The following is a 459,523-nucleotide window of genomic DNA, read 5'->3' as shown; positions in this document are numbered from 1 at the left end:
TTGGTGTTTTCAAATATATTAAAACTTTGGATTAGTATTATATACTTAGTCTATTTATTGTATAAGTATTGAGCACCAGAAGTAGGACTGTTTTGCACTCTCACCAACAGTGTGTGAGAGGCTCACTTTTAAAATAACTCATCTGCATTTTTCATGGAGAAAGATTTAAATGACCGGTTTTCAAAGCCGTGTAATAAAGTCTTTTATTTTATCTTTAAGTAAATTTCCTCTTGGTTTTCCAACTATTTATGTATGGATATTGAAAGGAAAAGGTCGAGAAAACAAAATCCAAAGTTAGAAAACGTTGCAGTTAAGTTAAAGCAAAGTTGCAACCGCGAACATGGCAACAGAAACTGCCGCTCAAGCGCCTAGTTCCTGGAGCGCAGGCGCAGACAGCTGTTTCCCCCACAGAAACCATTATCGCGAGTCTTAGGGATAAACTTGTAAAGAATGCCAGAACTAAGTTCTCGCGAGAGGTAGTTAGTTACTATAGTTGCGGGTAACGCAATTGTGGCTGCCTCAGGTAAGACGGCTATAATTCCTCCGAAACCCTCTGCCCTCCGATCTCTCCTTCGTGGACCTGCGATCACACCCCGTTACAGCTTCTCTTCAGCTACAGCCAGAGTGAAACGCTGGGACCGCATCCCAACGCAGTGTACTCGGGTACAGACTTAAATGCCACCGACCCTGCTAGGCGCAGGAGCTACCGCTAACCCCGGACCTCCCACCTGAATCCAGACTTAGACCCCTTTCTGGCTCTGCGCCGAGGTCTCCGGCAGTAAGCGGGCGCTAAGCCTGTGTCCCCAGACCACACCCCTTCACATGGTTTCCTTCATCAAACCTTTTCTGATTTGACTGTTACCTTACATTTTCTTAGGAGCGATATGACAAGAAGTGCAGGTCTGCTGGGGGCAACAGGAGCGCCCCTGCCCGACCCCCCACTGACTGCCCTGACCATCACTTGTAACTAGCCAGATTTCTTGCATTCATTATTCAGTAAATACGCCGCTAAGACAAGGCATAGTGCCGGGCACTCAGAGACTGAATACGAGACAGATTCCTTGTATGTAAGAGAGTATTTGAGCATTCAGGAAAAGCAGTGCGTATTAATAATACCACTTGTGCGGTGCTTCATAGGTTAAGCAGTTTTAGTGGATATTCACAACAAATGTGAAACATCAGAAGTTAAATTATATATTTTACAGAAGGTGAAACTGAGGCTCAGAGAAATTAGGCTTTTGTCCAAGATCAGGCTAGTGAAGGTCTAATTCCCGTGATACTATTGAAAAGGAAAGAAGAAAACTGATGTAAAATGTCATTTTCAAATGTGAACTTGATAAGAAAATTGTCAGGGTCACTTAGGCTGTGATTGAGCCTGAAGACATGGTGTTAAACAAGTGATCTGTTTTAGATGACTAAAGGTTGAGGGAGTAGCTGAGAAGAGGCAGAATAATTATATAGCCTGGGGACACTAGATAGCTCCTTTTTTGTACCACCACTCCTAGACACAGCATAGTATGCCCTCAGTAAACATTTGAATTGCCTTAAGTTCCACTTTGAATTGAGTCAGAAAATCTTTCTTAAACATATCCAATTAATTTTTGAAATTGTGTCCTTAATGTTGTAAAATAATTTAAAAATATCATTGACTAAATAAGACGTATGTCAGGACTTTTGCTAATGGACTAGCCATTATTCCATATGGCTGTTTCCTTCCTGTGCTCAAAGTATAGTTTTGTAAAAGTGAGAGATTAAGGAACCATTGAGGGGAACTTTGCACATCAAAAAAAAAAAAAAAAAAAAAGTCTACCAAAGAACACTATGGAAGATGTGGGGGGCAGCGGGGAGTAAGGGAGATGGCACTCCTACCCTCTATGTCTTGTGATGATTTGTGCTTATGGGTTAGTTACACATATAAGGATCATTTTAGTGCTAACTGATGTAATCCTCCTTGTGAACAACTCTGTAAAATACTGCCTGTCTAGCTGCAAAGGTTGAAAAGGGCACAAAACATTGATGGTTCTATGGCATTTTCCTAGGTTATCCCCTAGTATTGGTTATGATATAATATGGGTACTTCTACAGCTATGGTACTGGAGGGGAAAGGTGGATTCATTATATTTACAGAGACCAGAGAAGACCAGAGGGACTTTGCCCAGGTGCTGATATGGAGCAGGTGTCATCAACAGGCAGACCTGTGCAGATCACTGTGACAGATGGATATGACTTGGTAATGTTATCTTTGGAAATCTGAGAAGGCCTTAGTTTATTCATTCTTCTTGAAAGTACATTTGTCTTTGAGTTCAGGTTTCCCTGTCAAACATCTACCTGCAGGTTGGGGGAAGATGTATTGGAAACAGCAGCAGGAGAAATGCTTTTGCACCCTCCTATAACACCTGACCTGCTGGTCTTACTTAACATTGCACTGGTACTACTTTCTCAGTTTTCCTTTTTGTTCGACTATATAATCAGCAGGTCAAATCACTATGTGTGTGAAATACCTGGCAACTTGAATACTAAATTTGACCGGTGACACAAGAAGTGATTTTTGTTTTCATAGACCACAGGTCTTTTCTCCTGAAAAATATCTGAATTCTTCCAGAGTTTCTCTTGTGATTAATTTCATTTGATGAATTTAAATAAAAACTACAATATGAGTTAACTATAAAAATTACAAAATAATGAAATGGCAGATATTCATTCACTATTATGAAGTCAAAAGCTCATTGCAAAACAGGATGTAATGAATGATATTTTGCTTTGTTTTAAAAGATGTATAAAAGATGTGTGTATAAATGTGTGTACATATTTGTATATATATTTACATACATACATGCATATATATTCACTGGAAAGCACTAAAAAATATATTCTAAAATGTTAATAGTGTTTACATATTAGAGTGAAATTACAGGTGATTTGTTTTCCATGTGCTTTTCTCACTTTTTCAAATGTTTCACAATATACTTTTATAATCATGTAAACACAAGAAAAGTTATTTTTAAAACTCCAACATAATGGCATTTAAATAGAATGTTGCAGTTAGTTACAACTAGACTTTTTAAATGACTTTCTACCTACCTAACCTTTTTGTATATGTGGTATAGTTTGTTAGGAAAACACGGAAAATGCTATTTAGGTCAAGTCAAAATGAGTTTCCAGATGTATAGGAAAATTCTCTATTTGAGTAAAATTGTAAAGTGTATCCTTCTGTTAACAGAAAGGTTTTAAAGGAGATACTCCAGTTACTTTTATTCGTGCAGAATTCAGTCAAGTGGTTCTGGGAGACTCTGCAAAAGTTACGGTTTCTCCAGAAGGAACTGCAAAATACAACTTCACTAGCAGCTTTGAGTTCAATCCTGAAGGAGGAATTACTTTGGATGACCTCGCCCACAAACCTGTGTTCTGTAAGTCCTGTGGTACTAAAAATGTTAATTATGTGAGTATGTTATAAGGAGATTCCGAGGTATGTAGTAGTTGTTTTGGGGGAAAATGAACACACCTTATCTTCTTAACCTAGGAATAATGTGGTGTACTTTGAAACCTAGCTGCTTTTGGCAGCAATCTCCATGGCCTGCTAATTCTAATCAATTTGTATCAAAGACCTTTTGACATTTGGCTGAACTTTGCAGCCCTTGCCTCCGGAGTTGGGTTGAGAGCTTTTCCTAAATATTCCTATATTTAGGGTTGACAGATTTAGGAAAAAAAAAAAAAAAAACCCTGAAAAACAAAATTTGGGACATACTTACATTAAAAAATTATCCATTGGTTATCTGAAATTCAAATTTAATTGGGCGGCTTGTGGGGCACCTGGACAGCTCAATGGGTTAAGCGTCCAACTCTTGATTTCAGCACAGGCCATGATCTCATGGTTCGTGATATTGAGCCCCATGTTGGGCTTCATGCTGACAGCAAGAAGCCTAATTGGGATTCTCTCTCCCTCTCTCTCTGTCACTCCCCCACTGTGCATGAGCTCTCTCTCAAATAAATAAACTTAAAAAAAAATAATTGGGGATCTTGTATTTTACCTGGCAATCTTGTCTGTACTTCTGTATACAGTACTTCTGTACACTTTTTTTGAAATTCAGGTTTGTATCTTATTTATTTCAGAATTTCTAGCTCCTAGACATAAAAGGACATAACTGGGCTCAAAAAGTGTTTGTTGAATGAATTAATGAATATATGATTTCTGTATCCACATTTTTACAGGTTCTGAGTACACAATATTATCTCTGACTGCTTTGTACTTATGTCTGTATACTAGTCTTATGGCTTTTAAAAAAAAATTTTTTTTTTAACATTTATTTATTTTTTGAGAGACAGAGAGAAACAGAGCACGAGCAGGGGAGGGGCAGAGAGAGACGCAGACACAGGATCCAAAGCAGGCTCCAGGCTCTGAGCTGTCAGCACAGAGCCTGATGTGGGACTCGAACCCATGAACTGTGAGATCATGACCTGAGCCGAAGTTGGTCACTTAACCGACTGAGCCACCCAGGTGCCCCTTGGCTTTTTTTTTTTTTTTTTTTTTTTTACCTGTACTCTTAATTTTTGTTTAGTTATTTTTTTAATGGCAACATCTCCTATGGTTCCTGCCAAAACCACAGATTCCAAGATCTCAGACCTAGGGAAGGAAGACCTGGGAATCATACAGTACTCTAGAACGTTGCTTTCTAAATCTTTTTTTTTTTTTTTTTTTTTTTTTTTTTTTCCCATAAGAGTCACCTGAGGCTCTGGAAGAAAATAGTTTTCAGAGTCCCACCCTAGAACACTAAATTCATGATTGCCAGGAGAGGAGCCTAGGAAGCTGCATGTAGGAACAAAAGCCTCAGGTGACTCCTGGGAAGCATTGCTCCAGAAAAGTGATTCCTAGCTCTTGCCTAACCCATGGAGGCATCCATCTGATCCACACTCTCTGACCACTTTCTTCTACTTCTTTCTTCTTTGCTCGGTGCTTCTCTGTTAATCCCAACCTCAAATAAGAGGAGTGTCAAGTCTCCTAACTGCCTCCCTCCTTGTCATGTTAAATGGGAAAAGCAAAACTGGAACATTGTTTTAAATGTGTCACTGAACTCATGAGAAAGAAAGGGCAAGCCCTTTGTTCTAGAAGCAAAGCAGGAACTGAACCTGGAACTCTTGAACAGCTGCTATTGGTGTGTGGTGGTGGTGGGGGAGAGGGCAGTACTGCAAAATCTAGGGGCTTGGGTTTTAATGCTCTTAGAGAAACAAAGACCTTGGGTTGCGGTAGTTGGGAGTTGAGACTGAGACGATCCCCTTTACCACAGCCTAGACTCTCAAAAAGAAAAAAGTCCATTCCCCATCATATGTTGGAGATTCTGTGTCACCCTCTCTCTCTCTGCCCCTCCCCGACTTGTGCTCTGTCTCTATCTCTCAAAAATAAATAAACATTAAAAAAAAAAAAAGATATGAACAGAGCCTCAGAGGCTTGTGGGACTATGACAAAGATCTAACAGTGTCATCAGAGTCTCAGAAGGAGAGGAGAAAGAGGATGGGGCTGAAAAAGTATTCAAAGAAGTAAAACTTGAAAATTCCCGAAATTTGTGAGAGACATAAACCTACACATTCAAGAAGCTAATCAAACTCCCAGTAGGATAAAACCAAAGAAATCCATATTAAGAAACATAATTAAACCGGTCTGAAAACTAAAGACACAGAACAAAATCTGAAACCAGGGGAAAACAATTAGAATGACATCAATTTATCATCAGAAACCATGGAGGCCCCAAAGGAATGGCATAATATTTTTAAAGTGATAAAAGAATTGTCACCCAGAATCCAATACCCAGAGAAAAGATATGAAGGGGAAATCAAGACCTCAGATGAAAGATGACTGAAGGAAGTTCTCTAAAGAGAACTGAAAGTGATAAAAGAAAGAACCTAGGAACACCAGGAAGGAAGAAATAATATGGTAAGCAAATATTTGGATAAATAAAGTAAGCTTTCCTTCTCTTTGAGTTTTTTAAATTGTGTTTGACACTTGAAACAAAGTATAACACTGATGCAGTTCTAAAGGTATATTGAGAAAATATTTTAGGCAGTTTTAAACAGGGAAGGCAAAGGGACAGAAAGGGAGATAAGATTTCTATACTTCACTCAAACGAATATAATGATGATATCAGTAAGAAGTAATGTATGTATAATGTATTGCCTAGAGCAATCACTAAAAAAATCTATACAAATAGATACACTTAAATGTATTATACATAAAATGGAATTCTAAAGAATGTTCATGCAATCTATAGGAAAGCAGAAAAAAGAAAACAAATGAAAAAGAGAGGACAGGCAACCCCTAGGAGACTTAAGCCCTAATATATTAATAATACATTAAACATATCAAGAGACAGATTGCAGAGTGGATTTAAAAAAAACATGACCTAACTATATACTGTCTACAAGAAACTCAAAATATAACTATATAGTCAGATAAGATGTAAAAGGATAGAGAAAGATGTATTATGCACATATTCATCAAAAAGTGGAAGTGATTATATTAGCATCATATAAAGTGGACTTAACAAAGTAAATAACCAGAGACAGACAAGTTCATTATATGATGATAAGAGTCAACCCACCAAGAAGACCTAGCAATCCTAAATGTGTATGCACCAAACAGCAGAGCTGCAAAATATGTGACGCAAAAACTGATAAAACTGAAAGGGGGGGGCGCCTGGGTGGCTCAGTCGGTTAAGCGTCCGACTTCAGCTCAGGTCACGATCTCGCGGTCCGTGAGTTCGAGCCCCGCGTCGGGCTCTGGGCTGATGGCTCAGAGCCTGGAGCCTGCTTCCGATTCTGTGTCTCCCTCTCTCTCTGCCCCTCCCCCGTTCATGCTCTGTCTCTCTCTGTCTCATAAATAAACGTTTAAAAAAAAAAAAAACTGAAAGGGGGAGTAGACATGTTCACTCAATTATAGTTGGGGACATAAATTCCTGTCTCTCAATTTATAGAATAACAGGTAAGATAGAAAATCAACAGGTATGGGGCACCTGGGTGGCCCAGGTGGTTAAGCATCTGACTTTGGCTCAGGTCATGATCTCACAGTTCATGGGTTTGAGACCCGTGTTGGGCTCTGTGCTGACAGCTCAGAGCCTGGAGCCTGTTCAGATTCTGTGTCTCTCTCTCTTTCTCTTTGCCCCTCCCCCACTTGCAGTCTGTCTCTTTCTCCTTCAAAAATAAATAAATATTAAAAAAAAAAAGAATATCAACAGGTATATAGGAAAACTCAACAGCACCATCTGCCTACAAGATCTAATCAATATTTATTGAACACCCAACAATAGCAGAATATACATTATTTTCAAAAACCCACAGACCACATACTAAAATCATATTCTGGGTCATAAACTTAACCTCAACAAATTTAAATGAACTAAAATAATGTGTTCTGTGACAATAATAGTATCAAGCTAGAAATCAATAATACAGAACAGGAAACACTCCAAACACTTGAAAACAAAAAGACACACATTTTTTTCTTTAATGTTTTATTTATTTTTGAGAGGGAGAGAGAGAGTGTGAGCAGGGGTGGGGCAGAGAGAGAGGGAGACACAGAATCTAAAGCCGGCTCCAGGCTCTGAGCTGTCCAGAGCCCAATGTGGGGCTCGAACCCATGAACTGTGAGATCATGACCTGAGCCAAAGTCAGACGCTTAACCGACTGAGCCACCCAGGCACCCCAAGACACACTTCAAAATAATCCATGGGTCAAAGAGGAAGTCTCAAGGGACATACAAAAAAATACATTGAACTGAACGGAAATAAAAACACAAGGTAACAAAGTTTGTGGGACATAGCTAAAGCACTGCCAAGAAAATTTATCACACTAAATGCATACGTTAAAAAAGAGGAAAAGTCTCAAATCAGTAATCCTAAATGCCACCTTAAGGATTTAGGAAAAGAAGAGCAAAAATAACCCAAATCAAACAGAAGGAAGAAAATAATAAAGATAAAAGTATAAAGTAATGAAATGAAAAACAGAAACAAAAGGGAAAACAATCAGTGAAACAAGTAACATAGCTGGTTATTTGGAAACAGCAAAACTGACAAACCTCTAGTAAGACTGACCAGAGGCTGGTGGTGGGGGAAGAGAAGAGGCACCGCATATTATCAATATTAGAAATGAAATGGGATAACATCACAGATGGTACAGATATTAAAAGAATAATGGATATTATGAGCAACTCTACATACATAAAATTGACAACAAAATGGACCAGTTTTTTGAAAGACACAAACCACAATTCATCCTATAAATAAAGTTGCCCTGTAACTATCAAGGAAATTGAATTCATAATTTGAAATCTCCAGGATTTCAAAGATAGTTGAAACTCTCTCCAGATAGTTTCATTGAAGAATTCTACCAAAAGTTAAAATAATAACTAACGGTAATTCTACACAATCTTCCAGAAAATGAAAGAGGAGGAAATACTTCAATTCATCTTACGGCGCTAGTGTTACACTGATACCTAAACCAGTCAAAGACAGTACAAAAATAGAAAACTTAAGGCCAATGTTTGTCATGAATATAGACACAAAAGTCCTAACAAAATACTAGCAAATAGAATTCAGTAATACATAAAAAGAATTATACAACATCATGAAATGGGATTGATTCCAGTATTTGAAAATTAATCAATGTATTCTACTATGTTCATAGTCAAAAGAAGAAAAATCATGACAACAAAACAACAAAAGTATTTGACAAAATTTAACACCAATTCATGATAGAAACTCAGAAAAATACAAATAGAGGGAACTGCACCCTGATAAAGGCTAACATACTTAATGGTGAAAGATGGAATGCTGTACCCCTAAGGTTGAGAACAAATGAATGAGGTCTTCTCTCGCCACTCTTATAAACATAGAGCTGGAAGTTCTAGAAAGTGCAATAAAGTAAGAAAAGGAAATAAAAGGCATATAGATCTGAACAGAAGAAATAAATCTGCCCCTATTTGCAGATGACACGATTGTAGAAAATATCAAGGACTATGCAAAACTTATAGAAAGAAAAAGTGAGATCATAGGATGAAAGGTAAATGTACAAAATCAATTATACTTCTATATACTAGTGACAGATACACGGACATTGATATTAAAAATACATCATTTACAAGTGATTTTTTTAAAGAAATAGTGTATATTTAAAAAAACTTTTTTTATCACTTATGTGCTGAAAACTATCCACTGTTGAATGAAAGTTTTAAGTCTTTGTACATGGAGAGACATTCTGTATTCATGGACTGGGAGATTCAACATAGTTAAGATATCATTTCTCCCCAGATTGATACAAAGATTGAATGTAATTCTTATCAAAATCCCAGAAAGATTTTTTTGTAGATATGGACAAGACTATTCTATTTTTTTAAGATTATTTATTTATTTATCTTGGGGCAATAAAAGAGAGAGAGAGAGAGAGAGAGAGAGAGAGAGAGAAGCCCAAGCAGCCTCTTCACTGACAGTGCAGGGCTCAAACTCACAAACTGTGAGATCATGACCTGAGCCAAAGCCAAGAATTAGACACTTAACCAACTGAGCCACCCAGGTGCCCCAAGACTATTCTAAAATGTATATAGAAATGCAAATGAACTAGAAAAGCTAAAATAATTTTGGAAAGGAATAAAATGGGAAGAATCAATATGGTTAATTTCAAGATTTATTATATAGCTACATTAGTTAAAATTGTGTGGTGTTGGTGGAAGGATAGTCACATAGATCAATGGAATGGAATAGAGAAGCCAGAAATAGACCCATCCAAATGTGCCTAATGATTTTTTATAAGATTTTGTTTTTAAGTAATCTTTACATCCAATAAGAACTTTACATTCTTAATATCCAATGTGGGTCTCATACAACCCTGAGATCAAGAGTTTCACGCTCCACAGACAAAACCAGTCAGGCACCACTGCCTAATGATTTTTTATAAAAGTAAAAAATAAATTTATTGTGGGAGAGGTAGCATTTTCAACAAATGATGTTAGAGCAATTGAATATCTGCAGGCAAAAAAGAGAACTTTATACATATCTTATACAAAAATTTAGTCATATGTTATACATAATAATCTCATAACTTATACAAAAATTAACTCAAAATGGATCACAGATTTAAATGTAAAATGTGAAACTACAAAACATTAAGGAAAAAATGAGAAAATCTTCAGGAATCTAAAGTTGGGTAAAGAGCTTTCAACACAAAAAGCATAAGCCATAAAAGAAAATAAACTGACGAATTGGACTTAATCCAAATTAAAAACTCTTGCTCTATGAAAAACCCTGTTAGGAGGATGAAAAGACCAGCTACATAGTGAGAGAAAATATTTGCAAATCACAATCTGACAAAGCAATAGTATCTAAAATATATAAAAAAACTTTCAAAACTTAACTGTAAAAAATACTTCAAACAATACAGTTAGAAAATAGGCAAAAGACATGAAGAGACATTTTACCAAAGAAAATACACAGATGGCATATAAAGATATGGAAAAGTGTTCAACATCATTGGCCTTTAGAGAAGTGCAAATCAAAACCACAATGAGATAACACCACACACCTATCATTACCCACATATCAGAATGGCTAAATTAAAAATAGTGAAAACACCAAATTCCAACAAGGTTGCAAAAAACCTGGATCATTGATACATTCCTTCTGGAAATGTCAAATGTTAGAACTTCTGGTGGGAATGTCAGATGTCAGTCTAGAAAGCAGTGTGGCAATCTCTTTAAAAATAAAACACGCAAAGCACCATGTGATCCAGAAATTGCACTCCTGGGCCTTTATCCCAGAAAAATGAAGACTATATTCACTCAAAAACCACTATATAGTTTATACAGCTTTATAGACAAAAACTGGAAACAACCCAGATGTCCTTCCATGGGTTAAATAAATGTACAGCCAAACCATGAAATACTACGAACAAACTACTGGTACACGAAACAATCTCAGTGGTTCTCCAGAGAACTGTGCTGAATGATGAGGCCAATCTTAAAAGGTATATACTGCATAATTACATTTATAGAAGACTTTTGAAATGACAAAGCATAGAAATGGAGAACAGATTAGTGGTTGTCTGGTGTTAAGAAGGAGGATGGTGGAGGTGACTCTAAAAGGGTAACATGGGTTAAAAGAATAACCATGATCCTTCTGGTGATGAAATGATCTGTATCTTGACGGTAACCATGATCCTTCTGGTGATGAAATGATCTGTATCTTGATGGTATCAATGTCAATTTCCTGGTTGTGATATTTTACTGTAATTATGCAAGATGTTACCACTGGGAAAAATGAGTACAAGATAGCTTTCTTTATTATTTAGCACAATTACATGTGAATCTGAAATTATCTCAGAATAAAAAGTTTAATTTGATATATTCTATTCTTAAAAGGGAATAAGCATCTTTGGTAGTAAGAAGAGTCATGAAACTCAACACCACTGGATAAAGCATTACTGTCTGCTCAAGAGTGAAAGAAAGGACACCAATTAATGAGTCCTCTGCACAGAGCCCACAAATTAGGCTGAAACTGTGAAGGTAGCTGTGAAAACAGAAAAAAAAATTCTTTCTGGAGACCATGAGTACCCTTTGCAGTATAGTGTCTGTCATCTTCCCCTCAGATTCTTCTTGAGATTACTTCATGCAGAGAACCTCTTCTATCCAATTCATCTAGAGTTAAGCTGTATAAAAGAAAGTTTCCTCTTGCTAGTGGGAGTTTGTTAACAGTGTATAAGTCTCCTAGAAGATGAAAGAGGGCTTTGACCATTTCATTTTTGAAGCTTTGAGTGTATTAAAAAATGCACACATGCCCAAAAGGTTAAAAAATTGTTTAATTATGGTATGTGCTAAGGTCTATCTTTAATAAAATGGTTCTCTTAATGAACATAAAAAAGATTAAAGTAAATGAATTAAATACTTAAGAAGCTACTTAAATAACAGAGAACCCCAAAGAATATAAAAAGACAGAATTAAGAACAAAAATTAATAAATTGAAAAATAAGCATTAGAAAAGAGCTACAAAAAAAAAATCTGCCTGCTTATTTAAAAGACTAACAAACTAGACAAACTTCTGGCATGAGTGAGCCAAAACAAAACAAACCCAAGAATACAGTGTTAGGAAGAAAATGGGGCTTTACTACAGATAGAGTATATTTTTGAAAATTATACAAAGAATACTTTTGAAGATTCTGGGAAGACAGGAGAGTAAGAAGCACCAGGAATCTGTCTCCTCCTCAGGTCAACACTTGCACTGCCACATTTTATCTGATATAACTGCTTTGAAACTCTGGAGTCTATGGAAGGCTTGCAACTTCCAGGAGAAGATTTGGATTGCAAATTAAGATTAAGTTTGGTTAATTTCAGATCTTAACACAGTAGCAGCTACTCATCCCCCATCCCTCTAGGCTTGTGTCAGGGAGTCATGTATGTGTTCCTCTAGTAGCTTGCTGGAGCCAGGGTGAGCTAAAAGGACCATGTCCTTCAAATATAGTGGATCTGTGCTCTGTTTGCTGATTGTTGCTTCTGATCACAGAGGTGCAGATAAAGAGCCTCCTCTCTCCATTACACTGTTGTAAGGCCCTTCCTCTCTGGTTGAAGAAACTACCGGAGATTTAAAGGGCAGTATCCTTTTCCCCTCTTTCCCAGGGCACTTAAAAACAACTGTAAATAAGGGGAAAAGTTGAATGTGACCATGCATGTCCAGGGAAAGGCTCAGAAAAGACCTGAAAAGACCTTAATTTTACACCTCAGCCTGACCTTCAGCACAGAGACAGCCTACAACAATGACAAAAATAAACAAAAACAATAACAAAAAAAACCAGTATACCCTGGGAAGGGGGAGAATCTAATTTCCAGAGTTATCCCATTATTAGATTCAGATATCAATGTTCAACAACAACAACAACAACAACAAAATAAGGTGTATAAAGAAACATGAAAGTATAGCTCATTTAAATGAAAAAAAAATCACAAGAAACAACAGGGTTGGTGAGGATGTGTAGAAGAAACTCGCATGCACTGTTAGTGGGAATACATATTGGTGCAGCTACTGTGGAAAACAGTATGGAGATTCCTCAAAAAATTAAAAATAGAATTAGTATACGATCCAGTAATTCCACTATTGGGCATTTACCCAAAGAATATGAAAACACTAATTCGAAAAGGTATATGCACCCCTATGTTTATTGCAGCATTATTTATAATAGCCAAAATATGGAAGTAACCCAAGTGTCCATTGATAGATGAATGGAAAAATAAGATGTGATAAATATATACAATGGAATATTACTCAGCCATAAAAAAGAATGAAATTTTGCTATTTTCAACAACATAGATGGATCTAGAGGATATAATGCGAAGTGAAATAAGTCAGAGAAATGCAAGTACTATATGATCTCACTCATGTGGAATTTAAGAAACAAAACAAAGAAACAAAAAAAGAGACAAACCAAAAAACAGACTTTTAACCCAAACAAACTAGTGGTTACCAGAGGGAGGTGGGTGGGGTGATGGGTGAAATAGGTGAAGGGGATTAAGAGTACACTTATCATGATGAGCACTGAGTAATATATAGAATTCTTGTACCACTATATTGGTGTTTTGTTTTGTTTTGTTAAATATTTGTTCATTTGGGGTGGGGAGAGTGAGACAGAGGGAGAGGGAGAGAGAGAATCCCAAGCAGGCTCTGTGTTCACAGCAGGGCTCAATCTCATGACCCTGAAATCATGACCAGAGCCGAAATCAGGAGGCAGATGCTTAATTGACTGAGCCACCTAGGTGCCCCTGTACCACTATATTGTACATCTGACACTAATATAACACTGTACATTAATTGTACTGGAATTAAAAGTAAGTAAATAAATTTAAAAAACAAGGAACATCTCAAATCAACAATATAACTATACAACTTAAGGAACTAGAAAAAAGAACAAAATTCCAAAACTCACAGAAGAAAGGAAATAATAAAAACAAAAGGAGAGGTAAGCAAAATACAGAATAAGAAAACAATGAAAATCAGTGAAACCAAAAGTCGTTTTTAAAAAAAATCAATGAAATTCACAAACTTTTAGTTAGATGGACTAAGAAAAAAGAGAGAAGATGCATATAACTAAAGTTAGAAATTAAAATGGGGCTCTTACTACCACTGATAACAAATTAGAAATATAAGAGGGTACTATGAAAAATTTTTCACCAACAAATTAGACAATCTAGATGAAATGAAAAAATTCACAGGGATGCAAAACTACCAGACTAAATCACAAAGAAAGAAAATCTCAATAGAACTATAACTAATGAGGAGAGAGTAAATCAGTGATAAAAAAAAAAAAATCTCCCAACAAAGGAAGGTTCTGGGCCTGATGGCTTCACTGGTGAATTCCATCAAATACTTTAAGAACTAATACCAATACTACTGGAACTTCCCAAAAAAATTGAAGAGGAGGGAACATGTCCTAACTCATTCAGTGAGGCCAGCATAATCCTGACACTAAAGCCAGACAAGGTTGCTATAAGAAAACTACAAACCAATGTCTCTTATGAATATTGATGCACAAATGCTCAACAAAATACTAGCAAACCAAATTGTGCAGCATATTAAAAGGATTATACACTATGACCAAGTGGTACTTTTTCTTGGAATGCAAGATGGCTCAACATACAACTATGTCAATATAATAAATCAAATCAACAGAATGAAGAAAAAACCCACATAATCATCTCACTTGATACAGAAAAAGCATTTGACAAAATTCAAGAACTTTCATGAAATAAACACTTAGCAAAGTAGAAATAGAGCGAAACTACCTCAAAATGATAAAAGCCATATATAAAAATTTCTCAGTGAACATTATACTTAATGGTGAAAGACTGAAAGCATTTCCTCTAAGATCAAGTACAAAGCAAAGATTCCTGCTTTCACCACTTCTTTTCAAAATAATAATAAAAGTTCTAGTCAGAGCAATTAGGCAAGAAAAAAGAAATAAAAGGCATCCTAATTGGAAAGGAACAAGTAAAATGATCTCTGTTGCAGATTATATGATCATATATGTAGAAAACAAAGATCACACACACACACACATACACACACAATTGTTGGAAAAAAAGACTTTGGTAAAGCACCAGGATACAAATTCAGCATACAAACAGCAGTTGCATTTCTATATACTAACAATGAGCAACATGAAAAGTGAGTTATAAATGAATTCCATCAAAAGGAATAAAATATCTAAGAATTAACTTAACCAAGAAGTGAGGTGTCTGGGTGGCTCAGTCGGTTGAGCGACTGACTTCAGCTCAGGTCATGATCTCATGGCTTGTGAGTTCGAGCCCTGCGTCAGGCTCTGTGCTGACAGCTCGGAGCCTGGAGCCTGCTTCTGATTCTGTGTCTCCCTCTCTCTCTGCCCCTTCCCCGCTCATGCTCTGTCTCTCTCTGTCTCAGAAATACATAAACATTAAAAAAATTTTTTTGAAAAGAAAAAAGAAAAAAAAAAACTTAACCAAGAAGATGAAAGGCTTGTATAATGAAAACTACAAAACTTTGCTGAAAGAAATTAAAGATGACACAAATGAATTGAAACACATCCCATATTCAGGAAAAGTTAATATTGTTAAAATGCCAATACTACCCAAAGTGATCTACAGATTCAATTCTATCACTATCAAAATACCAATTTTTGTTTTTGCAGAAATAGAAAAACCCAACCTAGAATTCATATGTATTCCAAGACACCCCAAATAGCCAAACAATCTTGAAAAAGAGCAAAGTTTGAGGTCTCTTATTCACTGTTTTCAAAACTTACTACGAAACTAGAGTAATCAAAAAAGTATGTTGGCAGAAAGAGAGACATATAGAACAATGGAATAGAATAGAGAGCCCAGAAATAAACCCTCACACATATGGTCAAATGATTTTTAACAAGGGTGCCAAGACCATTTAATAAGGAAAAGGCAGTCTTTTCAACAACAGGTGCTAGGAAAACTAGATATCCACATACAGAAGAAAGAAGTTGGACCTAACACTATATGTAAAATTAATTCAGGATGGATAAAGAACCTAAATGCAAGACTTGAAACAATAAAACGCTTAGAAGAATATAAAGGACAAAGCTTCATGATGTTAGATTTGGTAATGATTTATTGGATAGGATACTAAAGGCACAGGTAACAAAAGAAAAAAAGAGAAAGACAGAAAGACAGACAGATGGAAGAAAGAAAGAAAGAACAAAAGAAAGAAAGAAAGAAAGAGAAAGAAAGAAAGAAAGAACAAAAGAAAAGAAGGAAGGAAGGAAGGAAGGAAGAAATTGGACTTTATGAAAATTTAAATATCTTGTGCCTTAAAAGACACTACCTACAGAGTAAAAAGGCAGCCCACAGAATGGGAGAAAAATATTTACAAATCATGTATCTGATAAGAAATTAATATTCAGAATATAACAACAAAAACCAACCTGATTCAAAAATGGACAAAGGACTTGAATAGAACTTTCTCCAAAGATCTACAAATGGGTAATGACCACATGAAAAATGTGCAACATCACTAATCATTATAGAAATGCAAACCAAAACTACAATGAGATATCACCTCTTACATATTAGGATGGTTTCTATAAAAAAACAAACAAACAGAAAACAAGTGTTGACAAGGATGTGGACAAATTGGAATCTGTATTTGGTGGGAATGTAAAATAGAACAGTCACTGTGGAAACCGCTAGTTCCTCAAAAAATTAAAAATATAATTATCATATGATCCAGCAATTTTACCTCCGAGAATATATCCAAAAGATTTGAAAGCAGGGTCTCAAAGAAATATTTGTACACTGATGTTCATAACAGCATTATTCACAAAAGGTAAAATGTGTAAGGAATCTACATGTCTATTGGCAGAATGGATAAGCAAAATGTGGCATGTATACAATTGAATATTATTCAGCCTTAAAAAGGAAAGAAAGTCTGACATATGCTACAAAATGGATGAAATTTGAGGACATTTTGCTAACTGAAAGAAGCCAGTCACAAAAAGACCAATGCTGTATGAGGTACCTAGAGTAATCAAATACATAGGGATAGGAAGGATCCTCTGTCCAGTAGGAGGGGGAGAATGGGAATAATTAATAGATATAGAGTTCCAATTTTAGAAGATGAGAAGAGTTATGGAGATGGAGAGTGGTGATGGTTGCACAAAAGTGTAAATGTGTTTGGGGCGCTTGGGGGGTTCAGTCAGTTGAGCGTCCAGTTCTTGATTTCAGCTCAGGTTATGATCTTGTGGTTTGTGGGATCGATCCCCAAGTGGGACTCTGTGCTGACAGCATGGAGCCTGCTTAGGATTCTCTCTCTCTCTCTCTCTCTCTCTCTCTCTCTCTCTCTCTCTCTCCCTGCCACTTCTCTGTGCACGTGCACACACCCTCTCTCTCTCTCAAGATATATAAACACTGAAAACAAATAGTAATAGAGGTACCTGGGTGGCTCAGTCAGTTGAGCACTCGACTTCAGCTCAGGTCATGATCTCACATTTTGTGAGTTCGAGCTCCACATCGGTCTGTCTGCTGTCAGAGTGGAGTTCGCTTGGGATGCTCTGTCCCCCAAGCTCTCTTCCCCTCCCCTGCTAATGTTCTCTCTCTCAAAAATAAACATTAAAAAACACATTAAGATTATAAATAACAATAATCAAGTGTGAGTGTGTATAATGCCATTGACTGTACACCTATGGGGTAGATGGTAAATTTTATGTAATGTGTTGTTACCACAATAAAATACAGACATTAAAAAAAGAATATTTTGCCATTTGAAATATTTTCATCTTTTGAAAACAAAGATCACAGAGTTTGATAACATACTACATAGGCATGTATGTTATCAAATTGTATTATCTTTGCCAAAAATTGCCAAAAATACTGAAGATGAACCTAAGTCTACAGGAAACAAGAACTGAGAAACAAATTAAACACCATGGAAAAGGGGAGACAAATCCAGAAAATGAGACATTCTATAAAACAATTGGCCTGATGTCTTCAACAAATCAGTGTCATAGAAAAAAAGTATGTGGGAGGAAAACTGTTCTAAATGAAAAGAAATATAAGAAACATGAGAACCAAATGCAACGTGTGGTCTTTGATTGGATCCTAGTTTGAACAAAACAGCTACAAAATAAATTTTGGAATAATTGAGAAATATTAAATGTAGACTGGACATTAGATGAATTAAGGAATTACATTTAATTTATTATACACTTGCTAGATTGATAAAGTTATTGTGATTATGTAGGAAAATGCCATGTTTTGAATTTGTATACTTTAGGGGTAAAATATCATGATGTTTGTAATTTACTTGAAAGTATTTCAGCAAACAAGAATAGATGAAACAAATATGACAATATTTAACTATTGTTAAATCTAGGTGATGACTATATAGTATTCATTCAGTATACTAATCTCCCTTTTTATGTATTTCAAATTTTTCATAGCAAATATTAAGCACATACACAGAGTAATGCTGCAGTGAAAAACCTGGTACATACCTTGGGGCTCTATCAAATCACTCTAAGGTCTGCTAAGCCATATGCTAGGCAAAAGATCTAGAACAGTATTGTTCAAATTGCAGATTGCAACTGTGTAGTCATTCCTAAAATCAATTGAAGGGGATTGTGACCAATATTTTTTTTAAGTTTATTTATTTTGAGAGAGAGAGAGACAGAGCACGTGAGCAGGGGAGGGCCAGAGAGAGAGGGAGAATCCCAAGCAGGCTCCACACTGTCAGCATGGAGCCCGATGCGGGCCTTGCACACACAAACTGTGAGATCATGGCCTGAGCTGAAACCAAGAGTTGGACCCTTAAATGACATAGCCACTCAGGCGCCCCATGACCAGTAATTTCTTACACATGAAATAGAATAGAAAATATCTAAGGGTTTTCAGTTATTAAGGATGAATATTACATGGAACTTTGTTTTAATCATATGTATCAGTTACTTTTATATGTGTGTACCGATTATGATGTAAAGTTCATTTTTTACTATAACTTGTATGCAAAAAGTTTAATAGGTCGCTCGGGTGGTTCAGTATTTTCCACCAGAAGTCACTAATAATGGTGCCTTCTCAAGTTTCAAGTTAATTTCTCTTAAATTTCTTTGACAATGCTTTGTTAGCTGCACCAGGGTTATCTGATGGATGACCCAGACGTGTTCTCATTTTCTTTGTTTTGATTTTTCTAGTAACTATGACTGAAGTTTTACCAAAGGAAAAGAAACAGAAAGATGAGAAGACCTTAATTCTTGGTCAAGCTGTGGTGGACCTTCTTCCTTTACTGGAAGGTCAGATGTGTGATTTGCTCAATAGCAAATATAGCAAAGCTCATAAAATTTAGCTCCAGTGAAGTCCCTCAGTGAATTTGAGGGACTTAATAAAAAGATGAGCACATTTATCTCTGCCTAACCTTTCCTTCTATGACTTGACTTTGCCTTCTTCTTGCAGGAGAAAGTTCATTTGAAACAATAATCCCCTTGCACCCTGTGCCAGGCTCGCCTTTAGAATCTCTTCGATCAGGTGCTAAGGTAATCAGAGTTTTAAATCTCAACTTTCAGCTAGCCATTTAGTCTACCAAGTCTATTTGCTATAAAGGTTCAATTTATTTGAGTCCAGTTCATCAGGTGTCTTCTTTTCACAGGCACACATAGCGTTAAGTTCTGGGAAACAAAGATAAATAAGGCAGAGTCCTACTTTAGGAGTCCATAATCTACACACCATGGATTATAATCAGTGTGATTAGATGGTGGAATGGGGCATGTGAGCACAGAATAGTTATTGGTTATTTTGCCCAGGGGTACATGTAAGGAAGGCTTAACCATGGAAATGCCTCTTGAGCTATGTCCTGATGGATTAAATTGAATAATATATGAATGCACCTAAAACTCTTTCTGGCATAGTGAGCCTGAATTGGTAGTCTGTGCCACTGGTGTCTTCTGGGCTTTGTTTTCCATTCTTCCTGGGGATTGGTAGCTTCTTGGGGCATTACTTTTGCCACTCTGGTGCAAGTGCACTCACTTTCAGCAGATACCCAGGTGCCTTCTGTTTTGCACAAGTAAAAGAGAGAGGAAGGCTCAAATGACCCAACTATTTCAAATGCAGTTCCCTAATTAACCATTATTGTAGGTCCTCCCTGCTTCTTGTTGATTCTGACCTTGGAGCTGCCATAATCCACTCCTGCATCTCCTGTGGTTCTTTCCCTCTTATTTAGGCTGTGGTTGGTTTCTTCTCAGTTTTTGTTTGTTTGGTTTTGGTTTTGTTTAATATCTGATTTAATTTGCTCTCTGTCTTTCTAAGATTACTAAAATATGTAGTCTAGTGATGGCATTTCTTATTTTCCAAGGATATTATAGCATTATCCTTTTATTGGCTCTAAAGGTATAATTTAGTATTTTTCTGTCATTTCATGTGATTTGTGCTAGAAAGAGGTATATATTTGAGCTCAGTCTGCCTTTCTTGGTTCCATGTCCCTGCCTATGTACTGTTGATTTTCCTTACATATCTTTAGAAGAAAAGTCAAATGGGTTATTAGTCCTTAGGATATTTGCTCATAGTATTCCTGTGTTCACTTGTTTTACACACTCAGTGAAAAAATATGACAATTTCTATTTGTTTGAGAATTCTCATTTCATTTTATTTATTAAGTTTTGTTTATTTAAGTAATCTGTATACTGAACTTGGGGTTCAAACTCATGACCCTGAGATCAAGAGTTGCATACTCTTCTGACTGAGCCAGCCAGGCGCCCCCAGAATTCGCACTAATTTTATATTTAAGCATTACACTGATTATTCTCAAGACTCAAAGAGTAAAATGATATAAACCTGTTCTTGGAAAAGAAGTTCCAATTCATCTTCAAGTATTCCTTGTCTTGATTGATTGAGTGATACAAATTAGAAACCTTAGGGACATTTTACTTATCCTTCCAGAGACATATTGATTGATCAGAGATATGACATTCTTCAATGCCTCTCTTTCTTAAAATCTGCTTTCCTTTGGGGTGCCTATGTGGCTCAGCTGGTTAAGTGGCTGACTCTTGCTTTAGGTCATGAAATCTTGCCGTTCATGAAATCAAGCCCCTTGTTGGGCTCTACACTGACAGTATGGAGCCTGCTTGGGATTCTCCCTCTCCCTCTCCCTCTCCCTCTCCCTCTCCCTCTCCCTCTCCCTCCTTGTCTCTCTCTCTCTCTTTCTCTCTCTCTCATGGACATATGCTCTCTTTCTCTCAAAAGGTAAATAAATAAACTTAAAAAAAATTCCCTTGGACCCTAAATACAACCAATCCCCAAATCTGCCTTTTAGCAAATCTAGCCTTTTATATCTTCTAAGTCCTCTGGACTCTCCTTAGCTTAATCCCCACTCTTTATTGCCTTATAATCTCTCATTGGAACATTACAAGTAGCCTTGTAACTACCCTTGCCTCCCCCAGTTTCGCCTTCCCATGGGTGGAAGGGTGTTTGCAGGGTGGCTTACAAGGGAATATGGTCACATCTCATCCCCTGCTCAGTACTATGTAGTTCATGGATTCCCCCACTGCTTACATGTTAAGGTCTAGATTCCCTAGCAGTCATACAACAGCTTTTATAATAGGAGTCTGACACTTGTTCAGTCACATCTCTCAGACTCGCCTCATTATGTTTTATATTATAAAATCCTGAACTACTTACATCTGAACTGAATATACCATGCTATTTCAATCCTCTTTTATATAAACTCTTCTTTTTGTTCAGAATTATTTTCTTTCCTTTTCCTGCTTATCTATAAATTTTTTTTTCAACGTTTATTTATTTTTGGGACAGAGAGAGACAGAACATGAACGGGGGAGGGGCAGAGAGAGAGGGAGACACAGAATCGGAAGCAGGCTCCAGGCTCTGAGCCATCCGCCCAGAGCCCGACGCGGGGCTCGAACTCACAGACCGCGAGATCGTGACCTGGCTGAAGTCGGACGATTAACCCACTGCACCACCCAGGCGCCCCTCCTTTTCCTGCTTATCTAAATTGCAAACTTTTACTCATTTTGTAAGTCATTCAGACATCACCATTTCTCACTTCTCCCCACCCCAATAATTAATTATTCACTTCCTCCTTGGTGCTCCTTGACTAGGGACTAGGGCATTTTATACAGGTCTCTTTTATAGCATTTACCATAAATCATGGAATTATAATATGAATCCCATAATAAAAAGAGCCACATCTCCTTTATCTTTATATTGCTTTTTTTTTTTTAAGTTTATTTGCTTATTTGAGAGAGAGAGAGAGCATGCACGTGTGTGTGTGAGGAGGGGCAGAGAGAGAGGGAAAGGAAGAATCCCAACCAGGCTCCATGTTGTCAGCACAGAACCCACGTGGGGTTTGATGATTCCCACCAACCCTGAGATCATGACTTGAGCCGAAATCTAGACTTGGACGCTGAATGACTAGCCGCACAGGTGCCCCTATCTTTATATTCCTAATGCTGTGGTAAAGTGCCTGGCATATAATTAGCAACCAATACACATTTTATTTTATTTTACTTTATTTTATTTTTATATGGAATGCTTCATGAATTTGCATGTCATCCTTGTGGAGGGGACATGCTAATCTCTGTATTGTTCCAGCCAATACACATTTTAAAGCTACTTTTTATGGTATCCTGTGTGAAAATGTCAGATATATACATATGTATCTATATCTGTATCTATATCTATCTATCTATATGGGTATATACATATATATTTGAAAAAACAGTTTTCTTGTTAAAAAGCACGTTGCCAAATCAGAATTTATATTGGAGATATAACTTGGAAATTTCTCATTAGTGGAATACAAAATTCTTTAACAATAATATCAATTATTCTTATTAATGTTGATTCCTAAGAAATAAAATTAAAAAATGAACAAATTATCTTTCTCCTCTCTAGTTGAAAAAGTCATGACAGCCCTATTTGGATATATCACTAACATCAAATCCTTGGCAGCTCTTCTGAAAAATTCATTTTTGAGCTCGTTCATGGGACCAAGAAATACTTTCTCATCTGTGAAAAATAGAAATATAGTAAAGAATATGATTTTCAAATACTTAATAAAAAACCTAAAATTAAAAAAAAAGTACTACATTTAAGTTACAAAAATAGTCACAGAATATAAACTAGCAAAAAAAAGCAGCTCAATCTCACTCATGTGAAACTACTATTAACATTTCATTATAGAACCTTCTGATTCCTCTTCTATGTGTATTTGTATACATGTGTGACCTGAGTATGGTAGAAGGGAAAGGCCTCTAGCTTAGGAATAAGAGTCTCATCTAGGCTATAGTTCTAACTTATGAGACCTAGAGAAAGTTATTTGAAGCCTCTATATGGAAATAATTAAACTTGACCTTCTTACCTTGAATAGTGATATGAGATTCAAATGAGATAATGAAAAAAAGGGTGGGGAGGCCTCTTGCATTTGCAAAATGCTGCATAATTTTATTCTTTTCCAGCAGTGCAGTCTTGAAGTTAAAGTATTTGTGGCAGAGCCCTTATTGACCGCAGCACAGATTTTAGGAGGCAATCTACTGAAGGTCACATTGGAGGCTGCCTACTCTGTGCCTGAATCTTTCATTCCAGTAGGGCCTCTGCAGAACTACATGGTTGGTCTGCAAATTCCATCAGTTGGAGAGGTAAAGCCCTACAGCCAGATATTTAGATAGATTTAAACACTCATATGGTCATCTCTTCCTTACCTGCTAAGATTTCATTCAAAGCAAGCTCTATTAATTGAGGAAATTTATTTTAGGCTTAAAAAAATAAAGTTTTCTAATGTTTTATATATAGATATCTATAGTTTACATGTTATATGTAATATACATTGCATATAATTTGTATCAATAAATACATATTTATGGTGGAAAATATGTAAAACATTTTAAAATTGATAATTTTAATATATTGCTACACGTTACTTTTATGCATATATTTTGTGGATTTTATACAATGTACTTAATTATATAAAACTTTGTCTTAATTTCAGGTTATTTTCTTAGTCCAAATTTCTATAGAGTAATCATATATGGATTTTTTGAGGCTCTTGATAGATATTTCAAAGTTGCTTGCTAAAAGGTATAATTAGTTAATACTCTCAGATGTTCTATTGCAATTTACATTTCAGCATAGAACCCTCCAATTCCTCTTCACTATTCACATTCCCACCAGCAGTGTAAAGGGTTCCAATTTCTCCATATCCTCATCAATATCTAGTATTTTCTGGGGTTTTTTTGTTGTTGTTGTTTGTTTTTTTGATAATACTTATCCTTACAGATATGAAGTGGCATTTCCTTGTGTTTTAGATTTGCATTTCCCTAAGGACTGATGATGTTGAGCATCTTTTCCCCTCCTTACATTGCCATTTGTATATCTTTTTGGGGGGAAGTGTTTATTCAAGTGTTTTGCCCATTTTTGAATCTGGTTGTTTTTTGTTGTTGAGTTTTAAAAGTACTTTATATATCCTACCTATTAATCTGTTATCAGGTATGTGACTTGTAAATATTTTCTCCCATTCTTTACTTTGTTGTTAGTATATTTTGCTGCACAAAATTCCTAATTTTGATGAAGTCCAATTTATGTATATTTTTTCTTTTATTGTTTCTGCCTTTGGTGCCATAACCAAGAAATCATTGCTTAATCCAATGTCAAGAGGTTTTCCCCCCTGTGTTTTCTTCTAAACGTTTTATAGTTTTAGCTCTTAGATTTAGGCCTTTGAACCATTTTGAGTTAATTTTTGTATGTGGTTTAAGGTAAGGATATAACTTGATATTTTTGCATGTGGATAATTAGTTTTCTCAGCACCATTTATTGAAAAGACTGTCCTTTCTCCATTGAATGGTCATGGTATGCTTAATTTTGAAGTTTTTGCCAGCACTCTCATTTCTGTGGAGGAGCAAATTTTCAGAGGTCCTTACTCTGCCATTCCAGAAATGCCTTTCTGTCACAAAAGTTCTTCCCAAAGAACTAGAATTGTTGAGTTATAGGGTATGACAATTTTAAATTTACTGGAGACTGCAATATTGCTTTTCACAGTTATACCAATTTATACTTCCATCAACTATGTATAAGAATACCATACCCTTTACAATATTGCCAGTGCTTGATATTTTCAGACTGATTTTGCCAATCTGTGTTTTAAAATGATATCTCATAGTTTTAATGTGCATCTCAATTATTATTAAGGTTATCTAGCATGTTTTTATATAAACATTGGATTTTCTAATTTCCCTTTCTACAAATTGCCTATTTACATCTTTGTTAATTTTCTTTTACAAGTATATATTAGATAAATTATAGATAGGAAGTGCCTATATTGTTAACCCTTGTCAGATTTGTTTGTTTTTAAAAAGGTAGTTTTTAAAAAGGTATATCAGGGGCGCCTGGGTGGCGCAGTCGGTTGGGCGTCTGACTTCAGCCAGGTCACGATCTCGCGGTCCGTGAGTTCGAGCCCTGCGTCGGGCTCTGGCCTGGTGGCTCAGAGCCTGGAGCCTGTTTCCGATTCTGTGTCTCCTTCTCTCTCTGCCCCTCCCCTGTTCATGCTCTGTCTCTCTCTGTCCCAAAAATAAATAAACGTTGAAAAAAAAAAAAAGTTTAAAAAAAAAAAAAGGTATATCATAACTCTCATATAAATATAAAATGACAAAAGGGTTTTAAACCAGTTCAAAGGAGAATTGGGGGAAAAAACACCCATATATAAGCAATCAGGAATGTTGAGATGAATTTCCTAATAATTCTAAACTCATCATCAGCTACAGGTCAATAATTGATTATTTCTCCACTGAACAAAATATGTTTGCATATCTATGGACAAGAATAACTTGCATTGTTACTATTTTTTTTTATAAATTAAAGAATTATAAAACAGCACAAATACAGAATCAGATAATCACAAAAGGAAGGTCTGTTAGATAATACCCAACATTACACTGAACATATACTTCAATAAACTTTTTTGTTCATTTTTAACTCTTTTACAAAACTTCCTGATGTGTGATAATTTATTCTGTAGAAAGACTATCCCATTTTGTTCAAGAATGGAACTCTGAAGATTGGAGGGGAAAGAGAACCTGTTCCCCGGCCTAAAAAATGGCCAATTGCCAACATTCTGGCTCCAGGAGCTAATGACATTCCTAATGCTTTCATTATTGGTGGGCCCTATGAGGAAGAAGAAGGAGAACTCAATCACCCTGAGGTGAGAGAATTATGTACTTCTTTTGAGACAAACTAAGTGCATAGACAGATGGTAAGACATTTTTTGAATCACTCTAATTTATGTAAATCTGTTACTTGTTAAAATAAAACAATTGTCTAATTCTGATGAAAATGTCTCCTAACTTCTTAAGTTCAACAAACAAAATAGTTTATTAAATTCAAATTTACTCTTTATTTTATTTTGAATTTATGAACTTTTGAGTAGGCAATAATATCATAGTCATGCATATAAAAGCAAATATATATACTCAAAGGAAGAAAGAAAGTCTCACAAACAAAAATATTTAGAAGAGCAAAGTTTCCTTGCAAAGAATGCAAAAAGGAATAGATTTCAGAAAGACTGACTCAGACATCAGCATAGTAAAATTCAGGGATAAAATTGTTTTTCTTTAGGAAGTCCAGATTTATAGAAAATATTCAAAATATTGTTATTTTCAGAACTAGAACCTGTCAGGAAGATACTGCTATTTTTATTTTCTCTGAGGGTGTAAATTAATTAATTAATTAATTAATTAATTAATATTTTTCTTAAGGGTTTATTTTTAACTGAGTATATAGAGTGCTTAATCATATTAAAAGCAGGGAAAATGTCAGTTTTGATTTATATACACACATATGTACATACAGTACATACATGTATTCTTTCCTTATTGGTGGCATACTCATACTGTTTTGCAACTTGCTTTTTAGTAGATCTTGGTGATTTCCACATCACTACTTAAAGAGCATTCTCATTCTTTTTCTTTTTTCCTTTTTTTTTTTTTTTTTTTTTTTTTTTTTTTTGAGAGAGAGCTAGAGTGCAAGTGGGTAAAGGGCAGAGGAAGAGAGGGAGAATCTCATGCAAGCTCCATGCCCAGCTCAGAGCCCGATGTGGGGTTCCATCTCACCACCATGAGATCATGACCTGAGCTGAAATTAAGAGTTGGCCGCTTAACTGACTGAATGACCCAGGCGGCCCATCATTCTTTTTCTTTCTTTATTTGTACTTGCTGTATGACATGACATTATATAGGCACACTTAAATTCACTTAACCAGTCTGCTATTGGTGATCATTTAGGTTGTTGAAATTATTCTTTTCTTTTTATTCCTCCCTCCTTTCCTCCTTCCATCCTTCTCTCTCCCTCCTTCTTTCTTTCTCTTTTTATTTTCTTTCTTTGTTTACCTGTTTCTTTCTATTTTACTGCAACTTATACTTGTCAAGAGCATAGAAAATGCTGCAAACATACTGGCAAATGTTTCTTGAATGAGCTAATAATCATTAGTGGAAAAATTCAATAAAATTATTTGTAAAATGAGGATGGTTGAATTATTTTAAGTATCTGACTAAATATTTTAAATAGTTGAAATAAATCTGGCAATATTTGAAAAACATTGTGCAGTATCTTCTCTCATCATTGTGATTAGTGAATATTCATACTGTTTCTTGATTTATACTTTCATTTAGATCAGATACTTTATTTTACATATTTAGATCTTATATTTTAGTTTATTTTTAAATTTTGTTTGTTTCAAGTTTTTATTTAAATTCCAGTTAACATATAGTGTAATATTGGTTTCAGGAGTAGAATTTAGTGATTCGTCATTTACATATAACACCTAGTGCTCATCACCAGTGCCCTCCTTGCTACCCATCACCCATTTAACCCTTCCCTCACCTACCTCCCCTCCAGCAACCGTTAGCTTGTTTCTATAGTTAATAGTTTCTTATGGTTTTCCTCCCTCTTTCTTTTTTCCTTCCTTCCCCTATGTTTTTCTGTTTTGTTTCTTAAATTCCACATATAAGTGAAATCATATGGTATTTTGTCTTTCTCTGACTGACTTATTTCACTTAGCAAAATACAGTTTATCTGCATCAAATGGCAAATTTCATTTGTTTTGCTGGTTGAGTAATAACCCATTATATATATAATATATATATATATATTTACTTTAGATCATTAGCTCTCAAGCCTGGTTGCTCGCTTGAATCATCTGGAAAGCTTTTAAGACAGTAGCAATGGGGCACCTGGATGTCTCAGTCTGTTTTACATCCAACTTGGTCTCAGGTCATGATACTGTGGTTTGTGAGTCCAAGCTCCACGTCGGGCTCTGTGCTGACAGCTCAGAGCCTGGAGCCTGCTTCAGATTCCATGCCTCCCTCCCTCTCTGCCCCTTCCGCACTCGCACTCTGTCTCTCAAAAAGAAATAAACATTAAAAAAAACAAATTAAAAAAAAACAATAGCAATGGCCAAGCCCTAACTGAGATCAATTACATAAGAATTTACTTTCAAAATATTACACTGGGGCTCCTGGGTGGCTCAGTTGGTTAAGCGACCGATATTGGCTCAGGTCATGACCTCATGTCTGGTGGGTTTGAGCCCCTTGTGGGCTCTGTGCTGACAGCTTAGAGCCTGGAACCTGCTTCAGATTCTGTGCCTCGGTCTTTCTCTGCCCCTCCCCCACTTGCACTCTGTCTCTGTCTCTGTCTCTCTCTCTCTCAAAAATAAATAAATATTAAAAAAATATATTACCACTGCCCAGGTGTTGATTTTTTTTAAAAGCTCCCAGATAATTCTAATATGCATTCAAGGTTGAGAATCAGTGATTGAGATTATATGAGTGAATTTTTGGTACTTAGTACTAAATTAATGTGAAGGTATTATAAATTATCTTACGTACTTTAGTAATAGTAAAGTACCCTAAAATTTAAGATGTGGTAGTAGTTACAGTAGTAGTTGTAGTTATACTAGTAATAGTAATAGTAATAGTAATAGTAATAGTAATAGTAATAGTGTTGTGATCAAATCCCTTAAAAGAATGACTTACAGATTTAGCAGGATGAAACCATGGCACACGGAGAGAACAAAAGTCTCTTATTATTTTACAGGACAGGGAATTTAGGAACCAAGCAGAGTGCATAAAGAAAAGGATTACTTGGGACCTGGAAAGTCGCTGCTACCTTGATCCTCCTGCAGTAGTCAGGTAGGAAGAGGAAGGGGATTATGTCTAAGCAACAACTAGAGGTGGGAAGAAATGTTACTTTTGTTAATTTTATCTATATTTGAGTTAGGGTGATCTGAGAATCCCTTCCACCAAATCTGCTAATAACAGAGGCTTTTAGTGATCGTGGTTCATTCATGGTGGGTTCTGATTCCTTTTTCATATAAAACAAGTCCAGAGCTGATATGTGTGGTGGCTCCACAGTGTAGCTCCATCAGGTATACAGGCTCCATCTTTGTTTTTGCTCTACCTTCTTTAACATGTGCTTTCCATCCACAAGGTTGTTTCATGGTCCAAAATGGCCATTGGAGCTCTATCCTGCATATTCACATTCCTCACAGAAAGCTGGAAAGGGCGAGTGTTTAGGGATAAAAAAGGATACATGCTGGGTATCTTAGACCCTCTTATAGAGCCTTCCTAGAAACTTACAATTTCAGTTTTATATCTCAATGGCCATCTTTAGATGCAAAAGAGGCTAGGAATTATGTTTTTGTTATACACATTGTCATTCAGACTAAATCAGGGGTTAGAGGGGTGCCTGCGTAGCTCAGTTGGTTGAGCATCTGTCTTGGGATCAGGTCATGATCTTGTGGTTCATGGGATCAAGCCCCATGTCGAGCTCTGTGCTGACAGCTCAGAGACTGGAGCCTGCTTTGGATTCTGTGTCTCCCTCTCTCTCTGCCCCTCCCCTACTCATGCTCTGTCTCTGTTTCTGTCTCTCAAAAGTAAATAAACATTAAAAAAAATCTAAATCAGGAGTTAGATACTAAAGAAGAACAGGACACTTGACATTGTGTGGGTAACTACCAGTCTCTGTCACAGTTACCTGGCGGTTAGGGAGAGATGATAAATAAGGGACTATCAAAATACATATAATTAGAATGAGCAACTCTGGTTTTCTTTTTCAATTCATAGGCTGTTTTTAAGAAGAGTGTTAGAATTACAGAAAAATTGAGCAGACATTTCCCAGAATTTCTATATACCTCTGGTTCTCCACTTGACTGTGGTGTATAGTATAAATATACATTGTTGGGGTGCCTGGGTGGCTCAGTCAGTTAAGTGTCTGACTTCAGCTCAGGTCATGATATTATGGTTCATGCTTTGAGCCCCGCATTGGGCTCTCTGCTGTCAGTGCAGAGCCTGCTTTGGATCCTCTGTCTCCTTCTCTCTGCCCCTACCTTGTTCTCTCTTGCTCTCTCTCTCAAAAATAAATAAACATTAAAAATATAAATGTACATTGTTGGGTTTGACTTGCTTATATTCTGTTAAGGATACATTGTTGCTCTTATTACTTTGAGTAGTTATCTATTTGATCAATTAAAAATAAGAAAAATTTGAAAATTTATTTTACCTTAATTTTGTCCTCTGATTCTCTTCTTTTCTTAATGTAGATCCAAGTTTCTGACCCATATCATTTTCTTTTTCTCTGAATACTTTTAGCATTTCTTGCAAGGCAGGCCTACTGGCCACAAATTCTCTCCATTTTTGTTGAGAAAGTCTTTATTTCTCCTTCCTTTTTTTTATGATTTTTTTTTTTAGTTTATTTATTTTGAGAGTGTGAGAGAGAGGGCAGAAGCTGGGGAGGGGCATAGAAAGAGGGAGAGAGAATCCCAAGAAGGCTCTGCACCATCAGCACAGAGCCCAACACAGGACTTGATCTCACAAACCGTGAAATCATGACCTTAGCAGAGATCAAAAGCAGACGCTTAACCAGTTGAGCCACTCAGGCACCTTCTCCTTTGATTCTGAAGGATAATTCTCTGGATACAGAAATCCAAGTTGGTGGTGTGTTTTTTTCCAGAAACTTTGAATATTTCACTCCATCTCTTATTGCTTGCATGGTTTCTGAAGAGAAATCCAGTGTAACTCTTATTCTTGTTCCTCTATAGGTAAGGTGTTTGTGGTTTCTCTCCCCTCTGTCTTCTTTAAATATTTTCTCTTTTTCTGTGGTTTTCTGCAGTTTGAATATGATATACCTGGACATAGGGGTTTTTTTGTTTGTTTTCTGTTTTGTTTTGGTATTTATGATGCTTACTCTTCTCTGAGCTTTCAGTATCTGTGGTTTGGTATCTGTCATTAATTTAGTAAAATTCTCAGTCATTATGATTTCACATATTTCTTTGGTTCTTTTTTCTGTTTTTTCCTCTGGTATTCCTGTTATATCTTCTATAATTGTTCCACAGTTCTTGGATCTAATTTCTTTTTCATTTTTTTCTCCTTTCCATTTTAGTTTGGGCATTTTTTATTGACATATCTTCAAATTCACTGATGATTTCCTCAGCATTGTTCAATCTACTAAGTCCATCAAATGAATTCTTCATTTTTGTTTCAGTGTTTCTTGTTTCTAGCACTTCTTTTTTATTCTTTCTTGGGTTTCTGTCTCTCTGCTTACATTTCCATCTCTCTATTACATTATTTGCAGTTTGTCTACTTTTTCCATTAGTGCTCTTAACATATTACTTATAGTTATTTTAAATTCCCTACATGATTGGGGCATCTGGGTGGCTCAGGCAGTTGAACGTTGGACTTCAGCTCAGGTCATGATCTCGAGGTTCGTGAGTTTGAGTCCTGCCTCTGGCTCACTGCTGTCAGTGCAGATCCGCTTCGGATCCTCTGTCCCCCTCTCTTTCTGTCCCTCCCCCACTCGTGCTCACTCGCTCTCTCGCTCTCTCTTTCAAAAATAAATTTAAAAAACATTAAAATATTCCCTATATAATCATTCGAAATTTTGTGTCATATCTGAGTCTAGTTCTTATGTTGTGTCTCTTCAGTATTTTTTCTTGCCTTTTAGTATTCTTTGTAATTTTTTATTGGAACCTGGACATTATATATTGGGTGATAAGAAATGAGGTAATTAGGGTTTTTAGTGTGAAGTTTTCTGTTAATGTGGCTTGGAGCTGGGCTGTGTTTAATGTTTGCTGTAACTGTACGTGCTAGAGGCTTCAGTTTCCTTTTTTGTTCCTCCCCTGTTGTCTTTGAGTTTGCCTAAAAGAGGGTCTGTGTTTTGCAGCCTCTCAGATCCACTGTTTGTATACCAAAACCCTGTTGGTGTGGTGATAAGGTGTTTGGAAGGGGAAGTATTTTAAAATACTGTAATTAAACTTAGTATTTTAATGGGTTTGACTTCCTGGCCTGTGGCAATCAGAAGTGTTTAATAGTATTTTTTACTTCTTATGTGAAACAGGAAGGCTAGACAGAACTAGAATTGTCTAATTGCCCTTCTCCTGCATCAGATAAGACTCTGGTAAAATAGTTTCCCTTAAAGGGTAAGCATTTGTTATGGGTAACACTCCAGGCATATTTCAAAATGCTTACTGTTCCCTTCTTCCTACTTAAGAGGATTTTTCTCATATCTTCACCATGAATATCTGAAGTGACTCCTTGTTTTAAAGCCAAAAAAGTGTGGAGTCTATAACTCTGGCTAATCCAGCCTCCAGCAATTTGTCAAAATTACCATTAAAGTGTTTCCACAACTTATTGACTCCATTGCTTTCTCCGACCTGTACACTGACGTCAGCTGTGATTCTCTGTACTTGCCTCTCCTCCAAATTTTATGGTGGTGATTTGCCCCATGAACTTAATTCTTAGATGGATCTAAGAAAGGTCATTGATTTTTCAGTTTGACCTGCTTCTTATTGTTGTTGTGAGGACAGGAGCAACAACTTCTAAGCTCCTTACATGTCAGAGCTGACACTAAGTGCTACTCTATTTTCACAGTATAAACATATTTTATATGATTTGCATACTTGTCTGATTATTTCTTTAGAACAAATTACTAGAAGTGAAATTTCTGGGTCAAAGATTATGACCATTTTAAGGCTTTTGATTCACATTTACAGATTGCTCTCAACAATGTATAGTTTGCTTCTGCTAGCAGTACAGTAGAATTATTTTTGGAATTTTATAAATTTAGGAAGCTTAAAACAACCCACCTACCTAATAAAAATGTTTATATATGTTTGCATATTCCATTACTTTTAAAAAGAGTCTTCCCTTTAAACTATACTAACTTGATTTTTTCATACAATTCTAATGGGCTGATTTTTAATTTGCAGTTTTCAGAAGAGAATTGTTGATTGCCGCTTTTGGCCTGTAGAGATCACAAGAGTTCCTCTGACTACTGTACCCAAAGGGAAAGCTGCAAAATTTGATAAGGTAAATTTGTTCCCTTAATGATAGCTGTAGAAGAAATGCCTGGCCAGACCCAACCTATTATTCTGCTTCTTTATTTTTTAATTTTAAATGGTTATTTATTTTTGAGAGAGAGAAACTGAGCACAGGCAGGGAAGGAGCAGGGAGACGCAGAATCTAAAGCAGGCTCCAGGCTCTGAGCTGTCAGCATAGAGCCCAACATGGGGCTTGAATCCACGAACTGCAGGATGATGACCTGAGCCCAAGTCAGATGTTTAACCAAACTGAGCCACCCAGGTGCTTGTTATTCTGCTTCTAGTTCTGATACAGAAGGAATGTGTGAACTGATGTGCGTGCTCTCTAGGGTGACTAACTTAACCTGATTTGTCAAGTAGTTTCCTGGTTTTAGTGCTGAAAATCGCATGTCCCAGGAAGATCTCCTGTCCCTGGCAAATCAGGATGACTGGTCACCCTAGCTCCCTATTGTCCACTAAAAACTGTTTAGGCTTTATTCCTAGACATCCTATTTCCCTTTAGCTCTTTAAAATGGTTTTACTATAGGTAAAACCACACAAAATAGCCATTTTTATAGGTCAAAGTGGTTAAATATTGGGAATATGGCTCAACCTAATACATCTTCCTGAATTTCTTTTCAACATACCTACTTAAAATGTTTTAGCCTACTAATTAGAGTAATAGGGCTCATTGATGTACATTATTCTGAAAAGATCTAGCTTTGTGAGCCTAGAACATGTTCTCTGTTGTTTTATTTGTGCATGTCTGGTCTTTTCTGTTTGTACATAAACTCCCTTAGGGTAGGAATACTGTCATAGACTACTTTGTATCCTCTATAGTACCTAGCATGATTCATGGTATACAGCAGACAATTAACAAGTACCTAAATTCTTTTGATTTTTATTTATCTTAAACAATTTTTTTTTAATGTTTATTTATTATTGAGAGACAGAGAGAGGCAGAGCATGAGCATGGAAGTGGCTGAGAGATGGGGAGACACAGAATCTGAAGCAGGCTCCAGGCTCTGAGCTGTCAGCACAGAGTCCAACGCGGGGCTCGGACTCATAAACCTAGAGATCATGACCTGAGCCGAAGTCGGAAGCTTAACCGACAGCCACCCAGGCGCCCCCTTTTGATTTTTAAAATAGACATTTTTACATAATAAAAATACTACTGCCAGTAACCACTTCTCCCTTTGTAATATAAAATATACATTGCTAACTTTCCTTAGCAACACAATGTTATTATATATATGTAAGACTTTTAAATCTACTTTTTAAAAAAATTTTTCTTTTTTAATGTTTATTTATTTTTGAGAGAGAGACAGAGCGTGAGCCGGGGTGGGGCAGAGAGAGAGGGAGACACAAAATCTGAAGCAGGCTCTTGGCTCTGAGCTGTCAGCACAGAGTCCCACATGGGGCTCAAACTCATGAACTGCAAACCGCAAAATCATGACTTGAGCCGAAGTCGGATGCTAAACGGACTGAGCCACCCAGACGCCCCAAATCTAAATTCTACTTATTGTAATATGTGAAATCAAAGAGATTACTTTTAATTTTGTGGGAATTAAATGTGTTTTCTTTCAGTAAATTTTTTCCCTATGAAAGTTTTCTATGGCAAAACGTTAAAAATTATGTTAAGTTATATTTATTAACATGTTATTCATCTTTGTGATGGGGGTTTAGACAAAATTAGCGGGGCACCTGGGTGGCTCAGTCAGTTGAGCGTCTGACTTCGGCTCAGGTCATGATCTCGTAGTTGACAAGTTTGAGCCCCGCATGGGGCTCTGTGCTGACAGCTCATAGCCTGGAGCCTGCTTCAGATTCTGTCTCCCTCTCTCTCTGCCCCTGCCCTGCTCATGCTCTGTCTCTCTCTGTCTCAAAAATAAATAAACATTTAAAAAAAATTAGGTAAAATTAGCGATGGCAAATACAGAGTGGCAAACTATCATTCATCCTCCTTCATCCATGGCAGATATTACTGATTAATCAAAACGTTGTTTCTTTCTGAACCCAGATAAGGGTATAGAACCTTCGGGGCGCCTGGGTGGCTCAGTGGGTTAAGCGTCTGACTTTGGCTCAGGTCACGATCTCGCGGTCTGTGAGTTCAAGCCCCGCGTCCGGCTCTGTGCTGACTGCTCAGAGCCTGGAGCCTGTTTCAGATTCTGTGTCTCCCTCTCTCTCTGACCCTCCCTCGTTCATGCTCTGTCTCTCTCTGTCTCAAAAATAAATAAACGTTAAAAAAAAAAATAGAATCTTTCTCAATACAGTACTCTGAAACAACTCCACCAATTGTTTAGAATTTAGGCATATTAAAGTCTATTTAATATGATGATTTGTAAGATCCCTTTCATTCATAAAAATCTGTGAACTAAAGCTAAAAGCCACATCTTCTGATTTCTTTTCGTTGTTGTAATTATTTTACAAAGCTTCATTTTTTCCTAAGAAGCAATATTGTTAAATTGACTTTTTTAGTTGAATATATATATAATCAATTAATTTGAGCATGTGTAATCTGACTACTGCCTTTACTATTCATTAACACCGTTGATATGCATTATTTCAGTGATTGTGGTATTATTAAACCCATTTTGAAGATAAAGAAATGTAGATCCAAAATATCTATGTAACTGGCCAAGTCAAATAGTTAAGGAGCATAGCTAGTTCCTAAAGCCAGGTCTTTGAAAAACTAAGAGCTCCATACCTTCTGCTACATTGCTCTACAGCACTTACAGCTCTCTGGTTTTATTCCTTTAGACTGATGATGAAAGTCAGCTTTCATTTCATGGTGTGGCTTATGTGAATATGGTCCCATTGCTGTATCCAGGTGTGAAGAGGATTCGGGGAGCTTTTCATGTTTACCCTTACCTAGACAGTACAGTCTATGAAAAGGTAAGAAAAAATTGTATAGAAGGTATTATCCTAATTTATCCTTTATGTATGTGTTTACTTACATCTTTAGCATACAAATCTTTGCACTTGAAGTTTGGAACCATTGGTATACTGGGATGGTAAATATAGCACCTTGCAGTCATTCTGTCATTGAACCTTAAAAACTTTAGGATAGTGAGGAGCACCCCAGTGGCTCAGTTGGTTGGGCATCCAATTTCAGCTTAGGTCATGGTCTCAAAATTTGTGGGTTTGAGCCCCACATCATTTTCTCTCTCAAAAATAAATAAAACATTAAAAAAATTTAGGATAATGAAAAGCCAAAAACTGGAAACAACCTAAACCTCCATGAACAGGTGAACAGAAAAACAAATTTTGTGGTATATCTATATAATGAAATCCTACTCAGTGATAAAAAGGAATGAACTATTGATACGTGCAGCGTGGATGAATCTCAAATGCATTATGTTAAATGAGAGAAGGCTGATAAAAGAAAGTACATAATGTATGATTTCATCTAAATAGAATTCTAAGAAAATAATCTGTGGTGACCTAAAGCTGACCAGTGGTTGCTTAGGAACAGGAATAGAGAGAGGGATGGATTACAAAAGAATGTGAAGAAAGTGTTAGGGATGATGGAAATGCTGGTTATCTTGATTGTGGTGATAGTTTCACATGTGTATACATATGTCATGTCAAAATTCATCAAATTGTATACTTTAAATATGTAGTTTGTCATATTTCAATTTTACTCAATACAGTCAGATACATAATCTTTAAGACAATGAAAGAAGTCTATTGTGTTAAGTATAGAAAACTTAAATCCATGAGCTGATTAGTGATTTTTAGGTGTTAAAATGTTAAAATCATCTATCTTTTTATCTATCTATATGTCTACATATAAATATAGAATATATATATGTGTATTTTTCCCCAAACAAAAAATCAGTTTTACCATATTTTTCTTAGGAGAAATTGAGTCTTCGTAAAACACAACAAAAATAATAACAAAAACATATTACTATTTCATTATTATTAGGACAGCTATTTTTCAATAATGGAGTCATGAAAGACCTATCATCTATTTGCAAACCAACTGAGTAGTAAACTCTTTCTATATATTATTTATTTTTGAGAGAGAGAGAGAGAGAGAGTCAGAGCATGAGGGGGGAGGGGCAGAAAGACAGGGAGACACAGAATCCAAAGCAGTCTCCAGGCTCTGAGCTGTCAGCACAGAGCCCGACGCAGGGCTTGAACCCACAAACCGTGAGATTATGACCTGAGCTGAAGTCGGATGCTTAACCGACTGAGCCACCAGGTGCCTCAGAAATCCTTTGACTCAGAAATCACACTTATAAGGATGTATCTGAAGGAAATAATTTAATAGAATCAAAACTCCATGTTCACCCTTCAGTTTTAGTCTCTAGAACTTTCTCATGTTCTGTAATACAATTTTTAGCATTAGAATAGATTTGGCAATATTGAATGGTTTGCCTTCCTTTCTGAAAGTGTGTGAAGCATTACAAAGAAAAAGATGTGCATGGACTATGAGTACAAATAAAAATCTATATGTAGTGTTTCCAATTATTGCAATTACTGTAAAGAGTGTTAAAAATGTTTTGTAGAATACAAAGAGGGGAAACATCATAAGATTTCAGTTTGTCATCTGTCTACAAATACTATAAATCTTAACTGTTAGTGACAGAAATGTCCATCTGTTTTACTTACACTATTTGTTTTTCTTTGAAAACATGGCGTATGCAAAAGTATCTGGGTTAGGTTTGGCAGAGTGGAAAAGCAAATGAAATTTGAAAAAGACCTAGCAGTGATGAATGTCGCAGTGTGTAATTAAAATTCCTAATGACATAAAAAACCCAACTCCGTATTCAGAAAAACTTTTTGGGATCTATGATAGCAAAAATTAAAAATAAGTTTTTTTTTTTAATTTTTTAACATTTATTTATTTTTGAGAGACAGAGAGAGATGGAGTGCAAGTGGCGGAGAGGCAGAGAGACAGAGAGACACAGAATCCGAAGCAGACTCAGGGCTCTGAGCTGCCAGCACAGAGACCCACGTGGGGTTCTAACCCACCAACCCTGAGATTTTGACCCGAGCTGAAGTCGGACACTCAACCAATTGAGCCACCCAGGCACCCCTAAAAATAAGTTTAAGGGGCGCCTGGGTTGATCAGTCGGTTGAGGCTCTGACTTCAGCTCAGGTCATGATCTCGCGGTCCATGGGTTTGAGTCCCCCATCGGGCTCTGTGCTGACAGTTCAGAACCTGGAGCCTGCTTCGGATTCTGTGTCTCCCTCTCTCTCTGCTCCTCCCCTGCTCATGCTCTCTCTCTGTCTCTCAAAAATGAATAAACATTAAAAAAAATTTAAAAAATAAGTTTAAAATGTCTATAATAGAGAAAAGCTTAGAAAATGATTGTAAATAAAAATGATTCAATATGCATCTATTAAAAAAGATAATTGTTAATGCTGTGTAAATAGTTAAATGGAAAAAAAGAATGCCAAAATGTTACATATAGCACAGATAAAAATAAGTTGCAAATGAGTTTATTAACATTGTTAAATGTGAAAAATATAAAAGTAGAAGTGGCTATTAATTAAAAAATATGAACTCAGGAAAGACTTTCCTAGGCTTGAGAGCAATGAAAAATATAAAAGATTTAGATTAACAAAAAATGAATAGCTTCTATGTATAGGAGAAACCATCATAAACAAAATTACAATGTAACTGAAAAACGGGAGAATATTTGAATATATGTAGGAAAGATGGTTACTATTCCTAAAATATAAAGCACTTTATCAAATTGATAAGAAAAACACACTAATTTTGTTTTAAAGGGCAAAGTACATGAAACGGTACTAGACAAAAAAAGAAATGCCAATGGTCAATAAATAAAAGAAGAAGAAACATTTGGCCTTATTTAGAATCAAACAACTGCAAATTAAAATAATAATAAAATACCATTTTACCTGTAGAATTAGTCAATTCTTTAAAACATGGTAATGCCCATTGTTGGGAAAGGTATGATAAAGCAACTCTCATTCACTGCTAGAAGTGTAAATTGGTACAAACCATGAAAAAAATTTTGTCAGTATGTATTAAGAAGCTTAGAATACTTATATTTTTTCCTGTAGCATTCCTACTTCCAGGAATCTATTTTAAAGGAATAAGTAGAATTGTATCCAAATTTTACTAAATGAAGATATATCTGAGGGAAGTAGTATATTATAATTGAAAGGTTATAGGCCTTGATGTCAGTCAGCCTCTAGTTTCAATTCCGGAATTAACCAGCTGGGTAACTTCAGGCAAGTGACTAAGTTTCTCTCAACTTTAATTAATTAATTGATTTATTATAAATAAATTTATTATAAATGAAGACAGTGCTTTTTTCCTAGAATTGTTTTACATATTAAATGAGATAAAATATGTAAGGTACTAGGAGTGTAGTACTAGGGGTGTAGTAGGGGTGATTGGAGACTATTGTATATACATTAAAAATTACCTTATGAAAAAATTTAAAACATGAAAGGATACATGTGATAATCTGTTAAATGAAAAATCAGGGTATAAAACTACATTCAATATGACCACAACTTTTAAAAAATATATAATCATAATTAAATATATATGTATATATGTATATATATATATATACATATAATATTGGAGAGGAAATCTTTCTGGCTATGTCTGAGTGAGAAGATTGTCAAATATTCTCCCCCCCACCACCAAAAGCAGCTGTAAAATTGGACAAATTGACAAAAAAACCATTCAGCACTCTGGAAATTGACCAAAGGCATCAACAAACTGAGAAGTATTAATGCATGAAAAACTATGGAGTTTGAGACTTTCTTGGTTAGGGCTGCTTCTAAAACTTCCCTAAGTTGTTCCCTACTCTACTTCTTTAGCTTAACCAGTGCAGTGATTATTCTAGGGCAGGATAGGCTGTGAGGACCAGCAACTTTGCTGCCATAGAAGAAGACTCACACAATTTGGAGCAGTGGATGAAGGACCTATGCCCAGCAATGCTGTTGGTTGAAATTTGTGGAGAGCAACCAACATAACTGAAATGAGAGTCCCAGGAAAGAGAGTAAGGGGCAGAAAAGATACATGGCAAAATAATGTCTAGAAATGTCTCATGTTTGATGAAAACATTAATCTAGATATCCAAGAAGTTCAGAGGATCCCAGGTTGGATAAGCATACAGGCATCTACAACATAGACATTAGAGTTTACTGCTGAAAGACAAAGAGAAAATCACGAATTCAACAGGAGAAAAACAACTCATTGCTTATAGTTGCAATGTATTTAACAGCTGATTTTTCTTCTGAAACAATGGATCCAGAAGGCAGTAGAATAACATATTCAAAGTGCTCAATGAAAAAGCTAGCAATCAAAAAGGAAGGTAAAATAAAGACATCCAAAGATAAACAAATATTGAAAGAATTTGTTGCTAACAAATTTGTCTTGTAAGAAACACTAAAGGAAGTTCTTCTGCTTGAAAGGATATGGCATTGATTGCTGACTTGAATCCACAGGAAGAAACAAAGAGCACTAGAAATGTCTAAATTTAAGTTAATATAAAAGATTTCAGAAATACAGTATGTATTTTTTTTATTTTTACTCTTAATTTCTTTGAAAGGCATTATATAAAGCATTAATTATATTGTTGGGTTATAACATGTATAGATTTAATTTGCATGATAATAGTAACATAAAGGAGGGAGGATAGAATGGAACTACAGTGTGCTAAAATTTCTACATTATACCAGAATTAAATTAATATCAGTGTGATATACATTGTGATTAGTTAGGATGGCCAAGAAAATTGTGTGTGTGTGTGTGTGTGTGTGTGTGTACATATACATATTTAACATAATAGAAGGCATTTAAAGGAGGAACAGAGGAACAAAAAAGACAGAAGATATATAGAAAACAAATAGTAAAATGGCAAACATAAATGTAAATATTTCAATGATAACTTTATATGTAAGTAGTGTTAAATACCCCAATGAAAGGACAGAGATTATAAGACCACATTTAAAAAAAAATCAAGATTCAGGGGGCCTGGGTGGCTCAGTTGGTTGAGCATCCAACTTTGGCTCATGTCATGATCTTGTGGTTCATGGGTTTGAGCCCCACATGGGGCTGTGTGCTGACAGTTTGGAGGCTGGAGCCTGCTTCGGATTTTGTGTCTCCCTCTCTCTCTGCCCCTCCCCCACTCACACTCTGTCTCTCTCTCTCTCAAAAATGACTGATGAATGAATTAAAAAAAAAAATTTTTTTAATCAAGATTCAATAATATGCTATTTAAAAACAGACACACTTAGATTCAGATACATGGAGATTGTAGCAAATGGTTGGAAAAAATATGCTATGCAAATAGAAAACATAACAGAGCAGAGTGGCTATATTTATATCAGACAAAATAGACTTCAAGACAGGAAGTATTACTAACAACATAGAGTGGCATGTCATAATGATTAAAGGGTCAATTAATCAGAAAGAATTTACAAAGTATTGTGTAAAATAAATATATAAATTATAAATGTATACACACCTAACAATAGAAACTCATAATACTTAAAGCAAAAACTAACAGAATTGAAAGAGAGATAATCTGACATTTAGAAATTTCAATATTTCAACCTTAATACTTGGTAGAAAAACTACATAGAAAATCTATATTAAACATTAACTTAGCGTACAACCCACAAAATCATTGTTTAAAATGTTTACTTATTTTTGAGAGAGAGAGAGAGGCTCTCACAAGCGAGGGAGGGACAGAGAGAGAGGGGAACAGGGGATCTGAAGTGGGCTCTGTGCTGACAGCAGCAAGCCCACTGCGGGGCTTGAACTAATGAACCATGAGATCAGCACCTAAGCCGAAGTTGTACACTCAACAGACTGAGCCACCCAAGTGCTCCCCTCAACAAAATCATTTTTAAGAACCTACCCAAGAGAACTGAAAACCTGCATTTACACAAAGACATGTATATGAATATTTATAGCACATCAGTGAAACTATCACCACAATCAAGATAAGGCAAATATCCATTTCCTGCCCCCCCAAACTTTCTTGTGTCTGTTCTTATCCTCTCATACCTCTGACCAGTCTTCCCCTCTTTGTTTTTTAGTCTGGCTTCTTTCACTCAGCATAAATTCTATTTAGACTTCAACCATGTTGTTTAGTTTAAAAAATGTTATGATTCTGGGGGACCTGGGTGGCTCAGTTGGTTAAGCATCTGACTTCAGCTCAGGTCATGATCTCATGGTATGTGAGTTTGAGCTCCGCGTGGGGCTCTGTGCTGACAACTCAGAGCCTAGAGCCTGCTTCAAAATCTGTGTCCCACTCTCTCTCTCTCTGCCCCTGCCCCGCTCACACTCTGTCTCCCTCTCTCTCTCTCTCAAAAATAAATAAATGTAAAAAAATTATTTAAAAATGTTACGATTCTTCTTCATTTATCTATAGTTTGATTTTCCCATACAAAATTTTTAGGTTGAATTTTAAACTTGCCCTATTTTTCCAATTATAGTTGATAGGCAAGTAGTAATTAGATATTTCTTATGCAGAAATAAATTCTACCTGTTACAGATCAGGAATCCTAAATTCTCTCTTGTCCTGCAAGAGAGCAGACACTGACACAGAAATGAAAATGAGAGAGGCTAATGTCTGGGAGGAGACAAGAGCCCTGAACAGGGATTTCGTCTCCATATTTATTGAGTTCTCAAGATTTTACATATGTGGTGAGTGTGCAGAAGGAAACAGGAATCATTAACTCATATGTGTAAGAAGCAAAGGGTCTGGGAGGAAAGTAGCATTTAAAGTTGTGGTCAAAGCACAGTAATATATTGGTGCCAGATGATAAGTAGTTTCCTGTAGGTGATACAACGGATTAGCTGTCTTCTTTAAAGTTTCAGATTGATGGAGCATGCAATTTTAAAGATAACAAGTTACTAGTTAGCTAGTCTAGCTAGCTAACCTTGGGGGCTTTAGCCCTGCAGCAGCTCTGGGCCCTAACCCTTTTTAACCCATTTGTGTAAATGTGAGGAATTCTTGAACCTATTTCCCATATCTACCACTTAAAGTTAATCTGAAATTATGTATCAAAAATTAAAAGTTTTCTAGGAACAAGAGTTACGAAACACCAAAACCAAGCGATGTTGAACAATCTCATTGTAATAATTTAAATGATAGGATAGAGAGCTAATTTTCTATGAGGGTTTTACCTGTTCAACAAGTATGGCAATTCAGTGAAGTTTTTCTTTTCCCTATTTCCCTCTGATTCTACAATGTTGAAATTATCTAGAAAACTAAATGTTGTTTGTTTTTTTTTTTATAAGGATGACTTTTTAACGTTTATTTATTTTTGGGACAGAGAGAGACAGAGCATGAACGGGGGAGGGGCAGAGAGAGAGGGAGACACAGAATCGGAAACAGGCTCCAGGCTCTGAGCCATCAGCCCAGAGCCCGACGCGGGGCTCGAACTCACGGACCGCGAGATCGTGACCTGGCTGAAGTCGGACGCTTAACCGACTGCGCCACCCAGGCACCCCAAAAACTAAATGTTTTTAAAGAATAATGTGAGTTACTTTCAAATTTGTCTCATTCACCTGTGATTCACTGCATTTTTTTTTGTTGTTGTTTCTTTTCAGACTAAATGTTTATTTAGCTTGTTCCGGGATACTGGCCATCATTTGATTCAGAATAATAAAATAGGAGGAATTAATTCTCCATTGTCTAAACTAGTTGTTTCAAAAAACCTGAAAGAAGATAAAGCAGTCAAAGAAAAGGATATAGAAGGAAGGCCTAGGCCTGGGGATATGGTAGGTTGTTGAGAAGGTGATGATTTTGCTAGTTTTGTTACATTTCACAGGCTTGTACTGATTATTGGGTGAATTGCATCAATTTAGTTTGCCTTTTGTTGCAACTTAATGATCATTGTTCCTGCCATTGGGAAGACCATGTAAGAATTCAGTTTTTGAGGCATGTTCATTTTCTTTCAGCAAGCACCTAGTATAAAATCTCAGAGCTCAGATACTCCTTTGGAATTTGAACCCTCTCTAAGCCACAATCCAGAAGGACAGGTAACTATGCATAAAGAGTTGGAAAATTAAGTTTAAATTCATCAGTTTTTTACTGAGCAAGATAGTATGGTATTGTGAAAAATTCATTATCTCAATTACCATCCCATATTTGCCATGACTAGTTTATAACTTTGGGTAAATTTCTTTGTCTTGTTGAGACTCTCTAAAATGAGCAGGTAGTACCAAATTAACCTTAGGTCCTTTCTAACATTAAAAAAATTATGTGTTTTAGTAATTCTACTGTATTACATATTAGAAATCATGCAGAGATGCATCATCTGTAGCATTTACTCATCTGCCCTCAAGACACTCAACAGTCTGGTGGGTGAAACAGATTGGTACATAACTAACCATAACACAGAATTTTGATGAATATTATAATAGAGGTACAAATAAAAGTGCTGTTTGGGCTCACATAATACAGATGAATCGCTCCTAGGATAAAGCAGTCTCAGAAGGCTTCATGGAAGAGCTGGCATTTGAGCTAAGTAGTGAAATATGAAGAGAATAGTTTGCCGGATGAAGATGAGAGGGTAGGCATTTCAGGGCAAGGGAACAGCCCGAGTCAGGACACAAAGAAGGTAGCAGAATTTAGAGTGTATCAGTTAATTTAGTGTATGGAATAGAGATGAAAATAAATGAGAATTTCTAGACGGAGGTGAGAAAGGAGAGAGAGGCTGTGTTGAGTTGTAGAAAGACTGGAAGATTTGCTAACAAGTTTGGACTTCATTATGTAGCTGATAAGGAACTCTTGAGCTTCATCTTGGAGACTCCTATTAATGGTTTTTAAGTCATGTAGAAATAAGACCTCCTATGTATTTCAGGGTAGAACTCTTGCAAGGAAGTGAAACAGAGAAAATGAAGTTGGGGTAGGGGCTTCAAATATTGGTTTATAGGTTTTTCTAATTGTACAGGTGAGTGTGTGATGATAGTTTGATTTAGGGAAGAGATTGTAGTAAGGAAAATCAGAAACTTGAAGAGGCAAGATTTGGAATTGGGGAGCTTTAAGGGTGCTGAGGAAGAAAAGCTAAAGATAACGCAGGTTTCAAGCCTCACTTTCGAGAAGGATTACAAAATCATAAGTCAAAGATCAATATAAGGGAAATGATAAATTTTGGACATGCTGTATTTAGGGTGCTGGAAAAAAATTTGGATAGAAATGTCCATCAAACTGCAGTTGGTAGATGGTGATGTGGATTCTGTGAATGGGAATGTCAGAATATTTCTGATTGGAAATGCTTGGACTTGGAAGATTTGGTGGCAGAAAGAATAGCATTCACTTAAAACAGTTACAAGAAAAGTATTGAACAAGTTAAACAGTGCTTCAGCTGAGGTAGAAGTTTCCAATAATAAAATTGAAAATCCTTTTATGCAAGAGATAACCACTGTAACTATTTTTCTTTCCAGTTATTTTTCTATATAAAGAATATTTTGACAGTCAAGATCACACTATATACGTATAGTTGTATATGCAATTTTCTTATATTGTATATGTTATCCTATGTTACTAAAATTTGTTCATAAATATCTGTTCTTAATGGAAAGAATAAATGAGAGAAAAATATGTTTACAGCAATATGTAGAAGCAGGCACATACATTGTGTTGGAGATTCAGCTGGACAAAGCCTTGGTTCCAAAGCGAATGCCAGAGGAGCTAGCCAGAAGGTGTGTAGCAATGGTTCTTATATTTATATATATATTTTTTGCAAAAACATTTTAGATATAAATAAAAGGAATTCAGATTGTCTCCGTAAATATAATTTCCCTAGACTAAGCAGCAGATAGTTTTCTGGTTTTTTAGCCCAGATTAAGTTTCTTTTGTTATAGCTGTCTTCTTATTACAAAAGCAGTATATGCTCAGCATAAAAAAAAAAAAGAAAAATCAAGGGATACCTGGGTGGTTCAGTTGGTTAAGCGCCCAATTCTTAATTTTGGCTTAGGTCATGATCTCATGGTTCGTGAGTTCAAGCCCCAAATCAGGCTCTGTGCTGACAGTGTGGAGCCTGCTTGGGATTCTCTCTTCCCCTCTTTCTCTGCCCCTCCCCAACTCTCTCTCAAAATTAAATACATCAACTTAAAAAAAAGTCAAGATTTTGAGAAAATTGAGATCAGCAAGCATATAAAAATACTCAGATTTCTACTCACCCAGTGATAACCACTTAAAAATCTTTTTAAAATGTTTATTTATTTATTTTTAGAGAGAGAGAGAGAGAGAGAGAGAGAGAGAGAGAGAGAGAGAGAATCCCAAGCAGGCTCTGCATTGTCAGCTCAAAGCCTGATGCAGGGCTCGATCCCATAAGCCATGAGATCATGACCTGAGCCCAAATCGAGAGTCAGATGCTTAACCAATTGAGCCATCCAGGTGCCCCAGTGATAACCACTTTTAAAAAATTGGTATTTATCCTTCTGGAGTTAAAGTTCCTAAAATACACACATACACACCCATGTCACATATAAATAAGTGCAATTTTTAAAAAACTTTTTTTATATTGTACCATAGTGCTTTTATTGTGTTTCTAGGAAGTTGTCCATTTCATCTAGGTTATCCAGTTTGTTGATGTACAACTGTTCATGGTATTCTCTTATAATTATTTTTACCTCTATAAAAATGGGGAGTACTGTCCCCATATTTATTTCTGATTTTAGTAATTTGAATCTTCATTCTTTTTTCTTAGTGGTTACCTTGGAAATAATGATGACCATCTTTTTTTTTTTAAGTTTGTTTATTTATTTGAGAGAAAGAGCAGTGTAGGGGCAGTGAGAGAGGGAGAGAGAGAATCCCAAGCACTAACAGTGAGGAGACCTATGCAGGGCTTGAACTCATGACATCATGACTTGAGGAGAAACCCAGAGTTAGATGCTTAGTTGACTAAGCCACCTAGGTGCCCCTATAATGACCATCTTAAACCTTTAACAATCTAATTGGAATAATACCAACTAAGTTTCAATACTATTCACCCTGCCTCTCTATATCTCCATCTTTCCCTTTTTATATTATTATTGTCACAGATTACATTTTTATACATTGTGTGCCTATTAGCAAATATTTCTAATTACAATTTGTGCATTTGCCTTCTACAAACAAGTAAAGAGGGGGTTATTTTTATTAAAAATTTTTTTTTTACTGTTTGTTTATTTTTGAGAGAGAGAAACAGAGGGTGAGCAGGAGAGGGATACAGAAAGAAGGAGACACAGAATCTGAAGCAGGTTCCAGGCCCCAAGCTGTCAGTACAGAGCCCGATGTGGGGCTCGAACCCACGAACCGTGTGATCATGACCTGAACCACCCAGGCTCCCCAAACAAGTAAAGAGGAGTTTAAAACCAGAAGTACAATAATACAGGCTTTCATGTTTACCTTTACCAGTGTTCCTTATTCTTCAGTTACCTTACAGTTACTGACTAGTTGTTCTTTCATTTCAGCCTGAAGGGCTCCCTGTAGCATTCTTTTTTTTTTTTAAGTGTATTTATTTTTGAGAAAGAGAGAGAGGGGGACAGAGGAACTGAAGTGGGCCCCATGCTGATAACACTGAGCCCGATGCAGGGCTTGAACTCATGCTTTGAGATCATGACCTGAGCCGAAGTCGAATGCTCAACTGACTGAGCCACTGAGGCACCCCTCCCTTTAGCATTTCTTATAAATTAGGTCTTACTAATAGACTCTTAGTTTTTTTAAATATAATTTATTGTCAAATTGGCTTACATACAACACCCAGGGCTCATCCCAACAGGTGCCCTCCTCAATGCCCATCACCCATTTTCCCCTCTCCCCACCCCTCCATCCACCCTCAGTTTGTTCTCTGTATTTAAGATAGACTCTTAGTTTTTGTTTATTTTGTTAATTTCTTCTTCATTCTTGAAGGATAATTTGCTGTATATAGAATTTTTGGCAGGCATTCTTTTTTCTTTCAAAACTTTAAATATGTTACTCTAGTACCTCTGGCCTCCATGGCTTGTGTTATTCTTTTTGACATTATTGAAATTATCTGTTTATCTTTTGTGACAAGTCACTCCTTTCATTGCTTTTTGAGTTTTTCTCTTTTCTCTGGCTTCTGACAATTTGAGTACAATTTATCTTAATGTAGATCTCTTCAAGATTATTCTGCTTGGAAGTTGTTATGCTTCTTGGATATATAGATTCATGTCTTTCTCCATATTTTGGGAGTTTGGGGCCATTATTTCTTCATAATTCTTTCTGCCCCTTTCTCTCTCTCTTCTCCTTCTGGGATTCTCATAGGGTATATATTGGTCACACACATTGTGTATGTTGATGGTGTACCACAGATTTTAGGCTCTCTTTACTTTTTTTTATTTGTTTTTCTTTCTGTTCCTCAGATTGTGTAATTCCAATTATCCTCTCTTCAAATTTGCTCATTCTTTCTTCTGCCTGACCAACTCTGTTGAACCTTCTAGTAAATTTATCCTTTCTGTTATTGTACTTTTCAACTACAGACTTTCTGTTTGGTTCTTTTAAAAATTTCTGTCTCTTTACTGATATTCTATTTTCTTTCTGTTTATACATCATTTTCCTGATTTCTCTTTCCTTGTTTGTGGTTTCCTTTAGCTCTTAAGCCTGAGTAAATTGCTTTATTTCACATCTTTTTGTAGCAAGTCTGAGTGTGGACTTCTTCAGGAACAGTTTCTATAGATTTATTTTTTTCCTTTGAAAGAGGCACACTTTTATGTTTTTTGTACATTTTGTGATTTTTTGTTGTTGAAAACTGGACATTTGGATATTATACAAACTTTGGAAATCTGATTTTCCCCTTCCCCAGGGTTTGCTGTTCTTAATTGTTGAAGTTGTAGATTGTGTTTAGCCAGTGTGGGTTGGTTTATTTTGTTTGTTTGTTTTTTTTCAGCCAATGTTTTGATTGAGATTTCCTTAAATGCCAAGATCTTAAGATAATCAAACAAATAAAAATAAAACAAAAAATATTTCTTTTGTCTGCAAATGATTCCATACTGGAGCATTCTTTTAACACTTAACAAGGCTGTTTACATTTCTGCCTCAACCTTCACTTCCTGCTTGCACTGGGACTATAGGTCAGTCAGTGGTGGAAGCTTGGGGTCTTCTCTGGTCTTTTCTGAGCATGTATCCTATCCTAGGATGTGTGCAACTTTCATGTTTAATGTAATGCTGTCAAGGTTCATCCATACTGTAACATGTATCAGTACTTCATTTCTTTGTTATTAAATTAGATTTCACTGTATGGATGTACCACATTTTTTCCCATTCTTTAGTCGATGGACATTTGGACAATTCTTAATACAACATTCGATAATGATTGTGTTAAAATGGAGGTCAACTGATGTAACTCCTCTGCTCAGAAACCACCAGTGACTCCCTGACACACTCTGAGTAAAAGTCAAAGTCCTCACAATGGCCTACAACTCCTTACATATTCTGTATGTACTTTGCTCTCACTTTTTCAGTCCAGCCATACTTGCTTCCTGCTATTCCTCACACATGCCAAACACATTGTTGCAGCAAAGCCTTTACACTTTCTGTTCTCTTTGCCTATATTTTCTTATCCCAGATATCTACACAACTTGCTTCCTCACTTCCCTGAGGTTTTTCCTCAAATGTTAGCATCTCAGTAAAGTGTCTTGATGAAATGTGCTTCCCTACTTCACCACCCTAGCTCCCAACATAGTCTATTTGCCTTCCTGCATTATTTTTCTTCACAGCACATATCACTAACATATTTATCTTAATTATTGTCTTTCTTTCCCTGCTAGAATTCAAGCTCCATGAGGGCAAGAATTTTTATCTACTTTGTTTAATGCTCTATCCCCAGCATCTAGAAAAGTGACTGATGGATAATAGGCAGTCAGTATATATTTTGAATGAGTGAATAGATAATGTTGTTCTGGAGAGGAAATTGGGTGGCTGGAAGACAAGGTTGTCAACAAGGCTAATAACAAGGAGACAATTTAGTATATGTTGTTTCATGCCTCTTAAGTTCTGAATCATGAATGTATTACCTATTAAAATAAATAAAATTAAAATTAGAAATCAAGAGCAGAGATATACAATTACATATGACCTATTAAAGAAAAATTGAATTTGTGAATTTGATTATAAACTTTAAGGCAGTACTATATACTTCAGCAGGAATCTGAAGCTACAAGGAGGAAGAACTAGAACTTAATTTCCTCTAGTTTTTGTAAGGTCTCCTGAAAATGGAAGGTAGAAAGTTTAGCATAAGTAGGTTGACAGTGACAAAATATACTTTCTTACTCACCACAAACACTGGTATCATTATTGTAATTGAATGCAGTCATAAATTATGACCAAGAGTACACTTTTTATCCTCGATGGACAGGAAAGAAAAGCTTTCACTTGCCTTGTACCATTTGGATTTCCAAAACTTCATGCTATCAGAGACTCTTCTGAGTGCACCTAAAATCATAACACCCATATCTTTCCAACTCCTGAGTCAAACAGTCTCTTGAGTGCAATAGCAGTTTTAAAAAATGTGTGAGAGTAAAGCCAGGGCTCAAATTAGCCAAAAAAAGTACAACTTAGTTAGTTTCTGAGTAGCTGCTTCCTGGCTTCTTCCCTATCTAGTTCACAGCCATATACTGTTCTATGGTTCGCATCTAAGCTTTTATATGAGAGAAATGCACAGTGCTCAAGTATGATGTGGGAACAGACCTTAGATCTCCCTCATATAGGCTCTTTGGAGGTATGAATAAGAGAACATAAATCTGCGGATCATTGTTTATTTTTTGTTGTTTTTTTTTTTCCTGGTACAGGGTCAAGGATATGATTCCACCAAGGCCACCTCTTACCCGTAGGACAGGAGGAGCTCAAAAGGCAAGTGCCAAAGCTAAGGTGAAACTATAATAACATGTTGAGTATACCCATTTGAAAATAAGGCATGGACTCTTCAGTATGTTTTCCAGAAGGGGTGAGAAATTGTAGCTGCATATATTTCCCTTCCTGGTTTTGTTTGTGACCAGTGGCAGACAGTGAATAGTGTATAGTGTTTAGTCTTTGGCTGGTCTCTGAGCTGAAAAGGGCAATTTGTACCTAAAGCAGTATTGAATGTAAAACCCAATCCACTTTCAGACTTCCATTACACATCTTGATCTCTCTGAAGCCTCTTTCCAGACATTTTGTATTTTCCTAGGCGGTGAGTGACTACCACATGCAGATCAAAAATATTTCTAGAGCCATTCTGGATGAGTATCACAGGATGTTTGGAAAACAGGTGGCCAAACTAGGGAGTGATATGGATAGTGAAACCCTAGAGGAACAGAAGTGCCAGCTCAACTATGAACTTAACTGCTCTGGAAAATACTTTGCTTTCAAAGAACAACTCAAGGTAAACATTCATTTAATTATTCCATGGATTTTTATGAAGCATCTTCTCTACATTCTTAATTATAGTTGTCCAGCTATGCTTCCACATTCTTGCTAGCAATGTGCCTTATGATAGAATGCCACAAACTCTACTTGTGCAAAGCCTTGGAATGGTTCAGTATCCATTCCAAGTGTGAGCTTTTAAGAAACTAAGTCTTTACTTGAGGGGGCCAAGTTTTGAGACAGGTTTCATGTTGCAGGGATGAAACTTTGTACATGTTACTGATTCCATGACTACTCTGTCTCCCATTGCCAACCTTTCCATCGTCCACACAATCACTAAGATTTGAGAAATATTTACTTAATAATAATTTCCCAAATAATAATGGCTAACATTTATTGAGTGTTTGCTTACACCAGACAAATTTTTAAATGCTTCAAATTTTACTAATTTAATCCTCACAACAACCCTATGAGGTAGATATTCCTCATTTTACAGATGGAGAAATGCAATATTAATTGGTTAAGTAATTTCCTTAAGATCACAGAGATAGTAAAGGTTAAAGATGGGGCTTAAATTTAGGCAATCTTGCTCCAGAACTCATACTCTTAACTGCTATACTGGATTGCCTCTCTGAACACATTTACTGTGTGTCCTGTCCTGTACTAAACAGATAAAAAGAAAGCACATGGAAATAATAAAGTGAAAAACACTGATGCTGATGGAGGCAAAACACTCTTCTCAGTAGATGGCATGATTACAACTTAGTTTAATTCCTGGTTCTGCCATTACTAGCTGGATGGTGACTTTATCTCTTTGAGCTTCAATTTCTTTGCCTAACAATAAGGGATAATACTAATATTATCACATGGGTTCATTATGAGAATTAAATAATATAATGCATGGAAACTGCTTAGTACAAAACCTGACAATAACATTAACTTAAGGGGAATAAAAGCTGTCATGGCTATAGCAATATGTTATTTGTACAGCATTTTAAGCTTCACCACCTACCTGTTATCTTTCTTTGGCTTCTCAATCATCTTCTGAAGTAAGATAATAATACCAGAAACACACATCCATATAACAAATGAGGAAAATGAGGTACTAACTGTAATTTTTGAGGTTGTACAGTGGCAGGATTAGAACCAGAATTCCATTCTCTAGACTGTCAAATCAGGCCTTTTTCTCTTGTATCATGTGGCCATGATGAGAGATGTAATACATAAACCTAATGCTGAGGTCTTCTTTAGCCTTATAACTCTCTTCACATGATATGAGTTCTACATTGACTATATTAGTGATGACGTTAAGAAAAGAAGTTATGCAGAGTATGTCGAAAATCAGAGGAAAATCAGAGCTGACACTCTTATCAGTCACCAAGGGAGAAACCAATCATCTTCTGAAGTTCTGATGAGCCTTAGACCAGATGCTCAAGGGAGGCCTGTGTTGTCAGCATGGTACTGGACTCTGTTATCAAATGGGTGATCTGTACCTCTTACAGCATGCTGTAGTAAAGATTGTGAGAGAGAAGTATTTGAAGACAACATCATTTGAAAGTCAGGAGGAACTGCAGACATTTATTAGTGAGCTCTATGTGTTCTTGGTGGATCAGATGCATGTGGCCTTAAACCAGGTAGGTGATCAATAACTGAGAGCCCTTCCTTTTCTCTTTAAGGCATCAAAGTCTCTGAATGATTCCCTCCTTCCTTGATTCCTTTCTTCCTTAATTCAGCAAACAGAAATGTGATCGATTAAAACAATAAATAAAATCGGCTAATGCAAATTGTAAAACAAAAATCATCATTTTATTTATTCTGTGAATGTGTGTAATTCTCAGTTTGTTCTCTGATATTGGCAATCAAAACCAAGAAACATTATGAGATTTCAGATATTGGACCTATATGACAATGATGCTTCAAACATGCCTTTTCATTGGACAGGTAGCCTGTTCTTCTCCCATTTGTCTGTTTTTTTTTTTTAAGTTTATCTGTTTATTTTGTGGGGAGGATGGGCAGAGAGAGGGAGAGAGAGAATTCCAAGCAGGCTCCACGCTCAGCGGGGAGTCCAACACAGGACTTGATCCCACAACCGTGCAATCATGACCTGAACCAAAATCAAGAGTTGACCATTTAACTGACTGAGCCACCCAGGTGCCCCCCTCCTCCCATTTATCTGTTTATATCTGTATTTGCACAGCTTGCATATTGCCTTTATTTGCTCATTTTTAAATGTATACAGTTGTGGTTTATTTGAAAACTATGACAAAAACCAAAGTCTTTTTGTCCTGTTGGTAGTCGCTAAGCAGCTATGCTTCCTCAAACCCTCTATTCTGTTTGTTCTTTCCTTCACTTGATTTTCTTCTCTGTCACCATCATTTTTTCTTTCAACTTGTCTAGCCTTTCTGGAAGAGGAAGGTGAGGAATGTCCAGTATCCTAGCTAGCATTAAGAGAACAATCCTGCCTTGGGCACAGATGACTTGGATGAATTGCTTTGAAAATTGAACATTAGGTGGTAATTACTGTTGCCTTATGCCTCCAAGGAATCCCTGTCTAGTAGACGAGAGAGACATAAAATACAAATAAGTGTAGCAGGGTGAGGTCAATACTTGAAGGGATGTGTCCATGGTAAAGCAGATTAGGAGATGCCTAAATAAAAAGTAATCAACTCTGCCCTGAGACCTGTCAGGAAAGGATTCACAGAAGAGCTGTGGCTTGAGCTTGAAGGCTAAAAAATTCTCAAGGTGGAGGATTCAGAGTATTTGAGTCATAGGTAACATCACAAAAGCTTGGAAGCTTGGAAGCATATGGGATACACAGAAACTGCATATAGTTCGGGAACGGATGCTAAACTGGTTAAGGAACAGAGAAGCAGGAGGTGAAGCCAGGGATCAGTAAGTTCCTAGTAGGGGAGTTGGGAATATGGATGGAGACCTTGTATGCCACAGAAAGAAGTTTTGCCTTTTCTATTATTAGCATTTTGGAAGCAATAAATGTAATTATTTTACACTGGGGAGTAGTATGATCAAATCTACATTTTATGAAAAACACTGATAACAGTGTGTCAGTTGGGTTAGATGCAGTGAAACTGGTGATGTTAACTGGTTATTACATAGTAAGTAGGAAAAGGGGGCAAAGATTAAGTTTAAGGCTCAATGACTGGGTAGCAGGGTAGTACCAGTAAGTGGGACAAGAAATACAACACAAGCAGATTTAGTGGGAGGTAGGTGATATTGAAATTACTTTTGAATATTAGCTCTTGTGGGATTTTTCTCAAGAGTGAGATCTGAGCTGGAGATGAGATTTGGGGAGCCATAAGTGCATATAGGCATACCTTGGAGGTACTGAAGATTTGATTCTAGACCACCGTAATAAAGCAAATATCAAAATAAAGTGAGTCAAATTAATTTTGTGGTTTCTTAGTGCATATACAAGTTATATTTACACTATACTATACTCTATTACATGTGCAATAATGGCATTATGTCTAGAAAAACAATGTACATACCTTAATTAAAAAATAGTTTAGGGGTGCCTGGGTGGCTCAGTCGGTTGGGCGTCCAACTTCAGCCCAGGTCATGATCTCACAGTCCATGAGTTCGAGCCCCACGTCGGGCTCTGTGCTGACAGCTCAGAGCCTGGAGCCTGCTTCCGATTTTGTGTCTCCCTCTCTCTGGCCCTCCCCTGCTCACACTCTGTCTCACTCTCTCTCAAAAATAAATAAACATTAAAAAAAACTTAAAAAAATAGTTTATTGCTGGGTATTTGGGTGGCTCAGTCAGTTGAGTGTCCAACTCTTGATTTCTGCTCAGGTCATGATCCCAGGGTCATGGGATTGAGCCCTGTGTCAGACTCCACACCGAGTGTGGAGCCTGCTTAAGATTCTCTCTCTCCTTCTGGCCCTCTCCCCAGCTCACACACACTCTCTCTCTAAAACAGAAACAAAAACAAAAACAAAACCTAAAAACTTTATTGCTAAAAAATGCTAACCATCATCTGAGCTTTCACTGAGTCCTAGTCACTGATTACAGATCACCGTAACAAATATAATTAACAATAAAAAAGCTTAAAATATTGTGAGAAGTACCAAAATGTGACACAGAGACAAGTAAGCAAACGCTATTGGAAAATGGTACCAACAGACCTGCTTGACACAGAGTTGCCATGAACCTTCAATTTGTAAAAAAAATAAAAATAAAAAAAGCAATATCTTTGAAGCTCAATAAAACAAGATATACTTGTAGATGCTAGTTAAACTATGGTTATAGATGGAGCTGCTGAGGAAAACATAAGTAGAGAGAGAAGCAAGCTGGTGGTAGAACACTATAGAAATACCAACATTTAAGGGATGGATGAATAAAAGAATTAATTAAGGAGATAAGTGAATTGTTAAAAGAGCAAAAGAACCAGAAGACAGTGGTGTCACAAAAGCTAAGGGAAGAGAATTTTAAGAAGAAAAAGTAGTCAACATTGTCAAATATTCCTAGGAGTTATGAAAAGCAAAAGCTGGGGAATGGGAAGGGGAAATTGGAACGAGGCGGTCAAAAGATACAAACTTCAAGTTACAAGATAAACAAGCACCAGGGATATGATGTACAGCATGATGACTATAGCTAACACTGTTGTTTAATATATTTGTAACTTGTTAGGAGAGTAAATCCTAAGAGTTCTTACCACAAGAAATTTTTTTTCTTTTTATTGTGTCCATGTGAGATGATAGATGCTAACTAAACTTACTATGGTAATTATTTTACAATATATGTCAGTCAAACCATTAAGCTATGTGCCTTAAACTTACACAGTGATGCACGACAGTTATATCTGAATAAAACTGGAGAAAAAGAAAAACAAAATTTGAAAAGTTTTCATTGGATCTGAAAATAAGGAGGTTATTAACTTTTACATAGCAGTATCATTGGACTAATGGAGAGGATTCAAATTATAATGAATTGTGGAGTAAATGAGTGCTTAGGAAACAGATAAATATAAATTCAGGAAGCTGGGGGACACCTGGGTGGCTCACTTGGTTGAGTGTCCGACTCCTGATTTCAGCTCAGGTCATGATCTCAAGGTTCCTGAGATCAAGCCCCATGTCAGATCTCTCTCTGCTTAAGATTCTCTCTCTCTCTCCTTCTATTTTCTTCCCCTCTCCTGATTGTGCACTCTCTCTCTCTCTCTCTCTCTCTCTCTCTGAAAATAAATAAATAAACTGGAAAAAGAAGTTGGAAGATAAAAGGAAGAAGTAGGAAAATAGTAGCCAGAAATTATCAAGGTTTTCATTTTAAGCTAGAAATGCCTTTAGCATGTCCATCGGTTTGGGAGAAGGAGTCAGCAGACTGGGAGAAATTAAAAATAGAAGGAAAGAGAGAATAATTGATGGCAAACCCAGGGTATATACAAATGGGAAAGAATCAAGAAGTTAGATGGAAAGATTAGTCTTGCAACAGAGAAGGATGTGATGCTTCTTCAGACTGAAAGTAAAGAGATACAGTGGATACAGAAATCAACTATATCAGTATGGTGTTCAAAAGCTGAGGTATCCCTGGCCCGATGATTTCCATTTCCTCTGCGAAGTAATGTGTTTACTGGACAATGAAGGGAGTAAGGGTTGAATGAAAAGCTTGAAGAAAGAAAATTTAGACACTGCATCATAGTATTATGGAATGTGTTGCTAAACAAGGACAAATACATAGATTACTGAGTATGAAAGGCCTTTAGCTAAGACTGAATGCCAAAGAATCTGTGGCAGCTCAGAGATTTCGGTGTGTATGCAGTCTTCCTCTGGACCAATCAGCAGCTCCTGTAGGACTGTTTTAATTTGGGAATTTTCAGGCCAAGTGCAGGCAAAGGACAAGGTGCCTGGGACCTGAGTTTGCTGGTAAGAGTAGTATGAGTGGATGGCCATGAGGCCCGGTATTACACAGTTGGGAAAAGACAGGTATATTAGAAATGAGGGAAATAAAGTCAGAGAGTAGTTTTAAGGGGATTAAGTGACAAAAAGATTGAAGGCTTATAACATAGGTTCTTGGAACAGGATATTAGAGGTAGAGTATTTCTGGTTTAGGCACTGTAGTATGTTGCTGGAGGAATTTGGAGGTCAAGATCATCAAAATCAAAAAGAACAAAGAACAGAGACATAATCTGTAACCAGGAGCTCTCTTTGGCCCATCTCAAATTAAGCTTTACTCTCTATATCCCTTAGCAACTCTACTTGTTAATGTCACTGATAATTTTTTTACTTCTAAATTCTAAAGAATTGGAGGTCTTCCTTGGCAGTAGCTTCTGATCCTGGAGATTACTTATTATACTATAACTGCTTTCCTGGATGGTATATAGGACATAATATTTTTCTGGGTTTTTCCCTACCTTTCTGGCTATTTCTAAAATGTTTCCTTTTGGGGATATATTTATATATCCCACGGAATGTGCAAAGGTAACTTCCAAAGCTTTATCCTTAGTCTCCTATTTTTTTGATGTTTGAAGATTCTAGCTAGTGCTTACCAACCTTTTTCATGTCATGGCACCTAAAAATGATAATATTCATCCCATACACAAGAGAAAATTAAGGAAGCTGTTTGAGGTCAAAGGAGGCTTACTTAAGGATTTTGACTGCCCTAAGTGCTGAGGAGGAGATCTCTGTTCTAATTAATTTTTACTCACTTCCATGAGCTTAGATTGTTGGTATTCATATACCTGACCTTCTCTTTCATCCCTGATATGTCTCTCTTGGTTCACTCTTACTCTCTTACTATATTGAACTATAAGAAACTCCAATGTCATTTTCAACCTCGTGACTGAGGTCTCCCATCTAGTTTATTCTTATAAGACTCTCTACTTGTAATTGCTTTGTTTTGTCTAACTAACATCTTGATGTTGACAGACCATGCCAGATGATGTCCAACACGCGCTTTCAACCATTTATACAAGCAATGAACAGCTTCGACTCTTCGCATTTGAAGCAGAAGTGAATGAGAACTTTGAAATGGCAGCAGTGTATTATGAAGAGGTAATTAAAGGTCTTTCCAGTAGTTGTTATTACTATTATTTGTGTAATATGGGTATAACAAATAGCAGTTTTTAATTATTTAAAACCCATCAGGACTGATGAGAGGACAGACACATAAATCAATAAAATAGAGTCTATAAATATGTCCACACAAATAAGGCCACTACATTTTTGACATAGATGTAAAAGAAATTCAATGGAGAAAGGACAGTCTTTTCAAAGAAATGGCTTTAGAATCACTGGTCATCCATATGCAAAAAATGAACTTTGACTTAAACCTCAAACATTGTAAAAAATCAACTTAAAATGGACCACACATCTGAATCTAAACCATAAAACGATAAATATTTTAGAAGAAAACAAAGGAGAAGGTCTTCATGATCTGGAGTTAGGTAAAGAGTTCTTGGACATGACACCAAAGCATGATACATAAAAGAAAAATATGATAAATGGAACTTCATCAAAATTAAAAATGTGTGGTCTGTAAAAGACACTATTAAGAGAAAGAAAAGGAGAAAATATCTGCAAGACATATATCTGACAAAGGATTTATTTGTATCCAGAATATTAAGAACTCTTAAAATTCAACAATAGAAAACAACTAAATAAAAATGGGCAAGAGATTTGAACAGATATTTCACTAAATATGATAAATAAGAACATGAAAAGATATTCAACATAAGTAGCTATTGTGGAATGCAAATTAAAACCACAATAAGATGCCACTACAACTTATTAGAGTAACTACAGTGAAAATGCTGACAATACAAGGTGCTAATGAGGATACAAAGCAACTGGAACCATCATACTTTGTCAGAGGAAATGCACAATGATAACGTCATTCTGGAAAATAGTTTGGCAGTGTCTTATACATTCACCATATGACCTACTCCTGGATATTTACCTTAAAGAAGTAAAATCTTATGTACATGAATGCTTACAGAAACTTTATTCATAATTGCTCAAACAGAAGCAACCCAAATGTTCTTTAAAGGGTGACTAAATAAACTATGGCTTATCCATATAATCTATTCAGCAATAAAAGAAATGTATTACTAATACAACAACTTGCATGAATTTCAAAGGCATTATACTGAGTGAAAGAAGACACTGTCAAAAGGTTACATACTGTATGGTGTCATTTATATGATATTCTTTTTTTAAATTGAACTATAGTTGAATACAATTTTGTATTCAACACTTTCAGGTGTACAATATAGCGATTTGACAATTATATATATTACAAAATGCTTACCACAATAAGCATAGCTACCATTGGTCACCATACGAGTTATTATGACATTATTGCCTACATTCCCTGTGCTGTACTTCTCATTCCCATGACTTATTTATTTTATGACTGGCAGTCTGTATGTCTTAATCCCCTTCACCTATTTCACCCATCCTCCCACTCCTCCTCTGACAACTACCAATTTTCTATATTTATGAATCTGTTTCTGGGTTTTTTTGCTGTTTGTTTTGCTTTGTTTTTAGATTCTACATATAAATGAAATATAGAATTTGTCTTTTTCTGTCTGATTTATTTGTCTTAGCGTAGTGCCTTCTAGGCCCATCCATGTTGTTGCAAATGACAAGATTTCATTCTTTTTTATGGCTGAATAATATTCCATTACACACACACACACACACACACACACACACACACACACCACGTTTTCTTTATCCATTCAGCTATTGATAGACACTTAGGTTGCTTCCATATCTTGGCTATTGTAAATAATGTTGCAATAAACATAGGGGTGCATATGTTTTCAAATTAGTGTTTTGGTTTTCTTTGGGTGAATACCCAGAAGTGTAATTACTGGGTTCTATGATATTTTTATTTTTAATCTTCTGAGGAACCTCCCTGCTGTTTTCCATAGTGGCTATGCCAATCTACATTCCCATCAACAGTGCACAAGGGTTCCTTTTTCTCTACATCCTTGCCAATACTTGTTATTTTTTGTCTTTTTGACACTAGCTATTCTATTTTCATTTCCCCGAAGATGAGTGATGTTGAGCATCTTTTCAAGCATCTGCTGGACATCTGTACATCTTCTTTCAAAAAATATATATTCAGGTCCTCTGTCCATTTTTAATCATATTATTTGTTTTTTTGGTGTTCAGTTGTGTGGGGGTGGGGGAATGGGCAAAACAGGTGAAGGGGATCAATAGGTACAAACTGCCAGTTATAAAATAGCATGTCTTTAAAGGTCATTCATGTCATAGTATGTATTAGTATTTTATTCCTTTTTATGGCTCAGTAACATTCCATTGTATAGATAGAGCACATTTTGTTTATTTGTCCATTAGGTGATGGGTATTTGACTAATATCCACTTTTTGACTATTATGGATAATGCTGCTATAAACATTCATTTATTGTTTAAGTTTAATATGGACATATGTTTTTAGTTCTCTTGGGTGTATACCTAGGAGTGGAATTACTAGATCATATGGTAACTCTATGCTTAACTTTTTGAGGAAATGCAAAACTGTTTTCCAAAAGGTTGTACTCTTTTATATTCCCACTAGCAATAGATGAGGGTTCCATTTTTTTCATATTCTCACTAATTCTTATTATTATACATCTTTTAAACAATTATAGCCATTCTAATGGGTGTGAAGTGGTATTTCATTGTGGTTTTATTTTGCATTTCTCAAATATCAAGTTATTTTGAACATCTTTTCACATTTATAATTTTTTAGTAGGAAAATATGTTCCAGATTTTTTGGAATTAATGTTCTAAATTAATTGACAGAGGAATATTCAGACTATAACAACTTCAAAACATCAATCTATATAAATCATATGTTATGTCTTTATGTCCTTATTTCACTTTGCATATGTTCTCAAAGTTCATCCATGTTGTAACATCTGTCAGCATTTTCTTCCTTTTTAAAGCTAGCTAATATTCCATTGTATGTATATACCATATTTTGCTTATCCATTCATCTGTCAGTGGGCACTTGGGTTGCTTATACTTTTTAGCTATTATGAATATTGTTGCTTTGAACATGGATGTACAAATATCTCTGAAACTCTGCTTTCAATTCTTGTGGGTATATATACAGAAGTGGGATTGCTGTATCACATGGTAATTCTATTTTTAATTTTTTGAGGAACAACCATCTGTTTTACAAAGTGGCTGCACCATTTTTACATTCCCGCTGTTTACAAGAGTTCTAATTTCTCTGCATCCTCAACAATTGTTATTTTCTGTTTTCTTGACCCTGGCTCTCTTAATGGGTATGAGGTGGTATTTCATTGTGGTTTGATTCCCTAATGATTAGTAATGTTGAGCATCTTCTATGTATTTTGGCCATGTGTAGATCTTCAGAGAAATGTCTATTCAAGTCCTTTGCCTATTATTGAGTCAGGTTGTTTAACTTTTTGGTGTTGAGTTTTAGTAGTTCTTTATATATCCTGAATATTAACCCCTTACCAGATATATGATTTGCAAATATTTTCTCCCATTCTATGAGTTACCTCTTTACTCTGTTGATAGTTTCTTTTGATGTACAAAATGTTTTTTTTAATTAAAAAAAATTTAATGTTTATTTTTGAGAGAGAAGACAGAGCATGAGCAGGGAGGGGCAGAGAGAGAGAGAGAGAGAGACAGACAGACAGACAGACAGAAGCTGAAATAGGATCCAGGCTCTGAGCTTTTAGCACAGAGCCCAATGGGGAGCTTGAACCCACAAACCATGAGATCATGATCTGAGCCCAATTCAGATGCTTAACTGACTGAGCCACCCAGGTGCCCCTGATGTACAAAAGTTTTTTAAAAGTTTTTGATGAAGTTCAATTTGTCTGTTTTTTCTTTTGTTTCCTGTGCCTTTGGTGTCATATCTAAGAAATCATTGCCAAGTCCAGAATCATGAAGCTATTGTGACATATTTTCTTCTCAAAGTGTTATAGTTGTTATAGTTTTAGACATTAATATTTAGGTCTTTGATCCATTTTGAATTAATTTTTATATATGGTGTTAAGTAAGGGTCCAAGTTCATTCTTTTGCATGGGGATGCAGATATCCAGTTTTCCTAGCACTGTTTGTTGAAAAGTGTGTCCCTTGCAGCCGCTCTGGAAAACAGTGTGGAGGTTCCTCAAAAATTAAAAAAAGAACTACCCTATGACCCAGCAATAGCACTGCTAGGAATTTATCCAAGGGATACAGGAGTGCTGATGCATAGGGGCACATGTACCCCAATGTTTATAGTAGCACTTTCAACAATAGCCAAATTATGGAAAGAGCCTAAATGTCCATCAACTGATGAATGGATAAATAAGATGTGGTTTATATATACAACGGAATACTACATGGCAATGAGAAAGAATGAAATCTGGCCATTTGCAGCCACGTGGATGGAACTGCAAGGTATTATGCTAAGTGAAATAAGTCAGTCAGAGAAAGTCAGATTCCATATGTTTTCACTCATAGGTGATCCTGAGAAACTTAATAGAAGTCAATGGGGGAGGGAGATGGGGGGAAAAAGTTACAGAGAGGGAGGGAGGCAAACCATAGGAGACTCTTGGATACTAAGAACAAACTGAGGGTTGTTGGAGGTGGGGGAGAGGGGAAAGTGGGTGATGGGCATTGAGGAGGGCACTTGTTGAGATGAGCACTGGGTGTTGTATGGAAACCAATTTGTCAATAAATTATATTTTTTTAAAAAACCTGTCCTTACCTATTGGATGGTCTCGGCCCCTTTGTCAAAAATCTTTAACCATAAATGTGAGGATTTATTTCTGAGCTCTCTATTCTATCCCATTGTTCTATATATTTGTCTTGATACCAGTACCACACAGATTATATAGTTTTGTAAGTTTTGAAATCAGGAAGTATGAGTCCTCCAGTTTTGTTCTTTTTCAAGTTTGTTTTAACTATTCAGGGTTCCTGGAGATTCCATGTAAATTTTAGGATGGGTTTTTCCATTACTGCAAAAATATCATTGGGATTTTGATAGAGATTATATTGAATCTGTAAATTTCTTTGGACAGTATTGACATCTTAATAATATTAAGTCTTTCAGTCTATGGACATTGGATGTGTTTCTATTTATTTATGTCACCTTTAATTGTTTCAACAGTATTTTGTAGTTTTCACTTATTATGAGATGCTTCTTTTTCATATTTGTACTTAAATTTATATTTGCCATCTCAAGACTATGACAAAAATGATGATAGATGAATCTTTAAAATGAACTGTAAAATGAATCTAGGTTTCCAAGTAATTGGATAAGCTTATGGTAACCAGAACATTGACACTAGGAAGGAATGAGTTGAAAATTTAATTTTTAAATCATTCCAATATTTATTCACCACATATTATAAGCCAGAACAGTGACTGTGCTAGACATTCAGAAATCAGTGGTAAACAAAAAATGACAGTTTATGCTTTCATAAAACTTATGGTATTTGTGGTTTTATGTGCATAAAAATATGACATACTGTGCAATAATCTTGGTCCTCCTAATGCTTCATGTGATAGAGGTTGGCCCGTGAGCCCCAGAACTTGGAACACTGGCTGGACTACGGTGCCTTCTGCCTCCTAACTGAGGACAACATCAAAGCACAGGAGTGTTTTCGGAGAGCCCTTTCCCTCAACCAGAATCATATCCACAGGTACGGGTGGAAGATAAGTGAAGAATGAGTAGGAGCAGATAAGCTTCTGTATGAAATTTTCTTGGTTCCATGACTGTGACACGGGACCATGTTGTTAATCACGTTGCTGGTCTCTTCTCAGCCTGTTGCTGTGTGGTGTCCTGGCTGTCTTGATGGAGAACTATGAGCAGGCAGAAATTTTCTTTGAGGATGCTACTTGCTTGGAACCAACAAATGTTGTAGCCTGGACTTTACTTGGTATGGTATTTTCCTGTGATATCAATGTGTTTTTTTCCATTATAAGATTCTCCCTTTCTCTTTTCATTCTCTAATAACTCATCATGTAGTTCTTAACCTTTGGTAAAAAAATTGGAAAGACAAGTGAAATGTTGCAATTCTTTAGTATATGGTGGTAGAAAACCAGTCACATTTATTTTAGCATTTTTCTTTCTTCAGGTTTGTACTATGAAATTCAAAACAATGATATTCGAATGGAAATGGCATTTCATGAAGCCTTCAAACAACTTCAGGCACGAATGCTTCAGGCACAAGTAGCGAAGCAGAGGGGCACTGGTACTGTAGAGTACATTGAAGAAGGAGGGAAAGTAGAATCCAGTTTAGGCCCTTGGGGAATCACTAATGGTTCTGCAACAGCAATGACGGTGGAAGCGGCAGCAGGTAGGACCAGGAAACGGAGATGATGAGTGGCTATTAGGAAAATTAGTGGCCTTATGAATAGGAGCTGGCAAATATTTGTTAAATGAGTTAGTAGATGGAGTTTTGAGTTGTCCCAGGTACACCAAGAAAGACTCTTTCTAAATATTTCCTCATTCATATGTTTGCAAGTGTGAAGTTTTCACTGTTGCTATTCAGGTTTTTGAATCTTAGAGAATTTACTTTCTCTGTGTATGCATAAAAAAGGTATCATCGTAGCAGAGTAAATTTCTTTCATTATCCCATCACTTTCTTTTCCAACACTCTCAATCCCTCTCTTGTGGTTCTTAAGTTTATTTATTTATTTACACACACACACACACACACACACACACACACACACACCCTTTTTTCCCTGTCCTTCATTGCCATTCTCCTTTCCTCCATTTTAGAGAATCAATCATTCTAATGTGTTTAATTTAATATGCGGGTTTTTGTTTATGTGTTTCTTGCATATGGTATTTTGTTTATATGTTGTTGCGCATTATTATTTTGTGTGCATGTATTTTTAACAGTTTGTCTGAGATGTAATGGACATTCATAAACTGCACATATTTAACACATACAATTTGATATGTTTGACATATGAACACACCCATGAAAACATCACCACAATCAAGGTAATGAACATATCCCAAATCTCCAAAACTCTCCTTGTGCCCATTTGAATCTCTTTCTCTTGTACCCATTTCCAAACAACCACCAAGCATCTCTCTGTCACCATCAGTGACTTTGCATGTCTAAAATTTTAGAATTCTAGGAAATTTCTAGAATTTTCTGATTTATTCTTTACCAACATATATATTATTTATCAACTTATACATGATTGGAATTGATTTTGACTTGAAAGTTTGACAGAACTCAACCATAAAACAACAAGAGCCTGGGTGGGTTTTTTTGTTTGTTTTTTGCAGGAGAAGGTGTCTACCCTTTCATTTTCTTAATATTTAATGTATTTGTGTTCTGTATTTCTTATTGTGTTATTCATGGTATTTTATACTTTCTAGGAATTCATCTATTTCATCTAGGTTTTTAAATTTTATTTAATTTTTTTATATTAATCAATTATTTTTTAATAGACTTATTTTTTAGAGGAGTTTTAGGTTCATAACAAAGTTGAAAGGAAGGGTTAGAGATTTTTCATATACTCCTTTCCCCTACCCATGTGTAGTCTCTCTTTTTATTAACATTCTTAATGACATTTGATGAGGAGTATCTTATCATATGCTTATGTGCCATTTGTATATCTTCTTTGGTGAGGTGCATATTAAGGTCTTTGGCCATTTTTTTTGTTTTTACTTTTTGATTTTAGAGAGAGAGAATGAGATCAGGGGAGAGGGGCAGAGGGAGAGCACAAGAGAGAGAATCTTAAGCAGGCTCCACATTCAGCATGGAGCCTGATGTGGGACTTGATCCCACGATCCTGGAATCATGACCTGAGCTGAAATCAAGAGTCGGGCACTCAACCTACTGAGCCACCTAGGCACCCCTTTGGCCAGTTTTAAATCAGGCTTTGTTTTCTTATTGTTGAGTTTTAAGAGTTCTTTGTATATTTTTAATTTAAAGTATAATTGATATATAACATTATTTAGTTTCAGGTATACAACATAACGATTCAATATTTGTATGTATTGCAAAATGATCACTACAGTAAGTTTACTCAGCATCCATCATCACACACAGTTACAATATTTTTTTCTTGTGATAAGAACTTTTAAGATCTACTCTCTCTCAACAACTTTCAAATATACAATAGAGTATTATTAACTATAGTCACCATGCTGTACATTACCTGACTTGTTTATTTTCTGACTGGAAGTTTGTACCCTTTGACTACCTTCACCCAATTCACCTACCTCTTATACCCTGTATCTAGTAACCACTAATCTATTTATGATTTCAAGGCTCTTTTTTGTGTTCTTATTTTTTTTATTTAATATTCTACATGTGAGATCATATTGGGTTTGTCTTTCTCTATATCATATCATACCTATATATAATATAGGATATTATAGCATAACAACATTATGCTAATATTATATAATAATATCCTCATGATGCATCCATGTTGTTACAAATGGCAATATTTCATTCTTTTTGATGGCTGAATAATATTCCATTGTATACCACATTTTCTTTGTCCATTCATCCATTGATGGATACCTAGGTGGCTTTCATGTCTTGACTACTATAAATAATTCTGCAATGAACATGAGAAGGTATATATATCTCTTCAAGTTCTTATTTTCATTCCTATGGATAAGCCAGAAGTGGAATTGTTGGATCATATGGGTATTTCTAGTTTTAATTTTTTGAGGAAACTCCATACTGTTTTCCATAGTGGATGCATCAATTTACATTCCAAACCACAGTGCACAAGGGTTCCCTTATCTTCATATCCTCACCAACACTCATTATTTCTTGTCTTTTTGATAATAGTCATTCTAGCACATGTGAGGTGATATCTCATTGTGGTTATGATTGGCATTTCCCTGATGATAAGTGATGTTGAGCATCTTATCATGTGTCTGTTGACCAGCTAATACGTCTTCTTTGGAGAAATGTCTTTTCAGATCCTCTGCTCATTTTTAAAATAAAATTGTTGTTTTCTTTGCTATTGAGTTGTAGGAATTCTTTATATTTTTTAAACATTAACGCCTTATCAGATGTATGATTTGCAAATATTTTCTCCCATTCAGTAGGTTGCCTTTTCATTTTTTTACAAGTTTTTATTTGTTGTACAGAAGCTTTTTAGTTTCATAGAGCCCCAGTTGTTGATTTTTACTTTTGTTGCCTAACAGTGTGTATCTTGATTATGGTAGTGGTTAAAAGAATCTATAAAATGGGATAAAAATGCTTAGAACTACATACACATACACACACATATACACACACACATACACACACAAATGTATATGAAAACTGGCAAAAATAGATGAGGTCTTTAGTGCACTAAAGAGTTTTGTACTAGTATCAATTTCCTGGTTTTGATATTATACCATACTATAGTTGTGTAACATGTCACCATTGAAGAGAGGCTGGTAAAGGTACATTGGAACTACATGCTCTGTATTTGCAACTTCCTTTGCATCTATAATTATTTCAAAATAAAGAGTTAAAAAATCCTTACAAGTAGCAATTGTGAGCACTTACGTGAAGTCTTAAAATATAAAGCTCCATGTAAAATGAAGACAACAACAAAAACTACCCAAAAAAGCTAATATTCAAAACTTATTACTTCTTTATTATTTTACTATCATCTACACTGTTGAAATTATTTATATCTAATTGTATTCATATGTAGAAATATTACATAATGGTATGCTATTGTGCATTTCTTCCTAACTCTTCATTCAATGATGTAACATTGGTTTCTTGAAATCAGCCATGATTAGGGAATTTATATCATAGAAATCAGCAAACACTACAAATCAGCCTTCTCACATAGCCAAAAGACTATTGTTGAACATTTACCAGCTCATGACTCGATATATAGGAAAATTTCAAGTATTTGTAATTTAAACAATACACTTCTAAATTTTTTTTATTTTTACATTTATTCATTTTCGAGAGACAGAGAACAAGTGGAGGAGGGACAGAGAGAGAGGGAGACACAGAATCTGAAGCAGACTCCAGGCTCCGAGCTATCAGCACAGAGTCCCATGAGGGGCTCCAACTCACAAACTGTGAAATCATGACCTAAACTGAAGTTGGACGCTCAACCGACTGGGCCACCCAGGTGCCCCTAAACAATACATTTCTAAATAACCCATATGTCAAAGAAGAAATCACAAAATAGTTCAAACTGAATGTAATGAATCACACAACAAACAAAAATTGGTAAGATGAACTAAATTAGTTCCCAGAGGGAAATGTATAGCTTTAAATACTTCTATTAAAAAAATAAGAGGTGTGCCTTGGTGGCTCAGTCGGTTAAGCAGACTTCAGCACAGGTTGTGATCTCCTGGTTCATGGGTTTGAGCCCTGCATCGGGCTCTGTGCTGACAGGTCAGAGCCTGGAACCTGCTTCAGATTCTGTGTCTCCCCCTGTCTCTGCCCCTCCCTGCTCGCTCTCTCTCTCTCTCTCTCTCTCTCTCTCAAAAGTAAATAAACATTAAAAAAATTTTGAAAAAGAAAAAGAAAAGACAGGGGAACCTGAGTGGCTTGGTTGGTTGAGTGTCTGACTCTTGATTTTGTCTCAGGTCATGATCTCACAGTTTATGAGTTTGAGCCCCACATCGGGCTCTACACTTGGGATTTTCTCTCTCTCCTCCCTCTCTCTTTCTCTTTCTCAAAATAAATAAATAAACTTAAAAAAAAAGAAGAGAAAAGACAAAACTTCAGGCTACCCCATTCCTTCCATAGATTCAGAAAATAGAAGAGGGAATACTTCCCACAGTTTAACCATAGTTATTACTGTGATATTCAAAGTTAGACAAACCCATCCCAAGAAATGTACACACCAGTAGCCTTCATGAACCTAGACACAAAAATTCTTAACAAATATTAGTCCATGAATTTCAGCAATATATATAAAAGGTAATATATCCAATTGAAGTAAGTTTGGTCTTACATTTGAAAATTGATGCAATTTACCACTAGAATAGTTAAAATTTTTAAAAATGATAATACTAAGCTATGGCAAGGATGTAGAATAGCTGGAACTCTCAAGCTTTTGGTGGGAATGCCAAATGCTAATAGCCACTTGGAAAAACTGGCAGTTTAAAAATAGTTACACATGTGCCAGCAATTTCACTCCTAGGTATTTACCCAAGAGAAATGGAAACATTGCAATTTGTACACAAATGTTCATAACAGATATATTTATAACAGGGAAAAACTGGAAACAATCCAACTGCTTATCAGTAGATGAATGGATAATAAATTTTTTCTTATGTGCACAATCAAAAACCACTCAACAATAAAAAGAAACAAATTACTGATACACACACATGGATGAATCTCAGAAACATTATGCTAAGTGAATAAGCCATATGCAAAAGAATAGATACTATATATTCCATTTAAATGAAATTCTAGAAAAGGGGAAACTAATCTGTATTGACAAAAAGCAGATTAATGGTTGCCTTTGGATGGGAGTTGAGGATTACCTTCAAAGAACACAAGGGAGCTTTCTGGGATAGAAATCTTTTTATCCTGATTGTGACAGTGAGTACATAAGTGTATACATTTGTTAAAATGCACTGAAGTATATACTCAAAAGGGAGCACTTTATTATATGTAAATTATACCTCAGAAAAGTTGTATATTAATATTTTTCACTAAGATCATAGCTTACTCCTCAATCATTAATCTGAGGTATTTAACCACTCTCTCCTTCCTGAAATACATGTTGGATTGCCTCCTACATCTCCCAACAGTTTGGGTTTCCTTTGTAAGCTTCTCTTTATTATTACACTCATTAGATGTACTCATTTCCCAATAATATAGTCATACTTTCTAAGAGCTCACCTGCACTCACAGTTTTCCTTTTACTACTGATGACTCTCAAATTTCTGTATTTAGCCCTGACATCCCTCCAGAACCTAGGAGCTGGGTTTCTCTGCTAGTAAACTTAACTCTTCATCTCTCAAATTGACTCTACATCACTCACTATATTAGGCACTCAAGTTCATGATCTGAGTCATCCCTGCATCCTCTTACTTTCTGTATTGAACTTCCGGCATCCTTCTATCAGATTAATTCTCAAGACCAGCTGGTTCTCTTTCAAAATGCTCCTTGCATCTTCCCTTTAAATTTACACGACTCTTTATTACCAAATACCAAGATTGTTGTAACAGCCTTATTACAAACCTCTTTGTCTCTGTCTGCATTTTTTTCTTCTTGCTATGTAGCACTGCTAGAGTAATCTTCATAAAATAATGCTTTCATCTAATAATTTTTCTGTTCAAAACTTTTCACTGTGTTCTCCTTTTGTCTACAGAAGAAAAATCCTAGCATTAAAATATCAGTACAGTCTAGCTCCAACCTGTCTTTCCCTTCATTTTATTTATGTAATCCTCAATACTCTTTAAAATAATTAGCTCACTAATGCATCTGACTCTTGATTTCAGCTCAGGTCATCTCATGGTTTGTGAGTTCGAGCCCTTCATTGGACTCCTTGCTGAGTGGAGCCTGCTTGGGACTCTCTCTCTGCCCCTCCTCCTCCCCTCTCAAAATAAACAAAATAAATAAATAAACTTTAAAAAAATTAGTTTTTGGGGCTCCTTGGTGGCTCAGTCAGCTGAGCGAGCGAGTTCAGCTCAGGTCATGATCTCGAGATTTGTGGGTTGAGCCCTGTGTTGGGCTCTGTGCTGACAGCTCAGAGCCTGGAGCCTACTTTGGATTCTGTGTCTCCTTCCTTCTCTGCCCCTCTCCCACTCATGCTCTGTTTCTCTCTCCTCCTCTCTCAAAAATAAACATTAAAAACTAGTTCACTACTTCCATGCTTTTGCCAATGGCATGCTCTCAGCCTTAAATGCCCCTCCCCCTCTACCTATCCAACTTCTACCTATTTTTCAAAGCCATATCTTTTAGAAGAAGGGTGACTTCTTCTAATTGGGAGTCAGTTGGTACTGATCATTTCCTGCCTGGCACTGCTTTTTTAAAAATTTGTCAAACATTTATTTATTTGAGAGGCAGCAAGACATGTTCTGGAGCTTCAACCAATTATTTAACTTCTCTGTGATTCACTTTCTTCAAAGGACCATAATGAATGTTGTGAAAAAAAATTAGATTATACAATAACGTTTTTAGTACAATTTTTAGTACAATTCCTGGCATACAGTCATGCTCAAATATAGCTACTTATGATGATGATGATGATGGTGATTTTTGAACACTGAGATAAAATGAGTAGAATTCCTGTCCTTCAAGAGTTTTAATTTAATCTAAAAATATATTAACTTTCTTGACATGCTAGGTTTAGCAAATAACTTTTATGATAGGTATTTGTTTGACATTTTCATGACTTAGGCTAGCAGGAGGGTTGGACTAGGGGTCCTAGTTATAGAAAGCTGTGCTATCAGTTTAGCTTGTACTCTTCAAATTATTCAGAAATATAAAAAGTTTGGGGCACCTGGCTGGCTTAGTCAGTGGAACATGGGACGCTAGATCTCAAGGTTGTAAGCTCGAGCCTTGTTGTATCTAGAGATTACTTAAAAATAAAATCTTTTTTTAAAAAAGAAATATTAAAGGCTGCAAAAGAAGTCTGTCCTTACAATATTTAGGTAATATGTTTTTTATGCTTTGAAAATAATTATATTTTATCTCCTGTAATAACCTTTTAATATCCAATGTAGGAAGGTGGGGTTTTTTTCTCATTCAAGTTTAATCTATTTAGGACCAAGAGATCCATCATACATTCTAGATGACTTTCTTGAAGAATCCTCCAAACTGCAGTCTGATTCACGAGAAAACATTTTGTCCCTACAATATCAAGATCCAACTATCAGCCAAAAACCATCCAATATACTTCTCAAAGACACACCAGCAAAGAAAGGTACTTAGGAATAAAGATTTCCACTTGAAAGAAGGGCGTAAACAAACTAGACAATGATGAAAACACTTATGATTACCAAAATGGTGATCTTAACTTGTGTGAAGTTGATTAGTCATATCACCTAAGTTCCTTCATATGAGGCTAAACTCTGATAATCCAAATTCAGTAATGTAGCTCTTTCCATAAGCAAGGTTTTATATTATCTCAGAGAAGTAGCTAACTACAGGCTTATGATTCTCTTTTTTCTTCAAGTTTATTTATTTTGAGAGAGAGAGAAAAAGAGAGAGAGAAGCAGAGAGAGAGGTAGAGAAGGAATTCCAAATAGGCTCCGCACTGAAAGTGTGGACATGGCACTCTGTGGAGCTCAAACCCACAAACCATGAAATCATGACATAAACTGAAATCAAGAGTCAGATACTTAACCAACTGAGCCACCCAGGTGCCCCCAAACTTAAGATTTTCAAACAACGATCATTTTTAGAATATCTACATCACATTCAGGATGATCTGCATACATTAAAAAACCATTTCATTGGTTGTGACTTGCATTTGGAACCACCAGTAGACTAACCTTGAGAACTTTTGAGATCTTTAGGGACCATTGCTATAGAGGAATCTATTGCTTTTCAGGTTATAACCTCTCTCATAGATTAGAATAATCTCCTTGCTACATTTGTATGTCTGAGCTTCCGACATTCTTTTCCTTTACGTCTAACCATCTATTCTTTTAATATAATAATTTCAGAAACATCAAAATGTCAAGATTCATCAACCTTTTTGCATCCCAGCCCTTATGGTGTTTCCCAAACTCCTGCCACCATCTTCATGGAGACCATACGCTTCTTGATGAAGGTCAATGCTGTGCAGGTCAGAATATTTGGAAAAGGGCAAGTAGATAGAAAGATTTTAGCGAAATGATTATTCAGTGGTACCTTTCCAAGCTTTAATATTATGATACAAAAATCAAATATGCTTTTGAGGGCACACTGTAGGCCCAATGGTGTGAATATCCAAATGTGAACCACTCTCATCATTCATGATGAAAATGCAAATTGAGATAGTATCAAATTGGCAAATAATATTACCCACTTTCAGTGAAGTAGCAGTGAAATATACCTCACTATACATCTGCTCCCTGAAGAATACCAGCAGAGCAAAATCAGGCTCTAAAGGCATATGTAGCCTAATATCACTTTATTATCGGAATTCATATTATGTGAGTGTTGGGGGTTAACAGGAAGCTAATTATACCCTCATTTCTCTCTAGGTTGTAAACAATTGGAAGCAGATACACAGTGCTATGTGAGGAATAAAAATATTAAAGTTATTACTTGTAAAACTGGGCTGCAGGGGCGCCTTGACTCTTGATTTCGGCTCAGGTCATGATCTCACAGTCATGGGATGGATCTCCACGTTGGGCTCCGTGCTGAGCATGGAGCCTGCTTAAGATGCTCTCTCTCCCTCTCCCTCTACCCCTGCCCCACGTGTGTGAATACAGTTTCTCTCTCTCAAAATAAATAAATAAAATCTTTTTAAAAAATGGGCTGGAGAAGCCACAAGAGATCCTAAGGGGGATCCTGTGAGACAAAGTACCAAAGACATCGCTACAAGCATAAAACATACAGACATCACAATGACTCTAAACCCATATCTTTCTATAATAACACTGAATGTAAATGGACTAAATGCGCCAACCAAAAGACATAGGGTATCAGAATGGATAAAAAAACAAGACCCATCTATTTGCTGTCTACAAGAGACTCATTTTAGACCTGAGGACACCTTTAGATTGAGAGTGAGGGGGTGGAGAACTATTTATCATGCTACTGGAAGCCAAAAGAAAGCTGGAGTAGCCATACTTATATCAGACAAACTAGACTTTAAATTAGAGGCTGTAACAAGAGATGAAGAAGGGCATTATATAATAATTACAGGGTCTATCCATCAGGAAGAGCTAACAGTTATAAATGTCTATGTGCCGAATACGGGAGCCCCCAAATATATATAACAATTACTCACAAACATAAGCAACCTTATTGATAAGAATGTGGTAATTGCAGGGGACTTTAACACCCCACTTACAGAAATGGATAGATCATCTAGACACACGGTCAATAAAGAAACAAGGGCCCTGAATGATACATTGGATCAGATGGACTTGACAGATATATTTAGAACTCTGCATCCCAAAGCAACAGAATATACTTTCTTCTCGAGTGCACATGGAACATTCTCCAAGATAGATCATATACTGGGTCACAAAACAGCCCTTCATAAGTATACAAGAATTGAAATCATACCATGCATACTTTCAGACCACAATGCTATGAAGCTTGAAATCAACCACAGGAAAAAGTCTGGAAAACCTCCAAAAGCATGGAGGTTAAAGAACACCCTACTAAAGAATGAGTGGGTCGACCAGGCAATTAGAGAAGAAATTAAAAAATATATGGAAACAAACGAAAATGAAAATACAACAATCCAAATGCTTTGGGATGCAGCGAAGGCAGTCCTGAGAGGAAAATACCTTACAATCCAGGCCTATCTCAAGAAACAAGAAAAATCCCAAATACAAAATCTAACAGCACACCTAAAGGAAATAGAAGCAGAACAGCAAAGGCAGCCTAAACCCAGCAGAAGAAGATAAATAATAAAGATCAGAGCAGAAATAAACAATATAGAATCTAAAAAAACTGTAGAGCAGATCAACGAAACCAAGAGTTGGTTTTTTGAAAAAATAAACAAAACTGACAAACCTCTAGCCAGGCTTCTCAAAAAGAAAAGGGAGATGACCCAAATAGATAAAATCATGAATGAAAATGGAATTATTACAACCAATCCCTCAGAAATACAAACAATTATCAGGGAATACTATGAAAAATTATGTGCCAACAAATTGGACAACCTGGAAGAAATGGATAAATTCCTAAACACCCACACTCTTCCAAAACTCAATCAGGAGGAAATAGAAAGCTTGAATAGACCCATAACCAGCGAAGAAATTGAATCGGTTATCAAAAATCTCCCAACAAATACAGAGTCGAGTACCAGATGGCTTCCCAGGGAAGTTCTACCAGACGTTTAAAGCAGAGATAATACCTATCCTTCTCAAGCTATTCCAAGGAATAAAAAGGGAAGGAAAACTTCCAGACTCATTCTATGAAGCCAGTATTACTTTGATTCCCAAACCACACAGAGACCCAGTAACAAAAGAGAACTACAGGCCAATATCCCTGATGAATATGAATGCAAAAATTCTCAATAAGATACTAGCAAATCGAATTCAACAGCATATAAACAGAATTATTCACCATGATCAAGTGGGATTCATTCCTGGGATGCAGGGCTGGTTCAACATTCGCAAATCAATCAATGTGATACATCACATTAATAAAAGAAAAGAGAAGAACCATATGATCCTGTCAATCGATGCAGAAAAGGCCTTTGACAAAATTCAGCATCCTTTCTTAATAAAAACCCTTGAGAAAGTCGGGATAGAAGGAACATACTTAAAGATCATAAATGCCATTTATGAAAAGCCCACAGCTAACATCATCCTCAATGGGGAAAAACTGAGAGCTTTTTCCCTGAGATCAGGAACACGACAGGGATGCTCACTCTCACCGCTGTTGTTTAACATAGTGTTGGAAGTTCTAGCATCAGCAATCAGACAACAAAGGGAAATCAAAGGCATCAAAATTGGCAAAGATGAAGTCAAGCTTTCACTTTTTGCAGATGACATGATACTATACATGGAAAATCCGATAGACTCCACCAAAAGTCTGCTAGAACTGATACATGAATTTAGCAAAGTTGCAGGATACAAAATCAATGTACAGAAATCAGTTGCATTCTTATACACTAACAATGAAGCAACAGAAAGATAAATAAACTGATCCCATTCACAATTGCACCAAGAAGCATAAAATACCTAGGAATAAATCTAACCAAAGATGTACAAGATCTGTATGCTGAAAACTATAGAAAGCTTATGAAGGTAATTGAAGAAGATATAAAGAAATGGAAAGACATTCCCTGCTCATGGATTGGAAGAATAAATATTGTCAAAATGTCAATACTACCCAAAGCTATCTATACATTCAATGCAATCCCAATCAAAATTGCACCAGCATTCTTCTCGAAACTAGAACAAGCAATCCTAAAATTCATATGGAACCACAAAAGGCCCCAGATAGCCAAAGTAATTTTGAAGAAGAAGACCAAAGCAGGAGGCATCACAATCCCAGACTTTAGCCTCTACTACAAAGGTGTCATCATCAAGACAGCATGGTATTGGCACAAAAACAGACACATAGACCAATGGAATAGAATAGAAACCCCAGAACTAGACCCACAAAAGTATGGCCAACTAATTTTTGACAAAGCAGGAAAGAACATCCAATGGAAAAAAGACAGTCTCTTTAACAAATGGTGCTGGGAGAACTGGACCGCAACATGCAGAAGGTTGAAACTAGACCACTTTCTCACACCATTCACAAAAATAAACTCAACATGGATAAAGGACCTGAATGTGAGACAGGAAACCATCAAAACCCTAGAGGAGAAAGCAGGAAAAGACCTCTCTGACCTCAGCCGTAGCAATCTCTTACTCAACACATCCCCAAAGGCAACGGAATTAAAAGCAACAATGAATTACTGGGACCTTATGAAGATAAAAAGATTCTGCACAGCAAAGGAAACAACCAACAAAACTAAAAGGCAACCAACGGAATGGGAAAAGATATTTGCAATGACATATCAGACAAAGGGCTAGTATCCAAAATCTATAAAGAGCTCACCAAACTCCACACCCAAAAAACAAATAACCCAGTGAAGAAATGGGCAGAAAACATGAATAGACACTTCTCTAAAGAAGACATCCAGATGGCCAACAGGCACATGAAAAGATGCTCAACATCGCTCCTTATCAGGGAAATACAAATCAAAACCACACTCAGATATCACCTCACGCCAGTCAGAGTGGCCAAAATGAACAAATCAGGAGACTATAGATGCTGGAGACGATGTGGAGAAACGGGAACCCTCTTGCACTGTTGGTGGGAATGCAAACTGGTGCAGCCACTCTGGAAAACAGTGTGGAGGTTCCTCAGAAAATTAAAAATAGACCTACCCTATGACCCAGCAATAGCACTGCTAGGAATTTACCCAAGGGATACAGGAGTACTGATGCATAGGGGCACTTGTACCCCAATGTTCATAGCAGCACTCTCAACAATAGCCAAATTATGGAAAGAGCCTAAATGTCCATCAACTGATGAATGGATAAAGAAATTGTGGTTGCTAAGTGAAATAAGCCATACAGAGAAAGACAGATACCATATGTTTTCACTCTTATGTGGATCCTGAGAAACTTGACAGAAACCCATGGGGGAGGGGAAGGAAAAAAAAAAGAGGTTAGAGTGGGAGAGAGCCAAAGCATGAGAGACTCTTAAAAACTGAGAACAAACTGAGGGTTGATGGGGGGTGGGGGAGGGTGGGTGATGGGTATTGAGGAGGGCACCTTTTGGGATGAGCACTGGGTGTTGTATGGAAACCATTTTGACAATAAATTTCATATATTGAAAAAAAAATGGGCTAGAGATGTGACTGGTCTCAGATTTGACTTACCTGACAGGTAGAATTACTGGAGAATTACCCCCTTCTCCCAGAGAAGAACATTCTGTGAGGTCTTCCTACCACATGGGAAACAAGAAATATATCCATGAAGCAAGGAGTCAGAAAGATCCGGGAGCCAGGAGAGTGGCTCTGATCCTGCAGAGTGCATGTTCCACTTGAGGATGAGCAAGCTCAAGAAAGGGAAAGAATTATGACCTGGCTTGGAGTGGGCCACGTCAAACAAGAAGTTTTAACACATTAACCTTCCCTAGTAGAGAAACAGACTTTCTGTCTCTCGAATTAAATAAGTCACTATCACCCCATGGCAAAGAGCCAGAAATGCAGGTAGAGGGAACAGCTACAGAGCCTCCTCCCACTATTTTCCTAAGAAGGTATAAGTGTTAGTGGAAGTTTCTATATTATAGGCTAAGATGAGAACAGAGGGAGAAGAAAAGAAGGGTTTCCCCTCTGCTGAGCAGGTACATCTGACTTTGTCAAATTTGCAAGCTTCGTATAGTATTAAAAACAAAGGAAAGCCCAAAGTATAAAACTGGCAAACATAAATGAGAGTTTGTCAGAAACAGACATTTACTTTTCCAAGATCCCAAGTCTAGAACTTTCGAAGAGGGGTTTTGCTTTACCATAAGTTTCCTTAGTAATTACAGCTGCCTGAAAATGTTACCTCATGTATAAATGAAGTGATTGATGAAGTGCTTTTGTCTGCAACATAACAAATACAGGCTAAAACTTATACAGTACAATGACCAGCAAGACCAGAATGTCAATATTTTGTGACTATGTGAGTAGCTGGTAATGGAACCATGATGTGCTGAATCTTTATAATTCACCTCTAATTTTTGAAGTTGATAATCATTTCATTCTATAATATGTTTCTTATTAGTTGTTTTCAGGGACATAATATTCAGCTGCAAGAGCTATGGAACTGAACAATGCAGCCATTTACATATTCCTTATAATCTGATTTTTCCTTGTAGTATGTGCACAGAGTGCTTGCACATGAGCTGTTATGCCCTCAAGGAGGCCCCAGCTGTGAGTATTACTTGGTGCTGGCCCAGACACACCTTCTCAAGAAGGACTTTGCCAAGGCAGAGGAATACCTTCAACAAGCATCCCAGATTGACTACCTGGTAATAGCTTTTGCTAGAATCTCTTGAGTTTAGTTTAGAAGAGGGGCAAGCAGACTTTCTTAGAGGTGGTGATGCTAAGTCATTGGTAGATTTCTAGTTACCAGAGTTAGAGGTCATCAACTATCAGTAAACTCATGTATTTCCTTCCATTGTTTTTCTCAAGCAGTTATGAGTTTTGCAAAAGGCAGAGAAAAGGGTAAGGATAGCTCTTTAGCAGATAGTTGATCTATTTCAAGTCTTCTGGACTTCTTCTGTTTTCTCATTGTGAACATTGTCTTGGTTATATTTGAATGTTTTTCTTAATATTTACCCCAAAGACAAAATGGTTTTGAAGAATGCAAGAAAGAAATGAGAGGGCAGACCTAGAAAAATATCTCCCAGTGCAACTGAATGGCCCTCTTTCTAATTGAATGCTATTAGGAAAAGGAAAAAAGGACTTAATCTAATTTTAAATGTTAAACAAAGATCATTAATGTATTTATAAATACCACCTCATCCCAGGTACCACTTGTTCTTTACTTTCTCAGAACCCTAATGTCTGGGGCATGAAGGGCCATCTCTATTTTCTAAGTGGAAATCATGCTGAGGCCAAGGCATGTTATGAGCGAACCATTAGTTTTGTAGTGGATGCTTCTGAGATGCACTTCATCTTCCTGCGACTGGGACACATCTATCTGGAAGAGAAAGAGGTGAGGGATACAGGATGGGGAGTAACCGTGTAAATAAATCAGGTTATGGTCTGAGACCTGACTACAGTTCAAGCATTAGCATTCATCTGTGTGGACTACACATACTCATATAATAATGATACTTTTACATCCAAAAGTAAAGTGACTTGACCAACATTAGATAAACTAGTATTAATAGAATCAGGATTCAAACCCAGGCAGTCTAATACTACAGTCTGTGGTTTTAACCACTATGATACTAAAAAGCTGTATCATAAATGTATACATTTATACAATAAACGTTATTGTAGTTACTATTTAAGCAAACTTCCTTTTATTAGCAGTAGTAAAAACATTCTTAGCTTGACTTTATTAATGGAAAATATCAAAAGACCTTCTCCAAACTTCTTCCTCAGCACAGAGGTTTATAGTTTATTTGACTGAGGGTAGCTAGCCCCATTCCACAGGACACTCTGACCTGACTCTTTAGTAATTACTGTCCATATTTTAAGAACCACCCCAAGACCTTCTAAAAGAAACTTTCTGTTATGGAAAATTTCAAATACATATAAAATAGAATAGTAGAATGAACCAACATGGGCTAACCATCCCATGTTAACAATTATCAGTATTTTGCCAAAGTCCTTTTGATTCTGTTTTTGTTTTGACTTCATTCCATTTCTCCCTCCAGAACACCCAATTTTCTTTCTATATAAAATAAAACAAGAGCAACAAGAAATTACAATGCATTATAATGTAAGTATGATGGCTCACATAGGCTTGAGAGAGAAAAATCACTATCCCATTGCAGTGTACTTCCCTGAAAGAAACTTTGCTTTCTGACATCATTGCAAGCTGCATCTGAATAGAGCTTCTGACTTATGTAGTCAAGGCAAGCAATTTCCCTAGGCAAGCAATTCTTAGGCTATTTGCTGAGGCTTACCTATAGTTGCATCTCTCACATTGGAGATACAAGACAAGAAGTAATCTACTTCTTTTGAAAAAATTTTTTTAGTTTTTCTTAATGTTTCCTGTATCACTCAGTGCTAAAAAGAGATAAGCTAGCAAACCATGAAGAAACATAAAGGAAGCTTAAATAGATATTACTAAGTGAAAGAAGCCAATCTGAGAAGGGTACATATTGTATGATTCCAACTGTATGACATTCTGGAAAAGACAAAACTATGGAGATAGTAAAGAAATCAGTGATTGGGTTGGGGAAGGGAAGTGATGAATAGATGGAGCACAGAGGATTTTTAGGACAGTGAAAATACTCTAATAATGGATACATGTCATTATACATTTGTCCAAACCTATGGAATGTATAACATCAAATGCAAACCTTAAGGTAAACCATGGGCTTTAGGTGATGAAGATGTATTAGCATAGTTTCATCAGTTGTAACAAAGGTACCACTCTGATGGGGCATGTTGATAATGGGAGAGGCTATGCATATGGAGCAGCAGGATGTATATGAGAAATCTCTGTACCTTCCTCTCAATTTTGCTGTGAACCTAAAACTGCTCTAAACAAACAAACAAAAAAAACAATTTAAGGGTTCCTTTAACTTAGATTGGTCTTTGGTACAACTACAGATGCCCCATGACTAACTTAGCAATACAACATTTGAAACTTCCAGAAGAACAGTAGCTTAGGGGCGCTTTCTTTCTACAGTATGAAAAGGCAAAGAAAACCTACCTGCAAGCCTGTAAGAGATCACCTTCGTGCCTTACCTGGCTAGGACTGGGAATCGCCTGTTATCGGGTAAGAGGGTGAAGGCTCAAGACTGTGAATACAGCTGACCTTGATTCCTTGGTCTTCTAAGCACCCTGGACGTTTGTAATGATGGTGGGAAGATTTACTTTTCAAAGGTGTTCAGTAAACTAAACAATCTGTACTATAAGAAAAAAATTCTTTAAAAACTCGCACAAAAACCGGAACCAGGAAGTTATATAATAAAAAATTTCATGTTATTTTGTACAGAAACTCTTAATTTTATGATGTTATCTGTAAGGGGAAAGTGATATGATAAATGAAGAATCTACTCAATTAAATTAAAGAAATTGATTGATTCTTATTAAGCTCTATGGCCCTTCTGTATTCAGGAGGAGATGCTACAGCTTCTGGTAGATTTTTTACTCCACGACCCCTAAAAACTCTCCAGTCACCCTTTCCTTTTTTTTCTTACAATCTTTGAAAGAGGCATGCATCCTGCTATTCATGTCTAATTTCTTCAATGTATTCTTGAGTCTAACCCTCTCATTTTCTCCTAATAACTTACTCTCTTATTTTTTTTCTATTTTATCCTTCCCTTCTCAACTCTTTCCCCATACTTTCCCCCTTCTTATTTAACCACAGTGATAACAACCAAATGAATTGTCTGTGTTTCCTGTCTCCTCTTCCTTATTGCTGTTTTTTTAAGCATAAAGGTAACATATATTCATTATGGAACATTTAGAAGATACAAAATGTGAAGAAAACAAAAGCATCCGTAATCCAACCATTCAGTGATAAGCACTGTCAACATTTGAATGCATTTTACTGCAGTCTTTTTTATACATATATGAAAGTAATTTTAATGTATAAAATTGTAAATAATATATTTACTGCTTTGTAATATTTTTTTTCTACTTAAACAGTATAGCATTGATATCTTCTCACATCACCAAAGAGTCTATAACACGATTTCTGATGACTTCTTGGTGTCCCCTTGTTTGGATGCATAAATGAAGTGACCATGTAATTTGTCTTACTGACCAGAAACTAAAGAAAACACCTTGGATTAAGCCATGCCACTAAGATGTTTAAGTAATCCCTACTCCCTACTAGCGTTTTAGTCATACTATACCTATGTGTGGACATACCGTAGTTTATCTGATCACTCGTTATTGGACATGTTAGTTTCTACAATTATACTATTATAAATGAAGCTGAGATAAACGTTCTTGGACATAAATCTCTATGCTTAATTCTGATTATTTCCTTAAGATCCATCCTTAAAGAATGTAGAAGATTTTAAAAGTCTTTAAATTACAGTATCAATGTGCCCCTAGAAAGATTTATACTCTGCCAGAAGGTATGAGAGTACATTTCACTGTTACCTCATTGAAAGTGGGTAATATCATTTGCCAGTTTGATAGGTATCTTAATTTGCATTTTCATCATGAATGAGGTTGAAATCATGTGATGTGTGTATTTCTTTACTTGTGAATTATCTGTTCATATCCCAGGTCCCATTTACGTTTCACTTCATTGCAATTAGGCTTACCACTTTACCACTTTACCTTTGCCAACTTACTGACCCTTCTGACAGAAGTTCCTGATAACATCCTAATTGCCAGATGCCACAGACACTTAGGTTAAGTCTCTCTGAAGCTTAACTCCATTGAGTGCCTTCTTCCTGAAGCCCTCTCCTCCCTAGGTTTCCATAATACTTCATTTACATCCTTCCAGTTCCATGCCTTCCTCTCTGGTATCTCTTTCTCAGCCTTTTTTTTTTTTTTTTTTTTTTTTTTTTTTTTGCCAGCTCCTAGTTTTTTTAGCCACCATAATTGTTGGGTCCCCCCACCCCCACTCGGAGTTCTATAGTCAGCCCTCTTTTCCTGTCACCATATTTATTCACCCTAAGAAATAACATCTATCCCAGTGGCCTTAACCACCACTTGTGCCCCAATGAATTATAAACCTTTAATGCATAACACTTTTCAAGTTCTGACCTTTAAACAGTGTAAAATACACCTCAAAATGTGCATAACTGAAATATAACCTATCTCTGAAGGATTCTCATATTCTGAAAGCCTACCCCTTCTCCTGTATTCCATGTCTTCATGAATGGGACTGTAATGAACCCAATCAACCAAGCCAGAAACTTAAAAGCTCTCCTAGGGGCGCCTGGGTGGCTCAGTCGGTTAAGCGGCCGACTTCGGCTCAGGTCATGATCTCACGGTCTGTGGGTTCGAGCCCCTTGTCAGGCTCTGTGCTGAAAGCTCAGAGCCTGGAGCCTGTTTTGGATTCTGTGTCTCCCTCTCTCTGACCCTCCCCCGTTCATGCTCTGTCTCTCTCTGTCTCAAAAATAAATAAATGTTAAAAAAGCTGTCCTAGTCTACTTCTCCTATTACTTTTAACTAGGCACCAAATATCCTATTGATTTTATCTCCTAAATGTCTCTTAAGTCTGTTGTCTCCTCTCATCCCTATTTTTACAGCTCTAATTCAAGCCTCATCCCTCATCTTCTAGGGTAATCTGTCTTCCTTCAATTCATCTCCCACATTGTTCTCAAAGTGGTCTTTAAAATCTGGAAATACTATGTTACTCCCCTACTTAAACCATTCAATGGCTATCCTTATTTCAGAATAAAATTTACATTCCTTTGAATGAATACATATGATCTGGTCTCACCTAACATTTTAGTTTCATCTGCTTACTGTCTTTTCCCTAATCTCTCTCTTCTCTCCAGACACACAAGAATACTTAAGAGTTTCCTGACCACACCACACTCTCTTGTGCCTCCATGCCTTTGCATATGATATTGCTTTCACCTGGAATGCCTTTCTTCACCTTGTACAGCTAACAAACTCCTTTTTATTCTTCAAGATTCACTTTAGAGCTGCCCTTTAATTTCAGTGCAGAAATATTCCCATTTTCCTATTTCCCTCCACTAGATCATATATATGCTTTTATTACAGAAATGTTTATTCTGTATTGGAACTATTTATGTGTTTGGGTTTTCATTTTGTTTTATTTATTTCTTTACATATCTGTCAGTGAACCCTTTGAGGGTAAAGCTTGTATGTTATCTTTTTATTCACAGTACCTGGTATACTGAATAAATCATTAGCAAGTATAATTGATTGAATAATGTTGGTTGAATAATGAATCAATACATTGATTGAATATTGATTCAATATTTTAGAGACATTTAAGGTGTGGACCAAAGTCTGGGCATTGCTTAAAAGTCATTCTTCATATTGTCTTGGGCCTGGAAACCCATACTTTTCTTTTCTAAAACAGAAAAAAAGAAGAGCTATTTTACTGGGGAGAAGAGTGACTTATTTCTTCCTTAGGTGACCTTTTGGAAGATTTTACAAAGCAAACTTACTTTTAGGAAGCAGCAATGATACCCATGTGTCCAGAGCTCAGGGAGAATTTTAGAGTCTGAATATTGTATTGATTCCTCAAGACTGTGCTGTCAATAACTAATATTAGGGGAAAGGAAGCTGTCTGAGCAATAGTATTTTGTCAGGCTAATGGGACTTTAACCTTAAGAAAGGGGTGCATGATGTAAAGGAAGAAACCACAAATGTATCTGACAGCCTACTGTGTATTGGAAAATCACTGAATGATGCACACACAATAGTGAATACTTCTGGTTTTCCAATCTTGGCACCTGAAGCTCCATGGTTCAGGGAGGCCCTGATGGGACTGCTGTAGAGGAAAGGAGGAAGAGAGGGGTGTAAGTTGAGAGCCTAGCAGGCAGGACTCCAGTTTGCTCTACCTGGATTTTTAATCAGAGCAGTTCTGCTTTTAACAGGTTGGGCTACCACATAAGATTTTGTTTGAAGAAAGAGTTCTGCTAAAAATTAAAAAATTGAAAACTGTTTGTATAGGTCACACACACCAATGTTATTTGAACATAATGTTTTCAACTATACTAACTCCAGCTGGCTTAAGGGAAAACTTCTTTGACTTAACTCATACTTTTCTTTTTTCTGTCAAGCTGGAGGAGCTCACGGAAGCTGAAGATGCTCTCTCTGAAGCCAATGCATTGAACAACCACAATGCTGAAGTATGGGCATATTTGGCTCTGGTCAGCCTAAAAGTGAGTGTTTATTAGCCTTACACAGTGCCCTTTTAGGGCAATGAGGTGAGGAACTAAGTAAAGCAAGAGATAGGTAGGTGGCCACTAATGCATGATAGTTGAGATTTAGTGAGTTTCTGATTTGGTTATTATACTTATGAGAAAGGAGAGGCCAAGTCTGAGAAGCTGCTACTTGGAATGTGCTTAAAAATCATATACTCAGGGGCGCCTGGATGGCGCAGTTGGTTAAGCGTCCGACTTCAGCCAGGTCAGGATCTCGCAGTCCGTGAGTTCGAGCCCCGCGTCAGGCTCAGGGCTGATGGCTCAGAGCCTGGAGCCTGTTTCGGATTCTGTGTCTCCCTCTCTCTCTGCCCCTCCCCTGTTCATGCTCTGTCTCTCTCTGTCCCAAAAATAAATAAACGTTGAAAAAAAATTAAAAAAAAAATCATATACTCAGGTGTGTTTGTATGGAAACTGAGAGCAAGTCACTTGGGCTTGTTGGTCATAGGTGAGCAGGAGTGGGGTGGGCCAGGACTGATTGTCATCCAGTGTTATGGGTTGGGTGGTCTCTCTGTGTTACTTTTAAGCTGCTCTGCAGTCCCTGGGCAGGGTGTACTAACCAGCCCAGCTCTGTGCATCCCTTTCCTCAAGATGAAGGATATAGTGATCAGAGTCTGGCCTAGGGTTGGGATTAGGAATGCTGAATGGGGAGCTGTGTGAGGGCAGTGACTGATGGTACAGTGGGATGGCAGATGATACTAGGGGGTGGTGGCCATTCTCCTGCTGCCATCCTTGATGCCTCTTGGCCTGCCTGAGCTCTCAAGCCTGGGACATTGGTATGGATTCCTTGTATAGTCATGCAAACCATGAATCTATAAAAAAATTCCTACATATCCTCTCTCATCTCCCCCTTTGTTAGTTGTGTATGACCCAGAAAGGCTATATAAGAATCTACTGATAAAAATAAAGGCTGATGAGGATGCCTGGGTGGCTTAGTTGGTTAAGTGTCCACCTCTTGATTTCTGCTCAGGTCATGATCTCATGGTTTGTGAGACGGAGCCCCATGTTGGGCTCTGCACTGACAGCAAAGAGCCTGCTTAGGATTCTCTCTCTCTCTCTCTCTCTCTCTCTCTGCCCCTACCCTGCTCACTCTCTCTCTCCAAATAAATAAATAAATAAATAAGTAAATAAATAAACAAACAAACAAACATTTTAAAAAATAAAGGCTAATGATAAAGGTGCAAACACAAATGCATTACCAAAAAACATAAATAGGTTATTCAACAGAAATCTCTGACACACTAGAGCAATTTTTCCCAGAGAGTCCATTGTCTGGTAACTACAAAGCATCTTCTTTGCAGTTGTCTCTGATTTTTTTTCTCTGAGATAAGAATTTGGGATAGTCTAGGGGCGCCTGGGTGGCGCAGTCGGTTAAGCGTCCGACTTCAGCCAGGTCACGATCTCACGGTCCGAGAGTTCGAGCCCCGCATCAGGCTCTGGGCTGATGGCCTGGAGCCTGTTTCCGATTCTGTGTCTCCCTCTCTCTCTGCCCCTCCCCCGTTCATGCTCTGTCTCTCTCTGTCCCAAAAATAAATAAACGTTGGAAAAAAAAAATTAAAAAAAAAAAAAAAAAGAATTTGGGATAGTCTAGACATTTACCTGATACTAATCAGTAAATATATGTTATTTATATTTAAAAGGTGTTTAGTTATATTTAACGACTTCACTCCTGAGTTTGCTTTTCATCAAAGTAGTTTGCTTTTCAAAAGAATAAATACATTTGGGGCGCCTGGGTGGCTCAATCAGTTAAGTGGCCGATTTTGGCTCAGGTCATCATCTTTTTTTTTTTTTCAACGTTTATTTATTTTTGGGACAGAGAGAGACAGAGCATGAACGGGGGAGGGGCAGAGAGAGAGGGAGACACAGAATCGGAAACAGGCTCCAGGCTCCGAGCCATCAGCCCAGAGCCTGACGCGGGGCTCGAACTCCCGGACCGCGAGATCGTGAGCTGGCTGAAGTCGGACGTTTAACCGACTGCGCCACCCAGGCGCCCCGTCTCAGGTCATCATCTTGTGGTTCGTGACTTCAAGCCCCACATTGGGCTCTGTGCTGACAGCTCAGAGCCTGGAGCCTGCTTCAGATTCTGTGTCTCCCTGTCTCTCTTCTCCTTCCCTGCTTGCACTCTGTCTCTCTCTCTCTAAAAAATAAACATTAAAAATTTTTTTAAATAAATAAATACATTTTTAAAATGGGAGTGCTCGTGTATCAGAATGTAAACAAGGCCAAAGGTCAGTGAAGGAGATGCTCTACTAGACTTTCTGAAACATGCCTTCCTGTTAAACTTCTGGCTGAAGGTGCTTATCCTTGACATATATGGGAGATTAGGAAGGGCGTATTATGGGAGTTGTGATAGCTACTTTACCTATAGAAAATAACTCTCCTATAATTAAGTAATTTGCTCAGCAGTCTAAGATCAAATGGGGAATAATAAGAATGGCGCTTTGTTTTCCAATGGCCAATATGACCTCAAACTGACAGGCAGTATTGTGATTATAAGAGAAATAAACAAAATTAAAATTACTGGTTTTTCTTCTTGGAATAAATGTCTTGAATGTCAATATGGGAGATACCTGAGTTCTTCCCCAACTCTGCCACAACTAACCATGGGAACCTGGGCAAGTCACTTAAAGTTGCTGGACTTCGGGGCACCTGGGTGGCTCAGTCAGTTAAGTGACCAACTTCGGCTCAGGTCATGATCTTGCAGCTCATGAGTTCAAGCCCCATGTCAGGCTCTGTGCTGACAGCTCAGAGCTTGGAGCCTGCTTGGGATTCTGTGTCTCCTTCTCTCTCTTCCCCTACCCTGCTTGTGCTCTTTCTCTCTCTCTCTCTCTCTCTCTCTCTCTCTCTCTCTCTCTCTCAAAAAATAAACATTAAACAAATTTAAATTAAAAAAAAAGTTGCTGGACCTCAATTTCTTCATCTTTAAATTAAAAGGGCCAAAATGGAAAATTTTAATACACATCTTGTAGAAACTGCTAGGTCAAATAGGAAAAAAATTGAGGATATGTAAGATTTGAATTAAAAAAAAAAAGGTTGACCTCAAACACCAATATAGAACTCTGTGCTAAATAATTAGAGAATACATATTCTTTGCAAGTACAGATGAGTTGTTCTTAAAAGTTGACCATATGCTAGACCACAAAGAGAGATTCAACAAATGCATATAGATCACACTACTAGTGAAATTATATGTAAACAATTAAAACTTATGCCAGAAGACATAGATACATTTAAACTTAAATTCATACATGTAATTAATTCATAGGTCTAAGAGAAAATCACATGACAATTTCTTGTGGTGGGTAGAGTTCTAAAGATGACCCTCCCCACAAGATTATTCCATCAAATACTAATATAGGTACTGCTGTCAAGGGATTTTGCAGATATGCTTTCTTTGCTGCTGCCTTTCTAGCTCCTTTAGGTGGAAGGTTAGGTTGTATATTTGGGACCTTTCTTGCTTCTTGAAATAGTCCTGAATTGCGACGTATTTTCCTCTTAAGACTGCTTTTGCTGCATCCCAAAGGGTTTGGACTTCTGTGTTCTCATTTTCATTTGTTTACATATATTTTTTAATTTATTTTTTAATTTCCTGGTTGATGCATTTGTTCTTTAGTATGATGTTCTTTAACCTCCGTGTATTTGGGGGCTTTCCAGATTTTTTCTTGTGGTTGATTACAAGTTTCATAGTGTTGTGATCTGAAAATATTCATGGTATGATCTCAATCTTTTATACTTGTTGAGGGCTGTTTTGTGATCCAGTATGTGATCTATTTTGGAGAATGTTCCATGTGCACTCGAGAAGAATGTGTATGCTGCTGCTTTTGAATAAAATGTTCTGAATACATCTGTTAAGTCCACCTGGTCCAGTGTGTCAGTCAGAGCCTTTCTTTCCTTATTGATTTTCTGCTTAAATTATCTGTCCATTGCTCTGAGCATTAAAGTCCCCTACAATTATGGTATTATTATCTATACATTTGTTTATGCTTGTGATTAATTGATTTACATATTTGGATACTTCCACATTGGGGACATGAACATTTACAATTGTTAGCTCTTCTTGATGGGTAGAGCCTTAATTATTATATAATTCCCTTCTGCATCTCTTGTTACAGTCTTTATTTTAAAATCTAGTTTGTCGGATATAAGTATGGCTACTCTGCCTTTCTTTTGACATCCATTAGCATGATAGATGGTTCTCCATCCCCTCACTTTCAATGTGCAGGTGTCCTCAGGTCTAAAATGAGTCTCTTGTAGACATCATATAGATGGATCTAGCTTTTTTTATCCATTCTGATATCCTATTGTTGCAGACTTTGAGTCTGGTGTTCTCTCTTGTCCAGCAAGAGGATGGATGTAGAATTTTATACAAGAGAGGCTAATGTCCAGGAGGAAATGAGAGCCCTGAATAAGGGTCCTTTCTCCATATTTATTAGGATCAGAAGGCTTACATACGTGATGGACATGCAGAAAGAGACAATAAAACAGTAATCATTAACTCGTGTGTGAGAGAAAGGGGGTTAGAAGGTATGTGGTGTTAGGGGTTAGGATCAAGACAAATCAAAATCCTGGTGCCGAGCAGATGGCTGTTTACTGCAGGCAACAAGCACCGTGTCTATGTATCTTAACTTTTCTAGGGGCTAAGACAGATAGAGCATGCTATCTCAGGGTTAACAAGGCATTTTTCTTGCTAATTAGCTCTGGGTGCTTTCACCCTGCTTCAGGGGCTTTCAGCCTCTACCTGTTCTCACTTTCATCCTGTGGAAGCAACTTTCTGCTTGATGCTTTGTTCTACACTGAGCATTTTCACCCTGAGGCGGCTTTTCATCCTAAGCCTTGTTAACTCCTTGGTGAAAGCTCAGAGAATTCTTAAATTTATTCCCCACACCCTATGTCTTTTGATTGGGCACTTACTCCATGTACATTCAGAGGGATTAATGAAAGATATGGATTTAGTGCCAGTGTGTTATCTGTTGGTTTCATGTTTGTAGTGATGTCTCTGGTCCTTTGTAGTCTTTGCTACTTTCCACTCAGAGTACCCCTTAGAATCTCTTGCAGGGCTGGTTTATGGTCATGAGCTCATTTAGGTTTTTTTTGTTTTTTTTTTTTTTGTTTTTTTGTTTTTTTGTTTTTTTGTCTGGGAAAGTCTTTATCTCTTCTATTCTGAAGACAGCCTTGCTGGAAAAGGATTCTTGGCTGCATAGTATACCTATTCAGCACATTGAATATTTCCTGCCACTCGCTTCTGGCCTGCCAAGTTTCAGTGGACAGGCCTGCTACTACCCTTATGTGTCTACCCGTGTAGGTTAAGGCCCATTTGTCCCTAGCTGCTTTCAGAATTCTCTCCGTATCTTTGTATTTTGCCAGTTTCACTATGATATGTCATGGTGTTGACCTATTTTTGTTGATTTTGAAGGGAGTTCTCTGTGCCTTTTGGAGTTGGATGCCTGTTTCTTGTGCACATAAACCTTCTTCCCTTTCCTCTTGCTCCTCTTCTTCCGGAACTCCTATGATACGGATATTATTTCATTTCATGGAATCACTTAGCTCTCTAATTCTCCCCTCATGATCTAGTAATTTCCTTTCCCTCTTATTTTCAGCTTCATCATTTTCCATAATTTTATCTTCTATTTCACCTATTTTCTCCTCTGCTTCTTCCATCCTCGCCATCACTGTGTCTAGCTTATATTGCATCTGATTTATAGCATTTCTTAATTCAGTGTGACTATTTCTTAGGTCTCTGATCTCTACAGCACTAGATTGCTGTCTTCTATACTTTTTTCAAGCCCAGATATTAGTCTTATGACTGTTATTCTAAATTCTTGTTCAGATATATTGTTTATATCTGTTTTGAGCAATTCTCTGGCTGTCATTTCTTTCTGCATTTTCTTTTGAGGAGAATTCTTCTGTTTCATCATTTTGGTAGGCTTTTGTCTTTTACATGTTTTAGTAGCTTCTTATGTGTTCTGCATGTGCAAGTACTACTGTATTAAAAAGGGCTCAAACACTGTCCAGGGACTGGAATTTTAGGAAGTGTTTTTGGAGTGTGTTGTGTGCACTCTGTTGTTGCATTTTGGTTGCTCTATCCCACTTGTCAGTCCTCTGCAAAGCTCCTCCTTGATTTTAGTGGTGGAGTGTTTGGACCTTCTACCAGGTGTGCTTTGATTTGTTCATTGAAACAATGGTTTGTCAGGTTTAAAGGTCTCCTTAGTGAAGTTCTAGTTGAAGAGACTCAAGATGAGGCCTGACTGGAGATTTGGGGCAAAGGAAAGTGCTAGAAGAGAAATTCAGGACAAAACCATAAGGAAACCTTCTGGTTTCCAACCCCCAAGGGATTTTGCAGATATGTACAGAGATTATCCAGTTGGACCTGTACCATTCAGGTGAATCTTTTAAAAGCAGGGAGTTATTTTCTGGCTGGGGACAAATAGGGAAGTCAGAGGAATTCAAAGCACAATAAATATTCAATGCACAATTGCTGGCTTGAAAATAGAGAGGGACCACATATCAAGGAATGTGGATGGTCTCTAGAAGCTAAAATGCCAACTGCTCACAGCCAGCAAGGAAATGGGGACCTCCATCCTACAAGTACAAAGAACTGAATTCTGCCAATAACCTGTATGTGCTTGGAAATAGACTCCAGATAAGAATCAGATCCTCTGATGGATCTGGGCAAAGTAAATTGAAAACCATCTGGAATCCAGGATTCATCATTCTAGATTTCATTAAGAACATTAGTGATTCATGTGAAGAAGTCAAAATATCAACATTTACAGGAATTTGGAAGTTGACCACGGGCCTCATGGATGATTTTGAGGGGTTCAAGTCTACTTTGGAGGAAGTAAATGCAGATATGGTAGAAATAGCAAGAGAACTAGAATTAGAAGTGGCACCTGAAGATGCGATTGCATTGTTGTAATCTCGTGAAAAAAACTTTCACAAATGAGGAGTTGCTCCTTATAAATGAGCAAAGGAAATGATTTCTTAAGATGGAAACTTCCTGGTGTAGATGTTGTGAAAGTGGTTGACAGAAGGTTTAGAATATTACATAAAGTTAGCTGATAAAGCAGTGGCAGGGTTTGAGAGGATTGATTCCAGTGTTGGAAGAAGTTGTACTGTGGGTAAAATGCTGTCAAACAGAATTGCATACTACAGAGAAATCATTCATGGAAAGAAGAGTCAATTGATGTGGCAAACTTCATCATTGTCTTAAAGAAATTGCCACAGCTACCCCTACCTTCATTAACCTTCACTTGATCCATTAGAACCCTTCAACATCAAGGCACGACACCTACCAGCAAAAAGATTACAACTCCCTGAAAGCTCAGATGATGGTTAACATTTTTTAGCAATAAAGTATTTTTTATATGTTTCTTAATTTTTTGTTTTTGAGACAAAAAGAGTGCACAGGGGAGGGACAGAGAGAGAAGAAGAGAGAAAGAATCCCAACCAGGCTCAGCACTGTCAGCATACAGCCTGATGCAGGGCTCAAGCTCATGAACTGTGAGATTTGGCCTGAGCCAAAATTAAGGGTCAGACGGCTTAACTGACTGAGCCACCCAGGCACCCCAGCAATAAAATATTTTTTAATTAAGATATGTACATTGTTTTTAAAAACATGATGCTATTATTTCTCACTTAATAAACTACAGTATAGTGTAAGCATAACTTGTATATGTACTAGGGGACATCGCTTTATTGTGATATTCACTTTATTTCACTTGTCTGGAACAAAACCTGCAATATCTTTGAGATATCCTTGTGTACTGGAAGTTCCACCATGCCAATAACACACATACTCATAAAAGAAATTGGGGGAAAAGGATTAAAAGGGAATCTACAAACTGAAAGATGAATAAAAAGTTTCACTACTGAAAGAGTAGACAAAAAACAAAGAATGGTGGTTATTGTTGGGGGAAGGAGTTGGGAACAGAGTGGATAGGGTCAGGGTGGAAGCAAGACCTTTTACTATATATCTTATTATATCCTTTTGATTTTTACTTATGTATATGTATTATCTGTTCAATAAAGATTAACACAAAGAAGTAGATTTGCAAAGTTGCTGGAAAAAATATTAATATAAAAATCAATATCATCAAAATCAAAGATCATTAGCAACAATCAATTTGAAAGTCTAACTTTAAAAATCTCACTCAAGATCTTATGGATGAAAGTGTAAAACTTTACTGAAGGACATAAAAGAAGATCTAATAAGGATACTATCTATGTTCATGGACAGGAGGTTTTAAGAACACAAAGTTGAAAATATTCCCACATGTCTAATTTTAATGCAGTTCCAATAAAAATAACAACAGGTGGGTTTTTTTTAGGAACTTGATTAAGTAACCCTAAAATTCACTTGCCCAATAAAGGCCAAAAAATCATAGTGACAATATCGACAGGATAATAAGAGGTGAAGACTTTTGTACCAAATATTAAGACTTATTGTGAAGCTCTGATAATTAAAACTGAGTGATATTAGGGTAGGAATAGGTAAGTGGAACATAACTGCTAGACAGAAGTAGACCCACATATATGTGGAAACTTAGGTTTTAATTAGATGGTTTAAAAATTTTTTTTTAACGTTTATTTATTTTTGAGACAGAGAGAGACAGAGTATGAACGGGGGAGGGGCAGAGAGAGAGGGAGACACAGAATCGGAAGCAGGCTCCAGGCTCTGAGCCATCAGCCCAGAGCCCCACGCGGGGCTCAAACTCACGGACCGCGAGATCGTGACCTGAGCTGAAGTCGGACGCTTAACCGACTGAGCCACCGAGACGCCCCAATTAGATGGTTTTTAAAAATAATGGGGTTTCCTAGGAATTTTCCCTGAAACTCTTCCTCCAACAACTAAAAACTACACAAGCACAAGATGTTTATTACAGTATTATTGCAATTGCAAAATATTGGAAACAACATACATAGGAGAATATTTGAATAAACTATGGTATATCCACATAATGGAGTACTAAGCTACTGAAAAAAATAATGGAGAAGATCTCTATGAACTCATGTGGAGTGATTTCCATGATATGTTGTTTAGTGAAAAAACTAAAGTGCAAGATTTTATACCATCTTTTGTATAAAAAGGAGGGAAAAAGAAGAATTCATTCACAGGTTGGCTCATTTGTGCAAAAAAAGCACAGGAAGGAAAAACCAGATTAATGAGAGTGGGTCCTTTAGGACATGGGCAGACATAGAGTAGAAGGGAGGCAATGAGTGGGTGACACTCTGATTATACTTTTTGTACATATCTGACTTTTGGAACCATGTTAATGTTTCATTTTTTTTTAAGAAATTCAACAAGAAACAGGGAGATTGTATAATTCATATCATAACAATAAAAACAAAACTACTTCCCATGAATAACAGCACTGAAGGTGGGAAAAAGAAAACTAACTCAAGATACTTTGGGGGACACCTGGGTGGCCCAGTCAGTTAAGCGTCTGACGTTGGCTCGGGTCATGATCTCACAGTTCATGGGTTCGAGCCCCACGTCGGGCTCTGTGCTGACAGCTCAGAGCCTGGAACCTGCTTCGGATTTGGTGTCTCCCTCTCTCTCTACCCCTCCCCTGCTCATGCTCTGTCTCTCTATCTCACAAAAATAAATTAAAATATTTTTGAAAAATTTTAAAAGATACTTTTGAAAAAGTATTTGAAATATATACTCTCAGACTAAAAAGGAAAAAAAAATCCTCTATACAAATATTGGACTCAGGTTAGTAAGCTTTTTGGGAGTGATAGAAATCATCTAAAACTGGATTGTGGTGGTGATGGTTGCACAATTGAACCTTAAAATTAGTGAATTTTATGGTATGTAAATTATACTTCAATAAAGCCAATTTTAAAGATTGTATAGCCCCCCAAAATGAGGAACAAATGGACTATTCAATAAATACAGATGAAGCAACTGGCTATCCATGTGAAGAAAATTAGTTCCTTACCTCACACCAAACATGCATGTGGATGCATACATACTTCCAGCTGGTTTAAAGGCCTAAATCTTAAAACTTTGGATTGCTTAGGAGAAAATATAGAGAATACCTCTATAGCCTCGGGGTGTGCAAATTTTCTTATGACTGTAAATGCACTAGCCAAAAATAAAATACCAAAAATAAAATTAGCAACCTTTTTTTTAAAGTTTATTTATTTTGAAAGAGACAAAGACAGCACAGGTAGGGGAGGGGCAGGGAGAGAGGGAGAGAAAGAATTCCAAGCAGGCTCTGCACACTAGCGCAGAGCCTGACGCAGGGCACGAACTCATGAAACGGGGAGATCACGTCCTGAGCTGAAACCAAGAGTCAGTCCTTAACCGACTGAGCTCCCCCGGCACCCCTAAATTAACAATTTTAAAATAGAAACTCATGCATAACAAAAGACACAAAAATAAAGCTTAAGGACTTTATTTTTTCCAACTTTTTTTTATTTTTATTTTTGGGACAGAGAGAGACAGAGCATGAATGGGGGAGGGGCAGAGAGAGAGGGAGACACAGAATCGGAAACAGGCTCCAGGCTCCCAGCCATCAGCCCAGAGCCCGAGGCGGGGCTCGAACTCATGGACCACGAGATCGTGACCTGGCTGAAGTCGGACGCTTAACCGACTGGGCCACCCAGGCGCCCCAAAGCTTAAGGACTTTAATACTTGCAGAATTTATAACTCATTACAGTTTATGTAATTATATAATATAGCTATTATATAAATATGTAATATGCCCTACAATAAGAAAAAAACATACAAACAATCTGATTGAAAAATGGTCACAGGATAGGAATATACAATTTGCTGAAGTGGAAATTGTAAAAGTCAATAAATTTATGATAAGAAGTTTGCCTCACTTGTAATCATGAAAATGCAATTTAAAATGACATTGTGACAGAAATTCACACCCATTAAACAGGGGAAAATTAGTCTGATATCAACATTGATAAGGATTTTCAGAATTGTTGATATAAATTGATAACTACTTTGAAGTGCAATATGGCATTATTTACCCAAATTCTTACCTATAACTTAGCAATTTTATATCTAGATATTCCTAAGAAAAATACCAGAAGACATGTACAAGGATGTTTATTACAGCATTTTCCATAATAGCAAACAAACAAAAAATGTCACTCTTTTCAAAATTGTTTTGGCTGTTCTGGATCCTCACATCATTTGGATCCCAGCAGAAATGAAACAAAGGTAATAGTGACAGGAAAGAACAATGTGTTAGAAAATGCCCCTGGAATTCAGTGAACTTCAGGTGGGGATGTCTTTGAAGTGTATATCTTATAGGAAAGTCCTTTATTTTTATTTTTTTATTTTTTTAACGTTTATTTATTTTTGAGACAGAGAGAGACAGAGCATGAACGGGGGAGGGGCAGAGAGAGAGGGAGACACAGAATCGGAAGCAGGCTCCAGGCTCTGAGCCATCAGCCCAGAGCCCCACGCGGGGCTCGAACTCACGGACTGCGAGATCGTGACCTGAACTGAAGTTGGACGCTCAACCGACTGAGCCACCCAGGCGCCCCTATTTTTATTTTTTTAATAATTAAAAAAATTTTTAACGTTTATGTATATTTGAGAGACAGAGAGAGACAGAGCATGAGCAGGGGAGGGGCAGAGAAAGAGTGAGACACCAAATCCGAAGCAGGCTCCAGGCTCTGAGCTGTCAGCACAGAGCCTGATGTGGGGCTTGAACCCACGAACCATGAGATCATGACCTGAGCTGAAGTCAGGTGTTCAACCGACCAAGCCACCCAGACACCCTAGGAAAGTCTCTTAAATAGTGAAAGTTTTGTGAACTAGTAAAAATTTATCATGAACTGGCACTGATCAGGAATTTGGACTAGATATTTTCTAAGTTTCCTTCTAGCCTGAACATTCTGTAGTTTTCATATTTATTTAATACTAGGTATTATGCATGTATTTCATATTTATGTATTTCCCAAGTGACATTGTATACTCTAATTTGTTATGCACAAACTTGTTAAGTATAATAGTGAATTCATATTATTATCATTTAATACCTAGATGTGCTTCATGCAAAAAATAACTGGGAGGAATAGTTAGGTGTCCTCATCTCATATCCAGATATACATGGAAGCAATTCCAGTATTTGCTTTTTTCTAATGCATAGAGACAGGATAAAGTGCAATAGTTAAAACCTTAGGACTCTGGAGCCAAACTGCATTGTTTTAAAACCTGGATCCTCCACTTACTAGCTTCGTAACCCTGGGCACTTATTTATCCTCTCTATGCCTAGGTATTTCTATCTGTGAACATGGAATTATAAATAATAGCAGTTTTTTTCCTAGAATTACTTTGAGGACTAGGAATGAAAGTGTGTAAAGCACTTAAAACAATATAGACAATTAGAACAGTATAAATCACAAAGTAAGCATTATGTAAGTTTTAGCTATTGTTAACAGAATGGCTTCAATCCTGAGAGAAACAAATGACTCATGGTGTTTTCAGGGGGAAAAAAATGAGAGGCCAAGTTATTTTTAAGATTTTTAGGGGCGCCTGGGTGGCGCAGTCGGTTAAGCGTCCGACCTCAGCCAGGTCACGATCTCGCGGTCCGTGAGTTCGAGCCCCGTGTCAGGCTCTGGGCTGATGGCTCAGAGACTGGAGCCTGTTTCTGATTCTGTGTCTCCCTCTCTCTCTGTCCCTCCCCCGTTCATGCTTTGTCTCTCTCTGTCCCAAAAATAAAATAAACGTTGAAAAAAAATTAAAAAAAAAAGATTTTTAAAATGAAGAAGGAATATTCACATATCTCGTGTGTGTGTGTGTGCGTGCGCGCATACATGTGTGTATACATTTGCAACACATATACAAGGATATCTGCTTTTTGATATCACCTTTCATTTTTGTTCCCCCTTTGAATCCAGAGGGTAATCCTATGTTTTGGTAGAAATGTTTATGGCACTGTACTTTCTTACCGTAATGTTTATGATATGTCATCATCACCAGCTGCTGCTCTCTTTTTCAGGCTGGACGGGAACTGGAAGCTGAGCAGGCCTACAAGTACACAATGAAGGTATGATGCAGGTGCCTCTGCTGCTTGTACTGAGGTTGGAAAACTGGGAGGAAGATGCTGCCTTAATTCAAGACTTTACAACATTTCATGATGTGAATATTTTTCTAGAGGCTCTTCTTACTATCTTTGCCATTTGCTGCTGGGTTTGGAATAACCCATATATTGGAATAACCCATATATTACTATGGGGGACCTTTTTTCTACCTCTTTATAGAATTTGGTTTAATGGAAAGACAGATGGCCTGGGAGTCAGGAGACCTGAGTTATGGTCCTAGTTTTGCCACTAACTTTACTGTGTTAACCTCTCTGGGCTTCATCTTCCTCGTGTGTAGACTGAAGGTGTTGGTCTAGTCCACAGATCAGCACACTTTCTGTAAAGGGCAAGATTATTTATATTTTAGGCTTTGTGGGCCAAACTGTCTCTATTGCATCTACTACTCTTCCCTTGTAGTGCAAAAGGAGCCATAGGCAATACATTAACAAATGAGCATGGTTGTGTTTCAGATAAAAGTTTTACTTACAAAAACAGGCAGCCAGCCAGATTTGGCTCATGAGCAGTAGTTGGCCAACCTCCATTGTATTCTATTAATTATGAATTACAGACAATTTGACTTGAAAGATAGTGGCTTAAAAAAATTGGGAGTTTTATTTTTCTTATCTAATGAAAAGCCCAGGGCTGGGATCCCAGCTCCACAATGTCATCAAAGACCTAAACTCCATCTCTTTGCTTCAGTCACAGCATGCAGTTCCCATCCTTCATTGTTGCAAGGCAGCCACTGTAGCTCAGGCCACCACATACATGTTTCAGGCACAATAAAGAACAAAAGGGAGGAAAGAACAAAGAAAACATGCTAGCTATTTCACCTCCATTATGAAGCAATGACTTTATGGGGATAAAAGATATAGCATAGGGAATATGGTCAATGGTATTGTAATAGTGTGTGGGACAGATGGTAGCTATACTTATTAGCTATACTTACTAGTGTAATGTATAGACTTGTAGAATCACTGTGTTCTACACCTGAAACTAATGTAACATTGTACGTCAACTACACTCAGATTAAAAAAATAAAGATGTTTCACAAGTACATAGAATTTGATGGTAAAGAAAATCATTTCCAGAGAAAAGTATCTACTTTTGGGGGGGGGGGGGGCGGAAAAGCAGCAGTGACTTTAGCTGACATTTCATTAGCCACAATTCGTCGTAAGACTACCCCTAGATCTAAGGGAAGAAGGGAATGGAGATTTTTAGCTAGCTGCATTCCTGCCCTGAAAAGAAGTGAAGATTTTGTTAGTAAGAAAGAATAGTGGGTATTTAGTGGCCACTAGACATCTCTACTACACATCTAGAGTCTAAAATTAAATCTAGTATCTTTGATTCCTGTCACTTGCCAAATTGGAATATTATAGTCAAGATAGATTGGGTGATGATGTGAACTCTTTTAAAAGTAAACTTTATTAAAGTTATTTTACAAAAAAATACACAAATTGCAAATGTTTATACTACTTGAATTTTCATAAAGTGAATGTGTCCATGTAAGCACAATGTTCTGAGGTCTTTTAATGGAGCTACCATGAAATAGGGAATATGGGAAGAGCCAATTTCATGCCAAGGAACTATATTCTTTAACTGTGGCCCTGTAAATGATGGGTTTCCACAAAGATATATCAGGTATGACATGTCTCCTCCCCTTCCATCTTCTTATGCAGCTGAAATTGAAAGATGAGACTCTACTTGCAGAGATCCACATGGTACAGGAGGCAGTTGGCTTTGGAAATCCATCTTTCTGACATCCAGCTGAAGACTATTCTGTATGGGACTCTGAGCTTCTTTCCTTCCCAGAGAAATTAAACCCTGGATATTTCATCACATGAGGCCTGGGAATGGACAACACCATGAACAGAAACTTGTTCATTTATTTCCATGGGCTATCTTACTGGATAGCCCTTCCTGGGAATGTTTTACAAATGACTACTGTAAACTAGATGACAATAAAAAATGGAAGAGATTAAAAATTCATCAGTGTGGTTCTGGAGTTAATTAAGGTATACTGAGGTATATGTAAGAACATAATTATTTCTATAATTAAGGTATAGTGGGTTCATTATTAAGGTTTCTGGTAAAGCTTATCAGATCACTCCTTTAGGACGTCAACTGCTAAAGTCTCTGGCCTGGTTTACTTCCTGGAACTTGAGAATTAAGGTATCAATTTCTAAAGTGGGCCTAAAGTAAGAATGCTATGCTGGGTCACTGTATTAGGACAAACACATTAGTTGTGACCAGACCCTTTGGATTCAATGGTGAACAGAGCTGAACAGAGAGGTCTTTGCTCATTACCTCTAATCCCGGGTATCTTTATGGATCTAAATCACAAGGGCTCCAAGAAGAATCCATTACTCTATAATAGATGGAAAACTCACAACTGAGGCCATTATTCTAGGGCTAGAGATGACAAAGGAACCATCCTTCACTCCTTTTCTTCTAGATCACTGCATAGCAAAACCAGAAATAAAGACTCCTTTCTCTTATTTTTTTTAAAGAAGGTGCAGAGGAGGGAGGTGGAGGAATCGGAGGGAAAGTGAAAGGCATATTAATTAACATAGAAAGATAAAATAAACTCCACATTCATTTATTGTTCTTCTATAGCCTCGACTCTAACGCTACTTCCTTTATGAAATCTTCCTGAGGCACCAAGGAAGTATCGGGTTCGCCTTCTCCTCCGCTGCCCCAGGACTGTATAATGACCACCTTTAGCAACTCTGGTGTGGGCTCAGCGTCTCCTCCACGTGACTATGAGCTTCCTAGGGGCAGGGACAGCGCCCTTTCAGCTAGGCCTTCTCAGCAGTGGCTTTGGCTCTAAACAGGTGCCCAAAACACGTTCCCTGGAAGGATGTATTTAAGAGCACTTTAGCAATTCTCCTGGCCGCTCCCCTGGATTCTCCCAATATTCCTCACTCTAGCAGGAACCCACTGTCCAATGAAGACCGAGAGCGCCCACTCAGCTCGGCTCGCACTACCACCCCGGCTACACGCAATTGCAGCGCGCCTTTTTTGCAGCAGTTTAAGGTACATCAGGGTTCGCGACGTTGCCTTATGGGAAGGGTAGGAGCGAAAAGCGGAAGAGGCGGGGCGAGTGGACTCTGCTTCCGCCACCAGGGCGCTAGGGCTTGGGTCACGGACAGGTCACGCCCCAGGTTCGGCAGTGTGGACTTGGGTGTTCGTCCTTCGCCCTTCCCAAAGCCATAGCGCTGATCAGTGCGGACAGCTGGGCGCTGCGAGGCGCGGCACCTGGCGCCCTAAGTCGCGGCGCACGCCGGCTGCACCATGGTCCAGCTCAGTGAGTGAGCTTCCGGGCGGAGCTCGTCGGCGTATGGGGGGGGGGGGGGGGTGGTGGCATATGGGACCAGATGAATGAAACAGCTCTCTCCAGGGCGAGTTGGAGGCCACCGCAACCTGAAACAGCCACACAGCCTTACGTTTAGCTCTCTCCTCAGTTTTTTCTTCCTTAATCTTTGCTGAAACCCTATGAGACAAATGGCATTTTGTTTATAGATGAGGTAGCTGAGGCTCCGTCGTGGTTGCAGAGCTATTAAATGGCAGGCTAGTGTTGAGTGGATTGAGGGATGAGGAGGTAGTCACTTCTCGTTGAAGAGCATGAGAGGAGTTTCACAAAGAATATAATATTTAAACCAGATTGACAATAATTGGTTGGATGTAAAGATACCACAGTTGAGGAAGGGGCTTGTTTATCTAACTCATTTTGTCCATTTTGTGTACTCAGTTCTTGTGTCTTAACCATTTATTTCTCTATAGCTACTGTCCTCTGCAAGGCCTACCATGGAGGCCACTTAACCATCCGCCTTGCCTTGAGTGGCTGTACCAACCGGCCTTTCTACCGCATTGTGGCTGCTCACAACAAGTGCCCTAGGGATGGCCGTTTCGTGGAGCAGCTGGGCTCCTATGATCCATTGCCCAACAGTCATGGAGAGAAAATCGTTGCTCTCAACCTGGACCGGATCCGGCATTGGATCGGCTGTGGGGCTCACCTCTCTAAGCCTGTGGAGAAGCTTCTGGGTAACGTAGCTCTAGCCTTACTTCATTGAGGGGATTTTAAATTGAAGTCAGTTTCAGGATGATAGTAGTTAAGAATGACTTTCATTACCTCAGGCTGATCAGGACTGGAGTGAGAGCTGAAGTTGTGTTCTAATTGTCATTTTGAATGTGGAGACTCCTTTTTCCACGTTATAATGAGTGAAAATCCTGTTGCTTGTAGGTCTCTCTGGCTTCTTCCCTCTGCATCCCATGATGATCACAAATGCTGAGAGGCTGCGAAGGAAACGGGCACGTGAAGTCCTCTTAGCATCTCAGAAAACAGACACAGAAGCTACAGAAACAAAAACGAGCTGACTTCAGCTGAGCTTGAGCAGAGCATTGGGAATAAGGTCAAAGTTCTCTTAAAACACCTGTGCAGAGCACTTAGTTTTATTAGCTTTGGAGGTCAATAAATGGAGTTTTCTAAGTCACCCATGTTCTCGCCTGGCCTGAGCAGGGCTCAGGGAGAGATTTGTTCTTTCTGACATAAAGCTGGGTCTAGGTACTAATTCGATTTTTCAGCCTTCATCTGGGAGAAAGACCGTGACTATGGGGTGTGTTGGACTTTGGGTTGGGCCCTGGATCTCTTGGGCAACTTTACAATCTGTTGCCTTCCAAGACCCCTGTTTGACAGCCCCCAGCCAGCCTGTCCATGGTCCATCAGAGTAATTCCTTCCTTAATCACGTATGGTCATCCCACTAGCTCAAAGACACAGTTACTTTGCTTATTATTATTTTTTTGTAATTATAAATTTATATTGTCTTGTTTGACACATAATCTCAAATTTACAAAGGCAGATTTTTAAAAATTTTTTTAGTGTTTATTTATTGTTGAGAGAGATAGAGCATGAGTTGGGAAGGGGCAGAGAGAGAGGAAGACACAGAATCCGAAGCAGGCTCCAGGCTCCGAGCTCTCAGCACACAGCCTGACGCGGGGCTCGAACTCAAGAACTATGAGATCATGACCTGAGCCGAAGTCGGACGCTTAACCGACTGAGCCACCCAGCCACCCTACAAAGGTAGAGTTTTTAATGAGCTTTTAGGCTATAAGAGCCTATTTTAAGAATATGAAAATGGAAGAAAGGTAATATTGAAAAGTACCTATGTACATTCTCAGCTCTTTACAAGTAGGGTTATTTGTGAGGATTATTAGGTATCATGAAAGTGAGTAGGATTGTCTCTGTTTTATTGATGGGAGGCTGAGGTTGAGAGGTGGAAACTTGACCAAAGCCACCTATTTTCACTTGGGCAGAGCTAGGATTCAGAGCCCACTATGCATACCTGGAGAGCCCTTTACAGCATATTAGAGTGTCTGGGGCAGGGTGGGTGTGAGATGAGCAAAGATGAGGAGCTTTTCAAAAGTCCACTGAAAAAGCCAGTGATAGGATGAGGTTTAGGTATGATGAATTTGGCAATATAAATGATGGGCTGTGCCCAAAACCCAAGGTGTCAAATTATCTGGTCCACCATTTTGCAGGACAACCACGGGCACGGATTGGAGAATTTTAGTGCACACCCTGGATAGTACAGATTTCAAATTCTGGCATGAGACCAGGGTGGGGAGATTTATAGAGGAGATACTAAAGGGCTATCAATGTACCAATTTATTTTATTCTCTGGGTTTTGTATTCTGAGAACAGTTACCAGCGATCTCGCTATGGCATCATCAAGTCTGTCCCAGGGGTGTCACTGGTTGGCCTCCCTTGCTTTGAGGGAACTTTGAAGGCAGAGCAGGCCAAGAAGAACTGACTACCTGGATTTCATCTGGAATCTGGGAATGAGAAATGCTATGAAAACCATGGGAACTCTGGAAGTTAAAGATAATAATCCACTTTGGAGAGTTCAAGATCTTTGGGTAAACTGTAATTGTAGATCAGAGGAGAATGATTCTGAAAAGTATTGAACAGCAAGGGGAACTGCTGGGAAATGAGTTAAGCTAAGGTATTATTTTGAGCTACTGAGTTTCTGCCAACTCAAGTATTCACTTTGTGCTTTGGTTTATCCTTTGCCTATGATCTGTATACACACACTTCCTGTGTGAGCTCATCCTGTCCCTGATTTCCAAGGTTATCTCAAGCTCTAGCCTTGTTTTGGATCTCCTGACACAGTTTCTCACCATCTTCTAGTTGATTGCATCAAATTCAACATGCTCAAACCCAGCTTTGTACTTTAGAAAGCATTAAAAAAAAAAAAAAAAAGCTTTTTCTTCAGCATCTTTATTTTTACTAAGATGATGGTTTGGGTCACGTTACCTTCACCAAAGTGAAAGGTAAATGGGAATGATTCTGTAATAAACGTTAGAGTTAAAAGACCGGTATTTTGTGCTTTTGGTTTAGGGTTTTTTTTCTTGCAGGAATCGAGGGAAAGCCCTTACCCAGCAGTCCCAGCCTGTAGGTTGCAAAATTATTGGGTCTGCGCGTTCTGTGTACTCCTGTCTGGATCGTTGAACCATATCAAATTGCCAAACGTCAATGCTAATGCAGTTTTTTACATTAAAAAGGCAAACAAAACAGCAATATATAGATTCGAGTAGTATGGACCTGCCATATATTAAATAAGCTTATGTGTTGGGACACTGGGGAGAAGATAGGCGCCAGATTTCCTGAGTAAGGGGAGGAAGGCATCCTGGCACTGGGCCGTAAAGGCTAACCACGCGGAAGGAGGTTCCCACAGCAGCTCCCTCTAGACTGGCCACGCCCTCGTGTTGCAGCCGCCGTAAAGTGCGGCGTCCTGGCCACGCCCCTCCGGCGCTTCTTGTGACGCAGTCGCCCTGGGTATTTTTGCGCGGGAAAAGGAGGCAGTTCGGAGCGCTAGGCAGTGTGGCCGGAACCGGCAGTTTTTGCGGAGTTTGCAGCTCGCTCCCTGCCCTTACTGGCCATGGGGCTGCTGGAGCTGTGCGAGGAAGTGTTCGGTACTGCCGACCTTTATCGAGTGCTGGGCGTGCGGCGCGAGGCCTCGGACAGCGAGGTCCGGCGCGGCTACCACAAGGTGTCTCTGCAGGTGCACCCGGACCGGGTCGGCGAGGACGACAAAGAAGACGCCACCCGCCGTTTCCAGGTATGTGAGTCCCCGCTCCACTGGCCTCCTGGGTTTCTCTTGGTCTTTTGGCCGACTGGCCCCGCCCCAGCGGAGTGCGCCCAGCCGGGTCTGGCTTTTTCTAATCTTTAGTTCTCAAGCGCGGTTTCAGTGAGGAATGCAAAGGGTGACTTTTGGATGCTCTTTCCCCACAGATCCTCGGGAAAGTCTATTCTGTTCTGAGCGACAAAGAGCAGAGAGCATTGTACAATGAGCAGGGAACAGTGGACGAAGATTCTGATGCGCTCAACCAAGATCGGGACTGGGAGACGTATTGGAGATTACTTTTTAAAAAGGTAGAGGACTCTGGAGATTTCTCTGTGACTGTTCATTCATTCGACAAACGTTTATTGAATGCCTTTAAGGCATTGCATTTTGTGTTGTGTAGGAATGAGGAATTTGTTTCATCTCAAAATACAGATATATACACACATACAAGCAAGCATTCCTCAGGAGATACGAAGAATAAATCTATTTAAATGAGCCTTTACTTTACTGTTGATGTAGAGTGATTGTAGTGAAAAAGGTAGTTTAATATTTTACGAGATAGTGCTTCATTGTACATATCCACATGTAAGTCTCGAGTTTTCCCGGGAGACTTCATTTAAAATTTCCTGGTCTGTAATTTAGTAGTTGTGAAGGTTGGAGCAGGGAGAACTCTGGAAAAGCTTTGGCATAGAAAATGTGGTTCCTTGCAACAATTTCAACTCAAGCAACTGTTGTACTTGGGGGGAAATATTTAAACACCTAAATCTAGTTTTACTAGTATGCTTTTTATTTATTTAAAATAAAATTGTCAGTTAAAGCTAAAACATATGTCTCTGTTCAGATATCTCTAGAAGACATTCAAGCTTTTGAAAAGACATACAAAGGTTCTGAAGAAGAGCTGGCAGATATTAAACAGGCCTATTTGGATTTCAAGGGTGACATGGATCAGATCATGGAGTCTGTGCTGTGTGTGCAGTACACAGAGGAACCCAGGATAAGGAACATTATTCAGCAAGCCATTGATGCTGGAGAGATCCCATCCTATAATGCCTTTGTCAAAGAATCCAAGCAAAAGATGAATGCAAGAAAAAGGAGGGTAAGATTTTGAATGCAATTTATTATTTATATCCTGATTGCTTCCGAAGAGAATATGAGAGTATTTACAATAACAAATATATAGAAGATTACTGAAATGCGAATCAGGGTTAACTTATTAAATAGTGGTTGTCTAATGAAATGAGCATGCCAGCTCATCAAGAGAAACTTTTTTCCCTAGTATGTTGTGGTCAACAGGATTTTACTATGTGTATGGTTTAACTAATATCTTTTTTTTTTAAACTGATATCATCTTAACACAAATATTCTTTATCCCTCAAGAGATAAATTAATGGAGTCCAGATACATAGGTTAGACGGTGGTTCTCACTCGGTTAAGGGATGGGGAGAGGATGACAGAAACTTTTGGGGAGAGGGGGGGCACTGTGTCTTGTTAATACAGATTTTCTTTTGCCCTTGCCCAGACTGGTTCTTGAGTTAGGCCTAGAATATATATTTCTATACAAACGATTCAGTTTATTTTGATGCAACTGTATTCCCAAACACACTTTGAGAGAAACACTCTTGTGGTGAACCCAGGATTGTGGCCTCTGTACCTTACTATACTGTGGCATTGGTAGAGGGAGGGTTGATGGCAGGGGAAAGTAATTTAGGAACAGCTGAGATTCTGGGAGGGCGTGGATTCAAGGTAGCAAACATCTGTGTGTCTGGTCTTCTGGGATAGTAACCATTGCCTCAACCTGGATTTCCTAATGGGAGCTCTGTGGAAAGTAGACAGTGTAAGATTTGGAGGTGGAAGTAGGTCTGCAACTTTGATACAAGATACATACCAGGGGTGAGCCTGTGTGTGTGTGTGTGTGTGTGTGTGTGTGTGTGTGTGTGTGTGTGTACGTGTACATATTTGTTGAGCAAGGTGGAATGTGTATCAAGGTTATCATCTTGGGGGTGCCTGGCTTGCTCAGTCAGTAGAGCATGCTACTCTTAATCTCAGGGTCATGAGTTTAAGCCTCATGTTTGGCATGGAGCCTACTTTAAAAAGTAATAGTATTAATCATTTGGGCTCATAGGCCAAATCTGTTTAGGCTCAAGTTGACCGTTTAAGTTGGTAATAATTTTCTCTGGTGAAACTGAGCACAGCTGTATCCAGTAATAGGATATTAGCTTGAGAAATTTCCCTAGAATTGGGGGATGGGGGATGGTATAGTTTTGAGAGAGACTCCACCAAACCTGGGGAGTGGGTACACAGTATTAAAAGACAGAAATAGAATACAAGGACTGAAAGTAGAGCATGGAAACTCTTTTTATTGGAATAACAAAATCCTAATGTATCATCGTTCCCAGTATTAATGGTGTTCATTGTTATTTAGAAAATTTACTGGGGTTTGGGACCTATTATAGTGTTAGTTGTTGCCCTGAAATAAAGAACAAACTCATTAACCTTTCTCAAGATATTCTTGTTGTATTTTGGAATCAGTGCCCTAGGAAAATTTGGCAGAAGAAGGTGGCTTTGAAATCAGGTAAAGAAAGGTTAAAACTGAGTTTGTTAGTATTTGTTCTGACTACTTGGGAATTTTAAGCCAGGGTTACTCTCAAGGCTGCCACAAGTCACATGTAAAAAGTGGGTTTCCAGAGGAGAGGAATCTGAGATGCCTGTATCTTGACAACAATTTTGAGGGCATCATTGGTTAAATGACCTTTCCTACTTCTAGTGTTTTGTTTTCATTCTTACCACCATGTGGCTTATGAATACCAAACTACTTGGTAGAAATGAGGGAAACTCAGAAATGTTTATTGGAATCAGGGGATCTACTGCATGCTGTCGGCTGTGTTGTCTTTTAATGAATGACATATTTATGTAATTATATTCTTTTTAACCTGTATAATCCTCAAAGTGAAAGGTTATTAATAGATCTGGTGTTGGGAAAGAGGGTATGTTTTTAGTATATGCTAAGTTTCCATGGAGTCTCATGTGAGTTTCTGTTTTAGGCTCAGGAAGAGGCTAAAGAAGCAGAAATGAGCAGGAAGGAGTTGGGCCTTGATGAAGGAGTAGATAATTTGAAAGCAGTCATTCAGGTAAACTTGACAGGTTGTCTTTAAAGGTTGTCACCACTTTCGTGTTCTGATTCCTTCTGCTAATATTTTCATTATAGTGTATATATGATGTTGTGGGTATTTTGTTTTCTTTTAAGACATAATTTGCATACCATGCATACCATGTTTTCATTTTTTTAAAGTGCACAATGCAGTGGCTTTTAGTATATTCATCAAGTTGTATAACTGTCAGCACTAATTCCAGAACATTCTCATCACCTAAAAGAAATCCCTTGCTCATTAGCAGTCATTCACCCATTCTCCCTTCCACCAGCCCTTGGCAACCACTGAGTACTTTTGTCTCTGGATAGCCTTGTGTTTTGAAAGCTTGTGTTTTAACTTCTTAAACAGAGCAGACAAAAGGATCGGCAAAAGGAAATGGACAATTTTCTGGCTCAGATGGAAGCAAAGTACTGCAAACCTTCTAAACGAGGAGGGAAAAAAAACGCCTCTCAAGAAAGAAAAGAAATAATGGAATTTTCTCTTCAAAAGTCTTTAAGTGTTAATTGGTGCCCTTACAGGCAAGGTACAGTCAAGATTTGAAGACAAAAGTCAACCCCGCCCTTGAGAAAAATTGTCCTTCCAGCCTAGATTATTCAGATCAATTCTGTAAACCACGCAGAATCTCTCAACCTGATTTTAGGAACCCTAGAAATCCCCTGACATTCTTTGAGGTCCTGTATGAAGGAGTTTAGTGGTGATTTTTGAGGGAATGGGGGTGAGTGGTGTATCCCTGGCAGCACTTGCTTCTATGGGTCTTCTGTGCAAGAAACTCTTATCTGGAATGTGGGTCTGTCCCATATAGCCTTTAGCAGTTGTCATTTTGGCACACAAGAGTGTGCACACAGCTGCAGAGTATTCGAAGCGATGTGTGTGTTTATTAGAACAGTAACTCTACCTGGCTAGAAAGCCTTCAAAACACTTGCTGGACATCTGTCTTTCACATATTTGCGAGTTTACTTTCGGGCTTAATATTCTTAAATAGATCCCCTTTCCTTTTTGTTTTACTCAGCCAGCTTTTGTACTCTGCTTGAAGTGTAGGAGAAACATGTTCAGATTACCTCAGGCATCTTTGTAAGACTTAATACCTGATGAAATAAACAGGTTAAAAAGGACTATTAAGTTGTGGGGCCTTTTAAATGATCTATGTGATCATTTAAAAATCTGTGATCTAGAGAAACTATGGAAGGTGCTTAGAGAAGAGAGAAGAAAAATAATCCTAGTCAGCTTATTTATAGTAGGTAGTCTGGTTTAAGTATCATAAACAGAAGTTGTCCTACCTGTAACTGTTAGAGTGTTCTTAGGTCGTTTGTTTCCTCATCTATAAAAGGGTGAGGGAATTGGGCTAAGTGACTTCTTCAGAGGTGTCTTCTGACTCTCTACATTTGAAAGGCAGACCATCTTGATCCCGTGGTTTGTTACCATGCACTCATGGTATTGATTTGTGAGAAAAGTACAGGTTTTTACTTAATTTAGTCAGATTGGTATATAGTCATTGGAATATATGGAAATTTTTTTAGCAATTGTTAAACTTAATATCTCTGATTTGTAGACTTACGTATCCAATACCATATGCATAACACAGCCCTTCTGTTATTGAGCTTTATGTATGATAACTGAGGTAAGGACATGAAACGCTTTCAGTTTGTGATTACACACAGGTTAAAAAATACTCTTTAATTTGTGTTGAAAATATAATTTAAGGCAGGTTGTTCAAAGCATCCGTCTTCTTTATATGATAGCATTAGTACACCTTGATATAATAAAAAAGATACCCCTATTTATGGTCACTTGAATTTATCCACTCTGAAGATTAACAAGATTTAAAACTTATAGGGTCATCAAAATTAAAGTTCAATGAAATTAAATAAAATAAATTTAAGCCATAGTTAAAACCTGCATTATGCTGCATTTATGAATGTCCTCCAAAAAAAAGTCCATGGTGAAATCAGAAGAATGTTGAAGTTCTCTACTTCTGCTCTTAGGGTATGTTTATACTAGACCAATTACCAGAGTTTCTGAAATTTTAAGGCATTGCTGGCTTACCAGCAGATTCTATAAATTTTCAAGTTGACTTAGAACTTAAGAAAATCTGATAAGGTGAATTTAATAGTTAAAAAAATATATATATAACCACTAAAGTCCTTTAAGAAAAGCATAATCTGATATCAAGCAGGCATTGTGAGGTTGAGCTGTCCTGTCTGAAACTGTATATACATTATGACTTATTACATAAGTTACTTTAAACCAGTGTTCAACATTTATGTCTTTATTACTCACCCCTTCCATACCTCTTTGCCTAGAAGATTGGACATCTAAAGAGAAAGCTTTAGGAATGACATCTGTTTGATGAGTAGCTCAGAGTTTTGACAGAACTGTCTCCTAAAAATGCCTTAAAAATGAGTACAACTCTCCAGAAATTCATACAACTGGAAGTGTTCTGAAGCCAGTGATATAGCTTCATGTTATCAAACAATCATTTGCTGCTTTTTGTGTATGTATAGTCTTCATAGACTCTTATAGAATCCTATAATTGAACTGATCATCATTAACAGACAACATGAGCAGTGATTTGGGGATAATTATTCATTTGTTACATTTTTGGATACAAATTCTGTCCAGTGGAGTAGGTTAACTTAATGCTGAAAGAAGATGGTAACTGGAAAAACAGTACCCATGTAATCTTTGGCGGATATTCTTTTTTTTTTCCTCAATCAGTTACACCAGATTAACACTTCATGAAGATGGTTTTAAGTTCTTTTGTATACAAGCTTCGCATCACAAGATGACTGGACACTGATTCATGAAATTCTCTCAGGTGTTCCCTGCAGCCTGAAGCAGGTTCTTCTATTTGCCCTATGGTCCCTGCTTGGTTCTAGAGACTGGTCCACCTCTGTTTTGAGATTTTGTAGACCCATGTAACTGAGGACCTGTCAGACAAAGATGACATCATAAAGTAACATTAGTAGACATTTTAGATTTGGTAATCTCAAATTTATATCTAAGGGCTTTTTTGCTCCAATTATCAGTTGGACTGAAATTTGGAGGCTGGTACTAAGTAATAAAGTATATATTTACCAAGGCAGTAAGAACCACATTTGCATTATTTTATCATGTAAAACCTACAAGTCTGTATTAAGATATGAAACCTAGTTCTAGAGAAGAACCCACCAAGTAAAACAGACTAATATGTCTGTTTCACTTATCTAAATGTTATAACTGGCCATCAACATGGCTAAATGAGTAACCATAGCTCAGAGGCAGCACTGTGTCTCTTTGAGGACTACTAATCCAAGAAAAGAATCCACTGAAAGCATTCAGAGACTGCCAAAAAATGCAAATAGGAACTGAACAAGAGAATTTACTTGGATGACAGATAATTTGAGGCAGATTATTTTTTAATCTTATTAACAGGAAACATTTCAACTGCTTAATACTTCCATATTTCACCTACAACATAATGAGAATGACCCTGATGGTGGTGAGAAGACCATTATAGGAAGATAACTTTTAAGTTAAGATATCCTTAAAATTTCTTCTTTCCTATGAAAATACAGTCTATAGAATATGACTTAGAAATAAAAGTTAATGGGATAGGCTAAGACTCTGCATGTCTTGTCATTTTTAAACTTCTTTTCTTACCTTGGCCTAGCAGGTTAACTGACCATAGCAAGTTTATTCTACAGAAATATGGATCTACATAATAAAACCCATGCAGTGTTTGAATGTTATAAAAATGACTTATTTCACTTAAGTTTTTTAGATTGAAGAAAAGAAAGTACTGTCTATTTTGCCAGAGTGGTGAGAAGTTAATTTACATATGAGAAAACGAATCTGGAACTTGGCTCTGGGCAACAGAGGTCTCCTCGATCTTTATTATATGCCATTTCCAAAGGAATTTGAGATGGATTTACAAATGTAGGAAAACAAAATATAATAAAATCTGGAGGAAGGGAAAATAAACATAGAAAACAGACAAAGGCAGGGTCTTAACATAGCCACATAGTAAAATAAGAGCAATGGTCCCACCTGTCACTGCAGATCCCCTACCAGGTCGGGCCTGATGAGGATACTCAGCAACACACGAATGATATTGTGTATCTGGCTGCAAAACAGAAAAGATGAGACACTTCTTACAATGGGACTTCCCCCGAAGGATGTATGTTAGTAGGTTTACAAAGGAATACCTTGAAATCAGACAGCAATGTAAATGGCATTGTCTGCCAGCTGAGGGACAAGTTGGTTAAATGCACTCTTGTATTTCAAGTAAAGAATCCCAAGCCGGGGACCTACAAAGCCATTTGTTAACTTGTAAGAATTTTCAAGTTGTTCTTTTAAAAATTTCTTAAGTTCTAAAATTTTATTAATATGCCTTTAAGATAATTTTAGCACTTATAAGTAATCCATATGGTTTAATATTTCTCAGTATTTATAATGGCTGTTAAGGGAATTTTATCTAATTTAGACTGCCTGCTGACTAAAGTTTAAAACAACAGAGCCTTTTCAGCAACATTAAAACACCCATGACTTTACCTCCATACTTGAAATGTGACTCTCAGTATGAAGTTCAAACATTTCAAAATCACCTCTGATAATTTAAAAATTTTAAGATATGATTAAAACACTGAATGTAAATATCAAAAAAAAAAAAAAAACACACCTATCAATGCCATCCTGCTGGTGCTTCTGGAATAAAAAACATCCCTCTCAGTTCCCTGTCAGAGCACTGGAATTAAGATATTTCAGGAACCTTTTTTTGGTGAAGCCCCATTTTTTTTTTTTTTTTTACTGGGGTCACCAAACTTCCTTTCTGGCGGGCCAGAAAGTAGATATTTTATGCTTTGTGGTATGTACTGCTAGAAACTGCTCAACTCTGCCGTTAGAGTGGGAAAGCAGTCATAGACAGTACACAAGTGAATGAGTACGGTAGCTCTCCTGTAATAACTTTATTTACAAAAGCAGACTAACTTTTGTGGTGAGCTAAATGGTCCATAAAAATAGTTTGTTCACCTGTAGGAGCAGAGTGCTAGTCTGGAAGTGCCAAGCCAGGGACTCAGTTATAATGCTCTCAGTTACATCGAGCAACTAGCTGATCTCCCTTTGCATGACAGCAAACTGGGAAAGACACAGCTAAGGTAAGAAATTCTTACTTTTATTGTTATAAACATCAGAAAAAGAAGAAACTGAAAATTATATATAAATGTTTTATAGAGAATCTAGCTGTAGAATATAATCATGGAACACTGCTTTAACAAGTGCCCTGAATCAAATTATGAGAGGACAGATTTAATAGAGGTTCTCAAACTTTTCTAGAGTTCACATTGAGTAAGAATCAGAAATGCTCACATTTCCCTTTAGGTCATGTTTTGGTGAATCTCCCCCTAAATAAAGTCTCCTAAGGTCTGTTGAGTTGAAGTGTCCCCTCCTGCAGCTGCTGCCAAAATTTATGTCCACCTGGAACCTGTGGATATGACTATTTGGAGACAGAATTTCTGCAGATGTCACCAAGATAAGGTGAGGTCATATTGGACTAGGGTCAGCCATAAATTCAATGATTGGTATCTTCATAAGACGGAAATCTGGACACAGACACAGGGAGGAAGGCTGTGTGAAGGCATAGGCAGAAACTGGAGTGATGCAGCTGCAAGGCAAGGACGGCCAGGGACTGCTGCAGTCCACCAGAAGCCAAGAAGAGGTGAGAAGATCCTCATCCATAGATCCTGTAGTGGGAGCATTGTTCTGCTGACACCTTGATTTTGGACTTCTAGGCTCTGGAACTGATAGAATAAATTTCTGTTGTTTTAAGCCACCCAGTCTATGGTAATTTGTTACGGTAGCCCTAGGAAACTAATACAACATCCCAGGAATTTATTGTTCTCACCACTCTTTCAGTGGAGGATTGTATATTGCTTTAGGCTGATACAGTTCAAAGCTTATGAGTTGGAATAAGTGGGCTTCAAATAGCACCGTCCTGAAAACTGGTATAAGATGTGAGGCCCCTGGCTCCTGGGCACTGAGTGTGGCCCCATTCACTTCCCGAGGCTCTTCAAGCCCTCTTGCCACAAAGATCAGGTGGGGCTGAGCTCCTGGCCTACAGTTGGGCAAGGTCAGTGCATGGCCTCCACTCCCAACTCAGTTTTTCTATTATTTGCTTAAAAGGCTAGTAAATGCACATTAAATGGTAAGGTAAGCATCTCAAACATCAAAGAGTTGACTTCTATTTTTTTTAGGTGAGTTACCTATCCATCAGTCCACATCATAATCTGATACCAGTTTTGGTGTAACTCTGTAAGGGCAGTGTTAGAGAATGAGTTATGCTGATCTGATATGCACTGGAGTTTAACTTTTTTTTGTTTGTTTATTCTCAGAAATGTTTAATATTTAACAATTTAAATTGTTTAGAATTTGTGACTCATGTATAAGGCATTTTAACTTAATTCTTTTTATGAGTTGAATAAGTGGCAGAGACCAGTTAGAATTTCAAAAAAATGTACTACTAATGCTATTTTTATTATTAAGAACCTCAGCTTTTATTCTTGGAGTTGATTAAGCTACTACATGAAATCTTAAGTCTGCCAGACTAGTTTTTTAAATTTTCTTTCCCCAACTGTCAAGACCATAGAAGTATGTCGCTTTACCAAAAATGACTGAGTAGTGTTGGGCCTGGAGAAAAAGTCAGGTAAAAGGAGCCTCTCCTGGGGCTGCTGATGGTTAGGCTCATCCACCACTGCACTTCGAGCTCGATTGGAGTCACCATGGGTTTTCTGCAGAGGAGACAAAAATTACAAGAAACAGTTAATTTGTAGTGAGAGCTGTACATGGCCTACATCACCCCAGGTAGGTATGATAACTGCAGGCCAAGCAGCTCCAATTCCATTGTCATAAATTAGGATTCAGTTTGTACTTTTGACAAAATGCAGTATAAATCAAGACCAGAACATGGATCTTGCACAATTGCTGGCCGTGAGGTCTCATAAGCACATGGAAAAGGCAATAGGAGAAAGACCTACCGTTTGCCTTTGTGACCCCACAGTGCTTAAGTGTTCCACTTCAGCTGTGCCAATAGGTGGCAGGAGATTGTTTCGACTCAGGGGCATTGGTGAGGGAGAGGAGAGTGAGTCCGCCGCTCCTGGACTGCAGATCCCACCAGCAAACACCAAGATAGGAAACCATAAAGTTACAACAATACAAGAGAACTAATTAGAACGAAAGAAATGAAGGAGATGAGTTAATGTCATGCACAGATGCTTTAAGCTGTTTATGTTTTTATGTAAAGAAATCTCAGTGCAAGGATTTTGGAAAATCAGAGTTTGTTTTTTTTCATAGTATTTTCATAGTATTTTTCATAGTATTTTCTGATTTTTGTTGAACCTTTATCCTGGGCACACAGCATAAGTTGAGCTCTTTGTGAAATTTTCCCTGTCTGGTGTTAACACTGCATGGTGTTAACCTGTTATGGATTTGTAATTTCATATCTGATGGAATTCTCCACAGTTCTGGGCCTTTTGATTGTCCTTTTCACTAATAACAGTAGTCCTCCCTTATCCACACTCATCCTCAATAAATTTAATCTATAGCTGTATCAGTATCAACATCAACATAATAAAATAGTTCTCACCAGGTGAGAAGAACCCTGGTGTCATGAAAGATTTGTGGTCGGTATAGACATCTCTTACTGAATCTATGGGGACAAATTAAAACAAGAAATTGAAAAATCAAAGTCCACGAATGACATGTTGGGAGAGAAGCATAGTGACATATGCTTAATTTAGAAGCTGAATTCAAAACACAGTTATAGCCATATTACCTCATACCCTTGATCATAGTCTTAGAATCAAACATCCTAATATGTTTTATGAATCAACAACTAATGAGAGAATTTTATTTAAAAAATTGGCTTCTAAATATTTTTTGCATTATGAGACTCAAAGTGAAGTAAGGGTAGGAAAAGGGAAGAGAATATGTTTAGTGTTATTTCCTAAGAAGTGCTAAGGTTTATTTTTCCTGGTATGTAGGCAAGTACTTATCTGAGGTTAAAGTGTTATCATTGTCAGTAGAATAAGCAGATCCCAATGGTACAGAAAAATATTCAGAGGATCTATTATTTTGGGATGAATTTCACTGAACATATACCCACTAAGGAAGATGTTTAATAAGATACATATGTTTTATTCCTTAGATAAGTGTCACTGAAGTATTCTAGCCATTTCATTTGTAGAAATATAAATCTTAAGCTAGACTAACAGAAAGATCCAATAGCTGTATTATATTCAAATGTAACCATACCTTTTCTATATTGAATTTAAACAATCATGAGAATATGTAATGATTAATTTCTAAGCATTCATTCTGTTCATAAAATTCTTCATTAGTTTTATCACAGTTTCCAAAAATTCTGCTTTGAAACCTACACTCGGGATCCTCTGAGGATTTCTTCCACAGGCCTTGGCGTTCCAGCGCATGAATGGCTTGTGCTGATGGGATGAAGCGTACGTGGTGGGGGATTGCGTCTCCTGGCGGACTGCACTGTGTATGACAGAGCTGATGTACTAAGCTCCAGGGCTCGATTTGGCCAATTTCGGGTTGAAAGGATGGTACTGGATCCAGGTCTCATAAGTAGCTTGTCATCAAGATCTCTAGTGGCCAAATCAGAAACCCACAATGAAATCAGAATTGCTATGTGTAGAGAAACAGGACTCAAAAGCTTAGAGTGTAAAATGCATTCAAGGGAGAAAAAGGCAAAGTAATCTAGTTTATACAAACTACATAATCTAGTTCAGGCATGAGAATGTGTTCTTTTTTTTTTTTTTTTTAAAGTTTATTTATTTTGAGAGCGAGCAAGCAGGGGAGGAGTAGACAGAGGGGAGGAGAGGGAGAATCCCAAGCTGGCTCCACATTGTCAGTGCGGAGCCTGATGTGGGGCTCGAACTCACGAACCGTGAGATCATGACCTGAGCCAAAACCAAGAGTCGGATGCTTAACCGACTGAGCCACCCAGGCACTCTGAGAATGTGTTCTTAAAAGGACATCATTTTGGTCATACAAGTAATTTAATAGAATGGAGATTTGGGAAAGCAAATCCATTATTCACCTGCCAAGACCATGACTTCTTCAGTTACAGTGAAGGCCAACCTGAGGAGTACCTACACTAGTGTGCTTCCCGAAAGTTTACCTCAGGGAATGAGATCCCCACCATATTTGAGGCATTCTTTGTGCCAAAGGAAAGACTTAGTTGAAAGGCAAATATTGCTGCTTGGAAGCAACGTGGCACCGGTGTGGCTCCCACTCAAATATTAAAATGCTGAGCTCATGGGGCGCCTAGGTGGCTCAGGCCGTTAAATGTCCAACTTTGGCTCAGGTCATAATCTCTCAGTTCGTGGTTCGAGCCCCGCATTGGGCTCTGTGCTGACAGCTCAGAGCCTGGAGCTTGCTTTGGATTCTGTGTCTCCCTCTCTCTTCCTCTCCCGCTTCTGCTCTCTCAAAATAAATTTAAAAATTAAAAAAAAAAAAATGCCACGCTCGTTGGAGCCTGCGGGGGTAGGGGTTTGGGTTCCTTGGAAAGCTGGAAGCAGGCAAAAGGTCCAGAGCCGCCTGCTGCCCAGGGCACTAGGACTACAGAAGATCTCTATTTGCATAAGCAACTGAAATAACACTTTTCTGTAAGTACTCTGATAAGTAAAATATCATGCCGAAACAGTTCAGTAGCTTAAACTTTGCCCTACAGATTTGGGGGATTTTATTTTGTTTTTTTTAAACATAGAAGAGACATTTGTGCTATAAGACACCTAGGAGAGCATTTGGACAAGGAAATGGAGGGAAAGTGAAAGAATTAAGCTCTGCCACATGCTCTTTTGGCTTTCAACAAGTTTCTCAAACTTTCAGGCCCTTTGATGTCTTGTTGTGCAAACTCTACCTCAGTGTTTGGAGGACTGTGAAGGGGAAATACTCATCAAGGAATGGACTAAACCTTGAGCATTACTCACAAGAGATCTTGCTGGTCTTCCTGCCTCTGTAACCATTCACTTATTAGCCTTTCCACACCCAAACTCCTTTCCATTACAGAAGCTTTAGGCCTTAAGTGCTCTATGCTTATCTTTATTTTGTCTTCTGGACTACTCATTTATAATTTTGGATTCAGTATCACCTCTAGCCAAGTGACTTCTAGATCACCTTCCAAAGGTGACCTCTTCGATGTTGCCAGTGAGATGCCCGGCATTATAAACTCAACACGCCCCAAACCAAATTCATCTTTATCCCACAACAAGTTTCCCTTGAAACAAGTTTCCCTTCTCAGAGTTGACTTTGGTTCTTCTATTTTTATAGAATCTGATTTCTTTTACAGTAGCTCCTAAAATATTCCATTCCTTTCTTATCTTTTGCTACAACTTGAGTACAGACTTTTAGCAGCTCATGCTTGAACACACACACACACACACACACACACACACACATATACATGCACACATATATATATAGAGAGAGAGACACACACATATATAATTATCTTATTTTTTTTTAGCTTTTTTTTTAACGTTTATTTATTTTTGAGACAGAGACAGAGCATGAACGGGGGAGGGGCATAGAGAGAGGGAGACACAGAACCCGAAGCAGGCTCCAGGCTCTGAGCCATCAGCCCAGAGCCCGACGTGGGGCTTGAACTCACAGACAGATTGTGACCTGAGCTGAAGTCGGACGCTTAACCGACTGAGCCACCCAGGCGCCCCTTTTTTTTTAGTTTTTTAATGTTTTTTATTATTTTTGAGAGCGATAGAGTGCAAGTAGGAGAGGGGCAGAGAGAGAAGGAGACACAGAATCTGAAGCAGGCTCCAGGCTCTGAGCCGTCAGCACAGAGCCCAATGTGGGACTCGAATCCACAAGACGTGAGATCATGACCTGAGCCAAAGTTGGACGCTTAACCGACTGAACCACCCAGACGCCCCCCCCCCCTTTTTAAGTGATCTCTCCACCCCAGCATGGGGCTGGAACTCACAATCCCAAGATAAAGAGTTGCATGCTCTTCTCACTGAGCTACTCAGGTGCCCCTTGAATCCCTATGTTAATTAGACTCTTTACCTTCAGTTCCTCCTGCTTCAATCTGTGTTCTGCTGTGAAATCTTTCAGATTCCTGATTTAAATATATGTGCTCCCAACTGAATCATACATTGCTGGCAGAAGTGTCAAATGGCGTAATTAGCTTTGGCAAACTGTATGGCAGTTTCTTATAAAATTAAACATATACTTGTCCTATGACACTGTCTACATACCCAAGAAAAATGAGGCCATAGGTCTACAAAAAAAAAGACCTGTGCAAGAATGTTTATAGTGCCTTTAAGCATAACAGCGCCGATCTGGAAACACCCCAGGTATTCACTAACAGGAGAATGGAAAATGAATTGTGATGTATTCTTACAGTAGAATATTACTTGGCAATAAAAGAGAAGATCATGTGCAACAACATAAACGGATCTCAAAAACATGGCATTCAAAACCCCCAGTCTGGTCCCAGCCTTCATTAATTTCATAGCCTTTTTCCCACTAATTACACCATGATATATCTGTTTTAACTCTGAAAGATTGTCAGTGGTCTTAGGTCAGAAGCACTAAAATTGTGACCTACCCCTTCCTTTTCTCATTATAGCAAAACTGGTCTGCTTTCTCTTCTAAACAGTTCTTATTTGCTTGTTTCCAAACCTTTTCCCACACCATTCCTCCTACCTACAATAGCATTGTTGCTCTTCTCTGCTTATCCAAACTCCCCTCTTTGAAGGAAAAGTTCAAACCTACAGTTACCCACCAAAATGCCTTCCTTCTTTGGGATCACCATGCATTCACTCTGGGTACCACACACTTGACATTCAGTCACAAAGATGCCCTATATGGGTCTCTTTTTACCCATGTGTGTCTTCTCTTTCCAGTTACATTATCTGCTCCTTTAGGATGGAAACCATTTCCTTAGATGTTTTTACTTCACAAATTTCTCTGGTTGCTTGGTAGGTACTCAATATGCATATTGATCAACTGATTTAGCTTTCCTTTTATTTCTCAGTGATCTATGTAAATTCTAGAGTCTATTAAAGTTTTATACTTCTTACAGTAGCTTGTCCATTAGGGAGAGATTTCTTGGTTGTAGAGGCATCCCATGGACCAAGAGACCATTCACATTTGGCTGATGACCACTTGCTGCTTGACAGAGATTCATCTACATGTCAAAAGAAAATGTTACTTGTTATTGGTTGGTGAAGATACTTGCTTGGTTTCCCAACTTTGCCGAAAGATAATATTTTCAAATTAGGAGATCTGTACATTTTTCTCCTATGCCTTAATTTTTGTACTATCTTTCTCCAGTAGCCTAGCTGGGTCCCCAAGTCCACTGTTCAAATCACAAGTCAGAGTCCTTTTCTCTTCATTTTTAAATGACAGCAGGCAAGGGAAGCCTGATAACTGAGATGAAAGCTGTTGACAGCCACTCTGATAAGGGATAGAGAACTTCATTACTATCATTATTTACATTAGAAAAGAAAACAAAAAAGAAAACAAAATATGAAACAAAAATAGAAAAAAAAAGTAAACTCTGATGTAATCTCTTTCACCATCAAACAATCTTCTACTCTGCACAAACATACTTTCTCTTTCACTACCCCTGGAGCAGTCAGCTATTGTCATTACCTAAAATCTGAAGACTTTTATTAGAAAGAGTTAATCTTATTTGTTCTAGTGTTATCAGGGTTTAATCTTCCTTGGACTGACATTGCCACCTTGAAGTGCTGTTGATTTTCTCTGTCAGATCATCAGTTCAGTGCCCTTTCTGGCTATCTCCTTTTCTGCTGTAGCTGCATTTTCCTCCTACTTTCTCTCAGGAATCTTTGAACTAACACTTCTCTTTCCTTTGGTCACTAGCAGCCAGAAACATTTAAGTTAACTATTCATAACTTAGGGTACCTAACCCATAGTCAGACCACTTAAGCATGTTAGAAGTATTACCACCAAGGACATTAGTTTACCTGGTTAAGCCACCAATGTGTTAAGATATGGATGGGCCTTGCTGATTTTATTTTTATGTAACACATTTGTAAATCCAGCAGGACAATATCAGCCAGTAATACCAACAAAGCAAATACTAGATCTGGTAGTAAAACTCAGGGTTGATGAGCATGGCTCAAGGATTAGAATCCCCCCACCCCTTTTTTTGGCCACAAGTAACACTGAAACTACCATGTAGGAATTGGGACTAGATGAGGCGATGTGAGACCAGGTTCATCAGCCTTCTGCAAGAAATGGCTGTCCTTATGTCTGTCCACAGATTTAATTGGGACTACTTTTTCCTTACTTTGGTTTGCTTTTTATGACCTCAGTTATTAATGAGTACTAAACACCCAAAAGGCAAAAAAGTCAACAGATTCAAATGTCAAAAATAAAAATCAGGTAGGCTGAGAGAAGAGAAAAAGGAGTCAAAATGGAGAAATTCAAAGCATAGGATGTTACCCTTTTCGTCATATCCTTTATTCTTCTCCCAAACAGACTTAGGCTAACCATATAGCTGATTCTACATTGCGTAACTTACGGGTGACTTTTTTAAAAAGCTGACTATTAACCCTAATTTGCGATTAATTTTTTAAACTGAAATTAAACTTATAAGTGCAGAGTCACTGGATTATTGTGTAAACACATTACTGAAAAAAAGTTAAGTCATAAATAATAAAATTAAGGCAAATAACTCTGAGCAAACTTCTGGCAAGAACAGTCGTAGGTTCTCCAGTACATTCCCGTGTGGGGCTTACTGTATTTGAGGTGATGGACAGCACCTTCGACTGTGGCACTCGAGGTAAAACCAAGGGTTGTGGTTCACTCAGCACACAGGGGCTTTCTGAAACTGGTCTGGTGTTTGCAACATTACTCTCATCATCTGAACAAAGGAATAGAATCTGTTACCCATGGATATCTTCAGACCCACAACAAAACTGAAAAATAATCTTCCCTGAGAATTCATAATCTCAAGATAAGCTTCATGCATTTTTGCAGCCCAACTTAATACCACCTGCATGGTTCAAAAAACAAAAACAAAAAACAACCCTCAAATTAAGTTAAGTGGTTTCCAAGGCTGGTGATACCTACTTGTACCTGGCAGAAGGAAAAACAACTCTAGAGCAAAGCTGTCCAATAGAACATTTGGAGTTGATGGAAATACTCTACATAGGCACTGTCCAATATAATGGCCTCCAGCCACATGTGGCTCTAAAGCCCTTAAATCTTGCTAGTGTTATAACCAAGCAGATTTGGAAAAGAAAAAAACTACAGAAGAGAACTAGAATTGCTAAAATTAAAAACAGAATTAATAGATTAGATACTGCTGAAGACAGAATTAGTGAACTAGAAGAAAAATGTGAAGAAATAATTCTGAATTCAGCACAGAGGAAAAATGAAAAATATGAACTACACACTAAAAAGATAATTTTACTGTATGTAAATTATAACTTAATTTTAAAAATGGATAAAGAAAACCACAATGAAACTTCCTTTTACGTGTTGTCAAAAAATTAAACATTGATTAGTAAGTACTGATGAGACTATACACAGGAACTTGTGTACTTGTTAATGGGCATACAGAACTGGTACAATCACTTTGGATAATTTGATGTTATCTAGTAAGTTGATGATGCATATTCTCTATGACCCAGAAAACTGTATTCCTTGGTATATACCCTAGAGGAAATCTTACACATGTGTACTAGGAGAAATGTTAAAGATTGTTTATAGCATCATTGATCATAATTTCAAAACACTGGATTTGGGGATTTTAGCACTTCTCATCATCAGTTATAGCTCCAAAGCTCAACTCAAGATGAGGAATCATGTTTCTGAGTAGAATTGACATGCACTCTGGGTCTTCATTGTTTCTAAATCACTTCCGTTATCATCATTTGGTTTCCTGCTCTGGTTTAATTCAGAGAAAGTATATCTTTTCTTGACAAAAATGTCCAGCGAAGCTTGTTTCTGCATTAGCAAAGTAGGGTTAATAGTAACAATAATTATTCATTTTAATTATTAGGTTTGGTTTTAAAATATTCTTTCAAAAAAAGGGGGGTGCCTGGGTGGCTCAGTTGGTTAAGCATCTGACTCTTGATTTCAGCTCAGATCATGATCTTGTGTTTCACAGAGCCAAGCAGGCTCTGTGCTGACCATGTGGAGCCTGCTTGGGATTCATTCTCATTCTCTCTCTCCCTTCCCCTAACCCCCTCTCAAAATAAATAAATAAATATTAAAAAATAAAATATTCTTTCATAATTTGGATTTTTAAAATGGCCTGATTAAAAGTTAAATGACTAGAGTGAGTAGGGGCACCTTAACTCAGTCCGTTAAGCATCTGACTCTTGATTTCGACTCATGTTACGATCTCCTGGTTTGTGAGTTCAAGTCTTGTGTTGGGCTCTGCGCAGACGGTGTGGAGTCTGCTTGGGATTCTCTCTCTCTCTCTCTCTCTCTCTCTCTCTCTCTCTCTCTCCCTGCCCCTCCCTCCTCTCAAAATAAGCAAACTTAAAAAGAAGTTTAAATGACTGTGAAAACAACAAGTTATAAAAATAAATGTTTACATTTCCTCAAGGTTTTACATACTTTTGTGTTACAGTTGACAAACCTTAAAATACCACAAGTTGTCAAATGGTCCTATGCAGTTTGGCTTTGTTCCTCATGGAGGGGTAGAAAAAGTTGCTTTAGCAGTAGGGATAGGTTTGTACCAGCACCTGTAGGTTGGCTCTGATATCAACTAACCAACTGGTCCACACCAAAGCCAAAAATGCAATAGTTATTTCCATACTTCAAGATGTTATTTTTAAAAAGTAATGATAATATCTAACATTTATTATACTCTTACATATTCCAGTAACTATTTTATATCCTCTAATATAACTCATTTTTTCCTTACAGAACCCTATGAGAATTAGTATCATACTAATATAGATAAAGAAATTTAATCACATATATACAGAGTCTGTAGAAGTATACATAGCCACATCCACACATTTACATATGGTTTATGGCTGTATTCAAGGGCAGAGCTGAGTAATTGCAACAGCCCAACCTTGGTAAATTGTGAAAGGTAAAATGAAAGTTTTCTCTGATATCTCAATGCTTGATACTGAAAAATTGAAAGCGTTTCTTTTTTTTTTTGTGATGAAAATCTTTATATATATATATTTTTTAATATATGAAATTTATTGTCAAATTGGTTTCCATACAACACCCAGTGCTCATCCCAAAAGGTGCCCTCCTCAATACCTATCACCCACCCTTCCCTCCTTCCCACCCCCCATCAACCCTCAGTTTGTTCTCAGTTTTTAAGAGTCTCTTATGGAAAGCGTTTCTTTATTTATCACCAGTGTTTATTATTGAGTTGCCTGGCTGGTTCAGTCAGTACAGCATGCCACTCTTAATCTCAGATCGTGAGGTCAAGCCCCACATTGGTCATGAAGCCTACTTAAAATTTAAGAAAAAAAGTATTTATTATTATTGCAGTTTGGATATGACTGTGGACTTTATAATTTATGTCATATTATCAAAACCTTAAACTCATAAACCAGTTAGTTTTTTTATTTTGTTTTGTTTTGTTTTTAGAGACAGTGGGGGAAGTGCAGAGAGAGGGAGAGAGAGTCTCAAGCAGCTCCATACCCAGCACGGAGCCCAACATGGGGCTCAATCTCACCACCCTGAGATTATGACCTGAGCCAAATATCAAGAGTCGGATGCTTAACCAACTGAGCCACGAGGTGCCCCTTAACTAGTTATTTTTTAAAGGGTGTTGGTTCTAAACTCTAACACTAGCTTTAAAAGAGAACTTGACAAGCATACAACAGAGTGGCTTAAAAAAGAACCCACATAGACAGTATAAAATATAGCAAACATAGAGCAACTGAAACTCTCATGCAGTACTGAAGAGCATAAATAGATGCAACCACTTTGGAAAGTTTTTTGACAGTAGCCACTGAAGTTGGAATAGCATGTTTTATGACCCATTTGTGCTACTTTTAGTCATGTATTACATGCATAAAAGACACATACAAAAACATTCCTGCCAACACTATATGCTGGTAAACTGCAAACTACTCAAATGCCCATCAACAGTAAAATGTGATACAGTCATACAGTAGAATATAACAATGAAAATATTGGGGCACCTGAGTGGCTCAGTTGATTGAGCATCTGACTTTGGCTCAGGTCATGATCTCATGGTTCGTGGGTTCAAGCCCCATGTCAGGCTCTGTGTTAACAGGTCAGAGCCTGGAGCCTGCTTCGGATTCTGTGTGTCCCTCTCTCTCTGTTCCTCCCCTGCTCCTGCTCTGTCTCTCTCTCTCTGGCAGGGAGGAGGGAGGAGAGAGTGGATGATGGGTATTGAGGAGGGCACCTGTTGGGATGAGCACTGGGTGTTGTATGGAAGCCAATTTGACAATAAATTTTATATTTAAAAAAAAGAAAAAAAGGAAAAACAAAAAAATAAATAAAATTATTTCTCCATCAAAAAAATAGAAAAATAAAAAATAAAAATTACCCCCAAATTAAAAAAAACAGATTAAAAAATGTTTAAAAAAAAACAATGAAAATATTACTACAAGCAAAACAGTTGAATTTAGCAATGTTGAGTTTAAAAAGACAGATGCAGAATAGTATATACTATAGCAATCCATTCTTATAAAGTTATAAAACAGACAAAATTAATCCTAATAGGATAGGGTTACTCTTCGGGATGTAGAAGTTTAGTAAGTGACTGAGAGAAAGCACGAGAGGGGCTTGTGAAGTGTTGGTAACATTTTATTCTTGGTCTGGGCACTGGTCATATATGTGGATTCATTTTTTTTTTTACTTGAAGTATAGTTGACACATGAGTTTCAGGTGTACAACACAATGATTTGACAATTATGTACATTTCAGAATTCTTGCTACTGATGCATAGTTACCATCTCTTACCAAAATTGTTACTATATTTTGAATATATTCCCTATACTGTACTTTCATCCCAGTGACTTATTGTATAACTGGCAGTTTGTATCTCTTAATCTTCCTCACCTATTTCATTTATCCCCCCACCACCCTTCCCTCTGGCAACCACTAGTTTGTTCTCTGTTAGTCTGTTTTTATTTCCCTTACTTTTCCCCTTTTATTTCCCTTTCCCATTTATTTTTTTTTTTTATATTTATTTTGAGAGAGAAAGAGCAAGAGTGGGGTAAGAGCAGAGAAAGAGGCAGAGAGAGATAATCCCAAGCAGGCTCTGCGCTATCAGTGCAGAGCCTGACACAGGGCTTGAACTCACAAACCGTGACATTATGACCTAAGCTGAAATCAAGTGTCAGACACTTAACTGACTGAGCCACGCAGGCACCCCTATTTTGTTTTTTAGATTACACTTAGAAGTGAAACCATGGTATTTGTGTTTTTCTATCTTATTTAACTTAGCATAATACTTTTTAGGACCATCCATGTTGTTGGGAATGGCAAGATTTCTTTCTTTTTTTTCAATGGTTATTTATTTTTGAGAGACAGTGAGACAGCACATGAGCCAGGGAGGGACAGAGAGAGAGGGAGACACAGAATCTGAAACAGGCTCCAGGCTCTGAGCTGTCAGAACAGAGTCCAACACGGGATTCAAATTCACAAACTGTGAGATCATGACCTGAGCCGAAGTTGGACGCTTAACTGACGGAGCCACACAGGTGTCCCCAAGGTTTCATTTTTATGGCTGAATAATACTCCATTGTGTACATATACTACATTTTCTTTACCCATTCATCTATCAGTGTATACTTAGGCCGCTTCCATATCTAGGCTGTTGTAAATAATGTTGCAGTAAACATAACAGTTCATATATCTTTTCAAATTAGATACTCATTTTCTTTTGCTAAATACCCAGAAGTAGAATTACTGGATTACATGGTACTCTCTTTTTATTTTTTTTTTTTTTAGGAATCTCCATACTGTTTTCCATAGTGGCTACACCAATTTATATTTTCACCAACAATGCACATGTGTTTCCTTTTCTTTACATCCTTGCCAATACTTGTTATTTCGTGTTTTTTTTTTTAATTTTGAAAAATAATTTATGTGCCTGATGTGGAGCTCCAACTCAACCCTGAGGTCAAGAGTCTCATGCTGTACTGAATGATCTAGCCAGATAACCCAGCTCTTGTCTTTAGATACTAGCCATTCTGACTGGTGTGAGGTGATATCTCATTGTGGTTTTGATTTGCATTTCCCTAATGACTAGTGATATTGAGCATCTTTTCATGTGTCTGTTGGCCATCTGTAGGTCTTCTTTGGAAAAATGTGTATTCAGGTCCTCTACCCATTTTTAAATCATAGTTTTTTTGTTTGGTGTTGTATGAGTTCTTTGTATATTTTGGATATTAATCTGTTACTGGATATCATTTGTAAATATCTTCTCCTATTCAGTAGGTTGCCTTTTCAGGTTTTTTTGTCTTGTTTTGTTTTTGATGGTTTCTTTGCTGTGCAAAAGCTTCTTAGTTTGATATAGTCTCATTTTGTTTAGTTTTGGTTTTGTTTCCCTTGCCTGTGGAGACATATCCAAAAATATTGCTAAGGTTGATGTCCATGAGTTTACTGCCTGTGTTTTCTTTTAGTAGTTTTATGTTTTCAATTCTTATGCTTACATCTTTAATCCATGGAGTTCATTTTTGTGTATGCTGTAAGTGGTCTCATTTCAATCTTTCACATATCGCTGTCCAGCTTTTCCAACACCATTTATTGAAGAGACTCTCTTTCCTACGTTGTATATTCTTGTCTCCTTTGTCATAGATTAACTGACCATATAAACATGGGTTTATTTCTGGGCTCTTAATTCTGTCCCATTGACCTATGTGTCTGTTTTTGTGATAGTACCATACTGTTTTGATTACTGTGGCTTTATAGTATAAATAGAATTCTGATATTGTGATACCTCCCACTTTGTTCTTTTTCAAGATTGTTTGGGCTATTCAGGGCTTTCTGTGGTTCCATCCAAATTTAGGATTTTTCATTCTACTTCTGGGAATAATGCTATTGGTATTTTGACAGGGATTGCATTGAATCTGAAGATTAATTTGTGTAGTATGGATATTTTAACAAAATTAATTCTTGCAGTCCAGGATCATATTATATCTTTCCATTTAAATGTATAGTCTTCAATTTCTTTCATTATTGTCTTATAGTTTTCAAAATACAAGTCCTTCACCTCCCTCATTAAATTTATTCCTATGTATTTTTTTTATTTAAATGGAATTTTTTTCTTAACTTCTCATTCTGCTATTTTGTTTTTGTTTGTTTTGTTTTTCATTCTGCTGTTATTAGTGTATAAAAATGTAACAGGTTTCTGTGTGTTGATTTTGTATCTTGTAAATTTACTGAATTCATTTATTCTAACAGTTTTTTGCTGGAGTCTTTAGGGTTGTTACTTTTTTATTATTTGTAATACGTCATCTGCAAATAGTGACAGTTTTCCCATTCCAATTTGGATGCCTTTCCCCCCCTTGTCTGATGCTGTGGGTAGGACTTCCAGTACTATGTTGAATAAAAGTGGTGAAAATGGACATCTTTGTCTTGTTTCTGATCTTAGAGGGAAAGCTTTCATATTTTTATCATTGAATATGATGTTAGCTATGGTTTTGACATATATGGTGTTTATTTTTTTGAGGTATGTTTCTTCTGTACCCACTTTGTTGAGAGTTTTTATCATGAATGGATGTTCTATTTTGTCAAATGCTTTTTCTACATCTATTGAGATGATCATATGATTTTTATCCTCTATCTTGTCAATGTGTTGTACCACGTCGATTTGTGGATGTTGAACCATCCTTGCATCATTGGAATAAATCCCACTTGATTTTGGTGAATGGTTCTTTTACTGTATTTTCAAATGTTTATTTATTTTAAGAGAGCACATGAGCTGGGGAGTGGCAGAGAAAGAGGGTAAGAGAATCCCAAGGATCTGTGTTGTCAGCGCACAGCCCCACGTGGGACTTGGTCTCACAAACAGTGAGATCATGACCTGAGCTGAAATTAAAAGTTGGACACTCAGCCAACTGAGCCACCCAGGTGCCCCTCTTTTCATGTATTTTTTAATATGAAATGTATTGTCAAATTGGTTTCCATACAACACCCAGTGCTCATCCCAACAGGTGCCCTCCTCAATACCTGTTACCCACCCTTCTATCCCTCCCACCCCCATCCACCCTCAGATTGTTCTCAGTTTTTAAGAGTCTCTTATGTTTTGGATCCCTCCCTCTCTAACTTTTTTTTTCCTTCCCCTCTTCCATGGTCTTCTGTTAAGTTTCTCAGGATCCATATGAGAGTGAAAACATATGGTATCTGTCTTTCTCCGTATGACTTATTTCACTTAGCATAACACTCTCCAGTTCCATCCACATTGCTACCAAAGGCCATATTTCATTCTTTCTCATTGCCATGTAGTATTCCATTGTGTATATAAACCACAATTTCTTTATCCATTCATCAGTTGATGGACATTTAGGCTCTTTCCATAATTTGGCTATTGTTGAGAGTGCTGCTATAAACATTGGGGTGCAAGTGCCCCTATGCATCAGCACTCCTGTATCCCTTGGGTAAATTCCTAGCAGTGCTATTGCTGGGTCATAGGATCGATCTATTTTTAATTTTTTGAGGAACCTCCACACTGTTTTCCAGAGCAGTTACACCAGTTTACATTCCGACCAACAGTGCAAGAGGGTTCCCGTTTCTCCACATCCTCTCCAGCATCTATAGTCTCCTGATTTGTTCATTTTAGCCACTCTGACTGGCGTGAGGTGATACCTGAGTGTGGTTTTGATTTGTATTTCCCTATCTGGATGTCTTCTTTAGAGAAGTGTCTATTCATGTTTTCTGCCCATTTCTTCACTGGATTATTTGTTTTTTGGGTGTGGAGTTTGGTGAGTTCTTTATATATTTTGGATACTAACCCTTTGTCCGATATGTCATTTGCAAATATCTTTTCCCATTCCGTTGGTTGCCTTTTAGTTTTGTTGGTTGTTTCCTTTGCTGTGCAGAAGGTTTTATCTTCATGAGGTCCCAATAGTTCATTTTTGCTTTTAATTCCCTTGCCTTTGGAAATGTGTCAAGTAAGAAATTGCTGTGGCTGAGGTCAGAGAGGTCTTTTCCTGCTTTCTCCTCTAGGGTTTTGATGGTTTCCTGTCTCACATTCAGGTCCTTTATCCATTTTGAGTTTATTTTTGTGAATGGTGTAAGAAAGTGGTCCAGTTTCATTCTTCTGCGTGTTGCTGTCCAGTTCTCCAGAGACTTTTTTCCATTGGATATTCTTTTCTGCTTTGTCAAAGATTAGTTGGCCATACTTTTATGGAGTCTCTATTCTATTCCATTGGTCTATGTGTCTGTTTTTGTGCCAATACCATGCTGTCTTCAAGATTAGAGCTTTGTACTAGAGGCTAAAGTCTGGGATTGTGATGCCTCCCGCTTTGGTCTTCTTCTCCAATATTACGTTGGTTATTCGGGGTATTCTACGGTTCCATACAAGTTTTAGGATTGCTTGTTCTAGCTTCAAGAAGAATGCTGGTGCAATTTTGATTGGGATTGCATTGAATGTGTAGATAGCTTTGGGTAGTATTGACATTTTAACAATATTTATTCTTCCAATCCATGAGCACGGAATGTTTTCCATTTCTTTATATCTTCTTCAATTTCCTTCATAAGCGTTCTATAGTTTTCAGCATACAGGTCTTTTATATCTTTGGTTAGGTTTATTCTTAGGTATTTTATGATTCTTGGTGCAATTGTGAATGGTATCAGTTTCTTTATTTGTCTTTCTGTTGCTTCATTAGTAGTGTATAAGAATGCAACTGATTTCTGTACATTGATTTTGTATCCTGCAACTTTGCTGAATCATGTATCCGTTCTAGCAGACTTTTGGTGGAGTCTATCGGATTTTCCATGTATAATATCATGTCATCTGCAAAAAGTGAAAACTTGACTTCATCTTTGCCAATCTATGCCTTTGATTTCCTTTTGTTGTCTGATTGCTGATGCTAGAACTTCCAACACTATGGTAGACAACAGCGGTGAGAGTGGACATCCCTGTCATGTTCCTGATCTCAGGGGGAAAGCTCTGTTTTTCCCCATTGAGGATGATATTAGCTGTGGGCTTTTCATAGATGGCTTTTATGATGTTTAAGTATGTTCCTTCCATCCAGCCTTTCTTGAGGGTTTTTATTAAGAAAGGATGCTGAATTTTGTCAAATGCTCTTTCTGCATCGATTGACAGGATCATATGGTTCTTTTCTTTTCTTTTATTAATGTGATGTATCACATTGTTTGATTTGCAAATGTTGAACCAGCACTGCAGCCCAGGAATGAATCCCACTTGATCATGGTGAATAATTCTTTTTATATGCTGTTGAATTCTATTTGCTAGTATCTTATTGAGAATTTTTGCATTCATATTCATCAGGGATATTGGCCTGTAGGTCTCTTTTTTTACTGGGTCTCTGTCTCGTTTAGGAATCAAAGTAATACTGGCTTCATAGAATAAGTCTGGAAGTTTTCCTTCCCTTTCTATTTTTTGGAACAGCTTGAGAAGAATAGGTGTTACCTCTGCTTTAAATGTCTGGTAGAATTCCCCAGGGAAGCCATCTGGTCCTGGACTCTTATTTGTTGGGAGATTTTTGATAACTGATTCAATTTCTTTGCTGATTATGGGTCTGTTCAAGTTTTCTATTTCTTCCTGTTTGAGTTTTAAAAATGTGTGGGTGCTTAGGAATTTATCCATTTCTTCCAAGTTGTCCAGTTTGTTGGCATATAATTTTTTATAGTATTCCCTGATAATTGCTTGTATTTCTGAGGGATTGGTTGTAATAAATCCATTTTTACTCATGATTTTATCTATTTGTGTCATCTCCCTTTTCTTTTTGAGAAGCCTGGCTAGAGGTTTATCAATTTTGTTTATTTTTTCAAAAAACCAACTCTTGGTTTCATTGATCTGCTCTACAGTTTTTTTAGATTCTATATTGTTTATTTCTGCTCTGATCTTTATTATAGCTCTTCTTCTGGGTTTGGGGTGTCTTTACTCTTCTGCTTCTATTTCCTTTCAGTGTGCTGTTAGATTTTGTATTTGGGATTTTTCTTGTTTCTTGAGATAGGCCTGGATTGCAATGTATTTTCCTCTCAGGACTGCCTTCGCTGCATCCCAAAGCATTTGGATTGTTGTATTTTCATTTTCATTTGTTTCCATATATTTTTAAATTTCTTCTTTCGTTGCCTGGTTGACCCATTCATTCTTTAGTAGGGTGTTCTTTAACCCTCATGCTTTTGGATGTTTTCCAGACTTTTTCCTGTGGTTGATTTCAGGTTTCATAGCATTGTGGTCTGAAAGTGTGCATGGTATGATCTCAGTTCTTTTATAGTTATGAAACCCTGTTTTGTGACTCAGTATGTGATCTATCTTGGAGAATGTTCCATGTGTACTCGAGAAGAAAGTATATTCTGTTGCTTTGGGATGCAGAGTTCTAAATATATCTCTCAAGTCCATCTGACCCAGTGTATCAGTCAGGGCCTTTGTTTCTTTATTGATCCTGTGTCTAGATGATCTATCCATTGTTGTAAGTGGAGTATTAAAGTCCCCTGAAATTACCACATTCTTATCAATAAGGTTGCTTATGTTTGTGATTAATTGTTTTATATATTTGGGGGCTCCTGTATTTGGCGCATAGACATTTATAATTGTTAGCTCTTCCTGATGGATAGTCCCTGTAATTTTTATATAATGCCCTTCTTTATCTCTTGTTACAGCCTCTAATTTAAAGTCTAGTTTGTCTGATATAAGTATGGCTACTCCAGCTTTCTTTTGACTTCCAGTAGCATGATAGATAGTTCTCCACCCCCTCACTTTCAATCTGAAGGTGTCCTCAGGTCTAAAATGAGTCTCTTATAGACAGCAAATAGATGGGTCTTGTTTTTTTAATCCATTCTGATACTGTATGTCTTTTGGTTGGGGCATTTAGTCCACTTACATTCAGTGTTATTATAGAAAGATATGGGTTTAGAGTCATTGTGATGTCTGTAGATTTCATGCTTGTAGTGATGTCTCTGGTATTTTGTGGTCCTTGTAACATTTCACTCACAGAATCCCCCTTAGGATCTCTTGTAGGGCTGGTTTAGTGGTGATGAATTCCTTCAGTTTTTGTTTGTTTGGGAAGACCTTTATCTCTCCTTCTATTCTAAATGACAGATTTGCTGGATAGAGGATTCTCGGCTGCACATTTTTTTCTGTTCATCGCATTGAAGATTTCCTGCCATTCCTTTCTGGCCTGCCAAGTTTCAGTAGTTAGGTCTGCCACTAGTCTTATGGGTCTCCCTTTGTAGGTTAGAGCCTGTTTTTTTTTTTTTTTAACGTTTATTTTATTTTTGAGACAGAGAGAGACAGAGCATAAACGGGGGAGGGTCAGAGAGAGAGGGAGACACAGAATCCGAAACGGCTCCAGGCTCTGAGCTGTCAGCACAGAGTCCGACCCAGGGCTCAAACTCATGGACCGTGAGATCGTGACCTGAGCCGAAGTCGGACGCTTAACCGACTGAGCCACCCAGGCGCCCCTAGAGCCTGTTTATCCCTAGCTGCTTTCAGAATTTTTTCTTTTCCTTGTGCTTTGCCAATTTCACTATGATATGTCATGCAGAAGATCGATTCAAGTTATGTCTGAAGGGAGTTCTCTGTGCCTTTTGGATTTCAATGCCCTTTTCCTTCCCCACATCAGGGAAGTCTCAGCTATGATTTGTTCAGGTACACCTTCAGCCCCTTTCTCTCTCTCTTCCTCTTCTGGAACTCCTGTTATACGGATATTGTTCCGTTTGATTGCATCACTTAGTTCTCTAATTCTCCCCTCATACTCCTGGATTTTTTTTTATCTTTCTTTTTCTCAGCTTCCTCTTTTTCCATAATTGTATCTTCTAAGTCACCTATTCTCTCCTCTGCCTCCTCAATCCAAGCTGTGGTCGCCTCCATTTTATTTTGCACATCATTTATACTATTTTTTAGCTCCTCATGACTATTTTTTAGTCCTTGATCTCTGTAGCAATAGATTCTCTGCTGTCCTCTATACTTTTTTCAAGCCCAGCGATTAATTTTATGACTATTATTCTAAATTCTTGTTCCGTTATATTGCTTAAATCGTTTTTGATGAATTCGTTAGCTGTCGCTACTTCCTGGAGTTTCTTTTGAGGAGAATTCTTCCATTTCGTCATCTTGGGTAGTCCCTGGGGTAGCTCCAAACTGCAGGGCACTTCCCCTGTACTGTCCAGGGTACAGTGGGCGGGGCTGCAGTCAGACCCAATGTCTGCTCCCAGCCCACTGCTGGGGCCACAATCAGACTGGTGCCTACCTTATCTTCTCCTCTCCCAGAGGAAGGACTCACTGTGGAGTAGTGTGGCTCCCGTCTGGGCTACTTGCACACTGCCAGGCTTGTGGTGCTGCTTCGATGGGATTAAAGGTTTATCAATTTTAATTTTCAAAGAAACAGCCGTTAGTTTCAGTGATCTTTTCTAATGATTTGTAGTCTCTAATTCATTTGTTTCTACTTTGAGCATGATTATTTTCTTCCTTCTGCTAACTCTGGGCTTTGTTCTACTTTTTCTAGTTCCTTTATTTGTAAAATTTGAAAGTTTGAGACTTTTCTTGGCTTTTGAGATAGCCCTGTATTGCTATAACCTTCCCTCTTGGAAGCACTTTTGCTGTGTCCCAAAGATTTTGAACCATCGTGTTTCCATTTTCATTCGTATCCAGGTATTTTTTGATTTCCTCTTCAATTTTTTTCATTGACCCATTTGGGCTGTTTAGTAATATGTTGTTTAGCCTCCACGTGTTTGTATTTCTTCCTGTTTTTTTCTTGTAATTGATTTCTCATTTCATACCATTGTGATTGGAAAAGATACTTGATATTATTTAAATGTTAAATTTATTGAGACTGATTTTGTGGACTAACATGATCTATCTTTGAGAATGTTCCATGTACACTTGTTTTATGTGTATTCTGTTTTTGGATGGAATCTTCTGTATATATTTGTTAACTCTATCATGTGTGATATATCATCCAAAGCCACTGTTTCCTTATTGATCTGCTATCTAAATGATATATACATAAATAGATATGGGATGTTAAATTCCCCTCATATTATCGTATTATGCTGTACATTTCTACTGTTATGTTTGTTAATATTTGCTTCATATATTTAGGTGCTCCTATATTGGATGTGTAGATATTTACAATTGTTATATTCTCTTGTTGGATTGATCCCTTCATTATTATGTAATGCTCCTCTTTGTTTTAAAATTTTTTAACGTTTTTATTCACTTTTTGAGAAACAGAGACTGTGAGCGGGAGAGGGACAGAGAGAGAGGGAGACACAGATCCGAAGCAGTCTCCAGGCTCTGAGCTGTCAGCACAGACCCTGATGCAGGGCTCGAAACCAGAAACTGTGTGATCGTGACCTGAGCCAAAGTCTGTCGCCCAACAGACTGAGCCACCCAGGCGCCCCTATACTCTTTGTTTTAAAGTCTCTTTTGTCTGATGTAAGTATAGCTACTCCAAGTTTCTTGTGGTTTCCATTTGCATGAAATATCTTTTTCTATCCCTTCACTTTTAATCTCTGTGTGTCCTTAAATCTAAAGTGAGTTTCTTTTAGGCAGCATACATATGCGGCTTGTTTTTTTTATCCAGTCACCAAATTTTATTTTTGAGAGAGAGCCTGAGTGGGGGAGGGGCAGAGAGAGAGGGGGATGGAGGATCCAAAGTGGGTGCTGTGCTGACAGAAGTGAGCCTGATGCCAGGCTCAAACTCATGAACTGTGAGATCATGACCTGAGCTGAAGTTGGATGCTCAACCAACTGAGCCACTAGGCACCCCTAGTCACCAAATTTCTTTTGATTGGAGCATTTAGTCCATTTACTTAAAGTAATTATTGGTAGATATATACTTATGGCCATTTTGTTAATTGTATTCTTGTTATTTTTGCATTCTTCCCTGTTCTTTTCTTCTTTTTTTGCTCTCTTCCCTTGTGGTTTGATGACTTCCATTATTGTTATTTTTGGATTCCTTTCTGTTTTGCGTGTGTGTATCTGTCATAGGTTGTCAATGTGACATCTATAACATCCTATGTATATGTAGTAGTCTATATTAAGTTGATGGTTGCTTAACTTTGAATACATTCTAAAAGCACTAGATTTTTATTCCTTCATGTTTTATGTATATGATATCATATTTTATTTATTTATTTATTTATTTAAAAAAAAATTTTTTTTCAACGTTTATTTATTTTTGGGACAGAGAGAGACAGAGCATGAACGGGGGAGGGGCAGAGAGAGAGGGAGACACAGAATCGGAAACAGGCTCCAGGCTCTGAGCCATCAGTCCAGAGCCTGACGCGGGGCTCGAACTCCCGGACCGCGAGATCGTGACCTGGCTGAAGTCGGACGCTTAACCGACTGCGCCACCCAGGCGCCCCTATGATATCATATTTTAGATCTTTTTATTTGGTGTATCTTGACCAACTTTTATAGGTATAATACAAGTTACTACTTATACTAGCTTTATAAGTGATTGATTACTACCATTACTATATGTTTGCTTTTAACAGTAAAATATTTTTCCTTTCGAAATCTTCTTCTACTTATGGCCTTTTCATTTCCACTTAAAGTGCCTTTAACATTCTTTGTAAAGCTGGTTTAGTAGTGATGAACTCTAACTTTTGTTTGTCTGGGAAACTCTTTCTGAATGATAACCCTGCCAGGTAGTATATTCTTGATTGTAGGTTATTCATTTCAGCACTTTGAATATATTATGCCACACCCTTCTGGTTTGCAGAGTTCCTACTCAAAAATCAGCTGATAGCCTTATGAGGTTTCTCTTGTATGTAACTGTTACCTTTTCTCTTGCTGCTTTTAAGATTCTTTGTCTTTAATTTTTGCCATTTTAATTATGTGTCTTGGTGTGAACTTCCTTAAGTTCATCATATTTGAGTTTTTCTGCAATTCCTGGGCCTGGATCTCTGTTTCCTTCCCAAGATTAGGGACGTTTTGGCTATTATTTCTTCAAATAAGTTTTCTACTGTCTTCTCTCTCTCACTCTCTCTCTATCTCTCTCTCTCCTTCTGTGACCCCTGCAATGTGAATGTCATTACACTTAGTATTATCACGGAGCTTTCTTAACCTAGTCTCTTTTTAAAATTCTTTTTTCTTTTTGCTGTTCAGTTTGGTTACTTTCCATTACCCTATCTTCCAGATCACTGAACCATTCTCCTGCATCCTCTAATCTGCTGTTGATTCCCTCTGGTGTATTTTTCACTTCAGTTACTGCATTTTCCCATCTGTTTCTTTTATATTTTCTATACCTTTCTATCTCGTACTGTTCTCTCAAGTCCAGTGAGTATCTTTGAACTCTTCAGTAGGTAGATTGCTTATCTCTATTGCATTTAGATGTTTTTCTATTGTTCTGTCTTGTTCTTTCATTTCAACCTATTCCTTGGTCTCCTGATTTTTTCTGATTCTTTGCTTCTGTGTATTAGGCCTGATTCTGAAAGTGGTTGCCTTATGTAGAAGGTATCCTGTGGTGTGCTATAGTGCATTCCACCCTGGTCACCAGAACCAGGGCTATCCCCTGTGTGGGCTACCTGCACCCTCCTGTTGTTCTTGACCCAAGACTACTGTGGGAGCTCTTGTGGGAGTGTTTGCCTCTTGAGCACCTCACTGAGAAGCCTGGCTGAAGCTGCTGTAGGCTCAGTGGTGAGCAGGACTAGTCCTCAGCCTAGCCATTGCAGTGACCCACTGTGACTGCTGCAGGTGCAGTATTTGGCAGGTCTTGCCCCTGGTGTGGCTAGCTGAGAGACTCAGCAGCACTTACTGTTGACATGCTGGTGTGTTAGGTTAGCTTCCCCACTTCCCAGGGCAGGCATCACTTTTTGATGAGCTGCTCTTGGCCAAGGCTGACTGCCAGGTGTGGCAGGGTGGGAGCCACTTTTGGAGGCAACTGCCAAGTTGGTTGGGTTGGGTGGGGGTGAGATCACAGGGAAATGCTGGAGCAGAGCAAGTAATGCCAACAAGATAGATGGAGGTGTCAGAACTGGCTCCCACAGGTGTCTTTTCTGAGTTAGGGGAAGGATAATGGTGTCTGCAAGTACTTCTCTTCCTAGAGAAAGTTGCCACACATCCCTTTTTCTCTGGCATATGTCCTAAAATTAGTCAAGAAATTGCCAGGAAGATGATGGAAGATACCTAGGCTCTCTTTGTCCCATGAATACAACTAGATAAGTATCAAATATCCGAGAAATCAACCTGAAGACTGACAGAACAACTCCACAACTAAAGAGAGAAGAGGCCATATCAAAGAAGGTAGGAAGTGCAGAGATGTGGTTTAGGGTGGAAATGGATCTTGGCTGATGTGGAGGGGTGGGAGCAATGAATGCAGAGAAGGGTGAGAGTGAGAGGAGCATATAGGGGAATACACAAGGAGAACGTTTCCCCATAGTCGCTGGCTTAGAAAATGAGAAGGGCAGAATTTCATGAGTTCTTGCAACCAGCGGGGCTTAAAGCCTGGAGTTGTAAAAGTCAGCAGGCTTGGCTAGGATAGAGCCAAGTGTTCCTGAGAGCATTCACAAGAGACACCACTCCAAGAACAAAAGAGCTGGCTAGTGCCATTTTCCTTCCCCACCCCTCAGCGTAAACACAGCCACCTGTGGGAATCAGTACAGTGCACACGCCAGCTGCCTACACTAAGCCCCACACCCTGCGCTCCAATGGAATTGCCCTCCTCAGTCATGCTAACTTTGTCCCAGTGTGGCAGGACCTCCCGAGAAGACCAGCACAAACCCTGCCTATACCACATCTCTCAACCAGAGAGTTTTACAGGGCTTCAGTTCCAGTGGAGGTGGTGACAGGTCTCATTTCACAAGCACACAAGAGCATACCTAGTTTTAACTCACCACATTGAGGTTTGGGACCACACACTTGCCCACTGCAGGCAAGGCAAGCCTCTGCAGATGACTGACCTGAAGGACAGAGCATCCAGAACACAACAGCAGAGCATATGCAGCACACACATGGCATGAAGTGCCAGGCCCTGGCCACTATATGACCTCTTCCTCATAAGGCCATTACTCTCAGGAATAAGGGATACAACTGGCTTTTCTAGAACAGAGAAGCAGTCAGAGGCTTAGACAAAATGAGAAGACAGAGAAATTTATCCTAAATGAAAAAACAAAATAAAGTCATGGCCAGAGATGTAAGTGAAACAGATATAAACAATCATGAGGGTACTCACTACACTTGAGAAAAGAATGGAAGACACCAGTGAGACCCTTACCACAGAGATAAAAGAGTTAGAAAAGAACCAAAAAATGAAAAGTACAATAAACAGGATTAGAAACATGCATGATGCAAAAAGAATAGCAGGTTGAAAGAATCAGAAGAACAAATTCATGACCTAGAAGACAAAATAATAGAAAGCAATGAGGTTGAACAAAAGGGAAAGAATACCGCAAATCGAACATAGACTTAAAGATCTCATTGACTGTATCAAACATTATGTTTGTATTATAGGAGTCCCAGAAGAAGAGAGAGAAAAGGGGGCATAAAATTTATTTGAAGAAATAATAGCTGAAAACTTCCCTAATCTGAGGAAGGAAACATATCCAGATCCAAGAGGCACGGAGAATTCCAATCAAAGTCAACAAAAGCAGACCATACCAAGACATATTGTAATTAAATTTGCAAAATACAGTGATAAAGAAAAAATCTTAAAAGCAGCAAGACAAAAGAAGTCACTAACTTACAAAGAAAAACCCATAAGGCTAGCAGGAGATTTGTCAACAGAAACTTGGTAAGCCAGTAGGGAGTGGCATGAAATATTCAGAGTGCTGAATGGGAAAAATCTGCAGCCAGGAATACTCTTTCAGCAAGGCTATCATTCAAATAGAAGGAGAGTGGGAAGCCTGCATGGCTCAGTTGGTTGAGCGTCCAAATTCAGTTTAGGCCATGATCTCATGGTTCATGAGTTCACGCCCCGCATTGGGCTTGCTGCTCTCAGTGCAGAGCCCACTTTGGATCCTCTGTCTCCCTCTCTCTCTGTCCCTCCCCTGCTCATGCTCTCTCTCAAAAATAAATAAACATTAAAAAAAATAATAGAAGGAGATAAATAGTTTCTCAGACAAACAAAAACTAACGGAGTTTGTGACCACTAAAACAGCCCTGCAAGAAATACTAAAGGGGATTCTCTGAGTGGAAAGAATTGACTAAAAGTGGACAGTATAAAGGCAGGAAAAACAAAATCAGTAAAAATGAGCATTTCTGTAAAAAAAATTAGTCAAGAAACTCACAAACAAGAATATAAAATATAATATATACCTAAACTGTGGGGAGGCAAGGAAAAAAAGAATAGGTTCAAACTTAAACAACCATCAACTTAATATAGACTGCTATATGCAGAAGAGGTTATATACAAACCTGATGGTAACCATATATAAAAAACTACTAACATGCAAATAGTAAAAGAAGGAAATCCAAATATATCACTAAAGAAAATATCAAAACACAAAAAAGAGAAGTCAAGAAAGGATCAGAAAATTCCAGAAATAATCACAAATAATTAAATGGCAATAAATACATAAAAATTAATAATTACTTTGAATGTAAACAGACTAAATACTCCAATCAAAAGACATAATGTGTCAGAATAGATTAAAAAACAGCACCCATCTATATATCCTGCCTACAAGAGACTCATTTTAGACCATAAAGATACCTACATATTGAAAGTGAGAGGATGGAGAAACATTTATCACACAACTGGATGTCAAAATAAAGGCAGAATAGCAATACTTGTATCAAACTAGACTTTAAAACAAAAACTTGGTAACAAGAAAAAAAGTGGTGCTATATTAATAATAAAGGGAACAATCCAAGAAGATCTAACAACTGTAAATATTTATGCATCTAACATGGAAGCACCCAAATACATAAAACAGTAACAAACATAAAGGAACTGATAATAATACAATAACAGGAGACTTTAACATCCCACTTACATTAGTGAACATATCATCTAAGCAGAAAATTAACAAGGAAATAATGGCTTTGAATGACACACTGGACTGGATGGACCTAATAGATATATTCAGAACATTCCATCCTAAAACAGCAGAATACACATTCTTTTCAAATGCACACCCACATTCTCTAGAGTAGATCACATATTTGGGCCACAAATAAGTCTCAACAAATACAAGATTGAAATCATACAATGTACCTTTTCTGATAACATTATGAAACAGAAGTCAACCACACACACACACACAAATCTGGAAAGACCACAAATACATGGAAGTTAAATACCATGCTGCTAAACAATGAGTGAGTCAAATAGGAAATAAAATAAGAAATTTTAAAAAATACATGGAAACAAATGAAAATATAATAGTCTAAAACCTTTGGGATGCAGCAAAAGCTGTCCTAAGGGGGAAGTATATAGCAATACAGGCCTACCTTAAGAAGCAAGAAAAAATCTCAAATAAACAATCTAATCTTACACCTAAAGGAGATAGAAAAAGAACAATAAACAAAGTGTAAAGCCAACAGAAGGAAGGAAATAATGAAGATGAGAGCAGAGATAAGTCACATAAAAACTAAAAAACAAAACAGAACAATAGAGAGAAGGAGTTAGATGGCAGAGAAGTAGGGGGACCTTGGGCTTTCCTAGTCCCTGAAACAGCTGTATTGAGGTCAGATCACTTGGAACACCCAGGAAATCGACCTGTGGACTGGCAGAAGGATCTCTGCAGTTAGAGGGAGACAGTGTGGCAGGTGTGAGGTGCATGGAAGTGAATTTGGGGAGAGAAAAATGGCAGTGCCATGGAAGGGAAGGGACCTTTCTGTGGAGAGACAAAAGGGAGAGAGAGAAAAAGGGGTTCAGAGAGTGCAGCATTGGTTTTGCACAAGAGGAAAACCTCTCTGGACCATGGACTGGGGACCGGGAAGTACTGAGTGTTGCAGGTTTTGTTTGTTTGCTTGCTTGCTTGTTTGTTTTTTCCAAGCAGCGTTTGGAGCTCAAACTCAAATTTTGGAAGTGTGCAACTTTCTCTGGAGCAGAGCTGTGGAGTACACCCCTGGTGAACAGGGAGCTGACTTTGGAGTGCATAGCATGGTGTAGAGATCTCCAGGGCACATTGAAAGAGATTATTCCCCTAACTGGAGTACTTTTGAAAGAGGGTATATTGCCTCCCCAAGAGCAAAAGATTCTGCAAGTGCCAGCAAAACACTTTCATCAGCAGGGGACAGAGGTGCATTCAGAGGGAACATAACCTTTGCTGCTTTTAGTGGTGCTATACCATATATTCCACACACAGCTCAGATGTGGGACTGTTTTTCAGGGTGAAATGATTTCAGACACAGTGTAGAAAGCCCTAATCTGGAGGATGGGGTGGGTTCACACAGTGCTAGGTCCTTTAAGACTTTGAGTTTTGAATCACAGCCGCGTGCCAAAGAAAAAATGCAGTAAAGTTGTGGCACACTGTAAACTGACTGCCCTCGCTATTCTGTGAGGGCTGCCTGAGCAGCAGGGGTTGTTAGATCCCCTGTTCAGGGAGGAGAGATTGAGGAGGCGCCATTTCCCGCCCCCCCCCCCCCCGACATACACCAAAACAGTGGGACTTGAGAGAGCAACATAGTAGCCCCCAGTGGAGGCAAGAGCCACTTACACCAAACCCCTCTCCCCTATGCCTGGCAACTGCTTATTTACTGGGGCAAGACTGACTGAGCCAATGCAGCAGGACTCTCCTCCAGAAGACCAGCACAGCCAGTACCTTGTGTGTGCCAAGTGTACTGAAAAACAAGTGCTTCAAAACGACAACAGCAATCCTGGTAGAAATAGGACCAGGCTTACTTTTCTTTTGGAATCAGACTCAGTTCTCATTTCCTCCCTGCACCCCTCAGCCTTCTTTTATGCTTTTCTTTCTTTTTCCTTAATTTTTCCTTGGAATTAGCTTTATGTTTTTTTGATTCACTGTTGAGGTTTTTTTTTGGTTCCCTTTCCTTTTCTCTTTTTTTGGGATCAGTTTTTGTTTTTTCCTCCTCCTTAGGCTTATTTTAACAAACAAATCAAAGCACACCTAGTTAAAGGTCTAGACACTCCCCACCACAAGCAAGGAGGAGCTCTGCAGAGGACTGACCAGTGGGAAAGAGCAGCCAAAACACAACAGCAGAGTGCACACAGTGCACACCAGAAATGCTTCTGGAAATGCCAGGCCCTGGACAGTGTATGACCCCTTTTTAATGTAGCATTACTCTCAGGTGCAGGAAATGTACCAAGCTTTTAAAACACACAAAAGACAGAATCTTAGCCAAAATGACAAGATGGAAAATTTCTCCCCAAAACAAAATTCAGGAAGAAATCACAGCTAAGGAATTGCTTAAAACATATTTAAGCAATATATCTGAACAATAATTTAAAATACCACGCATAAGGCTAATAGCTCAGCTTGAAAAAAGCATAGGGGACACCAGAGAAATACATGCTGCAGAGATCAAAGACCTAAAAACTAGTCAGGCTGAAATAAAAAACGCTATAACTGAGATACAAAACCAATTGGATACAGTCATAGTGAGGAGTGAAGGGAAGAGAGGAGAGAATAGGTGATATGGAAGATAAAATTATGGAAACTAATAAAGCTGAAAAGAAGAGGAAAAGGAAAATCTTAGATCTTGAGAGGAGACTTAGAGAACTTAGTGATTCCGTAAAATGAAACAATATCCGTATCATAGGAGTCCCAGAAGAAGAGCAGGGAAAAGGGGCAGAAGGTTTATTTGAACAAATTATAGATGAGAACTTCCCTAATTTGGGGAAGGAAACAGGCATTCATGTCCAAGAGGCACAGAGAACTCCCCTCAAAGTCAACAAAAACTGGTCAACACCACAACATATCACAGTGAAACTTGCAAAATATAGAGAGAATTCTGGAAGCAGCTAGGAACAAAAGGTCATTAATCTATAAGAGTAGACACATAAGGTTAGTAGCAGACCTATCCACTGAAATTTGGCAGGCCCAAAGGGAGTGGCAGGAACTATTCAATGTGCTGAATTCGAAAAATATGTAGCCAAAGATTTTGTATCCAGCAAGGTTGTCACTCACAGTAGTGGGAGAAATAAAGAGTTTCCCAGACAAACGAAAACTAAAGGAGTTTCCCAGACAAACAAAAACTAAAGGCCACTAAACTGACCTTGCAAGAAATTTTAAGGTGGACTGTGTAAGTGGAGACAAAAAAAAGACCAAAGCAACAAAGACTACGGTGGATCAGAGAACATCACTAATAATACCAACTCTACAAGTAAAACAATGGCACTAAATTCATATCTTTCAGTAATCACTCTGAATGTAAATGGACTAAATGCTCAAATAAAAAGACACAGTGTGTCAGAATGGATTAAAAAAACAAGATCCATCTAATATGTTGCCTACAAGAGACTCATTTTAGATGTAAAGACACTTGCAGATTGAAAGTGAGGGGATGGAGAACGATCTATTATGCTATTAGGCTATGAGGTCAGAGAAAGCCAAAGTAGCCATATTTATATCAGACAAACTAGACTTTAAAGCAAAGATTATAACAAGAGATGAAGAAGGGCATTACATAATAATTAAAGGATCTATCCATCAAGAATACCTAACAATTGTAAATATGCCCACAACATGGAAGCACCCAAGTATATAAATCAATTAATCACAAACATGAAAAAACTCATTGATAATAATACAGTAATGTAGGGGCCTTTAATACCTCACTTACAATTGACAGATTAAGAAGAAAATCAACAAGGAAACAATGGCTTTGACGACACATTGAACTGGATGGACCTAACATATATTCAGAACATCTCACCTTAAAACAGCAGAATACACATTCTTCTCAAGTGCACATGGAACATTCTCCAGAATAGATCACATACTGGGTCACAAATCAGTCCTCAACAGGTACAAAAAGATTATGATCATATCATGCATATTTTCAGATCATAATGCTATGAAACTTGGTCAGCCACAAGAAAAAAATTGGAAAGCCTTAAAATACATTGAGGTTAAAGAACATCCTACTAAAGAATGAATGGTTTAACTAGAAAATGAAAGAAGAAATGTAAAAAAATATGGAAGCAAATGAAAATAAAACATGACAGTCCAAACTCTTTGGGATGCAGCAAAGGCAGTCCTAAGAGGAAAGGCCTATCTCAAGAAGCAAGAAAGGTCCCAAATACTCAATCTAACCTTACACCTAAGGGATCTTGAATAGGAATAGCAAATAAAGCCTAAAGTCAGCAAAAGAATGGAAATAATAAATATTAGAGCAGAAATAACTGATATAGAAATGACAACAACAAAACAGTACAACGTATCAACAAAAATAAGAGCTGGTTCTTTGAAAGAACAAAATTGATAAGTCCCTAGCCAGACTCACCACCACCACCACCACCATCACCAACAACAACAAAAGGACCTAAGTTGATAAAATCATGAATAACAGAGGAGAGATCACAACCAACACCACAGAAACACAAACAATTATAATACTGTAACAAATTATATGCCAACAAACTAGGCAATCTGGAAGAAATGGACAAATTCCTAGAAACATACACACTACCAAAATTGAAAAGAAAGAGAAAATTTGAACAGACCCATAAGGAGCAAAGAAATTTAATCAGTAATCAAAAATCTTTCAATAAACAAGAGTCTTGGGACAGATGGCTTCCCGAGGGAATTCTACTAGATATTTAAAGAAGAGTTGATACCTATTCTTCTCAAACTGTTCCAAAAAAAAGAAATAAAAAGAAAGCTTCCAAACTCATTCCATGAAGCCAGCATTACCTTGATTCCAAAACCAGACAAAAATCCTACCAAAAAGGAGAATTACAGGCCAATATCCCAGATGAGTCTGGATGCAAAAATTCTCAACAAGATACTAGCAAATCAAATTCAACAGTACATTAAAAGAATTATTCACTATGATCAAGTGAGATTTATCCCTGGGCTGCACAGCTGGTTCCATATTTGTGAATCAATCAACATGATACACCACATTAATAAAAGAAAAGGATAAGAACTGTATGGTCCTCGGGGCACCTGGGTGGCTCAGTTGGTTAAGTGCCTGACTTCAGGTCAGGTCATGATCTCGCGCTTCGTCAGCTGTGCTGACAGCTCGGAGCCTGGAGCCTTCTTCAGATACTGTGTCTCCCTTTCTTTCTGTCCCTCCCCCACTCATGCTGTGTCCCTCCCTCTCTCAAAAATAAATAAACAGTAAAAACAAAAAAAGACCCATATGATCCTCTCAATATATGCAGAAAAAGAATTTTACAAAACGCAGAATCTTTTCTTGATAAAAACCCTTAAGAAAGTAGGGATAGAAGGAACATACCTTGGTATCATAAAGGGCATATATGAAAGACCCACAGCCAATATCATCCCCAGTGGAGAAAAACAGAGCTTTCCCCCTAAGGTCAGGAACACAACAGGATGTCCACTCTCAACACTGTTGTTTAACATAATACTGGAAGTCCTAGCCTCAGTAATCAGACAACAAAAAGAAATAAAAGGCATACAAATTGGCAAGGAAGAAGTCAAACTTTAACTCTTCAAAGATGACATGATACTCTAAATGGACAACCTGAAAGACTCCACCAAAAGACTGCTAGAACTGATACATGAATTTGGCAAAGTCACAGGATATAAAATCAAGGTACAGAAATTGGCTGCATATCTATAACCAATAATGAAGCAGCAGAAAGAGAAATCAGGGAATTGATCTCATTTACACTTTTTGGCGCAACAAAAACCATAAGATACCTCAGAATAAACCTAACCAAAGAGGTAAAAGATCTGTACACTGAAAACTATAGAAAGCTTATGAGAGAAATTAAAGAAGACACAGAGAAATGGAAAAACATTTCATGTTCATGGATTGGAAGAACAAGTATTATTAAAATGTTGATACTACCGAAAGCAATCTACACATTCAATGCAATCCCTATCAAAATAATACAGCATTCTTCATGAACTAGAACAAACAATTTTAAAATTTGTATGGAACCACAAAAGACCCTGAATAGCCAAAGTAATGTTGAAAAATAATACCAAAGTTGGAGGCATCACAATTTCAGACTTTAAGCTATATTACAAAGCTGTAATCACAACAGTATGGTACTGGTAAAAAACAAACAGATCAGTGGAACAGAACAGAGAATTCAGAAACAGACCCACTAATGTATGGCCAACTAATCTTCAACAAAGCAGGAAAGAGTATCCAATGCAGGGGGAAAAGACTGTCTCTTCAGTAAATAGTGCTGGGAGAACTGGACAGCGACATGCAGAAGAATGAAACTGTATCACTTTCTTAACTCATACACAAAAATAAATTCAAAATGGATGAGAGTCCAAAATGCAAGACAGGAAGCCATCAAAATCCTACAGGAGAAAATAGGCAACAACCTCTTTGACCTTGGCCACAGCAACTTCTTACTGGACATGTCTCCTGAGCCAAGGGAAACAAAAACAAAAAGGAACTATTGGGACCTCATCAAGATAACTTCACCCACAATCCCACAGCAAGAGAGAGAGAGAGAGAGAGGGAGGGGGAAGAAACATTGGCTCAGTTGTGATCATGTGGCATTTGGTGTGACATACTACTTACGTTGCAAAACATTGCTCGTTTATCAAGTTAAAATTTATTAGAAATGTTTGTCTTGTGGAATATTTGCAGAACAAGTTACTCACAATCCAAGGCTTTACATACAATGGAATATTACTTGGTAGTCAAAAAGAATGAAACCGGGGCACCTTGGTGGCTCAGTCAGTTAGGCATCCGACCTCAGCTCAGGTCACAGTTTGTGAGTTTGAGCCCCACATTGGGCTCTTTGCTGTCAGCACAGAGCCTGCTCCAGATCCTCTTTCTCCTCTCTGCCCCTCCCCTGCTCGCACACAAACACACACACACTCTCTCTCTCTCTGTCTCTTTCTCTCAAAAATAAACATTAAAAAAAAACTTAATAAAAGAGCAAAACCTTGCCATTTGCAACAATGTGGATGGAACTAGAGCGTATTATGCTAAGTGAAATAAGTCAGAGAAAGACAAATATTATGATTTCACTCATATGTGGAATTAAGAAAAAAACAGATGGACACTGGGAAAGGGGAAGAAAAATAAGAAAAGAGAGAGAGAAGCAAACCATAAGAGACTTTAAATACAGTGAACAAACTGAGGGTTGCTGGAGAGGGGGTGGTCTAAATGGGTGATAGGCATTAAGGAGGGCACTTGTTGGGATAAGTACTGGGTGTTATATGAAGTGATGAATCATTAAATTCTACTACTGAAACCAATACTATATCTATTTTAAATAACCTGAATTAAAAAAAAAAACAATAGAACAGAACAATGAAACCAGGAGCTGGTTCTTTGCAAAAATTAATAAATTTGATAAACTATAGCCAGACTTATCCAAAAGAAAAGAGAAAGGACCCAAATAAAATCACAAATGAGAAAAGAGAAATAACAACCGACACCATAGAAATACAAACAATTAGAATATTATAAGTATGCCAACAAATTGGACAACCTGAAGGAAATGGATAATTCCTAAAAACATAGATTACCAAAAACTGAAACAGAAAGAAATAGAAAACTTAAACTGTTAAGCAGCAAACAAATGGCATCAGTAAAAAAACAACAACAACAAAAAAAAAACAACTCCCAGACGAGCAAAAGTCTAGGACCAGATGGCTTCACAGACAAATTCTACCAAACATTTAAAGAATAGTTAATATTTATTCTCGAACTATTTCAAAAAAATGGAAATGGAAGGAAAACTTCCAAATTCATTTTATGAGGCCAGTATTACTCACCAAAACCAGATAAAGACACCATAAAAAAAGAGAAGTATAGGCCAATATCTCTGATGAACACAGATGCAAAAATCCTCAACAAAATAACAAATATTGTTAAAATATCCATACAATCCATAAAAAAGAGGATTCAAGTGAAATCAGAAATGAAAAAGGAAATGTAATAACTGATTCCAAAGAAATAAAGGATCATAAGGGACTATGAACATTTCTATACCAACAAATTGGACAACCTAAAATAAATGGATAATTTTCTAAGAACATACAACCTACCAAGACTGAATCATGATGAAATGGAAAATGTGAACACACCAGTTACTAGTAAGGAGATTGAATGAGCAAGAAAAGACTTGGCAACAAACAAAAATTCGGGACCATATGGCTTCACTGGTGAATTCCAACAAACATTCAAAGAAGAATTAATACCAATCTTTCTCATACTCTTCCAAAGAACAGAAGAGGAAAGAACTCTTCTAAACTTTTTTTTTTTAAACAAGATTGGCATTACTTAGTACCAAAACCAAGGATGCCACAAGAGAGTACAGGCCAATATCCCTGATGAACATAAATGCAGAAATCCTCAAGAAAATATTATCACACCAAATTCCACAATACATTGAAAGAATAATATATCGTGATTAAGTGAGATTAATCCAGGGATGCGAGGATGGTTCAACATCTGCAAATCAGTCAATGTGATACACTACATTAATAAAAATGAATATCATATGATAATCTCAATAGATGCAGAAAAAACATTTGACAAAATTCAAAACTCTCAACAAAGTGAGTACAAAGGTAATGTACTTCAACATAATAAAGGACATATATGACAAACCCACAGCTAACATTATACTCAACAGTGAAAAGCTGAAAGTTTCTTCTAAGATCAGAAATAAGACAAGGATATGCACTCTCACCACTTTTATTCAACATAGTATTGGAAGTCCTAGCCAGAGCAGTTAGGCAAGAAAAAGAAAAAAAAGCCATTCAAATTGGGAAGGAAGAAATAAAGCTCTCACTATTTGCAGATGATATATAGAAAGCCCTAGAAATTCTATCAGAAACTGTTAGAACTAATAAATGAATTCAGTGAAGTTGTAGGATACAAAATCAATACACAAGAACGTACTGCATTTATATACACTAATAATAGACTATGATAAAGACAAAATTAAGAAAACAATCCCACCTGCATCAAAAAGAATAAAATACCTATGAATAAATTTAACCAAGGAGGTAAAGACCTGTATACTGAGAACTACAAAACATTAATGAAAGAAACTGAAGAAGGCACAAATAAATGGAAAGATATTCTGTGCTCACAGATTAGAAAAATTAACATTTTTTAAATGTCCAAAACACCCCCCCCCCACAAAAGGCACAGATTCAATGTGATTCCTATCAAAATTTGAATAGCTTTTTTCACAGAAATAGAACCAAATAATCCTAAAATGTGTATGGAACCATAAAGACCCCAAATAGCCAAAGCAATCTTGAGAAAGAACAAAGCTGGAAGCATCTTGCTCCCTGATTTCAAGCTATACTACATAGCTATAGCAATTAAAACAGTAAGGTGCTGGCATAAAAACAGACACATAGATCAATACAATAGAAAACTCAGAAATAAACCCGCACATATATGGTCAAGTAATTTACAACAAAGGAGATAAGAATATAAAAGGAGTAAAAGACAGTCTCTTCAATAAATGTTTTTTGGAAAGTAGGACCAGTATCTTACACCATGTACAAAAGTCAGTTTAAAATAAAGACTTGAGGGGCGCCTGGGTGGCGCAGTCGGTTAAGCGTCCGACTTCAGCCAGGTCACGGTCTCGCGGCCCGTGAGTTCGAGCCCCGCGTCGGGCTCTGGGCTGATGGCTCAGAGCCTGGAGCCTGTTTCCGATTCTGTGTCTCCCTCTCTCTCTGCCCTTCCCCCGTTCATGCTCTGTCTCTCTCTGTCCCAAAAGTAAATAAATGTTGAAAAAAATAAAATAAAATAAAGACTTGAAGATAAGACCTGAAACCACAAAACTCCTAGGAAAAAACATGAGGTAAGTTTCTTGACATAGGTCTTGGCCATGATTTTTTGAATCTGATGCCAAAAGCAAAACCAAGGAAAGCAAAAAACCCAAAAAACAAAACAAAAAACACCATCAAATTAAAAAGCTTCTGCACAGCAAAAGGAAAAGTCAACAAAATGGAAAAGCAGTCTGTTGAATGGGAGAAAATACTTGCAAATCATCTATCTGATAAGGGGCTAATTTCCAAAATTTATGAAAATATATACATAGCCAAAAAAAATCCAATTTAAAAATGGGCAGAAGATCTGAATAGACATTTTTCCAAAGAAGAAATACAGATGGCCAAAAGGTACATGAAAAGATGCTCTACATTACTCATCATCAGGAAAATGCAGATGAAAATTAAAATGCAGTTTCACTAGTCAGAATGGCTATTATCAAAAAGTCTAGAAATAACAAGGGTTGGCAAGGAGGTGTAAAAAGGTAACCCTCGTGCACTGCTTGTGGGAATGTAAATTGGTATACCCACTATAGGAACCAGTATGGATTTTCCTCAAAAAAATTAAAAGTAGAGCTACCATATGATTCAGCTATTCCACTTCTGGGTATTTATCCAAAGAAAAGGAAAACACCAACTTGAAAAGATAGATGTACCTCCATGTTCATTGCAGCATTATTTACAATAGCCAAGATATGGAAACAACCGAAGTGTCCGTCAGTAGATGAAAGGATTTAAAAAAAGCAACTGTGGTGTATATATACAATGAAATACACTTCAGCCCTAAAAAAGAATGAAATCTTTCTATATGTGACAACATGAACGGACCTCGAGGGCATTATGCTAAATGAAGTAGGTTAGAGAAAGACAAATAACATATGATCTTTCTTATAGATGGAATCTAAAAATAAATAAATAAATAAATAAAACCAAGCTCATAGATATAGAGAAGAGATTGGTAGTTGCCAGAGGCAGGGCATAGGGAGTTGGACAAATGGATGAACACTTTTTGCTTTTGTTTTTAGAATGAATAAATTTAAAAATTTTTTTCATATCTATAAAAGAATCACCAACAGACTCACATTTACATACAGGTTTAAAATATTTTAAAATGTTTAATGAAATAAAATTCATATAACATAAAATTCACCATTTTTAACCATTTTACAGTACACAATTAATTGGTTTTTAGTATATTCACAATGTTGTGCAGTCAGCACCACTATCTAATTTCAGAAAATTTCTATCACTGCAAAGAGACACCACATACCTCCCAATTCCTTTCTCCCTATATCCCTTGGCAACCACTAAACTACTTTGTGTCTCTATGGATATGCCTGTTCTGGACATTTCAACTGAATAAAATCATACAATATGTGGCTTTTTGTGTTTGGCTTCTTACCCTTAGCATAGTATTTTCAAGGTTTATCCATGTTGTAACATGCATGATTACTTAATTTTAGTTTATGAACTAATAATATTACATTGCATAGTACATTAGTTAATTATCCTGCTATAACAATATACCACAGACTGAATGGCTTAAATAACAGAAATTTATTTTCTTAAAGTTCTGGAGGTCAGAAGTTCAAGATCAAGGTGCTATCTGGCTTGTAGGCAGCTGTGTCCTTGCATTACCACTTTTCCGTGCATGCACAGAAAGGGGGCTTTGGTCTCTTCCTCTTCTTATAAGGATACCAACTCTATAAGATTAGGTCCCCATGCTTATGACTTCATTTAACCTTAATTACCTTCCTAAAAGCCCCACCTCCAAACATTCACACTGGGGATTAGGTCTTCAACATATAAATTTTGAGGAGGACACAATTCAGTCCATAACATATGTATATACCAAATTTTGTTTCTCCATTCATAGCTGATGAACATTTGCGTCAATTCTAACTTTTTGACTATTATGAAAATGCTGCTGTGAACAATCATACACAGGCTTTTTTGCAGATAAGGTTTCAGTTCTCTTGGTTATATACTTTGAATGGAATTGCTGGTCATACGGCAATCTTATGTTTAAGTTTTTGAGGAACTACCAAACTGTTTACATGGTAGCCACACCATTCTACCTTACCACAGCAATGTATGAGTGTTTCAGTTTCTCCACATACTCACCAATACTTGTTATTGTCTTCTTTTTTTTAATGTAGCCATCATAGTGGGTAGAAGTAGCATTTCATTGTGATTTTGGTGTTGGTTTGTATTTCCCTAATGAATAAGGATGTTGAACGTCTTTTCATATGCTTACTGGCCATGTGTGTATCTTCTTTGGATAAATACCTATTCAAGTTGTTTGCCCATTTTTAAATTGAGTTGTTTGTCCCTTTGTTGTTGAATTTTACTTTACATATTGTGATGCTAGAATCTTATCAGGTGTATGATTTGCATATATATTCTTCCATTCTGTAGGTTGTCTTTTCACTTTCTTGATAATATCCTTTGATACATAGATTTTTTTTTTTTTAGGATAAAATCCAGTCTATTGATTTTTTTGTTGCTTGTGGTCTTGGTGTCATATCTAAGAATCCAGTGCTAAATCCAACCTCATTAAGATTTACTCTTATGTTTTCTTCTAAGAGTTTTATAGTTTTAGTTCTTAAATGTATGCTTGTGATCCATTTTGAGTTGATACTTTGTATGTAGTGTGAAAGGAGGGTCCAAATTCATTCTTTTTCATGTGGTTATCCAGTTTTAGCACCATTTGTTGAAGATACTATTCTCCCATTGAATGGTCTTGGCACCCTTGTTGAAAATCAATTGGCTGTATATGTGAGGGTTTATTTCTAGACTCTTGATGCTATTCTGTTGATCTATATGTCGATTCTTATGTCAGTACCACACTGTTTTGGTTAATGTACCTTTGTACTAAGTTTTAATATCAGGAAATGTGAAGCCTCATACTTTGTTCTTTTTTAATATTATTTTGGACATTCACTCAAATCTGTTTGGGGAGTATTGCCATTTAACAATATTAAGTCTTCTAATCCATAAAACACCGGAAGACTTTCCAATTCTTTAGGTCTTCCCTATTTTCTTACAATAATGTCTTGTAGTTTTCAGTGTAAAAGTCTTACACTTTCTTGGTTAAGTTTATTTCTAAGTATTTTATTCTCTTTGATGCTATTAGAAATGAACTGTTTCCTTAATTTCATTTTTGATTGTTCATTGATAGAAGAATTTGGAGAAATATGATAGATAAAACATAAATTGCCTTGAACAGACTTAGTAGAAATTTGGATTTGGAGGATGCTCTAGGGGAGGGTTCAGAAGGAAATGAGGAACATGTTATTAAAAACTGGAAGAAGGAGGTGCTTGTTATTTAGTGGAAGAATGTTTAGTGAAATGGTCTCCTGTGATCATGTGGAAGGCAGGAGTTAAAGTGATGATTCTGGTTGTATAGCTAAGAAGAGTTCCAATCAAAGTTATTGAAAGTGAGGCCTGATTTTTTTCCTGCTACTTATACAATAAAACATGAGATGAGAAAGAGAAACTGATGGAAAAAATATTAAATGTAAAGAAACCAGGACTTTATAATTTTGAAAAATTTGTATCTCTAGATGGTGAAAGAGTTTAAATGAAAGAAGGCTGTCAGACCCTCAAAATTCTACTACCAGGAAGCAGTCTAATAAAACCACTTAGCTTTCACACATGTGAAAAAGGAAGGATGATTCAGAGGGCAAAACCAAGAGCCCAGAGGTTGGAACAGAGAGCTATTTCTAGGACTAGAACTCCCAGTATTTTCCCAACTGGACTTCAGAATTACTATAAACCTTTTTTTTTTTAACCTTCTTTTTTTTAATGTTTATTTATTTTAAGAAAGAGAGAGAGACTGTGAGTAGGGTAGGGGTCAGAGGGAGAGAGAGGGAGAATCCCAAGCAGGATCTGCACTGTCAGCACAGAGCCCGACATTGGGCTCGATCTCATGAACCATGAGATCATGACCTGAGCCGAAATAAAGAGTCAGACACTTAAGTGATTGAGCCACCCAGGTGCCACTTAACCTTTCATTTCTGCCCACCCCCCCTCCCTTATCTAGAATGTCTGTTATCCTTTCCCTGGCCCACTATTGTATGATGGGTGTGTTGGGGTAAGGCGACTTTTCTCTATGACAGGAATGGTTGGTTGGATTATATAGTTAGATGTTTATATTCCTATGTATATAGCCTTTAGTTTCACAGATATATAGATGGAAGAGAATTGGGCCCCAGTAACTTTACTTAATGTATTATATCCATTCATGGGGAAGTTTATTCATACCAAGACCTAATTTAGATGATAATATTTTGAACTTCTGAGCTATGCTATAATAAGTCTCTTGGGAATTTAATGTATTTTGCATGTGGGAGCACAGGAATCATTAGGGGCAAGTGGGAGAACTGTAATGGACAAACTCTAAGGTGGCCCCTCTTACCTCTTGGTGTTCACATCTTTTTTTTTTTTTTTTAGTTTTTATATATTTTTGAGACAGAGAGAGACAGAACATGAGAGGGGGAGGGGCAGAGAGAGAGGGAGACACAGAATCCGAAGCAGGCTCCAAGCTCTGAACTGTCAGCATAGAGCCTGATGTGGGGCTCGAACCCACAGACCACAAGATCATGACCTGAGCCGAAGTGAGAAGCTTAACCGACTGAACAACCCAGGCGCCCCGGTGTTCACATATTTGTAGAATCTCCCTTTGAGTGTGACTTACTCCAGACCAACAGAAGATGGTAAAAGTGATGAGATGTCACTTCCATGAATATGTTACATTATATAAGCTTCTGTTTTGCTGACTAGCTCTCAGCCTTTCTTGCTGGCTTTGAAGAAGAAAGCTGCTGTGACTCCTACAGTTACAAGAAACTCTATACTTCTAAGAACACACAAAAGGGGAAGTGTTTCCTTTCCTAAGTGAGCCTCTTCTTGAGAGCCTAGCTGTGGCCAACACCTTGATCACAGCTTTGTGAGATCCTAAGTAGAGAACTAGCTAAGCCATTCCTGGTCTTGTGACCCACAAATCTGTGAGATAAAAAATGTATGTTGTTTGAAACTGATAAGTTTGTGATAGGTTTTTGTGCAATACAGAAAAACAAAATAATTCTTAAAAAGCTAAATATATATTTAACCATATAATCAAACCATTCCACTCCTAGAAATTTACCTAAGAGAAAAGGAAATGTATGTGCAAAAAATTCTTGCATAGTAATGTGCATAATAGCTTTGCATATTATAGTCTCGAATTGAAAAGAACCCAAATGTCCATGAACAGGTAAATGGATAAACAAATTGTGCAACAGTGGAACACTTCTTGGGAATAAATTGCTGACGCACACATTTACATAGATGAATCTCAAAATGATCATGCTGAATGAAGGAAGCTTACAAAAAGGAAATACCCTGATTCCATTTATATGAAACTCTACAAAATAAAAACTAAACTACAGTGACAAAGCACGTGGGGATTGGGGGTCAGGCAGGGGCAGAAAGGGATTACAAAGGTATTATATATATTATATTGACTGTTTTGTGGTTTCTTGTATACATAGGTCAATTGACCAATTTACACTTTAAATATGAATGGTTTATTTTATAATCAATTATTCTTAAGTAGAGCAGTTTAAAAAATGTATTTGCCACTTGCACATCTTTTTTCTCACAAATAATTATATTCAAATAAAACACAGTATAGTCATCATAAAATAGCCTTGTTACTCATCCACTCATTTTCACATATTGTCTAAATATCTGTTAGTGTCTGTGGAAAATACAAATATGAGTCTTTTGCAGTAATGAAACATATAATCTGAAAGACTAGTCAGGGTTTGGAAATCATAAATAATTATTTTTTTATGTTGTTTTCACAAAGATCCTTACCAGAAGCAAATCCCTCCCAATGACTACGTGTCAGCTGCTCCATACAGCTCAGAACTTTGCTCCACACGTCGTCAAACACATAAGCAAGGACGTCCTCTTTCATGCAGTAAAATGGAGCAATGGGAGGGTACCCTAATTTCTGTTTCTCTGGAGATGCGTGTAATTTCTTTCCTTGAAACCCCTCTTCCCTGTAACAGAAGCAAATAAGACTTCCTAGTTATTCTTTACTGAGTGTTCACCACTGTGTTTTGTGCTTCTCCAGGAGCGTGATTTGTGTCCCCTCCCCACATGTATATGTATGTAGCTCAGTATATGTATGTAGCATATGTGTTAAACTGTCTTGTGACCTAAGGGAGTTCTCAAACAGACTGAATTTCCCTTTTTACTCCCACCCCACCCCACTACTCTGCCAAAAAAAAAAAAAGAATAAGAAAAAGAAGACTGAGGTCTCATTGTGTATTTTTTAGCTTTGAACAGTGAACATTGTCAGTTGAGCAATAAGCTATGACAAGCATACAGAAATAATCTTTTTGTTGTGACTGGATAACATTTAGATTACTATTCATGTACCTTTTAATGATGGGCATGTGACTGTGTCACATAGTTATTTGAGGCAGTGATTCATTAGAGAAATAGTGTACTTTTATTAATCCGAACAAACAATTGGCATTTGGCTGGAAAGGGAAAGGAGGGGAGCCCACCAGCACAAGAAGCTACTGTGAGGCCTTTTTGGAGACCATGTAGCTATCTGTAGTCCAGAAACTCAGCCAAGTCTGGTCTCTTCTCTGGAAGGGAGTACCAATAGCCCCAGTATTTGGGGGGCAAAGATCTAGCTGACAGATATGCTTACCTAGGATAGATGTATTATAAATTAACCCAAAGCAAATTCTGGAACACTTGGGCTACGAAGAAATATCTTATGGCCTCTACCGTGAAAATTATCCCTGGGGTAGCAGAGGTGTCAAGAATTAAATAAGAAGCTCTAACTAGGAAAGAAGGATGCTAAGAGGTTTATGCAGGGCAGCTAAAGACTCTACTTCTTTCCCAAGGCTGATTTAGTATTAATTGTATTTGCATTTATATTTCTTTTTATAGGAGATAACACTTTCATATGATGAAAAAAAATTCACATTATACAGAAGGAAATGTATTTATATAGTGAAAAATAAGTTTACATTTCTGTCTCCCAGGCACCATTCCCAGAAGCAAACATTATACATTGGTCCAGGGAAATAGTTACGTTATACACTGCACTGCATTGTGGCCTTTTATTTAAAAATGTATCTGGCCCTCCATCTCTATTAATACATATGAATACGCCTCTGAAAAAATAGCTGAAGAGAATTCTACTGGATATACCATAGTATATCTAACTATCCAGTTATTGATCAACCAGGCTTTTGTTCTTATAGTCAATAGGACATTTAATATTCTTGTATGTAGTTCTTTGGCTACATGGGTATTATATCTGTAGGATAAATTCCTATAAATAGAATTATTGAGTGAAATGGTATATGCATTTAAAATGGAAAGATATTGCCCACTTTCCTCTAAAGAGAGATAATCTTCAGTGTTGAAAAAATGTGCCTTTTTTCCATTCAAGGAATTATCAAACTTCTTTGTTTTCTCTGCCAGTCTGACAGATAAAATAGTATCTTGTTATAGTTTTAATTTGCACTGGTAATTGTGAATGAGATTTAATTTTATTTCCTTTATTTAAAATCCATTTTCTGTTGGGGCGTCTGGGTGGCTCAGTTGGTTAAGCGTCCGACTTGGTCTCAGGTCATGATCTCACGGTTCATGAATTCAAGCCCCACATCAGGCTTTGAGTGGACAGTGTGGAACCTGCTTGGGATTTCTCTCTCTCTCCCTCCTTCTTTGCCTCTCTCCCACTTGTTGCGCTCTGGAACTTTTAAAGGCTTGGAGGAATAGCTTAAGAGGTTAATGTTTCAGAAGGGTAGCATAGGATAGTGAAGAGAGCACTGGATTTAGAGTAAGATGAATAAGGTTTTAGGTCTTAGCTTTACCTCAGACAAATCATTTAACCACTCTGATTCTCACCTATCCTATAGAGATGGTAAATAATATCTGTGTCACAGGACTATTGTCAGAATACAATAAGAATGGATATAAACAAGCATTATTAATTATAAAGTCTGTGCTAAGTATAAGGTTTTATATAAACCGTGTATACCTTTTCAAAAAGGATTTACGTAAACAAAGTTCACACCTCTTCAACTGCTCCTTTGAAAAGCTTCAGACTTCCATGAATTAACTGGTGATGATTTACAAAAGGTAAAATCAAATTATGTGAAGAAAGAAATTAACTCATTTAAAAATGTTTAATCTCAGGAAGAGGCAAATAACACATTCAGGAAGAAAATACACAAGGGAGTCTGGTATGTGGAAGCAATAGGAATTTATATCAACTAAGCACATGAACTCTAGATACCTCAGAAGTAATAGGAAATAAATAACCAAGTGACATCAATCTAGTTATATGTAATATTGGTTGTGTACTTTATATTTTGTTTGGTTGTGTTTTTTTTTCTGTCTTTTGGGGGGGCAGTTCTGAGTAGTAGATTTTATTATTTTTTCAATCCATTTTTAGCGAGAGAGCAAGCATGAGTGGGGGAGAGGAGGAGCAGAGGGAGGGAGAGAGAGAGAGAGAGAGAGAAAGAGAAAGAGAACCTCAAGCAGGCTCCACACTCAACACAGAGCCCAATGCAGGGCTCAATCCCACAACCCTGGGATCACGACCTGAGCCAAAATCAAGAGTCACTCACTCAATGGACTGAGTCACCAGGTGTCCCTGAGTAGTATACTTTAGAAAAAATAGAGGGGTGCCTGGGTGGCTCAGTCGGTTAAGCATCCGACTTTGGTTCAGGTCATGATCTCATAGCTTGTGAGTTTGAGACCTTTGTCAGGCTCTGTGCTGACAGCTCAGAGCCTGGAGCCTGCTTCCGATTTTGTGTCTCCCTCTCTCTCTGACCCTACCCCACTCATGCTCTGTCTCTCAAAAATAAACATTAGAAAAAAATAGATATTAATACACAAAATAGGAGGGGAGTAAAAAACTTAAAATACTTAACACTCACATATCAGTGTGGTCGAATGCTAGGTATTCCTCTATTATTCCTTCAGAGAAGATTATACAGTCTTCCTCCTCTCTTTCCATAGAATACACACTAGGGGATTTGGCAATGGGAGATGCTTTGTGAGCATAAGAAGATGAAAAATGTAACTTCTTTCCCCTAATACCAAATCTGGGAGAGGAAAAAGCAATTATTAATTGTATATAACATAAACAGTTCCTACAGCAATTTAGTCATACGAGTTTCAGCTCAAAATCCCTTGCCCTGCTGACATCTCCCCAGACTATTCATAGTCTTAATACCTATTGTTTCTCAGAAGAGAAAGAATAAACACTAGCCATAGACCTACTCTGCCTAGGTGTACTGTGCAGTATCAAATACTATTTGCTGTCTTTTCAGATGCAACAGCTAAGGCTATGAGATAAGTTTAAAAATATTTAAGAATAACCAGTCAGAATGGCTAGTATCAAAAAGACAAGAAATAACAAGTGTTGGGAAGGATATGGAGAAAAGGGAACCCTCATGCACTATTGGTGGGAATGTAAATTGGTGCAGCCACTATGGTTCCTCAAAAATTAAAAATAGAAATACTATATGACCCAGTAATTCCACCACTGAATTCCACCTGAAGAAAATAAAAACATTAATTTGAAAAGATACATGCACTCCTATGTTTATTGCAGCATTATTTACAGTAGCCAAGATATGAAAGCAACTTAAGTGTCCACAGATAGATTCATGGATAAAGAAGATGTGGTATGTATATGTAATGGAGTATTACTCAGCCATGAAAAAGGTTGGAACTTGACATTTGCTACAACATGGATGGACATAGGGCATATAACGCTAAGTGAAATAAGACAGGAAAAGACAAATACCATATGATTTACCTTAAACATGGAATCTAAAAACCAAGAAAAAGGAATAAACAAAACAAAGAGATTCATAAATACAGAGGACAAACTGGTAATTGCTAAAGGGAATGGGGATTGGAGGGTTGGCAAAATAGGTGAAGGGTATTAAGAGGTACAGATTGCCAGTTATAAAATAAATAAGTCACAGGAATGAGAAGTATGGCATAGGGAATATAATCAATAATATTGTAATAACTTTGGTGGCAGATAGTAACTATACTTATTGTGGTAAGCATTTTGTAATTTATATAATTGCTGAATCACTATGATGTACACCTGATACCAGTATTTTATATTTAAGTCTCTTTCAATAAAAAAATTGATGAAAAATTAAGAATATTAATAATTACAACTTTCAGGTACCTCAGGAGATAATATGCTTATTTCAGTAACTCCATCATAGTTCAAAATGCATATGCCTTAAGGGCAGGGATCTTCTCTTATTTATATTTAAATTTCTCTTCCTACCCAGATATTCAATGAATATATGATGACTCATTCAGTTCAGAATCTTTACTTTGGAGAAAACCAGTCAAATCTGAGCAGTACAGTTTTTTTAAATGGCTCTGTTTAACGAAATATTAAATATAACCAACGTATATTTTGTGATATTCTTTATACTTTTGTACCTGAAGTATTTTTTAATGAAAAAAAAAAGAATAAACCTGTGGCACTTTTCAGCAAGGCTAGTGGGAAAATCTGACTTGAACAAATTTTGGAAATATGTCCAAATATTTAAGAAGAATATTTAAAATATTTGGAAATATTTCCAAATTTCTCCCATTCCATAGGTTGCCTTTTAGTTTTGTTGATTTGTTTCCTTCACTGTGTGGAAACTTTCTATTTTGATGAAATAAAATAGTTTATTTTTGCTTTTGTTTTCCTTGCCTCGGGAGATATATCTAGAAAGAAGTTGCTACAGCCATTGTCAAAGAGGTTACTGCCTGTGTTCTCTAGGATTTTTACGGTTTCAGGTCTCACAGGTCTTTCATCCATTTTGAATGTATTTTTGTGTATGATGTAAGAGAGTGGAACAATCCTATTTTGGTTTGTTTTGCTGTTGTTTAAAGAGTTTGATGGGGCGCCTGGGTGGCGCAGTCGGTTAAGCGTCCGACTTCAGCCAGGTCACAATCTCGCCGTCTGTGAGTTCGAGCCCCGCGTCAGGCTCTGGGCTGATGGCTTGGAGCCTGGAGCCTGTTTCCAATTCTGTGTCTCCCTCTCTCTCTGCCCCTCCCCCGTTCATGCTCTGTCTCTCTCTGTCCCAAAAATAAATAAAAACGTTGAAAAAAAAAATTAAAAAAAAAAAGAGTTTGAAGTGTTCAAAAGAATTTAGCTATTTTAAATATACTAATTACCCATTTTTAGTTAATAAACTAATAGCAGTTTAACTTCCGTAAAGAAATTAAGTTGTAATTAATATTATATGTTTAAGAAAAATTACTTTTTCAGTATTTTTTCAAAAAATCTTTAAAGTGTGTTTCTCAAACTCCTAAATCTCCTGAAACCAGTCTATCTACACTTTATTTCAAGAAGGAAATGCCTGTATCTATAAATTTATAGAGATAGAGACATAGGCAGAGATAGAGATAGAGATAGAGATAGAGATATATCTGAATAACAAAAGTATCCTTAAACCCTAGGGAATGACTTACTTTTTGAACAAAAAAATTATATAATAAAATTCTCTATGCATAAAAACTGTGGACAATCTTAACAGCATTTTCTGTGCTTTATTAAATACCATCAAGTAAAACATAAGTTTTTTAACCCCCTAGTATAACTGGCAGAATATAACACTTTGGATACATAAATACTTACATATTAGGAATACTTACATAGTAGAATCTCTTTCTTGAGATAGTGTTGTGTCATGTGAAACTGAAACAACAGAAGGGGATCTAGGATACAGTCCATATCCTTCGCTTGGAGTGATTATCTGCCTACCCAGGATCCTTCAAAGTGAACAACATAAAGAGACAATCAAGCACGTTCACCTGGCATACATACAAAGTATAGATATTCTTGGAACAAATATGATGGCTCTCTATAAAAGTCCAGTGCATACTTAGTACGCTACTGATTAAGAATGATTCTTAAGAGAAAAATGTGAATCCAGAATCTTATTACAGGTTATAGCTCTCTTCCACAGAATAGATATGGAAAAGATAAAGCTATAGCCTCACACTGCTGAAAAAATCCAAGGAAACTGAGCAAAAATTTGTAATTTTCCCTCCATCCTCTACAATAATCTTCATTAAATCTGCTAAAATGGATGAAAGCCAGGCCAAATTAGTGAAAACTATAAATTATATTCTTAAGAACATGATGCTATATAAATTTTAGGTATAAATTTTAAGTAGTAAGTATAGTAACTTACTATAGTTACTATACTTACTATATAAGTAAGGGAAGTAAGGGAAGTAAGTGAGGGAAGCTTCCTAACAGCTTATGTCTGCTTTTAAATTTGTGTAAGAATTTTCTTGTAGACAACAGTGTAAACAAATACATTTTCTGACCCTCTTGCTCCAAAGAAGAGATCTTTGGACAGCCACAATGCATAGATCTCAGCTACAAGGTAAAGGAACTGTTTTTCTCAATTAGGACAACAAAGTGGTAGTTATGAACACTCTAAGAAACTTCCATCAACTTCAGTTTTCTCTCAGTGCAGTCTTTATACCATATGGCCTTATTTACATTCATTAAAACCAAGTCCATAAAGATTTCAGAATACAAGCTTTTTTTTGGATATCTGCTTTTTAAAAAATATTTTTTAATTTTTTTTTTTAATTTTAGAGAGACAGAGGACAGTGAGGAAGAGGGGCAGAGGGAGAAAATCTTAAGGAGACTCTATGCTCAGTGTGGAGCCTGACGTGGAGCTCAATCCCACAACCTGAGATCATGATCTGAGCCGAAATCAAGAATCGGACACAGCCAACTGAGCAATCCAGGCGCCCCTAGATATCTGCTTTTCAAATTTTAGTATTAGCCACGAATACAAGCCAGATCTAGGGCTTTAATACCTGAGGTGAGGAAAGCTGCATGTCCATTGTTGGCACTCTTCCTGTAGACTCTTAGTATGCACACTCAACTTCTGCTCATACAAGAGCTCGTCAATGGCTGTGAACATTGCCTGGACCTTTTCAGTGGCATTTTGATCAAGCTCCTGGAAGAAAATATCACCCCTAAATATTTAGGTGAGCTTTTAAAGTCCTAAAGTTTGAAAGCAATCAAATTTAAAATTTAGTCCATTTGAAATACTGTTGAATTTCCATTAAAAAATTTAGTGAATTTTCATCTTATAATATTCAGATTTCCTTCCTATTCCTATGTAAAGAAAATTTATAGAAATACCTACTTATTTAAAGTAACATTTTCTTCATTATAAAAATACTATGTTTATTGTAATCATTTTGAAAGATCCAGAAAAACATGAAGAATAAATTAAAATTACCAATAATTCTACCTAATATAATGATTGCTAATTTTAGTATAGTTGCTTGGCTCCAGTATTTTTTTAGAGCTGAAGATAGACAGTTAATCCTATACATGCGGCCTTAGGGATGCTGACCCTCCGCCCCCATGTGTCCCCTTCCCCCCGCCACACACACAGTCAAAAATCCATATATAACATTTGGCTCTCCAAAAACCTAACTACTAATAGCTTACAACTGACTGGAAGCTTTAACAATAACCCATATTTTATATATGTATTGCATACTGTATTCTTACAATAAAGCTAAAGAAAAGGTTATTAAGAAAATCATGGTGGGGGCGCCTGGGTGGCTGTCAGTTGAGCGTCTGACTTCGGCTCAGGTCATGATCTCACAGCTTGTGAGTTCGACCCCCACGTCGGGCTCTGTGCTGACAGTTCAGAGCCTGGAACCTGCTTCGGATTCTGTGTCTCCCTCTCTCTCTACCCCTAACCCACTCGCATTATGTCTCTGTCTCTCCCAAAAAATAAATAAACATTTAAAAAATTTTTCTTTTTTCTAAAAAAAGAAAAGAAAATCATGGTGTGCCTGGGTGGCTCAGTCAGTTAAGCGTCTGACTCCTGGTTTTGGCTCAGGTCATGATCTTGCAGTTTCGTGAGCTCAAGCCCCATATTAGGCTCTTCGCTGGCAGCCTGGAGCCTGCTTGGGATTCTCTCTCTCCCTCTCTGCCCCTTCCCCACTCGCGCTCTGTCTCTCTCAAAATAAATAAATAAACTTAAAAAAAATAGGGGTGCCTGGGTGGCTCAGTCGGCTAAGGGTCTGACTTTGGCTCAGGTCATGATCTCTCAGTTCCTGAGTTCAAACTCCACATCGGCTTCTCTCTTTCTCTCTCTCTCTCAAAAATAAATAAACATCAAAATTAAAAAAAAAAATCCTAAGAGGGGAGCCTGGGTGGCTCAGTCAGTTAAGTGTCTGACTCTTGATTTTGGCTCAGGATCTTTATCTCACTGTTCATGAGTTCAAACCCCACGTCCACCTCTGCACTGATGGTGTGGAGCCTGTTTGGGATTCTCTCTCTGCCTCTCTCTCCACCCCTCCTCTCTCTCTCTCAAATAAATAAAAAAACATTAAAAAAAAACAGAAAATCATAAGAGAAAATACATTTACAGTCCTGTACTGTTTTGAAAAAAAGTCCACATATAAGTGGACCCACACAGTTCAAACTTGTGTTGGTGAAGGGCTAACTGCGTATGTATCATTTTGTAGTCTGTATTTTTATTTTACTTTTAATTTTTTTAATGTGTATTATTTATTTTAGAGAGAGCACAAGCGGGGTTGGTTCAGAGAGAGCGGGAGACATAGAATCCAAAGCAGGCTCCAGGCTGTGAGCTGTCAGCACAGAGCTGACAAGGGGCTTGAACTCATGAACTGTGAGACCATGACCTGAGCTGAAGTCAGACACTCAGCCGATTGAGCCACCCAGGTGCCTCTGTAGTCTGTATTTTTCAACTGAGAGTTTAGGTTATCTCCCTGCCCTCTGTAATCCTTTAGTAGCAGCAATAGAGATGGCTATAAAATATAAATCTGATCATGTTATTTGCTTCCTTGCTTTTCTACTTTATATTTATGCACCCTTTTTTATTCTGGTGGAAGAAAAAGTGTAAGATAATAAATCTGTATTTTCACTCCACGAATGAAAATCAGTCTCTACCCAATTAAAAAAGACTTGCTAGATAGATATGAAGGCTAATTTTAAAGACTGTTGACCTTAAAAAAATACAAAAAAAAAGTGTCAGCTTTTTAAAAGCAAAATAAGCTTCAGGAATAGCAAAGAATTGCAAATGGAGACAAGCAAACTTATGGGAAAGCATAGGCAAGTCCAGAACAGAGGAGAGGCTTGCTTTTATAGGCAAAAGGAGGAAGCTAGAAGGGGCTGTTATGGCTTCTCATTGGATGAGTGTGGTGGTTTCTCACTGGTTGGGCTGTGGATGGGCAGGAAGAAATTCTTCCTCCTGCTGGGGTATATAAAGTAAGTTTCTTCCTGTTGGGGAATGCAAGCTATGGTTTCTTAAGGAGGGATGGTAGTGTGTGACAGATTGCTCTTTAGGGCTTCCCAACTCCAGGTTTAATGATATTTCTTTTATTTATTTTCACAAGAGTCAACATAAGTAATATTTCTAAAAATTCTTTTACTGTTTTCAAGCTTCTGGGGGCTGAGGTGGGACTTTCCTAGTCTTAGTGAAATTTTCTATTTATTTTTTTCAGAAGCATCAAAGTTCTTTATTAGAGATGAGAATGGGATAATGTTGAGAAAGAAGTGACTAGCACAATCTCCTAGCAAGCTGTCTTTTGTTTTGTTTTGTTTTTGCATTGCAAGCATTTTTTAAAATTTAATTCCAGTATAGTTAACATACAGTGCTATATTACTTTTAGGCGTACAATACAGTGATTCAACAATTCCATACATCACCCTGTGCTCATTATGACAAGTGCAGTCCTTGATCTGTATTACCACATTACCGATTTCACCTACCCCCCCACCCACCTCCCCTCTGGTAACCATCAGTTTGTTCTCAATAGTTAAGAGCCTGTTTCTTGGGGCACCTGGGTGGCTCAGTTGGTTAAGCCTCCAACTTCAGCTCAGGTCATGATCTCATAGTTCATGAGTTTGAGCCCCACGTCGAGCTCTGCACTGACAGATTCTCTGTCTCCCTCTCTCTCTGCCCCTCCCCCACTCACATGCTCACATGTGCTCTCTCTCAAAAATAAACATTTTTTTAAAAGAGGCTATTTCTTGGCAAATTTTTTTCTATTAAATATTTATCTGCTTAAATGCTATTATGTCAACTCTTCTTGTTGTTAGTATTTGCCTATTATAACTTTTCCCATCCCTTAATATCTGGGTGTCATTCTGTTTTTGAAATATTTATTTAAATAGCATGTAGCTAGAATTTTAAAATCCAATTTCAGAGTCTCTGTCTTTTCTTAATAGGTAAATTGTATCCACTTATACTTATTATAATGTGCAATATTTGGACTTATAGCTACCATTTGTTTTGTGTTTGTATTTAACCTTTTTCTTGTGTTTTTTATTTTCTTTTCCTTCTGTTACATTTTTTCTTGTTTCCTCTATTAATTTGGAAGTTATTCATTATGTTTATATTCTACTAGTAGTTAAAATTTTAGCATCCATACTTCATTTTTTTATTTTTTAAAATTTTTATTAATTTATTTTCAAGTTATTTAACATACAGTATAGTCTTGGCTTCAGAAGTAGAACCCAGTGATTCATCTCTTACATATGACACCCATTGCTCATCCTGAAAAGTGCCCTCCTTAATGCCCATCACCCATTTAACCCAACCCTCCAACCCCTCTCCAGCAACCCTCAGTTTGTCCTCTGTATTTAAGACTCTCTATGCTTTGCCTTCCTCTCTGTTTTTATCTTATTTTTCTTTCCTTTCCCCTATGTTCATCTGTTGAGTTTCTCAAATTCCATATGAGTGAAATCATATGATATCTTTCTCTGACTGACTTACTTCGTTTAGCATAATATCCTCCAGTTTCACCCACATTGTTGCAAATGGCAAGATTTCATGCTTTTTCATTGTCCAGCATTATTCCATTGTGTATACATACTATATCTTCTTTATCCATGCATCCATCGATGGACATTTGGGCTCTTTCCATACTTTGGCTATTGTTGATAGCACTGCTATAAACATTGGGGTGCATGTGCCCCTTCGATTCAGCATTTTTGTATCCTTTGGTTAAATTCCTAGTAGTGCAATTGCTGGGTCATTAGGTAATTCTATTTTTAATTTTTTGAGGAACCCCCATACTGTTTTCCAGAGTGCCTACACCACTTTGCATTCCCACCAGCAGAGCAAAAGGGTTCCTCTTTCTCCACTACCTTGCCAACATCTGTCGTTGCCTGAGTTGTTAATTTTAGCCATTCTGACAGGTGTGAGGTGGTATCTCATTGTGGTTTTGATTTGTAATTCCCTGACGACGAGTGATGTTGAACATCTTTTCATGTGTCTGTTTGCCATCTGGATATCTTCTTTGGAGAAGTGTCTATTCATGTCTTCTGCCCATTTCTTCACTGGATTATTTGGTTTTGGGGTGTTGAGTTCGATAAGTTCTTTATGTATTTGGGATACTAACCCTTTATCTGATATGTCATTTGCAAATATATTCTCCCATTCTATTGGTTGCCTTTTAGTTTTGTTAATTGTCTCCCTTGCTGTGTAGAAGCTTTTTATCTTGAGGAGGTCCAAATAATTCATTTTTGCTTTTATTTCCCTTGCCTCTGGAGACATGTCAAGTATGAAGTTGTTGTGGCCTAGGTCAGAGAGGTTGCTGCCTGTTTTCTCCTGTAGGATTTTGATGGTTTTCTGTCTCAAATTTAGGTCTTTTACCCATTTTGAGTTTATTTTTGTGTATGGTGTAAGAAAGTGGTCCAGGTTCATTCTTCTGCATGTTGCTATCCAGTTCTCCCAGCACCATTTGCTAAAGAGACTGTCTTTTTCCCATTGGATACTCTTTACTGCTTTGTCAAAGGTTAGTTGGCCATATATTTGTGGGTCCATTTCTGGGTTCTCTATTCTGTTCCATTGATCTATGTGTCTGTTTTTGTGTCAGTACCATACTGTCTTGATGATTACAAGTTTGTAATACAGGTTAAAGTCCAGGATACCTGTGATACCTCCAGCTTTGGTTTTCTTTTTCAACATTACTTTGGCTATTCAGGTTCTTTTGTGGTACCATACAAATTTTAGAATTGTTTGTTCTAGCTCTGTGAAGAATGCTGTGTTATTTTGATAAGGTTTGCATTGAATGTGTAGATTGCTTTCAGTAGTATCAATATTTTAACAATATTTGTTCTTCCAATCCATGAGCATGGAATGTTTTTCCATTTCTTTGTGTCTTTTTCAATTTGTTTCATAAGCTTTCTATAGTTTTCAGTGTACAGATATTTTACCTCTTTGGTTAGGTTTATTCCTAAGTATCTTATGGTTTTTGGTGTAAATGGGATCAATTCCTTGATATCTCTTTCTGTTGCTTCATTATTGGTGTATAGAAATGCAACCAATTTCTGTACATTGATTTTATATCCTGCGGCTTTACTGAATTCATGTATCAGCTCTAGCAGTTTTTTGGTGGAGTCTTTTGGGTCTTCCATGTAGAATATCATGTCATCTGCAAAGAGTGAAAGCTTGATTTCTTCTTTGCCAATTTGGATGCATTTAATTTTGTTTTGTTGTCTGATTGCTGAGGCTAGGGTTTCCAACACTATGTTGAACAACAGTGGTGAGAATGGACATCTCTGTCATGTTCCTGATCTTAGGGGGAAAGCTCTCAGTTTTTCCCCATTGTAGATTATATTACCTATGGGCCTTTCATATATGGCTTTTATGATGTTAAGATATGTTTCTATCATTCCGACTTTCTTGAGGGTTTTTATCAAGAAAGGATGCTGTACTTTGTCCAATGCTTTTTTTGCATCTATTGACAATATCATATGGTTCTTATCCTTTCCTCTATTAATGTGGTGTATCACATTGATTGATTTGTGAATTCTAAAACAGCCCTGCAGCCCAGGAATGAATCCCACTTGATCATGGTGAATAATGCTTTTAATGTATTGTTGACTTCGATTTGCTAGTATCTTATTGAGAATTTTTGCATCTAGGTTCATCAGGTATATTGGCCTGTAATTCTCCTTTTTAGTGGAGTCTTTGGTTTTGGAATTAAGGTAATGCTGGCTTCATAGAATGAGTTTGGAAGCTTTCCTTCCATTTCTATTTTTTGGAACATTTTGAGAAGAACAGGTATTAACTCTGCTTTAAATTTTTGGTAGAATTCCAGGGCTCTTATTTGTTGGGAGACTTTTGATAACTGAGATTTCTTTGCTGGTTATAGGTTTATTCAAATTTTCTATTTCTCCCCATTTGAGTTTTGGTAGTGTGTGAGTGTCTAGGAATTTGTCCATTTCTTCCAGATTGTCTAGTATGTTGGCATATAATTTTTCATAGTATTCTCTTAGAATTGTTTGTATGTCTCTGGTATTGGTTGTGATCTCTCCTCTTTCATTTGTGACTTTATCTATTTGGGTCCTCTCTTTTTTCTTTTTGAGTAGTCTGGCTAGGGGCTTATCAGTTTGTTTATTCTTTCAAAAAATCAGCTCTTAGTTTCATTGATCTGTTCTACTGTTCTATATCATTTATTTCTGCTCTAATCTTTATTTCCCTTCTTCTGTTGGCTTTGGGCTATATTTGCTGCTCCTTTTCTAGCTCCTCTAGGTGTAAGGTTAGGTTGTATATTTGGGGCCTTTCTTACTTCTTGAGATAGGCCCAAATTGCAGTGTATCTTCCCCTTAGGACTGCCTTTGCTGCATCCCAAATGACTGGATGATCATATTTCATTTTCATTTGCTTCCATATATTTTTAAATTTCTTATTTAATTTCCTGGTTGACCCATTGGTTCTTTGGTGGGATATTGTTTAACCTCAATGTATTTGGGGTTTTCCAAATTTTTACTTGTGGTTGATTTCAAGTTTCATAGCATTGTGATCTGAAAATATGCATGGTATGATCTCAATCTTTTTGTACGTGTTGAGGGCTATTTTGTGACCAGTATGTGATCTATTTTGGATAATGTTCCATGTGCACTCAAGAAGAATATGTATTCTGCTGCTGTAGGATGAAACGTTCTGAATATATGTGTTCAGTTTATCTGAAATATCCAAAAGTTTGCTTATATTTGTGATTAATTGATTTATATATTTGAGTTCTTCCACATTGGAGGCATAAATATTTACAGTTGTTAGCTCTTCTTGATGGATAGACCCCTTAATTATGATATAATGCCCTTCTTCATCTCTTGGTACAGTCTTTGTTTTAAAATGTAGTTTGTCTGATGTAAGTATGGCTAGTCCAGCTTTCTTTTGACATCGTTAGCATGATAGATGGTTCTCCATCCCCTCACTTACAATGTGCAGGTGTCTTCTGGTTTAAAATGAGTCTCTTGGGGGCGCCTGGGTGGCTCAGTCGGTTAAGCGGCTGACTTCAGCTCAGGTCATGATCTCGCAGTCCATGAGTTTGAGCCCCGCGTCGGGCTCTGTGCTGACAGCTCGGAGCCTGGAGCCTGCTTCAGATTCTGTGTCTCCCTCTCTCTGACCCTCCCCTGTGCATGCTCTGTCTCTCCCTGTCTCAAAAATAAATAAATGTTAAAAAAAATTTTTTTAAATGAGTCTCTTGTAGGCAGAATATAGATGGATCTTATTTTTGATCCCTTCTGATACTCTAGGTCTTTTGATTGGGGCATTTAGTCCATTTACATTCAGAGTGATTATTGAAAGATATGAATTTAATGCCATGGTGTTATCTGTAGATTCCATGTTTGTTGTGATGTCTTTGGTCCTTTGTAGTCTTTGCTGCTTTCCACTCACAGAGTACCCCTAGAATCTCTTGCAGGGCTGGTTTAATGGTCATGAACTCCTTTGGTTTTTGTTTGTCTGGGAAAGTCTTTATCTCTCCTATTCTGAAGACAGCCTTGCTGGATAAAAGATTCTTGGCTGCATAGTTTTCCTGTTCAGCACATTGAATATTTCCTGCCACTCGCTTCTGGCCTGCCAAGTTTCAGTGGATAGGTCTGCTACTAACTTTATGTGCCTATGCCTGTAACTTAAGGCCCATTTGTCCCTAGCTGCTTTCAGAATTCTCTTTATGTTTGTGTTTTGCCAGTTTCACTATGATATGTCATGGTATTGACCTGTTTTTATTGATTTTGAAGGAGTTCTCTGTGCCTCTCAGACTTGGATGCCTGTTTCCTTCCCCAGATTAGAGAAGTTCTCAGCTATAATTTATTCATATAAAACTTCTTCCCCTTTCTCTCTCTTCTTCTTCTGGAACTCCTATGATACGGATATTGTTTTGTTTCATGGAATCAGTTCTCTAATTCTCCCCTCATGATCTGGTAATTTCCTTTCCTTCTTTTTTTCAGCTTCATTATTTTCCGATTTTATCTTCTATTTCATCTATTCTCTCCTCTGCTTCTTCCATCCTCACTGTCACTGTATCTAGTTTATTTTGCATCTCAGTTGTAGCATTTTTTAATTCATCAGGACGAGTTCCTAGGTCTGTGATCTCTGTACAAAGAGATTCTCTAGTGTCTTCTATGCTTTTTTCAAGCCCAGTTATTAGTCTTATGACTGTTATTCTAAATTCTTGTTCAGATATATTGTTTATAACTGTTTTGAGCAATTCTCTGGCTGTGATTTCTTCCTGAATTTTCTTTTCAGGAGAATTCCTCTGTTTTCTCATTTTGGCTAGTTTCTGCTTTTTGTGGGTTTTAATAGTTTGTTATTACTGCACCTGTGAGTACTTCTATATTAAAAAGGGGTCATACACTGTCCAGGGTTGGCACTTTAGGAATTGTTTTTGGTATACATTATATGCACTCTGTTGTGTTTTGGCTGCTCTATCCCACTGGTCAGTCCTCTGCAAAGCTCCTCCTTACTTTTAGTGGTGGAGTGTTTGGACCTTCAGCCAAGGTGTGCTTTGATTTGTTTGTTGAAGTAACCCTGGAATAAAGGGAAAGGAGTGGGGAGGAAACCTGATCCCATAAAAAGAAAAAAAATGAAAGGGGAGAAATGAAGACCAAACAAGGAATCAAAAAACTATCAGGCTAAATTCAGAGAAAGAGAAAGGAAAATAAAGAAGAAGAGAAATAGAAATGGTGTAAAATGAATAGAATAAAAATGCCTAATTGAACAAATATATGTATATATATAAATGACCAAAAACAAATCAGAAACTATGAGCCTGATTCCAAAAGAAGAGGGGAGGAAGAGGAAGAGGAAGAGGAAGAGGAAGAGGAAGAGGAAGAGGAAAGGAAAGGAAAGGAAAAAAAAGAAAAGGAAAGGAAAGGGTGAGGAGGGGAGGAAAAGAATTAAAAAAACAGTCATCTGTTGGTGCCTGGGACTGGTGGCTGTACTGGACTAGAGGAGAGGCCGCCTGCATTGGCTCAGAGTCAGCCTTGCTCCAGTAGATAAGCAGTTGCCAAGCACAGAGGGGAGCAGTTTGGGTAAATGGGTCCCACCTCCAATGGGGGCAGCTGTGCTGCTCTCTGAAGTCCTGCCATGTTGCTGTTGGGGAAAAAAAATGGCAACACCCAATCTCTCCTCCTTTCCCTCCCTGAACAGGGTTTTCTGTCAGGCAGCCCTCACCCAATAGCACAGGTGGTCAGCTTGCCCTGCTCCACAGTTCTCTCAAGGCTTCTAGCTGCTCAGCTAGGTTCAAAACCCAATGTCTTAAAGGACCCCACATCCTGTGGAACCTGTTCTGGAGTAGTGCCACTCCACCCTGCAGATAAAAGGCCTCTGGCTGGCACCTGCAGCGTCTTTTGTCTTTGGGGAGGCAATAAACCCTCTTCCCAAAGTACTCCAGGAAGGGGACTGTTCTCTCCCAGTGCACCCCTGAGATTGCTACAGTGCTGGGGCCCGACTGCCTTCTCCCCAGTAGCGTGCACCATGGCTTTGCTCTGGAGAAAGTCATGCACATTTGAAACCTTCACATTTCAGCTCCTAAGGCTGTTTGCAAAATACAAACTGGCAATCTCCCCATGTCTCTTTCTCCAGTCCATGGTCTGGAGAGGTTTTTCTCATGTGCTAACTTGATACTTTTTGAAGACCTGTCTCTTTTTGTCTCTGCACTGAAAGGGTTCCCTCCCCTCCATGCCTTTGCCATTTTATCTCCCCCTAATCACATACATGTAACTCAATCCTGCCAAGCTGTCTCCCTCCAACTGTAGGGACCCTTTTGCCACTCCACAGATTGATTTCCTGGGTGTTCCAAGTGATCTGACCTCAATACAGCTGTGTTTGAGGGACAAGGAAAATCCCAGTCCCCCTACACCTCTTCCATCTTTAAAAAACTTTTTTTTTTTTAATGTTTATTTATTTCTGAGACAGAGAGAGAGCATGAGTGGGGGAGGGGCAGAGAGAGAGGGAACACAAAATCCGAATCAGGCTCCAGGCTCTGAGCTGTCAGCACAGAGCCTGACGCAGGGCTCAAACCCATGAACCTCGAGATCACAACCTGAGCCGAAGTTGGTTGCTCAACCAACTGAGCCACCCAGGCACCCCAGCACCTCTTCCATCTTAACTCTGCCCCATACTCCTTTATTTTTCTAACAAAGTTAGAAAGTTAGTTTGTTTGTTTTTAACATTTCTGGCCTCCACTGAAACAAAGCAAGAACTTTGATCATTTTGCCATATATACATATATCAAATCATTATACTATATAGCTAAAACTAATAAGTTATGTGTCCATTTTTAAAAATAGGGGAACAAAGGGACGCCTGGGTGGCTCAGTCAGTTAAGCGCCAGACTTAGGCTCAGGTCATGATCTCACAGTTCGTGGGTTCGAGCCCCGCATCGGGCTCTGTGCTGACAGCTCAGAGCCTGGAACCTGATTTGGTTTCTGTGTTTCCCTCTCTCTCTGCCCCTCCCCCACTTGTGCGTGAGCTCCCTCTCTCTCTCCAAAATAAATAAACATTAAAAAAAATTTTTTTTTAAATAGGGGAACAAAGATATGAGACATGTGGTGTGAGGATAGAATCCACGGAATTTGATGACGGATTTGATGAGAGAGATGGTTAATGAAGATGAATCTAAGCCTCTATTCTGGGTGATAGAAAGGATGATACTAGTAATAATAGTGAACATTCATCAAATAAGATATCCTTAACTGAGAAGATATCAATAGTCTTTATACTAAGTAATGAATCTGTACCATATCTTTTTTTAACTTTTTATTTTGACCTAATTTCAGACTTAGTATCAGATATCTTTAAAGTAGGAAAGGTAAACACTTTGGACTTCTCAGAAAACATTCTTACCAGTGCTTTCTCAAGCTTTAGGACCATGTGGATCATGAAATCAATATAAAATGTTATTAAATAATACCCAAAAAACTAAAATAGAATAAAGTAGATAGAATGTAAAATATCATAGTATCACTCATATACAGGTTATTACTTTATAGAACTTTGTCTTCTGTTTTATGTACACACCATGAGTCATGTCAACTATGTGTCTTAGTGTGAGTTGCAATTTTAAGTTTGATGCCACCTATCTAAACAGGGCCCAGTAAGCCATCTTTCTAGTGTAAACTGTCCCTACTCCAGTTGATAGGATTAGAGTATTAACTGGAACAGAAAGGGACAAAGGGGCTTCAAGCATCTTTCATCACTTTGACAATGAATGACAATCCAATTATGTAAAACACATTTTTCTAAAAAGGACTTTGATATGATTTAACTTCCCTCTAAGTATTTTTCATGTTTTTATTTTGAATTTTAGTATTGCGTTATTTTTAACACATAAAATCTTGTCATTTGTTTCATTTTGCCAGTATGCTTTGCCAATTACTTTGCTTTCTGTTGCTTCATGTATTGCATTCCTTTCTTCTGGCTTTTTCTTCTTGGTATAATCTATCCTCTAATGGTTCCCTCAGTGTGTATCTATGGATGGGAACCTCTTATTCTATAGATGTTTAAAATGTCTTTATTTTGCCTTCACTATTTAAAATTTTTTTTTTAATGTTTATTTATTTTTGAGAGAGAGAGAGAGGCAGAGTGCGAGCAGGAGAGGGGCTGAGAGAGGGGGAGACACAGAATCCGAAGCAGGCTCCACGCTCGAAGCAGTCAGCAAAGAGCCCGATGTGGGGCTAGAACTCATGAACGGTGGGATCATAACCTGAGCCGAAGTTGGACGCTTAACTGACTGAGCCACCCAGACACCCCAATTTTGCCTTCATATATTTATTTCATATATTTGTATATCTTCTTATTTCTCATCTAGAAGAGATATATCGTTCATGTATATATACTTGACATACACTGAATATATCTCTTGTTTTCCATAGTACTTTAAAGATATAATATCATTATCATCTAGCATTTGTTAATTTGTGAGCTATCTGTTGTAAGTCTGATTTTTACTCCATAATGTGTGGAATGTCTTTCCTAATAGTTTTTAATGTTTCTCTTTTTATCTTTGATTATCAGCAGTTTCTCTGAAGAGGTTTTTTGTTTTTGTTTTGTCCCTCAGTTGATATACTTTTCAACATGCAGACTGTTATCTTTCTTCAATTCTTAAAAAAATTTAGTAATTATTACTTTCAATACTACCTCTTTCCATTCTCTTTCTAAAACTTCCATTAGCAATATACTGTAGCATCTTAATCCAGCTTTCATGTTCCTAACTACTCTTCAAATTTTCAATGCCTAAATTTATCTCTCTAATTTGAGGTGATTGTCTTAGCTCTATCATTCTGTTCACTACAGTTCTGTTTCACTCTGTATGCAGTTTACCGTATCTATTGACATATTTCAAGTGCTATTCATTTCCAAGATTTTAAACTGGATCTTCATATCTGTCTGTTCTTAAAATCTGTACCTGCCTTGATTTAAAACCCAATAATTTTAATGGATGCTATCTTATCACTTAATTCTTTGAGTATTTAATAAGCTTAATAAGCTTATTGAGGAGTATGTACAATAACATTTCAAGTATATACAGCACAAGGAGATCTGAGAAATGTATTAATCATACTAACCACCATTCCCTTCCAGATTTATAACATTTCTGTCACTCTGTCACAATATACCCTCATTCCACTTTACAGTTGGGAGTCTCCTGTTCCCCATGCCAGGACACCACTGATCTGATTTCTATCACTACAAACTAGGTTTTTTTAAATTAAAGTTTATTTATTTATTTTGAGAGAGACAGAGACAGTGTGAGTGGGGGAGGGGCAGAGAGAGAGAGGGAGGGAGAGAGAATTCCAAGCAGGCTCTGCACTGGTAGCACAGAGCCCAACACAGGGCTTCAACTCACATACTATGAGATCATGACCTGAGCTGAAACCAAGAGTCAGATGTTTAATCAACTGAGCCACCCTGGTGCCCCTAGAACTTTGTATAAATAGGATCATGCAGGGTGTACTTTTCTGCGTTTAGCTTCCTTCACTCAGCAGAATTTTTTTGAGGTTCATCTATGTTGTTGTATGTGTTAGTGTTCATTACATTATATTGCTGAGAAGAATTTCATTGTAAGAATATGCTGCAATTTATCCATTCTCCTTTTGAGGAACATTTGCATTATTTATTATGAGTAAATCTGATATGAACATTTATGTATGTCTTTTTCTGGACATATATTTTTATTTCTTTCAGATAAATACATTGCAGTAGAATTGCTGGATCTTAAAAGGAGTATAACGTTTAATGTTAAGCTATTTTGCAGAGTGTATGTGTGTATGTATACACACAACATACACACACATACATATATATGCACATACATATACATATATACATACAATTTAGCACTGCCACCAAAAATGTGTGAGCATTAAATTTTGCTCCACGTCCTGGCTAAAACTAGGTATTTAGTTTTAGTTTTAGCAGTTTTAGTGAGTGTGACATGGTGTATCATGACAGTTTAAATTGGAATTTCTCTGATGATTAGTATTAAACATCTTTCTATATGCTACTTGGACATATATCTTCTTTCATGGAGTGTTCAAGTCTTTTGCCCATTTTTAAAAACTGGTTTGTCTTCTTAATGTGGAATTTTAAGTTTTGGATACAAGTCCTTTGTCAGATATATGTAGTGGTGCAAATATTTTCTCCCTGTCTGTGACTTGTCCTTTCATTTTCTTGATGGTATATTTGGAAGTTCAAAAGATTTTTAAGTTTAATGGAATCAAATTTGCCCATTTTTTTAGGTTTATGCTTCTGATATGTCATATCTGCGTATTATCTTGCAGGTTTTCTCACATTTTTTCCTAAAAAATTGACAGTTTTTGCTCTTACATTTAAATTTATAATTAATTTTGAGTAAAATTTCTATATGATGTGAATTGAGTTTAACTTCATCTTTTTTGCATATGGATAGCCAATGTCTCAGCAACATTTATAGGGAAAAATACTCTTTTCCTATTAAATTGCTGTGGCAGCTTTGTCAAAAATCAATGGACTCTACATGTAAGGGTTTATTTCTGGATTATCAGTTCTGTCCCACTGATCATTATGCCTATCCTTATGTCAGTACCACACTACTTGATTATAGCACCATTTTAAGTTTTGAAATATGACAGTGTAAGTCCTCTAACTTTCTTCTTCTGTTTCAAAATTGTTTAGACTAATCTGGCTCCTTTACAATTCCATGTCAATCTTAGTACCAGTTTAATCAGTTTCTACAAAAACTCATAGGGATTTTGATAGGGAACGCATTGTATGTATACATCATATACATCAATTTGGAGAGAATGTGGTCTTAATATTCAGTGTTCCAATCCATGTACCTGAATTTTATGTATGTATGTATGTGTCATTTTCTCAGCAACGTTTTGCAATTTTCAGTGTACAAGTTTTGTGTTTCTTTTGTTAAGTTTATCCTTTTTGCTCTAATGTGAATTGAATTTATTTTTACCTTCATTTTCAGATTGTCCATGTGCAAATGTGTAGAAATACAGATTTTTAAATTTAGATACAATTCATATACAATTAAATTCAGCCTTTCAAAGTGTGCAAGTCAGTAGTTTGGGGTATACTTCCAATGGTCTGTGGTATATCCACAGTTGTGCAACCTTATCTTAGAACATTTCATTACCCCAAAAACAAATCCTGCCTCCATTAGCAATCACTCCCCATTTCTCTCTCCACCCAGTCCATGGCCACAACTAACCTACTTTCTCTGTCTCTGGATTTGATCTTCTGGACCTTTCATATAAGTGGAATCATATAATATGTAGCCTTTTGTGTCTGGCTTCTTTCACTGAGCCTGTTTTTAAGGTTCATCCACAGTGTAGCATGTATTAGTACTTCTTTCCTTTCTATGGCTGGATAAAATTCTATTATGGAAATATACCACATTTATAATTGATTTTTATAAACTGACCTCATATACTGTGACCTTTCTGAACTTATTTCTTTGTTCTAACAGACTTGGGAGGGGGGCAGAAGGAGTGTGAACTCCAGGATTTTCTACATGTCATCTGCGAATGGAGATCGTTTTATTTAGTCCTTTCCGATATGGATGCCTTTCATTTCTTTATATTGTCTCACTGCACTGATAAACCTCCAGACAATGGTGAATAAAAGTGGCAAGTGGAACTGAGTATTACCCAAAGAATATGAAAACACTAATTCAAAAAGACAATATGCACCCTTATGTTTACTGCAGCATTAATTACAATAGCCAAGACATCAAAGCAATCCGTGTGGCCACTGATAGATGAATGGATAAAGATGTTTGTGTGTGTACATATACATATACATATACATGTACATATGTATATATATATATACATATATATATATACACACACACACACACACATATATATCCAACACATACACAATGAAATATTACTCAGCCATAAAAGAGAATGAAATCTTGCCATTTTCAAGAATATGGATGGATCTAGAGAGTATAATGCTAAGTGAAATAAGTCAGAAAAAGACAAATACCATGATTTCACTCATATGTGGAATTTAAACAAATGAACAAGGAAAAAAAGAGACAAACCAAGAAACAGACTCTTAAACAAACTGATGGTTTCCAGAGGGAAGGTAGGTAGGAAGGTAGATGGCAGGAAGGAAGATAGATGAAATAGGTGAAGGAGATTAAGAGTACACTTATGTTGCGGCACCTGGGTGGCTCAGTTGGTTGAGTGTCCGACTTCAGCTCCGGTCATGATCTCGCGGTCTGTGAGTTCAAGCCCCACGCTGGGCTCTGTGCTGACATCTCCGAGCCTGAAATCTGCTTCAGATTCTGTGTCTCCCTCTCTCTCTGCCCTTCCCCCACTTGCACTCACACACTCTCTCTCTCTCAAAAATAAACAAACATCAAAAATAAATAAATAAAAAGAGTGCACTTATGATGAGCACTGAATAATGTACAGAATTGTTGAATCACTATATTTACACCTGAAACTAATATAACACTGCATGTTAACTATACTGAAATTAAAATAAAAATTAAGTTAAAAAGTGGTGTATGAATGTCCTTACCTTGTTCCTAATCTTAAGAGGAAAATATTCAGTCTTTCCCCAAAACATACAGTCAGCTGTTAAGTTTTTTTTAGATGCCCTTTGTCAGGTTGACGAAGTTCCTTTTCATTTCTAGTTTGTTGGGAGTTTTTATCATGAATGGATGTTGGATTTTGTCAAATGCTATTTCTGTGCCTACTGAGATAATGTCATTTCTGTCCTTTATTCCATTACTATGATGTATTAATTTTCTAATGTTTAACAAGCTGTGCATTCCTGGAATAAATTAACTTAGGGCAAATAATCCCTTTATGGTGCTAGAGTTGGTTTGCTAATAATTTAAAGTTCTTGTGTCTAATTTTAAGAAGGATATTAATTTGTAGTTTTCTCTTCTTGTGATGTCTTTGTCTGATTTTAGTATCAGGGTAATAATGGCCTCATAGAATGAATTAGGAACTGTTCTCTCTTTTCTGAAAGATTGGTATTATTTCTTCTTTAAATATTTAAGTGTATATAGAAATACAACTGATTTTTTATATTGATCTTATATCTTGTGGCCTTGTTAAACTCTATTAGTTCTTTTTTTTGTTGTTTATTTTAGAGAAACAGAGAGAGGGCACAGCAGGGGAGAGGGGCAAAGAGACAGACGGGGGGGGGGGGAGAGAGAGAGAGAGAGAGAGAGAGAGAGAGAGAGAATCTTAAGCAGGCTCCATGCTCAATGTGGAGCCTAATGTGGGGCTCGATCCCATGGCCCTAGGATCATGACCTGAGCCAAAATCAAGAGTCAGATGCTCAACTGATTAACCCACCCAGGTGCCCCAAACTCTATTAGTTCTAATAGGGTTTTTGTTTGTTTGTTTTGCAGATTCTATAGAATTTTTTGCATACAAAATTCTTTTATGATAACTTTGGCTTTGGTAGCAAGGTAATAATGACTTCATGGGATGAGTTAGGAAGTGTTCCTCTGTTTTCTAAAGAGTTTATGATAGTTATTTATTCTTCTAAATATTTGGTAGAATTTGCCAATGAAGCCATTTTTGCCTGTTTTTTTTTCTTTGTAGGAAGATATTTTACTAATTTCTTTAATTATTATAGATCTATGTGGATTTTTTAAAAATCCATTTGGCAATTGTGTCTTTTTAGAAATTTGTCAATTATATCTAAATTATCTAACTTCTTGGAATGAAGTTGCTTATTACATTCCCTTAACCTTTTAGTTTCTGAAGGATCAATAATTATGACCCCCTCATTCATTTCTAATCTTGTTAATTGTGTCTTTTTTCTTGGGAAGACTAAAGACTTGTCAATTTTGTTGAATTTTTTTAAAGAACCAACCTTTGACTTTATTTATTTGTCTCTATTGTTTTTGTTTTCTATTTCATTAATTTCTACTCTCATCTGTATTATTTCTTTCCTTCTGCTTGCTTTTGATTTAATTTACTCTTTTTTAGTTTCTAAAGGTAGAAGCTTATGTTATAGATTTGAGACCCTCTTTTTTTTCTGTAGACTTTTTCTATTTTTAAAATTATATTATGCATTATATTAATTTCAGGTGTAATGATTCAATATTTATATTGTGAAATGATATATTGTGAAATGATTGCAGTAAGTCTAGTTAATATATGTCACCATACATAGTTACAGAATTTTTTTTCTTGAACTTTTAAGATCTCCTCTCTTAGCAACTTTCAAATATGCAACACAGTATTATTAACTATAGTCACCATGCTGTACATTACATGTACATAACTGGAAGTTTTAAATTTTTGACTCCCTTTGCCCACTTTACCTACCCCCCAACTCCCACCTCTGGCAACCACCAATCTGTTCTCTGTGTCTGAGTTTGATTTTTTCCCCTACAGTATTTAACGCTATTAATTTTCCTCTAAACACTACTTGAGCTATGTTCTACAAATTTTGATATTTTGCTTTTCCCTTTTCATTCAATTCAAAATATTTCCTAATTTCCCTTGTAGATTTCTTCTTCGACCCATCAGTTAATTAAAAGAAAACTGTTTAATTTCCAAATCTTTGGGGATATCCCAAATTTCTACTTAATTCCAGCGTGGTTGGAGAACAAACCTTGTATAGTTTCAGTCCTTGTATTAGTCCTTGTTTTAGATACAAAAGAATATATATTCTGCTGGCTTTGTGTGGAATGTTAGGTCAAGTTGGTTAATAGTGTTATTCAACTCTTCAATATGTTTGCTGATTTCCTGTCTACTTGTTCTCTTTTAATTTTTTTTCATGTTTATTTTTGAGAGAGAGAGACAGAGCATGAGTGGGGGAGGGGCAGAGAGCGAGGGACACACAGAATCCAGAGCAGGCTCCATGCTCTGAGCTGTCAGCACAGAGCCCAATGTGGGGCTTGAACTTACGAACCATGAGATCATGACCTGAGCCAAAGTTGGACGCTTAACCGACTGAGCCACTCAGGCACCCCTTTGTCTAGTTGTTCTATCAAGTATTGGGAGTGGGGTATTGAAGTCTCTGGGTATAATTATTGTGTTGTCTGTTTCTCCTTCACTTCTGTCAAATTTTACTTCATGTACTTTAAGGTGCTTTAAGGCTTGTACTTAGATGTGTATATATTTGTACAAGCCTTTTTTTTTTAATGTTTGTTTTTATTTTTGAGAGAGACAGAGCATGAGTGGGGAGGGGTAGAGATAGAGGGGTACACAGAATCCGAAATAGGCTCCAGGCTCTGAGCTGTTAGCACAGAGCCCAATGCGGAGCTCGAACTCACAAACAGTGAGATCATGACCTGAGCCGAAGTCAGACACTCAACTAACTGAGCCACCCAGGCGCCCCTGGCTTTTTTTTTTTTTTTTTAATGTTTGAGACAGAGTGAGTATAAGCAGGGGAAGAGCAGGGGGGAGGGCAGATCTCATGAACCATGAGATCATGACCTGAGCTGAAATCAAGAGTCAGATGCTTAACTGACTGAGCCAGGTGCCTGGAATTGGTCTTTTATCATTATGAAATGTCTCTTTTTTTTTTTTTTTTAATTTTTTTTTTCAACGTTTTTTATTTATTTTTGGGGCAGAGAGAGACAGAGCATGAATGGGGGAGGGACAGAGAGAGAGGGAGACACAGAATCGGAAACAGTCTCCAGGCTCCGAGCCATCAGCCCAGAGCCTGACGCGGGGCTCGAACTCACGGACCGCGAGATCGTGACCTGGCTGAAGTCGGACGCTTAACCGACTGCGCCACCCAGGCGCCCCATGAAATGTCTCTTTTTGTTTTTAGTAGTATTGTCTTTATTTTGTCTGCCTTTTTTTTTTTTAGTTTTTTTTTAACATTTATTTATTTTTGAGACAGAGAGAGACAGAGCATGAATGGGGGAAGGGCAGAGAGAGAGGGAGACACAGAATCGGAAGCAGGCTCCAGGCTCTGAGCCATCAGCCCAGAGCCTGACGGGGGCTCAAACTCACAGACCGTGAGATCGTGACCTGAGCTGAAGTCGGACGCTTAACCGACTGAGCCACCCAGGCGGCCCCGTCTGCCTTGACTTTTAATTTCTGTGCCCTTTCATTATTTCCTCTGCATTTGCATGCTGCATGGATATGTGGAGAGTTTATCAGTGCCTATGAGTATCTTATTTCCCAGGTTTCCTTGATAAATTTCTGGGTAGTCATACTTTTTTGCCCTAACCAGTACTAAATCCACAGACTATCTGAGCCACTATTTGCCTTGTTTGTATGCCACTGAGTTTGCTACTGTTACTGATGATGCCTTTGGGGTATCAGTTTGTGTCCAGGTTCCACTCCAAACTACTGACCCCTCTGGTGGTGAAGCTGCTAGTTGTCACAGCTTGCCTCTTTGTAGTAGAACACATTCTCACTGTTCTTAACTCATGGTTCTAATGATTTTCATGAATAACTGCTTCTCTGTTAAGTTCAATTAACAGAGAATTTGGTCAATTTCAGGACTCTGAAATGGTCACTTGTGACTTTTTATTGTTGCTTTTGGGGAAAAAGACTTGTCAAGGTATTCACTCTGCCATACTAGAAGTCCCAACTCATAATTTTCTTTTATGATATGTTTTTCTCAGGTTTGGGCATCAATGTATTATGATGGCTTCATAAAGTGCATTAAAAATGCTCCTGTTTTTTGGAAAAAGCTTATGTGACTTTTATTTCTTCCACAAAAAAATGTATGATAGATTCAGTAGTGAAACTATGTAGGCGTAAAGCTTTCTCTAAGAGAGTTGTTTGATTCAGTTTCTTTAAGAATTTTACAAGTATTCAGTTTTGAGGAATTTGTCCATTTTATATAAGTTGCAGAATTTATTGGCATAAAACTGTTCCTATTCTTTTAACGTCTGTAGGGTTTGAGGTGATGTTTACTCTTTCATTCATGATATTTGTAATCTGTGTTTCCTTGCTTTTTCTTGACTAGTATCACCAGAGGGCTTATTATTAATCTTTTCAAAGGATCAACTCTTGGACTTGTTCATTTTCTCTTTTATTGATCTGTTTTCCTTTTCACTGATTTTTGCTCTTCATTATTTCTTTCATTCTTCTTTCCTACCATTTTAAGCTAGAAACTTCAGTTATTCATTTCAAAGCTGTATTCTTTTCTAAAATAGGTATTTTAAAATTTTTGTTAAATTTTTTAATGTCTTTTATTATTTTATCTTAGAGAGAGCATGAGTGAAGGAAGGGCAGAGAGAGGGAGACACAGAATCTGAAGCAGGCTCCAGGCTCTGAGACCGACACGGGGCTTGAAGTCATCAGCAGTGAGATCATGACTTCAGCCAAAGTTGGATGCTCAACTGACTGAGCCACTCAGGCCCCCCCTAAAAAATATTTTTAATGTTTGTTTTTGAGAGAGAGAGACAGAGTGTGAGCAGGGAAGGGGCAGAGAGAGACAGGGAGACACAAAATCTGAAGCAGGGTCCAGGCTCTGAGCTGTCAGCACAGAGCCCAATTCGGGGCTCGAACTCATGAACTGTAAGATCATGACCTGAGCCAAAGTCAGATGCTCAACTGACTGAGCCACCCAGGTGCCCCAGGACTGATGTTCTTGTAAGAAGACATGCCAGAGGTCTCTCCATCTGTGAGCATGCCCAGAAGAAAGGCCATATGAGGACACAGTATGCTAGAAAGAGAAGCTTCGCCAGAAACCAACTCAAGACGGCACCTTGCTTTTAGACTTCCAGCCTCCAGAACTGTGAGAAAATAAATATCTGTTGCGTAAGCCACATAGTCTGTGGTGTCTTGCTATGGCAGCCTGGGCTAAGACAAACTGCCTCTTTTATTGCTAGGGAATAGTCCTCTTTCATAGGGCAAACTCAGTGTTTTCAAGTTCAGTTTGTCTCATATTATAACCATGTCAGCCTACTGTGTTCATGGTATATCCTTCTCTGTCCTTTAAATTTCAACCTAATGTGCCTTTATATTTACAGTGCATTTCTTCCATATAGTATACAGTTGAGTTTTGCTTTTTATCCATTCTGACAATCTCTGCATTTTAATTGGAGTGTTTAATCCATTTACATTTGTTTTAATTGTTGACAAAACTGGGTTAAATGTACCATCTTGCTACTTCTTTTCCATTTGTCCCTTCTGTTTTTTGGTCCTCTCTTGTTCCTTTCTTTTTTTTTTTTTTTTTCCCCTGACTTATTTGATCAACAAATCAAGTATTTCTTAGTTTTCCATTTTATTTCCCCAATTGGCATAACTTATTCTTATAATTTTTTAATGCCTGCTCTAGAGCTAATAATATGCATTCATAACATATTGAAGTCTAGTTACAGTCAGTATTTTACCACTTCATACCTTCTTCTTCACACTTCCCATTTCTCTCTTGATACCTGACACTTCACAAATATAACAGCCTTATAACAGAATAATTCCATTTACAACCACCCACCCTTTGAACTGTATTTGTCTCATCTTTCACTTCTATAGGTATAAACTCTATCTTGCATAAAGAAGAAATCACCAAAAAATATAGACTTTTGTATTTACACACTTATTTATAATTTCTGGTGCTCTTTATCTCCCCCTGACCTGCATATTCCAGCTACTTCATCTTCCATGAACTCTGATCTCTGTTCCTCAGCACAATAGGCCCACCATGCCTTGTTTGGACTCTGGCTCACAAATCCACAGTCAGAAAGTTATCCCCAGTCAGGAACCAGGGTAAACAGGGGCTCACCTTATGAGTTTCCTTTCTCAGGGACTGTAAATATATACTGCCTGTTATTCAGTGCCTTAGAGACACCCAGCATGGAGTTTCAAAGTCAGAACAGAATAAGGAAAGCATCAACCTGGGAGAGCAGCCTGGTATATGAAATTGGAACCCACGCAGAGTAATGAGGGTGTCTGTGTAGGAAGATGGTCTGTTGTATGGAAGGAGACCAAGAGGGGTGAAGAGAACATCTAAGCAATTTTCCTGACCCTGGGCAGTGCAATAGGGTTTTCTAGTTATTTTGGCAGTATAACAAGTACTCCCAAACTTACTGAGTTAAAACAGCAACAATCATGTATTATCTCTCCAGGTTTATATAGGTCAGGAATTTTTAATCACAGCAGGAATAGCTTATCTCTTCTCCACAACATCTGAAATAAAGCTCTTAAAAACATCTTGAAAAACATGAAGGCTTGGACCTGAATTCATTTGAATGGTCATTCACTCAAATCTCTGACAGTTGATGCTGGCTTTCAGCTGGGGGTTTCAGTTCATTTCCACATGGGTTTTTCCATGTGGTCTGAACTTCATCACAACACGGTGGCTGCAATCCAAGGTCAAGTATCCAGAGAGAGAGAAAAAGAGGCAGGCAGAAGCTGTGTTACTTTCTAACCTAGAAAATCATGCAGCATCACATTCACTGCATGCTAATGACTGAGGCAAATGATCCATTCAGATTCAAGAGGAAAGAACATATACCCTATCTCTCAATGGAGGAGTATCAGTATCTTGTAAGAAGAGCATCATGTGAGATGGGATATATACTGGCATTTCTTTTGAAAATACAGTGCCACAGTGGGTGTTTTCAGGTGGGGGAGCAGGTTGTTTCTGGGTGTTGGAGCACAAGTAAGATGAAGAGGATGTCCATGTGGGGAGTAGCCAGCTTGTAATGTTGGAACCAGAATGGAGAAGAAAGCTACTATGTTGGGAGCAGGCAGCCTCACACAGGGTGACAGTCCAAGCAGGATGAAGAAGGTGTCTGTATAGAAGTCAGGACTACACTGGGTGTCTGACTCTGAGCAGGGTGAAAAGAGCACCAAATGGGTAAAAGGATGCAGGGGATAGTGACCCAGTATAGGTTGTTGAAACATCTGTGAAGTAAGAAGGGTATTTGCAGAGGTTAGGAGGCAGTAGAATTAATAGGAAACTGGTTACATTCAGGGGGATTTATCAAGTAAATTACCTACTCTGACATACATGTGATACCTGCAATGAAATGTTTGTGTAATATAAGGAAAATATCAACATTATTTATATCCTAACTAGAAACCTTGAAAAAGCATGATCATAACAATAAATGTCAATGATAAATGTATTCTTCAAAAAATTAAAATGGTTTTAATTCAACTCCTAGGTATATACCTAAGAATATTCAAAAACATATGTCTACAGAAAAACGTTCACACAAATATTCATAGTAGCATTATTCAAAATAGCCAAAAAACCAAAATAACCTAAATGTCCATCAACTGATGAACAGATGAACAGAATTTTGGAATTTTTTGGAATTATATTCATCAACAAAAAAGAAGTACTGACACATGCTAAAACATGGATAAATCTTGAAAATATATGAAGTGAAATAAGCCAGACACAAAAGGTCACATATCGTATGATTCATTTATATGCAATGTCAGAATAGGCAAATCCATACAGACAGAAAGCAGATTGGTGGTCCACAGCGGGTTGGGGGACTGGAGGCTTGGAAAGGGACAGCTAATGCATATGGGACTTCTTTTGGGGGTGATAAAAATGTCCCGAAATTAGACATAGTGATGGTTGCACAACTTTGTGAATATACTAAAACCACTTAACTGTTCACTTTAAAAAAGTGAATTCTGGGGCGCCTGGGTAGCTCAGTTGGTTGAGCGTCTGACTTCGGCTCAGGTCATGATCTCACAGTTTGTGAGTTCGAGCCCCATGTCGGGCTCTGTGCTCACAGCTCAGAGCCTGGAGCCTGCTTCCAATTCTGTGTCTCCCTCTCTCTCTCTGCACCATCCCCACTCATGCTGTCTCTCTCTGCCTTAAAAATAAATAAAATATTAAAAAAAAAAAAGTGAATTCTATGTTATGTGAATATCACAGTTAAAAATAATAATAATAAATCCAGTGAAAGTTTAACCTAGTATTAAATAAATGAGAAATCTATTAAAACATATAATAACATGTTAGAAGTTTTAAAAACATGACAAAGAATATAAATTTTTGCCAGAAGCCAACATTATCCTACAACTCAGTTCCCTTAAAAAACAGGGACTGTACCTTTACACACCAGCAATAAATAGATTAAAAATGTAATTTTTAGGGGCGCCTGGGTGGCTCAGTCGTTTAAGCATCCAACTTTGGGTGAAGTCATGATCTCCCAGTTTGTGGGTTCGAGCCCCGCATCAGGCCCTGTGCTGACAGCTCAGAGCCTGGAGCCTGCTTCAGATTCTCCCTCTCTCTTCTCCCCTGCTTGTGCTTGTGCTTGTGCTTGTGTCTCCCTCTCTCTTCTCTCCCCTGCTTGTGCTGTCTCTAAGATAAATAAATGTTAAAAAAATTTTTTTAATGTAATTTTTATATTATACCATACAAGGCACCTAGAAATAAGTATTCAACAAGTGGAACTTTATGGATACAATTATAATAATTTATTAAAATATATTTTAAAAATTAATACTAAATGAAAAGATTTATGGGGTGCCTGGCTGGCTCAGTCGTTAGAGTATAAGACTCTTGATTTGGGGGTTGTGAGTTCAAGCCCTGTGTTGGGTGTAGAGATTACTTAAATAAATAAGCTTAAAAAAATGCAAAGATTTATATATCAAACTCATGAATAGAAGAACTCAATATCATTAAGATAGCAATCCTCCCCAAGTTGACCCATGCAATTTAACAAACAGATTCTAACATATATGTAAAGGATTGGCCAAGAGAATTATGAACAATGCCGTAAGAATTCCCTACCAGATATTATGGATTAGAAATAAATAAGTCAATCTCATCTCAACACCCATTAAATAATGACTGAATAACATTTTGGGTAGATATCTTTAGTCCTTTTTTTCTAATATATGTATAAACAAAAACATATGTAAACTCAAATTAGAACCACACTATACATACTATTTTTAATCTGCTTTTTTCATTTAACAATATATCATAATCATCTTCCCAGTCTATAATAGCTTAATAATCAACTTCTAAGAACAATTTAAACAACAAGGTAACATTAGTGGTGGAGAGACACATTAGTGTACTGCACACAGCAAAAGGAGTAGATCCAGGGTCCAGATCCATATTAATATGCAACTGTTTAAGTCAAACACTAAGTACCTAAAAGGATTAACTACTATATCCATAAAAGCAAAGCAAATACTGAAAGAGGGTAAAAACTGATGAGAAATATTAAAATGTAAAGAAACCATGAAGGAGAGTAAAGGAATGAAATATACTGACAAAACTGATAAATCCTAACTCCCAGAATAGTCTGCCAAGAACTCTATCAGACCAATAATCAACAACTCACACCATATCCCCAGGAGAAGTCCGAGCTGCCTTCAGTGGAGATCCCTGTGCCTGTATAACTTGGAAAAGCAGATCTTGAATTCCCAGTGTCAGCTGATGTAAAAGGTGATTCTTGTGTGATGTCAGACTCACTAAATGCCCAATTTGGAAGGAAGAGAGAAAAAAGAGAAATTCTTATATTTCCTCAAGTTTCTGTAGCATTAACTATTCAGCAATTTACTAGATGACAAGCATATACACAAATATATCTATCCACAGGAGAAAAATAAATGAAGAACTTATCAATTAAGCATCATGGAAAAATCCTACCTAATTCCTGCAGAATTGATGACAGTTATTCTAAATAATTCTATTCGTAGTTTACAATAAATATTTTTTAATATAATTTATTGTCAAATTGGCTTATATACAACACCCAGTGCTCGTCCCAACAGGTGCCCTCCTCTTTCCCCTCTTTCCCCACTCTCCCCCACCCCCATCAACCCTCAGTTTATTCTCTATATTTAAGAGTCTCATATAGTTTGCCTCCCTCCCTCTCTGTTCGTAACTATTTTTTTCCCCTTCCCTTCCCCCATGGTCTTCTGTTAAGTTTCTCAAGATCAACATATGAGTGAAAACATGATATCTGTCTTTCTCTCACAGACTTATTTCACTCAGCATAACACCCTCCAGTTCCATCCACGTTGCTGCAAATGGCATGATTTTATTCTTTCTCATTGCCAAGTAGTATTCTATTGCATATATAAACCACATATTCCGTTTTTTATTAAAAGATTTTTTTTAATGTTTTATTTATTTTTGACAGAGAGACAGAGCATGAGTGGGGGAGGGGAAGAAAGAGAGGGAGACACAGAATCCGAAGCAGGCTCCAGGCTCTGAGCTGTCAGCACAGAGCCTGACGGGGGGCTCGAACTCACAGACCGCGATATCATGACCTGAGCCAAAGTCGGACGCTCAACCGACTGAGCCACCCAGGCACCCCAAACCACATATTCTTTATACATTCATCAATTGATGGACATTTAGGCTCTTTCCATAATTTGGCTATTGTTGAAAGCACTGCTATAAACATAGGGGACATGTGCCCCTATGCATCAGCACTCCTGTATCCCTTGAGTAAATTCCTAGCAGTGCTATTGCTGGGTCGTAGGGTAGTTCTATTTTTAATTTTTTGAGGAACCTCCACACTGTTTTCCAGAGTGGCTGCACCAGTTTGCATTCCCACCAACAGTGCAAGAGGGTTCCCATTTCTCCACATCCTTGCCCGCATCTGTAGTTTCCTGATTTGTTCATTTTAGCTACTCTGACCAGCGTGAGGTGGTATCTCAGTGTGGCTTTGATTACAACAAATACTTTAACATTCTACTTATAACATCTACCCTTGAAAACTAAAAACATTTCAGAAATATGAAAGTAATATCTGGACTTGTGTGGCACTTTTACAGTTTACCAAGCACTTTTATAGATATAATCCCATTTATTCCTCCCAACAACTTGGTGATGTAGAAGTCAACCCCATTTTAAAGACAATCTATTGAGTTCTAGGTTTTGAAATTAGTTTTTATGATTATAATTTTTCTATGATACCACATTGCTTCTCAGAACCCTCTTTGAAGTTACAGAATGATAACTGCAGCTAATACTCACCGTATGCCAATTATTGTGCCAAGTTTTACATACTTTATCTCATTTATATTTACAACACGCTTTAAGAGATACTATTATCTGGTAAGTAACTTGCCTAGTGTTACTCAGCTAATAAGTGGCAGAACCAGGATTAAAAATCAGATCTGTTAGACTCCTCCTGAGTCTTGTCTTTTAACTACGTAATAATACTACTTTAAGGGTTATAAGTATGATGTTTTCATTAGCTGTTCCAGAATAAAAGTTGAATGGTACTGAAAATGCGATAAAAGTCCTTGTTTTGTTTCATTAGTTCAAGATTAGATATCAAGCCCAAGCCAAAACACACACACACACACACACACACACACACACACACACACACAAAACACTTTTGCCATTATCCAGTGTAATAAGCAAACAAGTACAATTTGTGTTGTTACCTTTGGGAACTCGTATCTTTTTCATGGCTGTCATTGGTAGAAGAAATTTCATCCAGCTGCTCTGGAAGGGGATGATGATTAATAGCATGTTTTGTTATTCCTTTCCTGTGAAAGATTTTTTAAAAAGTTATATTTCCTGTAAAGAAAAAAACATACTTTCAGCAGCTTAACCTACAAGTTAATCACCTACTTCCTGCTGCTCTGGGACTCCACTGTCCAATACAGAAGCCACTAGCAATTAGCAGCTAAAGTGTGGTTAATTGGTGTGATGAGCATCATTGGATGTTGTATGGAGGTACCGAGTCACTATACTGGACACCTGAAAGTAGTATCAGACTGTACGTTAACTGGAATTCAAACAAAAACTTTAAAATTTGGTTAGTCAAAAATGGGATGTCCTTTAAGTTTATAACACACAGGATTTTGAAGGCTTAGTATGACAAGAACGTGTAATGGATCATTGATAGTTTTATCTTGATTACATATTAAAATGATAATATTTTGGATATACTAGATTAAAAAATATATTCTTAAAATTAATTTCACTTCAAATTTAAAATATAATAAGTTATAATCACATACCTATTAGAATAGCTAAAACAAAATATGGTAATAACACCAAATGCAGGCGAGGATGTGAAACCAGATATCTCATGCTCTCCTGGTGGAAATATAAATTGGTACAGCCACTCTGGAATAGTCTCACAGCTTCTAATAAAACTAAACACATGCATTTACCATAAGACCTAGCCATTCACTCTTGAGAACTGATCTCAGAGAAATGAAAGCTTACATTCACACAAAAATCTGTACACAAATGTTTGCAGCAGTTTTATTTATAATTGAAAAAAAAATGGAAACTGAAATGTCCTTTAATGGGTGAACGGTTAAACTCTGATATATCCACATGATGAATAAGATTGAGCAATAAAAAGGAGTGAACTATTGATACATGGAACAACTTGGATGGATTTTAAGGGCATCATGCCTGGTGAAAAAAGCAATCTCAAAAGGTTACATACTATATGATTCCATTAATATAATGTTTACAAATGACAAAACTATAGAGGTAGAGAAAAGATTAGTGGTTACCAGAGGATGGAGAAGGGAGTGGAAGTGACTATAAAGGGGTACACAAGGACATTCCTTGGTGGTGATAAAAAAGCCATCTTGATTGTACTGGTGGTTACACAGTTCTATAAATGAGACCAAACTGCACAGAAGTCTATATACACATACACAAAACAGTGGATATAAAGACTGATATAAAAACTGATTTAACAGTATTGTACCAATATCAGTTTCTTGGCTTTGACACTATACTAGCTACATAAGTTGTCATCTTTGGGGGAAACTGGGTGAAGGGTTCATGGGATTCTATGTACTATTTTTGTAACTAACAGTGAGTCTATAATTAGTTCAAAATAAAAAGGCAAAAAATTAATTTTATCACTTTCTATTCTTTTAATGTGACTATCTGAAAATTAAAAATTATATATGTGGCTTATATTATATTTCTATTGGACAGTGCTGCTCTAGGGAATTCAACATGTACATTAGAATAAACTAAGGGGTTAATTATTTTATGTTCAAGTCTTAATCATCCATAGTAGACTTTCCTCCCCCACAAAATTCTGTAATAAATTAAGTTTAGGAAACATGATAGTCTAAACAAAGTACACAGGCTTCTTTATAAAAGGTCTTCTCAGGGTCTTTAATATGCCAATGTATATTATAAATCTCTAATATTCTTATTTCACAGAAAGGAAAGTGAAGCACAGAGAGACTAAGTAACCTGCTTAAGGTCATATGTCTAGGAAGTGATGGAGCCAGGATTCAAATCCAAGTACTCTGGCTCTGAGGCTTCTCAGAGCAAATGAATAATTTGAGAGTTTAGTGAATTAGACCATTTTCATATATAAAGATAAAGCTAAGGGCCCCAGCAGCAGAGCTTGTACTTTAAATTATTGCTCAAATGGTAGGGATGGACAGATGATTAAGAGACAGATGAAAAGATGCTCAACATCACTCATCATCAGAGAAATACAAATCAAAACCACAATGAGATACCACCTCACACCTGTCAGAATGGCTAAAATTAAGAACTTAGGCAACAACAGATGTCGGCAAGGATGAGGAGATAGGGGAACAATTTTGCACTGTTGGTTGGAATGCAAACTGGTGCAGCCACTCTGGAAAACAGTATGGAGGTTCCTCAAAAAATTAAAAATAGAGCTACCCTACAACCCCGCAATTGCACTACTAAGTATTTATCCAAAAGATACAAAAATGCAATGTTTATAGCAGCACTATCAACAACAGCCAAATTATGGAATGAGCTTAAATGTTCATCATCTGTTGAATGGATAAAGAAAATGTGATATATATACACAATGGAATACTACTCAGCGATCAAAAAAGAATGAAATCACCATTTGCAACAACGTGGATGGAACTAGAGTGTATTACGCTAAGTGAAATAAGTCAGAGAAAGACAAATACCATATGATTTCACTCGTGGAATTTAAGAAACAAAACAGATGAACATAGAAGGGAAGGAAAAATAAGATAAAAAGAGAGAGGAAAGCAAACCGTAAGACTCATATACAGAGAACAAACTGAGGGTTGCTGGAGGGGTGTTGGGTGGGGAGATGGACTAAATGGGTGATGGGCATTAAGGAGGGCATTTGTTGGGATGAGAGCTGGGTATTACATGTAAGTGATGAATCACTGGGTTCTCCTCCTGAAACCAATACTACACGGTATGTTAACTAACTTGAATTTAAATAAATTTACTTTAAAAAAAGGTAGGGATGGATTTGTGGAGAGCTATTTTTTACTCCTCTTATTCAACAATCCTACAACCAAAAGTTGTCTTTGAGATAGCGGCAGTAAACAGAAATGTGGATTCCAGCTACAAGACAGAAATTTAAGACATTTTTTAGTCTGTCAAAGAAATCTCTATAAAATGACTGTTAGGGGCGCCTGGTGGCTCAGTCGGTTAAGCATCCAACTTCGGCTCAGGTCATGATCTCGAGGTTTGTGAGTTCGAGCCCCGCGTCGGCTTCTGTGCTGACAAATCAGAGCCTGGAGCCTGCTTCAGATTCTGTGTCTCCCTCTCTCTCTGCCCCTCCCCCACTCATGTTCTGTCTCTCTGTCTCTCTCCCTGTCAAAAATAAACAAGCATTAAAAATTTTTTTAAATAACAGATAATACCAAAGAAATATTAAATGTAATAGCATTGTTTTTACATAAGAAAATGCATTTTTAGAGATGCATACTGCAGTATTCAGGGGTGAAATAATAGTGTCTGGGGTTTTGCTTCCTTATTTACAGATGATGGACAGAGAGGCTGAAAAAAGATAAAGAATATAGATGAAGCAAATATATCAATTTTTGATCGTTATTGAATTTGGGGGATAGGTGGTTCAATATATTATTCACTATACATTTATATTTGAAACATCACTTTTTTTAATTTTATTTTTATTTTTTAAAATTTACATACAAATTAGTTAGCATAAAGTGAAACAATGATTTTAGGAGTAGATTCCTTAATGCCCCTGACCCATTTAGCCCATCCCCCCCTCCCATAACCCCTCCAGCAACCCTCAGTTTGTTCTCCATATTTGAGTCTCTTCTGTTTTGTCCCCCTCCCTGTTTTTATATTATTTTTGTTTCCCTTCCCTTATTTTCATCTGTTTTGTTTCTTAAAGTCCTCATATGAGTGAAACTTATCACTTTTTAAGTATTAAAGCTGTATGTTGAAAACTTTTTTTTTCAAGCTCTTTTCAATATCTATAATTTGGAACTATTAGGGAGAAAAGGAAAGTTACTTCTTCAAAGCAAATTATCATAATGCCAAAAGTAAAAATTGCTTTTATTTTACTATCATTTAGATACATATAATCTTCATTATCTTCATTATTCACATCATATTCTCCTAGAGAATCACCTTTGGAGAGAGTGGTCTTTAAGGAGTATCAAGTCAACAATAGAGAACAAGTAACAGAACTATACTGGATCAGTAATTCTGGCCCACTAAGTGCCTACCAGCAACTTTTTTCACAAAAGATTTTTTTTTTTGCTACTTTCAGAATGGTCAGAACTAATTATAAAAGCAGACTTTTAGCTAAGACCTGTTCCCTTTGTTTGGAAAATGACTTTCTTCTTCCTACTTCCTAAAAAGCTTATTATCTGAATTGCTACTGTGTAGATATCTTATTACTTAGTAGATAATAAGCTTCTGTAAGGCAAGAAGAGATCACAGATTTTCTTTGTATGGCTATTGTAGCAAGTAAAGATGGGAAGGGGCAAGAAAATTGCCAATTACTAAGGATCTACCCTGTGCCATTATTTTATTTCATCTATTTTATTTTATTTTAATTTAATTTAATTTTATTTTATTATTTCTTAATGCTTTTATTTTTGAGAGGGAGAAAGAGATAGAGCTCCAGCAGGGGTGGGGCAAAAAGAGAGAGGGAGACACAGAATCCGAAGCTGGCTCCAGGCTCTGAGCTGTCAGCAACCCATGAACCGTGAGATCATGACCTGAGACGAAGTCAGATGCTTAACTGACTGAGCCACCTCGGTGCCCTTGTGCCATCATTTTAGATATGCTTTTAGATAAGGTGTTAGTCCTATATTACAGAAATGAATGCTCAAATATTTAGTAATTTGCTTAAAAGACACATGGCTAGAGAAGAGCTTAGCCAGAAACCCAGAGTGACTGAAAATTCCATGCTTGTTATTCTCATGTATACTTAACATATTTTTTTAATTTTTTAATGTTTATTTTTGAGAAACACACACACACACACACACACACAGAGTGTGAGTGGGGGAGGGGCACAGGGAGGGGGAGACAGAGTCTGAAGCAGGCAGGCTCTGAGCCCTCAGCACAGAGCCTGATGCGACCCTCGAACTTAAAAAGCACAATACTATGACCAGAGCTGAAGTCAGATACCTAACCAACTGAGCCACCCAGGCGCCCCTATACTTAATATTTAATTAATAAATGTATAATTGCTAAAATTACATAGCTCAATGGAGAAAAAATGTTGGGATTTGAGGATTAAAAGGCCAAGCTCAAAACCTATTGGTTTTATAATCTTAGGATGTGTAACCTTTCTGATGTTTCAGCTTCTGAAAAACTGAAAGCTAATCATACCCATCTTACAGAATTGTTGCAAGGGATCAAAATGTCAAAGTCTTTTTGAAAGTGTAAAGCATTAATAAATGCAGGACATTATCATTACTTGCTAAATTACAACACCTCACCAAGGGTGGGAGGGGTGTATTTCAGCTGCAATATATACTCTCTAAAGCAAAACTTATCCTTAAGGATTCTGATGTTTAATTACAAAAATGGGGAAACAGAATGTATAATGATTATGACCAAGGCTTCAGGATCAGATTGACACCAGGTCTGTGTGCTCCACCACTTCCTGGCTGTGTAATCTTTGGCTTGCTACAATCTTTAAAAATCTGGGATCGTTATCTGTAGAATGTGCAAAATAATATTCTCTATTCTGGTATCCTTCCTAATAGGATTAAGTGAGCTAATGCATGTAAGCAGCTTTGCACGGTGCCTGGCACTAGATGTATTCAACTTTTTTGTAGCACTCAGCTATTAGTAACTTCTCGATTCGTCAATGGCCATTGACAGTGAGGCATGAAACACTGAGTAAGCTGCAAATGCCAAAGACCCAGTCCCTGAGTTCAGGAAGTGCAGCCCAAGAGGGCCAAGCCCTAGGACAGCACAGGAGACATGCCCTTAGCTGGAGATGGAGGTGGAAGGGGGGCGTCCAACAAGGCTGGGAGGAAACAGTTCCTTCCCCTACCCTGAGAAAGGAAAGGTGGGAAGCGCTGCTTAGAAGGGGTCCCCAGAGCGCCCGCTGCCCGCCTCAGCCTCCCACGGCCCCGGTTAGGATGGCTGAGCAGTCCACTTACAACTCCAAGCTCTGTGGCACCGCCTTCCGGGTGTATCTGGAGATCATCCTCCTCTTCCTCCTCTGCCGCGGAGGGGGCGGGCACGCCAGGGTCGGGGCCTCGGGACCTGGCCCTCCCGCCGGCTCCGGCCCGGCCCCCTCCCGCCACCTTCCGGCCCCGTCACGCCCCGTCGCCTAGACTCCGGACCGCCACCTCTCCAGGGTCCCCACCCCTCTAGCCCTCCGCCCTGCCTGCTTCCCCGCGGGGCGGAAGTGACGAACGCACCTGAGCACCCACCTAATGTTCCCGCGGACGCGCAGCAGTGACGTTGCTGGGAGTTCCGGGGCGACCGGGTGTTTCAGGGGTGCCGGCTAACCTCAGGCGCCAGAGAAGCGTCTGGCCTGACCTTGGGCCGGACTTGGACTGCTACTGACGCGGTAGGAGGGGCGGTCGAGGAAAGGTGCCGCAGCCGAGACGCGTGGGGCAGGCCCGAGGATCGTAAGCGGAATTGGCTTCAGTTTGTCGGATGGAGGGAGGAAGCGTAGTCTGAGTCAAGAGCGCTAGACTCCAGCTCAGCCCTCTGCAGCTTGGTCTCTTCTCTTTCTGTGCTCTGGTTTTCTCACCTGTACAGCAAGGAATTAGGCTGAGTGGTCTCGAAGCTCCTTCCAGTTCTGACACTAAATTCTTCATAAAAATGTGTGCTTGGCATTATGGGGCGGGTCGACAGAATTATCTGTTGCTCTGGGTTGAGAAGCCAAATGATTTGGACAGGCTGCGGTGACTGGATGCAGGTTCCTCTCGACTTCGTTTTATTAGTCCTTTAGAAAACCGAGTAAGGATAAAAATCGAATTGTGCCTTACAGTGGACCATCCAGTACAGTGCCTGCCTTTACCAAGCCTCGTCTGGCAGCAATAGTGAGCTAGCACTTTTGTTTTAAGGAAAACCCTTAGAAAATAGATATCTATCTAGGGGCGCCTGGGTGGCTCAGTCGGTTAGCGTCCGACTTCGGCTCAGGTCGTGATCTCGCAGTCCGTGAGTTCGAGCCCCGCGTCAGGCTCTGTGCTGACAGCTCAGAGCCTGGAGCCTGTTTCAGATTCTGTGTCTCCCTCTCTCTGAGCCTCCCCCATTCATGCTCTGTCTTTCTCTGTCTCAAAAATAAATAAAGGTTAAAAAAAATTAAAAAAAAATAGATATCTATCTGCTCTTAATATACTGGAGCTGTACCCCCTGAGACCTGAAAAGGGAGCAGTTTTAGGACAGCTGTAGGATCAAGAACCGTGGGCAAATTATTTTGAGGTGAGATGATAGGACATGAATGTTTTGTATTCCCCTGTGCCATACAATATTCATAAAAAGAGGTTGAAATTTTGCAGCTTAAGGGAGATTGCTCTTAAGAGCTTTCAAATAATAACAGTTTAAACTGGGGGAGGATTTTAGAAATGAAAGAGTAACATTCTCATTCTACAGTTAAGGAAAAGGCCCCAGAAAGAGAAAGTGAAGTGCCGAAAGTGACAACTAATTAGTGGCGGAACTGGGACTTTTGATAGTATTGAAACATAAAATGTTATTGTAGTGTTTCTCAAAGTGTGCTACACACACTACTGCTAGTACAAGGGCAAACATTTTTTTAAAATTCTTACACGCCTATTAATTTGGCAATGTGACACTGGATTTCCATTTACTGTATTATATCAAAAGTTCTTTTAATATAATTTCAAGTGTGAAGAACATAATTTTCAGCATAAAAACCTCATTAAAAGAATATTAAATAGGTGTTACTATTAATGCTTGATAAAGTCAAAAAATTACAATGATAGTATGTGGGTAACTGAATTTTGGAAAACAATAGAATCATCTAGAATCGTTTGAGAATTTGGATATTCTGCATTATTCTATGTGGTTTGTGTTATTGAAACTTTAAATGTAGTTTTCAAAGAATGGAAGAAAATATGAAGCTTGCTACAGTGGAAGACACTGTGGAGTATCACCTATTCCTGATACCAGATGAACCAAGAGACCCAGAAAAACACAAAGAGATTCTTCAAAAGTATATCGAGAGGATAATGACCCACTTTGCACCTATGCTGGTCCCCTATATCTGGCAGAATCAGCCTTTCAATCTCAAATACAAACCTGGAAAAGGTATGGCTCTTTTACTTATTTTGATTTGATACATGTGAATTTTAATTCTGACAGCAGTGATGTGTAATATGTAATAGTCCATAGTTCATTCAGTGTTGTCAGGAGATTTATAACCTGAACTTTTTAGATTAGTGATGCTTGCTTATATTTGGTTAAGCCCTTAAACTAACCAAAAAAAAAATTTTTTTAATTCATTTGATAAAAGCTTTCTAATAGTAATTACCTTAGGAACCTAATACATACTCAAAATGATTGAACCGTAGCTATTCTTTGGAACTTTACTTTTCTATGCTAGAATGTATCTGGGTACCTGTACTAAACAGGTTCAGGCATCTGCTTCCTTAACCATAGCCTCCTTTAGTGGTTACTCTGTATTCCTTGCTCTTGATCATGGGTTTCGTAGGCTGCCTTTTTTCACACAGTTGGCTCTACTTGACTTATAAAGAGCAATCATTGGGCTTAATGACCATTATTTGCCTCTCAGAAGTATTTTGAGGTTCTTTCATGCTTCCTTGTGTTGTTGGTGCTTAAGATCTGACCTCTGGCCAAGTATGGCATTTTTTGTTATCATTTCATATAGCTTTAGTAAAATGACTCCTGAATAGGTGACCAAGGCTCTGCTCCAGGGTCTTATTTCAGGAGTCTAGCATCTTTTGATACTGTCAGTCTAGGTCTTGATTTCGTGTTTATCTGTTATCTTTTGGTTAGCAGTTGCCACATGTCTTCCTTTGTGTTCATTTTATTGAACCCCTGTTCACTGAAACACATGTAATATTTATTGGCAAGAACACTCTCACAGTGGCACAGCACATCCAAGACCAACTCCTTATCTGTTTCCTAGAAAATCATTTTTACCCAATGTTTTCTTGTTTTCCTTAATGGCTTTGCTATCCACCTAGTTATTCAAGCTTGTTAGTAATTCAGAATTGTATTCACCTCTTCACTTCACCATAGTCAGTCAGGCACTAAATCCTACTGTGGTTACTCCTAAAATATGACCCTTTCTCTACATTTGCTTGGCTACAATCTAGACCCTCTTAATCTCTTCATCTGGAAGATTACAGTAACCACCTAAGTAACCTCTCTGGTTCCAGTATCTCCAGTCCTTCACATTGTTGCCAGTTACCCTTATGAAACACAAATTTGATCATGTTACTCTTCTGCCTAACATCCTTCACCAGTTCCCCATTGCTTCTGGATAAAGTTAAAATTGAAGTTTAATATATAAGGTAGATAAAAATAGACACTTTAATTGGAGCTTCTCTAGTTGAAGAAATTTGAGAGACCTGGGGTGAGGTGAAGAGTTAGTTGGGATGTTCTTCCCACCTGTTTGGTTTTTTTTTTTGTTTTTTGTTTTTTTTTTTTTGGCCATGGCAGCTCTAAAAACACTCTATAATGTGCTTGTTTGACCCTTAGTCTGTTAATGTGGTAGATTACATTTCTTGATTTTCATACACATTCCATTCCATTCCAGGAATATATTCTACTTGGTCATGGTGTACAATCCTTTTCATGTGTTGAATTTAGTTTGCTAGTATTTTCTTCAGGATTTCTGCATTAGTGTTCCACGGAAATTGGTCATGGTTTTCCTATATTGTCTTTGTTTGGCTTTATTATGAGGGTAATGCTGGCCTCATAAAATGAGTTTGGCAGTGTTCCCTCCTCTTCAGTTGTTTGTAAGAGTTTGAGGAGGATTGATGTTAATTCTTCTTTAAATGTTGGTAAAGTTCTGGGGTGCTTGGGTGGCTGTCAGTTAAGCATCCGACTTCAGCTCGGGTCATGATCTTACAGTCCCTGGGTTCGAGCTCCGTGTCGGCCTCTGTGCTGACAGCTCAGAGCCTGGAGCCTTCTTCAGATTCTGTGTCTCACACTCTCTCTGCCCCTCCCTTGCTCATACTCTGTCTCTCTCTCAAAAATAAATAAACATTAAAAAAAAAAAAGTTTAAAAAAATGTTGCTAAAATTCTCCAGTGAGCTTTTCTATGTTGGGAAGTTTTTTGATTACTGATTCAGTCTCTTTCTAGTAACCAGAAGTAATTCAGTCTCCTTCTGGTGATCCAGTCTTGATATGTTGTGTGTTTCTAAGAATGAACTTATTTCTTCTAGGTTATCCAATTGGTTGGTGTACAATTGTTCATATCATATGTTTCCTTATAGTCCTTTTTATTTCTGTAGTATAGGTTGTTATATTGCCTGTTTCATTTCTGATTTTAGTTACTTGTGTCTCCTTTTTTTTCTTACTAATTTAAGATTTTGTAAATTTTGTGATCTTTCAACAAACCAGCTCACCTTAGTTCATTTTTTTCTGTTGCTTTTCTGTTCTCTATTTCTTTTATCTCTGTTCTAATCTTCATTATGTTCTTCTTTCTGCTAGCTTTAGGTTAGCTTTTTCTTTTTCTAATTCCTTCAGGTGTAAAGTTAGGTTGTTGATCTGAGATCTTTTGTAACTATAAACTTCCTCTTAGCACTGCTTTACATCTTTGTTTTCATTTGTCTCCTTGTATTTTCTAACTTCCTTTGTGATTTCTTCTTTAACCTATTGGCTTGTTTAAAAGTGTATTAAGTTCTACATATTTTTGAATAATGCACTTGTTTAAAAAATTCCTGCTCCATCTAAATCTAGCTTCCTGATATTCCTAGAACACTTTATTGTCTGTCATGCTTATGTGCCTTTGCATATGCTATTCTCTTTTTCTGGAAAGCCTACTTCTGGTCATTCTTCCACATGAACATAGCTCAGATATTCTTTATGGTCACAGAGCCCTCAGTGTATATGTCCATTCATTATCTTGTTGTTGTTGTTGTTTCATTATCTTGTTTTGAGATGGTGTGGTTGTCTTGTCTCCGGTTGTCTATGGGTCCTCAAGGGTGGGCTTTTTATATCCTGCTCAGGGTTGCAACCCCAGCTCCCAGGTGTGGTACCTACAGTATAGTCAGTTCATGAATGTTCGTTTAACTGAATGATTACTTGTATGTTTATGTGCACAGACAAGTTTATTTGGTTATATGATTGCTTTTCTCTTGTTTTTAGGAGATGTTCCTGCTCATATGTTTGGCATGACAAAGTTTGGGGATAACATTGAGGATGAATGGTTTATTGTTTATGTAGTAAAGCAAATTACAAAGGAATTTCCAGAGTTAGTAGCAAGGTATTAGTTATTTTAATAATCTAAAGGAATTCTCTTGTTGAGACTGACCACATTTTTATCCATTTAGTAAAAATTTTTTGGTAGTCTGGTAGAGATTGAACAAATTTGAGACATAGATTTTGAAAGTGACTTGTGTGTTTTCTTCCTTTTTTCTTGTGACTTCCTTTTCTTGAGGAAAAATTAAAGTACATTGGAGAATTTAACTTCTAAATTTTTAAACGAAATCTGCCTATTTTAGCTTTTTAAAAATTATTCTCATTGTGAAAGACCAAATACAGATGGTAAACAAAGTTCAAACAATACCAAAGGGTGTACTGCTCTTTAAAAACAAAATCATAGGGGTGCCTGGGTGGCTCAGTCGGTTAAGCATCCGACTTCAGCTCAGGTCATGATCTCGCAGTTCATGAGTTCAAGCCCTGCGTCAGGCTGGGTGCTGACAGCTCAGAGCCTGGAGCCTGTTTTGGATTCTGTGTCTCCCTCTCTCTCTCTGACCCTCCCCCGTTCATGCTCTGTCTCTCTCTGTCTCAAAAATAAATAAACGTTAAAAAAAATTTTAAAAAAATTAAAAAAAATAAAAACAAAATCATAGAAAAAATTCCATTCATATATACATATACATTACAGATTTCTTTACTATGTCTTCCTTTATTTTACCATACCGCATACCCTCTCTCTCTCTTTCTCTCTCTCTGCATATATGTTGAGAAATCACATACAGAAAATTTTAAAGAAAAATTAGTGAACAGTATTGAAAGCAAAGTAGGTAACACTTTAAAATGGAAACTGATAGTTCTCTGTAATTACCAAGTTGTGTCAGCAGAGGGCGTGTCACCCATTTGCCGCACGTTATTCTAATTTTCCTGTTAGCCCCCAAATTCTAATCCATTCCCCCAACCTCTTCCCCAGCTGAACAAAAAGAAAAACCACTCTGAAAATGTATTATTATATCAAAATTTCAAACATGAAAGTAGAGAGAATGAGCCCACGTGTACTCCTCACTCAGCTCCAATAATTACCAATTCATTGTCTTTCTTTACCCATAGCTTTCCCCTCCTCCTTTCCCCTACTCCTTTTACATAACAAGATTATTTTAAAGCAATCTCCAATACTCTGCCATTTTATCTTTAAATACTTTTAAGATGTAAATAGAATAGATAAGAACTCTCATTTTAGACACTACTGTTATCATACCTAAAAATAATTGTCAGTAATTTCTTCATAAATGATAGAATTTTATATGAACAAACTCCAAGATAGTTGTTTCTATCTTTACAATGGTAATAGGGGAGGGCAATGCCTTTTGTGTATGAATTCTGATCTTTATATAATGATGGTGCATACCTACACACCAGGCCTATAAAGCTCTTTGACTAATAGGCATCTACTGTCTTGTTGGGGATTTGGTTTTTAAATTTTTTTTTTAAGTTTGTTTATTTTTGAGGTAGAGAAAGAGAGCGTGAGCAGGGGAGTCACAGAGAGAGGGGGACACAGAATCTGAAGCAGGCTCCAGGCTCTGAGCTGTCAGCACAGAGCCCGACACAGGGCTCAAACTCACCAACTGTGAGATCATGACCTGAGCTGAAGTCGGACACGCAACCAACTGAACCACTCAGGTGCCCCTTGTTTTTAATTAGAAAAAGAAAGAACTTCCTCTATGTCTCTGCCAGATTAATCTTCCTAAGGTAGAGCTCTAACCATTTTCCTACACTGCTTTAAAACCGTTCATTCCTTTAAAAAAAAAAAAAAAGAATAGAATAGAATAAAACCAAGCTCATTCTCATTGACTCTGCCGACATTTAAAGCTCTTCCCAAAATGATATAACTGTGCTTTTCTAGTCTTGTTCTTTACTAGTGCCATTCTCCAAATATCTACCTTAAATAGACACCTCCATGATTTTGTCATTGCTAATCCCTCTCCCAAGAACATCTCAACTTTTCTCCGTATATCTCCACCCATAAAAAGTGAAAAAATCTAGAACAGTATATAAAATACGCTACCTTTTGTGTGACAAGAGGAGAAAATAAGAGTTTATATTCCTATTAACTAGATTATGCTTAAGTGAACCTAGAAGGATAAACAAAAAATAACAATGGTTGGAGGATAGGAATGGGGCATATAGGGACAAAAGTAGGAAGGAAACTGTTTCATTGCAGAACTTTTTATGTACTTTTTAAAAGTTTAGCCATGTGACTGTCTTACCTATTCAAAAATTTAAATTTAAAAAAAAAATACAAATGAGGCAAAACAAAATTATCTTTCAGGGTCTAAGTAACTCTTCCATAAAGGCTTTCCTTATCTTGGCTCTATGTGGGTTTTTTCTTCTTTTGACACCTAATTGTATGTTTTTCATATTTGTGTCTGTTATTATTTACTTATGTACTTAATTTGTTCTCCTTATCATCTCCCTCCAACTCCTCTTTCAATCTTACGATCTCCCTGAGAGATTCATGGTGTCTCAAACATTTTGCTTTATTATAACAATCTGTACATAGCATGTACTCATACATTAACTAAAATGAAAGAGAACATATTAGAATAAATGTGTTTTGATTCGTAGCATATATGTGCTTTTTGAATGCATAATTGGAATTTCTTTTGCAAAAGGATTGAAGACAATGATGGTGAATTCTTGTTAATAGAAGCTGCTGACTTTCTCCCTAAATGGCTGGATCCTGATAATAGTGCCAATAGAGTAAGTGTATCCAAGTTCGGAAAATTTACCGAGATGAAATCATGTTACTAGTACCTAGAGTTTGTCAGTGCCCAGAATGAAAATTAAAAATGTATCATTTTGCAGGTATTTTTCCACCAGGGAGAGCTGTGCATTATTCCTGCACCAAGGAAACCTGGAGCAGTATCCTGGTTACCCTCCACACCCCCTACAATCCCACAAGCTTTGAATATAATCTCAACACACCCGGAAAAAATTTTGGCTTCAGATTCTATACAAGCTGCTGTGAATAGGCGCATTAGAGGGTAAGAAAAATATTTTCAGTGCTAGTCAAAGAGCCTTTTGATTTAATGCGGTTCAAGTCTTCCACTGAATGTAGAATTTCTTTCACCTAGATTAATGCTCATTTTCATTCTGTCTTCATCCTTCATGAAAGTGACTAACAACAGATTAAATTTACATGTTTTAAAATTAAGGAACAGATGTATCTTTTAATTCCCAATCATAGATGTTATATTGCATAGATGTTATATAAGTATATATCCAATACTTTTGCATTTATTTACTTAGATATTGTGGCTAAGTTCTATCTATATCCATAGGTAAAAATTTTGAGACCTTGGGGCGCCTGGGTGGCCCAGTTGGTTAAGCATCCAACTCTGATTTCAACTCAGGTCTTGATCGCAAGGTCATGAGTTTAAGCCCCTCGTTGGTCTCTACACTGGACGTGGATCCTACTTCAATATTTTTTGAGACCTTTAGGAATGAAAACCTAAGGGAGCATAGTGTGCTTTGTGGGACTCTGTATAGTATTCTTTGGTCTGTGTGGAACACTTTAGGCTCTATGCCGAAAAGACAGTCTTTACCTAATAACAGATTAGTTCAACCTTTCACATTTGAGTACCTAGGCAATGTTTACTACCATTCAAGTTTTAACAATATAAAAATCGCTCTTAACTTTGTTTCAGCATACTTTGTACCATTGTTTTAAAAGAATAAACTCTGATTTTATTCTTGTTCCAAAAAATAGTAGAGTTTTCATTTTGTTTTTATTGATCTACATTAGTCCCTTTTCTTTATTTTCCATTTCTTCCTACCTTTTCTCTTTCTCTCTCTTCTTTTCTGCAGTTTTAGTGTATATGGTAGCTTTATCTTCACTTTCCTTGTCATTCAACATCTCTTGATGAACCAAGACAAGGGGAACTAAATGCTATAAGAACGCTAGATATTTACATATTATAAAATAAAAATAATTATGTTACCTGTCACAGATACCCAGAAAAAATTCAAGCCTCCCTTCATCGAGCACACTGCTTCCTTCCAGCTGGTATTGTAGCGGTGTTAAAGCAGCGCCCCAGATTGGTGGCTGCAGGAGTCCAAGCATTTTACCTACGGGACCCTATTGACCTGCGAGCCTGTCGAATTTTCAAGACTTTCTTGCCTGAAACACGAATAATGGCATCGGTAAGATAGCTCTCCTGGTTATTTGGTTCCTCACTAGCAAGAGAGTTGAACATCATTTTAATTGTGCACTAGAAAAAACTGGAAATATTCTGCTTCCTCATCTCAAGTTAACACACTTTTTTTTTCTTTTCTCCCATTCTAGTGGAGGAAGATTTCAAGAGATTTCACTCCCTAGTTTGTATCTAAATGTTTCCTAGATATTTTCTGGCCACATTTTTCCTATTTTGTTTTCTTCTTAAGAATAAGACATTTCATTTCTTCCAGAGAATTAAGAATTATTCTTTATCTAACAACCCACCCAAACTGCCATATAATGTAACTGATAAGAATTCCATTAGTGATAACTAAAAACAGATCATGCAGTTAATTTTATGGTATGTGAGTTACTGTATCCCAATAAAGCTGTTACTAAAAAATGTAGGCAGTAGGTAGGTTGGATCTTCTTTGCATTTCATATGAATATGAAGCTCATAAGTGGAACTGTGAAATGATATTGAATTTTTACTTTCAGGAAGACTCAATGTATTTTGTGTCCCAATGTCCAGGTCACTTTCACTAAATGTCTGTATGCACAGTTGGTGCAACAAAGGTTTGTGCCAGACCGGCGGAGTGGATACAAGATGCCTCCTCCATCTCATCCCCAATACCGAGCCCATGAATTGGGCATGAAGTTGGTAATGAACCATAAAATTTTATATTCTTCCTTTAGGTAAAAGGCCTCTTAATAAATAATGGCACAGCATAGAAAGTCTAGAAATATACCTTATTTACATGAGAATGTGGCTCTCAAACAAGAAGGAAAATGTGTTATTCAGGAAATGATAATAGAACAACTGAGAAGCTGTCCAAAAAGTTAAAGTTCATTCCCTCACACCTATACCAAAATAAATTCCAGGTGGATGAAATATTTAAATGAGAACATTGAAACCATAATATCTGAAAACACAGAAGAATTTTTGATACTTTGAGTAGAAAAGGCCTTTTTAAACAGGATTTGAAATCAGAAGCTATAAAAAAAAAAAGACTGGTAACTTTATTAAAAATTAAGCATTTCTGTGTTGGAAAGAAAAATCCCATAGCTAATGTCAGAGATAGTAAACCTGAAGAAAGCATTATATTTGCAGTTTAAAAAAGAGCTAATTTCTATAATATATAGAGAGTTCCTACAAGTCGGTATGAAAAGAAATACTAATTAATTAATTAAAAATGTTCAGAAACCATGAACTGACAGTCCACAGAAAAGGAAATACAGATGATTTTTAATTTAAACATAAAAATGTTGGCCCTTGCTCATAATAAAAGAACTGCAACTTAAAGCTACAAAATAGTGTTTTTTACATTTGGCAAGTATCAAAAAGTTTGATAGTATATACTGGATTGGTGGAAATACATATTTGAGATACTCTCAAACATCATTGATGGGAATATAAATTGGTTCAGTCTCTTAGAACAGTTTGTCAATATCCATCAATTTATAAAGTACACAACTCTTCTGCTCGGCATTTTCACTTCTAAACATTTATCCTCCATGTATTTTACATGTGTACATAGATCTGATGATACTCATGACAGTATTATTTCTGGTAGCAAAAGATTGGAAATTACCAAATATCTATTGGTAGGGGAATAGTTAGATAAATTACAACCTGCCTATGAAGTGAATTGGATAAATTTGTGTGATCAGATAAAATGATCTCCAAGGCATATGACTTAGTGAAAAAGCAAGGTTTAGAACAGTGTGTATGCTACCATTTAGTGATGGAATAGGATATACAGACACAGATACACATCTGCTTGAGTGCATACATTACTTCTGAAAAGATACGCAAGAAATTGGTAACTATAGTTTCCTTTAGAGTGATCAGGAAAGCTCCCTATCTAATTTATTTTATGTGCATTCATTATATTTTTTAATCAAAGTACCCTTAAAATGATATGATTCCTTCCCTTTACTATATCTAAGACCATGGTGAATTCATTTATATTTTCTGTTAGATGAGAAGCCTTTTCTAAGCCTTTTTTTAAGCAAACAACAAATAAGTTTAAATTTCTGGTTTTGTGATCAGCAAGAAATCTCTTTGAAGAGAATAAGAATCTTTGTTTTGCATTATTTGCTTTCCCTTTATAATTTTTAGTAATCTCTATATAGAAATTGAAAAATTGGAGGGGCACCTGGGTGGCTCAATCAGTTATGCATCTGACTCTTGATTTTGGCTCAAGTTATGATCTCACAGTTCATGAGTTTGAGCCCCACTGCTTGGGATTCCCTCTCTCTCCCTCTCTGCCCCTCCCTGCTCATTCTCTCTCTCTCTCTCTCTCTCAAAATAAATAAATAAACAAATAAACTTTTTTTTAATGGAAAAATTAGAAATAATCACATTTTTCATAAAATTCAAAGTGTTATAAATGTCCATATGTCAAATGACCTAGTTCTTAAGTGTGACTAAATGGAAAGAAAATAACTTAATGATGAAAATTCTGTCTATTCTATCTAGGCTCATGGATTTGAAATCTTATGCTCCAAATGTAGCCCACATTTTTCTGACTCCAAGATATCCGTCATGACTACCTCACCACTCTGGGCTGGCTTCCTTGAAAGTCTGAAAAAGAATGATTACTTTAAGGTAGGACTTGCAATGCATTTGTAAAACTGTACAGTCCAGGGGAAATCAAGCTAGTGAATTAGAGATCTATGGTCCATATTTAATGTATAACATTATTAGAGAAGCTAGAGTTAAAAGGGACCGTTCTAGTTCAGTGTTAATGAGGGAGTGACTATGAACTGTTTCCAATATTTTAGAAAAGTTAATAATGTTTATATAAAATTATGATAGTTATCATTTGTATCTGAAGAGCAATTTATGCAAATCATAAGGCAAATATGAAGACACCAGATAGAAAATGAGCAAAGACACGGATTAAAAAAATTACAAAAAGACAACTAATAAATTTCTTGTAAAATATTTACTCTCACAAGTAGTAAAGATATATGTATCAACAGAATAATAGTTTTTCACATATGTGAAAAAGGATCTGAATGAGGCTTAATGCTATTGAAAGTACAAATTAATACTCCCTATACATTGCTGGTAACATTGCATATTGATAGAACTTTAACTGGAAAGTAATTTGCTAGTGTGTTCCAGGAGCTATAGAAAGGTTCAAACTCAGAACCTTTACTTTGAATAATCTATTTTAAGGAAACATCCAAGAAGTAGAAAAGTCCATTAAGAATATGATGGTATATGAACAGACATTTCTGCAAAGACATACAGATGGCCAACAGATAAATGAAAATATGCTCACCATCACTAACCCTCAGAGATGGTGAGGCTAAATCAGAATGGCTAAAATCTAAAACACAAGAAACAACAGGTGTTGGTGTGGCTGTGGAGAAAAGGAACCCTCACGCACCATCAATGAGAATGCAAACTGGTACAGCCACTGTGGAAAACTGTATGGAGGTTTCTCAAGAAATTAAAAATAGAATTATTATATGATCCAGTAATTTCACTACTGGTATTTACCCCCCAAAAATGAAAACACAAATTCAAAGGGATACATGTATTGCTATGTTTTTTGCAGCATTATTTATAGCCAAGATTATTTATAGCCAAGGGAACCAACCCAAGTGTCCATCACTAGATAAATAGATAAAGAAGGTATGGTATGTGTATACACACACACACGCACACACACACATATGCAATGGAACATTACTCAGCCGTAAAAAGAATGAAATCTTGCCATTTGCAACAAAATGCATGGTTCTAGAGGGTAGAATGCCAAGTGAAATAAGTCAGTCAGAGAAAGACAAATACCATATGCTTTCACTCATATGTGGAATTCAACAAACAAACTAAACAAACAAAAAACCAAACTCTTAGCTATGGTTATCAGAGGGCAGGTGGGAGGATGGGTGAAGTAGGTGAAGAGGATTAAGAGTACAATTCTTGTGGTGAGCACTGAGTAATGTATAGAATTATTATGTTATATACCTGAAACTAATATAATACTGTGTGTTAATTATACTGGAATTAAAAATTTTTTTAAATATCATATAAAGACTGTAGCAATATAGAAAAGTGCTTATGAGTCATAGTATATTTTTGAAAGAGTGTAAAATATTAAGTACAAATGCCAAAATAAACATGCATGTGAAAAGCAGAAATGGCAGTGAAAATGAGATTATGCTATTTTTTGGTTCTATTTGTACTTTGTTTTATAAATTAATTACAAATCAATTATTTCTTAATAACCAATAAAGTACTAGAAAATGCTAGAAAATCTTCCAAATTGGAAAGAGGTCTTTAATGGTGAAAAGGATTAGGAACCACTACATAGAGCCTAGTCCCCTTGTTTGGAGAAAATGGAGCCCAAACAGGTACATTAATGACAAAACAGGGACTAGGACTCAGGCCTCGTGATTCCTGAACAACATATCATACACTGCCTCCCTGAAAATTGCTGGTGAGTGGGTAATTTCAGTGATACCATGTAAATAATGTTATGATTTTTTTCTTTCAGGGTCTGATAGAAGGTTCTGCTCAGTACCAGGCAAGGCTAGAAATGGCAAAGAACTACTTCCAGCTCTCAGTAAACCAGCCAGAAAGGTGAGTTTATCACTACCTAACCATGGCAGCAAGAGTGGTAACCTGCCAGATGTTAAGGAGTTGCTCACTCTTGAGATAGTTGCAGAAATTGGAATTGCTGTATTTAAAGAGTTAACGGCAAGGATCATGACTGCTGAAGGGGATGAACTGGGAGAGAGGAGGTGTTGCTACAGAAGATCACTGGATCTGGCACCCGTCATCATCATCATCATCACCTAACGGCTAATGTTTCTTGGTACTTACAAAGTGTATTGGTACTTAAAAATTTGTTTGATCTCTCTTATAGTCCTGTGAAATAAGTATGATTATTATCATTCCCTAGTTACAGCTGAGGCCAAGAGAGATTAAGTAGTTTGCCAAAGTTCACACAGCTAATTAGTGACAGATCTAGGATTTGAACTCAGGCAGTCTGATATCGAGCATGTGCTTAATTCCTGTAGGAGCCCTTGTCTGTGTTTAGCTACATTTAGGAGAGGCTGAAACATAGGATAAAGCAGGCAGTCAGCTTTCAAATCACATCTCATTCTAACCTGCCATACATTGCCTAGAAAAAGAAAGAAATGAACACAGGGTTGGCAGGAAATGGCACCCTTTTAAAATTTTATAAAGTCAAGTTCTCATAATGGTGGAGTAACATGTCCAACTAACCCCCTGCCAAGTGTAATTATAAACCCTGGATGGAATTTAAGAAACAGTTATTTGAAGACACAGTAGAACAACAAAATTGGGCCAAAATTGAAGGACCCTTTTTTAAAAAAAATTTTTTTTTTCAACGTTTATTTATTTTTGGGACAGAGAGAGACAGAGCATGAACGGGGCAGGGGCAGAGAGAGAGGGAGACACAGAATCGGAAACAGGCTCCAGGCTCTGAGCCATCAGCCCAGAGCCCAACACGGGGCTCGAACTCACGAACCGCGAGATCGTGACCTGGCTGAAGTCGGACGCTTAACCGACTGCGCCACCCAGGCGCCCCTGAAGGACCCTTTGAAAGAACCCTTTGAAAGAAGAAAATCACAATAGATGAGGTCCTCATTATCTGAGTTGTCACCTGAGGTCACTTCCTAGTCAGTGCAGCACCAAGGAAAATAGAGCTCAAGCAGAAAACTTTGGTCTTATTGAGCTCAGGAATCAAAGGTCAGATTTTGAGTATTGGAAAAAACTCAATTTATGTTTGTAAAATTGAATTTGAGATACTCAAAGCTATTAAATAATATAAAAGCAATGGCTTTTGTATATATCATGGTTAAAATGTCCCAAGTTGTATGTGTTTTTCATTTGTTGGACTTTTTTTTCTTTTTTCCCTGGAGGAAACTTAATTGGTTTTGAACTTCATTCATTTTGCTTACATCTCAAACATCACTTATTTGTGTAATAGAATGTTCTTTGAGGACTGGTGAAGCAAAGTTGATGCTGAGAGAACTCTAACCTCAGTGTCTGTGAGATAATAATGACTTTACAGCAGTCTTTACTCTTTCAGAAGTGCCTGCTCCCATCAGTTTTATGGCAGTAATTGATGGTAAAAAGAGGATGCCTTCTTAGGGAATCATTTCAGAAAACTTGCTCGAGAGTCAGAAGAGGAAAAGAGGTGGCCTCATGTTTAGGAGAATCTGCCCCAGATGATTCCCATCCACCTCCGTGGGCCACTCTGTCTGTGAAGACACGTCACCTTACAGACTTGGGGTAAAGAGATGTTAGAAAATTAGACTCATGGGTAGGAGAATCAGGGCTCCTCACACAAAATAAGATAGATTGGTGGTTAGGTAGTTATTTTTAAATAATGGAAGTTTGTTAGGGCACCTGGGGGCTCAGTCAGTTAAGCATCTGGCTCTTGATTTTGGCTCAGGTCATGATCTCAAGTTTTGTGAGTTTGAGCCTTGCATCGGGCTCTGCACTGACAGTGAAGAGACTGGGATTCTCTGGCCCTCTGTCTCTGCCCCTCCCCTGCTTGCACGTGCTATCTCTTTTTCTTTCAAAATAAATAAATATTAAATAGATAGATAATGAAGTTTGTTGTTGTTGTTACAAAAGTAATGTATTCACTCATTATAGCAAATAAAGATGTAATAAGGAAAAAATATATATCAGAGAGTCAACTACTATTATCATTTTGATCTACTGCATTCCAGGATTTTTTTCCCCCCATATCCATCTAGTTGATTTTTTTTAAATTGTACTATATAAAAATTTTGTATCCTGCCCATAATTTTACTTATTACCATCTTACATTTTCCAATGACATTAAAAAGTATTTATAAGTGTAATTTTATTTTATTTTTTCTTAAAGTTTACATATTTATTTTGAGGGAGAGAACATGAGTGGGGGATAGGCAGAGAGGGAGGGAGAGAGAGAATCCCAAGCAGGCTCCCTGCTGTCAGTGCAGAGTCCGACACAGGGCTCGAACCCACAAATTATGAGATAGTGACCTGAGGTGAAGTTAGACGCTTAACCGATTGAGCCACCCAGGCGCCTCTATAAGTGTAATTTTAAAGAGCTGCACAACATTTCAGCAAATGGATGTACCATGACTTACTCAACACACCTTTACTATTGGAGAAAGAATTATAAGTAGCTTAAATGTCCAACATTGTAAATAGTGCTGCAGAAGAGACTCCTGTTCCCCAAACCAGGATGACTTCTAAACAATTTAAAACCAAACTCACATCTCCCTCCAGACCTGTTCTTGAATTCCCAGTTTTTGGGTTTTTGAATTCCCAGAATTTTGGTTTTTTTTTTTTAATACTTAGATTAATGTCAGAGACTGTTTCCCACTCTCTTTTTTAATAGATTACCATCCTTCTTATCACCTAGACCTCCTGGCTCTCGTTTGATCCAGTCCCTAGATCTTTTTTTTTTTTTTTTTTAATTTATTTTGAGAGAGAAGGAAAGAGAGTGCATGTGCATTAGCAGGGGAGGGGCAGAGAGAAGGGGAGAGAGAGAATCCCAAGCAGGCCCCGTATCAATGCAGAGCCTGACATGGGGCTCCATCGCATGAAACATGAGATAATGACCTGAGCCAAAATCAAGAGTCAGATGCTTAACTCACTGAGCCACCCAGGCTGCCCCCTAAATCCTTTTTATTGTTATCTTGTGTCTTACATTTTTCTCTTTTGCTGCCTGCCTACTCTAATATGTATATATATATTTTAACACTTATTTCTTGAACTATAACGATACCTAAACTTGCTTCCCAACCTCTAGTGACTCTCCACTTCCAATGCAACCATTAGAGCCAGAGAATATGCTTGAAATATATCTTTAATCATATTACCCCCTCTCCTAAAAATTATTAGAGATTGTAATAGTGAAAAATTGAACAGTGTAAGTATCCATCAATAGTAGATAAATGGATTGCGGTGTGTTTGTAGGATAGACTACTATCCATTACGTAACCAGAGATTAGCTAAATATATGTAAACCAATCCAAGGTTTCTAAACCTTGGCATTGTTGACATTTTGTACAAGATATTCCTTGTTGTGGGAGACTGTTGTGTGCATTATAGGATGTTTAGCAGCATCTCTGGCTTCTACCTAGTAAATGCCAGTAGCTGTCCACCCTGCCCCCAATTGTGACAACCAAAAATATCATCAGACATTGCAAATGTCCTCTGGGGGCAAAATTGTCCCCAGTTAAAAACCACTGATCTAAATAAATACGTCTTGTAAACATGATGCTGAATGAAAAAAGGATATTGTAAGTGTGTACAGTATGGATTCTATTACATATAAAAAGTTTTAATACATAAAATACTATATATTACTTATAGACATGTATATATTAATTCATTCAACCAATATTTATTATTTCCAGGCACTAGGGATACAGCAAGCGAATCCAAAGTCTCCCTGCCCTTATGGAGTTTACGTGCTAATGTAGGAGAAAGACAATAAATCACTATATGCTGTTAGATGGTGATCAGTGCTTTAAAGAAAAAAAACAGCATGTGGGGACAGAGAGGTCTAGGCTGCTCTTCTAGATAGTTTGGTCAAGGAGGACTTTCCAAGGAGGTTTAGTTTGAGAAGACACATAAGTGAAGTGAGGGAATGAGGCATACAGGTATTTGGGGGGATAAAATGCCAGGGAAAGAGAACAAACAGCAGTTACAACATAGATACGTACACATGCGTGTGCACACACACACAGACATTCACACATATACACACTCAGTGGACCAGAAGGGTATTTGTGAGAGCAATCATTTCTGGGTAGCAACAAGATGGATTGGAACTGATAGTGTTGGTCATCAAAGGAAAAATATTAGCTTTATGTATAATTTTTAAGGAAATGTATATGTTACTTGTTTAATTTTTTATGTTAAGTGTCAAAGTATAATCATACCTTTAGATTAGAAGTATAACAATATTATAATTCTAGGTGGGTAAAGATATGCTATATCATCTTTTTTTTTTTTTTTTTTTTTTTTTTGGTCATCTTTTAGACTTGTCTGCACTATTTAAATCTCTTAAAACAAAAATTAAAAATAAAAAAGAAGCCGTCAGTGATCACCTACTGCTTATTTCATTGAGTCCAAACTTAGCCATTTCAGGCTCACTGTGCTCTCATTTCAGTCCATCTGTTCAGCCCTGTCTGCCCCACTTAAGCCACACTGAACACCATTTGCTTTGTGAACATGTTCCTCAATTCTCTGCCTCTATACAAATGTTCGTTTCCCCTCTTGCCTGAAGTTTCTCTACCCTATCTTCCTTGTCAAAATCCTACCCATTCTTTAAGTCCTAACTCAACTACGTCCATTACCTCTTTTCCTTTTTAATTTTCTTGTAGTTAGTGTAATCATCTCCTGTGACTCTACATAGCATTGGTATTCCTATATGATTTTATATTTTGTAACTTGTTATGATTATTTGTGTATTTCTTTTCTCTCTCCTAATAATATTTTCATAATATGGAGTAGGGATGATTTCCTGTCACCCACATGATTTAGCAAGGTATGCAGATCTTTACTAAATAAATGTAAGTCCATTCTATAACTTGATTTGCTCCATTCTAAATAGGTCAGGGAAGCATGGGTGACTTAGTTGGTTAAGCCTCCGACTTTGGCTCAGGTCATGATCTAGCAGTTCGTGAGTTCCAGCCCTGTGTTGGGCTCTGTGCTGACAGCTCAGAGCCTGGAGCCTGCTTTGGATTCTGTGTCTCCCTCTTTTTCTGCCCCTCCCTCACTCGTGCTCTTTCTCTCTCAAAAATAAATATTAAAAAAATTTTTTTAAATAGCTCAGACAGGGTTCAGGTTTCCATTAATTTATGTAATAGGTCATATTGGGGTGCCTGGGTGGCTCAGTCTGTTAAGCGTCTGACTTCAGCTCAGGTCATGACCTCGTGATTTGTGAGCTTGAGCTCCACATCGTGTTCTGTGCTGACAGCTTAGAGCCTGGAGCCTGCTTCAGATTCTTTGTCTCCCTTGCTCTCTGCCCCTCCCCCACTCACACTCGGTCTCTCTCTCAAAAATAAGTAAACATTAAAAAAAAACAAAACAGGTTACATTGCCATCATAAAATAGTATGCTCATTATATAGATAATTTCTGGGCATATTTCCTCGTTAGTTTATTGTAGGAAGATCATAAAATAGTATCAGAAGACTTGATTTCAAGCTTTTGCTGTCCAACTCAATGACCTTGTAAAAGTTATAGAATATCACAGAGCTCTGGTTTTCTCCTCTATAAAATAGGATTATCACTTATAATAGTAATTAGAGGACTAAATAAGAAAATGTATTTAAAAAAATTTTTTTTTAATTTGCATCCAAGTTAGTTAGCATATAGTGCAACAATGATTTCAGGAGTAGATTCCTTAATGCCCCTTACCTGTTTAGCCCATCCCCCTCCCACAACCCCTCCAGTAATCCTCTGTTTGTTCTCCATTTTTAAGAGTCTCTTATGTTTTGTCCCCCTCCCTCTTTTTATATGATTTTTGTTTCCCTTCCCTTATGTTCATGTGTTCTGTGTCATTTCACAAATAATAGGATTTCGTTCTTTCTCATATATATTTCTCTGAATAATATTCCATTGCATTAATATAGCACATCTTCTTTATTCATCCATTGATGGGACACTTAGGTTGTTTCTATATCTTAGCTATTGTGAGTATTGCTGCAGTGAACATGGGAATGCAGGGATCTCTTCAATATTCTTTACATATATACCCAGAAGTAGAATTGTTGGATCATATGGTAGTTCTATTTTTAATTTTTTGAGGAACCTCCATACTTTTTTCCATAGTGGTTACACCAATTTACATTCTCACCAATGGTGCACAAGGGTTCCCTTCTCTCCACATTCTTACCAATGCTTATTCTCTCTTGTCTTTTTGGTGGTAGCCATTCTGACTGGTGTGAAGTGATATCTCATTTTCATTTTGATTTGCATTTCCTGATGATTAGTGATGTTGAGTGCCTTTTCATATACCTGTTGGCCATTTGTACACCTTCTTTAGAAAAATGTTTATTCAGGTCCTCAGCCCATTTTTAAATCACATTTGTTTTTTCCTATCAAGTTGCATGAGTCCTTTATATATTTTGGATGTTAACCCTTTATCAGATATATGTGTTTGTAAATATTTTCTCCCATTCAGTAGGTTGCCTTTTCAGTTTGTAGATGGTTTCCTTTGCTGTACAAAGCATTTTTTCTTAGAGCTCTTTTATATTTTAGAGTTACTGGTAAGATTTTATTTGAGAAAAAGGGGTCTATAACTTAAAACAATTGCTTAAAAACAAATTAGACTAGATAATTGCCTCCAGCTTTAAAATATTTTTTTGTGATTATTATTCTGAGCTGTCTTATAAAAAAATCCCCATGTCTTTTATTTTTTATAGCTCTCTTGCTCTGAGCCCAGGTGAAGAAATCTTAACCTTATTACAGACCACACCATTTGATATAGAAGAGCTTAAGAAGGAAGAAGCTAATCTTCCCCCAGAAGATGGTAAGTCATGGGCCAAGAGAGAGCAGAAGGGTGAGGAAAAATTAAAATATTCCGCTAGGTCTCATAGGGCCCTTCTCTGAGAGTACCTGCCATGTGAGTACAGTATGGCAGTATCATGTTTTCTTCTTTTTCAGATGACCAGTGGTTAGATCTCTCACCAGATCAGCTGGACCAGCTACTGCAGGAAGCTGCTGGCAAAAAAGAAGCAGAGCCCATTTCCAAGAAGGAGGAACAGAACTATGACTTGACTCAAGTCTCAGAGAGCATGAAAGCTTTCATATCTAAAGTCTCAACCCACAAAGGAGCAGAGCTGCCTCGGTAATTTGTGTTAAAGTATAAATATATAAGTAGTTAAAACCCAGATGTTAAAGTCATCTAGTCATTGCCATTTCCACTCTTTTTTTTTTTTTTTTTGTACTGCTATGTTTCCCTCTTTTGGTGCCTAGTACCCTGATGACTTTTTTTGAGTCATATTTTTAATAGCCTGATCCTTTGCAATTTTTTTTTTAACTTGTTTTATATATATATATATATTTTAATTTATATCCAAATTAGTTAGCATATAGTGCAACAATGATTATAGGAGTAGATTCCTTAGTGCCCCTTACCCATTTAGCCCAATCCCCCTCCCATAGCCCCTCCCGTAACCCTCAGTTTGTTCTCCATATTTATGAGTCTCTTCTGTTTTGTCCCCCTCCCTGGTTTTATGATTTTTGTTTCCCTTTCCTTATGTTCATCTGTTTTGTCTCTTAAAGTTCTCATATGAGTGAAGTCATATGACTTTTGTCTTTCTCTGATTGACTAATTTCACTTAGCATAATACCCTCCAGTTCCATCCACATAGTTGCAAATGGCAAGATTTCATTCTTTTTGATTGCCGAGTAATACTCCATTGTATGTATATACCACATCTTCTTTATCCATTCATCCATCGATGGACATTTGGACTCTTTCCGTACTTCGGCTGTTGTTGATAGTGCTGCTATAAACATGGGGGTGCATGTGTCCCTTCGAAACAGCACACCTGTATCCCTTGGATAAATACCTAGTAGTGCAATTGCTGGGTCGTAGGGTAGTTCTATTTTTAGTTTTTTTGAGGAACCCCCATACTGTTTTCCAGAGTGGCTGCACCAGCTTGCATTCCCAGCAATTCTTAAAGTAAGTCAGAGAGACTGCTCAACAGATCTAAAAGCTTCCATCCCAGAGCTGTGCAAGGAAACTGCATTTTACTCTTTAAACTTTTACTCAGAACCTTATGGACTCTTAACATCTAGCTCTCAGCAAACCCACACTTCAGATCTGCTACCCAACAAGCAGATTGTAAGCTTCACACTCAAAAGAGGGGAATAAAAGATTTCATCAGAGAAAGAAATAATAACAGGAGAAATGGGAAGTTACATTTGGCAAATAAATGTAAGAAAATAAGATAGATGGAATTGTTACTTGTATAGCAAATATATCTTTATTCATGTTGATGCTCTTAAGCCTCATAAGAAGATTAAAATTTATGTTCAGTATTCTCTAAGAAAGCAGAGATAAAGAAAGGTATATTCTTATTTACTTTTAAAGGTTTAGTTCTTAAAGAAATAGACTTTATGTAAATTAACTCAGATAAGTGATTTCTTCTGCTAATGCTATATATATCTTGTGGGAGGTGGATGGTGGGTAGGTCCCTAAATTGGCATAAGTTTAATGTGCATAAACAAAGTGCAATTTTTACTTTTCTTACATCAGTCTTTCCCATTTCTTTTGCCCTCAAGACCATTTAAACTACAGTTTTTCTTGGTGTACCTCTTGAGATCCTATATCTGGTAGTGTTCCTAAGAATGGCACTGCTTTAAAAAAAGTTCCAAAGAGTTATGTTTAGGATAAATGGTCTTTTTCCTTTAACCTTGCAGAGAACCTTCTGAGGCTCCAATCACTTTTGATGCAGATTCTTTTCTTAATTATTTTGACAAGATTTTAGGTAAGTTACAGTACGATGTTTACTTTCATTTTGAAACTACAAGGCTGTGGCTAGAGCACTGGAGCATTGGAAGTCAAAGTATTTGCTTTTTCTTCATGATTTTAAGTTGCTTTCAACCATGAACTTCTGCCCAGTTGAATGATTTTGCAGAGAATGCTTAGCTCAGTGCCGGACATAGTTGCTGCTCGTTCATTATTTGAATGAGTGAATGCTATGTGGCCAGATATGGTTTCCATGTTAATACTGTTTATTCTCTTTTAGACTTACTGTACTTAACACTAATAATAAAAAGACAAATAGCCCAAATTTAAAAGTCAACAAAGGATTTAAATAGGCAGTGCCTTGAAGAAGAAATATAGACAAATATTTGAAAAGACTTAACTGTTTCTAGTAAGTGAATACACAATACAAAATAAGAACTTATTTTTTTGCCGATCATATTGACAAAAATTTTAAAGATTGGCAATACCCAGTTTTCTCAAGAGCTGAAGAAATGGGCACTGTCAAACCGTGAGCGTGGAAGTGTAAGTTGTCTTTCTCACAGTGGTTTGGTATCCTAGAAAATTTATAACCTTTGACTTAGTAATTTATTGCCAGGAATTTTCACTATGAAAAAGACATAATGTGCTAAGATGGTGATTGCAACATTGTTAATAGCAAAAAATTAGAATATCCCAAATGTCCATGGAGAAGGAAATGGTTAAAAAAATTGTAGTACGTTTGTGTTATGAAACATTGTGCATTTAAAAAAAATTTTTTTTTAACATTTATTTATTTTTGAGACAGAGAGAGACAGAGCATGAATGGGGGAGGGTCAGAGAGAGAGAGAGAGAGACACAGAACCCAAAACAGGCTCCAGGCTCTGAGCTGTCAGCACAGAGCCTGACGTGGGGCTTGAACCTACGAACCACAAGATCATGACCTGAGCCAGTCGGACGCTTAACCGACTGAGCCACCCAGGTGCCCCAAACATTGTGCATTCTTAAGAAAGAATAAGGTCCATCTATGTTTTCACAAAGAAGGACTTCCAAGACATATAAATAAGTGGAACAGCAAACCATAGTTCAATATGTATGTATGTGAAAAAAAAAAAAAGAACCTTGTGTTTATCTACAAATGTGTAGGACTACATAAAGGCCTGGATGCCCACCAAACTGTTAAAAGATGTTTAACTCTGGGAAGAGAGTGAGCTGTGAGACAATAATAACTCTGTATGGCTTGAATATTTGTATCGAAATATATTCATGTAGTTTTTAAATTTTTAAAAAAATTTTAGTAATTGAATTCTCATTTAAAAAAAATTTTTTTTTCAGTTCAGCCTATGTACTTTTCTGAAAATATCTGCCAGCGGTACCATTTTCTGGAAGGGGTTTTTATTAAGTTAATTTGTGTATATTGGTCCTTTTATGAAGATAATATTTAACTCTTTTGAAAGGTATAACTACTCAAGAAGAAATTACCATGTGGCTCTTTCTGTGTTGGGGTCTGTGTAGGGCCAAGACCTCATGAGTCAGATTCTGATGATCTGGATGATGAAGACTTTGAATGTTTAGACAGTGATGATGACTTGGATCTTAAAACACAGGGGACTGGGGAAGAAGCATCTTTAAAAGGAACTCTTAATGATCTCAAGTCATACATGGCCCAGATGGACCAGGAATTGGCAAACACCAGCATTGGCAAAAGTTTCACCACCCAGAAGCAAATGGTACGTGTGTGTTTAACCTTTTCCCGTGTCTGAGTATCTTAATATTATGAAGGAAAGCTAAAACTATATTTTATCTTAGTTTCTCTTTTTCTTTCCTTTTTTTGATTTGTGATCATTTTTTGGTGATAAATTTGATTTTTTTATTTGAAATAAATAAGAATGTAAGATTGCTAATGTTTCCCTAACTATTAGGATGAAAGATTATTAACTTTACTCTCCTAAATATAATTTATTTTTTTATTTTTGATGTATTACATTTATTACTTATAAATGTATTAAATTTATAAATGTATTATTAAAATTAATTTTTAATTTTTATTAAAAAATTTTTTGTCTTTAATGTTTATTTTTGAGAAAGAGAGAGAGAGATAGCACGAGTGGGGGTGGAGCAGAGAGAGAGAGGGAGACATGGAATCCAAAACAGGCTCCAGGCTCTGAGCTATCAACACAGAGCCCAACATGGGGCTCGAACTCACAAACTGTGAGATCATGACCTGAGCCGAAGCTGCTCAACCAACTGAGCCACCCAGGTGCCCCTTTATTTTTTAAGTTTTTAAAAAAATTTTTAATGTTGGGCGCCTGGGTGGCTCAGTCGGTTAAGCAGCCGACTTCAGCTCAGGTCATGATCTCGCGGTCCGGGAGTTCGAGCCCCGTGTCAGGCTCTGTGCTGACAGCTCAGAGCTTGGAGCCTATTTCAGATTCTGTGTCTCCCTCTCTCTGACCCTCCCCCGTTCATGCTCTGTCTCTGTCTCAAAAATAAATAAATGTTAAAAAAAATAAATTAAAAAAAAAATAAAAAATTTTTAATGTTTATTTATTTTTGAGAGAGAGAGAGAGCGTGAACACAAGTTGGGGAGGGGCAAATAGAGGGGGACAGAGGAACCAAAGCGGGCTCCAGGCTGACAGCAGAGATCCTGATGGGGGGCTCAAACTCACAAACTGCGAGATCATGACCTGAGTCAAAGTTGGACACTTAACCAACTGAGCCACTGAGATGCCCCTTAAGTTTAATTATATTAGTTCTTCTGTTATCAGGATTTACGTTTTTTATTTATTTTTGGGACAGAGAGAGACAGAGCATGAGCAGGGGAGGGGCAGAGAGAGAGGGAGACACAGAATCAGAAACAGGCTCCAGGCTCTGAGCCATCAGCCCAGAGCCTGACACGGGGCTCGAACTCACGGGCCGCGAGATCGTGACCTGGCTGAAGTCGGACGCCTAACCGACTGCGCCACCCAGGCGCCCCTGTTATCAGGATTTAAAAAGTCATGCGATGTGGTCAGATTATGCAGTTGCATTCTACTACTTGCAGCTTACACTGACTTTAAAAAAAGAGAAAGGATCTTAAATATCTAAATAATTTTCAAGTCTTAATACTGTTTTTTTTTAAGACTTCATCTTACACTCTTTTTTAGCCTAGTTTTTATACTATCAGTGTCTAACCTATACCTCAAAGACATTATGAAGGAGAGTGGAACTTCTGGATTAGGGTTTGAAATCCAGTTGAGCTACCCACTGTGAATATATATCCATTAACCAATAATACCTATGTTGTAGGATTAACATGAGAACCAAATGAGACAACAGTAAAAGCCACAATAAGGCCCTTAATGAATGTTACTCACCTTGCTTTCATCATCTAAACTACATTTATTTATTTATTTATTTATTTATTTATTTATTTTTTCAACGTTTTTTATTTATTTTTGGGACAGAGAGAGACAGAGCATGAACGGGGAAGGGGCAGAGAGAGAGGGAGACACAGAATCGGAAACAGGCTCCAGGCTCCGAGCCATCAGCCCAGAGCCCGACGCGGGGCTCGAACTCACGGACCGCGAGATCGTGACCCGGCTGAAGTCGGACGCTTAACCGACTGCGCCACCCAGGCGCCCCTAAACTACATTTAAACTAGAATCATTTCCATTATTGCCCAGACCTCATAAAAACCAAGAAACCGTATTGTTAGATTTATCTAAAGTAGTGTATCTTAGATTTTAATATGTATATGAACCATCTAAAGATCTAAGTAAAATAGAGGTAAAATATAGAAAATAAAGAAAATTCTGGTTAAGTAAGGTCTGGGGTGAAGCCTGAGATTTTACATTTCTAACAAGCATCAAAGCAGTGCACGTGCTACTGACGCTTGAACTGCACTTTGAATAGCAAAGATAGTCTATAGATCACACTACAGTCTTTCAAATCCTTTCCCCATCCTGTGAAACCAGAGACTCAGGTAATAACTCAGAATCTTTGTGGTTGAATTCCGCAGAACTTCAGGTTTTTACTTGAAGTTTTTTCATTGAGGAAAAAAAAAAAGAAATCTAGTTTCTTTCATTTAGAAAAAAAATAGGTTCTTTTATATATATATAAAATGTTCATTTTTATTTCTTTTACAACTCTTAGGTAAGTTATAAATATGTCTCCTTAACCCTGGTTATCTCCCTTGGGCTATTTCAGAATGGGGAAGAAGTCCAATTTATAAAAACTTTTCCTAGAAAGAAGTGTGTTTTAATCTTTAGAACCACATTCTATTGTGTGTGTTAAATTGTAAGGTTTATTAGATTTCATTTTTACTTTGTCATTAAGGATAAGAAATTTCCTTTTTAATTTAGAATTCAATTTTACATTGTTTAGTTTTTATTGTAACTACCATCCAACCTAATGGCCTATTATCTCATGATTTTCTTTTCTATCAATAAGGAACCTCTCTCCCAGACTACCAGTAATAATTCAGATGAGGAAGATTCTGGTGCAGGAGGATCTGTTATGACACCAGTGGATGTAGACCTGAACCTGGTTTCCAACATACTGGAATCCTATAGTTCCCAAGCTGGCCTGGCAGGACCTGTGTCCAACCTTTTACAAAGCATGGGAGTACAGCTGCCTGATAACACCGATCACAGACCCACAAGTAAGCCGATGCAAGATTAACCAGCACATCTCACCTCTTTTTTCTTCTTAAATAAATATTGAGTCTGATTGTGCTCATTTGTAGTGTGGATGACTATGAGGTGACATAAAAGGTTTTGAAGTCAGCAGGAGAGAGAATATCAAGTTCCTGGACAGCCCCTGATTTACACACTCCATGTTTAGAACATTAAGTTTATCTTTATTAAGGGTTAAAGGCAAAAATAAGGAATGAATGAGTTGCTTTTTTATTCCAATTACCAGGCTCACTCTGGTAATAGATACATTTGTTTTTATGTTTTACCTGTTTTTCCTACTCTGCTTCATGAACTGAGTGGGCTCTTTTTATTGTTAGCACCTTCACAGCTCATTGCCACATGAATATTGTCTATCCAGGTAGGCCCTATACCAAAGTTCATTTTATTTATCTGCCATTTTTAGTTCCCGAACCCTGCCCTGTTTTGCCTCACTTTTCAGATATCCTTGGAGTTCTAAGAAGCAAAGCCCTCTCCCCACTCACTGCCAGGAAACAAAGTTCAATGTTGCAGCTCCTCTATTAGCCTCTCACATCTTTTCTTTTCTAAAACAACACATTAATCCAAAAGCAAACAGTTACTCCATGGTAAGTTTGAGAAACTCATAACCAGGAATCCTGCACACTCCCCTTTCTGTCAGTATTTTCAGATTGGGGGATGTGTACCCATGTGCTCACAAACACACCCACATAGAGACCGAAAACATTGGGAGATGGTAATACACATGGACCCTGAACTGTTTTCTTCTAACTACAAGATATGAAGAAATCTCAGGACCTCTCTTTCGAGAGTGCTTTTCCCTTCTACATGCTGGGTTCAGTTCAGGTCAGGGCAAGCTGCCAACCTAGCAGGACAATCAAGACCCGTCACATACTATCCCTCAACGTTTCCTGATGAAGGCACTTTGATTTCCCCAAAGCACTGATGATTTGCTGGCAATGGCGAAAGCAGTGACCTTTTGGGATCAGAGGGAAATTCAGTGCTTCATCTTGTCTAATTCTAGAATCTCTTTTGCTTAGTCCTGTAGACTTTGATGTGTGAATAATGTTAGGGTCTCTGGCACTTGTGTCTTTTACCATAAATTAGTACCTAAAATCATCCCAAGATACAACTCTTTCCCGGCCATTCCTCTTTTCAAACAGACCTCTAACTGTATTTCTTCTGTACATCGCTTCATTTCTTCCACATTTGGAACCTGGACTTAAATGTTTATCACACTAACAGATTGCTTTTCTCCCTCCCTATCCCCTGTCCCAAATTCTCACTTTCTATAATTTCCTCACTTCATAAGACAGAAAAATGCATCTGAACAAAGGTGTGGAAATTTACTTTATTTCCTCCAGATAAATTCTTCTCTTCTATGATGAGGTGTAGAATGACACATGAATGATGAGAAATCCTACATTAGTTTATCTGATAAAGCTCAAGAAATGGTTCATCCTCACTAATCCCTTAAGTGAAGTTACAACACTTAACTGGGTATGCAAATGGCAGTGACTGTTGTGCATTTAGGAAGTCAGACATGGCAAAGTGATCATCTTTTCCTTGGGTCACAAGTTGAGCAAGTTAACTGCAAAAGACTTAACTATCATAAACCCCACTGGGGTGCAGTTACCTCAGCAAAACATCACTGCATCTGATTTATTACAGAGTACCCTGAGGAAGACCTTGGCTCCCACTTTCCTCATCCCTTCAGATGACTTAAATATGACTTTTATTTAAATCCCGGGTTGTGCTATTTTTCTTAATTCTGTGAGGATGAAAAGTCAGGAGTGGGTTGAGGTTTGCTGTATACTTTCAATAGTAAGATAAAATTCTATCAGGCACATTTTGGCAGTTAGTATAAATCCAGCATTAACAAGATACCTGCTGAAGAGATGTTTGCTTCCAAGGCCTCAATGAAAATTGCTGAACAAAGGCCTATATCCAAACTAATGCTTCAACTTTCCCTCTGATTTTGACAATCATCATCTTATCAGTTTGGCATTTTTGATTGCCTTTGAAGAAGAACTTCCTTAACACTGCTGTTAGAGGCAGCCCACTGTAGGATTACCTTCTACTCTGCCTTATTATGAAGTTGTCCTGGAGATGGCCTTTTATCACCTCCCCTTTATCAGCTGATCTCTCTTACGCCCCTCCAAGATACTGAGAAAGGATCTAGATGTCTCAACCTGAGTTAAGCAGGCAGGGTAGAACAGTTTGGCTTTTCTACCCACTCCTTAATCAGTTGGTGGGCAATGGCTAACTTGGGGGGCAACCAGAATGTCCCATTCTGTTGCTGAGTGTATGGATTATTTCTCCTCAGGGCTGTGGCCACCTCATCATGACTGAACCAGCCAGCCGCCTCTAGTTCTCTCAAGTTCACCTGGATCTAAAAGACATAAAGAAAAACAGGATATAAGGTTAGGAGCTATAAAATTTAGAATACTCTAGCCAAACGTGAGAAGATGTTTCCAGAACTGAGCAATACCTGGGATCTATAGGCTGGGAGTTTTAGATATTGCACAGAAGCAAGAGAGGCATAATTAAAAGGTGAGAGTTAAATATATTTTTGTAAATAGTGAAAAAGAAAAAAGTTCATCTTAAAAATCCTGGAAGCACAAATACTGAAATACTGAAGAGTGGTTAACAGTGAGGTGTAGTATATAAATAATGTTTGTTTTTCTTTGTGTCCCTATTGATTATATAACTTTCTATTTAAAAACATAAAATTACTCTTCTTTAAAGGATAAGGGATAATTAGTGATAATCAAAAGCGTAGTATCTTCTTTGCAACGCAAATTCCCCCCACAGGAAGCTGAGACAGATGAGATACTACGAATTCTATGCAAACCGAAACACACAGGTAGGAACCTGTGCCCACAATGCCATCTGTCAAGGCATGCTACCGAAAAGCAAGATGAGGCCGGGTAAGGCAACATCTAAATCCCTTTCTACCAGAAGTTCCTAGGATTTTATATAATTAGTCCCCAACATCCTAACAGACTTGAACAGTAAGACCCATCCTGCAATCCATCATTCAATTTGATTGATATATTTATTGTGTGCCTTCTCTGTGCAAGATGCTCTGTAAAGTCCTGATAATGAAAAACAAACTGTCTCATGACTGAGATACAAATAAGGAAAAATGGTGATTATGTTGGTGCTCTGAATTTTCATGGAGATTGTTTCCTTTATAAGATTGCAAATTCTTCAAGGGACCAAATCATATGTTACACATCCTTTGTATAATGTAGACAATGCTGGATAACACACATGCCTACTAACCAACTTGAGTGAAGCAAAGGAAATAAACAGCAGAAGGGAAGCATCAGAACTTACCTCTGTCTGCCCTGATTTCACAGTTGCATGACAAGCAATCATGAGTGAGCTATTAGGAAAGGGCCAGTGCTGGGATGCAGAGTACTGCAGTCTTTCCACCTCCAATCCCACCTCTTCTGCAACTTCTCTTCGGACAGCCTCTTCCAGAGTTTCACCTATAAGCACTCAGATTAATTCAGGACAGCCCTGCAGCGGGAAGGGTGATACAGATGCCCATTTGTGAAAGGAGCAGAAACTGGCTCCAAAGTTTCAATGAAGTATTCTTGGGAGAGCCCTAAATCCCGAGTCTCTGTAACGAGTCTCTGTAACAGCGGGAATCAAGTCTGGGGCTGGAGGCTGAACTGCAATACTTACACTAGTCATTTGGTTAGTTGTAATGCAAAATAAGAGTGGCAGTGGGAGAAGCTACTGCTGACCTCAGCCTTAATAAAATTTTAATGCCACCTTTCACCATTTGCAAATTTTACCCCAACAGACTGAGAAAAAACAACCTGTAAATGCTGAATTCTAGTTAATACAATGCATGCTGAAATATTTAGGGAGAAGTGTACTAATGTCTGCAAACTATGCATCAAAGAATAAAGCGGATTGGTGGATGGATAGAATAGATAGATATGTGATAAAGTAAATGAAGAAAAAAATTATGGGATTTAGGTGGTAAGTATGGATAAGTGTTAACTGTAGAATTCTTTCAGCTATGCTGTATGCTTGAAAATTTGCCTAATATTGAAAAATTATAATGCCAGAAGGCAGTTATTTTTTTTTAATATTTGTTTATTTTTGAGAGAGAGGATGAGAGAGAGCATGAGAAGGGGAGACACAGAGAGAGAGGGAGAGAAATAATCCCAAGCAGGCTCTGCACTGTCAATCCAGAGCCCGACATGGAGCTCAGTCTCACAAACGGTGAAATTGTGACCTGAGCCGAAATTGAGAGTTAGACACTGAACTGACTGAGCACCCAGGCACTCCAGAGAGAAAGAATCTTAAGCAGGCTCCATGCTCAGCACAGAGCCTGACATCTCATTGGCCTTAGGACCATGACCTGAGCTGAAATCAAGAGTCAGATGCTCAGCCAACTGAACCACACAGGTGCCAAAGAGGGCAGTTTTCTTGACATCATAGGGAAGAGGGTGCTTAATACTCCAAGCACTGTGGCAACAAGGCAAAGAAATACCTACTATTATTAAGCTTTTGTGTCCTCCAGTCATCTGTATATGTCCTAAACTCCTTACCTATATCACAAAAACCTGCCAAGGCAGAATACATTCCCTTGGGAAAGGAACTCTGGCGGGCAAGCAGGCATCGAGTCCCATCTGACACCAGAGTGATCACCACAGGAGCCATCTAGGAAAAGGGGATAGAAACTTCGACATTAGGGCTTTGGAGCCTATTAATGGGATGAAGGATTGGATAACTAAGGAGAGCCTTTGAATTGTACAGGCTTTTGTCCCCAGGACAGAGTAGCGCATAGCCTTCTTGGATTACTGTCCTTTTAAAGTAGTGCTTACCTGTGGATAATAGATAATATTATTGGAAGGGCATACACGCTTGCTGCCAGCCGTATTCTTCTTGGTGGGCTGCCCACTTCTGCTACAGAACTGATGACCGTCATGCCAACGGAGAAGAGCCTGAGCCTAGGAATACAAAGATGGGCTTGGTTTCATTTGGAGAGAATATGGAGCTCACCTATAATAGTCCTGGGCCTAGTATTTAGAGCAAGTCAAAGGGAAAAGCCAATCCCTTTCCAGCTCACCTACTTTATTATTTTTGTAATGTTTATTTATTTTGAGAGAGAGAGAGAGAGTACGAGCAGGGGAGGGGCAGAGAGGGAGAGAGAATCCCAAGCAGGCTCTACGCTGTCAGCACAGAGCCCCACTTGGGGCTCAGTCTTACGAATCGCAAATTGTGAGATCGTGACCTAAGCCAAAATCAGGAGTCAGACACTTAACCGACTGAGCCACCCAGGCACCTCCAGCTCACCTACTTTAAATGGTTATTAACTGTTTAAACTTACTTTTTTTGTTTGGTTTCTTTTTTTCTTTTCTTTCTTTTTTTTTTTTTTTTTTGAGAGAGAGAGAGAGATTGGGTGTAGGCAAGCAAAGAACAAGAGAAAGAGAGGGAGAAAGAGAATCCCACGAGGGGCAGAGAGAGAGAGGGAGAGAGAGAAGCAGGGCTCACCCAATATGGGGCTTGAGCTCACCGGAATTGGGGCTCATGCTCACGTAAAGGCAGGACTCGAACTCACAAACCATGAGATCATGAACTGAGCTGAAGTCAGATGCTTAACTGTGCCACCCAGTCACCCAACCATTTAAACTTTAAAAACAAGGAAAAATGTCTGAACATATTCCTCTAGCATCTAATATGAATAAAAGAAAGTATATTTTAAATGTATTATGAATTATTTAAAGTACATATAATATATAAAGTATTGTAATGAATGCCCCATGCACTTATGACCCAACTTAAAATAAGACATTACCTCAACATGTACTCCTCCCAATAAAAGTGGAATTTGTTTGCAAATAAAAATGTTTAGAGGTGTCTTTTTAAATTAAATGAACAACTTCTTGCCCTTCTCTTCCTGTTCCAAAGGCAAGGCTTTAGGGAAGGGACTAGGAAGCCTTGGGGAAGAGTCTAAAGGGCTTGAGCATTTTTAAAAGTAAACACAAGAGCCTTGGGACTGAGTTTTGAGATGGAGTTGAGAGCACAGAAACAACCTGAAGGTTGGTACTCTATGGAGCAGACCAGTAGAGAACTCTCTTGACCGTATTTTTTTTTTTTTTTTTAATCCAGTTGTCTTTTCTCTCTGGCTTCTAGGTTCTCCATGCCAGGTGAGGTACCTGGGTTCCTGTTACAAGCCCTGTAGGGAGCCCTCCCTTTGTACAAGTACCTGAATGCTGCAATGAGCAGACTTCCGTAAAAATTTATATTAATTTCTAATGTCAATAGTGACTTGGTTCCTGGGGGCTGCAGCCAGCCTGGGACATCTGTAAGAATTTTTGGGCGACTCACCTAGATGTTGTTTCTTTCTTGCTCCTCTTCCTCTGTGTAATCTAAGTGCATTAAACATATTTGCAGGGGTGTCTGGGTGGCTCAGTTGGTTGAAAGTTGGACTTTGGCTCAGGTCATGATCTCACAGTTCATGAGTTTAAGCCCCGCAACAGGCTTGCTGCTGTCAGTGCAGGGCCCGCTTTGGATCCTCTGTCCCCTTCTCTCTCTGTCCCTCCCCCTGCTCACTCTCTCTCTCTCTCTCTCTCAAAAACATTAAAAAATACATATTTGCAGAAAAAAAATTAAATGAAAAACCAAAAGTACTTCAGCAAGTGAAATCCAAAGCTGTGAGGATGTCATTAAAGCAATACAAAGGAATTTCTCATAGGAGTAACATGATGATGTATATATTATGCTGTGGGTCATTAAAAATATCATGAGGCTGATAATCAGACTGCTATAGGAGAAAATGGTCCTGCCAAAAATAAGGACAAAAGGAAGAAGAATAAGCACTCTTCCTACAGCACATTGTCCAGCCAAGGTTTATAGGAAGGACCATGATCTCTCTGCACAGGAGGAAATCAAATGTCATTCTAGCCTTGCATATGCATGCATGTATTCACCCATCAACACTGCTTTACTAAATTTTCTACAGAACTGAGAAGTCAGAATCTACCGTGGACAGCAAGGAGGCATCCTTTGTATTCAGCTGAAAGAGAGCCTTCCTCAGCTCCATGAAAGACCCCTTGAGCTCTGTCTCCATTTCTGGTTTCTGTAAGGAAGCTAGAAAAGGAGAAATGAGAATGAAATGAAACAAATGCCAAACTTTGCCTTGGGGCCCCTCTCAAGGATACCTGTTAGAACAGTGTTTCCCAAACTCACCTAATAAGACTTAACTAGGGAAAATAAAAAATGTATAGGTTCTTAAGCCTCTACCTGGAGATTCTGAACAGCAAGGGAGTGAGGGCCAGAAATCTGTATTTTTTAATAAGCATTAGGTGATTCTTATGTTCATGCAAATTTGAGAAAAATTAGAGCATAGTATTTCTCAAGATCCTCTTCAGAGTAAAATACTTGCACTAGCCACATGCTATCCCTGAAAAAGAGGTAAAATGGAATGTCTAGGCTTCTATCTGCACCTCATTCCAGCACCATTACATTTACACCTAGACCCTGAAAGAGAGAAGGAAGGCCTAATAGGAGCCATGAACCTATACCAACCTGGTTCCCAAATGTAGGTCTGAAGACCCTGAGCTACTGCGTGGTAACATATTTCTTCCCACTTGAGATAAGAACAATGTCATTAATTTTAAAACATTGCTTATGAAATAGTTAAGAAATATAAAATGTATCAAGGTACTGAGAATAATACAATAAACATCGGTGTACCTACCACCTGAGAAGGTATTAAAATGTTCTTTACTTTCTTTAAATGATAATGATAGTAGATGGTAGGATTTTTTATATCCTAACTTAAAAAAAAGACAAAGTTAATAACCTTTTGGTGTTCTCAAAATTTTCTTTGAAATTTTGCTATTATGTTGAAACCCCAAAGTCTGAGCACCACTGGGAAGTGCCCATTAGGAAGAATGTTCTATACCATTTATGGAAGAGGAGCTATTTAGACCTAGATCCAGAGCAAACCATGCTTCATGCTGTTCAGAGCATCCAATCAGCACAGAATCTTCTATTCTTTGTGTGTCCTGTCCAAACTTAGCTAGGAGCCTTTCCAACTCTAAGAAACAGAAAGGGAGAAGGGAGAAAAACAAAGGTTTTAATTAAATCACCACAGCCATATTAGACTCATAGGAAATCCTCTACTTCAGTTTGAAGTAGATATACCTGCTTCTAGTCACTGCCCTGCAGCTAATTAGCAATGTCATCTTGGTCTAATCACTTAACCTCTCTAGGCCTCCACCTTCTCATCAGCCACCTAAAGTGTTTAGACTAAAGAACACTGGACTCTCATGAATGTATCATGAAAGGAGCATATCCCCTAGTTAAAAAAATACACAATAGTTAATGTAGTATGACACTGGGGAAATAAATGTGTCATGCTTAAAATGGAAGAGAACAAATCAGTTAAATATGATTTAGTCTCCAGATTATGCTGCTTGTATGGACTAGGATAGACGATTCATCTGAGATCCCAGTCTGTATAAGACAAATGATGCCTAGAGAGAAAACCTGTCCTCCTCTGCATGAAGGACTTATATTTATTTGTTCATAATACAACGTAACATTGCCTTCTGATGGCATCCTTATACTCTTCTGCACTGCTAGAAACTATCCAAATACTCCAATATCTGACCCATGGAGGAAATTCACTGGCTTTGTTTGTATTTAGAAGTCAGTATATAGTGATATCATGTAAAACTGAGAGTACCTTGAATGCAAAATCCCAATGGCTTAGGTATGCCTAGTTACATACCCTTAAAAAGTTCTCAAAACAAATTAATTTTAAATCACTTTTAATTTTGACCCTTCTAAAATTTTTTAGAGGAGATCGGGCACGTTCAGGATGGTATGGCCATAGACCCTTCTAAAATTTTTTAAAATCTATTTATTTTGTGGGGCGCCTGGGTGGCTCAGTCGGTTAAGCGTCCGACTTCAGCTCAGGTCACGATCTCGCAGTCGGTGAGTTCGAGCGCCGCGTCAGGCTCTGGGCTGATGGCTCAGAGCCTGGAGCCTGCTTCCGATTCTGTGTCTCCCTCTCTCTCTCTCTGCCCCACCCCTGTTCATGCTCTGTCTCTCTCTGTCCCAAAAAATAAATAAACGTTAAAAAAAAATTTTTTTTTAAATAAAATATATTTATTTTGAGAGAGAAGAGTTGAGGAGGGGCAGAAACAGAGAGAAACAGACAATCCTAAGCAGGTTCTGCACTGTCAGCACAGAGCCCAATGTGGGGCTTGAACTCACGAACTGTGAGATCATGACCTGAGCCAAAAGCAAGAGTTGAACAGTTAACTGACTGAGCCACTGAGGCACCCCTTATTTTGGCCCTTCTAGAAGAAATGAAGTCCTTACGCAGATCTTAAACAGTAGAACAGTGTGCAACTCCATGGAGGCTGGAAATCACTGGCCTAAGGCAGGGTTTGGCAAAATATTTTAGGCTTTGCGAGCCATGTGGTCCCTGTCACAACTGCTCTGCCATTGTAGTGCCAAAACAGTCACAGACAACATGTAAATGAATGAGCGTGACTGTGTTCCAATAAATATTTACATTACAAAACAAGCGGTGGGTTCCAATTTGGACGGCAGTCTCGCTAACCCGTTTAAGGCAGTGCTGGTTCACACCATCACCATATAATATCTGGACAACTCAGGTTTGTACGCTACTAACTGGCAGAAACAGTTTGAAAAATCTGGACTCTCAGGTCAAAAGATCCTTTCTCAGGGATTTGATATGGATGGAATTCTGCTTAATGGCCACAGGCTGGTCTATTCTACAGGTCCTCTTTGGGCTTACCTAGTAGGCTATGCTTGGGGGCCTGGTATTGATGTTCTGATTTCTGAAGCAAAGGAGCCAGGCTATGAAAGAGGTAAAATGCTCCTGTCTGCTGGGCTTTTTTACATGCATCATCATCTTCCTTCAGTTCAAATAAATACCTGTATTTTGGAAATAATCAAAGCATTACAAAACCACACCTACTTATACAACATTCACCTTTTAGAGCTCTGTCCCTGCATCCCTCTCCTACCATATTTCCTTTTATTTATATTATATCCTAAATTGCTCTGAAAAGGGTTTCAGTTGGCTGCAGGCAATCATTTCATTCCTTCCTTTGTGCTTCTATACACATTTGCCCATACTTCTGTGGTTGCACTCCTATTATACCATTTGTTAATTTGTCTGTCTCCCCTGAAAAACTATGATCTCCTTCAGGACAGGGTCAGCCTTAGTTCTGTATCTCCAGTAATTAGCATATTGAATGGCTCAATTCAATAAATATTTATTGAATTGAACTTCAAGGGTAATAAATATTTACTGAATTGAACCTCAAGGTACTTTGCCAATATTACGCTGTGAGGCAAGAATTTACATGCAGTGGAGTGAAAGAAAAACAAGTACAGTGATAAAACATCAACCACAGAATACCTAGAGATGGGAGCAGGCTTTATTATTGCAGACAAAGAGCAAACAGTATAACTTAAGTAACTCTCATTCAGTCTAGGGATGATAAAGACCAGATTTTATCTTCAATCCATTGTAGCTTCAAACATCTAGTCCCCACCCACCCCACCACCCCCGTGGACACCATTAGCTCCTTATTTCTTTCTTTTTTTTTTTTTTAATTTCTTTTTTCAACATTTATTTATTTTTGGGACAGAGAGAGACAGAGCATGAACGGGGGAGGGGCAGAGAGAGAGGGAGACACAGAATCGGAAACAGGCTCCAGCCTCAGCCATCAGCCCAGAGCCTGACGCGGGGCTCGAACTCGCGGACCGCGAGATCGTGACCTGGCTGAAGTCGGACGCTTAACCGACTGCGCCACCCAGGCGCCCCACATTAGCTCCTTATTTCTATGGAAGAGACCACTAATGGGAAAGTGATGCCCATGCTTGACCTACACTTAACTTAGTAAGTGTAATATTTTCAATAGCCAAAATACAAATACAGAAAAGACAACATCCTATCATTAGTTTCTCTAAAAGAAGTAGTATTTGATCCAGTTCTAGGCTTTCCAAGCACCTTCATTAAAGATGACCTAAGTCAAGAGCCTTGGAGATCAGGTCAGGGTCCACATGACTCAAGGGGTACTGAATGTGGGATTCTCCTTCTAGAGCCTTAGGGATAACCATTCTTGCCTGTTAAAAGCCCCCAAAGAGACTCAGACTTATGGCAGATTTTGTCACTTAAGTGGGCAACACAGTTTATGGTTATTTTCTGTAGGATCTGGGAGCTTTTGTAACATCAATAGTGTTAGCTCAACATGGAACTGCAAAGCAAAATGATAAATGTGCCTCAGTGGTCTCTTTAGGAAACTTTTTTTTTTTAATTTTTAAAAAATGTTTATTTTTGAGAGAGAGAGGGAGTGTGAGCAGGGGAGGGGCAGAGAGAGGACACACAGAATCCAATGCAGGCTCCAGGCTCTGAGCTGTCAGCACAGAGCCCAACGTGGGGCTCGAACTCAGAAACCAAGGGATCATGACCTGGGTGGAAGTCTGATGCTCCAACCCACTGAGCCACCCAGGCGCCCCAGAACCTATTTTTGACTGTATGATAAAGGGAGTTACAATGAGCTCTTTATAAACACAAGACCAAAGAAACCTGAGATCTTAATCCTCATGGTATTTTTAAACCTTTTAAAAGTGACTGCGGCTTCCTGGGGCAAAGACTTAATGCATGTCAAAGGAGAGACATGTGCCACTCAGAAGTTACCAAATATAAACAATAGAACAAACACTGCTGCCTTCCTAAGAGAACAGTAAGAGTGGTACAACCTGTGCTTTGCCCTAATGACCCTATAAAACAAAACACCTACAAAAACACCCAGGTTAAGTTCTTAAACTCGAGGCCTCACTGGAACTGGAACTGAGATCCAAAAAGATCCTTACATTTTTCTTTTTTTTTTTTTTAATTTTTTTTTTCAACATTTATTTATTTTTGGGACAGAGAGAGACAGAGCATGAACGGGGGAGGGTCAGAGAGAGAGGGAGACACAGAATCTGAAACAGGCTCCAGGCTCTGAGCCATCAGCCCAGAGCCCGACGCAGGGCTCGAACTCACGGACCGCGAGATCGTGACCTGGCTGAAGTCGGACGCTTAACCGACTGCGCCACCCAGGCGCCCCCTTACATTTTTCTTCTTGATCAGGAACACTAATTTTAAAAATTCATTTTCCTCCCTTAGTTATAATAGCATGGAAACAACACTAAGATTATCAGACTTAAACTTTTTTTTTTTCCTATTTATAAAAATAAAAAGTCATCAGTAAAAATCAGTAAATATAGTTAACAATTTGTTCAAAAAAGGGAAATCATCAAGAATCTCACCATTCAGAGATGATCGCTCTTTACACCTGAGAATTCTTCGAACTATTTATTGTGTATCTATATGAATGTAGGTGTATTCAGAACCATACCTACTAATTTGTAGCCTTTTTTTCTTTAACATTTTTTCACACCATGTTCCTTATTGAAAGAATTTCATTCAGGATTTTTTACTCATTTTTAAGTCACTTTAACACAGTCATTTTTTAGACTATTCAATAATTGTTCAATAATTCAATTATTGCTCTCAAAGTCTCGGCCTGAGAACTGCAAATAACCTAAATGCCCAACAGTATCTAAAATAAGGGCTGCAATTTTGTTTTCTCCTGCTTATGTCAGAGTGTATGCTTAGGGGTCTTTAAATTTTGGACTGGGCATTCCTGTCTGACAGAGCTTTTTATGTAGGAAGCCTTGGTTAGGACTGTATCTCTTCAGAGGAATTTTATATTTGCTTCTGCAAGGTGCCCAGGGGTATTATAAGTCTAGGACTACTACTTACATTCTTTTTTTAGGTTGGGTTTGGGATCCATACCGCACAGATGGTGCAAATTTAAACCCCAAAACTATGAGAGCAGGATAGTGATTTCAGATTCATGGATTTCAAATTTGCCCAAGCCGTGACAAAAAAAGTCCTTTACCATCTACCTATACTGGTATAGGTTTTTTTTTTTTTTCCTGGTCTATCTTTCACTGGTAGTTTAGTTCTTTCTTAGGGGTTGAGGGGATTAGAGTTATCACTTTATTTTCAGGAAACTTCATGAACTATCACTCAGTATAGTTTTTCATTCTATCATATGGGCATACCATAATTCAATTAATTTGTCCCTTACTGTTCATTCATCCATTCAACAATCCTTCGGTGCCTACTCTGTACCCAGGTATTGTTTTATGCACTAGGGGTACCATAGCAGGAAAGACAAAGTTCTTATCTTAATAGAACTAAATATATTTAAGTATGTCAGATATTTTAGATATTATTGGAAATTTAGTTTATTTAGAATGTTTCCAATTATAAATAATTTGCAATGAACATCCTTATATATAAATCTTTTTATTTGTTCGTTTATTTATTTTGAGAGAGAGAGAGAGAGAGAGAGAACACGTGTGCACGAGAGGGACAGAGAGAATCCCAAGCAGGCTCTGTGCTGTCAACACAGAGCCCAAAGCCTCTCAATCTTACCAACTGTGAGATCATGACCTGAGCCAAAATCAAGACTGGGACGCTTAGCCAACTGAACCACCCAGGAACCCCATATGTAAATCTTAATCATGCATCCTTAATTCTCCTTAATATAGGATTCCTTAATATAGGATTTTGAGATATTTATATTTTATAATGTAATGGGCCAAAGAGAATAATCAGAGCTCAGGTTGGTCACAACTCACCGGCTCTTAGTGACATAAGTTGACAGCAGCCTATAGGACCAAAAAGATTTTCTCCTGCAAGCAATTCCACAATACAGGGACATTGTCAGGTCCTTAGAGAAAAGAGGAGTTAAAAAAAAAAAAAGTCATAGTATGCAATTTAAAGTAATGAATCACCAAGAGGGTTACACTTTAAGCCAGGATAGGATTACTTTTTAATATTAAGGAAAGAGAAACTGAATAGGAGTCAGATGATCTGGCTTTTCTAAATTGCATTTCTACCACTAACTAGCTGTGGGATTTCAACTTTTCAGTACCTCTTCTAATCCAAAATTGAAACCTGTTCTGCCTACCTAATAGGTTATTGTGAGAATCCACTAACTATCCATAAAAAAATATATGCTCCTCCTTCCATATTGCGGATTTGTTGTTAGAACATAGTTGCTAAGCCAAGATCTACGTTTCTCTCCTCTCCTGTATCTAAGCAGGGCCAAAAGTAGGTCTTAACATGGAATGTGAGTGGAAGTGATGTATATCTTTTCTAGGCTGAAGCAGTTAAGACGTGGGTATGCCTTCTCCATCCTCTTTCTTCCTACTTAGAAGACTCCAGAATGGCAGTCATTAGACGGAGAAGCTGTATCCTTGAATCACAACACCGAGAAAAGCCACCTGCCAACCACAAACCCCCCTCCACCACACCACTCTGGACTATTTGTGAGGGAGAAATAAACTTCTACCATATTAAGCTACTGAATTTTTGAAGTTTGTTACAGCAGCTAGCATTACTCTAATACACAGGTAAGCCTGGGAGTGTCTCCAGAGTAATGGAGCTAAAGTTTCTCAGGATATATGAAAACCAGTCCCTCCAAGAATGAAGTAAGAGGAATCCTATAGATAAGAAAAATATAAAATCATGGCCATTAGGAAAATATTTCAAAAGGCAGCTATGCAAATCTACATGAATTCAAGACATTTTCTATTTTTTGAATCTCACTGAGAGAAAAAAAAATTCTGTATCTTATGAATCCATTCTGCAGAAGGTGATTCCTTTTAAATTGTTTATCAATAAGTATTTTATTCCCCGTGAAAAGTACATTTCACATTGGCAATAAAAGTCAAGGAGTTCCACTGAAACGAGAAAATCAGTACAGTTAAATAACCAACCACCCTTTTAACTGTGCCCAAGGGAAGCAAGCTTTAACACTAAACAAATCGCTGAGTTTAGGCTTACTTCTTGGTTGCATAATTGTGAATCACTGATGACTAATCCTTGGACAGTTTTGGCTAAATCTATGTCCTAGCCAAGGGTAAAATATATTTAGCAAACGACATTCAACAAAGAGTGTTTATTGAAAGCTGACTTTAGGCAAGGTCCTTTAAGGAACACAGAAATGTACCAGATGAAAAACCTGCTGTCAAGGGACTCTAGCAGGAGAGAGAAAACAAACACAGCTTTCCCAGAAAACAACATGTGATATATGGGTTACAAAGCATTCTGGGAGAGTATTAAAAGCATAATCCCTATTTTAATAACCCAAAGACGTGTGTGATATGCTAGAAGAAATGTATTTACATTTCTCATATATGTACATGTCATATATATATGTATGTCTCATGTACAAACTCTGAGAATGTAAATATTTTGGGGGGGGCAATTTGGGAATATCTATCAAAATGCTAAATAAACATCCCTTTTACCTAGCAATTTTTACTTCTAGAAATTTATCCTAAGAAGGAAAGGATATGTACTGGAATGTTAACTGAAAAGTGTACTAAAAGGGAATAATATACAGCTCTTAAAAATAAATAGAAAATAACAGTGGAAATGTACATATATAGTAACAGGGAAACATATTCAGAACATATGATTAAGTAAAAAAAGCAGATAATATTTGGTTGGTTTACCATGATCTAATTTATAAAGAAAAGGACATATACATACCAGTAAACATATCTTTTTTTTTTTTTCAACGTTTATTTATTTTTGGGACAGACAGAGACAGAGCATGAACGGGGGAGGGGCAGAGAGAGAGGGAGACACAGAATCGGAAACAGGCTCCAGGCTCCGAGCCATCAGGCCAGAGCCTGACGCGGGGCTCGAACTCACAGACCGCGAGATCGTGACCTGGCTGAAGTCGGACGCTTAACCGACTGCGCCACCCAGGCACCCCACCAGTAAACATATCTTAAGGTGACTAGAAGTGAACATACCAAATCGCTATTGCTAACAGATGACTAATTTGGAAGAATGGGATGGAGAGAAGGACTGAAAAGGGTACTTATAATTTTGACATTTACTTATACATTGCTGTACTTAAAAAAAAAATTCTAACCATTTGTACATACTCCTTTACAATAAAATAAAGGTAATAAGTAGTTCCTGAGACTCACTGCATACTGAGGCTAGTTCCAAGCCAGTGTTCTTAGGAGTACCTCACCACATTCCCTGGGAACCAAAAGGATTTCCTCTGGTGAATTTCTTGAATCCTGAAAGCCAAGAGCTGTTTGGTTGTAGCTATACCAACTAATCTGTGTGGCCCACTGGCTTCCTGATGTTTTGCCTAGTTTTTGTTACTAAATTAACTTTAGCTAGTTGTAGATTATCGTGGTCAGCTGACTCAGGGGATGGTGGTCACAGAGCTTGTAAAAAACGTAGTCAATTTCTTTTTTTTATAAATTTTTTTTTTCAACGTTTATTTATTTTTGGGACAGAGAGAGACAGAGCATGAACGGGCGAGGGGCAGAGAGAGGGAGACACAGAATCGGAAACAGGCTCCAGGCTCTGAGCCATCAGCCCAGAGCCCGACGTGGGGCTCGAACTCACGGGCCTCGAGATCCTGACCTGGCTGAAGTCGGACACTTAACCGACTGCGCCACCCAGGCGCCCCAGTCAATTTCTTAATGTAGGTTTGAAAACATACTAACAATCAAGAGGAAAACCAGACTTATTTTAACTGAGAATTGTACCTTCATTGGTGAAGCCATAAATCTAATAGATAAAGATTAAGTCTAATTCCTTTTCTAAATGGTCCCTTGTATATTTTTTATACATGTCTTATATAAAAGCAGTATAGAGAGCAGTAAGAGATTATTTAAAAGTCAAAGAAGAAAAAATGATTTCCTTAAAAATCAGCTCTATTTCTCTTTTAAATAGCTCATTTAAATTATAAGAATCCCCTGATTTTTTTATTTTAAATTACCAGAAATAAGATACCACTAAATACTTGTGTGCATATTTTCAGGTTACTTCTTTTAAGTTTCCCAAAGTAGAATTACTGGGAGAAAATTTAGTTTAAAATCCTATGGCTTTTTCTACACATTGCCACACTTACAAGATTCAGTAGTATTTACTTTAAAAAAAAAAAAAAAGCTAGGGTGGGGGGACTTTCATGTTATATCTCTTTGATTAACTATAGAGTTTGGGAGTGTTTTGAGATTTAATAGTTCCGGTTTCCCTTTTCAAATTGTTTGATGTCCCATGCTCATTTATTTACTGTGGTTTTACACTAGCATTTCAACCATTCTAGTTTTTAGAATATTTATAGTACATTGATAGCATTTTCCATAATGTGATCACAGGAACACACTATAGGAACCAACTGCTATATGTACTGCTCTTCTCTGTGGGCTCAGTCATTAAGACTGAACCTCTGTAGAAAAAAAGAGGTTCTTTTAACCATAAGGAGGATATATGAATTACTTTTAGGATGAAAATGTAATTTCTCATAGCTCCATACTATTTAGAAATCTAATGCAGGGAAACTTTGTTGCTTTTTTTCTAAATGGTTTGTGATTTGTTTACTCTTTTAGGGATCTTAAGGTATGATGTTTTATTCAATGTGTGTTGGCTCAAGGGCTCACCTTTAGTAAACACGGTGGAAAACAACTGGTAAACCTGCTACGATCCTCACATCCAGCCACTCAAATAACACATTACAAAGAGAATAGCTGTTTTTCTTTGAATTGGCAATTACTATCATATTTTATTCCTGATGGCAAGCTAGGGATAAAAGCTCACTATTCACTAAATGAGTTTTGGAAGAAAATACTAGCACTGTTATTTTGCCTTAGATGATAAACTGAGGCCTGCCTTTCATTTTGTTTACAGTGCCTGTGCCTATCTCCAGACTGAGGAAGGAACAGGGAAGTCAGCATTGAAGAGACTCTGGACTTTTATTCCAGGCACCCAACTAACTGAATTTGTGACCTGGGGCTGTTACCTAGCTTGTCCAAGCTTGGTGTCTGTCTCACTTCTCACAAGGGAAGAAAGGAGAGAAAATGGATCTAAAGTGTATTACAGCCATCAAGTTTTCACATACTAATTCTCAGGTCCGTTAGACTGCAAAATCCTTAAGGGTTGGGATTGTATCTTTCCCTATCTATAGCATCTAGCACTGTCCTACCACAGTGTAAAACACAATACATGTGAATGAATGAATGAATGAATGAATTTATCCTATTTTACAAGTGAGGAAGATAAAGGTTTAACCAATCTGAAATCACAGTTTAGAAAGCGGTAATTTCAAACCCAGGGCTACATGGCTCCAAAACCCACGTTTTGATGCAAAATACATGGGAAAGCACTTTTTAACATTCATTTTTAACATTCATGTTTTTAAAAAGTACAAAGACTAATACAGATGAAAGAATATTATTTTTTACCAAAAACTATTCAATGAGGAGGTAAGACTGTTAAGATTAACAATTTCTCTCAACCTCCTGTAATAAATAATTCCCACATTTCTCATCCTGTTCATCTTAACTGAAGAAAGATTACTTTATAAAGCACTACAACATGAAGAAAAAGCCCATCTCGAATCTCTGTGGTACATCTACAAGGAAGTTTGGTAGTGTTTGAGAGAGCCCTTTTCAGACAGTCTGTCTATTCATTACTGTGGACCTCAATGGAATGAGGAAATATGCAAAACTGAGGATACAGATTTCAAGGTCTCACTAAGTAGCTTTATGGTTTGCTTTTTAAACATTGTTTCCTCCCTTAATTCAAATATAATCCAGGCACGATGCAAAGAAGTTAGCAAATTCCATTTTTAAATGACTCTCCAAGAAAGTATCAGAAAAATATTAGCTTCAGTTACCGGGTAAAACTGTGGTCATTCCCTGGTTTCTTCAAGAAGCAAGGGAGACTAAGCTAAAATTACAAAATGCTGTGACCGAGAGCTTTTTTCAAGTTTTGATTATGTCTCCCCATAAAATCCCTCCTGCACTTGGAATCTCAACAGTTTTCTGTTCTACTGTACTCACTCTGAATTCTGTTGGGGGAGGGCACCTTCCTAGGCCTCAAGAATCAGCAGAAACCAGGAAACTTCTAATGTTCCTGGGAAGTAGGGCTTCCTTTCCCCACAGGGACCATGGCTGCCTCTGCCACACTTCCCAGAATCCCCTAGAGATGCACTCTGGGAAATGTAGTTCTGTTTTCATGCTAGCTGTAATTGTAAACATGCTTTTGCCTCACTCCTCAGAATCCACCTAGAGATGCACTCTGGGAATTGCTTAATCCACAATTGTGCTGCTACCCACTCCAACTGCAAAGTTAACCATGATTGTCAAAAGCATGATCTAAGATCTTCAAAATTCATTATCTAGAAAACTGTGTCTTTGGAGACTACAAACTAGCATTAGATTCAATTTTGAATAACAAAAAGATAGTCAAACCCATCCTAATACACAGAAAGCATATTTGTTGTGGGGGAGGGAAGGAGTGTTGAGGCAGGAAATCAGATAACTTTCAACCTTTCTGTATCTTTATTTCTGTCTCTGTCTACCCACTTTAGAACTAGCTGTAACATTTCATGAAATTCTGCAATTTAAAAGGACCTGACTGTGTCTAGATGTGTGGCAGCTTAGGTTAAAATGCATCCCTTGATCAACCAAGGTAGGATTCCATCTGTCTGAAAGCAGTCCTCCAGCAGAACTACTTTGGTTCTGCTATTTTCTCTGCTTACTACTAAAGTTCCCTGCTTATAGATGACAGTTTTGAAGTCCCTTCATTTACCATGTATTTAATGAATACCAAATGTACCTAGGACTATTATTAGGATCAGATACAGCAGGGGAAAAAGACATGAAAATTTCTGTCCTCCTGGAACTTACATTCTAAAGGAAGAAACAAACAAGTATATATACAATGTGTCAGGTGGTTATAAGTGCTAAGGAGAAAAATAAAGCAAGATAAGAGGAGGGAGGATTTTGCTATTTTTTATAGGATGGCGATGGCGATGGCGAGCCTCATTTGAGGAAAGATAGTGAAGGAGTTGAGGAAGGAAGCCAGGTGGAAATCTGTGAGAAGAGATCTGTGGATAGAAAAAATCAGCAGAGGGGCGCCTGGGTGGCGCAGTCGGTTAAGCGTCTGACTTCAGCCAGGTCACGATCTCGCGGTCCGTGAGTTCAAGCCCCGCGTCGGGCTCTGGGCTGATGGCTCAGAGCCTGGAGCCTGTTTCCGATTCTGTGTCTCCCTCTCTCTCTGCCCCTCCCCCGTTCATGCTCTGTCTCTCTCTGTCCCAAAAATAAATAAAAAACGTTGAAAAAAAATTAAAAAAAAAAAATCAGCAGATGCAAAGATCCTGGGGAGGAAGTGTAACTGGCAGATCCAAGGAAAGCCCAAGACAAAGCATGATGGTCAGAGATGAGGTCAAAGAGTAGCCAAGTACCAAATCACTTAGGGCTTCACAAGTCTTAACAATTTTTGTAGAGCCATTGTAATGCTTTCAGTTTTTACTCTGGGTTGGATGGGATGTTACAGAAAAATTTGAGCAAGATCTCAATTGAGTGAGATGATCTGACTTACATTTCAAAGGAATTACTCTGTGTGTGGAGATTAGACTGTAGGGGATAAGAGTTATTAAATCCTGAATGTCATTGTTAATGTGTAACTCAGTTACGTGGGAAGCAAGAATGGTAACTGGTTGACCAGCCGTTTCTTTTGGACCTTTTCATTAATACATGAACGCAAGCTTTTTATCAGGCTGATTCATTGTCCTTAAGGAAGGCACAGAAAATTTGAAGGATATAAGATTATAAAGTCAATAAGTTCCAAAGAGATGGGGAAGCACGCTTAGGGAAACTTAGGGATCTAATAATTTTTTATTTTTTATTTTGTAAAGTTTATTTATTTTGAGAGTGTGAGTGCACGTGTGTGAGCATGTGAGCATGTGAGATGGGAAGGGGCAGAGAGAGGTGGGGGCAGAGAGAGAATCCCAAGCTGGCTCCATGCTGTCAGCAAGGAGCCCAACAGGGGGCTTGATCTAACAAGTGAGATCATGACCTGAGCTGAAATCAAGAGTCCATTGCTTAACTGAGTGAGCCCCTCTAATAATTTTTTAAAAATCAAAATAACTATATTTTTGAGCAATTAAGTGTTAAGTGCTACATAAGAAAAATAGTGCTATGGTCTGAATGTGTTCCCTCAAAATTCATATGTTGAAATAATAATACCCAATGTAATACTATTACAAGGTGAGATATTTGGGAGATGATTGGGTCATGAGAGTGGAACTTTCATGAATGGGATTAATGCCCTTATAAAAGAGGCCCAAGAGCACTCCCTTGCTCCTTTCACCATGTGAGAAGTCGGCAGTCTGCAACTTAGAGGAGAGCCTTCACCAGAGCCCAACCATGCTGGCACCCTGATCTTGGACTTCCAAGCTCCAGAATTGTGGGAAATAAATTTCTGTTGTTTATAAGCTACACAGTCTGTGGAATTTTGTTGTAGCAGACCAAATGGACTAAGACAAATAGTCAAGATTAACTGGGCATTCACTGTGTTCCAGGTACCATGTAAAGTGTTTCATATATTATCATTAATCCTCACAGTCTATGAGATATGTATTATTATTATTATTTGCACTTTACAGACAATAAAACAAGATTCAAAAAGTTAGAAAAAGAGAATGAAGAGTGACTGCTAGTGGGAACAGAGGTTTGGAGTTGCTTTGGAGTGATAAAAATGTAAAATTGATTGTAGTGATGGTTGCACAATTCTGTGAACCTAAGAACTAAAGATCACTTCATTCATTCATTTATTCATTTATTCATTTGTTTTAATTTTTAAAAGTTTATTTATTTTTGAGACAGACACAGTGCACAAGTGGTGGAGGGGCAGAGAGAGAGGGATACAGAATGTGAAGCAGGCTCCAGGCTCTGAGCTGTCAGCACAGAGCCCGATGCGGGGATCAACCCCATGAACCGTGAGATCATGACCTGAGCTGACATCGGACGCTTAACCAACTGAGCTACCCAGGCACCCCTAAAGATCACTTTAAATGAGTAAGTTACATGTTATTTGAATTATAGCTCAATAAAGCTGTTAAAAATATTCAATCAAATCATTAATTGTGTTAAACAATCACAGTGCATGGTTAGTAAATACAGCAAGTATGCTATAAATAACTATAATCCTTAGAATGTTGTTAGGTCATGATGATAAGGTAAAAATTCTCTTTCCTCAGACATGCTTAAGTTTATTTTATTTTATTTTATTTTAATTTTTTTAACGTATATGCATTTTTGAGAGAGAGAGCACAAGCAAGGGTGGGGCAGAAAGAGAGGGAGACAGAATCCGAAGCAGGCTGCAGGTTCCAGGCTCCCAGCTGTCAGCACAGAGCCAGACGTGGGGCTTGAACCCACGAACCCATGTACCGTAAGATCATGACCTGAGCCGAAGTTGGATGCTTAACCAACTGACCCACCCAGACACCCCTGACATGCTTTAGTTTAAATCAATGGCAATGTTTAACCATGTAATAAATTAATACTGTTTTAAGAGCAAAAACTGAGCCTCAAGTGGTTGAATCCCAGTCTAGCTTTTGGTGATGAAAGTAACAATGTATTTAAAGATAAGTATTTATTAATTCATTGAACAGTTATTTATGGAAAACCTGTCATATGCTAAGCATCATACTAGAATTGAGGTTACAGTGGTGAATAACATACTGTCTCTGCCATCAAAAATTAATTATTCATGTATATGTGTGTGTGAGAGAGAGAGAGAGAGAGAGAGAAAGTGGGTGAGCATGCAAGCATGTGAGACAACAGCCCATTTACTCAGTCTTTGGCCACTTATAGGAATGGACAATGGGATGTAAGGTGTACCTGAGCAAACTTGGGAGATAAATTACAACTTCATTCTGTAAATAGGTTTATGGTTGGATAGTGTATCATTTCACATGGGACAAGAAAAAGATCTCAGCAAATGGGTGGGAAAGGGGTTTACATCAGGGTCCTTTAAATAATAAACCACTTTCAAAAAGTCCTATCTGCATAGCTCATGGTGCCATAAGCAGCGGGAAGTCCTTGTGCTTCTCTTCAAGAGCAAAATGCAATAGGTTTTCTTCTCCTCTATCTCCCAAATATGGAATGATACTTAACACACAGCAGTGAATGGAACCAAGACCATACTCAGCTGGAAGACAAGATAAAACAGAACAATTAGGGCATACCAAGTTAACAATTAATTTGAATACATGATTTTGTTAGCATAATGCAGTCATTTGACTGGGTTTCTATTTCCTGTTAATTGAACTCTTAACTCTCTTTGCTTTTGCTCTCCAACCGCCTTTTCAAATGACTACCTGTGGATCATTTCACTGTAGTCACTAGCAGTTCCATCAGAAAATTGGCAGAACTAGAGGCGCCTGGGTGGCTCAGTCGGTTAAGTGTCCAACTTCGACTCAGGTCAGGATCTTGTGGTTTGTGAGTTCAAGCCCCGCATCAGGCTCTGTGCTGACAGCTCAGAGCCTGCAGCCTGCTTCAGATTCTGTGTCTCCTCCTTTCTCTGCCCCTCCCATGCTCATGCTTTGTCTCTCTCTGTCTCTCAATAATAGGTAAACAACAACAACAACAAAAAAAAGAAAATTGGCAGAACTAAATGACATATCGGATAAAGGGTTAGTATCCAAAATCTATAAAGAACATATCAAACTCCACACCCAAAAAACAAATAATCCAGTGAAGAGATGGGCAGAAGACATGAATAGACACTTTTCTAAGGAAGACATCCAGATGGCCAACAGACACATGAAAAGATGCTCAACATCACTCATCATCAAGGAAATACAAATCAAAACCACATTGAGAAACCACCTCACACCAGTCAGGGTGGCTAAAATTAACAACTCAGGAAATAACAGATGCTGGTGAGGATGTGGAGAAATGGGAACCCTCTTGCACTGTTGGTGGGAATGCAAACTGGTGCAGCCACTCTGGAAAACAGTGTGGAGGTTCCTCAAAATATTAAAAATAGAACTACCCTATGACCCAGCAATAGCACTACTAGGAATTTATCCAAAGGATACAGGAGTGGTGATTCATAGGGGCACATGTACCTCAGTGTTTATAGCAGCACTTTCAACAATAGCCAAATTATGAAAAGAGCCTAAATGTCCATCAGCTGATGAATGGATAAAGAAGATGGGTTTATATATACAATGGAATACTACTTGGCAATGAGAAAGAATGAAATTATGCCATTTGCAGCAACGTGGGTGGAACTGGAGGGTATTATGCTAAGTGATATAAGTCAGGCAGAGAAAGACAGATATCATGTGTTTTCACTCATATGTGGAACTTGAGAAACTTAACAGAAGACCATGAAGGAAGGGAAGGGGAAAAAATATTTACAAACAGAGAGGGAGGAGGCAAACCATAAGAAACTCTTAAATACAGAGAACAAACTGAGGGTTGATGGGGGGTTGTGGGGGAGAGGGGAAAATGGGGGATGGGCATTGAGGAGAGAACTGGTTGGGATGAGCACTGGATGTTATATATAAGCGATGAATCATGAGAATCTACCCCCAAAACCAAGAGCACACTGTATACACTGTCTGTTAGCCAACTTGACAATAAATCATATTTTTAAAAAATTGGCAGAAATTAATAAAAAATTACCAGTTTCATTATCAGGTAAAAGATCTAGCAAAAGGCTTTCAGTAATGAGTTACAACTATCATTGGATAACTTTCACTTCTCTAGCATCTTGTGTAGTTTCATCTTTACCCCAATATCTAGAGAGGTTCTAAGTATTAGACAAAGTGATATTGTGTGTGATTATATTACCAAAGCAAATGTAATTTTTTCTGTTACTTAATTTGGTGATTATTTTACTTTTCAAGGCCTCAGTTGGAGATATCCCTAAATCTCTAACATTTTATAACATAAATATTATCCAGATACATATTATGTTTTCAGTGTTGGATGAAAAGAATTTAGAGATTTCCCCCTGATTTACTCTCTTTATTCCTACATTAAAATGGAAGCTTGGGAGGTAGTTTTATCAGTTATCTGCTATAACAATAATGCTTCATTAAAAAAAAATCATAAAATCACAGAAGCTTACAAGTTTTTACTCACATACCTGGAGTGGTTGGTTAGGTGATTGTGCTGATCTTGGTTAGGCTCATTTACCTATTTCGGGGTGGTACACTAATAATCTAAAATGGTCTTGGCTATTTAGACCATGGCTAATTAGACCATTAAAATGGTCTACCTACTTAGGGGTGGTACACTAATAATCTAAAATGGTCTTGGCTAGGACAATGTGGGTATGGTGGCTCTGCTCCATGTGCCTCTCATTTGCTAACAAGCTAATACAGTATTTCATGCTTTTCCAAGAATTTTCAAACAACTATCTTAACTGATTCTCATAATGTTTTTGTGTGGTTGATGGAGCAAATATTATTATGGTCGTTTGGTGGATGAAGCATAAAAGTTAAAACAATTCACTTAGGACACCCTGCTATACTGTTAATGATGACTAGAACCTGAGCTCATTAATATTACCTGTGCTCCTTCTAGACCAGATTTTTTTCTTCCTACCAAATACTAGAATTCTGTGACTGAATGAATTCCAAACTCACCAAATAAAGTTGAGATTTCTGGCGTTCTTGCCTGGTTTGTTTGAGTTCTTGACAAGTTCATTTGGGTGGAAGAATGCATGGACTGGCCAACCTCTACAAATCTTTCAGACAGCTAAGTCAGATGTTTTGTGTCTAAACAGAAGCATTGTTCTGAAATCTATCTTGTTTTCAATAAAATATTTTTTTAATTTGTAAACATTTCCTGTTTGACAGAATAGCTGTTGGACATTCCCCTGCAAGCTATAGCACTTGAAAATATGTAATATTTAGGACTCAAGTTATTTATATTCAAAGAGTGAAACATTGCTAAGGAAAAAATATCAGAAAATGGGAAAGGAGTAACTGGAGTCTGATACAGCTGTCATGCTATTCATAAATTGTTCACAACCAAAATTAATAAATAAGTGTGCCTTATTCACTAATGTATTTACAATGCTGGGTGTAATACCTGGAATAGTAAGTGTTCAATAAATATGTGTGAATGAATGAATGAATAAGTGAATAACTAAAACAGACTTTCTTACTAGAACAAATTGATCCAAATAGAGTGAAAACAAAAGTTGTTCTGTATTCCCCTGATAACACTGTTTTCCTTTTGGAAAACAAGTATACCTCCTTTGGGAATTAGAAATTTGGTTCAAAACAAGAAAACAGCTGAGAGTTGAATTGGAGCCTTCTCTAAAATGACTCTTAATACTAGTGCTAGGGCACTACATCAGTTAAGATGTGTTTGGTTACTTGTGATTGAGATTTGGGAAATTTTAAATTTAATTTACTTAAACAATAAGGGAATTTATCAATTTGCATAGCTAACATATCCAACTGTAGTTTAGGCCTCAGATACTTTTACTCCATCTCAGCTCTGACCTATTTCATATATTGGCTTTGTTCTCAAGTTGGCTTTCATCATGGTAGGAGAAGGGCTTCCAGAAGACCTTAGGGCTATTTACTTTTTTGTTACTATCCAGAAAATATGTCTACCCTCAGCCATGTAACAAAAGTATTGGTCTTCACTCTATTTGGATCAATTTAGGCTACAATCTCCATTTTCTGAACCTTTAACCAGACAATTCCTGAGATCAAAAGAATGTCATGAACTGTTTGGAACCTGGATTAAGCGCCCATCCCTAATTACTGTGGCAAGACAGATGGTCACTTTACTAATGTGAGTCAGGCTTATCAGGATAAGGGGCCTCCTCTAATTTTGGAGTAGATGAGTTTCTTGGATATGTAGTTTGATTTTATTATTTTTGGAATATACTTTCTCATTATTTTTGCAGATATTTCTAAAGGTTCATTTTTCTTTCTCTTCCCCTTCTGGAACTCCAGCTAAAATACGTAGGATTTTTGAAACTGTCCCACAGCGAATTTTGTTGTTATTCTACTTGTTTTTTACTTTTTTTCTCTTTGTATACTGGCATCCCCTACTTTTTTTTTTTTTAATTTTTTTTTCAACTTTTATTTATTTTTGGGACAGAGAGAGACAGAGCATTAACGGGGGAGGGGCAGAGAGAGAGGGAGACACAGAATCGGAAACACATCCCCTACTTTTCAAAAGTCTGCGTAACACCACTTTGCATTTATGAAAGACCTACATCAGTACCCGTTTTTGCTAACTGAAAGAAATCAGAAGAGGATTTTTGCTTTTACCAAAAAAGACAAAAAGCAAAAACAGTGTTCAGTGTTTGTTTTGCAGTAAACTATTATGAGGCAGTATGCACTTCTAACAGAGAGAGTGGCACTACCAAGCTTCTTTCCCAGGAATTACACTCAGTATCCAGCATCAAGCCACCATACCTTTGCACTGTGTCTGTGAGCATCTGTTCTTTATCTTGATTTATTTTGTGTATCTGTTAGCAAGATGTGTCCTAAAATATCAGAAAAGCCTAAAAGAGGTTATTTTTGGGGTCTGGGAATGCTAAAAAAATTTCCATATAAATTAATAGTGATTGCTTCTTCGCTTTATGGCATTTCAGCTTAGGGAAGGTTTCATAGAAATGCTGTATTTTCTTCAGATGGCAGTGAAACTGGTATTGGTTTGGATGACTTATCTTTTCTCAGCTGTGTTGACTACACTGATAAGTCCAAAAAAAGAATTATTCATCTCTGAATATTAGGGGATTTTCCCTCCTAGAACCTTCCTTTGACTCTTTCTTGTAATTTTCATCTATCTTCTGAAATTCCCCATTTGTTCATGCATGTTGTCCACTTTTTTTCACTAGTTTGAAGTCTTTATCTGATAGTTCCAACCTCTGGTTCATCTCTGAGTCCCTTTCTGTTGACTACTTTATTTCTTGACAATGAGATTTTTGTTCGTGTCTCTCATGCTTTGCTAATGAATGCTGGACATTGTGTGTGGAACAGTATTATTTTCCAGTAGGTAGTGTCCACACCTGAGAAAAAACACACTTCTTCTTCTGTCAGGTTGTTAATGGAGGGGGTTCCGTCAGTCTAGTTAGGAGTTGAGCTGGGCTGGGGCTTCATACAGCACAGACTTCAAATTCATCTAACACAAAGGTGCTGTTTCCTTGGGCTTAGCATGGGGGCTGGTGTGCCAGAGTTTTTCTCAGCATTTCTGCTTCTCCCTGGACTTTCAGTTGACCCTGCATTTTTATGCCACAGAGGGGCTCTCTCTCCACACTCATCATTAGACTGGGTCTGTGATGGAGATTTTCCTGTGTCCTAGTTTAGCCTCAGTCTTAGGGAAGTTCTGTGTGCTTGGGCCTCGTGGGATGGGACTTCTTCAGTTTCCTCTCTGTGGCAGCCAATGCAGCCTTTTATCTATGGTTGGTCTTGGGCAAGAGTTTCCTTCTCCTTCCTTAGCAATAGTGGACCTCAGCTAGTTAACAGTGTAGGATCCAGGGTCTAAGAGAGTTTCCTGCCAACCCCCCCCCCCCCCCCCGCCAAAGATAAAGGGCTTTCCTTCTATACTTCCCTTATCCACAAAGGATCTTTGTGCCCTGGGGGCCAAAGAGTTTGCTACCCCTTATCCAGTGGCTTATGGTTTTTGCTTCCTATTATAGAAGAGTCTGAGGAAAAAGGGTCTGAGAGGCTTTATGTCCAATTCCTAGCAGCTGCCGATTACCTCCTTTATGTCTGCAACATTTGGGGTTCTCTATGATCTCCTGTCCTGACCCTAATTGTTCATCTGAGCACCACTAAGCTTGTGGGAAAAACTTGCAAGTGCAATCTTCCTTTGTGTCTGAAGCTTCCAAGTTACATACTAGCCTACACATGACGTTTAACAATTTGTTAAAATTTTTGTTGAGTTATTTCTTACCCTGACAAAGGCCTAAACTGTGTGGACCATTTATCCCTGGAACTCAAGTTACTTGGTTGCCTTGCAACCTCAGCTGTTCAGCATGCCCAAGAAAATGTATGATTTTGCAGATTATCTGGCTTTTTTTTTTTTTTTGGTCATTGTAAAAGTGGGAGCAAAAGTCTTTGCACTTGTTTACATCCTAGGTAGAAGTCACACCTAAACTGAAATGCTGGGCAATTTGGAAAGTCTTAATAAGGTTGGCAAAGCAGGGGATGAATTCCAGGTAGGCAGCACACAGTATCCATTTCAGGTACAAATATAATCAATAAACATCATTCTGGTAATAAGTTTTGTAAAGGAAAAGTTTGACTTTGTTTAGGCAGTAGATAGGTTAAGATAGACTGAGTAATGCTGAAGTTATAAATAACTAAGTTTTAGTGAGTTAACATAACAGAAGTTTGTTTTTCATTCAAGCTACATATCCAATGGAGATTGTCAAGTGGAGAGTTTGAGGCTTTGTTCATTGTAGGAACTCAGAGACCTGGGCAGATAAAGGCTTCATCTTGATATGGGCTTCCATGGTAACTGCAATACTTCCATGGTAACATGTCACTTTCTTTGGCCAAAGCAAATTGGCCAATAACTTTAAAGAAGGTGAAGAAGGGCAGACCTTTCTGTCTGGTAAAAGTCCTAGAAATATTTGGTGAACGGTACTAATGAATACCATAGGAAGGTAGCCTTGCCTTGCCAACCAACAGTAGAAAGATATGTGCAGTTAATGTGCAGTTGACTCAAGTTTAGCAGAATTAAATCTGAAGAAATCACAGATTAATTTTAAATTAGAACTGCAAGAAGATAGAAGTTTAATTTTTATTTAAGTTTTTATTGTGATATGGAAGTCTGCTTAATATTGACAAAGTATTAATGGGCACAGTAAGTTTGAAACTTACTGTCATGACCCCTGTCATTTCAAATCCAATCAAGATTCAAAATCAAACTCTTCAACTGCTCTGCAAATTCAGCTCACTTTCCCAACTTCCTTATTTTGGTTGTTGATACCATTATTCTGCCAGCTTTCCAAAGTAGAGACCATGGCACATTCTCTGTGTAACTAATATGCCCTGCTGTGCCAGCTTGAGGGTACAATATGAAGTCATATGCCTTTTACCAATATGATTGAAGGTCTTAATGCTTCTGTCTTGCTTACTGAGAAGACTTTCTTTCTCTCTAGCTTCCTCTTCCTCAGATAATTCCCATGATTTCAGGAATGCTTATCCTGTGTAAGGGGTCAGTCCTAATTTACTGCATTCATTTCTAGGCCAGAACATTAGGAAATTTACTCAGACTCTTGAGAAATGTCATTGTCTTCAGCTATTGTTTCAGTCATAGTCATATAAGTGAATGTATTAGTTTCTTAATGCTTCTGTGATAAATTACCACCAACTTAACAGCTTAAATAATACAAATTTATTATCTTACAGTTCTGTAGGTCAGAAGTTTTCCATAGGTCTCACTGGGTTAAAATCAAAAGTATTGGCAGGGCTATGTTCCTTCTGGAGGCTATAGGGAAGAATCTGTTTTCTTGCCTTTGCTGGTGTCTAGAGGCTTCCCACAGTCCTTGATTCATAGCCCCCTCTCTCCATCTTCCAATCAGCAGTGTAACAAATATCTCACTTTGCTTCCATCCTCACAGCTGTTTCTCTGATCACAGCTGGGAAAGATTCTTGGCTTTAATGAATCATTTAATTGAATATGGCCCACATGGATAATACAGACTACTCTCACCACATAAAGGTTCTTAATTTAATTACATCTGCAAAGTCCTTTTGCCACGTAAAGTAACATAGTCACAGGTGTAAGGGAGTAGGATGTGGACATCTTTGAGGGGCCATTATTCTGCCTGCCACAGTGAGCATACCTATCGAGGCCACAGGATACAGTTGGTCTAGCTACCCCGTTGCAGCCACTTTCCTCAATGCCACACTGACAGGATGTTAGTGACTGGAATGGTTTCCAGTTTCAGCTGCATTCATCCCTTGACTTTCATGTTCCTACTCATGATTAAACAGAAAGTCCCTGTTGCTCCTTGTCCCAAGGCCCATCCCCATGTCCAGTGACATGGAAAACTCATATTCTTACATTGCGTTTTTCCTTTGTGAAAGTAACATAATATTACCACACTATTTAAAATACCTCAGGGACGTCTGGGTGGCTTAGTTGGTTAAGCATCTGACTCTGGATTTTGGCTCAGGTTGTGAGATTGAGCTCCACATCATGGTAGGTGCTGAGTGTGAAGCCTGCTTGGGATTCTCTCTCTCCCTCTTTCTCTCTCTGCCCCTTCCCTGCTCATGCCCTCTCTCTCTCTCAAAATAAAAAAATAAATAAAATTAAAAAAATAAAATATTTCAGTGCCTTTCCATTGTACTAGTTTCAGTACTAAACAGGCCCTTCATAATCTAGCCTTTGCATACCAGTCACCCTCGTTTCTCCCTTGCTTATGGAACCACAAGCACACTGAATTTCTTTCAGCTTCTCAAATGCATCAAGTTTTTTCCTGTCACACGCTCCTCACACTTACTATTCTCTCTTTAGAATGCTCTTGTTCACACACTTCATCTGGCCAACTCAGGTCTCAGTTTATGTGTCACTTCTTCAGCGACACTTTCCCTGTGTTAGTTATCTAAATTATGTCCCTACTGTTATTCTTTTTCCATAGCACCTTAGTTTCTTTTATTATAATTAATATGTATCTATATATGTACTTATTTACTGTATTGTCAGTTTTCTTCAAAGGACTCCAAGTTATATGACAGCAGGAATCATATATCACTCTGTCCAATAAATTTATAAACTCTTTAAGAAACTGTCTAATTAAAGTTTGATCTTCCACAGCTCAGTAGGCAATGTCTTAGACACAGTTGGTAGGCGTTCCATAAATATTTATTCAATGAATCTTGGACTACTAATCTAGACTCCATGTTCTTTCTTTTCTAATTCACATAGCATAATATTCTAAAATATTGCTTCCATCATCTTAATCCCCTGCTGGAAAACCTATCCACACTTACCTATTTTATCAAATTCAACTTTATTATTTCTCCTCTCAAGTAAAGTATGTAGTATTTTATAATTCTCACAACTCAATACTTATCTACTCTCAAGTGATTTCTAATTGTTTCTAATATGTGAATGCAGTTTGATTAAAACTGCCTTTGACAAAGCACCTAGGTTCGTTGAGTGATTCTTGATTTTGGCTTGGGTTATGATCTCAGGGTCGTGGAATTGGCCCTGTGTCAGGCTCTCTTCCTCTCTGCCCCTCTCCCCCGCTCATATGCTCTTTCTCTCTAAAACAAAAACAAAAACAAGGGGCACCTGGGTGGCTCAATCGGTTAAGCATCTGACTTCAGCTCAGGTCATGATCTCATGGTTTGTGTGTTTGAGCCCTGTGTTGGGCTCTGTGCTGACAGTTTAGAGCCTGCTCCAGATTCTGTGTCTCCCTCTCTCTCTGCCCCTCTCCCATTCATGCTGTTTCTGTCTCTCAAAAAATGAATAAAAATGTTAAAAAAGAAATATTTTACAAATCCAGGAGCACCCGGCTGGGTTAGTTGGTAGAGCATGTGACTCTTGATCTTGGGGTTGTGACTTTGAGCCCCACATTGGGGGTAGAGGCTACTTTTAAAACATTTTTATGGACCCAAGTAATTAGAAGAATCTCCCGCAGATTATCTTCAGGCTTCCTAAGTTTCAGCTTTGTTTCTGCTCCACTATACGTATTTTTTGATGGTAAAACATAGGATACATTCAAATAGCTATAAAATGTCTGGCCCTGCACCTTTGTTTTACAATGATGGGTGGGTTGGCACAATGGGTGGTAGTATTCTTGGATGCCATTCCTACACTGGGACAGCTGGCAATATTTTAACTATGCATAGAAGTAACTGTGCGTTACAAAAATATATCCCGCTAAACTCAAACCAAATGTATTCTAACTCAACTTCCTGGAGCTAAATTTAAAAAATGCCTGCTAGCCACTCCTACACCACTGGACAAGGGGAAGTGTGACAGAGGAGAAATCAGTGAAGAAAGAGTTTGCAGTCTAAAGATTGCAGTTAAAATTTTTGTGAACTGTGTGCATATACTGCTAGGGCCCCTTCCAGAGCCTTGTAAGAGGCGAATGCCAATGAAGTCCCTGTCCCCCCCCTCCCCCCCAAGTTGAAGTTTTCTTAGCTTCACAGTAAATCTCCCTCAGGGTCTGGGGCCATTTTATTTATAGGGTGGATTGTCAATTTTCAGTCAGCTCAGACAGGGTCAGTGGATATGTTGATTACACCTCCATTTGAGGTAACATTTGCCTCTTGTGTCAAAGGGCTCTGTTTTTTGTTTAGACTAGAAGTTTTCAAACTCTTTGATCTCATGACCATCTCACTCCTAAAAAGTACTGAGGACTCCAAAAAGCTTTTTGAGGATATCTATCAACATTAATGGTATTAGGAGTTAAAATAAACATATAAAATATTTATTAATTCATTTAAAAATAAAAAACAATAAAGCTGTTACATGTTAGCATAAATAACAAATTTTAATGAAATATAACTATTCTTTCAAAGCAAAAAGCATTTAGTGAGAAGAGTCGCATTATTTTACATTTCTGCAAATCTCCATATCTAGCTTAATAGAATTCTCATATCTGCTTCTGCATTGAATCTGTTGCAATATCACCTAACATGTAGACTCTGGAAAAGCCCAGTCTTAGTATGAAATAATTTTGACCTTGTGGACCCCCAACTACACTTTGAGAACCTCTGAGTTAGACATCATCATATGTACTTTCTGGATGCCTAGAGCTTCCAAAGTACCCGCTCTCTGTATCTATTTAATCAACTCTGCCTCCTAGATAAGAGTCAAATGTTAATTTTTGCTATGCTTTTTGGCATACATGGAAAACTTTAGAAACAATTTTTAATGAATCACAAATCTTAGAGAAGTCATTCTTCTCTTTTACTGACAAGGGTCAAAGTATCTCCATTATCTGCTCCCTGATAGCAAGGCTTTCTTCTTTTAGGAATATAATGGCCAAGGCAAATGTTAGAATAAGACCAAACACAAGACTGGATGCCTTATAGGGTATAACGACACCATCTAGTATTTACTCAGTATTTGCTCAGTCCTTTCTGCGTGCTAGGAATGCACGAAGTGCTTTACATACATTATCTCATTTAATTCTCACAGCAATCCTATGGGATACCTACCATCTTTCCCGTTTTACAGACAAGGAAACTGAGATAAAGACAGGTTCATGCCCAGCTCAGCTGGGAACTGAACCCCAACAATCTGTCTCCGGAGCCCACAGTCCATTATCTACTGATAAAGCATAAAGGTGTCAGATAGAGTGAGATTCGTATAAAATGACATAAGAGGTGAAAAGGGGGATAAAGCAAAAAGCCTCAGGGCCAAGACAGCAGACAAACTAACAGGGAATGCATTGTATTATTTTCCACCCGAGGCTTCTTTTTAGCTTCATTTTCTACGCTCCCACGTTCCTCTTCTCATATTTAAGTTATCTCATTGCCGGTGGTTTCGACGCCTAGGCCTAGGCTGATCTTGAAATTAAGGCGTTAAACAACCTGATGAACAGCAGCGAGGCAAATCCGAGGTAACGAAGGTGACGGTGGCGTGGCGAGAAGCCTGCGCAGGCGCATCACAACCCCAGGCCCGCCCGCTGTCCCCCTCCTGCCTAGGACTCTGGGGCTGGTGGGAGTACGGGTGTGGGCCGCGGGCGCGGACCGGAGGGAGGTGCGGGCCGGGCGCCTGCGCAGTCTCCGGGGCGCTGGTGTGATCGAGCTCACGTAGCGAGGGCTGCAGTCGCCTCCTCCCTAGCGCTGCCGTCGCAGCCTAGAGGTTATAAAAGGGCTAACTGGCTCCCTCTGCTGCCCAGTCGCGCCGCCAGCGGGCTGAGGGGAAGGAGCAGGTATCGGGCCCAAGAGCAGGCTACAGGGGACTGAAGAACGCGCCGCCCCTCCCGCCCCACTTCCCAGGTGAGACGCTTCCCCGACCCTGGGGGCTGTAGCTTCGGCCCTAGGACCGCTGTGGCCCTTCTCGGACGGCTGTGGCGGTCCGGTCCCTCCCTTCTCTGGTGGGATGGCTTGGGAGCGGAGGGTTCTCCAGTTTACCACAGTGGCCTTAATACCTTCATTTCTGGAGACTCGGCCTCGCGCCCCGCGCCCCTTGGCTGCCCCAGAGGCCCTACTGCCCTTCTGCGTGCTCCCCTTCCCGTCTCCTGCCTGGTCGGCGCCCCCGACCGTTGGGGCTGCGGCAGTCTCTGTCTCCGCCCTGGGGACCAGGACTTTCTTGAATATTCCTTCCTTCCCGGGGAGGGCTCACCCTGTTGATTTTTCCGAGCTCTCCTCATACCTGGTCCTCCCTACGAAAGCTGGGGGGAACGCGAGGGCGGGGCGTGGGTTTCTGGCCTCCACCGCCGCAGATGGTTAGCATGTGGCCGGGTAAAGAGCGGGTTTTAAAGCTTAGAGCAGGAGCTGAAGCGCTCGAGGCGTTTCTACCCTGTCGAAAAGTCGTCGGGTCTGGGAAGCGGACCCAGCTGGAGAAGTTCAGGCTCGACTCATCTGTTGCGCGCAGCGGTGCTGCTGGAGCAGCTAGATGCAGCCCGGGGCGCCGAGTTTCGGGCTGCTCGGTTGGGGAAGGCGGCTGTCAGATCACCCGGTCGTCGGGAAAGCTGCTCTTCCTTCCCTCTTCCTCCACGATTTTTTTTTAAAGGCACAAGAGCTACGCACCCCCCCCACCCCACCCCCACTTTCTTTCTCTCAGCAGAGAGTTTGCTGCTTCTAAAAGTCCACATCATTAAAACGAGTTCCATGGTTGTGTGAGAATTTTGAGTTGGATTGCACGAATGGCCCTCCAGATACATGTTTTAAAGGGGGAGGATGAATGGTACCATCTCGCCTATTTCTAGGGGACTATTTCTCCTAAATAATCGAATGTATGAAATACAGTTCAGTTTTTAGACACAAACATGCGTTCCGGGGAGTGAAGACTCTTGGAATTTTGCGCTGTTTGCTTTAAGAAAGGGATGATGAAGAAGCGAGCTCTCCTTTTAGGAATTGATCTGAAAGGCCACAGAGGCTTGCCAATTTCAATTTAACTGTTTCTGGTTTCTCCGAGAGCTGTGGCTCCCGGACTTTCCCTTGGAATGCACTCCAAAGGGATGAAACAGCCACTACGTGAGTGGGGGAGGGGAAAAGACGTGGCAGCAGTGTTCTTTCATAGTTTTTGCTCATTAAAAAAAAAAGTTTCTGGGAAGAAACGTGTTTCCACTTTTAGGTTTAGATGTGTGAATAGCCTTATGAATGAGGCCAGTCTTCTGAAATAATCAGATGAAATAGCAGGAACATTGGAATCTAATTTATAAAACCTTCTGAAAGGATTTTCTGGTCGAGTTTCTATGGAGCAAATGGATACATACCTTAAGGATACATACCTTAAGAAAATATTCAATAAGCTGAAAGTGAACAACCGTTAACATGTTTTGCCTCCATTTAAAGTTTACATAGACATTATGTGTTTTTTTCTTTAACTTTGGCTTTTTGGCCTGTGAGTATAATTTCAGAATTTTAAGAACCTTGAATTTTACCTTTTCCTTTTTGTGGGAAGTGTAGGTTTTATCACTTACCTTTAAAAGCCATGTCAGTTTTGGTTTTGAAACGTTATGCCTTAAGTCCTGCCAGTATTTTAGATAGCTGATGGCAAGTGCTTTTTATAGATTTAACATAGACTAACTAGGAAGAGGACTACTTTGTTTCCTTTTAGATGGATTATGCTGTTTCCTTTGAGATCTAAAATGAGTTTTATTTTGAAGTACTAAAAGCCAGGACTTTGGTAAGCAGATAATTACATTTGACATTTTGTGTCTTGGTAACTAAGGTAGTAAAACAGATAAAATAAATATATATAACTTTTAATTACCATAGAACAATTTAGACAGTGCAAAAGACTATTGAAAAAAGAAAGCTTTTCTGTCACCTAGGTGGTCCAGGTTGTTGCAGGTGAATCTTGGCTTTTTGATAAAGAGATGTTAGTTAACCTTTTCTAATACTGCAGGGCGGGTTGTATACTGGCAAGCAGTGTCTTTCATAAGGTGATTAAGTTCAAACTCCTGCTTTTATTCCAGGGATGCAGCAAGAGTTATTCTGGGGACCCAGTGATAAAGCTGCAAGCCTTCTTTTCTGTGGAAGGAATGCCTTAATTTATTTAGCAATTAATTATCAACTGGGATGTAATTACTGCTCTTAGGTTTGAAAAGTGTGCCCTGTGAGATACATAGTAACAGTTCTCAACTTATTTTAAGGTCATGAAATCCATTGAGAATCTGACAGAGGTGTGGATCCTGGGTCAGAAAATGCAAGTGCAAACATCTGCATGGAATATTATATACCATTTATAGATACTCCCCTCCCCCAACCCCACACATCTGTAAATTATCATAAGGATAAAAAAAGTTAATCTTTAAGTACATCTAGGTATCTTGATGCAGTATTTCTTGAATACTTATGAAAATGGAACTGAGCTTCTAAGTCTGATTGGACTTGAGTATATAGATGACAATAATAAACTTTTGCTGAAAGAGTTTTAACAGAAGTTAAAGAATTATTAAGTTGCTAAATTGCCTAGGCAATCGTGTATTACATTGCTCCCCCTTCTGACTTCCCCTTCTGTGTTGTAATATCTCTGTTGTAATATCTCTTTGGTTCTATTCTGAAAGTGGAAAATGCTTGAATGTAAACAAAAATAAATTGCATAGGCCTTTGGCATTAAACCAGTCCTCTTCTTACAGTGAGAACTTAAATCTTATAATTAAATCATAATGGTGTGTGTACAATATATGAATTTGTAAGAGACAAGCCAAATAAAGTGTGCATGTGTATTTGTGAAACTAGTTAAAACTTCATTCATGTTTCTACTCAATGAAATTTATTTGTATAAATTGAAGCTATCTTCTCATTAGTTTTTTTCTGGCCAAATATTGTGCCTTAACAAAAACTAGAAATTCAAAAGTCTTCATTAAAATTACTCTAGCAATGGGGTGCCCCGGTGGCTGAGTTGGTTAACAGTCAAGCCCTTGATTTCAGCTCAGGTTATGATCTCACGGTTCATAAGTTCGAGCCCTGCATTTGGCTCTGTGCTGACAGTGTGGAGCCTGCTTGGGATTTTCTCTCTCTCTTTTTCTCTCTCTCTCCTTCTCTCTCCCTCTCTCTCTCCCTCTCTGTCCCTTCCCAACTCATGCTATCTCTCTCTCAAAATATATAACTAAACTTAAAAAAAAAAGATTACTCCAGTAATTTTTGAACTTGGTATAATGAAAAACGTTCCTTTTCCTGATGTTGATTTGGATGATAAGTTTGACTATTAGTATATTTGGTTGGACATTGGCAAAAATACAGTGCAGGATTCATGCTTCTTACATAGTGTCATCTGTGAATGCATACTATCTTAGACTTCTTCCTCTTTTTGCTTAGTGTTTCATATAAATATGTCCATGTTTTGGTGGTTTACCTATTTTTCATTTAAATAGTAATGTTATAATATGTTAAATTAATGTACTCATCCTTTTTTTCTTGTTGGGCATTTGAACTGTTTCTCCATTATAAGTAGTGCAAAGAGAAGGCTATAAATTAGTGGTTTATTTTATACAGCTGTATAGCTACAATAAACTTTAACCAGTTTTCTATCTGCATTTTTTTTTCCTTAGGAAAAGAAACACTTGACTATAAACCTTGAAGTATCAGTAATTTTTCTTACCCCTGAAAGAATTTTCTAGGGGCATTGGACTAGGCTCTAAAAAGAGATTTTTTAAATCTACTTGATAGTAATGAAAGTACTTTATATTTTTTAAAGTGTTGTTTCATATATAATTTGATCCTTAAAATAATTCTGTGAGGTAGTTTTATATCACCCCCATTTTACAGATGAGGAAACTGAGGCTCAGAGAAGTCAAGTAATTTTCCCAAGACAACAGTAACTGTCAGCACTAGAACTTGGACCCAGGTTGTCTGTTTTCTGATTCACATTATTTAATTCCCGATGATTGATCAGATTGAGTTTGAGGAAATAGAATGGGTAAAAAATCAATTTACTGTATTACCAATGTATTATAAATGTTGAAATAAAGTAGGGTTCCTGGTTAGTAGTGACTAACTTAATCATTCCACTTAACTGAATTTAACTTGTTTAATTTATTTAGTTTTTAAACATGGGAGCATTTTAAAAAAATTTTTTTAAATTTGTTTTTATGTTTATTTATTTTTGAGAGAGAGAGACAGACAGACAGATAGCATGAGCAGGGGAGGAGGGGCAGAGAGAGAGGGAGACAGGGAATCTGAAGCAGGCTCCAGGCTCTGAGCTGTCAGCACAGAGCCTGACTCGGGGCTTGAACTCACGGACCACAAGATCAGGACCTGAGCTGAAGTCAGAAGCTTAACCAACTGAGCCACTCAGGTGCTCCCACTCAATTTAATTTTAAAAGCATTTATAATGTGCCTGGTAGCCTATGGGAAAATCCAAAGATTGATGACAAATGTTTTGTAGGAGAAATAAGACAGGAAAGTTACATGCTATACAAGCACAGTACCAACATTTTACTTGATATTAAATCTGAGTATGTGTTGAATGGAAACCCGTATCTAGATTCACATTTCTGCAACCATGAATTTATCTCTCCCTATTCCAGTGTATGTGATTTTATTTCATATATATTTTTCTGAACTTGACAGCTTTGGATCTGGCATTAGAAAAAAAGGAGGGAATTGAAGGCTAGAATGAGTAGAGGGAAATAAAAATGGAATTTGTCCTAAAATGTATATAAATTCCTGGGCAGGGAGCTACCCATTGTCCATTAGGAAATATGAGGTGCCCAAATAAAAAAGTTTTTTTGCATATGAATATCTAACTACTACTCTAGACTATTTTTGCTTTATTGAGTTGCCTTTATACCTTTGTCAAACAAAGAGATTCATTTTCTTTTTTTTTTTTAATTTTTTAAAAACATTTATGTATTTTTGAGACAGAGAGAGACAGAGCATGAATGGGGGAGGATCAGAGAGAGGGGACACAGAATCTGAAACAGGCTCCAGGCTCTGAGCTGTTAGCACAGAGCCTGACGCGGGGCTTGAACCCACGGACCACAAAATCATGACCTGAGCCGAAGTCAGCTGCTTAACTGACTGAGCCACCCAGGTGCCCCCAAACAGATCCGTTTTCTGTGTCTGGATTCTCTATTTTGTTCTACTGATCTACATATTTCATTGAAAATTCTGCTTTTGGAATATTTTGTCATCACCTCATGTTCCTTATTTAAGCTTAAAAATTCCAAAATGTAAATATCTAAATTTTACTTTTTCACTTATATCCTTAGAGTGGTGAAGACACTAACATTGTCTTGTCAGGACTTCCTAGGTAAATAAAAAATAAATGAAATTTGTTTTGGAGCAAAAGGGATTGATAGTGGTATTGTGTCAACTAGTAGAGCTGGGGAGTTGAATATTTGGATTTTGCTAACTCTGTCCATGATTTGAATTTGTGCTACTTTGACTTTGTTTTTTAGCTCACTTATTTACTTACAGAAATAGAAATGTTCTATCAAATGGTTATTAAAATGCAGAGGTTGAGTGAAGATAATTGTGATTCCACTTCTCAGGTAACATTTTTGTAGTTAATTATTGTGTGAAGTTTTTTTTTTTTTTTTTAATGTTTATTTTTGAGAGAGAGAGATAGCATGACCGGGAGAAGGCGGGGGGTGGGGAGGGGTGGGGGTGGCAGGCCCAGAATCGGAAGTAGGCTCCAGGCTCTGAGCTGTCAGCATGGAGCCTGACGCGGGGCTCGAACCCACAAGCCGTGAGATCATAACCTGAGTGAGCCTCAGTCGGATGCTCAACCGACTGAGCCACCCAGGCGCCCCATTACTGTGTGAAGTTTTAGTGTGTGTGTGTGTGTGTGTGTGTGTATACAAAATCTTTAAGCTTAGAGATTAGACTTTAAAACTTCCCCACATATATATTTCCCCACTCTCCAAAGTAGAAAACAAACCTAGTTTTAAGAGTTTGAATCGCTAACGGATTGTTGCTTTTTATATTACTGCTGGTTTTTTAATTTAACCAATATTTATTGACGTTTATGTTATTAAATACTCAGTTTCATTAATATAAACCAGTTAGTATAGCCAAGAGAAGATGCTGCAAGGTCTTTCTTAAAGTCAGAATATATAGACTATGTTAATATTTGGAAATACCAGCATTTATAAGCCACAAATAAAACATGCATAATTTAATGGTTGCTTCTTTTCCTTTTTCCCTTCCACTGCCTCTGTTCACTTTTCCTACTCAAATTCTTAAATTATGAAAGTCTGCAGCTGTCTGCTGTCTGCAAGTAGACTAGGCTACTTGTTCCTTCTCACTGTCTTAGCCCAGGATTGAGGTTTCCTGGGCTTCCCACCATTCACCAAGTCTTTTCTTTTTCTACATCCCTTGAGACATCTTTGGCAACAAGTCCATCTATTCTTAAATTCTTGCCTCACATCCAAAAGTATCATTTCTTAAGTGTCTTCTATGTGTCAAGTATCCTCTTAGACCCTTCCATCTAAATTACTGGTGTTTTTTTAAATTACTGGCTGATGGTCAAATTTGACCTCATATTTTGATACCTTTTCTGCTTATTCGGCTTCCTGTTAAGGGGACCACCAAATAAAGGTGGACATTATTGATGAATCTTACTAATTCGGGGGCTTTTAATATCACATATGGTAAATTTTTTATATTCTGTATTCTGGACACAAGAATCCTGACATTTTTTCCTACATTGGGAAATGTATGCATTTTTAACTGAAGCGTTTGAAATAGTTGAGGGGTATATTATACAGTTTAAAAGTCATTGAAGAATAGCACCATTTTAATAATAAATAATAAGATTGATTTCTTTCTCAAACTTTCTCCATCAGCCTATATTTATTTGTAAAATGTTTCTGGTTTAGGAGAACTTGACTTTTGTAGTTGCAACAGAAACTTTAAACATTGAGTTTAAGTTCAGTTTTTTTAAACTGATAATATGTTTTATTCACTTTTATTTTAAATTTATTTATTTAAATTTAGGTTAGTTAACATACAGTGTAGTATTGGTTTTAGGAGTAGAACCCAGTGATTCAACACTTACATATAATACCCAGTGCTCATCTAACAAGTGCCCTCCTCAATGCCCATCCCTCCCATTTAGCCCATCCTCCCACCCACCTCCCCTCCAGCAACCCTCAGTTTGTTCTGTTTTTAAGAGTCTCTCACAGTTGCCTCTGTCTCCATTTTTATCTTGTTTTTCCTTCCTTTCCCCTATGTTCATCTGTGTCTTTCTTAAATTCCACATAGGAGTGAGATCATATGGCATTTGTCTTTCTCTGACTGACTTCACTTAGCATAGTACACTCTAGTTCCATCCACGTTATTGGAAATGGCAAGGTTTCATTCTTTTTGATCGCCAAGTAATATTCCATTGTGTGTAAGTGAAATACATATTTCACTTTTGAATTTTTACATGTTTCCTAGTTATTTTGTGTAAGGTGGAAACTAGAACTGTTTAAAAGACCTATGAAAATCTAGTACATTAGTAACTGAGGATTTTCTTTTTTGGTGTACTATTTTCACAACCACAGGTGTGCTTGCTAGGTAATAATATAACCATCACAGAAACAAATGTGAGGCAGAATACTGGTAAAGGAAAACAAAGCAAGTTTAAATTCAATTTTGAATCCAAATTCCAATTTAAATATTTTTAAAAAAATGGATTAAAGTAATATTCTAAACTCTGTATCTCTGATACAGAAGTGGCACTTACTGGATTTCTAACAGGCCCCCAAAAATTACCGTATTATTTATTTTGCCTATAAGAATATTAACTGTAGGGTTAATGAGAGAAACTATTAATTAGGACTCTGGGTTAAACAGAAACCCAACTTATACTAGCACACAGTAGAATTCATGTAAGTATTGTGGGGAAAGGGAGTTGTCTTAACAATTGAGATTAGGAATGTGGTTAGACTTCAAGAGTATCTGGAACATCAGAATGTTTTCTTCTGTCTCTTGTCCATCTTTCTCTCTGTATATCTGCTTCATTTTTTATTCTTTCTAGATAAATTTCATTTACTTTTTGGCCCATATGTCTAAACTTGGTCTGTTTTGAGCTTTATATAATTCAGGCATTCAAAGAGTGTCTGCCCTTTTTTTTCTCAATTTTACTTTCAAAATTTCCAGGAAAGAACTTTGAATGGCCACTTGGTGAGGGAGAAGTATCATGCTGTTTAACATGATTGATAAAACTATGGAGATGAATTAAAGGTAGATTGGGCAGTAAAAAAAAAGGTAGAAGGGACAGTTTCCAGAAGAAAGGAGTCGCGGTAGAAGTACCACACAGACAAAAATAGGTGTGTGTTTTTGAAATGGTATACTCAGGTTCTTTCTGACAGGAAAGACTTTGAATTTTGCAGGAACCTCCAAAAGACAGACTGTGTAGTACTTTCAGTTAAGGGTGATCTTGACTTAGAGCTTCTTTCCAATCAAATTTCAAAATGCTGTTCATTTGGAATTAAGCCAATGGCTGGGTTCACTGCTCAAGTACAGAAAGCTGTGGGAAAGAGGCTAACGTGATTTCTGAGTTTTTGATAGAAAAGTTGGTTATAACCATAAAAGCACTTGTCTGTCAGCTTGTATTTACTAGAGCTGTAGCTCACTCTCTTTGGGAGCAGAAGTATGACTGGAATTCATGGTGTTAAGTTAAAACAAATGGCAATTTGCCAGAGGGATTATAGGGAAGAACAGAAATGTAACTTAGTTCTGTTAGTTAAGTACTCAGTTGTTTTAGAAAATCCATCCTGCTTATATGGAAGAGACATGCCAAGTCTTGACATATACCACATTGTAATAGCCTAAATTAGAAGGCTGAATTTGGGGGCACCTGGGTGGCTCAGTTGGTTGAGGGTCTGACTTCGGCTCCAGTCAAGATCCCACAGTTCATGAGTTCTAGCCCCACATCGGGCTCTGTGCTGACAATTCAGAGCCTGAAGCCTGGTTTGGATTCTGTGTCTCCCAGTCTCTGCATGCCCACCTGTCCTCCCTACCCCTCATGCTCTGTCTCTGTCTTTCTCTCAAAAATAAACATTAAAAAAATTGTAAAAAAAAAGAAGACCTAATTTTTGACTATAAAAACTGTCAAAAAAATTAAAGTCTAACACAGATGTCAGGAAGACCAACAGTTGAATGTGGGATTTGTATGAGGTTAAGTAAACTTAAGTTGGAGCCCTCTAAAAGAAGATTTGGAGTAGTTACGGAAGGTATGGAGAGACTGATGCAAGGAGACCTGTGGAAAATTTTTAGTGTCAGAGAAAGTTTAGATTAGAATATCAAGCATTCCTTAGTCAGCCTTATTAATTTTTGATGATTTGTCTGGGAAAGACCAACTTTTTAAAATGTTGCAATTTTTTTTCTTGGAAGAAAAATGTTAGAATGAAAGGCTAATAGAATTATTTGCCAGGTACCCTGTTCCTAGTAACTCACTGAATAACTTGTACGTACAATTCAGTGAATCCTGATAACTCAAAGTTGTAAATATTTACAATGTAGTAGAACTGCTCTAAAATCTGTTCCCGGGTTTGATTGACCTGTGACTATATGGGATTGGACTTTCCTGGGAGAAGGACTGTAGGAAAGTTTTGGATAAATATTACACTTTGCTATTTGTTTTTATCCTGGCTTACCTGAGAATATGTTTTCCAGAAAGATTTCTTCCATACAGTTTAGAAAACTGTTTAGAAAACAGTATGGGAGAAATCTGTCCTCATAGTTTCTAAAATATAATATTCGTACATATTAAACATTATGTGTAATGTACATGTATGTTATACAAATTAGATAATAAACACTGATGAACCTACCATCTAACCAAGTCCAAAATATTATCTGTAATTTTTCTGTAGTGTTTCAGCACTAAATTTTATGGCCGTATAAACTTATCTTTGTATCTTTGACTCCTCTTTGGCTTTCTCCCCCCCTTCCTTTCTTTTTCTTTCTTTCTTTCTTTCTTTCTCTCTTTCTCTCTTTCTCTCTTTCTCTCTCTTTCTCTCTCTCTCTCAGTTTATTTATTTATTTTGAGAGAGAGAGAGAGAGAGAAAGTGAGCATGAGCAGGGAGGGTCAGAGAGAGGGAGACTGAGAATCCCAAGCAGGTCTATGCTGTCAGCACAGAGCCTTGTGAGATGACCTGAGCCAAAATCAAGAGTTGGAAACCTAACTGAATGAGCCACCCAGGTCCTGCTCTTTTTCTTTTTTTTTTTTTTTTTGAGTCTAGTCTTTTTAGACAGCTGAGATTTACCTTCCTTGCACCCTCTTTAACCCATTTAAATTCTACTTCAAACTTGTTTTAGGACTTAGAACAGGAGACTTTTGTATCTTTCTATTTTTTTTTTAAGATTTTTTTTTTTTTAAGTAATCTCTAGGGGCGCCTGGGTGGCGCAGTCGGTTAAGCGTCCGACTTCAGCCAGGTCACGATCTCGCAGTCCGTGAGTTCGAGCCCCGCGTCGGGCTCTGGGCTGATGGCTCAGAGCCTGGAGCCTGTTTCCGATTCTGTGTCTCCCTCTCTCTCTGCCCCTCCCCCGTTCATGCTCTGTCTCTCTCTGTCCCCAAAATAAATAAACGTTGGAAAAAAAAAAAAAAAGTAATCTCTACATCCATCATAGGGCTCAAACTCACAACCCCAAGATCAAGAGTCACATGTTTTATTTACCCACTGAGCTTGCTATTTTTTATAAAACCCTAAGGTCTTTTAGGATGCTTGACTCTTAGATGCTTGTAATGATTTGCATTGCAAGCTGTTAACTGAATGGAGATGGAAGTAAATGGAAATGAGACATTAGAAGTAAGGAAACCATTGTTTTAAAAACCTGTGATTGATAAAGATATGCTTATTAACATGTCACTTAAGGTTCCTTTTTTTTTTTTTAATTTTATTGTTTATTTATTTTTGAGAGAGAGAGCGAGTGCTGGTGCATGGGCGTGAGCGGGGGAGGGACAGAGAGACATAGACACAGAATCTGAAGCAGGGTCCAGGCTCTGAGCTGTCAACACAGAGCCTGACACGGGGCTTGAACTCCCGAGCTGTGAGATCATGACGAGCTGAAGTCTGATGCTTAACCAACTGAGCCATCCAGGCTTAAGGTTTCTGAAAAAATGGGGATGACACATCGTATTAAAAGAGATTAGAGGACTATTCACTAGAGTAATTAGAAATTCAATTATATTTTTCAAAAAATAAGTTGAAGTAAAATTTTACTCTCTTAAAGGTGGAGAGCACCTTTTGTGTGATTTGTTTGTATCTGGTGGTTTTCAAAGTGTGATCCCCAGACCATCAATATCACCATCACCTGAACTTGTATAAATTATTTAAGTACCTCAGACCTTTAGGTGATTTTGATATAGCTAAAGTTTGAGAACTACTGTTCTATAGGGCTATCTTCCTTTTTATTAACTAGTTTAAGTTGGCATGGTAGTTTGGTAATGCTGTGTGGGTCTGAACTTTCCATTGTAAGTGACAGAAATTCAACTTGAACTAACTTAAAATTCCTTAAAAAGGGAATTTAGAGGCTCCCTTGCTGGATTGGAATGTTATTGGGGTAGCTCACAGATTCAAAGCAATTATTGGAAGAATCAGGGCTATGGAGCTTGGAATTATCTCTGCACGACTTTGTTCTGTTTATAGATTGGGTTCCTAGGTGTCTTTGACAAGTGGGAAAGATCATAATGTGTTGCTCCCAATTTGCATCCTATGAGCTTAGCAACTCCAGAAGGAGCTGCTTTTTACCATCTCACAAGTCCACCTCTGAGACGTTATGTTCGTGGGAATAAGTGTCAATGACTGACTTAGCCTGCATCATATGTCTGTTAGGAGGAAGGATAATAGAAAAGTATACTACTCTGACATTGTAGTTCATGGCTAGATATCTGGGTTGCTTTTATATAAGGTTACTATCTTTGTAGCAGAGAGAGAAATCTGGAGGCATATAGAGTTAGAATATGGAACATGCTGTAATGTGGATAGTATTTGTTAACTACTTTTTTGTATTAGAGAGTAGTTAACCACTTCATTAAAAGCTTAGGGTGACCTACATAGTATGGGCGTTGATGTTTTAGGTTTATTATTTTGTATATATTGTCACTATGAAAGTAAATATACCCTGGGACATCTGGAAAATACAGAGAAATAGAAAAAAAATGACCTAATGTTCTTTCCAGAGACAGCTACATTTTGGTGAATTTCCTCTGCATATTTTCATGCATAGTTATGATCATATTATGATAAGTTTTTTCTTTGTTTTGATCAGTATTTATGATTTTCTGTCAGAGTAGTGGAAACTTAATCTCATTCAATACAGATTCCACCAGGGTTAGAGTTGTATGATGTTAATTTATTTTAAGTCTTTATTTTTTTTAATGTTTATTTATTTTTGAGACAGAGAGAGACAGAGCATGAACGGGGAGGGTCAGAGAGAGGGAGACACAGAATCTGAAACAGGCTTCAGGCTCTGAGCTGTCAGCACAGAGCCCGACGCGGGGCTCGAACTCACGGACCGCAAGATCATGACCTGAGCCGAAGTCGGCCACTTAACCGACTGAGCCACCCAGGCGCCCCAAGTCTTTATTTTTTAAAAGCAATTTAGGTTCATAGCAAAGAACCTGTACAGAAATTTCCCATATACTCCCTACCCCCACACATGTGTAGCCTCAACATCCCCCACCAGAATGGTACATTTGTTATAGTTAATGAATCTACATTGACATATCATAATAGCCTAATGTCCATACATAGTTTATATTACCCATTCACTCTTGGTATTATATATTCTGTGAGTTTGGACAATGTATGTCCAAAAATAAATGATGTATTTATCATTATGATATCATACAGAGTATTTTCACTGCCTATAAATCCTCTGTGCTGTATCTGTTCATCCTCCCATCTCCCAATCAATGGTCTTTTTATGGTTTTCATAGTTTTGCCTTTTCCAGAATGTCATATAATTGGAATAATACAGTACATAACTTTTTCAGATTGGCTTTTTTTTACTTAGTAATACGCATTTAAGATTGCTTCATGTCTCTTCATAGCTTGATAGCTCATTTCCTTTTAACGCTGAATAATATTCCATTGTCTGGGTATACCACGTTTATCTATTTACCTACTAAAGGACATTTTGGTTGCTTCCAAGTTTTGGCCGTTATGAAGAAATCTGTAAATATCCATGTGCAGGTTTTGTGTGGACATAAGTTTTCAACTTTCTGAGGTATATACAAAGGGAAACAATTGCCAAATTGTATGCTAAGAGTATGTCTGATTTTTTAAGAAACTGCTAAACTGTCTTCCAAGATGGCTGTACCATTTTGCATTCTCACCAGCAATGACTGTGAGTTTGTTAATTTTTAAAATTTGTGTTTTTATTTAAATTCAAAAGTTAAAGGACATACTCATTTTAAGTTCCTTGACATATATATAGCACCATCAATATTTTTAATTATGAATTTGTTAAATTTGTTTAATTATTCATTTGAAGGACAAAAAAAAAGTCCTTGATTACTCAGTGAACTTTTTGTTTAACTACTTTTAGTTTTTCTTTTGTGACTTTCTGTGTTCTTAATCCACTTTTCTATTAATACCTTAGTGGTCTTATTGATTTGTATGAGCTCCTTTAATGAGCTCTATTTTCTTTATTTTCCTAGTTTGTAGTTTATATGGTTTTTAAAATGTATTTGAGCCTAGATTATTTTGCATATTTAACTTTCATCTGTCTTTTGATAGGTTGTTTGTATCATTTTTAAAGTTCAGAAATTCTCTTTTTAGAGATCCAGTAACTTTCTTTTTGTTGTTTTTTTTGTTGATTATAGCTCTTTAATCCATCTAGAATTTATTTGCAGCATAATGTAAGGTAAAGGTATATTTATTCTTCATTTGATTAATGATTTGAATTTTTATGTAAGCTCTATCATTCTTAAAATGTAGTTTTCAAACTTTGGTGATATCTGTAGACTAATAGTTCTTGATTCATTGAGAGGTTTAAGTTAAGACAGTGAAAGATGACAAAAAATTTTAGTGACAAAATATATTTTAGCTATGAAAAAATCATAACCTCTTACCCGACAAATCTAAACTTCCCTATCAGGGTTAAACGTTTAGACAACATTTCTGATTAGCCTTCTATTAGTACAGCAAAAGCATTTGTATTTTCTAAATAACATTTATTCATGAAGAAAATTATGGCTGAAATCTGTGTAAACAGTGAGAAGATTCTAGACTCTTCAGACAGCCCAGTAGTTTGGAAAAGCCTTGTGCTTTGGCAGGAGCCCAAGGGAGGAAGTGTCTGCATCTGCTGCATTCTAGAAGCCTTCCCAAAGAGTTACTATAAAGTAGCCAAGAGAGCAGTGTATTTCACTACTGTGTGGTTCTGGAAGTTTGTGGCAAACTTAAGGGAGGAGACTTAGGAGTACTTCCAGAATGTCAGTTTTTGTGGTGATCTATTTTTTATTGAGTTTCAAGAAGGAAAAAGTAGGTTTTTTTTTTGCTGAATAGGGAGCTTTCCAATGTGAACTTCAACCTGTTGGTTTAGGTGAAGTCACTTGGAAAGAGTCAGAGGTGCCTGCTCAGAAGAATAGGGTGACAAGAAGAGTAACAAATGCGAGCCTGTTACTGAGGCAAAAGGTACTGTTATAGTAACTGATTCTTTTCTAAGGTAATAAGGAGGACTTAAAAGTCCATGTATGTGATGGTGGGGGAGCAAGAAAAGAGTGCTATCAGGACATTTGGGAAAGAAGGGTAAATCTTTCTGCTGAATAGTTGGTACTTGCACCTGCCATGAAGAATCCATTCTAGTAGTCAGTGCTACCAGTGGCAAAGGAAAAAGAAAGAAAGGGTTTGCTGCCAAGTTAAAAAAAAAAAAAATCCACAGCTATGTACTAGGCTAAGAATTTTTACATAGAACACAGTAGATAGAAAAACCTCAACACAGGGTCCTTTGAGATAAATTACTAGCTTAAATCTACAGGTCTGTTTATTCTTTTTGGATTCTGTACAACTTTTTAAAAATAACAGCTTTATTGAGATATAATTCATATACCATACAATTCACCCATTTAATGGCCATGATTCAGTGGTTTTTAGTACTTTTACAGTGTTCTTCAACTATCAATCACCAGTTAATTTTAGAACGTTTTCATCACCCTAAAATCTACAACTCTTTTTTGACTTATTTTTTTTTAAGTTTATTTAGAGAGAGAGAGAGAGAGACAGAGCATGCAAATGGGGGAGGGGCCGAGAGAAAAAGAATCCCAAGCAGTCTCTGCACTGCCAGCTCAGAACCCAACGCGGGGCTCGAACCCACAAACCATGAGATCATGACCTGAGCCGAAGTCAAGAGCTAACACCTATTCTACTGAGCCACCCAGGTGCCCCCAAATCTATAACTTTTAATTAAATTTATTTTAAAATTTAAAGGCATGTGGGAAGAAGATGAAACAAGTTAGTAATTTGAAGGATTAACCAGTGGCTCTGAAACCTTTTTTTTCCCTTTAAAACATATCCTAACATTTTAGAAAGTATTTTAGTAATATTTAAATTAAGTTACTTTAATGAAGTTTTATATTTTATGGGAAATTCATGGTTTAGATGTAGATCACAGAGAACACTTATTTTTCAGGCTATCTGAAAGAGGTGCTATTATCTAATCACTCTAATTATAGTAGTAACTAAGGAGAAAACAAACTCGGGTTGAATTTTTAAGCATAAATTGTCATTTATATGTTTCTTTAACATGAAATATAAAGTTAGTACTCTAGTTATATGCAAAATAGGGGCACCTGGGTGGCTCAGTTGGTTAAGCATCAGACTCTTGACTTTGGCTCAGGTCATGATCTCACAGTTTGGGAGTTCAAGCCCGCATATGGCTCTGTGCTGAGAGTGCAGAGCCTCCTTGGGATTCTGTCTCCTGCTTTCTTTGTCCTTCCCCTGCTTGCTATCTCTCTCTCAAAATAAATAAAAATAAATTGAAAAAAAAGAAAAATGATAGTTGCTTTTATTAAATTGTTAAATCAATTTATAAGAGTTAATAACAATCTAGGGCAACCTTAGGGTCTGACTTACAATTTGTTCATAGGGAAAATTGATTGAGAACTTTTCCTACCCTATTTTTTTTTTTTGTAATGGCCATATTTTCTCTTGTAGGTGTGTGAACCTGAAAAATTAAGTCTTCCAAGATGATCTGGTATATTTTAATTGTAGGGATTCTACTTCCCCAATCTTTGGCCCATCCAGGCTTTTTTACTTCAATTGGTAAGTCTTACTATTTTTTGGCTTGTATTATTTTTGCATGTAAATTTTTCCATTTTTTAGTGTTTTTAGATCAGTAAAAACAAATACAGTGTATTCTTAGAGACTGAAGTATGCCTCAGTCCCTTCCCTTTTCCAAGTCTCTCTTTTTTAAAAATTTAACTTTTTCTTTACATTTTTTTCTGATTACAAAAGCAGTACATTTTCAGGTTAGAAACTTATGAAAATTTAGAAAAGAATACCAAGAAAAGTCTTTGTTAGTGAGTCCACTCAACAAATAACTTAGTATACATACTTAGTCTTTTTTTTAACACACAGTATTACAAAAGTATTGCAAAAATAACATACTGGTTAAAGGAGAAACAGACAAAAGTACATAGAATGTATGATGAACTCCACATGTCTTTCCCCCAGAAATATTTTTCATGTTTAATATGTATCCTTTTATGTTTTCCTATATGCATACTTCATCTGCCTTAGTGAGATGTTTTCTTTCATCCTGTTGACCAGTTCTACACTTATGTGATTGTAGTGCTAACTAAAACAAAAGCGTTATATTTATGACACCTAATTTCGGGATATAAAATAATGAGTCTTCTTATCCCATTATAAATAACTAAACACAGATGATTTGAATTTCGTTTGTGAAGTATGCTTATGTACACTTAAAAAAATTTTTTTTAATGTTTATTTATTATTGAGAGACAGACACAGAGTGTGAGCAGGGGAGGGGGCAGAGAGAGGAGGGGACACAGAATCTGAAGCAGGCTCCAGGCTCTGAGCTGTCAGCACAGAGCCTGACGTGGGGCTCAAACTCACAAACTGTGAGATCATGACCTGAGCCGAAGTCAGACGCTTAACCGACTGAGCCACCCAGGCGCCCCCTGTATACTTTTTGTTGAATAAAAAATTAATTCTAATTAGTCTCAAGAACAAAGAGTGAGAGCAGAGGTAGGGAAGAAGAAAAAAGTAGTGTTATTTTGTAATTTAAAAATAAAATTTTGGACGAAGAAACAATTTGCCAGTATGGTCCAATTTGCAAAATGAAGTAGCTTGAAAACTAGAATTGGAGCATGTGATTAGAAAGTTTTTGTCTTTGGGACACCTGGGTAGCTCAGTCAGTTAAGTGTCCGATTTCAACTCAGGTCATGATCTCACAGTCGTGGGTTCGAACCCCATGTCAGGCTCTGTGCTGACAGCTCAGAGCCTGGAGCCTGTTTTGAGTCTGTGTCTCCCTTTCTCTCTCTGCCCCTCCCCCATTTGTGCTCTTTCCCTCTTTCTCTCTCTTTCTCGCTCTCAAAAATAAACATTAAAAAAAGAAAAAAGAAAGTTTTTGTCTTTATCTGGTTAAAAAAAAGAGGAAAAAACATATTTTCTCCAATATATCTGTGTTTAATGCTAGTTGAATCTTCTCAAAGAATGAAGCATTCTTGATCATTTTTAAATTATTCTAAAATACTTGTGCTGATCAATGCAGGTATTTGATGACCTTTCCTTCTCCTCCTTTTAGGTCAGATGACTGATTTGATCCATACAGAGAAAGATCTGGTGACTTCCCTGAAAGACTATATTAAGGCAGAAGAGGACAAATTAGAACAAATAAAAAAGTAAGCAAAGTGTTCTACTTACGATTCTGACTCTACCTGGATGTTTTCCCTCTAGAGCTAAAACATTCTTTGAGTGGAAGTGGAAGCCATTTGGCTTAAAAAGCCAGTTGAAATGACTAACATAGGAGTGCAAAAAACAAGAGTTAGGCCTGGGACAAGAGTTCGGGTAGGGGATCGTGGATTGAGATAAGGATATAAATGGCTATGGGGTTGACTGACAATTTCTAAAAATGGTTGCTAATTTCTTCTGTCTTCCTCTAATCTCCCTAATCAAGTCATCTTCTGGAACAGTTTTCCAATTCTATTTATTCTTCATTGCTATGGCTCCATTCTAGAGATTATAGTGATAAGTATTGTTAGTATTGATATGGTTTTTCCTTAAATGCTTTTATTTTTAATTGACTCAGGTTATAGTTAATCCTGAGAATTCCTGCCTTTTGTTTAGTGAGTAACTGACTATTCAGTTTTTGTTTGTTTTTAAAGTATAGTTTTTAGGTAGTGGGGTGCCTGGGTGGCTCAGTTGGTTGAGTGTGTCTGACTCTTGATTTTGGCTCAGGTCATGATCCCAGGGTCATGCAGATTGAGCCTTGCATGTAGCTCCGCACTGCGTGTGGAGCCTGCTTGGGATTCTCTATCTTGCTTTGTCATTCTAACCCACTTGTGCTATGGTGTGTGAGCTCTCTCTCTCTCTCTCTCTCTCTCTCTCTCTCTCTCACTCTCAAAATTAAACAAACAAGATAAAATATAGTTTTTAGATACTGCATGTAGAATTTTTGTACAAGTTTGATTTAAATGAACATGTAACAGAATTTATAATAATAATAATAATAGTTATTCGGATTTAAGGACTTGTGGGGAGACGTATTTTTAGACTCTTGCTAGAGAGATCCAGTCGTAACTTAAAAAAAATTTTTTTTTTGACATTTATTCCTTTTTTGAGAAACAGACAGTGTGAATGGGGGAAGGACAGAGAGAGAGGGAGACACAGAATCCAAAACAGGCTCCAGGCTCTGAGCTGTCAGCACAGAGCCTGACGCGGGGCTCGAACTCATGAACTGTGGGATCATGACCTGAGCCAAAGTTGGACGCCCAAACGACTGAACCACCCAGGTGCCCCTCCAGTCACTTAAAGATAAGTTCCATTTACTGTAACCATTTGAGAGAAGCAAAACTACAAGAAAGGCCTTATTATATTGTTTCTACCATGCTAGATTTTATCCATAACAGCCTTGCTTTTTAAAAAACCTATAATTTTGTTTTAAAAATAATTCTTTTTTTAAGAGAGAGTGCACGTGAGTGTATGTGTGCACTGTTCAGGAAGGGCAGAGAGTGGGAGAGAGAGGGAATCTTAAGCATGCTCCATGCTCTTCATGGAGTCCAACATGGGGCTCGATCCCAAGAGTCTGGGATCATGACCTGAGCCAAAATCAGGAGTCTGATGCTCAACCAACTGAGCTACCCAGGTGCCCCTAAAAAAGAATTTTTAAATATAGTTTTAACTCAAAAGCCTCTAATCTCATCTTTTTTCTTTTTCTGAGTGATTTACTAAATTGTGTTCTTCCTTATTAAGTGTATGTATGCTCCATTTATATGTCTTACATTTCCAGATGGGCAGAGAAATTAGATCGACTAACTAGCACAGCAACAAAAGATCCAGAAGGATTTGTTGGGCATCCTGTAAATGCATTCAAATTAATGAAACGTCTGAACACTGAATGGAGTGAATTGGAGAATCTGGTCCTTAAGGATACATCAGATGGTAAGTCTGATGGTAAGAATAATGAGCCAAAAAAAAAAGTAAGATAATATTGGTGCCACCTGTGGAAATGCCAATAGTGATGAATTCAGTTCCCAGAACATCAAGTGTTCAGTGTTGTAATTGGAAGTGTTGCAGGGTGTGTTTGATTTAATTAAAGTTAGTCTAGATCCTGAATTCCTTGATTTAAAAAAAAAAGGGAATAAAAACAAATAAAAACAAAACTTTAGGCTAAAAAAAAGTAATTTGTGTTATTGGTGCTTTTTGCTTTGAAGTTTATAAAAATGAATTATTTGGCATACAGCTTCATTACTGAAGGTAATGAAATAATTATTGAATTAATAATTAATAATTAATTAAATGAAATAATTCCTAAAATGAAAAGGTTTAGCTTCAGACTTTAAAAATTTATGGGTAAATCTCTATCTTCTAATCAATTTTTAATATATTGGGAGTGGTACTATAAGGAAAAGTGTTAGTTATTTTCCACATAGTATTTTGAAGTTTAGAATTGTTTTACCTGAACAGTAAATTTAAAAACGAAGGCTGCGAACAGTAACAATGAAGGTCTTTCTAATTGAACAATAAAATTGTAGTTGGAGTATTGAGGTATTTTAGATATTTTAGTAACAGACACAGAAAACTAAGTCTGGAGTTTAAGAACTAGAGGGAATATGCTTAGAGTAGGGGCTCAAGTATTTGTTCAGTGACTAAAGGTGGAATGAAAAAAAAAGGGAGAAAGAGGATGAAAACTGAGTTAGCTATGCAAATGAAAATACTCTAAGGGTGCTTACAAGTGTTTGTGAGCAATAAACCATTATGCGTAGGACAGAAAACCTTGGAAAGAAAAGTTAAGGCAAGCACTTGTGAAAATTTCTTCATGGTAAGAGGAAAATACTGGTGGTTAGTTGCTCTCTTACATAGCACCATGAGAATATTTTTAAAGTCATGTACGTATGTGTATACACACACACACGCTTAATTAAAAAAAATTCTCAAGTAGTGACCTTTATGACTTAAGTTATTTTATAAGGTAAACCTTGAGACTGACATTTTAATCTGTAGTAGTCATCCCTTAATTCTATAATGTGTATATTTTTTCTCTTTTTTATTGGAAAGGATTTAAGCAACTTCTTGGATTTTGTTTTGGGTCATAGAAAATAGTAAAATTTGTAAAATCCCGTGTGGACATTGTGACTGAGTTGGTTTTAAAAATAAAAAATATGCTTGATGAGAACTTTAGCCCTCTCCTAGCCAGTTGTTCATTTGCACAAATTCTTGGCCTTTTGCTGATCAAAGTACACATAGTTGATTATAAGTAAATGAGAGGGAAGGGAAGTTTCATACCTAGCTTTTATTTATTTATTTTTTTAATGTTTATTTTTGAGAGACAGAGACAGAGTGAGACAGAGTATGAACAGGGGCAGGGGAGGGGCAGAGAGAGAGGGCAAGACACAGAACTCGAAGTAGGCTCCAGGCTCTGTGTTGTCAGCACAGAGCCTGATGTGGGGCTTGAACTCACGAACTGTGAGATCATGACCTGAGCTGAAGTTGGACACTTAACCAACTGAGCCACCCACGTGCCCCCATACCCAACTTTTATTTGCAAATGCTGACACATATTAAAATTTTAAATCAATTTTGTTTTTGTTTTGGTTTTGGTTTAACCTTAAGGAGTATAGCACCTATTCTCCTTAGGCATTATATAGTTATCAGTAATTAGTTTGTTAGTTTGATTTTGTTATATTTTATATAAAACCTTTTAATATTAAGATCAGATTCTATATAGAGCAAATCTTGGTTGATCACTTTACTCAATAATTTAACAGATCTGAATATATTTTAATAAACTAGTTCACTTGATCTTAAATATATTATTAAAATCTCTTTCTTCCTCAGGGAATTCCACCAAACTTTACATATTTACATATTTATATAGTGTGTGGCACATGGAAGAAGAAAATACAACTTTAGTTTTTTTTTTTAAGTCTATTTAAAAAAAGTTTTTTTTTTTTTGATGTTTATTCTTAGAGAGAGAGCATCAGCAGGGGAGGGGTAGAGAGAGGGAGACACAGAATTGGAAGCAGGTTCCAGGCTCTGAGCTGTCAGCACAGAGCCCGGCATGGGGCTCGAACTAACAAACCGTGAGATCATGACCTGTGCCGAAGTCAGACACTTAACCAACTGAGCCACCCAGGTGCCCCCAAAATAGAACTTTCTTTAAGCGCGTATATTTTACTTACAATCTGTTATTTGAAAGTATAATTGGTTGGGGTACCTGGGTGGCTCAGTTGGTTGAGCATCTGACTTCAGCTCAGGTCATGATCTCACGATCTGTGAGTTCGAGCCCTGCGTTGGGCTCTGTGCTGACAGCTCCGGGCCTGGAGCTTGCTTCTGATTTTTTGTCTTCCTCTCTCTCTGTGCCTCACCCACTTGTGCTCTTTCTCTCTCTCTCTAAAATAAATAAACATTAAAAAAAATTTTTTTTAAAGTTTAATTGGTTGCCAGTGGATGTCATTTTCAAATCTGTGAATCCCATTTTTCAAGCTTAGTGGAGGCTATGTTGTGTAACTAAAAACTCAGTTATCATGTTGATCTTTACCTAATACAGATAGGATTTATGCAATGACTTCAGATTACTTAAGCAACATTAGGGTTTGGGAAGATTGAGTAAGATAGAGGTATTTCAAATCTTAGTGTGTTTGTTTTTGTTTTGTTTTTTTTCCCTGTTGAGCATGTGGAACTTGTTATGGTAGAAAACTATAATAAAATGAATTTTGAAAAATCCTTATAACACTGTATATTGCAGATTGGAAGTCTGTGAGGTTCTAGTCATTGTTTTTTTCTTTTTGTATTTGTTTTGTTTTCCTTTTTTTTTTTTTTTTTTTTTTTAAATTTCAAGGCTTTATCTCTAACCTAACCATTCAGAGACAGTACTTCCCTAATGATGAAGATCAGGTTGGGGCAGCCAAAGCTCTGTTGCGTCTCCAGGACACCTACAATTTGGATACAGACACCATCTCAAAGGGTAATCTTCCAGGTAAGAATTCTTTTAGTCTATAAAACACTTATCACCTGGCTGCTCCATTCAGTCCATTAGGACATTAATCTAAAAAATCTTTTGTATTTTAAGATTTTTAGCTTTAGTTTATTTCACAGTCTTTTATGCCAAATAACCCTCTGTTTCTCTAGGACTTAAGAGTTGTAAGTTTCTAGCTTGTGAAAGCTTAATGTTACAGGAACTAAACTTATGTAGTCATGTTTTTCTTTAGAACATCCAATGTTTGTATGTGGTTATAAGGCAATTGATAGTCAAAGTTTATATGTTCATTAATTTAAAAACCAAGACATATTTGATGTATACAGATTTTTAAAGGGTTCTGTAATATGGAACATCCTGCTTTTTCCTATTTTTGGCACAACTTTTTTTTTAGGTTACAGCTGATTTCATTCAAATTTGCTTTAAAATTTTTGTTGTGCAGAAGTTAAATGACAAATTTATCATCTTAGTCACTTTAAATGTGTGGTTTAGTGGCGTTAAGTACATTCACACTGTTATGCAACCATCACCAGCATCCATCTCCATAGTTCTTTCATCTGGTAAAACTAAAACTCTGTACTCATTAAATAATAACTCCCTATCTCCTATTTTCCCCAGCCCTATCATTTTATTTTTTAAGTTTATTTATTGTTGAGAGAGAGTATGCGAGCAAACAGGGGAGGGGCATAGAAGAGTGGGCAGAGAGAGAATCCCAAGCAGGCTCCGAGCTGTCAGCACAGAGCCCATTGTGGGGCCCAACCCAGGAACTGTGAGATTGTGCCCTGAGCTGAAACCAAGAATCGGACGCTCAACTGACTGAGCCACCCAGGTGCCCCTTATCATTCTACTTTATGTTTCTATGATTTTGACTATTCTAAGTACCTCATATAATTGGAATCATACAGTATTTGTCTTTTTGAGAGTGGCTTATTTCACTTAGCATAATGCCCTCAAGGGTCATCCATGTCGTAGCAAATGTCAGAGTTTCCTTACTTTTTAAGGCTGAATAATAATGCAACATGTATGTCATGTAAACACACATGCACACACACAATCACATTTTGCTTATCCTTATGCATCAGTAGGACACTTTGGTTGCTTCCATGTGTTAGCTATTGTGAATAATGCTACTGTGAACATGGGTGTGCAACTATCTCTTTGAGACCCTGCCTCTCATTCTTTAGGTATATATACCCAGAAGCATAATTGCTGGATCCTATGGGTCAAATTCTGTTTTTAGTGTTTTGGGGAACTGCCATACTATTTTCCATAGTAGATAGACCATTATATATTTCCACCAACATGTATAAGGGTTCCAATTTCTCTACCTACTCTCCAACACTTGTTATTATCTCCTTTTTTGATAGTGGCTATCCTAATGGGTGTGAGGTGATATCTCATTGTAGTTTTGCATTCCCTCATTATCAGTGATGTTGAATATGTTTTCATGTGCTTAGTAGCCATCTGTATGTCTTTATTGGAGAAATGTCTATTGAAGCCTTTTGCCATTTTTAATTGTTTTTTTGTTATTTTAGGAGTTGTCTATATATTCTAGATGTTAATCCCTTATGAGATTTTTTTTTTTAATTTTTTTTTTTTTAACGTTTATTTATTTTTGAGACAAAGAGAGACAGAGCATGAACGGGGGAGGGGCAGAGAGAGAGGGAGACACAGAATCGGAAGCAGGCTCCAGGCTCTGAGCCATCAGCCCAGAGCCCGACGCGGGGCTCGAACTCACGGACCGTGAGATCGTGACCTGAGCTGAAGTCGGAGGCTTAACCGACTGAGCCACCCAGGCGCCCCTCCCTTATGAGATTTATGATTTACAAATATTTTCACCCATTCTGTGGGTTGCCTTTTTAGTTGGTTGATACTGTCTTTTGATGCATAAAATTTTTAAATTTTTGTGAAGTCCAATTTATTTTTTCTTTTGTTGCCTATGCCTTTGGGGTTGGTTATATATAAGAAATCATTGCCTCATCCAATGTCATGAAGCTTTTCTCCTATGTTTTCTTCTAAGTTTTATTGTTTTAGTCTTACATTTAGGTCCATTATCCATTTTGAGATAATTTTTTACAAATGGTGTTAGGGTAAGCATCCAACTTCATTTTTTTTGCATGTGAATATCCAGTTTTTCCAGCACCATTTGTTAAAAAGACTGTCCTTTCCCCACTGATTGGTCTTGGCACCTTTGTTAAAAAGTTTATGACCATATATGTGAGAGTTTATTTCTGGGCTTCCTGTTCTATTCCATTGGTCTGTATGCCTGTCTTTATGCCATATTAATACCACACTGTTTCAATAACTGTAATTTTGTTGTGAGTTTTAAAATCTGGAAGTTTGAGTTCTCCAGTTTTGTTCTTTTTCAAGATTGTTTTGAGTATCCCATGAGATTACATATGAATTTTAGGATGGGTTTTTCTATTTCTGCAAAAAATATCATTGGGATGTTGGTAGAGATTGTATTGTATCTGTATATCAGTTTGGGTACTATTGCCATTTTAATAGTATTAAGTTTTCCAATCCATGAACATAGGATGTATCTCCATTTATTTATGTTTAATTTATTTCAGCAACATTTTGTGGTTTTCATTGTACATGTCTTTCACCTCTTTGGTTAATTCCTAACTATTTTATTCTTAGAATTATTTTAGTGGTTTTCTTTTCAGATTATTCATTGTTAGTATGTAAAAATGCAACTGAGTTTTGTGTGTTGGCTTTATATTCTGCTCCTTTGCTGAATTTATTTATTAGCTCTAACTGTGTGTGTGTGTGTGTGTGTGTGTGTGTGTGTGTAGTCTTTCGGGTTTTCTGCATAGAAGATAATATCACCTGCAAAGAGAGACTATTTTACTTCTTTTTCAATTTGGCTGCTTTATATCACTTTTTCTTGCCTAATTTCTCTGGCTAGAGCTTCCATACTAAATTGAATAGGAGTGAAAATGGGCATCCTTGTTTTTGTTCTTCATTTTAAAGGAAAAGCTCTCAGTCCTTCACCATTGCATATGTTTGCTGTAGATTTTTCAAGTATGTCTTTTTTATGTTTAGGTAGTTTTTTTTTAGTTCTAGTTTGTTGAGTGTTTTTTCTGCATCAGTTGAGATGCTCATGTGTTTTTCTTCCCTTTATTCTGTAATGTGTTTTACATTGATCTGTTTTCATATATTGAGACATCCTTGCTTTCCAGGAATAAATTACCCTGGTTATGGTATGTTATCCTTTTAATATTCTATTTGCCAGTACTTCATTGAGGATTTTTCATCAATGTTTGTAAGGGATATTGGTCTGTAGGTTTCTTGTACAGTCTTTGGTTTTGGTGTAAGGGTGATGCTGGCCTCATGGAATGAAATGGGGAAGCATTCTCTCCCCTTCAATTTTCTGGAAAAGTTTGAGAAGGATTAGTGTTAGTTCTTTAAATGTTTGGGAGAATTCTCCATTGAAGCCATCAGGTCCAGGACTTTCCTATGTCAGGAGACTTTTGATTACTGAATTAGTCTCCTTACTAGTTACCGGTCTATTCAGATTTTCTATTTCTTTCTTAGTCTTGGTAGGCTTTTTGTTTCTAGGAATTTATCCATTTCATCTAGGTTATCCAGTTTGTTGATGTGCATTTTTCATACTACTCTCTTATAATTTTTGTGTTTCTGTAGAATCAGTAGTAGTGTTCCTTCTTTCATTTTTTCAGGGGGGAAGGTGGGGCAGAGAAGGAGGGAGAGAATATTAAGCAGGCTCCACACTCAGCATGAAGCCTGAATTGGGGCTCAATCCCATGACCTTGGGATCATGACCTGAGATGAGATCAAGGTTTGGATGCTCAACTGACTGAGCCATCCAGGCATCCCTCCTTTTTTTTTTTTTTTTTTTAATTTATTTTTGAGACACAGAGAGAGAGAGAGAGAGACAGAGCATGAGCAGGGGAGGGGCAGAGACAAAGGGAGACACAGAATCTGAAGCAGGCTCCAGGCTCTGAGCTGTCAGCACGGAGCCCGACGTGGGGATCAAACTCACGGACTGTGAGATCACGACCTGAGCTGAAGTCAGACGCTTAACCAACTGAGCCTCCCAGGTGCCCCAAGGCATCCCTCATTTTTTATTTTAGTAATTTGAATATTCACTTTTTTTCTTAGTTCATGTAGGTAAAGGATTATCAGTTTTGTTGATCTTTTCTAAGGACCAACTTTTGGTTTCATTAATTTTCTTTTTTTTTTTGTAATGTTTATTTATTTATATGAAATTTATGTCAAATTGTTTTCCATACAACATCCAGTGCTCATCCCAACAGGTGCCCTCCTCAGTGCTCACCACCCACCCTCCCCTCCCTCCCACCCCTCATCAACCCTCAGTTTATTCTCAGTTTTTTAAGAGTCTCTTATGGTTTTGCTCCCTCCCTCTCTAACTTTTTTTTTTTCTTCCCCTCCCCCATGATCTTCTGTTAAGTTTCTCAGGATCCACATAAGAGTGAAAACATATGGTATCTGTCTTTCTCTGTATGACTTACTTCACTTAGCATAACACTCTCCAGTTCCATCCACGTTGCTACAAATGGCCAGATTTCATTCTTTCTCTTTAATGTTTATTTTTGAGAGAGAATGTGCACATGTCTACATGTGAGCAGGAGAGGGGCGGAGAGAGGGAGACAGGATCTGAAGAGGGCCCTGCACTGACAGTAGAGAGCCTCATGCAGGGCTTGAACCCATGAATTGTAATATTATGACCTGAGCTGAAGTCAGATGCTTAATTGACTGAGCCACCCAGGCACCCTGGTTTCATTAATTTTCTCTATTTTTTTTATAGTCTATTTAATTTACCTCTAATACTTCTGCTAGCTTTGGGTTTAGTTTTTTCTTGTTTTTCTCGTTTCTTAGTTGTAAAGTTGTACAAGTTAGGTTATTGATATGAGATCTTAAGTTGTAAAGTTAGGTTATTGATTTGGGATCTTTCTAGCTTTTTAATGTAAGCATTTACATTATATCCTTTTACACTGCTTTCACTGTGTCATGTAAGTTTTGGTATGTTGTGTGTTTGTTTTCATTTGTTTTTAAGTATTTTCTAATTTTCTCTGTGATTTCTTTTTTGTTCCATTGATTGTTTAAGAATGTGTTGTTTCATTTCCACAAATTAAAAAATTTGCTAGTTTTACTTGTGTTACTGAAACCTAACTTCACATAATATTTTATGTATGCTATCTCTCACTTTTTCTATGAGTATATGGCTTACTACCATTACTATCTCCTTGTCATTATCAGCTGGAGAAATAAATTACTTCTGTCTTCATTTTGAAATTCATTTTCATGGTGAGAATATACAGTGTGAAGAGTTACTTGTTAAGATGTTTTCTTGCTCATCTCTCTTTATTTGGGGTGAATATCAAGTGGGAATATAGTACAACAATATTAGATAAAATCTCCATTAAGCTGGAACATAGTTCCATTATTTCCTATTCCTACCAATATTATACATTGTTAACACTTCTGATAAGATCATAACTATTTTTTAAAATTGGCCTGGGGCACGTGGGTGGCTCAGTCTGTTAGGTGTCCAACTTTGGCCCACGTCATGATCTCGTGCTTTGTGGGTTCAAGCCCTGTTTCGGGCTCTGTGCTGAGAGCTTGGAGCCTGAAGCCTGCTTCGGATTCTGTGTCTCCCTCCCTCTCTCTCTGCCCCTCCCCTGCTTGCACTCTGTCTCTCTGTCTACCAAAAATAAATATTAAAAAACAAACAAACATTGGCTTTTGGTATAAGACATCAATTTGTTTAATAGATATTAACCATATAGTATGTACCAGCCATTCTGTTCGGTTCTAGGGATACAATAATGAATAAGACCAATACAGCTCCTTGCCCTTAGGATATTTACATTCTTATGATATAGTATGATGAATGCCTGAGTGAGGATAATTTAGGATACCATGGGAGCACATAGAAGGAAACCTAATTCTGCACTTGAGAAGAGGCATAAAGGAAGGTTTCCTGGAAGACACATTAAAAATTAGGATATAATAGACAAAGGATTAACCAGGAAATTGAGGAAAAGTGTAGGCATGAGAAAAGTATTCCAAACAGGGAGAATGTGTATAAAGGCCAGAGAGGAGAGAGTGTATTATATCAGTTATATTAACAAGTAGTTTGTTCAAGAGGTGAGTGTATGGAGTGTAGGGATGGGAGTTTGGTTTTATGAGAGTAGTGAGAGAGAGGCTAGATAAGTTAAGCAAAGCTGTCTCTTGAAGGGCTTTGTAAGCCACGTGGAGATGTTTGAAATTCTCTGAGTGCAATGAGGAACTACTGAAAAGTTTTAGGGAAGTTATTTCATTTTCATTTTAGGAATATCATTGTGACTGCAGAATGGAGATTGGATTGGGACATGGGGGTAGGGACAAAGAATTCAGGGAGGAGGCTGTTGTAAAAATTTAAAAGATGATAGTGGTAGCTAGTAGGTATGGAGAGAAGAGGACAAGGTATCAAGCTGTTTAGGAAGTATAATGGTGAAATTTGATGGTGGACTTGATATGGGTTTTTGGCTTAAACAACTATATGGGTTCCATTCAGCAAAATAAAGAACACAAAAGAAGCAGGTTTGGTGTATGTGGGGATAATACATTTCATTTAATTTAACTGTATTCCTTTTTGTTTAAATATTTATTTTCCCATCAAAATGTTATTGAATATTATTTAACCCTGATTTTGCCATGTTTAGTTTTAGGAAATTCACTGGGTTCCCTGAATACTTCATCTTTTATCTAGAAATCAATTGGTAAGACTTTGATAGAGAATGGCTGAAAATAAGACACCCTGAGAATATGCGCAGTTATTTTTCATTGGAACAATATTTATCCTTTCTTGTGTATTTTGTATCTCTTTATTGACATTTCTTCTTCTTCAACTCACTATTTTGGGTTCAGTTTTTATTGAATTTTTCTCTCATGCAAATTCCTTATAAGTAGAGTCCCTGAAATTTTCTAAGCATAATATGTCCTATAAGTGGTAAAAATAACACTAGAGTGAAATAATAAACAGTTTTTAGGCTTTTCTTGTTCTCAAAGATCACATTAAAAGATCACAAATGTGTTTGAAGACCCCCTTCTGCACTTTTCCTTCTTTTCTCAAGGTACTGTCTATTCTGAACTTGGTGGTATTTGTCCGTTTTCTTACACTTTACTACATATATTGTTGTGTTTTAAAAATGTAAATAATATATTCTGTTTATCTTTCTGTAACCTTTTTCACTCAATTTTTTTTTTAGTAAATTCATCCACATTGATTAAACTCCTCTAAAAACAGTGTGGAGGTTCCTCAAAAAATTAAAAATAGACCTACCCTATGACCCAGCAATAGCACTGCTAGGAATTTACCCAAGGGATACAGGAGTACTGATGCATAGGGGCACTTGTACCCCAATGTTTATAGCAGCACTGTCAACAATAGCCAAATTATGGAAAGAGCCTAAATGTCCATCAACTGATGAATGGATAAAGAAATTGTGGTTTATATACACAATGGAGTACTACGTGGCAATGAGAAAGAATGAAATATGGCCCTTTGTAGCAACATGGATGGAACTGGAGAGTGTGATGCTAAGTGAAATAAGTCATACAGAGAAAGACAGATACCATATGTTTTCACTCTTATGTGGATCCTGAGAAACTTAACATAAACCCATGGGGGAGGGGAAGGGAAAAAAAAAAGAGGTTAGAGTGGGAGAGAGCCAAAGCATAAGAGACTCTTAAAAACTGAGAACCAACTGAGGGTTGATGGGGGGTGGGAGGGAGGGAAGGGTGGGTGATGGGTATTGAGGAGGGCACCTTTTGGGATGAGCACTGGGTGTTGTATGGAAACCAATTTGACAATACATTTTATATATTGAAAAAATAAACTCCTCTAACTGCTATATGGTAGTATATGACAGAATTTATTTATTCATTCTCCTGTGCATGGATGGACATTTTGGTTATTTCCAATGTTTTGCTATGTCAAACAAGGTTTCAGTAAACATTCTTGTGTATATATCCTTTTGCACACCTGCAAATGTTTCTTTAAAGAAGTCAGGGTATATGCTTTTTCAGCTTTACCAAATATGGCCAGATTGTTCTCCAGAGCAGATGCACCAGTTTGTACTATCACTAGCAGCGTGTAAGAGTTCCCATTTCTTCATATACTTGCCAATCCTTGGTTTTGTCAGACTTAAAGTTGTAGCAGTTTAGTTGTGAAATAATCAGGGTGAGAGTAGAGGGAGGGATATTTGTGTTTTCAATTGTCTCAAAACAAAAAAATCAGAGAAATGCTTATTTCAGTGGATGATTACTGATGCCAAGTTACTCCATGATTTTTTTTTTTTTGTCTGCTTCCCCTTTTTTGGGTCTGTCTTTTGAAATGCTTTGTTGATCTATTTTTAATTTTTTTTTTAATGTTTATTCATTTTTGAGAGAGAGAGACAGAGCACGAGTGGGGGAGGGACAGAGAAAGGAGACACATAACCAGAGGCAGGCCAGGCTCTGAGCTGTCCCATACAGAGCCTGATGTGGGACTCAAACTCACAAACTGCAAGATCATGACCTGAGCTGTATTAGATGCTTAACCAACTCAGCCACCCAGGCGCCCCAATACAGTTTTAAATGTTTATTTATTTTGAGAGAGAGACAGAGTGTGAGTGGGGGAGGGGCAGAGAGAGATGGGGGAGACGGAGAATCCCAAACAGGCTGTGTTTTGTTAGTGCACAGCCCCATGTGGGACTCAGTCCCATGAACCATGAGATCATGACCTAAGCTGAAATCACGAATCAGATGCTTGGCCAACTGAGCCACCCAGATAACCCACTTTGTTGATATTTTTAATATAAAATCTAATAAGTTCTATGCATTTTGGCAGCTGGTGTCTTTATAGTTCATAGACTATTCCTTTGGCTTCCGGTTGTTCCTAACCCTGATTTGTTGAATAGAACCATATCTTCCAAAGATACATGCTTTTTTTTAAGCTGTGATTTTTTTTTTTTCTGGTATGGAGAATGTCTAATGTATAAAATTTTATACAGATAGAAGTTGAATGTTCATGCTGTTTAAAATAAATGACCCAGGTTATGGATGAGCCACAAAATTGTGTTTTTAAGCAAAGTTTTCCTCTACTGTCATATAGTATTCTAGTTTATATTGTGATAAGAAATAAAAGGACTCTTAACTAATTCACAACATTCTCTTCTCCTCATCAAATTTTAACCATTTGCCTTTTATATGAAAGCTTTCTGCCATCTTTTTCTGACAACATCACTTTTTAAATTTCATTTTCTTTGCCAATTTTTTGCCCATTTACTTTTTCTCAGGTTCTCTATTTTGGAAACAGCCTTCCCTTTCAATTGCTGCATCATTTCTTTTTCATTTTCTTCTTTTAAGAATGTGATTCCCAGGTATTCTGCCTCTAATAATTGTGAATAGGTCAATAGGTAAAATAAGCAGAACCTCTTTAACTACCAAAACAGAAGAGCTAAAGATCTACTGTCTTATCAGACTTTCAAATAGCATTGCCAGAATATCAGGTCATATAAAAAATATCACTGGGGCTACCTACATGTAGTAATGGCGGACTGTCATTTTGTCTTTTGCATGTCATGAGAAAACTGCTCTTAATTGCTTCATTATAAGCTTATCTTAAATCTGTACACCAGTTCTCATAACTGAAAAATAGTAGGGGAATAAAAAAAATTCTTTTTAAAAATTTTTAATGTTTTATTTATTTTTGAGAGACAGAGACAGAGCATGAATGGGGAGGGGCAGAGAGAGAGGAAGACACAGAATCTAAAGCAGACTTCAGGTTCCGAGCTGTCAGCACAGAGCCCAATGTGGAGCTCAAACTCACGGACCTCAAGATCATGACCTGAGCCAAAGTTGGACACTTAACCGACTGAGCTGCCTGTGTGCCCTGAAAATCAAAATTTAAATGTTTTTTTGATTTCAGGAATTGTATCATGTTAAGCTATTATTAGTAAGTTAGTTTCTTGGTATCCTTTCCTAGGGTGGAATAATAGGAATAATAGGGACAAGTGTCAAATTGTATCTTCATCTTCATTTTAGGAGTACACTGATAATCAGTCACTATCCGTAAGTGACTAATAGGAAAAAAAATGAATGGAGGTAGTTGTATGTATCGAATATTAGGTTGTATTGGTCTGTGTAATCCTCCAGTAGTACATACACCTCCATGCTAGCCTTCTGTTTGGTAGTGGAATCTCATGTCTTCACACCAGGTAGTGGAAATCTCATGTCTTTCCCCTGCACGAGTAAAACATGCCCATGCCTTTACTTTCTCTTAGTTTATTTCTCACAAACTCCTTTTCTGCTAGCTAGCATTTAAAAACAAACGGGCGCCTGGGTGACTCAGTCGGTTGAGCATCCGACATCAGCTCAGGTCATGATTTCTCTCGCAGTCTGTGATTTCGAGCCCCGCGTCGGGCTCTGTGCTGACAGTTGGGAGCCTGGAGCCTGCTTCGGATTCTTTGTCTCTCTCTCTCTCTCTCTCTCTCTCTCTCTCTCTCTCTCTCTCTCTGCCCCTCCCCCGCTCATGCTCTGTCTTTCTCTCTCTCTCTGTCAAAAATAAATAAACATTTGGGGCGCCTGGGTGGCGCAGTCGGTTGAGCGTCCGACTTCAGCCAGGTCACGATCTCGCGGTCCGTGAGTTCGAGCCCCGCGTCAGGCTCTGGGCTGATGGCTCGGAGCCTGGAGCCTGCTTCCGATTCTGTGTCTCCCTCTCTCTCTGCCCCTCCCCCGTTCATGCTCTGTCTCTCTCTGTCCCAAAAAAATAAATAAAACGTTAAAAAAAAATTAAAAAAAAAACATTAAAAAATAAATAAACATGTTACATCATTGGATAGGTATAACTAAGTCTGATTCTAGCCAATTGAGGGACTCCTTGAAGTGTATTCATTTAGTCATTTACTAGGGAAAACACCATTGTGTTCCTTTTTCTACCAGTTTCTTTTGCACTATTATCAGACACTTAAATGTGTAAGATTATATCTGTTTTATTGAAGAAATACTAGGTTAGTCTGCTTTTGACCAATAGTTTATTTTAAAACTTCACTATTCTGGAAGTATGGCTTTTATACAATATTTATTTATTATCAGACCTATATGTTCAGAAGTCTGGCTAGAGGTATCAGTTTTATTGATTTTTTTTTTCAAAGAACCAGCTCCACTTTCATTGATCTCTTCTATTGTGTATTTAGTTCCTATATCATTTATTTCTGCTCTAATCTTTATTTCCTTCCTTCTCCTGATAATATGTTTTGTTTGTTCTTTTTCTAGGTCCTTTAGGACCTAAGGCCAGGTTGTTTCTTTGAGATTTTTTTTCCTTTTTTTTTTTTTTTAATGATTTTTAGCACAGAGCCTGATGTGGGGCTTGAATCCACAACTGTGAGATCATGACCTGAGCCAGAGTCAGACACTTAACTGACTGACCCTAGCCAGGTGCCCCTATTTGAGATATTTTTGCTTTTTGAGGTAGACCTGTATTACTATAAACTTCCCTCCTAGAACCACTTTTGTGGTGTTCCAAAGGTTTGAACCATTGTGTTTTCATCTGTTTCCTTTTACTTTTTTATTTCTTTTTTTTATTTCCTGGTTGACCCATTCATAGTTTAGTAGCATGTTATTTATTTATTTGTTTTTTAAAATTTATATCCAAGTTAGTTAGCATATAGTGCAATAATATTTTCAGGAATAGATTGCAGTGATTCATCCCCTATGTGTAACACCCAGTGCTCATCAACAAGTGTCTTCCTTAATGCCCCTTACCCATTTAGCCCATCCCCCCACCCACAGCCCCTCCAGCAACCCTCAGTTTGTTCTCTATATTGAAGAGTCTTTTATGTTTTGTCCCACTTCCTATTTTTATATATTTTTGCTTCCCTTCCTCTATGTTCATCTCTTTTGTATCTTAAATTCCACATATGGGTGAAGTCATATGATATTTGTCTTTGTCTGACTTATTTCGCTTAGCATAATACACTCTAATTCTATCCACATTGTTGCAAATTTCATTCTTTTTTATTGCTGAGTAATACTCCATTGTTTATATATACCACATCTTCTTTATCCATTCATTAGATGATGGACATTTGTTTTCTTTCCATACTTTGGCTGTTGTCAGTAGCAGTGCTATAAATGTTGGGGTGCAAGTGCCCCTTTGAAACAGCACACCCGTGTCCCTTGGATATATACCCAGTAGGGCAATTGCTGGGCCGTAGGGTAGTTACTATTTTTAATTTTCTGAGGAATCTCCATACTGTTTTCCAGAGTGGCTGCACCAGTTTGCATTCCCACCAACAATGCAAAAGAGATCCTCTTTCTCTGCGTCCTCGCCAACATGTGTTGTCGCCTGAATTGTTAATTTTAGCCATTCTGACAGATGTGAGGTGGTATCTCAGTGTGGTTTTGATTTGTATTTCCCTGATGATGAGTGATGTTGAGCATTTTTTCATGTGTCTGTTAGTCATTTGGATGTCTTTGGAAAAGTGTCTATTCATGTCTCTTGCCCATTTCTTCACTGGATTATTTGTTTTTTGGGTGTTGAGTTTGATAAGTTCTTTATAGATTTATGATACTAACCCTTTATCTGATAGGTCATTTGCAAATATCTTATCCCATTCCATCAGTTGCCTTTTAGTTTTCTTCATTGTTTCCTTTACTGTGCAGAAGCATTTTATCTTGATGAGGTCCCAGTAGTTCATTTTTGCTTTTGTTTCCCTTGCCTCCAGAGACGTGTTGAGAAGTTGCTGTGGCTGAGGTCAAAGAGGTTTTTGCCTGCTTTCTCCTTGAGGATTTTGATGGCTTCCTGTCTCGTGTTTAGGTCTTTCATCCATTTTGAGTTTATTTTTGTGTATGGTGTAAGAAATTAGTCCAGGTTCATTTTTCTGCATGTTGCTGTTCAGTTTTCCCAACACTATTTGCTGAAGAGACTGTCTTTATTCCATTAGTAGCATGTTATTTAACCTTTATGTATTTGTGGTCTTTCCAGATTTCTTTCCCTTTTTCTTTCTTTCTTTCTTTCTTTCTTTCTTTCTTTCTTTCTTTCTTTTTTTTTTTTTTTTGTGGTTAACTTCTAGTTTCATGGTGTTGTGGTAAGAAATTATGTATGCTGTGACTTTTATCTTTTTGAATTTGTTGAGGCTTGTTTTGTAGCCTAATATGTGATCTGGAGAACATTCCGTGTGTACTTGAAAAGAATGTGTATTCTGCTGTTTTACGGTGGAACGTTCTGATTACATCTGTTAAATCCAGCTAGTCCAGTGTGTCATTCAAAGCCATTGTTTCTTTGTTGATTTTTCTGTTTAGATGATCTGTCCATCAATGTAAATGGAGTGTTAAAGTCCTCTGTTACTGTATTATTATTGAATAGTTCCTTTGTGTTTATTGTTAACTGTTTTATGTATTTGAGTGCTTCCATGTTGGACACATAAATATTTATAATTTTAGATCTTGTTGGATTGTCCCCTTTATTTAAAGTCCTTGTTTTAAAGTCTAGTTTGTTTGATATCAGTATTGCTACCTTGGCTTTATTTTGACATCCATTTGCACGATAAATATTTCTCCATCACCTTAATTTCAATCTGGAGGTATCAGATCTAAATTGACTCTCTTAATAAAATAAAAATAAATAACATGAGTTTCTTGTAGACAGCATATAGATGGGTCCTGTCTTCTAAATCTATTCTGTCACCTTGTGTTTTTCGATTGGAATATTTAGTCCATTTACATTCAAAGTAATTATTAATAGATATGTATTTATGGCCATTTTATTACTTGTTTTATGATTGTTTCTGAAGATTTTCCCTGATCCTTTCTTGTCTTTCTCTCTTTCATGGTTTGTTGGTTTCCTTTAGTGATATATCAGGATTTCTTTCTCTTTATTCTTTGCATGTTTATTAGTGGTTTTCGGTTTGCATATAACCTCTTATGCATATAGCAGTCTATATTACGTTGATGCTCATTTAAGTTTGAACCTCTTTACTCCTTTCTTCCCTACGTTTTAGAATATGGTGTCATATTTTACATCCTTTTATTTTGTGAATTCCTTGGCTGACTTTTTACAGAAAAATTCATTGTTACTGCTTATGTGTTTCCTGCCCCTATACAGTTGCTTTTAGTGTCTCCTTTCCAATCAAAGAGTCCCCTTTAATATTTCTTCAGGGCTGGTTTAGTGGTCATGAACTCCTTTATTTTTTGTTTTTTTATCTCCCCTTCTATCCTGAATGACAGCCTTACTGAATTGAGTATTCTTGGCTGCAGGTTTTTCCCATTCAGCACTTTGAATATACCGTGCCACTCCTTTCTGGCTTGGAAAATTCCTGCTGAAAAATCTGCTCATAGCCTTGTGGGGTTTCCTTTGTATGTAACTGTTTTCTTTTGTTTTGCTGCTTTTAATATTTTTTCTTTATCACTGTATTTTGCCATTAAAATTTTATTTATTTATTTATTTATTTATTTATTTATTTATTTATTAGAGAGCGAAAACGTTTGAGTTGGGGAGAGGGGAAGAGAGAGAGGGGCCAGAGGATCTGATGTGGGCTTTGAGCTGACAACAGCAAGCCTGATGTGGGGCTTGAACTCACAAACCATGAGTGAGATCGTGACCTGAGCTAAAGTTGGACACTTAACCCACTGAGCCACTCAGGCACTCCTATATTTTGCCACTTTAATTACAATATGTCTTGGTGTGGATCTGCTTTTGTTGAGAGAGAGAGAGAGAAAGAGAGAGAGAGAGAGAGAGAGAGAGAGAGAGAGAGAGAGAGAGAGAACCTTAAGCAGGCTCCATGCTCAGCACGGAGCCCAGTGTGGGGCTTGATCCCACGACTCTGGGATCATGACCAGAGCTGAAATCCGGGCACCCCTTACTGGACTATTTGCATTTAAAATATGCAAATCCTAGACATAATGTCATTTTATTCATAAATAATTAAATATGCATATCTAACTGATCATTCAGGTCTTTTCATTTTTAGATGACATAATCACTGTTATCCAACGTTACAAAGTGGCAGTATTTCCTTTGTATAACTTAATACCCAGTCAATACTTAGTTTCTCTGTTGATCTCAAAGGTATCTTTTTACAGTTGCACATTTTGGTTTTACCTCTTAAAGCTATTTTGTTCTTCTCTTTTCCCCTCCTTCTTTCCCTCCCATTCCACTGAATATTTGGAAAAACCTGGTTATAGGTCTTGTGGAATGTACATTTTGGAGTTGCCCGATTTCTTCCTTTGTGTGAACTTGTTCCTCTAACTCCTGTGTTTCCTACAAACTGGTTAGAGCTTGAGACTCCATTAGATTCCAGTTAAGTTTTAAAATTAACTCCATAGGTGGTGCTCTGAACTTCCCATTGAATTTTATGACCAAATGCTTAACGTCTCATCATACCTTTTGTGCTAGTGATTGATGGGTAGCTTCACTGGTGGAAGACTGATACGTCCAAATGAAGTTTTCCATGAGTTTCATCTAATTGTTTTGGCAGCCTTGGATGATAATTGCCTAGAACTATTTCATTAGGGGGTTCTAAAATTTTGATTAAAGAAAAAAAATTTTTTTAAACGTTTATTTATTTTTGAGACAGAGAGAGACAGAGCATGAATGGCAGAGGGTCAGAGAGAGAGGGAGACACAGAATCGGAAACAGGCTCCAGGCTCTGGCTGTCAGCACAGACGCAGGGCTCCAACCCATGGACTGCGAGATCATGACCTGAGCCGAAGTCGGACATCCAACCGACTGAGCCACCCAGGCGCCCCAAATTTTGAATTTTTTATCCCATCATTCTTTCTACTTTTATTAGCCAGAATTCTATCAGTAAGAACTTTCTGGAACCATTTGGTTACCCTGAACTAGAGTTTATATATGAAGGGCAAGATAAATCCTTGATTGTTTTTCTTGTATCAACAACATTCAGAGTAATGAGTTGATGTCATAATAACTTCTAGTAGTGATCATTGATTTTTTATCTGAAGTATCATTATAAACTCATGGATTTTTATAAATTTTTATATTTCAATCCATTATATTAATTATTCATTTGATGTCCAGATATCCTATTTGAGACCAGTGGGATCATCTTTAGATTGGGTAATTTGTCTTTTTGAAATGACCCTATTTTTCTTTGCTAGCAAGGAAATTTAATTTTTTGCACAGTTTTTTCCAAACTTACACATTTCTACCCCAAAGCAGGAAGAATCAGGCCTTGATTCTTTTTTTTTTAAGTGTTTCTTTTGAGAGAGAATATGATCACATGAGTGGGAGAGGGGCAGAGAGAGAGAGGGAGAGAGAGTATCCCAGTCATTGGTTCATGAGATCAAGATCATGACCTGAGCTGAAATCAAGAGTCAGGCATTTAACTGACAGAGCCACCTAGTCACCCCAGGCCTTGATTTTTTTTTTAATGGGGAATGACATCTAGGAAGTGGAATATAGCTAGGTTTTAGGGATGTCAGTTGCTATTGAGTTTGTCATTCATTCTAGATCTTTTCAATGGACAGATATAGGAAATATGTGAGTTCATGTTGTTAATTCCAATTAAAATCTCCAAGTATCTCATCTGATTCACTGTTTAAAGATGGAATGTTATATGAAGATTCTATTCATATCATTCAGAGTTATACTTTTTATTTCTTTATTATTTTTTATTTTTAAATATTTGAAAGTTTGTTTATTTTGAGAGAGTGCATGTATGCGCACATGTGAGAGCACAAGTGGGGGAGGGGCAGAGAGAAAGAGAGACGGAATCTCAAGCAGATGCTGCTCCATCAGTGCACAGCCCAATGTGGGGCTCGAACTCATGAACTGTGAGATCATGACCTCACCCGAGATCAAGAGTCCAACATTTAACCAACTGTGCCACCCAGGCACCCCTATTAATTTATTTTTAAGAGAGAGCGAGAGAGAAAGAGTGCACAAGTAGGGGAGGGCCAGAGAGACAAAGAGACACAATCCAGTGCAGGCTCTAGGCTCTGAGCTGTCAATGCAGAGCTCATCGTGGGGCCCGAACCCACTAACTGTGAGATCATGACCTGAGCTGAAGTTGGATGCTTAACCGACTGAGCCTCCTAGGCACTCCCATTTATTTCTTTCTATAGCTTCTTTGGTTTTTTTTTTTTTTTTTGGTTCTTAGGAAAGTAATGGTAATTGTACAGTATTTGAAAAAGTAGAGAGGTATAAAGATTTAGGAAACAACTTGTAATCCATCCCCCAGGGTATCAGTTTAGCATTTTGACATATTTCTGTCTAGATTTTTCTGGCTTTCCTATATAGCATTTGAAATTATCTTTCTGAATGAAAAATACTGTTCCATTATATTGACATATCTGTCTTGCTCTTAGTTTATTACAGTTTTTAGCTATAATATTTGGTTCAGCTATAAAAAAATTATATAAGAAGGTGTTTTTTCCTCAACCCTTAGTATTAAACTCAAGAAAATAATTGAAAACTAGTATCAATTCATAGGCATAAAATTACTACTCTTGTTTCATATTGCCAAATGTCGTAACAGTAAAGTTACCACTTTACTACTCCCTCCCCTAGTAAATTTTGCCATTTTATGGTGTAATTTCACACAAACTTCTGGAGTCATAGTGTACAGATTCCAATTCTGGCTCTTTGCTGTGTGACCTTGAGCATAATAGTTAAACTCTTTCTACTGTAGTTCCTTATCTGGATTGCTTTGAGAATTAAATAAGTGACAAATGCCTGGCACATAGTAAGATCTCAGTAAATGTATGTAGGCTGTTGTTCAAAAATATTTTTCTGGGGCACCTGGGTAGTAGCTCAGTCAGTTGAGTGGCCAACTCTTGATTTTGGCTCAGGTCATATGATTCCAGGGTCATGGGATCAAGTCCCATGTCGGGCTCTATGCTCAGCGTGGAACTTGCTCGGAATTCTCTCTCTCTCTCTCTCTCTCTCTCTCTCTCTCTGCCCCTCTGTCCCCTCCCCTGCTTGTACTCTCTCTCCCTCTCTCTGTAAAATAAAAAAAATAATAATAAAGTTAAAAATTTTTTTTTCTTCAGCATTGTTTTAATTTCATATTTCTTGAAATATGAAGCCTAGGTGGCTCAGTCAGTTGAGCGACTGACTTTGGCTCAGGTCATGATCTCACGGTTTGTGAGTTCGAGCCCCACGTTGGGCTCTGTGCTGACAGCTCTGAGCCTGGAGCCTGCTTCTGATTCGTGTCTCCCTCTCTCTCTGCCCCTCCCCCACTCATGGTCTGTCTCTCTCTGTCTCAGAAATAAATAAACATAAGAAAATTAAAAAAATTTAATTTCATATTTCTTTAATGATTAGTGAGATTTTTTTCTTCAAGCGTTGTGGTTTCCTATTTACATTTTATTTCATGTGAACTGTCAAATATCCTTTTTAAAAAAAATTTTTTTTACATGTATTTATTTTTGAGAGACAGAGTGAGATAGAGCGCAAGTGGGTGAGGGGCAGAGAGCTCTGAGCTGTTAGCACAGAGCCCAACATGGGGCTTGAACCCACGAACTGTGAAATCATGACCTGAGCCAAAGTCAGACACTTAACTGACTGAGCCACCCAGGCGCCTCAAATATCCTTTTTTCAAACTAGGTTTTTTGTTGTTGTTGTTTTGTTTTGTTTTTTAAGTAGGCTCCACACCGAATGTGGGGCTTGAACTCACAACCCCGAGATCAAGAGTTTTATGATCTACTGACTGAGCCAGTCAGGTGCCCCATCTTCTTTTCTTAAGATAGAAGTTTCACTTCACAAACCAGTTGACATACCAACACCAAAAGCACAACTGATTAAAGATTAATGTTAGACTTCACCAAAATTAAAACTGCTATACTTCAAAGTACACCATCAAGAAAGTGAAAAGACTACCCATACAATGGGAAAGAATATGTGAAAATCATATTTATGATCAGGGACTTGTATCCAGAATATATAAAGAACTCTAAAAACAGTGAAAAGATTCAAATTTTTAAACAGACAAAGGATTTGAATAGATATTTTCCCAAAGATGATATACAAATGGACAATAAGCATATGAAAAGATACTTCGTATCATCATTAAGGGAAATACAAATCAACATAATGAAATACTACTTTATACCCAGCTAAATGGCTATAATAAAAACAAATGGACAACAACAAGTATTAGTGAGAATGTGGAGAAATTGGAACCTTCATACATTGCTGGTGGGATTGTAAAATGGTGTAGGCACTTTGGAGAACAGTTTGGCAGTTCCTGAAAATGTTAAGCATAGAGTTGCTGTGGGACCCAGCAGTTCCACTGCTGCATATAAGGGTAATGATAATAAATGTCCACACAGAAACTTGTGCATGCATGTATGTAGTAGCATTGTTCATAAAAGCCAAAAAACTGAAAACTCAAATGTCCATCAATTGATAAACAAAATATAGTCTTTTCATACAATGGACTATTGCTTGGCAATAAAAAGGATGCCACAACATGAACGAACCTTGAAAACTTTATGCCGAGTTGAAAGAAACCAGTTACGAAAGACCCTGTGTTGTGTAATTTCACTTATATGAAATAACCAGAATAGACAAATCTGTAGATTCAGAAAGTAGATGAGTGGTTAAATAGGGCTGGGGCAGGGAAAGGGAGATGATGGGTAGTGACTGCTAATGGTTACAGGGTTTCTTTTTGGGGTGATGAAAATGTTCTAAAATTAGATTTGGTGTTGGTTGCACAACTCTGAATATACTAAAACCTATTGTATTCTTTAAATGGATGAACTTTATGGAATGTAAATTACATGTCATTAATGCTGTTGGAATAAAGGGGAAGGAAAAAGGAAAGGAACCAATTTACAGGTTTGCCTCTCTTCCTGTCCATTCATTTCTTGCACAGATTGTTGGTTAGGAGTAAGATGTATGTCATATGGTAATTCCTGTTGTGCTAGAAAATTGCATGCTTCAACTTAATTGATGTTTTATTTTAGTATGATGGCTGATAATTGAAGTCTTGGGTTTTCTAGGTCCATGACCCCTATTAGTGTGATTCTCAGCATGTTTCATTACCTTGTAGATTGTTCCTTTGTTCATAAACTTAGGATAATTCTTGTTTTTCCTACCTCAGAAGGTTGTTAAGTTCAAATGAAAGCGAGATAGCACTTTGAAAGCTGTATAGTCCTAAATAAATAGAGAGTAGTATTAAGATTTCTAAAGTTCTCTGTATTTTCTTTCCATAGGAGTAAAACACAAATCTTTTCTAACAGTTGAGGACTGTTTTGAGTTGGGCAAAGTGGCCTACACAGAAGCAGATTATTACCATACAGAACTGTGGATGGAACAAGCACTAAGGCAGCTGGATGAAGGCGAGGTTTCTACCATTGATAAAGTCTCTGTTCTAGATTATTTGAGCTATGCGGTATACCAGCAGGGAGACCTGGATAAGGCACTTTTGCTCACAAAGAAGCTTCTTGAACTAGGTATGTTAAATTGGCCTAATTCAAGATTATATACACACACACACATACATACATGTGTATATATAAATTATATATAATTATTGTATATAAAAAGTGCCAACCTATATGACAACATAAATGTATATGTATAATTCTGATATATGACTACATATCTTGTCTTACATATATATGTATATAATGATAAATATATATAATTCTGATATATGTGTAATTCTGATAAGTGTAATTTGTTATATAGCTTTGGTACATTTTTTTTTCTTTTTTCAGGTTTTTATTTAAATTCTAGTTAGTCAGCATAGAGTGCAGTATTAGTCTCAGGGGTGGAATTTAGTGATTCATCACCTATATACAACACCTGTATTCAGTACAACAAATGCCCTCCTTAATTCCCATCACCTATCTAACCTATCCCCCCACCTACCTCCCCTTCATCAGTACTCAGTTTGTTCTCTATAGTTAAGAGTCTGTTTCTTGGTTTGCCTTTCCAACCCTCCATGTTCATTTGTTTTGCTTCTTAAATTCCACATATGAGCGAAATCATATGGTATTTGCCTTTCTCTGACATATTTTGCTGAAGATTGTACTCTCTAGTTCCATACATGTCATTGCAAATGGCAAAATTTCATTCTTTTCTATGGCTGAGTAATATTTATTCCATTTGGTACTTTTTATTTGTTATAAGTCAAGAATCTATCTGTTAGACAAATTTTATCCTCTCCCTGTTTATACACTAAATAAGTGGCAACTGATTTTCCTCAGTTAATGGTACTACAACAGTGGCTGTGCTACTCTGCTGTATACTCTTCAGGAATTTCAAAAGTGGACCTAACCTAGCTAACTCTGTAAAAAATGTTTATTTACCATGTTGCTATATTAAATATTAACCAGTTTCCTTTGAAATGTTTTGTGTTCTTACATTTCATGTTTAAAAATGATCTTGTGATTTAAAATAAATAGACTGAAAATGTAATTTGTCATATTTAAATATTAGATAATGTGATATCCTTTGAGGATTTTATCACTAGTGTTTTGAACTTGTTTCTCTAAGTATGATCCAGGGACCATGTGCATTGGAATTACTTGGATACATATTAGAAATGAAAAATTTCTTGATTTCCACCCCAGAGCTACTAAATCAGAATCTGTGGACATTGAATTGTATACTAATAAATTCAGGTGACCTCTGGTATATAATGAAGCTTTAAAACTTTTAAAAAATTAATTATTTTTATGAATAGGTTAATATGTGTATTTTAGAAAAGTCAAACAGTTTAAAAGAATTGGCCATCTGAAAATGAACTTCTGATAATTAGGTTATTTCTTGGTTGAGTGAGTTAATAAATTGAGATATTAGTTCAAGTACCTTTTTTTCAGTATTTTTTCGTGATTTTTTTCTCCTCACTTAAAGAATATTTTACTCCTTATAGAAAATTTTTAAAAATAAGAAAAGATACGGAAGAGTCATCCATAAGTCTATCACTGAAAGATTTTCACAATCACAAATTTTTTTGTTTCATTATAGTATATACCCTCTTTCCTGCACATACATACTTATCCCATTCTTTTACAAAATTAGGATTATATTGTATATCACAATATATATTGTGAGCAGTTTCTCAAAGACAAAATCTTACAAATCTAAGGCTAGATTTCCTAAACACTTCATTTAATATCACAAATGAGGTTTCTGTGTATTGTTCTTTTTTATTTTTGTGTGTATGTGTGGTGGTTTGGATTTTTTTTCCCTCTAGGATGGGTGGAGTAGTCTAGTCCTCATTTCCCCTACTAAAAGATAGCTAAAAATGATGACTAGCAATTCAGAGGCAGTTAGTGGATTCTGCTTTATTTGAAAATTATATCTTTAGTTTCTCTTTTTCCATCTCACTTAGAATTTGGGGACTGAAATTCACTCAGAAGTAGGCTGTGTTCTGCACTTATAATGTATCTGTGGTGAATGTTGCTTTTGAACTGTATATACACTGTCTTTCCCATGATGATTACATTCAGTCTCAGAAAAATCTTTTCTATTGCTTAAAATAAGTAGAATGAGTGATATTTTAGAATTCATTTGACATCAAACTGATCATAATTATTTCACTGAGACTTTTCTTTGAGAACTTTTCAGTAAGTTCTCAAAGTGGAGTATTTACTACTTTGACATAAATGGCTGATTCCTTCTCCGGAGCTCTTTGTATATAGGGTGACAGTAGGTGATTTACTTCAGCCAATACTGGTTTATACCTGTTGTTTTGGTGTAATGATTTTTATTAGTGCCTCCTTTTACTCTCATAAGTGTCCCGGTTTGAAAGGTAAATTAAATGATCCTGCATTTTTATCTTCCTATATTCTGATGCTTGAACAACTATAAACTTAGTCATGGACATGTTTCCTTTCTCTCCAATAGATCCTGAACACCAGAGAGCTAATGGTAACTTAAAATATTTTGAATATATAATGGCTAAAGAAAAAGATGCTAATAAATCTGCTTCAGATGACCAATCTGATCGGAAAACCACACTGAAGAGAAAAGGGGTTGCTGTGGATTACCTGCCAGAGAGACAGAAGTACGAAATGCTGTGCCGTGGGGAGGGTATCAAAATGGTAAAGTGGAAAAGCCAATTGTGTGTGTGTATGAATGTGTGTGTGTGTGTGTGTGTTTGAACATAGTTCTAGAGAGAATCAGAGTTCTTTTATATTTAAGCCTATGTGATAAAAATTAGAATTAACTGCTTAAAGTATTACAGTATACCACATCACCTTATTGTGGGTGTCACACTTAATATGCTCCAGCTGTTAGTAAAATAGTTTTAGAATAAAGCTTTAGAATAAAGAATCATTATTGCATTTTGTTTATTTTTGGTAATATAACTCTTTGCATAGGCCAAAAGAGGTTTATTTTTATAAGATGAGGGATGAGATAATTTAAGAGATAAGATCATTTAAGCTTTATCTTATATCTTAATGCAAAAGAGATTTCTGCAATCTTAATAGAAATAATAACCCATTGTATAAAACAAAGAATTCATCTATACAATAATCTTTTGTGGTTTTGCTCCTAGCTGACCTTGACAAGATTGCTTAGTGAAACATGTTAGTCTATTTAAGAAATATTTAAAACACAGAAAGGATTTCAAAAGATTTTTGCTTTAACATTTATTTTTTTTAAATACTCAAATGTGCCTATAAATATCCCTTCCTTTATTATATATCTATATTTATGTATTTATAACTCAGAATACCAGTGCTTCAGGGTGTTAATAGATAAAAGACCAAACAAGTTTAAGTTTGGAGAACATAGGTTTTTGTTCAGCCTCAGGACTTTTCAGAGTCCTTTTATGATAATGTACATCACGGATATGCTATACATTGTTTCCCAACATTAATAGATCATGGAACCCTTTTTTTAGGAATATCATGGGGTACTAGTGTTCAGCTGAATGTGGGCATATGTAGAAGGAGTTAGTGAATTTTTGAAGTAAGTACTTTTAAGTTGTAAACATTTGAATAGCGTTGTAAGGTTTTCTCTGCTACTGATAAACTCAAGCTGGACTTTACATTTTGATATTGATGACTTTTTGACATTTGAGGACTTATCGTTGACAGCCTAATCTCTAACAGCAAATGTGTAGATCATATCTATGTTGACACTTTTGATAGCTAAGTTCATGGAGACCTGGAAGAATATGCTTACTTTTGCTTTGGTGCTAAGGAGTAAATATAAGGGTAATAACACTCTGATAGACTCATGAAATATTTTTTTAATTTCACATCTAAATATTTTATTATGTATCTATTGAAGATAAAGATAATAATCAAAAAACCATTATCATACCTAAAAAAATTCATAATATTTCCATAATATCATGAAACATCTAGTGAGTGTTCAAATTTCCAATAGTAAGCAAATATTTTTTATTGCCCTTAATAACTCTTAAAGAACAAATCAAAATAAAGCCATAGGTATAAAATAGAAGTCTGCTCAATTTGCCAGTTTGTTGATATGACACACACACAGTAACTCTGCCCAAAATCAAAGGATCGTCTTTATCCTCAGAATAGTTAAATTCACCTCATGGTTATATCAAAGACTTATATAAATACATATTTAGATTTTTTTAATTTTATTTGTTTTGAGAGAGAAACTGCATGCACGAGTGGGGGAGAGGCAGAGAGAGAGAGAGAGAGAAAGAGAGAGAATCCCAAGCAGGCTCCGAGCTGTCAGTGCAGGGCCTGATGTGGGGCTCAAACTCATAAACTGTGAGATCATGACCTGAGCCAAAACCAAGAGTGGGATGCTTAACTGACTGAGCCACTCAGTTGCCCAATAAATCTTTAGATTTGACTCTAGGTAAATAAAGTACATGGAGAATAAACATGAATCATTATTCACTTGTCTTAGTAGGTTAACCTAATATTTAAAACAAAAACTAATATTATTCCTACTTCATATATGATGCACTTATTCAATCAAGAGAAGATTCAGCAATGGAATCACTTATTTAGTTAATATAGGTTGAAAGGAACATTTGTTTTGTCGATCACTCAATTTTTAATATCTATCAATAAAAGCACCTGCCTTCTTTAATAACTTATTTTTTCTTTTTCAGAGTTACTCATTTTCATCTTTGCTTTTTAAAACTACCTAACTAAATCTATTTATTTATGCTACAAGCATTTAACTGGGAGGTATTTAGATAAACCTGATGAGGTTTTGTTTTGTTTTGTTTTATTTCTCCTTTTAGAAATTTTTTTTCTGGGTGCTTCCCAGTTAGTTTGTGAAGTTTGGAGCAATGCTGGTCATTCATTTCATATTTTCATAAATATGTCATTATTTCTTTCATATTTAAATATCTCAACTTTATTTTAATGAGACAAGGGTTGGAAGAGAAACCCTACCTTTTTTCTTATATAAGGCCTAACACTTCTCCCAGAAAATAATCATTAATAAACCTTGTAAAGTTCTGAATGTCCCATTTGATGCAAAATACTTGCAGAGTACTGTTTCTTTTGTATAGTCTACCATAAATGCTCTATTTATACACAAACATGATTATTGTTTCTTTTCTGCATAGGAGCAAGCATTAAAAATATTATTACTCTAATATATTTATCATTTTTGTAACTTTATGTTTAGACTCCTCGGAGACAGAAAAAACTCTTTTGCCGTTATCATGATGGAAACCGGAATCCTAAATTCATTCTGGCCCCAGCTAAACAGGAGGATGAGTGGGACAAGCCTCGTATTATTCGCTTCCATGATATTATCTCTGATGCAGAAATTGAAATTGTCAAAGATCTAGCAAAACCAAGGGTAAGTAATTTTTTATCTTTTCTCCTTCTCAGTTTACTTTACCCATGTATCAGTTTTGCCTCTGCAAGTTACAAATATGATAATTGATATGGCAATAATCCCACAGATAGTTTTAGATATTGTTGTCATAACATAATGGAGTTGTTAACTAAGCTCTATGCCAATTTTTCCTTAGTTATTAACACAAGTAGCAAACCCTGCATCTGGGTTTTAAGCACTTAATTATGAAAATCATAAATGAGATTTTTATTGACACTTAAATTTGTGTTTCAGTATCTTCCTGAAAAAGTTTTGTATGTATTTTCGGAACTTTAGTCTCATAGACTAATCAAAGACCAACTTTCTCCTATCTTCTATATTTTTATCTGAAAGAATACTTGAAGTATTTTTATTTCCCTTCTGGCACATTATTACTAGAAAGATATAATTGGGCACAGTCATCATGCTAATTTGAAATAAGGACATCATAGTTTTCTGAATTTAACTCACATAATTTATCTTAAGAAAAACAATTTAATGTAAATACAGTCCCATAAACTTATTGTTTAGCATAGAAATTCTTCTTTTATGAGAATGGGAGAAACACTACCCTTTATGATCTTGCCTTTTTCCCCACCAGCTTGTTCTCATTGAACAAGATCTCCATTTTATATCATTGATAGTAAAATACAAACTGCCCTCACTTTTATAAAGAGACTGTTACACAGGAGTTGGCAAATTTTTTCTATAAAGGTGCAGATAATATATTTTAGGCTTTGCTGGCCATACCATCTGTCACAACTACTCAAGTTTGCCACTGTAGTGCGAAAGCAGCCATAGAAAATATATAAATGAGTGTGGCTGTATTTCAATAAAACTTTGTTTCCAAAAGCAGGTGGCAGTCCATAGTTTGCAGATCCTTGTTATATTAAAAGATTTAATTATCTGGATTTCTGTACTGCAAAATAAACCTAAAGTCAGAATTTTTGTTGTTGTCAAATTTTATGATTCCAAATTGGTACTTTTTGTTTTTTTATCAAAGATTACATTTTAAATGGGAAAGACTGGTTATATATATATATATATATATATATATATATATATATATATATATCCATATCCATCCAAGGGAATTCTTATCACTCTTTCATCATATTGTGCCAGTATTGTCTGAATTCCTATTTTCGTCCATTCTTTGTGGTCTATAAACCAAGTAAACCAAAACATCTTGGTAGAATATTGATTAAGAATGCATTTCAGCTTGGGGATCAAGTCATATATCTCTGGGTTTGGAGACCTCAGTCTTCAAAGGGGATGCCTCAGTTGGATTATTTTAATAAAAAAATTCAAAGGCAATAAAAATTTTATTCTCTTTTGTTAACCTCCAAATCACCCTCCATTTTTTTTTAAAGTTTAAAAGCATTATCTTGGCTGTCATCAATTTCTTACTGTTTTTGTACATTTATGAGTTCTTTTCATCTACCTTTCTGTTAGGTCCCAAGATTATTTCACTGTATATGTGAAATATATGAACATATATATTGAAGGAAGGAAAGATAGATTTTGAAACAAATTTTGAACAACATTAACCTTTGCAGACAGTTGCATCACTAAAAAAATTAAAATAAGAGGTTTGAAATGGATCATTAACTGCAAATAGCCATTCTTGTAACTATAAATTAGACTTCACATTTTAGAAATTTTTCTTTCCTCACAGTCCCATCATCCAACCATTGAAAGAAATTTAATTTCTAATCTCTTTTATGTATCCTCCATTCATGCAAAGCAAAAACAAAATTTTTAAAATAACAAAAAAAAATCCAAAAACTAAAAAACTTCCAAGTCTCAAGGCTTAACACAAGATGACGAAGTCTATGGAGTTATTTTCTCTTTTCATTTTCCTTTGTAAAAATCCCAGAATTCTGACCGGTTGGATAAATGTGATTCCTTTTTTTTTTGTTTTGTAATGCAACTATTTTGATGGTTGGCTTCACAGCTGAGGCGAGCCACCATTTCAAACCCAATAACAGGAGACTTGGAGACGGTACATTACAGAATTAGCAAAAGGTAAGAGATGTGTATGTTGCATATTTTGCCCTCTAACAAGTGTTTTGTACATCCTGCAGGAATTATTCATTTAAGAGAAGTAGGTCATTTTCAGTCTCCAGCTCAAGTCACTGCCTATTTATATACGCATGGGTAAAATGCTTTGTGTTTCACGGGTCTTTCCCTTTAACTAGAAGTTCTCTTTAATCTTTAATTGGTCTGTTATTTTTAGGGAATTAATATGCTTTGCATTTCTCTTCAGGTCAGGAATCCAATCTCCAGGAAATGGCTTGATACTTGTTTTCTGTTTCCTTTTTCTTGCCAAAGGGGGAAAAAAAGAAAAAGAAGCAGCCTGGATTAATCTGGGAGTAGCCTTTGTTTATATAGTTCTCTCACATTCATAAATGCTACAGTGAATTCACATCATCCTTCATGGTGATTGTACTGGCATTTGTTCATTCATCTTGTGAAATACCATTGTCATTTTGAAGTAATCTGTATTCCTCCTGTTGGAGTTATTTTCAAAAACTTGCTGACTTGAAAGCTGGCAATGGAAAGAACAGAGTTATGCTTCTGATCTCAGTCTTCCAACTACTATTATTCATGAACTTAGTTGCCTTTTACTTCGCCAGAGAGACTTAACTACAGTTTTATCTCAGTGAGAGTTTTAAAAAATAAATTTAAAGAGACTATTAACTATTCTTTTGTCACAATACTTAAAGGACATTAAACTTCTAGATCTGAGAAAGCTCCTGTGAAACCCAGTGCTATAAATCATTTACATACAGCTTCAAATGATTTAAAAAAAAAAAAAAAGTGAAAGGACAATAAATCTACAACAAAAATATGTCAACCCATTTTCTCTTGATTTGGAAGTGGCTTTTCATTTATTGCCACCTTTCTAAATGTTTTTGCTGATTTGAAACCATTACCTACCATCCAGACCAATCTGAACTCTTCCAATCACCTGTGGCTTGGCAAAACAAAACAAACAAAAGCCCAAAATTGCCTGCTACGTTAGTAAGTCCTTGTCCTTTCTCTTTTTTTGTAGCTGAGCCGAGCTACAGTACATGACCCTGAGACTGGAAAATTGACCACAGCACAGTACAGAGTATCTAAGAGGTAAGGGAGTAATGGAGAGAATTTTAGTCTTATTTGGACTATTTTCTTTCTTGAGAATCTATTTTAATAAAACCCATGATATGGTTTCTAAGACCTAGGCTTTAAGCATGACAACTATGCCTGAATTTTCATGATAGACTAATAAACAGACATGGTTATGGGACAGTTAACAGAGATTTTCTAGAACTAACTTACTAGATTTCAAAATGCCTGCTGAGACTCCCCAAACTCCCCCTGAAATTGAATTCCTATATTGAAGTAAGAGAAGTTCCCAAAGAACCATCATAGAAACAAGGCCCAATTTGGCTTCTGCAGTAAAAGCAAAGATTTAAAAATCTCTAAGTCACCAGAATAGCTATAGGTATTGAGAAAGGGCATGCCTTGAAGGATTCCATAACAAATCTTTTTAAGTCAGTTGGTTTCAAATTCTTTGCTTTTACCAATGTTTAAAGAGAATTTACTTAAGTTATTAGCTGAAAGACCACTGAAATAATTTTAACAATAGATTACTGTGTAACTAATGTGTATAACTTAGAAGGAATCTGCAGAATAAGTGACATTATTCCAACAGAACTCCTTTTCCATCTATTTATTTACAAAGGAGTTTTCTCAGCTCTCATGAAAATAGAAATATATTAAGTTTGGTCTCATTCTAGAAATAAGTAATATTTATCCACGGTTACAATACCTAATTGAAAATAACGAAATAAGCTCCTTCTATCTTATTATATCAATTTATAAATGTATTTTTGTTGTAGAGAAGTATAATGTAATAAAAAACTTCTAGGAATAGAAATGTATATCTCTAGGACAAGGCTTCTCAACCTCAGCATTATTGATGTTTCAGATCAGATAATTCTTTGTTGGTGGTGGTTGCCCTAAGCTTTGTACAAGCTTAGCTGCATCTCTGGCATCCACTAGATGCCAGTAACACCCTTCCTCCCAGTTGTGACAGTCAAAAATGTTTCCAGACATTGCCAAATATCCCTTGGTAGGTAAAATCCATCTCCCACCCCAAAGACTTCACCTCTCCACACATGTTGAAAGCCACTATTCTAGTATAAAAATAGAATGAAAATGCAGTTCAAGAGGAAAAAAAATTTTGAATATTATTGCTGTAAGTCATAGCAAAAGTACTATGAAGGCTGTCAGAATGCATTGTTTCCCTACTCTTTTTTGGGCAAAGCTCTATGTCCTTTATATGGTAATAACCTTTAACATCCTCACACACATTTCCTGGTTTCCTCACTGTCTGCCCTATACTGCCTGCCCCCCCCCTGCCCCAGGTAGAAGTCATGGAGAAAATTTAATCTCTGTGATATGTCAGGGAGATGAATAAATGGTAAGGATTTGCAGAAACTAATTTGGATAATGTTTTGATACATGATTTATGCTTCTGTGCATTGTAATTAACTCTAAATTTCAAGTTAAACTTCAGCTATTTTTCCATTCTATTACAGAATGTTATGCATGTGTTAAAAAATAAACCCTTTATTTGTGGGGGTAAAAGAAAAAAATTAACCCATTAAAAATAATATTTTATCAAAGATTATTTTTATTATATGGTTTTAGGCATTTTTACTGTCATAAGGCTTTTATCTAACTTCTCCAGATTTGGATGCTTTTAGGAAGCACATAAAATAAAATTTTCATGAACTTAGTTCTTTGGAAGTCCTTTTTGGAAATTTTTTATATATACAATGGACCTTTTGAAGAAATAGCCAGCCCACAGAGTCATTGGACCCTTACCAATAAGGCAAAATAAATTATTCTTGGAAACTTCTTTTTCCTTAAGAACTAAATATTTCTAAACATTTTGAGCTTATTTTTTTAGTATTCTAATTTTATAGCTCTGAGAAGAATTTTATTGGATTTTTTTTTAGAAAGATACAACCATACTTTATATTATATAAGGCAATAGAAGTCATTTAGCCAGCAGCATTAGAAGTTTTAGAAGACTAATACCAGAATAAATTCACCTAATCGCAGCAAAGTGTGCAGAGAGTGTGTTTGTGTTCAAAATTACCTAGTAACAATAGAATTCCACAGCATAGTGATATTTATATTTACCCAAGGAAAATTGTTCAGCAAATCTTTTAAAAATAAAATATATATGTTGAGAGAGGCCGTAACTGTTAAAGAATTGGCTCCATAAAATATCCTATACTTTTCATATTTAACAAATAAAAAGTTTTTGTTATTTTAGGAATTCATTAGCTATGCTGAGACGTTTTCTACCCATCAATGTAAAAATCTGAATTTTGAAGATGCCTACAAGTGAAATAAATGTTTTATATTTCCTTCATACATTATACCTCTGAAAAAGGCATCTCAAATGCAAAGTAGAAGTATTTATGTGTACTGATGTCAGTTAATGTGGTTCCTTTTGCTGTGGGAACATCTGTATTTTGAATGGGTCAGAAAGGAATCTCAAATATCTGTATTTTGAGAAATTTCTCAGTGATTACATCATCTTCTGAGGAAGGAAAATCTGTTCCAGCATCCTAGCAAATAGAATTTTATTTGGGTAAAGTATCTGTGGAAATCCATTACTGTTTATTTATTTTATTGACTTTCTGAACTTTTGGTAAGGCATCTCTGTCCTTTCCTATATTATCCTTTGCGATATTAAAAAAAAAAAAAAATCCCAAACTAAAAATTTACTACAGCTTATTAATGGAAATGCTAATAATTTTGGCTGAATCAGAGAAATGGAATTTTAGTTTTGAAAAGGTAAACATTGAGTTACTGAAAAGGCAGTTTAGTTATGTGAGTTCATTAAGTCCAGTTAAAATAATATAAAGAGATTTGCAAATAAACAATCCACTTAGTGTAGTAGAAAAAGCTTCTTTGATTCTGGTGGGTTATTTTTGGAAGTAGTTTTCATTTTCTTACTCTCAAGTACAGATTTCCTACAATAATGACATTTTCTTATGCTTGAGATTTAATATAAATAAGGAACAAATACAATATAAAAGCATATTAATATACTATAGAAGCAAATACAAATATATTTGAATAATTTCAGATATTTTTAAAATTGGAGTCCCTTTTAACAATGACATTACTCTCTTTTGGGTTGAACAGTGGTTCTCAGATTAAAATAACTGAAATGGACAGATCTATAGTGTTATTTCATAATTGTCCCACTAAAAACCAAAGGGCTGGGATAAATTTCCAGTCTAGGTGATCAGCATTTCTTTGTTAACCATCAAGCGCTTACAGAGAGCAAAACTTTTTTTTTTAAAGACAAGTATTTTTTTTTTTTTTTAGTGTTTATTTTTGAGAGACAGCCAATGGGGGAGGGGCCAACAAGAGGGGGAGAGAGGATCTGAACCAGGGGTGGAACTCACGACCTGGGGGATCATGACCTGAGCCAAAGTCAGCTGCTTAACTGACAAAGCCACCCAGGTGCCCCAAGAGCAAAACTTTTAATAATTCTTGTTTTTGCAAAAAATCACATAGTGGTTTTATATTAGCTATTTGTAAAATGTAAATTTTCACATGTGTTGAGTTAGAAGAAGGTAATGATACTATTCAAATTATACCACTCACATTTTCCTTTGGAACTTTGTAACATTCTCCAAAACCTCCAAAATGAATTTTTCTATTTACTGAACATGAGGTCCTTATTAATGTATTAGAAATATAGTAATGCAGTATGAGAATGTTGTTCCTTAATCAAATAGAGCATTCCAGTGACATTGTAAAATAGCATATATTAGAAGAATAACAAACACTTCTTAATAAAAAAAATTCATTAGAAAGGAAAAAATGTTGAAACATTACTCTGAATATACAACTTAGCTCTTGGGTTCCTGTGATTAAGACCAAAAGGAATATAGTTTGTGTTATCTAATTAGTAACAGAAAAAAGAAACATATAAAATTATCTGGAGAAAGAGATAGGGTTTTCTCATGGCACTAAATTGTGTTGTACGGAAAAAACACTGTATAACTTAGTTGAAATTTTCTTTTCTTTTTTTAATGTTTGTTTATTTTTGAGAGAGAGAGAGAGAGAGCATGTAAGCAGGGGAAGGGCAGAGAGAGAGGGAGACAGTGGATCTGAAAGCTCAATGTGAGGCTTGAACCCATGAACGGGGAGATCATGACCTGAGCTGGAGTTGGACACTTAACAGACTGAGCCTCCCAACAATTTCAATTACACTTGTACAAACAATAAAGCAATGTTCTTCAAATGATTTATCCTGTTACAGCAAATACTGTAACTTTATGTTCTAACTCTGTTGAAAAACACTGAGTACTTAGAAGAGAGAGCCTTGATTTCTTTTGATTTCATTTAGTCCAGGAATGACTTCCAGATTCTAAGGAATAGACAGTTAATATATAATATAGTATCATCGTCTGATACTGAATTTTTTGGCGGTGTTACAACAATCTAAATTCAGGGCTAATTTCTTAGAGTAGATGATAGGTCTATAATAATGTTGCTGAAGACAGATTAGCAGTTGGGGTCCAGATGAAGAAGATGTTTTAAATGTATAGAGTTCTCCAGCTAAAGAAAATCCTATTATGTTTTGGAGAGGTTTTCATATGAAAGTCAAATTAAGTGAAATAACATGCATAAGTAGAATTTATTTTCCACTCTAGTGACTATAAGAGAACCACAATTAAGATAACAGTTTATTTTTTTTATGTTTATCTGAGAGAGCATGCAGGAGGGACAGAGAGAGAGGGAGAGAGGGAGAATCCCAAGCAGGCTCCACACTGCCAGCACAGAGCCTGACGCTGGGCTCAAACTCAAGAACTGTGAGATCATGACCTGAGCTGAAAGCAAAGGTTGGACACATCAACCAAGCCACCCAAGTGCCCCAACAGTTTATTTTTTTTAACCTGTAATCAGTCATTAATGACTTTAACTGCTAAGCCTCAGACCTTCTGTTCATATCATTTATAGTATAACAAGTGCAATTTAAATTTTTTTAAAAATCTAAACAATTAAAATATTTTCCTTCTAGGATTAGCAAAAATTAAAAAGATTGATTCTGGCAAGGATTTTCTGAAATGGGCACTCATAGCATACGTTAGGAGTATAAATCACTTTTTTGGAGAACAGTATGACATCATTTATCAAAATGTGAAAGTCATCTAGCAGTTCCACATGTAGGAGTTTAACCTACGGAGATATTCGCACAAGTATGCAAAGATATACAAAAATTTTCATTATAGTATTGTTTGTAATAGAGAAAAAGTAGAAATAATCTTATTTAACCAGTGCTTTATTGACAGACCTTCATGGTCATTTTGGAAGTAAAGATGGTTTATTTTAAAAAGAAAGGCAGTAGTTAAAAGCACTGTGGAATGGGAATGTAAAATGATATAGTTACTATGGAAGAGTCTGGTATTTCCTCAAAAAGTTAAACATAGGATTACTATATGAACCAGAAATTCCACTGCTAGGTATATACCCAAAAGAATTGAAAGGAGGGACTCAAACATTTACTTGTATACCCGTGTTCATAACAGCATTATTCACAATAGCCAAAAGTTGTAAGCAACCCAGGTGTTCATTCATGGATGAATAGATAAATGTTATATATTCATATGATAGAATATTATTCAAAAAGAATGAAATTCCAATACATGCAACAACATGGATGAATCTTGAGAATGAATAAATGAAAACAAGTAAGTGAAATAACACACAAAAGGACAAATATGTGATTTTACTTACAGTAAGTACCTAGAATAGAAAAATTCATACAGACAGAAAGTGGATTAGAGGTTACCAGGGCCTGGGAGGAGAGGGAAATGGCAAATTATTGTTTAATGGGTACAGAGTTTCAGTTGGGATGATGAGAAAGTTCTGGAAATAGTGATGATGGTTGCACAACTTAGTGAATGTATTTAACACCACTGAATTACACACTTAAAAATGGGTAAAATGGTAAATCTTATGTATTTTTTAAACCACCATATATATATATATATATATATATATTTTTTTTTTTTTTTTTAAACTGAGGTTGTGCTATATGTACTGACTTGGAAAGATGTCAGAAGTATTTTCGGTGGCAGGGGGAAGTATATGTGTATATTGATACGGGAGATGGGAGGGTTGGTAGATTCCTAGTTTTTAAAAAATTCTCTCTGTACATTTGTTTATATACAGGGGGAAATGTTGAGGATATATAGCTATTTATTAGTAGTGTTTACCTGTGAGGAATGGGACTAGGAAAGGAACTTCATATACTTTTGTTTGAAATTTTTATAAGTATTTCTTTTTTTTTAAATTTTTTTTCAACGTTTTTTATTTATTTTTGGGACAGAGAGAGACAGAGCATGAACGGGGGAGGGGCAGAGAGAGAGGGAGACACAGAATTGGAAGCAGGCTCCAGGCTCTGAGCCAGCCCAGAGCCCGACGCGGGGCTAGAACTCACGGACTGCAAGATCGTGACCTGGCTGAAGTCGGACGCTTAACCGACTGCGCCACCCAGGCGCCCCAGTATTTCTTTTTTTTATGTTTGTTTATATTTGAGAGAGACAGACAGACAGTGCATGAACAGGAGAGGGGCAGAGAGAGAGAGATGGAGACAGAATCTGGAAGGCAGGCTCCAGGTTCTGAGCTATCAGCATAGAGCCCGACGCAGGGCTCGAACTCACAAGCCGTGAGATCATGTCCTGAACCAAAGTAAGACATTCAACTGACTGAGCCACCCAGGCGCCCCAAGTATTTCTTTTTTTAAGTAGCTTTATTGAGATATATACATACCATACAGTTCATCCATTGAAAGTGTACAATTCAGTGGCTTTTAGTATATTCAGAGAGTTGTGCCTCCATCGCCATAATCAATTTTAGAACATTTTCATTACCTGAAAGAGAAATTCTGTACTCCTTAGCAGTAACTACTCAATCATCAATTCACCCCCCTCTAAGCCCAGTCCTAGGTGACCACGAATCTACTTTCTGTTTTTATGGATTTGCCTGTTCTGGAATAAAATCATATAATATGGGGCCTTTTGTATCTGGCTTCTTTCACTTACCATGTTTGTAAGGTTCATTCATGTTGATGTATGTATCTGCATTTCATTCCTTTTCATGGCTGAGCAATATCCCATTGTATGGATATACCACATTTTATCTATTTTATTCATCCATTGATAGTGGCGTTGTTTCTACTTTTTGGCTAATATGGATATTGCTGCTCTGAAAATTCATGTACAAGTTTTTATGTGAATGTAAGTTTAAATTTCTCTTGGGTATAGACTTAGGAGTAAAATTGCTAGGTCATATGGTATCTCTATATTTAACCATTTGAGGAACTGCCAAACTTTTCCAAAGTGGCAGCACCATTTTACAATCCAACCAGCAATGTATGGGGCATTCCAGTTTCTTCACATCCTCACCAACGCTTGTTATTATCTTTTTGATGGTTATGGCCCTCCTAGTGGGTGTGATGTGCTATCTCATTGTGGTTTTGATTTGGATTTCCCAGTGGCTGATGATGTTGAGCATCTCTTTATTGGCTGCTTATTGGCCATTTGTACATTTTCTTTGGAGACTGTCCATTCAGATCCATTGCACATTTTGGTATTGAGTTATTTGTCTTTTATTTAGTGGTAATAGTTCTTTATAGATTATAGATTCAAGTCCTTATCAGACTTTTGATTTGCAGAAATTTTCTTCCATTCTGTGAGTTGTCTTTTAACCTTATTGATGGTGTCCAATGAAGCACAAAATTTTTTTTATTTTGATGCTATCCAGTTTACCTATTGTTTTGTTGTTGCTTATAGTTCTTTTTTGAGAGAGAGGGGAGAGAGAGAGGGAGAGAGAAAATCCCAGGGAGGCCCCACATTCAGCACAGAGCGTGTGGGGCTTGATCCCATGACTGTGAGATCATGACCTGAGCTGAAATCAAGAGTTGGATGCTTAACTGATTGAGCCACCCAGGCTCCCCTGTTATTACTTGTTCTTCTGATGTCATAGCTAAACCAGTGTCTAATACAAGGTCACAAAGATTTACACTTGTATTTTTTTTTCTAAGAGTTTTATAATTTTACTTCTACATTTAGGTCTTTAATCCCTTTTGAGGAGTCATACACACACACACACACACACACACACACACACACCCCGTAGGGAAGTAGGGAGTCCAATTTCTTTCTTTCACATGTGGTTATCCAGTGTCCTTGGACTATTTGTTGAATATAACAACCATTTCTTGCTTTTATAATTTTAAAAGTGTAAAGTGAAAGTTTGGAATGGTAATTTGCTAGAATAGCAAGAGTGAAGGCGTTCTTGGTAGCAGGAGACTTCAGGCTGAAGAGTAAGCATTGTCAAAGAAAAGATTAAAGATAAAGAGGCAGTGATTGATAGAATGAGGCCTGTGGAGTTAGAAAGGGTAGGTTCAAAAACATAGATAAAAGATCCAGCCTTTGTAAGGCTGAAGGACAATACTTCTACCAGAATATAAGAGAAAAGGTAAGAATAGATGCTTGTGGTTGCAGGGACGGAAGTTGCAGGTAATAGAAGTAGGAGACAGGTTCTCTGTGGGTGATAGGATGGGACAGGAACAATTATCAGGATGCATTTAGTTTAAAATTTTAAGAGAATATTTACCAATCTTGTGTTGCAGTTAGCTATAAAAATCAAGTCAGTAGTTTGTTGCTTATAAAGTTCAAAAATCTGTCAAATTGTTGCCAGCCAAAACGGTAGCTACACCAACATACCAGATTAGTTCCTGGTTCTCCTAGCAACTCAGTCAGAATTGGGAGAAATAAGTTCTTAATATATGTATCAGCTATACCCTTTATAATAATAAAATTCTTGGATCCTTCCTTTTCCTGCTCTGCTGAGGAATTCTACTCAGCCAGTCCCTATAAATTTGTAAGAGATCACGAGACAAATAATTATGGTAATATTGAATAAATCTTGGATTGGTTCTTTTTTTTAATGTTTTTATTTATTTTTGAGACAGAGAGAGACAGAGCATGAGCAGGGGAGGGGCAGAGAGAGAGGGAGACACAGAATCTGAAGCAGGCTCCAGGCTCTGAGCTGTTAGCACAGAGCCTGATGCAGGGCTTGAACTCATGGACTGTGAGATCATGACCTGAGCTGAAGTTGGACGCTCAACCGACTGAGCCACCCAGGTGCCAGTCTTGGATTAGTTCTGAGAAATCTCCAGGATTCATTTATTCATTCAGCAGAAATAAATTGAGATCTGCTATGTGCCAGACACTGTAATAGGTTCTGCAGATATAGTAGGGAGCAAAACCAGGCAGACTTTATATGTATTTAGGACTAGTAGTTGAAAGAAGACATCTTAAACAACAAATTAATATATAATTACTGTGATAAATTATACAAAGTAAGAATATATGGTACTATAAAAACATTAGGGGCAGCTGCCTTCTCCACTTCCAGGTGCATGGAAGTAGCCTCCCCCTGATGTACTTTAGCTGCAGGCAGTTGCTAGCTCGAGATTAATGATTTTGGGGGGGTACAGCTGCCACTACCCTCCACCCTGTCAACCAAGGGTGATTCCCATAGTAGCATCTGGCAGGTGCCCACCAAAATCAGTGTGGTGCTGTTATATATCAAAAGTACCACAACCTTGATTGCTTTTGTGAAGAGCATTTTATTTCCTTACATCAAAGAAAATGTTAAGTTACCTGCAGACAAAAATACTTATTAATTCTTGGAAAGAAGAAGAGTGCCAGAGGACCTCAGTCTTTTGAGGTAACAGGCTGAAGAGGATTCCTATCAGGATGAGGTGTTTTTGACCTCTGCAACATCTGGGAATGGGGTGGATGATCTGCAGTAGATGACCCAGGCTGTGGTAGATAATGTGTGCTGGCAGATGTCTCTGCATGGAAAGACCATGGTACTGACAAGTGCACGTCTTCATGTAGAAGGCAGCATTTAACAGCTGGGAGAATGAAAGCAGCATTCTTTGAGGATGTAGTTCCAGCAGTTAGGAAATGGAGAGAAGCTGGAATGAAGGTGTATATTCTTCAGAGAGCATAGAGACATAGAAATTATGACTAGTACATTTTACAGAGGAAGATATTCTTGAGCCTGTTGATAGTTACTTTGATGCCAAGGTTGGGCAGAAAGTGGAGAGTGAGAGTTATTGAAAGACTGCAAGTAGCATTGAATGCTCAGTCAACAACAACCTGTTTTTGACATGTTACTGTGGAGGCTAGTGCTGCTGAGGAAGTAGACTTGCATGTAGCTGTGGGGGTGAGACATGGCTAAGTGGGGTTAAGAAATGATGAAAAGCCTATAGCCTCATCAAATCATTCAGCAAATTGTTTGTCTTCTTCAATCTAGGAAAAGATTTCTAAGGAAGACAAACTGTTTCTCATAGTTTGTCCCTGTAGTCTCATTTTATTTTAATGGTAAAAGTAGCTTACTTTAAAAATACATATATACACATGTGCAAATATGTATGTGCTCAAATTACCTTCTACAGATACATGAGTGATAAAACTCTCCATTCAGTGAAATGAAACATTTTTAAATCTATTATATGTAAATTGCTTGAAACTATAACACTAACCACTACTGAGGATAAAGTATAGTCAATAGAAAAAACTAACAGAACAAATGTGTCATGTATCAGGTCATATACCAAAATGGAGAGCCAGTTTTGAGCAATGTTTTAGAAGCTTTGCTATTTTAAAATCTGAAAGTGTTTTAAAGTCATATATTTAAAAAAATTTTTTTAAATGTTTATGTAGTTTTGAGAGAGAGAGAAAGAGAGAGACAGTGTGAGCGAGAGAGGGGCAGAGAGAGGGAGACACAGAATCCAAAGCAGGCTCCAGGCTCTGAACCGTCAGCACAGAGCCAGGCATGGGGCTCAAACTCATGAACCACTAGATGATGACCTGAGCCAAAGTTGTACGCTCAGCCAACTGAGCCACCCAGGGGACTCTCAAAGTCTTATTTTTAAAAATAAAAGATTGCCCGTGTTTAATTGTGAGAGAATAAAATTTAGAAGATTACAACAGCTACATTTCTCAATATGTGCTTACCTATATACAAAAGACAAAGATAGTTGCCTGTGCTCCACTAGAGGGCAAAATTAGAAAACTCACTTTAGTCTTAAACACGAGAGTGTATGTTACTTAAGAAGAAACTTGCTAATCATTGTGGGATCCACAGTGATCCACAGCTAATCATTGTGGGATCCCATTGTGGGATTTCATTTCATGATTATCAGTGAAAAAGGTACATTAATGTAATAGCTAAAAAAGAGATGTGGTTCTTAATGTTTCAAAAAACAGTCCTAATCCTGTCAATTGTGATCATTCTAGATTTTATAGCTGCCTTTCTGACAGTATCTTAGCACAGTTTGAGAAAGTATATTATTATTATTTACTATTTTTAAAATGAACTTACTGAAATCAATCTGTCAGATCAAGAAGAATTCTATATATTTTCTTTTGAAATGGGTATGAGAAATGTAAATTTTATAACAGTATTACTTATCCTGGTTCAGTTCTTATAGCATGTCATGTCAATTTAATGTTGTGATTAGTAAAAAAACAAAAAAAACACAAAAAAAACCTTCTTTGTCCTTTTTTGTCCTATTCCTCTTACTAAAATAAAAAATAAGCAGTTTGACAGGAAGGAGTGAAGGAAAGCTTCTCTGAAGAAGAGATGACTAAATTGATAATCCAAAGCCTTATCTTTACAAAATGAAAAAGAAAAATATTTGTGGCAGAGAGAAGAGCATGTGCACTAGCCTTGGGGCTTGCTGGAACATGTTCTTGAAGAAGTGATGCTGGGGTACCTGAAGAGAGACCGAATATAGTAGTAGAAGTTCTAAGGGAGACTAAGACCGAGCAACCAGAGAGACTGAAGGAATCCTGAAGAATGAGTGAGTGAGGAGGAGTTTCAAGGATGAACATACAGCTGTTACTAGAAGGGCAAATACGATGAAAATTGGAAACATTTTTTTGGATTTAGTAGCACAGTAGTTATGGGTGATATTAGCCAGAGCAGTTTTGGTGGAGTGATAGGGACTGAGGCAAGGTTGGAATGGATTAAGAAATGAAGAGTTGGGTGCTTGGCTGGCTCAGTGGTAGAGCATGCAACTCTTTATCTAAGGGTTGTGAGCTTGAAACCCCATATTGGGTGTAGAGATTACTTCGAAGTAGAATCTTAAAAAAAAAAAAAAGTCTGTGGAAAAAGGTGACTTAAAGAGGGAGGAGAAAGAGACTGGTAGCTGGAGCAAGACAGAGAGTTAAAGGAAGGAACTTTATCTATTTTTTTATGGAAAAGACATAAGCCCAGTTAAAAGCTGTGGGAGGAATTGAGAAGAAAAAGTTGATCATTTAAGAGAGAAAAGGTCTAATCAATGAATTATGCTTCCTAAAATGTCAGAAAATAATAGAATTTAAGACAGGGAATTAACCTTAAAATGGAGAGAAATCTCTTTGGAACTGGAAGGGAGGAACTAGATGAACTAAAAGGAACAGATAGATGCAAATGTATGTAGATTGTATGGTTTCTTTTTTCTCTTAGGTAGGAGATATGTACTGAGAGAAGGGAAATTGGGTGGGTTGGGATTCAGAGTAGAAAAAAGGAGGAAGAGTAAGGGCCCATTTGAAGTTGGTGTTCAGGAATTTTCAGGGAATACATATTTGCCCTATTTCATGACTTTATTCAGTAGGGTTTGGTGACACAGGCGTAAGCTTAGAGAAAAAATTTCATTAAGGATAGTATTTTTGCCAATTTAATTTAGGGATTTAGCAACAATGTTGATGAAATATGGAGTGAGAGATTGATGAGAGAAGTAAAGGAAAAAGGCTGATAGACCAGGAAAAAGCATATATAAAGGAGATAGTTTAATTTGGGAGTACCTTTTTTTATTTAGCTATAGTTCCCATACCATAAAATTCACTCCTTTAAATAAGTGTATAATTCAGTGGTTTTTAGTTTTTTATTTGTGCAACCATCACCATTATCTAATTTCCAAACATTTCCATCACCTCAGAAAGAAAGCCTGTACTTACTAGCAGGCACTCTGAATGGGAACATCCTCCCTCCCCTGGAAAACCACTGATCTACTTTCTGTATCTGTTGATTTGCTCATTCGGATATTTCATATAAATGGAATCATAATATGTGGCCTTGTGTATCTTGCTTAACATACTGTTTTCAAGGTTCAACCATGTTGTGGCATGTTACCAGTCCTTCATTCCTTTTCATGGCACAATAATTGAGCATATGGATAGATCACATTTATGTATCCACTCATCAGTTGATGAATATTTGGATTATTTCCATTTTGGTCATTATTAATAATGCTGCCATGAATCTTTATGTACAAGTTTTTGTATGAACATATGTTTTAATTTCTCTTGGATATGTACCTGGGAGTGGAATTGCTGGGTCATGTGGTAACTGTATGTTTAACAATTTGAGGAACTGCCAAACTGTTTTCTAAAGTGGTTGTACCATTTTACATTCCTACCAGCAATGTATGAGGGTTCTGATTTCTTTACATTCTCACCATCACCTGTTATTGTCCATCTATCTCTTTTTATTATAGTCATCTTACTGGGTGTGTTTGGATACCTTTAAAAAACTTATTTATTTTTAATTTTTTTAATGTTTATTTTTCAGAGAGACAGTGTGAGCAAGGGAGGGGCAGAAAGAGAGGGAGGCACAGAATCCAGAGCAGGCTCCAGGCTCTGAGCTGTCAGCACAGAGCCCAATGCGGGGCTCGAACCGTGAACTGTGAGATTGTGACCTGAGCTGAAGTCAGAGGCTTAACTGACTGAGCCACCCAGGCACCCCAAAACTTACTGTTATTTATGCAAGTAATATAAAGAAGTAATATAATGAATTTAAAAAATGAGGGACGCCTGGGTGGCTCAATCAGTTAAGTGGCCGACTCTTGATTTCAGCTCAGGTCATGATCTCCTGGTTTGTGAGTTTGAGCCCTATGTAGGGCTCTGCACTGACAATGTGGAGCCTGCTTGCGATCCCCTCTCTCTCTCTCTCTCTCTCTTTCTCTCTCTTTCTCTCTCTCTCTCTCTCTCTCTCTCTCTCTCTGCCTCACCCCTGCTAACTCTGTGTGTCTCTCTCAAAAATAAACTTAAAAAAAAATGAATTTTTTTCTCGTAAAATATTTACATTATATATATCAGGCTAAAAACCCTATGACCTCCACCTCAGTCAGTTCCTATACCTTATCTGGGAAGAAAAAATGTTTTCAGTTTGGTATGTATTTTTTCAGAATTTTTAAAAATTCTGAATGTAGACAGCTCTGTATAGCCTTCTTACATTAATCCAACTGTTTTCAAAGAAAACTCTATAATAAATGAGATTAGTTTTTTCTTTTCCAACCTTTAACTGTGAAATATAGCATTTTTAAAGGTTTATTTATTTATTTTGAGGCGGGGGGAGGGGAAGAGAATCCCAAGCAGGCTCCGTGCTGTCAGTGCAGAGCCCAACATGGGGCTTGATCCCACAAACATGAGACCATGACCTGAGCCAAAACCAAGAGTCGGATGCTTCACTGACTGAGCCACCCAGGCATCCCTAACATGTAGCATTAAAAAAAAAAAATTACAACATTCTTTAGTAAAAATCACATCAAACAAGCCAACTAAATGCCTATAGGTAAAGGCTTATTATCCCATATATTATGGCTTTTAAAATGATGGCTCTTAGTCTTTACTTATTGAAACATTATAAGTAAAACTAATATTTTCTTCTTGTTAGTGCCTGGCTCTCTGGCTATGAAAACCCTGTGGTGTCTCGGATTAATATGAGAATACAAGATCTAACAGGACTAGATGTTTCCACAGCAGAGGAGTTACAGGTAGGTAATCACATTATCCTTAAACTATATGCTATCACATTATTTCTTTACACTTTTTCAAACGATGCTTTAGATGAGATTTCCTAACACTGTGCAGGTACTCTACAGGTATTGCAGGATAATTTGGGACCAAAAAAGTGACTATGCAAGCTGAGATCATGCAAAGTGGTCTTAATCAATGGCAAAAATTATGAATATCTGTGATTTCCAAAATTGTTTACAAAATTAAATTAAAAACTCTTATTGTTAAGTATAACTTAACAATAAAATTAAGTATAGCTTAACAATAAATTAAAAACTCTTATTGTTAAGTATAATTTTATAGGGGAATGAACAATATGTAACAATATTTATTAAGCACACTACAAGTTTTTTTTTCATTCCTAAGCCTGTCAGGTGACCAGCCGTAGTTTTTTTTTCTTTCTTTCTTTTATTTTTAAAAAATTTTTTTAAAACATGTATTTATTTCTGAGAGAGCACGAGCAGGGGAGGGGCAGAGAGAGGGAGACACAGAATCCAAAGCAGGCTCCAGGCTCTGCGCTGTCAGCACAGAGCCTGATGGGGGCTCAAACCCACGAGTGGTGAGATCAGGACCTGAGCTGAAGTCAGACACTCAACTGACTGAGCCCCGCCGGCGCCCCTATTTTTTTTTTTAATGTATTTTTTCTCTTTTCTATTGAGATATAATTCACATACCATAAAATTTACCCTAGTTTTATTATATGCACGTGGTTATGCAACCATCACCACTATCTAATTGCAAGAACATTTTCATCACTTCAAAAAGTTTTAGTATTCACTCCTCATTCCCTTTCCCTAATGCCCCTGGCAACTACTAACCTACTTTCTGTGTGTGAATTTGCCTAGATATTTCATATCTAGATATTTTATATAAATTGGATAATACAATATGGGCCTTTTGTATCTGGCTTGTTTGACTTAACATAATGTTTTCAGTTATCAGCACTTTATTCTTTTTCATGCCCGAATAATATTCCATTGTTTGGATATAACCACACTTCATATATTTATCAGCTGAAGGATATTTGGTTGTTTGTATTTTTTGGCTATAATGACTAATGCTGCTATGAGCATTTGTATACAAGTTTTTATACCAACATTTAAATTTCTCTTGGGTATATTCTACATATGGAATTACTAAGTCATGTGATAACTTTAGTTTAACATTTGAGGAATTGCCAAACTATTTTCCAAAGTGACCATACATTTTACAATTCCATTTGCAATGTATGAGAGTTATAATTTCCTCACATCCTTGTAAATAATTTGTTCTTGTCCATTTTTTTGTTTGTTTTTAAATTACATCCAAGTTAGTTAGCATAAAGTGCAGTAATGATTTCAGGAGTAGATTCCAGTGATTCATCCCCTTTGTATAACACCAAGTGCTCATCCCCACAAGTGTCTTCCTTAATGTCCCTTACCCATTTAGCCCATCCCCCCACAGCCACTCCAGCAACCCTCAGATTGTTCTCTGTATTTAAGAGTCTCTTATGTTTTGTCCCCCCTCCCTGTTTTTATATTATTTTTGCTTCCCTTCCCTTATGTTCATCTGTTTTGTATCTTAAATCCCACATATCAGTGAAGTCATATGATACTTGTCTTTGTCTGACTTATTTCGCTTAGCATTATACACTGTAGTTCCATCCACATTGTTGCAAATGGCAAGATTTCATTCTTTTGGATTGCCGAGTAATACTCCATTGTATATATATACCACATCTTCTTTATCCATTCATCAGATGACAGACATTTGGGCTCTTTTCATGCTTTGGCTATTGTTAATAGTGCTGCTATAAACATTGGGGTGCATGTGCCTCTTTGAAACAGCATACCTGTATCTCTTGGGTAAATACCTAGTAGTGCAATTGCTGGGTCATATGGGAGTTGTATTTTTAATTTTTTGAGTAACCTCCATACTGTTTTCCAGAGTGGCTACACCAGTTTGCATTCACACCAGCAGTGCAAAAGAGATTCTCTTTTTCCCCATCCTCGCCAACATCTGTTGTTGCCTGAGTTGTTAATTTTAGCCATTCTGACAGGTGTGAAGTGATATCTCATTGTGGTTTTGATTTACATTTCCCTGATGATGAGTGATGTTGAGCATCTTTTCATGTGTCTGTTGGCCATCTGTATGTCTTCTTTGGAGAAATGTCTGTCCATGTCTTATGCCCATTTTTTAATTGGATTATTTGTGTTTTAAGTGTTGAGTTATATAAATTCTTTTATATTTTGGATATTAACAACCCTTTGTCAGATATGACATTTGCAAATATTTTCTCCCATTCAGTAGCTTATTGTTTAGTTTTGTTGATTGTTCCCTTTGCTGTGCAGAAGCTTTTTATTTTGAGGTAGTCCCAACAGTTTATTTTTGCTTTTGTTTCCCTTGCACGGGTGACATGTTTAGAAAAATTTTGCTGCAGCTGATGTCAGAGAAATTATTGCCTGTGCTCTCTGCTACGATTTTCATGGTTTCACATTAGGTCTTTAATCCATTTCCAGTTTATGTCTGTGAATGTTGCAAGAAAGTGGTTCAGTTTGATTCTTTTGCATGTAGCTGTCTAGTTTTCCCAACACCATTTATTGGAGAGACCGTCTCTTTCCTATTGCATATTCTTGCCTCCTTTGTTGAAGATTAATTGACCACATAATTGTGGGTTTATTTCTGGGTTTTCTATTCTGTTCTATTAATTTATGTGTATGTTTTTTGACCAATACCAGACTGTTTTGATTACTATAGCTTTGTAGTACATCTTGATAGCCGAGATTGTGATACCTCCAGTTTTGTTCTTTTTCAAGATTGCTTTGGCTATTGGAGGTCTTTTGTGGTTCCATACAAATTTTAGTATTATTCTAGTTCTGTAAAATAATGCTGCTGGAATTTTGATAGGGATTGCATTAAATCTGTAGATTGCTTTGGTAGTATGGATATTTCAACAATATTTGTTCTTCCAATTCATGAGCATGGAATATTTTTCCATTTCAGTTTTTTTCATCAGTGTTTTATAGTCCTCTTCAGTTTCTTTCATCAGTGTTCTATAGTTTTCTGTGTACAGGTCTTTCACTTCCTTAGTTAGGTTTATTCCTAGGTATTTTATTATTTTTGGTTAAATAGTAAATGGGACTGTTTTCTTCATTTCTTTCTGCTACTTCATTATGAGTGTATAGAAATGCAGTGGATTTGTGTATATTCATTTTGTATCCTGTGACCTTACTGAATTCATTTATCACGTCAAGTAGTTTTTTGGTGGAGTCTTTAGGGTGTTTTATGTATAGTATCATGTCATCTGTAAATAATGAAAGTTTTCATTTTTCCTTACCAATATGAATGCCTTCTATTTCTTTTTCTTGTCTGGTTGCTGTGGCTAGGACTCCCAGTACTATGTTGAATAAAAGTAGTAAGAGTGGACATCTTTGTCTTGTTCCTGATGTTAGGGAGAAAGCTTTCAGTTTTTCACCATTGAGTGTGAGCATAGCTGTGGGATTATCATATATAGCCTTCATTATGTTGAGGTATGTTCCCTCTAAACCTACTTTGTTGAGGGTTTATCATGAATGGATGTTGTGCCTTGTGAAATGTTTCTTCTGCATCTGTTGAAATTATTAACTGGTTTTTATGCTTTCTCTTGCTGATGTGATGTATCACAGTGATTGTTTTGCAAATATTGAACCACCCTTGCATACCAGGAATAAATCCCGCTTGATGCTGGTCAGTGAGTTTTTTAATATACTGTTGAATTTGGCTTGCTAATATTTTCTGGATGTTCATCATAGATGTTGGCCTATAGTTTTCTTTTTGTATAGTGTCTTTATCTGGTTTTGGTGTCAGGGTAATGTTGGCCTCATAGAAGCTTTTCTCCCTCTTCTACTTTTAGAATACTTTGAGAAGAATAGTTATTAACTCTTCTTGAAATATTTGATAGAATTCACTTGTGAAGCTATCTGGTCCTGGACTTTTGTTTGTTGGGAGGGTTTTTTTAAATACGTTTATTTATATTTATTTATTTATTTATTTATTATTATTATTTTTAATGTTTTTATTTATTTTTGAGACAGAGCATGAGCAGGGGAGGGGCAGAGAGAGGGAGACACAGAATCTGAAGCAGGCTCTGAGCTGACAGCTCAGATGTGGGGCTAGAACTCACGGACTGTGATATCATGATCTGAGCTGAAGTCAGACGCCTAACCGACTAAGCCACCCAGGCGCCCCTTTATTTATTTATTTATTTATTTATTTATTTATTTATTTGAGAGTGAGTGAGTGAGCTGGGGAGGGACAGAGAGAGAGGGAGAGAGAGAATCCAAAGCAGGCTCCATGCTGTCAGTGCAAAGCTCAATGCAGGACTCAAATTCATGAACCATGAGATCACAACCTGAGCCAAAATCAAGAGGTGGACACTTAACTGACCAAGCCACCGAGGCCCCCCTGTTGTGAGTTTTTTGATTACTGATTCAGTCTGTTTAACTTTTCTCTTTCTTCCTGATTCAGGTTTAGGATGTTAATATGTTTCTAGAAATTTATCCATTTCTTCTAGGTTGTCCAATTTGTTGGCATGTAATTTTTCATAATATTCTTTTGCAGTTCTTTGTATTTCTGTGGTGTTGATTGTTATTTCTCCTCTTTCATTTCTGTTTTTGTTTATTTGAGTTCTTTTTTTTATGAGTCTGGCTAGAGGTTTATCAATTTTGTTGAACTTTTCAAAGAATCAGTTCCTGGTTTCATTGATCTGTTACATTGTTTTTGTAATTTCTGTTTCATTTCTTTCTGCTCTAATCTTTATTATTTTCTTCTTTCTGCTGGTTTGGGGTTTTGTTTGTTTTTCTTTTTCTAGTCCCCTTTAGATGTAAGGTTAGGTTGTGTATCTGAGATTTTTCTTGCTTTTGAAGTAGGTTTCTATTGATATAAACTTCCCTCTTAGGACAGCTTTTGCTGCATCTCAGTTTTTGTTTTCATTTGTTTCCACTTTTTTTTTTTTTTTTTTTTTTTTACTGATTTCTTGGTTAACCCATTCATTGTTTAGTAGCATGTTATTTAACCTGTGTGTATTCTTTCCCGAGTTTTCCTTGTAATTAGTTTCTAGTTTCATAGTGTTGTGGTCAAAAAAGATGTTTGGTATGACTTTTTAATTTGTTGAGACTTGTTTTGTGGCCTAATAAGTGATCTATTCTGGAGAATGTTCCATGTGCCCTTGAATGTATATTCTACTATTTTAGGGTGGAATGTTCTGAATAGATCTGTTAGAGCTGTGTGGTCCAGTGTATCATCCAAACCAACTGTTATGTTGATTTTCTGTTTAAATGATCTATCCATTGATATAAGTGAGTGTCAAAGTCTCCTAGTATTGTATTATTAGCAATTATTTCCTTTATGTTTGTTAGCTGCTTTATGTATTTGGGTCCTTCTATGTTGGGTGCATAAATGTTTACAATTTCTATATCTTGTTGGATTGTCCCCTTTATGGTCATATAGTATCCTTCTTTGTGTCTTCTTACAGTCTTTGTTTTAAAATCTGTTTTATCCAATATAAGTATTGCTACTTAAGCTTTTTTTCACTTCCATTTGCACTATAAATGCTTTTCTACCCCTTCACTTTCAATCTGCATGTCTCTTAGGTGTGAAATGAGTCTCTTATAGGCAGCATATAGATGTGTCTTGATTTTTTTAGCCATTCTGTCATCCTCTGTTTTTGTGTTTTTTTTTTAATTGGAGTGTTAAGGCCACTTACATTCAAAATAATTGATAGGTATGTATTTATTGCACTTTGTTTCTTGTTTTATGGTTGCCATTGTAGTTCTTTCTTTCTTGTTCTCTTCTCTCACGGTTAGCTGGCTTTCATCAGTGATATAATTGGATTCCTTTCTCTTTATTTTTTGCATATATCTATTACCAGTTTTTGATTTGTGCTACGATGAGGTTTGTATATAACATCATATGCATACAGCAGTCTGTATTAAGTAGATGGTCACTTAAGTTTATGAAGTTTGAATCCATTCTTTTTAAAACAAATTTAAAAAAAATTTTTAAATTTTTATTTATTTTTAAAAGGGGGGGCGAGTGGGGGAGGGGCAAAGAAAGAGGGAGAGAGAATCTGAAGTAGGCTTCATGCTGTCAGTGCAGAGCCTGATGTGGGGCTCGAACCCACGAACCACGAGACCATGACTTGAGCTGAAATCAAGAGCTGGACGTTCAATGGACTGAGCCACCTGGGTGCCCCAAGTTTGAATACATTCTAAAAGCTTTAAATTTTTACTCCTCTCCCCTGCCACATTTTAGGTATATGGTGTGATACTGTACATCCTTTTGTGAAACTCTTGACTAATTTTTTTTAAATTTTTTCTTCTAATGTTTATTTTTGAGAGAGAGACAGAGGGTGAGTGGGGGAGGGGCAGAGAGAGAAAAGGAGACACAGAATCAGAAGCAGGCTCCAGGCTCTGAGCTGTCAGCACAGAGCCCGATGCGGGGCTCAAACCCATGAGCCATGAGATCATGACCTGAGCCAAAGTAGGACACTTAACGGACTGAGCCACCCAGGTGCCCCTTGACTGATATTTATAGATAAGCTTAATTTTATTGCTTTTATGCTTCCTACTCTTCATACTTCTCCTTATGGTCTTTCATTTCCACAGAGTCTCCTTTAACATTTCTTATAGAGCTGTTTTAGTGATCATGAATTCCTTTAACTTCTGTTGTCTGGAAACTTTCTCTTCTTCTATTCTGAATGATAGCCTTGCTGGATAGTATATTCTTGGCTGCAGGTTGTTTGTTTGTTTGTTTGTTTGTTTGTTTTTCCCAGCTCTTTGAATACATCCTGCCATTCCCTCCTGCCTGCAAAGTTTCTGCTGAAAAATCTGCTTATAGCCTTAAGAGATTTCCCTTTTATGTAACTGTTTTCTCTTGCTGCTTTTAAAATTCTGTTTATTACTGCTTTCCATTTTAAGTACTACGTGTCTTAGTGTGGACCTCCTTGTTGATTTTGTTGGGGGCTCTCTGTGCTTCCTGGATCTGGATTTCTGTTTCCTTCCCGAGAACTGGGAAATTTTCAGCTATTATTTTTTCAAATAAATATTCTGCTTCCTTCTCTCTCTCTTTTCCTTCTGGAATTCATATAATGCAAATGTTACTACGTTTGATGGTGTTACTGAGTTCCCTTAGTCTGTTTTCATTTTTTTTTTCTTTTTCCTGTTCAACTTGGTTGCTTTCCATTACTGTGTCCTCCAAGTTGCTGATCAGTTCTGCTTCCCTTAGTCTACTATTTACTTCCCTCTAGTATATTTTTAACCTCACTTATTGAGTTGTTCATCTCTGATTCGTTCTTTTTTTTTTTTATGTTTTGTATCTCTTTGTTGAGGGTCTCACTAAGATCCTTCACTTTGTTCTCAAGTCTACTGAGTATCTTTATGACCATTACTTTACTTACTTATTTTTTAAATATTATTCCTTTTTTCTTTATTTATTTTGAGAAAGAGCGTGCGAGTGGGGAAGGGCAAAGAGAGAGGGAGAGAGAATTCCAAGCAGGCTGTCATTGTCAGTGGAGAGCCTGATGCAGGGCTGGAACCCATGAACTGTGAAATCATGACCTGAGCCAAAGTCAGACACTTAACCGACCGAACCACCCAGGTGCTCCTATGACTATTACTTTAAATTCTTTATCAGGGATATTATTTATCTCTGTTTTGCATAGGTCTCTTGTGATTTTGTCCTGTTCTTTCATTTGGGACACACTCCTCTGTCTCCTTGTTTTGTCTAACTCTGTTTCTTTGTGTTAGGTAAGTCAGCTATGTCTCCCACTCTGGAAAACTGTGGCTTTGTGAAAAAGAGGTCCTATAGTACCCTGCAGTGCACTGTCCCCTGTTCACCAGAACCCAGTGTTTTAGGGATGTTTTCTATGTGTGTTGCATGAGCCACACTGCTTTTAGTCCAGTTGTCTGCAGTGGCACTCTCTGCCTGTTGTGGGCAGGTTTTGGTCTCTGTGTTGTTAGTGGCCTAGTCTAGGGCCACCTTGGGCTTGAGTTGAGTCAGACCAGACATTTGCCAGAGATGGAGTAGCACTGAACTGCAGGGTGCTTTCCCTCTGTTGTGCCCTGAGAAGCTTTTGTTGGTGGGTAGGGCCTGTAGTCAGACCGATGTCTGCCCCCAGCCCACTGCTGGGCCATAGTTGGACTGGTACGTGTATATATTTTCATCTCTCCCTGGGGCAGGAGTCACTTTGTAGTGGTAGAGGCCCCCATCAGGGCTACTTGCACAATTCCAGGCTTGTGGCACTGCTTTGGATGGACTCTGGCCAAGGGTCTATTGGAAGGGCAGGTCTGCAAGAAAAAGCAGGCTGAGATTCATGGTGCCTGCAAGATCTACACTGGTTTGCTGTGGGAGAGAGCTTGAAGACCATGAGAAAACTGCCCAGACTGGAATGGAAGGGTGGGTCCATATAATAGCTTGGTGAGCAGGGGGAGGGTTCAGAGGGCACTGTTAATAAGGTCCATGCAGGTGTGCTGTGAGAGGGGACCTGAGGCTGCTTGGGATGGAGGGGGTATGTCTGCAGAAGAATGTCTGGTGGAGCTCTCACTATTAGCAGGAGAGTGTTCTGCTGCCCTGGTTCCCATAGGTGTCTGTGAATCCAGGCTGGGGAAGGGGGCAGGGGAAGGAAATGGCTCTTAGAGAAGTCCCCCTCAAATCCCTGCCCCTCCAGCTCATGTACTGAGATTAGTAAAAAAAAAAATCTCCTTCCTGTATACCCAGGCATTTTTAAAAAATTTTAAAACACTTTTATTTATTTTTGAGAGAAAGAGCATGAGCAGGGAATGGGCAGAGAGAGGGGGAGACACAGAATCCAAAGTAGGCTCTAGGCTCTGAGCTGTCAGCACAGAGCCTGACACGGGGCTTGAACCCACAAACTGTCAGATCCTGAGCTGAAGTAACTGAGCCGAAGTAACTGACTGAGCCACCCAGGCGCCACCCACCCCAGGTGGCATTCTTTTTTTTTTTTTTCAGGTGGCATTTTTCAAACTGCCTCTTCTATGCTGTGTGTCAGCTGGGCTCTTCAGTGCACTGTCTCTTTAAGGGCGGAGATTCAGTTTCCTTCTGCCCTCAGACTCTCCCAGAGCTGAGCTTGCTGATTTTTAAAGTTCCAGGTGGTAAGCCCACTGATTATAAGAACATGAGAATCCATGCCCCTTTGGCTTTCAAAGACAGATGTTTATAGGGATTCATCTCACCCATACAGGCCCCGTATGCATGGGGTGCCTGGTGTGGAGGTCTGCTCCTCTCCCCTCTCCCCTCCACTGCTTCCCTCCCTCCCGCAGGCAGTCTCACAGTCTTTTAGGCTCCCTACCACATCTCAGCCCTTCCTACCCTCTTCCATGTGTCCTCTTCTCTACATTTAACGGTGGAGAGTCTGTTCTGCCAGTCCTTGGGTCATTTTCTGAGTTATTTACACTGATTTTGATATTATCTCGGTGTGCCCGTGGGACAAGGTGAGCCTAGGATCCTCATATTCTGCCATCTTCCTCAGAAGTCCCTGGTTGCTTGTGCTTTAGATATCTAAGAAACTGTTGCCTAATGCAAGGTCACAAACATTTATACATGTGTTTATAAACTATAAAACTATAGTTTTATCTGTTTATAGTTTTATAGTTTTATCTGTTATGTTCAGGTCTTTGATCTATTTTGAGTCAATTTTGTATATGAGGTAGAGGTCCAACTTCATTCTTTTCATGTGGATATTCAATTGTCCCAGCATCATGTATTTAATTTTTTTTAACATTTATTTATTTTTGAAAAAAATTTTTTAAACGCTTATTTATTTTTGAGACAGAGAGAGACAGAGCATGAATGGGGGAGGTTCAGAGAGAGAGTGAGACACAGAATCTGAAACAGGCTCCAGGCTCTGAGCTGTCAGCACAGAGCCCGACGCGGGGGTCGAACTCACGGACAGCGAGATCATGATCTGAGCTGAAGTCAGATGCTTAACCGACTGAGCCACCCAGGCGCCCCACCAGCACCATGTGTTTAAAAACTACTCTTCCCTATTGAATTGTCTGGGTAATCTTTATTGTGAATATTGAGAATTAAAGTGCTTTATATCTTTGTAAACACTTATCAAGGATAGTTTAAACATTCCTTCTTATTGTGAAATTTGGGGCACCTGGGTAGTGCAGTGGGTTGAAAGATTTTTTTTCCAACATCATTTCTTCCTTCCTCCAAGACATCTTTATCCTTTCCATCACAATCACTTTCCTTATGTCGGTAAGTTTGCCTTCACCACGTTCCTCTGGCTGCATAGCTAGAGTTTCTTGACCTGCACAAGTAGAAGCATTCCCCTTGTCATTTTTTTCTATATCACCATTTAAGTTTGATTTGAATTTTACTTAAAGCATTATTACTTTCCCTTTTTCTGCTGTACATTGTCTTTGTTAGCCATTTGCCTCTTCCAGCTATTCATTTTTGTAAAATATCACATGAGTTTTCACTGGGAGATAAGGAGGCAACACAACTACATACTTTGGTGTCTGTGCATGAATTAACAGATGTGCAGTGACTAATCACTGATAGACTTTGAAAGAAGTGATATGATTGGTCATTCATCATGATGTGCAGCCGTTATTTACATCGTAATTTATGGACTAAAGTGCTAGCAGCAACATTTGTACTTTATGCAATTACTCGTAGTCAATATGTTTTGGTGACTGAAACTTAAACTGTGTTGTTGGAACTCTGGTGTTAATGAGTAGCTAAACCATTAGATGTGTGTCTTTTAGAACTGTGCAAAATCAGGATTGCCTATATTTAAATTGCTTAATTAAGTTGCCATTTATTCCATGGTAATCTACAATTTCCTTGGTATTCATTATATTACTAAAAGGTCTTGTATGTAGCTTTTTCTTTCCTGATCTGTGTTTATTCTCATCTGCCTAACCCTCACAGGATCTTTCAGGCTATGTGATACAGTTGTACTTAATAGGTTGATTCAACCCAATGTGTCTACAATATAAGGAGTAAAATATCCAGAGTAATAATAATTCACATAGGACTTGGACTTTGCTGTGGGCAACACTCTTTTAATTATGTTTTTCTTTCACTTCATTGGTAGTGCTCTTCAAATTACATTCTCCTTTTATTGTGTCATATTGGGATACAAGGAGGGAGCTAAGGGAAGGCATCATTCTCCTTAATTTATAAATAAGAAAACTGAGATTGTATTCAGAATTACATATATTGTAACTAAGAAAGCTAGAATTTAAACTCAGACCAGACACTTTTTTACTCTCTTTTGCTGCTTCCCACTGGGACATTGTCATTACCGATTAAAATTGTAGGAAGATATTTTATTAAAATTGATTGGGAGTTTCCCAGATTTTGGGGCTTTGGAAAACATGAGTCTTGATTTAAATTCCAAAGAAAAGTGTTTAGTAAAAATTAATAATAGAAATCTCAAAACTCTAATTCTATAATATTTTAATTCTAAACATTTAAAAATTCTGATTCAAATTTTAGTTTAAGTTATATATTAGAGGAAAACATGTACCTCAAAATTTGCTAAAAGAAGGTATATTAACTAAGGTTCTTAAATATATAGTAGCTATCCTTAGTTTTTTATCCTTGGTTCCTTAGGAACTGTCATTGATTTCAACTGCTTTGCTTCTAATTTCTCTAGAAGTACCTAATCATATCATGTAAGAGGCCAAAATAGGACTTACAGATTTTTTGAATAGTAATCTTGATTTTTTTTAATGCATGCTTTCTTCTTCTTCTTCAGGTAGCAAATTATGGAGTTGGAGGACAATATGAACCCCATTTTGATTTTGCACGGGTAAGTTTAAAAAAAAAAAAAAGGAGAATGTAGGAGTTCTAACTGAAGCTTAGGCATGACATGTTAAGTCTGTTCTTTTAGTAGTAAAAATTCATAGCCTGTTTGCAATTTGTGGAAGCATGGTGGAATAGACATTCTATAAAACCTTTTTAGCAGTAACAAAACAAAACCCCTAGATGTTAAAAAAAAATTTAGGATACTTTTAAATGCATTGCTGAGACTGGAAGAAAGTAAAGGAAATTCCCAATTCCCAAAATGAACAAAGAAAACCTAGAAACTAAAATTAGAGTTAAAGGGGGGCTGGGCCAAAAAAGCTGAAGCTGAAAGCATTTGTCTCCAGGAATCTAGAGCTTTGAGGATTGATGGCTGTGTGAGAGGACCTGCCACTGCGCAGGCTACTGAACTTGAGACCGATGCATAAAACCTGAATCTCCAAAAGGATTATACCCTCAGAGAAAGAAAGAATAGCCTTGAAAAGAATCTGCTTGGAGTCAGGAGCCTTAAGGAGAGTTGCCTCTCATCATCCAGGTGGGCATGGAATGTGTATGAGAGCCTCTTCTGGGAGTTTGAAAGCCTAGGCCTGCTCTCACGTGAACCTTTTATTTTGAATTTCACTACCCTGAAAGAGGAGAAATTAAAGTTGTTCATTTAGGTAGTGCTTCTTGGTACCTGGCAGAGACAAACTCATGTCCTCCCTGAAGACAGGCATCTTTATTCTAGTACCTCAAGAGTTTTAAAGATTAAGGTCAGCCAAATACAAACTCATTAAAAAAAAAAAAAAACTGGTAATAAGACACCATTGGTGAGACTAAAGTGACCAACAGACTTAGAAGCTCCAGGATGTTAGGTACTTGAATAATCATAGAATATAAAATAACTGTATCGTAGTTTTAAAAATAAAAGGATAAAAATTAATAAACTCTCAAAATGATTTAACATATTTGAAAAACAAATAGAAGCTCTAGGTAGAAAAAAGTAATTGTTGAAAATTTAAAGTTTGATGGATAAATTAAAACAGATTAGAGAGGGGCGCCTGGGTGGCTCAGTTGGTTGAGCATCCGACTTCGGCTCAGGTCATGAATTCATGGGTCCTGGGTTCAAGCCCCACATTGGGCTCTGTGCTGATAGTGCAGAGCCTGCTTGGGATCCTGTCTCTCCTCTCTCTCTCTCTCTCCTTCTCTCTCTCTCTGTGCCCCTCCCCCACTCATGCTTTCTCTCTCAAATAAACTTAAAAAACAGAGACAGTTGAAGTGCATTAGTGAATGAATTGGTAAATCTGAAGAAATTATAAGAATACATTAAGAGACAAGATAAAAAGTACAAAACAGATGTAGAGAGACACTGGAGAATATATAATATGAAAGCAGTTTGCTAAAAAGCTGTCCTTTACCAAGTACTACTCTTGCCTAAGATTAATAAATATTAACCTTACTTTTTTCACATTAAGCTATAAATTATACATTATACAAGTCCTCATTAAGCTTTATCATAAATACATGAATTCTAAGAACTGTCTCGGGCATTTTAATAAACTTCTTGATCTACTGTCATTTTAAAATAAGAGTACATTTTTTTGAAGGAAAACAGCCTATATTGTGTCATGGCCCTTGACTAGCTTAAATCCCAGAATTGTACTCTTTTTCTATGTAGGCCAGCAAGGAATATATTTTTAGTCTTTCCCTTCTTTTTTCAATTATTGAAAAATGTCTGAGAGTCTTGAATGATGTGAAAGAGTACAGTTCAAGCTCTGACATTAGTGCAACTAAATTTTTTTCTTAGTTTTTTATTTTGAAATAATTACAGATTCCTAGGAAGTTGCAAGGAAATGTACAGGGAGGTCCTATGAACCCTTCCCTCAGCCTCCCCCAATGTTAACATCTTGCATTACTGTAGTTGACTATCAAAACCAAGAAATAAGCATTGGCACAAGACATAGAGCTATTTCATATTTCACCAGTTCTATTTGCACTAATTGTGTGTGTATCTATGCAGTTTTATTACATGTGTAACTTTGTGAAAGTACCACACAATCAGGATGCATAACTGCACCATGACTGCAAGACTCCCTTACAGTCCTGGTCTTAAAGCTGCACATACCCTTCTGCTTCCCATCCCTTAACTGCTGGTAGCTGCTAATCTGTTCTTCTCTGTAATTATCATTTCAGAAATGTTATATAGATGTTATATGCAGTATGTATCTCTTTTCACTCAGCAGCATAATTCCTCTGAGGTTAGTGGAGTTCTTAAAGAATGTGTCAGTAGTGTGTTCTTTTTTATTGCTCAGTAGGAGTTCACAGTATAGACACACCACAGTTGGTTAATTGTTCATTCTTTGAAGGACAGTAAGGTAGTTTCCAGTTTGGGGCTATTACCAATAAAGATGTGTATAAATTTCTGTGTGAAAAATACATTTTCATTTTTCTGGGATAACTGCCAAGACACTGTATTGTATTTTAATTTAGATTTAAATAGCTAGATGTGAATTGTCCAGCCAGATTAAAGTGCTGACTGTCCAAAAGAATGACAAGCATAGTAGCAGTAAACATTTGAATGGACCATGAGTTCAATTTAAATCTCAAGGTAAATTCTTTACCTGCAGAGAATACAGTTCATGAATGTAGCTAAGAGGCTCTTTCCCTCCTGCCCCTTTGGAAGCTAAAACTATAGGAATTAATAATCTGTGGATAGTAGATACTGATTTTCGTTATTTAGGCTAATTAATATAGGTCCCCCCTACCCCCAGTGGTCTTATCAAAAGTATTCACTGTACAATCTGAATCAACAACCAACAAGTATTTGAGTGCTTGCTGTATATCATGCACTAGACATTATAAATGAACCTTTTGGGGTTTTTTGGCATACCCTTAAGCATATTACTGGTATTTAGTGCCACTGGATAATTTGCATTCCTGAATTTTATACCACTGAATTTGTTGTGTTTTATTCACAGAAAGATGAACCAGATGCTTTCAAAGAGCTGGGGACAGGAAATAGAATTGCTACATGGCTGTTTTATGTAAGTTAGAGCTAAAAAAAAATTTTTTTTTTTGTTAAAATTTTTAAGTTGGGATTTTATCACATGATGTTTATTTTGATGTTCAGATGTCTGTTTTCCTTAGCTCTTATTTAACATCCTAATTTAAAGTTTTTACAACTGAGTAAGTGGAGGGTTTTTGCATTTGTAACTTTTTCAGATAGTAATATATTAAAACCTGAATAAAAAAGTTAAAATTACTAACAGTCTCAGGGCACCTGGGTGGCTCAGTCTGTTGAGCATCTGACTCTTGATTTTGGCTCGGGTCATGATTTCATGCTTTGTGAGTTTGAGCCCCATATTGGGCTCCGCGCTGACAGTGCAGAGCCTGCTTGGGATTCTCTCTCCCTTTCCCCCATTTGTGCACTTTTTTGTCTCTTTAATTAAATAAACTTAAAAATATAAAAAAATTAATATTACTAACAGTCTATTTGGAGACAATCATTGTGGATATTTTGGTGTATGGACTGTTCAGATGTGTATATAGGCATCTCTATATATTCACACACATTTAATAAACTTTCCTTTTGAATTTTTTATTGATACATATAAGAAAAGTATACAAATCCTAAGTACTATAACCTGATAAGTTTTCACAAAGTGAATACATCTGGTGTAAGCAGCTAAATCTAGAGAGCACATTATAGCATCCTGGAAGCCCCATTAAGGGTAACCATTTTCACATTGTTTAGTAAAATTTCAAAACAGTATGATCATTATTTTTAAAATTGTTTATATACCGGGGCACCTGGTGGCTCAGTTGGTTAAGAGTCTGACCCTTGCTTTCTGCTCAGGTCATGAGCTCACAGTTGGTGAGTTCAAGTCCCTCATTGTGAGTTCCCTGCTTGGGAATCTCTGCCTGCCCCCCTGCTCGTGCACCTGCACGCTCTCTCTTTCCCAAAAGAAATAAACTTTAAAATTGTTTATATACTTAAACATATTTAAAAAATTAAACTTTGGTCATAATATTTGCCCCAGTTATCTTTTGTTGCATAACAAATCACCCCAAAACTGAATAGATTAAAACAACTATTTTTATGTCTCATGGTTGTAAGGTGGGCTTCACTCCTGGTTCTTGCTGTGGATCATTCATGCATCTGTAGTCAGTTGATGACTGGCACTGGGGTCATCTTGAAGGTTGAGGCTGGCTTTGGCCAGAGTACCTGCATGTGGTCTGGGCTTCTTCCCAGCATGGTGACTAGATTGCAAGAGCAAGTATCTCTGCAAAAAGCAAGGCTGAAATGCATGGCATTTTTATTACCTACCTTCAGAAGTCAAATAATGTCACTTCTCCTGGCTTTTATTAATCAAGGCAATTACAAAGATCTGCCAAGTTTCAAGGGGAGGAGACATGGACCCTACCACTCAGTAAGAATGTCAGTGTCACGTAAACAGAACATGTAGGACAGGGAATACTGGGAAATAGTATATTTGGAAAATATAACCTTCTACAATGTTGTAACCTTTGTTAACTTCAAAAGATGAATTTTAAGTCTAGACATAAATTTTGCTTATTTCATTGTTTTGTCCACCCCCTAACCCATTTGAATGATAGGAAAATGGCATCTCTTTTTGCTGTTTATCTCACTCCCTACCAAAATTTGTGTATCTCTGCTCAGTCTCATTTTCCTGCCTCATTGCTTCCTGCTACCTTCCCTATTTGTCTTTTACTTTATTTCTTCCATTCTTCTCTCTCTCCTTCCCTCTTTGCAATCCACCTTTTCACCTTCCTACCTCATCACCCTCCTTCCCTCTTACAACCTTATCTGTTTCTAAAAAGATTTAAGATACCATAAAAAAAGGATTTAAGCACTGTAATAAAAAGGATTTAGGATTAAAAAAGAATTTGAGACATATAATGTTAAAGACGAGAGAGAATTATTACAAAGGGAAAACCAGGAGAGACGATGATACATTATACAAAATTCATGCTGTGAAATCTTGTATACTTTTTAGAAGTGAATTCTCCATAATTGTACCAATTTATATCCTACCTTTAAGTGTGATATGTTTGTTAACCTTTTGGTCTGTACATCTTTCACTTATTATATTGGCAGTTATTGTGGTTTTAGTTTGCATTATTAGAGAGGTTGGTCATCTCTTCTGATGTTTGAGACATTAAACATTTTTTTTTTTGCTTTTATGAATATCGATGCTATACATTATTTGGTCCAATATCCATAAACACTAGATTAACTATATAGCATTTTGATTAGATCAGTAATTTTGCCCCCCACCCCCTGCCACTGTTTAAGTATTGTCCTACATGGTCCATTTAGCACAACTTTTTCATTTCTTCAAAGTTAGCTCTTTGCTCCAGTGGATGTATTCATCATAGTACAATATCCTTCTTTATCTCAGTGCTTTTATTTTTATTTAAACTGTGTTCGATATTAAGATCAAACTCTATTTTCTGTGGTATAGCATTTGCCTGGCAATCTTTTTGTTTCAAGGCTTCTTGTTTTAGATGTGACTCTTGGATATAGCACAGTTGGGCTTTGCTTTGTGATACAGTCTTTGTATATACGTTCTACATACATTGCTTGTGAAAAAATCTTCACTGCATGATAGGTTTCCTGTCTCATTTTGTCCATGTGATCCTTTAATTTGGAAGATTTGTGTTTTACATTTAAAAATTCCAAATTTTAATTCTGGTATAATTAACGTACAGTGTGATATTAATTTCAGCTCTACAATTTAGTGATTCAACACTTACATACAACACCTGCTGCTTATCACAAGTGCACTCCCAAATCCCCATTACCTGTTTACCAGAGTGGAAGGGGGATGGATGGGTAAATCATCAGTTTGTTCTCTACAGTTAGAAGTCTGTTTCATGGTTTGTCTCTTTTGTTCCTTTGTTTCGTTTCTTAAATTCCACATATGAGTGAAATCATACAGTATTTGTCTTTCTCTGGCAGACTTATTTTGCTTAACATAATACTCTCTAGATCCATCCATGTTGTTGCAAATGGCAAGCTTTCATTTTGTATGGCTGAATAATGTTCCATTGTATATATAGACCACATCTTCCTTACCCTTTCATCAGTGGACACTTGAGCTGTTTCCATAATTTGGCTGTTGTAAATAATGCTGTGATAAACATAAGGGTGCCTACATCCTTTTGAATTAGTGTTTTCATTTTCTTTGGGTAAATACCCAGTAGGAGCACCTGCTATAAATACTGTAGACATTAAAGCTGAGCAATGAACAAAATAGATGAAAATTCCTGCCCCCATGGAGATTATATTCTAGTGCAATAAATACATCATTATACCCTTGTATTACTTGATTTGATTTTAAATCCTCTTTTTTTTTTTTTTTTTTACCTCTGGCTATAAAAGAAGTAGCTATAAAAGACATCCCTATCTCCCTTCCTGACTTTATCATTTCTTTTACTTTTATTTTTTTTTAAATATCAGTATATAAACCTAGAATAGAACAGCATCTTTTTTTGTTTAAAAACTGAGTAGCATGGGGGCACTCGGTTGAGCGTCCAACTCTTAGTTTTGACTCAGGCTATGACCTCACAGTTTTGTGGGTTTGAACCCTGTATTGGGCTGAGCACTGACAGTGTGGATGGAGCCTGCTTGGGATTCTCTCTGCCGCTCCCTCACTCGCATTGTCTCAAATAAATAAGTAATAAATAAATAATAAATAAATACAAAAAACCCTGAATAGCCTGCACAAACTATCTATGTAAATAGAAGTCCAGATGTTCTCATATTCTCTGCAGTATCATGCCTTCCTCACAATGGCATATTTAACTTTATTATACCAGTGCTTCTGATAATATTGTCTGCAATTCTTATAGATGAGTGATGTGTCAGCAGGAGGAGCCACTGTTTTTCCTGAAGTAGGAGCTAGTGTTTGGCCCAAAAAGGTAAACTTGGTTCATTTGTTATTTTAATTTTGTGGGTCTTTTTTCCCCCTGAGGAAGAGATGCACCTTTGTTTCACGGTCTAATTAATGAATAACATTTTTAAAGATAGAGATAATGTAGTCCTTAAGGTCCTTAAGTATACTAGGTAAAATTTTAAATATCTTTATGGTACACTTTACAATGATTACCTAGAAATAATGAACAACCAAGGATTAGTACTCAAAAGTTTGCATTTCTAATGGGTTCCATATGATGGAACCTCCATCTTACTACTGTAAGATTTGTTAGCTTTGTTTTGGCAAATCCCCTTTGTCAGGCAGCTTTGTGGTATTGACATTTTCATGTGATCACCAAAATTTTGTAAATGATTTAGTCATATTTTCAGAATTGTATTAGGGAAGATATAATGCTGCCACGGAGGAGTACTTCCACAGGAACAGAGGAAAATTTAATTACTACAAAAAGTGATAACCTATATCTTATTTGGAGATAATTTTGTATTATTCTCCACAGGGAACTGCTGTTTTCTGGTATAATCTGTTTGCCAGTGGAGAAGGAGATTACAGTACACGGCATGCGGCCTGTCCAGTGCTAGTTGGAAACAAATGGGGTAAATATTTCCTATATTCTCTTTTGACTTTTGTCTCATATTTTGAAATTAGGGTAGTCTATATCTTAAAAAGAAAACAAAACTCCTAACATTGAAAGGGATTCAACCAAGTTTCTGATTTTAATATAAATTTACTTTCAATAGATCAGAATTCTGATGACAGATTTTAACAGTAGTCCCGCTTCTTGACTCAAAGTTGAAGAAGACAGTATCTTTCCCTCAAGGAGTGTACAGTTGTCTGAGACACACTAATGGATAAATCAGAATATAGTGTAGTACACACTAATACGGAGATGTATACAGAAGATGAGGACTCCTTATAGTTGGGAGGCTTCTTCAAAGCTTAATTTTAAAATTTGGTCTTGAAGAGAGAGCCGTATGTTTTCCAGGCATGTTAGGGACCAGGGCCAGGACTAGTGTGAGGCTAGAGAGGCACTCAGGGTCAGGGTCATGCTAGTTTTTAATGTGGCCAGTCAAAGAAATAGAAGCAGGTGAATTTATTTTTATACATATTATTTAACCCCATAAATCCTTTTCAATATGTGTCACTAGCCACCTTTCAGGTACTTAGTAGCCACATGTGTCTAGTGGCTACTGTCTCAGACATAGCAGGACTAAGGAGTGACACCTGATTGTTAGGATTTTAAAAATCTTCTTTGATGATTATGTTTGAGAATCACTGGACTAGAATGAGGCTAGTGGAGGAGAGATCAGTTTAGAAGGCTCTTTTACATTGCCTAAGTGGGTGATGATGAAAACCTGGACTATGGTAGTAGCAAAAGGATTGGAGAGTAAAGAGACAGAAGAGATATATAAGGAAAAGTGGCAGGCTTTGATGAATGATAGATGGGATACAGGAGTTGAGAAAGATAAGAGTAATTATGGGTCCTAGTTTACTTTGTACATGTTGAAGCCATCGATTGGGTTCTATGATAAAGGAGTAGAAAATTCTGTTTGAGTTACATTAAAAAGCAGTATCTTGGAATCAAGGAAATTTAATGAGCACATAATAGTAGTGATTGTAGAATTGTTCCTGTATGTTGGAGGCTTTGTGTTCATCTCTAAAATGTCCCTGTATTAGTGAGAGTATTTTTGCAAACAGTTAAAACAATGTTCTGTCTCTACCTACATCTTCATTCCAATTGCATTTCATTTCAAGATTTACATTAAACATCAGAAACTTTAGGAAATGCACATACATAGACTCTCATATGCTTCCAACATTTAGCAAAGTTTTGTGGGTTTTTATTTTTTAAATAGAGTGCCTAGGTACCATCTGCCTCCATCTTATTTTGGTCTTGAACTTTTAGCTCGTGTAGAAACTTTGTCATAGGCCTAGTTCTTACAAGTGAATTAAACTTTAGATAGTGGAGAATATTAATGTATTTTTTTCTCTCACAGTATCTAATAAATGGCTCCATGAACGTGGACAAGAATTTCGAAGACCATGCACCTTATCAGAATTGGAATGACAAATAGGCTTCCCTTCCTCTCCTGCTATACTCTAATGTGTCTGATATGCACATTTCCCAGTCTTAACTTTCAAGAGTTTACAATTGACTAACACTCCATGATTGGTTTCAGTCATGAACCTCATCCCATGTTTCATCTGTGGACAATCACTAACTTTGTGGGGTTTTTTTTCCTTTTAAAAGTAACACTAAATCACCATATTGTACATATAAACCTTTAAAGTTCAGTTGGTATCACAGAGGATAAAGCAAGGTAGAGTTAAAAAATAAGGAATTTTTACATTTATATCTTAAAGAACTTCTTGGTTGGATAAAAAAAAAACACTTTATGCATCTGATTATAGTATTTCACTACATCTCAGTTGGTAGGGGGTAGGCTAGAATGGGCCATGTGATTATAAGCCTTATAGTTTGGACCTAGGTATTACATTTACCTAGTCTTATTTTCTGGATCTGCCTAAAGACTAGGAGTAAACTAGACCTCTAATCTGGGTTCCATTTGATGTTTACCCCTCCATACGCTATTCTAAGTTGATTTTTTTCCTCTCAAATCGTTTTAAAGAAAGTATACTGTATTTTACCAATCCCATTCTTCTCTCACAGCTCCTCTGTGGTGAATCAAATCTGCTTGAGTTAAAATAATTTGATTAAAAAGGTTTTTTATTGCAAAGCCCTATATAACAACAGTGGGCCTTCTTAACTAAAATGATCATTAGTCTGTTTATTTCTCCCTTAAATGACTAATGGTTTTGTCCATAAAATTTGCTGGTTTTTTGTAATGCTAATACCTTGCCTCTTGTTCCTGCTATAGCAGGGTGATGATATTGGCGTTCTGATAAAATAAATATCGTGCCTTAGGAGACTGGAAATTTTAAAATGTACAAGTCCTTTTAATGATGAGGGAATTGATAAAAAAAAGAAGAATCTTTTTTCTAAAAAAGCCAAAATGTCTGTTTTTTTTCACTTCTGAAATGTGTTGTGACAACAATGACCTATTTATGATCTTAAATCTTTTTTTAAAAATGTTTCTGTTTTCTGTGTGGTATTTTTCTTATTTGAATGTGAATGCATACTCTAGTGACAACAGGTGATTTCTATGGATGTGTGTGTTTTTTGTTTTGTTTTTTTTAATACAGAAGACTTAGATCTATCCCTTTGGTTTTCATTCACTTTCATGTCACACTGTTATGGTAGAACTCTGAACTTTCAGCCATTCAATCAATCAGAATATGTTTCCTTCAAAAGAAGCTCTACAACTTGTGGTTATAAGGTTACTATAATAATGGTACTTAAGACTTTCTCTTATCCAAAAGTGTGGTATAATATAAAGCCATGAACCCAAAGAAGTATATCAGTTGACCCTTAAAACTAACCTTTTACATTTCTTATGGTGAGTCTTAATTATACAAGGGCTCTTTATCCTTTATGCACTATTTAAATATTTAAGGAAGAGTTTGGTTGTTTGGGTAAGAAGGTATTAAATCAACTGTGAAATTCCTTTCTCCCAAATACTTTGTTTCACCACAGCTGTTTTAGTAAGAAATATTGGAAATGACCTTTAGTACTTTAATTTACTTAGATTTTTTTATACATGATTTAAAAAAATCCTGTTAGAAGCAATGTAAATGCAAAAGGATAGAAATAAAATGGGAGGGGTGCCTGGGTGGCACAGTCGGTTAAGCATCCGACTTCAGCCAGGTCACGATCTCACGGTCCGTGAGTTCGAGCCCCGCGTCAGGCTCTGGGCTGATGGCTCGGAGCCTGTTTCCGATTCTGTGTCTCCCTCTCTCTCTGCCCCTCCCCCGTTCATGCTCTGTCTCTCTCTGTCCCAAAAATAAATAACCGTTGAAAAAAAAAAAATTAAATAAAATGGGAGTTCAATGAATGGAAACTAACCTTTCTTATGTGTTTTAGCAAATAGAATAAAAGTAATATATATTTCGGAAGCAATGACATACTCTTACAAATTTCCTCATTATATTCAACCTAGACTCTCTATGGGGACCAGTAAACTCTTTTCAGCATTAGATCTTACAGAACCCTCCCATGTTCCCAATGTTACCATTTTTTTTTTTTCAACGTTTATTTATTTTTGGGACAGAGAGACAGAGCATGAACGGGGGAGGGGCAGAGAGAGAGGGAGACACAGAATCGGAAACAGGCTCCAGGCTCTGAGCCATCAGCCCAGAGCCTGGCGCGGGGCTTGAACTCACAGACCGCGAGATCGTGACCTGGCTGAAGTCGGCCGCTTAACCGACTGCGCCACCCAGGCGCCCCCAATGTTACCATTTTTAAAGGAGGAAAAAAATCCAGTAAAAAGCTTTGAGTCCAGTAGTGGTCATTGCAATTTTTTTTCTTATGGTGAACATTAAAATAAATGAGGGCTACATACCAACCCTGGATGCCCTGGGACACAGAAAAAAAAAAGGCATGGTTTACAAAAGCAACTAAAGGGGCACTTGAGTGGCTTAGGTCCCAATCTCGCAGTTCATGAGATTGAACCCCATGTCGGACTCTGCACTGACAACACAGAGCCTGCTTGGGATTCTCTCTCTCTGCCCTTCCCCTGCTTCCACACATGCTCTTCCTCTAAGTAATTATTTAAAAGAGCAACTAGAATATAAAGGACCCTGCCAAAGGGTAGGAGAGCTGCTGGAACGGTCTCTGGATTAGAGGGACTGGCAAGTGCCATGGTTTATGTTCTCCCTCTACTTTGATAGCATGGATGGGAGTGGGGTCTGGGCACCCTAGCAGGCCTACTACCTTAGTGAGACCTAGGCCTCTAGCCCACACCAGCCCCAGATATCCCGCCAAGGCAGCCCCAGGTGGAGCCAAGATTGGGCACACACAAAGAAACCCCTAGTGAGTGCTCACTATAGCTCCAGCCATCTTAGCAAGGTGACACAGGCCCAGAGAACCCCAGAATACTCCAAATCTGCCCACTTTGGCTCCAGATGACTTGCTAGGGCACCCATGGCACAGCACTCCAGGACCCCCTGGCCCATGCCCACCTTGGTCCCAACACTTCAAGGTACCCTTATGTGGAATGCCCTGGAACCCCCAGGCCCACACCCTGCCTCAGCAACAACTGCCTCTCTAGGGTACCCCCTGCACTGAGCACCTCAGGGCACCCCAGCCTGAACCCACCTCAGTTTCAGCTGTCCTGCCAGGGTGTCCTCTGCACCAAGAGCCCCAGGACCATGCCAGCCCATGCCCACTTCAGCTACAGCTCACCTGCCAGGGCACACCCTCTGTGGAGTGCCCCCAGGACCCCCAGCCCACACCCAACCTTGGCTCTAGCTACCCCGCCAGGGTGCTCTCTGCACAGAGCACAACAGATTCCCCAACTTGTGCCCCATCAATGTACCCTTTGCCCAGAGACCTCAGGCACCACCCCAGACTACGCCCATTTCAGTTCTGGCCATCCAATAAGGACAGACCTAGCACCCCCAGCTTATGCCAGCCATTGCTTCAGCCAGAAAACTAAAGTCACCAGGTACACATAGTCTACATGGGATGACCATACACAAGACCATTCCTTTGAGTTTAGGAGAAGTAGCTATTCCACCTAATTCATAGAAATATACACAGTAAGTTGAGCAAAATAGGGAGACTGAGAAATGTGTTTCAAATAAAAGAACAAGACAAAACTTCAGAGAACTAAATGAAATGGAGATAAGCAATATGCCTGATAAACAGTTTAATCATAAAGATGCTCACTACACTGGAGAGAACAGAAGAGCTCTGTGTGAACTTGAACAAAGAAAAATATAAAAAGAACCAATCAGTTGAATACAATAACTGAAAAAAATACACTAAAAAGAATCAACAGATTAGCAGATGCAGAAAAATGGATCAGTGATCTCTATTTTTTATGTCTTATTTTTGAGAGAGACAGCAGAGCGTGATCAGGGAAGGGGCAGAGAGATGGAGACAGAAATCTGATGCAGGCACCAAGCTCTGAGCTATCAGCAAAGAGCCCAACATGGGGCTCAAACTCACAAACTGTGAGATTATGACCTGAGCCAAAGTCAGATGCCCGACTGAGCCACCCAGGTGCCCCTGGATCAGTGATCTTAAAGGGTAATGGAAAGCAACCAAGCTGGAGAGCAAAAGAAAGAAAAAAATGTTGAGGTTTGAGAGAGCAAAGCGGGGGAGGAACAGAGAGAGAGAGAAATTCCAAGCAGGCTCCACGCTGTCAGCACAGAGCCTGATGTGGGGCTTGAACTCTCAAATTGTGAGATCATGACCTGAGCCGAAATCAAGATTTGGACACTTAACTGACTGAGCCATCCAGGCACCCCAAGAGAAAACAATTTTTAAAAATGAGGATAGGTTAAGGCATCTCTTGGACAACATCAAGCAAATACATTATAGGGATCCCAGCAGGAGAAAAGAGAGAATAAGGTGCAGAAAACTTCCCTAACCTGAGGAAGGAAACACATCTAGGTTCAGGAAGCAGAGTTCAGCAGAAACTTTGTAGGCTAGAAGGGAGTGCTGAAAGGAAAAAAACCCTGCAACCAAGACTAGACTATCATTCAGAATTGGAGAAAAGTTTCCTAGACAAAATTTAGGGTTTATCACTACTGGGGTGCCCTGGGTAACTCTTGGTTTTGGATCAGGTCATGATCTCATGGTTCATGGGATTAAACACAGAGTCTGCTGGGGATTCTTTCCCTCTCTCTCTGCCCCTCTCCAACTTGCACTCACGCTCTCCCAAAAATAAATAAATTTGGGGGGCGTCTGAGTGGCTCAGTTGGTTAAGCATCTGACTTGGGCTCAGGTCATGATCTCACCGCTTGTGAGTTCGAGCCCCACATTGGGCTCCATGCTGACAGCTCAGAGTCTGGAGCCTGCTTCGGATTCCATCTCCCTGTCTGCCTTCCCCCACTCACGCTGTCTCTCTCTCTCTCTCTCTCTCTCTCTCCCTCAAAAATAAACATTAAAAAATGTCACAAATTTTTTTAAAAAGTTTTTCACTGCTAAACTGGCCTTAGAAGAAATGAAGGGACTTCTTTACATGTGAAAGAAAAGGTCATAATTAGAAGAAGCTTCTGAATAAAAAGATGTAAACTATGACAACACACACAGAAAACATGGGAAGAATAAAAAAGTTCTTTTAGGGGGCACATGGGTGGCCCAGTCAGTTAAGTGTCCAACTTCTACTTTCAGCTCAGATCACGATCTCACAGTTCAGAGATCTCCACATTGGGCTCCATGCTGACAGAGTGAGGCTTGTTTTGGATTTGCTCTCTCCCTCTCTCTCTCTCTCTGCCCCTCCCCTCACAAGTAAATAAACAAGCAATAAATAATTAAAAAGAGTTCTTTTAGAATGTATTCAAACTTAGCCATCAACTCAATACATACACACATGCTTACGATGTTATATATGCACCTCATGGTAACCACAAACCCCAAATCTGTGACAGATACACAAAAAATACAGAGAAAGCAAGCCAAAATTAACACTGAAGAAAGGCATCAATCACAAAGCAAGAGAAGAAAGGAACAACAAGAACTATAAAACCAACCAGGAAACAGTTCACAAAATGGCAATAAGAACATACTTATCAAAAATCACTTTAAATGTAAATGGTCTAATCAAAACATATAGAGTGGTGGAATGGATAAAAAAAAAAAACAAAAACCCAAGATCTGTATGCTGCCTGCAAGAGCCACGCTTAAGACTAAAGACACAGACTAAAAGTGAAAGGATAGAAAAAGGTACTGCATGCAAATAGAAGGGGGAAAAAAGCCAGGGTAGCAATACTTTTATCAGACAAAATAGACTTTAAAACAAAGACTATAACAAAAGACAAGACCATTAATAATGATAAAGAGAATCTAACAAGAGAATATAACAATTGTAAATATCTATGCACCCAATATTGGAGCACCCAAGTACATACAGCAAATATTAATAGACATAAAGGGGAAAATTGACAGTAATAAGATAATAGTAGGGGACTTTAACACCCCATTTATATCAATGGATAGATTATCCAGGCAGAAAAACAATAAGGAAACAAGTGTCCTCAAATGACACATTAGGCCAAATGGAGTTTACCCATATATACAGAACATTCCATCCAAAAACAACAGAATCCACATTCTTTTCAAGTGCACATGTAGTATTTTCCAGGATAGACCACATGTTGGGTCACAAATCTCAATAAATTTAAGAAGAATGAAATATGCATCTTTTCAGACCACAATGGTATTAAACTAGAAATCAATTATGAGAAAAATCTAGAAAACACAGGTACATGAAGGTTAAATAACATTCTACTCAACAATGAATGATCAACCAAGAAATCAAAGAGGAAATAAAAAAAAATACATGGAGACAAATGAAAATGAAAGTACAGTGGTCCAAATTCTTTGAGACACAGTGAAAACATTTCTACGAAGGAAATGTATAGCAATGCAGGCATACCTCAAGAAACAAAAATCTCAACTACGCAATCTAACCTTACACCTAAAGGGGCTAAAAAAAGAACAAAGCCCAAAGTTAGTAGAAGGAAGGAAATAATAAAGATCAGAGTGGAAAAATGAGATAGAGACTAAAAAAAATGGAAAAGATCAAAGAAATCAAGAGCTGGTTCTTGAAACAAACAAAATCGATTAAACTTTAGCCAGACTCAAGAAAAAAAAGAGAGATGACACAAATAAAATCAGAAATGAAAGAGAAGTAACAACCAACGCCACTGGGGGAAAAATGATTTTGAGACTACTACAAAAAATATGCCAACAATTTGGACAATGTCAAGAAATGGATAAATTTAGAGGTGCCTGGGTGGCTCAGTCAGTTAAGCATCTGACTTTGGCTCAGGTCATATTCTCACGGTTCGTGGTTCGAGTCCCACATTGGGCTCTATGCTGACAGCTCAGAGCCTGGAGCCTGCCTCCGATTCTGTGTCTCCCTCTCTCTCTGGCCCGCCCCTGCTCGTGCTCTGTCTCTCAAAAATAAACATTAAAAAAATTTTTTTTAAGTGGATAAATTTCTAGAAACATAACTTTCCTAAAATGAAGTAAGAAGAAAAAGAAACTCTGAACAGACCAATTACAAGTAAGAAAATTGAATTAGTAATAAAAAAAGGCTCTCAACAACCAAAAGTCCAGGACCACATGGGTTGGCAAGTGAATTCTACCAAAAATTAATGAAGAGTTGACCTCTATTCTCAAACTGGTCCAAAAAAATAGAGGAAGGAAAGCTTCCAAATACATCCTACAAGGCCAGCATTACCCTGATAACAAAACCAAAGACACTACAAAATAAAAAAGAAAAAAAAGAGAACTAGAGGCCAATATCCCTGATGAACATAGATGCAAACATCCTCAACAAAATATTAGCAAACCACAATAGTAAACAATACATTAAGAGGATCATTCACCATGATCAAATGGGATTTATTCCAGGTATATAAGGATAGTTCACTATTTGCAAGTCAATCAATGTGACACACCACAGTAACAAAGCAAAGAATAAATATCATGGTCATCTGAATAGATGCAGAAAAACATTGACAAAATTTAACATCCATTCATGATCAAAAATCTCAACAAAGTGGGTTTAGAGTGAATGTACCCCAGCATTATAAAGGCCATACATGAAAAATCCACAGGTAATAGCATACTCAATGGTGAAAATCAAAGCTTTTCCTGTAAGATTAGACACAAGGCATAGATGTCCATTCTTACCGGTTTTGTTCAACATAGTATTGGGAGTCCTAGCCACAACAATCAGACAGGAAAAATAACAGGCATTCTAGTTGGTAAGGAAGAAGATAAACTCACTCTTTGTAGATAACATGATACTATACATAGAAAACCCTAAAGACTCCACCCAAAAACTATTAGAATAAATAAATTCAGTAAATTTACGGATACAGAATTTATACATAGAAATTGGTTGTGTTTCTATACACTAATAGTGAAGTTACAGAGATAAATTAAGAAAACAATTCTATTTACAATTGCACCAAAAGAATAAAATACCTCAAAATAAACCTAACCTGTATGGAAACCAATTTGACAATAAATTTCATATATTGAAAAAAAAACAAAAAACAAAATAAACCTAACCCATGAGGTCAAAGACCTCTACTCTGAAAGCTATAAAATATTGATGAAAGAAATTAATGAAACAAATAGAAAGACATTCCATGTTCATGAACTGGAAGAATTTATAGTGTTAAAATGCCCATATTACCCAAAGAAATCTACACATTGAATACACTCCCTATCAAAATACCAATAGCATTTTTAAACAGAACGAGAATAAATCTAAAACTTATATGGAACCACAAAATACCCCCAATAGTCGAAGCCATCTTAAGAAAGAATAAAACTAGAGGCATCACAATTTCAGATTTCAAGATATACTAGAAAGCTACAGCCATCAAAACAGTATGGTATTGGCACAAAACAGAAACATAAATCAATGGAACAGCATAGAGAGGCCAGAAATATACCTGTATTTATATGGTTTATCGATAGCAAAGATGGCAAGAATATATAATGTGGAAAAGACAGTCTCTTCAATAAATGGTGCTGGGAAAACTGGACAGCTTTATGCAAAAGAATAAAACTGGACCACTTTCTTACATCACACACACATGTGAAATGAACTCAAAATGGATTAAAGACTTAGATGTGAAATACAAAAGTATAAAAGTCCTAAAAGAAACATAGGCAGTAATTACTTAGTTAATAAGAAACATCGACCTTAGCAATGTTTTTCTAGCTATGTCTCTTCAGGCCAGGGAAACAAAAGCAAATATAAACTACTGGAACTATACCAAAATAAAAAGGCTCACGTACAGTGAGGGAAATAATCAAAATGAAAAAGCAACCTACTGAATGGGAGAATATATTTGTAAATGATGTATCTGCTAAGGGGTTAACATTCAAAATACATAAAGAACTTACACAACTCAACAACAAAAATACAATGTGATTTAAAAATGGGACAGTTTTCCAAAAAAAAAAAAAAAAAAAAAAAAAAGTTTCCAAAGAAGACAGATGGCCAACAGACACATGAAGAGATGCTCAACATCACTCATCATCAGAGAAATATGAATTAAAACCACAATGATAGGGGCTCCTGGGTGGCTCAGTCAGTTAAGCATCCGACTTCAGCTCAGGTCAGGATCTCATGGTTTGTGAGTTTAAGCCCCATGTTGGGCTCTGCACTGCCAGCTTAGAGCCTGGAGCCTGCTTCGAATTCTGTGTCCCTCTCTCTGCCCCACCCCCACTCACGCCCTGTGTCTCTCAGAAAGAAAACATTAAAAAAATCTTAGGGGTGCCTGGGGGCTCAGTTGGTTGAACATCCGACTTCAGCTCAGGTCATGATCTCACCATCCGTGAGTTCAGGCCCTGCGTCGGGCTCTGTGCTGACAGCTCAGAGCCTGGAGCCTGTTTTGGATTCTGTGTCTTCCTCTCTCATTGCCCCTTCCCAGCTCATGCTCTGTCTCTCTGTCTCTGAAAAATGAATAAACCTTAAAAAAAATTTTTTTTAAGATATTTTAAACCCACAATGATATATCACAAACCTTAAAAAATTTTTTTCAAATATTTAAAAAACCCCACAATGATATATCACCTCACACTTGTCAGAATGGCTAGAATCAAAAACACAAGAAATAACAAGTGTTGTTGAGGTTGTAGAGAAAAAAGAACCGTCATGAACCATTGGTGGGAATGCAAACTGGTACAGCCACTGTGGGAAACAGTGTGGAGATTCCTCAAAAAGTTAAAAATAGAAATACCCTGAACGCCTGGGTGGCTCAGTCGGTTAAGCGTCTGACATCTGCTCAGGTCATGATCTCATGGTTTGTGGGTTTGAGCCCCGCGTTGGGCTCTGTGCTGACAGCTCAGAGTCTGGAGCCTGCTTTGGATTCTGTCTCCTTCTCTCTGCCCCTCCCCACTTGTGCTCTGTCTCTCAAAAATAAATAAATGAAAAAAAAGAAAAAATAGAAATACCGTATGATCCAATTCAAAAAAAATAATTGCACCTCTATATGTATTGCAGAATTATTTATAATAACCAAGATATGGAAGCAACCCAAGTATCCATCAATAGATGAATGGATAAAGATGTTAGATAGGTAGATAGGTAGACAGGTAGGTAGTCAGATAGATGGATGTTATATATAGCCAAACAATAGCCAAACTATGGAAAGAGCCCAAATGTCTATCTCCTGATGAATGGATAAAGAAAATTTGGTAGATTGTGGGGAGGGGGAGCCAACATGGCGAAGTAGGGAGATCTTCCGAACTTCCCTCTTCTCCCAAACAAAAAAGTGTTGAAGCCAAAGGACTTTGAATCCCAAGAGTCTGGGAGGAAAGGAGACAGTCGTGCTTCCAGGGATCTACTGAGACAACCTGATGGGCCATAGGTGCGTGATTGCAAACTGTGAGAGATAAAACGAATGGAGGGAGGGATCTGCTTCTGCAGAGTGACAAAGGGAAGAGAAAGAGCAGCTGGGGAAGCACAGGACTATATCCAGACAAGAGAAAAACCTCAGACCGGGACAGAGAACGATCCAATCTGTAACTGTGGGGCTTGCTCTGGACTGGGGCCAGCTGCCGGGATCACGCACCTGGGGAGGAGAGGAGCCAGCCCCAGGCTTGGTGGCTAGGTCAGGGGCACAGTCCACAGTAGGAGAAAACGATCCCTTCCCTGGAGGGCTGTGGGACAGGACAAAGCCTGCCTGTGCCCGCCAGCCAGGGACCACACATCGGGTGGCATGGAGAGGTGATTCCCCAGTTCCCAGGTGTGTGGAGTGAGAGTTTGAATCCCAGCCAAGTGCCAGACACAAGAGTCTGGGAAGTGAGACAAACTGCCTTGTTTGCACCTATGGCAAAGTGAGGATGGCTTGAGCACAGTAGTTTGGAACACCGGGTCTGTGGAGGAGACTGGGGCGGGGGAGGGGGGGGGGTGGCGAGGGGGGGAGGGTGGTGGGTGGGGTGTTACCATTTTTCTCCTCACAACCACCAAGGTGGGACCTCAGGGACCAACAGCTGGACCGCCTACACCAAACCACGTCCCTCCTAGCTGGGTAACTGCATATCTACTGGAGAAAGATAGAAGCTGAGGGAGCAGATGGCCCCTCCTCCAGACCTGTGCTGCTGCATTGGCTGGTTTAACTCTCCTATGGATACATTCTTCCTTCCTTTTCTCCTTCTCTCTTCCCTCCTCTAGTCTGGTTACTCTGGTTGTTAGTTTGTTTAAGCAGACACATTTAATCCATTCTCTTGATACATGTTCCACACCTTCTTTATTCTCCATTCTCTCTCTCTGGATTAAGCTGTATAGTTTCTCTGTCTGGATAATTTTATTTTCTTTTTCTTTTTCCCTGCCTCCTTCTTTATTTTCCTTTCTCTCTCTCTCTATTAAGCTGTATAGTTTCTCTGGTCAATTTTTATTCTTTCTTTTTCACTGCCCCTGTCATTTCTCTCTTTGTATGGAATAAGGCCTCTTTCATCAGTACCGTCTCCACCCTGTTGTTTACTTGTAGCTGGTATTTCTGGTGTTTTGTTTTTTGTTTGTTTGTGTGTGTGTTTGTGTGTTTTTGTTTTCTGGTTTTTTGTTTGTCTGTTTTCCTTTCCAGGGCTACTTCAATGAACAAATCAAAGCACACCCAGTGAACAAATCAAAGCACACCAAAACATCACTATGAGTAGGGAGAGAAAATAACCAAAGTTACAACAACAGAGAGCAAGTAACACTCTCCAAAAAACATCTGAAGGGCCAGGACCTGTATGACCCCTCTTTAATATAATAGTGCTTGCAGGTACAGGGCACATAACAAGTTTTAAAACACATAAGGGACAGAAAACGAGCCAAAATGATGAAATGGAAGAATTCTCCTCAAAAGAAATTACAGGAAGAAATTACAGCTAAAGAATTGATCAAAACAGATATAAACAATATAACTGAGCAAGAATTTAGTATAATAGTCATAAAATTAATCGCTGGGCTTGAAAAAAGCATAGAAGACAGCAGAGAATCTATTGCTGCAGAGATCAAAGAACTAAAAAATAGTAATGATGAATTAAAAAATGAGGTACAAAATAAAATATAGGTGGTCACAGCGAGGATTGAAGAGGCAGAGGGATAAATAGGTGAATCAGAAGATAAAATTATGGAAAAAGAGGAAGCTGAGAAAAAGAGAAAAAAATTCTGGATCATGAGGGGAGAATTAGCTAACTAAGTGATTCAGTTAAACAGAACAATATCTGTATCATAGGAGTTCCAGAACAAGAAGAGAGAGAGGCTGAAGATGTACTTGAACAAATTATATCTGGGAACTTTCCCAATCTGGGAAAAGAAACAGACATTGAAATCCAGGAGGCACAGAGAATTGTCTTCTGATGTAACTGGAATCGATCTGCACAACATATCATAGTGAAACATAATGAAAATACAAAGATAAAAAGAGAATTATGAAAGCAGCTAGGGATAAACAGGCCTTAACATACAAGGGTAGACACATAAGGGTAGTAGCAGACCTATCTACTGAAACTTGGCAGGCCAGAAAGGAGTGGCAGGAAATTTTCAATGTGATGAACAGGAAAAATATGCAGTCAAGAATCCTTTATCCAGCAAGCCTGTTATTCAGAATAGAAGGAGAGATAAAGGTTTTCCCAAACAAACAAAAACTGAAGGAATTCATCACCAATAAATCAGCCCTACCCTACAAGAGATCCTAAGGGGGACTCTGTGAATGAAATGTTGCAAGGATCACAAAGGACAAGAGACATCACTATAAGCATGAAACCTACAGATAACACAACGACTCTAAACTCTTATCTTTCAACAATAACACTGAATGTAAATGGACTAAATGCTCCAGTCAAAAGACATAGGGTATCAGCATGGATAAAAAACAAGACCCATGTATTTACTGTCTACAAGAGACCAATCTTAGACTTGAGGACACCTTCAGATTGAAAGTGAGGGGATGGAGAACCATCTATCATGCTACTGGAAGTCAAAAGAAAGCTGGAGTAGCTATATTTATATCAGACAAACTAGATTTTAAACTAAGGGCTGTAATAAGAGATGAAGAAGGGAATTATATAATAATTACAGGCTCTATCCATCAAGAAGAGCTAACAATTATAAATGTCTATGCACTGAATTCAGGAGCACCCAAATATATAAAACAATTAATCACAAACATAAGCAACCTTATTGATAAGAATGTAGTAATTGCAGGAGACTTTTTTTTTAATGTTTATTTATTTTTGACAGAGAGAGAGACAGAGCGTGAGTGGGGGAGGGACAGAGAGAGAGATTGGGAGACAAAGAATCTGAAGCAGGCTCCAGGCTCTGAGCTGTCAGCACAGAGCCCAATGCAGGGCTCAAACTCACAGACGGTGAGATCATGACCTGAGCTGAAGTTGGATGCTCAACCGACTGAGCCACCCAGGTGCCCCTGCAGGAGACTTTAATACTCCACTTACACAATACTCCACTTATTGGACAGATAATCAGTAAAGAAACAATGGCCCTGAATGATACACTGGACCAGCTGGACTTGACAGATATATTTAGAACTTCTCATCCTAAAGCAGCAGAATATACATTCTTCTTGAGTGCACATGGAACATTCTCCAAGATAGATCATGCACTGGGTCACAAAACAACCCTCAATAAATATAAAAGAATTGAGAACATACCATGCACACTTTCAGATAACAATGCTAAGAAACTTGAAATCAACCACAGGAAAAAGTTTGGAAAACCTCCAAATACATGGAGCTTAAAGAACATCCCACTAACGAACAAATTGGTCAGCCAGGCAATTAAAGAAGAAATTAAGAAATATATGGAAACAAAGGAAAATGAAAATACAATTCAAATCCTTTGGGATGCAACAAAGGCAGTCCTAAGAGGAAAATACATTACAATCCAGGCCTGTCTCAAGAAACAAGAAAAATCCCAAATACAAAATCTAACAGCACACCTAAAGGAACTAGAAGCAGAACAGCAAAGAAACCCCAAACCCAGCAGAAGAAGAGAATAAAGAGCAGAGCAGAAATAAACAATATAGAATCCAAAAAAACCAGTAGAACAGATCAATGAAACTAAGAGTTGGTTTTTTGAAAAAATAAACAAAATTGATAAATCTCTAGCCAGGCTTCTCAAAAAGAAAAGAGAGATGACGCAAGTAGATAAAATCATGAATGAAAATGGATTTATTACAGCCAATCCCTCAGAAATACAAGCAATTATCAGGGAATACTATGAAAAATTATATGCCAACAAACTGGACAACCTGGAAGAAATGGACAAATTCTTAAACACTCACACACTACCAAAACTCAAACAGGAAGAAATAGAAAATTTGAACAGACCCATAACTAGTAAAGAAATTGAATCAGTTATCAAAAATCTCCCAACAAATAATAGTCCTGGACCAGATGGCTTCCCTGGGGAATTCTACCAGACATTTAAAGCAGAGTTAATACCTAGCCTTCCCAAGCTGTTCCAAAAAAACAGAAATGGACAGAAAACCTCCGGACTCATTCTATGAAGCCAGCATTACTTTGATTTCCAAACCAGACAGAGACCCCTCAAAAAAGGAGAACTACAGGCCAATATCTCTGATGAACATGAATGCAAAAATTCTCAACAAGATGCTAGCAAATTGAATTCAATGACTTATAAAAAGAATTACTCACCATGATCAAGGGGGATTCATTCCTGGTCTGCAGAGCTGGTTCAATATTCACAAATCAATCAATGTGATACATTGTGTTAATAAAAGAAAGGATAAGAACCATATGATCCTGTCAATAGATGCAAAAAAAGCATTTGACAAAAATCAGCATCCTTTCTTAATAAAAACCCTCAAGAAAGTCAGGATAGAAGGAACATAGTTAAACATCATAAAAGCATGTATGAAAAGCCCACAGCTAATATCCTCAATGGGGAAAAACTGAGAGCTTTCCCCCTGAGATCAGGAATTCGACAGGGATGTCCACTCTCACCACTGTTGTTTAACATAGTGTTGGAAGTCCTAGCATCAGTAATCAGACAACAAAATGAAACACAAGCCATCCAAATTGGCAAAGAAGAAGTCAAAATTTCACTTTTCGCATATGACATGATACTCTAATGGAAAACCTGAAAGACTCCACCAAAAGACTGCTAGAACTGATAGGTGAATTCAGCAAAGTTGCAGGATATAAAATCAATGTACAGAAATAGGTTGCATTTTTATACACCAATAATGAAGCAACAGAAAGAGAAATAAAGAAACTGATCCCATTTACAATTGCACCAAGAACCATAAAATACCTAGGAATAAGCCTAACCAAAGATGTAATAGATCTGTATGCTGAAAACTGTAGAAAGCTTATGAAGGAAATTGAAGACGACACAGAGAAATGGAGAAACATTCTATGCTCATGGATTGGAAGAATATTGTTAAAATATTAATACTACCCAAAGCAATCTACATATTCAATGCAATCCCAATCAAAATTGCACTGGCATTCTTCTCAAAGCTAGAACAAACAATCCTAAAATTCGTATAGAACCAGAAAAGACCCCAAATAACCAAAGTAATACTGAAGAAGAAAACCAAACTGGGAGGCATCACAATCCCAGACTTTAGCCTCTACTACAAAGCCCTACTCATCAAAACAGTATGGCATTGGCACAAAAACAGACACATAGACCAATGGAATAGAATAGACAACCCAGAATTGGACCCACAAATGTATGGCCAACTAATCTTTGATAAAGCAGGAAAAAGTATCCAATGGATAAAAGACAGTTTCATTAGCAAATAGTGCTGGGAGAACTGGACAGCAACACGTAGAAGAATGACTAGATCACTTTCTTACACCATACACAAAAATAAACTCAAAATGTATGAAAGACCTAAATGTGAGACAGGAAATCATCACAATCCTCGAGGAGAAAGCAGTTAACAACATCTTTGACCTCAGCTGCAGCAATTTATTACTCGACACATTTCCAAAGACATGAGAATTAAAAAGCAAAAATGAACTATTGGGACCTCATCAAGATAAAAAGCTTCTGCACTGCAAAGGAAACAATCAATGAAACTAAAAGGCAACCGATGGAATGGGAAAAGATATTTGCAAATGACATATCAGATAAAGGGCTAGTATCCAAAATCTATAAAGAATTCACCAAACTCCACACCCAAAAAACAAATAATCCAGGGAAGAAATGGGCAGAAGACATGAATAGACACCTTTCCAAGGAAGACATCCAGATGGCCAACAGACACATGAAACGATGCTCAATGTCACTCATCATCAGGGAAATACAAATCAAAGCCACACTGAGATACCACCTCACACCGGTCAGAGTGGCTAAAAAGAACAAATCAGGAAACTATAGATGCTGGTGAGGATGTGGAGAAACGGGAACCCTCTTGCACTGTTGGTGGGAATACAAACTGGTCCAGCTGCTCTGGAAAACAATGTGGAAGTTCCTCAAAAAATTAAAAATAGAACTACCCTGTGAGCCAGCAATAGCACTGCTAGGAATTTACCCAAGGGATACAGGAGTGCTGATGCATAGGTACATGCATACATGTACTCCTATGTTTATAGCAGCACTTTCAACAATAGCCAAATTATGGAAAGAGCCTAAATGTCCATCATCTGATGAATGGATAAAGAAGATGTGGATTATATATACAATGGAATACTACTTGGCAATGAGAAAGAATAAAATAATGCCATTTGCAGCAACATGGATGGAATCAGAGGGTATTATGGTAAGTGAAGTAAGTTAGAGAAAGACAGATTTCATATGTTTTCACTCATATGTGGATCTTGAGAAACTTAACAGAAGACCATGGGGGAAGAGAAGGGGAAAAAATAGTTACAAACCGTGAGGAAGGGAAGCAAACCATAAGAGACTCTTGGTTTAAATACAGAGAACAAACTGAAGGTTGATGGGGGTGGGGGAGGGGGGAGAGGGGAAAGTGGGTGATGGGCACCGAGGAGAGCACTTGTTGGAATGAGCACTGGGTGTTGTATGTAAGCCAATTTGACAATAAATTATATTAAAAAATATACAGTGGAACATTAGCCATTGAAAAGAATGAAATCTTGCCATTTTCAATGACATGGTTGGAGCTAGAGTGTATTAAGCTAAGGAAAATAAGTTAGTCACAGAAAGACAAATTCCATATGATTCCACTCATGTAGAATTTAAGAAACAAAACAAATGATCATAGGGTGAGAAAAAGAGAGGAAAACTAAGAAACAGACTCTTAACTATGGAGAATCGATGGTTACCAGAGGGGAGATGGGTTAAACAGGTGATGGGGATTAAGGGGTGTGCTTGTGATAAGTACTGGGTGTTGTATGTAAGTGTTGAATCACTAAATTTTACACCTGAAACCAATATCACACTGTTGTTAAGTGGACTTTAAATAAAAACTAAACAAACACACTGAAAAAGCAATCAACCAACTACTTTGGTGAAAATATGATAAAATGGTTATTACAGTATGAAAGGATTGACAAGAGTTGTTGTAAGCAGTAAACACATACACACACATAAATATGTAAACCAACACATATGCATACACACAAGTATGATGTTGCTGAGAAGAATCTAAATATCTTTACATAACCAAGTGTTGACTGGTTATATGTAAATTCCATATCGGATAGCCACTAAGTCCAGAGAGCTGAGAAATGAACAACATATGTGCAGGGACCCATGCACTTAACCAACTGAAGACCGGATTGCTAACATTAAGAAATTTACAGAGTAATACCAAAACACAACAATTATCCAATTGTGAAATAGATATAAATCACTTGAGAAGTAATAAACAGAATTACAAAATAGAAATTGCTAGGAGAAAACAGTATGAGAAATGACATCTTCATCTGAATAGTCAGCAACACAAAAAGCAATCATTTCTTTTGACAGCACTTATTTCACTACGGTATAAGATGGTGTTTTAGAAGGCACAATGTTGGGAATTTTGAGAAAAAGGAAGGAATTATCAACACTAGAGAGTACCCTTTGTCAAACTATCAGATTTATCAGAATAAAATAGATTTCACATTCCTATTCTCCTAATGTCTTTGGATATTACCCCACAATACTGATGAGTTATGCAAAATTAACAGTAGAAGACCTGTAATGTCCTTAGCTGCCTGCTTTATTAACTTTTATCTGACGATTTTAAGTTTACTTTCTGTGTGAATGTAGCATTCAATTAAATATATGTTTTGATGCAGTAAGACTGATGAGCTACAAAAAGAACATTAGGAATAAGGCAGTCTTATCAAATGTAAAAGCAGATTTTTAATAAAAGGAACAGCCAAAAGGAGTGGAAGTCCTTATTCCACTTTTTGAAGTATTGTTGAAATTCCATTACAGCACTGTTCTGTTAAAATTAGTTGTACAAAGATAATGACAGATAAAATAGGCTTTAAAATCCAAAAAAAAAAAAACAATCCTTAGATTTTTGTTATTTGGGTGTTCCAATATCCCAGTAGGCTTATTTCTAACACAAATCTGTTTTAGGCTAACCACTTTAAAGAATTCAGAAAAGAACATTTCAAATGGAACACAGGGTGATGTGCACTTTTATATTTCAGGGCATTTTATAGAGATGAATTGTATCTTGAGTCAATCGTTTCTAGAAAATGCATTCACTAATTTTAAGTACAACAAAGAACCAGAATTATTATTATAATATCTATTTTAAAGGCATAAATGTAAACTCCACTGCAATGTAGGTTTTATATGGGTTTGATATATCAGGATCTAAATTATATTATGTAAAATAGATACATAATGGTTAACTTCTAATAACATATTAATCTTATCCTTTGATACCTGTATAATAAAACTTATTATAGTTGTTAACTCTTAGAAGATAAAATAACTTGCATAATAGCTCAATTATGTATGTTCTAGTTTTTACTTTACACTTAAAAAGGAACAAAGTTAAGGCTCTGTGACATGAAGTATTTTTTCAGACTTTTATTGTGAGATAGGAAAAAGTGGCCCTTATTAAAAATAATCAGTGTTAACTGTCCCACATTCCCTTTTTACTTCTACAACCATGGGAAAATAGTCTATAGAAAGATAAACTAAGGTAATAATTAAAAATGCTCTGAAACAGTGCTACTTAGAGTGTGGTTTGCAGAAGAGTTGGCATGGTATTTGTTACTGGTCCACAACAAGATAAGGAAATTACATCAAAATGTAAATAAACTACATCAATAAGTATATGGTTTTGTTCAGCTGACTTTTTTCTTTCAAATTTTTATTTCAATTCTAGTTAGTTAATATAGAGTATAATATTGGCTTCAGGAGTAGAATTTAGTGATTCATCACTTACATATAACACTCAGAGCTCATAACAACTGCCCTTCTTAGTACCCATCATCCATTTAGCCCATCCCTGCCCACCTCCCTTGGGAAACCCTCAGTTTGTTCTCTATAGTTAAGAGTCTCTTATGGTTTGCTCCCCCCACCTTTTTTATTTTTTTGGAGCTTTATCTGCTAAATATAACCTATAACTATAAATATTTATCTGCTAAATATAACCTATAAATACTAGTAGAATTTTAAAATATATCACATCAGACCTTTATTAAGAGTTGAAAAGATTTTTAACAGAACCATTAGAAAATAGTAGGTTTATTATATCAGCATTGTTCAATTAAAATCTTAGGGATGCAAATTTAATAACTAGAGTTATATATTAACAATGCTTAGTCCCATTATATAAATTGGTGATAAAGATGACAGTTTTATTTTATTTTTTATTCTCAAGTTAGTTAACATAACAGTGTAGTCTTGGCTTCAGGAGTAGAACCCAGTGATTCATTAAGAGTCTCTTATGGTTTGCTTCCCTCATTTTTTTTTTTTTTTTGCCTTCTCATGTTTATCTGTTTTGCTTCTTAAATTCTATGTGTGAGTAAAATCATATGGTATTTGTCTTTCTTTGACATTTTATTAGCATAATACACTCTTGTTCCATCTGTATCTTTGCAAATGGCTAGATTTCATTCTTTTTGATGGCTGAGTAATATTCCACCGTGTATATTTATCACATCATCTTTACCCATTCATCAATCAACAGACACTTGGGCTCTTTCCATACTTTTGCTATTGTTGATAATGTTACTATAAAAATTGGGGTGCATGTACCACTTTCCATCAATATTTTTGTATCCTTTGGGTAAATAGCTAATAGTGCAATTGCTGGGTCATAGGGTAGTTCTATTTTTAATTTTTTGTGGGACCTCCCTTTTTTTTTTTTTCCAGAGTGGCCGTACCAGTTTGCATCCCCACCAACAGTGTAAGAAGGTTCCCCTTTCGCCATATCCTCCCCAACATCTGTTGTTTCCTGTGTTAATTTTAGCCGTTCTGGCAGGTGTGAGATGGTATCTCATCATGATTTTTATTTGTATTTCTCTAATGATGAGTGATGTTCAGCATCTTTTCATGTGTCTCTTAGGAAACTGGATGTCTTCTTTGGAAAAATGTCTATTCATGTCTTCTGCTCATTTCTTAATTGGATTGTTCTTGGGGTGTTGAGTTTGGTAAGTTCTTTATACATTTTGGATAATAACCCTTTATCCAATATATCTTTTGCACTCTGAAAGCTGGTTTTAGTTTCATTGTTTCCTTTGTTGTGCAGAAGCTTTTTATCTTGATCAAATCCCAATAGCTCATTTTCACTTTTGTTTCCCTTGCCTCAGGAGATGTGTTTAGTAAGAAGTTGCTATGGCCAAGGACAAAGAGATTACTGCCTGTGTTCTTCTCTAGGATTTTGATGGTTTCCTGTCTCACATTTAGGCCTTTCATTCATTTTGAATTTATTTCCATGTATGACGTAAGAAAGTGATCCAGTTTTCCCAACACCATTTTTTGAAGAGACTATCTTTTTTCCATTGGATAGTGTTTCCTGTTTTGTCAAAGATTAGTTGACAGTTGACTTTTTTCATAGCAAGATTTTCAAGATGAAGAAAGCAGTGTTATTTACATTATGTTACAGGCTTGTTACCACAGTGAGAACTAGCTTTAAACAACATTGCTCTAAAGCAGTGGAAATTGTTTGATTCTGCATTTTTAAGAGTACTAAGAGTTTAATATGTGTGGTTTGCATCTTGGCTGCAATAGGGGAAGCAAATTCCGTATGTCTTAGCATAATGGGAAAATACTTTGGAATAATTACTTGGCTTTGCAAATAATGTATCAAGGAATCAAGAGTATCAAGATCAATGTATCTTCTAGAGGAAGATAGCTGACTAGGATGCTCTAAGCCCTTGTTCTCTCTGAGAAACATGAAATAAACAACTAGAATCTGGATAAAATAACTTTATAGAAGTTTGAAAAACAGTCAAAGGTTTACAGCAACCAAGTGAATGCTCAGTCAAGAAAAAGCCATATTCAAAATGGCAAAAAAAATTTGTGGTGTGTTTACTTACTCTTCCCCTACCCTAAAACTGGTACTGGGTAGGTGGTAAGAAGTAGTTGCCCAATTTTCAGTTTCCTCACTTGAACCTAGTTTTTAACATTCTAACCTGTTTGAAGGGTGCCTGGGTGGCTTAGTCAGTTAAGCATCTGACTTCAGCTCAGGTCAAGGTCTCATGGTTCATGAGATCAAGCCCCGCATTTGGCTCTGTGCTGATGGTTCAGAGCCTAGAGCCTGCTTCGGATTCTGTGTCTCCCTCTCTCTCTGCCCCTCCCCCGCTCACACTCTGTCTGTCTCTCTCTCAAAAATAAACATTAACATCTTTTTTAAAAACTTGTTTTATTTATTTTAAATTTTATTTTTTATTTTTTTAAATTTACATCCAAATTAGTTAGCATATAGTGCAACATGATTTCAGGAGTAGATTCCTTAGTGCCCCTTGCCCATTTATCCCAACCCCCTCCCATAACCCCTCCAGTAACCCTCAGTTTGTTCTCCATATTTATGAGTGCCTTCTGTTTTGTCCCCCTCCCTGTTTTTATATTATTTTTGTTTCCCTTCCCTTATGTTCATCTGTTTTGTCTCTTACAGTCCTCATATGAGTGAAGTCATATGATTTTTGTCTTTCTCTAATTTCACTTAGCATGATACCCTTCAGTTCCATCCACATAGTTGCAAATGGCAAGATTTCATTCTTTTTGATTGCTGAGTAATACTCCATTGTATATAGATACCACATCATCTTTATCCATTCATCCATCAATGGATATTTGGGCTCTTTCCATACTTTGGCTATTGTTGATAGTATTGCTATAAACCTGGGGGTGCATGTGTCCCTTTGAAATAGCACACCTGTATCCCATGGATAAATGCCTAGTAGTGCAATTGCTGGGTCGTAGGGTAGTTCTAGTTTTAGTTTTTTTGAGGAACCTCCATACTGTTTTCCAGAGTGTTTGCACCAGCTTGCATTCCCACCAACAATGTAAAAGAGATCCTCTTTCTCCGCATTCTCACCAACATCTGTTGCTGCCTGAGTTGTTAATGTTAGCCATTCTGACAGGTGTAAGGTGGTATCTCATGGTGGTTTTGATTTGTATTTGCCTGATGATGAGTGATGTTGAACATTTTTTTCATGTGTCGGTTGGCCATCTGGATGTCTTCTTTGGAGAAGTGTCTATTCATGTCTTTTGCCCATTTCTTCACTGGATTATTTGTTTTTTGGGTGTTGAGTTTGATAAGTTCTTTATAGATTTTGGATACCAACACTTTATCTGATACGTCATTTGTAAATATCTCTCCCATTCTGTTGGTTGCCTTTTAGTTTTGCTGACTGTTTCCTTTGCTGTGCATAAGCTTTTTATGTTGATGAGGTCCCAGTAGTTAATTTTTGCTTTTGTTTCCCTTGCCTCCAGAGACGTATTGAGTAAGAAGTTGCTGCAGCCAAGATCAAAGAGGTTTTTGCCTGCTTTCTCCTCGGGGATTTTGATGGCTTCCTGTCTTATGTTTAGGTCTTTCATCCATTTTGAGTTTATTTTTGTGTATGGTGTAAGAAAGTGGTCCAGGTTCATTCTTCTGCATGTCGCTGTCCAGTTTTCCACCACTTGCTAGAGAGACTGTCTTTATTCCACTGAATATTCTTTCCTGCTTTGTCAAAGATTAGTTGGCCATGTTTTTGGGTCCATTTCTGAGTTCTCTATTCTGTTCCATTGATCTGAGTGTCTGTTCTTGTGCCAGTACCATACTGTCTTGATGATTACAGCTTTGTAATACAGCTTAAAGCCCAGGATTATGCTGCCTCCTGCTTTGGTTTTCTTTCCCAAGATTGCTTTGGTTATTCAGGGTCTTTTCTGGTTCCATACAAATTTTAAGACTATTTGTTCTAGCTCTGTGAAGAATGGTGTTACTTTGATAGGCATTGCGTTGAATATGTAGATTGTTTTGGATAGTATAGACATCTTAACAATATTTGTTCTTCCTATCCAGGAGCATGGAATCTTTTTCCATTTTTTTGTGTCTTCTTCAATTTCTTTCATAAGCTTTCTATAGTTTTCAGTGTATAGATTTTTCACTTCTTTGGTTAGATTTATTTGTAGGTATTTTATGGTTTTTTGTGCAACTGTAAATGGGATCGATTCCTTGATTTCTCTGTTGCTTCATTGTTGGTGTATAGAAATGCAACTGATTTCTGTGCGTTGATTTTATATCCTGCAACTTTGCTGAATTCATGAATCAATTCTAGCGTTTTTTGGTGGAATCTTTTGGGCTTTTCATATAGAGTATCATGTCATCTGCGAAGAATAAAAGTTTGACCTCCTCCTGGATGATTTGGATGCCTTTTATTTCTTTGTGTTGTCTGACTGCAGAAGCTAAGACTTCCAATACTATGTTGGATAACAGTGGCAAGAGTGGACATCCCTGTCTTGTTCCTGACTTCAGGGGGAAAGCTCTCAGTTTTTCCCCATTGAGGATGATATTAGCATTGGGTCATTCATATATGGCTTTTATGATTTCAAGGTATGCTCCTTCTATCCCTACTTTCTTGAGGGTTTTTATCAAGAAAGGATGCTGTATTTTGTCAAATGCTTTCTCTGCATCTATTGAGAGGATCCTATGGTTCTTGTCCTTTTTTTAATTGATGTGATGAATCACATTAATCATTTTGCAGATATTGAACCCGCCCTGCATCCCAGGTATAAATCCCGCTTGGTCGTGGTGAATAATTTTTTTAATGTATTGTTGGATCTGGTTGGCTAATATCTTGTTGAGGATTTTTGCATCCATGTTCATGAGGGAAATTGGTCTGTAGTTCTCCTTTTTCGTGTGGTCTCTGTCTGGTTTTGGAATCAAGGTAATGCTCGCTTCATAGAAAGAGTTTGGAAGTTTTCCTTCTATTTCTATTTTTTGGAAAAGTATCAAGAGAATAGGTGTCAACTCTTCCTTAAATGTTTGGTAGAATTCCCCTGGAAAGCCATCTGGTCCTGGACTCTTGTTTTTTGGCAGATTTTTGATTACTAATTTGATTTCCTTACTGGTTATGGGTCTGTTCAAGTTTTATATTTTTTCCTATTTCAGTTTTGGTAGTATATATGTTTCTAGGAATTTGTCTATTTCTTCCAGATTACCCATTTTTTTGGCATATAATTGCTCAAAAATTCTCTTTTAATTGTTTTTATTTCTGTTGTGTTGGTTGTGATCTCTTCTCTTTCATTCTTGATTTTATTTATTTGGGTCCTTTCCTTTTCCTTTTTGATCAAACTGGCTAGTGGTGTATCAATTTTGTTAGTTCTTTCAAAGAACCAGCTTCTGGTTTCATTGATTCTTTCTACTGTTTTTTGGTTTTGGTTTTGGTTTTGATAGCATTAATTTCTGCTCTAATCTTTATTATTTCCTGTTTTCTGCTGGTTTTGGGTTTTATTTGCTCTTCTTTTTCCAGCTCCTTAAGGTGCAAGGTTAGGTTCTTATTTGAGATCTTTCTTCCTTCTTTAGGAAGGCCTGGATTGCTATATACTTTCCTCTTATGACCATCTTTGCTGCATCCCAGAGGTATGTTTATTTATTTTTTGAGAGACAGAGAGAGAGCACAAGAGGGGAAGGTGTCAGCACAGAACCTGACGCGGGGCTTAAATGCACCAACTGTGAGATCATGGCCTGAGCCAAAGTCGGATGCTCAACAGACTGAGCCACCCAGGTGCCCCCAAACATTAACATTCTAACCTGCTTGGAAGCTTCCTGAAGGACTCATTTATTTCGCCTAACTCAGAGCTCTTATATGGAAAAGCTTATAACTAGAAAAAGCCCTGGGAAGCATCAGACAGTTTGTTACAGCTGTATGGGGACTACAGACCTGCAGATACCTAAGGCAAGAGACTACATGTAGCACAATAGAAGGTTCCTAAAGCAGGCTGGGATGAGAGTTTTATGGAAATTAAGATATTTAAAAGCAGCCATGTATAGGGGAGAACGAAAAAAGCACACACAGTCAGGGCAAGTCAGGAAAGCCTTAAGAAACACCTTAAGAAAGATCAACAAAGACCTTAAGTCACCACTCCAGACTGATCCCAGGGATCAGAACATGCCCTGCTAATTACTGAGGGTCTTTCTCAGCATGGATAAAGTCTATAAATCTGGGAGAGGTGGCTGTTTTTTCAAATATCTAATTTTCAGTAAAAAAATTACCACAAAACATATAAAAAACAGAAAACCATGGTCCATTCAAAGGGAAAAAATAAAATGGAAGAAACCTTCCTGAAGAAACACAGATACTGGATATATTAAATGAAGACTTTAAAATACCTGTCTTAAATATGCTCAGAGTTAAAGGAAAACAGGGACCAAGAACTAAAGGATGTTAGGAAAATAATATATAAGCAAAATGAGAACAACAAAAGGTTCAAAATTATAAAAAGAACAAAGCAAAAATTCTGGAGCTGAAAAATGCAATAACTGAATGGAAAACATTCACTAGAGGGGTTCAACTGTAGACTTGAATAGGTAGAAGAACAAATCAGCAAAATTGAAGATAGGTCATTTGAATTGATCAAGTCTGAGAAGCAAAAACGAAAAGAATGAAGAAAATTGTACAAAACCAAAGGGACCATAGGACAACATCAAGCAGACCTGTATACATATTATGTATCCCTGGAAGAAAGTTGCTGAGAGATCTTTTGAAAAAGTAATTGTCAATAATTTTCAAATTTGATGTCATGTGTGTAAAAATCCTAGAAATTTAAGAATTCCAAGTAGGATAAACTCAAAGAGAATGACACTGAGACATTTAAACAAACTCTTGAAAGACAAAGACAAAGTGAGAATCTTGAAAGCAGCAAGAGAAAATTGACTTGTCATATATAAGGATGTTGTAGGCTCTAAGTCTAAAGTTCTCTTTTGGCCAACAAAAGAGCAGGACACATGATAAAAAGCAAGAGATGGCTCATATCTGGGAAAAGTCAAGAGCCCGAATAAGGGTCCTTGCTCTGTATTTATTTGGATCAGAAGGCTTACAGACGTGATGGGCATGTACAAAGAGACAAAGGAAACTGGAAACATTAACTTGGGGATGTTTTGAAGATATACAGTGTTTGGGGTTTGGGTCAGTGTAAAACCAAATCCTGGCACTGGGCAGATGGTTGTTAGTGGCAGACAGGAGGTGCTGTGTCTGTTTAACTTAGCTAGCCTAGGGGATGAGACAGATGGGGGAATAACCTTAGGGTTAACAAGGCACCTTTTCTTTTGTAAATCAACTCCTCTCTGGGCTGCTTTACCTGCAGAGCAGCGGGTCTATAGCCCAATTTACCTATTTAACTAACTTGGTCTTTTCTTCCTGTGAAAGCAGCTTTCTGTTATAGTACTAAATTGGGGGTGCTTCCACCCTGAATATCTAATCTTGCTTATTTCATATACCTATGTATTGGGCACCTTTGTGCCCCTATTTTTGGGCCTTTGCCCCTCCCTCTCTATTCTGGGGGCTCTGCACCCCCTCTTTATTCTGGGTTGCCTTTGTACCTCCATATTCTTGGGGTGCCAATCTGGTTTACCCAAACGTGGGTGTGAGCATTTATGGCTTTGTATTTCTTTATGCTTTGTTAACCCATTGGTGTAAGCCCAGGGGATTCCTAAGCTTATTCCCCACACAAGGAAACGTGAATAAGATTATCTGTGGATTTTTCAGCAGAAACCTAAGAGGCCAGAAGGCAGTGGAAAAATACATGTAAAAGTGATGAAAGAAAAAATGTCAATCAAGAATTCTATATTTAGCAAATCTGTCCTATAAAAACATAGGAAAAAATTAAGACATCCCCTGATAAAAACTATGGGAGTTTATTACTACTAGACCTGTCCTACAAGAGATGGTTCAAGTTGAAAGGACACCAGATGTTGACTTGAGGCCATATGAAAATATAAATATCTGTAATAAAGATAAACATATGGACAATAGACAAATCAACATTGTAGTTTTAATTTGTAACTCCACTTTTTTTTGTAGTATTTAAAAGACAAATACCTAAAAAATAAATCTGTATTAATGGGTACACAACATATAAATATGTAATTTGTGACTTCACTAACAAAGGGGAATGGAGTTTTTTTTTTAAAGGAGTAGAATTTTGTGACTGAAGTCGGTATCATTTCAAATTAGATTGTTATAAATTTAGGATATTATATGTAATCTCCATAGTAACTACAAAGAAACTATAGAACATACACAATAGGAAATGAAAAGGAATCAAAATACATCATTACAAAAAACCAACAAGACACAATGGAAGGTAGTAATAGAGGAAATGAGGGACAAAAAGCTGTAAGACATAAAGAAAACAAAATGGCAAGAGTAAATCCATCCCTGTCAGTAATTCCTTTAAATGTAAATGCACTAAATTCCCCTATCAAAAGACATAAATTGACATAATGGATAAAAAACATGACTCTAATATATGCTGTCTAAAAGAGGTTCACTTTACATCTAAAGTCATGCACAGGTTGAAAGTAAGAGGATGGAAAAATATATATTCCCTATCAATCCCAATGATTTTTTTTTACAGCAATAGAAAAAGCCATCCTAAAATTAACATGGACTTTCAAGGACCCTAAATAGCCAATACGATCTTGAATAACAGTAGAGGTCTCAGACTTCTTGATTTCAAAGCTTACTATAAAGCAACAGAAATCAAAATAGTGTGGTATTGGCATACAAACAGATATATAATTGGAATGGAATTGATAGCACAGAAATAAATCCTCATAATTCAACAACAACAACAACAAAACATTTTTTAATGGACTTGACAGGACTTTTTGTAAATGGACTTGACAAGTCCAGGACTTGACATTTCTCCAAAGATATGCAAATGGTCAGTAAACACATGAAAAGGTGTTCAACATTAGTAATCATTAGGGAAATGCAACTCAAAATCACAATGAGATACTACCTCACATTCTTTAAAGTGATTATTATCACACACACAAAAAAGAAAATAATAAGTGTTGGTGAAGCTATGCAGAAATTGGAATCCTTGTGTTTTGCTGGTAGGAGGCACTAGCAAGTGGTAGATGGTCATTTCTCAAAAAATTAAATTATCATATGATCTAGCAATTCTATTTCTGGGTACATATCCAGAAATAATGAAAGTAGGGACTCAAAGAGATATTTGTACACTCATTGTAATAAAAGCAGCAGTGTTCACAACCAAAAGATAGAGGCAACCTAAGTGTCCACCAATGGAGGAATGGATTAACAAAATGTGGTATATACCTATAATAGAATATTATTTGCCTTAAAAAGGAAGGATATTCCGACCCATGCTACAACATGGATGAACCTGGTAAACATGTTCAGTGAAATAAGCCAGACACAAAAGGACAAATATCATATGACTGCACTTATACAACATATCTAGAGTAATCAAATTCATAGATATAGGAAGTAGAATAGTGGTTGCCAGGGGCTGCAGGGGTTGATGGGGAGTTACTATTTAATGGATATAATTGCAACTGGGGAAGATGAAAAAGTTTTGGAGACAGATGGTGGTGATGGTTGCATAACAACATGAATATACTTAATGCCCACTTAAAATGGTTAAAATTGTAAATTTTATTACAATAAAATAAGTTTGAAATAAACTAAAATGGAATTACCCTATGATCCAGCAATTCCTTTTTTGGGTATATACCCAAAAGAATCAAAAGCAGGGAATCAAAGAGAGATGTGTATACCCAAGTTCATAGCAGTATTATTCACAATAACCAAAAGGTGAAAGTAATCCCAGTGCATCGACAGATGACTGGATAAATAAAGTAAAAAAATAAAAATAAAAAGGACAATTTTTTTTTAATTTTTTTTTTCAACGTTTATTTATTTTTTGGACAGAGAGAGACAGAGCATGAATGGGGGAGGGGCAGAGAGAGAGGGAGACACAGAATCGGAAGCAGGCTCCAGGCTCTGAGCCATCAGCCCAGAGCCTGACGCGGGGCTCGAACTCACGGACCGCGAGATCGTGACTTGGCTGAAGTCGGACGCTTAACTGACTGCGTCACCCAGGCGCCCCTAAAAAGGACAATTTTTTTTTCAACGTTTATTTATTTTTGGGACAGAGAGAGACAGAGCATGAACGGGGGAGGGGCAGAGAGAGAGGGAGACACAGAATCGGAAACAGGCTCCAGGCTCCGAGCCATCAGCCCAGAGCCTGACGCGGGGCTCGAATTCACGGACCGTGAGATCGTGATCTGGTTGAAGTCGGACGCTTAACCGACTGCGCCACCCAGGCGCCCCAAAAAGGACAATTTTTAAATGAAGAAGAAATAAAAGAATTAAAAAGAAAATGACATTGAAAATAAGGAAAGAAGATCTAACAGAGATAATAGGAATTCCAAAATAAATAACCAAGTGAATAGAATGATGCTTAAAAATTTTATTTCAAGAAAACTTTCTGTACTGTAAGTATCTGACATTTAATTTTTGACTGTAATATTATTGCCTGACATTAAGCCTTTGATGCCAAGGCATCCATTTCAAAGACATCCATCACCAACAAAAGTATTGTCAACTATGATGCAGCTATAAGCAAAACAACTGGATAAGGAACCAGGCTGCCCCCACCCATGAAGTTCCTCTTTTAGACATACCTGGGTAACCTAGATAACTGGCCACTTGAGTGTCTCTGCCTTTCCCTTTCCATGCACTAATTTCTAACTCTTATGCTTGAAATTTGCCAATAAAGAATGAACCATAGAACCTTAGGCACACTACCCTCTGACCCTAATAAAGACAGAGCCCCAGGTATGTGCTTCCCCCCATCCCATTCTCTCTACCTGTGATCTTGCCATGTAACCCTCAGGCATGCCCTGTACCCTCCAGAATCTGTGAGTAATAAATTTTGTTCTTCAAAGTCTCTGATGGTTTTGCTGAGGTGTGCCCTACAATCATAATAAGAATGACAAAGGCTCATACAGCACCAACATCAGCTCCAGTCTAGGAAATGTCCATTGGGGTTTGTCACAAGTAATATGGACCCAGGAAAGGGGCTCAGGCATTCCTAGGTGACAGCATCACTATCAATAGGTTGGAACTGACACAACACTTTCTTCAAAATATTTAAAACTATATATTGAAAAAGAACATTGTGTATCTGTGAACAATGAGCCAAAATGACCAACACCAATATATTTGTAAAACCACCAGATTTTAGAGAGGGAGAAAACTCCTTTGAGCATTTTGGCAAAAGTCCACATGACTTATAAGGGAAAGATAATTAGATCATGATCAGATGTTGACAGCAACACTTTATCCCAGAAGAACATTGATTAATATGTTTAAGATAGTCAAGGAAAGAAAGCATGAACAAAGAATTTTGTATCTGGCATGACTAACCTTCAAGTATGAAGGGCACAGACAAATCTATGAACATGCAGGAACTTCTTTGTTCCTATGATCCCATCCCAAGGAATCTAGAAAATGAGCTTCAGATACCAGAAGGGAAGTTATGAAATAGTCAGATATGAAAGACAATGAAAGCTATGGGATACGGCAGCATTTACAGGAAAATTAACCTTTAATGTTTATAGTAAAATACCAAAACAGATTTAAAATCAATGTATTTACAGTGCACCTACTATGGAAAACAGTATGGAAATACCTCAAAAAATTAAAAATAGAACTACCATATGATGTCGTAATTTCACTTCTGGGTATTTATCTATAAGAAACAAATGCACTAACTGGAAAAGATGTAAGCACCCCCATGAGCACTGCAGAATTATTTACAATATGCAAGACATGGAAACAACCTAGGTGTCCATCAATGGATGAATGGATAAAGAAAATGTGGGGTGTGTGTGCGCGTGCGTGTGTGTGTGTGTGTGTGTGTGTGTACAATGGAATATTATTCAGCCTATAAAAAAATGTTGCCACTTGTGACAACATGGATGTACTTTGGCAACATTATACTAAGAAAAATAATGCAGACAAAGATAAATAGTATGATATTGCTTATAAGTGGACTCTACAAAAACAAAACAACAAAAAAAGCCCCTGAACTCAGAAAACAGATTGATGGTTGCCAGAGGTAAGGGTGGGTGAAATGGGAACAGTAGTCAAAAGGTACAAATTTCCAGTTATAAAATAAATAAATCCTAGGGATCTAATGTGTAGCATCATAACTATAGTTAATAATACTGTATTGTGTGTTTGAAAGTTGCTAAGACAGTAAATCTTAAAAGTTCTCATCATAAGAAAAAATTTTAACTATGTGTGATGATGGATGTTAATGATTTGGTGATTATTTCACAATATATACAAATATTGAATCATTATATTATACATCTGAAACTAATATAATCTTATGTCAGTTATATCAGAAACAGAAGAAAGGGAAGAAAGGAAGGAAAGGAAAGGCAAAAAAAAGGCACCTGGGTAGCTCAGTTGGTTGAGTGTCTGACTCTTGGTTTTGGCTTAGGTCATGATTTCCTGGTTTGTGGGCTTGAACCCTGCATCAGGCTCTGTGCTGATGTGAACCTGCTTGGAATTCTCTCTCTTCCTCTCTCTCTCTCTCTCTCTTTCTTTCTGCCTCTACCCCCCCCCCCCACACTCTCTCTCTCTCTCTCAAAATAAATAAACATTTTTTAAAAGAAGAAGGAAAGGAGAAGAGAAAAAAGAGAAAAGAAGAGAGAAAAAAGAATAGAAATGAATAGAAACGAATGATCAGGCCCAAATATCAACTATGCCAAAGTTGAGAAACCTTGATCTCAGCAATTTGATCAAGAACAGCTGATAGAAATGTATTGATTGTGACCAAGTACAGTATTTTCTTGAAATTGCATTTAAAATCTTCAAGGAGTATTGCAGTTGAGCCTGATAGATATATACATCAGATATCATGTTCCTCATCCTATTACTTTTTTCTTGAAATATTAAAGGGCATTATAAAAACAAAAACGAAAATAAAATAAATGTATTTAATTAGAGAAAGAATAAGGAAAACCCTTAGTATGATGGAAATAATTAGTGCTTAAATGAAAGTTTACAGCACTTAGTGTCCATATTAGAAAAAAGGTAAAAAATTAAGAAACTAAGTTTCTACCTTAAGGTAGAAAAGTCATACAATGAAGTATTACTCAGCAATGAAAGGGAATAAAGTACTGATACATGCTACAAGATGGATGAACTCTGTAAACATATACTAAGTGAAAAATCACTCACCAAGGACAACATATTATATGAGTCTATATATATGAAAAGTCCAGAATAGGCAACTCTATAAAGAACAAAAGCAGGTGGAGTAATTAGGGGATGGAGTAATTAGGAAGTGAGGGCTAAGGTATATAGAATTTCTTTTGGGGGTAATGAAAATGTTCTAAAATTGACTGTGATGATGAATACACAATTCTATGAATATACTAAAAGATATCAAATTGTACGTTTTAAGTTGTTGACTTGTATGGTATGTGAATTTTATTTCAATAAAAATATTTTATTAAGAGTAGAAAAAGAACAAATTAAATTAAAAGTAAGCAGAAGGGAACTTAACAATAAAGAGCAGGAATAAATGAGATAGAAAGTAGACCAACTATAAACAAATTCAATGAAACCAAAAGCCAGTTTTTTGAATAGATTGATAAAATTGACAAACCTCCAGCCAGACTGATAAAAAACAGAAAAGAAACAAATTACCAACATTAGGAACTTTAAAAGAGACATTACTATAGTTTCTATAAACATTAAAAGTATAATAGAATATGATGAATATCTGTATCAATAATTAGACAGCTTATATGAATTGGACACATTTCTTGAACAGGACAAATTAAGAAGAAATAGTCTGAATAGACTCATATCAAGTAAGAAATTGAATAATTAAAAATATTACCATAAAGCAAAGTTGAGGTCCAGATATCTTCAGTACTAAGTTCTATCAAACATGTACAGAATACCAATCCTATACAAATTTTTTTTTTTTTTTTTTTTTTTTAGAAAATAGAGGAGGATGAAACTTTCTTACTCATTTAAGAAATAAGTATTACCTGGGGCACCTGGGTGGCTCAGTTGGTTAAGCGTCCGGCTTTGGCTTAGGTCATGATCTCACAGTTTGTGAGTTTGAGCCCCATATCAGGCTCTGCGCTGCCAGCTCAGAGCCTGGAGCCTGCTTCAGATTCTGTGTCTCCCCCTCTCTTTGCCCCTCCCATATATATATATATATATATATAAAATAAACTAATTTATATACATATATAATAAAGTAATTTATATATATAATAAACTATATTATATACAATATAAAACTAATAAATATTACATTTTATAATATATAACTAAAATATATATATTTATATATACAATATATTTATATATATATATATATCACAAAAAAGGTACAGATTAACAATGCAAAAGTCTATATACAAAAATCAATTTGAAATTGAATTAAAAAAAATTTTTTTTTTTTTAACATTTATTTATTTTTGAGACAGAGACAGAGCATGAGCAGGGGAGGGTCAGAGAGAGAGGGAGACACAGAATCTGAAACAGGCTGTCAGCCCAGGGCCTGATGTGGAGCTTGAACTCACAGACCACGAGATCATGACCTGAGCCGAAGTTGGACGCCCAACCGACTGAGCCAGCCAGGCGCCCCTGAAATTGAATTTTTAAAAATGTGTATATAAGAAATGTTAAACTTAGAATTATATCTAACAAAATATGTGTGTTAGCTCTGTACTGAAAAACATTTTTAAAAATCACTGAACAATATTTTAAATGACCCTAAGTAAATGAAGATATAGATCATATTTATGGATTAGATGAATCAATATTATTATCCCCAAATTAATCTACAGATTCAACATAATCCTAGTCAAGATCCAGGCAATTTTTTTTTTCCTAATTGACAGGCTCATTCTAAACTTTATATGGAAATACAAAGAATGCAGAAGAAAACAAATTGGAAAAAAATGAACAAAGTTGGAAATTTTACATGACCTGATTTAAAGACTTTTTATAAAGCAACCATAGTAGAGATAGTATATATTGTTATAAGAATAGACATATATATATAACTGGAACAGAATGCAAAGTCCAGAAGTAGACAAACATATATATGTAGTCAATTTTCTTTAAATGTTTATTTATTTTTGAGAGAGAGAGAGATAGAGAGACAGAGTGCAAGTTGGGGGGTGGGCAGAGAGAGGGAGACACAGAATCTGAAGCAAGCTCCAGGTTCTGAGCTGTCGCACAGACCCCAATGTGGGGTTCGAACTCATGGACCCTTAGATCATGACCTGAGCCAAAGTCAGATGCTTAACCGACTGAGCCACCCAGGGGCTCCTAATCAATTAATTCTTGGCAACCTTTTGTCAGTAATTCAAAGGGAAATGGATAACCTTTTCAACAAATGTTATTGGACTAATTGGATATCTATCCATCTACCTACCTATCACCTATTTACCTACCTACCTACCACCTATGTACTTATCAAGCCTCAACCTTTACTTCACACTATACACACAGAAAAACTTGAAATAGATAATATACTTGAATGTGAATGGTAATATGATAAGAATTTAGAAAAAACACGGGAGAAAATCTTTGTGACCTTCATGTTGGCAAAATTTTCTTAGAACACAAAAAACACTAACCGCAGAAGAAAAAAATTAATTTGACTTTACCAATATTTAAAATTTCTGTTCTTTGAAATATACTTAAGAAAATGAAAAGTTAAGCTACAGACTGGAAGTAAATATTCACAAGATATACTTGAAAAAGGGCTTCTACCTACAGTAATAAGAAGATAAGAAGATAGCCCAGTTTTTATAGGGGCAAAGTTTCACTTTGAAACTTCACCAAAGATGCATGAATGCCCAAAAAGCATATTAAAAGATACTTAAGATCGTTAGTCATCAGAGAAATGCAAATTGAAGCCACAATAAGATACCATTACATACTTACTAAAATAGGAAAAATTTAAAAACTGACAATGCTACGTGTTGGTAAATATGTAGAGCCACTAGAACTTTCATATACTGCTGGTGGAAATGCAAGATAGTACATATACTTTGGAAAAAAGTTTCATAGTTTTCTATAAATGTAAACATATGCTTACCAAATAGCTCATCAATTTCATTCCTTGGTATTTACCCGAGAGAACTGAAAAGACTGTAAAAACTTCCTTGTATATGAATGTTCATAGCATTATTCATGATAGTTAAAAACTAGAAAGTTTATGTCCACAGGAGAACGGATAAACAAAGTGTGGGATATCCATTTAAGTGAATATTTCTCAGCAATAAAAATCAGTGATATATGTGATACAGGGCAGGGATTGACCAGGAAGGGCACAAAGGATATTTTGGGGTGAAATTGTTCTCTATCATGGTGGTGCTTACTTAGGTGTATTCCTTTATCAAAACTCTTATACAGTGTATTTAAAATGGGCATTTTAGGGACACCTGGGTGGCTCAGTTAGTTAAACGCTGACTTTGGCTCAGGTTATGATCTCATGGTTCATGCGTTTGAGTCCTGCATCAGGCTATGTGCTGACAGCTCAGACCCTGGAGACAGCTCAGAGCCCGGAGACTGCTTAGGATTCTGTGTCTCCCTCTCTCTCTCTCTGCCCCTCCTCTATTTGCACTCTTTCTCAAAAATAAATAAATAAATAAATAAATAAATAAATAAATAAAATAAAAGATGTACATTTTATTGTATGTAAGCAATCCCTTAGTACAGTATAGGTTTTCAAAAATTATCAAATAACTTGGCACTGCAAAGTATAAATAAGGCACCCATGGGTGCCTGGGTGGCTTAGTCGGTTGAGTGTCTGACTTCAGCTCATGTCATTATCTAACAGTTCGTGAGTTTGAGCCCCGCATCAGGCTCTGTGCTGATAGCTCAGAGCCTGGAGCCTGCTTCCGATTCTGTGTCTCCCTCTCTCTCTGCCCCTCCCCTGCTCATGCTCTGTTTCTCTCTCTCTCAAAAATAAACAAACATTAAAAATAATACATCCTAACCAAATATCACCTATACCAAGAATGCAAGGATCAATATTTTAAACATGTGTTAATAAGATCCAGTCTTAAAAATAAGTATTAATCATTGGGGAAAGGTGTTTGACATACATTCCTGATTTAAAACAAATAAACAAAATTTTGAACACTGGAAGTAGAGGGAAACTTCCTTAATTTCATTGCGGGAATCTACTACAAACTTCCAGGAAATATCACATTTGATTGTGAAAGCAGTTTTAAAGCATTCCAGTTAATGCCAGAAGTTAATGTAAATGCTGCTTTTAGGCAACAGGCTTGAGCAATGGAAACTTGAGCAAGGCAAAAGAGTCCATAGTGACTGTTCAGCTGACACAAACAGACTTATTAAGTGACCCACCTTGAAATAGTCATAGGTTGTAACTGAACAATTGTAATTGACCAATCAGTAAGGTCAAAATGCTTGCTAGCACTTCTTCCATTCAAAATGGTTCCCAAGGTAATGCTGGGAAAATGGCAGAATAGGAGAACCCTAAGCTTACTTTGTTCCATGGATATAGCTAGGTAACACTCACATCAGTGTAAATAACCCAGAAAATGACCTGAAGACTGGTGGAACAAACTCCACAACTAAATGTAGAGGAGAGGCCACATCAAAGAGGATAGGAAGGGCAGCTACCTGGTGAGGATTGAACAGATCTCAGGACTGTGTGGGAAGGAGGGACCCAGAGGCACTAAGAAAGGAGAGAAACAGACTATCACACCAGGGAGCCTGCACAAGGAAGAAGAATCCCCATAACATTTGGCTTTGAAAACCAGAGAGGCAGAATTTCAAAAGTTCTTACAACCAACAGAACTTAAAATTTGGAATTAAAAATCAGCAAGCTTGGCTCTTGAAGAGCTGGGAGGGCAAGAGGAAACTGAGCCGCCCCCCCCCTCCCCCGCCTGCTTAGAGAGAACACAAGAGCCTGCAGAGATACAGCACAGATGCAGCAGTTTGAAAAACACCTGGGGCATATGGGAGGGTTATTTACTCATCTTAGAGTGTGTCTGGAGGGACAGAGATTGTTGGGAAACTCCTCCAGGAACAAAGAAGCTGGCAGGCACTACTTCCCTCCCTCTGCTCCCAAGCATAAACACACAGCCACCTGTGGAAACATATACTACCTAACTTGCTTATACCATGCCCTGCCCCCCCAACTCCCCTGTGCTTTGGCAGACCCACCTCTTCAACCACCCCTCCCAACTCATGTGCTTTGTGGGGCCTCAGTTCCAGTGGCAGCAAAGTTCCTTTTTCCCAGAGGACCTGTAAGCGAACTTGCTAAAACTGCAAGCTCCATCCCCATGTACTTTGTGGATCTGCCCCTTCTAATACACTCTTGGCCAGAGCCCATTCAAATCAGGGCCACAAGCCTGGCAGTGTGCAAGTAGCCCTGACAGGACCAATCCCACTCCAAAGTGACTCTTGCCCTGGAGAGAGGGAAAGATATCCATACACACCAGATCAACTGTGGCCCCAGCAATAGTCTGGGGGCAGACAGCTAGCTGGTCTGACTGCAGGCCCCACCCACCAACAAAAGCTTCTCAGGGCACAACACAGGGAAAGAACTACAGTTTGGTGATATTGCATCTCTGGCAAATGCCTGGTCTGACTCAACTCAAGCCCAAGACAGCCACAGACTGATCCACCAACACCACAGGGACCAAACACTGCCCACAACAGGCAAAGAGAGCCACTGCAGATGACTGAAGGAAAAAGCAGGTTGGTCACAATAGCAGGGTGCACCCAACATGTACAGGGTGCTTTTAGGCAAACAGACTTGAGCAATGGAATGTAGAAAGGGTCCACAACAACCACCTGGCTGAATACAGACAGGCCCATCAGGTGACCTACCTCAAAATATCCATAAGGCCCTAACTAACCAAGAGGCTACTGTGAGTAATAGGTATGCACAGTTACCAAAAAAAGGAAAATTCCATATGTCTCCGTACCTCCTCACCTTTCCCTTGTTAAAAACAGCCCCTTTCCACTACCTAGTTGCAGATAGCCTCTTCTTTGCTGTCCCACCTGCCACTTCCTTGAGGTGCATTCCACTCTCACTGCCTCATGACAGACAGCCTTCTCTTCTGCTCTCCTGCCCACAGTGAATACACTGTGGTGCATTCAGTAAACTTCCATCTCTTTTGTTCTGTCTCAGGTGAATTCTTTTACCTCCCACACCACTGGCTTCCACCTGATCATCACCCCACATTTGGGGGATCCTATCCAATCAAGAGACACCCATTTAGACACCACACAACACATAGAAGACACCTCTAAAATGTCAGTTCTGGTAAACAGGGAACACTACAGGATCTCTTCTTTATAAGGCCACACCTTTCAAGAACAGGAGACATATCTGACTTACATAACATACAGAAACAGAGAGGTAGATAAAATGAGGAGAGGAGTATATGTCCCAAATGAAAGAACAGGACAAAACCACAGCAAGAGACTTAATTGACAGAGATAAGTAATATACATGACAGATAATTAAAAGTAATAATCATATAGATACTCATAGGACTTGAAAAACAGTGGAGGGCATCAGTGAGACCCTTAACAAAGAGATGAAAAACAATCAATCAGAGATGAAGAACACAATAAATGAAATTAGATGGAATAAATAGTAGACTAGAGGAAGCAGAAGAACAGATCAGCAACCTGGAGGACAGAGTAATGGAAAGTAATCAAGGTGAACAACAACAAAAAATTATGCAAAATAGAATAGATTTAGGGAACTCATTGACTCCATCAAGCATAATAACATTTGCATTATACAGATCCCAGAAAGAGAAGAGAGCAAAAAGGGACCAGAAAACTACCCAAATATGGGGAAGAAAACAGAAATTCAGATACAGGAGGCAGGGATCCCCCAAAAAAATTAACCAAAGGAGAAAGAACTAAGACAAATAGTAATTAAAATTGCAAAAAGTAGTGATAGTAATTTTAAAAGCAGCAAGAGAAAAGACAACAGTTATATACAAGGGTAATTCCATAAGATTATCAGATGGTTTTTTTAGCAGAAATTTTTGCAGGTCTTCTAGAAGGGGCACGATATACTCAAAGTGCTGAAATGAAAAAATTTGCAGCCAAGAATACTCTATCCAGCAACTCTGTCATTCAGAACAGAAGAACAAATAGTTTCCAGACAAACAAAAGTTAAATGAATTCATGACCACCACTAAAGCAGCCCTACAAGAAATGCTAAAGGGGACTCTTTGAGTGGAAAGGAAAGATCATAAGAATAAGGAAATTAGGGAGCATAAAAGCAGTAAAAATAAGTATATCTGTAACAATCAGTCAAGCAACTCACAAAATAAAAGGATGTAAAACATGATACCATATATCACAAAACAAAAGGATATAAAATATGACACCAACATGTGGGTGGGGGAGAGGAGTGAAAAATGGATTCAAACTTAAGCAACCATCAGCTTAATATAGACTACTACATGCAGACGATGTTGTATACCAAACTCATTCTATGATGCTAGCATTACCCTGATACCAAAATCAGATAAAGACACTACCAAAAAAAGACAGCCAGGGGTGCTGTGTGGCTCAGTTGGTTGAACATCCAACTCTTGATTTTGGCTGAGGTCATGATCCCAGGGTCATGGGATTGAACCCCACATTGGGCTCTGTGCTGAGCATGCAGCCTGCCTAAGATTCTCTCTCTCTTTCTCTGCCTCTTCCCCTTCTCTTTTACACTCTCTCTAAAATGCAAAGAGAGAGTGAGAGAGAGAACTACAGGTCAATATTGCTAATGAACATAGATGTGAAAATCCTCAACAAAATGCTAGCAAACTGAAGCCAACAATACATTAAGAGAATCATTCATCACAAGCAAGTGCAATTTATTCCACATGCAAGAGTGGTTCAATATTTGCAAATCAATCAACATGATACATCACATCAATAAGAAAAAGGATAAAAACTATATGATCATTTCAGTGGATTCAGAAAAAGCATTTCACAAAGTACAACAACATTCATGATAAAATCCATCAACAGGGCACCTGGCTGGCTCAGTTGGTGGAACGTGTGACTCTTCATCTCAGGGTCAGGAGTTTGAACCCCACATTGGGCGTAGAGCTTACTTAAAATAAACACAGAGTAGGTTTAGAGGGAACACATCTCAACATAATAAAGGCTACATATGAAAAGCCCACAGCTACCATCATATCAATGGGGCGAGAGCTGTTCCCCAACATCAGGAACAAAAATATCTACTCTCACTCTTTTATTCAACATGGTACTGGAAGTCCTAGCCACAGCAATCAGACAAGAAAAAGAAATAGAAGACCTTTATTAGTAAGGAAGAAGTAAAACTTTCATTATTTGTAGATGACATGATACTATATATAGAAAACCCTAAACATTCCACCAAAAATAACTAGTATAACTGATTAATGAATTCAGTAATGTCACAGGATACAAAAATCAATGTGAAGAAATCATGTGCATTTCTATACACCTTAATGAAGCAGCAAGAATAGAAATTAAGAAAACAACCCCATTTAAAATTGCACCAAAAAAAAGTACCTAAAAATAAATTTAACCAAGGAGGTCAAATACCAGTACTCAGAAAACTATAAAACATTGATGAGAGAAATTGAAGATTATACAAATAGAAAGATAGTCCATGCTTATGGACTGAAACAAATATTATTAAAATGTCCATACTATCAAAAGCAATCTACAGATTTAATGCAATCCCTATCAAAATACCAACAATATTTTTTGCAGAACTAGAACAATTCTTAAATTTCTATGGAAACATAAAAGACCCTGAATAGCCAAAGAAATCTTGAAAAAGCAAAGCTGGAGTAATCCCAATTCCAGATTTCAAATTTTACTATAAAGCTGTAATAATCAAAACTGCATGGTTCTGGCACAAAAATAGACGTATAGATCAATGGAACAGAATAGAAAGCCCAGAAATAAACCCACCATTATATGGTCAATTAATCTACAACAAAACAGGATAGAATATGCAATGGGAAAAAGTTTCTTCAACAAATGGTGTTGAGGAAACTGGACAGCTACATGCAAAAGAATATAACTGAATAACTTTCTACATCACGCACAAAAATAAATTCAAAATGGATTATAGATCTAAATGTGAGACCTGAAACCACAAAAATCCTAGAAGAGAGCACAGGCAATAATTTCTCTGACATCGATCATAACAGTTTTCTAGATAGGTCTCCTGAGGCAAGGGAAATAAAAGCAAAAATAAACTATTGGGACTACATCAAGATAAAAACCTTCTGCACAACAGAGGGAACAGTAAAAAAAATTAAAAGGCAACCTACAGAGTAGATGAAGATGTTTATAAAGGACATATTTGATAAAGGGTTAATATCCAAAATATGTAAAGAACATATACAACTCAACAGCCAAAAAACAAATAATCCAATTTAAAAATGGGCAGAAGACATGAACAGACATTTCTTCAAAGAAGACATCCAGATGGCCAACAGACACATGAAAAGATGCTCAACATCACTCATCATCAGGGAAATGCAAATCAAAACTACCATGAGAGGGGCATCTGGGTGGCTCAGTTGGCTAAGCACCGACTCTTGATTTTAGCTCAGGTCATGATCTCACGGTAGTGAGATGGAGCCCCATGTTGGGCTCTGTGCTGGGTGTGGAGCCTGTTTGGGATTCTCTCTCTGTCTCTCCCTCTGTCCCTCTCCCACTTTCACTCTCTCTCTCTCTCAAAAAAAAAGTGGTTGTAACAAAAAAACAAAAACAAACTACAATGAGATATCACCTCACAGATATCAGAATGGCCAAAATCAACAACATAAGGTACAACACATGTTGGTGAGGATGTGGGGAATGCTCTTGCACTGTTGGGAATGTAAAATGGTGCAGCCACTTAGAAAAATAGTATGGAAGCTTCTCAAAAAATCAATAGAACTACCACATGATCCAGCAATTGCACTCTTGGGCATTTACCCAAAGAATACAAAAACACTAATTCAGAGGGATACATGCATACCTATGTTTACAGCACCATTATTTACAACAGCCAAATTATGAAACCAGCCCAAGTGTCCATTGATAGATGAATGGATAAAGAAGATGTGGTATATATATATACATAATGAAATATTATTCAGCCATAAAAAAGAATGAAATCTTACCATTTGCAACAACATAGATGGATCAAGAGAGTATAATGCTAAATGAACTAAGTCAGGGAAAGACAAATACCATATGATTTTACTCATATGTGGAATATAAGAAATTAAACAAATACACAAAGGTGAAGAAAGGGACAAACCAAAAAAAGCCAAATCTTAACTACAGAGAACAAACTGATTACCAGAGGGGATGTAGGTAGGGGGCCGGGTAAAATAGGTGAAGGGGATTAACAGTACACTTATGGTGGGGTGCCTGGCTCTTTCAGTCAATAGAATGTTCAACTCTTGATCTAAGGGTTGTGAGTTCAAGCCCCATGTTGGGTGTGGAGATTACTTAAAATCTTAAAAAAAAGTACACTTATGATGAGCCCTGAGTAATTTATAGAATTGTTGAATCACTATATTGCATACCTGAAACTAGTATAACACTGTATTTTAACTCTAATGGAATTAAAAAAAAACCAAACAGTTGTTCCCAAGGTCTTGGTAAATACAAGAAAAAGAAAAGAGTTATGGGGCAGGTAGTTTTGTAAAGCTCACACTACCCATTCCAATTCTTGTTTTGCTATACTAAATAGACTGGAAGGTACAATATTTTAAGGACTTCCTATCCATAGGCATCCACCTTGGTTTTATCAGAGAAACAACACACTTGAGAGCAATGTATGGTAGCATTTGCACATGAGAAGACTTGCAGATGGCAAGCCTTGTGGTGGTGATGTCTGGTTCACCTTGGGGCTTCTGTGGCAGATTTCTGGCATCTATGCCTAAGTATGGAGTGGCAGCATTTTTCCTTGTTGTGTAGCAACCAAGCTCAGCATCTCCTACCCCTCTAGATATTGTGACCTCATTAATATCCTTAATATTCTTTTTCCTTAAATTAATAAAGTGCTATGTTAGAAGCAGCCAGGAGTCTTGGCCAAGAAAAGGAATTTTGGTTAAAAAGGAAAAAATAAATTTCTCATTATTTGCATATTATATGATTGAGTATAGAGGAAAATCTGTTAAACATGATAAATACAAGTAACTATAATATTTTGAAAAGGTATTATGAAAGTAGAGATAAAATGCTACTTATGTTTGGAAGGAAAAGAGAATTTCTAGCTTTGGGAGCCCTGTGGTGGTGGGAAGATGCTGAGGGGCGGTAGGCATGTGGTTATGCTGTATAATCCTTTAAATGCTGATGAACTCAGTTTGCTACTGTTCTAAATAAGACATTTATATCAATTCATTAACAGTCTATAGTTTTCTTTCCTGTGGTGCCTTAGTCTCACATTGGTATCAGGGTGATACTGACCTCTTAAACTGAGTTAAGTGTTTTTTCCTCTTCAATTTTTTTGAAGAATTTGAGAAGGAGAAAGATTGGTATTCTTCGTATGTTTTATAGAATTCGGGGCACCTGGGTGGCGCAGTCGGTTAAGCGTCCGACTTCAGCCAGGTCACAATCTCCCGGTCCGTGAGTTCGAGCCCTGCGTCAGGCTCTGGGCTGATGGCTCAGAGCCTGGAGCCTGTTTCCTGTTTCTGATTCTGTGTCTCCCTCTCTCTCTGCCCCTCCCCCGTTCATGCTCTGTCTCTCTCTGTCCCAAAAATAAATAAACGTTGAAAAATAAATAAATAAAAAATAGAATTCAACAGTGAAGCCATCTGGTCCAAGGCTTTTCTCCGGAGGTTTTCCATTATGAATTCAATCCCAAACTAGTCATAAGTTCTATTCAGATTTTACATTTCTTTATTCAGTCCTTTAAAAAAATTTTTTTTAAATTTATTTATTTAAAAAAAAATTTTTTTTTAACATTTATTTATTTTTGAGACAGAGAGAGACAGAGCATGAACGGGGGAGGGGCAGAGAGAGAGGGAGACACAGAATCGGAAGCAGGCTCCAGGCTCTGAGCCATCAGCCCAGAGCCCGACGCGGGGCTCGAACTCACAGACCGCAAGATCGTGACCTGAGCTGAAGTCGGATGCTTAACCAACTGAGCCACCCAGGCGCCCCTAAAAAATTTTTTTTAAGTTTATTTATTTTGAGAGAGAGAGAGAAAGTGTGTGTGTGTGTGTGTGCGCGCGCGCATGTGTGTGCATGCTCACTGGCTGGGGGAGGGGTAGAGAGAGAGAGAGTCCCAAACAGGCTTTGCATTATTAGTGCAGAGCCTGACACAGGGCTTGAACTCACAAACCGTGAGATCATGACCCGAGCCAAACTTACGAGTCAGATGCTTAACTGACTGAGCCATTCAGGCGCCCCTTCAGTCCTTTTAGATTGCATGTTTTTAGGATATGTCCCTTTCATCTAGGTTATCCAATTATTGGGGCACAATTTTCCATAGTACTCTTATAACTCTTTTTATTTCCATGAAGTTGGTAGTAATGTGCCCTGTTGCATTTCTTATTTAATAATTTAAATCTTTAGGGCACCTGGGTGGCTCAGTCAGTGGAGTGTCTGACTTTTGATTTTGGCTCAGGTCATGATCTCATGGTTCATGAGATCAAGCCCCAGATCAGGCTCTACACTGACAGCACGGAGCCTGCATGGAATTCTCTCTCCCCTTCTCTTTCTGCCCCTACCCTGCTTACCCCTGCTCTCTCTTAAAATAAAAAAAATATTATTTTTTTTAAATCCCCTTCTTGTCTTAGTCATTCTAGCTAAAGATTTGTCAATTTTGTTGACCTTTTTAAGTGGGATTTATTTTTGGAATACAAAAATGGTACAATATATGAAATGTAACACACCACAGTAATAGAAAGGAGGAAAAACTCACATAATAATTTCAACTGATATAGAATACACATTTTAACACCCTGATTAAAAAAAAAACACTTCAACAAACTAGGGATAAAAGGAAACTTTCTCAACATGGTAAAGACCATCTATGAAAACTGAACAGTTAATATCCTCAGTGGTGATAGTCTGAAAACATTTTTCCTAAGATCAAGCCAAGGATGCCCACTTTCACCACTTCTATTCACCATAGTATTGGAAGTCCTAGTCAGAGCAGTTAGGCAAGAACAGTAACAGACATCTAAGTGTAATGGAAGAATTAAATTATTTCAGTTCACAGATGAGATGAACTTCTATGTAGAAAACTCTAAGTAGTCCACAAAAATCTCCCTGTAGAACCAATAAATGGATCCAGCAAAGTTGCAAAATATAAAATCAATACTTTTAAAAAAAGTTGCATTTCTATACGATAACAACAGACAATCTGAAAAGAAAAATAAAATGATTCCATTTATGCTAGCATCAAAAAGAATAAAATACTTAGGGACAGATTTACCCAAGGAGGTTCAAGATTTGTAAGTTGAAACTTTATTAAACATTGATGAAAGAAATTAAAGACAAAAATAAATGGAAAGTCATCCATTATTGATGGCCTGGAAGACTTAATATTGTTGAGATGATAATACACAAAGTAATCTATAGATTCAATGCAATTTCTATTAAAATACCAGCATTTTGTTTCTTGCAGAAATAGAAAAACCAATCCTAGAATTCATATGGAGTAAGGGGCCCCAAGTAGCCAAAACTGTTTTTATAAAAAACAAAGTTAAAGGCCTCATACTTCTTGATTTCAAAGCTTACTACAAAGCTAAGGTAATCAAAACTATGATATGGGCTTAAGGATAGACATATAGACCAATAGACTGGAATAAAGAGCCCACAATGAATTCCCACAGACATGGTCAAGTGATTTTGACAAGGGTGCTAAAACCATTCAATGGTACAAGCGATGCTTTTTTCAACAAATGGTGCTGGGAAAACTGGGTATCAACATGCCAATGAACGAAATTGTTATCATACACCACATATAAAAATTAGGGTAAAGTGGATCTTTACAGGTGAAACTGTAAAAATCTTGAGGAAAACAGAGCTTTATCTTCATGATACTGGATTTGGTGATGTTTTCTTGGATATGACATCAGAAGCACAGGCAATAAAAGAAATAGATCAATTGGACTTCATCCAAATTCAAAACTTTTGTGCAAAATTTAAAACTATCAAGAGAGTGAACGGCAATCCACAGAATAGGAGAAAATATTTGCAAATCATGTATCTACAGACGATTAATATCCAGGATATAGAGCAAATTCTTAAAACTCAACAATAAAAGTAACTGCAATTAAAAACTGGCAAAGCAGCTTCCACAGTCATACAGGATGCTGCCAATGAAGGCTATTTCTCTCTCAATCCATCAGAACTACTGAGTCATGAGCTGTATCACTGAGGGGCTAGAAGAAGCTGGGAGAGTGGCAGATAGCACTCTTAGATGGCATTAGTGACACACAGTTCCTGTGTCAGAGGCTGCTTGCAGAAGTCACTGGGATGGCTTGCATGTGGATTCCCCCTAGGTGGTACATGGGCATGCTTAGCACCTGATATGGCTCACCCATGCATCCCCAAATCCTGTGGCTGACTCCCAGTGTGCACTCCTGATGGTACCGGGGTGAGCTTTGGCAGATAGCTAGTGGGTATGCACAGACATTTGGCTTGGATCTGGAGGCCATCTGGAGATGCCACAAACTTGAGGTTTAAGCCTGCCCTCAGTGAAGCAAAAGGAAGGCTGTCAGAATGTGATCTGGTGCATTACAGGATTGAGAGAAGACATTCAGATTTAATAATTCAGCCAAAAGAGAAAGCAAAAAGCATTGAGCATAGAAGATCTGAGAAAGTCTTAGAATCCTTAGCAAGGATGACAGAAGTTATTTCTTTCCTAAAGGCAGTTATTAAAAACTGGAGATGACCCCTACTTCAAATGTGAAGACAGCAACACAAGACTTGAAAGAACATGAAAAATCAAAGAAACATGACAACACTAAAGGATCACAATAATCTTCCAGTAACCAAGTCTCCTAAGGCCAAGATGACCAAGTAGAAGGACCCTAAGCTCACCCCATCCCACATTTACAGCTAGGTATCACTCACAGCTGAGTAAATAAGCTGAGAATAATCGGAAGATGGGCAGCACAAACTCCATAACTAAAAGTAGAGAAGCTGCATCTGAGAGGTTAGGAAGAGCAGAAATGGTGGTCAGGACCTGCCCCCAGGAGGGAGGGAGCTGCTGGCACAGAATGGAGAAAGCACCAGAGAGCCCATATGGGAAAGACAAATCCGCATAACAGCTGTTCTTGAAAATCAGAGGGGCTGAATTGTATGAGTTTGTATGTAACCAGTGGGACTTGGGGCCTGGAGCTTTAAAAGTCAGCTGGTTCAGCACTGGGCAAGCCAGGAGGATGAGTGATAGCTGAGTCCTCACCCATAAGAGACAACAGCCCACGGGGAGGCAACACTTTGCATAAGGTCTGGGGTAAATGGGGAAAAGATCTGTTTATATGAATTTTGGAATGTGTTGGGGGACTTCTGGACCAAAGGATCTGGCAGGAGCCATCTTCCTCCCCCCCAGTCCCCAGTGTAAACACAGAGCCACCTGCAGGAGGCAGTGCTGCACAGACACTTGCTACCTAACCTGGTAGCAGGGCACCTGCCCACAAGTTCTCCAAGCCTGCTGGCCTCTGCCCTGGGCTAAATGCAAATTTTGTTAATGCCACTGTGTGCCATGCCCTCAGCCATTGCACTTTGGGGGATCCAGCCAAGAACTAGTGACTCATCACCAATTATGCTTACACTGCCAGCCTGTTCTGGTGCCTTCCTGTGGTCATGTCCCCTAAGACCCGGGCTGCCTGGGTTTCTCTAACACCAGAGATCAAGCACAGACAACAACAGGCGAAGAGTCAGTGCAGATGTCTGGACTGAAAGGAAAAGCGACTCAGACAAAATAGTAGGACTCAAGCAACACATGTAGGAGACTCCCCTGAAGTGGCAAGTTTCTGATAAACAGGGGACACTGCAGTGAAGGGCACTACAGGACCTCTTCTTCATAAAGCCACTACTCTTAAGAGCATAAGATGTAGCTGACTTTTCCTAACACACAGAAACAGACACAGCAAGGTAGACAAGGGAGAGGAATAATATGTCCCAAATGAAAGAAGAGGACAAAATCACAGCAGGAGATCTAACAGAAATAAGTCATATACCTGATGAAGAATTTAATTTTTTTAATGTTTATTTTTGAGAGACTGAGAGACAGAGAGACACAGAGAGAGGAGACAGAGCACAAACAGGGAAGGGGCAGAGAAAGAGGGAGACAGAATCTGAAGCAGGCTCCAGGCTTTGTGCTGACAGCTCATAAAGACACTCAGTGGACTTCAGAAAAGGGTAGAAGACATCAGTGAGACCCTTGACAAAGAGATAACATATCAGAGATGAAGAACTCAATAAGTGAAATTAAAAATACAACAGATGCAATCAATAGTAAGCTACTGGAAGCAGAGGAATGTATCAGTGACCTAGAGGATAGAGTAATGAAAATCAATCAAGCTGAACAGGTGAGAGACGTATAAATACTGCTTAATGAGAATAGATTTAGAGAACTCAGTGATACCATCAAGAGCAATAACATTCCTACTATAGGGATCCCAGGAGAGGAGAGAGAAAGGGGGCAGAAAATTCATTTGAAGAAATAATAGCTAAAAACTCCCCAAATCTGGGGAGGAAAACAGATCCAGATTCAAGAGGCACAGAGATTCCCTAGCAAAAGTCAACCCAAGGAGGCCCAACTAAGACACATAGTAATTAGAATGGGAAAAAATAGTGATAAAGAATTTAAAGGTTGCAAGAGAAAAGAAGACAGGTACATACCAAGGAAACCCCGTAAGGCTATAAGCTGGTTTTTCAGCAGCAACTTTGCAGGCCAGAAGGGAGTGGCAGGATATATTCCAAGTGCTGTACGGAAGAGATCTGCTGCCAAGAATATTCAATTCAGCAAGGCTGTCATTCAGAATAGAAGGAGAAATAAAGTTTCCAGATAAACAAGGGTTGAAAGAATTCATTACCACTAAAGCAGCCCGCTAAGAAATGTTAAGGGAGACTGAGTGGAAAACAAAAGCTGTAAGTCAGATTAAGAAAAATAGGAAGCACAAAAGCAAAAAAAAAAAAAAAAGAAAAAAAATTAAGTTTATCTGTAAAATCAGGCAAGAGAAGACAAAAGGATGTAAAATATGATACCAAATACCCGACATATGGAGGGGAGAGGAGTAAAGAATGAGTTCAAGATTAAGGACCATCAGCTTAATATATATTGCTTCAGCTTAATATATGTTGCATAAGATGTTACATATCAACTGAATGGTAGCCATAGATCAAAACAGTAATAGATACACAAAAAATAAAGAGCAAGGAATCTAAGTTTATCACTAAAGAAAACCAGCAAACCATGAAAGAGAGAAAGAGAAGAAAGGATAAGAGGCCAACTACAAAAACAACCAGAAAACAAGTAACAAAATAGCAATAAATATGCATCTATCAATAATGTAAATGGACTAAATGCTCCAATCAAAAGAAAGGGTAACAGAGTGGATTAAAAAAACAAGACCCTAGGCGCCTGGGTGGTTCAGTTGTTTGAGCGTCTGACTTCGGCTCAGGTCAAGATCTCAGGGTTCGTGAGTTTGAGCCCCACATCAGGCTCACTGCTGTCGGTGCAGAGCCCACTTCGGATCCTCCGTCCTCCTCTCTCTGCCTCTCCCCAACTTGCTCTCTCTCAAAAATAAATAGAACATTTAAAAAAATAAAAAAAATAAGACCCATCTATAGGCTGCCTACAAGAGACTCATTTCAGACCTAAAGACGCATGTAGATTGAAATGAGGGGATGGAGAAACATTAATCATGCAAACGGATGTCAGAAGAAAGCTGGAATAGCAATATTCTGTTGGACGGAATAGAATTTAGAACAAAGTCTGCAGGAAGAAACAAAGAAGCACTATACATAATAATAAAGGGGGCTGCTGGAGCTACTGAGCAAGGTGGTGGCAGAACTGGAAACAGCATGTACACATTCCTCCCCCAGACTGGTTCTCCATTCCCAGCCTGGGTGCAGGATCCCTGCCTGCATGTATGGTGGGTGGAGAAGCTGAAGCCAGTGCCAGTAGCACATGAGAACCAGGGCATCTTCCCTCTGGAGGGACTCCTGCCTAGTGCTGCACAATGGTCCAGAGGAGCTCTCCCACTTGCACCTATGGATAGGACAGCAGCCATCCTGGGATGAACAGGGGTCTGTGCTGTGCTGGTCGTGCACCTCAACACCCTGCCTGGCGAGAGGTTGGTGCAGCACCGAGAGGTGCAAGGCAGTGAGTTTGACCTCTTCATGAGCTACTTCTCATGTGGCCTCAAGTACCAGGAAGGTGGAGTAGAGTCAGCATTTCACAAGACCTCCTCAGGGGCCACTCTAGCTGCCACCAAGAAACTCTACCAGATCAAGAGGAAGAAGAACATCCATGCCACTGAAAGGGCACTGAGCTGAGACAGCTTCAACACTGGGGACTGCCCCATCCTGGACCTGGGCCAGAATATCTTTGCCTGGTGTGGTGGCAAGTTCGACATCCTGGAGCACTGCAAGGTGCGGTACCTGGACATGGCCATCTGGGACAGTGAGTGACAGGGCAAGGCCCAAGTGGAGATTGTCACTGATGGGGAAGAGCCTGTAGAGATGATCCAGGTCCTGGGCCCCACGCCTCATCTGAAGGAGGGCAATCCCGAGGAAGACCTCATGGCTGACCACACAAATGCCAAGGCTGTGGCTCTGTATAAGGTCTCCGTTGCCACTGAACATCAACCTGACTAAGGTGACTGACTCCAGTCCCTTTGCCCTCAAGTTGCTGCTATCTGATGACTGCTTTGTGCTGGACAGTGATGCTTTGTGGCAAGCTCTACATCTGGAAGGGGTAAAAACCTAACAAGAATGAGTGGCATGTAGGCTCCACGTGGCTAAGGGCTTCATCTCCTGCATATGGTATGCCCCAAACACTCAGGTGGAGATTTTTCCCCAGAGTCATGAGAGCCCCATCTTCAAGCAATTATTCAAGGACTGAAAATGAGGATGGGCCTCTCCCTGCCCCCTGCCTACTTTCTCCTTCTCCAGCTGCCTGATTAGTGCTGAGGTGCCCCATGAAGTTTCAATAAATGAGACTAGTGCTTTCCTGGAAACAAAAATAAAGGAGACGATGCAACAAGGAGATATACAACAATTGTAAATATTTATGCATCCAACATGGGAGCATCCAAATATATAACGCAGTTAATAACAACATAAGGGTGGCACAAAAACAGACACATAGACCAATGGAATAGAATAGAAACTCCAGAACTAGACCCACAAATGTATGGCCAACTCATCTTTGACAAAGCAGGAAAGAACATCCAATGGAAAAAAGACAGCCTCTTTAACAAATGGTGCTGGGAGAACTGGACAGCAACATGCAGAAGGTTGAAACTAGACCACTTTCTCACACCATTCACAAAAATAAACTCAAAATGGATAAAGGACCTAAATGTGAGACAGGAAACCATCAAAACCTTAGAGGAGAAAGCAGGAAAAGACCTCTCTGACCTCAGCCGTAGCAATCTCTTACTCGACACATCCCCAAAGGCAAGGGAATTAAAAGCAAAAGTGAATTACTGGGACCTTATGAAGATAAAAAGCTTCTGCACAGCAAAGGAAACAACCAACAAAACTAAAAGGCAACCAACGGAATGGGAAAAGATATTTGCAAATGACATATCAGACAAAGGGCTAGTATCCAAAATCTATAAAGAGCTCACCAAACTCCACACCCGAAAAACAAATAACCCAGTGAAGAAATGGGCAGAAAACATGAATAGACACTTCTCTAAAGAAGACATCCGGATGGCCAACAGGCACATGAAAAGATGTTCAGCGTCGCTCCTTATCAGGGAAATACAAATCAAAACCACACTCAGGTATCACCTCACGCCAGTCAGAGTGGCCAAAATGAACAAATCAGGAGACTATAGATGCTGGAGAGGATGTGGAGAAACGGGAACCCTCTTGCACTGTTGGTGGGAATGCAAATTGGTGCAGCCGCTCTGGAAAGCAGTGTGGAGGTTCCTCAGAAAATTACAAATAGACCTACCCTATGACCCAGCAATAGCACTGCTAGGAATTTATCCAAGGGATACAGGAGTACTGATGCATAGGGGCACTTGTACCCCGATGTTTATAGCAGCACTCTCAACAATAGCCAAATTATGGAAAGAGCCTAAATGTCCATCAACTGATGAATGGATAAAGAAATTGTGGTTTATATACACAATGGAATTCTACGTGGCAATGAGAAAAAATGAAATATGGCCTTTTGTAGCAACGTGGATGGAACTGGAGAGTGTGATGCTAAGTGAAATAAGCCATACAGAGAAAGACAGATACCATATGGTTTCACTCTTATGTGGATCCTGAGAAACTTAACAGGAACCCATGGGGGAGGGGAAGGAAAAAAAAAAAAAAAGAGGTTAGAATGGGAGAGAGCCAAAGCATAAGAGACTGTTAAAAACTGAGAACAAACTGAGGGTTGATGGGGGGTGGGAGGGAGGAGAGGGTGGGTGATGGGTATTGAGGAGGGCACCTTTTGAGATGAGCACTGGGTGTTGTATGGAAACCAATTTGTCAATAAATTTCATATAAAAAATAAAAAATAAAAAAAATAACAACATAAGGGAACTAATCAATAGTAATACAATAATAGTAGAGGACCTTAAAACTCCACTTACATCATTGGACAGATCATCCAAACAGAAAATCAAAAAGCAAACAGTGGCTTTGAATGACACACTGGACCAGATGGATTTAACAGATACATTCAGAACATTCCCTCCTAAAAACATAGAATACACATTCTTTTCAAGTACACATGGAATGTTCTCCAGAATAGATCACATATTAGGCCACAAAACGTGCCTCAACAAAGTTAGCGAGGAATGAGGGTGGGCGTCTCCCTTCCCTGTGCCCACTTTCTCCTTCTCCAGCTGCCTCAGTGCTGGGGTGCCCCATGGATGTTCTCATTTTCATTGTGACTGGGCCCCACAAATCATGCACCAGGCCCTGATCCCCACTTCACCAGTGACAGCCTGTCCATTTCTGAGTCCTTTCACCTTTGTGTCTCAGTTTTCTCACCTCTCAAAATGGAACGATATCCACCTTACTTCACAGAATTGATGTGAAACACACATACACTGGTTTGGAATATATAGATGCTTTAAAATACTGGTGGCATTGTTGTTCATATGATTTTTTTAAAAGTAGGCTCCATGCCCCTTACGGGACTTGAACTCACAATCCTGAAATCAAGACCTGAGCTGAGATCAAGTCAGATGCTTAACCGACTGAGCCACCCAGGTGCCCCCATGATGAAATATTTTTTAACCATTGCCCTTTCTGGAGTCTGAGTCTCTAGACCAAAAGATTTCTTATCCAAAATGAAGAAATGTAATTCATTATCTTCTATGGGGCTTTCCAGACTTTTGAGAGAGAACCTATATGACTCATTTGGTCCATAAAGATATCATTTATAGAGACTAGTGATCTCATGGAGTTTATTTCTTCATGTGGCTAAAAGCAAAGTATGAACTGAAAGTGATGCCAAAACTCTGGTCTTAGTCAACAGTCTTAAAGCCTAAACTTTCAAATTCTGTTTCTGATAAACCCTTTAGTTAGTTTCTAAGCAGCTTGAGTAAAAACAACACAAGGAGAGTGGAGTTTCCTCAGCACCATCTCTGGGCAGTCTGTAGAGATCAGACACTGTTGAGTGGAAATGAAAACACTGCTGTAAGCAGAGAGGCAAAAATGTCCCAGCACCAGTGTGGCTGCACTTAGGAGCTCTGCCGGGTTGGAGGACAGAGTCTGAGCTGAGAGCCAAGAAGAGACTAAGGCAGAAGCCGGGGTCCCGAATCTGAAAGCCCACTTCACACACACTTAGAACACACGGATAATATCCTGACCATTGGTATGGGTGCCATTGTTAACCCACTGACATTGGGGGTTTCCTGAGCTCTCAATACATCCTCCTAAATCTCCCTAGAGACCATGCACAGATGGTCTTAGGGGTGGTGCTGGGATCTTGGGACAAGATCTTGTGTCAAGAGGCTAGCCCTAAAGGACCAAATTTGTAACTGATCAATAGGTTAACAAGTTGGTTGGGGGCAGAATTCCAATTGCTCCACCGCTCGTGCCTCCTACAAGTTGGCCAACATCTCCCTCCTCCAGGGCTGTGGAATCCACTTTGAAGTGTTCTCTCTGACTGGCCATCCCTCAGACAGGCCCTCCCACTGCCTAACCTTTACCCTTTCTAATTGCCCTGATCTCATCCCAACCTCCATTGCTATGTTTAAAGTCCACCTCTGGGGAATACACAGATTGAGTGTTCCAGATAACCCCCTTCCCAGTCCTGCTTGACATCTGGCCAGCAGGCTGCATACCTGGATTTCCTGGGACACTGGCTGGGGTTTGAGGAAAGACCTCAGCACCCAGCTGGCTTCAGGATGAAGCTGGCCACTGGCTTCTTGATTTTGTGGCTCAGCCTGTGGGGTGGCCCAGCTAGGAGTGACACCAGCCCTGATGCAGAGGAGTCCTATTCAGACTGGGGCCTTCGGCACATCAGGGGCAGTTTTGAATCTGTCAACAGCTACTTCGATTCCTTTCTGGAGCTGCTGGGAGGGAAAAATGGAGTCTGTCAGTACAGATGCCGATACGGTGAGTGCATGCGCAGTTTCTCTTCCTGGTGGGCCTGTCAACAGTGGGAGCAGGGTCTCAGTCTGTCACACACTTTTCCCTGCCATTCACCTCCTAAGTCGGTTTGCCAGATTCAGCAAATAAAAATACGGGATTCCCAGTGAAACGTGCATTTCAAATAAACAACCAATAATTTGTTAATATATTTGAAATATTTGGGACACACTTACACTGACAAATTATCGATTGTTTATCTGAAATGCACATTTCACTGAGTTTCCTGGATTTTTGCTAACAAACTTACTCCAGGGAAACGGCTTCATTTTAGTGAGTTTGTTGTGAGGCCATTACTTAGAAACAAGAAGTATGGGTGGGGGTCGGGGAGAAAATGAGGAGGTCTTTGTGAGGAGTTCCTAGGGATGAAAACTTGAGCTGAACATTCAGAGAAAATTCTACTGGGAGGTGAAACAGCTTCCTCAGTCACTCTGTGCTAAGCTTGGAGATGGATTCTTCTTTCCTCTTAATGTAGTTCACACCTCCCTGCCAGCTCTGTCAGTCCCTGATGGGCATCAGTGTGTCCGACCCTCCTAAGAGAGCTTACAGAGTATGACTGCCTCAATCAGCCATGGCAGGCCTTCAGGGGTTAGGAAGGGCTTGCTGCCAGCTGTCTCTACCCACGAAGGACCAGGCCCTGAGCAGGTCTCAGACTGTCCCTCAGGCCTGGCGTCAGATGTACAGTTGTGAACGGGTAGGGCACTACCCTGCCTGAGTTGTAAAGAGGGTACGTGGGAGCCAGGGTGCACTTCCAGCTGCCAGGAATTGCCCCTGGTGTCAGTTCTTCCTTCTCCACGCTAGGAGTCAATTTAAGGGCAGCAGGAAGCAGGGCCCTGGACCTTGCTGCTGGGAGGCAGGAGTAACTTCAAAAGGGGAGGAGAGTGGTTTTCGAAAGCATGCACGGTTTCATATAGTATTAGTTTTATGGTTTAGGTTATCAAATATTTCATCATGGGATCGGAGATGGAAATGGTGAGTCAGTCTAGCCTAGCAGGAAAACATTTAAGAAATATTTTCTCCAAACACTTTTGAGAAAGAGAGAAAGAGAGAGAGACAAAAAAGCTGCATAATTGCTGGACTCACCCAATCAGTCTCACTCACTCCCTTTTTACCTGTGAGCAGGGGACATCACTTCCTTACAAACCATGAGTGACTCAATGGGTAATCCTTGAGGCAGAACCAAAAATCTTGCAGCATAAAAGTTTGAACCATATACAGCTATGGCGAACAAAAGAGTCGCATCTTCTATGTGATGATCCCTTAGGGCAAAAAGCCATCTGCGCTGGGCCTACCTGGGCTCCTGGCCCCATCTTCGGCCAACGTGGGTTGGACAAAGGCAGAGGTGACTTGTCACTGGACTGTGCTCACCTAGTTTGCATCAATGGTGCAGGGAGGGGGTTAACTCACTTCAGGTATTTCTTCAACACAGGTGCTATTTTTCTTCCTAGAGGCGATAGGAGACTTGGGTCTGTGGTTTAGCAAATAGATAACCACGGGGATTGTTTAGGAAAACAAGAGTCAAACCTTCTTCTTCTTTCTTCTCTGGCAAAACAGCATTAAAAGATTTCAGCAAATTTTGGTTGCAATCTTCTACCTGGGCAGGGGCAGCAGCTACTAGTGGGGGATGGGACAGTCAACAGAGACATTGCTGGAAGGCAAATAACTCCACTCACTCTGAAAACAGAACCTGTGAAAGGAGGGGCCTGAAAAACATACAAAATAGGGGGTTAAGCCTTATTACCTTTGGAACTTAGTGGAGCCAAGAACCTGGAGGCCATGGCCAAACAGCACAAAATATCTTCTCAGGTTGATTATGAATCAAGCAATCTTTGGAACAGAGAATACCTAATAATTAACTGGGTCTCTCTGTCCTTTTTCAGTTTGCTTTGTGGTACACTTCTTGTGCACCACGCCTCTATCCCCAAAGCAGTGGTTGTCAAACTCCACTGCTTTGAAGTCTCTAGTGGGCTTAAAAAGACTGCTATCTTTCCCCACCCCCCACCACATTTCTGATTGGGTAGGTAGGTAGGTCAGGGGTGGAGCCACAGAATTTGCATTTTTAAAAGTTCCCAGGTGATCCTGGTGCAGGACCACATTTTCAGGAAAAAAAAAAAAATCAGTTTTAAAGGTTACAATCTTTTGCCAGAGGAAATAATTTAGCAACAATTAGTCTACCAAAAAATTTTTTTTTCTATTTGATAAGTACTTAACCACTACTTAAAACCATAGTTCTCTATCTTGGCTCTGTACTTACCAGCACCTGGGGGTCTTTAAAAACTGTGCCCAATCAGAATCTCCATGGGCTGGACCCAGATGTCAGTATTTAAAAAAAAATTTTTATAAGTGTTTTTTAAATGTTTATTTATTATGAGAGAGAGAGAGAGAGCGAGCACAAGCAGGGGAGGGCCAGAGGGAGAGGGAGAGAAAGAATCCCCAGCAGGCTCCGCACTGGCAGCGCAGAGCCTGATGCTAGGCTGGAACTCATGAACTGTGAGATCATGACCTGAGCAGAAGTCAGACGCTTAACTGAGCCACCCAGACATGCCCAGATTATCACTATTCTTAATGTTTCCCAGGTGATTACCAAGTGTATGGAGCACTATTTTAATAGGTCTTTCGTGGAGAACTTCAGCCTGTAGGTTGTTCTGACAGATGAAGGTGTGTTTGTGGCCTGGTAGCCTACAACATTGTGTCAGCATTGGTTTCCCCACTTCTTACTTAGATCTACAGCAGCTTGTTTTCATGTCAACACATAAAATCTGTACTTGTTAAGGATCAGACTGTAAATACAATGAGATTCAGCAGGTATTAATAGCAGATGTAGCACAGCTGCTATAAGGGGTATGCACTAATGTGATCAAGATTTCCTCTCCCTGCTGCCAGAGATTCTGATTCAATAGGTCTGTGGTAGGACCCGGGAACTGCTCGGGAGGCCCTTGAACTAACCAGGCTTTGAGAAATACTAGTAATGGGAAAATCATGGGTTTGAAGTGGGGGTGGGTGGGTGTGAATTCCATTGCTGGTGACCTTGGGCAAGTTATCTAACTCTCTCAACCTTTGTTGACTCATGTTTTGTTTTGTTTTTTAATTAAAAAAATTATTTTTAAGTGTATTTACTTTTGAAAGAGAGAGAGAGCATGAGCTGCAGAGCAGCAGAGAGAGAGGGAGACACAGAATCTGAAGCAGGCTCTAGGCTCTGACCTGTCAGCACAGAGCCTGATGCAGGGCTTGAATCCACGAGCTATGAGATTATGACCTGAGCTTCATGACCTGAGCCAAAGTTGACCCTCAACTGACTGAGCCACCCAGGTGCTCTTGTTGACTCATGTTTATAAATGTTAATAACACCTACCTTGCAAGGTTGTTATAAGAATTAAGAATTAGTGCTAGGTATGGAGCACGGCAGGTACCAAACAAGTTTTATAAATGTTATGAGAAATATGGCCTGGTGAACAGGTTAAATACGCATTCAGATTCTTCCAGTTCTCTTTCAACATAAACATACACACACACACACGCACACAAATCCCACAGGCTGGACAATACCTTCTCAGCTTCTGGAAGAAATCATCAAATGATAATTTAACTGTTCTGTGCTTTTATGAAGGAGGAGGGTCTCTGCAGCAGAGTTTGTGTGTCTTGTAAATTATGATTGAAAGTACTGGTCCAAGGACACCTGGGTGGCTCAGCTGGTTAAGGGTCCGACTCTTGATTTTGGCTCAGGTCATGATCTCACAGTTCGTTGACACAGAGCCCTGCGTTGGGCTCTCTGCTGGCAGTGTAGAGCCTGCTTGGCATTCTCTCTCTCTCCCTCGCTCTCTGCCCCTCCCCCACTCACGTGTGCATGCACATTCTCTCTCTCTCTCTTTCTCTCTCACAAAATAAATAGAACTTAAAAAAAAAAAAAAGATACTGGTCCACACTCATACTTTGATAAAAAGACCTCATGATAGAGGTGCCTGGATGGCTCAGTCAGTTAAGCGTCTGACTTTGGCTTAGGTCATGATCTCACAGCTCGTGAGTTCCAGCCCTGTGTCAGGCTCTGTGCTGACAGCTCAGAGCCTGGAGCCTGCTTTGGATTCTGTGTCTCCCTCTCTCTCTCTCTCTCTGCCCCTCCCCCGATTGTGCTTTATCTCATTCTCTCTCTCTGTCAAAAATAAACATTAAAAAAAAGACCTCATGATGAATTTCTTCTTGGGTTTAGTTCTAGGAAAAAAAGTATCTCTAAATATCTTTTAATCTGTTTAAAATCTTAGAGCAAAATTTTATGAACCTGTGAGTTCGTACCTTTTTCCAGGAAAAGGATTCACGCCTAAATCAGATTCTTAAGGGGATCTATAGCTTGAAAAAAGGAAACAGCTACTGGTTTAGAGGCAAAGATTGTTCTTGTGCTAGGGTGACCAACTGTCCAGTCTGCTGGCGGCTGAGGGGAGAGGCGGGGTTGGGGTGGGGATTCCTGGGACATGGACTTTCAGTACTAACACAGGGACAGTCCCAGGCGAACCAGGACAAGTTGGTCATCCTCCCTCCTGCAGTAACTTAATCTGTTTTAGTAACTGAAATAGAGTTTATTGCTTCAGTAAAATTGTCAGAGTTCTGCTTTGTTCCCTTGGTGTGTTACTCATGCTGTATTTGAGTGTTTCTGGAAGGACATACATTTCAAATAAAGTAGTCTGATTCCTTAGTAGATCTCTAGCAGAGCAAAGCTCCTGCAGGAGCCAGCTGGGTGGGGAGAAGGGACACACCCTCCCGGGAAGATGTAACCCTTGATCTGGGTAATAAAGCACAGAAGTTTTTATTGTTCTTTTCAGTGACAAAACTGAGAGGGAAGAAAGGTTGGGTCCAGGAGGCAGTGTGCATGCTTGTGGTAGAACTCGGGTTTTGTGTCTAACCCTCCTCTTAAATCTCCCTCATTTGTCTTTTAAGTGTCTGACGTGTTTTATGGTGTCTCAGTTTGTTCAGAAGGTTTTAATTTTCATAAGATCAAGTCTGTCAGTCTTTTCCTTTATGGCTTCTGAATTGTTTGCCTTGCTTAGAAAGCCACCCTCACATCATGATTATAACAACCTTTTGTTAATTTTTTTCTGTGAAAGCAGCCATGTCTAATATGTAATAAAGGAGTGTTTCTGTGTTCCAATTAAACTTTTTTACAGACACTAAAATTTGAACTTCATATAGTTTTCACGTCACAAAATAATATCCTTCTTTTGACTCCCTCCCACCAATTATTTAAAAATATAAAAACAATTGTCAGCTGGAAGGTTATATAAAAACAGGCGATGGGTTGGTCTTGGGTCATCGTTTGCCAACCCCTGAATTAGAGGATCAAGTTGTCAGCCTCCCAATTCTATAAATAGCCAAGATCAGAAAATAAAATTAGTCTATGGGCATAGCCCATTATTGATGCCCAGACTCAAAACATCAAACTGTAAAGACTCATTGCTAAGCTCAACTCAAAACTACTCAAGCTATAATTTGAGGATGCAGTAAATTATTTCTGCCCAGATTCAAACCATGACCTTTTTTCTTAGAACTTTTCCTTCAAGCTTCATTCCTAAACAGAATTCCTGCAGCTATCATAAACTATTAAATAAATACAAAAATTAAAAATAACCAGCAGGACAGGTGGCTAGTGTCTGTAGTTGGCGTTCCATTAGCTTTCAAACTGGGATATCAGAATTTTATCTTCTATGAGTTATCAACTACAAAAAAGGTAGAGGGAAACCCAGGAAACTCCACAGAGTCTACTGCAAAAGCTCTTTATCAACAAAATTATTAAAGGTGTAAGTTTCATCATAAAAATTATGCATTAGTTTCTTCATTAAAAATGTTCCTCCTGATTTCTATAAAGCTAGTATGTGTAGAACATTTGTAAAGGAACAATCCAAAGAAAAAATAAAATCACCATAATATTACCTACAAGAGACAATTCACATTTAATCTATGGCATAGTATGATTATTTTAATATGTGTATTTTGATTACTAACATTACTTAATACATTTTACCCATTCCCCAACTCCCAGTAATTCTGGCACACACACACACACACACACACACACATAGAGTAGGTTAGTAGGGTATCATTGGTAGGGTACATTTCTCAAGAACTTTGAAAAGTAATGCAGGGATTACTGGTGGGCTGGCAGACTCCATCAACAAGCACAGTACTTCTCCATTATAAATAAAAAATGTTAGGTGAAAATAAAACATTAGAAAAGATACGCCCTCAAGCTAGAATGGAATAAATGGAAACTTGAAGTGTTGAAGAGGAACACTAATGCTAAAGTAATGAGCAGGAGCTGATGCTAAAACCCTTGGGGGTTTTAAGATCACATGTAGACTCTAGGGGCTGAGGAATGGGTTTTAATACTCATACAAAGAGAGAAAGAGTAACTTTCACTTGTAAGAATTGGGAATCTGGAACGGAACAGTCTGTATAAAACTTAAAGCCCGAGGAGCTGCCCAGTCTGTTTAAAATGGGTTAGAAAATATCTACCCAATATTTCAAGAAAGTAGCAGGGATGATTTCCATCCACCTGGGGCTGAGACTTAAAGGGGGAATAAAGAACATCCACCAAAAAATCACTACTCCAAACATATTCTATTCACACATGTGGAATTTGAACTTAAACAGTTGGCCTGAGGTGAGTTTCCCAAGCTGAGAAATTAACATAAATGCTAGTGTCTCAAGGATCTTAAGGCTCCCAGAGCCACAGCAAAGGTAATTGAGGAACCAATATTAGTACATGACCCAGGGCACAGAAATTCCTTCAGGAAAAAAAAAAAGCCCTTCTGAAGATAAGGTCTTACTGAAAAATTATACACTATGTGAAAAAATAATCAATCAGGAGGGAGAGTCAGCAGACATTAAAAAAAAATGACTTGTATCCCAAAGACTGGAGATTATAAAAGAATATTTGAAATCATTAAAGAAATAAAACAAGGACTAGAAAACATAATAAAAAGACAGAACTCGGTGTAAATGAATACATAGATTTAAAAGAAGAATCAAATTGGATTCCAAGAAGTGAAAATTATAGTTCTTGAGAGAAAAAAAAAAACAGCAGATGAGTTAAATAGCAGATTAGTGAACCTAGAGAGAATTAGTGAAATGGAAAATAGATTTGATGAGCTAGACAAAATTCAGCACAGAGAGAGAAAAAAGATCGAAAATGTAAAAGAGAGGTTAAGATATATGAAGGACAGAATTAAGAAGATTCATCATTCAGTAGTAAGAAGCCCAGGAGAAGAAAGTAGGGAGTATGAAGAAAAGAAAATATTCAGATGGTGGCTGTGAATTATCCAAGGTGAAAGAAACCAGGTCTTCAGATTTTTCCAATCAAGATAAGGATATACAATCCACATCTAGATACAGTGTAGTGAAACTGTGAGGATGTGGAGAAATTGGAGCCCTTGTGCAATTGCAACCCTTGTGTTGGGAGGGCAAAATGCTACAGCTGCTGTGGAACACAGTTTGACAATTTCTCAGAAAGTTCAACATTGAACTACCATATGACCCAGCAATTCCACCACGTAGGTATATGTACCCCAAAGAGTTGAAAACAGATATTCAAACAAATATTTTTGCACGCAAGTGTTCATAGCAGCACTTTTCACAATAGCCAACAGATGAAAACAACCAAAATGTCCATCAGTGGATGGATGAATAAACAAATTGTGGTATATTCAGAGAATGGTATATTATTCAGCCATCAAGTGAAACGAAGTATTGATACATGCTACAACACAGATGAACCATGAAAACATTATGTTAAGTGAAAGAAGGCATATATATTGTATGGTTATATAGTGTATGGTTCCATTTATTCAAATATCCAGAATAGGCAAATCTCTAGAGACAGAAAGCAGATTAGTGAGGGGCGCCTGGCTGGCTCAGTTGGAGGAGCATGCAACTCTTGATACCCCTATGTGGGGTATAGAGATTACTTTAAAAAAATCTTTAAAAAAAATAGATTAGTGCTTGCCAAGGATTGGGAGAAGGGGAGAATAGGAAATGACTATTTAATGAACATTTGGTCTCCTTTGGAGGGTGATGAAATGTTTTTGGAAGTAGACAGAGACAATGGTTACACAACACTATGAATGTACTGAACACCACTGAACTGTGCACTTTAAGATGGAAATGTGAATTTCACCTAAAAAAAGAAAATAGACTTCATCAAAATTAAAAACTTTGGCTATTCAAAAATACCATCAAGATGTCCATCAACTGATGAATGGATAAAGAAATTGTGGTTTATATACACAATGGAATATTACGTGGCAATGAGAAAAAAAGAAATATGGCCTTTTGTAGCAACGTGGATGGAACTGGAGAGTGTGATGCTAAGTGAAATAAGCCATACAGAGAAAGACAGATACCATATGGTTTCACTCTTATGTGGATCCTGAGAAACTGAACAGGAAACCCATGGGGGAGGGGAAGGAAAAAAAAAAAAAAAGAGGTTAGAATGGGAGAGAGCCAAAGCATAAGAGACTGTTAAAAACTGAGAACAAACTGAGGGTTGATGGGGGGTGGGAGGGAGGAGAGGGTGGGTGATGGGTATTGAGGAGGGCACCTTTTGGGATGAGCACTGGGTGTTGTATGGAAACCAATTTGTCAATAAATTTCAGAAAAATAAATAAATAAAAGAAAAAATAAACTTCAGATGTTTGAAATTTAAAATAAATAATAAATAAATAAATAAAAATTAAAAAAAAAAAACAAAACCAAAAATACCATCAAGAAAGTGAAAAGACAAGGGGCGCCTGGGTGGCTCAGTCGGTTAAGCGTCCGACTTCAGCCAGGTCACGATCTCGCGGTCCGTGAGTTCGAGCCCCGCGTCGGGCTCTGGGCTGATGGCTCAGAGCCTGGAGCCTGTTTCCAATTCTGTGTCTCCCTCTCTCTCTGCCCCTCGCCCGTTCATGCTCTGTCTCTCTCTGTCCCCAAAATAAATAAACGTTGAAAAAAAAAATTTTTTTTGGAATGATGATCTCATACACTCATTTTACCACAGAGACAAATACCAAACAGACTGTGGCAGAGACTGCTTATTGTATCCTAATGTCTTCCCCTTTTTCCGTAGTAATAAACCCCTCCCTACAATTTTAAGCTGGGCTCATGGTGCCTACACTGAATAAAAACTTAAATTCCTAGCCCATTTTTGACAGTAGATATTGCTGTTTGATTAAGATCTGGCCAAAGGGAAGTAAGAGGAAGTGATGTATAATTTTGGAATGTGTTTATTAAAGAGAGGAGCTATGACCCTTCTAACTCCTTCTTTTATCCTGCTGTTTGTAATATGGATGTGTTGGCTGAAGCTCCATCTTGAACCATGAGGGCCAGGGTTGCATTCCAGGGCTGGTAGAGCAGAAAGTTAGAAGCAGTGTGGGTTCCAGAGAAGTGTAGATTTACCATATGAGCCCTATAATCTTTATTTCTGGGTTATGATATATTCTATCTTGTTTAAGCATCAGAATAATACAGTATGTTGGAGACAGAATAAATATATGGTGAAAATGAATACTCTACTGAAGGACATAAAGGAAGACCCAACTAAATAGAAAACTGTACTATACCCATGTTCGGGAGGACAGAATATTATAAGAAATTCAGTTATCTCCAGGTTAATCTAGAAAGTCAATGTACTTTCAACCAAAATCCTACACTATCACTTGTAGAATTTACTAAAATGACTCTAAAATTCATTGCAAAACTATAGGTCCAAGAGTAGTCAAAAACAATTTTTAAGAGTAATAAGGAGTGGCACCTGGGTGGCTCAGTTGGTTGAGCATCCGACTTAGGCTCAGGTCATGATCTCATGGCTCATGAGTGGGAGCCCTGCGTCGGACTCTGTACTGACAGCTCAGAGCCTGGAGCCTACTTCAGATTCTGTCTCCATCTCTCTCTGCCCCTCCCCCACTCAACACTGTCTCTCTCTCTCTCAAATATAAATAAACATTTTTTAAAAAGTAAAAAAAAGAATACTAAGGAGGGAGGTCCTTAAATCATAGACTTAATATCTAAAAATTAAAACAGAAAGGGGAGTGCATAGGGAGCTTCAACTGTACTTGTGACAGTTAATTAAACAGAAAAAATATGTATAGTAAGTTTGGCTAAGTTAACATTTATTATGTTTGTGTAGTGGGCTCATGGATCTTTGTTTCTCTGATTTTCCTTCATAATACCAAATAATTAAAAGTAAAATACCTTGTAGGAGAAGGTAAAAGAAAAGAAAGAAAAAATAAATGCTATATGCCTCACTCTGAGGATTAATTCTTAGCTTATTTCCTCAGTCTTATGCTCTGTCTTGCATCTCCTAAAAAGGGGCAAAGGGTTGTGATAGAAGAACATGGGCTTTGGAGACATAAAACAGGAAATCTGGATTTATATCCTACTTCCCCCACTTAGTACATGACTTAGGCAAGTCACACGCCCCCATAGTCCCATTTTCCTTATCTGGATAACAGGATGAAAATCCTCACTGCCAAATTGTCCTGCAGGGCTCTCTCTCTCTCCTTTTTAAATTAATTGTTATTTTTTTATTTGGGAGAGAGAAAGAGAGAGAGAGAGAGAAGCAGAGAGAATCTCAAGCAGGTTCCATGCTCAGCGCAGAACCTCAGGCAGGGCTCAATCTCAAGGCACCGTGAGATCATGACCTAAGCCGAAATCAAGAGTCAGGATGCTTAACTTAGCCACCCACCCAGGTGCCTTCAGGGTTCTCTTTACCAATGATGACTACCATCCCAACATTGACAACATTTCTTTCTCAATAATTGAAAGATTATAACATAACTCCAAAGCCATGTAGGAGAAACCAAGAAATTCAAAGCCTGCCAGATGGTTTCTGCTTAGTTCTATGATACAAAGTCTCACATACTGCATGGTAATGATTTCTATGCTCTTTTTTAAAAAAAATTTTTTTTCAACTCTATGCTCTTTGATCAATAATGCTTTGCCTACATTTATGGAATCTTGCAAAATTTCCTTCAAGATATTCTGAAAAAAGTTTTGTGGTACTGTTGTAATTCTTATTTGTTAAATGTGTGATCAGGTAGTGTTCTGCTTTTTCTGTGCATGGTGTGTGGTCTTACAATGGATGGAGTAAGACACCTTGAGTTTTGGTTCCATTTTTCCATGGACCTTACCTTCAAAGTCATGCACTTATGAAACATTAGAATTGTTAGTAAATAAATGCTCATAAAATTCTTTAAGATTAGGAGAGAAACGCCAACCTGGCATGAAGATTATTATCCTTTTATGACATTATCGTCATCATCACCATCATTGCCACCAAATTTGGATGTGAGAAATGATGACTTAAAAAAATTTTTTTTTAATGTTTATTGAGAGAGAGAGAGAGAGAGCACACAAGCGAGTTGGGGAGGGTCAGAGAGAGGGAGACACAGAATCTGAAACAGGCTCCAGGTTCTGAGCTGTCAGCACAGAGCCGACGTGGGGCTCCAACTCACAGACTGTGAGATCATGACCTGAGCCAAAGTCGGATGCTTAACCGAGCCACCCAGGCTCCCCAGAAATGATGACTTTTAAAGGAAAAATTGAATATGCTTTAAGATAATTTTTATTTGATGAATGCTCCCAAATGTTTAATTTCTAAATATTTCTTCCTGCTTCTTTCCTCTCTTTCTCCTGCTAGGAAAGGCACCAATGCCCAGACCCGGCTACAAGCCTCAGGAGCCCAACGGCTGCAGCTCCTATTTCCTGGGTCTTAAGGTACCAGAAAGTGTATGTACCGCCACAATTATTTTCTTAGTTGATTGGTTTTAACTAAGACAAGTCTGAGAGTTCTCACTAATGGGAGTGATCATTTATGGAATATAGCTTTAATGTTTATTTATTTTTTAGAGAGAGTAGGAGACAGAGTGCAAGCAGGGGAGGGGCAGAGAGAGAGGGAGACACAGAATCCGAAACAGGCTCCAGGCTCCAAGCTGTCAGCACAGAGCCCGATGTGGGGCTCAAACTCATGAACTGCAAGATCATGACCAGAGCCAAAGTCGGATGCTTAACTGACTGAGCCACCCAGGCATCCCTAATTATTTTAAATTGGATTCAGAGTAAGGGAGATAATTTTCAAAGAAAGTATCCAATATCCTCTTATCAAGGACAGTTGTCCCTCAGATAAGACCTTGTGTAGTGAACTTTAAAATCACCACTGCAAATACCAGCCAAATATTAGGGGATCGAACATAACTTCGTATGAAATCTGACAAGTGTGACTTATTTAAATTAATGAGACTTTTCTATGATGTCCTGAAGCCATCGGCACTGAACAGTGAGAGCTGGTTGCTATATTGTCAGGACTTTTGCAAGTGGTTGACCTCATGCCTGGTAGCACCAAACCAGCTATGTTTAGAGTTTTAAGATCATAGTAATCTGCACACACACACCCCCACACAAGCATGCCCCATCCCCACACACACATCTAGCCTCCGGCTAAACACTTCTCATCACACCAATGGCCATTTCTCAAGCTACTGGCCTCCCCTGAAAACAAGTAATAAACTGATTTCTTTCAAGACCTCTTGGGGGCCCTTTTATCTTTTTTACTTCAGAAAAGATGTGTTACATAAAATGTAGATAGAGGGATTTCCCATCTAAGCCATGATTTTGAATTGTGTCTTAATCAGGCTAAACATCACTTTTCTGCTGATTCAAAAGATTTTACTTTGTAATAGTTTTATAAGCAGCATAACGTTTACTCTTTTAATGAAAATGCTGCCCACTAATGTGGCATAATTTGGAAAATTGAGAAAAGGTCCCCTTTCCTCTTCCATTTGTCAGAAATTTATCTTAATATCACTCTTGTAAATTAATATTTTTCTTAGAAAAGGAAATTTGACTGCCATTGGCTAGACATTTTTCTTAATAAATATACAAATCTATGATATCTTGTGGGACAGTGCCCCCTTTGATATGACACTCTTGTGCACTGTACAACCCGCACAGCCATATTCCCAACCTCGCCCACAACCATCAATATGTGTATGGACACAGAAGAAAGACAATCTTTCCAAATATATATTTATATTAGAGAAACCCCTTTTTTGGCTAATATACTTTACTTGATTCCAACTAGGAGCTATAGAAGTGGCATTAAAACCTCAATTAAGATGTAAAAGTGGGCTTGGGAGTTAAGATGGTGGAAGGTAGGGAGACCCTAGGCTGGGTTTCAAAACCCATCCTTTGAACACAGCTAGATAAACATCAAATCATTTTGAATATCCAAGAAATCGATCTGAGGACTGAAAGAGAAAAATGCACTAGTGGGATGCATAGGTGGCTCAGTCGACTGAGCATCCAACCCTCGATTTTGGCTCAGGCCATGATCCCAGGGTCATGGGATTGAGCCCCTCATTGGGGTCTGCACTGAACATGAAGCTTGCTTAAGATCCTCTTTCTTGGGGCACCTGGGTGGCTCAGTCAGTTAAGCATCCAACTCTTAATTTTGGCTCAGGTCATGATTTCACAGTTTGTGAGATCAAGCTCTGCATCAGGCTCTGTGTAGACAGTGTGGAGCCTGCTTGGAAATCTCTCTCCCTCTCTCTCTGCCCTTCCCCCAGTAGCACTCTTTCTCTCTAAATAAATAAATAAATATGAAAAAAATTTGAAAAGATTCTCTCTCTCTCCACCCCCCCCCCGCCCCCGCTTGGCCCCTCTCTCCAGCTCGTGCTCTCCTCTCTTTCTTAAAAAAAAAAAAAAAAAAAAGCGCAACTGAAGGTGAAAAAGCTGCCACAACATGGAAGGTAGAAGCTGCAGAAAGTTGATTTCAGAAAGAGAAGAGCTGTGAGTGCTGTGATGGGGAGGGAGTCCTGATCATGGAGAGAGGAGTGAGAGGAAAACAAAGAAAGAGAGAGAGAAAAAAATGAAAGTGCGTGTGGGGAATTGCACAAGAAAAACTCTTCCCCAAAACCATTGACTGGAAAAATGAGAGGGGCTGAACACAGCAAGTTTTTATACACAGTGGTGCACAAAGTCTAAAGTTTTGGAGGTCAGCACCATTGCCAGGGTCATGTCTGGCAGGCTTAATGAGGCTCTGGTGGGGAAGGAGGGTGGAGACCCAGAAGTGGACAGCATGGCCTAAGGATCCCCTAGGTCACACCCCAGCTAAGAGTGCATTTGGGAGAGGGAACACAGCCTCTCCAAGGGGAAAAGACCCAGCCAGCACCATTGAGCTGCCCTGTTCACTAACATAGGAAGGGAGATGTTGTCTGGGGACAGTGAGCCTTGGTGCTGGCTTTCTGCCATGCTTTACCATAAACTCCAAACCTCTGTGTAGTCACTCAGCTGATATCTGGGACAAGCCAGCACTGGCCACAGTGCAGTGAGACTCTCTTCCAGAGGATCAGTGCAGCTCCGTGCACTATGCAGATCTCTAAAATTTAGAATTTTGAAACCCAGCCACACGCCTGAGATAAAACACAGGAGTGTCGTGCCACCCAGCAGTTGGACAGTTCAGATGCAGACAGGGTGAAGGTTGGGATCTGGCCAAAGCTGGGGACACAAGAGAGGTGATTGCTCTTCTGTGAGGACTTCCTGAAGAGTGGTGGGCACAAGCTCCTCATTTCAGGGCTGAGAGAGCTGGTGACACCATTTTCACCCTGCCCATCAGCACTGACGAACTTCACTGAACAAAACAGTGCCACCAAGAGGATGGCAGAGCTACTTACACCAAGCCCTGCCCTTCTGTGCCCTGCAGATGCATCTCCACTAGAGCAAGTTCACTTGAGAATCAGTCCAGCAGGCCCCAACCCCAGAAGACCAGCACAAATCCCTCACATGCACCAAGTCTACCAATCGTAGAATGTTACAAAACTTTAGCTCTAGGGGAAATAGGATCTAGCTTCCTTTTTTACCCACCCTTATGATACTGAAAAAACTATTTTATGATTTTATTTTATTTTATTTCTTAATTTGTTACATATATATGTTTTGGGTTTTTAAAGTTTTTATTTATTTATTTTGAGAGAAAGTGAGTGAACAGGGAAAGGGCAGAGAGAGAGAGAGGGAGAGAGAGAGAATCTTAAGCAGACTCTGCACCATCAGCACAGAGACCAAAGTGAGGCTCAAACCCATGAACCATGAGATCATGACCTGAGCCAAAACCAAGTCAGTCAGCTAACCACCTGAACCATCCAGGCTCCCCACGTATATATGGTTTTTTTGGATCTAGCTTCTTTTAACAAGCAGACTTTGTGTTCCCCCACCTTAGGATACAGAAAAAACAATTTTATCATTTATTTAATTTTAAAATGTTATTATATCTATATATCTATCTATTTTGGATCTGGCTCCTTTTAACAAGAAACACACAGGAACCAGCTTCCTTTTTTGTTTTTGGGGGGTTTTTTTGGACCTTGACAATATGACAAGATTAACGAATTCATCCCAAAAGAAAGAACAGGAAGAAGTAACAGGCAAGGATTTTATCAATACAGATATAAGTAAGATGTCTGAATTATAATTTAAACCAACAATTATAAGGATAGTAGCTGGGCTTCAAAAAAGCATAGAAGACACTAGAGAATCCCTTACTGCAGAGATAAAGGAACCAAAAACTAGTCAGGCCAAAATTAAAAATGTTATAACCAAGATACAAACACAAATAGATGCTATGACAATGGGGATGGATGAAATAGAGGAACAAATCAGTGATATAGAAGATAAAATTATGGAAAAGAACAAAGCTGAAAATAAGAGTGAAAGAAAGGCATTGGACCACAAATGTGGACTTAGGGAACTCAGCAACAAAGCATAATAACATTAGTATCATAAGAGTTCCAGAAGATGAAGAGAAAGAAACAGGGCCAGAAGGTTTGTTTGAGCAAATAACCAAGACATATCATAGTGAAATTCACAAAACACACAGACAAGACAAGAATCCTGGAAGCAGCAAGGGAAAAAAAGTCCTTAACTTACAAGGAAAGGCAGATCAAGTTCGTTCTAGCAGATTTGTCTATAGAAACTTGGCAGGCCAGAAGGGAATGGCATGATATATTCAACATGCTGAATAGGAAAAATATGCAGCCAAGAATACTTTATCCAGCAAGCCTGTCATTCAGAATAGAAGAAGAAATAAAGAGTTTCCCTGACAAAAACTAAAGAAGCTCATGACCACTAAATCAGCCCTGCAAGAAATATTACAGGGGTCTCTTTGAGTGGGGAAAAAAAGGACCAAAAGCAACAAAGACTAGACATCACCAAGAAACACCAGCTTTACAGGCAACACAAAGGCACTAAATTCATATCTATCAATAATCACGCTGAATGTAAATGGACTGAATGCTCTGATCAAAAGGCATAACATATAAGAATGGATTAAAAAAAAACCCTGTCTATATGCTGCCTATAGGAGACTCATTTTAGACCTAAATACACCTGCAAATTTAAAGTGAAGGCATGGAGAACTATCTATCATGCTAATGGACATCAAAAGAAAGCTGGAGTAGCCATACTTATATCAGACAAACTACATTTTAAACCAAAGACTGTAATAAGAGCTGAAGAAGGGCATTAATAACAATTAGAGGGTCTATCCATCAAGATCTAACAATTTATGCCCCGTACTTGAAACACCCAAATATACAAATCAATAACAAACGTAAAGAAACTCATTAAAATAATATAATAATAGTAGGGAACTTTAACACCCCCACTTACAGCAATGGATGGGTCATCTAAACAGAAAAATCAACAAGGAAACAATGGCTGTGAATGACACACTGGACAGGATGAACTTAACAGATATATTCAGAACATTTCATCCTAAATTAGCAGAATACACATTATTTTCTTCTTTCTTTCTTTCTTTCTTTCTCTCCCTCTTTCTTTCCCTCTTTCTCTCTTTCTTTCTTCCCTGAGTAGGCTTCATGCCCAGTGCAGAGCCCAACACAGGGTTTGAATCCATGACCACAAGATCAAGTCCTGAGCTGAGCTCGAGTCAGATGCTCAATAAACTGACCCGCCCAGGTGCCCTCCACATTCAATTCAAGAGCCCATGGAACATTCTCCAGAATAGATCACATACTGGGTCACAAATCAGCCCTCAACAAGTACAAAAAGATTGAGATCATATCATGCATATTTTCAGACCACAATGCTATGAAACTTGAAGTCAACCACAAGAAAAAATTTGGAAAGACCACAAATACAGGGAGGTTAAGAACATCCTACTATAGAATGAATGGCTTAACCTGGACATTAACAAAGAAATAAAAAAATACGTGGAGGCAAATGAAAATGAAAACATGCAGTCCAAAACCTTTGGGATGTGGCAAAAGCAGTCCTAAGAGGGATGTATATTGCAGTATACATTATATTGCAGTATACATATATATTTATTGCCTTAGGAGACAAGAAAAGTCTCAAGTATACAACCTAACCTCACACCTAAAGTAGCTAGAAAATGAATAACAAATAAAGCATAAAGCCAACAGAAGAAGGGAAATAATAAAGATTAGAGCAGAAATAAATGATATGGAAACAACAACAAAAACAGTAGATCAAGAAAACTAAGAGCTGGTTCTTTGAAAGAATTAATAAATTCTTAAGTCCTTAGCCAGACTTATCAAAAAGAAAGAAGAAAGGACGAAAAAAAGTAAAATTACAAATGAAGGAGGAGAGATCACAACCAACACCACAGAAATATAAACAATTATGACAAAATATTATGAAAATTTTATGTCGACAAACTGGGAAATCTGGAAGAAATGGACAAGTTCCTAGAAACCTACAAACTAGCAAAACTGAAACAGGAAGAAATGGAAGATTTAAACAGACCCATAACCAGGGCACCTGAGTGGCTCAGTTGGTTAAGCATCTGACTTTTGGTTTTGCTCAGGTCATGATCTCATGGTTCGTGAGTTCGAGCCCCACATCAGGTTCTACACTGTCAGTGTGGAGCTTACTTGGGACTCTCTCTCTCTGTCTCTCTCTCTGTCTCTCTCTCTCTCTGACCCTTCCTTGCTTTTACTCTTTCTCTCTTTTTAAAAAAAATTTTTTTTTAATGTTTATTTATTTTTGAGACAGAGAGAGACAGAGTATGAACGGGGGAAGGTCAGAGAGAGAGGGAGACACAGAATCCGAAACAGGCTCCAGGCTCTGAGTGGTCAGCACAGAGCCTGATGCAGGGCTCAAACCCACAGACTGCGAGATCATGACCTGAGCTGAAGTCGGACGCTTAACTGACAGAGCCACCCAGGCGCCCCTCTTTCTCTCTTTCAAAATAAATAAATAAAAACTTTTTAAAAACAGGCACCATTTAAAAAGACCCATAACCAGCAAAGAAATTGAATCAGTAATAAAACATCTCCCAATAGAGGCAGCTGGGTGGCTCAGTCAGTTGAGCATTTGACTCTTAGCTTTGGCTCACATTTGAGTGTTGAGTCAGGCTCCATGCTGGGTCTGAAGCCTGCTTAAGATTCTTTCTCCCTCCCTCTATTGCTCATGGTCTCTCTCTCTCTCTCTCTCTCTCTCTCAAGAAAAATAATCTTCCAACAAACAAAAGTCCAGGGCCACCTGGCTTCCCAGGGGAGTTCTACCAGACATTTAAAGAAGAGTTAATACCTATTCCTCTCAAACTGTTCCAAAAAACAGAAATAGAAAGAAAACTTCCAAACTCATTATACCAGGCCAGCTTTACCTTGATTCTAAAACCAGAGATCCCACTAAAAAGGAAAACTATAGGCTAATATCCCTGATGAAACTGGATGCAAAAATTCTCAACAAGATACGAGCAAATCTAATTCAACAGTACATAAAAAAGAATTATTCACCACGATCAAGTGAGATTTATTCCTGGTTGCAGGACTGGTTCAATATTTGCAAATCGATCAATACAATACATCCCATTAATAAAAGAAAGGTTAAGAACCATATGATCCTCTCAATAGATGCAGAAAAAGCATTTGACAAAATAAAGCATCCATTCTTTTTTTAAAATGTTTATTTATCTTGAGAGAGAGAGAGAACAAGTGGAGGAGGGGCAGAGAGAGAGGGAGAGAGAGAATCTCAAGCAGCTCTGTGCTGCCAGCATAGACCCCAACACAGGGCTCAAAATCACAAACCGTGAGTTCATGACATAAGCCAGTATCTGAGTCAGACACTTAACTGACTGAGCCACCCAGGTGCCCCTTTTTTATCTTTTAAAAAAATGTTTATTTATTTATTTTGAGAGACAGAGAATATGAGTGGGGTAGGGGCAGAGAAAGAGGGAGAGGGAGAATCCCAAGGAGGCTCCATACTGTCAGCACAGAGCCATCCTTCTTGGCAACGAAGAAGTCAGACTTTCACTATTTACAGATGACATGATACTCTATATAGAAAACCCAAAAGACTCCACCAAAACATTGCTAGAACGAATGCATTAATTCAGTAAAGTTGCAGGATATAAAATCAATGTACAGAAATCTGTTGCACTTCTGTACACCGATAATGAAGCAGCAGAAAGAGAAATCAAGGAATTGATCCCATTTACAATTGCACCAAAAACGATAAGATACTTTGGAATACACCAAAGTAAAGAGGTAAAAGATGTGTACTCTGGAAACTATAGAACACTTATAAAAGAAATTGGAGAAGACACAAAGAAATAGAAAGACATTCCATGCTTATGGATTGGAAGAACAAATATTATTAAAATGTCTATACTACCCAAAGCAATCTACACATTTGATGCAATCCCTATCAAAATAACACCAGCATTTTTCACATAACTAGAATAAACAATCCTAAAATTTGTACGGAACCACAAAAGATCCTGAATAGCCCGAGCAATCTTGAAAAAGAAAAGAAGTTGGAGGCATCACGATTCCAGACTTCAAGCTATATTACAAGGCTGTAGTGATTAATACAGTATGGTACTGGGCCAAAAACAGATACATAGATAAATGGAACAAAACAGAAAACCCAGCAATGTACCCACAACTTATATGGTCAACTAATCTTTGACAAAACAGGAAAGAATATCCAATGGAAAAAAGATAATCTCTTCAACAAATCGTGTTGGAGAAACTGGACAGCAACATGCAGAAGAATGAAACTGGACCACTTTCTTACACCATACACAACAATAAATTCAAAATAGATGAAAGACCTAAATGTGAAACAGGAAACCATCAAAATCCTAGAGGAGAACACAGGCAGTAACCTCTCTGACCTCGGCTGTGTCAACTTCTTACTCGATATGTCTCCTGAGTCAAGGGAAACAAAAGCAAAAATAAACTATTGGGACCTCATCAAGATAAAAACCTTCTTCACTGTAAAGGAAACAACAAAACTAAAATGCAATTTTCATAATGGGAGAAGATGTTTGCAAAGGACATATCTGATAAGGGGTTAGTACAAAATGTATAAAGAACTTATCAAACTCAACACCCCAAAAAACAAATAATGCAATTAAGAAATGGACAGAAGATGTGAATAGACATTTTTCCCAAGAAGATATCCAGATGGTTAACAGACACATGAAAAGATGCTCAACATCACTCATCATCAGAGAAATACAAATCAAATACAATGAGATATCATCTCATACCTGCCAGAATGGCTAAAATTAACAACACAGAAAACAATAGCCAAAGTATGGAAAGAGCCCAAGTGTCCATTGACTGACTAATGGATAAAGAAGATGTGAGATACACACACACACACACACACACACACACACACTGGAAGAGTGCTCAGCCATCAAAAGGAATGAAATCTTGCCATTTACAATGACATGGATGGAGCTAGAGTATATTATGCTAAGTGAAATAAATCAGTCACAGAAGATAAATACCATACAATTTCACCCATATGTAGAATTTAAGAAAGAAACAGATGAACATATGGGAAGGGGGGGAAAAGAGAGTGAATCAAACCATAAGAAACTCTTTATGATAGAGAACAAACTGAGGGCTGATGGAGGGAGGTGGGTGGGTGGATGGGCTAAGTGGGTAATGGGTACTAAGGAGGGTACTTGTCATGTTGAGCGCTAGGAGTTATATGTAAATGTTGAATCACTAAATTCTACTCCTGAAAACAATATTACATTATATGTTAACTAACTAGAATTTAAATTGAATTTTGAAAAAATGAAAAAAAAAAGAAATGTAAACGTGGATGGAAATTAGGATGGACACACTGCTTCAGCAAGGCTTGACTTCTGATCAAAATTTTCTCTTCTTCAGAAGGTGTTGAAGCTTTCCCTTCCCTTTCACTTGTTTTTCTGTAGAATCCTTTGTTCCAGGAACTTGGTATGGATGGCCGGCACCAGTGTTTGACATTCCTATCGCAACTGCCCAGATCCTGTATTTTCCTATAAAACCCCTCAACCTCCTACCCAGGGTGGGGGCTTTCACTCTTGGAGGCATTAGCCTGCTGCAGCCTCCTTTGTATGGCAAAATAATAGACTATCTCCCTTCTTTATCCCTAAATCTGTCTTCGTATTACATATTTCAGCTCTGGAGCACAGAGGTTGGTTTTTGACAACAGTATGCACTCTATTTTGGGAGTAATGTCATTTTATTTACTGGTACAAGTATTGTCTAGGACCAGTTCAAGAATTTCCAATTCAGTTGAACTGAATGATAGCGACTATACTCATCTATCTAATTAATTCTCACTTACCTCTGCTGTGATATACATTTAGTTTTTGGGATGGGGCACGAACAAAGTAGTTTCCTTTAGGTGTCAGATGATAGAAATTTACCCAGAATTGCAGAGCCCAGGCTGTTGCCTAGCCTAATGAGTTACATTACCTCTTACTGTAACAATGGATTTTATTTTCTTTTTCTTAGAAGGGTATTTTATTTTATTTATTTTTTTAAAGAGCTTTTTCTAAAAACGTTTATTCATTTATTTTGAGAAAGAGCATGAACAGGGGAGGGGCAGACAGAGATGGAGAGAGAATCCCAAGCAGGCTCCAAGGTGACAGCACAGAGCCTGATGTGGGGCTTGAGCTCACAAACTGTGAGATCATGACCTGAGCTGAAATCAAGAGTTGGACACTCAACCGACCGAACCACCCAGGAGCCCCTATTTTATTTTTATTAGTCTTCATGCCCAGCATGAAGCCTAACGTGGGACTTGAACTCAAGACCATGAGATCAAAATGTGAGCTGAGATCAAGAGTTGGATATTTAACCAACTGAGCCACTCAGGGGGCCCTGTCAGAAGGGCATTTTAAGCTACCAAAATCCATAGTCTGTTTTAAGTGGTCTTGGAGCAAAAGTTCAGATAAGGGAGCATTTAAGGAGAGCCAAGTGGAAAAGATCTATAATAGCTGATTAATCAATCTCCACCCATACTGTGAAACCATATTTCCACACCTTCCACTTGGGTTCAAGTTTATATTATCAGAAGAACTGCAAAAGATTCTAAGATGCTCTACCAAAGTCTAAATGCCCCTGTTCCAAACTATTTCACATACCACAGAATGATCACTCTCTGTAATCACTCATTCTATCATGTTCCTTCTTTGCTCGAGTCTTTATCAAATCTTACTAGGTACTTTGGAAGTCAGAACCATCCACCAACTTACCTTTCTTTTAAAAATTTTTTTTTCAACATTTATTTATTTTTGGGACAGAGAGAAACAGAGCATGAACGGGGGAGGGGCAGAGAGAGAGGGAGACACAGAATCGGAAACAGGCTCCAGGCTCTGAGCCATCAGCCCAGAGCCCGACGTGGGGCTCGAACTCCCGGACCGCGAGATCGTGACCTGGCTGAAGTCGGACGCTTAACCGACTGCGCCACCCAGGCGCCCCCAACTTACCTTTCTTAATTAAAAAAATAACAAACAAACAAATAAATTCCTGCTAAGACCCTTGAAACACCAAACAAACTCATATGATTTGCTCATTATCTCTTTTCTTTACCCTCATGTCTAATAATTCTCTAAAAAAAAAAAAACACGTAGAGTTATCAAACTCTAGATGTGGCATTCTATGAAGTTACTCAGTTTATGCCACAACATTTACAGATGTTTATAGGAGGCTTAATACATTTATGTGTGTGTGTGTTAGATATTGACATTTAACCATAGTCCCCTTGTGGTCAGGAATCATGTGTTCTATACCCCACTCTGCTCCCTGACACATACAGACAAGACACATGCCTTTAAAACAGTGTATAGGATGGGTTTCTAATAAATGCTGGTGACTTCTTGATGAACTGAGCCTTGATTTTTTATACTTCTGAGCCTTTGAATCTTTTGCTCAAATAAAATCTCACATAATATAGGTTTTAGTTAAATTTGGAAGTCCTGCAGCTCTGCCCTCTTCACTAACCTTCTGATGTTTATTTTCATCCCTGTAGTGGCCTGTGAATTTGAAAATTACTAAATCTAAAAGAAAAAGAAGAAAATGGACTATTCAGAATTAATAAGCTAATAACCAAACCATAATTGAAACTCAACATCCTGTAGCTGTCAACCTTATGCATTCTCTCAAGTCACTGGTATTTCTGAATTGATCTGATGTGTAACAGGAATTTGAGAACTGGCCTGCTAATAACAAGGTGGGCAAGGTTGCCTAAGGTCCTTGGTCCAAACGTGGCATTTTCTTCCTTCTCTTTTCTTCCTTCACTTTTCTCCAGATGGATTTGGGCATTCCAGCAATGACCAAGTGCTGCAACCAGCTGGACGTCTGTTATGACACCTGTGGTGCCAACAAGTATCGCTGTGATGCAAAATTCCGATGGTGTCTCCACTCTATCTGCTCAGATCTGAAGCGGAGTTTGGGTTTTGTCTCCAATGTGGAAGGTAGGTATCTTAAGGGAATCTACTGGTGAGCAGGGAGTTTTGTTCCTGTTTTCATACAGAAATATATCCAGAGCCCCTTTATGCAAAGAGACCATTAGAGCTCACTGAACTTTCTTTATAGAACACTGTGACGAATGTTAAGACGGGTGAAGGAAGATTCTGGGCATTCCTTCACTAAAGTTCTTGCTGTCCTGCCCAGGAGCTGCTGGCACCACTCCTGATGGACAGGGCTACACCAAAGCCTTTCCAGAGATATAAAAATCTATCCTTTAAGACTGGAGAAAGAGTTGCCCAACTGGCTTTGGTTATTCATTCCACTATTAAATAATTTTCCATATCGGGAATTTTTCTGTAGGACCACTTGGTTTGGTTTAAGCCCTTTTTTTCCTTATTTTGTTTTCAGTTGGGGAAAGAATTTTTTAAAACCTATCTTTTTTGTTTAAGCTCTTTGTATTCTTCAGGATAATTATTTTTAAACAACTGCTTAGCTACCTAGTTTCTAGCACTGATTGTGTAATTTCCTTTTCCTAATTCACCTTAGGAAAAGCTTTAATCCTTTAGTTTCTGAAGCCAGAACATTATATTCAGGTATTCGCATTATATATTTTTAGATGGCAAAGTTTGAAATTTAAGCTTAGAAGGAGTTGGCTTCATGCCACTGAGAAAGTCAGCAGTAGAAAGAATTTTGGATCATTTTCATAGATCGCTGTCTAGAGTGTAGTCCTAAAGTGAATGTGTGAAGGCTTCAAAATATGAATAATTAATTGGGCACTGTAAAAGGGAGTATCACTCTCTCTGTACCTACAAAAGGTGAATAAGTGCCTGCTGCTAATCCAAGGTCAGGTCAAGTTACTTCCTCTAAGCAATGTCCTATTGATTTTTTCTCCTAAATAACTCTTTGATATACCACTTGCCTGGTTACTGCAAGTTAATCTAATCTCTGGATCCCATCCAATCTACTTTCCTCATAGGGACCAGACACATTTTTGTACCATATAAATCCAGTCATTTCCACCCTCTGTGTAAGCCCTTCAATTGGTTCCTCTTCCTTAGGAATAAATCCAAACTCCTTAGTATGATATACATAGCCTTTCCTGATCCAGCGCTACCCTACCTCTCCAGCATTATTTTGCTTATTTCTGATTTCTCTCCTGACTTCTGCCATTCCAAACTACTTGGGTTGATGAACCATATTTTTCTGCCTCTGCAGTTCCCTCTGCTTGGAACACTCTGATCATTTTTTGTTGTTGTTGAAATAGCTTTATTGATATGTAATTCACATACTATACAATTCAACCATTTAAATGCTTTTAAAATATGTTCACAAAGCTATGCAGTCAGGCCCATAATCAATTCTAGAACATTCTGACCACACCAAAAGGAATCCCCATAGCCATAAACAATCCCTCTCTCGTTTCCTTTCCTGGCCTTTGGCAACCATGAACCTGCTTTCTACCTCTATTGATTTGTCTGTTCTGGACATTTCATATAAATGGAATCATAAAATATGTGGTCTTTTGTGACAGACATTTTTAACTTAGTAAAGTTTATCTGTGTTGTAGCATGTATCAGTATTTTGTTTCTTTTTATTGCTAAGTTATAGTCCATTCATTATATGGATATAATGTATTTTCTTTATCCATTCATCAAATGAAGGACATTTGGGTTGTTTCTACCTTTGGCTATTATGAATAATTCTGGTATGAACATTGATATATAAGTTTTTGTGGAGACATATCTTTTCATTTCTCTTGGGTATATATCTGAGTGGGGGGGGGGATTCTGGGTTATATGGTAATTTTATGACAAACTGTTTTCCAAAATAGCTACACCGTTTCACATTCTCACCAGCAATGTATTAAGGTTCCAATTTCTCTACATCCTTACCAACCCTTGTTATTATCTGTCCTTTTGATTATAGATCTTAGAGAATGTGAAATGGTATCACATTGTGGTTTTGATTTGCATTTCCCTGATTGTTAATAATGTTGATTATATTTTTATGTGCTAGTTGGACATTAAATATCTGCTTTGGAGAAATGTTTAATCAGATCCTTTACCTCTTTTTAAATTGGGTTACTTATCTTTTTATTATTGAGTTGTGAGTATTCTTTATATATTCTGGACACAAGTCCCTTATCAGATACATGCTTCACTAATATTTTCTCTCATTTTGTGGGTTTTTTTTTCACTTTCTTGATGAAATTATTTGCAAAGCAGATGTTTTACATTTCAATAAAGTCCAACTTATCTATTTTTTTCCTTTTGTTGCTTGTACTTTTGGTGTCATATGTAAGAAGGCTTTGCTTTATCCAAGGTCACAAAGATTTGCTCCTATGTTTTCTTCTAAGAGCTTTGTTTTAGCTTATACACTTAGGTCTATGATCCACTTTTAGTTAATTTTTGTGTATGATGTAAGAAAGAGATCCAACTTCATTCTTTTGTATGTGGATATACAAATGTTCCTGCATATTGTTGAAAGACGTTTCTCATACTCAGTTGTTTTTGCACCTTATCAAAAATCAGTTGAACAGAAATGCAGTATTTATTTCTAGATTTTCAATTCTACTTCATTGATCTATGCCAGTGGCACATGGTATTTATTATTATGGTTTTGTAGTAAACTTTGAAATCAGGAAGTAATCTTCAACTTTGTTCTTCTTTCTCAAGATTGTTTTGGATATTCTAGGTCCCTTGAATTTTCTTATGAATTTTAGGTTCAGCTTGTCAATTTCTGCAAGAAATGGCAGTTAGAAATTTGGTACAGCTTTTGTTAAATACGGAGATCAATTTGAGACATGTTACCATCTAACAAAATTATGTTTCCTGATCAATGAACATGAATGTCTTTCCATTTATTTGGATTGTCTTTAATTTCTTTCACAGTGTCTTCTAATTTACAGAACACAAGTCTTACACTTCTTTTGTTTAAATTAAGTACTTTATTCGTTTTTGTTATTATAAATGAAATTATTATCTTAATTTTATTTTCAGATTATTCATTAATAATGTACAGAAATAAACTGATTTTGTATACTGATCTATTATCCTGAAACCTTGCTGAACTCACTTATTAATTTTAATAGATTTTAGTGGATTCCTTGGGCTTTTCTATACATAAGATAATGCCATTTACATATCATCTTCCTTTCCAATTTGGATACCTTTTACATATTCCTCTTGCCAATTGTCCTGTCTAGGGGTTCCAGTACAATATTGAATAGAAGTGTTGAGAGCAATGTCAAGAGCAAATAAACAAATGGTACTAAACAACCAATGGGTTGAAGAAGAAATCAAAAGAGAAATAGGGGCGCCTGGGTGGCGCAGTCGGTTAAGCGTCCGACTTCAGCCAGGTCACGATCTCGCGGTCCGGGAGTTCGAGCCCCGCGTCGGGCTCTGGGCTGATGGCTCAGAGCCTGGAGCCTGTTTCCGATTCTGTGTCTCCCTCTCTCTCTCTGCCCCTCCCCCGTTCATGCTCTGTCTCTCTCTGTCCCAAAAATAAATAAAAAACGTTGAAAAAAAAATTTAAAAAAAAAAAAAAAGAGAAATAAAGAAACATTGAGACAAATGAAAATGGAAATACAACATACCTAAACTTATGAGATGCAGCAAAAGCAGTTCTAAGAGGGAAATTCATAGCAGTAAATGCCTACATCAAAAAGATCTTGAATACATAGCTCAACTTTACACCTCAAGGAACTAGAAAAAGAAAAACATTGGAGCCCAAAGTTAGTAGAAGAAAGTGAATAACAAAGATCAGAGCAGAAATAAATGAAACTAAGACTAAAATAACAATAGAAAAGATAAATGAAACTAGGAGCTGTTTTGTTTTGTTTTTTTTAAAGATGAAGAAAATAGACAAACCTGTAGCTAGACTAATTAAAAGCTAATTTGAGAGGACTCAAATAAATAAAATCAGAAATAGAAGAGGAGACATTACAACTGATACCACAGAAATACAACGGATCACAAAAGACTACTATGAATAATTATATGCTAATAAATTGGACAACTGAGGAGAAATGGGTAAATTCCTAGAAACATGCAGTTCCTAGGAACATTCAGTTCTTACTGAAACTGAATAATGAAAAATAGAATCTGAACAGACTGATTATTAGTAAAGTGATAGAATCAGCAATCAAAGATCTCTCAACAAATGAAAGTCCAGAGCAAGATAGACTTTTATTTTTCAACTTTTTTTTGAGAAAGAATACAAGTGGGGGAGAGGGGCAGAGGAAGACAGAGAGAGAGAGAGAGAGAGAGAGAGAGAGAGAGAATTCCAAGCAGGCTCCATGCTCAGCACAGAGCCCAACACAGGGCTTGATCTCACAACCATGAGATCATGACCTGAGCTGAAATCAAGAGTTAGATGCTTAACTGACTGAGCCACCCAGGCACCCCAAAATGGACTTTCTAAGTGGCTTCAACATTTAAAGAGAAATTAATCATCCATTTAAATGGTTTCAACATTTCAAGAAGAATTAAGCATCCATTCAAATGACTTCAACATTTAAGGAAGAATTAACACCAATCCTCAAATTCTTCCAAAAATTGAAGAGAAGGGAGCACTTCCAAACTTACTTTATGAGGCCAGTATTATTTTGATACCAAAACTAAACAAGGACGCCATAAGAAAAAAAAACTACAGATAAATTTCTGATGAATATAGATGCAAAAATCCTCAACAGAATATTAGCAAACCTAATTCAATTCAATAATATTAAAAGGATCATACATCATGATCAAGTGGGCTTTATTCAAGGGAAGCAAGAATTGTTCAACATCGGCAAATCAGACAATGCGATACAGCACATTAACAAAATGAAGGATAAATATTGTATGATCCTCTCAATAGATGCAGAAAAATCATTAACAAAATTCAACATTCATTTGTGAAAAAAACCTCTCAACACAGTAGGTATAAAGGGAACATACCTCAACATAATAGAGGCCATATGTGACAAGCGCACAGCTAACATCATACTCAATGGAGAAAAGCTGAAAGCTTTTTCTCTACGATCAGGAAAAAGACAAGGATGCCAACTTTCACCACTTTTATTTAACATAGTATTGGAAGTTCTAACCAGAGCAATTAGGCAAAAAGAAGAAATAAAAGACATCCAAATTGGAATCAAAGATGTAAAACTACCACTATTTGCAGATGACATGATATCATATATGGAAAACCCTAAAGTCTCCACAAAGAAAAACATAAACCTATTAGAACTAATAAATTCAGTAAAGTCACAGGATGCAAAGTCAATATACAAAAATCAATTTCATTTCTATACACTAATAATGAATTATCAGAAAGATGATTTAAGAAAAAATATCATTTACAATTGCATCATCAAGAATAAAATACCCAGGAATTAATTTGACCAAGGAGGTGAAAGCCTTGTGCATTGAAAATGGTCATACTACCCAAAACAATCTACAGATTCAATACAATTCTTATCAAAATTCTAATGGAAGGTGTTCTGAGATGCCTTTCATAATAACCTTTACCCCAAAGGGATAGACTTTTTTTGTGTGGGTTCCCATACCACCATGATATTACTTCCATCACAGTGTAGTGTAACCATTAGTTTACCTGTCCATCCTGTCGACCTCTTTGTCCAAACTGTGAGTACTTTAGTTGGGATCTCTTTGGTCTTTGCATCCCTGATGCCTAACAGAATGGCTGACCAACACATATGTTTTTCTTAATGAGTGAATTGTTATTCATCCCACACTTAAACAGAGAAAGCTACAGAAAACATAGTACAGTTATCTGAGGGAGTATTCTGCAAAAATGGTAGATTTTCCATGGAGTGTGCATAGTGATATAGGAGATTCTGATTGCTAAATGTGATTTTGACCTAGAGGCCCATAAAAGAAGGGCACCTCAAAGTATATTCTGCTTAATTAGATTGGATGGAAGCTTATTAAGTTTCTCTTAAGTGTATGTTCTTTTTAATTATGTATTTGGATCACTGCTTTTATTTTCCTCTGGGTATCATGTCATGCTTGGAATTGCATTCGTTTTTAAAATTACTCAAACTACTTGGGATAGTCTTGTACATTAACCTTTTATTTCTCTTCATTTTTTTCTTTTCTTTTTTTTTTTTTTTTTCCTCTTCATCCTTTTCAAGTAGCCTGTGATTCTCTGGCTGATACTGTGTTCAATACCGTATGGACCTTGGGCTGCCGACCTTTCATGAATAGCCAAAGGGCAGCCTGCATCTGTGCAGAAGAGGAGAAAGAAGAGTTATGAGAAAGAGGTGATCCCTTCCTGGTTTTGAGTGATGCCACAGCTGTCAGTCTCAGAGATGGTAGTGTGGCAGATGTGTCTCATCCTTGCTTCCAAATGTTTGGATAACACAAAGCAAGAGAAAGGAAATGTTGTTCTACAGCTGAAACGTGAGTCCCATCCTTTGGGAGAACTGGAAAAAAGACATGGAGTGATTTGAAGACTACTCTTTATTTTACCAATGGTCTCCCCAACCAAGAAACATTTGCCTGGCAGTTCAGTTCTTAGTTTAAAGACTAAAATAAAGACTAAAATATTGGGATTCTCGGACTTGGTAATTATATTCATAAGTGAAATTTTGCAGCATCCAACCATTTGGGAGGCAAGGACTTTCCTCTGATTCATGTTTCAGTTGCCAGTAAGCATCTCACATTTAATAAAGTGTTCTTTTTAGGAAATATGAAAAGAGATGAATGAATTCCATTATCACCAATGTGCTTCCATTTCACTTAGAAGAGAACAGAACCCAACCTGGTAAGTTCCACCAATGATAACAATCATTCCCACTGGTGCTGGAGAGATAAGAACAAGTGGGAAAGGTCAGAGACTTACTTGGTGAAGACCAATGGAGGTGGAGGTCAGATGGAGTTAGGTCTCTGAGGTTCCATTTTTTTCCTTCAGTGAATTATTCCTGTTGATATTCCCAGTTACTAAGTGGTGTTAGTGTCATGGTAGGATCTGAGAAGCATTTCGTAAAAATTGCCACTGAAGATAGCTAGAAGTCCCTGAAATCTGAGGACACACAAATGGTCAGTTGCTAAACTCTGGTTCTCAATACTGAGTGCAGATTAGAATTACCAAAGGAGTATTAAAAAGCAGAAACCCTCTGAGGGTATCTACCTATAGGTGTTTTATGAGTGCTCCCCACCTGATCTTGATGCACTGGGAGGACTGAGGTCCACTAAGATCAGGGATCAGCAAATGAAACTCATGGGCCAAATCAGGTCTAACACTGCTTCTGTGGCGTTTTATTGGAACACAACCATATTCTCATTTGTTTATGGTCACTCCTGTGCTACAACCTCAGAGTTGAACAGCTGTGACAGACTGTATAGCCAGAAAGCCTAAAATGTTTACCATTTGGCTCTTGACAAAAAAAGCTGGCCAATTCTTGATCTAGGTCATTCTGTCCTTTCACTTCCATTTGTCAATTTTACTGGTTGCATTAAGAATTGTTGATTATAGCCATTTCAAAAAAGAAAAAGAAGAAAAACTGTTTCCTGATCTTATGTAAAGCCATAAAAATAATTGGCATATTAAGAAACTGGATTTCATTGCATATAAAATTTATCTCTGTGATTTATAATATTTACTTCAATAAACTGTATTAAGCACCTACCTACAAAATAGAGCATGGTATAATTTATACCTTTTTCTTGTTGCCGTATCAGTCTGAGGGCTTAGAATGCCAAATAACAGGACATATGGTACCAAATTTTAATTTTGTCTACAGTTCAGTCATTGAACCACTTAAATGCATGTCAATACATTTATTAATATTTATTAATTGAAAACATTTCACGTAATATAAAAATATCAAAAGAAAACACTGTGCAAGAGGAAAATCAAATAATATTTTTTAGTACACACTTCTACTGATAAACTTCTGAATCTCCTATAACTACTCTGCGTTTGAGTTGAAATTTCAGGGAATGATTATTATTTACATATTTAAGGAGTTGCTGGGTATTTAGGTCCTAATTTCAAGCAACCATTTAATTTGTTTTAAGTTTATACTTCAGAAGAGCATGCCCGACTTTTGATTTTAGGGGTCCTATTGCATCCTACATGAGCTGTTTTGTTGTAGGAAGGAAATGTGGGGAGCAGGGTGAGCTGCTTTCTTGCAGGGACAGCATAGCTTTCGACGTTGGGAAGATGAAGCCCATGGGTTGGATCAGTCAGCAGTGAGGTGACCTTTCCTGACCCAGCAGCCGGAGTCAGAATGAGTCAGTTCCGGGAGTCTGTCTAAACCCACAGTATAAGGTTCAAAGAAGCGCCATGTTCTAGGGTGTTGATTGGTGCTCTCAGAGGGCGTACGTAGGGAGAAGTTCCAAAGAGGTGGGTGGCCCAAAGCCAGCACTTGGGTGTTGGGTGGTCCTAGTCCTCCCAGTCGATGCTGATCGGGCCGCCAGTCAGCATCTGGCTCTGCAGACCAGCTGTATCCTCTCCCTCTACTGCCTCACGACGCATTCGCCGGTGGCAGCCCTGAGCACAGCGAGAATGCTCGTCCAGCCTTCCACAGACAAGGACCTGGCAGTGCAGAAACACTTCCTGGAAAGACCACAATTATAATTAACAAAAATAATAACAGCTACCACTTGTGGGGCCCTTTCTAGAAGCTAGACACTATACCAAATGTTTCATATATATTGTCTCGTTTCATCTGAACAACAACTGTTTGAGGTAGATGTTATCATCCCCATTTTACAGATGAGGAAACTGAGACTTAGGTTAGGAAACTTCCCCAGATTCACAACATTGGTCAGGTGGCAAAACACACTGAGTCATGTGGGTGATTTAGAACCCCACACCTATAACTTTTGCTTTTGTACAGGGACAGGAGAGACCTTTGAGAAGGCAACATCTAATAATGTTAACATCTTCATTCTTAGCATCAAAGTCTGGGAAAAACATTGGTGCCCACACACTTCTGTGTAAAATAACAAGTTCTTTGCCCAAGCTTCTTCCTACACGTTACCTCCCAAAGCATGCTGCCTGCTTGAGGAGGGAGATCAGGATTAGCCATCATGATTAGCAGGTGCTCTGGAACAGTGATGTAACTGTTCACTTAAATTCACTTAAATGCAGGGTGGAAAAGAATATTGGTCTCTTAAACTTCTTTTGGTTTAAATGTCTCAACAACTCTACTAAAACAAAAACCAAAAAAAGCCTCTTATAACTTCGGTGTATGTATAATTTTCAAAAACGTAGCATATTCAATATGCATGTAAACTGTTATGATAAAAGTTTTTTCATATCTCCTTTTTCTGTATTTCTCATTTTAATAACTGCTTAGTATTGCATTAACTGATATATGGTAGGCCTGGTTGGGGGCTTTCTCTCATTTCCCATGTAACAATGCTCTGTAAACACATCTAACAAATCGTGTTTTTCTTTTTTTTTTTGCTTGTTTGTTTTTGAGAAACTGTCAGAATTGGAGTTTTTAGAATATGATTTTATGGTTATTGCTACATATTATCAGACAACTTTCCAGAAATTATACTCATTTATACTGTCACTGTATTCTCCCTATAACTTTGCAAGCATTGTGATAAATTTTTATAAATTTAATATGCATAAAATAATGTCTTATAATTGTTCTAATTGGCATCTTAAGTACTATTTTCACTGAACGCTTTGCTATTTGTCTTTTCTGTGAATTTTCTGTCCATATCCTTGGCCAATGACTACCAAGCAGACTTTTTCAACCATATCTGCCCACAATGACTTAAAATTATGATCATATAGTATTTTCTTTGAACAAGCACAGTGATTTTCTTGGGAGGGAGGCAGATAACTGTGATATTAATGAAGGTATTAGGCTTCTAGGTGGCCAATTCTACAGTATTTTTCTTTACTTTATACAATTTTTTTTATGTTTATTTATTTTTGAGAGTCAGAAAGAGAGCACAAGCAGGGGAGGGGCAGAGAGAGAGAGGGAGACAGAGAGTCTGAAGCAGGCTCCAGGCTCCAAGCTGTCAGCACAGAGCCTGACACGGGGCTCAAGCTCATGAACTGTGAGATCATGACCTGAGCCAAAATTGGACACTCAACCGACTGAGCCACCCAGGCACCCCTACAGTATTTTTCAGAGGGGAATGCAGATCCTAACTTTGATCTCATAGAGAAGGTCAACGAATTGGGACACCAATTCAGGTCTGGGGGGGGGGGGTGTAGGTTACAAGGTAAAGGTGTTCAGCTCACCTTGTGGTCTTTGCCCACAAACTTGAAGACAGGAACCTGAAAGTGCTTTGCTAAGTGGTCTCGTGATGTGTACTGCTTCACTGAGTCATCTGAAACACAGCTGAAAGCAAGACAGGAGAGCACGTAAGACTTGATTGTTTCTACAGAGGTGGAAAAACAATCCAGTCCAATGTGTTTGGTCCAAAGAGTGGCTGACTGGGCGGAGGAGGCTGGGCTGAACTCAAGCTTGTTGAGAATGAAGGAAAAATGAAATTCCCTCCCTAGAAAGGCATCTTCAGATACAACCCTGTTCATTAATCATCTCTCATTCTCTGTACCCACAAACTGGGCACAAGGACCTCTTGACATATCAATGTACTGAAGTGCCAGCAACAGCACCCACATTTATTCCAACGATATCTCTGGAAATGAAGGTATCTTTGTAAGGCTGTATTTTTATTTGTAATACATGGTAGGGACTCTGCGGTTACATACTCGATAATTGGCTTAAAAAGGCTATTCTTTTAACTAGACTTCATAAATATTTATTGGACACTTTATATACACTAACAAGGGGGGTTCAGAGATGAGCAAACCCCAACTTGTATTTCAAAGAGCTGCATAAAGACCTAAGTTCCAGAGAGAATAACTCGTTCTCCTGAGGAAAGTTCATTCACCTCCAAACTGTTGTAATTCCTCTTTTCCCAAATTTAACGCTAAGTTTTGGTTTTGTAGGGTTTTTGGGTTTGAATCTCAGGTCTACTACTTGAAGTGAAACTCGTAGGGTACGTCAGGGTTAGCTGAGGAAAAGATGTGTTATTGATTCTCAATTTTGAGACCACGGTTTAGTATTTGATGAGCATTTTCTTCCTACAGGCCAGGGATTACCCCTGTATCATCTTTCCCATTCTGAATTTTAAAGGAACTTTATTTTCCCTGAATGTATTTTCCCTTTTATGGATACCTAATAGTTCTTGCCTGCCAAGGCCAGGAAAAAAAAAGTGGGGATCAGAAGTAAAAGTCTATGAAATTGGATACTTGCTCCACATGCTTAAAGACCACTTTCTAGTTCATTGCTAAGTTTCAGTGCCATTGAAAAATCCCATAAAATTGTTTAAAAATAAGGCATTGTGACTTATATTACCACTAGTACCATATTCCCCTGAACTGAAGAAGATCTAAATATATAATGCAGTTTCTGTTATTTCTTGTATTTATGTACTCATTTTCATTTTCCTGAGGTAAAGTTAATTTATGCCATCTTTTGATTACGTTCTATAACAAATACCTACTGCATATCTAATCTAATGCAACATACTCTGCTGGGAACTGCAGAGGATATAAAGATGAAAAATATGGTCTGTGATGTCAAGGAGTTTACAGTCTGTATCTATGATAAAAAAGAGTAAAGCGATATTAAAATGGCACTTTTCATCTAAGTGCCTCACCATTTTCAATTTATTTTTACCTAAAAATACTATTGTTGTTGTTTTTTCAAGCGAGAATGAGGCAAAAAGAGTTGTTACAGGGTAATATATTACAGAAGAGAACCCAGAACAAATTCTGGCTCTTGACTTGGGGTTTGCCATGATTACACAATGCTGGTTCATCAGCTCTAAGTTGGTGTGTTGAAAGAAAGTAACAATGGTATATAGGATAATACAAAATCATTGATTACCCAAATGTTGTCCAGTATTTTTTTTTGGAATTCAATATGTTTCTTTTTCTGGAGAATAACTTTATAATTCTACTTGCGTGGGCTTGTATTAAATTACTTTGCATTCTCAGAGCACAGGCAGATTGAAACTGGAGGGAGGTAAACGAGATGGGCCAAATACCAGGAGAAACCATCCCGATTTAAATTTAAGCTGAGGACGATGAATAATCAAACAGTTTATAAATGTAATCACACTGCATTATGTTTACTTTAGGGCTCTGGACTAGCTTCAGATTATTGTTATGCTAAATGCTCACGCAATAATTCATTTGACCAATATTTAATGACCCTATAGGCTAGGCATTGAGGAGGAAAGAGAAGGAAAGAATATTTCTAGTTCAGGTTGGAAGGAATCAGGGAAGGCTTCATGGAGGAAAGAAATCCTGTCGAATCTTGAAGGACCAGTAAGATTCAGGCAGCAAGAAAAGGGGAAGAAGATTTCAGGCAGAGGAAACAACAGGTGCAGTCAGAAGGGTGTAAGGGACAATGGAATGTGGGAATTGCCTGTAGTTCCCTTTGCCAGGAGCAGAAACTGGAGAAGGCAGAGGTCAGAGGGTGAGGCACAATAAGCCAGGCTCAGAGTTGGATTTTATCTTGAGGAATTGTCTCATATACACCATTACAGTACTATCCATTATTGTGCCAGAGATGGGACTATTTGCCTGGTTACTAAATAGATCTCTACAGCTGTGTTTTTGAGTTCTTGTCTCTGGCTTTTAAGCATTTTAATTTCTCCTGTAGCATTTTCAGGAGGGGGGCTATTTTGTACATGCTAAGGGCTGGAAAATTAAATAGCACAGCTTCTTAGAACTGTCTAAAATAAAAAGTATATAGTCCTTAACTATCTGAATAACAAATACATAAACAAACTTTGCAAGCTTCATTGAGATTGTAGATTATATCTTTTTCTAGTAAGTGGGTTATTATACATTTATTTTTGTAAAAAGTAAGTACAGGGGAAGGAGAACACTCTTGGAATGAGAGAAAAGTTCCCTATCTTGATTATAGTGATGGCTTCATGAATGTATACATCAGAACTTACCCAACTGTACACTTTCAATGTGTATGCTCACTGTATGAGAATGGTACTCCAGTAATGCTGTTAGAAAAAAAAAAGGAACCAAAATCTCCTCTCCCCCTAAAAGAAAATCCATTCCTTAATCTATTAACTTTAGGATGTGAGTGAAAAAAATAAATAAAAAGTGATACTTCTAATTTTCACTTTAAAGCTTTGTGAAGATAACTTTAAGATGGCAAGAAATCCCAAGAACTACAGACTCCTATGAGACCTATTACTGGCCACCCAAAACAGCTCAGAATGATAAATTTTCCATTTTCTGAACACAAGAAAACGAGGCTACAGAAAGCTGAGGCTAGAAGTACTCCTGCTGGTAAACAGTGAAATTTACTAACCAAAGGAAATCAAGAGCCATCAAAGGTTTTCAACATGGATCTGACCATATATATATATATATATATTTTTTTTTTTTTTTTGTTTGTTTGTTTCAAAAATTTAAAGTTTGTCTTCCTTTTGACTAGATATCTAGGGACTCTTGAAGCTGAGATTTGAGAGTTGGGACTTAGAGGGCTGTTGGGAGGCTGTTTTAGCTGTCCAGGTGAAAGATAACAAGGGCTGGAATTAAGACAGTAAGAGAACAGAGAGAACAGCATGGGGGTACTGCTATTTTCTACAAAAGGCTCTTGGTTGATCCCAATGTGCTTCAAGAGTTGAAAAATCACTGTGCGAGAGATTGACAACAGCAGGTGGAGGTTGCCTGTGATGAGAGATCTGGTAGATAAAAGCTAAGTAGATATTTCAGAGTCCAACAGGCCAATTAGCAAAGGGCATGGCCCATGTGGTGCTCTTGCTAGACCATTTCCCTTTCATTGAGCTGCAGTCCCTGCCCCTACCTGAGATATGTCCCACCTGACACTGAGAACAAGAAACTGATAAGATTCTGCCATGAGTTTGGGGTATGAGTGTAATTTTCCTGGGAATGTAAGCAATGGATGGGATAACCGCCAGACTTCCAATGATCCCATGAGACACACATAGTTCTCAATCCAAGGATTCTTAGGAGATAAAGGAAATCTCCTTTGTATAAAACAAGCACAGAAAAACCAAATTTCACTTGATCTTTCTTCTCCTGAAACCTTCCAAGTATTTCTTTTCTCTCCTTCGCTACCCAAGCTGCTTCTTCTTCTTCTTCTTCTTCTTTTTTAAGTTTATTTATTTATTTTGAGAGAGAGAGAGAGAGAGAGAGAGAGAGAGAGAACGCACACACAAGCAGGCTCTGTGCTGTCAACACAGAGCTCGATGCAGGGCTTGAATTCACAAATCATGAGATCATGATCTGAGCCAAAACCAAGAGTCGCCCCTCGCTACCAAGCTTCTTAAAAGAGAAGTCTACAAGGGGTGCCTGTAGTCTACAGGGATGATTCTTGCTCCTTTATCTCTAGTCCTGACCTTGTTCCAAGGTCTGATATACATTTCCAACTGCCCACTGAACTTCTCTTCCCATATATCCTACAAGCATTTACAATTCAATAACATTACTTGGAATTATCATATTCAATATTTCACCTCAAACCTGCTTTTCTACTTATAGCCTTCTGTCTTGGTTAATGGCATCTAGTCAGTCACCTGAGCTAGACCCCTTGGAGTCATTTTTGACTCTCTGCTCCCTCACCAGTTTTTACCTCCAATATGTCAATGAGTGGCTTCTGAACCAATTAAGAACTCATAAGAGTGCCATGTTGTTTTAGGAAATGACCGAGTAGGCTTGTGCACTTAGAAGGTGGATGTGAACTGGGGGTAGTAAATCGTGTAAGCAGCATAATTACCCATCCTGGATGAGGTAGTACTTCAGGATCTCGTCGATCTTGGAGGTGGGGGTGGCAAAGCAGCTCTCCACTAGGCTTTCTAAGCCATTCACGTGCACGACAGGCTCAATGCCAAAGTAGAGGGAGTCTCGAAGTTTGAGGGTGGGCAAAGCTTCCCGGTAAGGCTCTTCAAACTCATTGTCCTTGAAGATCTCCAGAGTGAATGGGAAGATTCCATGACTGCGGCCCATGATTTCCAGTGGGGTATTTCGAAGGTTAGGAACGTAGCCTTCCGAAATGGTGTATAGGCGTGGAAACTCGCAGGTCACTGGGATCAGCAGTTTGCTGGTTCGAATGATGATGTCCCCGCTGCTCCCTGGGGTCTGCTTGGGTAGACCTGTCACAAGGTTGCTTGCCACGATCTTGTCATTTACCACCTGAGCCAGGCCAGGGCCAGGAGAAGAAAAGATTTTATGTTTATTTCTAAGGAGTTCCCCATCCCCACCTCCCAAACCCTGCCCCACTCCTGACTGTAACATTCTCTCAACTTCTATTTACATCAAAACACATAAAAGATTTGGTTGCTGAAGACTGGAACTGTTTTTTTTTTTTTAATCACTTCTTTTTAGCAAGATGTTCTGACTGTTAAGAATTTTATATACTACTTCATGGTCAACCCACGCATTCCTTTGGAGTATTACTCATAAAACCTGAACTATGCAGAATCAGCAAATTCAAAGCTCTGGTATTTTAGGAAGGAATGGCTTCTATTTTTTTTTTTTTTTTCTGGACTCCTAGACCTGCTGATCAGGCTGCGGCCTGACCTTGTGCTGAACTCATCCACAGGCAGAACTTCAGCTATCACATTTATGCAGATGACTTTCAGTTCTTTGTCTCCAGCCTTGTCTGCTCTCCCGGGTGCCAGCAAATCCAACACACCACGGGGGCCTTTCTACTTAATCATCTACAGATACAATAAACACAATTTGCCTAAAGTGGAACCACCTTCTCCTGAGATACCACCCCCATGTCTCAATCTAAGTTCAATTAGCTCTCTGATTTCCCTTAGTCGAATTCAGCAAATAAATATTTATTTAATCAGATGGTCATGAGAATCTCTGCCCTGATCTCCTGGATCCAGGTCCCCTTTTCTCTATCCATTTCTCATGCTTCTGATCTCATCACAACAGTGCCTGCAACCCCCCTCTATGGTATAGAGCCCAAACGTCTCACCCTCGCACACAAGGCAGATCTTTGGAAGCAGTCTCGCACCCCCACCCCCACCCTACCCCGTCTACTTTTCTAGTTTCCTTTTCCAATATGAATTCCTTGCCAGTCAGTCTGAACTGCCCATTCACTCAGCATAAGCCTTAAATATTCCCATATCTGACACCTGCTCACTTGTTTCTCATCTGAAATGCCCTCTCCTCTCTGTATAAGCCACATGCGTGCTTCTACTCCAGTTCAAGTCCCATTTGTCTTGACATCCCCAATGTTTGTCCCTTTCTAGACTGCTATAGCACCTGTCATCTGTATCACTGTTTCTTTCTTTTTTAATTTATTTTTGAGAGAGAAAGAGAGGGAGAGAGCATGCATGAGTGGGGGAGGGGCAGAGAGAGAGGGAGAGAGAGAATCCCAAACAGGCTCTTCACTGTCAGCACAGAGCCCGACGTGGGGCTCCATCCCAGAAACCATGACATCATGATCCGAGCCGAAATCCAGAGTTGGACACTTAACCGACTGAGCCTCCCAGGCGCCCCTCACTGTTTCTTATTTATATTGTGTGTGTGTGTGTGTGTGTGTGTGATCTCAATACTACTGTGTATGTTCTCAAAAGTTAGGAATCTTATTTCATATATCCCTGAGACTCCAATGCAGATTCTTGGACAAAAATACAAACTTTGAACCTCTGTCTAGTTTACTACTCGAACTCATTTGTTACCTCATAAGTGAACTTTCATCTGTGTCATTTGCTTTCTTCAAGTAAAATAATTGGTCAGAGGAGATGTGACCAGTCTCCCAGTGCTGGTGCTGAGGCACTTGGGAAAATGTCTGTACACATTGGAGAGACAGGACCATTTAAGAACAGAAAGAGAAGAACTCTTCTTACCTCTCTGTGCTCACAGTGCCAGGACCACGGCAGATGCTCAATAATATATGTGTTAAATAAACGGCATATGATTCTTTGAGCTCCATTATTTAATGTGGAACTATTTCATCTATAACACAAGCCACGCTGCATACCTCTGTCAACTACCTCCCAAATAACTGGCTTTTGGTTATTCCCCAAGCGTCCTCGAGGAAGAACCTACATTGACCACTGTGCCACACGTCTTGAGGGAGAAGAGGATGTTGACGTGGGTGCCGTTGGACACTCCTCGGCAGGAGGTGTTGGTCAGGAAGAGCTCCAGACCGCCAACCAGGTCCCTGGGGATGCTCACTTCAATGGTATTTGACCTGCACAACACGGGGACTGCGGCAGAAAGGGGGGTACTGTTAGAACTGGGAAATTTGAATTGGGAGAAGGGTAAGGACGGTGTCTAGGGGAAATAATTTTAACCTCACACAATTTGAGCTTTTTGTTTTCTCCTTAAGAAAATCTATGAGGCTCAAAACAAGTTGGTGAATAAAACCAGGACTCCTAACTCCCAGGGTTGTGGTCTAATAATGATCCTCAAATAATTGTTCCCCGAATGAGGAAATATTGTGTTTGAGTTTCAATTCAACATTTATTTCAAAGTGTGGATAGCATAGTTCCACGAACTGAAACACCTAAAGGATTAATTTTTAGCACAAACACAATTTATTGGCAATACAGAAAAAGTACTGCTTTGATGTAGGCTTAAATTACATAACAGTACTGCTCTGACTTTACCATTAATTATGTCTCATAAAACAGAGGTAATAAAAACCACGTTAGTGCACTTGGGAAAGAGTTCCAAATTGTCCTTGCATTGTTCAGTAAACCATAAATACTGACTATAAATTCCACTTTAACTTAATACGAAAAAGATTGCTTTTCTTTGGTGTTCCTGTGTTCAGTTTTCCAGACTCTACAAATACCTGAAAAGGAATACTTATGGGTACTGTCAGAAAATACGTGAGGACAACATCAATATGGGAGGATATATCATAACAAAAACACAGTATAAGGAAATCAGAGATAGGTGCTCATTAAATATTTGCTATGTGAATGAGTTAATATTCTGGACATAAATAACTAGATTTCCAGAAAATAGTTCTCAGAGAATTGTTGATGTTCACATTGTAATTGTAGGGAGACGAATCAGCTCCCTAGGGCTCTCAACTTAGTTTCACCACCCAATTATCTGTTGGAAAAGAGAGGAACTGCATCAGTGTCTTAGACTTCAAAATTAACTATTAGTTATACTGCTAATAATAGAAATTAGAGAAAAAAATCAAAAGTAAAAAGCAAAGGAAACCGATGGACCATCAATCCCATTTCTGGGTATTTATCCAAAAGAACTGAAAACAGGATCTCAAAGAGATATTTGCACACTCATGTTCATAGCAGCATTATTTGCAATATCTAAAATGTAGAAGTAACTCAAGTGCCCATCAATGGATGAGCCCCTAAACAAAATGTAGTATATAAATACAGCAGAATATTATTCAGCTTTATGAAGAAAGGAAATCCTGTCATATGCCACATGGATGAACTTTGTGCTAAATGAAATGCTAAGTGAAATAAGTCAATCACAAAAGATACATAGTCACATGAGGTGTCTAAAGTAGTCAAACTTCATAGAAATAGAAAATATAACAGTGGTTGCCAGGGCAGGGGGTGGGGAGGGAGGAATGGGGGGAATTATTGTTTAATGGGTATTGAGTTTTAGTTTTGCAAGATAAAAACATTCTGGAAATCTGTTGCACAGCAATGTGAATATACTTACCACTACCGAACTATACATTTGAAATTGGTTTAGATGGTCAATTTTCTGTTGTATGTTTTTTTTTGTACCAGAATTTTTTAAAAAGCAAAAGAAAATGAGCTTTTTGGTAATGCTGTCTTAGAGAGCTTCTCTTTTGAATGATCCCAGAGTGAAGATGCAGAGATACACACTGTCGAAAGAGCTGGTGCTCTACAAGATGGGAATATTAACACACTTGAGTGAAGAAGGCAGGGAGATTCACGGGGGAGAGCAGAGGTTGAGCGCATCCGTGTACTACCTTGGCATGTGTGGTTATCCTCAGACAGCACCAAGCCCCGGGGACATTCACACTGATAGCCCTTCTCAGACACCAGGCAAAGATGGCTGCAGCCACCATTGTTATTGTGGCATCCTTCAATGTCTGCAATAAAACCAAAAGAAAAGGGAGTGATCTTGCAGGCCTCTTTCCCAAGAATTCTGTTCTTGGGCTGGCACTTGGCATCAGGGAATATATTTGACTCATTGCAGTATCACTGGGGTCTAACCCAGTCACTGAGTCACGTAGGGAAGTCCACACAAAAAATGTTTATTAAACGTTATAGCTAGAAAGAGGAATCTTAGAACATCTAAAGCTCTAACCTCTTAAGCTGGTCATTTTGTAGAATGACCTTCAATCTGGATTTGTCTGTTTTTCTCATGGTTATACGACAGTTTTGGAGAGGAAGACCTAAAAGTCATTTCTTAGTTGCTGTAATCCACTCATTTTGAAATTTTATAGCATATGACTGATATAAAAGGGACTGACAGAATATAAATTCAACTAGACTAGTGAGACGTATCCATTATTGCCAGTTGGTTGGATTGCCAGACCCTCTCCTCAAATCTCTAGGAACAATAGCACTGGGATACGTGCCTTGGGCTGATAGCACACATAAAAATGAGGCCCAGGGGCACCTGGGTGGCTCAGTTGGTTAAGCGTCTGATTTCACCTCAGGTCATGATCTCGCAGTTTGTGAGTTTGAGCCCCACGTTGGGCTCTGTGCTGACAGCTCAGAGCCTGGAGCCTGTTTCAGATTCTGTGTCTCCCAATCTCTCTCTGACCCTCCCCCATTCATGCTCTGTCTCTCTCTGTCTCAAAAGTAAATAAACATTAAAAAAAATTAAAAAACAAAACAAAACAAAACAAAAACGAGGCCTGGATGACACACTCTCACATACTCTTTGTGACATTCCTCTCTTGAGGTATTTTTTTTAAAGTTTCCTTTAAAAAGCTTTGCATTTTGGGGTGCCTGGGTGGCTCCTTCAGTTAAGCGTCCGACTTCGGCTCAGGTCATGATCTCGTGGTTTGTGAGTTTGAGCCCCGCGTCGGGCTCTGTGCTGACGGCTCGGAACCTGGAGCCTGCTTCCGATTCTGTGTCTCCCTCTCTCTCTGCCCCTCCCCTGCTCATGCTCTGTCTCTCTCTGCCTCAAAAATAAATAAAACATGTAAAAAAAAAAAAAGCTTTGCATTTTCTTTCTCTTTCTCCTTCTCCTCCTCTATTTCCTTCTTCCTTTTCCTCCTCCTCCTTCCTCTTCCTTCTCTTCCTCTTCCTCTTCTTCTTTGTCAGTGGGCTTCATGCCCAGCATGGAGCACAACATGGGCTTTAACTCACAACCCTGAGATCAAGACCTGAGCTGAGATCCAGAGTCAGACACTTCACCAACTGAGCCACCCAGGTGCCCTGAAAGTTTTGTATTTTCAAAAAGCATACTCAACCAAATGAACAAGAAAAAAATATTCAATTGAAAACTGAAGAAACTACCACATGACTTCATAGTTAGTTGGGAAAATTAATGACCTTTGTGGGCTCTAGACATTGTGAGGGGTCATCAAATTCTGGCATAAGTTTCACTGGCACACAGTCACGCTCATTCATTTACCAATCGTCTGAGTGCTTTCTCACTACAGGGCAGACTTGAGTAGTTTCAACAGATTCCATACGATCCCCAGAGCCTAAAATACCTACTATTTGGTCTACACAGAAGTTTGCTGCCCCTGTTCTAGGGGTAAGATAAGTAAAGGGAATGCTTTCAAAGCATCTCAGATGCTCAAAGAAAGATAGAAACCGATTTCCAGTTATAGTTATAATTCTCAGTTCAATAACAGTTTAAAAAAATTAGTTCCTTGGAACATTAGTAAATTAACCTGGGATGACCGATTTTTGTGAAACAAACAAAGAATACAAATTTGCAGCGAATTAATCCTTGCAAAACTTAGGAAGTATTAGGCTATTACCTGTTTACAAATCTGGATACTTAAAAAGGATACAAGTACTACTACTGGTTTTTGAAAGAGCTGAAAATGATATAGAACAATGTAGAAGGCAGCATAAAAATATACTAGAAAACGTTAAGTCAACATTAATGGGATTTTTTTTCTAAAAATGATCTTCCTTAAGTCAATTTAATTTCTCTGGGTCTTGATTTCAATATTTATAAAAGGGAAGGGTTGGACTAAATGTTCACTCAGGCTATTTGTAGGTCTAAAACTGCAAAGCACAAAGTAAGTTGAAATTCTATGTTGGCATAAAGGGTTTAAGTCTCTTATGAGGATATTCCAAATGTTTGGATACATCTGGCAGGTGGGATTGTGGGTCATTTTAGTTACCTTTCATTTATTCCTCTGTATTTATTTTCTTCTATGAACATAATTTTCATAATAAACAAAACAATAAAAATTACATAAAATTAAAAAGAGGCTTTTATTTTAAAAAAGAAGATATAATTATTTAATGACTAAAGAAACAAATATGTTTGGACTATCAATAAGACTTAAGGGTTTCAAAGATGCATCTTAATGCTAAAGTATACCTGATATATAAATTTTGTCTTCTCTTAAGATACTTTCAATCATGATTATTAGGTTTTAAAATTATATGAAGATTAACACTAATACTGCCAATAAAATGCTTGCAAATAATTACAAATGTTCCTCATGGAACATTTCATTAATATTTCAATATGCAAAGATTATTACATAAAATAATTAAGATTTAAGGAAGATTCAGGACATTACCCTTACTCAATAAAATTTAAAGTACATTTAGTCTTGTTATAAGTGACAGTAGTTTAATATTCTGGCTAATGGTCCCTCGGTTATTAATGCAAACTTGTTGCATAGAACAAAATGTAGGAACTAGGCATAATTTTTCCTTTCGGGATAATATTTTATTATGTTGAATATTACCAGAATAAAGTGAACTCTTATAAGCAGTGTTGTACCACAAATTCGATTTAGCCTCACGGACAAATCATAGGTCCTCTGTAAATAATAATTAAGCCATTTGATCTCTTCATATAATCTGCAAAGAGGGTTTTTCTTTTTTTTCTTTTGGTCCCTCAACTCCCAATGGTATGAGATTCAGACTCAGTAAAGTGGAAGGGACGACATTTTAGTTGTGATAATTTACAAGGGCAAAGGTGTCTTAGAGAAAGAACATTACCTAAGTTTCATATCATTGTCAGAGTACACAACTGCCATTTCAACTATTTGACATAAATTACAAATTCTTTTTTATTACTTAATCATATAAAATGTACACAGCATTTCTGCTATTAACAATAGATAATTTTAGTTATCTTCCCCAAAGTGTATTAATCTCCAGTAAATGCAAAGCATAGAGGGGGAAAAAAAATGCCTGCATGTGAACCAGGTTCCCAAACTTCAAGATGGTAAGACTCACCTAATGGAACTTGGTAAAAACACAAACCCTAAGGCCCATCTCGCCCCCCTGAACCAAGGTTCCAGGAGAGAGGACTGGCAAGGGCCAGGTTTGAAAGCACCCGGGTGATTCTCCTCAGCAGGAATGTTTGAGAAACCCTGCTATAACCATCTCTATTATCTTCCTACTCCAACTATGCTCCTCTGCAGCAGAGGCGTCATCTAGAAGTTATTTAGAAATGTATTATCTTTGCCTGACCCCAGATCTACTGAATCACCATCTGCATTTTAACAAGGTCCCAGGTGATTTATGGGCACATTAAAGCTTGAGAAATGCATAATACCCTATTTTTTCCCCCAAATTAAATGTGGCCCTTGGGGCACCTGGCTGGCTCAGTTGGTAGAGCCTGTGCCTCTTGACCTTGGGGTTGTAAGTTACAGCCGCACGCTGAGGGTAGAATTTACTTAAAAAGAAAAAAAAAAAAAAGTGGCCCTCTGCCTCTTGCAAAATACAACTGCCTTTATCTTGAAGATGAAATCAAAACCGAATTCTGCCTGCAACATGAAAGTCCCCAATGACGGTGAACCCCTTTTGTCATTTCTTTACATAGCCCAACCTTGACTCTCTCCTAATGCTGGACAATTTCATGAACATCAATCAAAGAGTAAGCCAATGGTTTAGTCTGGGATCTTGATCTGAATCCCTTCTTACCCATTCTCACCTTCACACGTCTTGCCATCACTTCTTAGCACACGACCAACCCCACAGTCACAGCGATATGAATTTTTCAGATTTACACAGATCTCACTGCAGCCACCATTGTTTTGCTCACATTCATTTTCATCTGTAGAAGAGAAACCACCCTGTTTACACACTGTTGAGCAGCTCAATCTTTTCCCAAGCCCCTTAGCAGAGTCTTCTCATCTTTTCAGAACCTGTCGATACACCAATCCTTTGCTGTAATCCTCATAATCACTTCCATTAACCTGATCTCCTAAACCAGGTTATTTACCCATCTGCCCTCTGCTAGAACAGAAGGCACTTAGTTGTTGGCCAATTAATTCCCTTCTAAGAGCAAAACTGGGGAAATGAAGTTTCTTTTGTTACCTGGCCTCACCTATTTGTTTGTATTGGTGAATCTCACTTTTTCCAGTGAGTTCCTGAAGTTTAACTAAATAAATACAGACTTACAAATCAAACTGTGTTTTAAACACATCAAAGGAACTTGCAGTGCAGAAATGAATAGCTGATAAAAATTATGTGTGAGGCCATCTTCTGTTATAATATGAACTGCCCTTGAAGTCTATTTTAAATATTGGAATATTCCTATTCGGTACTTAAGCAATGACTGTTAACCTTTTTAAGAATCTGATAAAGGATAAGTACTCTTGCTATAAAAAAAAAATGCACAGCTGCTTGCTATAAAAAATGGAAATGTCACTTCCCGTACTCTACAAAGAAAGAGAAGCTTGGGAGATACATGTCTCATGGCTTGGAGTTGGGGATAGGGGTTTGGGATTTGAACACCCACAGGGTGACAGATGGCATGGCCTTGGGCTCAGGAGAGGAAGTGAGCTGCAAATGAAATCCTGCTTAAATCCAGGACCCCAGAAAAGGTATCCCCACAATGAAAGGGGGAGTAGAAGAACTTTGCCCTGAGGCCCACGGACACAGTCAGCAAGCTCTCTCTGAGGCCTCGGGGAGAGAAAAGTCCTTCATAAACAACGCAAACCCCAAGTCAGGCTTTGCTACGGTTGAAGTAGGAACTTATAATTCCCATGGAAAATGGGGATCTTGGAGCTGAGAAATTGGTATAAAAGTTGGCCTGGACTGGTGAAACTTCTGTTGTGCATGACAGAAGCATTTGAAAAACTGCTCTGTAGTCAAACTTCCACAAACCAGGCAGTCAGAGGGGAGTTCCACAGAAACACAATCTCAACAGGTGGTGGTTTGCCACAAAACATTACACATGAGGAAATGATCCACGATGAGAATGGCTTGGCAAGACAACAAATGGAAGGCTCTGAACTGGAGATAACAGAATAATCCAGAAAAATCTGTAATGCAATGATCTAAAAAATTACTAAACAGATAAAAGAAAGGATAGTAACCAAGATAAAAGAAGTATGCAAAAAGACAAAGTAGAATTGAAACCAAACAAATGCACAGAACTTGTAGAAATGAAAAATGTAGTGCATAAGATTAGACTCTTCACTGGGGCCACTACTGCCTGGCAAGTGGATGGTTACAAGTGCCAGCTGCTTTCCTGGATGTGGCCATACTCTGTCCCAAGCCTGGACAGCTTACCTCGAGACTGATTTTTTTCTTTTTCTTTTTTCTTTTTTTATGCGAGACAGTAATACCCTTCTGATTTAAACCATTGGTATTTGGGAGTTTACTGTCACTTACGGCCTTAGATGCTCTCTGCCCCAGCAATTCTACTTTTATGAGTATACTCTAGAGAAAATCTCACACATGGAGTAAGGTATCATTTTTATGTTAATTTTAAGAACAAAAACAATGGGGGCGCCTGGGTGGCTCAGTCGGTTAAGCGGCCGACTTCGGCTCAGGCCACGATCTCGCGGTCCGTGAGTTCTAGCCCCATGTCGGGCTCTGTGCTGACAGCTCGGAGCCTGGAGCCTGCTTCAGATTCTGTGTCTCCCTCTCTCTGACCCTCCCCTGTTCATGCTCTGTCTCTCCCTGTCTCAAAAATAAATAAACGTTAAAAAAAATTTTTTTTTAATTAAAAAAAATTTTAAAAAAAGAGCAAAAACAATGCTATACATTGTTATGGGTACATACATAAATAATAAAAGCATAAAAACAGGGACCAGAAGAACACACACTAGTTTCAAAACAGTGATTACTCCCAGAGGGTGAAAAAGGGAAATGAAAAAGGAGATGGAGTGAGATGACTTCATTTGTATCTGTAAAATTTCATTTAAAAAGAAAAAGGGGGCAGCTGGGTGGCTTAGTGGGTTAAGCATCTGACTCTTGATTTTGGCTCTGGTCATCATATCACAGTTCGAAGGTTTCAGCCGGGCATGGGGATCTGCACTGACAGCACGGAGCCTGCTTGGGATTCTCTCTCTCTCTCTCTCTCTCTCTCTCTCTCTTTCTGTCCTTACTCTGCTCTTGTGCACTCTCTCTCTCTCAAAATGAATACACATCAAAAAAAAAAAAGATTTACTTTTTAAAAAATTCTTATTTATTTTTGAGACAGAGAGACAGAGAGAAAGAGAGAAAGAGCATGAGTTGGGTAGGGGCAGAGAGAGAGAGAGAGAGACAGAATCTGAAGCAGCTCCAGGCTCCAAGCTGTCAGCACAGGGCCTGATGCGGGGCTTGAATTCACAAGCTGAGAGATCATGACCTGAGCTGAAGCTGGATGCTTAGCTGACTGAGCCACCCAGGTGCCCCACAAAAGATTTACTTTAAAAAAAAAAAGAAAAATGGAAGAAAAAATGAACTATAGTTAAATCTGGGTACACGAATTATATTATTTTATCATTCTGGCCAATAATCCTGTTGTATTATTTTCTTTTACACTTTTCTTGGACTAAAAAATTAACACAATTTAAAATAATAATTAAAATTATATCATATATATTTTTTAAAATAAAGGAAAACTTACATTAACACAAAACTTTGCCTTTAATTTCAGGGAATTCATGACAGACTTCGAATAGGAACTGAGGTGATTTCCCTACACACTGCTAGGCAAAGATGTCCAACATAAATTGCTAACCAAGAGATGTGTACAATATGCAGCCTTTGGTGTAAAAAAAGGGCAGTAAATAAACATACATATTTACATTTTTTATATCTGCCTGAAGAAATCTTGGGAGCATACATCAGAAAATATTACAAGAGTTTACCTGAGATGGGGTTGGAGAAGGGACAAATGGGACAAATGGAGGACAGAGAGCTAGACATTTCATTGTATACCATTCAAGCTGTTCAATTTGGGACCCATCTAATGATCTTATCTGTTCAAATGTTATATTAAAACAAAAGCTGAGGGGCGCCTGGGTGGCTCAGTCAGCTGGTGCTGACAGCTCAGAGCTGGGAGCCTGCTTCAGATTCTGTGTCTCCCTCTCTCTCTGCCTCTCCCCTGTTTGCACTCTCTCTCTCAAAAATAAACACTAAAAAAAAAAAAAAAAAAGCTGAGTAATGAAACAAAGCCTGCCTTAAAATGAAGCCAAATATTTCCCAAGCACATCGTGTGTGTGTGTGTGTGTGTGTGTGTGTGTGTGTGTGCGCGCGCGCCGGAGAGGGGGTTAGGGAAGGAAGTTAGGGAAGATTACGGGAACAATCGTCTCCTATATTCCAAACCTTTTAGCATTAAATCACACAAAGTCCATCATGCAAGATCCCTAAGAGCTGGCACAGGAGGGCATAAACATACTCCATGGGGTTGTCAGTGGGATTCATTAAGGAGGCTGAAGAACATAAACTTTTCTACAATAAGAATCTTTTTATATTCCTTTCAACTTAATCCCTGTTCCATTTGACCTGTTACTGTTCTTGAAAAGGCAGGTGTGGGCCAGTGTTCCCTTTCTCTCTGGGTGTGTTATAAGTGTTTATTTATTTTTGAGGGAGAGAGACAGAGAGAGAGAAAGAGATCATGAGCAGGGGAGGGGCAGAGAGAGAGGGAGACAGAGAGAATCCTATGCAGGCTCCACACTCTCATTGAAAAGCCAGACGCAGGGCTCGAACCCATGAACCATGAGATCAGGGCCTGAGCTGAAATCAAGAGTCGGTGACTTAACCAACTGAGCCACCTGGTTGTCCCTGGATGTGTTTTAAACCTATTTGAGTCTGAATACCTTAATGGGAAACTAATGTTATGAGTCATAACATTAATGGGAAAAGATATGATCTTCAGTCTTGGGTTTTTTAACTCTATTTTGTTCCAGTTACAGACAAAAACTGAGTGTAAGTAGACAACTCTAGATTTCCTAGAAAATTATCTGACTCCCATTTCTTGCTACTCAGAGAAACCAAAATTATGTTAGTGCAGCTATAGGAGTATGTTCTTAGATAATCCTAGAGCAAAGCCATCTGACAGAAATACAAAGCAAGCCACATAAGTAATTTAACACTTTCTAGCAGTCACATTAAAAAAATTCTAAGAACACATTTCATTTAATCCAACATGTCTAAAATATTTCCTCTAAATATAAAATCAATATTAAAATTATTGAGATATTTAAAATTTTTTTTTAATGAATCTAGTGTGTATTTTATACTTACAGCATATCTCAATTTGGATGCTAAATTTTCTTTTCTTTTCTTTTCTTTTCTTTTCTTTTCTTTTCTTTTCTTTTCTTTTCTTTTCTTTTCTTTTCTTTTCTTTTCTTTTCTTTTCTTTTCTTTTCTTTCTTTTCTTTTTTAGTAGGCTATATGCTAGGCATAAAACTGGAGCTTGATCTCACAACCCTAAGATCAAGACCTGAACTGAGATCCAGAGTCGGATTCTCAGCCGACTGAGCCACTCAGGCTCCCTGGTTGCTAACTTTTCATTGAATTACTTGGTTGGGGAGTGCCTGGGCGGCTCAGGTGGCTAAGTGGCTGACTCTTGATTTCAACTCAGGTCATGTCATGGGATTGTTGTGCGCTCACACCGCTGAGCCTGCTTGGGATTCTCTCTCTCCCTCTCTCAATTTATCTTCCCCTGCTCACTCTCTCTCCCTCTCTCTCTTTCTCTCAAACAAATAAATAAACATTAAAAAAAGAGAAATACTTGGTTGGCATTTAGAGTCATAAAATTTACTGTTGGTTACTCAAGTTGTCCCAAACATTTTCGGTTTTCCAATGACTGAATAAAATATCACTTAAAAAAATTTTTTAACATTTATTTTTGAGAAAGAAAGAGAGAGAGAGAGAGAATGGGGAGGGGCAGAGAGGGAGACAGAGGATCTGGAGCAGGCTCTGTGTTGTGAGTGCAGAGCCTGATGCGGTCTTGAACTCATGAACTGCAAGATCATGACCAGGGCCGAAATCAAGAGTCAGTCGCGTAACCAATGGAGTCACCCAGACATCCCTCAAGTATCAGTTTTTAAATTAAAATTAAGTAAAATTAAAATTTAGTTTTTCAATCACACTAGCCACATTTCTTTTTTTTTATTTTTTATTTTTTTAAACGTTTATTTATTTTTGAGAGACAGAGCATGAGTGGGGGAGAAGCAGGGTGAGAGAGGGACACAGAATCGGAAGCAGGCTCCAGGCTCTGAGCTGTCAGTGCAGAGCTGGATGCGAGGCTCAAACCCACGAACTGTGAGACCATGATCTGAGCCAAAGTCAGATGCGTAACTGAATGAGCCACCCAAGGGCCCCCACACTGGCCACATATCAAGAGCTCCACAGCCACACACGGGTAGGGGCTGCTGTATTGGACAGTGTGAGTCTAGATTGTTCCTCCACATGTATAAATTTGGTTTGAGGCTTTAGTCACAAACTAAAAAGGCAAATACTGTTCTAAGGGTTTAGAGACACAAACAAGAAAAAAGACAGTCAGGAAGTTTTTGATTTGCCTTTTGATGCGAATGGCCTATTTCCACCTCACAATTAGTTTCTTACCGAAGCATGTCTGCCTGTCAGGGCCTAGCACAGTTCCCGGAGAGCACGTGCATTCACTGGTGTCCAAGCAGCTGCCATGGCAGTCCTCATCACAGATGTCATAAAAATCTGTGGAAAGATAAGGTCGACCTTTCATGAGGGGTTAAGGACCAGAGGACACTCATTCATGAGAAGCCTCATGGGTTCAATCATGAGGTAGGAGCTCTTGGCCAACATTGAGAGTTCTCATAGTTCAGGGTTTATGTAACCCAATGGAAAGAGATACTGCCCAGGGACATCTGTCATTTAGATCAATGGTTCCCAACTTCAGATCCACAGGTGATAGTTTCTGCAAATCTAAAACCTCACCAAATACGAGCTGTAGATTAAATAAGTGTTATGCCCTATTCTTCTATGTATTTTATTTTTTATTTAAAAAGACTTTTTAAAAAACATTTATTTATTTTTGAGGCACAGAGAGAGACAGAGCATAAGTGGGGGAGGTGCAGAGAGAGAGGGAGACACAATCCGAAGCAGGCTCCAGGCTCTGAAGTATCAGATAGAGCCCAATGTGGGGCTTGAACCCATGAACTGTAAGATCATGACCTGAGCCAAAGTTGGATGCTTGACTGAGCCACCCAGACACCCCTGTACTCTATTTTTTTTTTTTAAGCGTCTGACTTCGGTTCAGGTCATGATCTCACAGCTTATGAGTTCAAGCCCCACTTCGGGCTCTGTGCTGACAGCTCAGAGCCTGGAGCCTGCTTCGGATTCTCAGTCTCCCTCTCTCTCTCTGCCTCTCCCTTGCTCGTGCTTTGTCTCTCTCTGTCTCAAAAATAAATAAACATTAAAAAATTTTTAAATGCATGCAGATTTTGATGGGATTAATAACACAAACATTTGTTTTAAAATACTACTGATCTCAAGCAGGTTTTTCCCATTACATATCACTTAAAAAAATCAATGGATACTAAGCACAGTACTACCTTATGGATGTCTGATATATATCTTAAAAAAGGGTTCTCCATTCTCAAAAAGGTTAGAAATCCACTATTTAAATAACCCAAGTCAACATTTCATTTTCTAATGTTTTGTTTGAGTGGAACAAAGGCAAAATAAAAAAGAACTGATCAAAGTCATAATTCCTTTCCCTTTCTGTTTCTTCAGGACATCTTCAGAAATCTAAGAACAGATCACAAAAATCACAATCTGAAGTTACCTGTGACTCTAAATCAATGTTATTTAGACTCTGAGATACTACGATAGCTCAATTTCATACAGCATTTTTCTGATGCCATCTCTGGCCCTCATAAGGGAGGAAAAGAGCACAGAGAAGGTACTCACGACCACAGTAGGCATGAAAGCAGACACTGGGCTTGGTCAGACGATATACATAGTAGCCACCCGGACAAGCCTTGACCTCCACCGTGGTGTTCCAGAGGCAGCAGTTCCCACTGAAGCTTGCGCAGGCCTGGCGTTGCACGATGCCATCACCTTCTAGAGGGTGGCTACCATTGAGCCAGACAGGTGCATGGGTTCCACAATGGTTTTCAGGTATGCAGAAGGTGGGCATGGCATCCCCTGCCATGCCTGTGAAGCGATACCACTCCCCATCCACATGGTTGTCACATAGAGGGGGGCCTTGAGACTCATCGAACTGGTGGTCGGTGTTCCTCCATGGCTCATTCAAACTGATGTAAGCAGAGCAGGGATCTAGGGCTGGGGATGAAATAGACACCTCAGAGGCAGGCACCTTGTGGTGTTTCCGATTACAATGGCGAAAGCTTGAGTCCACTTACTTCATCTTACATTTTGGTGGGGGAGGGGCTTAAGAAAGAAATAATCTAAAAGCCCAAACAGTACTGTTTAAGACGCCTCAAGTTGACTTTAAACATATTTTATAATGCCTGTTGCAAAAATTATTTCAAATCTATTTATGGTTTAGTGTAACGTTGGACTCAACTTTTTTCCAGAGTAATCATTTGATAGAAGGATAGTTGTTCAGATCAAGGGAGTTTAGGATTATAGTTTTACCGAACTCTGTTCGAGTCAGACAATATTTTGAGTATTGTGTTCACCTAGAGGCTATATTATATGAAAGTGTGGACAAATCTGGGGTCCAGTGACCAGACTTGGGAGGGAACCTAAAAATTACCAACTGGGGAAGAAGCAGAGAACTATACTTTGGAGAAAAAAAGATTGAAGAGTATGCATCAGTTTTCACAAATGTAGGTATTCTGTTATTAGAGCAAGAGCAGACTATTGCAGGGAGGGATTTTAGTTCAGCTATGGACTAATGGAGAGGCCGTATCTCAGTGTTGTAAGCTTTTCATCTAAGACATTTAAACAAAGTATTTGGATGGTCATTTGTAAGCAAGACTGTGAAGGACATTTTGCACTGCTGGAAAGTTTGACTTGTGAATAAAGGTGCACAGCTCATCCCGCTGAAAAGGAAAATGCCTCTGGCACAAATCCACTGTTTTGAAATACACAGTACACTGACAAGTAATCAGCAAAGATATTCTCAAAGGGAATGTTGGCATTGGCATATATTGAAAACTTATTGAAAATAGGAACTTTTTGTGTATAAACAATGAGCTACGGCATCATCCTACAGCCAAATTTCTCAAGCATGCCTTTGTAGTGCATAAATCACATGGACAAACATCTCATCAAAAATATTTTAATGACCCAAGACACCAATATCCTCTATATTGTCACTGCTTCCCTCAACTTCAAGGAAACATGGAATTAATATAGGCAAATTGTCTTTATGAAGAATCTATAAAACCAAGAAATTCTAGAAA

The 459,523-nt window shown here is 37.7% G+C and overlaps 9 protein-coding genes, 1 non-coding gene and 2 pseudogenes across 31 annotated transcripts in view; 8 read left to right on the top strand and 4 right to left on the bottom strand.

The window, feature by feature from the left end:
• Positions 1 to 256: 256 nt before the first annotated feature.
• Positions 257 to 100,812, top strand: CFAP70 (cilia and flagella associated protein 70). Of its 3 annotated transcripts, none has more exons than XM_043598029.1 (28): positions 397 to 523; positions 2,128 to 2,230; positions 3,221 to 3,407; positions 19,207 to 19,305; positions 19,466 to 19,545; positions 23,482 to 23,658; positions 26,031 to 26,213; positions 29,102 to 29,196; positions 33,270 to 33,369; positions 36,117 to 36,251; positions 43,921 to 44,091; positions 44,272 to 44,352; positions 45,926 to 46,017; positions 51,109 to 51,169; positions 51,486 to 51,680; positions 53,164 to 53,295; positions 58,540 to 58,665; positions 64,157 to 64,290; positions 64,412 to 64,527; positions 64,726 to 64,947; positions 72,326 to 72,484; positions 73,230 to 73,351; positions 79,096 to 79,248; positions 79,776 to 79,937; positions 81,591 to 81,680; positions 85,633 to 85,734; positions 98,745 to 98,792; positions 100,503 to 100,812. In XM_043598029.1, exons 2-28 carry the CDS (start codon positions 2,168 to 2,170, stop codon positions 100,581 to 100,583), a joined length of 3,366 nt encoding a protein of 1,121 aa, XP_043453964.1. In that variant the 5' UTR covers positions 397 to 523; positions 2,128 to 2,167; the 3' UTR covers positions 100,584 to 100,812. The 3 variants fall into 3 exon arrangements, with proteins under 3 accessions (XP_043453965.1, XP_043453964.1, XP_043453963.1); XM_043598028.1 differs by having other exon boundaries at positions 23,479 to 23,658; XM_043598030.1 differs by lacking the exon at positions 72,326 to 72,484 and having other exon boundaries at positions 257 to 523; positions 23,479 to 23,658.
• LOC122493604 lies at positions 22,539 to 22,640 on the bottom strand. The gene has a single exon (XR_006299962.1). It is a non-coding gene; the product is annotated as a U6 spliceosomal RNA (small nuclear RNA).
• A 1,103-nt stretch (positions 100,813 to 101,915) lies between the features above and the next one.
• Positions 101,916 to 103,316, top strand: MRPS16 (mitochondrial ribosomal protein S16). Its single transcript, XM_043596632.1, has 3 exons — positions 101,916 to 102,130; positions 102,607 to 102,867; positions 103,067 to 103,316. Exons 1-3 carry the CDS (start codon positions 102,118 to 102,120, stop codon positions 103,198 to 103,200), a joined length of 408 nt encoding a protein of 135 aa, XP_043452567.1. The 5' UTR covers positions 101,916 to 102,117; the 3' UTR covers positions 103,201 to 103,316.
• A 115-nt stretch (positions 103,317 to 103,431) lies between these two features.
• Positions 103,432 to 114,903, top strand: DNAJC9 (DnaJ heat shock protein family (Hsp40) member C9). The gene is made up of 5 exons (XM_043596631.1): positions 103,432 to 105,942; positions 106,116 to 106,256; positions 106,790 to 107,044; positions 108,990 to 109,076; positions 109,446 to 114,903. Exons 1-5 carry the CDS (start codon positions 105,763 to 105,765, stop codon positions 109,635 to 109,637), a joined length of 855 nt encoding a protein of 284 aa, XP_043452566.1. The 5' UTR covers positions 103,432 to 105,762; the 3' UTR covers positions 109,638 to 114,903.
• FAM149B1 (family with sequence similarity 149 member B1) lies at positions 111,332 to 199,238 on the bottom strand. Of its 6 annotated transcripts, none has more exons than XM_043596620.1 (14): positions 199,129 to 199,231; positions 193,177 to 193,281; positions 191,112 to 191,241; positions 164,925 to 165,067; positions 163,740 to 163,856; positions 160,994 to 161,161; positions 157,896 to 158,083; positions 122,873 to 122,997; positions 121,187 to 121,293; positions 117,506 to 117,730; positions 116,105 to 116,228; positions 115,733 to 115,858; positions 113,124 to 113,199; positions 111,332 to 112,024 (listed from the first exon to the last, which is right to left on the bottom strand). In XM_043596620.1, the coding sequence occupies exons 1-14, from the start codon at positions 199,173 to 199,175 to the stop codon at positions 111,951 to 111,953; spliced, it is 1,755 nt and encodes a 584-aa protein (XP_043452555.1). In that variant the 5' UTR covers positions 199,176 to 199,231; the 3' UTR covers positions 111,332 to 111,950. The 6 variants fall into 6 exon arrangements, with proteins under 6 accessions (XP_043452555.1, XP_043452557.1, XP_043452556.1 ...); XM_043596622.1 differs by having other exon boundaries at positions 122,897 to 122,997; XM_043596621.1 differs by lacking the exon at positions 111,332 to 112,024 and having other exon boundaries at positions 113,005 to 113,199; positions 191,114 to 191,241; positions 193,177 to 193,312; positions 199,129 to 199,238.
• Positions 199,239 to 199,304: 66 nt separating this feature from the next.
• ECD (ecdysoneless cell cycle regulator) lies at positions 199,305 to 244,832 on the top strand. 7 transcript variants are annotated; one of them, XM_043596611.1, is made up of 15 exons: positions 199,305 to 199,605; positions 201,036 to 201,250; positions 204,281 to 204,398; positions 207,004 to 207,091; positions 207,197 to 207,375; positions 208,342 to 208,534; positions 209,080 to 209,208; positions 211,030 to 211,158; positions 213,062 to 213,147; positions 219,974 to 220,080; positions 220,215 to 220,398; positions 221,979 to 222,046; positions 223,540 to 223,754; positions 226,453 to 226,663; positions 244,477 to 244,832. In XM_043596611.1, the coding sequence occupies exons 2-15, from the start codon at positions 201,046 to 201,048 to the stop codon at positions 244,524 to 244,526; spliced, it is 1,962 nt and encodes a 653-aa protein (XP_043452546.1). In that variant the 5' UTR covers positions 199,305 to 199,605; positions 201,036 to 201,045; the 3' UTR covers positions 244,527 to 244,832. The 7 variants fall into 7 exon arrangements, with proteins under 7 accessions (XP_043452546.1, XP_043452549.1, XP_043452552.1 ...); XM_043596614.1 differs by lacking the exon at positions 244,477 to 244,832 and adding an exon at positions 229,000 to 230,010; XM_043596612.1 differs by having other exon boundaries at positions 199,430 to 199,544.
• NUDT13 (nudix hydrolase 13) lies at positions 228,006 to 245,742 on the bottom strand. Of its 6 annotated transcripts, none has more exons than XM_043596626.1 (9): positions 245,631 to 245,742; positions 240,390 to 240,481; positions 236,479 to 236,618; positions 234,610 to 234,744; positions 233,686 to 233,792; positions 231,524 to 231,649; positions 231,248 to 231,359; positions 230,016 to 230,170; positions 228,006 to 229,065 (listed from the first exon to the last, which is right to left on the bottom strand). In XM_043596626.1, exons 2-9 carry the CDS (start codon positions 240,470 to 240,472, stop codon positions 228,871 to 228,873), a joined length of 1,053 nt encoding a protein of 350 aa, XP_043452561.1. In that variant the 5' UTR covers positions 240,473 to 240,481; positions 245,631 to 245,742; the 3' UTR covers positions 228,006 to 228,870. The 6 variants fall into 6 exon arrangements, with proteins under 6 accessions (XP_043452561.1, XP_043452559.1, XP_043452562.1 ...); XM_043596624.1 differs by lacking the exon at positions 245,631 to 245,742 and adding an exon at positions 242,807 to 242,922; XM_043596627.1 differs by lacking the exon at positions 245,631 to 245,742 and adding an exon at positions 242,802 to 242,911.
• A 15,633-nt stretch (positions 245,743 to 261,375) lies between these two features.
• P4HA1 (prolyl 4-hydroxylase subunit alpha 1) lies at positions 261,376 to 349,848 on the top strand. 2 transcript variants are annotated; one of them, XM_043596609.1, is made up of 15 exons: positions 261,376 to 261,535; positions 277,804 to 277,911; positions 279,419 to 279,515; positions 281,123 to 281,274; positions 284,174 to 284,311; positions 304,502 to 304,741; positions 307,146 to 307,342; positions 309,876 to 310,052; positions 313,129 to 313,199; positions 327,900 to 327,999; positions 339,771 to 339,824; positions 342,775 to 342,840; positions 346,673 to 346,741; positions 347,255 to 347,351; positions 348,753 to 349,848. In XM_043596609.1, exons 2-15 carry the CDS (start codon positions 277,836 to 277,838, stop codon positions 348,821 to 348,823), a joined length of 1,605 nt encoding a protein of 534 aa, XP_043452544.1. In that variant the 5' UTR covers positions 261,376 to 261,535; positions 277,804 to 277,835; the 3' UTR covers positions 348,824 to 349,848. The 2 variants fall into 2 exon arrangements, with proteins under 2 accessions (XP_043452544.1, XP_043452543.1); XM_043596608.1 differs by lacking the exon at positions 313,129 to 313,199 and adding an exon at positions 312,028 to 312,098.
• On the top strand, positions 322,303 to 323,929 carry LOC122492880 (annotated as a pseudogene).
• Positions 349,849 to 399,297: 49,449 nt separating the features above from the next.
• Positions 399,298 to 400,467, top strand: LOC122493523 (annotated as a pseudogene).
• Positions 400,468 to 403,683: 3,216 nt separating this feature from the next.
• On the top strand, positions 403,684 to 434,383 carry PLA2G12B (phospholipase A2 group XIIB). Of its 3 annotated transcripts, none has more exons than XM_043596607.1 (4): positions 403,684 to 404,032; positions 415,725 to 415,801; positions 427,664 to 427,829; positions 433,964 to 434,383. In XM_043596607.1, exons 1-4 carry the CDS (start codon positions 403,822 to 403,824, stop codon positions 434,083 to 434,085), a joined length of 576 nt encoding a protein of 191 aa, XP_043452542.1. In that variant the 5' UTR covers positions 403,684 to 403,821; the 3' UTR covers positions 434,086 to 434,383. The 3 variants fall into 3 exon arrangements, with proteins under 3 accessions (XP_043452542.1, XP_043452541.1, XP_043452540.1); XM_043596606.1 differs by having other exon boundaries at positions 403,685 to 404,032; positions 415,725 to 415,813; positions 433,967 to 434,383; XM_043596605.1 differs by having other exon boundaries at positions 403,685 to 404,032; positions 415,725 to 415,813.
• Positions 434,384 to 435,056: 673 nt separating this feature from the next.
• The window catches only part of OIT3 (oncoprotein induced transcript 3), a 28,538-nt gene continuing 4,071 nt past the window's right edge, over positions 435,057 to 459,523 (bottom strand). Inside the window, exons 2-9 of the mRNA XM_043596604.1 lie at positions 458,061 to 458,435; positions 456,738 to 456,845; positions 450,880 to 451,002; positions 446,756 to 446,878; positions 444,877 to 445,037; positions 442,586 to 443,001; positions 438,046 to 438,145; positions 435,057 to 436,392 (exon numbers count right to left, since the gene is read on the bottom strand). Of these exons, the coding sequence (XP_043452539.1) occupies positions 436,219 to 436,392; positions 438,046 to 438,145; positions 442,586 to 443,001; positions 444,877 to 445,037; positions 446,756 to 446,878; positions 450,880 to 451,002; positions 456,738 to 456,845; positions 458,061 to 458,435 (1,580 nt within the window). The 3' untranslated portion in view covers positions 435,057 to 436,218. The remainder of the gene's footprint in view (positions 436,393 to 438,045; positions 438,146 to 442,585; positions 443,002 to 444,876; positions 445,038 to 446,755; positions 446,879 to 450,879; positions 451,003 to 456,737; positions 456,846 to 458,060; positions 458,436 to 459,523) is intronic.

Source organism: Prionailurus bengalensis, chromosome D2, assembly GCF_016509475.1.
Source record: "Prionailurus bengalensis isolate Pbe53 chromosome D2, Fcat_Pben_1.1_paternal_pri, whole genome shotgun sequence".
Classification (NCBI taxonomy): domain Eukaryota; kingdom Metazoa; phylum Chordata; class Mammalia; order Carnivora; family Felidae; genus Prionailurus; species Prionailurus bengalensis.
Note: the sequence above shows the minus strand (reverse complement) of the source record. Positions and strands in the feature narration are given on the sequence as shown.

Coding starts and splice junctions, on each gene's coding strand:
- NUDT13 (XM_043596626.1), bottom strand. CDS start 240,472: ATGTCCCTGTATTGTGGAATTGCTTGCAGGAGAAAATCTTTTTGGTCC. Junction 234,745..236,478: donor CCCCAAGCATAGCCTACTAG/GTAAGCCCAAAG, acceptor TCTGTTTCTTAG/AGTTGGAAAGGCTCCTAGCT. Junction 231,360..231,523: donor ATATTATCTATTATCCACAG/GTAAGCACTACT, acceptor CCCTTTTCCTAG/ATGGCTCCTGTGGTGATCAC.
- P4HA1 (XM_043596609.1), top strand. CDS start 277,836: ATGATCTGGTATATTTTAATTGTAGGGATTCTACTTCCCCAATCTTTG. Junction 284,312..304,501: donor CTCAAAGGGTAATCTTCCAG/GTAAGAATTCTT, acceptor TTCTTTCCATAG/GAGTAAAACACAAATCTTTT. Junction 310,053..313,128: donor AAGATCTAGCAAAACCAAGG/GTAAGTAATTTT, acceptor CTTTTTTTGTAG/CTGAGCCGAGCTACAGTACA.
- ECD (XM_043596611.1), top strand. CDS start 201,046: ATGGAAGAAAATATGAAGCTTGCTACAGTGGAAGACACTGTGGAGTAT. Junction 201,251..204,280: donor CAAATACAAACCTGGAAAAG/GTATGGCTCTTT, acceptor TCTTGTTTTTAG/GAGATGTTCCTGCTCATATG. Junction 226,664..244,476: donor CACCGATCACAGACCCACAA/GTAAGCCGATGC, acceptor TTTTGTTTACAG/TGCCTGTGCCTATCTCCAGA.
- DNAJC9 (XM_043596631.1), top strand. CDS start 105,763: ATGGGGCTGCTGGAGCTGTGCGAGGAAGTGTTCGGTACTGCCGACCTT. Junction 105,943..106,115: donor ACGCCACCCGCCGTTTCCAG/GTATGTGAGTCC, acceptor CTTTCCCCACAG/ATCCTCGGGAAAGTCTATTC. Junction 107,045..108,989: donor TGAATGCAAGAAAAAGGAGG/GTAAGATTTTGA, acceptor TTTCTGTTTTAG/GCTCAGGAAGAGGCTAAAGA.
- MRPS16 (XM_043596632.1), top strand. Junction 102,868..103,066: donor GCCTGTGGAGAAGCTTCTGG/GTAACGTAGCTC, acceptor TGTTGCTTGTAG/GTCTCTCTGGCTTCTTCCCT.
- PLA2G12B (XM_043596605.1), top strand. CDS start 403,822: ATGAAGCTGGCCACTGGCTTCTTGATTTTGTGGCTCAGCCTGTGGGGT. Junction 404,033..415,724: donor TCAGTACAGATGCCGATACG/GTGAGTGCATGC, acceptor TTCTCCTGCTAG/GAAAGGCACCAATGCCCAGA. Junction 427,830..433,963: donor TTTTGTCTCCAATGTGGAAG/GTAGGTATCTTA, acceptor ATCCTTTTCAAG/TAGCCTGTGATTCTCTGGCT.
- FAM149B1 (XM_043596618.1), bottom strand. CDS start 199,175: ATGATCTCCAGATACACCCGGAAGGCGGTGCCACAGAGCTTGGAGTT. Junction 163,857..164,924: donor TGCAGCTTTCCTCACCTCAG/GTATTAAAGCCC, acceptor TTCACTTTGAAG/GATCCTGGGTAGGCAGATAA. Junction 113,200..115,732: donor ACACTACTCAGTCATTTTTG/GTAAAGCGACAT, acceptor TCTGTTTTGCAG/CCAGATACACAATATCATTC.
- CFAP70 (XM_043598028.1), top strand. CDS start 2,168: ATGGAGCAGGTGTCATCAACAGGCAGACCTGTGCAGATCACTGTGACA. Junction 29,197..33,269: donor GATCCTCCTGCAGTAGTCAG/GTAGGAAGAGGA, acceptor TTTAATTTGCAG/TTTTCAGAAGAGAATTGTTG. Junction 98,793..100,502: donor CCTACAAGTACACAATGAAG/GTATGATGCAGG, acceptor CTTCTTATGCAG/CTGAAATTGAAAGATGAGAC.